Raw genomic sequence first — 576,716 nt, 5'->3', positions numbered from 1 at the left:
TTTGACAATGTGGAGCCTGTGAACACTTAATATTCTTGAATAATTATTTAGGAGAAAGTCAACGTCACTTTGTGCGTATTCGCTTATGTATAGCTAACTCTTCCATATGAACAGCTAATGAATTACAGCAGTGAGTGATTTGCTTAACTGATTGTCTAGTAACTAGATAATTACACAAGTGCCAATACCAAATTTAGATTGTTATGGACTGTATTGTGTCCCCGACTCCAATTCATATATTGATGGCCTAACCACCAGTGTCACCATATTTGGAGCTAGGGCCTTTAGGGAAGTAATTATGGTGAAATCAGGTCATAAAAGAAAGGTCCTAATCTGATAGGTCTGGTGTCCTTATTAGAAGAGGAAGTGAGGGCTGGGCGTGGTGGCTCACGCCTGTGATCCCAGCACTTTGGGAGGCCGAGGTGGGCGGATCATGAGGTCAGGAGATCGAGAGCATCCTGGCTAGCATGGTGAAACCCCGTCTCTACTAAAAATACAAAACTTAGCCAGGCGTGGTGGCGGGTGCCTGTAGTCCCATCTACTTGGGAGGCTGAGGCAGGAGAATGGTGTGAACCCGGGAGGTGGAGCTTGCAGTGAGCTGAGATCTCGCCACTGCACTTCAGCCTGGGTGACAGAGCAAGACTCCGTCTCCAAAAAAAAAAAAGAGGAAGAGAGGGATCTCACTCTCTCCCTACATGCATACAGAGGAAGAGCAATGTGAGGACACAGCAAGAAGGCAGCCATCTGCAAGCCAGGAAGAGAGGCCTCACTAGCCTCCAGAACTGTAAGAAAATTAAATTTCTGTTGTTTGAGCCACCCAATCTATGGTATTTTGTTATGGCAGCCCAAGCAGACTAATAAGAGATATTTTGGAAGTACAGAGCATACAAAGTGATTCCCAAATCATCTGTAAGATCTATCAGTACACACAGCAGCCAACTGACTGAGCTGCTATAACGTCAATTAACCAAAGTTTGTGTCTGTGCCTGTGTCTGTGTGTGTATCTGTGTGATTCTAATGGTGATGGTTGGTCACAGGGGTTTTAGAGTTAATCAATCAATAAGAAAATGGTCCTGCAAGAAATAGGAGAGACCATTCACCCCAACAAAAAGCTCGCAGTCTAGTTAGGGAGAGAAAGCTAATGTATAATATATAAAATACTTAAATATTCTCATTTAATGTCCTTCATGTAGTAGGAATTCTTCCTTTAAAGATAGAGGATCAGTGCTTCCCTCACAAGAAACTGACAACAAAGAAATATCATTTTGTGCCATTGGTCCTGAAACTGTCCCAAAAGACTCTCTTCATGTAATTCTTCTAATTACCAGAAAGATCTGAATACACAGAGCACTGGGATAGCCAATGTAGCTCATTAAAACCAAGGTGATAATAGTGAGAATACTAATGAGATAAGAATTAATCATGCAGTGTGCTCTAATGCATTGAATCGCCAAATGTTAGAACTTTAAAATGTTGGAACTAAACTGACATGGTTTGGATATTTGTCCCTGCCCAAATCTCATGTTGAAATGTAATAATCCCCAATGTTAGAGGTAGGGCCTGGTGGGAGGTGTTTGGGTCATGGGGGCGGATCCTTCATGGCTTCATGCTGTCCTTGCTATAGTAAGCTCTTGCAAGATCTGGTTGTTTAAAAGCGTGTGGCACCTCTCACTCCCTTCTCTTGCTCCTGCTCTTGCCATGTGACCTGCTTGCTCCCACTTTTCCTTCCTCCATGAGTAAAAGCTCCCTGAGCCTCCCCAGAAGCCAAGCAGATGCCACCACCATACTTATACAGCCCAAAGGACCATGAGTCAATTAGACCTCTTTTCTTTATAAATTACCCAGTCTCAGGTATTCCTTTGTAATAATGCAACAACAGCCAAATACATAAACTTAAAGATCACGTGATCCAAGCTCCTAATTTTAAAACCCAGGCCTCTACTTAAGAAGAACTATGCAAGAATATTGCGTACACAAGCTCGACATTGTCAAAAGGAAGAAAACTTGAGAGAAATGCTAGAGAGGATGAGGAAGGAGCAAGAAAAAAGGAAACTCACATGAATTGGGCATCTTCAAAGTGCCAGGAAGCACAGTGCTAAATATCTAATATTAGTCATCTTATTGAAATTCTTGTATCTTACCCCTTAAAGGGAAAGAAATTGTTTACAACATTTTACAGATGAAAAAAAGGCTCAGAGAGTATAAGTGACTTGCATAAGACCATACAGATAAAACAGCCAGAACTAGTGTTCTGACCCAATCTCCATCCAACTCTGAAGCCCTCACTCTACTTTTCCACCTCAAACACACCTCCAGCTTTAATCCTTAAGCATACCTTAGAGTAAGAAAGGTTTGCACTGTAAGTATATCTCAAAAACAATAAAGTCCCTGAGAAAATCACCCAGATCCCCCTCCAGAGCCAAGACACATTCTCTTCTTGTTGAGAGTGTTGGTTGCTGAAGGTTGGAAGCTGAGTCCCTTCCAAGAATTTGCCCTTGGTAAACAGGAACTTGCCAAAGTTACACTCACTCGCTCAAGGACAGTCAAATTCAAGGTTTGGTCCATGGGTGTGGGATATGAAAGTCTGGCCCCCCGTCTCAATTTGGGGTAATTCTGAAGGACCACGCCAGTTTCAGAGCTCCCCACAGGGTCAGCTGAGGCCTCAGTTGTCACTGCATCTCAACTTAACTCCTCCCTCTACCCAGTCATGCTTCTCTTATCTCTGAAAAATTCTGATCCTAAGGACACACTCCCATATACAGAAAAAACTGAGAATCTGGCCTAAGAAATACATTGTTTTTAAATTCATTGATAATTTTACATAATGTTTCTGAAACAATGTGCAAAAATATTGTTCTTTTAACAGCTGCTACATCAGAATCACTCCTCACAATGGGAAAATATTAAAAATCCCTTGGAATGTGAATCCCTTGGAGGTGGGGATGACAGCCTCAAATGGCATGGCTGATTCACAAATTATGGTCACTAATTGGCTGAGATAGTAAAGGACATTTGAAGACTGAGAAGAACTTGGTGAGACTGAGTGCCATATGTAGGAAGAACTGAAAGAAGACCTTGGACTATGGGGCAACAGAGAAAGGAGAGGGAGGAACTTGGAGGTAAGTAAAACATCCAAAGATTTCAAGTCATTTGCAGTGAGGTGTGCAATACCAGCTCTCTCTCTTCTGTCTCCTCTGAAAAATCTTCAGTGAATTGGACACTGTTTGCTTTGTGTGAGTAAATTCCTCTTGGGGAGTTCAGAGAGGTTGCTATGGAGCTATCTGTGCCTGGCCTTCACTTTCAATGAAAAAGAGTCAAGTTCTAGCTCAGAAAATGGGAATGTGAACTCTCAGAATCCAAGGAGACAGACATACTGTGCCTCTCTGATTGTAAGGATCCGAAGATGAAGCCCACAGTTTATTTAAAAAGAACCTATATCAATACAGCAAAAAAGGGCATATTAAAACCAACAGCATTTTCACTATCAGTTTATCAAAGTGATTTTTAATGAAATTACCAATATAGGAGAATAAACTGCACAGAAATGGACTCTCTACACTATATGAAAAATTGTACATTGTTACAACCTTCCTTTTCTTCCTAAACTGGAATTATATTAGAGAAAAATGAAAGTTCTCAAGTTCTTTATTTTCCATGAAATTGTGTTACAACCTTTCTAAAGGGCAATGTGGAGATATAGAGCAAGAAGCTTATACACGATCATGCTCTTTGACCCAATAATTTGCCATTAAGAAACATATCCCAAGGAAATGGCGATAAACACAAAAATTTATGTACATGGAAATATTTTGAAACGTTATTTACAGTAGCTAAAAACTACTCAACAGTGGGAAAATGTTTAAATAAATTGTGCTGCATTACTGGAAATTCTTTCCTCAAAGAACATTTAATTAGATGGGAAAGAGCTCATGATAATATTAAGAGAAAATATATGTACATCAGCTTTTACACACTAGAATCCCAGTTCTGCTAAAAAGAAAAAAAAAAGACTATAAATCTTTAAACTATTTCATCTAGGTTATAATGCGTGTGGATGTGTGAATAAGCTTACAGATATATTTGTATGTAGATATATTTGTGAATTAAGCAAAATGGGTCACAATTTTTTTTTTTTTTTTTTGAGACAGAGTCTCACTGTCACCCAGGCTGGAGTGCAGTGGCGTGATCTCGGCTCACTGCAACCTCCGCCTCCCAAGTTCATGCCATTCTCCTGCCTCAGCCTCCAGAGTAGCTGGGACTATAGGTGCCCGCCACCACGCCTGACTAATTTTTTCGTACTTTTAGTAGAGACAGGGTTTCACCATGTTGGCCAGGATGGTCTGCGTCTCCTGACCTTGTGATATGCCCGCCTCGGCCTCCCAAAGTGCTGGGATTACAGGCGTGAGCCACTGGGCCCGGCCACAAACTTTTTTATAGATGGAAAAAACTAACTTGAAAATGAGAAGTCAAACTAAAAGGCAAACGCAAAACGAAATCATTTAACCATGCAAACAAAGTACCTGCCCAGTTGTATAAACTATGGAACTAATAAAAACATCCTTCCATATTTTCCCAGGATATGAAAGAAACAATCCCTATGAAGTCCAATTGTTGGATCATCTTATTTAACAACATTTCACTGCAGGAAATGTGATTATGACATCCAAAGAATAAAGAGCCTTGATCACTGTTCTCCTGTGGAGAAACCCGCTTAGTCTTCCCCGAAGGTTTCACTCGGGGGTTTTCATTTCCTTCCTAACACGGCAAGCACTAATAGAGAAGTCCTTCAGGAAGCATGTTCAGGTTTGCACTTTTGTTTTGCCCTTAACTTCTCTATGAACTGTGTGTGCTCAGGCTTTCCATAGACAAAAAGTTCATCAGAGTGTTTTCCCCTTAAGCAAAACAGCAGTGTAGGATCTTCCACAGACTAATCAGCTACCCCTTCAGGAACAATAGGAAACAAACAAAATAATTATTGTTAGCTTTAAAAAATACTTTGTTACTCCTACCAAAATGAGAGGAGACATCATTTCTCCCCTACAGGACCTCACAGACTACTAAAAGCATAAAACGTGTAAACAATTACAACATAATGAGACACATATTATAAAGAAGTATGGACAAAAGGTGGTGGGACAATAAGGAGTTTGCTTCTGGGTTTTCACTGCTCAGTACCTGGCTTATAGAAGATGCTAGATGTATTTTCTAAGTAAATGGAAGAACGGATGGCTGAGACAAATAATGCCTGTTCTCACTCATGTGTGAGAGCTAAAAGTGGATGTCATGAAGATAGAGAGTAGACTGGTGATTACCAGAGGCCAAGAAGGGTAGGGGGAGGAGAGGTTGAAGAAAGGTTGATTAATGGATACAAATACATACTTAGATAGAAGAAATAAGACCTGTTGTTCGATAGATCAGTAAGGTGGCTATAATTAACATTAATCAATTCTAGTTAACATGAACCAATTTCAGAATAGCTAGAAGAGAATAATTACAATGTTCCTAGCATAAAGAAAAAAATAAATGTTGAAGCTAATGGATATCCTAATCACCCTGATTTGATTGTCTGAATGTATCAAATTATTACATGTGCCCCCAAAATAGATACAGCTATTATGTATCAATAAAATAAATAAGTAAATAAGAGAAAAAAATCTTCAAATTCAAGTGAAATAACAGAATGGATGGCTGAATTTAAAAATAATTAATGAATAGGGAATGCTTGCAGATGAACTTGACCTTAAAGTATATATGGGGCTGTGATCAATGTGGCCACAAGATTTTGCAGCTCCTCCCATTAAGATGTAGAGTATATTTCCCTACCTCTTCAATCTGGATTGGCAGCCTGGATATGTGAGTGAGGCCACCTTAGACCTTCCAATGCCAGCTGCGCTGGCAGCTGACTGCAGCTGCATGAGTGAGTCAAGATGCGAACACCCAGTTAACCCACAAGTTTATGAGAAATAATAAATTACTGTTATTTTCAGCCAGTAAGTTTTGCAGTGGTTTGTTACACAACAATAGAAAACTAAGAATTAGGCATTATTTGAGAAAGGAAGGAAGGAAAGAGGGAGAGAGGGAGGAGGTGGAAGGGAAGGAGAGAGAGGGGGAGGGAGAGAGGGAAGAAAGACGAAAAAGAAAAAAGAGAAAAGAAAAAGTTGGGGGAAAGGTCATTCTAAACAGCAAGCGCAACATTGCAGAGTGTGAAAGAACACAATGTGTTTTTAGGGAATGGTAGGAAGTTTGGGTGGCAGGAGTATAGAATTCCAGTAAGAAAGTGGCAGGCAGATGAGGCCGCAGAGTTTTGTTGAAACTAGATTGTGAAGAACCTTGTTTGCCGAGTTAGAGACGGTGGAGAATGGGAAGGCTATATCTAGCACTTTGAAATTGATATGACTGGGCTTGTTTTCTAGAAAAATGACCCTGGCAGGGGTGTGACACTGAATTGGAGGGTGAAAGACTGGTAACAAGAAGAGTGGGTGTGACATGCGTGGATGGTGGATGAAAAGGAACAGAACATGCTATGCTCACAGGGTGGGCACATGCGAACTTGAAGGCCTCAAATGAGAGCAGGTGAAGTGGCATAAAAGAACCACCAATTTATTATGCACATGGACTCTGTGGGCTAGGTATCTGGACTGAGTACAGTGGAGACATCTCTCCTCCACAATGTCTAGAATGACTTGAACAGCTAAGACCAACTCAAATAGCTGGGGTGGGAGGATCCTCTCCCAGATGACTTCCTCACTCATATGGAGGTGAAAGACTGGCAGTAAGAAGAGTGGGTGTGAGATGGTGGTGCAGATTCAGGCATAAGACAATGAAGACCCAAATGAAGGCAGAGTCACGTGGATGGAGGACGAAAAGGAACAGGACATGCTATGCTCACAGGGTGGGCCCATGAGAACTCGAAGGCCTCAGATGAGAGCAGGTGGGTCTGGTCTGTGATGGCAGAAGGACAGGCTGAGCTGAGACTTTGACTGGAGTACCCACACGTGGCCTTTCCATATGGCTTACATTTCTCATGACACGGGGACTGGGCTCTGGGAGGAAGTGCCCTGAGGAGGAGCGCCCCGAGAGCTAGGATTCCAAGACACCCAGGTGGAAGCTACATGGCCCTTTCTGACCTAGCCCACAAGTAGTCATTTCTACCACATTCTATTAATAACTAACCTTCATAAATATAAAAACTACAAGTAAATTTCCCCAGTAGAATGTGGTGGAAGTGATGCTCTGTGAGTTTCAGAGCCTAGACCTCAGGAGCCTTGCCACTTCCACTCTTGCTCTCTTGGAATGCTCCTGCAGCCATGTAAAAAAGCATGGGCTAGACTCCTGAGTGATGAGAGAGCCAGCCAAACAATCATCAATAGCATTAATTAATAAGAATCTTAATGTTAATTATTGAAAGAGTCACTAAGGCCAGCCCACGTTCAAGAAGAGTGAAATTAGACTTCATCTTCTGATGGGGGAGTGATAAGTCCCATCGTAGAAGAGCCTGTGGGATGGGAGCTTTGGTTTGGCTATCTTTGGAAAACACCATCTCAGCAACGTTGAAGGGGAGGAGAGGAGGAAGGTGGGGACAGGCAGAAGAGGGTCTGAGGAAAAATGGACCTTCGATGGACAAGGCCCAGCTAGCAGCACTATGGCTGTGTCAGAGGTAGGGGAGACTGTCATTAACGTCTCAAGAGGGCAGGGCGCAGTGGCTCACACCTGTAGTCCCAGCACTTGGGGAGGCCGAGGCAGCAGTGCTTGAGCCCAGGCATTTGAGACCAGCCTGGTCAGCCCCGTCTCTACAAAAAATACAAAAATTAGCTGGGCATCATGGCACACACCTGTAGTCCCAGCTACCCAGAAGACTGAGGTGGGAGGATCGCTTGAGCCTAGCAGGTCAAGGCTGCAGTGAGCTGAGATCATGCAAGACCCTGTCTCAAGAAAAAAAAAATTCAGGGGCACAGGTCCTGTGTGCAGGGCATGGTGGGTGATTCTCAGAGTCGGGTGGAAGGTGGCACCAGGTCAAAGCAGTTCATCCACTCTCTACTGACCATCCACCCACCTAGCAACATGACAGGAGTTTTAAAAGTAGAAGAATCAGGCCAGGTGTGTTGGCGCACGCCTATAATCCCAACACTTTGGGAGCCCGAGGCGGGAGGATCACTTGAGCCCAGGAGTTTGAGACCAGCCTGAGCAACATAGTAAGACCCCATCTCTACAAAAAATATAAAAAATTACCTGGGTTTTGTGGGCACATCTGTAGTCCCAGCTACTCGAGAGGCTGAGGTGGGAGGATCACCAGAGCCCGGGAAGTCAAGGCCACTGTGAGTTCTGATCACACCACTGCACTCCAGCCTGGGCGACAGAGTGAGACCATATCTCAAAAAATAAATAAATAAGATAGAAGAATCAGAGCCTATTAATTCACCATCGCAAGCAGTGAAAGGTGGCGGGATAAGCTACAGATTCATGGTCACAAAGACACCCAGAGTGAATGCCTAACCCAACCAACAGAAGGTTTTGGGCAGCAATGTTTTATTCTAGGCCTTACCACACATGGCAGCTAAGGCTGATAATGAGCATTCTACTGTAATAATAGTAATGATAACTACTAACATTTATTAAGCACTTACTATACATCAAGGCACTGGGCTAAGCACTTCACATACATTAAATCCCAGAGAGCTGGGTACTATCATTATAAGCATTTTTCAGAAAAGAAACTATAATGCGGAAATGTCATAAGGCTAGTAATCGTAGTGCCACACTCATACATGGGGCTCAGCCTGTCCTACTTTCTAGGAGCCAAGCTTTCCCAGACCATCCTGGGACAAGTCATGGAGCTAAAAGCAAGGGGCAGAGCTAGGATTGGAGCCCAGGCTGCCTGATTAGATGCAGGCATTTTTCCACTAAGAATTTCTACCTTCTGTGACCAGCCTAGCAGCAAGGTAGGCCTAGCCTCCAAGGAACACATTTCACAAATGCAATGAATGGCTGATTGCTGTTCAAGGCATGGTTAGGAGATGCAGGAAGGAGCTGACAGGGAGGATGACTTGGAAGTTTCTAGATCAGGAAACTGGGTGGATGTGGTGCTGTTACCCAAGGCGGGGAATGCTAGAGAAGAGGGGATTTGTGGAGAAAAACATAATGAGTTCAGTATTGGACATTTTAAGTATGGGGGAATGCTATTTATTCACTTTTTGAACACAGAGTGCAAAAGAATACCATCCCTCTCTTGAATTCCCTACTTAAAGAGAAGGAAAAGAGCTATTAAAGACAATTTCAGTCAAGCAATTTAAGGCATCAAATATAGAACATGGAATTTCATACATGGACGGGATCTTAAAATTCATGCGGCACCAATCTCCTCATTTTACAGATAAATAAATTGAGGCTCAGAAAAGCTAAATGTTTTGCCCAAAGTCAGCCTCCACTGTAATGAAGTAAGGGTCATTTGCCAAATCCTAAATTGCCAAGAGTTTTCTTTTTTTCATTCCTTCTTTGGCTTGGAAATACATGAACATTTTAAATCCCCAAACAAGAACTGCAGCTATTTGGGGAAGAACCAAAAAAAGACCCACCATGGTTTGTGCTCTGCTTGCAGCTCTGAAGGAACCGTTATCCAATCATTGCAGTTGCCATAGCTCAGCTCACATCCTACATAAATCCCCTGACAGCAGCAAAAACTCAGTGCAAAGAGCCGGCTTATTTTGAACAACGCTCAGAACCAGACGGAGAAAGGAGGAGACAGAAATCATCATTTATCATTCGGGACAAAAGGCACAGTCAGTGGGAAAATCTGATTTTCAATCATTTAAAGGGTATTAAAGTGAAAAAGAGATAGACCTGGCAAGATGTGTCTGAGGAGGATTTTTTTTTAAATGAAAACAGCACATGGTGGGCTTAGTTACTGTATGGATTTAAATCTGATGCGATGTTAAATCTATATGCCGAAGAAGAGCATGAAAGTCCTGTGGCTCACTGATTCCCCTCATTCAACCCCAGCTCGATATTATTTTATTAGCTCGTTATTGATATTTTGATTTATGGTGCAGTGTTAAAATGCAGTACATAAGCGTGAACACAGTGGAAGTGATTACTTGATCACTAACCAAAAAACGCTCTAACATAAGGATAATCTAGGTGGCGTCATCAAAGCTCTCAGGCCATCATAGTGCTTTTTTTCCTTAAGCTCTCAGGAAATAAAATAGAGAAATGGAAGCAGTCGGGGGCACTGTGCAAACAGTGAGTTGATATGGGGAGCCAAATAAAAATACATATTTCTTTGGACTCTTTTCTCAGTAGCCAGCATATTTGTCCCCAAATTGATTGTCTCCAAAATTAATTGCTTGAAATTAAAGTAGCTGAGGAGCTCAAGACCACGTGAACAGCAACAAAAGCTTTCATATACAGGCCTCACCGGAATTTGGCTGAGCTCTTGCAATAGAGAGATGGGAGGATGGATTGGTCCTCCTCTTTGTACCCACCCTTGTTAATATGGCCAAGCAAGATTTATCCATGCTTCTCTTTCCCGACTCCATTATCCCCCGCCATTTTGGCCTTTATTCATGAATGTGGAAGGAGAAGGGAAAAGAAGACAAGAAGCAGCAGCAAGAAGGGACGGATTGAGGGAAAGCAAAAATTAAGCTACTGAAACACCTGTTCCCAGCAAGCAACTCCACTCTAAAAATGGTTGTTCCACAGTCTAGAGAGTAGGCTTTCATATGTATATTCTCTCCTATGTCAGGGTAGGGCCATATTCCATTCAGATTCTCAAACATCTGTAGATATGGCTATGTCCCTGCGGCAAAAATAATTACTTGTCCACTAAAGTTCTTGCCCCTTCAATAAAATAGACGTTGCTAAGACACACAGAGCTACATTTCCCAGCATCCCCTATTATTTAGGTGTGGCCATATAACTAGTCATTACCAATGGAATGAGAACAAAAAATGAAGTACATCATTCCAAGCCAAGACTTTTAAGAAACAGGTGTACCTTCACCATACTCGTTCCCTTTACATGGCTATATGCAGATAATGAATATAAGGTCCTAGGGTATAGTTGAACTATAAGGTGGAAGGATCCTGGGTCCCTGAATCGTCATGCAGAGGAAAACCAACCATTAATGAAATTAATGAGAAATATCCAATTGGAATATTAATGAGCAAGAAATAAACTTCTATTATACTGGGGCCATTGTACATGTCGTAGTTATTTGGCAGAAACAGAATGGACCACCACTCAAAATTTGGTTTGGATATTGAGATTGATGATGCCACACATACACCAAGAACATACAAAAGGGTTTATTACTTCACATAATGAGGCTTTCTGGGCAGGCTCCCAACAAGGTCAAAAAATGACTTTGAGTGAAGATGAAAGAAAAAGTGAGTGCCTTGGTCCCTCTCCATAATGTCTGGAACTCTGAAAGGGATAATGAGTGTGTCCATGAAGTCTTGTATTGTGACTTTAGGATGTGTAGACACATGTGATATTCATTTATACTTTGAGGCTCTACGAGGCAGGAGCTTCCCAGAGCTCCTTACCTTGAAGAGGGCAAGCTTGGACAAGGAATTGTTGCTGCTGCCATTGCCCAAGCCAGACAGCCAGATCATTGGCAATGGCCCATGAGTGTATAAATGTGCAAATGGGGCTAACTATTGGCCAGGGAATTCATTATTAAAATGACTGCCTGAAGTTCAGCCAATTGTGCTGAGGTATCATCCTTGATCAGGTAAGATCTGGCTAAGGGATGAAAACAGCAGCTCTCCCACAAGATTCATTGTATGTAATGGTGGTGATACCATACATAAAATGTATAAAGTCCCATTGTCGCTCACTCAGTTGATCCCAAGGGGTTTCCCAGATAAACAATGGGGACTTGGAAAGGGGTGACCTCCAGCTCCATGGCATCTAGCAAGAAACCAAGGACAGAGGAAGCTATCTACCACCTTCTGCAAGTGGGATACACCAGAAGACCCAGGTTTGACTCCATTGGATAGCAAGGAGTCCTCAGTGTCCATGACAAGCTTGCAGGGTGCTGCTCTCATGACATAATAGGCAGCTGGGTGTGGAAGGTCATAGGCTCAAGGTCTATGTGAGCCTTCATCTTCAGAAGCACCCAGTATGTGGCCAGCACTTTTCCCTCTAATGGTGTATACATGATGGGGGAAAGGAGGGCAGTTTCTTGCACCAGAAGGCGTTGGCAATTTATGACCATCATGGGTGGTCCAGAGACTCCAGGAGGCCCAAGAGGAGATTGCTAAGGCCTCTACAGTAAAGGAGTCTCAGGGTAGGGTAGGGCACGAACAGGAGTGCCTGTTTTATTGAAATTTGGACAGATTCTGGAGGCTTTTGTTGTTGGTGACTCTACTCAAGGTAAGCCAATTTGTAAGTAACAAAAATGGGCTTAATAAAATTTGTACATGAGGAATGCATTACCTCCAGAACCCAAAAATGACTAAAAGATGTTGGGCTTTCTTTAACGTTGTGGGCACTAAGAGAGTCAATGTTTGTTTCCCGACAACGACAGGAATTTAACTGAGATAGCAGGGCCTAGTACTATGTGTGAGGCAATGGTCCATCCCCTTTTCGAGAGTTCCTTTGTGTTTGTACGGCCTAAATAAGTATGTCAAGTGAATCCCGTCAGAGGAGGATGTCATCAGTTTGATGTCATACCTGTGTTCCTTGAGAAAGATAGATGTGGCTAAGATTTTACCTGTGAAATTGTGTGGGACAGCAGGACTGCTGAGATGCCCCATGAGTAGCCTGGTAAAGGTGAATTGTGTCCCCTCAGAGGTGAAGGCAAATCGTGGCTGAGAGCCTATTGAAATGGTCACTGAACAAAACATATTAGCCAAGTCTATGACTGCAAACTATTTACCAGTTGCTGATTGGATGAAAAAATAATTTCAATAGTGCTTGCTATGGGGCCTCAATGGATGGGACCACAGGATTAAGATTTCAATAATCCATCCCGAGGTGCTATGCATTCTTTCCATGCTTAAGAACAAGTCAATTTGGTTTGTTAAACGGATAAGTGGGAGGGATAATCAACCCTTCCCTAAAGTATAATGGATTTCAATCCTTGAAGGCCCTGTTCTGATTAACATTAGGCTGTCAGACAAAATTCACCTTTATTTTACAGTTTTTTCCCAGCTGCAAAAATGGAAACTATGAAAAGGCTTATTTAGTTTCCACAGCTGGTTGTTTATATGATTACTTCATCCTACGAAGCATTCTGAAATCCAGACTCTAAGAAAGGGTGGCCTCCGAATCTACCGACCAGCTGCGTGGCAGCTTGTTTTCTGTTTCATGCTGTCCTTGTCTGTGGTGGTCACTTCCAATTCCATTGGGAACTTGCCATCTAAGTTACTTGTTGCTTCCAACTGAGCTTGCAGTTGCCTTGGAAACTCAAGGGAAGCAGGACTTATACAAAGGTGAAGAGAAAGGGGTGAAATTGCCCTTCATTATGACGAACTCAGCTTTCCTAAGGAGGAGACAGGAAGCTGATGATATGCCTTCTGCATTTGTTTCCTGTTAGAGCATTGATTTATTGACATATGGCTGAGAGATGTTGCCATTAATGAAGCTTCAGCCTGCTGAATGATGCCAGCCTAAACTTTTCAGCAAGGTGAAGCTTCCAGCTTTTGAATCTGGGATCGAGACCAACAGCTTCCACATGAAGAATGCCACTAACACAGGAAGAAAAAAAAAGCACTCTGTGCAGAAGTCAACCTTGAAGACTCAAGTTAAGTGCAAATATTGCCGACAAGAGTTTTTTACATTTTTGTTTAGCTTTCTGCCTGTTACGCTGTTTGCATAATTTCAAGTATGGTAGTTAATTTCTAATTATGCAGGCTGCTCATTGCTTTCTTTAGCAAATAAATACTGCCCTTGGACTCATACAATTAGGACATATCCTTGGTGTATCTACCGTGCTATTTAATGTCCCAACAAGGCCCAACAACTTGGGCCACATGGTCTGCCTGTTTTGACATTGGTTTTCCTGTGATTGGCTCTGGTTGCTGAGCCCCATTTCTCAGGAAAATCATTTTCCTGCCCCAGGTTTGCTGCTGGAAAATATGAGATCTCATAAAGTAGGATTGCAGACGTTCCTACTTGTTAAGTAATTAATGTAGAGTTAATTCCTTCAAAGTTCATAACATCAATTAGGAAACTGCTTTCTTTCTACCTTCTGAGGATGCACAGAGGGGCTATAGGCATAGAAGCAGACACAACTGAGTTTGAATCCTGCCTCTCTCTAACACCTCATCACTTAAGTAATTGTTTCACCTTGGGCAACTTAACCCCTCTAAGTCTCAGTTTCCTATTCTGAAAAATGAGGATGGTGGCAGTGTCTACCTCAAAAGGTTGTTGTGAAGTGTCTGGGAGACAATGTTTGTGTTCTTTGTTTTCCAGGGTTGGTCAGCCTCCCTTCCCATTCAAGCCTAGAGTCAGCTTTAAGTTCCTTGCCTGGAGGAAGGGTGGGGAGAGGAACTGGGCTGAAAGCTGAAATAGTCTACACATTTCCCAGCTTCAGTTTACAAAAGCCTAATCCCCTAGGACCTAGGAGAAGAGAGAGCCTCTGAACTGCAGAACAAAAGTTTGAGGAAAAAAATGAAGGAAGAAAGATTTCAGAACACAGATTGGAGCAAGATTCCTCTAAGGAGAGATGAGGGGAAAAGACAAGAAGAGCAGGGACAGTTCTCAACTCTGGGCTCTGAAATCTAGTAGGTTGGGCTCTAAACTCTGCTTCCCAGGAAGAAAAGACCCTAGAGATGGGCCAGGCCCTCTCCAGGGGACTTAAGGGTTGATTGTTATAAGCAATCACACTTGCTTGTCCTAAACTATCCTGTCTAAAATGTGTTACATTCATTCCTCCTTCCTGAACAAGGCACCTTTTCTTCTTGTCGTAGTCATTATGCACATTCATTACTGGGCAGCTCCAATGAGTGATACCTTACGGTTCTTTCAAAATCCATAGGGCCATTTACCTCTGCAATCCGTGGCCCTAGACTACAGTGCTAAACTAATGTTTGAATCTTCTTTTCCTTTTTTTTTTTTGTCTCCTGATGGCTGGCAACCTCTTGTCCAATGTCCCTTCCTGCCTGGGGTCAATCGGTATGTCTCCCCACAGCAGTTCCTCTCCTTTTTCACTTTCATTTGCTATTACAAACTTTATGTTGCCTTAGAAATGGAATAAAAAAATTTTAGGCTGGGTGGAGTGACTCATGCCTGTAATCCCAGTACTTTGGGAGGCCGAGGCAGGAGAATCGCTTGGACCCGGGAGGCAGAGGTTGCAGAGAGCCAAGTTCGTGCCACTGCACTCCATCCTGGGTGACAGAACGAGCCTCCGTCTCAAAACACACACACAAAAATTTAGAATTGAAAGGTAAGCAGATTCTGGGTGAGAGAGCAAGGAATGTTATAATTTTGAAATATCTGTCTTGACTGTGTTATGGGCCAAGTTGTGTCTTCCTAAATTTCTGTTGAAGTCCTAACCCCCAATGTGACTGTATCTGGAGACAGGGCCTATAAAGAAAGAATAAAGGGTAAGTGAGGTCATAAGGGTGGGACCCTAATCTGGTAAAACCAGTGTTCTCATAAGAGGAAGAGACACTGGAGAGCTCTCCCTCTCTCCATGTGTGTATAGAGGAATGGCCATGTGAGGACACAGGGAAAAGGTATGGCCATCTACAAGCCAGGAGGGGAGACCTCATCAGAAACTGGCCCTGAGGGCATCTTGATCTTGAACTTCCAGCCTCTAGAACTGTGAAAAAATTAATTTCTATTGTTTAAACCACCCTGTCCTTGGAATTCAGTTACTGCAGCATGAACAGACACAGACCACATAGGGAAGTGTTTTTGTGTTTTTGCCTCTGTTTTTTGAAAGGGGGTGGGTGTATTAGTCCTTTTTTATGCTGCTGATAAAGGCATACCTGAGACTGGGTAATTTACAAAGGAAAAGAGGTTCAATGGGCTCACAGTTCCACATGGCTGGGGAGGCCTCACAATCATGGCGGAAGGCAAAAGGCACATCTTATATGGTGGCAGACAAGAGAGAATGAGAACCAAGTGTAAAGGGAAACCCCTTATAAAACCATCAGATCTCATGAGACTTATTCACTACCACGAGACCACAAGAATAGTATGGGGGAATTAATTATCATTTGATTATCTCCCACTGGGTCCCACCCACAGCACATGGGAATTATGGGAGCTACAATTCAAGATGAGATTTGGGTGGGGACATAGCCAAACCGTATCAGTGGGGTTGCCAACTTTCATATTCTGCTTGTGTTATGTCAGAGTGGAGTTACTTAATAAGTAAGAAATTACTTTAAAAAATTCAAATATAGTATTAGAAAAGAAAAATTAATGGAGATACTTCATTATGTGGCCTACGGAGAAATATTTTCTAAGGTAAAAGTCCAGTAATCTTCATCCACATACTTGTGCAGTATGTCCTCTTGGTCAATGTAAAGCACAAGTAGCTAGCACACTGATGATACAAATCTAAGCAGAAAAACAATACATTATTATGAAGCCTCTGCAGTGACTGTGTTTTAATTAAACTCTAAATACATTTTTACAATCACCACTAGTTTTCCCAATGCGCCATCAGAAAATATAATTTTTTTGGTTCTCATTGCAAGACCTTCTTGCAGTGGTGGAGAAAATAAACCCAAGCTTCAAGTACTGTCTGGCAGCTTTGTTTTCTTTTCTTTCCTTTTTGTAAGAGAATATCACCAACTACTCAAAAATAGCTGTGTCGAGATGAATATTAGCCATTCAAATGGGGCCCATCCTCACTGCCATGAATATGCTTTTTGCTATTGTTTAAAAAGAAAAAATAAACAACCAGCTAACTAATGCTAGTCATGCATTACTTAACTCACAAAGAAAACATTTAAATTTTAATTTTTTTTTCTGAATTCTTCTAGATCAGCAATGGCCAACTACAGGTCATGTGCCAAATCCAAATCCAACCACAGCCTGATTTTTTGTAAGGCCTAGACCTAAGAATGGTTTTTACATTTTTAAAGGGTTGAAAAAGAAGAAGAAGGAGGAGGAGGAGAAAGAAGAAGAGGCAGAAGCAGTGAAAGCAACAGAGACCTTATGTAGCTGACAGAGCCTAAAATATTGACTACCTGGCCCTTTACAGAAAAAGTTTGCTGGGTGGTAAAATTTTATATTGACTTTGGGGTAGCGTTATGAATGAAAGTATAATTTATATGAAATCACAAAATAGGGACTGAATGTACAAGGCTCTGCACACATTCATTCCATTTACAGTATAAATACCAAATAATCAATCTCTACTAAAACAGAGTCTGTGAAAAAGTGAAAATATCTGGGAAAAGTGTTTGTGATGAATCTCTGATATATCCCTTCCAATGCAGAAAGTAGGTTGGTGGTTCCAACATCAGGGTAGGGAAGGGGTGCTAGGGGCACAAAGGGTGATGAGTATCCAAAGAGATTAATTGGCTACAATTGGTGGCAAATCAAAACAATTCAATGTCCACTGCAGCACTGTTCAATGGACAATTCAGTGGACAATTCGATGTCCACTGCAGCACTATTCACAATAGCAAAGACATGGAATCAGCCTAAATGCCAATCAGTGACAGATTGGATAAAGAAAATGTGGTACATGTACATCATGTAATACAATGCAGCCATAAAAAAGAAGGAGATCACGTCTTTTGCAGGGATATGGATATAGCTGGAGGTCATTATCCTTAGCAGACTAACAGAGGAACAGAAAACTAAATACCACACGTTCTCAGTTATAAGTGGGAGCTAAATGATAAGAACTTAGGAACACAAAGAAGGAAACAATAGACACTGGGGTCTACTTGACAAGGGAGGGTGGGAGGAGGGAGAGAAGCAGGAAAGATAACTACTGGGTACTGGGCTTAATATCTGATTGTTGAAATAATCTATACAACGAACCCCCATGACATGAGTTTACCTATGTAACAAACCTTCACATGTCCCTGCAAACCTAAAATCAAAGTTTAAAAAAAATTCAGGAGGAACACCTTTGTATAGCACATGGCTAGAAGGCACACAACGTGACTAAATAGATCATAGACATTAAAATATACCATTTAATTTGGTTGAGAAAAAATCAGAAGCTAAAGACATTTGCATTATTCTTGAGAGGCTCTTTTGCTAGCAGAAATCTGTTTTTTCATCAAGGACAAGAACTCTTATTTATATTGCAGGGGCTGAACTTCAAGAGGAAATTTTTAAAAATAAAGACTGCTTTTGCTGTGAGCAGCCACCCCATGCAGAAGGTGAAAAACAAAAGAGCATTATTTTACATTAAGCCTTCATTGGGATAGGTGGAAGGGTGTGCAGTGTGTTATTTTGGTTCAAAATCAAATACATCAAATGAGCAAAAGACATAAAGAACTAATTAACATTAGAAAATAAAGATATGAGGAAATGTTTATCCTTCCAAGTAAAGAAGTACATTTTAAAGTAACCTTGAGCTGTTATTTTATGCTTACATCAAATTAGCAACATTTTTTAATGGCAAGAACATTGTGTGCTGGCAACACAGGGATAAAACTGGTATACTTCTACTGCTCTAGGGTGAGAGTGAGGGAAATACCCCTGGAAATGGGAAAGAAATTTGGCCCCTCATATTAAGAGTCAGCAAGAGTTCCTTCACTTTGACATAGAATACTCACTTTGGGGGAATTGATCTTAAGAAAATAATTTAAGAGAAAAAATAAATTCTTGAATCAGCAAAGATGTTCACTGCTATCCTACACACACACACACGCACGCATATTACACAGAGGTCATTGGACTCACCAAATGTTCAAAAATAGGAAACATGAATAAATAGTTGATGCCATATTGACTTGAAAGAATACTATTTAGTCATTAAATCCTAATAATAAAGACCATGTAATAACATTGAAAAATATTTTAGGATTATTTTCAAGTCATAAAGCAAGTTGGAAATACAAAACAGTACACGTGGTGTGTTTATAACTATTAAATATGTGTTTACTGGCCGGGCGCGGTGGCTCATGCCTGTAATCTCAGCACTTTGGGAGGCCAAGGCAGGCAGATCACTTGAGGTCAGGAGTTCAAGGCCAGCCTAGCCAACATGGTGAAAACCTGTCTCTCTCTACTAAAAATATAAAATAATTAGCCAGGCTTGGTGGTGCATGCCTGTAATCCCAGCTACTCAGGAGACTGAGGCAGGAGAATCGCTTGAACCCGGGAGGTAGAAGTTGCATTGAGCCGAGATCTCACCATTATACTCCAGTCTGGGTGACAGAGCAAAAGTCCATCTCAAAAAAAAAAATAAATAAATAAATAAAATAAAAATAAAAAATAAATGTGTGTATTGAACACAAAAGCAATATCCCAAAATAAAACATTGTATAGTGAGTAAGGTTGTAAGAGGGTGGATGCTTTCTTGCCTGTAATTTTTTTTTAATATTGCTATATTGTTTTCCCTGTTGAAGAAAAAGCTTGCCAGAGCTGCTTGCATGTGCATATGAGCATTCTGCTGAATTAACCTAGGCACTGGAATTTAACACATCCCATCTTGAACTTGTTTGAAACTCAGCTTCCGGGCATTCAGTGATGAAACACTTGAAACTAGCCACTGGCATAGAAGAATTTACAATCTGTTTTATGAGCCAGCCGGAGACCTGAATTCAGAATGTCTCATCATTTGATGTACTTTCTCCCTTTTCACTCCATACCTAGACCTTTATGTCTGCTAAGAGAGTCTGCTGATCCAGTATTTGTGTTGTCAGGCAAGCAAATAAATTTAGCTTTGTTACAAACTGCCATTTGGTAGTCTTCTTTTTTTTTTTTTTTTTTTTGAGACAGAGTCTTGCTCTGTCGCCCAGGCTGGAGTGCAGTGGTGCGATCTCGGCTCACTGCGAGCTCCGCATCCCGGGTTCACACCATTCTTCTGCCTCAGCCTCCCGAGTAGCTGGGTCTACAGGCGCCCACCACCATGCCAGGCTAATTTTTTTGTATTTTTAATAGAGACAGGTTTTCACCGTGTTAGCCAGGACGGTCTCGATCTCCTGACCTCGTGATCCCCCCCGCCTCGGCCTTCCAAAGTGCTGGGATTACAGGCTTGAGCCACCATGCCCGGCCTGTAGTCTTCTTTTTTATCCTTTCCATCCCATTACAATGAGATGTATTAGCTATAGCTCTCACTGCTTCTGGGAAATTGTCTGCCATGGTAGCTTCCCCCTCCCCGGTAAAGACCACAGTGACAATTTGACTTCAAAAAAAAAAAGCACACCATGAGCCCCTCTCCTTCCAGGATATGGCCAGCCATAGAAAACCCTTCATCCTGGCCAGGCACGGTGGCTCATGCCTGTAATCCCAGCACTTTGGGAGGCGAGGCGGGCAGATAATGAGGTCAGGAGATCGAGACCATCCTGGCTAACACGGTGAAACCCCGTCTCTACTAAAAATACAAAAAATTAGCCAGGCGTGGTGGCGGGCGCCTGTGGTCCCAGCTACATGGGAGGCTGAGGCAGGAGAATGGCGTGAACCTGGGAGGCGGAGCTTGCAGTGAGCCGAGATCGCACCACTGCACTCCAGCCTGGGCGACAGAGCGAGCTCCGTCTCAAAAAAAAAAAAAAAGAAAAGAAAAGAAAACCCTTCATCCCAACACTAAGCAATCCTTCCTCTTATGAAATATTCCCAAACAGCTCACTTGCCCTTGCAGCCAACCTATGACTGCTAAATGTACCTAGGGGCCATTAGAAAGTCTCCCTCCCTTCCAAAAAGTCTCACCTTGATAGAATGCTTGCCAATCAGACTGTCTCAGCATTTCTTCACTAGCTATAAAACTGACTCTCCTCTCTAACACCTTTGAACCTGTGCGGAAATGGAAATGACCTGAACAAGGGTTCCCTTGCTGCAAGCTGATGAATAAACAGCCTTGGTTAATTTTGCCACAGACTTAGTTTTGTCTTTGACACTTTGTTTTGATAGTTTCTCTAAACGTTAAATAATTAAGATGATACAATCAAGAAGGAATAAAGACTCTATAGTTCTTTAGAATTATAACTCATATCCTATTAAAGGAAACAAAAAGCTAAACTTTTAGGAGCTCAACTATGAAACAACCAATGATGAAGCAAAATTTAAAAACTTACGAATGTGAAATTTCAATCACTTCCCAAATCTATTTAAATTAGAGAGATGTGTTTTATTCAAATCATGGATCATTGTACCAAGATTTCTTTCCTTCTGGACTCATCTGAAATATCACCAAAGTCCTTTAATTCCTATTTTTCTGTCCAGCTGTAGCTACTGTGTCTTCTCAGCCTCCTCTTTTTTCTTATGGTCAAATTGGCAGAGAGTCACAGGGCCACAGCAGACCCACCCTCAACATTAATGTGCAGTTAACAGCTCATTTCTACTCTTTTCTATCTGCCCCATCCTCCACTATCCTGTCTCTGATTCTGAATTCCTTCTCAAATAAAGTCTGCTAAAACTGCTCCCACTAAACTGCAAGTAACTGACAATAATTAGTGTTAACGTTTATTGTAGGTTCCACTGCATCCCCCAAAAGATATGTCTAAATCCTAATCCCTGGTACATGTGAATGTGATGTTATTTGGATATAAGGTCACTGAAGATGTAATCAAGTTAAGACGAGGTCATATAGGATTAGGGTAGGCCCTCAATTCAACGATAGCTGTCCTTATAAGAAGAAAGAGATTTGGAGAGACGGAGAGGCAGGCAGGGAAGAAGGCCATGTGACCACAGATACAAAGATTGAAGTGATGCAGCTATAAGCCAAGGGATACCAAGAATCGCAGGCAACCACCAGAAGCTAGAAGAAAGATGTGGGACAGTCTCTTCCAGAGCCTTCAGAGCTGGAGCGTGGTGCTGCAGACAAGATGATTTCAGACTTCTAGCCTCCAGGACTATGAGAGAATACATTTGTTTTCTAAAGACACCAAATTTGTGGTCTTTGTTACAGCAGCCACAGGAAACTAATATAACCCTCTCATTTGCACTTTTAAGAAAGGTGTAGCTCTGATGATGGAATTGCAGGAATCAGTCTGCTGGTGGGGATGATTTTTGAAGAGTTATAGGGCCTATGGGTAATCACCCTTAAAGCATACCAGGTATTTTAAGGCAAAAACCAAACCCTTGAGAGAGCATAGGGGTCAGTGTGGCCACCACAGGTATAAGGAGAGGGAAGAAAGAGTATTTGAAGTGTTACCAAATACTGTTCACGCCTAGCGTTGCTACACATGTAGTTTAATATCAATTAATAACATAGGAGCCTACTCATCGAGCATGCTAAATTAATTTAGTCCCCTAAACTTCTTCTTTACTTTTTTCTCTCTTTCTTTAACCATCTTGCTAAGACACTCCACTAAAGAGTAGATAAGGAATAAGGAGAAAGTGGTCCCTACAGGCTATTAGTAACCATGAAAAAATTATTTATTGATGAGCTGATTTGTCTTTGCTTTTGCTGTATTTTTCCTTTCCCCAAAGAGAGGACAAATGCCTTTGTATTCCTTTGTGTGGGGTATGGAAAGATTGTGCAAGCAAGAGGGGAAGACGTTGTTACACAGCAGAAAGCAGGAGGCACACACACTTTTTGGATTTGGTTTTCAAATCCTTGAGCTTATTGGGGTGATTAAATTAGATCCTAGAAAGGAGGGGAAAGGGATTATCCCCTTTGGCATTGGGGAATTCAAGAGTAGAAGCAGCTAAATCAGAGGAGAGGGCATCTCTGAGTCTGGTATGGAACCCTGACCCCTCACTTGGAGAGGACCTCAGTAGGGAAAGACTGGAGAACCACCTAGAGACCTGCACCATGGCATTAGAAGCCCCAAGAAAAATTTCCAGTGGCTGCTTGAGCTGGAAGCAGCCTAGACTTCAAAAAAAAAAAAGGCAGTAGTAATCATGTGATCTAAAAACCAGTCTCCAACACAGCCCAGGGAAGGAAGAGATAAGGACCTGTCTGTATCTGAGGTAGTATTTCTCACAGCCCAGGCAGGATGGAGACTAGAGTCAGATTTGATTTGATTTTAGAAAAATAAAGAGTGCAATGTACTGTCTCTTATCCACTCAAGTTTGTGGACTAAAATAAAATTTAGTTGAGGAGCCAGGGGGTCTATTAACTAAATTTAGTTTAGGGGTTCATATGTGGATTGCAGTTTTGCAACCGTTTCCCCTGAACTAAATTAACACAGAGAATTAAAAGCTGGCATGAACACACTTGTCCTTCATTTGCGAAGAGGTTTATTGCTGCCAAATGACAGGTATTCTGCCTATGTGGGAGCATCCACATATGCCAAAACCTTGTTCTATGACAACTAAAGCAATTACCCACAAAATAGTTCCTGGGAAACTGAACTCTTGATGGCCATGTTAGAAACTCTGAAATCACCAAGACTTAGTCCTCAGGCAGTAAAAGCAGGCTTCCTGCTCACCTGCTGCACTGTGACTGGCAAATGCCCAGAACAAAATTCAACTCAGTTTGGTTCAGTTAACTCAGGGCAATATGTGACCATAGGTTGCACTGACCTGTGGATGAGACAGCAAATTTTCCATTAAAAATTTTAGAATTGTTCATAGCTTTGAAATATGCTTTAAAACACAGTTTAACCTTTCTTTTTTATTTTTTTTAAACTTGTAGATAGTCCTAATCAATGTATAGAAGACTTTGATTTAGTGTTTTTTCACTCCTGCTGATTAGAGGACAACATTAAGATAGACGACTATGGAAATCAATACAGCCAGAATCTGGTTATGGAAAAAACAATAATCTATGCTTGGAAATGAAATCACTGGAGGAGTTCAACTTCTGACATGACAACACAAAAAGCTCCATGGACCCGCTCCTCAGCTATTAAGAAATTGGTGAAAACTGTTTTAAAATAACCATTTAATCCTCTGGAAATGGCCATATGAGCATATGGCAAATGAAGAAATGTTTACTCAAGAAAACCTACTAAAACTTGGTAAGAACTGTAAGAGTCTGTAGTATATGAACCAAAACCTATGCCCTTCCACTTCCAAACTAAGTGAGCTGGAAACTCCACTTCAGATTGGTACAACCAGGAATACAGTACTCCCCTTTACCATGCTCCCAGTCAGAGGGCTATCATCCAAGGAAGGGAGCAGGAAAATAGCATTTCACATCCTGCCCCCAGCTAGCTGCTGCTAAATTTAAATTCCAGGTGAGTGAGACAGAGAGGTATGTGCTCCCTTCTTCTGCCTAGCCACTACTCACAAAATAGAAGTTCCACCTTTGGTTCAGTGCCTCTAAGAATAATGGAGCCCCAGTTGTCTTTGCCTTAGTTCCTTGGACAGGGTTTTCATGCCAAAATAGGCAAGTCTAGGAGATCAGGATTGTTGCTCCCACTCTATCCACCAAGCATTCAGCTCCTAATACAAGGATGTCATTCAGAGACCAGCCATTGACTCTACCATCAGCACCAGAGCCATGACTAAGAGATGTTGCCTGAAGGGAGAAGCAATCCATAGAACAGAGAGTTCCAAATCCCACTACAAAGGAATTGGCTTCATTTGGAACAGAGAGTGAAGAAGTTCAAGCCTAAGGGCACTCTCAAAAACAGTGGAAGTTGTGCTGAAAAGCAATGGGGAAATGATTAGTAGATTCATTGGAAATATAGGCTAAATTGTAGGCCAACTAATGTGCTGGAGAGAAACAAGGAAAGAAACAGCTGAAAAGACCTCTCTTGGGGTCAGAACATATCTAAAACACTGACCTCAGGAACTATTCCTTTAAAGGAGTCTAAGTGTGATTGGATTAGATTCAGAAGTAATCTATGCACCAGGGCTTTGTTGGAAAAAAAATAGAAAATTCAACTGACAATTAGAGAAGCATCTTAACAGTTGAGTGTAGTCAGGGAAAAAGACAGTCAGAGTACTGCCAAAACCACTATCATCACAAGGTGACTATGGGCATACTCAAGACTGACACTTCTGAGGAGCAACATCAGAGCCTCATGCTGTGAGTGTAGGAATAAGTATACTTCACTAAAATAATCCAGTTGGTTACTAAATAAGTAAGGAAGCAAGTAATAATAACAAGCCCTGAAGACAGTGATGGGGAAGTGCCCATGTGCTGTAATATATTATTGAAAATGTCTATTTTCAAAAATATGAGATATTCAAAGAAACGAGAAAGTATGACCCATATGCTAAAGGGGAAAAATCAAGCAACAGGAGGTGCCTGTGAGGGTGACCAGATGTCAGATTTAACAAAGATTTCAACATACCATTATAAATACATTCAAAGAACTAAAGGAAATAATAATTATAGAAGTATGGAAACAATGTTGCACCAAATATAAAATACCAGTAAAGCAAAATGTGTATAGCAAGAGTACCAAAAGGAAAAATGAGAGAGAAAGGAGTAGAAAAAATATTTGATGAAATAATGGCTAAAAACTGCCAAAGTTTATTGAAAAATATTAATCTATACATATAAGAAGCTCAATAAGTTCTAGGTAGGATAAGTACAAAGAGATCTACAAAGTGACGCATCATAGTAAAAATGCTAAAAGCCATAGACAAGGAGAAAATCTTGAAAACAAAGAAAAACAATCACTTACATGAGAACCACAATAAAAATAACTAACATCTCATCAGAAACAATGGAGGTCAGAAGACAATGGAATAACATATAAAGTGCACAAAGGAAAAAAACCTGTCAGTGGAGAATCCTGTATCCAGCAAACCTAACTTTCAAAAATGAAGACAAAATTTTAAAAATTCCCAGATAAACAAAAACAGATAATTTGTTGCTAGCACAGCAATCTTGCAAGACATAGTAAAAGTTCTTTAGGCTGCAAACAAGTGACTCCAGGTAGTAATTTTAATCCACACACAAAGCACAAAGGACATCAATAAAGCTAATTATGTAATTATAAATGACAGTACAGATGCATATTTATTCTCCTTTCTCTGCTTAACTGCTTTTAAAAATCAATATTATTAAACAATGTGTATATAATGTATCATTAAGCCTATAACATATAGGAATGTAATATATTTGCCAATAAAAGCACAAAAAGTAGGTGGAAGTAAGCTGTATTGGGCTAAAGAAAAGAATTCCAAATGGTAACTGGAATCCACAAGAAAAAATATAGAGAACCAGAAATGATGAATAAGAAGATTAATATACTGAAAGCTACAAATATATACTTATTCTCCTTTTTCTCTTAGACTCTATAAAAGACATAGAATTTTATAAAGTAATAATTATAACAGTGTGTTTTTGGATTTTTAACATTTATAGATGTAATATGTATAATAATGCTGCAAAAAGTAGGAAAAGAAGAGAACTATAGAGAAGTAACATTTCTGTATCTTACTAGAATTAAATTAGTATAAATCTAAAGCTATTTCTGATAAATAACTAATAAATATACAGTGAGAAAATCATTAAAGAAATGAAAATGCTACATTAGAAAATATTCATTTAATGCCAAAGAAAGCACACATGCAGGAACAGAGGAACAAGAAAAATATAAAGACTGAAGACACATAGAAAACAAAAAGTAAAATGGCAGATATAAATGCAGCTATATTGATAATAACATTAAATGTGAATGGATTAAACAATCTAATAAAAAACAGATTGTCAGACTGGGTTTAAAAAATAATATCTAACTATATGCTAACTAGAGAAGAAACAATTTAGATTCAAATGTGCAAATAGATTCAAAGCAAAAGGATGCAAAAAGATATATCATGCAAATAACAACCACAAGAAAGCTGAAGTGAAGTGACTCTAGTAACATAAGACAAAATAGGCTTTAATGCAAAAAAGTTCTAGCGATTAAGATGGACACATTATAATGACAAAAAGTTCAATCCATCAGGAAGATAAATGAACCTAACAACAGAGCACCAAAATACATGAAGCAAAAACTGACGGAAATAATGAGAGAAGTAGACAATTCAACAATGACAGACAGAGATTGCCATACTTTCTTCTCAATAATGAGCAGAACAACTAGTTTGAAGATCAATGCGAATAGAAGCCTTCAGCAACACCACAAACCAATTAGAACTAACAAACATCTACAGAACACTCTACCTAATAAGGACAGAATACACATTTTTCTCAAACAACTCAAACAAATCAGCAAGAAAAAAAACAAACAATCCCATCAAAAGGTGGGCTAAGGAGATGAATAGACAATCCTCAAAAGAAGATATACAAATAGCCAACAAACATGAAAAAAGGCTCAACATCACTAATGATCAGGGAAATGCAAAGCAAAACCACAATACGATACCACCTTACTCCTGCAAGAATGGCCATAATCAAAAGAATTAAAAAACAGTAGATTTTTGGCGTGGATGCAATGAGCAGGGAACACTTCTACATTGCTGGTGGGAATGTAAACTAGTACAGCCACTATGGAAAACAGTGTGGAGATTCCTTAAAGAACTAAAAGCAGAACTACCATTTGATCCAGCAATCCCACTACTGGGTATCTACCCAGAGGAAAAGAAGTCATTATTCAAAAAAGATACTTGCACATGCTTTTTTACAGAAGCACAATTCACAATTGCAAAATCGTGGATCCAACCCAAATACCCATCAATCAATAAGTGGATAAAGAAACTGTAGTATATATATACATTATATACATATATATATTATATACATATAGATAGATAGATATATAATGGAATACTATACAGCCATAAAAAGCAATGAATTAACAGCATTTGCAGTGACCTGGATGAGACTGGGGACTACTATTCTAATGGAAGTAACTCAGGAATGGAAAACCAAACATCATATGTTCTCACTGATATGTGGGAGCTAAGCTATGAGGACACAAAGGCATAAGAATGATACCATGGACTTTGGGGACTTGTGGGGAAGAGTGAGAGGAGGATGAGGGATAAAAGATTATAAATATGGGGCAGTGTATACTGCTCGGGTGATGGGTACACTAAAATCTCAAAAATCACCACTGAAGAACTTACTCATTTAACTAAATACCACCTGTACCCTAATAACTTCTGGAAAAATTAAAAAATAAAAAAATGTTTTAAAAGAGAGAGCTATGGCCCTATGGACATTTATCATGAGGGAGAGGGGCAGCTCTAGGATTCGTTTATTCATTCATTCATTCAATATGTGTTTACTGAGTGTCTACCAGTTCCAGGCACACTGCAAACTTTTCTAGAATGACTGCCAGGCTTAAGCTGGGTTTCCCAGAAGCAGATCCCTGAGTTGAAGATTCATGTGCAAGAGATTTAATAAGAACTTGCCCTCCAGGGAAGCCAGGAAGGGAGTGGGGGAAGCAAGACAGAGATTGGGAGGAAGCCAAGCAAGAGGGTGATTGCAGGCGAAGTCCCTTGGAGAGGAGTGCATTCTGGCCCCAGGAGGAGAATTCTGGAGTGTAAGTTACACTGCAGAGTTGTCCAGACTTAAGGCAAGGGAGCTGGGCTTTGATACTCCTAGGTGGAACCACCACAGGGTAAGCTTTCTAAATCAGCCTTAACTCTTAACCTATTTACCTTGCTTGATTTAATCTAGTGAGAGACAATTCTACCTCATTGAGTGATTTCCTCTCACCTGCATCCCAAATGCCTCCTTGTTAATCGTCACTATCACTCTTTAAAGTTTTCTTCCCTCCCCTCTCCACTCAATTCAGGCATACCAACTCACTCATTCAACAAGCATTGATGGAGAGCTTGATATGTGCCAGTCATCGAATTAGGAGCTGGAAGTAGGAGAAACAGCAAATATAAATAAGGCTCAAACCCTTACCCAGACAGCTTCTGATGGCACCATGATATATAAAGACCTCTAACTTTGTAATTAGATAGAAAGAGCCCTTTATTTACTGACAGTCTTGGACCAAACCACATAACCTCTCTAAACCTCAGTTTTCTTAATCTGTAACATGAGGATTCTAATTCCTCCCAATAATCTTTGTCTCCAAAGGTTTTTATAGAGATTAAACAATGTATGTAAAGCACCTAACAGTGTCTGGTACATTAAAAGTACACAAAAAGAAGTTTTGTTAATTGTGGAGAGTTTTGGAAAAGTGAGGGAAATGAATTCTCTGTCCTCTTTCAAATAGTTGCAGTAAAACAGCTATAGTATAATGGAAAGATCAGTCAGACTTCGAAGGCCTCGGTTTTGTTCAGCTCCAGTGCTTACCGTTGTCCTTGGACATATAAACTCTGCTTTCCTCATTGGAGTAGATATCTACTAATGGGGTTAGGAGGCTTCCCAGCATCTGATCTCCTTTCCCATAGGGGAGAAGATCCTGTTGTGTGAACCTTGGAGGAAGCAACTACAAAATCCACAAAGCTGCAGACAGGACACAGGCACGTGACCCAGGCTTAGCCAATCAGAGGTCTGAGCCAGCATTTGAGGACTCTGATACAATGGAATCTACCACTTGGTGGGAGCAGTGGGCACAACAACCAGTGGCCCTTGGCAACGGTATTAGCAGAGATAGTTCAAGGTTCACTATTTTTTAAATGTCAGGATACATTCTCTTCTGAAAATGAAGAGAATATCTACTTCACAGGGTTTGGGGAAAATTATGCCAAAATAAAAAACTGATCACAGGACCTGGAGCAAAATAGATGCTTAATAGATGTTTCTTGAGTCTGTTTAGGAGGCTTTCCCAAGTTTTACCAAAAAAGGCTGGTAGTTTCTGGGTTGGCTTCTACCAAAACATAGAATTCCCAAGGACTATTTTATCCAGCTCCCATCCCAGTTATGTATTTCTCTTTGATTGCCACTCCAAGTTCAAAGTACATTTAATTCTGATATGCAGAAGAATTCAGTTCATTATCTCTGGTTAAAAAGTAACTACTTTATCTGGTGCCTTCTGAAAGGCAAGATCAGAGGGTTTTGTAAATACCTTCCTTCCCTCAGTGTAAGGTCTAGGTGAAGGAGAGAAAACTCACAACCAGAGAAATCATCTCAACAGCTACAGTGAAACAGATGGCTAAGTGCTAGATGTAATTTATGTCAGCAAATCTTGTCACAAAAAAGGAATCTCCCGTGGCAATGCTCTGTGCATCCAGGCATTCACTAGGGTCTACTTCATAACCCTCTTCCTTGGCTCTACAAGGTTTTCTTTTGTGAAATCTCTTTCACTGTTTCGGTTTCAACCATCGCCTCCAAGCTGGTGGCCCTCCAAGGCTGCAATGCCACATTGCCAGCCACCTGCTGTACCTCTCCACCTGGTTCCACCTACACTTCTAACTCAATACCTAAAACACTAAATTCATTATCTCCTACCTACCCTGCCCCTTTGCCCAAACAACTCCACTCTGAGTTTCTTATTTTTGCTCAGGATGCCACCATTCTCCCAGTTACCTAGGCTCCAATCCTTGATGTTATTTCTATTCGTTTCCCCTTCTCCTAGAATCTATTCTCTGTGTAGACATTCATATCCATTCACCCCTTTGTTTCCATTCCCACCCTGATTGGGGCCCAAATGTTTTTTATGTCTTGATTACAACAAAGGCTTCCTAGTTGTCCTTTATCATCTCTTTCTTCTAGTCTGGATATGTGCTCTCTCTCCTCCTCACAGACCTTAAATGACTGAACATTGCCTATTGGAGCCGAAAAACATTTATTGCAAACCTAATTGTGCATAACACTATTCTAGGTGTTCTCTGAGATTCGATAATTGAAAGACATAGTCCTTAATTGGAGGGAAAAAACAATTGCCCTTAAATTAAAGATATTTGTGTATTTGTGTTATTTGTGTAAGTGCCTTGAGAGAAGTATACACAAAAAGGTGCACACACATCACATCACATCACATCACATAACGTAACATACTAAACCCTATCAGTGTTCACAGAGAGGGATCAATGGATTTGGTGTAAATTTGAAAACCAAACTTTAAGACTCCATCATTTGCACAACACCTTTGAGGACGATTAGGATTTTGACAGGAGAGTTCAGTAAAAGGGCATCAAGGGAAAAAAGATCATATTAGGAAAAATCTTGGGGTGGGGGCATGCAGGAGAGAATTTCAAGGAACTACAAGGAGTTCAGTCAGGATGAAACAAAGGGGACTGACCAAAAGATGAGCTGGGGAAACAAGGTAAAGCCCCAATGATAGTGGGCTTTGAGTGCCAAGTTGTGAGATTTATACTTCACTTCCTCTACATTATGTGGTAGGTTTGGAGCATTTTGCTTGTTTTTAAAGAATTGAATATTTTTAGGCTGGGTGTGGTGGCTCATGCCTGTAATCCCAGCACTTTGGGAGGCCAAGGTGGGTGGATCACCTGAGGTCAGGAGTAGGAGACCAGCCTGGCCAACGTAGTGAAACCCCGTCTCTACTAAAAATACAAGAAATTAGCTGGGCGTGGTGGCAGGCGCCTGTAATCCCAGCTACTTGGGAGGCTGAGGCACAAGAATCGTTTGAACCTGGGAGGCAGAGGTTGCAATGAGCCAAGATCAGGCAACTGCACTCCAGCCCGGGTGATGGAGTCAGACTCCATCTCAAAAAAAAAAAAAAAAGAATTGAATTTTTTTTTTGTCATGGAAGTAACACAGTCAGTGCTATTAGTCTAGTGATGATCAAACCTAAAAATAAAACAGCTCAAACAATATCAGGAAGTTTGCCAAAGGAAAATAGAGTAGGTACAGAGTGAGAAACTTCCTGTCTTATTGCGGGAGCACCTAGTACAATGGTTACACAGAATAAGCACACAGTAAATAGATGAACAAATGGATGGAGAAATGGGTAGTTAAAAGAAGTGATGGGAAAAGGACACTGTCAAAGCATTTTTTCTACTTAATAATTTAGTTTAGAGAACCTGGATATCAGTTCTGGTACTTCGTATCTTGAAGACTACGAATGTAACTTTTTTTATATCATCATTTTTAACATTCATCTCAGCCTAACAAATGAATATTAAGCAAACTTCTGGGGAGCTTACCTATTACAAAAATGAGTAGGTACTCTGAGCCTGCCAAGTCCAAATGAATTCAGGGTGCAGTAAAGTAAATGTTGAAAAGACAGCTAATAGACATAATGTCTACATCTTCAGAAGAAGACTGAGAAACTCAGAGAGAAGTAGAGAGGTAATTCCAGTGGAAGGAAATGGTGACTACAGCAAAAATTGGTCTGCATAGATGGATGGGTTTGATTGGATGCCTGGAGGCAATATTCTACAGAATTTTCAAAAACCAGAAACATCAGGAAAACCTGGTAAACTGAGTTACTAAACAGGAAGGTAACGAAGTGTCAGCAGCTAGATTAGCTTTTTGGTACTGGGAACCTTAGGTTAATAAGTTTAAAGAGCTCTTTTTAGAAGCTCTCATATAATTTTCTCCTTCTTTGTTGCACCACTCTCCTCATTGTCTTTTGTATTCTGTATAAGGCCTCTTGCTTTAAGTTTGTTTTCTCTTATACGCTGATGAGTCCTTGTACTCCTCAGGAAATGTCCTAGATTTTGCTTTATAAAGAAGGTAAAATTTTGAGGTCTAGATGGTAGGCAGTGTACCCTAGGAAATGACTTCACGGTGACATTTTCAACTAGTAGTTATGCACAGTAGATTGTATGTAAGGGACTGTCTCCATGGGTGTTAATTGTAACATGTCAGTGAAAGGACCCAGCTCCCTGGGCTGGTGGGCCGAGCCTCCCGCTGCTGCCAAGTGTTGTAATGTTAAACAGGGACACAATTTTTGACCCTGACAGTTTAGAATTTGGTGGCTTCCCTCAATCAAGCACTCACAAAGGCATAAAATAAGTAATATTCTGAATTTATTTAAAATGCATACCACCCATGAGAGGAAGAATGGTGAGGTAAAGAGGTACCAGATGGGAACAGAGGATGAATCAAAGATCTTGTGTTTGAAAAACAGCAAGTGGTCCATTTTAGCTGAGACATTTTTAAAAGTTAGAGAAATATTGGAGGATGAAGCCAAGTTATTAGCTTGGGACTATGTTCTTTGGGGGTTGAATACCAGAGTGAGGAGCTGGTACTTAATTTGGCAGACGGTGGAATGTCACAGAATCTTTGAGCAATTTAACTGTTATAATTAGAGCTACTTAATTCATTATCAATGTGTAGGCTAGATTTAATCAAGGAGATAGAGCAGACCAGAAAACAAGTTAGGAGAGTGTAATAGAGACAGCTAACTGACCAATAAAAATACACCCTTCTCTGGTATGGAGTTGGGGCTTGAGCGTGGCTATCCAGACAGACTACACTCACCAGCTCCTCCTGCCCCTATCCTGCAACTATTTGAGATTATGTGATTAATTCTTGCCAATGGAATTCAGTGGAACTGATGCTCATTACTTCCAAATTAAGGTGGTGCTGTAGTTTGGTTTGTTTGTCCCCTCCAAATCTCATGTTGAAATTTGATCCCAAATGTTGGAGGTGGGGCCTAATTAATGGAAGGTGTTTGGGTGATGGAGGTGGATCCCTCATGAAGGGCTTGGTGCTGTCCTCAACGTACTCAGTGAGTTCTCATTTTATTAGTTCCCCCAGAGAGTTGGTTGTTATAAAGAGGTTGGCACCTCCCCACCTCTTCCCTCCTCTCTTGCCATGTGATCTCCGCACATGTTGGTTCTGCCTCCCCTTCTGCCATGATCGAAAGCAGACTGAAGCCCTCACCAGATACAGATATCAGAACCATGCTTCTTGTACAGCCTGCAGAACAATGAGCCAAATAAACCTCTTTTTTTTTTAAATAAATTATCCAGTCTCAAGTATTCCTTTGTAACAACACAAATGGACTAAGTCTGGTGGTTACATGGTTGATCCTCCATGCTTTCTCTTGACACTGTCTTCCAGCCCCTTGACACCAGGACATCCTTGGAGCCATAATACAGTAGAGCCATAAGATGGAAGCACAGACCTTTTTCACACTCTGGGAAATTTTAAAGGTGTAGGAATATGTTCAGTGAGAGACACTTGGTTTAGTTACAATACAAGGCTCACAAACTATAAATCATAGATTTCACTTTCAGGAAAGCTAGTTTCTTTGCACAGAGAGAAGCTAGAAGCTACTCTACTGACATTCCTATCTTTATCTGTCTGACCCAGGTCTTTCTTCCCATCTCCCACCTTAACATCTTGTCCCAAGGAGGATCTGATGAAGTAGTGTGGCTCTGTCATTAAAACCTGATTTTTTACTGATTTTTTACTCATTTATGGTATAGGGAGCCAATTGGTGATTCAATGGCCTAAGGGCAAGTCTTTCCCAAATATCTTCTTTATATTACTTGAACTTCAAACACCTGGAGGCTCATTTACTACTTAAAGAAACATATACACTTTTATAGGCTAAATGTGCTTGCCTTAACTTCTGAGGAAACCACATGGCCTATGGCTTCACAGAAGAGGTGAGTCAAGGTAGCCATGTACTATGTCATTTATTGGTAGCATGAGTTGGGCAGAACTAGGCAGAGGGCCCAAGATTAGTCAGTACCCTCAAGACCCCTAGCCTTCAAGTTAACATTTCCCAAGAAAATCAGAGCACCTCACTCCATAAAGTAACTTGGAGTTACTTATAATCCTGAGTGCCTCACAGGATTATAAGAAGCAGACAGTAAGGCGGGTGCGGTGGCTCACGCCTATAATCCCAGCACTTTGGGAGGCCAAGACGGGCAGATCACAAGGTCAAGAGATCGAGACCATCCTGGCTAACACGGTGAAACCTCGTCTCTACTAAAAATACAAAAAAATTAGCTGGGCGTGGTGGCGGGTGCCTGTAGTCCCAGCAACTCGGGAGGCTGAGGCAGGAGAATGGCATGAACCCAGGAGGCGGAGCTTGCAGTGAGCAGAGATCGTGCCACTGCACTCCAGCCTGGGCAACAGAGTGAGACTCTATCTCAAAAAAAAAAAAAAAAAAAAAAAAAGAAGAAGAAGCAGACGGTAGAGAAAAAGAAAAGAACAGACCAAAGCCAAGTCAGGGCAGATCCTTGTGTGAAGCAAAGATGATGCACAGAACTGAGGGAGAAAGACTGGTTTCTAGAACCACATCAATTGCTGATGTCTTCCTACTCTTTATTTCTAGTATGTAGACATCCAAACAATAAGTCCTCCTTTCTCCAGAGGTAAATTGAAGGAGTGAGCTTAAAAGGTAAATTGGCACAACACTTAAACAGGATTACAAAAAAAGGCTTTCATATGCTTAAATAACCAATATTGATGTTACTCTAAATCCTCTCTCAATTTTTATCAATATACAGCAATATATTTTTTCTTAGTTGGCCAGTGTATACTTCCTATACCTTGTCCTTTTTTCACTTAACATTATTTTGTATACATATTTCCAAGTAGCAGCATACTCACATCATTTCTTCCATCTATGTGTCATGCTTATGAGTGTATGTGTCTATTTTGAGGTATTTGAGTCATTTTCTATAAAGTAAATTACCAACATAGTAGAATTCTGGACACAAAATGATACAAACCAATACTGAAGTTAAAGTAGGTAAACAGGCTATTGGTCAGTCAAATGTGTGTGACCTTTCCTTCTGACTTGAAAGCAAGTGCATGTTGAAGCTGCAATAGGGGTGAGAAACTAAGATCCAGGATGAAGAAGAAAATGTTAGAGCTTGGGAGGAAAGGTCTCATGGGCAAGCCTCAGTCCAGAGACTCTTTGGTCAATAAGCTCAAACAACAAATGTTTGTGGGGTCTGCACTAACTCCCAAGTAGTTAATGACACAATTGAATTAAATTGCAGGACAACCAGTTGGTGTCAGATAATTGCTGTCAGAACAAAACCATCATCTACATATACAAACGGCAAAACAGTACTCAAGAATGTTTAGAGCTGGGAGCAGTGGGTCACACCTGTAATCCCAGCACTGTGGGAGGCCGAGGCAGGCAGATCGCTTGAGCTCAGGTGTTTGAGACCAGCCTGGGCAACATGGCGAAACTCCATCTCTACTAAAAATAAAAGGTTGATCTTTGTCATTTACCATCGTGATATAATAAAGAATATATCTGGTCTTTGTCCACTGTTCCTGGCACAGAGTTTCAAAACTCTTGGAATTCCCCATAAGAGTGTCTTTATTTATAACAAGTCCCTTTCCTTCACATCTGAGTTTATGCTAATGAAGTGACTTATGGTGGCTTCCCTAGATAGCTTCAGGACAAGAGCTGGTCATCAGAAAGACAGCCCCAAGAAAGGGGAAGGGAACTGGAGATTGGGTTCAATCATGTGGCCAGTGATTTAATCATTCATTCTATGTAATGAAAGCTCAGTAAAATCACTGGACCTTGAGTCTCAGTAGAGCTTCTAGTTGGTTAACACACTGATGTTCTTGGAAGGTGGTGTGCCCTGATTTCATGAGGACAGTTCATAAAAGCTCTGTGCCTCCCACCACACACATTTCCCACCCAGACCTTGCCCTATTCATCTCTTCCATTTGACTGTCCCTGTGTTGTATCTTTTATAATAAAACTATAATCATAAGTATAGCACTTTCAGTGAGTTCTGAGTCATTCCAATGAATTAGTGAACCTGAAAGGATGAGTGGTCATCAGAACCCCCAAATATGTAGCCAGCTGGGCAGAAGTGCAGGTGGCTTGGGAACACCCAGAACTTGTGACTGGCATCTGAAGCAGGGGACACCTTGTGAGACAGAAACCCTTAACCTGTGGGGTCTGCACTAACTCCTGAGTAGTTAATGTCACAATTGAATTGAATAGCAGGACAACCAGTTGGTGTCAGATAATTGCTGTCAGAACAAAACCATCATCTGCATATACAAATGGCAAAACAGTACTCAAGAATGTTTAGAGCTGGGAGCAGTGGCTCACACCTGTAATCCCAGCACTGTGTGAGGCCAAGGCAGGCAGATCGCTTAGCTCAGGTGTTTGAGACCAGCCTGAGCAACGTGGCGAAACCCCATCTCTACTAAAAATACAAAAGAATTAGCTGGGTTTAGTGGTGCACGCCTGTAGTCCCAGCTACTCGGGAGGCTAAGATGGGAGAATTGCTTGAGCCTGGGAGGCAGAAGTTGCAGTGAGGCAAGATCATGCCACTGTACAGCCTGGGTGACAGAGTGGGACCCACAATCTCATGGTTGGATGCAATAAAATTTTTTACTCATACGAAATCCAAAAGTGGTGTTCTTCATTGGGTGGTCTTCCGTCTTGGGTATCCACCTTCTACTGGGCCTCAGAGTACTCCACACACTCAACAAATGGGGAAAGAGCATAGGAAGGTATATACAGAAAATGTTCTACTCACATTCCATTGCCTAGAATTTAGTCTGCCTCTTACTACAAAGCATCTCAGGAAATGCACTCTAGCTGTGAACCCAAGAACAGGAAATGGGTTTGATGAGCAAGCAGGCACTCTCTGTCACAAGGATATAAAATAATTTCCTTATTCCTGAAAATACTATAACATAACTGAGATTTTTAACCTGTTTAATCTCAATAGTCAAGAAAGTTATAATGAGGTAGTTTCCTCATTGCCAGTTGTCATGCTAACATATTTCAAAATGGAGCAGAACTACTATAGTATTTCAGTTCATTGCAAGAAAGGTTTCTTCAGCACTTACCATCCAGGACCTATGATAAGCAAAGGTTATACGAAAAAGAATAAGACTTAGTCCCATTCTGGAGAATCTTACAGTCCAGTAGAGAAGCTTATAGACCATTGGAACTTTCCATTTGACTTTCATACATTAAAACTGTACACAATTAATGCAAAGAGAAAAGTTATTTGCAAGTAGGAGGACAGTTCAAAAGTAGAGATGCTTTAAAAGTTCTATATCAATACCACATCAAAAATGAGCATATTATCCAAAGGAGCAATTGGACATATTGATGGATGGATGAACAGATGTTCTAGTATAATATCAAAGAAAACTATTTTAATTGATGTAGTAAAACACACAAAGCAAGATTCAGAAAAGTATGGCTGACTTAAGGAAAGAAGAGGAAAAGTCACTTTTTAAAAACAACTACATCTCTAGCTTCCAAAACAAGCAGTTCCCAACTCAGGCACTGACTGTGTTTTTAAAATCATGTTTTAAGTCCATTATTTGGAACACTGTGTGCATATTTCTTTAGAAGCAGTGTCATAAAAGGTTATTTAGATTCCCAAGCCAACCCGAGCTGTTGGTCTATTTAACCCATAATGTACCTGAAAAATTGTACTAAGCGTCCTATTTCCTACAAGAAAATGCATCTGGTTTCTAACTCACAAAAGGGCCACCCCCACCTCCACTATTCCAACAAAGATTACAGCAGGTGAGGTGGGGGGATATATTGTAGTCCAATTGTGGCCCAAGTAGCAATAGATTCTTTTAAGAAACCAGAATACAGCATGGAGAAAGAGACGAAGTTTTCATCATATGGGGAAGTCACAAGGAATAGATGTTTCTGGGCTTCAATACCTGGTTAACATCCATAGATCCAGATTCTCTTGAAAACTCGGAAGACCTCAATTCACATTCTCACACAGCAAAAATCAGCTCTTCAGTTTAGCCAGTCCCCACCCTCCCTAGTATCTTACCCTTGTTCACTGCTCTTATTTAAGTTACCTGCCCAGCATGGTCAGTGCTACAGACAGCTAAAGTAAAATAAGAACTGAAAAGTCAGGGCCGGGCGCAATGGCTCAACCCTGTAATCCCAGCACTTTGGGAGGCCGAGGCGGGCGGATCACGAGGTCAGGGGTTTGAGACCAGCCTGGCCAATATGGTGAAACCCCGTCTCTACTAAAAATACAAAAATTAGCCAGGCGTGGTGACACTCATCTGTAGTCCCAGCTACTGGGGAGGCTGAGGCGGAAAAATCGCTGGAACCCAGGAGGTGGAGGTTGCAGTGAGCCAAGATCCATTCCAGCCAGGGCGACAGAGCGAGACTCCGTCTCAAAAAAAAAAAAAAAAAGAACTGAAAAGTCCTAAATTTACAGAGATGGAGTGTAAAACTGTGGGTCTTCATGTCTAACATCTATCTATCTTCTCCTTGAAATTGTCAATTCATTTCACCTGTTGAAAGTAAAAGGGCAGAGGTGGGGTAGGCGGATTGATATGAGCATTGTAAGTCAGCTAAAGTTAGAGGCCATTATTATTTGTGATGTTATCCCCGAGGTTGCTTCATTTTCTTTAGCAGAGATCAGCAGATTAAGTGTTTAAGTGGAAAACCCAGAAACATCTCAAAATTTTCATAACAGAAGGTATTTCTTGAAAAGTTATTTCCCAGAATGTCCGAATTGGAGAGAAAAAGAGCAGCTATATCTGAAAGAGGAAGGAGGATAATATAATGGTTTTTCTTCACAAGCCATCACTTGATCTGTGTAGGTCATCCTTTAGTTCAGAGTTTCCTTTATCTGGTTCTTAATCTTCCCAGGCCCCATGAACCAATACTTCACAGAACATGACAGACCAATAGAAAGTAAATGAAGTCATATTTTTAAATGAACTACTATTATATGACAGTGACATACTCCAATACGGTTTACTTGGATGAAAATTTTTCAGTTTGGGGCTGTTTAAATCTTGTGGCAGTTTCAGGTGACTAACACTTTTTGAGGAGAAACTGCTAAGCAGCTATGATCAAATATTTACTCTGGAACTTTTTCCAAAGAAAAAGAATGTGACACATGAGTTACTATGAATAAAGAGCTTGAGGAAAGGATGGGTTACTCAAGGAATCTAGATAAAAATTGTCATCAAATGGCTCACTTGGAAAAAAATTACTTCCAACTTGTAAATTATTAATTTCAAATATTGTGCTTTTCTTTTTATTTTATATAATATTTTATCCATGTGAAAAGATAAATGAAATGCTTAAGTTTAAAAAAGGAAGGAATGTAATAAAAGTCAATGAAACCCTTACCTAAGCACTATAACATTGTAAATAACTTGTACCTACTTACGTGTTCTTCCCTATCCAAGTCTCCCACCTCCCTACAGAAGTACTTACTATCTTGATTTTGTGTTCATCATTCTATTCCTTTTTACAGTTTTATCAAATATGTATGTGTGCTTGAACCCTATATTATTAAGCTTCCTTATTTTGAGTATAAAAGTGTGTATTACTAAAAAAGTAATACGGGCTAAATACTGTATGAGTCCATTTATATTAAATTCAAGAAAAATCAAAACTCTAGTGATAAGAAAAGTTTATTACTAAAAAAAGTACAAACGTTTATAGCTAGATTTTTCACTAACATTATGTTCCCCAAAATAATTCATATTGTCACTTGGAGATATAGTTCATTCATTTGTGTATAATATTCTATTTTAATGAATATTATTTTCATTTGTGTATAATATTCAATTTTATACATACAGCACATTTTGATACATTCTTCTGTGGAACATTCAGTGATTTTGTTTTATGTTTTTTCCATGTGTGTATATTCCCTGGAACACACAGGAAAAATTTTACTTTGGGTATTTAAAAAAGAAGAATTGCTAGCTCATAGGGTAAGCAAATGCTTAACTCTACAGCATAAATGCCAAAATTTTTTCAAGAATGGTTGCAACAACTTACAATCTATCAACAACATATGAGTTCCCATTAATCGAATCCTCTCCAGCACTTGGTATTGTCAGACTGCATCATTATTACAAATATAGTGAGTATAAAATCTTATTTCATATTGATACACAAAACAACATGGGTGATCTCAGATATTAACACATGCTAAGTGAAAAAAGTCAAACATAAAAGGATATATACTGTATGAGTCCATTTATATTAAATTGAAGAAAAATCAAAACTCTAGTGATAGGAAATAGGTCAGTGTTTGCTGGGGCCAGAAGAGGGGATCATTAAGATGATGGAACTGTTTTATATCTTGATTGTGGTGGATGTTACGTGAATGTATGCAATTACCAAAATTCATCACACTGCACTTAAAATGAGTGACTTCTATTGCATGTAAATTGCATCTTAACAAGCTAAGAATTTTTTTGTTTTTGCTGTTGTTATTGTTTTTGTTTTTGTTTTTTGAGACAGAGTTTTGCTCTGTCGCCAGGCTGGAGTTCAGTGGCAGGATCTCGGCTCACTGCAACCTCCGCCTCCCGGGTTCAAGCGATTCTTCTGCCTCATCCTCCCGAGTAGCTGGGACTACAGGTGCGCACCACCATGCCCAGCTAATGTCTGTATTTTTAGTAGAGACAGGGTTTCCCCATGTTGGTAAGGATGGTCTCAATCTGTTGACCTGAGGTCAAGATCCCCCCTCCTCAGCCTCCCAAAGTGCTGGGATTACAGGCGTGAGCCACCGGGCCTGGCCAAAATGTTTTTAATCTTTTATTTTGGTCACAATTTCCATTTCCCTGACTACTAACAAGAGTGAGTGTAGCAGACACTATTGGTGCCCTGAGCAGATCTCCTTTATTGGGCCAGTGCATTTTTCCTTCAGATGCGGCCAGATTGGCTGCTAGTGGCTCATAGCTTCTCTCTTCTCTGGAGAAATGCTCTTGGCCAATGTGAGTCATCTCACCTGAAGAAGCCTGGGGCAGCTCACTGCCAACGACTGGCCATATAGGAATAAAAAGGCCCAGTCCCTTCTCTTCTAGTGGGACAAATTTATCAACAATTTTTTTGTAGTTTGAAACTTATCTTGTTTAAGATAAATCTGTAGTGCCATACCATGGGATCAGACTGAGAACATATCTCTTGTTTGGCTTCTTCTCCTGCTCTGTCCTACTTCTCTCACTTCCTTACAGGTTTCTCCTTACAGCACTCCCCTCTCACTCAAGAATCCCTGTCTCAGGCTTCTAGAGAATCTAGCCTGAGATAGTCTCTCTCTCTTTGTCTCTCTCTCTCTCTCTTTTTAATAAAATGCTAACTAATGTCTTTTGCCCATTTTCCTAATGGGTTGCTCTCCTTTTCTTATTAATTTTAGGAGTTCTTCACATACTGTCAGTTTTATGTGTTATAAATATCTTTTCACAATATGTAGCTTATTTTTCATTTGCTTTTCAGATGTCATTTGATAAACAGATGTTCTTAATTTTAATGTAGACAAATTTATCTATAATTTTTTTGTAGTTTGAAACTTTTTATCTTGTTTAAGAAATCCTTCCATGCCCCTAGGTCTGAAATATATTCTTCTAGATCTCCTGTTAGAGGTTTTTAGCTTTTGCTTTTTACATTTTTCTCATTTATCCACCTGGATTTGAATTCTGTGTATGGTGTAGGGTGGGGATCCAATTTCACTTTTTAATGTATTCATATACATTAATATCCATTTATTTAAGAATTCCTCTTTTTCCCCACTCATCTGCAAGGACATCCACAGCATAAATTATAGTTCCATATATGTATGGGTCTCTTTCTGAGCTACCCATTGCATTCCTGGGATAAATCCTATTTTTACCTTTCTTATACGTGACTGGATTGGGTTTCCTAATGTCTGTTAAAGATGTCTGCATAGATTCAGTAATAAGATTGGTCTGTAATTTCTTGCTATAATGTCCTTGTCTGGTTTTGGTAACAAGCTTATAGAATAAGTTGGGAAGTATATCAATTGCTAACTTTTCTAGAAGACTTTGAATAAGACTTTGTGGAAAATTAGGATGATCTGTTGCTTACAATTTCAATAAAACTTACCCATAAATCCAAGTAGATCCGATGATGTAACTTACTAATTAAATGAAACAAAATCACCAAATCAATAAAAGTCAAACTACAATAATTTAATGTAACAGATAATAACTGGCTTACACTAAATTATCCTCTTAAACTTAAGTATGGAACTGAATGTTATGGCCCAAGTTTGGTGGTGATGGTGGCTATTGCTGTTATTTTTGGCACACCTATATTGCAATGCACCTGTGATGACTAAATCCTCCCACTTCTTTATTCAAAGCCCTGGAACATCTTCACTGTACACTGGTGATGTCATTTGGCTTCAACTAGGGCAAAGACATCAGGATCATTTACTTTTTCCGACTGTCTCTAATTGCCTAGGGAGTCCTAATAAAACAACTCAGTTGGTATTATTTTGTGCCATCTAATCACTGAAGCCAGTGCAGCCTCTGAAATCTTGTGGCTGTCCTCAGTTTAAAGGGTCATCCAGAACACATTGAATTTATTTTTTTTAGACTGTCATTTAGATAAAAACAAAAAATTCTTCAATTCTCATAGACATTATTTGGCCAATGAAATGCATCACTTCTGAATAAAAGCTTCAAAGGACATTGTATGGCTTCCCATAGTTGTCTTTGCTTCTGCCCTGCCAACCAGGAATGTTCCAGATAGATGCCATTGTAAAAGCTTGGGCCCTGGGGTAAAGCAGAGCCACAACTGGCCCAAAATGTAGATGTAATGTGAGCTGGAAATAACCCTTTGTTGCTGTAAAAATAATCTAAAAGAAAAGACATGGATCTTGTAGACTAGATCTGTAGATCCCATTTTAAGAAATACTGGTCAAAAAAGTAAGCATCTTACACTGGCATGTTTTAAAAGCCTTAGATAATCTGTTAAAATCAACATTTCCCAAATATTTGCTTATCACTGCACTGAGCAATCCCTATACTTTCTTATCATTGAGATTTTACTCATGGAATTCTCTCTCCCTAGACATTTATCTCTCTCCCCATCTCTGCTCCCTACAGATAATCAAAGACTCAATTTTTCTTCAATCATTCCAGTGGAATGACTATTGAACTTTACATCTCTTTAGTGACACATATTACATCTTTCCTTCTATTTTACTTTTTCTCTATGTGTCTTATATTCCTTACCAGATTCTCTCCCTGAAAGCTGGAATGGGTCTTCTACATCTTTGTATACCTCCCAGTGCCTAAAACAATGTGTTGTTTATACTAAGGGCTCAATAAACAGTTGTTGAATTACTGAGTTTATTTAATCTTTATTAATGTGAGTTTAACAGCAATAACATTAAGATTGGTAAACATGACAAATCTAGACCATGCAACTTTCTTTGTAATGCAGCTGCAAAAACTGCTGTCCTACAATGACTGATTATGTTTTTGAACAGTTGTAAAACATTAGTTATGGAAAACGCCACAGAGGCAGAACTAATTTATCTGGTATTTAGTTAAAATTCCACAGGGCATGAGGCAAGAGAGGAATTATTGTAAATGCTCATTCTTATGAATGATTTAATTAGCCTTCTCTACCTATAGAACAAAATTAATTTAGAGACAAATATTGCTGGAAAATTTTTCAAATGTAAACTTTTTCAAAACCTAGAAGTTCTTGTTAAATTTCATAAGGTGTCTTTAAAATAATGCAAAACAGTCTCCTTAAGCATCAAGATAATTTTTCATCAGCCACCTTTAGGAGGTGGGGGTGGTGAAGACTAGCTAGACAAGACAAAAACCAAGGGACAGATGAGGGATTAGAGTCTAGGACCTTCAACTCTTTGCCCTACCAGTCTTGTTTCAAAACCCCACACTGCTCTAGAGTCTGTGTTCCTCTAGACCCTGACTTCTGGCTGCTTTGGTCAGCCTGTTCAATGCCCTGGCTTCACTCACTATTAGCTTCATGAGAGTTGGGGCAGGAGCAAGAATAGGGGGCTCAGCTCTGCACCACATTTCCTTAAACACCACACCCAAGCCAGCTGACATTCTACTACCCAGTGCTCACCCCCATAGTCACAGTAGGAGACTAATGCAAAATTCCCTGGAGTCCTTGTGGGTTGAGAATTGAGGAGTGGGGGAGTCACACTCTGGGGAAGAATTAAAGCATAATCTGAGGACAGAGGGAAGGGGCCACAATTGTTACAGGCAAAGAACCATCATGTGTAAAGGAAGAGAGCATTGTTGTTTTTAGGAAGCTATTACATGTTCAGATGTGTGGGACACAGATAGAGATTGAGGAGTGATGAAAGACAAGGCTTGAGAATATCATCATGATTCAGTTTTTGTCTTGAAAACGTCATTCTGGAATAGGAAGAAGTCAGATGGGAGCCAGGGAGACCAATTCAGAGGGGATTGCAGTCATATGGGTGAGAAATAATGAAGGGGAAACCAGGACAGCTGCAGTGGGGGCAAAGAAAAGTGAACGGATCTGAGAAATTTATGAAGATACAATTAAAGAATTAATCACTGCATTCAGGGGGATGCCCAGTGAAAATCAAGCTGAATGGTTTGGTGCAACAGAGCCAGTGTGTTAAAAAGGCAGTGAGTTCTAGACACATCATGGGAATAATTTCCCTCTGTTAGTCAAATCAGCTTTGCTGACCTAAGCTATGGATCCTGGACATTTGTTATTCAACCCAAGTCCCTAACACTCTTACAGCTCCATTGCCCAATCACTTCAACTTCTCGCTCTCCATCCTCCTTCAGTCCAGGTCTCTGATTCAGAGACCTCACGTAAATTTCTGACCCAGTAATTACCCTGGCTTTTCTTCTAACTCAGCCCAGGGAACAAAAGATGCAAATCTGTTTAAGTCAACTGAGGCCATCCCGGGAGCCTGGAATGGGGTCAGCTCTCTCCAACATACATGGGCTGTAAGGGTAGGGTACAATTAGGAAGGGGACTGGGTAATATGTCTCTTGTGAATGTCCTCCTGCATGCCTATTGAAATAATTCTACAAATCTGTCAGGATAAGATTCAAATGCTACCTCTTTACTTTTTTTTCAACCTTTATTTTAGTTTCAGGAGGTACATGTGCAGGTTTGTCACATGAGTAAATTGCATGTCACTGAGGTTTGGTGTACAAATGATCCCGTCACCCAGGTAGTGAGCATAGTACCCAATAGATAGTTTTTAAACCCTTGCTCCTCTCCCACTCTCTCCCCCATAGTACCCAGTGTCTATTGTTCACATATTTATGTTCATGTTTACTCAATATTTAGCTCCTACTTATAAGTGAGAATATGTGATATTCAGTTTTCTGTTCCTGCATTAACTCACTTGGGATACCTGCCTCCACCTTCATCCACGTTGCTGCAAAGGACATGATTTCATTCTTTTTATGGCTGCATAGTATTCCATAGTGTATATGTACCACATTTTCTTTATTCAGTTCATCACTGATGGGAAGCTAGGTTGATAGCATGTCTTTGCTATTGTGAATGGATGCTGCAATGAACATATGAGTGCATGTGTCTTTTTGGTAGAACCATTTATTTTCCTCTGGGTATATATCCAGTAATGGGATTGCAGGGTCAAATGGTGGTAGTTTTGCTTTAAGTTTTTGAGAAATCTCCAGACTGCTTTCTACAGTGGTTTAATTAATTTACATTCCCACCAACAGTGTATAAACATTTCTTTTTCTCTGCAACCTCACTAACATCTGTTGTTGTTGTTTTTTACTTTTTAATAATAGCCATTCTGACTGGTGTGAGATATATCTCCTTGTGGTGTTTATTTGCATTGCTCTGATGATTAGTGATGTTGAGATTTTTTCATGTTTGTTGGCTACTTATATATCTTCTTTTAAGAAGTGTCTGTTCCACTTCTCAAAAGAAGACATTTATGCAGCCAAAAGACACATGAAAAAATGCTCACCGTCACTGGCCATCAGAGAAATGCAAATCAAAACTACAATGAGATACCATCTCACACCAGTTAGAATGGCAATCTTTAAAAAGTCAGGAAACAACAGGTGCTGGAGAGGATGTGGAGAAATAGGAACACTTTTACACTGTTGGTGGGACTATAAACTAGTTCAACCATTGTGGAAGACAGTGTGGCGATTCCTCAAGGATCTAGACCTAGAAATACCATTTGACCCAGCCATCCTATTACTGGGTATATACCCAAAGGATTATAAATCATGCTGCTATAAAGACACATGCACACGTATGTTTATTGCAGCACTATTCACAATAGCAAAGACTTGGAACCAACCCAAATGTCCATCAATGATAGACTGGATTAAGAAAATGTGGCACATATACACCATGGAATACTATGCAGCCATAAAAAAGGGATGAGTTCATGTCCTTTGTAGGGACACGGATGAAGTTGGAAACCATCATTCTCAGCAAACTATCTCAAGGACAAAAAACCAAACACTGCATGTTCTCACTCATAGGTGGGAATTGAACAATGAGAACACTTGGACACAGGAAGGGGAACATCACACACCAGGGCCTGTCGTGGGGTGAGGGGAGGGGGGAGGGATAGCATTAGGAGATATACCTAATGTAAATGACGAGTTAATGGGTGCAGCACACCAACATGGCACATGTATACAGATGTAACAAACCTGCACATTGTGCACATGTACCCTAGAACTTAAAGTATAATAAAAAAAAGACAAAAAAAAGTGTCTGTTCATGCCCTTTGCCCATTTTTTAATAGGTTATTTCCTTTTTGCTTGCTGAATTTTTTAAGTTCCTTATAGATTCTGAATATTAGACCTTTGTTGGATGCACAGTTTGTGAATATTTGCTCCCATTCTGTAGGTTGTCTGTTTACTCTGTTGTTAGTTTCTTTTTTTATTTTATTTTATTTTTATTTTATTATTATACTTTAAGATTTAGGGTACATGTGCACAATGTGCAGGTTAGTTACATATGTATATATGTGCCATGCTGGTGCGCTGCACCCACTAACTCGTCATCTAGCATTAGGTATATCTCCCAATGCTATCCCTTCCCCCTCCCCCCACCCCACAACAGTCCCCAGAGTGTGATGTTCCCCTTCCTGTGTCCATGTGTTCTCATTGTTCAATTCCCACCAATGAATGAGAATATGCGGTGTTTGGTTTTTTGTTCTTGCAATAGTTTACTGAGAATGATGATTTCCAATTTCATCCATGTCCCTACAAAGGACATGAACTCATCATTTTTTATGGCTGCATAGCATTCCATGGTGTATATGTGCCACATTTTCTTAATCCAGTCTATCACGGATGGACATTTGGGTTGGTTCCAAGTCTTTGCTATTGTGAATAATGCCGCAATAAACATATGTGTGCATGTGTCTTTATAGCAGCATGATTTATAGTTCTTTGGGTATATACCCAGTAATGGGATGGCTGGGTCAAATGGTATTTCTAGTTCTAGATCCCTGAGGAATCGCCACACTGACTTCCACAATGGTTGAACTAGTTTACAGTCCCACCAACAGTGTAAAAGTGTCCCTATTTCTCCACATCCTCTCCAGCACCTGTTGTTTCCTGACTTTTTAAAGATTGCCATTCTAACTGGTGTGAGATGGTATCTCATTGTGGTTCTGATTTGCATTTCTCTGATGACCAGTGATGGTGAGCATTTTTTCATGTGTTTTTTGGCTGCATAAATGTCTTCTTTTGAGAAGTGTCTGTTCATGTCCTTTGCCCACTTTTTGATGGGGTTGTTTGTTTTTTTTCTTGTAAATTTGTTTGAGTTCATTGTAGATTCTGGATATTAGCCCTTTGTCAGATGAGTAGGTTGTGAAAATTTTCTCCCATTTGGTAGGTTGCCTGTTCACTCTGATGGTAGTTTCTTTTGCTGTGCAGAAGCTCTTTAGTTTAATTAGATCCCATTTGTCAATTTTGGCTTTGGTTGCCATTGCTTTTGGTGTTTTAGACATGAAGTACTTGCCCATGCCTATGTCCTGAATGGTATTGCCTAGGTTTTCTTCTAGGATTTTTATGGTTTTAGGTCTAACGTTTAAGTCTTTAATCCATCTTGAATTGATTTTTGTATAAGGTGTAAGGAAGGGATCCAGTTTCAGCTTTCTACATATGGCTAGCCAGTTTTCCCAGCACCATTTATTAAATAGGGAATCCTTTCCCCATTGCTTGTTTTTCTCAGGTTTATCAAAGATCAGATAGTTGTAGATATGCGGTGTTATTTCTGAGGGCTCTGTTCTGTTCCATTGATCTATATCTCTGTTTTGGTAACAGTACCATGCTGTTTTCGTTACTGTAGCCTTGTAGTATAGTTTGAAGTCAGGTAGAGCGATGCCTCCAGCTTTGTTCTTTTGACTTAGGATTGACTTGGTGATGCGGGCTCTTTTTTGGTTCCATATGAACTTTAAAGTAGTTTTTTCCAATTCTGTGAAGAAAGTCATTGGTAGTTTGATGGGGATGGCATTGAATCTGTAAATTACCTTGGGCAGTATGGCCATTTTCACGATATTGATTCTTCTTACCCACGAGCATGGAATGTTCTTCTATTTGTTTGTATCCTCTTTTATTTCATTGAGCAGTGATTTGTAGTTCTCCTTGAAGAGGTCCTTCACATCCCTTGTAAGTTGGATTCCTAGGTATTTTATTCTCTTTGAAGCAATTGTGAATGGGAGTTCACTCATGATTTGGCTCTCTGTTTGTCTGTTGTTGGTATATAAGAATGCTTGTGATTTTTGTACATTGATTTTGTATCCTGAGAATTTGCTGAAGTTGCTTATCAGCTTAAGGAGATTTTGGGCTAAGACAATGGGGTTTTCTAGGTATACAATCATGTCGTCTGCAAACAGGGACAATTTGACTTCCTCTTTTCCTAATTGAATACCCTTTATTTCCTTCTCCTGCCTAATTGCCCTGGCCAGAACTTCCAACACTATGTTGAATAGGAGTGGTGAGAGAGGGCATCCCTGTCTTGTGCCAGTTTTCAAAGGGAATGCTTCCAGTTTTTTCCCATTCAGTATGATATTGGCTGTGGGTTTGTCACAGATAGCTCTTATTATTTTGAGATACGTCCCATCAATACCTAATTTATTGAGAGTTTTTAGCATGAAGTGTTGTTGAATTTTGTCAAAGGCCTTTTCTGCATCTATTGAGATAATCATGTGGTTTTTGTCTTTGGTTCTGTTTATATGCTCAATTACATTTATTGATTTGCATATATTGAACCAGCCTTGCATACCAGGGATGAATCCCACTTGATCTTGGTGGATAAGCTTTTTGATGTGCTGCTGGATTCGGTTTGCCAGTATTTTATTGAGGATTTTTGCATCAACGTTCATCAAGGATATTGGTCTAAAATTCTCTTTTTTTGTTGTGTCTCTTCCAGGCTTTGGTATCAGGATGATGCTGGCCTCATAAAATGAGTTAGGGAGGATTCCCTCTTTTTCTATTGATTGGAATAGTTTCAGAAGGAATGGTACCAGTTCCTCCTTGTACCTCTGGTAGAATTCGGCTGTGAATCCATCTGGTCCTGGACTCTTTTTGGTTGGTAAGCTATTGATTATTGCCACAATTTCAGATCCTGTTATTGGTCTGTTCAGAGATTCAACTTCTTCCTGGTTTAGTCTTGGGTGAGTGTATGTGTCGAGGAATTTATCCATTTCTTCTAGATTTTCTAGTTTATTTGCGTAGAGGTGTTTGTAGTATTCTCTGATGATAGTTTGTATTTCTGTGGGATCAGTGGTGATATCCCCTTTATCATTTTTTATTGCATCTATGTGATTCTTCTCTCTTTTTTTCTTTATTAGTCTTCCTAGCAGTCTATCAATTTTGTTGATCCTTTCAAAAAACGAGCTCCTGGATTCGTTAATTTGTTGAAGGGTTTTTTATGTCTCTATTTCCTTCAGTTCTGCTCTGATTTTAGTTATTTCTTGCCTTCTGCTAGCTTTTGAATGTGTTTGCTCTTGCTTTTCTAGCTATTTTAATTGGGATGTTAGGGTGTCAATTTTGGATCTTTCCTGCTTTCTCTTGTGGGCATTTAGTGCTATAAATTTCCCTCTACACACTGCTTTGAATGTGTCCCAGAGATTCTGGTATGTTGTGTCTTTGTTCTTGTTGGTTTCAAAGAACATCTTTATTTCTGCCTTCATTTCGTTATGTACCCAGTAGTCATTCAGGAGCAGGTTGTTCAGTTTCCATGTAGTTGAGCGGTTTTGAGTGAGATTCTTAATCCTGAGTTCTAGTTTGATTGCACTGTGGTCTGAGAGATAGTTTGTTATAATTTCTGTTCTTTTACATTTGCTAAGGAGAGCTTTACTTCCAAGTATGTGGTCAATTCTGGAATAGGTGTGGTGTGGTGCTGAAAAAAATGTATATTCTGTTGACTTGGAGTGGAGAGTTCTGTAGATGTCTATTATGTCTGCTTGGTGCAGAGCTGCGTTCAATTCCTGAGTATCCTTGTTGACTTACTGTTTCATTGATCTGTCTAATGTTGACAGTGGGGTGTTAAAGTCTCCCATTATTAATGTGTGGGAGTCTAAGTCTCTTTGTAGGTCACTCAGGACTTGCTTTATGAATCTGGGTGCTCCTGTATTGGGTGCATATATATTTAGGATAGTTAGCTCTTCTTGTTGAATTGATCCCTTTACCATTATGTAATGGCCTTCTTTGTCTCTTTTGATCTTTGTTGGTTTAAAGTCTGTTTTATCAGAGACTGGGATTGCAACCCCTGCCTTTTTTTGTTTTCCATTTGCTTGGTAGATCTTCCTCCATCCTTTTATTTTGAGCCTATGTGTGTCTCTGCACGTGAGATGGGTTTACTGAATACAGCACACTGATGGGTCTTGACTCTTTATCCAATTTGCCAGTCTGTGTCTTTTAATTGGAGCATTTAGTCCATTTACATTTAAAGTTAATATTGTTACGTGTGAATTTGATCCTGTCATTATGATGTTAGCTGGTTATTTTGCTCGTTAGTTGATGCAGTTTCTTCCTAGTCTCGATGGTCTTTACATTTTGGCATGATTTTGCAGCACCTGGTACCGGTTGTTCCTTTCCATGTTTAGCGCTTCCTTCAGGAGCTCTTTTAGGGCAGGCCTGGTGGCAACAAAATCTCTCAGCATTTGCTTGTCTGTAAAGGATTTTATTTCTCCTTCACTTATGAAGCTTAGTTTGGCTGGATATGAAATTCTGGGTTGAAAATTCTTTCCTTTAAGAATGTTGAATATTGGCCCCCACTCTCTTCTGGCTTGTAGAGTTTCTGCCGAGAGATCTGCTGCTAGTCTGATGGGCTTCCCTTTGAGGGTAACCCTACCTTTCTCTCTGGCTGCCCTTAACATTTTTTCCTTCATTTCAACTTTGGTGAATCTGACAATTATGTGTCTTGGAGTTGCTCTTCTCGAGGAGTATCTTTGTGGCGTTCTCTGTATTTCCTGAATCTGAATGTTGGCCTGCCTTGCTAGATTGGGGAAGTTCTCCTGGATAATATCCTGCAGAGTGTTTTTCAACTTGGTTCCATTCTCCCTATCACTTTCAGGTACACCAATCAGACATAGATTTGGTCTTTTCACATAGTCCCATATTTCTTGGAGGCTTTGCTCGTTTCTTTTTATTCTTTTTTCTCTAAACTTCCCTTCTCACTTCATTTCATTCATTTCATCTTCCATCGCTGATACCCTTTCTTCCAGTTGATCGCATCGACTCCTGAAGCTTCTGCATTCTTCGTGTAGTTCTCGAGCCTTGGCTTTCAGCTCCATCAGCTCCTTTAAGCACTTCTCTGTATTGGTTATTCTAGTTATACATTCTTCTAAATTTTTTTCAAAGTTTTCAACTTCTTTGCCTTTGGTTTGCATGTCCTCCCGTAGCTCGGAGTAATTTGATCATCTGAAGCCTTCTTCTCTCAGCTCGTCAAAATCATTCTCCGTCCAGCTTTGTTCCATTGCTGATGAGGAACTGCGTTCCTTTGTAGGAGGAGAGGTGCTCTGCTTTTTAGAGTTTCCAGTTTTTCTGCTGTTTTTTCCCCATCTTTGTGGTTTTATCTACTTTTGGTCTTTGATGATGGTGATGTACATATGGGTTTTTGGTGTGGATGTCCTTTCTGTTTGTTAGTTTTCCTTCTAACAGACAGGACCCTCAGCTGCAGGTCTGTTGGAGTACCCAGCCGTGTGAGGTGTCAGTCTGCCCCTGCTGGGAGGTGCCTCCCAGTTAGGCTGCTCACGGGTCAGGGGTCAGGGACCCACATGAGGAGGCAGTCTGCCCTTTCTCAGATCTCCAGCTGTGTACTGGGAGAACCACTGCTCTCTTCAAAGCTGTCAGACAGGGACATTTAAGTCTGCAGAGGTTACTGCTGTCTTTTTGTTCGTCTGTGCCCTGCCCCCAAAGGTGGAGCCTACAGAGGCAGGCAGGCCTCCTTGAGCTGTGGTGGGCTCCACCTAGTTCGAGCTTCCCGGCTGCTTTGTTTACCTAAGCAAGCCTGGGCAATGGCAGGCATCCCTCCCCCAGCCTTGCTGCCGCTTTGCAGTTTGATCTCAGACTGCTGTGCTAGCAATCAGCGAGACTCCATGGGCGTAGGACCCTCCGAGCCAGGTGCGGGATATAATCTCGTGGTGTGCCGTTTTTTAAGCCTGTCGGAAAAGCACAGTATTGGGGTGGGAGTGACCCGATTTTCCAGGTGCCATCCGTCACCCCTTTCTTTGACTAGGAAAGGGAACTCCCTGACCCCTTGCACTTCCCGAGTGAGGCAATGCCTCGCCCTGCTTCAGCTCGCACACGGTGCGTGCACCCACTGACCTGCGCCCACTGTCTGGCTCCCTAGTGAGATGAACCCGGTATCTCAGATGGAAATGCAGAAATCACCCGTCTTCTGCGTCACTCACACAGGGAGCTGTAGACCGGAGCTGTTCCTATTCGGCCATCTTGGCTCCTTCCCCGACCGTTAGTTTCTTTTACTGTGCAAAAGCCCTTCCGTTTAATTAGATCCCACTTGTCAATTTTTGTTGTTTTTGCAATTGCTTTTGGGGACTTAGCCATAAATTCTTTGCCAAGGCTGATGTCCAGAATAGTATTTCCTAGGTTTTCTTCTAGGATTTTTATAGTTTGAGGTCTTACATTAAAGTCTTTAATCCATCTTGAGTTAATTTTTACATATGGTGAAAGGAAGGGGTCCAGTTTCAACCTTCTGCTTATGGCTAGCCAGTTATCCCAGCACCATTTATTGAATAGGGAGTCCATTCCTCATTGCTTGTTATTGTCACCTTTGACAAAGATCAGATGGTTATAGGTGTGTGGCTTTATTTCTGTATTCTCTATTCTGTTCCATTGGTCTGTGTGTCTGTTTTTGTACCAGTACCATTCTGTTTTTGTTACTGTAGCCTTGTGGAATAGTTTGAAGTTGGGTAATGTGATACCTCTGGCTTTGTTCTTTTTGCTTAGGATTGCTCCAGCTATTCGGGCTCTTTTTTGGTTCCATATGAATTTTAGAACTGTTTTTTGCTAATTCTGTGAAAAATGACATTGCTAGTTTGACAGAAATAGTGTTGAATCTGCAAATTGTTTTGGGCAGCATTGCCATTTTAATAACATTGATTCATCCAATCCATGAGCATGGAATGTTTTTTCCATTTGTTTATGTCATCTATGATTTCTTTCACCAGTGTTTTGTAGTTCTCCTTGTAGAGATCTTTCACCTCCTTGGTTAGATGTATTCCTAAGTACTTTGTGTCTGTCTGTGGCTAGTGTGAGATTGCATTCTTGATTTGGCTCTCAACCTGAACAGTATTGGTGTAAAGAAATGATGCTGATTTTTGTACATTGATTTTGCATTCTGAAACTTTACTGAAGTTGTTTATCAGCTCTAGGAGCCTTTCAGTCAAGACTTTCGGGTTTTCTACAAATGCTACCTCTTTAAAGAAGTCTTCCCAGACTCCACCACCATTAACCCAAACTGTAAGTATATACTTAGCTAAAAGTCTCCCTCTTTTATATTTTTTTAACATTTTTTTTTGAGATGGAGTCTCACTCAGCAGTCCAGGCTGGAGTGCAGTGGCACGATCTCAGCTCGCTGCAACCTCCACCACCGGGGTTCAAACGATTCTCCTACCTCAGCTTCCCGAGTAGCTGGTATTACAGGCTCATGCCACCATGCCCAGCTAATTTTTGTATTTTCAGTAGAGACAGGGTTTTGCCATATTGGCCAGGATGGTCTTGATCTCTTGACCTCGTGATCTGCCTGCCTCGACCTCCCAAAGTGCTGGGATTACAGGTGGGAGGCACCGTGCCCAGCCTTTTTTTTTTCTTTTTTTCTTTTTTTTTTTTAACATTTTTAACCTTTCTTTGAGTACTTACACAGTCTATAATTTATAATATTTATAAATTTATAATTTGACTACATATGTTTTGTCTCATACTAGATAATAAATACCTTAAAGTTGAAAACTGCCTTCTTAATCTTTCATTTGTTCTTTCAACAAATATTTGAATGATTGAATGAACTAAGAGATGAATTTCTCTCTACTCCCCAGTGCCTTATATATAACATCATCCTTCCTCAGAAAATCTTCCCAGAGCTATTAAAAAGAGAATACTTTATCAACCTTAAAAAGAAGGAAATCTTGCTATTTGTGACAACATGGATGAACCTGGAGGACATTCTGCTAAGTGAGATAAGCCAGGCACAGAAAGGCAAACAGTGCATGATCTCACTTATACACACAAATTTTAAAAGTTGAACTTATAGAAAGAGAGTAGGAGAGTCATTACCAGGGGTCAGAGAGTGGGGGAAAAGGAGAGATGTTGGTCAAAGGGTACAAACTTTCACTTATAAAACGAATAAGTTTTGGATATCTAATGTACAGCATGGTGACAATAGTTAATAATCCTGTATTGTTTGCTTGAAATTTGTGGTTAAGTATTCTCATCACAAAAAAAGGTAACTGTGTGAAGTGATTAATATGTTAATTAGCTTGACTGTGATAATCATTTCACAATGTATACATATATCAAAATATCACTTTGTGCACCTGAATGTATACAATTTTTATTTGTCAATTATATCTTAATAAAGCTGGAAAAAAATAAAATAGGCTACTTTTGGTAGTCATGACTGATACCTTCTTCCTCTAGGCTAGGAGTGAAACTACAAATAGATAAAATGAAGAATAGAGTAAAAAGAGGAGCTTAGAAGAAGAGGGCTAGATCCAATTGATCTTCCTCTTTCTTTCACATTACTTTTTCCATTTTTTTAAAGAAATTGCTTTGAATGGCTGATAAAATCCCAAAGGCTTCAGTATTTTTATAGCCCAATTTGAGGTAAACTATTTTTCTTTATCCTGTCAAATCTCTTCTCTATAAATATATCAAATAGATTCACCTTATTTTCCTTCCATCAATATAAGTGTAAGTAAAATGATTTACGGGCTGGGGGCAGTGTCTCACTCCTGTAATCCCAGCACTTTGGAAGGCCAAGGCAAGAGGATTGCTTGAGGCTAGGAGTTTGAGACCAGCCTGTGCAACATGGAAAGACCTTGTCTCTACAAAAAAATTAAAAGAAAGCTGGATGTGGTGGCGCATGCCTATGGTCTCAGCTACTTGGGAGGCTGAGGTGGGAGGATCACTTAAGCCCAGGAGGTCAAGGATGCAGTGACCTGTGATCTCACCACTGCACTCCAGTTTGGATTTACAAAATGATGATCTGTAATAGGATGCCAATATGTGGCACATATTTGAAGCACTGTCATAATGGAATTTTTAAGTAATTAAAATTATTTCACAACTAATTAACAACAGTTTATAACCCCATAAAGCATTCCAACTTAAGCATTTCTATTCATACTCCATCTGCTAAATATTAAGTAGAACAGTACAAAAATAGGAAAGGGGAGGCCATTTCCAATTATGTTCCCATTTTTTACTTACTTAGGGCAATAGCTTAACTCATTTACTTCTCTTGATTAATAGCATTTAATATATATAAATGACTATAAACATTCATTATGAATGCAGAAGAAACACTGTTTATTCTATTTTAAAAAAGCAAAATGGAACTATCCTGACTTTTAGATTTGTCTAAACAAAGGCCAATACTAGTTAGAAAAAACATCTGTCTGAATAAAGTCAGAAAATTCCCAAGGATATACTTAACTACTTCTAAGCATGCTTTCAGAACAGACGTACCCATATACGTGTCTTGCAGTCCAGATGGAATGATGAAACTTCCAAGACCCTCCTGGCATTTATTTAAATGTTTGGCTGTCCAGATACAAACTTTATCCAACAAATAAGAATTACCATTCCAAAAATAAGTGGTTCAACCCATCCACTTGCTTGTAGAAGTCGCAAGTGAATTCTTCATGCTTTAATTCATACTGTGCTAACACTGTTTCTATTCTAGAATTTGAAGACCTTCAGTCAACACACATTAATTGGGCTCCTGTCCGGCACAGGCCACTGTGCTACAAGTCTAGAAAAATGAATGAAATACATCTATCTCTCTACAAGTGTCTTGGTAGGAGAGAGAGAATTTACTTATGAATACCTATAATGCAATAGCAGGAAATTACACAAGAGAAGACATAGTATTTGACATAGAATGTAAAGTTGGTTAGGATTTCAAGAAGCAGCAGTACCAGGAATAAAGGGAAAAAGGCAGAAAATATACAATGTAAATGCATGAGCTTTTGCGATATTATTTACGATATGTGGCAGACACTATTGACACTCAACCCATATCCCCTTGTAACTCTCTGTTCTCTACACACAACCCTCAGACGCAGAAGCATGAAAGCTGGTTAATCAATTCCTCTGCTTCTTCACCTCTCAAGTAGGATGTACTGTACCCTCTCCTAGAGGTCCCCAGCAGGATAGAACCCAATTACCCACATTAATAGACTATGTATTGGCTAATTTTCCTTCCTTGTCTAACTTCCCTATGTCCCTAGCAGTGCTTCCCAACATTACCTCCCATGTTCTTCACTCAGACTACTCATAAGATCAGCTTTTTGGGGAATCCAAACTAAAACACAATAACTCAGCCAAGTGGGAATGTTACTGATGACTGACAGAATGATCTGTTATTTCACAAGTCACTGGAATAGAGCAGCATTTCCCCAAACAGCTATACACAGGATATCTGTGACCACTGATTTGTTCTTCTTGGAGATTTACAATACACATTAGGATAAGGACAACATTAAAAAGTCCATTAGCATGCCAGGCACGATGAGTCATGCCTGTAATCCCAGCACTTTGGGAGGCCAAGGCAGGTGAATCACCTAAGGTTGGGAGTTCGAGACCAGCCTGACCAACATGGTGAAACTCCATCTCTACTAAAAATACAAAAAATTAGCTGGGCTTGGTGGTGCACACCCATAGTTCCAGCTACTTGGGAGGCTAAGCCAGGAGAATCGCTTGAACCCAGGAGGCGGAGGTTATGGTGAGCCAAGATCACGCCATTGCACTCCAGCCTGGGTGACAAGAGCGAAACACCATCTCAAAAAAAAAAAAAAAAAGTCAAGTGGCAAAACCAAAACCTATTTAACATTGTTTAAGAGTTAACCAAACTTATTTGGCACCCTTATTAGCCTCCCAGTTAAAGCCAGTTTGGAAAGTGCTGGAATTGATATTGATGCATTTCTAATTTTAATGAAATGTACTCTTCTTTCATAGAGACCCAGAGCCAAATTAAAACATGTTCGCTAGTGTCCAAATATTCAGTTTTAAGCCAAATTTTCATTTTTTAAGTATATTTTCAGTTGTTTGCTAATGATGAGATTGATTTTTGAATGCCTTAACCTAAGCAATGTTCAATACTGTTCAGACTCTCAGCTCACATGGCTTTCTATGCACCAATGGCCTTGACCTAATTTTCTGTGGGAACCCCCTACACTCAGAGGTGGAAAGAGGGTTAAAAAGGATTCTAGAAAGATGTCAACAGAAACATTCATCCCTGCTGCCCAATGCCTCACATCGCCAATCCAATGTGCACAGGGGCAGCCACAGGGCCCAGAGAGCAGGTGAGGGCTGAAAAGTGTGAGGAAGGCCTGGTCAGACATCTCGGAGTTCTGAGGAAGGAACTTTCACACAATTTTGCTTCCCTCCAGACTGAACTAGAGTCTAGGAAATTCCTGTGGCAAGAAACTCTAGGATTGAGAACCAGAGCTTCTCAATTCCTAGAGATACGTTTGCTCCCTAAAAATCTCAGAACTCACCCCACCCAGAGGTAGGGTAGTGAAAGCCACTGGGAGTGGTCCAGAGAGGAGCTGTCAGGGAGCTAAATCTGGAGGTGAGTCCTCGATGCCAGAGAGATTGCGAGGATCTGGTCTTTCATTCTGAAAGTGTAGCAAACAACTTGCCCAGGAGGAGCTGCAGTACTAAAACAGATTTCCTAAAGGACATCATAAAGGAAAAAAAAACCACCGAATGAGGGTCAAACCGTTCAAAATAAGAGTTTCTGAGGCCAATAAACATGATTTTTTTTCACTTTTAAGAAAATCAGTGGATGAAATGAAAGAGAAAATGAACACTTTTGAGACTCATATGGATGGTATGAAAGATCAAAAGGGAAAAATATTACAAAACACAATGCAAAGAACTTCAACTTCCAGCCACAAAGGAACAATATTTCTGGGAATAATCTTCCTGCCAACAACCATTATAAAAGTTGTTGGATACATCAAGTATCTGTTTAACATTATTGGACAATAAGGCAGGCAAAACTTCAAGGGTCAAAATGTTAGAATCGGGAGGTACATTGAGGTGAGCCCCACATTCACCTGTGACTTTTCCTTTAGGACATTTGCAAGTTCACTGCACTGAAAGTTGGAGCCTAGCAGAAATCAGTGGTCAGGGGCTTGTGGAAATCTCTTTGGGCTGCAGAGAAAAGAGTTAGTTTTGTGTTGCCCAGGGGACCAGTGTCTCAAATAAGAGGAGGGAAGTAAACTAAAAAAATTCTAGAATCAACCTCACCTTGAGATGTTTTCTAATTCCTAAGTTGTGTGCATGCTTAAGTGAGAGTCCCGGAAACCAAGACGAAAGCCACATCTGGGAGGCTAAAGAGTTATTAAAGGACTTCAGCAGTCTAATAGCTCTAGAGAATCAGCGAATGAAGTTCAAGCTCAGCAAAGTGTAATGGTCCTTTTAAGCATACAAGGGTTTAAGTTGGGACTCCAGAAGGGAAAATCCCTAAGTGTAAAGGTAATATTCTGCCAGTAACAACAAACTGGAAATAGACCAGCCATGACAAAGGCTAACACCTGCCATCATTTGAATCAAGGCGCTCTTCCAATGCTGTGTGCCTGTGAGCTAACATCAGTTGAAGCAGCCGCAATTTTTCATGCACAGTGTCCTGCATCCAATTAATAAGAATTTCTTGACACATCAAGAAACATGAATAGATGCCTGAAAATCGAGAGATAAACCAGACAATAAAAATTGGTGATTTAAGTGTTGGTGTTATCAGACATGGAACTTAAAATAATTATGAACAATACGTTTAAGAAAGCAAAGGATGAAAAATCTCACCAGAAAACTGAAATTATATACATATAATTCAAGAACTTCATTATATATAATTCAAGAAATTATATATATATATAGATAGACATAACTCAAGAACTGAAAAACACATTTATTGAAACGAAGAATTCAATAGATGAATTTGGTAGTAGAAGAGAGAACTGGCAAACTGAAAAATAGATCAATAGAAAATATCCATAATTGAGAGAAAATAAAGAGATGTAAAATGCAGAAAATAAACATATGGGACAAAATTGAAGGATCTAAGATGTGTAATTGAGTCCCAGGAAGAGAGAGGAAACAAAAACAATGATTAAAGAAACACTGGCCAAGATTTCCCAAAACTAAAAAAAAAATTAATAATAAAAATATCAATTCAAGAATCTCTATAGACTCCTAACAGGATACTTTATAATAAGCTTCCTAAAAACTCAACACAAATAGAAGACATTTAAAGATTCCAGAGGGGAAAAATGACATATAACCATCAAAACAGTAATAACACCAACAACTGTCTTTTGCAAAGAAACTGTAGAATCCGGAAGACAATGGAATGACATCTTTAAATGATTTAAGAGAAAAGTGCCGACACAGAATTCTACACTCAGTGAAACTATTTCAAAAACTAAATGTTCTAACAAATAAAAATAAGACAATTCCAGCAAAACTCCACCAAAAGAAATACTAAACAGAGTTTTTCAGATGGAAGGAGAATAATCTCAGATAGAATAATTCAAGAAGAAATTAAAAGCACTGGGAAGAATATGTGACTAAATCTAAATGTATACTTTCCTTAGGGTTTAAAATGATAACTTTAATATATCCTCATAAAATTTTAAATATATGAAGAAGTAAATATTGATGTCAGTAACACAAAAATGTGAAGAAGAACAAATGGAGTTGAGTTATAAAGAACCGGGTGCAATGGCTCACACCTGTAATCCCAGCACTTTGAGAGGCTGAGGCAGATGGATTGCTTGAGTCCAGGAGTTTGAGACCAGCCTGGGCAATATAGCGAGACTCTATCTACCAAAATTAGCCAGGCATGGTGGTGTACACTTGTAGTCCTAACTACTCAGGAGGCTGAGGTGGGAGGACCACTTAAGCCCAGGAGGTCAAAAGTGCAGTGAGCTGTGATCACACCACTGCAATACAGCCTGGGCGACAGAGTGAGACCCTGTCTCAAAAAAAGGTTATGAAGTTATTAGGTTGCTCAAGAAATGATAAAAGCATTCATTTAAACTAAACAGTAATATGTTGATTATGCATGTTATAATCTGTAGAACGGGCACTAAATTAAAAATTTTATACCAGCTTCATTAAGATATAGTTCACATACCATGCAATTCATGCACGTAAAGTGCACAGTTCAATGGCTTTTTGTATATTCAGAGATATGGGCAGCCATCACTACATTCAATTTTGAGCATTTTTGTCACCTCAAAAAAAGAACCAAAACCCTGTACTCTTTAGCTATTGCCCAATCTCCCCATCCCAGTCAGCTCTAAGCAGATTTGTCTATCCGTGATGTTTCATATAAATGGAATCATACATCTTTAGTGACTGGTCTGTTTCACTTAGCATAATATTTTCAAGGTTTATCCATATTGCAGCATATACCAGTACTTCATTCTCTTTTATGGCTAAATAATATTCCAGTCTAAGAATATATCACATTTTTTAATCCTGTGTTTGGTTGAAAAAAATGAGTAGTTTCCACCCTTTGGCTATTATAAATAATGTTGCTCATGAATATGTTTTTGCGTTGACATATGTTTCCATTTCCTGTGTGTATATACCTAGGAGTAGAATTCCTGAATCATAGGTTAACTCTATGTTTAACCATTTGGGAAACTGTCAGACTGTTGTCCAAAGTGGTGGCACCATTTTACATTCCCACAAGCAGCGTATGAGAATTCCAAATTCTCTGCACCCTCACTAACACATGTTATTATCTTACTTTTTAATTATAGTCATATAGTGGGTATGAAGAGGTATCTCACCATGTGGTTTTGATTTGCATTTCCCTGACAAGCAATGAGGTTGAGCATTTCTTCATGTGCTTATTAGCCATTTATATATCTTCTTTGGAGAAATATCTATTTAGATTCTTTGCCCATTTTTAATCATGCGATTTGTTTTCTTATTATTGAATTATAATTGTTCTTTATACACTAGTTCCCCCCTTTATTTGCAGTTTCACTTTCCACAGTTTCAGTTACCCATGGTTAACTGCAGTTCAAAAATATTAAATGGAAAATTCCAGACATAATCTACATTTTAAGTTGCGCTCCATTCTGAGTTGCATGAAATCGTCCTCCATCCCACCCAGAATGTGAAGCATCCCTTTATCCAGCATATCAATGCTGTATATACTAGCCAACATCACTTAGTAGCCACCTCAGTTACCAGATTTTAAAAATAACATAGTACCTATAGAATTCAGTACTATCTGTGGTTTCAGGCATCCACTGAGGGTCTTGAAATATATCCCCTGCAGGTAAGAGGGGGAGATTACTATACTTCCTAGAAACAAATCCTTTATCAGATATATAATTTGTGGATATTTTCTTCCATTCTATGAGATATTTATGCTTTCTCTTGATAGTGACCTTTGAGGCATAGCAGTTTTTTATTCTGATAAAATCCAACTTACCTACTTTTTTTTTGTACTTTTGCAGATTTACTCCTATGTTTTCTTCTAAGAATTTTATAGCTTAAGCTGTCACATTAAGGTCTTTGATCCATTTTGAGGTAATTATTTTACATGGTGTGAAGACAAAGGTCCAACTATATTGTTTTTCAACCAGTTGTTCCAGCATCATTTGTTGAAAACAGTCTTCTTTCCCATTAAATGGTCTTTGTACCCTTGTAAAAAATCATTTTCTCTGTTATGTAGTCTCTATATCATTTTAGTCTCTGTATCATTAATTTCCTTTCTAATGTTTATTATTTCCTGCCTTCTGCTACCTTTAGCTTTACTTTGCTCTGCTTTTTCGAGTTTCTTGAGGTGGAAGGTTAGGTTATTGATTTGACATTTTCTTCTTTTTTAATATAGGCATTTACAGGTATAAATTTCCCACTAGCACTGCTTTAGCTGCATCCTATACATTTTAGCATCTTGTGTCTTCATTTTTATTCATCTCAAAGTATTTCTAATTTCATTTTTTATTTCTTCTTTGATCTATTGGTTATTTAGGAGTATATACTAATTTCCACATTTGTGAGTTTCCAAAATTTCTTTCTGTTACTGATTTCTAATTTTGTTCCATTATGGTTGGAAAACATACTTTGTATTTTTCTGTCACTTTAAATGTATTCAGTTAATGTATGTAACATATGGTCTATCCTGGAGAATGCTCCATCTACTCTTGAGAAGAACGTTTATTCTCTTGTGTTAGATGCAGAGATGTTTGTTAGGTCTAGATGGTTTGTGGTGTTTTTCAATTCTTCTATTTGCTTGCTCATTTTCTTCCTGGTTGTTCTTTCCATTCTTCAAAGTGGAGTATTGAAGTCATTATTACTGTAGAATTGCCAGTTTGTTTGTTTTTTTCCTTTATTTCTGTCAGTTCCTACTTTATGTATTCTGGTGTTCTGCCATTAGATATACATATGTTTATCATTCTTACATCTTCCTGATGGTTGACCCTTTCACTATTACAAAATGTCCCTATTTATCTCTAGTAATATTCTTTCTCTTAGGGTCTATTTTTTCTCATATTAGTACAGTCACTCCAGCTTTCTTGTGGTTGTTGTTTGCATAATATATCTTTTTCCATACCTTTACTTTTGATTTCTTTGTATATTTGCATCCAAAGTGTTTCTCCTATAGACAGCATATGGTTGGATATTGTTTTCCTACCCAGTCTGAAAATCACTGCCTTTTTTATTGGATTATTTAATTCATTCACTGGCAGCATGCTTAACAGTGCCCCACATTTCTCTAAGACTCTGTTTATCGTCATTCTTTTTTCTCGGTTGCTTAGATTGCATAATCTTTTTCAATCTGTCTTTCAGTTTGCTGATTCTTTCTCCTGCCAATACTAATACATTAAGAGCACCTCTAGTAAATTTTTCATTTAAATTACTGTACTTTTCAATTCCAGAGTTTCCATTTTTTAAAATTTCTCTTTATCATTTTCTCTACTTGATGTGACATTGTCATTATACATTATTTTACTTGTCTAATAATGGTTTCCCTTAGTTTTTTAAACATATTTGTAATGGCTATTTTGAAATCTTTGTTAATTCTGACATCTGGTCACTTTACACAAACACTTCAGCTGCCTGCTTTTTTTTTCTGGTGTAGGGACTATACTTTCTTGTTTCTCTGCATATCTCATAATTTTTGTTGAAAATCAAACATTTTAAATAATATATTGTAGCAATTCTGGGTACTTATCCTCCCTGTCTGGGCCTGGTCATTGTTATTTGCTTGTTTACTAGTTTAGTGAATGGCTTGTTTTAAGGAACTCTATTCCCTTCTCCCCTGTAGTGTGAAGTCTCTGATGTTGCTCCTCAGGGATACAGCCTTGGATATGCCCAGAGTCACTCTAGGATGACAGTGGTTTTCCACAGCTCTCTTTGACTATCTCATTCTCTGACCACACCCCATTTTTAAGCTCCATTAATTGCAATTCTAGCTCCTTTGAAGAGATAGTTCCTGAGGTCAGGGTTTGAAATTTGTTCTGACCCCAGGAGGTCTCCCCAGCTGTCTCTCCTGTTTCTCTCTAGCAATATGGCCTATATGTCTAATAAATCAATCAATCTTTTTGCAGTTGCCTTTCACTACCATTTCCACTGTTTCTGTGAGCTTCTTAGGCTTGAATTGCTCCAGGTGTGTTGCAAATAAAATTAGTTTTTGGGAGTAGAGATTTGTAGCTCTATGTTCTACAGTCTGCTTTCTCTTCCCAGCTCAAACCTTTGAGCCAAGGTTCTAGCACTGAGTACAGAGAGAACATGCTTCTTTCCCAGTGACACCACTGCTTTAGAAGCTGAGCACTCAATGGATGGGGGAGGAGAGAGCATCAGCTTACACCTTTCAGCATTGAGCCCCTGCCCTATGGGCTGGGTGCAAGGGCAATCTGGACCCCAATATTCTAAGCAGCACCATGCCCAAGGTAGAGCCTTCATCTCACAAGTAGTGCTGGGCAGAAGGGGGCCCCATCTCTCAGCCCCACTCATGTGAAACTTAGTCTCAGCAACAGGTAGCTAGGAGCAGGATGAGAAATGTTAACATTCTGCCTCTCCTTGGAAGCTAGCCTTTTTTCTGGGAGCTGGGGAGAGGGAACCTTGTGTTCTTGGTTTACCAGTCTGGAGTGGAGCTTCCAGCTCACCAAAGTGGGAAGGGGAAGGATAGCACAGATATTGGTTCAAATACCAAAGACTCTTGCAATTCTTACCAAGTTTTAGAAGATTTTCTTAAATATATGTTTAGTCATTTGTTGTGTGTCCATAGGGCCACTGGACCAGCACAGTGTGACAGAGCTTGTCACACTATCATACTGGAAGTGGAAGTACTAAAATAAAGTTGTAAACTATATAACTAATAAGCTAACAGAAGATGAAATAATAAGAAATACTTCAATAGTGTATGAGAAGTCAATAAAGGAAGAAAAAGGAAACAAGAACAGATTAGACAAATATATAAGTAAAATAGACAAAATCAACTCTATCATTAATTACATTAAATCTGAATGAACTAAATTCTCAAAACACAGTTATCAATCGATTATCTTCTTTTGAGAATGTCTTTTCAAATCATTTGCTCACTTTTAAATCAGATTGTTTTGTTTTGTTTTTATTGATGCATAACAGTTGTACATATTTGGGGGTACATGTGATATTTTGATAATGCATACAATATGTAATGATCAAATCAATGTAATTAGGATATACATCACCTCAAACATTTATCTTTGTGTTGGGAACATTCTAATTCTTCTAGCTATTTTGAAATATACAATAAATGATTGTTAGCTATAGTTGCCCTACGGAACTATCAAACTCTAGATTTTATTCCTTTATCTAACTGTATTTTTATACCTGCTAATCAACCTCTCTTCATCCTCCCCTTTCCCTACCCTTCCCAGCCTCTGGTAACCACCAATCTACTCCCTATCTCAATGAGATCCACTTATTTAGCTCCCACATATGAGTGAGAACATGTGATATTTGCCTTTCTGTGCCTGGATTATTTCGCTAATGTATTCCCGGTTCATTTATGTCTCCACAAAGGATAGAATTTCATTCTTTTTTATGGCTGAATAATATTCCATTGTGTCTCTATACCACATTTTCTTTATTCATTCATCTGTTTATGAACACCAAGGTTGATTCCACATCTTGACTATTATGAATAGTGCTGCAATAAACATAGGAATGCAGATATTTCTTTGATATATTAATTCCTTTTTTTTTTTAGATATACACCTAGCAGTGAGATTGCTGGATCATATAGTAGTTCTATTTTTAGGTTTTTGATTAACCTCATTGCTGTTTTCCATAGTGGCTGCACTAATTTACATTCCTACCAACAGTGTACAAGGGTTCTGCACGTTAATCTGCATTCTTACCAGCATCCATTATTTTTTGTCTTTTTGATAAAAGTTCTTTTAACTGGGGTGAGATGATATCTTATTGTAGTTTTGATTTGCATTTCCCTGATGATTAGTAGCAATGAGCATTTTTTCATGTACCTGTTGGCCATTTGTATGTCTTCTTTTGAAAAATGTTTATTCACATCTTTTACTCAGTTTTAAATCAGATTTTTTTTTTTTGCAATTGAGTTGTTTCAGTTCCTTATACACTTTAGTTATAAACCCCTTGTCAGATGGATAGTTTGAAAATAGTCCCTCCCATTATGTAGGTTGTCTCTTCAATCTGTTGATTGTTTCTTTTGCTATGCAGAAGCTTTTCAATTTGATATATTCTATTTGTCTATTTTTGCTTTTGTTGCCTGTGCTTTTGAGGTCTTATCCATAAAATCTTTTCCCACCAATGTTCTGAAGCATTTCCCCTAGGTTTTCTTCTAGTAGCTTCAGAGTTTCAGGTCTTCCATTTAAGTCTTTAAACCATCTGGGGTTGATTTTTGTATATGGTGAGGGAAAGAGTTCTAATTTTATTCCTTTGCATGTGTTTATCCAGTTTTCCCAGCACCATATATTGAAAACTGTTCTTTACCCAGTGTATGTTCTCGGTGCCTAAATGGCCAGAATAAATGTAAAAAAAAAGAAAAATGGTCAGCATCACTAATCATTAGGGAAATGCAAATAAAAACCATAATGAGATATCATCTCACTCCAGTTAAAATGGTTATTATAAAAAAGACAAAAAAAAATGCTGGTGAGGATGTGGAAAAAGGGAACTCTTGTACACTGTTGGTAGGAATGTAAACTAGTACAACCATTATGGAAAACAATATAAAAATTCTTCAGAAAACTAACTATAGAACTACCATATGATCCAGCAATCCCACTGCTGGGTATATATCATAAGGAAAGGAAGTCCCTATGTCCAATAGATATATGCACTCCCATGTTTATTGCAGCACTATTCACAATTCAACATATGTAATCAACTGAAGTATCCATCAATAGATGAGTGAATAAAGAAAATGTGGTATATATACACAATGGAACATTATTCAGTTATAGAAAAGAATGAAATTCTGTTATTCATGTCAATATGGATGAGTCTGGAGAACATTGTGTTAGGTGAGATAAGCTAGGCACAGAAAGACAGATACTGCATCTTCTCATTCATATGTGAAAGCTAAAAAAGTGGATCTCATGAAGCTACAGAGTAGATTAGTGGTTACCAGAGACTGGGAAAGGTAGGGGAGAGGGAGGATGAAAAGAGGTTGATTAATAGGTACAAAAAATGCAATTAGAAGAAACATGAGCTAGTTTTTGATAGTTTGGTAGGGTGACTATAGTTAATAATTTATTGCATATTTCCAAATAGCTGGAAGAGAGGTTTTTGAATGTTCCCAACATAAAGAAAAGATAAATGTTTGAGGTAATGGCTATCCTAATTACCCTGATTTGCTCATCACATATTATATACTTGTATTGAAATATCACACTGTATCTCCAAAATGTATACAATCATTATGTATCAATTAAAAATAATAACCAAAAAAAGTAAAATAGAAAATAAAAGACAAATTTATCAGACTGGAATTTTTAAATCAACTATACACTGCTTACAAGAGACCACTTTATATATAATGACACAGAAAGTAAGAAACTAAAAGGAAGGAAAAATACTAACCAAAGGAAAACTGGTACAACTATAATATTAGATAGAATATTATTTAAAGCAAGAAATATTATTTGAGATAAAGAATGATATTTTATAACAATAAAGCGTTCAATTCAACAGGAAGCTATAACAATCCTAGATTTGTATGTGACTAATAAAAAAGCTTAAAATATGTATAGCAAAATTGGCAAAACTTAGAAGAAAATTATAGGGAAATCAGAAATAATATTTAGAAATTTTAATACACCTCTTTTTAGTAACTAATGGTATCATTAAGAATGTAGAAGAATTGAACAACAGGACTAAAAACTTTCCCTAATAGACATATATAGAACATTGCAATAAACTGCAGAATAAACATTCTTTTCAAGTGAATATGGAACTTTTGCCAAAATAGAACATAAGGTAGAGCCATTAGTCAAGTCTCAACAAATTTCAAATGGTTAAAATCAGACACAAATTGAATTACCTAAACAGGTGAATTAAACTGGAAATAAAATCCCCAAATGTGTTAGAATTAATCAGCATGCTTCTGAATAATCCATGGGACAAAGAAGAAATTGCAAGGGATATTAGAAAATATATGAACCATATGGTAATGAAGATACAACATATCAAAAGCTTATAGAATTCAGTGCTTAGAGAGAAACATGTAACCATAAATGCATAAATTAGAAAATGAACAAGGCTGAATAATAAATAAGTCATCTAAATATCCACTACAGAAAGCTAAGAAAAAAGCAGCAAATCAAACCCAAAGAAAGAAGAAGGAAATAAATAATAAAGATGAGAATAGAGCACCATAATATAAAAAACAATTGTGCAAAAAAGAAAATTACCACAGCCAAAAAATATTTCCTAAAAAGATGAATATAACCAATAAACTCCTAGCAAAACTGATCAAGAAATAAAGAGAACAAAATTATCAATTACCAATATGGGGAATGAAAAAGAGGACATCATTACAGATCCAAAAGACACTAAAAATATAAGAAGAAGATATCATGAATAATTTTTTAGAAAGTAATTTGGCAATATTTATTAAAACTGTAATTACATATACTTTTCAACTCAGAAATCCTACTCCTTGAACTCTAATGCATAGAAATAAAAACACCAATTGAAAAACAAATCTCCCATGTATATGGAATATATCCAAAGATGTTTATTGCAGCAATGTTAGTAGTCCCAAAAAAAACCCATGAAAATAAAGTAATGTAAACTAATTGGAGAATGGAATATTAGGCAGATATAGAAAAGAATGAGGCAAAAAAAAAAAGCAATGTACAATGAGAAAAGGAAGATACATCACAAAGATTCTGGGATTTGGGTTTTTCCATTTTAATTAATTGATTTTTAAATTGATGAGTAAAAATCATATATTTATGATATACGATGTGATATTTTGATATATGTATACATTGTGGGATGAGTAAATCAAGCTAATTAACATATTCATCACCTCACATACCATTTTTGTGGTAAGAACATTTAAAATTTACTATTAGCAATTTTCAAATATGTAATACATTATTATTAACTATAATAGTCATCATGCTGCACAATAGATCACAGTAGATCTCCAGAACTTATTCATTCTAACTGAAACTTTGTACCCTTTGACCAACATTTCCCTACTCCACTCCCCCAGCCTCTTGTAACTACTGTTTTACTCTTTGTTTCTATGGGTTCCACCTTTGTTGTTTCCACATGTAAGTGAGATCGTGCAGTATTTGCCCTTCTGTGTCTAGCTTATTTCACTTAGCATAATTTCCTCCAGGTTCATCCATGTTGTTATGAATTACAGATTTTTTAGAGCCGAATAGTATTTCATTGTATAGAATACTGCATTTTCTTTATTCATTCATTTGTTGATGGAACTTAGGTTGTTTCCATAGCTAAGCTATTGTGAATAAGGCTGCAATGAATACAGGAGGGCAGATATGTTTTTGATATACTGATTTCATTTCCTTTGGATATATACCCAGTGGTGGGATTACTGGATCATATTGTAGTTCTATTTTTAATTTTTTGAAGAGCCTCCGTATATTGGTTTCATAATTGCTGTACTAATTTAAATTCCACCAACGGTGTACAAGAGTTCTCTTTTCTCCACATCCTCACCAACACTTGTTATCTTTCATCTTTTTGATAATAGCCATTCTAATAGGTATGCACTAATACCTCACTGTGGCTTTAATTTGTGTTTCCCTGATGATTAGTGATATTGAGCGTATTTTTATGTATCTGTTGGCCACTTGTATGTCTTCTCTTCAGAAATGTCTATTCAGGCCCTTTGTTCATTTTTTTAATCAGGCTATATATTTTCTTATATTGAGTTGAGCTCATTACATATTTTGCATATTAACCCCTTATCAGATGTATGGCTTGCAAAGATTTTCTCCCATTCCATAGGTTGTCTCTTTACTCTGTTGACTGTTTCCTTTGCTGTGCAGCTTTTTAGTTTGAAACAGTCTCACTTGTTTATTCATGCTTTTGTTGCCTGCGCTCTTTTTGTTTGTTTGTTTGTTTGTTTTAGAGACGGAGTCTTACTCTGTCACCCAAGCTGGAGTGCAGTGGTGCGATCTCGGCTCACTGTAACCTCCACCTCCCGGGTTCAAGCGATTCTTCTGCCTCAGCCTCCTGAGTAGCTGGGATTACAGGCTCACGCCACTACACCCGGCTAATTTTTGTATTTTTAGTAGAGACGGGGTTTCACCATGTTGGTCAGGCTGGTCTCGAACCCCTGACCTCGTGATCCGCCCGCCTCAGCCTCCCAAAGTGCTGAGATTACAGGTGTGAGCCACTGTGCTCGGCCGCCTCCAGCTTTGTTCTTTTAGCTCAAGATTGCTATGGCTATTCATGGTCTTTTGTGGTTCCATACAAATTTTAGGATTGTTTTTTCTATTTCTGTGAAAAATGTCATTGGAATTTTGATAGGAATTGCATGGGATCTGTAGACCACTTTGGGTAGTATGGACATTTTAACAATATTAATTCTTCTAATCCATGAACATGAGGTATCTTTCCATTTTTTTGTGTCTCCTTCAATTTCTTTCTACATTTTATAGTTTTCAGTGTACAGATCTTTCACCTCCATGGTTAAATGTATTCCTAAGTATTTTTTGATACTACTGTAAATGGATTGTTTTCTTGATTCCTTTCTCAATTTGTTGTTAGTGTATAGAAATGCTGCTGATTTTTGTATGTTGATTTTATACCCTGCAACTTTACTGAATTCATTTGTCAGTTCTAACAATTTGTAGTGGAGTCTTTAGGGTTTTCTATATAACATCATGTTGTCTGCAGAGAGAGACAATTTAACTTCTTACTTTTCAATTTGGATGCCTTTTATTTATTTTCCTTGCCTAATTGTTCTGGCTAGGACTTCAAATACTATGTTGAATAGAAGTGGCAAAAGTGAGCATCCTTGTCTTGTTCTTGCTTTTAGTGGAAAGGCTTTCAACGTTTTACCATGGAGTATGATGTTAGCTGTGGGCTTGTGATATATGGCTTTCATTGTATTGAAGTATAGTGCTTACATACCTAGATCCTGTTTCTGTTAAATGATTCTTAACTCTGTGTGTGTGTGTGTGTGTGTGTGTGTGTGTGTGTGTGTGTGAAATTCTATGATCTTGAGAAAAGGTCTGGGAAAATAAATACCAAGTCATTTATACAGGTTAGTGGAGGTGTCAGTGGGAGGTTGAAGTATCAATAAAAAATTAAACAAAATTCATTTTTTCAATGCATGTCTGTATCAAAACATCTCATGTACCCCCATAAATATATACACCTACTATGTACCCACAAAAATTAAGAATAAAAAAATTTAAATTTTTTAAAAAGAAAAATCCTGTTCAAAAAAAATTGTCCACAATTTAAAAGATAGTGTGTATCATATTTTCTCTTTTAAGTAAAAGTACCCATGTAAATATGCATGCATCAACATGAAAGGATAGTCTCCCAAAACATTAATGGTGAGGATCCTGGGGTGGTGAGATTTCAGAAAACTTTTGTTTTCTTCCATACATGTTTTTCTAAATAGTTTGGATTTTTTGAAAAGCAAAAATGTTTTAAAAGCTATTTTCATTGGTAAAACAATAAGTAAAAATAAAGGTGGAAAGCTGAATGGAGGGAAAAGCCAAAGTAGAATTAGAAATTGGGCAACGAAGCATCCCAGAAACATGGTGAGAAAATCTCTCTGTGTCTTCTTTTAGTGGAACCTGTCACCATGGCACCAGAGTCAGAAGATTCCAGATAATCTCTCTTTTATTGTTTCTTAAATGACCATCACCAATATCTGAACCAGAGATGACTGACAATCCAACCATGAATAATTAGCCTGGGTCCCTCTGAGAAGCCAGAAAGAAACCAGGGCATAATATTTCTGCCAGGCCTCCTTGCTTTGTCAGTTTTCCTGTGATTCTGCTTGGTATGGGCCAGTGTAACCGTTTCCTTAGATTTGCTTATTCAAGATGACGCCATGGTCCATTATACTTAGGTACCAGGTTCCATTATCCAATCGGTCACCTTCTGCCTACTCTGTGTCAGTTAAAACAACTGTGCCCCAGCCACCACCCACGCAGGCTATAAAACCGGTTTCAGGTTTTCATAGTGAATCACATCCCTGCGATGTTAACAGGAGCCTGCTTTTCCCAGACTGACATGTCTTTCCTTGAGGGTAACACCTTTCATTTTCCACCCACACACCACCCATAAAAGTTCTTTAATCATCTTCAGTTCTATTTGCTCTGAATAAATCTTATTCACAGTTCCTGATGGGCATGTGGGATAGAAGTATGCTATCACTTTTCCTTTGCCCAATAACAACACCCATTTTCTCTTTCCTAATGACTATTTCCGAGTTTTTCCAGAACCACTGAGATCATGTCACATTTAACCCTGTTTCTAAATTCTATCCACCTCTTTCACTATTATTTCGCTCAGGCCAAAGTCCTTGAAATCATCCTTAACTCCTCACTGTCTTTCGCATTCCACATCCATCACATCAGTAAATCTGGCTCTACTTTGCTCAACATCATTAGTTGTTAGGAAAATACAAATTAAAATCACAATGAGATACCACTTCATACCTAAGAGAATGACTAAAGTAAAAAGTACCAACAATATTAAATACTGACAAGGTTACAGAGCAACTGGAACTCTCTTGCATTGCTGGCAGGAATGCAAAATGATACAGCTGCTATGGAAAGCAGTTTGGCAGTTTCTATAAAGTTGAACATGCACTTACCACATATACCAATCATATTCCCAGACATTTGCCAAAAAAGAAAACTTATGTTCATACAAAAGCCTGTGCACAAATATTTATAGACACTTTATTCATAATCACCAAAAACTGGAAGCAACCCAAATGTCCTTCAGTTGGTGAATAGAAAAACAAACTGAGGTACATCTATATAGTGGAATTCTACCCAGCAGTTATTAATAAAATAAATAAACTTTGATTCATACATCATAGATGAATGTCAAATGCATTTTGCTTAGAGAAAGAAGCCAGACACAAAAGTCTACAAACCATATGATTCCATTTATGTAAAATTCTGGAAAAGACAAAACCATAGGGGCAGAAAACACATCAGTGGTTACCAGCTATTGGGCTTGAGGGACTAGTGTGACTACAAAGAGGCAGTATGAGGCAATGTTTAGAATATGAAACTGTTTTATGCCGTGACTTTAGTGGTGGATGTGTGGATATATGAATTTGTCAAAAACCCCCTTGTCCAAGCCACCATCAACTCTTCCCTAGACTCCTACGGTGGTCTCCTAACTGCTCTCTTGCCTCCAGTATTGCCCTTTTACAGTGCATATGGTAGCCAGAATGATACTTTCAGATCTAAGTCATATCATATCATATCATACCCATGCTCAAAAGGCTTAAAATAAAATCCAGTGTTCTTGCCATGATCCCTATGGCCCTACATGATCTGGCCCCTTGATAACTTCTCTAACCTCATCACCTAGTATTGCCTTCCTTACTCGTTGTATTCCACCTACACTGGCCTCCTTGCTTGTCCATGAACAGGCCAAGGATACTTCAACTTCAAGGTCTTAACCCTTGTTGTTTCCTCTCATGGGAATATTTTTCACTAAATACCTGCTGGCTTATTCCCTTGCTTAAAACTATCACTGGCTCTCCATTGTGCACAGGATAAAATTTCAACTCCTCAGCATGGCACTTAAGACCCATGATGTAATCCACACCTATCTCTACATTCTTATCTGTCACACATTGTGCCCTGAACATAGCAAATTGTGTTTCTGAATTCTCTCCACTTCCCCTTTTTTGCCTGATGAATATCTACATATTTTATTTTTTGAGACTCCCTTCAAGCACTGCCTTCAGATAAAACAGATGGCTGCCTCTTCATGTACCTACCATGTCCTGCATGTGCTTCCATCTGGACATGTGTTTCCTCAAGCTCTCCAGGTGATTCTTATGCATATTAACATTTAAGAAGCACTGACCCAACATTTATCACGTGATGTATGTGATTATATGTCTGTTTCCTCTGGCTGGACTGAAAAGGGTTTTGATCTATCCCCACAGCCTAACACAATGTCTGACTCCCAGTAGGAGCTCAATAAATGTTAGATGAAAGGACAATTGCATGAATACATGTCCACGTTTTCTACTTCCATGTTCCTGACAAAACAGAGTTCTCTCCCTGTAATGATCACATGTCCAACCAGAAATTAGAACAGCACAGAAGTGCAGTTGGATCTGGCACATACCTGCCTTGTGTTGTTGGAACCAGACTCTGAGTTTTCTTTCTTTTTAGGCTGGCTCACTAGGTCGTCACAGACTTACTCAGGTTGTTGTTAATTTAGCTAGATATTTAGTCACAAGACAGTCCCTGAAATCTAAGTTTGAGGGCTACATTCATTAAGTACACAGCCTGAGTGCAAAGGTCTAGGGGTCATTGTAGATTTTTAAACCTAAACCATTTATTTCACTGACTAGATCTCCATCTTTCTTTGAAGGAAACCATCCCTTAGATGTAGAAAATTTGATATATTCATACTAAGTTCTTTTTTTAAGTTGACTCATTTCATAGTTACTGCTTCTGATTAAAATTCACTAATCTAGGAAATAATACGTTGAACAAAATCTTTATCAATGTTAGTTTTTTACTGAACTTAACTCATACAAAGAATTTTAATCTGTAAAGTCCTTGACCTTCTCAGGCATTTACTGAAAGACAACATAGGTTCTCTCCACCCAGCTGCCTTTTAGTAGTATCACAATTGTTCCTTTCCGAGTAGGGATGATGAATTGCTAAACAAGGCCGCTGGCAATTAAGAGTAGGGTACATGATATTTGTTACTATTAATGCCATCAATCCTGAGAACTGTCATGAGGCTTTATTTCTACCATCTAACAACTTATCTTCACTGTTTCAACAACCTACTCCAATGCTAATGCTTTCCAATAAAGCAGTGGTAGGTTGGAAAGAAAGAAAAGAGTAAAGGGAAGTAAGTGTCTTTCTAATTGTTATAAGGAAGCTGGGGAATCGGGGATAGAAGGAGGTGGCTGCCCAGACATTTCGCTTGGAGTGATATGCTCATGCCTACATCAGCCTGAATATTAGGTAGGTGTGGCCAGGAAAAAAGAAAATGTTTTTAACTGATCGTGACTCATTTCCACATAGTGTATACTAATTAAGCTCCCACCGACTTATTTTTCCAGCCCAAAAACAAAAAAAAAAAAAAAGATTTATGACAAGATAGTCTGGGTTGCTTGCACTGTGACTCAGCAGTTTCTGTCTATGAAACCCAAACTGCTATAAAATCTTAAAGAAATTAGGATCAAGCATCTCTAAAGTTGGAACATTATATATTAATGGATCTTCTATCCCCAGATGTGTTTGATCTAATTTTTCCAAGTAGACTACTCTAGTGAGCTTTAGGCATACACACAGCCCTATGGCTAGAAAACAGAACATGTCAGAAGCCTACCAATGCCATCTGACACTTTCCCTCTTGCATCCCTTCTATATGGGTTTGTATAGGAGGGTGTGAGGCTCAGTTGAAAACTGACACTGGTTTTTGCATGATTAAAATTATCGCTGTGTAAATTTTCTGAGAATTTATTTCTGAGAATTTAAACAAGAGGCTGTGGCTGAGACTGCTTGTTGTCCTCCTAAGTCCATTCTCCTTGACTTTCATAGTGATGGCAATGGTACATGACCACCCAGAATACATTACCCAACCACCTTTGCAGCTAGGTATAATAAATTATCCAGTTCTGGCCAATGGAATGTGAATGGAAGTAGTATGTTCAACTTTCAGGTTGTGCCCTTATAGAGCAGAGGCCTGCCCTCACCTTGCACTTGGCTCATTCCTATTTATTAGAACGCTGGCATGACGGTGGGAACTGAAGCAAACATCTTGGACATAAGTTGGAAGCAATGAATTAAATGTAGAGGAGAAACAAACAAGATAGAAGGTGCTTGAGTCCAAGATGATTATGGAGCCAATATACCATCCTTGAATGGTCTACCTAGATTTTTATATTAAAAGGAAATTAAAAACTTCCATCTTGTTTAAGCCACTATTAGTTTGGGTTTCTCTGTTACAACAGCTGTAGCAATATCCTAACTAGTATAGATACTTTCTTTTTTTTTTTTTTTTTTGGAAGCAAAATCAACCCTGTAGCAGGCAGAAAAACAGAATTTGAGATTAGACCACACCATGCTCAGTCATAGCAGCAAATAAGGATAAGACAAGGTATTATCTTAGATGGATGGGCCAAGACTAGGCCTAGAGGCAGGACCAAATTACCTTGGAGGAAAGTAGTTGCCAGCAGTCTCTGTAAGCAGGAATATTAAAACCCTTCCTTAGAGAAGCTGAGAAGTATGGAAGCAAGTCTTTGTTGTTTTCAGAGAAGGAAAGAAAGAGATGTTCCTAAGCCCTGTGGCATAATGAGATTGGAATGTATCCTAATATTCCAGCATTTCATCTTTGATCATCCCCTTCTTTACTGTATGAGTAACTGTATTCCCTTGACTTCTACCTGTATTCCTTCTCAAACAAAAATGGCCAGAGTGGACAACTTTGGGTCAATTTGAACATCAAAGTAAATAATAATGGTAATACATTATAACACGTTGACTTTTACAATAAATATTCAAAAGTCTACAGTGATACTCTAGAAAAGAGGAGGGAGGCAAAGTATTTTTTCTCAGAAGAATGCCAGCTAACAACCATAAGAAAATGATAAAAATTAGAACACTATCTGATATGGTTTGGATCTGTGTCTCCGCCCAAATGTCATGTCAAATTATACTCCCCAGTGTTGGAGGTGGGGCCTGGTGGAAGGGGATTGGATCATGGGGTCTGATTTCCCTCTTGATGCTGTTCTCTTGATAGTAGGTGAATTCTGAGTTCTCATGAGATTTAGTTATTTAAAAGTACCTACTACCTCCTTCCTTTTTCTGTTCCTTCTGCTCCTGCCATGTAAGACCCCTGCTCCTTCTTCACCTTACACCATGAGTAAAAGCTCCCTGAAGCTCCCCTAGAAGGAGATGCCACCATGCTTCCTGTACAGTCTGCAGAACCATGAGCCAATTAAACCTCTTTTCTTTATAAGTTACCCAGTCTCAGGTATTTCTTCATAGCAGCGCCAGAACAGACTAATACGTTATCATTTTGCAACCACCACTGTAATAATTTATTCAAACTTTGGTGAAAAGCTTGTTGAAGAACAAGATATTTACACACAGTCTTGCTTTCTTCACCATAGACCACTTTTTTTTTTTTTTTACTTTAAGTTCCGGGATACACGTGCAGAATGTGCAGGTTTGTTACATAGGTATACATGTGCCATGGTGGTTTGCTGCACCTGTCAACACGTCATCTAGGTTTTAAGCCCCGCATGCATTAGGTATTTGTCCTAATACTCTCCCTCTCCATACCAACCTGAACGTGCCCAATCTCCTCTGACCATAGAACACTTTTTAGGCGCAAAGGAGAAAAGGTCCAATGGAGAAATCCATTCAACACTTACCTTAGCCAAGTGTTCAAATTCAGTGCAATGATGAGAAAGCCTGAGACAATATGCATCCCGATGTGATGCACTGAACACTACACACTAGCGATTCTTGCAAAAAATGTGTAACTGAATCTAACCATAAGCAAATATTTGGACAAATTTGAACTGTGAGACAACAAAACAACTTGTCTGGACTCCTCAAAAATGTCATTGTCGTAAAAGTTCCCTCCTCGACCTTCCCAGAAAATAACTTCAAAAATTGTTCTAGATTAAAGAAAATAAAAGGCACCATGGTTAAGTGCAATATGCGGTCCTCAAAAGCATCCTGGATTTTTAAAAAATAGCTATAAAAGCTGTTACTAGGGACAATGGGGATATTTTAAATACAGATTTCAAAATAGATATTATTATAACAATATTAATTTCTTTGGTGTAAAAATGATATCTCATTATGTATTCTCATTATGGCCATGTTCTTAAGAAATACGTGCTGAAGTATTTAGGGGTGAAGAGTCATAATGGCTACAATTTACTTTCAAATGGTTTGGGGGAAATTTTTATGTATACAGAGAAAGAGGGAGAGAGAAAGAGAACCAATTTGAGAAAGTGTAAATAATTGATGATTCTAGGTACATGGTACATGGGTGTCCATTGTTCTGTTTTTCCAACTTTCTTTATTTGAATTTTCATTAAAAACAAAGGAAAATGGCCAATTTGCCTAATGATCCAGATTTATCTTTATTCCACATATTTCTCTCAGTAAACAAATTAGTTAAGAAAAGCGGGGCTATGCTTTTCTATAGTCACTCACAATTCCTTCTCAACCTCCAAAGGCTATTATTTTTCAATGAAAGCCCAAAGATTATGAAATATTTATACATTCTAATCAAAAATCTTACTGCTTATTTGACAATTAATAAATGCAAAGGGGATCTTCTTCAAAATTGTGTTTTGATTCTGGCAACTTTAGTCTGGTAGGCTCTGATGAATTGAACAAAATCTTGGCTTTCCTTCTGAAGAATATATGTACCTGTTCCTTTCTAGACCAACAACCTTGAGCATCTATTGACACATGAGAAATAGCTATTTGAAGTCCTTGAAGCTTGTCAGTATTTGAGTTTCTGTCCCAAATATTTCCAGTGGAGGATTCAGCATTCTTCTATGAGTAGGGGAAATTAGAATAATGGCGAGATGGGTACATATTTGAGTTTTGCTGGGGTTAAAAGAATATTGTTTCATATGGTTTTACAATACACTGACATAGTTCAGTAATTTTACAGAAAGACTGTTCCACTGTCCTTGCGATGGTTCCTAAAATCATCTTGGACCATGCAGTGAACCAAAAAGTGGAAAAGTGGACTTCATCTTGAAAAACAAGAATTAAAACTCAAAGAAATTGGTGGTTTTCAAGATGAAGCCTACTGTCGATTACATGGAATAGACTTTCTTCACTGAAGGAAATAGGGATATGGCTGTCTCTAGGGATGGAATGGTTTGGCTCACTTGTCCAGAAAAAAAGCCTTACAATTTAGAGCATTAGTGTAGTTAGCAAATAAGTGTCCACTCTCTATATGAAAATTACTATTTCCTTCAATCTGCTCATTTGGATAGGTAAACTGTGGCACCTCAGCAGCTATTATGATGTAACCAAGTAGCAACTTCTATTTTCACTCTTTATGTATTTCCAGGGCACTCTCATGGATGTCCATAGCTCTGATTACCATCTCTACGTGCTGACAGTTTCCAAATCTGTATCTGTAGCCCAGAGTTTTCTTCTAAGCTTCACACCCATATATCCAATTGTCTAGATGGTATTCTACTTGGAAACCCCACAATTCTCTCAACCTGCATGTATCCAGAACAGAATTGGTGATGTGCTCCTTAAATCCTGCCCCTCCTGAATCCCCTCTTCAGTGAAAGGCATTACCATCCACTCAGTTGTACAAACCAGAAAGCTTGGCATCATCTGTGACTCTTCTCTCTCCCTCACTCCCCACGTCTAATCAGTTACAAAGTCCTGTAACGTCTGCCTCTTATATATCTCCCAAATCCACCCACCTTTTCCATCCCCCTGGATTCAGAAGATATACTTCCAAATAGATTATTAAAATTGTCTACAAACTATACCTCAATTTTCTCCTCTTCAAACCACTCTCTATATTGCAACCACAGTAATTTTCCCAAAGTGAAAATCTGGTTCTAAATCTCTTCTGCTTGAAATCTTTTAATGGATCCCCATTGCATTTAAGATGAATTTCAGATTCCTTGGGCTTAAAAGGTCCTGTAAAGGTCCTGTATGGTAGGGGCCCCTGCTAACCTCTTCCTAATTTATCTCTCACCAGTCAGCCCTTCAAACCCTGTGCTCCAGGAATACTGAGCTTCTTTCAGTTTCTCAAAAATGACTTGTTCATAACATAGGGTATTATACTGTATTGTGGGATAACTGTGTGGATTGAGTGTTTGCTTATCTATGTTCTTTCACCACACTGTAAGCTCCATGAGGACAAGAATTGTGTCTATCTTGTTCACCATTTTATCCCCAGCTCATGGTGCAGTGCCTGCATGATTTCGCTTTTTGAAGTTTTCTTTAAGACATAGTAAAATCAATTTTGTAATTATGGTGTGGCTAATTAGAAAGAAAATATATTCTCTGCAGGGTATTAAGTTCAATATTTTTATTAAATTAACTTTATTAATTATGTTATTCAAATTCTACACATCCTTTTGTTTTTATAAATAATAGGGTTGTATCAAAGTCTCTCAAAGCTATTAGATTTATGTGAATTTGTCAATGAGTTTCTAACAGCTTCTGCTTTATAATAGTGACACTAAGTAATTTAGCATATACAGTTTATTATATCTTTGCTCTGTATAATGCTTTTTGTCTTGAATTCCACTTCACCTGAAATTAATATTGCCACCTCTGCTTTCCTTTTGCTTGCATTTGCGAAAAAGATAAATTTTTGTCCGTCTTTTTCTTTTTAAGATTTAGTGTCTTTTTGTATGCTATTTTGCAATATATAGGTATATTTTATATTACAATCTAATCACAGAGTATTTGTATTTTAATAAGAAGTTTTAGCAATTTATATTTGTTATAACTGATGTTTTGTTGCTTTTATGACATTTTTCATGTTCTCATTGTTCCTTTAAAGCCACATATATTCTACACATTGTACTTACCTCATTTGGTCATTTAGAAAATATAAACTTTGTTTATATTAAAGAGAATATTTTTTTAAAGAATAGTCTTTAACCTAGTACCTAAGTCTTCCAAGTTAAAAATGGTAGTATGATATCCTCTGGCTCTTCCACTTAACTTGCCCTCACTTGTTATGCCATTTTCTAATTTTTATTATTTGTTGGTAGTTATATAATCTTAATAATTTATCTTCACTTTCAGGAAGTGTGTGTGTATATATATGAGTAATCCGTATAGTAAATGTTTACACAGAAGGAATATATCTTCAACTTATTTTTCAAGAAGTAACATGGATGGAATATTTTCCGAGTCCCTGATATTCATGTCTTTCTATTGCCTTCATTCCTAAAAGAAAATTGACTACTTGAACCAAATATTTTTCTATCCAAACATTTTAGTCATTGCTTTGTAATCTTTTAGCACTTGCTTTAGTGGAAAATACAGACGTTAGCCTTATTTTTTCTTCTTTTATATGCAAATTAATTAAATATCTAGACACTTATAGAATATGTTTAAATCTTTAGGATACAAGATATGTCTACGTGGGAAATTCTTTTTATTTTCCATGCCTGGAAGATTCTAGACTCTTTCAATCTTCACAATCAGATCTTTTTCTACTCATGAGCATTTTTTGCAATTATATCTGATTATTGCTTGTATTCTAATCATTTTGATCTCTTTCTCTAGTATATCTATAATTTTTAGGTTTGATAATTGTTCTTACTCATGCTGTTTCACTTTTTTCTACTTGTTCCATACATTCTAGGGCAAAAAAAGTGTTTGTTTTCTACATTACCACTTCAATTTTTAGTGTCAATTCTGCTCTTCTCCATCACCAGAAAGGATTTTTGATTCTGCTATTGAAGTTTTAGCTCTCTCATGGTTTCTTTTTTAAATTTTTTTCTTTACCTCAATTGTTTTTCTGTTATTCTCTTACAATTTTCTTCATTTCTGTTAGTTTCCCTAAGCTTTCAGATCCTCCTTTATAGAAGTCACATCTTCTAGCCTTAAAGATATGATTTTCTTTTTTTAACTTTTATTTTAAGTTCAAAGGTACAAATGCAGGTTTGTTATATAGGTAAACCTGTGTCATGGGGGATTGTTATACAGATTATTTTGCCACCCAGGTACTAAGCCTAGTACACATTGGTTGTTTTTCCTGATCCTCTCCCTCCTCCTATCCTCTACCCTCTGATAGGTCCCAGCGTGTGTTGTTCCCCTCTATGTGTCCATGTGTTCTCTTCACTTAGTTTCCATTTATAAGTGAGAACATGCAGTATTTGCTTTTCTGTTCCTGTGTTAGTTTGCTAAGGATAATGGCCTCCAGCTCCATCCATGTCCATGCAAAGGACATGATCTTGTTCTTTTTCATGGTTGCATAGTATTCCATGGTGTCTATGTACCACATTTTCTTTATCCAGTCTATCATTGATGGGCATTTAGGCTGATTCCATATCTTTGCTATTGTGAATAGTGCTGCAATGAATGTATGCATACATGTGTATTTACAATAGAATTATTTATATGCCTTTGGGTATATACCCAGTAATGGGATTGCTGGGTTGAATGGTATTTCTGTCTTTAGGTCTTTGAGGAATTGCCACACTGTCTTCCACAATGGCTGAACTAATTTAAGACTGCACACCTACAAGATATACTTTTCTACTGGTTTCAATAGTAAATCATTTCCACAGTCCTATTTTTCTCCTGAGTCTTCACTGTGGTGTTTCTCTTGCTTTGCAGAGTTTTTTTCATAGGTTCCTATGTACCTCTTTTCTATTTGCACATTCCAAAAATAAAGAGAGACCTAGCCTGGCCCAGTTCTTGACAAAAGACAGACTTTGGTTATTCTCATTTTCCTTTGGGTATTGCTCAGTTCACCTTCTGAGAGTTCAATCATGTTGATATTCACTGTTCTCAATCCAATTTTCACTGCCCAGAAGATATTAATTTTGGGCAACTCTGATATACTAAGTTGGAACTTTCTCCCACCCCTATAGCTTAGTTTTGTAATGCTCTAAGTCAATAAAGAACATGGAAAACTATAATGACATTAAGTTGTTTCCAAAAAATTAGTTCACCCCCAAAAGACAAATGACAACATAGATTGAATCAAAAGTGCAACCCTTATATACATGTAAGGGTTCTTTTGGTCTTTTCAACTGCAATGAGGTATTATTAACTGTTTTCTGAAAGATTTTTGGTCTCTACTAAATATAAGAAGAGATATACTAATATAAAAGTAGATATGCAAGAAAGAATGCTCTGGCTGTCTCATAAAATCTCCCCACTAGCAAATGGATGGCTGCCATGTTTTCTGGTAGGTCATGCCTGATGATTCTGAGCCACAGAACAGAAAGTGAAGGAAGCATGAAATAACCTCCTTTATAACATTGGCAGATTTTGTTTTCTGTAACTGATGGCAAAGTACCAGATCACAAATTATACTTTTCAAACAAGTATATCACCCTTGTAATTAAGTGAAATTCTACAGAGTTGGCAAACGACAAAATGTCAGTCTTGATTTTCTTTGTTATTATGAGCCTTCATCTTTTTCTGTGTTCATGATTATTTTACTGACAAGAATTATAGCAGCAGAAACCACCAGCCAGATACCATCTTAAGACAAAAATTACACCTTGATTTTAACACATCACCTCCAAAATCCCTCTTCCCAACCTGTCCAAAAAAAGTAGAATCAAACCTAATTATATAACTTGTATTTACGATGTTTAGCTTGGAAATGACATTAAGTTATTTCCAAAAAGTTGATTCACCCTCAAAAGACAAACAAGTGACAACAGAGACTGATTCAAAAGTTCAGGCCACAGGCTCTCAAAGTAGGAGTTTCAAAGGTTCTTTGAACCATGGCCATATTGAAAGAATGAGTTGAAAAAATTCCCATGAAACTACTTTGAAGAGAATGGTTCTCATTTGTATGCTGAAGTTTTAGCGTGTTGTTAAAAATTCAATCACATTACTTTATAGCCACACCTCTACATAAGGTGTTTCTTTCTCACTCACATACTGCCTCATTAACTGCCATTAATCAAACACTCCTGTTAATGTTCTTAGGCCTGATCTTCACTTTCCTTGGGATAGAAATCTTAACTTTTCTGAGTTGCCTTATTGTCAAAAGTTGTTGTGCCAGTTCTTAAGCTATTCTCTCTCAGCTCCAAATCCAGCCTTCTATACTTTGTTTTATGATGCAAATAAATACAAACCACATTTCTGCTTTGCTAACTGCTCCCTGTTAGGCACTGCCTGTAGGGAATGCTAGAGAGAGATACAAGATTAGAAGAGGAAGAAGAGACATGCTCCTTCCGGTTTACTTCCTCTATTTGGGATTTTCTATCTGCTTCTTGCTTCTGTGAGAGTCACCCCAACCTCACTTCCTAATTCCAGCAGTGACAGTCCCTACCTGTAGCAGCAGCTGAATCCAGTTTGCAGCTTTTCCCACACATATAGAACCAGTCTCATCGTGCCCCCATCCCAGAGACACCCAGCCAGCCAGCACCCCCTCCTCAGGAGGCTGGGTCCAGGCCCCATGAAACCTCTTCTCTCAGCGCAAAGACACCAACACCAGCCAACTGGCTGGTGTCCCTTCCTCAAGCATCTGCAGCTCAGCCTCATGTAGTCCCTCCTCCTGGCCTTTAAGTTTTAATGATTTCAACTTCCTCCCTTTGTTTCCTCGGCCATAGGGACGGTAGCTGTTTCCTAAAGTTGCTACCTACATGATATGTTAGAATTTTCTTTTTGCCTCTTTAAGTATTTTTTGGGTTGAACTGTGTCCCCTAAAAAGATGTTGAGGTCCTAGACCTCAGTACCTGTGAATGTGACCTTACTTGGAATTAGGGTCTTTGTAGATGATCAAGTTAAGATTAGGCCATTAGGATAGGCTCTAATTCAATTTGACTGGTGTCCTTACAAAAAGGGGAAATTGAGGCACAGGGACAAACATATACAGAGAGAAGGCAATGTGAAGACACAGGGAGAAGACCATCTACAAGCCAAGGAAAGCCTGAAGCTACCAGAAACTAAGAGAGAGAGACCTGGAACAGATTCTCCCTCATAGCCCTCAGAAAGAACCAATCCTGCCAACACCTTGATCTTAGATTTCTGACCTCCAAGGATGTGAGGCAATAAATTTCTCACTATTTAAGCCACCCAGTTTGTGGTACTTTGTTATGGCAGCCCCCCAAAAAAATAATATAAATACTAAGTTGACTACTTTACACTTAACAATTTTTACAGTAAATTCTCTGTTAAAATAAGTGGTGGGGGGCCAGGTGCAGGGGCTTATGCCTGTAATCCTAGCACTTTGGGAGGCTGAGGCAGGCAAATCACTTGAGGTCAGGAGTTTGAGACCAGCCTGGCCAATATGGTGAAATCCCATCTCTACTACAAATACAAAAATTAGCTGGAAATCACTTGAACCCAGGAGGTGGAAGTTGCAATAAGCCGAGATCATGCCACTGCACTCCCGCCTGGGTGACAGAGCAAGACTCTGTCTCAAATAATAATAATAAGTGGTGGGATTTCTGTCTCCTGACTAGACCCAGACTGATACTTGGGATTCCCTCCAGGAGCAGACCCTGAAAAAAGGATGTGAACGCAAGTAGTTTATTTGGTTTCCAGGCAGTGGGCGAGCAGGTCTGAGAACTTGCCCCAGGCTACCAGCCTCCCAGCTGAGAAAGCAAGCAGGGCTTTTGTGCCTCCCTGCCTGTCAAGTCTGCACACTGGATTCAAGCCCTCCCCCAAGTTCTGGCCAGGAGACTTTGCGATCAGTTGGAATTGTTACAAAGTTCAGCTGGAGGTTTCCTTCTCCCTGTGGTCTTTTCCCAGTACCTCTGGCAGCCCTTCCCAAGGACCCCTGTGAGACAAGTCAGAAATAGGTTCCCTGGGGACCCAGAAAGCCCACAGGGCTTTTCCTGCTGCTTCCTCTACCCCTGTATTTCACTCAGCTTTCTAAATTGACACAGCTTAAGTTAAGGTTGAATCCTTCTCCTGTGATCTAGACCTTCAGGATCCCCAGTGAGGGTGTGTGTTCGGAGGCGGACAATCCCCCTTTCCCACTTTCACAGCTTTAGCACTCACAGTATTTGAGCTGTCTCCCAGATCCTGCAGGAACAATCCACTTCCTTCAGAGGATCTGTGGATTCTCTCAGCTTTCCTTGTATATTTCTGCAGTAGGTCTGGAGCAAAAGTTCACAATGCGAGTCTCCACATGCTGCTCTGACTGTCTGAGTGGGAGCTGCAATCTAGTCCTGCCTCCTATCTGCCATTTTCCCTTTCTTTTCCAAGCAGCTTATTTGGGATGTAGCTTATTGGGGAGTAGTTTATTTTGGAGGTGATACCAAGAATAACCAGTAGGAGAGACAAGGAAAGGAAGGAAGGCAATACAGAGTGGGTTATGAAGTTACTGCTATGGGCAATTAGGGTTTAACCCTGCTGGGGGCCTCTGAGTGACTCTGTAGAACATGCCTCAGGATGATGAAGCTAGGGTATTTATCCACCAGCTCCTGTCCTTCATTACTGGAGAAGTAGTCCTGGAGACATTAACTCCCTAGCACCTCCAGTCTTCTTTGTGCAGTGACTAAGCATGCTCCTATGGTCAGAGAAAGCCCTCAGGCAGAGTCACAGGTGTTTATGGCAAGAACCAGTCTCATTATGTTCCCTTCCCAGAGACACCCAGGCAGCCAGTACCCCTTCCTCATGGGTCTGGGTCCAGACCCAGTGAGCCTTTTAGAGAAAAAGACACTCAGCACAAAGACACCAGCACCAGACATATATATATATGGTCATATGCAGGAATGGTGAGGACAAAAAGATAGGTGAGTACCAGCAGCATCTGCTACATTGATTGTTAAGTCTTTGAGGTCTAGCTATTCAAAGCCCAAAGTTACCTTAAGTGGCACAGGAGATTATGAAATGTGAGCACCTTTTATTTTGCCTAAAGAATTGTACTGAAGTGGCCAGGTGCAGTGGCTCACGCCTGTAATCCCAACACTTTGAGAGGTCGAGGCAGGCAGATCAAGAGGTCAGGAGTTCGAGACCAGCCTGGCCAACATGTTGAAACCCCGTCTCTACTAAAAATAGAAAAAAATTAGCCAGGCATGGTGGCGCGTGCCTGTAATCCCAGCTACTCGGGAGGCTGAGGCAGGAGAATCACTTGAACCCAGGAGGCAGAGGTTACAGTGAGCTGAGATCACGCCATTGCACTCCAGCCTGGGCAACAGGGCGAGACTCCGTCTCAAGAAAAAAAAAAAAGAATTGTAGTGAAGCCTTTGCAAATCAAGAGCCTCAGCAGAGTTGCACAATACAATACAATAACGTTCCCTTTGCACTTGCTGTCTGAACTTGTCGAATGCATGAAGGTATATTATGAAGATTTATTTAAACTATTTTGTTTATAGTCCTGATCCTATATCCTCTTTCCAGTGACTTGACAGAATCACAGAAAGTAAGAGAACGTCTAAGAGATCAACTTGTTTGCAAGTTTAAAAAAAAAAAAAATCAGACTCAAATCTTTCTGCAAACAAAATCTTACAATAGCAAAAACAGCTGAAAGTGGAGTTGTTCGAGTTGACACTTGTGACGGGGCAAAAGTTGAGGGGTTTTCTCTTTTTTTGTGTGCCCTCTCCCTCACATTCCACTGGCACCCTCGAAGGGAGGTCAGAAAACCCCTAGTGCTCATTTGGCCCAGTTTAACAAGCAGTGATCTACTCCAACCTTCTCTTGCTAATGGGGAGAGAGAATTCCCATTTTTCTCCCCCAAAGTCTACAAAACAATACCATGTTATCTAACATTGACTTTATCTTTGTTTTTAAAAACCTCATAATTTGGATCAGAATAATTCAGAATGGCTGACTGGGTTTTTACTTGAATGCTTACTACTGCAAACAGGATTCGCAAAGCGAATTAATTAGATTAAAATAAAATGGTTTGATGACCATTTCCACTTAAAAATCCTTCCAGCCACTTTATATAATGTGTTTTCATTTTTTAAACTGGGAAAAACAGCTCAGTGGAGGGACAGAAGTGAAAAGTGGGATAGGAGAAAGAACTGGCAGCTACCGATGTAAGAATCAGTAAGTAGTTCTTGAAGGAGTACTGACATCGTATGCGTGGATAAGCTTCCTGAAGGTACGAAGCCCAAAATGAAAAGAACAGAAACCACAGGATGGGGCTTAGAAGCCAACTATCATTAACGGAGGAGAAAAATTAGCAAAGACACAGGAGAGTCAAACAGATAAGAAAAAACACAACTAATGTCAGAATGTAACAGAGAAGAGAGGTTTAAAGAGATTCAAGTAGTTAATGTAGCACAGCTGAGTAGTTAAGAATGAAAGTTAAATTTGTGCCACTGGCTTTGGCCAAATGATTTTAATGGTGCTCTTAAATGACACAGTTCTAAGGAATGGTAATGCAGATTCCAGAGGATTCTAAAGAACATAGGTGTGGCCACCTATTGGGATCTTTACTAATTAAAAAAGAAAAAAGTCTGCTTTTCATGAGGTTCTTTTCAATGAATCTTTTGTTAAACCTCAATTACCTGTAGTCTACTTTTTCCTTAATTTGTCCTCTAGCCAAGGTTATGGGTACCAATTTGATGAATCTGTAGTTCAGCTAAAGGCTCTCCTATTTTAATCTGCATCACAGCTTGATTTCTTAGTATAGTTATGTTTGTGGAATGCTAAGAGGCTATTAAAGCATTTTTGTTGTATCTTCTGAAGATGGCTCGATTCTGGACATAATTCTTCAATCTCATAATTTTTTCAGTTTTATATTTATTGAACAGTCATAATTTATTTGAAAAGGCCTGCAACAAGCATCAGTGGTAGTTTTCATTATTTAACAGTTTTCATAAGAATTCAATATGTTAGAATGCATTCCTTACTGGCACTTCAATATGCAGGTCTATACTCTATCCAACTGACAATAATTCTTGTGCGCTGGTCAATCCTTACTCAGGGTCATCCTTACTGCAATGAATTGAAACTTTAATACTTTTGAGAATTTCTGTGGTGTTCCTCACGGTACTGAGAATGGCAGCAGGGAGATTTTTATCAAAACAGAAGGGATCCCTCATTTTGATGCTGCTTCTGAGGGATAAGTGATGATCACGTTTCTGTCCTTCCCTGATTCTTCACTATCGCTGGCAATCTGCATGTCATGAGTAATGAGGACCACCATTCCCTTAGCCCTCAAGCAAGAGACTCAGGAATGATCTTTGCCTCTTCACTCTCATGCCTCCCTGTGGGTGTTACTAAATTCTGTTTTTTCTTCTTTCACACGTATTCTAGTTATCTATTATCGTGTAACAAAACACCCTGCAATAGTTTGTTTCATGTTTCAACTTGACTGGACCACAGGATGCCCAGGTAGCTGGTGAAATGTTATTTCTGGGTGTTTCTGTGAGAGCGTTCCTGGATGAGATGAGCATTTGAATTGGTGGACCGAGTCAAGCAGATGGCCCTCCCCAGTGTGGGTAGGCATCATCCAACCTGTTGAGGACTTGAACAGAACAAAAATGTGGAGGGAGATTGGATTCAAGCTACTCTGCCTGACTGCTTGAACTAAGACATCAGTCTTCTTCTGCCCTCCTGGTTCACAGACCTTCAGACTCAAACCGGAATCTACCCCATCAGCTCTCCAGCTCTCAGGCCTTTAAACTACACCACCAGCTTTCCTGCATCCCCAACTTGCAGACAGAAGATTACGGGACTTCTCAGCCTCCTTAATTATGAAGCAAAACCACACACATACACACACACACACATATCCTATTCTGTTTCTTTGGAGCATCCCGACTAATACACTAATACACACCTCAAACTCAATAGCATAAAACAACAACCATTTAATGCTCACAGATTCTGTGGACTAGAAATTTAGACAGGGCCCAGAAAGGATGGCTTGTCTATGTGCTATAATTTGGGGGACACACAGATTCAGATTTAGCTGGAGGTGGCTCAAATGACTGGGAGCTGGAATTATCTGAAGGCTTCTTCATTCACCCATCTGGCACCTGGACTGGGATGACTTCAAGGCTGGGCTCGGTTGGGACTGTTGACCAGGGTACCTACATGTTGTCTCTCTGTGTGGCTTGGAGTTCCTTACAGCATAGAGCCTCACTTCCAAGAGGCAGTGTCCTGAGAAGTGGCATGTACAGAATTAGTATTTCAAGGGAAGCAGGTAGAAACTGCCTGGTCTTTTCTGACATAGCCTCAGATATCATGCAGCATCACTTTCATTACATTCCATTGGTTACAAGCAAGTCACTATGGCCACCCCATATTCAAGGGGAGGGGCCCCTTGATGGAGAAGTGGCAAGTTCTCACTGCAGAAGAGCATGTGGGATGGGAGATATTGTTGTAGCCATCTTTGGAAAATACAATCTGCTACAACACTTTTGATGGTCATTTTTGCTCTCTGTTTTGTAACAACTCAGCAAAACCCCTCGTCTGAGCCCTGGCTATCTTCCAGTCACACAGTAAAAGCCTTCTCTGCAATAGCTTCTATATTTCTTTTCTTTTCTAAAACACAAATTTATTATTTTACAGTTCTGTAAGACCAACACAGGTCTCACCAGATAAAATCAAGGTGTCGGCAGTGCTGCATTCCTTTCCACAAGGCTCTAAAGGAGAATCTGTTTCTTTGTTCATTCAGGTTGTTGGCAGAATTAAGTTCCTTATACTTGTGGGACTAAGGTCCCATTTCCTTGCTGGCTGTCAGCTGAGGGCTGTTCTCACCTTCTAGAGGTCTCTGAATTCCTTGGCTCATGGCCCCTTTTCTCTAGCTTCAAAGCCAACAACAGTGGGTGAGGCACGTCCCTCTCACACTGCCTGTCTCTCCTGACTCTTCTTCCATGACATCTCTCTGACCTACTCTTGTGCCTTCCTCTTCTACCTTTAAGGCCCCTTGTGACTACATTGGGTCCACCTAGGTAATCCAGGATAATCCCCTTATCTTAGGATCCCTAACCTTAATTCCATCTGCAAAGTCCCTTTTGCCAGATAATATAACACATACAGGCATAACAGCAGGGATTAGGATATAGACATCTTTGGGGGAGGAGGGCCTTATTCAGCCTGCTGCAGTGACTCCACATGAGAGCATTGCTTCTGTTTCTCGTTTTATTATTATTGTTGTAAAATATACGTAACATAAAATTTGCCATTTTAACCATTTTAAGTGTACAATTCAGTGGCATTAAGTACATTCACAATGTTGTGCAATCATCCCCACTAACCATTTCCAAAATCCTTTCACCATCCCAAACCAAAGCTCTATAACTGTTCATCAATAACTCTCCATTCCTCTCTCTACCCGGTAACCAATAATCTCCTTTTTGTCTCTACAAATTTGCCTACTCTGGATATTTCATATAAGTGGAATCATATACAATTTACCCTCTTGCATCTGGCTTATTTCACTTTATTCCTTTGTATGGCTGAATAATATTCTGACATATGTATATACCACATTTTATTTATCCATTCATCTGTTGTTGGATACTTGGGTTGTTTTCACCTTTTAGTTTATGAATGATGCTGCTATGGATATTAGTATACAAGTACCTGCATGAGTCCTTGATTTCAGTTCTTTTGGGTAAATACCAAGGAGTAGAATTACAGGGACATATAATTCTAAGCAGGAACCAATAGTTCTATGTTTAACTTTTTGGAAAAAATGCCAAATTGTTTTCCACAGCAACTTCACCATTTTATATTCACATCAGCAATGTATGAGGGTTCCTATTTCTCAACATCCTTGCCAACACTTGTTATTTTCTGTTTTTTTTTTAATTATCCTAACAGGTGCAAAGTGATATCTCACTGTGGTTTTGGTTTGCATTTCTCTAATGACTAATGATGTTGAGCATGTTTTTATGCACTTATTGGCCATTTGTATACCTTCTTTGGAGAAATGTCTATTAGAGTCCTTTGCCCATTTTTAAATTTAAGTTGTTTGTCTTTTGTTTGTGGAGTTGTACGAGTTTTTCATGTATTCTGGATATTAAATGCTTATCAGATATATGAGGTTTTAGTCTGCTCAGGCTGCCATAACAAAATACCATAAACTGGGTGGCTTTAACAACAGAAATTTGGCCGGATGTGGTGACTCACGCCTGTAATCCCAGTCCTTTGGGAGGCTGAGGCGGGGAAATCACCTGAGCTCAGGAGTTCAAGACCAGTCTGGGCAACATAGCAAAACCCCGTCCCTACAAAAAATACAAAAATTAGCCCGGCATGGTGGTGCACTCCTGTAGTCCCAGCTACTCAGGAGGCTGAGGCAGAATGAGCCCAGGAGGTGGAGGTTGCAGTGCGCCAAGATTGTACCATTGCAGTCCAGCCTGGGAGGCAGAGCAAGGCTCTGTCTTTCAAAAAAATAAAATTATTTTCTCACATTTCTGAAGGCTTGTAAGTCCAAAATCAAGGCACTGGCAAGATAGGTTTCATTCTGAGGCCTCTTTGCTTGGCTTGCAGGTAGCTACCATCCCACTTCTTTTCTTTGTGCAGCACAGAGAGCAAACATGCTCTGGTCTCTCTTCCTCTTCTTACGTGGACACCAATCCCATTATGAGTTTCCACCCTCACGACTTCACCTAAACCCAATTACCTCCCAAAGGCCTCACCTCCAGATGTATCACATTGGGGATAGGGCTTCGCCATACAAACTTTAGGTAGGCATGAATATTTTGTCCACAGCATATGCAAATATCTTCTCCCATTCTGTGGGTTGCCTTTATACTCTCTGAACAGTGTCCTTTGATAGACAGAAGTTTTTAATTTTGATGAAGTTCAATGTATCTCTTTTTTCTTTTGTCACCTGTGCTTTTGGTGCCATATTTTAGAAACCACTGCCAAATCTGGGTTATGCAGAACTTCCCATTATGTTTTCTTCTAAGAGTTTTAAGTTTTAGCTCTTATCCTTAGGCCTTTAATCCACGTTGAGTTAATTTTTGTATATGATGTCAGGTAAGGGTTTGACCTCATTATTTTACATGTGGATATTCCAATGCCATTTGTTGAAGAGATTGCTCTTCTCCCATTGAATTGCATTGACACCCTTGTTGAAAATGAATTGAACACTTCTCTATTTCTTGAGCAACTTTTATAGGGTAATCGCTATTTGTTGCTTCTTTAATTTTTCCCTCTATTCTCATTAGTTTTGTTGATCCTGTCCTCAGAATATCACAGTAATTTCTGTGAACTAAGGTCAAGGCTGTTTCTTTCAGTGAGCAGTGCTCAGTCCACCTGGTCTGTCCCCAAGTCCCTCTATACTGTCATATAATTCTCCCCTAGCAGAGAATGTCCTATGGACAGGCAGTTTGTAAATTGTCCTCCTACTCCTCTTTCAATAGTTTTTATAAGCACCCCCACCCCATCCTTTGTTGCAGATTGTCAGAACTAGATCAAAGAACATTTCCAGACCCTGCCTCTCATTCTTCTCCCAGTCACGCATTCCATCTTGTGGCCTCAAGTTAAAGACTCATCGCTTCATTCACTCATTCATTCATTTAACAAATACTTGTCAAATCCTTCTATATGCCAGGCACTGAATTTGATGCTGGAATTTTCTATTCTCTGCCAAGTTGCTTTGGAGTAGTATTTCCCTAGGGCTAGCTCTTTAATTGTCTGCTTCAGCTTTGGCCCTGGTTGTAGCTTTTTTTAACGCCTTTGGCTCCATGCCTATCTTTCCTCAACTTCCTGAAATTCTACCCTGTGTTTGAACCCTGTACCTCCCGCTTGGCTAGAAACAGAGGTTATACAGTCTTCCCAAAAACATTATTTGTCTCCTCATGATAATAAAAGAGGCTACCTTGAATTGACACCTACTCTGTGCTGGATATTGTGCTGGACACTTGACAGTTTATCTCTAATGTTTACTCTGCCAATCATTGTTTTGGCCCTAAGTATACAACAGGGGACAAAACAAAGTTCCTACCTGAAAGGAGCTATGTTCTCTTGTAATCCTTGACATGATTCCGCAAGGCACAAAGAAGCAAAGGGGCCCAGAGAGCTTAAGTAACCTGCCCCAAACCACACAGCTATTAAGTGTCAGAGCTGGAATTTGAACCTAATTCTCTGACCTCAACGATTATATTCTCTATACTGAATCAAGCTACCTCTCATGGTCTCACTGTAGTCAGTAGCTCACATTTTCCAGCAGAAAATTTCTCAACACCAAAACTGTCACATTTTATAAATGGATTAAAACCTTGATGAACGATAACAACTGCATGTATTAAAGTACATGTAATTTGTAGATCAACTAGAAATTTTTATTTGTTTCAACCTTAATTTTTGGCATCCTTTAAAAAATATATTGGTTAGCTTTTCTGCTTTTATAAGAATAGTGCCGGCTGGGGGCGCTGGCTCACGCCTGTAATCCCAGCACTTTGGGAGGCCGAGGCGGGCGGATCACGAGGTCAGGAGATCGAGACCATCCTGGCTAACACGGTGAAACCCCGTCTCTACTAAAAATACAAAAAATTAGCCTGGCAAGGTGGCGGGCGCCTGTAGTCCCAGCTACTCGGGAGGCTGAGGCAGGAGAATGGCGTGAACCCAGGAGGCGGAGCCTGCAGTGAGCCGAGATCGCGCCACTGCACTCCGGCCTGGGCGATAGCGAGACTCCGTCTCAAAAAAAAAAAAAAAAGAATAGTGCCTTGGGTTGCTCTTTATGTGCAGCAGTAGTATCCCCTTTCTATACTAGACATGTTTTCGAGGTGCAATAGTTTGAGCGCAGGCAGGCTACCTCCAGGTCAAATAGCTAATTTTTGTATTTTTAGTACATCTGAGTTAGTAGTCTATATTCTAGCCTTGGCTCTGCTACAAGTTAGATGACTTCGTACAACTTGGGTCTTTTCTTGAGCCTCAATTCTGCCTTCTTTCATATAAAAGAGATTGGGTTAAAAGCAATACTGTTAGGCCGGGCACAGTGGCTCAGTCCTGTAATCACAGCACTTTGGGAGGCCAAGGCAGGCAAATCACCTGAGGTCAGGAGTTCGAGTGCAGCCTGGCCAATGTGGCAAAACCTTGTCTCTACTAAAATTACAAAAATAAAGTGGGTGTGGTGGCACGTGCCTGTAATCCCAGCTACGCGGGAGGCTGAGGCAGGAGAATCGCTTGAACCCAGGAGGTGGAGGTTGCGGTGAGCGGAGATCATGCCACTGCACTCCAGCCTGGGCGACAGAGTGAGACTCTGTCTCAAAAAAAAAAAAAAAAAAAGGGTAATACTTTTCGTGTAGTGTTTTACATTTTTCAGTCAATATTTGCATATCAGCTGATTGATCATAATAATGACCTCATTATCCCAATTTTATAGATGTTTCAGATTATGTTTAAGGACATGCTCAAGTAATAAAGACTTAATCTTAACCTTTATCTGTAGACCCCAATCCCATGTTATTTCAGAAGAAAGGATCTTCAATGTCTCCTGCAGTTTCTACAATCTAAAATTTTACAGCCATGCTACTTGAGTTCTGATTAATCAAGGTTGTACTTATTCCAGCTCTATTTTATCATTTTTCTGAATATGTGCTACTATGTTCACCAGTATGAACAAAATAGTTATGAAAAAACTTGTTGGAATTCAGGTTACTAGAAATCAAGAACTTTTGACTTTTCTTGCTTAGAAAATAGCTTAAGTATGAAAAGTTGACATTTATTGAGTTTTTACTATGGGCAAGGGACTGTTGCAACTACTATATACATATTAACTCATATAAGTTTCCAACCAGCCCTCTAAAGTAAATAACATTATGATGCCCATTTTGCAGATGATGGCTACTGAGGTATAAAGAGATTTGCCATATTAACCAAAGTCCCATGGTGTGTTAGATTGCATTATTTGCTCGCAATTTTTGCTTCTTGCCATGTCCCCCCTCCATAGGAGAAGTATACTTCCCTGCTCCATTGACATAGGCTTTGGCCAATCAAATGTTAGTTGGCGTAACACAAGTAACGGTTTTAAAAGTGCCTGTGTAGTTTGGCTTTCTTTCTTAAACTTCTGCCCATCTGCCATGGGGCAACATGCCCTGAGTAACTTCTCCAGAATACGGAGACACATGGAACAGACCTGAATCCAATCTGCACCCTGGAATTAAGCCCAGCTGATTCCAGCTGAGCTCAAGAGAACCACAGTCAACCCAATGGCTTACTAGTGAGAAAAATAAGGGAGATTTGATAGTTATTTGTTACACAGTATTAGTTTAGCAAAATCATGAATAACACACAGAGCTGAGACAAGGTACAATCAGAATTCAAACTCCATAGCCCACATTTGACTTGAACTACTTCTAATCAATTTAAGGCACTGTTCTATAAGTACTCAGTTCACAGCTATTTGACCTGGAGGCAGCCTGCCTGTGCTCAAAGTATTGCACGTTGAAAACATGACCAATATATAAAGGGGATACTATTGCTGCACAAAAACAGCAACGCAAGGCAGACAGGCTTGTACTTACTTAGACAGGCTCTCACTCCACTAAAAATAATTCATAGATTTTGCTCTTGGGGGCCACATAGCCCAATTCAGTATGTTCTGCAAACCAGCTTGGACAAAGTGATGTGTACTCAATCACTTTTCTTAGATTTACTAATTGCTTTATTTTTCTTTTGTACTAGAATCATAAACTTGGATGAGATATCCTGTTTTAATGGTGCTGCACAAAGGGCATGGGAAGTCTTGTAATGGTTCTTTCAAGATTTTTTTTTCCTCTGGTAGCACCTGAGGCAACATTATTAATTGTGTCTAACTCCATGTGGCACCCATAAATGTCAGTACTTGTTTCTGCCCACTAGTCTCTCACTTGGCTTATCTGTGTGGGGCCAAATTGAATGGTGCCTTCATTCCCAGATGGCGTCCCTGCCACTCCCGGATGCCTGGCTCAAGATTCCCTGGGTCTTAGATAATCAGGAATGTAAATCTCTTCATCCACTCAGTAAATATTTGTTGAGCATTTGCAAGATGAGGTATCATGCTAGGCAGGCACTGACATGTCCTTTGTTGTTTTCTCTACACCATAAACAGGTGACAAAAGAAGATGTGGGTAGACTGAGGCTAGAAAGCTCTTCCTGCCTCTTTTCTTCACTTTTCTTCTGGTGAGTCTTGGTATTGTCACCTCCCAGGTATCCTTCCAGTCTTTCTCAATTCTCTCTAGCCTCTGGCTACCCTCTTTCCCTTCCACTCCACACATTTAAGCTCCTTCCTAAGGCAGATCTTTTCCGTACCCCTTAAGTAATATCATTTGCCCCTTTACATGTCAATCGAATCTACCTTGACTACAGTTTAGGAATTATACACTCAGGGGCAGCTAATATTTCTGGCATATGTAGATAAGGCATCATCACTGGTGGGGATGAAACTGCTATTGACAATATTTCCAAGTGTAGAGGCACAGAAAGTGGTGTTACTTTTGGTATGATCAGGCTTCTCTACCTCTTTGAGCCTCAATCCCCTCATTTGTTAAAAAAAATGCATGCAAAACAACTTGAATACACCCCAACAAAAGGGTGGTTAAAGAAGATATGGAATATACATAATTTGGGATTCTATGTAGCCATTTTTTAAAATGAGGTAAATTTATAGGAACTCACATGGAGAGAGAAGTTATTATTGCAAGTAAAAAGCAAGTCAGTAATGCATGATCACATTTGTAATACAAAACACATATTATTAGGACTTATTTTAGTCAGAACCTGTGCTAGGCACTCCTCGTGTGTTGTCATATTTAATCTTCATAATAACACTACAAACTGGTCATTATTATTTTCCCCCACATTAAAGGTGAGGAACTAAGAGATGATAAGTCACTTCCAAGGCTAGTAAGTGTTGCAGAAAAGATTTGAATGCCAGACCCCCCAGCTTGAGATATTCCTTGAGTTATAATTCTCCTGTATAGAAAATGGAGTAAAAAAAAAATAAAGCACTGTTCTGATTCTTCTCCCTGATTCTAGGCTTTTAGTCTCTTCAGAACAGTGGTTTCCCATTGTGTGGAATTTGTACTACTGATGGTGGTAGGAGAGATAATTTCAGAGATGGCTTTTGGCAGGCCTCACACCTACCATTAAATAACATTAAGTCACATAGTGACAGCATTATTCCTTGTTCAATTCTTTTTAATCCTCTGATTACATCACTACCAAAGTTTCAATTCAGTGTGCTAGTCTGTAATACTCTGTAACACTTTCTCTTTCTCTCTCTCTCTCTCTCAACAGAAAGCTGATCTCAGGCCCTGAGCAAGCAAGTGTATCTAGTTAGAATTCAGTAACACTGTGCTGTTTTCATTATATTTTTCTCTATGGTAATCTTCTATTTAAGGCAAGTGATACAGGGTATTCATTTCTGGTGATAATGAAGTGTTTCCTCCTTTAAGGTAACATAGTTAACATTTTTCTTCATTTAAGCTTATTATTTTAAAGACAAATATTAAGTAGTAGGATAAGTGGTAAAATAAAACAAAAGTCAGTACTTACACGACTTAAATGTGAAATACTGTACTGTGAAATAAAGCAAATGCCTCCAAATAGTCATAAAACTGAACTTACCTGTCTACACACACCAACTATTTGTCAATCAGTTGATATCAATAAGATAACATGAATAACATATATTTTATATAAACAAAATTTGAACAGTAAAGTGTAAATAAAGTTTTGACTGCTAAGTAAGGAACCTAAGTTCAGTAAGGAACATAAGAAATATAAAGTCACAATAACTGATGCTTATTTAACACTTAATATGAGCCAGGCACCATAAGCCTATGACCTATTATCCAGTCAATGACACCCAGTCATCCAATGAAGTCTGTGTTGGAGACTCCAAATTAACTAATTAATTACATGTATTATGTTTTACATATATTAACTGACAACAATGCTATAAGATAGATATCATTATCTCCATTTTATAGATGAAAAAACTGAGGTACAGTGAAGTTAAATAACATGTCCAAGGTCACATAGATTGTTAAGTCTGACTCCAGAGTCCATGTTCTTAATTACTATGCTATACTGCCTCTTGATGTTTAGATAACAAAATTATTCTAAACATTTATTCAAATTCTTCTTCTTCCTAATTACTTTCTGAGAATCAAGAAACTGAATCTCAGCCTTCAGTTGTCATGCCAGTCATTACTTTGCCATCTATATTCTCTTCTTTGAAAACTTGCTTTATCTTCCACCATAGAAATGGCAAGCTTACTACATCCTATGTTATGTCATCCCCATCCTTAGTCACAGTTGATTGCACCAGGGGATTACACCTGACCCAATCTGTGACAATCAGTTACTTTCTCCTGGAAATTTGGAATTGGAACATGGTGAAACTGAATTCAGAAATCAGGGTGCTGAGAGACTGAATCTTGGATAGAAAATCGAGTAGAGACAGGGTAGGAGCCAGTGCCATGGCAAGCTAAATCCACACATGAGCTGAAGTTAGGATGTATAAAAAAAAAGCCATGCAAGACAGCACCAAGCAACCTTGCCAAGAGAAGAAATTGTGCTGTGGCTCCACAAGAGTTGGCAGGACCCCCTTCGGTGCCTGACGTCCCAGTTCCCATTCCTCTGTGGTGTGGCCACAGTCCAGTTCTTATCCTTGAGTGCTTATGAGATTGTAGCATTTTATGTGACAATAAATCCCGCTTTACTTCTAGGTAGCTTGAGTCGATTTTTATCTCTTGCTATCAAACATGTCTAAATAGGAATGAAGTTGCATACAATAGAGAGATAATCTGAAACTACCCATAGAGTGATGGTAGAATCAGTGGTCATAAGGTGTCCCCAGCCCCGGGCTGGGAAAATGGCAATACGTGTATAGGTGGCAAAGCAACTGCTTAAGTTATAGCCAGCAGTCTCAAGTGCCTGTGAAGGGACACCCATCGAGAAGGAGGGTTTAGGGGACTTGGTAGCCAAATGTAAGGATGTCTGAGTGACTGAGCTACATCATGGTAGCCAAATGTAAGGATATCTGAGTGACTGAGCTACATTAAGTAAAGAACATCAAGAAAAAGACAAATTCTTTCCAAAGTGCCCAGCTGGAGGAAGATAAAGAAAAGCAAGACACTTAGGTCATTTTCATAGGCTGTTCTTCCTGTCTGTAACAGTTTGTCCCAGGGAAATACTGGAAAATCTCTGAAGTCTGAAATGTCTTCGGCAGGAAAGTTTATAATACTTTACTGAGTGATGATTTGGAAAGTTGTTAGTAGGCCTGATAGTCATAAATAAGTCATCTTGCAGAGATAATTTAAATTACACATCATTGGTAATGATTATTCAGGTGTAATGAGTTTAATTGATTACAAGAGAGTGGCTTTTTTTTTTAAGATGATGTAATAACTACCAGTGCTAGTTCACTGTTTGAAGTGCACACTGGTGGGAATGACTGAAAATTTTAAGGTATCTGATTTGCATTCGTTGTGAGAGATATTTTAAAATATGTAAACAGGATTGACGCTCTCCCATAGCCCTGGATTGCCCTATCTGTCACTAAAAGATAAGGCTTTGGTTAATGCTCAAAAGCTCCTATTTTAAGGCAGTTATCTCAAGCAAATTCACAAAATCCAGTATTATTGGTTCCTGTCTCCCCCAGCCAAAGAGGGAAAAAAGAAGAAAGAAAAGAAAAGAGATCTTGCCACCAACCCCTCCTCAGCAAATTGAGGGCAGGCCTACAACCCCCAGACACAGTGAATTATTATGTAAGCCTGCCTTCCCTGTTCTTTCTTCCCCAATCCACCATGGGCCAATTTGGAGATCCAGGAGTAGTCAAAATAATAACAATAAAGTGAGTATATGTGGCAGTCATAGAGATGTGCTGCTCAGATTGTCCTTCAAGAAAAAACTTGTCATCCAGCTGCAAGAAGCTCAGGCAGCTGACCGCACCCAGATGTAATGTCTTCAGCATCTGCCTCAGCTCAACCAACCCCAGCCAATGACTCATCATGGCAGAAGAACCAGGGACTGGCCATTTCTGCCTAATGCAGGACTCCTCTAATGGCAATCAGATCATGTAGGGCCTTGTAGGCCACAATGAGGCCTTTGACTTTGACAAGAGTGAGGAGTCTGGAGGGTTTTGATAAGAGGAGTAACATGATCCGGCTTATCAGGATCACTCTGATTGCTCTGTGGATGGGGAGCTTGAGTGGAAGAAAGGAGGCCAGTGGCAGTTTGTTGCAACAGTCCAGGAGAGAAAGGTTAAAATGATATTGGTTTGAAGCAAATGGGGTAGCAGTGGAAGTGAGAAGAAGTAGCTGGATTCTGGATATATTTTGAAGGTACAAATGATAGGATTTGCTGATTGATCGCATGTGTATGGTGTAGACGAGAGGCATCAAGGATGACTCCAGGGGATTTGGCCAGAGCAACTGGAAAGGCAGCTATTTCCTGAGATAAGGGACACTGCCGGAGGAGCAGTTTTAGAAGGAAGACTGGAAACTCCGTTTGGGACATGTTTTGTGTACGATGCCAATTACACAACCAAGTGGACCTGCTAAGGAGGCTGTTGTATCATCAGAAAATTCTCAGGATCTGAAACAACACAGCAATCTAGCCAAATAATTGCTAGGCTTCAATTCAAAGGATGCCGACCCTTGCCAGAAAGATACGTTTTGATGATGTATCTCCCTACAAGAGACTCCTTGCCAGTTTTCTTCCTCCAAAGCTGAACTTGCTCCAATGTTCCGTATCTCAGTAAGTGGCAACACCATCTATCCTGAAACCCAGAAGCCACTATCTTTTCCCTAAATATTCCTCTCAAACATACATCCAATCAACCACCAAGCTCTATTTATTCACCCTCCTCTATATGTCTTAAATTCATCTACGTTTTTCATCATCACTCCTATCTCTCTGATTCAAATACTGCCATTGTTCACCTGGACCACTGCAGATGGTCTCCTGTGTTCTTTCACATCCCTTATATCCATTCTGGATTCTACAGAGAAAGGGAAAATTAACACACAAGTTTGCCCAGGAGTACCCAGGATCCCACCCCACCTTGGGCTCAAAACCTGGGATGGACAGTGCAAACTCAGATAGTTGTGTGAGAATCCAGGAATATCAGGAGTGGTGTTGGATGGTGGCAAATAAGGATAATTGACATCCTTTTGAATTGGTAGTGACAAATAATGGTTATTGAATTTGGGGAAATATTTAATAAATATAGTGGAAAATGATAAAATAAGTTATCTGCTTTAGCTAAAGTTTCCTTGATTTAGCTTGATATGGTTTGGCTCTGTGTCCCCACCCAAATCTCATCTTGTAGCTCCCATAATTCCCACTGTTGTGGGAGGGACCCTGTGGGAGATTATTGAATCATGGGGGCGGGTCTTTCCCGTGCTGTTCTTGTGATAGTGAATGGGTCTTTTGAGATCTGATAGTTTTAAAAACTGGAGTTTCTCTGCACAAGCTCTCTCTTTTTGCCTGCTGCCATCCATGCAAGACGAGACTTGCTCCTCCTTGCCTTCCACCATGATCGTGAGGCCTCCCCAGTCATGTGGAACTGTGAGTCCAATTAAACCTCTTTCTTTTGTAAATTGCCCAGTCTTGGGTATGTCTTTATGAACAGTGTGAAAACAGACTAATACATAGCTAAAGTTGAGTTTGATAACAAAAAATGATGTTATATTTATTTGCACATTTGGGCCATGATATGTGATGTCAACCTGGCTCAATGAACCATTATTACCTTTTCGTCTGTAAGAAACACACCATTCCTTCTACCCAAATGCTCTTTCCCCACCCCAAATGGATTGCTATTTATCCTTCAAAGCTCAGCTTCAATGGCCCTTCCTCAAAGAAATATCCACCCCCAGATTCAGTGGGTTCCCTTTCTACCCATTCTTAACACCTTCAGCATGTCCTTTCCAGCATTTACTACAAGTGTAACTGTATACTCATTTAAATCACTCTTTCATGTCTGTCTCCTCTAGAATGCAAGCACCTAAATGGAGACTGTACTTAACTTGTTTACAAATTGTATATTATAAGGGCATAGCACAGTACCTAGTATATAGTAGATGCTCAATAACCATGTGTTAAATGAATAAATGAATATGGATATTTTGCAATTTCATAATTCCAAATTCACAATCTGGAATTTTTCCTTTTTTTTTTCATTCACACCTTCAATCAGATAGCCAGGTCTGAACCTCAGGGAAGGTATGTGACAAGACAGAGAGTGGAAAAAGCCTGCAAATCTTCCTGACTTTTGTTTTCTAAAAGCCTAAGTCTTTTGGAAAAGATTTGTAGGTTTATATAGAGTTTCTTGAAGAAACATGTAAAGAAAAGGATTTCCCTCAGACTAGAAAGAGATTTCCTCAAACTGGCAGAAGTAAGGGCTCATGGGACCTTAGAGCAAAGGGATTGGTGCCCTGCTTCTCAGCAATGCCCTTGGGGAGGGAGCAACACCTAAGGGACCAAAGGGCACCACATGGTCAAGGTTAGAGTATGTCTCAGTGTGGACCAATCACAGAGCACCAGATGGACACTTCCACATACACAGTATATTGACTCGAGGTAAGATCCCAGCCATGGGAATTAAATAGGCTTTAGGGAAGGCAAACCAAAAAATGATGAAAGTGGCATTTTAGAAAAATTTACAAAAGGTCATTTTTTGCACGCATGGGTTTGTGGACTGACATTCATTAATGCTACACGCTTGCTTTACCAAAGAGATATTTACATACAGTTTAGCTTTCATGCCATACACAGTTTATTCTAGCCCAATCATTTAAAACTGACCCCCTGCGGATGGTGTTGAAAAAACCTTGTATTTACAATCACTTTTGTTCCTTACAATAATCCTGTGAGATAGAAAAAGTATGCATTATTCCCACCACTATCCCATTTTACAGATGAAAAAAAAACTAATTTGGTGAGGTCAAATGAATGGACAAATGTCACCCAGCTATCTCAGAAGCAGAGTTGATCTTCTGAAACATAATTGCATAAAATTCTTTATGTAATGCCATGCTACCTTTATTAATCAAAATGTTGATTTACAAGAACATTCCATCTCCTGACTCTATTAGACAACTATGAGTTTTCTGTATTTTGGATCAATTTTTCCCAACAAAGTTAATTTGCATTTTCCCACGTTCAGTTACAATTTTCAAATATTCTTTATAGAACTGATGTCACATTATTTGTTAATTGTTGCTAAATTATTGAATATACTTGTCTGTTGGTCCAACTAAACTTTTTTTCCCTTTTGGATGAGATACATTCTGCTAAAATTACCTGCTGTTGTTTGTGATTCTGGTGGTGATGCTGCCAGCTGGAAAGAGGAACGACAGCTTGAGTGAAATTTTCATGTTTGATATCTTCAAAGTGAGGCCTGCAATTACTTCTCTCCATTTTAAAATTTAAAACACGGTCGGGCTACTCAAATTGCACAATGCGGTCCTGAGGTGTTCTGATGTTTCCTCAAATTCTAAGACTTGTTTTATAATCATGACTGTATAAACTCTCTCAGTGTCTCCAGCAGCAAACATGGCTACAAAGGAAGCTCACTTCATGAAATACTGATGGAATAAAAAATATTTTCTTTGGTATTCGGCTATGTTAATGTTACCAGGAGGATAATCCCACATCAGCCCTTCACCTTAAAATTGTATATTGTAATAATAGCATTCCAGAGGCATTTGTCAAAAATAAAAATATGATAGACCACTTCATTTCTTTCTAACATCTTCACATAGAGGAACAAAAGAGGGGACAAAGTCTTAAGAAAAATGGTTTTATAAACACAAACATTGACCAGTGACTATTTTAACGATATGGTAAAAACAGTATTATAAAAGGTCTGCTTTGTCTGGTTTTCTATTTTCATCCCCAAAGCAAGCATGTGGTTAATGATGAAAACTAGTTTCACTGAAAGTATGACTGCAGAGATAGAAGTGTGATGGTGTGGAGCAGAGAATGCTGGGCTGGGAGAGCTGCCATGAGGACCGGTTTTGTTGCTGGCTTGTCAGCAAATCATTAACCTCTTTACGTGTATGAGTCTTATTTGTGAAATGAAGATACTACCACCTGTTCTTAATCAAGTGTAAATGGATGTTAGGAGGATTAATTGTACAATCCCTTGAGCTCCAAAGGGAACAGTGAGGTACGTAGACAACAGTCGAAGTCTATTAACTAGATGCTAATAGACCACTATAAAAGCAGATTGCCTGTGTGTTGACATTTTCATTCTCTTATTTAGGAAAGATAAACCATCAAAAACTAGTTTTTAAAGAATCAATAGCTTTAAGAATAAAGAATAATAAACATAAGCACCATCTATCATTGCTAGATACAGACATCTATGTTAGAAACTCCTAATCAGTTAATCTATCAAGTTAACAACCAGGAGTAGATGTGCCATCTAGAAATTTGCTCCCCCTCCCCCCCTTTTTTTTTTTTGAACCCTCTAGAAGAGATAGAGATTATCCAAGGACACACGCACACCAAATCCTTTTTTAAGTCGTCCAAATAGCTCAGGGCATAAGGTTCCAAGTTACCCTGTGGACTCAGAATGCTAAATTGTAAATATAAAATTTCATACATTGTGCCCTAAAATGTAATCAATTTTGAAAATTAGACAAAACATATCTGATTATTATATTGTTCTTATTAAATATATATTTAATGAATAATAATTGTTTTAATTTTCCAGGGTTTAAAAAAACCAGACTAAGGCAATAATTTGAAAAGTTAAGAAGCCTTAGCCAGCACTCTTAAAACATTTATAGGATCCATCAGTTTTATCTCTCAGATAATTGTTTCTATATAATAGCTGGTCTTATACCCCTCATAAACTTTCAAATTAAGCTTCTACATGCTCTCCTGATTCATAATTTTGTTCTTATGGATACTACTGATATCAGTTGAAGTCAAGTCACCTAATGCCTTTCTCTTAAGAAAACGCACAGCTAGCTGCTCATCTTACTTAGAATGAACAATTATGTTTGTAAGAGATAGAAAATACACTAAATAAATGCAATGTGTATAGATAATAAAGAACAATAACAAAATCAGAACATGGAATCCTCAGCCTACTCTTTGACTGAGAGAGGGTTAGTTCTACCGTCCCTGAATAATAGAATGAAACTTACCAAAAATCACATCAGTGTATTTCAAGTCAGATTTTTGTCATTTGAAACATAGTACAGTTAAGTTACAAATTAATTAAAAATTATGTTAAGAAAAAGAAAAGTAAAAAGAGTTTTCTTAGAAGCAAGCAATGAGCATTTAGTGAATGCAAGGCCCTAAAAATATAAAAGGACTATTATGGTGCCATGCACATTCTTCTGCTTGGGGAAATTGGCTCCTAGAAAGAAGATAATAAGCATTGAATCAACTGAAACACAAACTAAATGATGCTAATGTCATGTTAAAATATAGCAAATACTAGTTTTTGTTTTCCATGGCCTCTATTCAATCTCGTCACTGGTTTATCTCACAGACACAGGATTCATATCGTGTATTCGTGTTCTAGTGCTGCACTGCAAATTACCACAGATTTAGTGGTTTCAAACAACACAAATATATTATCTCACAGTTCTGTAGGTTAAAGCCTGGGCACAGTGTACCTGGATTTTTCTGCTTAGTGTCTCACCAGGCTGACATCAAGGAATTGGCCAGGGCTGTGGCTCTCATCTGGAGCTTGGAGTCCTCTTCCAGGATCACTGGTTGTTGGCAGGATTTATTTCCTTGAAGTTATATAATTTAGATCCCTATTTTCTTGCTAACTGTTGGCTGGGGACGGTGCTCAGTTTCTGGAGGTTGCTTGTAGTTCCTTACCATATAGACCCTAGGTGCTTCACGTGGATGTTTGCTTTCTTCTGGGCCAGCCAGTATCACTCTGCCTTCCTCTTCTGTGACCATCTGGAGAAAACTCTTGGCTCTAAAAGGCTCACTGCATTAGGTCAGCCCCACTAAGGATAATCTCCCTTTCTTACAGTCAACTGTGTCTTATAACATAAAGTAATCATGGGAGTGATATCCCATCACATATATAGCTCCCTCCCACTCTCAAGGGGAGGAGATTATATAAAGGTATGAGCCATTGTGGGTCATCTTAGAGTTCTGCCTATCATACATAGTTTACAAAACATTTCAATATAGTTATCATTTCACAATCTCAGAAACCTAATGCCTGTTTTTAAAAATAAGAAAATCAAGATAGGAATAGGACAAAGAGGGGGAGGAACCACCAATTATGGGATTCCTATTGAATTCCAGGACAATACTGAGTGCTTCTTATTTAGTGCCTCTTAATTTTCACAAAGCTTTTGAGATGAGGGCCTTATCCAGCTTTACACGTGAGAAAAACTAGGTTTAGAGTAGATGAGTAATTTGCCCAATGTTACAAGGCATGTAAGAAATATAGCTAAGGCTTGCATCCAAGTCTTTTGATCCCAATTTCCTTTTTTTTATTTTCTTTTTAAATCGTTATTCAAAATGAGAACAAAATATTTTGTGTGATGTGTGCTTGACAAAAAGAAGAAAAGAGTTACTGATGTAAGAGCGTCCTGGGTGTGGCAGTTGAAAAGAATATGGGCAAATGTGCAAGTGTGATTCAGATACAGTGATGTTGCTCAGAAGGAAATATAACACCAGCAAATGGGAATAACTCTGTGAAGGACGACTGGACCACATCTACCCAAATTACAAAAGTATATGACCTTTTTTTTTTTTTTGAGTTGGAGTTTCGCTCTTGTTTCCCAGGCTGGAGTGCAATGGTGCAATCTCAGCTCACTGCAACCTCTGCCTCCCAGGTCCACGCGATTCTCCTGCCTCAGCCTGCCGAGTAGCTGGGATTACATGCATGCATCACCATGCCCAGCTAATTTTGTTTTGTTTTTTTTTTTTTTAATAGAGACAGGGTTTCTCCATGTTAGCCAGGCTGGTCTCGAACTCCCAACCTCAGGTGATCCACCCACCTCGGCCTCCCAAAGTGCTGGGATTACAGGTGTGAGCCACCACGCCCAGCCCAACAAAAGTATATGACCTTTAACCTAGCAATTCTACTTCTAAGAATGATTTCCTACTTCTTAAAATAAAGTCTGTGGTAATTTGCAGTGCAGCACTAGAAAACTCATACACGATATGAATCCTGTGTCTGTGAGATAAACCAGTGATGAGATTCAACAGAGGCCATGGAAAACAAAAACTAGTATTTGCTGTCTTTTAACCTGACACTAGCATCATTTAATTTGTGTTTCTACAGATAGATTTCCTCATGGGAAAAATGAAGCACATACCAAGTTACGCTTTTCAGTACTGTTTGTTAAAAAACAAAAAAAAGAATGGGGGCCGAGCATGGTGGCTTACACCTGTAATCCCAGCACTTTGGGAGGCTGAAGAGAGTGGATCACCTGAGGTCAGGAGTTCAAGACCAGACTGGCCAACGTGGTGAAACCCCAACTCTACTAAAAATATAAAAAAATTAGCGGGACATGGTGGTGCATGCCTGTAATCCCAGCTATTTGGAAGGCTAAGGCAGGAGAATCTCTTGAACCCAGGAGGCGGAGGTTGCAGTGAGCTGAGATCGCGCCATTGCACTCCAGCCTGGGCAGCAAAGGGAAACTCCGTCTCAGGAAAAAAAAAAAAAAAAAAGAATGGAAACATTTTAATTTTTCATCAGTAAGGGACTGGTTAAATAAACCATGAAACATCCATGCAATAAAGTGCTATAAATCCATAAAAAAGAATGAGGTGGCTCTTTATGCATTAAAATGGGATTATTTCACATTTTGTTAAGTGGAAAAAAGCAAGATGCAGAACAGTATGCATGGCATGTTACCATTTTTGTAAAAATGGGGGAAGAAACATAGATACATGTTTGTGTGTGTATGTATAAAGTATATATGTGTATGCATGTGACTTGTGTATGCATAGTATATCTGGAAATACGCACACACACACACACACACACACACACACAAACTGCTAACATGATCACCTCCAGGCAGGAGAACCGGGTGGGTGAGAATAAGAATTAAAAAGAAACATTTTGCTATGTAGACTGTGTATCTATTTGACTTCTGATCCATGTGGATATGAAAATATATATATACAAGTAGGTGGTCTACTTGCATGGTGGAAGAATACAAGGGAAAGGGAAGAAGAGGCTCGAGCCATGGAAGATATTTGTGTATAGAAATTTGTTTATTTGGCAAGGGACATGGAGTTATTTCTGAAATTTTTGTTTGAGGAGCCAGTGTTGAAATTTATGTCACTGCCTATTAAGTCCAAAAAGCTAATAGCAAAGAAAAATAAAGGTGAATAGAAGCCACTAAGAGAAGTTTGAGGCACAGAACATTTAGAAATTAAATAAATGAAGAATGAAGCAATGTAAGAAGTCTAATGGAACCAGGACTGGAAATATGAGAAAATCACTTTAATGAAAGAAGTTACCGCTTTCTGTCCATGCCAAGCAGGTAGAGTAGATTCAGTTTATTCTCCTGAAACTTGTCATTTCCTACATAACTTATATCTTTATACTTTTAACTATAACGTAGTAAATAACCATCCTCTGTTTTCTTAAAACAACTACAATTTTGGGAGCTGAATCAGGTGTGTATCCTGTCACAGACTTGGTGGCAGAATATGGGACAGAGAAAGAATTTAGATATCAGTCACGATGCTCCACATGGGGTCTGTTTAGTGCCAAGGAAACCAAGTTTATCCTCAAACCTTCAACATAAAATTTTCAAAACTTGGGGTTTCCAGACAGCATCTGCATTAAATGCTTCCAGGACTTACACACAGAAACTTCTGCAGATCACAGTCCCTTTGATCCCCTCTCCTCAGAGGCAGCCTGGTGGTATTTAACGCTACGGGGGAAGGGCCAGATGGGGGAGAAACTGTAAGCATAGAGAAAGGAGCAAGCCCAGAAGGTCAGATAAGACACTTCTCTTTCTCCTGTTTGCTCTGTCCTTAAAGGAATTGTTGCTTCCTTTCACAGCGAAAAAACTGGGAGATTCAGCTGCAATTGGATTATGCCCTCTGTACCTAGGCTGACACCAGAGAGTATCTAGCAAGCAACATTTCTTGTTCTGTTATGCCTATGCTGTCGTCATAACCCTGCATTTCCATTTTGCACCAGAACCAAGCCAACCAGTAGACCTTCATGAATCATCAGTGGTTAAGTACCCTCCTCCAGCATTTCCTTTAGAAGCTCTCCCTTTTAAATTTATTTTTTGTTTGCAAATAAAAAATTTTCCTGTAGGTGCTATGACAACAGTGTTTCAGGTCTATTTGCTCCTGAAATTGTATACATCCTTTTCACCTACTCTGTGTCTAAAGACCTCAATTTCTGAAACATTCTCTTTATTTTTGGCCTTTCTCCCTCACAACCCTCAGGGGGTGGAAATTTAGTAATTAAAATCTGAAAGAAAAAGTCTAATTTGCATTATAGCTTTAAAATGAAATTATTTTGCTGCAGAAAGTGCCACTGCACTATATCTAAAAATCGTGACATATAATGGAGCCTGTAACGTTTTGTTGGAACAAATTAACTCAACATATTGCCAACTCACAGTTCACAGGATAGTAGTAGCTTTATGGAATTCCATGTTTAATCAATCCACTAGGGACAAAGAAATCTTTTCAGTTTGGTCACTGACTGCTTATAAGATGAGTTTAAGTTTGGAGAATCCAAATGAACCCTAAATATTTGCACTCACATTGCTTGGGCAGAATTAGCAAAAGAAAAGACCATAGCAAAAAAACATAGCAGTCAGGTAAGGCCATAAAGGGTTGTAAAGATTTAAAACGGGAGGCCACGTGTGCCAATTGTTGCATATTTTAAAATCTCAGAGGACAAAGGGCACAGGCATCTGTCACAGCCAGGAAGCTAGAGGGAGAAAACACCACATTCAAATGAGAACAACAACCTCTACACTTCAGGGAAAGATTATTTTTGAGCTATGGAAGAATCAACAGCATTGTGATTGTTCTCAAAAGTTTCCTTTAATCATTTGAAACTAAAAGCGCCAATGCCTATTATGAACTCTCTGAGTTTGAGAGATATTTTGAAAGTAAGCTCTTAGGAATCAACTCTACTATTGTTTCGTGGATTGTAAACGGTAGAGATTATAAAAACAACATCTAGGAGTAAGGATTAGTTACAGGACAGTTCATCAGGGTAAAATGTAGGTTAGGCATAGGCCTTAATTTGGGGTCCCTCCAAAGTAGTTCCTGAGAAAAGAACTGGAGTACAAGTCGTTTATTTGGAAGGCAAATGAAATACCCAAAAGCAGAGTGAAGAAGCAAAACAGGAAACAGAAAGGAGCCAGTAAAACTGCCTGTTTTCACGTTGGCGACTTGAATTCAGGTTCACGGAGGAATCCTGGTAGGCAATGGAGCACATACACCTGAGAGTTGTTACACACAACGGTCCAGACAGCTGGGGTATTTATACACCAATTCCTGTTCTTTATTGAATAAGCAATACTCCCAGGGGAGCATTAATTTTCCTGTACTTCCGGCCTGCTACATGAATGGCAAAGTAGGCCCTGGAGGTCAGAGAAAACTTTCAGGCCAATGTGCTTTAAGGTTGTAAGAGTGAGGGGATTCAGGCAAGGTGCCATTAGCAACCATTACCCTCTCTCATTGTACACTCCAATTTGCCACTGAAGTAGTGACTATAACTGAATTTATAAATCCTTAACAACATGATTGCTGGCCTCCAAGCCCCAACCTTTTGCACCATGCTGTTACGTGTAGTTCCTAAAACATATTGGTTGAATGAATCAACAAATGATTTATCCCATCCGTTATTATTATTATTGGTGCAATATTTAAACAGCAAAAGCTCATCACACAATTTGAAGATTCTTTCCAAATGTGCTCTCCTCCAAAAATAGCATCTAAAACCCTAAGCAGCACGGCCAAATGTGTGAGGAAATAGCAATTTGCACACTGTTAGTGAGCGTGCAAACAGGAGCAAGCTTCTTGGAGGCCAATTTGTCAATATTTGTCAAAATGTTAAATGTACATATTTTTGGACCCAACAAATACACTAGTAGGAATTTATCTTACAGACATACCTGCATAAGGGTACAACAATATATATATGTAAGATTTCTATTGCAACATTCTTTGTAATAGTGACAAACTAGAATATAAGTTAACTATCAACAGTGTAAAGATTAAATACATTATAGTAAAACCATAGAATGAAATGCTGCGCATAGCATGTAGGCATTAAAAGGAATGAGATATAGCCATATGGGCTGACAGAGAAAAAGTCCAAGATATATTTTTTAAAAAAAAACACCAAATTGCAAAACAGTATGTTCAGTATGATCCCATATGTGTAAAACAAAGGGGAGGCTGGATATTCATAACATAGGTATGCTTATTTGTGCAGATAAAATACCTAGAAATCAAACCACTGAGTTTCCAAATCCGTGAGACATCATAGAATCTTTTTATTTAATCTGGCCCTTACCCTCCAACTAAATTGATTGGCTATTTTGACAACTATATATTATATATACTTCGCCCTTACCAAAAATTCCACAAACTGGACAATAGCATCCTCTAGAGTAGTTACTGTCAGTGCCCTGTTCATATCCCATGACCCACCTCAGAGGTGACCTACAGAAAATTCCAGTACAGGCTCTGCTTCCTGCATCTCTTTGCCTGGGGACATTCCCTGGGTACAGGAACCTTCCAGACTTGCAGGAGGTGTGGGCTGGAAGTGCCCCTCAGCCAGTGAGTGACAAGGGATGGTGGATAAATACCCCAGCTTCCTTGGCTTTCATTGGCAATGTTTTCAAGGTGCGTGCTACACAGTCCCTCAGAATGTCCCCAGTAAGATTGAACCCCAGTTGACCATAGCAGTCACCTGCTCATCAACATATCCTCTGCTGGCTTTCTCCTTTCCTTATCTCACTTTCCCCACTCCTTCACTGGGTTTCCTGCAAAATTCTCCAAAACAAAATAATTATACGTAAATCTTTGTCTCGGAGCCTACTGACCAAATGTTTATCTCAGGGTTCTTCTTAGGCTACAACATCACCATGTAATAGGTTAAGAAACTGAGACTCTAAGTGGATAGGTAACGCACACCACACCACATAGCTGCTAGGTTGAACTAAATGAAACTGTTGTTTCTGCAGGTCAAAATGGTCAAATATCAACAATTTTATCCGACTGAAACTAATAGTAAATATTAGAGTGGAGCTTTGAATCCAGATTGAGAACAAAGCTTGTGGGTTCAAAGTGATTCTAATAGGTATGGCCCAGGTTGAATAAACTTTGCTTCAGTAGACAATAAAGGTTTGTTGTACACATTTTGCATGCTGGTTATGAGTATCGGCTTTGGATTGAGTCAGACTGGGGTTCAAATCCTGCCTCTTATTAGTATGCAATGTTTAGCACATTCCCTAATCCCGCAGAGCTCCCATTTCATCACATATACAATTGAGCTCCCTCATAAATTTCCTGTGAAAACCATAAGAACTATCATGCAGCAAGTGCCTGGCACATAGTAAGTGTCCAATAAATAAATGGCTACTTGCTCAACATGAAAGAAACAAAAATTTTGTTTTTCTTTTTTCTTTTTTTAAATTGTTATTTTTATTTTAAGTTCCAGGGTACATGTGCAGGATGTGCAGGTTTGTTACGTAGGTAAACATGTGCCATAGTGGTTTGTTGCACTTATCAACCCATCACCTAGGCATTAAACCCATCATGCATTAGTTAGTTTTCTTTTGCTTGCAACGGACAGAAACCCAATTCAAACAAGCTTAAGCAGAAAGGGGTTTATATTGGGCTATGGAACCAAACAAAGAACGTGGGTAAGCTGGCCTCAGGTGACTGGATGCTGGGACTTTGGACACTGTCTTTCTGCCCATTGCTTCACTCTGCTTTGTTTTTTGAAACATTCATCAGGTTTTGGGGCATGGAATTGCAGGCAGGCAGCTGGTAGAAAGAGGACTTACTCCTTTCTCCCAGCTCGTTTGAAAAATCCCAAGGAAGGTCTCTGAGAGGTCTGCCTTTGACTCATATGATCTGGACCAATTCTTGTGACCAAAGAAAAGTGTCCAGGTCTGGGTCACTTACCCACTTACTGAGATGGGTAAAGGGGTCTGGCTACCAGCAGAAGTATGGAAGAAGGAGCTCTTGGCAAACAAAAAAAAAACTGTTCCTATCCATTTTAGCAGTCATTAACATAGACAGAAACAGGGTTTGTTTATTTTTAAATTAATTGGTTTTTATTTTTAGAACAGTTAAAGGAAAATTGAGCAGAAAGTACAGAGAGATACTATATACTCCCTCTCTTCCCCTTCCATTTCCCCTATCTTGCATTAGTGTGGTACATTTGTTGCAACTGATGAATCAATATTGGTACATTATTATTTACTAAAGTCCATGGTTTACATTAGGGTTCACTCGTGGTTTTGTATATTCTATGGGTTTTGCCAAATGTATAATGGCTGTGTCCACCATTACAGGATCATACAGAATAGTTTCACTGCCCTAAAAATCCTCTGTGCCCACCAATCATCTTTTCCTTCGCTCCTCCCATCCCTGAAACCATTGATCTTTTTACTGTCTCTACAGTGTTGACCGAAACATTGTTTTGAACAAACACTTGTAAAGGATTTGAAAATGATAATATTTTGCTTTATCAAAATTTCTATTGTTTTCAAAGGAAGAAATGGAGATTATTTTACAAACTGATAAACTTGCTTTTTTGAATAGACAACCTATGTATCAGATCCTGTTGTGTTCTCACAAATTTAGTCTTACCCCAATTTGCCTCTTCTTACTCTTGTGCACTTTAATACCCCTCTCCCTCTACTTCTGGCATCTTTTAAGCTGCAAACACATGGCATTTGGATTAATTTACTGTCTATTAATTGGAAATCAAACCTGCTGTACTTGGTATGATGTTAAATTATTGGGTAGGTAAATTTTTGTGGCTTTAAGAGAAGTGTCTTCAGGAGGGTGGTTGTAGGGATGTTGTTTGGCACTTGCTTTCTTTTCTTTTGATTTTCCCTTCAATTTTATTCCCTAACCTAAATGCCGTGGGAACTGATATAGCAGCTGTAACGTCACTCACAGTCTCTTGACGTTGCTCACAACTTGTTTATTTCTTTTCTCCATTGCTTCCTTCAGATCCTCCAAACTGATTTCTAAAGCATCTTTTTCAAAAACAAACAAACAAACAAAAATGTATTACAAAGAAAACCCACAGCTAAGAATTCATGCTGCATTCTTCATATTAAAAAGGCACTTTGGGGATCGCCTTCATTTCTACCAACAAATAAACATTTTCCCAAGGCTTAAACAAAGGCACTGCTTTAACAGTCTATAAAGAGACTGACAAAGTCTGATACTATATTAAAATGCTGATGTTATCATGTCAAAAATTATACAGATAACACATAAAGATTATATTGGCTGAATAATTTGTTTAAAGATATTTCAGTACCACTTTATTACATTTTTCTTTATTGGTTGTATGTTTAACAATGTTAAAAATCTTCACAATGATTTTTGTCATATGATGCTCTGTGACAGGGGGAGAGAAAATCAAGAATAATACTGTCTTAAGTCCATAGTAAACCGTTCAGTTCAACTAGCATTTATTGGGTGTGTACTGTGGCCGTAACAAGGTTTGGTTGTTAGTGATCAACACCTGTGAAAGGAACATGGGGAGAGTGGGATTGAGCCGAGAGAGAAGTTGAAGTGCAATCCAAGTCTGACAGTCTCTCTCAACCCAGCAGGGAGCTCTGAAGCAAGAATTGTTCATCGAAGTTGTTCCGAATCTGAACTGGGTGAGGCTGAACGCCAGCAGCTTGATCAGTCATTGATTGTGGGCTGCCTCGGAAGGGACCTAGGGCAAGGGAATGCCACAGCAGAAACAGACCCTGAAGGAGCTAGCCACCCTCCCTGCAACTGGACAGCAAGTCCTCCCTCAAAGGAGGATCTGGGCAGTGCATCACTGTGTCTGCCATAGTCTGGTGGGAAGGACATAACGCAAATGTAATTCTAATCACAATATGGGGAAAGCTATGACAGAGTGTGTGTAGGTTGCTATAGAAATACAGAGCAGAGTCTGGGCCAGAGAGGGGATCAAAAAATGGCTTCTAGGCTGGGTGCAGTGGCTCATGCCTGTAATCCCAGCACTTTGGGAGGCCGAGGCAGGCAGATCACGAGGTCAGGAGATCGAGACCATCCTGGCTAACACGGTGAAACCCCGTCTCCACTAAAAATACAAAAAATTAGCAGGACGTGGTGGCGGGCGCCTGTAATCCCAGCTACTCAGGAGGCTGAGGCAAGAGAATGGCGTGAACCCGGGAGGCGGAGCTTTCAGTGAGCAGAGATTGCGCCGTTGCACTCCAGCCTGGGCGACAGAGCGAGACTCATCTCAAAAAAAAAAAAAAAAAAAGGCTTCTAGAGAGAAGTGACCCCTCAGCTAAAAAGTAGCCAGGGCTGAAGAAGTGGAGGAAGATTTGTATTTTCACAGCATATTTGATCTGAGACTCTCTAAGCATTGGCTTCATTTGGTTCCTCTCTGGATTGGGACTTTGAAGAATTTAATTATTTCCCTTTCACAGCAGGATGAAATAAGCTATTCAAAGTCATTTAAACACAGAGCCAGAAAGAAACTTCAGCAGTCTTAGGGGCTCATATTTTAACCACTAACTTGATGGCCAAGGTGCTTGTTAGTTGAAGAAAACATTCCAATCTTCTAATGGCAGGCTTGGTAGGAGGCAGTACCCTGAGGTTGAGTCTAGTTATTGAAGGTTGAGCACCCATTTGTTTGTTGCATAATATGAAATATCTAGCTCTGGGGAAAGATCCAGGTAACTAATTGAATGTTTCACTTTTTTATAGTTGTTTTTTGTTTTGTTGTGTTGTTGTTGTTTTTCAAGATAGAGTCTCACTCTGTCGCCCAGGCTGGAGTGCACTGGTGCGATCTCGGCTCACTGCAACCTCCGCCTCCTGAGTTCAAGCAATTCTCCTGCCTCAGCCTCCCAAGTAGCTGGGACTACAGGTGCGTGCCACCACACCCGACTAATTTTTTGTATTTTTAGTGGAGACGGGGTTTCACCGTGTTAGCCAGGATGGTCTCAATCTCCTGACCTCGTGATCCACCCACCTGGGCCTCCCAAAGTGTTGGGATTACAGGCGTGAGCCACAGCGCCCGGCCCCGAATGTTTCACATTTTTTATGAATTTTGGTGTCAGGTAGACACAGCCAAACTAGTAATTATTATCAAAACAGTACAAAGAAGAGGAAAATACCAAAAATTAGCAAAGGTAATTATCACCACAGGTAGTTTGTTTCTCATCACTGAAATTTGCAAAACTTAGTTCCAGCTCTCAGATTTTGCCTAACATAATGAATAAAACATTGTATCTATGTGTGACAATAAATATAACCAGGGCTGGTTTCTGAGGCAGACCACCTATGCAGTCGAACAAGACTCTACAATTAGAAGGGGCCCGCACTTCATTTAATGCTCTGCTGTTGCTGACTTGAAATTCTTAATAATTTTTTAGCAAGGTTTCATTTTACAATGGACCCCACAAATTATGTGGTCTGTCCGGATTATAAACAATTGCTTAAACTATGGAGCAGGTCTGTTTTCTGGGTCTATGAAAAATCTGGTGTTAATCGTTTTTAGGAAATTTGAATTTTAAGATCTGGAAACTGAAAATATTTTGTGTTTTTATTTTGTATTTTTTAAATTAGATAACTATGTTTATTGTAGAATATTTGGCAAGTACATAAAGCATAAAAAAATCACCCAGAAATATACCTTCCTCACGCCCCCTCTGTGACTGCAAAGATATTATTAATCATATCATTGATTAATCTTTCTTTGATTGTTTCCTGAAACATTTAAAAACATTACTAGAGAAGTATGTCTTGTACCAGGTTCCAAAACTAAAGGGGATGAGGAAAGGAAGACCCATACGAATTCTAATTAGTCAGGGTGCAGTGGCAGATGCCTGAAGTCCTCAGCAGACTCAGGTGGGAAGATCATTTGAGCCCAGCAGTTCGAGGTTACAGTGAGCTATGATCATCCCACTGCACTACAGCCTGGGCAATGGAGGTAGACCTTGTCTCTTTCTCTCTCTGTAAAATTAAAAAAAAAATGCTGAGATGATTAGGGTGGTGAGAACTTGAAGATGAGATGTGTATTAAAACCCAGAGCTCACTCCCATCCTTAGCGCTCCCCGCCAAGAATAAGCACAATGGGGAGGTTTCAGAGGGAATGAACATATTAGCAGTGTCTTGTTCACCACTGCACCTCCAAATCTAGCACTATACTCGGAAAATATTTGTTCAATTGCCATTGAATTGAAGGAAGATTTTGATACATGGAGAGGTAGTAGCAGAACACTTATGCAATAGGAGCAAATGAGGTGAATTTGGGAAAATGATGTATGTTTAGAATAGACAAATAGGAATGATGCTGGGGTAAGTCAAATAATGCCTTCTCCCCACCAAGATGTCCATGTCCTTATCCCAGGAACCTGTGAAGATGTTACCTTATGTGGCAAAAGGGACTTTGCAGATGTGATTAAGGTAAAGATCTTGAAATGGGGAGACTATCCTGGATTATCTGGGTGGGCCCCATGTAATCACAAGAGGTTTATAAGGGGGAGGCAGGAGGGTCACAGACACAGAAGACAATAGGCAATATGGTAATGGAAGGAGAGACAGAGAAACAGAGAGAGAGAGAGGGAAAGAAGATGCTACACTGTTGGCTTTCAAGATAGAGGACAGGGCCATGAGCAAACAATGCAGAAGTCAAGGAAACAGATTGTTCCCTAGAACCTCCAAAAGAAGCACCTCCTTGCCAACTCATTTGAGGACCTCTGACCTCTAGAACTGGGAGAGAAAAAAAAAGTATGTTGTTTTAAGACACTAAATTTGTGGTAATTTGTTACCACAGCAATAGGAAACCATTACAGAAGCTAAAGGTTAACTCAAGGAAATGGAGCAGATAATTCTGGAAAGATCAAGTTTTCAAGCAAATGAACATTTTTTATTCATCGTATAATGGCAAGCTAGTCTTAATCTCCACAGAAATCAGGAAGAGGCATAGATTTGTAACATCATTAGGCATTTTAATTCACCAAAGAAAATTGCGATGTCTTCTTCAGAAGGAACTTAAACACTGGGGGAGTTTAATTTACCACTCTGGTATGGTTTAGGTGCAATCCAGCTGAAAGCAAAATCAACACCAAACATTTAAGAGTTGCGCAGATCACAAGCGACCTTGCAATAGATTTGCTTATATTTCTCTGTGATTAGAAAGAGTTTAGGAGCAAAGCCCAGGGGATGCTACCAGGGAATATGTGTTAGAAAAACAGGTAGAATAATTGGAGAAAGTGTTTGCCTAGAATTTGGATCTAAAGTTATATGACTCACTTTCCTGTTAAGATATTCAACAACAGATTTATGGAAGGAGAAGACAAGCAAACTAAAAAGGAAAAAAAGGAGGGTTGAAGTGGAATTCCCAAATACAACTTTTCCATCACTGTCATCTCCCTTTTGCTATTAGAATCTTGCTGCTTTTGAAAATCATGATTCCTGTAAATGACAATGAACACAAATATTATTATTCTCAGCTAATTGTCCATGGCATCTATTTTGTTAGTAATAAAAACAAAAGTACTATTACTTTAATATTTTTATGCCTATAAATAATGTTTTTAATGATCAGCAAATCTGCTAACTTAACCTCCTAACTACATCTCTAATCTGTTCATTTCCCTTCATACCCTGCCACCACCTATACCACTGAAGGTACCAAGAGGAAACATGTGACACACTCAAATTAGGAGAATTGTAAAAATGTTTATTTACAAAAGTGTGAGTGCAGAGAAACCACACCAAATAGAACATATAGAAACCCTTGGCAACAAGAGCAAAGCTTTTACCACCCCCAGTCCTGACGGGACCAGAGGAGGGAGCAGTTACTAGAGCCTGGGAAGAGAGCCGTGTGCAGAAGGTAAATTTGAGAGGAATACATCTCTTGTTGAAGGACACAGCCAGCCAGAGGCAGCCCAGGAGGAAAGGAACTGGGGAAATAAATACCCTGATCTCATTCTCTCCTACAGGGGCTTCCCGTTGGCCAAACTCAGCCAGAAGCCAGAGGGCATAGAATGCTGTTTCTGTAGTTCATACAGTTCAGCTTCCCAGGGCATAAAGCAGGATGAAGAAGGTGGAGAGCAAAACTGGGGAAGGGGGGATGGAGAACGTCCAGCATAGCCCCCTCATACCATCGATCACCATCCCTCCACCACACGAAAGCCTAAATGGTTACTCACCATCCACTCTGGCTCCCCTCCAGTATGTGCTCCAAACTGCAGCTGAAGTGATCTTTCCAATATGCAAATCTGATTATGGTAAATCCCTGTTTAAAACCCATCAATGGCTTCTCCAAAAGGATCAAAATCCTCACTATACCCCCAATCTCATCTTGGGTTAATTTTCTCCTCACTCCCGTTGTTCCTGCCACCACAGGCCTTCTTTCAGTTCCTACCATATGCCTTGCATCTTCCAACCCCAGGGCCTTTGTATGTGCTATTTTTTTCGTTTGGACTTCCTCACTCCCCACCCAACCCTTGGCCTAGTCCACACCTCCTCTGGAGAAGGCTTACCTGACCTCCCACTGTCACACCCCCAGTTCTAGGTTAAGTTTCCATTTTATACACAATGGTGTCTTTCCTGAGTGTACTTCTCTTAGGTTGTAATTCTTTATCTATTTGGTGTGATCCTTTGATGAAGTTATCTTCCTCTGTTTTGTTATCCAATGTGTATCCTGTGCTGAGCACTGTGCTAGGAACTCAGTAGGCACTAAAGAAAAAAAAAAAGAATGAAAGACATATTAAATAAATTATGTAAATGTAAAAAAGTCTAATATTAGTAAATTACCTTGAAATTGAGTTAATTTTTTTGAATTCAAGCAGAAGCTAAAGTGGATATGGGAAAGAAAATTAGCTTTAAAATCCAGTTATAGAGGAACCTGCTAAAGAAAGCAGTTTTTTCCTTGCCAAAATGTGTTCCATCCCTTCATTTCTGAGAGCTATGACGCCTTCCATCATTCTCCTGCAACCATTTTCTCCAGCACAGCCTCAGCGCCTGGTCTCTCAGAGGAGTCAATGCTTCCCACAAGTGCCTGGTAAGGTACAATAAAACTGCCTCCGTGTTCTAGACATAAATGATGACTTAACCAGGAGCCTCTCCCTGCCTCCCTCCTCTGCATTTGTCCTACCTCTCAGGTCATGAAGGAGAAGAATTCATGACTCAGGAAATTTCAACTTACAGACCAGCTGCAGTATTTATTCCTCTCAATCTAAAGGCTGATATAAAAAGAGATCATAGTACTTGGTGGTATAATTCTTTGTATGTATGTTGATATGTAATGAATTTTAATGGTGGGTTTTATGACTTCCAATAACCCCAGGCCTAAAAAAATGACTCCCTATGTCTTAGAAGTATATAAATTCTAAACATTCCAGTTTAGTAGATTTTTCCACAAGCCTAGTACTAACTTAGTTTCTTAGTTTCATGGGTTTCTTTGTTGTTGTTTTTTGTTTTTGTTTTTTGTTTTTTGTTTTTTTTTAGACAGTCTCATGCTGTCAACCAGGCTGGAGTGCAGTGGCATGATCTTGGCTCACTGCAGCCTCTGCCTTCTGGGTTCAAGCGATTCTCCTGCCTCAGCCTGGGCAGGAGGGATTACAGGTGCCCACCACCATACCCAGCTAATTTTTGTATTTTTGGTAGAGCTGGGGTTTCGCTATGTTGGCCAGGCTGGTCTCAAACTCCTGACCTCAGGTGATCCGCCCACCTCGGCTTCCCAAAGTGCTGGGATTACAGGTGTGAGCCACCGTGCCTAGGCCAATTTAGTTTCCTTAACTGAAGTATTTATAAGGCAATGGGCACATGTACTTTGGCTGGAGAGCCTCAACTTACTATTCCAAGTACTCTATATGATTTTTCATGTGATAAATCTGCTCAAATGATGCCTTATCTCCTGAAAACATTTATTCCAAACCACTGTGGATTCTAGCATTCTTTTTAACATTTCTTACATTGCTTTCAGAAAAAGCAATTGTAAGGAAAATAGCTCACAGGCTAAGGGGAGGACAGTCTGCCCAGGTTTTTCTTCCTATTGAAAAGCATCACATTTGACAGAGAAGCTGTTTTATCAACACACTCAGATTCTTCTTCCAGCCATTTTTATATCCTCAAGTTCACGGCCCTAAAGAATTTCTAGAGACTTAGGCCTTCTGGGAATGAAGCTCTAACCTGCGTGTGCAATTGTGAACTCCACCTACCACCTCCATGTTACCCCAGTATTGGTGAGCTTATAGAGGAATGGCAGAACTATGTTCCTTCACTTGACCCAAGTTCTGTCCCTGTTTGGTCCCACTTAAGCCAGTAGCAGGTCCATCTCTCCCCAACTCCATTCTTGACACCCACTGCCTGATCCCAGGCTGCCTGACAGTATTTCTCCTTTGGCCTAAAGCACAGCATCCATCAACCTTGCTCTGCTCAACAATTTTGTGTGAATGGCTTTTTCTTTTCTTTTTTTTTTTTTTTTTTTTTGAGACAGAGTTTTGCTCTTGTTGCCCAAGCTGGAGTGCAATGGCACGATCTCGGCTCACTGCAACCTCCGCCTCCCGGTTCAAGTGATTCTCCCGCCTCAGCCTCCTGGGATTACAGGCGCACACCACCAAGCCCGGCTAATTTTTTGTATTTTTAGTAGAGATGAGATTTCACCATGTTGGCCAGGCTGCTCTCGAACTCCTGACCTCAGGTGATTCGCCCACCTCAACCTCCCAAAGTGCTGGGATTACAGGTGTAAGCCACGGTGCCCGGGTGTGAATGGCTTTCTTTAATGTCACAGTAGCTTCAGTCTGAAGTGCTTCAGTAGCTCCAACAGGTCATAACCCCCACACAGTCCCCATGATTATCCAGCCAGGGCATCTGCCATTTTTTTCTCCTTTCCCTGGGAGAACCGCTGTCCAGCTCACACCCACCAACTACCTTATTTAAGTGAAAGCAATCTGTGATTTAACCTGAACTTTGTGATTTAACCTGAACTCAAGGTCTTTGTCTTAGGAAGTCATGCCCTCAGTTGCCACTCTGCCCTGCCAACAACAGGCTTTTAAGGCAGCTACTCTACTTTAAAAAAAAATCTAGGCTCTACCTCCACCAGGGTTTAAAAGTGTTATATCTTTGGTGCAAAAGGAAATAAAGTTATTGGAATAAAAACAAAGAAAACCCAAAACTTTTATCCTGATTCCGCACATAGATGCATTTCTCATTGGCGGGGTGGGTAGAGGGACTGTCGTCATTATTAGAGATAAGCCCTTTATGAGCACCCTTGATATACACTGGTACCCATACTCTAAACTTGTTGCTCCGTGATCTCTTTAACGGCAGTGATTCAACCCAGCAAGAGGTGGTTTTGTTCATTCATTTGAAGACCTGGTTATCTAAGCTGGGTAACAGTTTAGAGCATGAACGTTAAGCACAGGAAATGGGCTCAAATTTTATCTCCACCCATGACTAATCGTGTCACCTTGAGCAAGTGACTTGGCCTTTCTAAAACTGAGTTTGTTCTATAAAATGAACACAATAAAAAGCTCTCTCACAGAGTTGTTTAAAACATCAAAGGAGATAAATGTTTTAATTTTACATTTTAAATTTTTAAAAAACTTTTAATTGCAATAAAACACATTTAAAATTTACCATCTTTTTTTTTTTTGTTTTTGTTTTTGTTTTTGTTTTTTTTTTTGAGACAGGGTGTTGCTCTGTCACTCTGGCTGGAGTGCAGAGGCAAAAATCATGGTTCACCACAGCCTTGAACTCCTGGGCTCAAGTGATCCACCCACTTCAGCCTCCCGAGTAGCTAGGATTACAGGTGCACACCATTGCACTGGGCTAATTTTTGTATTTTTTGTAAAGACAAGGTCTTACTGTGTCACCCAGGCTTATCTCCAACTCCTGGCCTCAAACGATTCTCCCACCTCAGCCTCTCAAAGTGCTAGGATTACAGGCATGAGCCAGTGCACTCGGTCATCTTAACTATTTTGAATGTACAGTTCAGTAATGTTAATTATATTCACATTTTGCAACCACCATCCTACTTTCTGTTTCTATGAGTTTGATTTCTCTTGATGCGTCATATAAAGGAAACCATACAGTGTTTGCCTTTTTGTGACTAGCCTCTTTCATTTACCATAATATCCTCAAGATTCATCCATGTCGTAGCATGTGTCAGAATGTCCTTCTTTTTTAAGGCTGAATAATATTTCATTGTATGTGTATACCACATTTTGTTTAACCATCCATCCGTCAATGGCCATTTGGGTTGCTTACACTTTTTGACTATAGTGAATAATGCTGCTGTGAACATCTGTGTACAAACATCTCTTTGAGATCCTGATTTCAATTCTTTTAGATGTATACCCAGATGTGGTACTGCTGGATCATATGGTAATTCTATTTTTAACTTTTTGAGGCACCCACCATACTGTTTTCCGTAGCAATTGCACCATTTTACATCCCCACCAACAGTGCACAAGGGTTCCAATTTCTCCACATCCTCACCACACGTTATTTCCTGTTTTTTTGTTTGTTTTTTTTTTTTTTTTTTTTTTGGAGAGCAGCCATCCGATGAGCATAAGGTGATATCTTATTGTGGTTTTTATTTGCATTATACTCATTTTGGCCATTTGTGTATCTTCTTTGGAGAAATGAATATTCAAATCCATTTTTAATTGGATTATTTGGCATTTTGTGGTTGAGTTGTAGTTCCTTGTATATTCTGGATATTAACCACTTATCGGATATGTGATTTGCAAATATTTTCTCCCACTCTTTAGGTTGCCTTTTCACTGTGTTGATTGCACAGAAAAATTTCACTCTTTTGAGGCACAGAAGGTTTACTTTTGATGCAGTCCAATTTATCTGTTTTTGCTTTTGTTGCCTGTGCTTTTGGTGTCCTATTCAAGAGATCATTGAGAAATCTAATATCATGAAACTTTCCTCTATGTTTCCTTCTAAGAGTTTTATAGTTTTAGGTCTTAGATTTAGTTCTTTGATCCATTTTGAATTAATTTTTGAGTATGGTATAAGGTAAGGCTGGCTCCAACTTCATTATTTTGCATGTGGATCCAGTTTTCCCAATACCATTTGTTGGAAAGACTATCTTTCCACCCTGTGAATGGTCTTGGTACTCTTGCCAAAATAATTATACATTTATTTTTGTGATTATTTGATTCATGTCTGCCTCCCTCACTGAGCTATAAGCTCCAAGAGGGCAAGAATCTTGTTGATTTTACTCACTTTTGTACCTTTAATCTCTAGTACATAATAAAGGCTCAATAAAGTTTTATTGAATAAGCCAATAAATGCTTGAAAAACACTTAGCACAGTGCCTGCCACTAAATAAAACTTCAATGGACAGGAATGATTATTGTCATTGCTGTTGTTATTCAACCTATTGTACCTTTTGCCTGGGGCATACATTGCTTAATATGAAGAAAGTGAAGATAAGACTTACTGCCTCAGAGAAATACACAAAAGCCAAAGGCAGAGTATACAATGATTCAGCTTTTGAGATATGGCAGATTTGGTTCAAGCATTGGTCCTGTCTCTTTCTTGTTGTGTGATCCTTGACATATTAATCAACCTCTCTCCAAGTCTCAGTTTCCTCATCTGTAAAATGAAGGTGATAATATTTATCTTATAAGTTTGTTATATGGGTTGAATGAAACATGTGTAATGTCTTTGCATAGTGTCCGGCATTTATAATAAGCCTCCAATAAATGGTCCTTCTGTTATTTCTTTATGGATCATTAGAATCTCTATCTTTTCCCCTTAGTTTGGTTTTGCTACCATCTCTAAAAATGCTACTGTCTTAGCTATTGTCTCCATTTATAAGACAATTTATAAGCGATGACAAAGGTAAATAAGCCTGAATGGAAAATATTCGATTAGGACACTTAAGGTAAAATATTACTAAAGAGTTCCTAACAGACCTGGAAATTAGCACAAACAGCCTACGTATTTTTTCTCTTGACCAAAATGGAAAACATTTCATTAGTGCAGATCCTGACATAGGTTACCTCTGTGAGAATAAAGATTTTTCAGGAAGAGCGCCTCCATTTTTAAGAAGATATCATTTTACGAGAAAGTGTGCTAAGAAGGAAATATCTCCTTAAGAGTTTTATAGACTCAAACTGCCAGAAAAGATCCCCAGAAAGGATCTGCTTCACCGAAGCCCCAAGGAGAGTAAATGATTAAACCTTCCAGTGTTGATAGGCTTGTATCTAATATTGGCGACTTATTAATTACTTGACCTTTTCCATAGTGCACTTAGCATAGTAAATTATACTCATTTCTATTGGAACTTGGGTGACTTACATGACTCTTTGCAACTTAACCAGGGCTGGGCTCAATATAAGTCACCCAGTGAACATATTGTAGCTGATTGTGTGTTTTTGCCATGTTGTGTGACAGTTTCATGGCAGCTTGGAAAGAAAGCACCAAGAAATACAGATAAAATAATTTAAGGGAGAGATTTAATTTCTCACGTTTACCTTTGAAATCTTTCATAGCTAAAAACAGAAGGAAAAATTCCAGTGATGTGTGAAATTTTGTTTTTCTACATAAAAGATAGCTAGTAGAACTATTTTCAATTAGTAGAAATAAGTCCTGTGCCCCCTTTTCTGTCCCTGTTCTCTGATACATTTTCAGCTCTAATATTGTTGACTCTCCCCTCCTCTGAGAAAATCTTGTTTCTTCTGTTAGGCGTTTTCTCCCCAAGAATTGAACCACTTTGTTTCTATTGACTTCTCATTCTTTTTCCTAACTATGCATAATTCTCTAATTCAATAAATACATAGTAATTTATTTCTTTACCGAATATATATGGAGTACCCACTATGCTTCAGACACTTTCTAGGAGTTGGTGGTGAAGAGAAAAAAAAAGGATATAAACAAAATGAATAAAAGGGAATTCCAAGAAGTGATAAGGGATATGAAGCCATTCATTCATTCCGCATTCAACAAATGCCTTTAGAATGCTTACTACACATCAGGCATTGTTCTAGATGCTGAGAATCCTCTCTCATGGACGTGAATTGAGCCTCCCCAGGGTGAGTAGGATAGGACAAGCAATTGGAGGGAGGGGCCCAGTTAGTAAAGTGGAGTGACATTTTAGTATGGGTTGATGGGGAAGTGAATTGGGGTGGGGACTGAAGAAAGTGGAAAGAAAGGAGGATCTAAATGAAATTTTGAAATAAAAAATTGACAGGGTGTGGTGACTAGCTGAAATGTGGAAAAAAATAGAGTGCTAAGAAAAAGCCAATACCAGTGTTTGGAGGACTAGGAGAATAGGGAGCCTTCCCACCATTCATTCTGCCCTTCTTCTGCTGAAAGTGTCTTGATTTTCCTTTGTGGATTTTTCCTATCCCCATTCCCACCCCCAGCTTAATAACTTAACCCTGATTGGTTAAGTTATTTAGTGATTCTCATTCCCCAGCTACATTGATTGGTTCAGGGATAATTATGTGCCCCACTATCAAGCCGATGAAAGAGAGTGAATCATAGAACATGGGCAGGATCTATTGGAGAAGCCTCCTTTTTTCTTGTCCTAGATGTATAAGGAGATGAAGTCTGAAACAGTGGCAGCTGGTTTGCTACATCAAAGGGAGAGCCTGGAGCTCTGGGTGCTACGTTGTTGCACCTAAGTAAGGATAAAGCCAATACCACAGAATGCATAATGTTGAGACTGGGAGAAAGTGGATCTTCAGTGATATTATTTAAGCCCTTGATCAAGCCTCACCTGAAGCTAGCATACATCTCAATTTTCAATTATGTAAGCCAATAGATTATTTGTATTTTTAAGCTTGTTTAAGTTTTCTGTCACTTGCAACTCAAAGAATCTGACACTGTGCTGTTTCCAAAGGCAATATTATTTCCACTGTCAAAGTTTCCAGTGACTTGTTCATTGATATTAAAGAAAGAAGGGCAAAATGAATCATTTTTATTTGTATGGTACTAGTACAATTTGTAACATGGATACATCGCGTAGTGGCAGTGGGGAAGTCTGGGCTTTTAGCACAACCATCACCCGAGTAATGTACATTGTACTCATTAAGTAATTTCTCATCCCTGACCCCCTCCCACCCTTCTGAGTCTCTAATGTCTATTATTCTATACACCATGTCCATGTGCACACATTATTTAGCTCTGACTTATAAGTGAGAACACGCAGTATTTGACTTTGTTTCTGAGTTGTTTCATGTAAGACAATGCTTTCCAGTTTCATCCATGTTGCTGCAAAAGACATGATTTCATTCTTTTTATGGCTGAAGAATATTCCATTGTGTGTGTATGCATATGTATGTATATATACCACACAAAATGAATCTTTAGACACAGGTTTGCGGGACTGGCACCAGAAGAAATTGGGAAGGAAACACATTTGTAATCAGGTCCTCTTCTGCTCCCTGGAGTGTTCTTTTGCATTTCTTATGCCTTCTCCACCCTATTGATGAGGTCAACCCTGGATCCTTTTTTCCAGAGAGCTTATTCAACAGCCAGTGTTAGGACGGTGGTTCTTAATTTTTAGGTGTACTAGACTTACTTGTGGAGCTCATAAAAATACAGATCCCTTAGGAGGCTGAGGCAGGAGAATTGCTTGAACCCGGGAGGTGGAGGTAGCAGTGAGCCGAGATTGCGCCATTGCACTCCAGCCTGGGCAACAAGAGCGAAACTCCGTCTCAAAAAATAAAAATAAATACAGATCCCTGCAACATGTTCCAGGAGATTCAGGTTCAGTATGTCTTGGGTGGGGCCCAGGAATCAACATTTTTAACACTTTTCATAAGCTTCCAGGTGATTCTGAGGCAGTTATCACTTGGAGAAACGCCATTGTCTTAGGATGGATTCCTCAAAAGCTGATCCTGATAGGGTATTCATGAGCAAGTGATTTAGTAAGGAAGTGCGCCCAGGAGAAACTTGGTAGGTAATGAGAGAAGTAGGAAAGGGAACCAAACAAGGGTCGGATTTCAGGCAAAGTCCTGGGAAGGGTACCTTCAGCCTGATCCCACAGAGGACCTCTGGACTGTAAGTAACCCCTCAGAGTTGTCCCCTCTTCCCCAGTCAAGGCTTTCATATTCTTGCACTATGGGTCATTGGCTAACAGCTAATCAACCTAAACTCCCAGGCACTTCCGCGTGGGCAAAATGATTCCAGTAGCTTGTGGGAAGTCCTTTGGAGTCACAGGTATGAACTTTGGAAGCAAAAATACACTGAAGCTGGAGTGAGGCACACAGAAATGGGAAAGGGGATCCGAGGGAATTTGAATGGAGCACCTACAGTGTCTGCTGAAACCATTTAAAGGATTTCATATTTACTACAGGAGTATCTGGATTTTTAAAAGCAAGGGAGAGAACAACATGCACCCAGTGCAAAGGGAATAATTACTTAAAAGTAGAATTCTGTTCATGCTTGGGGTTTCAGGGTAACTCAGTCTACACATAAGACTCTAGTACCACTGAAATCTGTAATCTTTCAGTGAGTGAACTCTTTAAAATGGTAATTGATGCCTTTCAGTGTCTGGCCCCTGCCTATTTCTCTAACTCCCTCTGGCCTCTTTCTTCCTATAGGCTATGATCTAGCCGTGACCTACTTCTCCAAAACAGCATATTCTTCTTCTAAAAGAGCATATGCTTGCTCACCTCCAAGACTTCAGAAATGTTGTTTTCTCTACCGATAATCAACTGGCCCCTACTCCCTTCACCTGATTAATTTCTATAATTTCTATAGTCTTGTTCTAAACATTTTTTCAACTGGGCCTTCCCCAACCCATAAGTCCTCTCAATATGTGTTCCCCATACTTCCTAAATCCTAACAAACATCACTCTTCAATGTAATTACTTGCCGACAACTTGTTTTCTTTTAGAATGAAGTTCAGAGAGGGCGGGAACCATTTGCAGCTATAGCCCCCATGGCTAACACAGACATTCATTGAATAAATATAAAATAAATAACTTGCAAAATGATATCAGAGTATAAGTCTAATATATGTAGCTTTTTCTGGAGAGAGGAAGGGTGTCTTTCATTTTAGCTTAGAACATCCTGTTTATACCGTGAGGCAATAACTATTCCAGTTGAGAACAGTGTCATTCTTAATTTTATTCATTAATTCAGTAATAATTTATATCCTTAAACAATCATACTATGGAGTGAGGCTGAACTCTAAATTGCCTAAATTAGCCCCGTGCCACACTGACCTCTGTGTGTGGCCCTCATGCTAATATTTCTCTGGAGTGTGTTTTTCCCTTGTATGTCTGTGTCATGCTGAAATGATGTGGGAGCCCGACAACCTGAGAATGTCTAGTGCAGTTGTGAGGAAAGTCCAAGACCTCGAAGTCACTGAAAATTTGCACTGACATCTGAGAATCAAATTTGTTTAGCACCAACTCCATCCTTGTGGGGTTTTAGATGTTTCTGAATTTTTTAAGGCCTATCAATTATATACTAGAGGTATAGCTACATTATGATGAAGACGTAGAACTGTTTTATTGGTAATTTTCCTAGCATTAGAAATCGGCCGGGTACAGTGGCTCAAGCCTGTAATCCCAGCAGTTTGGGAGGCCGAGAAGGGCGGATCACTTGAGGTCAGGAGTTCAAGACCAGCCTGGCCAACATGGTGAAACCCCGCCTATACTAAAAATACAAAAATTAGCTGGGCATGGTGTCAGGTGCCTGTAATCCCAGCTACTTGGGAGGCTGAGGTGGAAGAATCGCTTGAACCCAGGAGGTGGAGGTTACAGTGAGCCAAGATCGTGCCACTGCACTCCAGCCTGCTACCAAAGCCCATTTTCCCCCTACTTCTCCCTTGTCTACCTCCCAAGAGGAGGCAGGAGAAGACAAATATCCGTGTCCCCAGCTTCCCTTGCAGGTAAGTGTTGCTGCCTGTGACTCTGTCCTGGCCCGTGAGATGAGAAAAAGATATTTTCTTTCCCTAATAGATGAGAGACGGAGCAGAAAGGCCTCTCCTGTCCTTACTGCCCTCCTGCTTCCTCCCTTTAATGTCTGAAATTGCAGCAGCCATCTCATAATGATGAGGCAACAAGCCTGAGGATGAGATGCTAACATTACAAGAATGGCAGAGTGGAACGAATAAACCTAGGTCACTGATGACGCACTTGAATAGCTGATCAATGTTAATAACCACACATCTCCTTGCTACATGGAAAAGAGCACCCCGCCCCCTTGCATTTGTTTAAACCACTGTTAGTTGAATATTCAGTTGCTAACATCTGAACACAATCTAATAGATGCACTTACTTTAACATTTTCTTTGTGGAAACGAAAACAGAACCAAATTATTGACACCTGACTCACTAATACATGGGCTTATTTGTTGGAACAGTATTGGATTTTTGGAAGACACCCAGAGAAAAATTAATTTAAAAGGTTTGCTTATTTTAGTCCCCGAAGCAGAGAGGATCTACTTCTAACCATCATACATGGTACAACTTCTGAGGGATGTGTATTGCAGAGAATTTCTATATGACTAAATATTACACTGGGAACTGGGAGATCTAAGTACAGATCAGGAGAAAAAGTCCTCAGCTTTGTGCTGATTGGCAGACCTCAAACCACTCAAAGCTTGTGACCAGGGAGTGCCAAGAGCTGATTAAATTAGGCTTATCGCTGTGGCAAGGGGGCTGCATGTGTTAGTTTAATTAATCAGAGCCCACCTCTCCAGTAAAGATGGTTACAATCTCACCTCAAGTCCAGAGCTGCTACCCCATGGTGGGGGAGAGGGGTGGGATGGCTTTTGGGAGAGCAACCACCACATTCTTCCATCTGTAAGTGAGGGAGTCTCTTTCCAGATCCAAACCAACTGTGATCCTATGAGCAGAGCACTTACTTATTTTTGCAATCGTCTGTCTCTCTTTTTTTCACCTGCACTTTCTTTTCTGTTTTACTTTATGATTGTCCTTTTCTACCTCTGAGCATAGGTCCCTGTAGAAGACAACAAACCCCAAAATGAAGTCGACAAGGCTTGGTATAGCTCAGTCTTGGGCTGGGGAAAAGAAGTGAAGCTGACAAGGTGACTTGAGAGGGTCCCTGTGCACTTCAGGGCAGAATGGAGTGACGCCTTATTCATTAGACATGAGCTGGACATGCCAACTTGTGGTGAGTAACTCTTGGACCCTTAAAGGAGGCAATGTTTCTCAAGTTCTGAAGCCCCCGTCTCTAGAGAATGCACAAGCTCTTTGAGAAAGGAGGAAAACCGTGTGCAATTACACTTGTCCTCTGATCTGCATTTAAAAAAAAAAAAAAGGTTTAGTACCCAAATCCTTAGCAGGCAAATCTCTCAGCCTTTTGAGGGAGTGGTCAAGGGTTTGCACGAAACGTTTCTGAAGAGAAAATAGGCTGTGAGTCTCCACATCACCCCCTCCACTTTGGTATTAATAAATACTTTTTTTAAAAAAAATACTGCACTGAGAAATTTACCAGACGATTTCTGGAAACTGACTTATGAACTAATTGGGCACTTTTGCTGTGCGGAGGAACAAAGACACTATTGGTCTTCAACTGAGGCATATACCTGTCTGATGGCGCTGGCTCATTCCGCACATGCTCAGTTGAACAGAAATCTTCATATTGAATGCAACCTAGCACAGCGGCAACACCCAGAACCTCACTCCCTGGCTGCTCCTGTGCCTGCACTCCCTCTAGTTGCATTCTGTTCCTGACAAGTCTAACATTTATAGGGAGTATAGAGAGCAGAGTAGGTCCTGGGAGTTTGAGGACAATATACAAATGAGCTTAAAGTCACGGTTTGTCCCTGCCTTCCTAGCTTCTCTCTAGGTTGGTCTCTAGTGAGGGTAGGCGCTGGATAGATATTTGTTGAGTTTGGGGCAGAACGTGGGAGAAGCTGTCTCTATAGATGACCGTTTGCTGTCGCACACCTTCCTAGGCAGTTTTTGTTTAGTCCTTTTCTTGGACGACCTCCCCTTACCCCCAGCCCTCATCTTCATTAAGGAATGACAGGGTAGCACTAAAAGCATCCGCTGCCAAGCACGGATTCAGTGACAACCTCTCTCCACCTCTCTTTTAGCTTTCTCATTCATTAGCACCCTTTCCCTGCCTCTTTTCCCAGCAAAAAACTGGGAAAGGCTCCCTGCGATTACAAAAGAAGGAAAGGGGAGCGGCCAGAGTTTCGTGCCTCTTGCCGGACAACGAGCGTGCAGCCGTGGACCTTTTGTCTCCAGCCCCTTTCGCGGCTTGGTCGCGGCTAGGCGCGGAGGCGACGACCCCAACCAGCCCCGCCTCGGCAGCTGCAGCCGGCGCGCCCCACTCAACCCCCCGCGCCCTCTAGAATCCCGGTGCCCGCCCGTTCGCCGTGACGCGGCCGGCGCCCCGCGCATGCGCCGCTCGGCCCGCTCCCCTTTCCCTGGGCCACCGCCTCCCGACCGGTTGGAGTGGGCGGAGCCTGTGGTTCTGGAAGCCGCGCCGCCGACGGGGGAGGAGGGCGTGTCTGCGCGAGGCGGGTGAGCGGGGCTGGCGAGCCGGTCGGCTGCTGAGGCGTAGGGGCGGAGCAGAAGGCGGCGGCCGCGGCTCCCGCCCGCACAGAGCGCCGGTCCCGCGAAGCCCCCTCCCACTCCCGGGCGGGCGGTGGCGGCTGCGGGAGGAGGAGAAAGAGGAGGGAGCGTCTCTGCCGCCGCCTCCTGGTCCCCAGCGCCGATCCGCCGCCGCCGCCACCTCCCTCCGCGGCGATCCTCGCTCCATGGTCCTGCCGCGGCCCCCTCTGTAGCCCGAGCTGCTCCGCGACGCGACGGAGCCGGCCTCGGACAGAGGGAGCGGTCGCGGCCTCGCGGCCCGCGCGGGCTGACGAGCGGAGAGCGCGACGCCGCGCGGTCCCCGAGGATCCGCACGCCGGGCAGCGCGGCCCGAGCAGCGCGAGAAGCAGCGGGCGGGCGGGCGGCGCCGGGCCCGGGCCGCCCTCGCTCCCGCGCCCCGGCCCCGCCGCCCGCGCCGGGGCGGTCGCCTGCAGAGGAAGGCGCCGCAGTCTCTGGGCCTCGCGGCCCCACTCGAGCGTCCTCGGCACCGAGGGCTCGCGGGTCCTGAGGGGAGGAGGCGATCCCGGGGCTGGGCACTGAGCTCTTGGGCGCCCCCACCCCCGTTTTCGAAGCCCTCCACGCTGCGGCCGCTATCCCCTCCGGACCATGGCCGACGACGACGTGCTGTTCGAGGATGTGTACGAGCTGTGCGAGGTGATCGGAAAGTGAGTCTCCACGCGAGGGAGCGGGAGTGTGGAAAAATGCATTTCAGTGATGCCCCGGTCTTCCCGCACCCGCTCGGGGCCTGCCCCCTGCCCTCCCTCCTTCCCCTCTTCCCCTCTCGTCCTTCTCATCCTGGAGTATTTATAGACGTGTACCTGGAGCTCCTGCCAGGCGGGGGCCTGGGGGTTCTCAGCGGTCCATTGAGGCCACCGAGCCGAGGTTGGCCACCCCGTAAGGCGTGGGGCCGGCTGCCTGCATTTTATCTGACGGTTGCACAGGGACGTGGCACAGCCGATTTTATAGTTGCTTCAGTTGGGGTTATTGTTACCTTGCATGTACCATAGACCATTTTTGAAACAGAGCAGCTTGCATTTCCTTTGCTTGTGTGGTGAGAGAGTCCAGGGTTTTAATTGTGGGGTGTGTGTCTATTGTGCGGGATATTAGACAGATGCCTTTGTGTACACCCCATGCTCGGATTGGAGGGGGTCATTTAAGACGGGGTGCTTTCAGTTTCAGCAAATTCCCTCCTGGTGTACACGAACGTGGAAAGAGTTGGGGGCATTCGAATTTTTAATGCCTTGTTATGCAATGACTGTTCAATCAGTGCTCGAGACTCCCCTCGACTGTTGTTGGGATGGTGGTTAGCGTGGTAGAGCCGTCTGCTTTGAGTCACCGGGCTGGTCTAGAATATAGAACTGACAGTCCAAATGCTCATCCTTTCATCTGTGTTGTATAATTACGCTGGGGAAAAGCAGGGAATCAGATTAATCACAGTGCTGATTGAGAATTAAATCTGCAGTTCCTCATCTAATTGTCCATTCCTTAAATCTATTTTGAATAGTTTCCTTTTCATTCTTGTCAAACAGTACTCCAAGTGCACAATCCTGCTAATTTGCTTGTGAAGGAAATGCTGGCAATCTGAAGTTGATTTCCTAACACAGCGTGTATTCTGCGGCTTTAGAAGTTGAGGAGATAAGATTTAAGAGCAAATTTTTGCTTAATAAGGATCGCTAGAGCTAACATTGAAATATCTTACCTCTTTTTTTTTTTTTTTTTTTTTTTGGAAGCGGTGCTTTATTGTCTATTTTAAGGTCCACAGTTGGGAAATGAAACCAAGACCTTAAAGCAGTTGGCCCTATCTCTTTTAAGTTGTCTGCAGTACTCAATTTCAATTTGAGTGCTAATTTGTTTCCTTTTCTTTCCATATTGAGGTATTACAGTGTTGCCTCACATGGTGAAATTGTGGGTAGAGCTTGCTACACACTTTACTCAGACCCAATTGATGTGAGGACATGTTACTCCTTGCCCTATTGTTACATGACCAGCCAGACTTAAAAGGAAAGTATCCAAATGTGTCCTGTTAAAGTGCTTGTGGAAGTGTTCTAGAACAGCACTGTCCAAAAGATATATTATGAGCCACATTTGTAATTTAAAATTTTCTAGTAGCCACATTTAATAAAAACATACAGGTGCAATTAATTTTAATAAAATATTTTATTTAACCCTGTAGATCCAAACTTAACATTTCAACATGTAATCAATATGAAAAAATATTAATGAAATATTTTACATCTTTTATGCTAAGTCTTTGAAATCCCAATGTGTATTTTACACTAATAGCACATCTCAATTCTGACACTAAGCTACATTTCTGATGAAAATCAGAAATACTTAATCTGTATTTAGGTTTCATAAAATTTGCGTTTGCAAAAGTATATTCACATACCCAAGTTGTTCCCAATATACATAAAAGTTTTCCAATAACCGAATCAAGTACCTTTTTCTAAATTTAAATTTTAATTAATTAAAATTAAATACAATTCAAAATTCAGTTTCCCAGTCGGACCAGCCACGTTTCAGGTGCCCAGTAGCCACATGTGAATAGCACAGTTCTAGAGAGAAAAATGCATCAAAAATCTCCTTGGTTTCCTCATTCTTAGGAGCACCCAGTGAAGATAAATTAGGTGTTTCCCAAAAGCCTCCAAATGACTGTATGTGTGGGTGAATGATGTTTGTTGCATCTTAGTTATAGCTGATGTAAATGAACTAACAAAGTCATAATTGGAAAATGTGAGATTAAAATGTTAATTATATTGTGAAGATGTAAAATAGCCATCTCTGAATCAGTTTTGGTAACTAGTTCTGATTCCTTAAAGTCTGGAAGGGTGATGATGTGATCTCTTTGGATATCAAAAAGAAATGGTCAGAATCACATTAACACAGTCCATATTCTGCTGATTTGTAATTGATAGAATATTTTTCAGGAAACACCCCTGGGAGAAAAAAATTCATCTTTTCTGACTGTTTCAGAGCTGCATAAAGAGGGGCAGCAAGCTAATTTTGAGGTGATAGGTACTCTATGGCTACCTTAACTACTATGAACTGTGAAATCTCATTCATATCCTACAAAATCTGACTTGGTCAGTGCCAATTATAAAATGCCATTATGTGAAATAATGAATTCAAGCTAGCCTTATTGTTAAAGAATGTAATAATAGTGTTCCTCAATCTGAGTAAAGGTTGAAGGTTTCTCTAGTAAATTGTCTTAGTATATATTGATCTGGAAATTGAAATTAGCTTGAGATTTTCTTGCAGGGACCTTGACAGCATACATTTTTAACTTATAATTTGTTCACCTCTGAATTTGAACAGAAAGCCCTTGAAGATATTCACATGTACTGAAAACCTTTTTATTGATTTCTATCCAAGTTCTATGGAATTTTGATTTTCTTTTTTACCAAATTAGTATCACAAGTTGTTTTTCACCACTAGATCTTAATAGGTTTTAATTTTTACTAAGGTACTTTAAAATAGATTTCACTTTTCAAGACTAATTGACTACCCACTCACTCCTCTACCTACGCAACCACCTACTCACTCACCCACTGTGTACTTGGCCTTACTTGATGGCATAAATGAAAGTTCTCGTTTAATTTAGACCCTTCAGTGTGTTTTTTTCCCCCTTGGTTGAGAAAGATAACTTACAGAGTTAATGAGGTTTTGAAATATAAGATCATTATTTGGAATATGTTTTCTTTCCAGTGGTTGCAGCCTTTACCCTTGTTAAAGCTGTCTTTGAGGGAACATGTGCCCAATTTGTTACAAATATTGGAAGGATGCCGTTTCCCTTTTTAAAAATTAAAACTCTTTTCCCTGTGTTTCTCATTTTTGAAAATCTTGCAGAAACTCCTTTGAGTGACTGTTGGTTCTATAACATTTTCTATGTAACTATCTTTTAAATGACTGAAACAAATCTCCAATAATAAGACCTTATCATAGTCCCAAAACTTCTTGTCTTAGCAAATGTAGCGATTACTGGAAAGGAAGGGCGTTATGCAAATGAGGTTAATGACTAATTTTTATGTCATGATCATTTACTGTATCTTTTACAATTATAAGTAAGTGTACAACCGGTAATACTACATGAAGGAAATTTAAGACAATTCATCGAAATTAAAACATAGAAAAATGCCTACTTTCTTGGTACAGCAGTGTGTATGAAAGGGAATAACAAAATACATACCATTTTTACCTTGTGTTAGGTGAATACTTGCCCTGTTTAGTAGCCTGTAGCTTCAGACTTTCCTGCTCTGGTAGGACATACACTAAAATTGGAATGATGCAGCATGACCCTTGCTTAAGGATGACGTGCAACTTTGTGAGGCATGCTGTATTTGCTTACTCCTCGAGAGCACTTTTATTTAATTACAGTTACTTATTTATGGATCTCTCTAGTTCACTAATAAGGAGCTTCCTGAGGGCAGGGAATGTTTCTTACACATCTTTCTCCATTAACACAGTGCGTGCAATGTAACTGCCTTTCATTAGCTGTGGAATGAATTGAGTAGTTTTAATAAAATCTCATTAAAAGGCAAAAAAGCATGTTTGTCAACCTCAGAGCAATTATTGTCCGAAGAGCCTGCATTAGTTTAAAGTAGTGGTTCTCCACCTGGCTGCATATTAGAATCATCCGGGGAGCTTTTAAAAAAGATCAACGCCAGAGCCCTGTGTCAAAGCAGTGAAGTCCGAGTTTCTGGGACTGGGTCCTGGTCACTGACATTTTTTTAAAGCTCTCTGTGTGATTCTAATATGCAGCTATAATGAGGAATCATTGGCTTAAAACTTAGATTATGTATGTAATATTTTGGGACTGGCTTTTCAGAGGCTTACAATTCTTACAAAGTAGAATAAATTCTTTTTGGAAGGTATTGAAGCTAAATGGCTAAAACATGGATTTTATCTTCTATGCACTTGTGTTTCTCAGCCTTATTGTGTAAAAATTTAGTTTTAGCTTGTGTTTGGCTTTGATTTCTTGGGCCTTTTAAGATCCACATTGATTTATGACACTCATCTAATGCTAACATGGCGATTGTCTGACGTTTGGAACAACACAGAACAAGGATTGCTTCAATAACAGTTGATGATGGTTTTCCACTATAATGGCTTGATTTAATATGAAGAAATTTATCAGTTTAGTATGGATTGTGTTTGTACATACACTCTATTAAAAGAGTATGGTTAAGTTGCTTGTATGCTTTAAATTACATACTTGTGATTCCAGTAATGCTGTTAGCTGGAGAATTGAGTTAATGCAGCCTTTATGTAAATACTGGATTAATAATACGTAAAGTATATAATTCAGCATACAGAAAAATTCAGCTTTACTAATTTGTACTAATTACTATGACTTTCACATGTATTGATTCATGCAGTGATTTGGGTTTCTAGTACCATAGGGAGAATTTCGCATTGTGTTGAAAAAATGTTTCCCGGAAATTTTAACTAGACTTTGTAGGTAAACTAGTTTTTAATGTTAGGAAAAGATCAAGTGTTTGCCTGAAGGAACCGAGAATTTTCCAGAAATGAGTAGATATTCCAGAAATACCAGTGATCGTGAAAGCAGTGCATGATCACAGTGACAGCCAAGTAACAAGGTAAAAGAAGTGATCAGCAGCTAAATTGTTGGTGGCCCAGAAAGAATGCAAGCCATGGGAGTTAAGCTGTACTTCTACAGAGGAAAATCCTTTTGAACTCAGGGTGTGGATGCTACAGATAGCAGGCCTCAATGGGAGTGGGGAAGCAATATTGATTCCTGATGATCCTAGGATCATTTGGAGGGAGAACAGAGCTACTCCGTTGCTTTTCTGCATGTATACAACCTTCTCTAGTCTCTTCCTGTCTGCTTTTTACAGATTGCTTTAGGGTGTGTTGTTTGAAGTTGTCTTCATAAATACTTCCTGTGGACTCCCTTAATTTTTATGTCCGTAACACGCTTCTATGTACTTGACATACGCAGTTCAGCTCTCTCCATTTTTTCCTTGTATCTGCAACAGTTTCACCTGATGAACTACGTCTCAAGTGTCCCTAAATTGTGTACCTGGATATTTCCTTTAAACTGAAAATTCTGTCTCCAGCTGTAGTTCTACTCAATAAATTGAAGGAGCAGATATACCTTGCTTCTTGAGATTATTCTTGAATTATTACATTTTCTTAAACGTTTTCACATTTTAAATGTGGTAGGAGCACTGCATTTAAAGGAACTTTGACATAAGGTTGTTTAAAAAACTTCTATAACTTAAAGCTTACTTTATAAAGGGATTGACATTTATCCCTCTAATGTTAGGCATTTTGGATGTATTATTTAATCATACCCATTTTACAGAGAACACTGAGATTCAGAGGGGGTGATCAGTAATTCGCCTAAGATCACACAGATTCCAACGCGGTTCCATGGTTTTAAAGTCTGTTCATTTCATGCTGCATTCTGCTGCTAATTCAAGTTGTGAAAATACTGTGTTGGATTTTCTTAAAGACACGTCTTCATTTTCAGAGTTTCTATACTGCAAATTTTAGTTGTTTGACTTTCTGGTTAAATTTCTTATTTCTTCAGTAGAGGTTCCATATACTATTCATTCTTTCATCTGTTTCTTTTTTATTTTTGTCTTTCTCTTTAATGAAACATCAGCATTTGTTACCAAACTAACTGGTAAATCTAGCAATGGAAATATAGACTCTTGGCCATCTGTCCAAAATATAATTTGTTTTGGAACTTTCTCTACTTCTTTTACTCTCCAAATTTTTTCTTCCATTTCCCTTGCCCCAACAGACAGGATAGTTGATTAATTACCCCTAACTTGCCAAACCAGAAGTAATAAGGTTTCAGAGGTAGATGTTTGTTGGAAGTGGGGTGGAGTGGTTTCCAAAGGATAGTTATTCCTTTATCCTGTGATAAAAATACGGAGATTGTTCTCTCTGATTCTGAAAACCGTGTAGTGAGCTGCAGCCGCTGAGTCTGTGAGCTTCTAGCTGTTTGCCAGCACTGTACACCTTAAATAATCAAGAGACTGAGTTAACTATTGCAGAGCAGGTACCGGACCCCAGCCAACAAGCTGATGGGATGTGCTGTTCTCACATTTTTTGGTTTTATTTTTTAGTTGCAACTGACAGTGAAGATTCTAGAAGCACCAAATATGGCTCTGGATTTATGCTGTGGGATTTAAGATGCTACAGAACTTGCTCTCCTTCCTTTCTGTCCTGGAGCCACTATGGTATTGGTTGTAGAGCCCAAGTCAGTATAGAGTCTCTGACTTCTACCCTGGGAAAATTTCATTTCCGAAGCTAGTTTGTTTTGAAGTTAATGTTTATTTCCAACATTGAGATTTAATAATTTTGTGTTACTTTTCTTTATTAATTAGTTTTTATACAGTAAATTATAAAAGTAATGATGCACGTAGTAAATTTTATTTTCTTTTTTTGAGATGGAGTCTCGCTCTGTCTCCCAGGCTGGAGTGCAGTGGCACGATCTTGGCTCACTACAACCTCCGCCTCCTGGGTTCAAGTGATTCTCTTGCCTCAGCCTCCCAACAAGCTGGGATTACAAGCATGCACCACCGCGCCTGGCTAATTTGTGTGTGCGTGTGTGTGTGTGTGTGTGTGTGTGTTTTGAGACGGAGTCTCACTCTGTCGCCCAGGCTGGAGTGCAATGGCGCGATCTCGGCTTACTGCAAGCTCCGCCTCCCAGGTTCACGCCATTCTCCTGCCTCAGCCTCCCGAGTAGCTGGGACTACAGACGCCCGGCTAATTTTTTTTTTTTTTTTTGTATTTCTAGTAGAGATGGGGTTTCACCATGTAAGCCAGGATGGTCTTGATCTCCTGACCTCGTGATCCACCCGCCTTGGCCTCCCAAAGTGCTGGGATTACAGGCGTGAGCCACCGCGTCCAGCCTAGTTTTTTATTTTTAGTAGAGACGGGGTTTCACCAGGCTGGTCTCGAACTCCTGACGTCAGGTGATCCACCTGCCTTGGTCTCCCAAAGTGCTGGGATTACAGGCGTGAGCCACTGTGCCCAGCCATACAATTTAAAATATAGGTGATACAAAGATAAGTAGTGAGTCTGTCTCAATTCTCCTACCATCCATATCCCCATTCTCTAGAGGTAACCATTGTTCAGTTTCTTCTCCATCTTTCTGGAAGCTTTTTGTTTAAAAGTGAGATATTTGTATACTATGCTGAAATATTGATTTTTCATGAATAATAGTATATACTTGATGATCTTGTCATATCCATCAATGTATCTGTCTGTCTCTATCTCCTCTTTAGCTGCTGCCCAGTATTCTGTCATATGGATTGTTACTTTGGCTTTGGATTGAGTGCAAGCCAATTGTAATTTTACATTGCTTGAAATGCTGAGCTGGAATTTGGGTGAGAGGTATGGAATGGCAGTGAAGATTTGGGAGTCATCTGTGTGGAAGTAAAACTGAGTGAACAAGTTCTTGGGGGTTGACTGCTCTAGGGCTCGTGGTTTGGAGTATAACTCATAGAGTTAGAAGAATCAGGATAATGGGCTGCACAGAAGTTTAAAAGAGGGGGGAGGATCAATAATGTAAAATGCCAATATACTCTGAGGACTAAGAACACATGTGGCTATAACAGAGAAACAATTTAAAGCACTTATCAAAATGAATATTATGTTTAATAGTCAATTCATGATGTGTCTGAAAAGCTAGGTCTGGCTTCTTTTCTGTGGATACTAGTAATTTTATACTATCTCTCTGTAAATCTATCTCAGAACCAACATATTTAGGGTAAAAACAAAGTAGATTTCTTTTTCACTCTAATTGTGTTTTGCAGATTTCTGATGACTGGCTTTTAGGTAAAATCATTTGGTTTTCCTAAGATTATGTCCTTTTCATTCCCGAGCTTGTGCATGACTGTCAATTAAATGGAAGCCTTTCATGAAGTGACAAAGTAAGTTTTAGATACTTTACATTTACTTTAAGTTCTTGGTATGTGTCAAACCACTGTTATTGTCTTATATCTTTCTACTATAGGAAACTGAATTCTTTCTAGCCTCAAGGATTTTTGTCCACGTTGGATGAATGTAGTACTGTCCTCCTCTTTCACATTTCTTCTCCCATCACCTCCTAACTAAATTTGTTCATTGGCTATTTTTGGTTGTCCACATCCATTCACAATAAGAAACGATTGCTTCGTTGTACATAAGCCAGTTTTTTGGTATCTAAGTGCGTGCTATTTCACTTCAGCTTCTTGTATTCTATTTATTACTGGGCTGTTGTACATTGTTTTTTCTCCCAATCTTTGTGATTTCTTTTAATATACTTTCTTTCCTTTTTGCTTTGTAATCATTGTTTTGAGTATTTGAATCATTTGCAGGTAAGAATGTGGATTGTTCTGTCTCTCATGTAGTTTAATAATATCCAAAATATACTATGTTCAGTCTGTATTTCAGGCTTTTAACACTTAAGTTAGAGTATTTTGGTATATTTAAATCTAGGATAGAAGTACACTGTATTACCATTCAACTACATGCAGATTTTAATGTTTTCTTAAATTAAAGGATGATGATATTCATTCAGTTACAGAGGTCTCTCTCTCTAGTCCTTCCATGGTGTGCAGATTACCATTATACTACTGCTATTTCATAGATTCTAATTTGTGTTTTTAGAAAACATCATCAATTCTTGGCCTTCTTTCTTACCCTTGGTATGTGATTTCCCCTAAAGGTATGGAATGCGGTTGCTCTGTGGCTTGTTAGGCAGCCCCCTTCTGATCTGGTAACCTTTGGGCACAGTGTGGCTATTTTCTCCTTATTTATAAAAGGAATGATAGCTGCTTCACAAACCATTTGTGTGGATTAGTGAATTGTAAAGTGCAGCATAAGTATTTTTTATTTCTAGAATGTCTCTGAGATACTCAAATTACTTTTGGCAGTTATGTACGTAAGTTTCAACAATTTCCAAATGTGCACATTCTCAGTGCTAAACACAGGCTCTATTACATAAATAATATGGTGAAATGAACATTCTTTTCTACCATGTGTGTAAAATTGTTAGTGGTGCTAACTTTTATTCATTGTTCATTTATGTATTCATTTCTAGCTATGAGGTCCTGGGCAAGTTAGTTAGCCTCTCTGACCCTCAGTTTCTTTATCTGTAAAATGTGGTTAATGGTATATACTTTGTAAGGTTGTTGTGAGGATTGAATAGCATGATCTATGTGAAATGTCTAAAGGTTGTTATTTTAATTGCCATTGTCATTATTATTATTTTTTAAATTTTATTATTATTATACTTTAAGTTTTAGGGTACATGTGCACAACGTGCAGGTTTGTTACAAATGTATACATGTGCCATGTTGGTGTGCTGCACCCATTAACTCGTCATTTAGCATTAGGTATTGCTATTCACCAAACACTTGAGTTCTCTGGCCTCAGGGAGCTCAAATGAGTTATTCACACACTCATGCACATATCCTCTGCGTAACTTGGTAACCAACAGACACACATAGTAAAATATTTGGTCAGCAGTTGTTGAATGAGTGAGTACATTAACTGAGAAATCCAGAGACTGTGTGACCACCTAGTAGGAGAAGGAAGTTGGGGAAATCATTACAGAGGAGGTGAGGCTTGAATGATTTGTCGGTCTTCTCCTTGGGTAACTCATGTTATCTTTGTAGGCCTGCTTCCTCATTTATAAAAAGGAGTAGAGGAATACAGGTAGGGAAAATTGAAGAAATTTTAATAAAGTCACATATATTACTTTAAAAAAGTATAACTTTCATAAATTATGTATATTATAACATTATATATATTTTTATATATATTTTATATATATATATATATAAATTACTTGCAAGAGGGAAGGAGAGAGGGTCTCACTATGTTGCCTAGGCTGGTCTCAAACTCCTGGCCTCAAGCAGTCCTCCTGCCCCAACCTCCCAAAGCGCTGCGATTACAGGCATGAACCACTGCACCCAGCCTAAGAAATATATTGAAGAGTCCTTTCTGTCTTTTTAAAAACTGTCCAGGCCGGGTGCAGTGGCTTATGCCCGTAATCCCAGCACGTTGGAAGGCTGAGGTGGGTGGCTCACTTGAGGTCAGGAGTTTGAGACCAGCCTGACTAACGTGGTGAAGCCCCGTCTCTACTAAAAATACAAATATTAGCTGGGCATGGTGGTGCGTGCCTGTAATCCCAGCTACTTGGGAGGCTGAGGCAGGAGAATTGCTTGAACCCAGGAGGCGGAGGTTGCAGCGAGCCAAGATTGCACCACTGTAGTCCAGCTGGGGCAACAAGAGCAAAACTCTGTCTCAAAAAAAAAAAAAAAAAAAAAAAACAGAAAACAAACAAAAAAACTGTCCAGTGAGCTGTAATCACTGCACTCCAACCCAGGCAACAGAGCAAGACACTGTCTTAAAAAAATTCTTTTAAAAATGTCATTGCTCTCATTGTTCAACTCCCACTTATGAGTAAGAACATGCAGTGTTTGGTTTTCTGTTCCTGTGTTAGTTTGCTGAGAATGATGGTTTCCAGCTTCATCCATGAGAACATATAGGCACAGGGAGGGGAACATCACACACCGGGGCCTGTTGGGGGTTGGGGGGCAAGGGGAGGGATAACATTAGGAGAAATACCTAATGTAGATGATGGGTTGATGGGTGCAGCAAACCACCATGGCACATGTATACCTATGTAACAAACCTGTACGTTCTGCACATGTATCCCAGAACTTAAAGTATAATAAAAAAAGTTAAAAAAAAACTGTCATTGCCTCTTATGTACATAGAAAATACAGTATTGAGTTACAGATTTTCATAATTTGTTTCCAAGTCTGTTCTAGATTATAATTCCGTAGTGTTGTGAAAAACTCCCAAGATTGTTAAAAGAAGGAATTTTGTATCACACTTCTTATGTTTGCATTTAGACAATTGACAGATTAATTAATTGTTCATAATGTGAAATTTCAAGACTGAAAAAAGGAAAATCCCAGAATATATATTTCAGAAACACCCATATATAGGATTTATGAATATTGTAGTGTTCCTTTATGTAACTTCCCAAAATTTTATTACAACAGCAATTTCTACATCTTAACAGTGAGCAAAATGAGGTGGAAAGATTCTGAAGTTGTAGTCTCTGACACTACTGGGCACTGAATCTAAATAACCTAAAACCACAGAACAGTATTTCATCTTCTAGTTCTTATTACATTGTCAGGTGTAAGAATGATCATGTTGAAATTGAGTGGTTGGTCTGTTTAGATCACTTCTATGGAAATACTGCTTAGATTGGTTTCAGAAATCCTTGGACAGTATTATTTATATTGCATTATTTAGGTTAGAAATTTTTGCTGACTTCCATCTGAGTTATTAGTTCAAAAGCAGAATCATCAGCCTTTATATGGAATCTCTGCTGGTGCTCATCTTAGGCTTAGTATCTTCTTAACTGGGTTTTTGTTAGCAGTATAGTGTGGCATTAAATTTGAGACTATCTTTTTAATAAATTTTTTAAAAATTTTGTCAGTTGTAGAATAATTAGATACTTGTAAAACAAGCAAGAAGCTGTTTTCACTGAGGACTTTCTTTAATTACATTTCATATAAATTTAAGAGAACTGTTACTAGAATATTAAAATCACAGGTTAAAGTGAGAATGTATTTCACATAATCAACATACATAACATTTTTAACAGCATGCTAAAGATGGAAAAAACCTTTACCAACCATACATATTATAGGCAAAGCTTTAAAAAAAACAAAACATTTTGCTCTTATGGATGTGAAAGTAATCTGTGTAAATATGTATTTAAATGAAAATATCTATTCATTATCATTGCAGAAGGAGTGTGGGTATCTGGAGAGGGAGCATTCTAAACTTGCTGCTCTACTTTTTGGATTATCTACATTAATATTTCTCCCATTGCTGAGTATTTCTGTTATACTGCTGGATCATCATACTTCCATAATCTGTGACCCACTTGCTCTAATGGTAGAGTGGGCTTTAAACTGCCATCTGATTAAAGTTCAGGTTTCTTAGTTAGACTTGCCTGGGTGGCTTCAGAATTAGGCCCACAAATATGAATATGGACTTGAAGATCTTACTAGAACAATATTTTCCCCGATAAAGACACATCCATAAACATGGTCCTAAAAAGATATGTGTAAGTTGGATTTGAAAAATGCAATTTAAGAGTTACTAGGAAAAAGGGATTTTAAGGAAACATTTTAAGTAATTTGTGTGATATCACCAGTTGGTTTTTCTTCAGTTTCTTCATCTTGTAAAAGAAGGATAGTAATGGCTATATTATCTACCTCATGAGATTCTCATGCACATAAAATTACATAATTCTTAAGTCTTAAACTACCTTACGTATATTATTATTTCAATTTTATTGAAATAAAACACTTTTTTTTTTTGTGATGGAGTCTCACTCTGTCACCCAGGCTGGAGTGCAATGGTGTGATCTCTGCTCACTGCAACCTCCGCCTCCTGGGTTCAAGCAATTCTCCTGCCTCAGCCTCCCGAGTAGCTGGGACTACACATGTGCACCACCACGCCCGGCTTAGTCTTGTATTTTTAGTAGAGACAGGGTTTTGCCATGTTGGCCAGGCTGATCTCAAACTCCTGAGCTCAGGTGATCTGCCTGCCTCGGCCTCCCAAAGTGCTGGGATTACAGGCATGAGCCACTGTGCCTGGCCCAAACTAAAACACTTCTAATGGACTTGTACTTTGGCTGGGCACGGTGGCTCACACCTGTAATCCCTGCACTTTGGGAGGCCAAGGTGGGTGGATCATTTGAGGCCAGGAGTTCAAGACCAGCCCAGGCAACATGGTGAAACCTCGTCTCTACTAAAAATGTCATAAAATTAGCCGGCCATGGTGGCGTGTGCCTGTAATACCAGCTACTTGGGAGGCTGAGGCGGGAGAATAGTTTGAACCCGGGAGGCATAGTTTGCAGTGAGCCGAGATCATGCCATTGCACTCCAGCCTGGGCGATAGAGCGAGACTAAGAAAAAAAAAAACAAAACAAGAACATGGGCTTTGTTGACTTTTCTTTGATTTTGTAAGAATCATTTACCTTTGTCTTTAAAAGTGATTTTATTTTCTTGTTTGATTTATAGACATTAATACTTCTCAACTCCTTATAGGGCTCAGAACATGTTAGGTGAAAATATTGCATAAAGAGATTTGAGAATGAATGGGGCAATGATAAATTTACACTGAAGTCAAAGTAAAGAAAGACTTCTGAGTATTTTGTTTTCCCCAGCTTCTTTTTAAATTGCTTAATTTTGTTGGAGCTTTGATGTGTGGAACTTACTACAAGTGACAAATGTTTGTGGCCAATCAGATGGCACATCCTGTTCCATCTGATATTGAACATCCTGTTTAGTCAGTGAGGTTTAGATCAGTGGTTTTCAAAGTGTGGATCTTCTGACCAGTAGCAGCATCTGGAAACTCATTAGAAATGCAGATTCTTAGGCCCTGCTCTGGCCCTACAGAATTAGAAGCCCTGGGGTTGGAGCACAGCTATTTCTGTTGTAACAAACCCTCCAAGGGAATTCTGAGGCACGCTAAAGATTGAGAACCACTGTCTTGGAACTCTAGATCAGGGGTCAGTAAACTATGGTCCATGGGCCAAATCATCCTACTGCCTGTTTTTGTAAATAGTTATTTGGAACACAGCCACCGTCATTTATTTAAGCATCATCTATGGTTGCTTTTATGCTATGGGGCAGAGTTGATTAGTTATGACAGAGACCAAATGGTCCATACAGCCTTAACCATTTCTCCAGCTTTTTACACAAAAAGCTTGCCAATCCCTACTCAAGATAAAGCATTCGTGCTGTTTTCTTTCCTTTAATTCTGAACTGTGAACAGCTAAAATCATTAGGTAAACGCTTGTGTTTGCCTTTACACCTGACCCTCCTATTTCTACAGATCCATTCTTCTCTCTCATATCAAATTATTAATTCAATGAGTAGAGACTTGTAAATGAAAATAACATACTACTCTACCCTTTCCTTTTCTGTTAGGTAGTGGTGGTAGCCTGTTTAACAATTCCATGACCTTTTCTCACTGATTGTGTGCTGGTGTGTCCTTGGTTTTTCTGTACTCTAGTGTAATCTAACTTAATCATGTATTGTAATCTTCATTTTTCCCAATTCTTACTGCCTTTTTACTTCCTCAAGAGAAAACCCACCTTGTGACTGCCAAGTTTAGGGATTCATGTGAGCTGTTTGGAATGTTTGTTTGTTTGTTTGTTTGACAGAGTCTTGTTCTGTCGCCCAGGCTGGAGTGCAGTGGCACAATCTCAGCTCACTGCAACCTCTGCCTCTCAGGTTCAAGCAATTCTCCCTGCTTCAGCATCCTGAGTAGCTGGGATTACAGGCCACCACGCCTGGCTAATTTTTCTAATTTTTGTATTTTTTAGCAGAGACGGGGTTTCACCATGTTGGCCAGGCTGATCTTGAACTCCTGACCTCAGGTGATCTGCCTCCTTCAGCCTCCCAAAGTGCTGGGACTGTTTAGTGTGTTCTAAGCCAGGGGTCCCCAACCCTTGGGCCGCTGACCAGTACCGGTTCATGACCTGTTAGAAACCAGGCCGCACAACAGGAGGTGAGCAGCAGGCCAGCCAGCATTACTGCCTGAGCTCTGCCTCCTGTAAGATCAGTGGCAGCATTAGATTCTCATAGAAGCACAAACCCTATTGTGAACTGCACATGCGCGGGAACTAGGTTGCATGTTCCTTATGAGAATCTAATGCCTGATGATCTGAGATGGAACAGTCTCATCCCGAACCCCCTACCCCCACCCCGGTCCCCATCGTCCATGGAAAAATTGTCTTCCACAAAACCGGTCCCTGATGCCAAAAAGGTTAGGTACCACTGTTCTAAGCCATTGAAATAGTGCCATCCCTTCTGGAAAATTGTTACCCTTGTCCTGGAGTGCTGTAGTCACTGGTATTTCACCAGGATGTTAGGGTATTTCACCAGGATGTTAGTGAGCACATAGATATTGAATATTTCGGGCAATCTTAGAATGTTTACTGGGAGAGTTTTAAAAGTTAGCCTTCCCACATCCCTCCAAGAATAGCTGTTTCTCTTTGTAGCTGGAATGTCATGTTGTACTCTTGATTCTCCTTTGTACCTGTTCTTAGCCATTAAGGTGATTGGTGGTCAACTTCGTATAAAATACAACTCAATTTTACCATTGTTCTTATTGATGCACATGAATGTTTCTCTTTATGCATATCACTGAGGGAAGTATAGTAGCCTTTGAAAGAAAGGCCTTCTTGTAGTCTCCCCTGGCTCTGGTAGCAAGGTCAGGCAAAAGTGTTGTTTTTGCAGTTGTGACTCCATGGTTGTGTTTTTCTTTACATAACTGATGTTTTAAGTCAGGAAATATGACTTTGCCAAATGATACTGAGCTATATTACTGGTGAGTTTGTTTGGTTCCTGATTTATTTCAGTAAATCTGGGTTGAATAGTTTAGTAGTAGATGCTGGGGAAGATACAGGAAATAGTGAGTTTGAGACTAGAAATGATTGAGTTAGACATTTAATTTAGGCTTTCCCAATCAACTTACTTCATACCTTTTGCCCTGCTTACTCATCCCAGAGGTGAGGAACAATGAGAAGAGGGGTCAGGCAAAGGCCATCCCTCAGAATGTGGTTACTTAGGTCTGTCGCCAAAGGCAACCTATCTACTGGAAAATTTGAGCTTTACTGTCTTCTGCAGTATAGTGTTGGAAATGCAGTATTTTAAAAACTAAATTGTTATTTATAGCAGTGAATAAAATGTGAACTCTTTAAAAAAAGAGCAGTGTTACTGTCCCAGCTAGCACAATAGCCACCCACATGAATCATCTGAACAACCTCCTCATTTCTGTTTTATCTACCTGAAATAGGGGTCAGCGGTAGGTGATGATGAAAGCTTGGGAAATCATGCCATGCATTAGGCAGGAGAAATGCTGTGGTGACTCTTTCTGTGTTGTCCTGCCCTCATGTGCATAGGAGGCTGGGGCAGCCCCAAGAGCTAGAGGTAAGCTTTAATAATTTCCCTGGGTTCCTTGGCAGCTGGCTGTGCTTAGGAGCCGGGTGCTACTTCCAGAGTAGCAACTGCTGTAGAAAAGTTCTGCCAAATGTGTAGATTTTGAACCATTTTAAAGGCTATAGTGTTCAGACTCAAATTTTTTAGTAGGCAGAGAGTATTATTTAAGGGTACTTATGCTGCAGTATTGGATAAGGTTCGTTGTGAAATAGATACTACAACAAGGCCTCCATGTGACATAAACTTATTGGAACTTGTGTACTTTTAAAACCATATGTTTAATACATATTTTGAGCTTCATTAGGTCAGGATTCTTGGCTATCATAGTCATTGTTGTATCTCTACAACCTAGAGTAGTGTCTGGTACATAGTAGATGTTCAGTATATAGTTGAATCAGTTCAAACAAGGGGAAGAAGTGACTGAACACATTAGAAAAGGTAAAATTTATGGCCTATAATGCACAAAGTCAGAAGTTCATATTTTCTTTTAGTGCTAATATCTTGCTGCTTCAAAACCATTTAGTTCTCATAATGTTCTTTTGAAATAGGTTAGTAGACATAGAATTGTATAGTATATGCCGAACATAGTAGTGGAATCCTGAATAATACCTGGTTTCCCTAGTTGAGATCTGTAAGACCAATGCTCTAATTAGATGAAGAAAAGAAGTTTCTAAGGTTGAAATGGAATGGAGAATTTTATAGTGAGTGGAATTACTAATGACTGGCTTACTTGATCTATCTAAAACGATTTCATTGCTTGTAAAATGGAGACAGTAGACTTTAACTGATAGTATTGTTTGAAGATTAAATAAGATAGTGAGTATGAAGTCCTTGGAGACTTGCAGGTGTGCAGTGAGCATGAATTGTTTTCAACATCAACAGTAATTTTTGAGAGCTTCCTAATCAGTCACCTAGCTAGTCCCACCCAGCCTTAGGCAAAGCGAAGGGGCCATAGGCCAAATCCTGCCGTCTGCTTTATATTGTAGCCACTAGCCAGATGTGGCTATTTCAAGTTAATTAAAATTAAAATTTAAAATTCACTGAACAGACATTTCTCCAAAAAAGATTTATAAATGACCAATAAATACACGGAAAGGTGCTCAACATCAAGTCATTATGGAAGTGCAAATCAAGACCAAATGAAATACCACTTCATGTGCACTAGGATGGTTAGAATCAAAAAGACAATAACAAGGGTTGGCAGGGATGTGGAGAAATTGGATCTCTCGTACGTTGGTGGGAATGTAGAATGTTGCAGCCACCTTGAAAAACACACTGGCAGTTCCTCAAAAAGTTAAATATAGAGTTTCCATACAGCCCAACAATTCCATTCCTAGGTATGTGCCCAAGAGAATTAAAAATGTATATTTACACAGAAACTTATACATGAACATTCATAGCAGCATTTCATAATAGCCAAAAGGTGAAAACAACCCCAGTGTCCATTAATGGATGAATGGATAAACAAAATGTGGTAGTTGCACACAATGGAATATCATTCAACTATAAAATAAATTAAGATAAAGACGCATGTGTATGTTCATCACAGCACTATTCATAATAGCAAAGGCATGTAATTGACCTAGATGCCTGTCAACAGTGGACTGGTTAAAGAAAATGTGGTACATATATACTGTGGGATACTATGCAGCCATAAAAAAGAATAAGATTATATCCTTTGCAGTAACATAGATGGAGCTGGAGGCCATTATTCTGAGTGAAGTAACACAGGAAGAGAAAACCAAATACCACATGTTCTTACTTATAAGTAAGAGATAAACATTGAGCCCACACAGACACAAAGAAGGGAACAGTAGACACTGGGGCCTACTTGAGGGTGGAGCATTAGGATCGAAAAATTGTAGGATACTATGCTGATTACCTGGGTGACAAAATTATCTGTACACCAAACCCCTGTGATATGCAATTTACCCATGTAATATGTATCCCCTGAACCTAAAATAAAAGTTGGAAAGAGGAAAAAAAAAGATCACTTTGGGAAGAATTGATAGCTTAAATTATTGTGTCATCCAATGTATGAACAAGGTATATCTCTATTATTTGGGTATTGTTTAATTTCTCTCAGCAGTGTTTTGTAGTTTTAAAAGTACAAGTCTTGTACATCTTTTGTCACATTCTTAAATATTTCATATATTATGCTGTGGTAAATCTGTTTTTCATTTGAATTTCTGATTGATTGTTGTTAGTATATAGAAATGTAATTGATTTTTTGTATGTTACTCTTATGTCCTGCAACTTTGCTAGATTCACTTATTCTAGTAGAATGATGTATATTGCATTGGATAGTCTACATAGATGATCATATCATCTGTGTATAAAGACTTCCTTTCCCCAAAAAAAGAAATAAAGTACAGATACATGGTGCAACATGCATTAACTTCAAAAACATTATGCTGAGTAAAAGATGCCAAACACAAAAGACCACATATTGTATGATTTCATTTTTAAGAAATGGCCTCAGTAGGTAAATCTGTTGATATAGACACTAGATTAGTATTTACTAGGGACTGGGAGGAGGAGAGTGTGGGCAGTGACTACTAATAGGTATGGGGTTTCATTCTGAGGTTATGAAAATTTTAATGGAATTTAGGTAGTTCTTAGTGATCAAGGCACAACTTTGTGAATATACTAAAAACCACCAGATTGTATACTTAAAAAGGGTGAATTTTATGGTATGAATTATATCTCAATAAATGTTATTTTTAAAAATTCAGTTCCTTAGTTACTTTAGCCACATTTCAGTTGCTCAGTAGCTACATGTGGCTAGTGACTGCATGGTAGACAGTGCAGATTTAGAACGTTTCCATCATCACAGAAAGTTCTGTTAGACAGCACTGATCTAAGAGTCTCAATCTGAGACCAAAAAATAAAGGAAGAAAAACCAGTCTAAAAAACACAGGGAGTGGAGAACAGATTATGTTCTGAAGAAATGTTACTTTGGGGTAATTTTACCCTTTGTTGCCCTTTGACTGTTCTACTAGGAGTCCTCAACATGATTTTCATTTTATTCTCAAAACAAATGCCTGTGGTAGGTACTGTTATACTCATGTTTTATAATTGAATTATATGAGTTTTAAGATATTTGTGTAGTAAGGGTAGAGCAAAATTTCTAACCTAGGTACATAATCTCTGTTACATTGTTTACCTCTGTTTATGGTATTTGATTTTCTTACCAACCATCCTTCACTCCCACTTTGTTGCTAGCCCACTAGAGCTATTTTCAGTACCCTAAATGCACAGTTCTTTTTGTGCCATAGCAGATGCTAGCCCTCCTTCCTCCTTCTGCCGTCTCCCAACACTAGTATGTGCATGTGCACACATTTACTGGCCCCACTTACCTGAAAGTGTGGTGCACATCTCTCTTCCTTTGTGAAGCTATCTGATACCACAGTTTTAGGGGCTACTCTCTCACCTGGTTAAGGTTACATAATGTCGCAAGATATAAGCAAGAATGCTGACAGGATTCTTGTTGTGACACTATGACACATTGAGCCCAATTCATAGCTGCTGTGTTGGTGACTCTAACAGGGAAGTGGTCTTCTAGTCCAGGCCCTTGGCTCCCATTTATACATTATCTCCTTTCCATTCACAGCCTTCTTTAATCCCCACCCACACTGCTACAGTACCTGACTGAACTTTGCCTTTCTTTGCCTCTTCATATGTTTTTCTGCTTAAGCTTTTTGAACCTGATGAGATACTGCCATGTTTTTATATTTTTCTGCTCATAAAACCCTTAATGGTAAAAAGATACCTGATTGAATTCTGAAGTGCTTTCATGGCTTTGCCTGATTCTGAGGTCATATTTTCTAACTTTATGCTAACATCAGTTTACTCTCTGGTTTTATATGGAGCATGTACTCCTGTAGCTTCTGAAGAAAGGTTTAATGGGAAGCAAATTTTGAGACTACATGTAGTAGGCTAAATCATGGCCCACCAAAGATGTACACATCCTAATTACTAGAACCTGTGAGTATGTTACTTTACATGGTAAAAGGATCTTTGCAGATCTTATTAAATTTAGGATTTTGAGATGGGGGATTATCCCAGAATATTTGGATGGACCCAGTTTAATCACAAGGGTCCTTATAAGAGGAAGGCAGGAGGGTCAAAGTAAGTAAAAGGAGACACGACAATGGAATCAACCAGAGTTTGGAGTGATGCACTTTGAAGATGGAGGAAGAGGGCCACAAACCGGGGAATGCAGGCAGCTTCAAGAACATGGAAAAGCTTCTCCCCTGAAGCCAACATCTTGATTTGAGATTTCTGACCTCTGATCAGAACTGTAAGAGAATAAATTTGTGTTGTTTAAAGCCACTAAGTTTGTGGTAGTTTATTACAACAGTAGTAGGAAATTATGAATACACCATGTATAAAAATGTCATTATGCCCTTTAACTTGATTGATAGTTTATGTAGACCTAATATATATGTACACATACTAGTCTCCATGGCTCCATGCTGCAGTGGACCCAGGACCCAGGCCCACCATCCATGGACTCAGGTTCCAAACCCACCCCAGCAGACTTGGCCTCCAGACTCACCCTGGCGGATCCGGGCTCCAGGATCATCCCTGGTTGTCTCAGACTCCAGGCCTGCCCCTGCAGACCCAGTCTTCAGGCCTACCTTCGTGATCCCAGGCACCAAGCCTGCGTCCTTGAATCCAGGTGCCAGGCTCATTCTAGCACCAGGCTAGTCCCTTAAGACTCAGGCTCAAGGCCCAGTGCAGCACCAGATTGAGCTTTATGGACCCAGGATTCACACTGGCCCCTGTGAATACAGGCTTTAGGCCTGCCCTGCATGCCCAGCTGACAGGCTTGACAGGCTTACCTGAGTGGACCCTGGCACTAGGCTGTTCCCCATGCACACCAGGATTGAGATCCACCCTAGCAAACTCAAGCCGTAGGCCTGTCCTAATGGACCCAAGTTTCAGGATAGCCCACCTGAAAACTCCAGCAGCAAGCCCCCCTGCCAGACAGCCCTCCGGAATTTCTGGACAGGCTGACTGGTAAAAGGCTTTTCCTGCCAAAGCCAGTCTGTGAAGACTGCAAGTGCCTACTTCTTCTTCTTTTTTTTTTTTTTTCTGAGACAGGGTCTCACTCTGTTGCCCAGGCTGGAGTATAGTGGAGTGATCACAGCTCACTGCAGCCTTGACCTCTCAGGCTCAAGCAATACCACTGCCTCAGCCAATCCTACTGCCTCAGCCTCCTGAGTAGCTGGGACCACAGGCAAGTGCCAACAGGCCTGGCTAATATTTGTATTTTTTGTAGAGACAAGGTTTCTTCAAGTTGCCCAAGCTGGTCCTCAAGCAACCCACCCGCCTTGGCCTCTGAAGTGCTGGGATTACAGGCGTGAACCACCATGCCCAGCCAAGTGCCTGCTTTGTAAAATGTGCAGACACTAATGCAAAACTGCAAGGATCACCGATAATCAGGGAAACATGACATCACCAGAGGAACAAAATGAAGCACCGGTAACCAGTCATAAAGAAATGGACATCTATGAATTGACTGATAAAGAATTCAAGGCCAGGTGCAGTGTCTCGCATCTCTAATCCCACCACTTTGGGAGGCCAAGGTGGGTGGATCACTTGAGGTCAGGAGTTTGAGACCAGCCTGGCCAACATGGTGAAACCTCATCTCTACTAAAAATACAAAAATTAGCCAGGTGTCATGGCATGCGCCTGTAATCCCAGCTACTCGGGAGGCTGAGGCAGGAGAATTGCTTGAACCTGGGAGGCAGAGGTCACAGTGAGCCGAGGTCATGCCACTGCACTCCAGCCTGGCTGACAGAGCAAGACTCCATCTCAAAAAAAAAAAAAAAAAAAAAAAAGATTTCAAAATAATCAAATAATCATCTTAAAAGAAGTTCAGTGAGTTAAAAGAGAATATAGATGGACAACAAAATCAGGAAAATAATACACAAACAATATGAGAAGTTCAACAAGGAAACCTCAAAAAAAAAAAAAAAAAGAACCAAACAGAAATTCTAGAGCTGAAGAACACAGTGTCTGAACTGAAAAATTCCACAGAAAGCTTCAATAGTAGACTTGAAGTAGAAGAAAAAATTAGTGAGCTCAAAGATGGTCATTTGAAACTACCCAGTTAGAGGAAGAAAAAGACAACTAAATGAAAAAGAGTGAAGACAGCCTATGGGAGTTATGAGGTACCATCAAACAAAGCAATAAATGCATATGAGATTTCCAGATGAAGCAGAGAAAGAAAAAGGGGAAGACAGCTTAAAGAAATAATGACAGAAAATGTCCCAAATCTGGAGACATGAATGAACATCCAGATCCATGAAGTCCAAAGAACCTCCAACTAGATTAAAGAGATCTTCACTGAGACACTTTATAATCAAATTCTCAAAAGTCAAAGATAATTTCAAAAGCATCAAGAGAAAAGCAAACCATCACCTACAAGGAAACCTCTATAAGACTATCAGTGGATTTCTCAGCAGAAACTTTCCAGGCCAGGAGAGAATGGGATGATATATTCAAAGCGCTGAAAGAAAAAAAAAAAAAACAAAACAAAAAACCTGCCAACCATGTATTATATACCTGGAAAGGCTGTTTTTCAGAAATGAAGTAGAGATAAAGACTTCCCTGTGGGAGTTCATGTCCCACTAGACCTACTTTACAAGAAATGCTAAAGGGAGTTCTTCAAGTTGAAACAAAAGGACTCTAACAACACGAAAACATATGAAAGTGTAAAACTCACTATAAAAGTAAGAATATAGTTAAATTCAAAATACTCTAATGCTGTAATGATGGTGCATAAATCTCTCTTAATTCTATTATAAAAGTTAAAGACAAATATTAAAAATGACTATAGTTGCAATAATTTGTTGATATGCAATATATACAAGCTGTAAATTGTGACATCAATAATAGTGGGGCAGAGGAGAAAAAGTGTCGTACTTTTATATGTGGTTGAAGTTATCAATGTAAGATATTTTATAATTATAAGATGGTTTATGTACACCTCATGGCACAAAGAAAAAATCTGTAGTAGATTCACAAAAGATAAAGGAATCAAAGCATTCTCTTACAGAGAAATCATCAAATCAGAAAGGAAGGGACAAGAGAGGAAGAGTGGAACAAAGGAACTACAAAACAGAAAACAAGGTATCAGTAGTGAGTTTTTACCCATCAATAATTACTTTAAATGGCTTAAATTCTTCAATCAGAAGACACAGAATGAATGACTGGATAAAAAGAAATAAGACTCAACCATATGCTACCTACAAGAAACTCACTTTAGTTTTAAGGACACACATAGGCTGGAAGTGAAGTGGAAAAAGATATTCTGTGCAAATGGTAACCAAAAGAAATAGAGGTGGCTATATTTATATAAAACAAGATAGACTATTAAGTCAAAAACTGTCACAAGAGACAAAAAGGATAATTTTATAATGATAAGGGGTCAATTCATCCAGACGATACAACAATTATAAAATATATATGCACCCAACATCAGAACATTTACATATATAAAGCAAATATTAATAGAAGTGAAGAGAGAAGTAGATAGCAATACAATAATACTAGCAGATTTTAATACCCCACTTTCAACAATGCACAGAAAATCAATAAGGAAATAGCAGATTTGTACTACACTGTAGGCCAAATGGATCTAAGAGTCATCTGCAGAATATCTTATCCAACAGTAGCAGAATACGATGTTCTTTTCAAGTGTGCATGGACCAGTCTCTAGGATAGATGATATGTTAGGCTACAAAACAAGTCTTAACAAATTTAAGAAGATTGAAATCATACCAAGTGTTTTTTTCTGACCACAGTGGTATGAAACTAGAAATCAAAAGAAAACGGAAAATTCCTAAATATGTGGAAAGTAGACAACACACTCCTGAACAACCAGTGGATCAAAGAAGAAATTGTAAGGAAAATAAAATCTTGAGGCAAATGAAAATGGAAACACAACATACCAAAACTTATGGGATGCCATGAAAGCAGTTCGAAGAGAGAAGCTTATAATGATAAATAGCAATACATGAAGAAAAAAGAAAGATCTCAAATAGACAACCTAACTTTACACCTTGAGGAACTAGAAAAAGAACAAACTAAGCTCGAGGCCAAAAAAGGAAGGAAATAATAAAGATCAATGCAGAAATAAATGAAATAGAGACTAGAAAAACAATAGAAGTTATCAACAGAACTGAGTTGGTTTTTTGAAAAGTAAAATCAACAAATCTTTAGCTAGACTGAGAAAAAGAGAAGACTCAAAATTATAAATAAAAGAGACATTGCAACTTAAAGAGATACAAAGGTTTATAAGAGACTACTATAAACAATTATATACCAACAAATTTGATAGCCTAGAAGAAATTGACAAATTACTAAAAATACAGCCTATCAAGACTGGATCATGAAGAAATAGAAAATCTGAACAGACCTATAATGAGAAAGGAGATTGACTTAGTAATCAAAAACCTCCCCCAAAAGAAACTCCCAGAACCTATGGCATCAGTGGCAAATTCTGTCAAACCTGTAAAGAGGAATTAATGCCAGTCCATTTTAAACTCTTCCAAAAAATTGAAGAGGGAATACTTCCAAACTCATTTTATGAAGCCAGCATTACCCTGATGCTAAAGCTAGACAAGGACAGTACAAGAAAAGAAAATTACAGAAAATACAAGAAAAAAATTCCTGATGGATATAGATGCCAAAGTCCTCAACAAAATACTAGCAAGCCGAATTCAACTGCATATTAAAATCATGCATGCTTGGTACAACAGATATATCTGAAGAGACTCTTTTCTCTATGGTTGGTTTCTTCTTGATCATCACTACCTCTTAGTGTACAGGAAGCTCAAAATATTACTGTGTGACCTTAACAAAATAAATTTACTTCTCTGGTCTTTAGGTTTTTTTCAATGGGAAAATGGGAAGGTTGGCTCCATTAGTTTCTAAAGTCCCTTTGAGCTCTGAAATGAGTAATTTTATAATTTCTAAGTGTTTAATTCATCAACTACATGACTTTACCTTTTTTCTTCATTACCTGTCAAATTCACTTAAAAACTATTATCACACTTCATTTGCTTTTTAATAAATTTCTGACAGCATGAATGGGAGAAAAAAAGGGACTATACAGCATGATCAAAGAAGATTTATCCCTGGAATGCAAGGATGGTTCAACATATACAAATTGATAAATCACATTAACAGAATAAAGTACAAAAACCATATGATCATCTCAATAGATGCAGAAAATATGTTTGACAAAATTCAAAATCTTTTCATGATAAAACTCTCAAGAAATTAGGTGTAGAAAGAACATACCTTAACACAATAAAGGCTGTATATGACAGGCCCACAGCTAACATCAACACTCAATACTGAAAAGCTGAAAGCCTTTTTTCTAAGATTAGGAAGACAAGGATATCCACTCTCACCACTTATAGTCGGGATAATATGGGAAGTCTGTCCTAGCCAGAGTACACAAGAAAAATGCATCCAAATCAGAAAGGAAGAAATAAAATTTTCGGTTTGCAGATGACTTAAAATTATATATCAAAAACTCTTAAAACTCCACCAAAAAAACCTGTTAAAACTAATAAGCAAATTCACTAAAGTGGCAGATACAGAGTCAACCTACAAAAATTAATAGTGGGGGAGGAGGGAGTAGGGATGGTTAATGGTCACCAAAATATAGTTAGATAGAATGAATAAAATCTAGTGTTTGATAGCACAACAGGGTGATTACAGTCAACAATAATTTATTGTACATTTGAAAATAACTAGAAGAGTATAATTGGAATATTTGTAACACACAGAAATGATAAGTGCTTGAGGTAATGGATATCCCATTTACCCTGATGTGATTATTGTGCCTCTATCAAAATATCTCACATACCCTATAAATCTCTACACCTACGTACCCATAAAAATTAAAAATTAAAAACAATAGCATTTGTATGCACTAGCAATGAACTGAGAAAGAAATCAAGAAAGTCTGATCTACAATAGAATCAAAAATATATAATTCATTTCTAAGAGGTTTTTTTGTTCTCTCTTCTTGTATATAGCTTCAAGATTTTGTTTCTTATATGCTATGTCTAATGTCCTCCAAGAGAAAGAGAGGGAAATGGAATTATAATTAACATTGTCTTTTCCCTATATTATCTGTTTTCTCTTATTTTCTTTTTTCCTGTTTTTTAGCTTTGGTACTTGTCTGTCTTTCATGTTAGAGGTGTTTCTCAAGCATCTTCAGCTGTTTGTTGCTATTAAGGAAAAGTTTATTGGAAACTGTGTTCATGACTGTGGCTTGTTCAGTGATGGACCTCATGTGGTGTGATTGAGGGAAACCTGGCTATTTATGGGGAGCCTATCAGTTCTTTTTTCTTAAGCCAGTCAGCTTTTCTAAATAGGATTTCTAAATTGAATCTTTTGTGGGAGGGAGTTTGGGAGTAATAAGCTCATGTCTAGGGCTGGATCCTTAATCATTGGCTGCAAAGACTTATTTAACCCTTGTTTTCAGTAAGGCATCCCATTTTTGTTCTCAGTTATGGCTGGTGTTCCTGAGTTCAGGGGCTCTGATTCAACCTCTCCAGAGAGTAACTTAAGCCCTCTGCTATGTGGAGAAAAGGCAGTTGCCAGATGCTCTGGTTGGAGTGAGAGTATGTGAAAATCTTACTTCTCTTTTTTAAACAATTTTTCAGCATCCCCCCACCACTTGCTTTAAAAAAAAGGATTATTTTCTTCAAATGTGCCCATAAGCTGCAATTCCTGAGCTTTTACCTTCTGTTCTTCCAGGGCACTCAGGAGTGAACTGGCTTACTTGCCTCAATTTAGATTCCCCCACTGCAGGTACTTGGCACAAAGAAGAAAGATACAATCAAGTCAGTTACCTCTTTTCCAAATGCTTTTCATTTTAAATTTTGTGGGCCTATCTCCTTTGCTGTCATCATCTCCCCACGCTCTTCATCTTGTTGGTTTATATCTTTTCTAATTCTTCAGTCTTTTGATTTGTAGAGGGAGTTAGATAAATGCTTGTATCTGATCAGTTATGTTTAAACAAAAGCGCCTCCCTCCCTTGACACCTTCTCTTTTTCTTGGACTTCTGTTTCTTAGACTGTTTCCACCATTAGAATAAGAGCTTGTCAAGGGCAGGAACCAGGGTATTTAATAGCTCCAGCATTTGTATAATGCCTGGAGTATAGTAGGATTATTAAATAAATGAACATACCTTTATTTTCAATTATAGATTTCTCTGACTTGAGAAATAATTTCAAATAAAACAGTGAAGTCTCTCTTACAGATAAGTTCGGAAGCTCTCCTCTTTCCTCGATTCTTGCTTATTTTTATCCACAGTGCGTCTCGTGAAGGAAAAGAATGGATCATTCTTTCTTGATTTCCTCGTTGGTAAAGTATTTGGCTTTAAGAGCTATTCAAATGAATGTGCAAAGTAAGAGTAAGTTGGGTGTATTTCTAGCACTAAGTTGTTGAGGTTCTAGAAAGGTAGTTTTGTGCCTTCTAGATACCATGTCTGCCTTTCCTAATGAGCCTGGTATGTATACTATTCTGCCTAGCATAACTAGGAGCAATAGGATAGAGAAGTGGGATATACCATTTCAAAGATTCACTGATGCTGCTTAGAAACAAAAATCTAAATGAAAACCAATGTACATAAATTAGATAATTCACATATACCATTAGAAATTCCACTTAAAGTCAGTACTGCTAGAAACCTTGTCATTACCTTGCTTTAAATGCTAAGCGCTTTCTGATTAATTCTTTTTCAGTTTATTTACCTGGGAGGTATTCGATCTAAGCACCAGCATCCCTGCCCCCACTTTTATCTATTAATATTTACAGGTTTTTCCCTCTTTGAAGCTCCCTATTGAATTCTGAATGACTTTGAACTTGGAATTGCTCTGGGTCTGCTTTTCACCTCCTTTCTCTACCTCCCACCCCAACCTTCACTAATTTGCTTTTTTTTTTTTTTTTTTTTTTAATATTTGGGTGGTTTCTTCTTGCATTCTCTTTTTTCTATATGCTCCATGACAGCCTGGACTACATTTCTGTTACTCACTGCTGCATCCAGTGCTTAGCACATGCTGGGCCTTAAGTCACTGTTTATTGAAAAGAATAAATGGATTACTCGTTGAAATTTTTTTAATTATGAATAACAAAAATTAGTAATCTAACTATATATTATCAATCTTTTGCTGTCTTATCTTACAGGTTTTCTTTCTGGTTTTCATACTGGATAGTCTCTATTGACCTAGCTTCAAGTTTGCTGATTTTTTTCTACTGTCAACTTAAACTTGCTGTTGAGTCCTTCTAGTGAATTTTTTGTCAATTATAGTACTTTTCAACTCCTCAGTTTCTATTTTTTTTAAGAATTCTTTTTCTTTATTGATGTTCTCTATTTGGTAAGTCATTATCCTCATACTTTAAAAAACTTCTTTAAGTATAGTTTCCTTTAATTCTTTGAATATATTTATAATAGCTAATTTAAAGTCTTTACTAAGTCTAACAGCTGAGCCCCCTCAGGAAGTTTCTATTGGCTGCTTTTTTTCTTCTGTATGGGCCATCTTTTCCTGTTTCTTTGAATGTCTCATAATTTTTCTGTTGTTGATAACTGAACATTTTAGATAATATATTGTAGCAACTCTGGATTCTGATCCACTCAGGTAGTGGTTATTGTTTTTACTTTTGTTTTTCCATTGCTTAATGACTTGCCTGGACTAATTCTACAGAGGCTGTCTTTGCTGAAATGTGTGGCCACTGAAGTTTGTGCTAGGATTTTTTGTTTTGTTTTAAATTCTTGTTTTTATTTTTAAGCCTGGCTTCCTAGGGTTTTCCCCTTGGTCATCCAATGGTTGGCCACAAGTTTTCCTTAAACACTTTGAGCCAATAAGCCTTCCATCTTTTGCTGAAGGAATCTCTGTGTGGGTTGGGGCATACGTTGAAAGTTCAGGCAGTTTAAAAGTCTGCCTTGGCTTTCACTTTCTGCTTGTGTAGGGCCTCACAGTCAGCCAGGAGCAGTAGATAATTGGGAATCTTTCTGGTCTCTCTTGAACATGCATACATGCACAGAGCCCTCCAAATGGATACAACCTTCCAGAACCCCCAAGTATGTCAGAGCTTTAAGCTTTCTATGGCTGTCTCATTCCCCACATCTACCTTTTACATGTTGGCTAGTGTCTTGCTTACCTCAACCAGTATTGCAGACTTAAGCAGCTGTGATTGTTTCTAATGATTGCTATTGTTTTTGACAGTGCCCCTGGCCATGGGGCTTTCTCTTGGAGCTCCATATCAAGTCAGCTTCCTTCAGTGGAACTGTCCACAAAGCTACAAGGCCAGCGAATTGTGGTAGAAGCGGACCCAAATTAAAATGTCACAGACCCTGCTGGTCTTACCTAGGATCATTAGTAGCTGAGGTCCTCACTCCGCCATTCCAGAAGTCCTGCCCCCCACCTCTGCCTTAGGTTTTCAATGTGTTTTTATAGCTGTTTATAGTTTTGTGGCTTTTCATTTAGTATAAATATTTTCTCATGTTCTTGATAACTCATTATAACTAATTTCTACTGGCTCTCATCATTTGAATGTCTCATAATTGATTTGGTAATTTCCCCTGTTGTTGGACTTCAGATAATCACTGGTGTAATTTGCCTTTCCCAACAGGCTCTAACCTGAATGAGGCCTGGGACTGCTTTGTTTACTACTTCATCCTCAGTGCCTGACACAGTAATTCTTGTTAAATAAAGGTCACCCCACAATTTTTTAAATGTTATAAATAACACTTTGAGGTGGATCGTACTGCCAAAACTGTATTCAGATTTCAGATTTTTTTTAAGAATGGAGTTTCAGAAATGGAATTGCTTGGTCAAAGGATATAGGCATTTCTAAACCTCTTGACATAGGTTGCCAGATTGATTTCTTAAAAAGTCCTATCAAAATAGAACCTTTTGGCCGGGTATGGTGGCTCACACCTGTAATCTCAGCACTTCGGGAGGCTGAGGCAGGTGGATCACTTGAGATCAAGAGTTCGAGACCATCCTGGCCAACATGGCAAAACCCTGTCTCTACTAAAAATACAAAAAATTTAGCTGGGTGTGGTGACGCGTGCCTGTAGTCCCAGCTATGCGGGAGGCTGAGGCAGGAGAACCACTTGAACCCCAGAGGCAGAGGTTGCAGAGAGCCAAGACCACGCCACTGCACTCCAGCCTAGGTGACAGCCAGACTCTGTCTCGAAAAGAAAAAAAAGAGAACCTGTTTTTTCAGCAGCATCCTTATCTGTTGCATTGTATATTTGGCGACATCAGATGTGCTAGTTGCTCAAGTTTTATTGACCTTATTGGCCAAAAAAAAAAAAAAAAAAATTCTCGTTGAACTATTTTGTGTCTTTTTTTGAGACAGGGTCTCAGTCTGTCACCCAGGCTGGAGTGCAGTGGTGCAATCACAGCTCACTGCAGCCTCAACCTCCTGGGCTCAAATGATCCTCCCATCTCAGCTTCTCAAGTAACTGGGACTACAGGTATGTGCCAGCAGACCCAGCTAATTTTTTGTTTGTTTGTTTTAGAGATGGGGTCTCACCATGTTGCCCAGCCTGGTCTTGAACTCCTGGGCTCAAGCAGTCCTCCCACCTTGGCCTCCCAAAGTGCTGGGATTACAGGCATGAGCCACCATGCCCAGCTATTTTGTGTCTCTTCGATAACCAATGAAAGTATTAGTTTTCCTCATACTTTTTAAAAAAAATTCTTTCTATAAATTGGCCATTTGTTTTTCCCCCATTTTGCTCTTAGTTGCCTAATGTTTTTCTTGCTAATTTATGTAAACTTTATATATCAAAGATATTTATCTATTATTGTCTTTTATATATTTTTAAAATTTTTCATTTTGTTCCTGATGAGTTTGGATGTGCAGAAACTAAAAATCATACAGAAGAAGCCTCTTTGTTCGATATGATTGGATATTACAACTGGTCTGCTAAAGAGGGAGGAGTATAAAAAAAGTCTACAGATATCTCTTCAATATTTTAACTTGAAGACAAAATATACATTAAGTAGCTAATCCTTTGATATTGTGTGACCCTTTTCTTTGAATAAGTCTAATTGATTCGAAACCTGCTCTATATTTCTTTTATATATCTCATCCAAAATGCATCATCAACGATGTCCAGTTTTGATTTATTTAAAATGGGGTAATGACTTAATGAGCTGTAATCTGAGTGCAAAATCCTTTTGGATATTTTATAGATCCTTGCTCCCCCCGCCCCCCCACCCAGTCTTTTGCAGTTTTGTCACCCACATTTAATTCAGTATCTCCTTTATCTGGTCTTTGAAGCCAGTTCTTCTCTTTTGTAGTCACATTCAATTGCTGTAACATATATGTAACATATAATTAAGAATTATAGGCCGGATGCAGTGCCTAACACTTGTAATCCCAGTACTTTGGGAGGCCGAGGTGGGCAGATCGCTTGAGGTCAGGAGTTCGAGACCAGCTTGACCAACATGGCAAAATTCCATCTCTACTAAAAATTAAAAAAAAATAGCTGGGTGTGGTGGCACGCACCTGTAATACCAGCTACTTGGGAGGCTGAGGCATGAGAGTCACTTGAACCTGGGAGGCAGAGGTTGCAGTGAGCCAAGGTTGCATCACTGCACTCCAGCCTGAGTGACAGACTGAGACTGTCTCAAAAAAAAAAAAAAAGAAATTATAGTAACACCTACACAACCAACATAAAGAGGTACACATTTAGGAACAAATACAAATAGCTCTTGGTATGTAGACAACTTAATTTGTGGGGTTCATGGGCTCATATGTACTACACAGTACCCTGTCAGCATTGAGCAGTCAGCATGCAGCAGGCATTCATTAGGTTTCTACAGAGGGAATGGAGAATGGATCAGTCTGTGAAATTTGTTAAGTGGGGTCAATTAAGAGTGCTTCTACCATGGTCAAAATCTAATCAGTCTTTTTCTTTGTTGTGATTGTTTCCATGCTTAGAAAGTCCTTCCCTTCTTGAGAGTTATGTGAAAATTCACCTACATTTTTCTGTCTTTCTTTTGATTCATACATTTAACTCTTTAGTTCATCTGAAATTTATTTTGTTTTTTAGTAAGAAGTAAGGATGTAAGCATCTAAATAGATTTTCCACCTTCAAATAATGTGCTGTTTTTTTTTTCCCCAGCATAGCCAGTGCATTCTTCAAAGGCAAAGATCAAAAATGTAATTTCTAGTTTTCAACAATTAGAATAGGGGTTGAATGGGTCTGGGTCTTGGGAGTGGAAGGTCAGTATGGTCCTTGGGGTTGGGGAAGGGCAGGCAGAGCATAGAGTGGAATTTAAAACACACACACACATACACACACACACACACACACACGCATGCACATTCACATGATAAGGAGAAAAAGATAACTGAGAAATTGGATAATAACAGAGCTAGTAGGAAGAGGATATAGTACAATGAACCCTCTTTAGAATGCAGGCCCTTTCCAAAATGAAAATTTGAAGGGTACTTGGGCTCTATTTGATGAATTATAGTGAGGTAAAGTAGTTTATTAAGCATTTGAATAAACCTAAATAGTTAATAAGCTATTGTTTATTAATAAAAGGTATGCCAACAAGGAAGTAATTATGCAAAGTTCTACAGAGCTGTCAAACTTGAAAGCATGTTTTTCCCCACCGATTTTGCCAGTCTCTACTGGGAAATTATTTATGATCATTCCCTCAGTCTTTTGAATAAGTCAACTTCTCTCAGTGCAATCATTGCTTTTTCCTGGGCCATAGCATTAGGTCAATTAGTGAAATATTAGGCATAATACTCTTTAAGGCTATGAATGGCCTTGAAGTACTGTATGAAAAATATGAGATTAATATTAAGAAGCTGCTATGAAGCAAATGTTACCAGTGGAAAATTTTATTATACAGTGGTGTTTATGCTGGTTTTAAGTTTTAAAACATTTTATCTTTAAATGACCACTGTATAAATGTTACTTTCAAAATATTGTTTGGTGTTGATAGGTTCTATTTACTCTTCCCAACATTTATTTGTATTATGAGTCACTTCATACTGACTCACCAGCATTGCATTAAAATAACCAGTCACCATCAAAAAGTGGACTAAGGACATGAATAGACAATTCTCCAAAGAAGAAATACAAATGGCCAGCAAGCATATGAAAAAATGCTCAACATCACTAATGATCAGGGAAATGCAAATCAAAACCACAATGCAATACCACCTCACTCCTGCAAGAATGGCCATAAATCAAAAAATAAAAAAAAAAAGATGTTGGCATGGATTTGGTGAAAAGGGAACACTCTTACACTGTTGGTGGGAATGTAAATTAGTACAACCACTATGGAAAACAGTATGGTGATTCCTTAACATCTAAATAGATTTTCCACCCTCAGATAACGTGCCTTTTTTTTTTTTTCCAGGATAGCAACTGCATTCTTCAAAGGGACAGATGAAAAATGTCATTTCTAGTTCTCAACAATTGGAATAGAGGTTGAATGGGTCTGGGTCTTGGGAGAGGAAGGTCAGAACTAAAAGTAGATCTACCGTTTGATCCAGCAGTCCCACTACTAGGTATCTACCCAAAGGAAAAGAAGTCATTATACGAAAAAGATACTTGCACACACGTTTATAGCAGCACAATTTGCAATTGCAAAAATATGGAACTAGCCCAAATGCCCATCAATCAATGAGTGGATAAAGAAAATGTGGGGTGTGTTTGCGTATATATACACACACACATATATATACATACATATATACATATACATGTATATATACATATATATACACATACATGTATATATACATATATACACATACATATACATATATATGTATATATATACATATATTCACATACATATACATATATACGTATATATATACATATATTCACATACATATACATATATACACACACATATATACACATATATATACATACATATATATATAATGGAATACTACTCAGCCATAAAAAGGAATGAAATAATGGCATTTGCAGCAACCTTGATGGAATTGGAGACTGCTATTCTAAGTGAAGTAACTCAGGAATGGAAAACCAAACATTGTATGTTCTCATAAGTGGGAGCTAAGGTATGAGAATGCAAAGGCATAAGAATGATATATTGGACTTTGGGGACTCAAGGGAAAGTGTGGGAGGGGGTGAGGAATAAAACACATTGGGTACAGTGTACACTGCTTGGGTGATGGGTGCATCAAAATCTCAGAAATAAAAAAAAAATAAATGAATCACCAACCACCAACCAACCAATATGGGAGATTTGTTTCAGCTGGAGGGCCTTAGTTTCTTAAAGTAGTTTTCTTCTCTTGCTCTGGAAAGTACTAATTCCAAGGCCTCTTTTCTCCTCCCAGTTGTAGGATATTGGGGATTCTTACTAGAAAGCGTAGGCAGAGCACATGCAGCCAGTGTCCCCAAGTTTTTTAGACCATCTGGAGCTACCTGTGGCTGCTATGTAGCCTAAAACTTCAGAAGGCCTTATGATCTATTGGCAGATGGCTAAACTGGGATCCTTGTGTCAGGGTTTTCTTTTATGTTATTTTTAAATTCCAGAATAGAAGAGAAAATGAAATGGAGAAAGAAGACATTGAAGGTTGTGGTGTTTTCTGTGAAGTTCAAGAAGTATTGACATTTCTCAGAAGAGTATGACTATAGATGATATTGTTACTGTTTGGGGTTTTTTGTTGGTCATGGTGGTAGTGATGGATTTTTTTTTTTAAGAGTCACGTTTCTTCACCTAGAATTAGCTGAGGAAAAGTGGCATCTGTATTGATGGTTTTAATAGATATGATTTTATTGGTGGTGCCTTCAGAGTAGTGGCTTAGAGTAATTAGAAAGACATCATTGCTTTGTATAGGTCTTAAAAAGATTGTTAAACTTTTAATTCAATGTTGGCTGAGCCTGCTGTGCCTGATACATTAAAAGAAAAAAGTCTTATGATTTACTGAAAAGAGTAAAATGGTCCTGATTTCAGTTACTCCCTTCTACTCATGCACACTGTGTTGCTTACTGCCCTTTTTAAATCCAAGGTGATTCTTCAACCTCATACATTGTTTTAACATTTCACTCTATGTCTAGGACATGTCTAGAATATTTAAGTGCCTTTTTCTTGGAAATAATAGAGATGTATCATACCCAGTTTTATTTGCTTAGGTAGCAGATAAAGACTTCAGAAATACTCAATATTTGAGTATTTGGGTTGGAATTTGACACTGTGTGTGTGTGTGTGTGTGTGTGTGTGTGTGTGTGTGTGTGTGTGGACTCAACTAGCCTAAAAGAAAGATAAATGCCTCTTAGAAGCTAGAGGGGAAAAACCTATGAAAACTTAGTTTGGGATGTACCTATGATGAAGAATTTGCCCTCTGATTTCTCTTCCATGTGGCTGATTTTGAAGGTTGTATAGTATTTTGTTTTTATGTTTTGATACAGCTGTTAATTCTTGACCATTTTCCTCAGAAATTGGCATTTCCAGATTGGCAAAATCTAGTATCATTGTAGGTAGCTCTTTACAGATAAATTTGTACGGGAGAGTATGCAATATATTTTGAAACTTCTGTTTTTGTGTGTACAAATCTCTAAATCAGCCCAGATGGTGGCCATTATGGATTAGTAATAGCAAGAAAGAAAGCTGTTAATATCACAGCTTCTAACATATGTCTCCTGATTGTGGGTATATATGCCTGGTGTCAAAGATAACGCTACAGCATACCTATTACGGCTTTTAAAAAGTTACTAAGGCATTTCTATCTGTATCAGCCAACTAGAAGGATGGATTAGACAACATGATATATGTAGTGCTTTTATCTCTGGCAGGTAGCTAAGTCTTTGAAAGAAGATATATCTTCTCATCTGGCCAGAATGTTTTGATTTTAACTTGAAATTTCCTAACAAGAGTTCTTATGTGTTTATTATTGCATGTTCTTATGTGTTTATTTTTAAAACTATCCTTTAGCATTTAGGCACATTAATTTATAGCACCTGTAGAGCAATCAGTTGCAATATCTGCATATATGCCTTTTATTTTCTGTAATTGAGATCTGTATTATATTTATATAATCAGTGTGTAAGTTACTCTAAAAGTTATCTAGTCAAGCTTGACTTTAAAGATGTCTTTGTAACTTGTTCTACATTGTTACTGTTTCCTTCAGAAAGTTAAGTTTCCAAGCTTCTTTAAGTTACATTCTAGACGTTCCGAGGGGTTCCAAAGTGTTGAAAAGGAAATTGAAGTAAGCTTTGGAATATGTTAATAAGCTTCAACTGGAAACATGTATGGTAGCAGCTGTTTTAAAGGCCGCTGATAGTGAGATGTTAATTGAGTACTTTTTAAAATATATTACCCAACCTTCTCTAAGCTCTGAAGCTTCAATTACATTTATCCTAGGCACTAAGACTTGAATCCAAAGGGGTTACTTCACTGCTCTTCTTGAGGTTGGGGGTCCTATGTTATTCACTATTGTAACAGCAACAGATTATAATGATTGGTAGGCAACCAAATGCTTGCTGATTTAATTAAACTTGCCTAGTTATTTTTACCTTATTGTAAATTTTGGTCTATAGAGCTGAAGAGATTTCTCCCCTTTTCTTTGAATTAAGAAAAAGCCACATATGTGTGGTAAACTCCCCTTCACCATAATGAAACTACTTTTTCTTCATTCTTTGTAAAATATTAACCCAGTAGAGTAAAAACTGAATTCTTCCATGAATGGTGGTATTTCTTCTATCTGGCAAATTAAAGCAATGGAGACCATTAGGGTATAACCCTGAACTTTTTGTGCTCCCTCCACCCTGGTCCGTTATTTCTTTGGTATAAAATCAGAAGAATGAAATCTTAGTAGAGTTCTCGTACCACTACACAAGACAAGGTAACCATGCTCTTGAAATAGATTTAATTTTAGATGTTGAGTGTTCCTAATGGGTGGCAAATTATTTATGCTAATTGTGAGGAATAAATTACTTATAGATTTATTAATAATTTACACATAGTAACTTAAGGTTCAAAGTTTGTTAACACTTATTTTATATATGACATTCACATCAACTGTATGAGGTAACTAGATTTTTCTTTTTCCATCTCATAAATGAAAAAAACAGGTTTTTTGTGAAAATGCAACTTGCCCAAAGTTGTAGAATTAGATTTTTATAAACAGATCTGAGTTACTTAATATGTGTAGAAATCTTTACTTGACAAATTTTCGACATTGTAAGGTTTGTAATTTTATCTCAGAATCCTAGAATTCTAGAGCTGAGAGAAACTTAAGTTGATACAAATGGAAAATAGGTTCTTTATTGAGTGCCAGGTTAATATCAATTGTAGCTGTTGAGACTTGGAGTTGAGACATTTTTATTGACTTATTTCCAGTTTATTGGCAGAGAGTGCCCTAATTGATTAACCATGCCTGAAGTAGACATGGGGCAACATATAGATGACAAATATGTGGCAGTCAGACTCAGTAACTTGATATAGCATTTTGAAAGTACCTAATATAGCTTTTTACAGATTCTGTCTAACGTGAGTTTCTATTAAATTTGGCAAATTCCTCAGTAAGTTACAGGATTCTGTATGTATCAAGAATTGAATTTGGCAATGTGGAACAGAAAACCCAAATAATAGTGGCTTAAGTAAATTTGGATTCATTTTTCTGTAATGAAATGAGAGAATTAAACATTCCAGGGTTGATAGGGTGCCTCCATGATGTCATTAGGGCCCTAAGCACCTTCTCACCTTCTTCCCAGCCATCCTTGTTGTGTGCTCCTAGTTATAAGATGGCTCCTGAGGCTCCAGTCATCCCATTTGCGTTCCAGGCAGGCTGGAAGACAGGGAGGAGCAAAATGGTGCCTGTCAGCTGAGTAAGACCTCTTAAAAGAGCTTTGCTGTAAACCACATCTATTGAAGTTTGCTTTTATCTCATTGGCCAAGCTGTATCACATGACTGTCTCATCTACTGCAAAGCTAGGAAATGTATTTTTACTTAAGCACATTGGAACCCAGCAACAATGGCCTTCTGACAGCAAAAAAAGAAGCAGATGGATGATTAATAATCTTTGCTACAGTACACCTCTTTAGCTATCCAGTCCTTACTCAGTTATCTTCCCACACAAAGAACATGCTTACCCCTTCCTTAATGGGAACACCTCCAAAGTCTTATCTAGTTACTATATCCAACTTTTAAGTCTTTGATTTCTTGGTGATGTACAGTCCTCTCAATTAGGTCTAGGTGTGGCTTCTTGTGGTCTGGTGTCCCACAAACTGCCCCCTCCTTCATTGTTACATAGATAGAAAAAGAATAGGATAACTTTAGTAAAAGTTCCCACCCAACCAAAAAGGAGAGAGTAGGAAACGTAGCATTTAACAGATCCTATTGGGCAGGAAAAGCAAAGACTCTCTGTCCTGCCTTCTTGGATGGCCCATTTGGCAGGCCCTGGCTCTGCTCTAGGGGAATTTCCTTTGCCTGGGAAAGAAATTTGTAAGGGAAGCCCCAGCATCCTTGAAGAACTCTGTGATCAGTGAGAAATTAACAGCGGGAACTGCGGCCACTGATTGGGAAGCCTAAATACAATGAGGGTAATTGGATCCCAGGATGGCAAGGACCAGTAGCACTTAATTGCCAAAGGAAGGGCAGGTATGGTTACTGAAATGGACAGCAGAGTCAAAGCAACAATTAGAATGAACTGACTAGTACAGGGTGATTTCTTTTGCTCCAAGCAGGCCCCTGGCTGTTCTCTGGAGATTCTTTATTGTCCATTCTTCTCCATGGCCCTATCTGAAATGCTCTTTGGGGAGCACATTTTTCTTGGGGACTACACAGCTTTCATAGCTAACATATTACTGTTGAGGGTTTGGAGCCATGAATTATTTTAGAGATTTAATAGCTATTGGCTGCTGCAGGGCAGTTTTGGGGTTTCCATGACAATATCGTTTCGTCAAAAAATGTCGATATTTTTCTTCTTGTTTTTAGTAAGCTCCACGGGGGAGAAGCCACATCTAGACATAGTTTCTTAGCCTGAAAATTCTTCTACTTACTGGCCTCTGTGCTCTGCCCTTTTCTTTCAGCTTTTGAGTTAATAGCCAGCTGCCTCGAGGTAGGCAACACCCTTAATCTGATTTTTGCTGGCTAGTTTTCTTTCCTGTCCTGAAGGGAACTCTTAAAACAGCTTGGGGTTGTGGTTTCATCTCCTGCTAAGACAGCCACTTCTCTGAGTTACTGCTTATAATCACCTCAGTTTGAGAGTACAGGAGCTGTTGATGTTTATAGTCCTCCAAAGCTTCAAATTATGTGACTTTCAGTCGATTTAAATTGAAGGCTGCAGGCACAGAATGGCTGGCTCAAGTTCTATTTGGTCTCTCCTAGGACTGGGCTCAAAAGCTGCAAGAGGAAACCATCATACATCCATATCCCGAAAATGTCCTACATTTCCATAAACTGTAGCCTCATTTGGCATATGGTATTACCAAATGTTTTGCCACTACCTAACAAGAGTAACCAGCTTTAAGAGTCACTGTGAATTGGTTAGAGACTGATGGGATTAGTTAAGACTAATTTTCCTTAAAGTCTTTTCTTTTCCTTGATATAGGTATATTCCAAGTGTTGATGGGCAGCTTGGGGTTTATTTACTTTTTAGACTTATAAATTGGGAGAAATTAGGACTAAGGGAAATGATTTTTTCTAAGGACATGAACATTTATAAAAGACAAGGAAAAAGTATGACGGAAGAAATATGTGGATGTAATTGCCAAGAAAGGAGTTCATCAGTGATGGGTAAATGGTCAAGAAAAAATGGACAGTGTGATCTCTGTGTGATCCTGTTAATATATATTGTGCCAGCCATTTTCCTATTTCAGCCACCAAGTGATGCAGTTTACCCAGGGTCTGGGTTCCAGTCCTCATTGAGAGGAACCATGGTTAAGAAGAAAGTGAACTTACAACCAGGAGTTTATATGTTCTCCCACATTTACCCTTCGGATGGTATCTAATCATTTTCTCCTCTAAATGAAATGTATTACATTCTCTTGTGGCTGATTTCTCTAGTACTTATCTTATATATTCTTAAACTTACCTTTATGTAAATGTGCTCAATCAATTTTAGTAAGACTTAAACTTCCTGAGCTCTACCTTTTAACAGCATCCTAGACTGAGAGTTAGTCTCAAAAGTCAAGTTCTACAAAAGAATCCTTTATGCTGTTTAACTTAATATGTTGTAGTGTTGTGACTTCTCTACCTTTCAGTGTTTCTTGATTAGGATTCTTCAAGGTATTTCTTTTGTTTTTAATCTTAAAAAAATTAACATGTCAAATAAGAGAATAAATAGTACCTGGCCTTTATTAGAATCTTATTTTCCATAATGTTTTAAATATTTTCATATCCTATGAGATATGAAGGGAAGAGTTATCAAACAATAAACTTTTGAACACCAACTATCAGCCTTTTACTACACCATGAGGCTTAATAATAGTAAATAGTAGTTGGTTTTTATTGAGTGCTTATTAAATACCAGGCACAGTGGTAAACATTTTATCTTATATATATTCATTTTATCCTGACAACAATCCCAAGAGATAGGTGGTGTTATCTTCGCTTTATGGATATATGTAAACCAAGGCTCAGAGAGTTGTAAGCCACTTGCCCAGGGTTACCAGGCTATTGAGTGGTAAAGCTAGGAGTCTAAGGAAGTTCAACTCCAAAGTCCGAACTGTGTAGCTACCTTGCTATAATTGTAGATGGTCCCTGCCATTTGGGAACTTGGTTTAACAGAGGAAGTAAACACGGAAATAATAAATTGAATGATTTCCCTTTCTTAGTTTGGCCATAGTTGTTATGATCATTTCATAATAATCATTTCTATAAATGTAAGTTGGCACATATGAAGCACCTTTGGTATGATGTCAGAATATCATTTTTGAAGTAGTGAACTAAAATGGCATATCAAGTGACCCAAAATGTCATGAAGCTTTTTGGAAACATTCACTCTACGAAATTTATTGAACAATTATTATGGTCCAGGGTCTTCTGGGCCCAGAGGGTACAGTTGTGAATAATATAGAAGCTGTCCTTTCTGTCATGGAACTTGCAAGTTAGAGAGGGAGAGACAGGTTAAATAATTCTACAAACAATTGTTTAAAATTCAATGGTGGTGAGTGCTGTGAAGGAAGCCATGGAAGTGCTGCAACAGTATAAAAAGGGAACTGAACCTACTTCAAGAGTAAGAATCAAGGGAGTGATTCACCTTGAGTAGAGCTGTCTTTCAAACTCCATAACATACTTTAATATTTTATCAGTGAGTCTTGTAATTCTTGATCGTTATTCTTTCTACTAGTATACTGCAGTCTTGTGCTTTGTGAGCACCAAGGGGAAGAGAGCTTAACTTGGTCTGAGGGGAAATGAAAACAATTCTTAGATACTTAAGCTAAATCTTGAAGGGACAGTAGAGAGGAATTAGACCAGGGGAAGTATATTCTAGGCAGAGGAAACAGTTTGTACAAAGTTTACACAAAGGCATTGGGGGCAGATGAGAACATAATCCTTTAAAGATAATTATGGTTAGTATAGCTGGATGCGGTGTGTGTCTAGATGGTATTGAGAGATGAGGCTGGAAAGATAGATAGAAAATGTGAAATATTTATGTAACCAAATCTGGTTTCTGTAGAGTTGGTCTATTAACTTTTCCCCATATTTCAGAGGATCTAAGAGATATGAGATTTTCTTTTCTCCCCCATATTTTAATTGTTAGCATTGTTAAATAAAGTGTAAGGATTGGCCTAAATAGATGTATAGTGAGATATCTTATAGTTTTAAAATGTATGTAATGCAGTAATTTTAAGGGTTGCAGTCAGATACCCAAAGCAAGGCAATTAATTAGTGAAATACATTTGGATCTCCTGGCTAGACTGAGGCTTGAGTGTTGTAGAAATACATATTACTGCATGTGTATAAGATTGGGTCTGCCTGAAGAGAAGGTTTAAGTGTGGTGTTCCAGGTATATTCCAATGGTGAGGCAGAATATTTTGTTAATGATCAAAGGAGAAATAAGAGATCAAGTGGGAGGAAATTATTAACAGTGAAAGCAACATGGGCAGTTTGATGTAGAGCACTGAGAACTATGTAGGAGACACATGGCTTGCATCTGAGCTGGCCTCTACCACTGACCATAGGCAAGTCTCTGGGTATTTTGGAATCTGAATCCAAACTTCCTATTGAAGTATAACATGGCATACAGAAGAGTATATAAATTATAAGTATGTAGCTTGATGAGCTTTTACAAACTGAACACATTCCTGTAACAGCACCCAAGTCAAGAAACTAGAATGTTACCAGAAGCCCTCTTTGTGCTACCTGTACTTCCATTTGTTTAATCTTTAAAATAGGGGTAATAATGTCTTCTTCACTTTTAGAAGTGCTGAGAAAATGACAACTTGAGAAGTGCCTTGATCTCTCTCAGTGTTGTTATACAAGTGAAATGAGATGCTAGGAAGTAGGACCAGCTTCCAAAATTGTAGAAGTACATAGAGCTTACTTATAGTATTATTAGTAAACCTATTAAATTGGGGATGCATAAGGAGATAACTCTGAAAACCACAAAGCAAAGGACAAAACAGTTGTCTAAAATGAATCATAAGGATGCATGGGCATAGTATATGTGATGTCTTTTGTTCTTATAAGGTGTCATTCTTGGGATTCAGGAGAGCAACTTGTGTATTTTTACCTGTTCAAAAAATGTGAAACTATTCTCATTATTTGAGGATGCTGGAGAAATGGTAGCTTCCTGAAATAAAAGTAAGTTCTGTTTTAAAAATAGCCATAAGTCTTGAATTCACCAAATATTTCTGTTTGGGTTTCAGGAGGTCTGATGCTGAGTCTCTTTTTGTTAATCTGAATGCTTACGAATACTTTTAGAATGGGAAGTCCTCCTTCATGTTCTTAATGCCATTAGCTAAATTGATTTTTTTCAAAGTAACAAAGTCATCATAAATGAAATTACATACATTAGTCCCCACTTATCCAAGGTTTTGCTTTCCATGGTTTGTTACGTGTGGTCAACAGTAGTTCATAAATATTACAGTAGTTCAAAAATAAAGTATTTTGAGAGGGGGGAGCCACATTTTTGTAACTTATTATAGTATATTGTTGTAATTATTCTATTTTATTATTAGTTGTTAGTCTCTTACTGCACCTAATTTATAAAATAAACTTTGTCATAGGTATGTATGTATGTATCAGAAAAATCATAGTATATATGGGATTTGGTGCTATCCACAGTTTCAGGCATCCACTGGGGGTCTTGGCATGTATCCCACGTGGATAAGGGTAGGGGACTGCTGTACTCTTGTAGTACTTTTTGAAAAAGTTTCAATTTTGTTTAGTGTAATAACAGATTGATGCATACCATTTCTTACACGACACTAGCTGTAGTCACCACAATAATCTGCATTTTTCTATCAGGCCTATTTGCTTTCCAATTCTCCATCATCTCCCTGTACAGGTATCTTATTAGATCCCCTTAAGATCTATTCTGTCCTTTACCTGTATACAGTGAACTAAGACTTTTAATTTCTATAAGGTAAGATCATTTTATTAGCATATTTTTGTCTTTGATATATAAAATTATCTCTGCTGAGCTCAAAAGTTTAGTAAATTTTTTGATTGATAATTTAAGAAAGTCTTTAACATAGGCAGTACAGTTATAAGGGATAGACAAATAGAGCAGCTTTATTTATAATAAACATTTGGCTCTTTTGCAGGATTTCCAGATTTTAAGATACACTGAACCCAGTTTATAGCCTTTTATCCCTCACGCCCCCGACCTTTCCCTCCCACCAGTCCCCAAAGTCCATTGTATCATTCTTAGAAACATTCTAAGAACTTCATGTTACAGTTCTGAAAACTGTTACATTTACACTTGTTGTATTTCTGAAGACTTTGTTACATGTGAGTTACAGGTGAATGAATTTGAGGGAAAAACTGACAAAACTCAGCTTGAAAAGGAACCCACAGTGATTTCTCTACAAGGGTATTTTTTGAATTTGTGAATAATTTATTGGCAGCTTGCTTTGCAAAAAATACACAAAAACCTATGGAAATAAAATTTTAAAAAAAAAGTCAGGAAAGACTGCAAAAACCATGACCTTGCACAAAGGCCATTGCAACCGTATACAAAAAAAAGAACACTTCTGTTGAGGACATCTGCCCAGCCTTGGACTGGCATCACCCTTATTATTGATCCTTGAAGCCAAGGACAATGACCTAAAAACAATTATGTAATCTTCCTCATTTTATCTTTGAAAACCTTTGTCTTCCTTTACTTCCCTAAATACACACATAGTTTACTGTGGCACACATATTTTCATTGCAATGCCCTATTCCCAAATAAATACCATTTTCTGTTTTTTTTTTTTTAAGAATATTTTGTGCTATTATGTGATTGATGTTGGTTAGTGCTATTAGTGAAGAAGTTGGTGCTTTAAAATTGAAGCACCAGAGTCTACTTATTTCGCTTAAAACACGTGCTAATTTTTAAAACATATCTTCACACCTCATGAAAATAAGAGGCATTGTGTTTAAAATGTATTTTTTTTTGTTTCTTTCCCATTAAAAATTTAATTGTGGTAAAATTATATAACATAAAATTTGCCATTTTCACCATTTATAGGTGTACAATTTAGCGGCATTCATTGCATTTACAATGTTGTGTAGCCATCACCACTATGTCTATACCTTTGTGCTATATTACCCTACGTAGATATTATGGGAAGAAGGAAAAATTCTTCCCATAATATCTACAATGGTATAGAATTGTTAAATGATTTCTTAAGATAGTTTTATTATTTTAGATCTGGATTAAGAAAATCCTTTGGTAAATGTTATAGTTGGATCTGATTGGCCAGAATTCAAACCAGCAAGTACCTTATTCAATAGCTGCTTTTGTAGGCACAGGTATTCCAGTACCACAGGGTAATGAGTATTTCAAACAAAAGAGGGTTAGAGATATGTCTAATGTTTATTGCCATACCCTCACCCTCTGGGCTTTGATCTTTCTGGTGGTCTTAAGTTACTACTATAGATTTCTTCCTTGCTCATAATATCTATTTGGCAATGGGACTGAAATCTGGTAACTTCTATTGGGAACAAACCATTCCTCTCCACTGTGGAAATGGCTGTTGTCTCATAAGTATTCTCCCTCCTGCTCCCGACTGTTAATACTAAATCTTTGGGTAAATAAAGTTACTCATCTGTACAAAGAGATTGGAGACCAGTCTAATTCCCCTATTTGAAGGAAGCCCCAGAGAGTTGGAACTAATAGTTAAGTGATGCATTTAGAATTAGAACACACCTGTTCCAATCTCCAATCAGGGAAGTTGATTGTCTTGTGGTGGTTGAAGAAACAGAGAGGGACGGGGTCAGCAGAAAAACCTATGAATAAACCTCCAGTGCCTTATGGTTTTTCCTGAAGTCAGAATTTAGAGCTTGACAAAATGAAAGTATTTATCTAGTTCTAACCCACTCTATTAAAAATGAGGAAACTGGCGCAGAGTGACTGTAACTTAAAAATATATAACCAGTTAGTTGCAAAGCTAGAACTGGACACCCGTATGTCTTGACTTTTGCCCTAGTGCCAAATATATGAGAGTGTGACTCTGGCCCTGCCTCTAATAGTTTATTTGCCTACAAGATATTTAGTGGAATTGTCAGTGCCACATTACTGTAGAATTATTTCAAAAGAAATATTTTTGATATTCTGGTTTTGTATCCCCTTCTAACCAATTAGGAACAAGATATTTTTAGTGCCAGTTAATAGTGCAGTCTTTCAGCAGAAAGGAATCTAAATCAATATGCAGTGTTAAATTCACTTTAATAAATGTGAAAATTGTTTTTAAAGTAACCATTGATTATAAAGAGAGATGCTTTCTATACATTTTGGTGGGTACATATACAGTATTTTTCTCATATAAGTGAATACTTACTATATACTATTTTTTAAAAGCCTAAAGTCCTACAGAACATAAACATATAAGGCAACTGAAATCTGTACACCTTCTCAATATATAAAATAAGTGAATATTTGCTTCTAATGAAAGAGATAAAGATTAGATAACTTCAACAGGGGACCTTGGCATATGTCTGATAATAGATATGAGACAGGGATAGCATATTGATTAAAAAAGTCATGGACTTTGGATCTGGAATTTTTAGGACCCGGATTCTCACTGAACCAGTTACTTGATCTGGGGCTATAGCCAAGTTATTTAACTTCTCTGAAACTCGATTTCCTTATCTGTAAAATGGGGATAAATATGCTACCTTAGAGAGTTATGAGAATTAAGTGAGTTAATACCAGTACCTCTTAGAAAAATGACTGGCATATAGTAAGTACTCAATAGCTGTAATAATAATAATAATATACCAATACATACTAATACTAATAAAGTATCTGTTACTAATAATTTTATCATTGCTACTGTTGCTCTTGTTGGAAGATTATGGTAAAGGTGACATGTGAACAGATAATCCTTTTATGCTTCTATGGTAAGTATAGGACTTTTTACCTGTGGATGCTTTTGACTACTTGGATTTAAATACAAATATTTTAATCATAATTAAACAACTATTAATGAAATTTTTTGTTAAGAAAATATTTCCCAGTCCAGATGGTTCCACTAAGCCAGCTCCTTGATCAGTTTTCTGTACCATGCAGTTAAACTATTTTTTCCATTTTCATGTTTATGTTCCTGAAAGTATATTCATTGGGATTACTTTTTTCTGTTTAAATACTAAAACCAGGCTTTTTAAAGTATCAAATTGTATTAATCATGGTTTCCACTATTTTAAGTCTTCTTTTGTACTGGTATTGAAGTACATTTTTTTTTTCTTCATCATTATACACTAATGTACTAACCAATATAGCTTTTTTAAAGAAGCATTGTTACACCTCCCTGATTATGCTTCATTTAAAATGCAGTCCCCTACAGTCCTCTCCACCAATCCCCACCCCCAACCTTTATATTGTTCTTAACATCACTTTCTTCAATAACTCTGGAGTGAGGGAGCATAAACAGTAGGTTATGGGTGAAAGTGAAATGGCCCCATAGTGCTGTTTCTGATGACTAGAAGAGTAGCATGGCTGAGTCTTGCAGTACACCAAGATGTTCTGCATGAGAGGATAAAGGTGGGAAAAGGAAGAAAGCTAAAATGATTTCGCAAATGCTCTACAGCATCTGAGTTATGAAGAGAGGCATTTCAACAGGAAAAGGAGGCCACAATGTTTAGTTAAGTGGTAAAGAAGACTCACTGAAACTTAAGGAAAAACCAAAGAGTATTTCCATGGTTATTTTCAAATATTTGTTCTCTCATCAGTTCTACTCTGGGCAAATATATAATGCAGAATTTCACTTTTTAAAGATCACATTATTGAAACTATTCTGCTAAGCAATGACTTCTTGATTTACGGTAGGACTCACCAAGATTTTAAATAAAGCAATAAAAACAGATTTGCTCTAATGGCTTTAGTGTTATACACTGTGGTTGATAGTGTAATGTTTTATTAAGATTGATAAACATTAAGCATTGTGTATTTGAATCAACCACTAATCCAAACCAGTAAGCATCTGTTACCATTCGTGATTGTCTGTTATGTGAAAAGCAACATTATTGCAGAGCTAAGAGTATCTTGAGCAGTAATTGAAATAGTAGCCTTTGCTAACTGGACTGATCACTACAACTGTCTTTATTTTCTGATGATTATAATGCATTTTATCTACTAGAGTTGAGGTTTTAGCTGAGTGATCACTTTCAAAAAGAATGATTAGTCTTGATCAATAGTGTATTACCTATAGATGAGACTTTTAGCATAATGCAATTTCCTTAGCTGGTGTTGAGATCCATTTCATCTGTTCAGGAAATGAAAGCAGGAGATATATAGTACTTTGGATTGTTTGTATTGCAGATTAGCTAAATATTTGTGGGAAATCAGAGGTCTAAAACATGCTTAAAATTCTAGTCTGATATCTGGATAAAGAAAATGCAGTACATATACACCATAGAATACTATGCAGCCATAAAAAGGAACAAGATCATGTCATTTGCAGGGTCATGGGTGGAAGCCATTATCCTCAGCAAACTAATACACGAACAGAAGACCAAACACTGCATGTTCTTACATATAAGTGGGAGCTAAACAATGAGAACATATGCACATGGAGGGGAACAACACACACTCGGGCCTGTAGCAGGGGAGGGAGAGCATTAGGAAAAGTAGCTAATGCATGCTGGACTTAATACCTAGGTGATGGGTTGATAGGTGCAACAAACCACCATGGCACACGTTTACCTATGTAGCTAACCTGCACGTCCTACACATGTACCCCAGAACTTAAAATTTTTAAAAAAAAATCTAGTCTGTTATATGGTAGTAACAGACTATTAGATTGGTGCAAAAGCAATTGTGGTTTTTGCCATTAAAAGTAATAGCAAAAACTGGCTGGGCATGGTGGCTCACGCCTGTAATCCCAGCAATTTTGGAGGCCAAGGTGGGCAGATTGTCTGAGCTCAGGAGTTCGAAACCAGCCTGGGCAACATGCTGAAACCCCGTCTCTACTAAAATACAAAAAATTAGCTGGGCGTGGTGGTGTGCGCCTATAGACCCAGCCACTCAGGAGGCTGAGGCAGGAAGAATTGCTTGAACCCAGGAGGCGGAGGTTGCAGTGAGCCGAGATCGTGCCACTGCACTCCAGCCTTGGCAACAGAGCGAGACTCTGTCTCCAAAAAAAAAAAAAAAAAAAAAGGAACAACAAAAACTGCAATTACTTTTGCACTAACCTAATACAATCTCATTAAGCACAGTAACTCTGCATTGTGTATTGTAGAAGCACCAGAATTTTCTTACAAATGAAATGATAATGGCTTTTTGATGTGTTCCCTAGAAAGAATTGTGGTCCATCATCTTTTCAGTAGATATACTTTTTGTTATTTAGTGCTTTAGGTGTTATTTGCTAATATTACAGCCAAAATAAAATAGGAATGTGCAGTGGAACTCATTTCTTCTCTGTTATAGCTGGCTCTTTGAAAGTTGTTTGAGGAAACTCTAATTACCTACAGCCCTGCAATGAATTGCACAACAGATGTACTGTTTTAAAGTCTTGATTCTTGCATGCATTTTTCACCTTTTACTTCAGTTTTAGTCTTTGATTTGGAACACTTAATGTTAAGCAGTATAAATGTGTCTTTCTAGGTGACATAATTGGATTCTCTCTCTCTCTCTCTTTTTTTTTTTTTTTTTTTTTTTTGTGAGGAAGAAAGCAAGGTCAGCATTAGCTTTGCATTTTCTTCCCAGGTTGTTGTTCCTTGAATGGAGTCAGAGTTGGGTCAGGGTCAAAAATACTGACTACTACTGCTACTACTACTTCTTCTTCTTTAGCTAAAATATTGTAGTAGAATCTACATATTTTTGATAAAAACCCCTTCTGAAATTTTGCATTTTAGGTAATATTCAAATGACATCATTTCAGTCCTTTTGTTTGTTATTACTTCTGACAAAAGCACTTTTCTGTAAGCTTTTCATTTATTTTACTCTTCAGCTATGAAGTATTTGATTATATGAGGACACAGGAAGAAATAAGGAGTAGCCCATGGCCCCAGCTAATGTGTTAGACATCTTATACAGGATTAGTGCTAGATTAGTTCCATGAGGTGATTTGAACTGTCAAGGTCATCAAAAACAAGGTAAGTCTGAGAAACTGTCACAGCCAAGAGGAGCTGAAGGAGAATGATGACTAAATGTAATCTGGTATGCTGGATGGGATCCTGGAGCAGAAAAAGGGCATTTAGGTAAAAACTAAGGAAATCCAAATAAAGAATGGACTTGAGTTAATGCTGATGTATCAATATTGGTCCATTAATTATTACAAGTGTACCATTCTAATGGAAGATGTTAGTAATAGGGGAACTGGATTCAGGGTATATGGAAGTCTCTGTACTATCTTTGTAATTTTTTTGATAATCCAAAACTATTCTGAAAAATAAAGTTTATTCTTTTAAAAGAACAGCATCATAAGAGGTGATCTTTCTGTTTAGATGACCTCTTGGTAGTAAGGTATAAGATAACTGTTTAATAAAAGCACAAGGAGCATAGGTAGGGGTATGCCATGAGATCTAGAATGTGATAATCCTGGTAGTGCAGTATCAATTCTTGGACAAGGGCAATTCTAAGTCAAATAGACATGCTGAATTCACTTGAAGCAGAATTGAAGAGGTAGGAAACATAGTCATTTAGCATAACCTGAAACCTTTACTCCAAATGCATTATGTAATTGAGATTAAAACTTGTTGGGAACATCTAAGTGAGGGGTGGACAACCTTGTTTCTGTAAAGTGCCAGACGGTAAATATTTTAATCTTTGCAGGCCATACCGTTTTTGTCACAACCACTCAACTCTGCTGTAGCAAAAAAGCAGTCATACACAACGCGTAAGCGAATGATGAGTGTGGCTCTACTCCAATAAAACTGTATTTACAGAAACAGGTGGCAGTCTGGATTTGTCCTGTGGTCTGTAGTTTGCTGACCCCTGATCTAAGTGATCATACTGCCCAGCTCCATTAGGTGTACTATAATATCTATTTCAAAAAGGAATGCAATCTGAGCAAGATAGAATAATATTGCCTTCCCTCTGTTTTCAAGGAGAGTAGAAATGGCAGCAATGGAGGGACAGAAGTACATGGTTTACTTGTACATATGGTCATTGTGCCTCTGGAAACCCCAAGGTCTATGTATCTGAACTCAGAGCAATTTATTAACCACACTCTTTTTAGATTTAGTCTGATTATGGTCTTTTTGTTTATTTGTTTATTCTTAACTGATTTTACTATGACACAGTATACAAAATCCTTTAGGGAAACCGTATACCACTTCTCTTTGCAATGAAATTTCTAATCAGGGCTTAAAGTAGTATTTTCCCAAGTGCATGACAGGTATTGTGGTAGGCTGTGTTTTTAGGTGGTACCCCAATAAGTCATTAAATAAACAGTAATAAACAGAATTATATACAGTCTTCTTTCAGTCTTTCTTATTAATACATTTGAGAAAATTTAGTTTTAATGTAGCATAAACAACCAACATAGACTCTGTTTTTGGTTTTTGTTTAAGTGAGAATAGCCCTCAAGTTCACAGCATTTGGAAAGGAACAATACTTTCCTGGACTTTTGTAGTGCTATTGTTTTAGTTTGTTCTATTTCTTTTTAAGGTTACCTTCTGTTTATGGCAAGTGATACTGTTTCCTGTTAATGAAAGTGGTATAATAAAAAAAAATTACCTAAGTAAAGAGAGTCAACTTAAAGGAGATTTCCTGAAGAAAGAGATTCAGATTATGAGAAGAAATTGGTATGAGAGAGATTCTCCATTGCTGGCTTGAAGATGGAAAGGGTTGTGGCACAAACTGAGTGGCCCCTGGCTGATAGCCAACAAGGAAATGGACCTTCAGTCCTACAGCTGCCAACAACTTGAATGAGGTTGGAAGTGGATTCTTCCCTACAACCTGTAGATAAGAGCCCAGCCCAAGTAACTTCTTGATTTCAGCATTGTGAGACCCTACGCAAACAACCTAGCTGAGACACCTGGACTCCTGACCTACAGAAACTGTTAGATAATAAATGTGTGTTTTAAGCCGGTAAATTTGTAGTGATTTGTTGTGCAACAGTAAAAAACTAATACAGCCTATAGGCTTTGTTCTTACTGCTCTTCAAACAGAGACCATGCCCTCCTCCACCACCACCACCAGTTCCCCTAACACTGTGTCTCAGTTCTTTTAGTGGTTACCCTTAAAATAGCAACATGTATTATATACTTACCAAGTATAATATTAGTCAGTCTCATTAGCCTTATCTCAGCCAATGCAAGGATCTTAGGACATTTTAACTTTATTCCTTCCTGATTTACATGTTAATGTCTATCATATATTTTAATTCTTTCTGTACTTGAAAACTCAGCAAGACATTATTATTACTTACATAGTCAGTTTACTTAGGTTCATTCACATATTTATGTTTTATTTTACTCTTCATTCTTTGCTGTATCTTTGACTTTCTATCCGGGGTAGTTTTCCTTCTGCCTGAAGTATCCTTTAGAAATTTGTGTAGTGTGGATCTGCTATGACAAACTCTCTGTATTGTCTTAAGTTTACTTTCATCATTGAAGATTATTTTCCCTGGTTATAAAATTATTTGGATGGCACTTTATTTTAGCTCATCAGGTACATCATCATTCTGTTGTCTTCTGATTTCTATTGTCCACTGTCAAACTGTCACTTCTTTGGAGATACTCTGTCCTTTTATTACCTCTGGTTATTTTCAGGTTTTTGCTTTGTCTTTATTTTTCTGTAGTGTGTCTAGGTATAAATTTCTTTTGTTTATCCTGCCATGATTCAGTGGAATCTTGAATTTGTAGATAGACACATCTGATGAAAATTCTATAAAAAGATCCTATGAAAAATTCTCAGCCATTTCCTCATAGATTTTCTCTAACTCATTCTCTCTTTCCTCTCCTGCTGGGACCCCAGTTGACATACATTAAATCTTCTCATTATTTTATCTAAGTTTCTTACCCTAATTCTGTGTTTTTCACCTTTTTGTTTTTCTCCATGGTGTATTCTGGATCATTTATTTTGACCTATATTTCTCTTCATTAATTTTATTCAGCTTTCAGTTCCTCTGAAACCCATCCATTGAGTTTTAAATTTTGGCTTTTTTTTTTTTTTTTTTTTTTTTGAGACAGAGTCTTACTTCATCACCCAGGCTGGAATGCAGTGGCGTGATCTCGGCTCACTGCAACCTCTGCCTCCCGGGTTCAAGCAATTCCTGTACCTCAGCCTCCTGAGTAACTGGGAGTACAGGCGCGCGCCACTGCACCCAGCTAATTTTTATATTTTCAGTAGAGGCATGGATTCACCATGTTGGCCAGGCTGGTCTCGAACTCCTGACTTCAAGTTATCAACCTACCTTGGCCTCCCAGATCGCTGGGATTGCAGGCGTGAGTCACTGCTCCCAGCCTGTATTTTTTGTTTGTTTCAATACCTCATGTATTTTGTCTTTTATTTTTGCTAATTCTAAGATACGGTATCTTTTCTTGAGAGCATCTGCCTACCAGGTTTAGGGGATAGGACAGCTCATGGCCAGGACTGCTTTAATCCAACTTTAAGATTTAAAATTCCATGGACCACCAGATAAAAGAGAGCCAGGCTCCAAGTCCATGCGAGGCCAGGTTTGTTTTGGGTTCACCTCCACCCTAGGCGTAGCCTTTCAGAACAAAACAGAATAAGGTGGAGGTTGGTTTATCAAATGGACTGTAGGTATTCACTCACTCATTCATTCCTATGAGGCCCTATGAGTCCTATGGGGCAGTTGCTTCCCAGGGGTGGAGAATTACCCTCCAGGCAAAAGTAGTTTTATGTGATTGAACTCACTACTGTGAGTTCCCTTTTTCTCCTAGATCATCAACTGGCAAAATTTAAGTACCTTATAAGATATTTGATACTTTCAAAAAATGATGGAGAGGGGAAGGTTTTATTTTGTTTTTCAGTAGGAAGGCTAGTGTAGGTTATCTATTTCATGATCATTGGAAGCAGAACTTTCTCTGGCTTCTTCCTTGTTTCTTTGTTTTGGTAGTGAAAGGGTACCCTTTTGGTATGGCAGACATGATACTTTTTAGGGGAGAAGTAATGAAGAAGTACTTGTACAATAGCAGATGAGCCCCAGAAGAAGTCTCCTGTTGTTCGTATGCGCCAGACACAACCCTTTATGCCTTGTTATTTCCTGTACTGCTGAGAACCCTCTAAAGTAGCTATTATCTCCATTTCACAGTATAAATAAAGTAGCCCCAGAGAGATTGAATAACTGGCCTCTCATTATAGTTAGTAATGAGTAATGGGCACATCCAGGATGCAGCCCCAGGTCTTTTGAGCTATCAAGCCCTTGCTCTGTTTATGTTGTGGTGGCTTTGATTCAAAGAGGAAAAAGTTAAAGTCTATCAGGGGCTAAAGTGCATTCTCTCAAGGGGACTTTCCCATAATTATGGGGTGTTTGCAGCTGGAGTGTCTGTACGTCCAGGTTGCCTGGGCTTGCCAAAAGGAAGTTGTAAGTTCATTGTAAAATATTAATGTGCAGGGATTCTTGGTTAATAGAATAAATTATTTTTTCTTTAAAAAGTTCAATGGTCTCTCAGTGGAGCTGCCTAAAAAAATTCATGTTAAAACATCTTGTTCTTTTACATGATCTCAAGCCATCTGTTTGCATCTATGATAGATATTCTTCATGCTTCATTCCCTATTTCTTCCCTACTGGTTGATATAAAGTAAAGGATTCCATTAAAGGACAGGGCATAGTAATTGCATATGTCTTGATTTTTAATGAATTGATAAACAGTCATTGGCCAAAATGTTTCTAATTTTATGATCTCATCCTGTGTCTATTTACTGGTTTAAATTTGTGCTCAAAATTGTCAGTCTTCAGTCCAGCATTAATTAGGAACCATGAAGTTTTCTTTGTCATCTGAGTCTTAATTGAGTTTATATACCTCTAACTTCACAAAAAGGTGATCATGTGGATAATATAAGTAGTTTATTTCCATTTAATGATATTTTCTGGTGGTAAGCTATTATAGTGATTGAGTGTCATATTTCATCTTGCCAGATCATACAAACTGAAATTTTTAAGCAAACTATTAAAACATCCAAACCAACAAAAAGCTTGAATGAATTCTGAGCTAATCATTGTCACAGCTGATTTTGTAAACCTTTAGGTTGAAAAGCTTTCTGAATTTTAGGAGCTATGTTTGGTTCAGTTCTCTGCTATTACAAAATACTATTTTGTAAAATGCCTCAAGTTTATAAGGCCTATTTTAAATCATTAAAGTATTTAAGAACAGATGTTATTACATGGTAAAAGTTAAAAAGTCTGCTTTCTGAGTCTTAGTTATGGTATCACTGGAAGGATTTTGAATTAGCAATCAATGTCTCTAGTAAAACAATTATTTTTGAAGATGTGTTTAAAAAATAGTTAACATGTTATATGATTTTACAGCTTTTGTTTACCTTTCAGTAATTGGCATTGACAAATTAACATTTTTATTTGTATTAGATAAGTGAAAATCTCCCCCAAGGTATCAGAGAGCTATAGCTTCAAATTAACTTAAATGTAACTATGCTAATGTAAGTGTCTGGAAGATGGCACCCATGTTTGTGCATCCTAAAATGGATTTATCTATTTGTCCATCCAGTAGCATTTACTGGGTCTTCATTAGCACAGTGTCAGGCACAGTTCTATATGTTAGAGACTCAGGATGGATAAGAGAAAATTCCTGCCTTCAGAGAACTAGTTTAGTCAACTGGTAGGTCCTTTATTAAGAGCTGACCTTCAGTTATGCATAACCGTGTTTGTGTAGAATACTGTAACCCCTAACTTTCCTATTTGTGTAATATGGAAGGCCAAGTGATGAAATTGTTATTAAAAACACCAATTCCCAAACAGTGTGCCATGATTTTAATATGCTAAATAGACTGTGGCAATGTTAGATTTCCTTTTTGACTCAGGAAGACTGTGAGGGTGAGTGAGTGAGTGAGTGAGGATGTATATGTGTGTGCATGAGGAGACAACAGAGCAGAACCCCTAGTCTAGTATGCTTTGGTTAGTTGGTATTCATCAAACCCCAAAAGATTGAGAAACATCGTTGTTTGAGACCCTAAAATTCTAAGGTAGAGTGAGGAATCATGGAAGACTACATTATGGACCTGATGAGTTTAATGCCTGCCATTTTTAACTGAGTATGTTGATCATAAAAGAACTGTAGCTTGTACTCTCATTTTAAATAGACTGGACTCCTTCTGTAATAGGGATTGTCAACAACAACAATAAAAAGAATGGACTCCTAATGCTAGCCAGAATAAAATAGGTTGAAAATGCACAGATTTCCATTTCCAGAACAAAAAGGCGTAGACTTACTTTTCACTGCCCCTTCCTTCCTCTATAAATATAACTAAATGTCCTGGAAATTATTCAACTGACAGCAATAAAGGGATTCTGAAAGTTGGGAAGAAAGCAGAGTAGCTTGGAACCTCAGGACTAGAAGTTTGAGGACAATGAGTATAAGTTCACTGGGTTTTCTTTTAATCTCCCATTTTCTCCTAGACTGGGTGCTGGAGAGACCTACAACCCAGAATCACCAGTGGGCAAAGAAAGCAGAACAAAAAGCCTGCTTTCTCTGGCTAGAAGACCAGGAAAGGGAAAGCCCAACAAAGACCTAAGTGGGAGTGCTCATCCCCACTGTTTCACAGTGGGTCCCGGTGGGCACTCTGATCTGTCCCCATTATGGCCCCAGTTGCTGCGGGAGCAGCAAAGCCCCTGGCCCTCCCACCCACTGCTCTACAACTGGGGCCATGACGGGTGGTTTGTTCTGCCAACTACGGTGAAGACCAGACCATTTCAGCCCCTGTGGTCTGCTCTGTAGACAGCAGCAGCAACAGCAAAGCCCAGGCTATACTGCCTCTGCTCCCAACTGGCCCCAGCAGGTGGTCTCTTCTGTAGGGAGCAGTAAGCAGCTGCAGCCGCAGCGAAGCCATGTGTCTTCCTGCCCTCCACCTCATGGCTTAAGGAGACCCAGGCCCCAGTAGGTGACCCCCTCCCCCTCAAGGTTTCCCAGCAATAGCAAGTGGCCCTGGGAAGTACCTTTTATCCCTGCAGATGGCATCAGCAGGGATTGAGTGGGAGTCCCAACATCACCAGAAGAATGAAGCACACCAAAATAGCATTGTGAGGGCTCAGAAAACTAAACTGTCATTGGAACTGAAGCCCACAAAAGTAGTCTAGAACCTACACACTAAACCTAAGCAGGGTGACCACCCTGCTAAAATAGAAGATCCTGTCATCAAGTCTTCTAACAATAAGCAAAACATCCAGGGTACAATTGAAAACCACTTGTCATAGCAAGCACCACAAAATATCTAGGATACAATATGAATGAAAAAAGACATCAACTGATGCCAATACCCAGTTGAATCAGATATGGGAATTTGATAAGGTTTTTAATTCAGCTGTCATGCAATTTATCCAACAGTCAGTTGCAAATTTTCTTGAAACAAATGAAAAGATAGAAGATCTCAGGAAAGTAGAGCCAAGAGCATTTCCTAATGAACTGGAATGTCAGAGAAAAAAAAAGGGTCAAGAATGGTGCCATAATTTTTGGCTAAGCTATCAGAAGGAAATACGGAGTTGCCTTCAACTGAGATAGCAAGAGGAGAGATTAGAAAGCTCAGTTCACTCAGATGTTTTGGGGGATCTGATTGCCCTTTCTCTTGTCTTCCATGCTCTCTTGTGTGCCTTATTGATTAGCAGGAGTCATTACGGAGACTGAGAGGTTGGTCCATCCATGGGAAACTCGTTAAAAGTGAGCATTACTAACTTGCATACTCACATGCAGGGAGTTTGGTTTCTTACCTAACTTGAAAAATTCCCCAAGTGTTTAGATGTTTGATTTTACTATGTCGCCTAAACAGTTACATCCACTATACTCTTATTTTCAAATTTTTTCCCCTAAAGCAATTATTTTCCAGATCATCTACTTTATGTCTTTAGACCTAGAAACTGATTACTACAATTATGATTCAAAACCTATTTTCTGCTGCCCTGCACTGAGCTGAGTAATTGGGTGTAAATGGTTATTTCGTTTGCATGCTTTGCCTTTGTGTTAAGTGTTTTTTGGTTAAAAGACCAGAGGTTGCATTATTGCCTGCTGAATATGCTTATATTAACAATTGTAAAAAAGTAAATTACTTTTGGGAGTATTAATGAATAGGCACTTAAATTGCATAGTTAAATCTTTTCCATCCTTTACTAAGCAAACAATTGGATTACCCCCCATAAGAATTTAATTGACAATTTCCATGCCACATTTGGGTAGGGAATATTTCTTACAGACAAAAGTTGTTTGAAATCAGAAGGTTCTTAGCCATTTCAATTTCATAATTTGTATTTGTGTTGTTATTATAAATACTAAAATTTAGATTATCATGTCCAAAGTCCACTGATAATAAATGCTACATGGGCAACGGGGTGGAGTGTGACAGAAGAGAGAGGTTTCTTAACCACAAGACTGGACTGCTAATGTGTAATATGAGTACGGGGGCAGGAGGTAGGTATTTTATATGGTGTTTCCCAAACTTACTTGAATGCGAAACTTTCATTCTTTAAGGACTCCACAAGATGCCAATTTGGGAAACCCTGACTTAGAGTGTTAGGTAATTACATTTTTGTTTCTGTTTTACAGTATAATTTTGTATAATCCTGATGCAACTGAAATGAATAGAGAGAGGCGTATTGGTGACTGAGATATCTTTCACTAGCTTATTTAAATTAGATAATTTAATTTTATTTAATTTAGAAGTAGGTTTACCTGGTTATGGAGATCTTTAAAACATGGTTTTAAATGAGAAGAGATTAACGGTATTCCACAGAAGTATCACTGAAATAAAAATCTCTTAAGGAGGATAACAACTTCAGAGTGCAGATATTAACCTCCGCCCCCTAGCTGCAGAGTTGTGATTAATGGCTTGCAACAATACTATTATAGGATAATGTAGCATTTGGAAAACAACCTATGTTAGTGGCATATTAACAGAACACACCCCTTAGAAATATGATTTACAATGTAATTTCAGACTTCCAGACTTCCATAATTATTAGTTTCCATTTACAAAGAGTGGATTATGCACAGAGAATTTGACAATTGTGATAATGCTAGGTACTAGTTAAAAGTAATTAGGTTTATGAACACTAGTAGAGAAGGAGGAGTGAAGAGGAGGAGAAAAAGGTCAATAGTGAATTTCAAAAAAGTTGTTTCTCTACTAAATATTTTCATTGGGCCAATTTCTGATGTATAGGCCCACATTTAGAAAATAACAAAATGTGAATATATAGCTCTTAACATAAAAATGAAAGTTATGGTTTTCTTGCACCAGCCTTAAGAGGAGTGTTCCTGTTTAGGGCAGACCCTGCTAGGCCTTCCTGTTTGTTATCTCCACAAGATATTGTACCTTAAGAGCTTGCCTTTAGCACTTTTTCTTTTTCCTTTCTGGGCTTCTTACAGTCTTTCTATGGGGATGTTTCCAGCAGCCCCTTGGGGAGGGGTTTGGGGATATATTCATGTTTTCTGGGGCTCTGTCCTCTGTATCCTGAAGTGCTGTCATTAGCAGCAATGGCTTCAATTACCTCTCATTCACTCATGCTACCTAGGGAGTATAGAGGTTAAGAATTTAGATTTCAAAGTTCCATATGTTTAGGCTCCAGTCCTAGCTCTAACATCCACTAACTGTTTGACCACAGACAACCTCTTAGCCTCAGTTTCCTAATCTATAAAATGAGGCTGATATTATATTAGCTATGATGACAAATAAATTATGATAAATAACAAGAATCTATGTAAACTTCTTAGCAGCATGCTTGCTGCTGACATGTTATATTATAAATGACAGTTGTTGATGTCTTCATTATCATGACCCGTTCCTTGAACTTTATACTCCTATCTATATGCCCTCTATAAATCTCTGCCTGGATATTCCATGGAAACCAATATTTTCCAAACATAGCCATGTGCTTCGTTTCTTTCTCAGCCTTCTATCAGTTCTTTCTCTTGTAATTCCTTTCTCATTTGGTGGTATCATTCACCCAGTAACTGTTGCCAGAAATTTGTAAGTTTTCTTACAACTCAACCCCAACCACCATCTAGCTAATCATTCACTGTGTTATCTTGTGAATTTATTTTCTTAAGTATCTCTCTGTCGCCTTTACTTTATCACCTCTTGCTTGGGCTAATGCAATAACTTCCTGAGTGGCTCCCACCCACTCCACAACGTCTCTCACTCTCTGTCATAGTGATCTTTGGTCCCCTTTTCCTTTTCCAGCCACTTCTCACCCTCCAGTTTTTCATGCTAGCAGTACCAAATAGCTTGAAGTGCCCAGCACACACTTTTTTTTTTTTTTTTTTTTTTTTCTGAGACAGAGCCTTGCTCTGTTGCCCAGGCTGGAGTGCAGTGGCATGATCTCTGCTCACTGCAACCTCCGCCTTCTGGGTTCAAGCAGTTCCCCTGCCTTAGCCTCCCAAGTAGCCGGGATTACAGGCATGCACCACCATGCCTGGCTAATTTTTGTATTTTTAGTAGAGACAGGGTTTCACCATGTTGGCCAGGCTGGTCTCGAACTCCTGGCCTCAAGTAATCTGCCCGCCTTGGCCTCTCAAAGTGCTGGAGTTACAGGCATGAGCCACTGCACCCTGCCAGGGCCCAAAACACCATGCCCTGTGTTTTGACTTGGCTGTAGGCCATTGCACAGGCTATTACTTACCTCTGGAATCCTCTCCTTTCCCTGCTTAGCCCAACAAACTCCTATTCATTGTTTCAAGCCCTCCAGGATGTCCGTGTGTCATAGAGGCCTTCTCTCAGTACCATGCTATCCACAGATTTTTAAAACTCATAGTGTTATACTATTTCTATACTTTATAACTTTACACTAACATTATATATAACGTATGTATACATACATAATGTATATATGTATGTGTATAATGTATATATACATATGTATACATACATATATAGTATATATAGTATATATACATATAATGTATATATACTATATATTATATATTATACTATATATACTGTATGTATATTATACTATATATTATATGTATATATTGTATGTATATATACATATATACAATATATACATTATATATACATATATACATGTAATATATATACATTATATATGTGTATATATACATGTAATATATATACATTATATATGTGTATATATACACGCACACACATATGTCAACAGCAGCCTACTAGATTGGAAGTTCCCTGAGGACAAGAATTGCTTTATTAATCTTTTTCTTGTTTATTCTTTATATTCTTTGTCTTATTTTCATTGGGGAAATGAGGTAAATAAGATAAAATGTGCAAATGTCAATAGAATTTTTAAAATCTTAGTGCTTTAATATTTATTTTTGATTTAGCTAAGATTGCCTAAAGTGTGTAACCAAGTCAGAATTCTCACTTTTGTAAGGTTTATCTTCATATGTTTTCTTGCTTGTTTCTTTCCATGCATGTCTAATCTCCTTCTTCACATTTCTTATGTTATAAAAATCTTTTTTCTTCTCTATTAATAGTTCTTGATATATCCTCCATCAAGTGTGAGCTAACAAAGACCTAGAATCGATGTCCCTCTACATTGGCTCTAACCCCAGCCCTTCTCACACACGCATGCACACGCACACACGCACACAAACACACACACACACCAATCAAATTTTCCAGAACCTTTGCTTTGAGCAGAAATTGCCTTATGTGACTGGCAGTCCTCTCATAAAAGTAGTAAATGATGAGTGTATTATAGTTAGACTCAGACCAGAAGATGGTGTGCTACATGAAATCTAAAGTGAAGTCTACTAAACTTCACTGAAGTATCAAGGTGTGACAGAGGTACTAATTATGTCAATATAAGTACTGAGTTAGTAAATGCTAGTCTTAACTCTGAATTGTTCAGCTTTGACAGGTGAGCTAGATTTGTTCCATTAGCTTATTGGAGATTCATTGCTAGCTGTTTCAAATAAACCTCCCCCTTCTATTTTCAAGGAATGATCTGAATCATACTCCTTTGTCAAGTCTTTAATTGTTAACATTTAGGCAACAGTTCCTGAGACTTTTATTTTAATAATTTTCCACTCCGTGTGTGTTTTTTGCGGTAGCAATGAGTAGGAAAACTTTTTTTTCTTTGGTTTAATCACTGTACCTAAAGCAACTCAGCTTGGTGAATGTATGTAAGCATATGTGTTGGAGCTGGGGATGGGTACCAGAAGTGTTAAAAAGTGTCAGGACAGCATCTCTGTTCCCTTACTGCTATCACATTGATTACCGCGATAATCATTGTCACAGCTGATTTTGTAAACCTTTAGGTTGAAAAGCTTTCACAAAGCTATCACAAAGCACAGGAAGACAAGGAAAGGATTTATTGATGAAATTATATGCATAAGCTCTTCTTTAGTGGCAATGACTACACTAAATAGTGTTGAAATAGGGAACAGACCATCGTTATCTTTAATCGGTAGAGTTTTTATATAAATTTATATATGTCTATAATTTTCAAGATTTTATTCTTACTGCTAATGTTGTCATTTATAGTTATTTTATTTTAGCTTTGTTTCCTTTTTGCCTACCCACCATCTATGTCCCTCAATTCTTAACGTCAGAACTGTATAAAAAGTAGTAGGAAGACACAGATTTAGAAAATGGGTAGAGAAATATCTAGAAGCACCATGATTTCTCAAAATTTTATGTACTTACATAAAATTGCGTTACTTAATAAATGTATCAATGGCTTATTCATTTCTAGTTTGTCATTTTTCTTATATCATTCACCAGATATTTTTTGAGGGCCTAATGTGTACTGGGTACTCATTAAGTTTATATTTTAATATGAATACACACACATAAATATAACATTACATATTATAAGTATATATGAAATAATATAAATACATGTATGTGTGTATATATGTGAATACACACAGTTTATTCTCATTATTCATGGTAGTTGTGTTCTATAAAGTTACCATGAATGCTGAATGAACCAATACTGAACCATTGCTCCTAGGGGAAGTACAAGGTTGGGTTCCTTCAAACCTCTGGTCACAACATTTTCATCAACCGATCAATACATAACCTTGTTTTATGTGTGCTTCTGTTTAAAGATACTGCATGTAATATATACTGTTGATTCATTAACATTGAACTCACAGCCAACATTGTTATAACTCATGCCTGAAGGAAGCTTCCCTAACTCACGTATTTTCCCCATAAGGCACATCACAGCCTTCTTGTGCTTAGGAACACTAGACAGTCCCTTCAGCACTATGCTTGGTGACCATATTAAACAGCAAAATCACCAAGAAAAAGCGCAAAATGCAAAAAAATGCTCTAAATAGACTTTGAAAAGATGACTTGTTGATGGCATGAGAGCTGAAACAAGAAGGCAGAGCATCATCTTGTTTGCCCTCAGCTGGCATCATGCACATTGGGTGATTCAAATTTTTCACCATTACATGCGTGCCTGTAAACGACTGAAAGTGCCATGACTGTTGATTTGGGGGTTATAAGTGAATTTTACCAAGTAGGCGAATTTACAGACATGCACTCTGCAATGTAATGAGGATCAGCTGTATATCAACTTTGTGTGTGTGTGTTGTGTATATATGTGTGTAAAAATTTGTTCTTGGCCTTCACTTTCCCCATCTTTGTCTTTTCTTTTTTAAATCATTCACGGTTTTCCTACGTATCTTGTGGTACATTGCACAATTCATTATAAATGTAATGGGGCTTCTAGGCCTGTTGTTATGGACAGAAATTTCATTGCGTTTATTAAAGGTTTCCTGAGACATGATGTGTTTTTGTTTATAGACCTCTCATAGGGTGAAAATTTAACATGTAACTCCAAAGTTTATATGTAGCAACTCAAAGTATTATTTTAAATTTATTACAATTAGATATAAAATTACAACTGACAATTCATATTGACTTTATTATGTTTGAGATGCAGTGTTTTTTTGAAGTGCCTTCAAAAGCCCTTTGTGCTCCTCCCCAATCACAACCCCCTCCCCCTCAAACCACTATCCTGCCTTTTATATTAATCTTTTTAAATTCTCTTTATAGCTTTACCCCCTATGTTTGTATCTCTAAGGAGTATATTGTTTAATCTTTTAGAACTGAGTAGCAAACACAAACTTAGCTGGGTAAAGAAAGGACAATATTACTACTATTGTATGAAGACTTAGGAGAAGAGAAGCTGAACAAGCTCTTGTTCATAGTCTGGCTTCAGATGTTCTGAGAGTGGTTAGGAGCCCATTCTGGGAAGTCGGTTGGCAAGGTCATGCACAAATAAATCCCGAGACAAGGGGCTCTTCACAGGCAGGACATTTCCGCTGTAGTGCAGGATAGGGGGAGGTACTGAGCACCCAGCAGGAATTTGGTGGGGGGCACTGGCTGCCCTGCATTTCCTGCTCTTCAGCTCCCTGATGCCTGCCTCCCATTCTCAGGAATAGGTCAAAGCAGGCACTGCTGTAGGGTGAAATTAAGAGTCCTCTGCTAGTCTAGGCAGCAGAGAAGGACAGAAATCTCCTCAGCCAATTGTCAGGAAAAGAAAAACAGAAGAATCTGGATGCAGCTCACCTACCTATTCTGTTTTCAGGTTAAAAAGGTGGCCCGTGGCAGTGGAAAACTGATGGCTCTCAGTCTGGATTGGTTGTCCTCTGTGCCTGAGGCACAGCTGTCAGCCTGAGATTTCCCTTCCTTGCATTCCTGGGGATTCCCTTCATCTCTCTTCTGTGTTGGATCTCCTATTTGCTGTCTCCAGGCATGCTTTTTATTGGTCTATTCTTGTTTTAGCAAACACGTCCTACAATAATTTCTTCAGAAAGTGTGCATGGCAAGTAATTTATTGACCTTTTTTGTCTGAAAATGTCCTTATGGTTAATGATGGTCTGGCTGGATGTTGAATTCAAGATTAGAAATCATTTTCCTTCATGATTATGATGGTGTTGCTCTATTGTCTTCTAGCGTTGGCATTGAGAGATCCAAAGCTATTCTGGGTGAATTGTGTCATCCTTCCTCGCTGCACATCTTTACCCCCACTTCTGGAAACCTGACAATCTCCTTGTCCACAGTGATTTTAAATTTCACAGCAGTGTGTGTATGGACATGGGTCATTTATTTTGCTGAGTACTTGGTGGGTCCTTTTAATTTGAGCTCCTTATGATTTAAATTCTGGGAAGTTTTCTTGGATTATTCCCTTAATTTCTTCCCCTTCATTTTCTTTGTTATTTATGCTCTGCTTTTCCCAAATTATCGGCCAACGCTTCTATTGATAAATTTCTCTGTGTGTTTTTCAAGGGCTCTTTTGTTTTCTGAAAGTTCTGGTTTTTGTTTCACAATTGTGATATCTTTCTGAGGATATTAATGGTAATTTGAAGTCTTATTGTGTAGTGTGTTTCCTCTAAGTTGCTCTTTTTGTTTGTTTTTGGTTCTATCTTCCAAATTAGAGACTCTTCAGATGTCTTAGGAGCCTTGGTTGTTGTATACTTATGATTAGAAATAGAGCAATGATTCTCAACTGGGGGCAATTTGAACCTTCCGTACCCCAGGAGGATATTTGGCAATATCTGGAGGACTTTTTGGTGGTTAAAGCTGCAGGGGGTGCTATGCTACTAGTATCTAGTAAGTAGAGGCTAGGGATGTTGCTGAACATCCTACAATGCATAGGACATCCCTGCACAACAAAAAATTATCTAGCTCAAAATGTTAATAGTGCTGATATTGGAAACCCTATAATAGAGGGCCTCAAAGCTGATTAAGAGAGCTCCGAAGGTGCAGGTGGAACGTGTTGACTTTGGGTTTTGCTGGAGGATGATCTAGTTGAGTAGTTTGGAGAACCTCTTCATTATCTTTAGGTCTTTTCTTCTGAGCTAGTCAGATATTCAATAGAAAAGTCTTTCATCTCCTGCCTTAAGGGTAAAGATCTGGCTTCCAATATTCCCCCTGTTAGTCAAAAAGGGACTCGGGCTGTCTGCGTTCAGTGTATATGTGACCACATAATACCCTTGCTTTTCATATAATACCCACTTCCTCAACAGCCTTGTGTTTCCAGTTGTGAGACCCTACAGTTTGGTTTTTTTTTTTTTTTTTTGAGACGGAGTCTTGCTCTGTCACCCAGGCTGGAGTGCAGTGGTGCGATCTTGGCTCACTGCAAGTTCCGCCTCCCGGGTTCATACCATTCTCCTGCCTCAGCCTCCTGAGTAGCTGGGACTACAGGCGCCCGCCACCAAGCCCAGCTACTTTTTTTCAGAGACCCTATGTTTTATTTACTCTTTCCAGATAATTAACCTGTTGGGATGAGGGAGCGGCAGTTATCCATGGTATGGAGTACAGGAGACCACCTAGGGCTCTAACTGCTTCTCTAACACATTTCATTCAAACCTTGTTACTTTAACTCTACCCTCTCTTCACTTCCAGTTCCAGAGTTATCTGGAACCCATTCATGAGTTTCTTGGGGATTCTACAGTATAGATGGGTTTGGTTCTGAACTTTCCTTATTATCTCTTTGCAGTTCAGCTTTTCCAGGTCTGCCAAGTCAATTACCACTCTCCATCTGCTTTCTTGGATTCCAAATTTAATTATTACTATTATCTCCTCTCTTGTACTCCCAATCCTTTTTAAAAACCCCTTTGGTATCATTGTAGTGGAGTTTGGATAGGGAAATAAATTAGATACATTGTGCTCAATCTATCCCATGATCCTGGAAACCAACATGCTGTATTCTAGCATAATTTCATTTAATTCTAGTCTTATTTTGGTATATTTACCTTTGTTATCAGAATTATTTCCTAGACTTAGGTTTTCTTCACATAAATGAAAACTAGAGGATATTAGTCTGTGTCTGCATAGGGACATAATTGAATTCTTTTCAAAACCTTAGGGGATATTGTAGTGATATATTCACTTCTAACATATTCTGGTTTAATTTACCTTTTTGCTTAAAAACATAGACTGCTGTAAGCAGCCATCTGCCTCAAGTAGAACCTTGTTTTACCATCCCAATCAATATTCAGAATTTGTAAAGAGTTGAATAAAGAATATATATTTCATTAAATCTGAAATGCTGTCAATTATCTTTTTCCATTTTTAATACGGTCATAATTAGTGGAAATATGAGAAAGATAGTTGTTTATGATGACGGCTTATAACTATCTCTACCAGTATTTTCCCCCACATAAATATTCAAGAATTGACTGTACCTTAGATTTAAAATTTTAAGGGTGATTTCAAACATCAATAAAATGTACAGGCCAGACTGAAACCTATACCTCCTGAATTTTTGCTGTTCCCTAAACTGTCATCCAAGCATAAGTAATAAGTGTAATATAGTAGGTGTGTTACACTACTTTATCACTCCTCCCTTTTTAAGATGGGAAACCAAGCCAAATTTTAAATTTTTTATCAGTTTCTGCTGAGTTTCCAGTTAATGGGTTAAATCGCAAAAACCTCAAAACGTATTTTAGTATCTTTTTAGGGTGTTAAATTTGGTTTACCATTGTTAACCCCCTGGATGTCATTGACGGACAGACCCTTAAAATGCTTTACTTGTAACCTGTCTTCAGGTCTTCAGTAGTTCATAGATATAATTATTTTCTTTGCCTCGTACTATAAAATTAAAGAATTGGGGATTTGATTTGATTTTTATTCACAGATTTTTAAAAGTTTGTGTTTTGTTGTCTAAGTATTCTCTTTTCTCCCTAGCTCTATTAATTTTATTGTTACTAAAAGAAAAGGGGGGAGAAGATATGCTTTCTTCCTCACCTTTGTTCAAGCAGGAAAAAGTAAAGAATTGACTCGATTGACCATGAACAATCAACCCCACATACAGATGTTGGGAAGTTTCCAAAAAGATACAGTGAATTGAAGCAGACTATTCAAATGTATCATAAATAGAGTCCCAAGGGTTTATGTGTGGACAAAAACCAATTACATGAAGCATTTCCTGAAATTGCTTGCTATTGTCAGGATAAGTAATCAGAAGTAAGACATCCAGGTTGAGAATGAAAACGTTTGTCCCTCAGTTTGTAATATTGTCTTCTCACAGAGGAAAATCTTTGAACAGTTTTGAGGGATTATCAAAAGGATCCTCTTTCTGTAGAGTTTTGAAAGATATATTATTACCATTTCTTTTCCTCCCAGGTTAGCTTTTTTAGGTTGCTTGAAAAGAGAGATTTGAAGCTGTGGTATAGTTGATGTCCTCATGATGTCATCTTGGATAAATGTTTAAGTCTAAGATTAAATTTAGTAGTTCGTCCTGTAGTTGAAAGAAGAAAAACTTTAAGGCCAGCAGTATCACAAGTGTAGTACTGTAAATGAAGAACTTTTCTCTATCTGCTAATTGAGCACATGCATCTAGGTGTACTGTTTGTACCTGTAATAAGCGAATGAAGGTGGTTTTTTTGTTTGTTTGCCTTCTCCCCAGGAGGGGGAAAATACACGCATGTATACATGTACACATGTATTTAATGACCACCATATTAACCTTCAAATAAACCAATCACATTGCTATTGCATTCTGTATTTTATAGTCAATTCACACACACACAAATCTATATTTGGATTATCTTAACTGAGTTCAGATATTTCTTTTATAACTGGTAACCACAGGGAACCGTGTGTGTGTGTGTGTGTGTGTGTGTGTGTGTGTGTGTGTGTGTGTGTGCGCGCGCCCGCGCGCGCGCGCATGTTCCCTGGACCAGGGTATGGGCATCTTTAAATCATCTCAGCTGATTCAACTGTGAGGTCTGGGTCAGCAAATAGCTAGACCAGTGGCTGTGCTCATAGAAATTACTTCCTTTCCTCTAGTAATTTCAAACAATTCTAATTTGAAGTTTGAGGAAAATTAAGGATTTCTCTGTGATTTCAGGTGAAACTGGAGAGGGTTGGAGACCAAACCACGCAGGCCTTTCTCTTTGTAAAGTGTTTGTTCAAGTCTTTTGCCCAGATTTTATTGGAGTGTGTTTTTTTTCTTATTGTATTTACAAGTTACTTATATATTTTGGTTCTTGACTTGGACTGTATATTGCAAATACTTTCTCTCTCTCTGGTGTTTTAAACAGGGATATCATATCAGATTTTCATTTTTTAAATATCATTACAAGAATGAATGGGAGAAACAAGTTTTTCAGTGGTTCTAGTAGAAGATGGTAGGATGTGGGACATGGAGAGAAGAGGACAGGTTCAAGAGATATTTGAGATAAACTCAGTAGGATTTGTTAGTGATGATTAGGTAAATGGTGGGTAAGATGAGAGGGAAGTGTCAAGAATGGCTTGGGTTTCTGGTTCATAAGAATACCACCATTACTATGGACTTCACTTATTTTGTTTAAGATGTTGATAATCTATATAGAATTGTACAGTCATTATTTGCCTTGAGCATAAGACTACTATTTAGAATTTTTAAAAAATTACTGCAAATTGCAAATTTATTGGTCATTTTTATGGTTTTGGTAATCTTTTAAAATTATCTCATGAATTATAGAAAAATATGTTGGAAGTTATATTACTTAAATTTTATTTTGAAAACTGTGTTCAATTTGGAGTCTAAAGTAGAATGGCAAACATTATCTATATTATATAGATAATGAAACAGTAAGACATTAATGGGAAATAGGAACTTAAGAGAATCAATGAATTAAAATTGACTTTTTGTTTTATAGGGGTCCCTTCAGTGTTGTACGACGATGTATCAACAGAGAAACTGGGCAACAATTTGCTGTAAAAATTGTTGATGTAGCCAAGTTCACATCAAGTCCAGGGTTAAGTACAGAAGGTAAGAGATGGATTTCAAGTAAGTTATTTGATGTCTGGCTTTATTCCATCTCCAAAATCCATTTACCAACCTAACCTTCATCTGGGGGTGGGGAAGCAGAGGGTATGATGTAGAGGGAAGTGGGTGGAGACAGTTTAAACTCTATTCTAGTTTGTCAGAATTCTAGGACATAGTATTTGAAAGACAGGGTAATTTACAGAGTTATAAAATCATCTAGGATTTCTATGGGCCTATGTTTTTTGACTAGGAAGAAAGCAAAAATCTGGGCTTTTTTTTTAGGGTCTAATTTTGAATTATATTGTGTGGGTCATGGGATGGGAAAGGAAGGAGGTGAAATAATGGCAAGAATGATAATTGAAGATTCAGAAGAAACTTAGTTACCTCAAAATGCATCACTTACTACCTTTAGGATTATGATTTAGTGGAATCAAAAGATTCATATCTCACATTTGGCTTAAGTCACATATGATATATGTGTAAAAATTTGAAAGGTCAGTACTGTTAGGACTTTCAGGACTTAAAATTTTGTTTCAATACATTATTATAGATAATCATATTTATATGTATATTTATAAACAGTACGTAAACATTTTAAAGTTTTATTTTGTTTGTTTTTTAAGCCATAGTTTCATGTAACTGTGACATACATGCTCATACTTCAGATGGCACAATTGATCATGATACTAACTTTTCTAATTAGCCCATTACTAACTTTTCACTTTTCCACAGTTCAGTAAAATATGAATCCTTCTTTAGTCCTTCCCTTTTTAATCCCAAGAGCAATACAGTTGATAATTTAGATTGGAAAATCTAGGGCAGTGTAGCCTATTTATATTTTATCCAGTTATTTTACTTTGGGAAGTAGAAGCCCACATATTGTGAGCTTCAAGTTTGTCTGTTCCTGGAGATCTTTTTTTCTTTTAAATACTTTTGTGACCCTTTGAATTATTATTATTCATATAATGATTATGGAAGATTCTTAGAAGTTGCTACTCACAAAGAATAACTGATTTGTTTTTAGTGCTTTAATATTTAAAATATTATGGTAAGATTTAGAGATTTTATATTTTATGGTTTTATGCTCTAGAATTGGCTATTATTGCTTTTGAATATAAATTATTTTATAAATCTAGCAACATTTAAAATTGACTTTTAAGTGGGGTTTAGAACAAAATTATATTTCCTTACACCTTTAACTGCCTTTAAGCTTAATATTCTATATTTGATTTTTCTCTACCTCTGTTGTCTGACCAAATACTGAGGTAATTTTGTATAAACCTAATTCATTAAACATATGTTCTGATCCTGTTTATAAACTTAGTAAGATTCCAATTTTAAATCACAAGTCTAAGTCAGTTACTCAGTTACCAATATTAAATTGGAATAATATAAGCCAAATTCTCTTAAGCATTGTTATAAATAATTAAAATAAATATTAATAGCTTCTTTTTCAACCCAAAATTATCAATACCAGAGTTTTGACTTATCTCATTGTTGTACCAAATTCTAAATCTCCCCAGGCTAAAGACATTCTTTCGGGAAACAATTACTTACCTTCTCATTGGCTGAGGTTGTTTATTGACAGATTTCTTCAGCCAGATCTCTTGAGCTACAGACTCAGAATGCCAAGCTGAACCTGTCTCTTGTCACTTGGTCAGGGAGTCAAATTCCAAATTTACAAAAGGGGAAAGTACTTAGTATATAGTTCATATACCTGGTATTAAGTCCTGTCTTCATTTAATATAATATATGGGAGTCTGTTGCTGAAGTTATAGCTCACTCCTTCATTACTTTGCCATTGCTTTGGCTATATAAATGTCTTCAAGTCCTATTCTGAAGACAAAGCCACCCATTCTATTGATCCCTCATACTCTTAAGCCTCCTTGAACTTAATAGAATCATGTACTCTTTTCATATCCTTCCTATATGGTAGGACCACAGCGTATAGATATTAAATGACATCCAGTTGGATTTGGGATATTACTCATGACTTTATCTGATTTTGGTCGGAGTTTAGTGGTATTCAAGTGAAAATATGCAATTGGCCCTTTATGTTTATGGCACCAGAATTAAGTTTTTCCATCTTCTTTAGCACAGCGACTCAGTATAAAGTTAGGAAACAATCAAAATTCCATCTCCACCACCTCTACCTTTTTTTCTTGCGATGGGATTCCCATGCCCTCTGTTGCTCATGTTCACACAAGCTTTCTTGATTCTGACTTGGACACATTTTATTATAAGATGTATAATATATGTAATAAATAGTAAATTATTTCATTATATAAAGTCTCTGTGAACAGTGCTTCCCCTCCCTCAACTTCTTTCAACCCTTTTCCAGTCACTATGGGCAACACATCTTAACTCCTCTGCTCTTCTGGTCCATTTACAAATTGTTAGGGTCCAAAAATGACCTCATTCATGGCTTAGCATAGAAGGAGATGCTACATAAGAAGACACATATTTTGAAGTAAAATTTAACACAGTAAAAAGGAATCCATAAGTTCAAATAATATCTAGAAATATCTATATTTACCGTTACATTCTTTCCCAAATAAACTTATCTCTTAAGCAACAGATAATTTAAAATCTATTTTATTCTTTATTCTTTCCTTTTTGTTTCATTTTATTATTTTATTTTTGGCTTAGTGGTTTGTTTGCTCTTTGTTAATTACCTCAATATTTTTTCTTGTTTTCCTAGTGTACTTGTATTCAAATACATTATTGAGTGAAATAGGTCTTTAAAGGGTTATCTAAGAACCTACCATATGCTATTTATTTGGATAGGTCATTATAATACAAATGATAAATAAAAAGAGCCCCTAGCCTTATGGGACCTATGTTTTAATAGTCTCCAACCATTGTTTATAACATGGTTTTTATTAGGAAAACAATGTGTAATAAATTCGAAGTAAATCATTTACAAATTAATTTTTTTTGAGATGGGGTCTCTCTCTTGCCCAGGCCAGAGTGCAGTGGTGCAATCATGGCTCATTGCAGCCTCGACCTCCTTGGGCTCAGGTTATCCTCCCACCTCAGCCGCCTGAATAGCTGGGACTACAGGCATGCGCCACCACACACAGCTAATTTTTTGTATTTTTTGTAGAGATGAGGTTTTGCCATATTGTTCAGGCTGATCTCAAACTCCTGAGCTCAAGTGATCTACCCACCTCGGCCTCCCAAAGTGTTGGGATTACAGGCATGAGCCTCCACTCCCAGCCCACAAATTTACTTTTGAAATGAAATGTGTTGATTTGTTGCAGACCACCTGTACGTTTTAATATTTTAAATTCTCATTGCTCTAATGAAGATGAGATATTATAATTGGTGAGGCTAAAGATGAGACATTTCATAACAGATGAGATATTTTTGAATATCTGTTCTCTACTTTTGCCATCAAAATCATAATTTTTATTTTATAGGGCTTCTTAACTTGCAGGTTGCCGACTATTCAATAATCCCTTGAAATAGTAAGCAGAATTATGTTTATTTTTTTAGAGAGTCCATAGCTCTTATTAGATTCCTAAAAAGGCATATTATTCCTAAATGATTTAGAATTTCTCCTTTCACATGTATGAAAAAATGAAATTCATGCTTATGAACATGAGATGAATAAGAAGTTTCTACTAAATCAAAACTGGATGAATTTATATTAGGATATGACTTCTGATTGGGGGATTTTTTATACTTACATATACAGCTTCCATTAATGAATTTCCTAGATTATTATCTTGAACTTTTAATTAATATACTTTTTGTCTCTTACTCTACTGAGCCACTAATTTAGAGTTTTTGTCTTAAAAATAGATATCAAAATTAATTCAGACAAATTATAATAAGGAAACTAAAGGAAAGTAAGATGTATAGAATTGGAAACTAAATTATCAAAGTTCTGAGTTCTTGATAGGACTCAATTCTTTATGGTTTATTATAAAAGTCCAAAATTAACTGTTTTTATTTGGGAGTATTATAAATTGTGTTCTAGAAAGAGTATATTTTGGGCTCCAGTTTGCTTAGTCTTCAAGAATGTCTCATTCTAAAGTCCCAGATAGTAGGTGATATCAGTGAAATTGAAGAAGTAAGGACCTTGACAGTTCTCACTTTTCATTTAAAAAAAAGAGAAAACTGACAGAAATGTCAGAATCAACTTTTTCAGGGCTCTGGAAATTGACCAAAGGCTTACAGCTATCCAGGAATAATTTATTCAAGAAAACTGACTGATTCTTAGTAACAACAGTGAACTTCATAGCATTGTATAATAATTTGTCCCATTCACATCCCCCTTTCTTCCAGTTCTGTAGTAACCTTGAAAACAAACAGTTCACAATCACGATGAAAACCAGCAACTTGACAGCCATCAAAGGAGGCTGAATGGGGATGGAGCTCCTCTAAGGCCGCATTCCCATAATATTGTCATTTTTTTACTTGTCTGGTAGTTCCCTGGAAGACTTGTCTTAGTACATTTGTGTTTCTATAAAGGAATACCTGAGAGTGGGTAATTTATGAAGAAAAGAGGTTTATTTGGCTCATGGTTCTACAGGCTGTACAAGAAGCATGACACCAGCATCTGCTTCTGGTGAGGGCTTCAGGAAACTTCCAGTCCTGGTGGAAGGGGAAGGGGAACCAGTGTGTACAGAGATCACCTGGCAAGAGAGGAAGCAAGAGAGAGATGGGAGGTACTAGGTTGTTTTTAACAACCAGTTCTCATGATAACTAACAGAGTGAGAACTCACTTGTTACTGCCAGGATGGCACCAAGGCATTCATGAGGGATCCACCCCCCTGACTCAGACAGCTCCATTGGGCCCCTACCTTCAACATTGGGGATCAATCTTCAACATGAGGTTTCAGGGGACAAACATCCCAACTATAGCAACCCCTCTTGCAATACCATCTTTAATTGGCCTGACTCAGAGATCACCCAGTGCAAAAAAAGTTTCCTCTGGGGGCATTTGCCAAAAACCTTTAGAGGTAGTTGTTTAATTTCATTGCTGCCTGAGGCATAGATAACAGCTGGGCAAACAAAAAGCTAACCTAAAAGCTTAAAACAAAAAGCTAGCTAATGAGATGCCCATAGAGGCTTTGAAAAAGCTACAACGTATTCTCTAGAAAATACTATGTTAAGAAGGCCATGCACATATATAAGGCTATGAACAAGCTCAGGAAAAATCTAAGAAGGCCTTAATTTCTCACCTCTAGCTGACTTTCAGGCTACATAAACAGGAATTGAATGATAAGGTAGAAATGTGAACTCCCTGACTGAGTGTTGAAGGTATGCCCTACACATCCACAAAACCCTTGAGCAAAGACTAAACTAAATAAGCAGAGACTTAAGTGGCCACACATAAAAAAGAATACAGACTGCAGAATGTGTTCCCCCAAAAAATCACTAAGCAAAGAGCAGGAGTAACAATAAACAGCAACAATAAATCCTGCAGAAAAGGAGATTCTGATTTTTAGAGTTGACACATAATATTATTTAAGACACTCAGTTTTCAACAAAAAATTATGAGGCATGCAAAGAAACAAGAAAATATAGCTCACACTTTGGGGGGAAAAGCAATCCATAGAAACTGTTCCTGAGCAAACCCAGATGTTGGACTTACTAGAAAAAGAGTTACCAAATGGAAAGTATCAATAATGAGATAGAAACTATAAAAAACAAAAAGAGAAAATCAAATCAAAATTCTGGAATTGAAAAATACAGTAACTAAAGAGGCTCAGCAGCAGATATGAGCAGGCAGAATAAAGAATCGGAACCAGAAGACATGAAGATAGGTTCATTATAATTATCTGGTCTTCAGAACTGAAAGATAAAAGAATGAGCAAAATGAGCAGAGCCTCAGAGACCTCTGGGGATACCATCAAGCATACCAACATATGCATAATGAGAATTTCAAAAGGAATGGAGAGAAAGGAGTAGAAAGAATATTTGAAGAAATAATAGTCCAAAACTTCTTAAATTTGATGAAAACATAAATCTACACAACCAATAAGTTCAGCAAACTCCAAGTAGGATAAATGCAAAAACAAACCATAATCAAGTTGTCAAAAGCTACAGACAAGGGGAGTATCTTGAAAATAGCAAGGGAGAACTGAATCATCACATACAAGGGATCTATAAAAATATTAACAGCAGATTTCTTTCAAAAACCAAGGATACTGAAAGGCAACAGGATAACATTCAAAGTGCTGAAAGAAAAATAATATCTACCAAGAATTCTTTATCCAGCAAAACCATACTTCAAACATGTAGGATAAATGAAGATATTGTCAGATAAAGAAAAACGGATAGAATTTGTCACTAGCTTCCTTGTCCTACAAGGAATACTAAACGTAGTTATTTATGCTAAAAGGAAAACTTATTTTTTTAATTTTTAATGTTTATGGGTACATAGTAGGTATATATATTTATAGGTCACATGAAATATTTTGATACAGGCATGCAATCACATCAGGATAAATGAGGTATTCATCACTTCAAACATTTAACCTTTGTGTTACAAACAATCCAGTTATATTCTTTCAGTTATTTTAAAATGTACAATTAAATTATTAAATTATTTTTGACTGTAGTCATCCTGTTGTGCTAGCAAATACTAGGTCTTATTCATTCTTTCTATTTTTTGTACCCATTAACCATCCCTACTTTCCCCAACCCCTACTAGCCCCCCGCCCCCCCAACTACCCTTTCCAGCCTCTGGTAACCACTCTTCTACCTGTATCCTCCTGACTTCAATTATTTTAATATTTAGCTCCTACAAATAAGTTAAAACATGCAATGTTTGTCTTCTTGTGCCTGGCTCATCTCATTTAACATAATGACCTCCAGTCCTATCCATGTTGTTGCAAATGACAGGATCTCATTCTTCCTTATGACTGAATAGTACCCCATTGTGTATATGTACCACATTTTCTTTATCTATTCATCTGTTGATGGACACTTAGGTTGATTCCAAGTCTTGGCTATTGTGAATAGTGCTGCAGTAAACATGGGAGTGCAGATACCTCTTCAATATTCTGATTTCCTTTCTTTTGGGTATATACCTAGGAGTGGGATTGCTGGATTGTATGATGGCTCTATTTTTAGTTTTTTGAGGAACCTCCAAACTGTTCTCCATAGTAGTTGTACTAATTTACATTCTCACCAACAGCGTACGAGGGTTACCTTTTCTCTACATCCTTGCCAGCATTTGTCACTGCCTAACTTTTAGATAAAAGCCATTCTAAGCATAGTAAAAGGAAGTGTAGTAAAAGGAATGACAAGAAATCAAAGTAGAACACCATAAAATATCTATTTAACACAAAAGGAGGCAGTATTGGAGGAATACAGGAAAAAAAAGACAGATAGAAAACCAGTAGTAAAATTAGAAACATAAATTGTACCTTGTCAGTAATAATATTAAATATAAATGAATTAAACACTCCAATTACAAGGCAGAGATTGGCAACATGGATGAAAAACAGGTGAGATGGTATCTCATGTCGTTTTTTGCTGTCTGGAAGAGACATACTTCAGATTTAAAAAATACATATAAGTTGAAAGTAAATGAGTAGAAAATGATATACTATGCAAATAGTAACCAAAAGAGCTCTGAAGTGGCTATTACTAATATCAGATGAAATAGACTTTAATAATTAAATCAGAAATTTAATAGTCAAACAAATTGTTACTAAAGAAGGACATTTTATAACAATAGCAGCATTAATCCATCAAGAAGATTTAGCAATTATAAACACATATGCACCTAAGAACAAAGCTCCAAAATACATGAAACAGAAAAAGGCAGAATTGGAGGGAGAAATAGAGAATTCAGCAATAATAATTGGAGACTTCAATACCTGACTTAATAATGGATTCAACAACTAAACAGAAGATCATTAAAGAAAGAGAAGGTAGATTTGGGCAACACTAGAAACCAACTAGACCTAACAGACATCTGTAGAACACTCCACTCAACAACAGGAGACTATACATTCTTTTCAAGTACACATAGAACATTATCTAGGATAGACTGTGCATTAGCCCATCAAATATGTCTCCATCAATTTTAAAATATCTGAAATCATACAAAGTATCTTCTCTGGCCACAATGGAATGGAATCAGAAATCAATAACGGAAGCAAATTTGGGAAATTCACAAAGATGTGGAAATTAACATAGTAGCCAGTGGGTCAAAGAAGAAATTACAAGAATACTTTAAAAATACTCTGAGATGAATGAAAACAAAAATATAACTTACCAATATTTATGAGATGCAGCAAAAGCAGTGATTAGGGGGAAGTTTATTATTGTAAATGCCTATATTGAAAAGTAAGAAAGAGCTCAAATCAATAATTTAACCTTTCACTTTAAGAAACTGGAAAAGAAAACTAAACTTGACAGGCAGAAATAAGGAAGTAATAAGGATTATAGGAGACATAGAGACTAGAAAAACAATGGAAGAAGTCAATAAAACCAAAAGTTGTTTCTTTGAAAAGGTAAAAATAAAATTGAGTAGGCTTTAAACTGACCAATAAAAAGAGACAACTCAAAGTAATAAAATCCATAATAAAGGAAGGGACATTACTACTGACCTTATAAAAATGAAAAGGATTATAAGAGAATATGCTGAAAAATTGTATGCCACTTAATTAGATAGCCTAGATTAAATGAGCTAATTCCTAGAAAGAGGCAAACTACCAAAACTGACTCAAGAAGAAATAGAAGATCTAAGTAAACCTGTAATAAGAAATAGACTGATATGTACTCAAAATTTTCCCATAAAGAAAAGCCCAGGCCCAGATAGCTTAATGGTGAATTCTACTACATGTTTATAGAATTCATATAATTCCTTCACACATATTTCTGAAAAATAAGAGAGGGAACACTTCTCAACTTTTTGTATAAGGCCTGCAATACCCTGATACCAAAACCAGACAAAGATATTGTAAGAAAGGACCAATATCCCTTATGAATGTAAACACACACATTCTCAAGAAAATACTATCAAACTGAGTTTAGCAATTTAAAAAATGTTCTGTAGTTCTTCAGAAAGTTAAATCTAAGGTTATATGACCCAGCCATTTTACTCCTAGACATATGCCTAAGAGAAATGAAACATATATCCAGATAAAATCTTGTATATGAATGTTCATAGCAGCATTATTCATAATAGCTGGAAGATAGAACCCAAATGTCTACCAACTGATGAATTTATAAACTAAATATGGTATATCCATACAATGGAATGATTTTTTCAACCATAAAAAGGAATGACATACTGATATAAGCTACAACATGAATGAATCTTGAATATATTGTGCTAAGTGAAAGAAGCAAGTCACACGAGATTACATATGTTCTATTCATGTGAAATTTCCAGAATAGGCAAATCTATCAGAAGGAAGTAAATTAGTGGTTGCCCAGGGTATGGAGAAAGATGAGATGGGGAGTGTCTGGTAATGGGTATGGGATTTCTTTTCGAAGTGATTAAATGTTCAAAATTTGAACACAGTAATGGTTGCATGACTGTGAATATACTAAAATCCATTAAATTGTATACTTTGTGGACAAATTGTATGATAAGTTAATTGTACCTGAATAAGGATTTTTTAAGTACCACGAGTAAGTAGAATTATAACAGAAATTCAAGCTTGTTTAAACATTTAAAAATCAACGTCATACACCTTATTAATAGAAAAATGAACAACAGTCCACATGATCATCTCAGCAGACAAAAAGCATTTAACAAAATTCAACCCCCTTTCATGATAAAAACACTCAACAACCTACAAATAGAAGGGAATTTCTTTAACCTTTTAAAAGACATCTAGGAAAAACCAAAGTCTAACTTTATATTTAATGTTGTAAGATAATGCTTTCCTCCGAAGATCAGGAATAAGATAAGAGTATCTGTTCTCAACATGTTTATTCAACATTGTACTGGAAATTTTAGCCAAGGCAGTTATGCAAGAAATAGAAATAAAAGCATCCAGATTGAAAAGGAAGACTTAAAATGCCCTCTATTGGCATATAACATTATCATGTATATATGAAAATCCAAAGAAATTCACAAAAAGACTTAGATGTAATAAGTGAGCTTAGCAAGGTTGCAGGATACAAGATAAATATACAAAAACCAATTGTATTTGTATACACAAGCAGTGAAAAATCTAAAAATGAAGTTAAGAAAGCAATTCCATTTACCACAGCATCAAAAAGAATAAAATACTTAGGAAGATATTTAACCAAGGAAGTGCAAGGCTAATAAATGGAAAACTATATTGTTGAGAAAAATTAAGGAAGTCCTAAGTAAATGGTAAGATCTCTCGTGTTTGCCTACTAGAAGACTTAATATTAAAGTGAAAATATTTCCCAAATTGATCTATAGATTCAGTGCTATCTCTATCAAAATCCCTACTGGCGCTTTTTGCAAAAATTGACAAACTAATCTAAAAATTTACATGGAAAAGCAAGGTACCCCGAGTAGCCTTAACAATCCTGAAAAACAATGGACAAAGTTGGAGTACTCACATTTTTCAACTTCAGAATTTTTTTTTTTTTTTTCCTGGAGACAGAGTTTCACTCTTGTCACCCAGGCTGGAGTGCAATCTCGGCTCACTGCAACCTTCGCCTCCTGGGTTCAAGTGATTCTTGTGCCTCAGCCTCCCAAGTATCTGGGATTACAGGTGTGTGCCACCACACCTGGCTATTTTTTTTGTATTATTAGTAGAGATGGGGTTTCACCATGTTGGCCAGGCTGGTCTTAAACTCCTGACCTCAGATGATCTGCCCACCTCGCCTCCCAGGGTGCTGAGATTATAGCCATGAGCCACTGCGCCTGGCCCAGAATTTTCTATAAAGCTACATTAATACACATAGTGTAACCCTGGCATAAGGATAGACATATAGATTGATGAAATTGAATTAACAATCCAGTAGTAAATCCATATATTTACAGTCAAATAATTTTCAACTGTGGTGCCAAGACAGTTCAATGGAGAAAGAATAGTTTCTTCAAAACAGTGGTATTGGGACAACTGGAGGCTGACATGCAAAAGTTTGAAGGTGGACCTCTACCCTACACCATATACAAAAATTAACTCAAAGTAGATCAAAGATCTAAATGTATGAGTTAACACCATGCAATTTTAAAAGAAAACATAGGCATAAATCTTTGTGACCTTGGATTAAGTAGTGGTTTCTTCATTATTACACCTAAAGCACAAGCAACCAAAGAAAAAAATAGATAATGGGATTCATCATAATTTAAAATTTTTATGCTTCAGTAGACACTATCAAGAAAGTAAAAAGAGGCTAGGCGTGGTGGCTCATGCCCATAAGCTCAGTACTTTGGAAGGCCAAGGCATGCAGATCACTTGAGGTCGAGTTCAAGACCAGCCTGGCCAACATGGCAAAACCCTGTCTCTACTAAAAATACAAAAATTAGCCAGGGGTGGTGGTGCATGCCTGTAATCCAAGCTTCCCAGCTACTCAGGAGGCTGAGACATGAGAATTTCCTGAACTCAAGAGGCAGAGGTTGCAGTGAGCCAAGATCATGCCACTGCAGTCCAGCCTGGGTGACAGAGCGAGACTGTCCCCCCCACCCAAAAAAAAAAAAAAAACAAAAAGGAAAAAGATAATACACAGCATTGGGGGAACTATTTGCAAATCATATATTTGATAATCTAGTATCTCAGATATACAAAGAACTCTTGAAAATCAACAATAAACAAAAACAGATAACCTGATTAAAATGATAATGGATTTGAATAGACATTTCTTCAAATAATATTTACAAATGGTCAATAAACACATGAAAAGATATTCAGTGTCATTGGCTTTTAGGAAAATGGAAATCCAAACCATAATGAGATACCACTTCACACCTACTAAAATGGCTGTAGTAAAAAAACAAAACAAAAAACAACAGCATGTGTTGGCAAGGATTTGGAGAATTTGGAACCATCATAAATTGCTATTGGGAATACAAAATGATGTAACCGCTGTTGAAAAGCTTGGCAGTTCCTCAAAAGTTGAACTTAGAGCACCCTATGACCTAGCAATTCTCATCCTAGGTATATACCCAAAAGCATTGAAAACATATGTACACACGAAAACTGGTACATGAATAGTCATTGCAGCATTATTTGTAGCAGGCAAATGTGGAAACAAACCAAATGGTCATCAACTGATGAATGGGTAAACAAAACGAATATTACATACAATAGAAGATTTATTGTTCAACCTTAAAAAGGAATTAAAGGTATGCAAAACTGGTTCAACATTTGAAAATCAATTAATGTAATCCATCACGTCAACAAGCTAAAGAAGAAAAATTATTTGATCATATTAGTAGATGGAGAAAAGGCAGTTGACAAAATCTAACACCCTCAACTTGATAAAGAAGTCTACAAAAAAAACCCTACAGCTAACATCTTACTTAATGGTGAGAAACTGATGTTTTTCCCCTAAAATTGGGAATGAGGCCAGGATGTTCCTGTTCCCTACTCCTGTTCAACATCCTACCAGAAACCCTTGCTAATGCAATAAGACATGATAAGGAAATGAAAGCTATACAGATTGGGGGGAAAGAAGTAAACCTGTCTTTGTTCTGAGATGACATGATTGTCTATGTAGAAAGTCCCAAAGAATCAACAACAACAACAAACTCCTGGAACAAATAAGGGATTATAGCAGGTTGCAGGTTACAAGGTTAACATATAAAAGTCTATCGCTTTCTTACATGCCAGCAATGTGCAAGTGGAATTTGAAATTTAAAATATAACACATTATATTAACACCAAAAAATTGAACTGCTTATGTATAAGCATAACAAAATATATACAAGATACATACAAAGGAAATTTCTAAACTTTGATGAAAGAAATCAAAAAAGATCTAAATAAATAGATACTCCACGTTTGTGGATAAGAAGACTCAATGTTGTTAAGAATCAGTTCTTACCAACTTGATCTGTAGATTCAGTGCAATCCCAAGCATAATTTCAGGAAGTTACTTTGTGGATATTGACAAATTGATCTAAAGTTTATATGGAAAGGCAAAAGATTCAGAATAGACACCATATTATTGAAGAATAAGAATAAAGTTGGAGAACTGACACTACCTGACTTCAGTACTTGACTTCAATACTTTAAGGCTACAGTAATCATGACAGTGTAGTATTGGTGAAGGAATAAGTAAATAGATCCATAGAATAGAATAGAGACCCTAGAAGTAGATCCACACAAATATTGTCAATAGATCTTTGACAAAGTAGCAAAGGCAAACCAATGGAAAAAGTCTTCTCAACAAGTGGTGCCAGAACAACTGGACATCCACTTGAATAAAAATGAATTTAGACATAGACCTTACATTTTTCCAATAAGTTTTTTCATAATACTTTTCCCCTAAGACCAGGAATAAGGCAAAGTTGATCACTTTCACCATTCTTCTTCAGTATATTTCTGGAAGCTACCACAGTAAGGGAAGAAAGGTAAATATAAGCATATAGATTGGAAAGAAAGAAATGAAACTGTCCCTGTTTGCTGATGACATGACAGTCTACGCAGAAAAATTAAAAGGAATCTACAAAAAAAAAAAAAAGACTCCTAGAACTAGTGAGTGCGTTTGTCAAGGATATGAGATAAACATACGAAAAATCAGTTATTTCTCTATACTCGCAAAGAACACCTGGAAACCACAGTTAAAAACATAGTACCATTTGCAGTTGCTTAAAATAAAATGAAATGCTTAGGTATAAATCCCACAAAACATATACAAACCTTGTATGGTGAAAACTACAGAACTCTGATGAAAGAAGTTAAAGATCTAAATAAATGAAGAGATGTACTCTGTTCAGGGATTGGAAGACTCAACATAGTAAATATATAATTTCTCCCCAAATCTATCTCTAGATTTGACCCAATTTCAATTAAAATCCTAGGAAGATTTTTTATGGATATAGAAGGCTTATCCTAAAATATTTCTGGAAAGGAAAAAGAATAAGAATAGCTAAAACAATTTTGAAAAACTATGATAAAGTGGGAGGAATCATTCTACCCACTATATAGATTTATATAGCTATAGGAATTAATATAGAGTAGTACTGGCAGAGAGATAGACACGTAGCTTGATGGAACAGATTAGATTACCCATAAGTACCCCCACACAAGTACAGCCAAATAGTTTTTGAGAAAGATTCAAACTCAATTCAATGAAGAAAGAGTAATTTTTTTCTACAAATGGTGGTGGAGCAATTGGACATCCATAGGCCAAAAATGAACCTCAATTTAAACCTCATGCCCTATAAAAAATTAACTCAAAATAGATCATAGATTTAAATATAAAACATAAAGCTACATAGCTTTTTTTTTTGAGACAGAGTCTCGCTCTGTCGCCCAGGCTGGAGTTCAGTGGCGCGATCTTGGCTCACTGGAACCTCCCATCCCGGGTTCAAGTGATTCTTGTGCCTCAGCCTCCTGAGTAGCTAGCTGGGACTACAGGCACACACCACCATGCCCGGCTAATTATTTGCATTTTTAGTAGAGACGGGGTTTCACCATGTTGGCCAGGCTGGTCTCAAACTCCTGACCTCAGGTGATCCACCTGCCTTGGCCTCCCAAAGTGCTGGGATTACTGGCATGAGCCACCATGCCCAGCCAAGATACATACTTTTGAAAGAAAATGTACCCTAATATCATTAGGACATGGAGGGAGATGAAGAATTCTTAGACATGACACTAAATGCACAATTCGTAGATGAAAAAAGAAAAACAAAAAACCTCAACAGTAAAAAATAAAACAAATAGTCCAATTGGATAGTGGTTAAAAGACATGAACATTTTTCCCAAAAAGGGTTATACAGGTTCTAAACAATTACATGAAAATATGTTCAACATCATTATCCATTAGGGAAATGCAAATTAAAGCCACAATAAGATATCGCTCCACACTTAATAGAACAGCTACAATAAAAAGGTGAGGCCAGGGGCAGTGGTTCAAACCTGTAATTCCACCACTTTCACAGGCTGAAGCGGGAGGATTGCTTGAGCCCAGGAGTTCAAGACCAGTCTGTGCAACATAGGGAGACCCTGTCTCTTAAAAAAAATAAGTAACAATATGACAATACCATATTCTGGCAAGGATGCAGAGAACTGGATCTTTCATATATCTGGTGTGAATATAAAGTGGTACAGTCACTCCAGAAAAGAGTTAGGCAGCTTCTTTAAAATACTAAAACATACATTTGCCATACAACCCAGCAAGTGTACTCCTGGGAAATGTACATCCTAAGGAAATGAAAACTTATGTTCACAGTAAGACCTGTAATCAAGTTTTTATAGCAGCTATACTCGTCATAGCTAAAATTTGGAAAGTACCAAAATATCCTACAATGGGTTAATGGTTAAACGAATTGTGATACATCTATACCATGGAATCCTACTGAGCAATAAAAATGAAAAATCTACTGATGCATGCAACTACTTGGATAGATCTCAAGAAATTCTACTTCGTTAAAAAAATCTCTTAATTGTCGTGTACTGTATGATTTCCTTTATATAAGTTTCAAAGTGATAAAATTATAGAACTGGAGAACAGATTAGTGATTGTCAGGTGTGGGACACTGCAAAGTTTAGGTGAGGATTGTGAGATGGGTGAGTGGGTGTGACTAGAAAGGGTTAGCACTTGGGGTTTTTGTGGGGGATTATTATGTAGCAGTTCTGTATCTCTGTTTTGGTGGTGACTACTTGAATTTACACATGGCGATAAAATTGAATAGCTGTGCACATAGACACATGAGTGCATGTAAAACTATTGAAATCGAAATAAAGTCTGTTGGTTGTATCAATAGTCAGTTTCCTGGTTTTGATATTGTACTACTGTTATATGCTACTATGGGGGAAAATGGGTTAAAGGTACACAAAATCTCTGTACTACTTTTGCAACTTTCTGTTAATGTACAATTATTTTAAAATTTTAAAAAATTGTAAGGTTTCCCTTATGAACTGTATGCTCTTCCATGAAAGAGATAATTAGCCCACAAATATTTAGGAGTATAGGTAAAAGCATTTTAACTACAGGTTTTGGTTTCCAAACATTCCAAATTGTTCTGTACAGGCAAACCCTGACTGATATAACTGATAGCATCATCAAAAACTGTCACTCGTTTTCCTCAAGAAACATGAATATTTAATAGATTTAATTTACATAGGAAATTTGTATTCATTTTGTGGAATAATTACTGGTTTAGTTAATGAATCTCTATACCTTCCTTTTGCATGCAGAAATCATTTGCCAAAACCTTTTATTTGCAGTTGCATTTTCTTAGTGTCATCATTTGCTTGACTATGGCTTGCAATTGATATTGTTAGAAGTAATCCAGCAAATTTCAAGATATTAAGGCTTATACTTTTGTTTAATTTTGTCATGCAAAATACTATAGAATATGCTTCCAGAACAGTTTGATCATGTATTTTTAAATTCCCATCCCATATTTATCAAATTATAGTTTATAAATTTAATATTTAAAATGAAAACTCATTCTTTGAAACATTAATGAATTATGTTCATTATGTGACATAATACGTCACATAATATAAATGTGCAATATTTTTTGAGTTGTCAGATAATCATTTTGAGCATTGGTATTATTAATTATAGATTCTTAAGGATGATGAAATCCTTAAACTTGGCTAGTATTTAAAAAACGTATTTGTTAATTGTGGTTCTATGGGGAAAAGGTTTTGTGTTTCTTGGAATAGTTTGAGCAAAACTGCTAGAGACCAGCTTCTAGCTGCTGTAATAATTTTCAATGAAACACCTCCTTTTCACAGTTCCTGATCATAATAGTCATTTAATTATTGTTTTGCTCATTGGCTAGTATTTTCCTAAATGGGATTTCCCTTAGATTTTTTTTTGTTTTTCTTCACTTTTAAAGCAAATATTCTTTGTATAGAATTTCATATATTTCTGTAGACCTTATATCTTTTTTTCCCCACAGGGCAAGTTCTATCTGTAGACCTTAGACAATAAATTATGAGTACTGTTTTAGCAAACTGTACATCTTTGGCTGTTTTTCCTAATGGTTTTGTGTATGTGTGTCTGTTTTGAATTTTTTCAGGCTAATGAGAGTCAATTTTAAATACGTCTGTTTCTTAATGATTAATTTTGCTGTATTATGACAAGCATTTCTGGATAACTATTTACAATGAGATACAAATATTACAAATGTAAAGTTTATACTTGTCTTGCTAATCAGATCCTGCTATTCTGTGAAAAACTGCTGATGAATCTCTAAACCTAAGACAATTTATAGTGATTATGCTTGAGATCAACTGCATGGGAAAAGAAAACTTACTTCTTTCATCTTGTTTTTTGCCTTTTAAAAAATAGTGTAGATTACCTACTTCTGAAAGTATGTGGCTATTTGTTAACTAAAATGACTCATACTTGTTCAATATAATTCTAGGTGTAAACATGGCTTGATATTACATGTAACATGTTGGCCATAATCCCCAATATCAACGTTTTATTTGTAAATGTCTCTTAACCTGAATTTCTCATCTTATATGACTTCAGTATGTAGATGAGGAGGCTCATGTTTATATAATAGAGCTCTCAAAGTTCATTGGCTCATATATTCAATTTTTCTTAGTATCATCTTAATGTTACATTCGGGAAATATAGCAATATGAAAAAAATGTGAGATGAGTTTCTCTACTCATTTTTTATTCTGAAATAAAGCAGCTTTTAAAAAATGTTTTTCCAGGCCAGGTACAGTGGCCAGGCATGGTGGCTCATGCCTGTAATCCCAGCACTTTGGGAGGCCAAGGTGAGTGGATCACCTGAGGTCAGGTGTTCAAGACCAGCCTGGCCAACATGGTGAAACCCTGTCTTTACTAAAAATATTTATTTTTAATGTTTTTCCTCTACTATAAGTGGAATTTGTGTTTCACAAGTTAAAAATGATTTTTATCATTGTTTTCTCTTTTTCTATACAAATAGCTACCTATTTTCTTTCAAATCTGCATTTTGCTAGCTTTTACATTATGTGACGTAGAGAATTCCTTAGGAAGCTGTGGGAATAGAAAATAGATAAAGACAGGAATTTGGTGGGTTGACATAACCCTTGATATATGGGCTACAGTAGCTGGAAAATTCAGTCTGTACACTAGGTACAAGATGAATTTTGGAGTATACTTGCTAATTAAAATTTGAGTCTGAAGAATTAGATGGGGGTGTTCTTAGATGTATTGAATAAGTTACTGTTATCCCATCTATATGAATAACCTTTGGAAATAACCTAAGAAGTGTCTTTTGTTAAGTTTGCTCTGTAAGAAATTTGTATTACACAATTAAATAATACATGTCAGATAGAAAATATAATAAATTCTAACTTAGCAGACAGTTTATTCAAAAGAATTATCGCAAGGGGGAGAAACTATTGCAATAGGGAGTGGGGTCTATTTTAATAGAACACTCTCACCATAAGATCTATGAGTATCTCAAGGGTTAGGCAAAAAATATTTTTCTTTTATGGGAGGAATAAACAAGACTAGAAAGAACTTGGTGGGAGGAAGTGGGAAGGCCTGGGGGAAGGAGAGAAGCGTAACCAGTTTGATTAACAGGCAACTTCAAATTGGGTACAAGAGCTCCTAATTGTTCACAAAAACTTCTATACAATATCAATCACGAATAGTTTTAAGGGAACCACTTTTCAAATTCTTACTTCTATATATACTCTTCGTAAAGTTGATATGCTTAAGAAAATGTCTGTAATGGACATAGAAGTTCTCCTTTCTTATATCCCCTTTCACAAATTTTTCTTCTCTCATTTTACTATTGTCCTTCCTCCTACCCATCCAGAATCTTAATTGTGGTGCGTTACAAGATCTGTTGTAATATGTATCAAAATCTCCAGGGCGCCAAACAAAAGGACAGTTTGAAAATTGGCATCAGTGTTGAGAAAGTGAATGACTCTGAAAGACCAATAACATACTTTTTCAAGTTAGATCTATTCTTGCTTTGCTTTCAACAAAATTGATGGATGACCTTATCAATTTGTAAGTTGATGGATTATTAAGAGTAATTTTTGTGGCTCACTCCTGTAATCCCAACACTTGGGGAGGCAGAGGTGGGCAGATCACCTGAGCCTAAGAGTTCAAGACCACCCTGGGCACAACATGGCAAAACCCCATCTCTACAAAAAATACAAAAAATTAGCTGGGCATGGTGGCATGTGCCTGTAGTCCCAACTACCTGGGAGGCTGAGGTGGGAGGATCGCCTGAGCCCAGGAAGTCGAGGCTGCAGTGAGCTGTGATTGTGCCACTGCACTCCAGCCTGGGCGACAGAGTAAGATCCTGCCTCAAAAAAAAGCATAATTTTTATTAAGTCATTATAATTCATGGTGTATAACTCAAAAAGAGATTGCTTTAACAGAACTCCATCTATTCCCGTATACTTGGTTTTTTTCAAATAGGTTTATTGAGATATAATTCACACACCATAAAACACTCCTTTAAGTTGTATAATTCAGTGGATTTTAGTATATTCAGAGTTGTGCAACTGTCATTGCTACCTATTTTCAGAACATTTTCATCTCCCCCAAAAGAAACCCTATACCTTTTCATAGACACCCACTATTTTCCCCCCTCCCAGCCTCTGGCAATTACCAGTCTACTTTCTATTTCTATGGATTTGCCTTTTTTGGACATTTTGTATAAATGGAACCATAGAATATGTGTTGCATCTGGCTTCTTTCGCCTTACATATTTTCAAGGTTCATCCATGTAGTAGCAGGTATCAGTACTTTATTCCTTCTTATGACTGAATAGTATTCCATTGTGTAGATATATATCGATTCATTAGTTGATGTACATTTGGGTTGTATCAGTTTTTTAGCTGTTATATATAATCTTGATATGAATATTCATGTGTAGTTAAGCCTCGTTATTCAAGGATTCTTTATTTAAAAATTCACCTACTTGATAATATTTATAACCCCCAAACTCATACTCTTGGCGTCACGCACAGACAGGTGCAAAGTGACAACAAGTTTGAATCATTCAACATGCACATTCCCAGCTAAGGTCGGACAACGCAACACTCTTCTATCTTGTTGTTTGGGCTCTCATACCATAAATGAGTTCCCTTTTCTATGTCTACTTAATTCCATATTTTTTCACATTTTTGTGTTTTTTGCTGGTGATTTTGCTTCTTAAAGTGGCCCCAAAGCATAGTGTTGAGTGCTGTCTAGTATTCCTAAGTGTGAGAAGGCTGTGATGTGCCTTACAGAGAAAATAAATGTATTAGACAAGTGTCATTCAGGCATGAGTTATAGGGCTGTTGGCCATGGGTTCAGTGTTAATAAATCAACAATATATATGAAATAACATGTCTTTAAACTGAAATACACATGTGATAAGGTTATATATTGATCTGTGGACAAATATGGTGCAACCAGAGATTCACAGTAACCTGTATTTTCCCTAAGGAACAGTGTTTCTGTGTTTCCTCAGTCAGTGTTTGTGTTGACTTTATAGAATATAAGTACTGCAAATAATGAAGATCGACTGTATATGGTTTCATGTAAACATACGTTTTCAGTTCTCTTGGGTGTATACCCAGGAATAGAATTGCTAGGTCATATGATAACATTGCTTGTTTTGTGAACAAGGTTTCTCAGCGTTCACATCTATAAAAGTGAAAATAGGAATAGAATTTGTGTTGAGCCCTGTCTTATTCTACCACATGCAAGAAAATGAGATCCTTGTTGGACTGGTGTGGAACTGGCCCCATGACACACAGGAATGTCACCTTTTGTGACACTTCCATAGACATAACTTCCAAGGACCCCTGAAGAGACATGCCCAAGTGGAAGAAATCACCACATTCAGGAAAGTCCAAAGCTGTTCAATTGTAATTTTCCTAGAGTAGATTGTTTTCTTTGTTATTATACCAGCTTTCCACCATCTGTCTCACTTTCCTCTTTCCCAGTTCCTAGATGGCCGCTTTATGGGATTGAATCTAGAGAGTTTAAGCCTTACATAGAAAGTTGATGAGCCTACAAGTGGGTTAAAGCTTAGTGTTTTTTTTTTTAGGTTTCGTGTTTTTTAAAAAAGCATTTTCATATGAACTGTTGCTTTTTTATTTATTTATTTATTTATTTATTTTGAGACGGAGTCTTACTCTGTCACCCAAGCTGGAGTGCAGTGGCACGATCTCAGCTCGCTGCAACCTATGTCTCCTGGGTTCAAGCGATTCTCCTGCCTCAGCCTCCCAAGTAGCTGGGATTACAGGCGTGCACCACAATGCCCAGCTAATTTTTTTGTATTTTTAGTAGAGACAGGGTTTCACCATCTTGGCCAAGCTGGTCTTGAACTCCTGACCTCAGGTGATCAGCCCGCCTCGGCCTCCCAAAGTGCTGGGATTACAGGCATGAGCCACCACGCCCAGCTGAACTGTTGCTTTATAATATCTCAATTGTTTACTTCTTCAATAGCATGAATAATTTACTATATAATTAAAAGATTTTAGTGATAGTACATCAAAAAGAGTAGTATCTGCAAACAGAAGCAGTTTTGTGCTTGTTTGTAGTAAAGACTCTATCTATAACTGAGTCAGTAAGCATATTCTCCTTTTTAATTACTGCCATGTACTAATCAAACACTATTTAAAATGCCAGGCATGTTGCTAGGTGCTGTTCATATCTGTTGTCTTATCTTCAGAGAAACCCTGCAAAAAAATACTTTATCTACATTTTGCAACTGAAGATTAAAGAAGTTAAATAACTTTTGGATTGATGCACAGGAAGTGGTAGAGCCAGGTGAATCCAAGTTGGTCTGTCTTTTGGACTGCAAAAGCTGTATTTTTCCCACATCTGAAGCTGTTAGCCCTCACCCTTTATATCCTAGTGCCCAGCTACTTTATGTGTCCTGCACCCCTAAACCCAAAAGCGGTATGTGTGTGAAGTGAAGGTAGAGAGTTTTGTTTTTCTGGATTTGTTTTTTCACAGCTTTACTCTGACCACCTAGAACCATGCCTGGCACAATATAGGTAATACTTATTGAGTGAATGAAGGAATGCCACGTAAGTTTTGTGAATTTACTGAGGAGTCTCGGGATGGTGCAATAAGAGAACAGTGTGACAGTTGATAAACAAAGGAAGGTTTCTGCTTTTTGGCAAAGATTACATCTGTAAAAGGTAAATAGGCTGAGTAACACTTTCATGGTCAGGACTACAAAGCTGGGCTATAAAAACACATTATTCTAATCCATGTTTATCTATCACTTCTTTTGTTTTTTTTTTTTTTTTTTTGGCAGAGTCTCGCTCTGTCGCCCAGGCTGGAGTGCAGTGGCGCGATCTCGGCTCACTGCAAGCTCCGCCTCCTGGGTTCACGCCATACTCCTGCCTCAGCCTCCTGAGTAGCTGGGACTACAGGCACCCGCCACCACGCCCGGCTAATTTTTTGTATTTTTAGTAGAGACGGGGTTTCACCGAGTTAGCCAGGATGGTCTCGATCTACTGACTTCATGATCCGCCCACCTTGGCCTCCCAAAGTGCTGGGATTACAGGCGTGAGCCACCGCACCCGGCCATCTATCACTTCTTACCTGGCTGGCACGCTAGTTTATCCAAACTACTTTATTGTACACGCTTGTTGTACAGCTTGCTATTAATATAATGAGGTCATATAATTAGTTATGGTAGTAGATGGTGACCCTTCTCAAACTATGAGGAAGATGTTTAGGTATCCTCAAAGTAAATTCTGCAGTGATCCCAGAGACAGATTAGGAAGTCTCAGAGATGGACAAAAGACTTGAAAGGTATTTCAGAGGCTGGGCACAGTGGCTCATATCTTTAATTCCAACACTTTGGGAGGCCGAGGCAGGAGGATCATTTGCGTCCAGGAGTTCAAGACCAGCCTGGGCAACATAGTGAGACCCGATCTCTACAAAAAATAAAAAAATTAGCCAGGCATGGTGATGTGTGCCTGTAGTCCTAGCTGCTTGGGAGGGTAAGGTGGGAGGATTGCTTGAGCCTGGGAGGCTGAGGCTGCAGTGAGCCGTGATTGCACCACTGCACTCAGCCTGGGCAACAGAGTGAGACCCTGTCTCAAAACAAAACAAAAAAAAAGATATTTCAGAAAAAAAATGTATCCACATGAGCAGTAAACAAGGCACAACTCCATTAGTCATCAGAGAAATGCAAATTAAAACCAGATACCACTGCATTCCTAACAGGATGGCTAAAAAATGAAAATGACAGTTGTAAAGTGGCAGTGAGAATGAAGAGCCACCAGAACTCTTACTGCTAATAGGGATGCAAATTAGTTTAACCACTTTGATAAACTGTTTGGGAATATCTACCAAAGCTGACATATATATATATATATATATATATATATATATATATATATATATATATATATATATATATCTTGTGACCTAGCATTTGCATCCCTGGGTATATACCCAACAGCAATGTCTTAACATATGTTCACCCCCACCCCCCCAAAAAAAAAAAAAACAAAAACATGTACAAGAATTCTTTTAGCAGAATTCTTCATAATAGCCCTAAATTAGAAACAACCCAAATGTCCAACAGTGGCGGAATGACATAAATAAATACCACTGTATTCATACAGTGGAGCACAACAAAGCAATGAGAATGGATGGAACTTTGTTACACAAAAAACACAGATGAATCTCACAAGCATAATGATAAGTGAAAGAAGCCGGGCTTAAAAAACTACCAACTCTATGATTCCATTTATATAAAGTACAAAAACAGTGTAACTAATATATGAAGTTTGAGGTCAAAGTAGTGGTTACCGGTGGGGGAAGGTAGTGAATGGGAGGGGACATGATGGGAGCTACGGAGGTGCTGGTCATGTTCTGTTTCTTGATCTGGATGCTGGTTGAGTTCACTGAAAATTCATCAAGCTGTACATTTATGATATTTGTAGGAAGGATAGGTATACATTGTCCGAAGGGAAAGAGTGGAGCAGTTTTATTTTGTCAGCTCATGTGGTCTGGCATAAAGATCTGTCTGGGCTATTTAAATATTTATATTTTGCATAATGGGGATCTGACTTGTTCACAAAAGTATTCATTCAGTCTTGGGGAGAAAAGGGTGATGACATACCTGTTCTGTGCCAAATGCTAAGTACTGGGATATGTAAAAATAGAAAGAAAACATAGATATCTTTAAATCTAATAATCCAGACATAAGATTCTCTTCCTCAGTAGTAAATGCTAAAGAGACAGAGTGACTCCATGTACAGGTGAATCTGCTTTGTTATCCTTATTGGTTACTTTAAAAATAATGACAGAAGGCATTGGTGCAAAATGTATCTAAAGTTACAACGTAAGTGCCATTTCTAAAGCGTTTGGGAGAAAATTCCACTAGTCTATTTGAACTGGCCTTGTGTTGTCTGTGGTGTTTGGCTTTCTCTTGGGTAGCTTAAATTTCCTCCCCATCAGTATAGTAGATTTTATCTATTTTGTTTACTCTTCAGAAATAACTGCCAGGGGATTTTTAAGACTACTGATTGAGGAATGATTGCCAAATTACCCATTTTTAAGTGTAAAGTCAGTAAGCAATGCCAGGTTTCTGAGGAGCTTCACCAATTTGTCTCTATAATGTGTAGTATTTTTTTAACAGTTTTAATATATGAATGAAAATACTACCAAGTTTCTCCTGGATCCCCACTTTTGTTCATTCAGTGATTTTTTTTACTGAGCTTTGGAAATGAACCTTTTGTCTTTTTAGTATGATCCTCTCCCCTCATGTCGTTTGAAAATACCCATCTCTTGCACGAGACTAAGAACAATGCTGTCCTGTTGAGTTCTTATAAAATCCAAAGAAAATTTAAGTACTAAGTGGATGATAGTTAAAGGGTTTACAGCTTTTCTTACAGATCCATCAAAGTGGGAAAATCATGAGAAGAGTTGGAGTCAGACATGCCAGACATTCCAAATCTGTCCTGTACAATGTGACCTTAAGTAGTTCCATAAACCTCAGCTTTCCTAGTTGTCAAATGAGGAGAATGATACTGTCCTCATGGGGCTGGTGCAGGGATTAAGGGTGATGATATCTGTGAAGCATCTCAGCTTAGTGCTTAGCACACTGTAGGTGGTCAGTAATTTTCCTGTTCTCTGTTGTGATATATCCTCTACTAATTCTGGAGTTATCTTTATCTTGCCTACCTCAATCCATTCTCTACAATTTCCATTTGTTTATCTTAATTATTTTGTCTTCCTCTTACTTTTTTCCTAAATAAAGCTACAGGAGAGTAGATTTTCTGTACTCTGACAAGACATACATTTTTCTTCTTTTAATAGTGTTAAAACAAATGTCCAAAAAAACCTTTAAATAAAAAACCAAACATGTTCAAGGAAGTTACCATCTTTTCTAAACTCTGTCAGCAGGGTGGCTGATAAAATAAATTTTCTACTCATTAGTCTGAGATGCTTATTGAAGACTGCTAATTTAGGAAGTATGGGCCTGCTATGGTCTGAATGTTTATGTCCCCCACCCCAAATTTATATGTTGAATCCTAATTGTCGAGGTGATGGTATTAGAAGATGGCGCCTTTGGAAGGGCTCTGCCCTCGTGAATGGGATTAGTGCTCTTATAAAAGATGCCTTAGAGAGATCACTTGCCCCCACTACCATGTAAGGACACAGTGAGAAGATGCCGCTTATGAACCAGAGAGCAGCCTGCATTAGATACCAGATCTGCTGGTACCTTGATCTTGGACTTCCCAGTTTCTAGACCCATGAGAAATAAATTCCTGTTGTTTATAGACCACCTAGTCTATGGTATTTTGTTATAGCCAGCCCAAACAGACTAAGACAGGGCCCTTTTATGTTCTGGCTTACCGTATTTAACTATGGCTATTTTACTAGTCAGAACCCCTCTTTTCTCTAGTGTATGTTTCTGTGACTTAGATTTAGTTTGAGGGCATTTTCATGTTTACTTTTTTCTTAAAAATTTTCCCAAGATTATTAACAGATACTAAATGAACTTCCCTCTTCCATTTCAATTTTATATGGTATCTCTTTTAGATCTTTCTCTTAAAGTAAATGCATTACATTGTATTTTTAAAACATTTTTTGCCTTAATAAACTGCTAGCATTTCAGTTAAGAGGAGTTAATAACAGTTTCACCAATGCACATTGAAAACGATGGGTTCCATTAAATAGTCAATAATTATTAAAATTAAGCCAAGAATAATGAAAGGGATACAATTACACTAAAGTGATATTTATGTCTTATAAAGATTTCTCTTAAATGAAAATTGACAATTATTAGACTAGCCATACACAAAATCTGGTATTTTAAAACTAATCTTGGCTGGGCGTGGTGGCTCACACCTGTAATCCCAGCACTTTGGGAAGTCGAGGTGGGCAGATCACTTGAGGTCAGGAGTTCGAGACCAGCCCGGCCAACCAACATGGTGAAGCCCTGTCTTTACCAACAAATACAAAACTTAGCCAGGCATGGTGGCATGGACCTGTAGTCCCAGCTACTCAGGAGGCTAAGGTGTGAGAATTGCTTGAACCCAGGAGGCAGAATTGCAGTGAGCCAAGATGGCACCACTGCACTCCAGCCTGGGCAGCAGAGTGAGACCCTGTCTCAAAAACAAAACAAAACAAAACAAAAAACTAAACCAAGGGCCAAAGCAGTATGGTGACAGGGAAATATTTTATATTTTCCCTTAGAGACTTCAGAGTGCTGACTCACCCCTTCCACCTACCATGTGAGGACGCAGTGATAACACACCATTGATTAATGTCTAAGAATATATTGAGGAAAATACTCTATCAGGCTAACAGGGAAACTGGCACAGTTTTGTTTCCACTATATTTTATTGGTTAGAGAAGTCACAGAGCCACCTGGTTGGAAGGAGAAAGGATGTAGATCCCACCTCTGGATGGGAGAGATGACAAAAAAATTTCTGGCCATCTTTAATCTGCCACATCAATTAATTTTAAACTTAAACTTTGTTGCCTTAATGTTTGAGTGAGATTGTAGTAGTTGATGCTACTCCATTCCGAGGCAGTACTAAAATCCTACCAGAGGATCCAATGTCCTCATTAAGTCCCAATTCAGGATACATATGACAGCAGTGAATAATTTGTCACTGTGAATAGGAGACTAAAATAAGGACATACCATGTTGCACAATTACAGACTATTTGAAATCCAGTCTGGCACTGTTTGTTAAAACAGAATTTTAATATTTTTGTAATCAAAAGATAGGGAAATTATTTCAGGCAGGCTGTTTTTATAATTTCGTTTTGGCATTCTTCTCTTAAGAATGAATAATAATATAAGGAAACAGGTAGTGATTGCCTTTTGAACTATAAAGTGCTTTTCATTTTTAGTAAGAGGTTTTATGTCTATAAAATTATCTGAAAAGACAGGTCATCTGCTAACCAGTGGTAGAGTATCCACTGCAAGGCTCAGGACTCCTGAAACACATCATAAAATTGTCATGTAAGGAAATTCTTGGAGCTGAGTGCAGAGCTAGTTTGATTTCATCATAATAGGCAGATATTGATGGATTAACTTTGAGTATTTCATGAAATAAAACATACTTTGCTGTTTTTGGTTTATAATACATTTTAAAACGTTTGAGTCTGAAACAAAAATTGTGAAGCTGATATTTGTCTTTCCTTTCATTCTATATGTGACCAGTTTAATTTTTGTGATTCGGGGCAATCAAAGTATTTGCTGGGTATCTAGAGTGAATATTTTATCACTTTAGATAATCTAATCTAAAAGCCCAGTAATAACAGTTTTGGTTATTTTTTTCACAGGTGGGGTAGTATATCAAACAGGGTCCAGTTAGGAGACAGAAACCAAACAGTAATTTAATGTGTTTCTTTTGACTTTTTAAAAATTTTTGTTGGTACAGAGTAGGAGTATATATTTATGGGGTACGTGAGATGTTTTGATATAGGCATGCAATGTGTATTAATCACATCCTGTAAAATGGGGTATCTGTTCCCTCAAGCATTTATCCTTTATGTTACAAAAAACCCAAAAATACTCTTGCAGTTATTTTTAAGTGTACCATTAAATTATTATCTGCTGTAGTCACCCTGTTGTAATATCGAATACTAGGTCTTTTTCAATAGTAATTTAATTTGAACATGCAAAGTTTAGTATAAGGAATTATTGCCAAGGGGTTGGGGTAATTGGCTAGTAAAAGTTAGAGAACTGTGAAAAATACAGGCATAAGGAACAGCTGCTATTCCAACGGCTGAGATAGAATGCTCAAGGAAGAGGTTTGGCCTTCCTCCTGGCAGCACTAAGATCTGAACCTTGTTGAAGAAAATATGGCCATGACTCACCGGATCACAGTGAGGTTCACTGAGACACCATGCTAGTGGGACTCATTGGAAATCTGCCCTCTGGAGTCCAGGGGAAGCCATCCTTAGGGACAGAACTCTGAACATGCAGCAAGCTCACTGAGGGGCTGCTGGAGGAAGCCAGTAACAAGGAGAGTACCTTGCCAGCAGCGCTCTGCTGTAAAGGCACCTGAAGGGGGTTCCAAGAGAAGCTGCACATGGAAAGATGCATGCTGCTGGCCACTGTGCACTGCAGATAAACTGCACACACTGCAGGAGCCTGATGAGAAAAACACTGGAACTGGGACAACAGAACCCTTTCTCCTCCAGTGCCCCTCCAGTGCCCTTAGTGGACAAAGCTTAATGTTGTGCCAGTTGGAAAAATATTCACAGTCAATCTCCAGTAGTGCAGAGCAGGCAATGAAGTGTGGATTTGGAGCTGACAGACAATAGATTGATAAGTGGCATGAGGAGTGGAGAGATTGTGTATATGACAGTGAGTATAGTTTTGATGACATGTATCAAGCAACCTCATTCATTATACTTGGCAATGATTTTATTTCATTTTGCTTTTTTTTCCCCCTCCTTTAAGGAGATTCATTCAATACAACTTAGTGGTATAGGGCTTAAGGAAGGAAATGCCCACGTTTTTGCTTCATATGACTAGTTGGATAGTGGTGCTACTTATTTTATTCAAATGGATACTATCAAAGGGTCAGGGAGAATAAATGAGTTTTTGACATCTTGCATCTCAGTAACTTTTGAAATATAAATGTTGATCAGTTAAATATTTTAGTCTAAAATTTAGGACCACAATCTGAACAAAAGAGAAAAGATTTGAAAATCTTCATCGTTTTGGTAATAGACGAAACTTCGGAAATACCTGTGATTGCTTAAAGAAAGTATATTAAGAGGCCACAATGAAAAAAAATGATCATGAGGAACCATTTTTGGTCATGAAAAATGGTCATGAGGAATGATCCTGACGAACACCTAAATTTAAAGAAAGGATGGAAAGAGACAGAGGAAACCAGGAGGGGGAAAGAGAAGTACAAGAATTATTATCAGAGAATGCTGTCATAGACGCTGAGATCAAAAAGATTTTCTGTGTTGTCAAATGCTATAAAGAAGCCAAATGAGGGAACAACTGTAATGTCTATGGAATTTGGCAACATGGAAACCAGTGTGAACTTTGGCCAGAGCAATTTCGGTATTGCACTGGGGACAAAAACAAGATTGTAGTAGGCAGAGGAAGGAATGGGGAGTGAGGAAGCAGGGAAAATAAATATAGGATAATTTTCAAATGGCTAGACTGAGAAGAGGAGAGAGAAACAGTCATAGATGCAGGGGCATGTGGAGGCAGGGGTAGCGATTAAAATGGGAAGGATTCCAGTATCTTTTTTTTTTTTTCCTTTTTTGCCAGAAGAGAGAGCTAAGAGGAAAGAAAAGGGTGCACTGATGGACTGAGATCTTCGATAGGCAGCAGGTGGAGGGTGGGCCCCTCTTCCATCAAGACCAAAAGAAAGTCAAGGTACTGATAGAGCTAGGCCTGCAGGCAGGAGAAGGAACCAGAGGATGTCCCTCAGCTGATGGCCTGATTTTCAGCAGGTGGGAGGCAGAGCCACCTGCTGAGAGTAGGCATGGTGGTAGAGAGTAGAGAGATAAGAGAGTTAGTAATAGCAGGTTAAGAGAGATAAGAGACATTGCTAGGCTGCCTCAAGGCCCCTCCCCCCACCCCCGCTGAGGCTAAATGCAAGGAATTTGTAGCAGCGCTTATCAACATGCAGATATGATTTCTCTCAGCAACACTAAGTAGCCTACAATTGAGGAAAGGAAAATTGTATGGGTAGATTGTGCTAGAGTGAGAAGTATTACACACAGCAGACATGATGGACAAAGGAATCAAGAGAGATGAAAGTAATAGTAATAGCAAGAGAAAAGACCATGGAGCTGGATGGGGAGGAAGATTTTAGAGGTGCATCAAACATATTCTAGTTGGTCAGTCTCCTCACCAGTCACAATAGTTTTCACGACATCACCGTAAGAGGGACAATAGTATGGTAAGTAAGAAAAGGAAGTTAATTTCAGGAGACTTGGGTTCAAATAATGATCCTGCCATTTATTTATTTTGACCTTGTGAAAGTTACCTAACTTCTAAGCAAGCCTGCATTTTTCTTTCTTTCTTTTTTCTTTTTTTTTTTTTTTTTTTTTTTTTGAGACGGAGTCTCACTCTGTCGCCCAGGCTGGAGTGCAGTGGCGCCATCTCCACTCACTGCAACCTCCGCCTCCCAGGTTCAAGCGATTCTCCTGCCTCAGCCTCCCAAGTAGCTGGGACTACAGGTGCACACCACCACGCCCAGCTAATCTTTTGTGTTTTAGTAGAGACGGGGTTTCACCATGTTGCCCAGTCTGGTCTTGAACTCTTGAGCTCAGGCAGTCCGCCCGCCTCGGCCTCCCAAAGTGCTAGGATTATAGATGTGAGCCACCACGCCTGGCCACCTGAATTTTTACACATAGTAAATGCTCAACAAATATTTAATATGAAGTGATATTTCAAGAAATAAGAAGGTGCAATACAACACATTAGAGATGCCATTCTGGCACAAAGAAACAAGTCAGTGCCTGCTCTAATTTTAATTTAATGTTACAATAGCCAGTTTTGATTAGAATATTTTGCTTCACCACATGGTGCTCAAGGTACTGTGGCTGCATAACAAATTACCCCAAAACTTAGTGTCATAAAGCAACTATTTAATATACTCACAGCTTCTGGGGCTCTGCAGTTTAGACAGGGCAAATCTGGGGTGTGAGTCAGAAGACTCGAGGGCTAGGGCAGGAATCTTCTAAAGGCTCACTAACTCACATCTGGCCATTGATGCTGGCTGTTGACTGAGAGACTTTACCTGGGAACTTTGGCTTACACTTCATGTGACTTCTCTCTGTGAAAAGGCTTCCTCATAGCATGGCAGCTGAGTTCCAAGGGCAAATATTGAGAGAGACATCCTTTTGCTCAGAATAATGGTATTGAGATTCATCCCCATGTCTGTTGTATTAGTACTTTTTAAATTGGTTAGTAATGTTCCATTTCATGCATATAGCAAAGTTTTTAAATCCATTTTCTTGTTCTTAGAAATATATGTTGTTTCCACTTTGGGGCTGAGTAAAGCCGCTTTGAATGTTTGAATGTAAATCTTTTGAGTTGGACATATTGTCACTTCTCTCACATAAATGCAAGAGTGCAGTTGCTAGGTCATTAAGAAACTGCCAAACTATTTTCCATAGTGGTTGCACTATTTTATGTTATTACCAGTAATGTATGAGAGTTACAGCTTTTCCACATCCTTGCCAATACTTGGTATTGCCATCCTTTTTAATTTTAGCCATTCTGGTGGGTATGTCATGATATTTCTTGTGGTTTTCATTTGCATTTACCTTATGACTAAAAATGTTGCACTTATTGGCCATTCATATATCTTTGTTGAAGTATATCTTCAGATCTTACACCGATGTCTATTTTTCATTGAGGTGTGTGTCTTTTGTATTAAGTTGTAGGAGTTCTTTGTATATTCTGGATACACTTCCTTGGTCAAATATACATATTGCAAATATGTTTTCCCAGTTTGTAACTTTCCCTTTTATATTCTTAATGGAATCTTTAAAAGAGTAGAAGTTTTTCATTTTGATGAAGTCCAGTTTACAGTTTTTTTCCTTCATGGTTCCTGATTTTTGTGACCTAAGAAAATTTCACCTACGTCAAATTTGTGAAAATTTTCTTTATATTTTCTTGTATAATTGTAGTTTTGGCTACGTTTATGATGCACTTTAGCATAAGAGTTGTATATCGTATGAAGTGTAAGGGTTGAGATTCATGGGTAGCCATTCGCTCCAGCACTATTTGTTGAAATAACCCTATTGAGTTATTTTAGCACCTTTATCAAAAATAATGTGTTGGTCTATTTTCTGCACTTTCTATTCTGATCTGTATGTCTATCCTTATATCAGATTCACACTGTCTAGATTATTCTATATTAAGTCTTAAAATCCAGTAGCCAAAATCCTACAATTAGGATTTTGTGTTTAGGCTATTCTAGCTACTTAAATTTTCATAAACAATTTAGAGTAAATTTGTGAATTTCTGCAATGAAGCATGAGATTTTGATTGGTGTTACTTTTAATCTATATATTAATTTGGGGAGAATGGAAATCTTAACCATATTGAGTCCTCCAATCCATGAACACTACTCCATTTATGTAGATTTTTTTACATTCTCCCAGAAAATATCTTTGTAGTTTTAAGAGTAGATATTTTATTCATATTTCATTACATTTATTGTTAGGGCCTCATGTTTTTGATGCTATGGTGAATAGTATTATGTTAAAATTTTTAATTTAATGATTATTGATAGTATATAGAAATACAGTTGATTCTTGTATATTGATCTCATATTTGGCAACCTTGCTAAATTTACTTATTCTAGTGGCTTAAAAAAATCCTTAAGATTTTCTATTTGAACAATTGTGTTATTTTATTTCTGTCCATTCTGTATCCCTTTTATTTCTTTTTCTTACCTTTATGCCCTAGCTAGGACATTCAATTCAGTGATCTTATATTGATCTCATATTTGGCAACCTTGCTAATTTCACTTATTCTAGTGGCTTTAAAAAAAATCCTTAAGATTTTCTATTTGAACAATTGTGTTATTTTATTTCTTTCCATTCTGTATGACTTTTGTTTCTTCTTACCTTGATGCCCTAGCTAGGACATACAATTCAATAATCTTAGGGAGCAAACCAGTCTCTTACCATTAGGTATTGTCTGCAGGTTTTTCTTAAATGCCCTTTATTAGATTCAAGAATTTGTTTTATCGTCCTAATTTGTTGAATTTTTATTATGGATAAGTGTTGAATTTCTTAGAATGCTTTTTTTCTGAGTTGAGTTTTTGTATAGTTCTCCTTTATTCTGTTACTTACATTGATTGAATTTTGAATGCTAAAGTAACCTTGCATTCCTGGGATAAACCCTACTTGGTCATGGTTTATTAAATTTTTTATATACCCATGTGGTAAAAATACTAATATTTTACAAGATTTTTGCATCAGTGGTTATGATGGTTATTGCTTTCTAGTTTTCTTTTTAAAGTTTCTACTGGCTTAGGTATCAGTAGAGTCAGGTTTACTGGTCTCATATAATTAGCTCATTATTTTCTCAAAATGTTTGTATTGGATTGCTATTACTTTTTCTTAGTGTATTGTGGAATTCACCAGTGTCACTATCTCCTGGGCTTGGGATTTTCTTTGTGGGGTTATTTTAAATTATACATGTAATTTCTGTAATAAATTTAGGGCTATTCAGATTTTCTATTTTTTCTTGTGATAGTACTTGTAATTTGAGTATTTCAAGGAATTTGTCAGTTTCATTTTATTTGTTGGATATATTGGTATATCTTTATTATATTTCTTATAATTTTCTTGTCTGACATATCTGTACTGATGTCTCCCCTTTCATTGCTGATATTGATAACTTTTGTCTTCTCTCATTTTCCTTGATCATTAAAATCTTTCCAATGGAATCTTTCAAAGAGCAGAAGTTCTTAATATTGACAAACTCCAGTTTATCATTTTTAGCTAGAGGTTTATTATTTTCATTGATCATACATTGAACAAGCTTTTGGTATCATTAACTTTATTGTTTGTTCATTTTCTGGGTAATTTCTATCACTGTTTTAATAAAGTCCAATTTGTCGACGTATTGTTTTATGAATTGTACTTTTGGTGCTCCTTCTAAGAAATCTTTGCCTAATCCAAGGTTGGAAAGCTTTTCTCCTTTTTTTTAATAGAAATTTAATAGTTTTAGGTTTTACATTTAGGTCTTTGGTCCATTTTGAGTTAATTTTTAGATATTTTCTGAAGTCTGGATACAAGTTGTCTTTTTTTTTGGTCTTGTCTTTTTTTTCCATATATATAGTTGTTCCAGCATCATTTGTTGAAAAGATTATCTTTTCTCCATTGAATTTCCCCTTGCAATTTTGTTAAAATTTGATTGTACATACCTGTGTGGGTATGTTTCAAAACTCTATATTGTTTCATAGACTTATTGATCTGTCTTTAGGGTAATACCACACTATCTTGATTACTGTAATTTTATGTGTCTTTGGATTTTTTAAAAAATAGAGACAGGGTATCTCTCTGTTGCCCAGGCTGGAGTGCAGTGGGGTGATCTCAGCTCACTGTAACCTTGACCCCTCGGGTTCAATCAATCCTCCCACCTCAGCCTCCCGAGTAGCTGGAACTACAGGCGTGCACCATCACACCTGGCCAATTTTTGTATGTTTTGTAGAGATGGGATTTCACCATGTTGCCCAGGCTGGTCTTGAACTCCTGGGCTCAAACAATCCACCCACCTCAGCCTCCCAAAGTGCTGGGATTACAAGTGTGAGCCACTGCACCCAGCCCTGTAGTTTTATACGTCTTGAAATCAGGTGTCAGTGTCCCAACTTTGTTCTACTTTATCAAAATTGTTTGCACTTTTCTAGGTCCTTTTCGTATGAATTTTAGAATTAGTTTGTCCATTTCAGCAAACACACACACACACACACACACACACACACACACACACACACACACACAGAAGGCCTCCTGGGATTTTTATTGGGATTATGTTGAATACAGGTAGTCCTCACCTTGCATGGCACTATGTTAAATGAAACGTGCATATTGAAACCAAGGCCTCACCATGCACAGTTCCAATATTCATGTTTCAGTTAACACAGTACTAGCACTGTGCAAAGTAAGTATGGCCTATATGTAGAATAATTTGGGGGAGAACTGACATATTAATGATACTGAGTCTTCCAACCCATCAACCCAATATCATTCTTTTATTTGTATCTCTCATATATCTCTCAGCAGCATTTTATAGTTTTTAGTATAAATGTTTTTTCAACGTTTTGTAAGAATTTTTCTCTGTATTTCATATATTTGATGCTATTACAAAATTTTTCTAGTTTCAATATCCTTTTTTTAACTTCTGGAATATATAAATACAACTGATATACAATTGTATATCAGTCTTGTATTCTACAGTCTTACAAAACTCAGAACACATTGAGCTCTCTAGTCCAAAAATTCAGAATGCTCCAAAACCTGAAACTTTTTGAGTGCCTATATGACATCACAACTGGAATATTCCATAGCTAATACCTAAATCCAAAACACTTCTGGTCCCAAGGACTTTGGATAAGAGATATTCAACCTGTAGTTCTAATAGCTTTTTTGTAGACTCTCTCTGATTTTCTCCATGGATGATTATATGTCAGTTATGTCATCTTGAATACAATCAGCATTAATTACATCTTCCTTTCCAATCTGGATTCCTCTTGTTTGGTTTTCTGGCCTTATTGCACTGACTGGCTAGATGTCTCCTCCAGTATAATGTTGAATAGAAGTCATGACAGCAAATGTTTTCTTATTCCTTAGAGAAAAAACATTAGATTGTTTACCATTAAGTATTAATATTAGCTGTAGGTTTTTGTGGATGACCTTTTTGAGGTTGAAGAAGTTTCTTTCTATTCCAAGTTTGCTGAGAATTTTCAGTAGGAATGGATGTTGGATTTTGTCAAATGCTTTTTCTGCATTTATTGAGATGACCTTTTTAGTTTATTGACATCATGAATTATATTGATTAATTTTGTAGTGATCAACCAACCTGTATTCTAAAAACTGCATATTGGCCTCTAGTTTTCTTTTGTTATAATAGTCTTTAACTGGTTTTGATATCAAGGTAATGCTGAGCTCATAGAGTGAATTAGAAAGTGTTCCTTTTCAATTTTGGGGGAAAGGTTTGTGTAGATGTGGTATTATTTCTTCATGTTTGGTAGAGTTCATCTTGGCCTGAAGTTTTCTTTGAAGGACGATTTTTAACTAAAAATTCTATTTTTTATAGTTATAGGAATATTCAGTTTATTTCGTCTTAAGTGAGGTTTGGTTGTTTCTTTCATGAAATTTGTCTGTTTTACCTAAGTGGGTAAATTTATTGGCATGGAGTTGTTTGTAACATTCATTATTCTTAGTATATCTGTAAAACCTTTAGTGATGTTACCTTTCTTTATCCTTAACATTATTAGTTCATGTGTTTTCTCTCTTTTTTTTTTTCTGAGCAGCCTGGCTAGAGGTTTATCAATTCATTGATCTATTTCAAGAACCCATTTTTTGTTTCATTTATGTTTTCTGTTGATTTACTTTTTCCTATTCTATTTATTTCAACTTTGGTCTTTATGTTTTCCTTTCATGGGCTTATTTTGCTTTAATTTTCTCATCTTCTAGTTTATTAAGTTGGAGACTAAGATCAAGTTAGTTAATAGTATTGTTCAACTTTTCTATATCCTCATTCATTTTCTGCCTACTTGTTTTATCAATTATAATTTTGGATTTGTCTGTTCATATACTTTTATCACTTTTGTCTTTTATGTATTTTGAAGTTCTGTTATTAGATACTTATACATTTAGGATTATTATGTCCTCTTGATGAGTTGACTGTGTTATTATCATGAACTGATCTTTTTTCTTTGTTCTTCCTTTATGCAGTGTATCCTTTTTTCTGAATTAAAAAATTTTGTTTTTTTAGCTGGGCACAGTGGCTCATGCCTTTAATCCCAGCAGTTTGGGAGGACGAGGTGGGTGGATCACTTGAGCTCAAGACTAGCCTGGGCAACATGGCAAAACCCTGTCTCTACAAAAATACAAAAATAAGCCAGGCATGGTGGTGTGTACCTGTAATCCCAGCTACCTGGGAAGTTGAGGTGGGAGGATCATTTGAGTGTGGGAGGCGGAGGTTGCAGTGAGCCGAGATTACACCACTGCACTCCATACTGGGCAACAGTGCCAGATCCTGTCTCAAAAAAAAACTTTGTTTTTATCACTGGTTTTATGCAATTTGTTGATAATCTGCCTTAGTGCCTTTTTTTATTTGTATTTTAATTTGCTTGAGATTCTTTGAGCTTCTTATATCTATGGGCTTATAGTTTACATAACATTTGAAAATTTTTTGGGCTTTATTTCTTTAGGGTATTTTTCTTCTCCATTTGTCTCTTCTCTCCTTTGAAGGGCTCCAGTTACATGTATGTTAGACCCCTTTATATTGTCCCACATGTCATTAAGCTTCTGTATTTTAATTTTATACTTTTCATGCATTGTCTAATCTGTTTAGTTCATCCAGTGACTTTTTCATTTGAGATAATATATTTTTTTAATTCTAGAAGCTCCATTTTGTTCCTATTTATTTTTTTGTATTTCTTTTCTCATTATGTCCATGCTTTCTTTTAAATCTTTGAGCATATTCATAAGCTATTTTGAAATTCCTGCCTTGTAATGCCTACATAGCTATCATTTATAGGTCTATTTGTATTGACTAGTTTTTCTTTTGGTTATATTTTACAATTTGCTGCTTTCTTCATTAGACTATATCTAGAATAGCCATTATTTTAGTGCCAAATTTAGCTCCACTACTTAGGTGTGAATTATCCTTAGCATTTCAGTGAGGTCTCTCTACTGTGTCTGGTTAGAACTGCAGTATCTCCCTGCTCTTTTTGACCAGCCTCATGGAGTTTCAAGTTATGCAAGGACAAATTATTATTAAAGTATTGTTGGGACTTTTTTTATACCTCAGTCCCTTCTTTTCAGTACCCTCTCCTGAACATTCCATCTCCCTCATCCTCCCCAAACCATAATCTCTGTTTTCTCTACTCAGTGACACTGCATGCACTGCTTTGCTTCCCCTCCCTGTGCTGCATACTGGAAATTGCTTCCAGGAAGAAGCCAGGCTCTCATTTGGTACTCATTCCATTCATTTCCCTTTCCATAGGAATCACAATCTTTTACTGCCTATTGTCTCAGTGCCTGATAATATTTGTTTCATACATCTTATTCAATTTTCTAGTTCAGTGGGTAAAGAAAGTCCTATTCCAATTAAATTTGCATGATTAGAAGCTCTTTTTTTCCCTTCAAAATCTTTATTTGCATTTCTTTTTTTTTATTATTATACTTTAAGTTCTAGGGTACATGTGCACAACGTGCAGGTTTGTAACATATGTATACATGTGCCATGTTGGTGTGCTGCACCCATTAACTCGTCATTTACATTAGGTATATCTCCTAATGCTATCCCTCCCCCCTCCCTCCACCCAACGACAGGCCCCGGTGTGTGATGTTCCCCACCCTGTGTCCAAGTGTTTTCATTGTTGAATTCCCACCTATGAGAGAACATGCAGTGTTTGGTTTTTTGTCCTTGCGATAGTTTGCTGAGAATGATGGTTTCCAGCTTCATCCATGTCCCTACAAAGGACATGAACTCATCATTTTTTATGGCTGCATAGTATTCCATGGTGTATATGTGTCACATTTTCTTAATCCAGTCTATCATGGATGGACATTTGGGTTGGTTCCAAGTCTTTGCTATTGTGAATAGTGCCGCAATAAACATACTTGTGCATGTGTCTTTATAGCAGCATGATGTTTAATCCTTTAGGTATATACCCAGTAATGGGATGGTTGGGTCAAATGGTATTTCTAGTTCTAGATCCTTGAGGAATCGCCACACTGACTTCCACAATGGTTGAACTAGTTTACACTCCCACCAACAGTGTAAAAGTGTTCCTATTTCTCCACATCCTCTCCAGCACCTGTTGTTTGCTGACATTTTAATGATTGCCATTCTAACTGGTGTGAGATGGTATCTCATTGTGGTTTTGATTTGCATTTCTCTGATGGCCAGTGATGATGAGCATTTTTTCATGTGTCTTTTGGCTGCATAAATGTCTTCTTTTGAGGAGTGTCTGTTCATATCCTTCACCCACTTTTTGATGGGGTTGTTTGTTTTTTTCTTGTAAATTTGTTTGAGTTATTTGTAGATTCTGGATATTAGCCCTTTGTCAGATGAGTAGATTGCAAAAATTTTCTCCCATTCTGTAGGTTGCCTGTTCACTCTGATGGTAGTTTCTTTTGCTGTGCAGAAGCTCTTTAGTTTAATTAGATCCCATTTGTCAATTTTGGCATTTGTTGCCATGGCTTTTGGTGTTTTGGACATGAAGTCCTTGCCCATGCCTATGTCCTGAATGGTATTGCCTAGGTTTTCTTCTAGGGTTTTTATGGTTTTAGGTCTAATATTTAAGTCTTTAATCCACCTTGAATTAATTTTTATATAAGGTGTAAGGAAGGGATCCAGTTTCAGCTTTCTACATATGGCTAGCCAGTTTTCCCAGCACCATTTATTAAATAGGGAATACTTTCCCTATTTCTTGTTTTTGTCAGGTTTGTCAAAGATCAGATGGTTGTAGATGTGTGGTATTATTTCTGAGGGCTCTGTTCTGTTCCATTGGTCTATATCTCTGTTTTGGTGCCAGTACCTTGCTGTTTTGGTTACTGTAGCCTTGTATTATAGCTTGAAGTCAGGTAGTGTGATGCCTCCAGCTTTGTTCTTTTTGCTTAGGTTTGACTTGGCAATACGGGCTCTTTTTTGGTTCCATATGAACTTTAAAGTAGTTTTTTCCAATTTCGTGAAGAAAGTCATTGGTAGCTTGATGGGGATGCCATTGAATCTATAAATTACCTTGGGCAGTATGGCCATTTTCACGATATTGATTCTTCCTATCCATGAGCATGGAATGTTCTTCCATTTGTTTGTGTCCTCTTTTATTTCCTTGAGCAGTGGTTTGTAGTTCTCCTTGAAGAGGTCCTTCACATCCTTTGTAAGTTGGATTCCTAGGTATTTTATTCTCTTTGAAGTAATTGTGAATGGGAGTTCACTCATGATTTGGCTCTCTGTTTGTCTGTTATTGGTGTATAAGAATGCTTGTGATTTTTGCACATTGATTTTGTATCCTGAGACTTTGCTGAAGTTGCTTATCAGCTTAAGGAGATTTTGGGCTGAGACAGTGGGGTTTTCTAAACATACAATCATGTCATCTGCAAACAGGGACAATTTGACTTCCTCTTTTCCTAATTGGTTACCCTTTATTTCTTTCTCCTGCCTGATTACCCTGGCCAGAACTTCCAACACTATGTTGAATAGGTGTGGTGAGAGAGGGCATCCCTGTCTTGTGCCAGTTTTCACAGGGAATGCTTCCAGTTTTTGCCCATTCAGTATGATATTGGCTGTGGGTTTGTCATAGATAGCTCTTATTATTTTGAGATACGTCCCATCAATACCTAATTTATTGAGAGTTTTTAGCATGAAGGGCTGTTGAATTTTGTCAAAGGCCTTTTCTGCATCTATTGAGATAATCATGTGGTTTTTGTCTTTGGTTCTGTTTATATGATGGATTACATTTATTGATTTGGATATGTTGAACCAGCCTTGCATCCCAGGGATGAAGCCCACTTGATCATGGTGGATAAGCTTTTTGATGTGCTGCTGGATTCGGTTTGCCAGCATTTTATTGAGGATTTTTGCATCGATGTTCATCAGGGATATTGGTCTAGAATTCCCTTTTTTTTGTTGTGCCTCTGCCAGCCTTTGGTATCAGGATGATGCTGGCCTCATAAAATGAGTTAGGAAGGATTTCCTCTTTTTCTATTGATTGGAATAGTTTCAGAAGAAATGGTACCAGTTCCTCCTTGTACCTCTGGTAGAATTCGGCTGTGAATCTGTCGGGTCCTGGACTTTTTTTGGTTGGTAGGCTATTAATTATTGCCTCAATTTCAGAGCCTGTTATTGGTCTATTCAGGGATTCAACTTCTTCCTGGTTTAGTCTTGGGAGGGTGTATGTGTCCAGGAATTTATCCATTTCTTCTAGATTCTCTAGTTTATTTGCATAGAGGTGTTTATAGTATTCTCTGATGGTAGTTTGTATTTCTGTGGGATTGGTGGTGATATCCCCTTTATCATTTTTTATTGCGTCTATTTGATTCTTCTCTCTTTTCTTCTTTATTAGTCTTGCTAGCAGTGTATCAATTTTGTTGATCTTTTCAAAAAACCAGCTCCTGGATTCATTGATTTTTTGAAGGGTTTTTTATGTCTCTATTTCCTTTAGTTCTGCTCTGATCTTAGTTATTTTTTGCCTTCTGCTAGCTTTTGAATGTGTTTGCTCTTACTTCTCTAGTTCTTTTAATTGTGATATTAGGGTGTCAATTTTAGATCTCTCCTGCTTTCTCTTGTGGGCATTTAGTGCTATAAATTTCCCTCTACACACTACTTTAAATGTGTCCCAGAGATTCTGGTATGTTGTGTCTTTGTTCTCATTGGTTTCAAAGAACATCTTTATTTCTGCCTTCATTTCGTTATGTACCCAGTAGTCATTCAGGAGCAGGTTGTTCAGTTTCCGTGTAGTTGAGCGGTTTTGAGTGAGTTTCTTAATCCTGAATTCTAGTTTGATTGCACTGTGGTCTGAGAGACAGTTTGTTATAATTTCTGTTCTTTTACATTTGCTGAGAAGTGGTTTACTTCCCCTTCCAACTATGTGGTCAGTTTTGGAATAAATGCAATGTGGTGCTGAGAAGAATGTATATTCTGTTGATTTGGGGTGGAGAGTTCTGTAGATGTCTACTAGGTCCGCTTGGTGCAGAGCTGAGTTCAATTCCTGGATATCCTTGTTAACTTTCTGTCTCGTTTATCTGTCTAATGTTGACAGTGGGGTGTTAAAGTCTCCCATTATTATTGTGTGGGAGTCTAAGTCTCTTTGTAGGTCTCTAAGGACTTGCTTTATGAATCTGGGTGCTCCTGTATTGGGTGCATATATATTTAGGGTAGTTAGCTCTTCTTGTTGAATTGATCCCTTTACCATTATGTAATGGCCTTCTTTGTCTCTTTTGATCTTTGTTGGTTTAAAGTCTGTTTTATCAGAGACTAGGATTGCAACCCCTGCCTTTTTTTGTTTTCCATTTGCTTGGTAGATCTTCCTCCATCCTTTATTTTGAGCCTATGTGTGTCTCTGCACGTGAGATGTGTCTCCTGAATACAGCACACTGATGGGTCTTGACTCTTTATCCAATTTGCCAGTCTGTGTCTTTTAATTGGAGCGTTTAGCCCATTTACATTTAAGGTTAATATTGTTATGAATGAATGATCCTGTCATTATGATGTTAGCTGGTTATTTTGCTTGTTAGTTGCTGCAATTTCTTCCTAGCATCGATGGTCTTTACAATTTGGCATGTTTTTGCAGTGGCTGGTATCAGTTTTTCCTTTCTATATTTAGTGCTTCCTTCAGGAGCTCTTGTAGGGCAGGCCTGGTGGTGACAAAATCTCTCAGCATTTGCTTGTCTGCAAAGGATTTTATTTCTCTTTCACTTATGAAGCTTAGTTTGGCTGGATATGAAATTCCGGGTTGAAAATTCTTTTCTTTAAGAATGTTGAATATTGGCCCCCACTCTCTTCTGGCTTGTAGAGTTTCTGCTGAGAGATCTGCTGCTAGTCTGATGGGCTTCCCTTTGTGGGTAACCTGACCTTTCTCTCTGGCTGCCCTTAGCATTTTTTCCTTCAACTTTGGTGAATCTGACAGTTATGTATCTTGGAGTTGCTCTTCGCGAGGAGTATCTTTGTGGTGGTCTCTGTATTTCCTGAATTTGAATGTTGGCCTGCCTTGCTAGGTTGGGGAAGTTCTCCTGGATAATATCCTGCAGAGTGTTTTCCAACTTGGTTCCACTCTCCCCATCACTTTCAGGTACACCAATCAGACGTAGATTTGGTCTTTTCACATAGTCCCATATTTCTTGAAGGCTTTGTTCGTTTCTTTTTACTCTTTTTTCTCTAAACTTCTCTTCTCGCTTCATTTCATTCATTTGATCTTCAGTCACTGATACCCTTTCTTCCAGTTGATCAAATCGGCTACTGAAGCTTGTGCATTTGTCACGTAGTTCTCGTGCCATGATTTTCAGCTCCATCAGGTCATTTAAGGACTTTTCTACATTAGTTATTCTAGTTAGCCATTCGTCTCATCTTTTTTCAAGGTTTTTAGCTTCTTTGCGATGGGTTCAAACTTCCTCCTTTAGCTCAGAGAAGTTTAATCATCCGAAGCCTTCTTCTCTCAACTCGTCAAAGTCATTCTCTGTCCAGCTTTGTTCCGTTGCTGGCAAGGAGCTGCGTTCCTTTGGAGGGGGAGAGGCACTCTGATTTTTAGAATTTTCAGCTTTTCTGCTCTGTTTTTTCCCTATCTTTGTGGTTTTATCTACCTTTGGTCTTTGATCATGGTGACGTACAGATGGGGTTTTGGTGTGGATGTCCTTTCTGTTTGTTAGTTTTCCTTCTAACAGTCAGGACCCTCAGCTGCAGGTCTGTTGGAGTTTGCTGGAGGTCCACTCCAGATCCTGTTTGCCTGAGTATCAGCTGCGGAGGCTGCAGAACAGCGAATATTGCTGAACAGCAAATGTTGCTGCCTGATCGTTCCTCTGGAAGCTTCGTCTCAGAGGGGTACCCAGCCATGTGAGATGTCAGTCTGCCCTTGCCGGGGGGTGCCTCCCAGTTAGGCTACTTGGGGGTCAGGGACCCACTTGAGGAGGCAGTCTGTCCGTTCTCAGATCTAAAACTCCATGCTGGGAGAACCACTACTGTCTTCCAGGCTGTCAGTCAGGGACATTTAAGTCTGCAGAGGTTTCTGCTGCCTTTCGTTTGTCTATACCCTGCCCCCAGAGGTGGAGTCTACAGAGGCAGGAAGGCCTCCTTGAGCTGCGGTGGGCTCCACCCAGTTTGAGCTTCCTGGCCGCTTTGTTTACCTACTTAAGCCTCAGCAATGGCGGGCACCCCTCCCCCAGCCTTGCTGCCGCCTTGCAGTTCGATCTCAGACTGCTGTGCTAGCAAGGAGTGAGGCTCCGTGGGTGTGGGACCCTCTGAGCCAGGCACAGGATATAATCTCCTGGTGTGCTGTTTGCTAAGACCATTGGAAAAGCACAGTATCAGGGTGGAGCGCAGTATCAGGGTGAGAGTGACGCGATTTTCCAGATGCCATCTGTCACAGCTTCCCTTGGCTAGGAAAGGGAATTCCCTGAACCCTTGCACTTCCCGGGTGAGGCGATGTCTCGCCCTGCTTTGGCTCACACTCGGTGGGCTGCACCCACTGTCCTGCACCCACTGTCCGACAAGCCCCAGTGAGATGAACCCGGTACCTCAGTTGGAAATGCAGAAATCACCCGTCTTCTGCGTCGCTCACGCTGGGAGCTGTGGACTGGAGCTGTTCCTATTCAGCCATCTTGGAACTGCCCCCCTAGAAGCTCTTATCGTGAGTTTTAATGTGATTTTAAAGAATCTTAATTCTAATGATATTACTTTCAAATAGAGACAGACTATTACAGAGTTTTATCTAACAAAGCTAACATTTATTTAGCATTTCAGTGATGTGAGACGCCTTGCTAAGAGGTGTCTCAGTTCCCATTATAATCCTATTATAAAGGTGCCATGTTATGCCTATTTTACAGAAAGGAGGACTGCAGCTTGAAAACAGTTAAGTGACTTGTTCAAGCTCACATATCAGTCGAGTAAATGGCAAAACCTAGATTCAAACTCAATCTTGTCAAACTGCCAAGGCCTTGCTTATCATCACCATGTGCTATGGTTTGGATGTCCCTGCCAAAACTCATGTTGAAATTTAATTGCCGTTGTAACAGTATTGGGTGCTGGATCCTTTAAGAGGTGATTGGCCTGGCACGATGGCTCACACCTGTAATCCTGGCACTTTGGGAAGCCGAGGCAGATGGATCACCTGAGGTCAGGAGTTCGAGACCAGCCTGGACAACATGGTGAAACCCATCTCTACCAAAAATACAAAAATTAACTGGGCATGGTGGCAGACACCTGTAATCCCAGCTACTTGGGAGGCTGAGGCAGGAGAATCGCTTGAACCTGGGAGATGGAGGTTGCAGTGAGCTGAGATCATGCCACTGCACTCCAGCCTGGGTGATAAGAGTGAAACTCCGTCTCAAATAAATAAATAAATACATACATACATAAAGAAGTGATTAGGTCATGAGGAATCCTCCGTCATGAATGGATTTATGTTGTTATCGCGAGAGTGGGCTAGTTATTGCTGGAGTGGGCTCCTGATAAAAGAATGAGCTTGGGCCCATTTTCTCTCTATGTCTTGTGCTTGGTTGCCCTTCTGCAATGGGACGAACCTTACCAGATGCTCATGCCATGCTCTTGAACTCCTCAGCCTCCACAACAGTGAGCCAGATAAACCTGTTGTTTATAAATTTCCCAGTCTGTGGGTTTCTGTTATAACAGCAGAAAACAGACTATGATACCATAGTATGCTGCTTTGAAGTGGGTGAGCAGCTGGGACAATTAAGGAATCAGCTTCAGTACTAAGTGTCTGGGATGCAATGCTTTGGGGGCCATTTTCAGGTTTTGTACAGCAGTCTTTCTTGGGTCACATTTTCACTGCTCTTTACTTCAAATGGTCAAGTCAGACATCTTTTAAGCAACATTTATGGGTAGGTTCTGATGGCATCTTCCTTATATCTGCATATGATTGGAAATCTAAGAGCATTTGGGAACCTTGTCACTGACCATCTTTTTTTATTGTAACTCTACATTAAAGTGGGGTGTTTTTTGTTGTTGTTGTTGTTGTTGTTTGAGAATGATAAGGTACCATGGGAGCAGAATTACATTACTGGAAAAGTGGTGGCTAGGTTTATAAAAGCAAAACAGTCAATGATGTTCTCAGTCTCAAATTATTTCAAAATAAAAAGATTTTTAAGAAAAATTTACCTAAAATAATTAGTCTCTTTTCAGTTTAGCCACCAGCTTCCTATATTCTTAGATTGTTTTATTTTGATTTTTGGGGGTTTTTTATTGTGATTTAATTTTTTATAATCATGTAAAACATTTACGTGGTTCCAAAGGCAAACTATAAAAGAAAATATTTTCAAAGAAGTATGTTTTCTATCCCTGTTCCCACCCTCCTTCATAAGTAATCATTTTCATTAGCTTTCAGTTTATACTCATTGTCTTTGCTTTAAAATTGTAAATATTGTAGCTGTGTGTGTTTTTACATACACATACATACACACACATTTCCCTCTTCCTTGGATAAAAGGTGGCATATTCTACACACTATTCTACATCTTCTTGTTTTATTAAGTCGTAGATACTCTGGAGTTCACTCAATAGCATGGTATTAAGATTGTCCTTTTTTCTTTTTAAAGCTCCAGGATATTCCACTGGATTTAAATTTTTCAAAATCTCATTTGATAAACATTTATTGTCTACTGTGTGTGTCATCTGTCACGGGTAGTGCATAGCATTGTAGGGCAAACAGAAATGAACAACATATAGTCTTCACCCTCAAGAAACTTACAGAATTTTAAAATACTTTTACAAATGTGTACCTCTCACAGTAGCTGATCCAGTAACAATTATTTTTATTTTTACCCATCTCCTTTTTAGAGAACAGAGTAAAAATTTTTTTGCCATCTATTGTTTCTGTTATATTTAATGTCATTTCAGTAGTATTTATAAGCAGTCTAGGAACACGTCCCAACATTTAAAATACTTAGATATATGATTGTAAAGTGTGAGGCAGAGAAGTACATCATATGAATGTATGCTATTTCTAAATACTTGCTATTAATTTTAGTCACTCTAAAGTCAGAATATACCAGACAGTCCAAATTACTGTAATTATACCATCCTTTTAAAAACTTGGCACCTCTTTATTCCCAATATTACTCCAACCATTATCATTATAACAGGTTCCTGTTCTGTACCTCACTCACATCTGTACTCTTCTCCAATATTTCTTATTTCTTTAATGTCTGTACCTCATAAGATGCTGAACTTTTCTTTGAAGACTTAGGCATTGGGGCTGTGGGGGTACTAGCCTAGACTTATTGAAAGCAGCTCACCTATGGTACTTTGTCACGGGAGTGGGTATATCTGTGCTAGGTATTGTCCTTCCTATCTCTTTGTTGGCTCTTAGGGGCACTCCGTCTCTCAGGGTCCTGAGTCTGACTTTGCATCTTTGAATATGGTGTCTCTCCTTAAAGTCATCTTGGTTACACCTTGGGTTTACCTTTTCTTTGCCTGTCCTCCAGTAGTGGCCCTGAAGCCTATCCATGTTATCATTTGGCTACTCCTGGCTCTTCCATCCTGGAGCTGTTAACCTAGTTGCTCTTGAACTCTGCATATAAGGCCCCCTTCCCTTTCTCTTTCCCCTTTCCCCAGTTGCTCTCTAGGTTTTCTAATTTCTTTCCTGACACTATGTATGGCTTTAGTCAAGCGTAACCCTTGTCCCTAAATCCACAAATATAAAGCTAAGACATGTTACTTGTCTAGTTTTCTTAGAGAAGGAAACTTCTCAGGTCTTTGTATGCTTCCTCATACAATTGTAGGTTGCAGTAAGGTTAAATGGCTGAAAAGCGGTGAAGGAACATGTTCAAGAAGTTTCATATGATTTCACTACATGAATGTAGATGTGGTAATCTAGCACCTACTGTACTACTTAAAGCATTTCCTACAGTGAAGGCTTCTGAGAAAATAAATACTATTCCTGAAGTAGTCTCACAAAAAAACCTTTTTTAATTCAGAAAATTGATTCCAGGTTCACTAAGTCAGCATTTTCTCTCATCAGGCATTGCAACTAATGACATTAATGAGAGCCATGCCATATTTTTTAAAACAAAGGATAAAAAGGGCAAAACTGAGAATTTTAAAAGGGAGTTGTTTCCAGTAGTCTGTTTGAACATTGTAATTAACCAAGAAATAAAACAAGAAAAGGCCATTTTAATTGTGTTTTTTAGTACTCCATTAACAGTGCATCAAGCTCCTTATGAATTGAGACAGTATAAAATGAGTGCTTACGTTAAAGTAGGAAAGCCATCAGTCTGCGGTACAGAGCATTGTATTTATTAGAGTATCCCAGACCTGAATGAGTATTACCACCATTAGGTAATGCTTAAGTGTCTATTTTAACAAAAGGCATTTTTTTTTGTTATTATAGAGAACAAACACTAAATTGACTAAATAAATGAAGTTTAAACAAGAAATAAAACAGCTAGAATTTGCTTGCTTTTGTTGGTGGTGATATGCTCTTGTAGCCCCAGCAAATTACATCAGCATTGTTACCCTCGACAGGGAGCTTTATAATTTGTAGCATGTAAAATAACCCTTCCCAAAAAAGAAGAGAGCCAGGACCTGTGTTGAACTACTTACAAAGCAAGCATGTCCCTGGTGTCACCTTAGTAGTTTTAGTGAGAAAGATGGGATTTCTAAGGACAGTAGTTCACAGTTGTGCTCTCTCTGTTTTCTGTCTTTCATGCTTTAAGGTTTTTTTGCTCTCTTATTTTAATGTGTGTGTCTCTATGTATGGGCATGTAAATAAATATGCAGATGGTGGCACCTATGTAAGAAAATGTTTGAACACAGCCCCAATTTCAGAGCTCAATATGGCATGGGGAATTCTTGGGAGAATGTGACCTATTGAGGGTTGGTTGGTTGTTTGTTTTTAAGATGGAATCTCCCTCTGTCACCCAGGCTGGAGTGCAGTGGTGTGATCTTGGCTCACTGCAGCCTCCGCCTCCCGGGTTCAAGCAGTTATCATGCCTCAGCTTCCCGAGCAGCTGGGACCACAGGCGCCCGCCACCACACCTGGCTAATTTTTGTATCTTTAGTAGAGACAGGGTTTCACCATGTTGGCCAGGCTGGTCTCGTACTCCTGACCTCAAATGATCCACCCACCTCAGCCTCCCAAAGTGCTAGGATTGTGGGCATGAGTCACCGCGCCTGGCCAATTATCATAAATATATGCTTTTTAGTGGACCATATAGAAAGTTCTATTCTGGTTCTTTATATGGTTGGGTTTTACTTTTATCTAAGTAATGTAAGCACATGGTTTTAAAAGTCAAATCATGCTACTTCTAACAACAAAAAAGCAGTGTCTCTCCTAATTTGTTCCAACTCCACCACTTTAAGCATTTTTGCTGTTTCTTCTGTAACCAGCAACATATATTACTATTTCTTGATTTCATAGTTTCAGATATCATCAGTTATTGCCTTTTTGCTATGAAAGATGTAGCTGTTTTATGTTGCTACCCTCCCACCCCACTTCCTGGTCCCTACTTACTTTCCCTTCCCCATTTTTATAATATTCATATTTCAGTTATTCATATAATATGATTGTATTTCTTGTGTAATTTATTGTTATATCTGGGGTGAATCATTGACTCATTTCTTTGATTGCTTAGTTTTTTGTTGTTGTTGTTTTTGAGACAGTCTCGCTCTGTCACCCAGGCTGGAGTGCAATGGCGTGATCTTGGCTCACTGCAGCCTCCACCTCCTGGGTTCAAGCAATTCTCCTGCCTCGGCTTCCCAAGTAGCTGGGATTGCAAGAGCGTGCCACCACACCTGGCTAATTTTTTTTAATATTTTTAGTAGAGATGGCGTTTCACTATGTTGGCCACGCTGGTCTCAAACTCCTGACCTCATGATGTGCCCACCTCGGCCTCCCAAGGTGCTGGGATTACAAGCGTGAGCCACCGTGCCCAGCCCGATTGCTTGTTATTTTATGTATTATTGCTAATTTATCCCTAGGCTGTCCCACTAAACTGTGTAACTTTCCTCGGTACATTCAACCCCATTGGATAATTTATCACATTCATTGTTTTTCTTGGTGACAGAGGGCCCCCTGCCTGTGAGCCTTTCATCTGTTTCATTGTAAGTTGGTTGCTGTCCTGGCCTGCTGGGCTCGTCATGAGAATTCCTTTTGCCTTTCATCTGTGCTAGAGTCTTTGTTCCCTAGGTTTCTTGTTTTTTTGCTTTTTTGGTTTTTTTGGCTTCCTTCTTCATTTTGATAAAGTATGCCCTCTAGTAACTTTCTGAGAAGAGGTGCTTTTTTGAGATACCTGAAAATGTCTTTATATTACTCTACAATTTGATAGTTTGGCTGGGTGTAGAATTCTAGGTGACAATTTTGAAAATATATAGCATATGGGTGAAAGTTTATATGATGCAACGAGACTACTTAGGTTCATATCACACTTAACCAGCTGTGTGTGACATGGGCACATCACATAACCCTTCTGTGCTTAAGTTTTCTCATCTAAAAATCAGGCATAATATCTTACCTGCCCTTACAGTTATTGAGAGGATTGATTGAATAATGTATGTAAAGCACTTAGGGCAGTGCCTGGCCGTTTTTCTCCCAAAGCTTTAATGATATTCTCTTTACCCCAGTGCCCTAAAATTTTACAATGATGTGCTTTACTGTGGGCCTTTTTAAAAGTCGTTATACTGATTGCTTAGAAATATTTTTAAATCTGGAAACTCATTGTTCTTTAGTTTAGAAATTCTTTAAAATATTTCTTAGATAACATCCTTTTCTCCAGTTTCTTTGTTCTTCTTTTCAGGAGTTGCTGTGATTCAAATAACATAAGGGCTTATAAGGTAGGGCTTCATCTCTAACCTTTTCTTTCCTGTTCCTCTTTCTTTATCTTTTTGCTCTACTTTGAGAGATTTCTTCAACTTGATCTTCTAACCCTTCTGTTTGAGTCTCGTGGTTTAGCTCTCATTTTTTATTTTCAAGGACTTTTTTCTGAATGTTTTTCTTTTAAACTATTATATAGTTTCATACTCTTGTCTTCATAGGTTTCATATTCTTATCTATCTCAAAGTAGTATATTTTTGAAATTTTCTTTGCCTTATACAGGGAACAGTTTCCTCAGAAAAATATTAAGAGGGAAGTGTTAAATAGGTGCCTGGGAACACTCTGTATATGGGTAAATTCATTATCAGTGATCAGACAAAGACTAGGCCATTTTTTGAGCGCCTTATGGATATCCGTTATCTGTAGATCTTTTGTTCTTAAGCAGGTCAGTTTGACAGAAGAATCTTCTGATCTTCTGCCTTGGGCTAAGGGTATGTGTATTAGGGGGAGAAAGGGTACGTAGGGGCATTTAAGTCTGACTGCAGTGGTTCTGAGAGATAAAGGCTGAGGGTCTTTATTTTAACATGTTTAATACATGGAACTTTCCAGTTAATCCTCTTGTTTGAGTACAGCACTTCAGTTTGACGTGAGCTAGGGGTCTGGTGTCCAAAGTCTCCAAAAAGTGGGGTAAGGATAATTTGCTTGGCCAAAGATATCCAAGGTCATACTGCATACCTATAAAGGTTCAGCCAGTCCTCCTGTTATCTGCTCCACCATGCAACCCTGCCCTCAAAGATACCTGGTGCTTCCTATTGCTAAACCTTTCTTAGGGACATTTTGACAGGCATATCAGCGTGCTTCTTACTGGCTCGCCTTATTGAAAGCTTGTGTTCAGGTTCTACAGAAAGCTTGTGTTCAGGTTCTACAAAAAGATGTCAAGAAGGGATTTGATGTGCAAGAAATTTATTGAGAGTGAAAATGAATGGTAGGGAGCTGGAGGAGGCTGGGACAGCCATCACAGGTCATGCAGGTCTGACCCCGTTGGAGGAAAAAGGGAAGAAAAAGAGGAGGATTGGGTGGGGAAATTATTTGACCAAGGTGCAGTTTCAAGGATGTTTTGGCAAGGCGTATTGGGAGTCCTTGAGCCAAAGTTGACCATCAGAGACCCATATCTCACAGGAATTAGCCTGCTTAAGTATTCCTGCTGCTCTTAGTCACCAGCTGAGAGTATTTATAATAGCTGCTTTGAAGTCTTTTCTGCTAATTCCAACATCTGGGCTCCCTCAAAGGCAGTTTCTATTTTCTGCTTTTTTTTCCCCTCCTTTGTAAAGGTCACACTTTTCTGCATTTTGCATGTCTCCTAACACTTTGTTATAGCAACTGTGGATACTGACACCTTCCTCCACTCCAGGGTTATTCTTTTTTAGTTACTTGCTGGACTAGTTCAGTGCAACCTCTGATGTCCCTCTTCAGGACAGGTGTGGTCCTTATCCATGCATTTCTCTGCTACCTCTATTGGTGTTAAACTTAACCAATCGATAGCTGATTGCTCCCTTCTTTTTGACAATGCCTTGTGGTATAAATTGCTCCATAGTCTGATCCAATTAAAATTGGGTCCCTTCATGGATGAAATTGGAAATCATCATTCTCAGTAAACTATCGCAAGGACAAAAAACCAAACACCGCATGTTCTCACTCATAGGTGGGAATTGAACAGTGAGAACACATGGACACAGGAAGGGGAACATCACACTCTGGGGACTGTTGTGGGGTGGGGGAAGGGGGGAGGGATAGCATTAGGAGATATACCTAATGCTAAATGACGAGTTAATGGGTGCAGCACACCAGCATGGCACATGTATACATATGTAACTAACCTGCACATTGTGCACATGTACCCTAAAACTTAAAGTATAATAATAATAAAAGAAAAGAAAAGAAAAAATAAAAATAAATAAAAATAAAATAACATTGAGTCCCTTGTCAGGGACAAGTTTTTCTAGTCTTTGAGACTTGCTATACCCTTCCCTGAGCAGAATCTCTGCACTATAGAGTAGGAGCTGGGGAAAATGGGGAACTCACTCCTCATTGGCTGTTCCACCCAGATCCTCCCTCTGAAGCAGGGTTTTTGTGTTGCCGGGAAGGAGGAGGTATGAACTGTGCCTCCTTTTGCCTCTGCTGCTACTCAGTGTGGATCTTCCACAGCTCAAAACCAGGGAGTATGATATCTGTCAGTGTTCACCAGGTGCTGAAAGTACTCAGAATAGTTCTTTCACCCTAGGAAGTTGAAGGAGATGGGAGCTGCCACTCAGCTGCCAAACACATCTCTGTAGCTCTCTTGACAACACAGAGCTGTGTGGGCAGGGGGGACTACACTGTTTACCAGCTTCCTCACCTGATTCCTCTGTTTTTAGCTGGAGTTCAGGGGAGAGAAATGGCTGCTGCCATCAGCTTCTGCCGCTTGCTCTATATAGGCCTTCCACAGCATGGAGCCGTGGAAAATGGGATCTGCCAATGTTTACTAGCTGCCAAATCCACCCCGAGTAGCTCTTCCATCTCAAGGGGCGGATCTGCCCTTAGCTGCTGAACTCCTTAAAACAGTTCTTTGGCAAAACAGAGCTGTGGGGGGACAGGTGCAGTCCCTGTGTGGTCCCTATCTCGAATGCTACAGCCTCTTATTGTTCTTATCGAATTTCTGTAGATTCTATTGAATAAATGCTTCTCTATTTGTTGTAAGCCCTTTGATCAGTCTCCAGGGACTTTGAATGATTGTGATTTTTGACCAGCTAAATATATGTCTCTCCAGGGGAGAGATATCCCTGAGCTCCTTTATACAGCCATTCCAGAAGTCCCACCTAGTCATTGTGGGGGTTTTCTGGGTTTTTTCTGAGACAGAGTCTTGCTCTGTCTCCCAGGCTGGAGTGCAGTGGTGTGATCTCAGCTCACTGCAACCGGCTCACTGCCTCCCGGGTTCAAGCGAGTCCCCTGCCTCAGCCTCCTGAGTAGCTGGGATTACAGGCGCACGCCACCACACCCAGCTAATTTTTATACTTTTAGTAGAGACAGGGTTTTACCATGTTGGCCAGGGTGGTTTTGAACTCCTGGCCTCAAGTGATCTGCCCACCTCAGCCTCCCAAAGTGCTGGGATTACAGGCGTGAGCCACTGCACCTGGCTGTCATTGTGTTTTTAATGATTCTGTCTTAATAGAAAACTAGTTTTACACAAATATAATCAAGTGACTTAAATTGAAAGGACTAAGATTGAAAACTGAATTGAAATTGAAAATTGAATTGAAATTGAAACCTAAGATTTTTTTGAAAGGTATGATTTTATTACGGAAATTTGCTTGATTGAGCTTTATTTTAATCAAGACTTTGTATTTCCATTTTTAGAATTAATTCAGAGAAATAGCTAACCTATAAAGTTCATCTTCAGAATTGAGTCATTGTAGACCTAAGAAGCAATATAGCAGAGTTATTAAGAGCATAGGTTCTGGGGCCAGACTACCTAGGTTCCAGTCTTTGCTTTGCAGCTTATTGGTTCTACCTGGGTTCCAATCTTTGCTTTGCAGCTTGTTAGTTCTTTTTATTTTTATTTTTGAGACAGTCTTGCTCTGTCACCTAGGCTGGAGTGCAGTGGCATGATCTCAGCTCACTGCACCCTCTGCCTCCCAGGTTCAAGCAATTCTTCTGCCTCAGCCTCCCAAGTAGCTGGGATTACAGGCATGTGCTACCACACCCAGCTGATTTTTATATTATTAGTGGAGACGGGGTTTCACCATGTTGTCCAGGCTAGTCTCAGATTCCTGACCTCAGGTGATCCACCTGCCTTGGCCTCCCAAAGTGCTGGGATTACAGGCGTGAGCCACCGCCCCTGGCCGCAGCTTATTAGTTCTGTGAATGAGTTACTTAACTGCTCTCTGTCTATTCATATATAACATGAGCATCATCTGCCCCTTAGAATTATTGCGAGGTTAAATGGGTCAACACATCTAAAATAGAGCCTGACTCATAGTAAGTACTCAGTAAATGTTAGCTGATGGTTATTGTTGTTAGACACATTAAAGGCAAATAATCATCTCATCTTTGTATTTTATTATTGAGACCAATAATATTGTCTAAAGCCAGAGACCTTGGTGAAACGCTGGGTGCCCAGCTAGCTATAATATGATCTTTAGTTCCCTCTAGTGGAAGAAAATTAGATAGGCTCTTTGCATAAACATGCTGCTTTTGGAATTGTGATCATTTAACCTAATAAAATTACCCCTGAATAATTAACCAAAGACAATATCCACATACATAAATGGATTTAAGAAATTGTTAAAACTTACAATCTTAAATATTCTTTCCAAGTGAAACTTTTTTGGGGACGTGTAATTTATAATATTAAATAATATAGTATATAAACCATCCAGTGACATAAAAAGTTAGGCATATATTACTTTTGTTTAAAACAAGTGCATTCAGTAGTAGTAGTACCTTGAAGTTTTCCATTTTAACATTCATACCCAGTTATCTGCAAGTAGATGGCATTTCTTGGTCATTCTCTGAGAAGTCTTTAATCATTGTGATATGCCACCTGGAGTAGATTTCCTTGAAGTTTTGGCATTTTTAGTATCCTCTTCCACACAGCCTATGGGGTAACAGAAAGATTGCTAGATTGGGAATCTGAGACCTGGGTTCATCTTCCAGTTCTGCTATGAAATATCTGTGTGACTTCGGGCATGTCTTACTAGGGCCTCATTTTCCTTCTGAGTAAAATTTGAGGATAGAGAGGAGCATGTGATGATGACTGTCTTGCTGTCACTTCTGTTTCTAACATTCTCTGATTCAGTGATACATACACTTTGATGTGAGACAGGAGATGTATAATAGATGTTGAGTCTAAGTTGGGTAAATGGGTCCTGTATGCTTGATGTTGCCTTCTAGCAGGATTGGCAGGAATGGAAATCACCAGCAGTGGAATGATTTGGTAAATGCCAAGATCTTGAGGCATCTATGGAGGCGGTTGCTAGATTGCAGCAGGGTATGCCTCCCTCAGCTTGGGAGATTGTTAAAGAGAACTTTGAGGCAACGTCTAAGTGGGATCTTGATGAACAAGTAGGGGTTTACCAGGCAGAGAAGGAAGCACGTGGAGTATCATACAGAGGGAACAACATTTGTCAGGGGACAGAGAGCAGGGGGCCGGTGCACAAGCTGCGGGTGGTTCAGGATTGGGGTCAGGGAGGCTGAAGGAAGAAGCTACTGGAAAGGAATGTATAAATGTGTGACTTCAAAAAAAAAAAACAAGAGCTAAATTGTTTGACTAAGAAGCCGGAGAGCTAGCTTCTATTTCCAGTTATACTGTTAAATAGGTCTGTGAACCCTAGTTAAGTTGTTGGACTTAAAAGATTTTTTGGAAGGCTTTCAAAGCCATGCTTAGGGATTATAATGTCTTGCTGTATGGAATGGAGCTCAGTGAAGGTTTTGGAATAATATAATATCTGTTTTAGAGTAAAACTATGATGACACTTTAATGAGTCTAAAGAGAAGAAACTAGAGGCAAAGAAACCCATTTAAAGATCTTTGCTGTGATCCAGTCAAGAATTGTTGAGGGCTGAAACTAGGGTAACCGCAGTAAGGGAAAGATAGTTTTGACAGGTGTTGCAGAAATAGAATGGACAGGTTTTGGCAGCTGCATATAGGAAGTAGAGGAGAAGTGGTAGATGGTGTGAAGATGACTCCAAGGGCTGTCTGGAAGATTAATAATTTTGGTAATCAGTAGGCCACACACATACAGCTACATGGGTTCTGTTTTACTTTTCTTAACTAGTGTCCTTATTATTAAACATTTTGAGTGTGTCTAGTTTTTTTCCCAAATAACCCTATGGTCATCTTGAGGTTTTTTACGAAATATGTGATTTCCCAAAAAACTGTAGATGAAAAACTGCAAAGTTAAAGTAGGCATAGAACTACACTATATATAGCAGTGTGGTTTACTAATAGATGTTCACATTGCTGCCTTCTTGGTGTCAAACTCGGTTTGATTGACATTTGTTAAACATAGAATGATTTCCACCAAAAATGATGAAAGGAAAAGAAAACAAAACTTATTGTGCATGTGCACTCTCACATACTTTATTAATCATCCAGGCCTAACTACAACCCTGTATAGGAGTTGTTATCTTACTCTTTCTATTTTACAAATGAGGAAACAGATGTTCTAAGGTTATGCAGCTACTAAGTGATGAAGACAGGAAAGACAGGTCTTTTGACTACAAGTCTATTGCCCTATCTATTATATCATAACTGCCTGCCAGCAGAATGTGTTAGTGCTTAAAAGGATAGATGCCAGATCTGTGGAAGTAGGGTGACCAGTCATCTTGGTTTGCCTGGGAATGAGGGTGGGTTCTCAGAACCCAGGACTTTCAACCTGGAAAGATCCTCGGTGCCACAACTGAGAAAGTTCCAGGCAAACCAGGACAGGTTGGTACCCTGTCCAGAAAAGTCACTTATATGAAATAAACCATTATCTAGAATGACTTAAATAAGGTATTTACTGTATTTCTTTCCCATAATATTGTGTCATCAATGCTAAATGACAAATGATTCCTAAGTGAAGAGGAGTTAAGGCCCCGCCTTCCTTCCATCTGTTTGTTTTCACTGGCTCTGAGCATCCTGCCTTGCTGCAGTTACACTCAACTGTGTGTGAATCAGATACTAGATGCCTTTGCTTCTAAGTCAGTTTTATTTTATTTTTTATTTTTATTTATTTATTTGTTTATTTTTAGACAGGATCTCACTCTGTCTCCCAGGCTGGAGTGCAGTGGCATGATCTTGGCTGACTGCAACCTCCACCTCTCGGGCTCAGGTGATCCTCCCACCCCAGCCTCCTGAGTAGCTGGGACTACAGGCACACGTCACCGCACCCAGCTAATTTTTGTATTTTTTGTAGGAACAGGGTTTCACCATGTTGCCCAATCTGGTCCCAAACTCCTGGGCTGAAGCGATCCACCTGCCTCAGCCTCCCAAAGTGCTAGTAGAATTACAGGCACGAGCTACCGTGCCTCGTCTCTAAGTCAGTTTTTAAGGAAACTTATGCTTTGCCCATTCCAAATTTGATGAAATGGCAAAAGAGCTATTCAGGGAAAAATCAAGGAGGGCTGTCAGTATCTGTGATTTCAAAGTATTTATCAAAACAATTAACTCATTTTTCTTGGTCCTTTTTCAAATAAGTATCACATATTGGTAGTTATTTCTTTACGATAAATTTGTTTTATACTATTTTTATGAGACTTTGTTGACAAAAGGATTCTGTAGCTGGATGGGGAAACCCATATTATTAAAAGAAAAAAAAACCTCAGATAATCATTTCACTATGCCGTACAGAATTTTTACCTCATTCATTTTTTACATATTGAAACAGACCACAAATTGCTTTCTGGGAAAAGTTTTGGCCCTGCTGTCAGTATTTCCTGGGCTGGCCCCATCCTGGAAGAAGATTTGGGGGAGAAATGGGTGGTAAGGAAATCTATCCTGTCAACGTGTCCTTGTTGAGCTCCTCAGCTATCAGTTAATAAATATAGAAAGTAAATTATAGATAACACAATTATGAAAGTATAAAGCACAGGTATGTGAAGAACATTTTTTTTCTTTGACATATTAGTTGAATTCCCATTTTATTTCAGTAACTTCTCGTTTGCTTTTTAAATTTTATTGAAGAACGTGTATGCACAATAAAATGTACCCATCTAATTGTACACTTCAGTGAGTTTTGACAAATGTATGCATTCTGTCATCCCACAAAGTTCCTTCGGGCTCTAACATGTATGATTTTTAAGACTTTAATATTGAAAAGTAATTGAGTTATAAACTGATATTTCTCTAATTTTCTTGTATAAAGTAAGGAATACCATGTTGAAATAGGTGTCTGGTTTTTCTAATAGTCAAATGCCCTGATCTTCCCCCCTTTGGTTTACATTTCCCAAAATGAAAAGCAACAGAGCAATTGCACCTTTTAGACAAACTTAGAGCATTGTATTTCTATTTTTGTCATATACAAATTTGTTACACTTATCAGAACTGAAAACTCTTTGGGAAATATATTAACAAAACCCCATTAATTTGTAAATGCTTAATGCAGCTAAGATTGATTTCTAATTAATACACATTTGCCTATTTAAGAAAATTTTCACATCAGTCAAACACTGAATTAATGGTATGCTGCTTCCTTTCTTTATTCACCTGATGATGATATTTGGGGCCATAGGAATTTTTTTTCAATGGGCAAGAATTCAAAGAAATTAGAAGGTGCTTGGATTTCTGTTTGTGTGTGTGAAAAAAGACAACAAAATGTATAGAGCTAGTAGTGAAACATGTAAAAAAGAATCAAAGAAATTATGAGTTTGCAGTTGACCCAGATTTCTATGGTGGCCTGTCTAGGCCTCTACTCTTCACTAGCTGAGGTCAACTTTCCTGAAGGTCAATGAGGAAGATAGCCTCATTAAAGCCAACCTGACCTGTGTTGTTGCCAAAGGCAGCTGGGATCTTTATTCTTCAACTTGATTATGAGATAAAGGTAGAACCCAGCAGCAGAAATTGACTTTGCTACTATAATCCTTCCAAGGTTCTGCTTGGATTCCTTTCTTAAAGTATCATTTGGTCATTCATTTCAGTACACTAAGGAAAAATATGTTGAGTCAATAATGACTTTCATTTACTTATTTTGTTATTAATATTTATTGAAATGAACACATTAGTACTTGTCCTAGTTCTTTCTATGACTAGATTAGAATATTCTTTATTTTGATTTTGAGTCCAGGTCAGCTCTTAGCGAATTTTGTTTAACTGTTGAATTTCTAACACAACCTAGACATTGTTTGGAAATGAATGAGAATACTTGTATATTTGTTAGGAAAAGCGCAGTATCTAGTTTCTGACTATCACTAGTTACAATGCAGCTGAAATAAGCCGGTTCTGTAACAGTCTTGATAGCCTGTCATTCAAGTCAGTATTACCATATTAGCACTATTGTGTGATTGGATCTTAGGATATATAAAAACTATGCAGACCCAGGAGGCACTGTGGTGTGATGTAAAGAGCAAAGGGCTTTGGTTATTAGTCCTGCTTCCTCCACTTACTAGCTGTGTGATTTATATCATTGAGCCCTGGACCTCAGTTTCTACCTCTGTAAAATGGGGAGATATATGTGCATATATATGTATGTGTATATGTACATGTATGTCATGCAGGGTTATTACAGTAACAAATGAGGACTTATAGAGGGGCACTTTAAAGTCTCAGAGTTTGCATTAGATTAACAATAGTGAAGAAATTCCAGATTTAGTTATTAAATGATGGATTTGGGTTATTAAAAGAAGCTATAGGATTTCCTTCTGTGAAAGTATTTTTTAAAAACACATCTGTTTGAATTTAGATTCTTTTTGGAATGACTGACATTATAAATATCTGTAAGAATTACAGAACTCACAATCAGGAGAGGATAAGAATTAAAGCAAGTCAACTTATCTAGAGTGGCACCATTCCAATTTGGTAGACACTAGCCACATGCAGTTATTGAGCACTTAAAATGTGGCCAGACCAAATTGAGATTTGCTATAAGTGTAAAAATACATGCTAGATCTCAGAGATAATAGTACAAAAAAAGTAACTTATTTTATTAATTTTAGTATGATTATATGTTGAAATAATACTTTGTATACATTGAATTGGATAAAATATGTTATCAAAATGAATTTTACCTGTTTCTTTTTACTTTTTTAATGTGGCTACTGGAAAATTTAAAATTATATGCATGGCTTACATTATACTTAAATTGGATGGTGTTGATCAAAATCTTTATTGAGCTAGGTGCAGTGGCTCACACCTGTAATCCTAACACTTTGGAAGTCCAAGGCAGGAAGATTGATTGAGGCCAGGAATTCGAGATCAACCCGGGCAACATAGCGAGACTCTGTCTCTATAAACTATTTAAAAATTAGCTGGGCATGGTGGCACGTGCCTGTAGCCCAGCTGCTCAGGAGGCTGAGGTGGGAGCATCCCTTGAGCCCAGGAGTTCAAGGTTACAGTGAGCTATGATCACACCACTGCACTCCAGCCTGAGCAACAGAATGAGACCCTAGCTCAAAAAAAAAAAAAAAAAAATCCTTATTGAATGCTCTCGAGCAAACGAAATCTTAAATTTAGATCTTTTAAGTTCAGATACAGATAGAATGAAAAGTTCTCCTAGTTCTTCAAGAAAAATAGTAGTAAAATAATACTTTACAGGAAAATCATTTTTAAAACAGACCACTTGAACCAGCTTCCCTAACTTTCCCTTACTTGACCAGTCTGATAGGCAGACCCTGGTGGGATACTTGCTTTACTATTGTTGGAGAGCCCAAACTTTTTAGGAAAATAATAGTCATTCTAATGCCATATGGCAGGTTGATTTCATTTAAGTTTCTAATTTGGGTTAGAAAATTAAATATTGCTACCTGTATTACTAGTTCCCCTTTTAAAGGGAAATAAATTGATAAAATAAATATAGGCATATAGTTAAATGTAAGGACACTAAACACAGAAATAGATTAGTTTAAAATATTTTTAAAATTTCCTGAGAAATTACAAAAAAGAAAGTACAACTTAGCCATAAAAAGGAACAAAATAATGCCATTCACAGCAAGCTGGATGGAGTTGGAGACCATTATTCTTTTTTTTTTTTTTTAATCTGAGATGGAGTCTCCCTTTGTTGCCCTGGCTGGAATGCAGTGGCGTGATCTCGGCTCACTGCAACCTCCGCCTCCCAGGTTCAAGCAATTCTCCTGTCTCAGCCTCCCGAGTAGCTGGGACTACAGGTGCACGTCACTACACCCGGCTAATTTTTGTATTTTTAGTAGAGACGGGGTTTCACCATATTGGTCAGGCTGGTCTTGAACTCCTAACCTCAGGTGATCCACCTGCCTCAGCCTCCCAAAGTGCTGGGATTACAGGTGTGAGCCACTGCACCCAGCTGGAGACCATTATTCTAAGTGAAGTAACTCAGGAATGGAAAACCAAACATTGTATATTCTCACTAGTATGTCAGAGCTGAGCTATGGGGACGCAAAGGCATAAGAATGACACGATGGACTTTGGGGGAAGGGTGGGAGGGGAGGTGAGGGATAAAGACTACACATTGGGTACAGTGTACACTGCTTGGGTGACGGGTGCACCAGAATCTCAGAAATCACCACTAAAGAACTTTTCCATGTAACTAAACACCACCCGTTCCACAAAAGCTATTGAAATTAAAATAAAAAATGTACTCATTAAAAAAAAAGAAAGTACAAAGGAGAGTGAAGAGAGGTACCAGTTACTAGTCTGTAAACAAAACAATACTTCAAAATAGAGATGGTAACCCTGGGTCATGTCATTCCCAGGTACATTTTGTGCTAACATCTGTAAGCAGTCAGATAATCACCACTTTAAATCATATTTTCATCACCTGCTTTCAAATTCCTTCCTACTTTGCCTCTAGAGTTGATTTGTAGGCAAATAGTGTTTTTAGTTTGCTATATCAGCGTGGACTTAATAGCACTTAATACATATATCTTTAATTCACATTCATATTTAGAAACAAACATTTTGAGTTTAATATTCGTGGAATCTATAGTTGGAATGGATATATTTGTGTTTTTAATTGTGCTATTTGAGCTATTTAATTTATACTTGAATTCAGGAAAACATGACCACAATTTTTCTAGATCATTGCCCTTATCATTTGAAATATATTTTTATGTTGCTAGTTTCATACTAGCAAATCAAGTCAAATCAGTGTTCTGACTTTAGTTCTGAAATGTCAGATCCGGTGACATTTAAATTGCTTTGAAGGCTGGCCCCCCAGCAATTCTGCCTTTATTTTGAGAGTGGGTAGGTGATAAGAGACTAGACCAAGGACTTGTTCAGCCATTTACCAAATCAAAATGTGAGGCTCAAATGGAGCCAAATGTGTGGCAGAAATGGAGCATCCATTTCTGCTTACAAACTTTCAGTATAACCAATGTATCACATAGCAAATGGTGAATGTGGAGATAAAAATACAATTTAGACTGGGCACAGTGGCTCATGCCTATAATCCCAGCACTTTGAGAGGCCGAGGAGGGTGGATCACTTGAGGTCAGGAGTTCAAGACCAGCCTGGCCAACACGGTAAAACCCCATCTCCAGGTGCTAAAGTTGAACGAGCTGATGGATATGAACCACCAGTCCAAGAATCTGTTTAAAGTTCAGACTTAAAATAGTGGCAAATAAAAAGTCCTCATTTGTGATGGTTTGCTTCTGAAAGAAAAAAAAAAGTCTCTACTAAAAATGCAAAAAATTAGCCAGGCATAGTGGTGCACACCTGTAATCCCAGCTATTCAGGAGGCTGACGCAGGAGAATCTCTTGAACCTGGGAGGTGGAGGCTACAGTGAGCCATGATCACGCCACTGCACTCCAACCTGGGCAACAGAGCAAGACTCTGTCTCAAAAAAGGAAAAATACAATTTAGTTACATGAAAGAGGCAAAATAGAAAATAAGCTGAAAATAAAGAGAAAATATCAGTTTTAATTGTGGCAAACACCAAATCTGTTTACTTCATGACTCCTGTGTCACAGGATAGAGTTAAAATCAGGCTTTTGATTAGAATAGAGAGGAATGGAAAGAGAAAAACTTAAGTCGAAAACAGAAGATATGAAAGGGTGAGTTCTAATAAAAATGGGAAGCTAGAGATAAACATAAAAATGAGTAATAAAAATTTTAAGCTTTTCCTAGAATTAGAAGGCAGAACACTCCTGGAGAGGAAAAATCTGTGCAGGCATGTGATTGATGTTGTCTGGCTCAGCCTGGCCCTCCAGCACACTTGTTAAAAGCTTTCCTCATGGTTATGACTTCCCAGCACAAACCCCACAGCTGCTTCACATCCTCCCCTCCTGCGGGGCCTTCCTAACTACTTTTGGAGATGGAGGCATCTTTCCTGTGCCTCTGATCTCTTCCTTTGCAGTAAACACTGAGCCCCCAGCCCTGCCATGCTGGGCTCCAAACATCCAGCTTCTCATTAGAATCTTAACACTGCCCTCTCCAACTGATTTGGTAGACTCTGCAGGTACCACATCACTTGTCACTGCCCCATTTCATTGACTCTAAGAAAGTCATTTGTAGAAGTTAGCAGTCAGCTTGCAGATGGTAGGACAAAGGCAGGACCAGCACCATATTTTCTGACTCCAGATCCTGTAGGCTTTTCCTCACTGCCACTTACAAACACACAGAGTGCTTCCTTTAAAAAAACAAACAAGTAAAACCTTCTCTTGACCCCGCTATTTCTTTCCTACTGCCAGATTCTTCTAATATGATCGTGTTCAAACCCAGCATGGCATTATTGGAAGGACTGCTGACTTTGGAATTGGGCAGGCCAGGGTTCAAAACCTACCCTCATGATAGCTGTGTGATCTTGAACACGTTTCTAAGCCTCAGTTTCTCCATCTGTAAAATACCTACCTCACAGTGTGGTTGGGACATCAAGTGACAGTGACTATATTAAGTACTTAGCCCAATGAGAGGTGTGATAATTTTAACTGATTATTACATAATTGTCTCTGGCATACTGACCTCAACCCTGACTCCTCCCCAAAAGTTGATCTTGCTCAGGATTCTCATTACCTTTTCTGGCTGAATCTTGTGGTCTTTTCTCAGCTTTCAGCCTTCTCCAGCTATTTACAACTTAATTTCCTCTACTCTCTTGATTTTCTTAATATTATTGATTCTTCCTTTCCTTGTGGCTTCTCTTTTGTCAAATTTTCTGACTTCTTTTTCTCATTCTACCCTTATGTAAGTCAATCTTCTAAGGTTCCATCTACGATCATTGCTCTGTTGACAAGACTAAGTTGAATTAATAAATCAGAAAGGAGATAATATTATCTATTTTACTTTCTGCAGTACATCCTTAGCCTTGGTTCTTCCTTACCTGTCTCCCTTCGACTTTCTAATATAAAAATGTCACATTGGATTTTAAGTCATCAGCAAACGGGTAAAGCCCCAGTGCTATTAGCACTGGATGGCTTTCATTATTCTATTCCATGTAGACATGGCAAGCGATTTCCATGCCCAAACTGTTTTGTATGATGATGATGATGATATTAACAACTTTGTTTTCCAAATAGTATTATAGAGTTTACACAGTAGTCCTACATACATTATTTGGATTTGTTCTTCAAAGTAACATTGTGAGGTAGGTAGAGTTTGGAATTATCCAACACTTTTTTTTTTTTTTTTTTTTTGAGACAGAGTTTCACTCTTTGTTGCCCAGGCTGGAGTGCAATGACGCGATCCCGGCTCACTGCAACTTCTGCCTCCCGAGTTCAAGTGATTCTCCTGCCTCAGCCTCCCGAGTAGCAGGGATTACAGGTGCCCGCCACCATGCCCGGCTAATTTTTTACATTTTTAGTAGAGATGTGATTTCGCCATGTTGGCCAGGCTTGTCTCAAACTCCTGACCTGAAGTGATCCACCTGTCTCGGCCTCCCAAAGTGCTGAGATTACAGGTGCGAGCCACCACGCCTGGCCCCAGCACATTTTATAAATGATATTTTAAAAATTCTGACTTTGACTCTAGGAATAGTGCCTTTTCTGTTTAAACCATACTATTTTTTGTTCCCTATTCCGTATAACTTCCCTGATAGGTCTATAAATGCTAGATTTTAGGCTAAAGAATAGACAACATATTTTTATTTTATTTAGGGAAAACTAAGAAAAAGAGGTAAAAATCAAAACAGTAAATTGAGTTATTAGTTTATTAGCAGATCAAGGAAGAGTTACAAATTTGGAGGCTAAGATTTTATTAGAAGAGTTGGGGAAAGTATTTGTGGTTTGTTTTTTTTTTTTTTTTTGCTTTTGGGGAAAGTATTAAGAAATGTGTACTTTTTTTATTAAAAGCTCACTCTATACTGTATATAGATTTAAGCTTGCAAAAAATATGAAAAGCTATAGTCAAAGATTTTAAAGGGTAAAAAGTTAAGCTAAGTTTAAATGGGGGATTTCATCTCTCTAGTTAGAGAAGTATCCATGTTACCATAGATCACATCCATTCATTCATCATTCACTCTAATTGTCTTTTGTTCCTACCTAATGAAGTATGCTGTATGTTTGTTTTACAGATCTAAAGCGGGAAGCCAGTATCTGTCATATGCTGAAACATCCACACATTGTAGAGTTATTGGAGACATATAGCTCAGATGGAATGCTTTACATGGTTTTCGAATTGTGAGTGTGTATTTTAATTCTTAAAGGGTAAAACTTGAAGCAATGTTGGTGTTGGATAATGCTAACACTTTTCTCTTGAAATTTAGCAGTAGTTGTGAACTTATCTGTTCAGAAAGACCTAAAGTCACAAGAAAAAAGGATTATGTCATCATAAGGTTTACAGTGGCAAAGGAAGCAAAAGCTGGGCATATTCAGTTACTCTTCATGCTTTCAGCATGCTTCAGAGAAGAGACTCCAAAAGGAAATTGAGTTCAGAGGAATAGGAGGACCCCAAACTATAAACTTCTGACCAGTAGAAGTCTTAGTGAAGAAGAGTAGGATGAAAGTGGAGGCATCCATGTAGCAAGACTCTTGGCAACTAAAAACAAGTAACGACAGACTTAGTTCCTCTTTTGATATAATCACCATATGGCATATAAGGGCAATTTTATAGATCACAGTGTATCTTGATTTCAATAAGTCACTTGATATGTCTGTCGCAGACTTTTTGTTGGTAAGATGGAGAATTGTGAGCTAAGGATAGTACAACTGGGTCATCCAGCTCTGGTCGGATGATTGTGTCCAAAGAGATTATATAAAGCTTTATAGGACAGCATCCTACAGGGTTTTATCTTTGATCCTATTCTGTTCAAAATTGTAATCAGGCCGGGAGTGGTGACTCATGCCTGTAATCTCAGTGCTTTGAGAGTCTGAAGCAGGGAGGATTGATTGAGGCCAGGAGTTCGAGACCAGCCTGGGAAACATACCAAAACCTATCTCTATTTTTTTCTAAAAAAAAAAAAAAAAGGTTGTAATCAGTGACTTTGATTAGGAAAAAAAACAGAAGATATACTTGCTAAATATTCAAAAGATACCAAGGTCAGAGGTTATATTCATTACCTATTGCTTCATAACAAAATGCCCCAAAATGTAATGGCTTAAAACAACATACATTTATTATCTTAGTCTCTGTGCATCAGGAATGTGTGTTCCAACTTAGCAGGGTCCTCTGGCTCTGGGTCTCTCACAAGGTGATAATAAAGCTGTTGGCCAGAGCTGAAGTCATTTTGAGGCTCCACTACAATGTGGATCTGCTTCCAAGCTCACTCACATGATTGTTGGCAGTCTTACCTTCCTCACAGGCTACTGGACTGAGAGCCACAATTCCTTAAGAGCTGTTGGCCCAAGCCTCCCTTGGTTCCTTGTCCGTTGGGCCTCTCCATAGAGCAGCTTCCAGCATGGCAGCTGGCTTCATCAGAGCAAGCAAGAGGACAAGTGAGAGTATGAGCAAGACAGAAGTCACAGTCTCGTAACCTAATCTCCAAAATTACACACCATCACTTCTGCAGTTAGAAATGAGTCACTAGATCCAGCCTATACACAAGGGGGATGGGATTATACCAGGGCCTGAATATCAGGAGGTGAGGATCACTGGGAGGCATTTCACAAGTTGCCCCCTACAAAGGGCTAGCTAACATATTGGCTGTCTACATCAAAATTCAAAAATATTTTTACAAGTTTGTAGCAAAGGAGCTGAAACAAAGAAGGTGAAATTTAAGACCAGTTAATGTTAACTCCTTCATTCAAATATGAGTAAGTGCAAGATCAGTGTGAATTTAGTTGTGATTATGTGAAAAAAGATGTAAACATTTTAGTTGTTGTTTGCAACAGCTTAAAAAGCGCTGAATGGAAGGTTATGCTACATTAATTAGGAGTATATAGTATTCAGAACAAAGTCATACTCCTCCCGTTCACCCTGGACCATTCATAGTAAGCAGGACACTGGAATGTCTGCAGAATAGGATAACCAGAATGGAAAGGAGCCTGAAAATTGTGTCATAGAGACACAGCCTTCAAAATCTTTTCTGGCAAACCTGCTAAAAGAATTTTGAGGCCAGGCGTGGTGGCTCATGCCAATAATCCCAGCACCTTGGGAGGCCAAGGCAGGCGGATTGCTTGAGCTCAGGAGTTCAAGACCAGCGTGGGCAACATGGCGAAACCCTGTCTCTACAAAAAATACAAAAACTAGGTGGGCATGGTGGCACACGCCTGTAGTCCCAGTTACTTGGGAGGCTGAGGTTGGAGAATCACCTGAGCCTGGGAAGTCAAGGCTTTAGTGAGCCATGATTGCACCACTGTACTCTAGCCTGGGCAACAGAACAAGACCCTGCCTCAAAAAAAAAAAAAAAAAAAAAAGAATTTTGAAAAACGTATGTACCCCTTCACATATTTTTTAGGTTGATATATAAAAACTTTTATTGTGAGAATATAATTCTCAGTATCTTGAATATTCTTTTAAATATGTTTTGTTTGTTTGTTTTTTTGAACAGAGTCTCACTCTGTCACCCAGGCTGGAGTGCAGTGGCGCAATCTCGGCTCACTGCAACCTCCGCCCCCTGGGTTCAAGCAATTCTCCTGCCTCAGCCTCCCGAATAGCTGGGACTACAGGCACGTGCCACCATGCCCGGCTAATTTTTGTATTATTTAGTAGAGATAGGTTTCACCAAGTTGGCCAGGCTGGTCTCGAACTCCTGACCTTGTGATCTGCCCGCCTCGGCCTCCCAAAGTGCTGGGATTACAGGCATGAGCCACCACGCCCAGCCTTAAATATATTTTCTACACAACTGTAGAATTGCCTGTTTATCTCATTCACTGTATGGAAAATGTCTGCTATGTGACCTACATGGCAATGCTAGTCCTTATTGTCAAATCACTCAGCCAAATCAGACTCATTTTCTGTCAGGGAAAAAAAAAATCTGACTTCATTTTTCAAACAAAATTAAAGTGTTAAATGGACATCCCTGTGACACTCATCTTAGTATTGATTTTGAATTCTTAAACAGCTTACCATGAATATATTGCCTGGATAAAGTAAGGTGGAACCTCCCTTTTTTTCTCAAACTCTCTTTGTTTTGCTTTCAAAGGTCTCTCCCTCCCTCAGGGGCTGTGCATTTCCCAGCCATCTCTTTGAAGTTAGGCTTTTTGGGTTGGAGGAGTAGTTTGCCTTTTGGATGGGTAACTGGAGATGTGGAGATGGGTGATTGTAGTTGTGGAGATGTAAAAGAAAAACCGCAGACCACAGACTTGTTTACAAACAGACAAAATTATGGAAAATGAAGATATGGAAATTGATTGCCTTAAAAATATCCTAGTTCATGTGTCTCCTGGAAGGACTTTGGGTATTCCCAGAGATACCCAAATCCTAGGTTGAAGACCACTGGCCTAGAAGAGCTGTTGAAAAGACTGGGAGGCTTTGGTTATCCACGAATGTATTCGTTTCATTATTCTGCTGGAAGAGTCCCCAAAGCAGAAGCCCATAGATAGAACATAATCAATGTCCACAGTTATTTGAAAGATTGTCATATATAAGACTATATGCTTATTCAGTGTGGCATCAGAGGCTGTAACTAGAATCAACAAGTGGCAGACGTCACCTCTAACTAAAGAAGACCTTTTTGATGATTAAACTTACTCCATGAATGAAGCAGCCTGTCTCACAGACTATGTAGTTTCTCACTAGAAGCACTCAAGTTGAAGCTGGATCCTTCCAAGGGGCCTGAAGATAAGGTTTTAATTTTGGACTAGAGATGGCCTCTAACATCCCTTCTAATTTTAAGATATTGTAATTCTTTTGTTTTTTTTTTTTTTTTGAGACAGAGTCTTGCTCTGTTGTCCAGGCTGGCGTGCAGCGGCGCGATCTTGGCTCACTGCAACCTCCGTCTCCCAGGTTCAAGCGATTCTCCTCCCTCAGCCTCCCAGGCACAGGTCACCACGCCTGGCTAATTTTTGTATTTTTAGTAGAGACAGGGTTTCACCATGTTGGCCAGGCTGGTCTCGAACTCCTGACCTCAGGTGATCTGCTTGCCTCGGCCTCCCAAAGTGCTGGGATTACAGGCATGAGCCACTGTGCCCGGCCAAGATATTATAATTCTTTTAAAATTACTTATCTGGTTTAATTTTATTCTTTATTCAAGAAATATATTTCTGTCTGTATGTTTATTTTCTGAGAAAACTAAGAACAAGTTGGGTTTGTTTTTTGTTGTTGTTGTTTTTGTTTTTAACAGTCTCACTCTGTCGCCCAGGCTGGAGTGCAGTGGCGCCATCTTGGCTCACTTCAGCCTCCACCTCCTGGGTTCAAGCGATTCTTTGCCTCAGCTTCCCATGTAGCTGGGACTACAGGCGCATGCCACCACGCCTGGCTAATTTTTGTATTTTTTGAAGAGACGGTGTTTCATCATGTTGGCCAGGCTGGTCTCACACCCCTGGCCTCAAGTGATCAACCCTCCTCAGCCTCCCAAAGTTCTGGAATTACAGGTGTGAGCCACCACGCCCAGCCTCCTAAAAAGCAAGTTTTACATACTATATAAAGTAATGATCACAGAAAGCAAATTTTAAAAATTCACCTAAATTTCACCATGTATGCTAATTGTATCAAAGGGGACTTAGTGACAGTGTAGTAGAGAAAAAAGGATCTTTGGTTTCATAAAACCTGGGTTAACATCCCAGCTCTGTCACTTTTACTAATTATGTGAGGTTGGCCAAGTTTTATAAGTTCCCTGAGCCTCAGTTTGCTTACCTTCAGAATCTTCCTAAGATTATGAGAACTAGATGAGAAACTGTATGTGACTTCCCTTTGTAAGTGGTGAAGTGCTTTTTAACTATAAAGTATTATTTCCAGTGGCTTTAACAGGATAGTTTTAGTCCCTCATTGTTGAAGTAGTCTGTGTGGGATTTTATGTAACTAATTTTGTATGTTGTGATGGAAATAATTCATGGTTGGCTGTATATCGAGATGAGACCTGGTTAAATTGGATATTTTCCAGTGACCTGATCCCAGTGTTAACCCAAATCACTAGAACATGGCCTTATGTTTTCTTTTGTTTTGTTTTCTTTTTTAACAGTGTAATTGTGGAAAATTTCAAATGAAAAGAGAGAATAGTATAATAAACCCCAGCATACTGGTCACCAAGCTTCAATAGTTATCAAAACATTTTGCCATTCCTATTCTGTTCCTCCTGATGTCTTTTTCTCCCCTGGAGATTTCTAAAGCACTATAATTTCACCTATAAATACTCTTGTTTGTATTTCTAACAGATAAGGATTTTTTAAATGATCATATTATTATTATACCTAACAAAATCAACAATAATTCCTTAATATCATGTCATGATCAGTTGATACTCAGTTTTCCCTGATTGAACATGAATTTTAACTGACAGATTTCTGAATTTAGAATTGTTTTATTAGCTCTAGGGACCTGAAAGTAGATTATAAATTCAGTTAAAATAACTTAGTTATTTCTCAAAAGGGCCAGAAGCAAACTAGAAATAGAAAATTGTTCTTTTGTATCATTGTTTTGTAAATTCACCTCAACAATTGGCCTTGCACAGTTTTTTGCATCCTCCTTATCTCCTGGGTTTCAAACAAACCAAAAATATCGATTACTCTAAGATTTAAAGTCATGTGGAGCAAAAAACAAAGCCAATGCACTTGTGTATAGTTCCACCTACTGGCTAGGTGAGAGATTGCTTCTATAGCTGCTACGTAGACTAAGCTACTCCAGAATTGCCCTCATGTTTCTGGCAACAGATGTAATTACCCCTGGTATTTAGGGGCTCATTGCTCAGGTTATGGGTTATCTGGATCCTTTTTACAGTTTTTGTAACATGACACCCATACAGTGTAGACAATGAAAGGCAAAAAAATAAAATAAAATTAGGTCAGTTAGTTTTGTTGTTTGTTGGCTACTTAGAAGCAGCATTTATCATTTTGGTGGAGAAAAGGCTAGACAAAACAGCATATTTGGATCATGAGTGAGTTTCTTAATATGGTGTCCATATCTGTCTTTGCCACAGACTATGTATAACCAACACTCCTTTTTTTCTTCCTAAACTGAAGTCATGAAATTATATGGCCCGAGAATGTTGTTTATCATGTTAGAAAATCCTTAGAACTAGTTGATGGCTGGGCTCAGTGGCTTACGCCTATAATCCCAGCAGTTTGGGAGGCCAAGGCAGGAGGATCACCTAGGGGTTTGAGACCAGCCTGGGCAATAGAGTGAGACCTCATCTCTACGAAAAAATTTTAAAAATTAGCCAAGCATGGTGGCACACACCTGTAGTCCCAGCTACTTGGGAGGCTGAGGTGGGAGAATTACTTGAGCCACAGAGGCAGAAATTGCAGTGAACCAAGATCATGCCACTGTACTCCAGTGTGGGCAACAAAGTGAGACCCTGTCTCAAAAATAATAAGCCGGACTTGGTGGCTTACACCTGTAATCCCAGCAGTTTGGGAGGCTAAGGTAGGTGGATCACTTGAGGTCAGGAGTTTGAGACCAGCCTGGCCAACATGGCAAAACCCCGTCTCTACTAAAAATACAAAAATTAGCCGGGTGTGGTGGCACACACCTGTAATCCCAGCTACTCGGGAGGCTGAGGCAGGAGAATCACTTGAACCCAGAAAGCAGAGGTTGCAGTGAGCCAAGATAGCACCACTGCACTCCAGCCTGGGTTACAGAGCAAGACTCTGTCTCTAAAAATAAAATAATAATAATAATAATAGTTGATATCTACTTAATCACAAATGGTTTATAAGTTTAAAGCATGCTTAAAAACAGAGACTCACAAAACCAGAATTTTAGATATGGAAAAGATTAGATTAGTAAATTTCAAATTTTAGGTTAGAAAATCCGGTATAAAACTTGTTAAACAAGCAGGTACCCAGGTCCCACCTCTAGACATTCACTTTTGCAGATGTGAGTTCTGACCGGGCAGGTCAAGAGATGATTGACCTTTAAAATGGGGGTAATACAACATAAAGGCTATATCATCATTGTCCCAACACACACAGTAGTTTTGTAGACATCTGCATATATTTGCACATCCATTACTTTGGGATTACACTTAAATTTGAACCTGTCTGTAGCAATTTGCTGAAACATATTTTAAATACAGGTTCAGTTTTGAAGACAGGCTGAGTTGGGTTATCCCCACAAGTTAAATATTTATTTCTAAGTGACACATTTGGGCTTGTCTTTAGTAGTATCTGGTACTTGAGTTAAGCTGTAAATCCTAAATTGGCTGGCCAAGGAATTTTAATTACCTTATTACAGAGCGATTACATATACCACGGGGAGACTTTTACAATAATTAAATATTGATTTAAAACACATCCGACATGATGTGTATCTTTTAAAATAATTTTTTTGTATCTTTTAAATTTTTTATCTTTAATATTTTTACCTTTTATATCTTTAATTTTTTTGTATATTTTAAAATAATATTAGCAGTTTGTGTTTTTGTAGCTCACAAAGGCGATAAACTGAAAGCTCTTTTTTTATTATTATTTTTTTTTGGTCTAGTATTTATGCCTGGGGAAGGGAGTGTTTGTGAAATTTATTTATACTGATAGAGTGGAACTGATTACTACTTACCAGCAAACTTGCTGCTTAAGGGAAAATATGTTTGTCTCATACCAAGCAATAAATATCTGTACTGTAGCATTTTAATCTATTTGAAGATTTGCTCATATTTTCATAGCTAGTCTTATATAATCTATTTTGATTTTTTCTTTTTATGTGTGATGATATAAATTGCTATTTGTTCTTTCAGCAAAGTAAACATCTCTTTTGACTCACAGTATCAAAATGTTTAGTTGATTTTAGTTTTGCAAACTGTGTGTCAGGGATCCCCAAGACCACCCCCAGGCTTGATGATTCACTAAGAAAACTCAAAGGACTCAGCATATAGTCATATTCACAGCTATGATTTATTATAGCTAAAGGATATAAAGAGAAATCAGCAAAAGGAAAAGATACATTAGCTGAAGTCCAGGGGAAACCAGGCACAAGCTTTCAAGGGTCTCCCCAGCAATGAGTTGTGACAACACATGTGAAATGGTGCCAACCAGGGAAGCTTATTAGAGACTCTGCCCTGGGTTTTTATTGGGGGCTGGTCACATAGGCATCTTCCACTTGGCACTTAACCAAATTCCAGACTCCCAGAAAGAAAGCAGGTGTTCAGCCTAAATCACATTGTTAGCACAAACAGTTTAGACACAGTGAGTCAGTCTTTTCAGTCAGGAATGTAGAGGACCGTCCTGAAATCCAAGTTCCCAGATAAACCTCTCAAGGGCCAACCTTAGTAGGCCTTTCAAGCCTTTTATGAGATAGTAGTTTAGGCCTGCTATATTAACTCTTCTGCACAAACTAAAATAGAGATAAATAGAAGAAGGGTTTTAAAAGAGTTGATATAAACTCCTGGATCTGCAAACAAAATATAATTGACTGTAAAGATAATGACAGGGTTTGGAGTTTGGGGTTTTTTTTTTTTTCTTTTTAACTGTAAATACAGTATCATTTTTATATCTGTTAAAAAACATTTAGGTGGTCAGATTTTTGTATAAAACAAATCCTGGATTGGGATGTTACAGTATAGAACAGATTTTAAACTTTGAATGCTATATGAGAAAATAAACTATTCAGATGCTACTGTCTTAGAAATACATTTGAAATTGTCACTCCGATAACTTTTCGTCTATGACAACTAATCTTCAAGCCACTAAAATAATTTTGAATAAATTTGTGTACATATAAAATCTGAAGAAAATTCAGTTAATTTTCTGTTATTTAAAAGAAGTATAGTTTGTTCATTTAAAAATAAAAGTTATTGGCCAGGCACGGTGGCTCACACCTGTAATCCCAGCACTTTGGGAGGCCAAGGCGGGCGGATCACTTGAGGTCAGAAGTTTGAGACTAACCTGGCCAACATGGTGAAACCCTATCACTACTAAAAATACAAAAATTAGCCAGGCGTGGTGGCGGGCGCCTGTAATCCTAGCTACTCGGGAGGCTGAGGCAGGAGAATCACTTGAACCTGGGAGGCAGAGGTTGCAGTGAGCCGAGATCACACCACTGCACTCCAGCCTGGGCAACAAGAGCGAGACTCAGTCTTGAAAAAAAAAAAAATTCTTAGTGTACAACCTTTGCCATATACATAACTTGTAAAAATTTAGAAATTACAGAAAATTTTGACAAAAAATAATGTCTTAATTTTGTTATAAAAATTGTAACAGAAATAAATGTCATTCACAAACATTTTGGACCATTTCCTTCTATTGGAAGCATTTTGCTATACCATTAAATATTTTTTGGATACAATATTTTAATGACTTCATTAAGACATCTAAATGTGTGCATGTGCCATGTTTAATAAATTCCCTATAGTTCAACATTAACATTGTTTTTCCCTATTAGAAATAATTTATAATTAATATCTTGTACATAATTACTTGTTCACGCCCCTTGATTGCTTTGTTTCCTCAGAATACATTTCTGAAAGTAGAATAACTGGGTAAAAGAGTATATGAATACATACAAATACATACATCATACTTAGATTTAACCTTTTTCTCAGTACAATGCCTCACATTTTGAAAAATACATTCACATAAATATACAACTTAAAGAATTATTGTAGAAGTGAACAACCATGTAACTATAACCCAAGTCAAGAAATTTTAAAACTGCCAGTACCTCAACAGCCCCTGAATTCCCCTTTCTCATGATAATCCCCTTCTTCTCTCAGAAATAACTAATCTGGACTTCACTTCTGTGCTTTTTATATCCCTAGCATCAAAATAGGAATTCTCAGAATTCTCAAATAATAAAGTTCACTGTCGTCTGCTAAAATCTATTTTTTTTTTTTTTTTTTGAGACGATGTCTCGCTCTGTCGCCCAGGCTGGAGTGCAATGCTGTATCAGCTCACTGCAACCTCCGCCCCCTGGATTCAAGCAATTCTCGTGCCTCAGCCTCCCGAGTAGCTGGGACTACAGGCATGCACCACCACGCCCGGCTGATTTTTGTATTTTTAGTAGAGACAGGGTTTCACCATGTTGGCTAGGCTGGTCTCAAACTCCTGACCTCAAGTGATCCGCCTGCCTCTGCCTCCTAAAGTGCTGGGATTACGGGCATGAGCCACCACGCCTGGCCTAAAATCTTTATTTGAATGGAATCCTACAGTATATACTCTATTTTTGGTCTCTGAGATTCATCTGGTTGCTTTGTGCAGCTGTTCCTTTATTTTATTGCTATGTAGTATTGCAGTGAACAAACTCGCACTATTTATTCATTTTAATGCTAATGAGTATTTGGGTGATTCCCAGATTTCACTATTTTGTAGAGCAGATCCTTCCACGTTGTTCTTCAGCCATGTTTTAAGGGATGTACTTGTCTGCATTTCTCATATACATTTTAGAATGAGGTTGTCAATTTCCACCAAAACAAAAAAACTATTGAGATTTTTGTCTTGAATTACTATATCAAATCTTGATAGCAATTTGAGAATAATTGACATGTTTACAGTGTTGAATCATCCAATTCGTGAACATAGTGTCTATCTTCCCATTTATTTAGCTCTTTGATTTCTTGCAATAAAGTTTTATATGTTCCTCTGTAGAGGTTGTGTACATCTGTATTAGATTTATGTATTGTCAGATTTATTCTTAGGTATTTTGTTTTTAGGGTAAGTCAGTTTCTCTCATTCTCCCTTCTCTTTCCCTTTCCTTGTACTAACTTTGTGTTCCTATTCATCAGGCTTCATTAATTCCAACAATTAATCTGTAGAATCATTTGGATTTTCTCCATACATAATCATATCATCTGTGTATAAGGAGGATTTGATTTGCCCTTTCCAACTTTTTTACATCTTTTCTTGCCTTTATTACAATGGATAAAACATTCAGGGCAGTGGTGATGGCAGTTATCTCTGCTTATTTCTGATCTTAGAGTTTGCTAAGCATGAATGGATCATGAATTTTATCAAATGTCTTTTTTCTGCATATGCAGTCATGCATCCTATAATGATATTTCAGTCAACAACAGACTGCATATACATGGGTGCTCTCATAAGAGTATAATGGAGCTGAAAAATTCCTATCGACTAGTGGTATCATAGCTGTCATAACATAATAGCTCAACACATCACTCACGTTTGTGGTGATGCTGCTATAAACAAGCCTGTGCTAGCAGTCATATAAAAGTATAACACATACAATTATATACAGCACACAATACTTGATAATGATAATAAATAACTCTGTTACTGGTTTATGTATATACTATACTTTTTTGTTGTTTTGTTTTTATTTTAATTTTATTTATTATTATTATACCTTAAGTTTTAGGGTACATGTGCACAATGTGCAGGTTAGTTACATATGTATACGTGTGCCATGCTGGTGCGCTGCACCCACTAACTTGTCATCTAGCATTAGGTGTATCTCCCAGTGCTATCCCTCCCCCCTCCCCCCACCCCACAACAGTCCCCAGAGTGTGATGTTCCCCTTCCTGTGTCCATGTGTTCTCATTGCTCAATTCCCACCTGTGAGTGAGAACATGCGGTGTTTGGTTTTTTATCCTTGCGATAGTTTACTGAGAATGATGATTTCCAGTTTCATCCATATCCCTACAAAGGACATGAACTCATCATTTTTTATGGCTGCATAGTATTCCATGGTGTATATGTGCCACATTTTCTTAATCCAGTCTATCATTGTTGGACATTTGGGTTGGTTCCGAGTCTTTGCTATTGGGAATAGTGCCGCAGTAAACATACGTGTGCATGTGTCTTTATAGCAGCATGATTTATAGTCCTTTGGGTATATACCCAGTAATGGGATGGCTGGGTCAAATGGTATTTCTAGTTCTAGATCCCTGAGGAATCACCACACTGACTTCCACAATGGTTGAACTAGTTTACAGTCCTACCAACAGTGTAAAAGTGTTCCTATTTCTCCACATCCTCTCCAGCACCTGTTGTTTCCTGACTTTTTAATGATTGCCATTCTAACTGGTGTGGGATGGTATCTCATTGTGGTTTTGATTTGCATTTCTCGGATGGCCAGTGATGGTGAGCAGTTTTTAATGTGTCTTTTGGCTGCATAAATGTCTTCTTTTGAGAAGTGTCTGTTCATGTCCTTTGCCCACTTTTTGATGGGGTTGTTTGTTTTTTTCTTGTAAATTTGTTTGAGTTCATTGTAGATTCTGGATATTAGCCCTTTGTCAGATGAGTAGGTTGCGAAAATTTTCTCCCATGTTGTAGGTTGCCTGTTCACTCTGATGGTAGTTTCTTTTGCTGTGCAGAAGCTCTTTAGTTTAATTAGATCCCATTTGTCAATTTTGGCTTTGGTTGCCATTGCTTTTGGTGTTTTAGACATGAAGTCCTTGCCCATGCCTTGTCCTGAATGGTAATGCCTAGGTTTTCTTCTAGGGTTTTTATGGTTTTAAGTCTAATGTTTAAGTCTTTAACCCATCTTGAATTAATTTTTGTGTAAGGTGTAAGGAAGGGATCCAGTTTCAGCTTTCTATATATGGCTAGCCAGTTTTCCCAGCACCATTTATTAAATAGGGAATCCTTTCCCCATTGCTTGTTTTTCTCAGGTTTGTCAAAGATCAGATAGTTGTAGATATGCGGCATTATTTCTGAGGGCTCTGTTCTGTTCCATTGATCTATATCTCTGTTTTGGTACCAGTACCATGCTGTTTTGGTTACTGTAGCCTTGTAGTATAGTTTGAAGTTGGGTAGCGTGATGCCTCCAGCTTTGTTCTTTTGGCTTAGGATTGACTTGGCAATGCGGGCTCTTTTTTGGTTCCATATGAACTTTAAAGTAGTTTTTTCTAATTCTGTGAAGAAAGTCATTGGTAGCTTGATGGGGATGGCATTGAATCTATAAATTACCTTGGGCAGTATGGCCATTTTCACGATATTGGATTCTTCCTACCCATGAGCATGGAATGTTCTTCCATTTGTCCTTCACGTCCCTTGTAAGTTGGATTCCTAAGTATTTTATTCTCTTTGAAGCAATTGTGAATGGGAGTTCACTCATGATTTGGCTGTTTGTCTGTTATTGGTGTATAAGAATGCTTGTGATTTTTGTACATTGATTTTGTATCCTGAGACTTTGCTGAAGTTGCTTATCAGCTTAAGGAGATTTTGGGCTGAGACAATGGGGTTTTCTAGATATACAATCATGTCATCTGCAAACAGGGACAATTTGACTTCTTCTTTTCCTAATTGAATACCCTTTATTTCCTTCTCCTGCCTAATTGCCCTGGCCTACAGTATGTTTTAAGCTAAGTGTTATTACAGGAGTCAAAAAGGTTTTAAAATTTTTTAAGTTTATTATATAAAAAATTATAGTAAGCTAAGATTTATTATTGAAGAAAGAAAAATACTTTTATATAAATTTAGTGTAGCCTAAGTGTACAGTGTCTAGAAAGTCTACAATAGTAGAAAGTAATGTCCTAGGTCTTCTCATTCACTCATCACTTACTGACTCACCCAGAGCAAGTTCCATGAATGCAAGTTCCATTCATGGTAAGTGCCCTATACCAGTGTACCATTTTTTATCTTTTATGCTATATTTTGATTGTACCCTTTCTATGTTTAGATACCCAAATATGTATTACAGTTGCCTGCAGCATTCAGTAGTCACATGCTATGTAGGTTTGTAGCCTAGGTGTGTAGTAGGATATCCCATCTAGGTTTGTGTAAGTACACTCTATGATGGTTGTACAGGAACGAAATCCCCTAACTATGCATTTATCAGACTATATCCCCATCGTTAGCAACACATGACTATATTGAAATAATTATATAATACCATCCTTCAATCTATTGCTGTAGTGAATTGCATTGATTCTTGGGTTAACCAAACCTGGTCATGATTTATGATCTTCATAATCCTTTTTACATATTGTTGGGTTTGGTTTAGGCTTTCTGTGTCTCTCTTTTTTAATTTATTTTTACTTTTTTTTTTTTTTTTTTGAGACAGGGTCTCATTCTGTCATCCAGGCCATAGGGCAGTGGCACCATCACAGCTCACTGCAGCCTCGACCTCCTGGGTTCAGTTATTCCTCCTACCTCAGCCCCTTTCTGAGTAGCTGGAACCACAGGCGTGCCACCATGCCTGGCTAATTTTGTAGAGATGAGGTTTTGCCATGTTGCCCAGGCTGGTCTCAGACTCCTGGGCTCAGGTGATCTGTCCGCCCAGCCTCCCAGAGTGTTGGGATTATAGGTATGAACCACTGTGGCTTCCTGGTTTTCATACCTAGATTACACTTGCCTCATAAAATGAATTGGGGAATGTTCTCTCGGTTTTTTTGTTGTTACTATTGTTCTATTGATTGATTGATTGACTGAGATGGAGCTTTGCTCCTGTCGCCCAGGCTGGAGCGCAGTGGCGCAATATCAGCTCACTGCAACTTCCGCCTCCTGGGTTCAAGCAATTCTCCTGCCTCAGCCTCCCACATAGCTGGAACTACAGGTGTGCACCACCACGCCTGGCTAATTTTTTGTATTTTTAGTAGAGACAGGGTTTCACCATGTTAACCAGGCTGGTCTCAAACTCGTTACCTCAGGTGATCCGCCCGCCTCGGCCTCCTAAAGTGCTGGGACTACAGGTGTGAGCCACCACACCTGGCCTCTATTGTTCTCTTTATGTGATTTGTAGAACTCACCTCTAAATCCATCCAGGCCAGAGTTTTCAATCTTAGTTCAATTCCTTAAATATTTATAGGAATATTCAGGGTTTTTATTCATTACTGTGTCACTTTTAGTAAACTGTATTTTGCTAAGAATGAGTGCATTTTATCTAAATTTTAAACAGTTTTGGCATAAAGTTCATAATACCACTGCAGGTTCTGTAGTCATGTCTTCTTTTTCATTCTTGATACTGGTAATTTGTGCCTTCTCTTTTTCTTTCTCAGCCTTGCCAGACATTTACCAGTTTTATTATTCTTTTCAGTGACAACTTGTAGCTTTGTAATTCTTTTTTTTTTTTTTTTTTTTTTTTTTGAGACAGAGTCTCACTCTGTTGCCCAGGCTGGAGTGGCGTGATCTCGGCTCACTGCAACCTCCACCTCCCAGGTTCAAGTGATTCTCCCACCTTAGCCTCCCAGGTAGCTGGGATTACAGGTGCCTGCCACCATGCCAGGCTAATTTTTGCATTTTTAGTAGAGACGGGGTTTCACCATGTTGGCCAGACTGGTCTCAAACTCCTGACTTCAAGTGATCCGCCTGCCTCGGCCTCTCAAAGTGCTGGGATTACAGGCATGAGCTACCGCGCCTGGCCTGTAATTTCTTTTTATTGTGTGTTGTTTTCTATTTTAGTAATTTCTACTTGCTGTTATTTCCATCCTTTTATTTTGGGTTTAATTTTCTGGGAGCTTTTTCCCTTTTAGTTTCAACCTTTTTGTATCCTTGGGTTTTATTTGTACCTCTTGTTAAAGGCATATAGTTGTGTTTTATTCCAGTCTCTCAATCTTTGTCTTTTACTTGGATCATTTAGTCCATTTACATTTAATTATATTTTAGTATATTTTGAGTTTTATCTATGGTCTTATGTGTTCTCTATTTGCACCACCTATTCCATGTTTTTTTCTCTCTTGATTTATTTGAATCAAATGAATATTTTTATCATTCTATTTTCCCTCTGTTAATTTTGAAGTTTAAGCACTCTTTTCTGTTATCTTAGTGTATATCCCAGAAATTACAGTATGCTTCGTAACACATCAAATTCTGATATTGATACCATTATTGTCCTCCTGAACAGTGCAAGTACTGTAGAACATGTTAATTTTATATAATTCCTTCCTTGACTTTTAGGCTATGTTTTTCATGTATTTAAATTATATTCGTGTGTATAAAAACATAAATCCCATGTATTTATATCATCTCCTATTTCTTATATTATTTGTATCGATTTGGATTTACCCACACACTTATCCTTTGTTTGTTCTTTATTCTTTCAGCATCTCTAAGGTTTTATCTGGGTTCATTTTCCTTGTGTCAGTCTGCTGGATGCAAACTTTCCATTTTTCTTAGTTTCAGAGTTATTTCTTATATCCCCTTCAGTCATGAAGGATATTCACTGGGTAGAGAATTCTAGATTGGCATTTTCTTTCCATTAGATATCATTCCACTATGTTCTGGCATCCATTGATGTGGAGAATTCAGCTAGCAGGGGCTGTAACTTCTCTGAAGGTAATGTCATTATTTCTCAGGTTATTAAAAATTATTTCATCTTTTGTTTTCTGTAGTTTGTGATGTGTCTTAAGAGTGTGCGTATGTGTGTTTGAACCTTGCCTTAGGTTCTTTGTTTTTTCAATCAGTGTATTGATATTATTCATGGTTTTAGAAAATTCTCAGCCATTATTTCTTCAAATGTTGCTTCTGCCCCTTTATCTCTTTCGTCAGCTTTGTGACCAAATTAAATATTGGTAGAGGTATACCTTGTGGTATTTTCTATGTCTTCTACCTTCTTTTCTGTATTTTGCATGTTTTTTTTTCTCCATGCTTTGGTCTTTTTGTTTCTTCTGTCCTCTCTTACTGGTCTCTTTCTCTTCAGTACTGTTTAATCTGATGTTAATCTATTCACTAATTTTTAAATGTTAATTATATTTTTCAGTTTTATGTTTCTATTTCCTTTTTAAAATCTACTGTATTATTTTTTGGCCGGGCATGGTGGCTCACACCTGTAATCCCAGCACTTTGGGAGGCTGAGGCAGGCAGATCACCTGAGGTCAGGAGTTCAAGACCAGCCTGGCCAACATGGTGAAATCTCGTCTCTACTAAAAATACAAAAAAATTAGCTGGACGTGGTGGCGAGCACCTGTAATCCCAGCTACTTGGGAGGCTGAGGGCAGGAGAATCGCTTGAACCCGGGAGGTGGAGTGAGCCAATCAGCCTGGGCAACAAGAGCAAAACTCCATCTCAAAAAATAGATAGATAGCCAGCCAGCCAGCCTGGGTAACAAGAGCAAAACTCTGTCTCAAAAAACGGATGGATGGATGGATGGATGGATGGATGGATGGATGGATGGATGGATAGGTAGGTAGGTAGGTAGATAGATAGATAGATAGATAGATAGATAGATAGATAGATGATAGATAGATAGATTGTATTATTTTTGGCTTTTATTCTCTTGCAAAAAAAAAAAACAAGCTCAGCTTTTATGTTCTAGGGCATAGTAAGCTTCATTGTTTGATAATCTGTGCTGGATAATCTCAGTATATGAAGTCCCTGTGGGTTTGCTTTTATTGTCTGTTATTTTTGCTGGTTATTGGTCGAGATCTCTTATCCCTTCATGTACCTTATTCATTTTTGTCTTGTGCTAGAAATTATGTTGAAAATTATTGGCCTAAGATGATGCTTTCTTTCTCCAAAGAGGAATTTTGTTGTTGTTGTTGTTGTTGTTGAGACAGGGTCTTACTCTGTTGCCCAGACTGAAATGCTGTGGCTCAATCACAGCTCACTGCAGCTTCTACCTCCTGGGCTCAAGTGATCTTCCTGCCTCAGCCTCCTGAGTAGCTGGGATGACAGGCACACACCACCACAGCCACTTAATTTTTTTTATTTTTAGTACAGACATAGTCTCACTGTGTTTCCCAGGCTGGTCTTGAACTCCTGGGCTCAAGGAATCATCCTGCCTCCTCAGAGTGCTGAGATTACAGGCATGAGCCACTGTGCCTGGCCCAAAGAGGATTTTTATTTGCTGCTTCTACTGCGAACCTTCAGGCACCTAGCTGTTTAAGACTTTCTTACTCAAGATTTAAGGCTTAGATTTTCAGTGCCACCTAGATGTAAAGCCGGGTTGCAAGTCTGTGAAGGGGCTGATTGCTTCCAGTTCACCCCTAGCTCTTTAGGGCATCAGCTCAGTGCTGGAGAGTAGAGTTTATCAGATTCTCTTGAATTCTCACTCATTTTCCCTTTTGAGCCCAGGAATTAGAGACCAGCCTGGGAAATATAGTGAGACCTCATCTCTAAAAAAGTTTAAAAATTAGCCAAGCATGGGGGTATGCACCTATAGTCCCAGCTACTCAGGAGACTGAGGCGGGAGGATCACTTGGGCACAGGAGATGGAGGCTACAATGAGCCAAGATCATACTACTGTACTCCAGCCTAGGCGACAGAGTGAGACTCTGTCTCAAAAAAAAAAAAAAAGAAAAAGAAAAAGAAAAGAAAAAAGTACTTTTTTTTTTTACTTATTTAGTTGTCTTCAATGGGAGACATCATCTAGTCTACCATTACAAGAAGCAGAACTCTAGCAATGTATTTAAAACTCTTTTAACGTAGTTTTCATATTACTCTCCATAAAGATTTACCAATTTATATTCACACATGGTAAATAAATGTATCTATGTTTACATTTTGATAGGTCAAAAGGATGTTTTGGTTTAATTTGCATTTATTTTGTCATTAGTGTGGTCAAATATTTTAAAAGTAAATTTACCCATTTCTTTTGCATCTAGTCACTTTCATTAGTTGTTTAGTTTTCCTTAGTTGTTTTAGTTGTAAGAATTCTTTTTTGTTTGTTTGTTTTTGTTTTTTGTTTTTAATAGAGATGGGCTCTCCCTTGCTTGCCTAGGCTGGTTCTGAACTCCTGGGCTCAAGCAGTCCTCCCACCTTGGCCTCCCAAAGTGCAGGGATTACAGGCATGAGCCACCACACCTGGCGAAGAATTCTTTATTTGCTAAAGATATTTACCTTTTTCATGTATTTGTAAATATTTTCCCCAAATCTGCCTGTTTTATTTTGCTTGTTGATTTTTTTTTAACATGCAGAACATTAAAATTCTGTCAGAAAATTACAGATAAGCAATAGGGAAGGCTAGAATGAACTCTTAGCTACTAGATTAGAGTTGAAGACAGCAGTATAATCTCATATTGAATTTATTATATGTACACACACGCACACATACACATATACATGTACAGATATATACAGAAATCATAAATTATATGTGCATACATGAGTTAGTACACATACATTCCTAGCTCTGTCCACTTAGAGAGCCTAAAGCATACCCACACCTAGATTTTTGTTTCTGAATGTCCTCCTCTAATTTAAGCAGCCAGGGATCCTCGGAAAAATGATTATAAATTCTAGGGCTGGAAAAGAGAAAATATAAGATAAACATGAAGCATCTTAGAGTGCCTGAAGGTAAGGAAGTATTCAAAAAGATGGGGGCATATCAGAGAGACATAGGAACCAACCTGAAAGCATGTCCAGTGGCCAAAACTGGAACAATTTGAGCAAAAAATAACACAGTATAGATTACAATCCAAAGTATAAAATAAATACTTATGAGTGCATAGTGATATAAAGAAATAATTAGATAAACAATTGAGAGAGAAAAAAAGAAGAATTCCAAGTGTTAGGTATAGATAATTTCCCTCCACCCTTGAGTGTAGGTTGGACTTAGTAACTCACTTTCAAAGAACAAAGTATGGAGAGGGAAATAGTAATTTTACAGTAGAGAGAACTAACAGATTATCTTCACCAAGTGATCACATTAGCATTACCAGTGATCATTCCTGCGTATATCATCCGCTCCTTGATATGATGTGATGAGAAGGGCATTTCACCTCTGATATTCTTCCCAAGAAACCCATAACCCTGACCTAGGCAAGAGGGAGACATCAGACAAACCCAAATTGAGGAACATTCTATAAAATACTTGGCCAGCATGCTTTAAAACTATCAAGGTCATGAAAAACAAGTAAAGACTAAGAAACTGTCACCAACCAGAGGAGACTAAGGAATCTTGACGACTAAATGCAACGTGGAATCCTAAATGGCAAGGGAAAAAGTATATAGTTGACAAACTGATGAAGTCCAGGTAAAGTCTGGAGTTTAGTTAATAGTAATGTACCAGAGTTACTCTTAGCTTTTACAAGTGTACTATAGTTACCTAAGATGATAACACTAGAAGAAGTTCATTTAGTGGTATACAGGAACTCTCTGTACAATCATTCCTCAGTATATATGCAGGGGATTGGTTCCTGGAACCTCACGTGTACTAAAATCCACGCATCTCAAGCTCTGCAGTCAGCCCTGTGGAACCCATATATAGGAAGTTAGCCTTCCATATAGGCAGGTTTCGCATTTAGCAAATACTGTATTTTTTATCTGCATTTGGTTGAAAACATTCTGCATATAAGTGGACCCATACAGTTCAGAACTGTGTTGTTAAAGGATCAACTGTACTATCTTTGCAACTTTTACGTCAATCTAAAATTATTCTAAAATAAAAAGTTTTCTTTACTCTAAACAAACAAAAAAGAAACCATGAGTTTACACCATTTCCAGTTTAAAGTAGCAATTACAGATTTTTATTTACAAGACAGTTATTAAATTATAAGGAATTATTATAAGTAATTTTGGTATTATAGTTATATAACAAAAAAGAGTTCTTACCTTTTGGAGATAAGTACTGAAATATTTATGCATAATGCTCTTGTTTTTGTTTTTTTGAAACAGGGTCTCACTCTGTTGCCCCAGCTGGAATGCAGTAGCCCAATCTCGGCTCACTGCAACCTCCACCTCCCAGGTTCAAGCCATCCTCCTGCCTCAGCCCCCCAGGTAGCTGGGACTACAGGTGCGCGTCACCATGCCCGGCTAATTTCTGTATTTTTTATAGAGACAGCGTTTCACCATTTTGGCCAGGCTGGTCTCAAACTCCTGAGCTCAAGTGATCCACCTGCCTCTGCCTCCCAAAGTGCTAGGATTACAGGCGTGAGCCAGTGCGCCTAGCCATTTATGCATAATGTTTTATTGATGTCCGGGATTTGCCTCAAAATCAAGCAGTGGGTAGGCAGTGGGTACTATGTTGGAATACAGGTGAAACAAGATTGGCCAATGTGTTGTTAATTGTTAGAGCAGTGTAATGAATGTATGAAACTCTGTATTTTCTACTTTTGAAATTTTCCATAATATAAAGTTTTTTTAAGTGAGAAAGAAATTACATAGTTTTTAACTTTTTAAGTTTTATATTTGTATATCTTATCTCTGAAAATCTGGGTTCCTTGCCACATTAATATACTTATTTGCTTCATCCTACTAGTTTAAATATGCAATAAAAATAAGACTATTGAATGCAGATTAGGATTTCTTTGCACTTCTTTTCATCCGAAGGGTATATCCCACAGGAATGCACAATCAAAACCCTGGGTTTTAAAGAAATTTTAAATAACTCTTCTCATTGTGGTTTTGCCACAAGCTTGATATAGATAGATTTAAGTTTGTTTGTTTGTTTCAGTTTGTTTTTTTATTTACATAGTTTTTATTACAATTTTAGATTCACATACAGCTATAAGAAATATAGATCCTTGTAGACTTTGCCCAATTCTTCCCAAAATTAACATTCTGCAAAACTACTGTGTCACAGCCAGGATATTGACATTGATACAATCCACTGATCTTATTCAGATATCTGCATCAGTTTGTTTTTAATTTTTAAAATTGTCTTTTTTTTCTCCTTGCTTTAATTTTGGTTTTAGATTATGAAAAACATGTATATGATTACACAAAGTCAAACCTGTGAATAGGGTTCATTCAGAAAGGTCTAGTTTGCATCCCTGTCCCCATTCACTTTCTTGCCCTAAAGAAAACAATTTTTAAAAATTAGTTATTTTATTTTTCCATTATTTTTATTTGAAAATATGAGAAGATATGTATATGATTTTGTGCCACCCCCCTTCTTACACACTTCCATATATTCTCATCTAAACCTTGATTTTTAAAAAATTTTAATATGAAAACACTGGGGATCACTCCATGGCAGTAAGTAGACATCTTCTTCATTCCTGTTTATGCCTGCTGAATACTCCATTATGGCAAAGAATTGTTTATTAAACCATTCCCCTAATGATGGACTTTGGGATTATTTTCAGCCTTCTTTTACTACATGAATAACCTTGTGCATACGTTATTTCATACTGTTGCTAATGTCAAATTCCTTCCTCAAATGTTGTGTCATTTTGCATCGCCACCAGCACTGTCTGAGGGTTGTAGGCTTCAATTTTAAATTGTGATTTAAAGGACTAATCTCTGTCATATAAATTAGTATATGTCTTACTTCATTAAAAAACTGTACTCATATGTATAAGGCTAGACAAAGAGAGTCATAGATAAATTCTGATTTATTTTATGGCCCTCATTTATATCTGTGGACTTGACCAGAATGCTTTTAACTAGAGTGGGTTTCTTATCATTGTAAGGTCACTAGGTCTAAGAAAATTTGTAATACTCAGAAATAGAGAGAAGGTCATTTGTCCCTCTGCCATTTGTTTACTTTAGATAGTAGGCAGAGTCATTGAATCTTATTAGGAAATATAAAAAACATACTTGCTCTTTTTGCCAGACTCGAAAAAGTACTAAAGCTATTCATATTTCTTATACACACCATTGAGAGCTCAAGAGGTTCACAGGAAATAAAGGCAAGATTTTGATGGGACTTTTAAGACAAGGCAAGGATTTGGGGTTTATCTTGAAGATGTGGATGCCATCCTAAGGCATGTGATCAGATCACCATTTTTAAAGGTTGTTTTTTTTTGGCTACAGTATGGCTATAGTATAGGAAGGAACACATTTGGATATGGGGAGAATTGGGAGGCCATTGCCATTGTTCAGTATGGATATTGATGGCTAGGATAGATCAGTGTCAGCAGAGAGCAACAGAAGTGAATTAGGAATTAGAAAGGATAGGGTTTGATGATTAGATAAAGGAAGTAAAGGAGGAAGAGGAGTCAAAGCTGACTTGCCGTCTCTGGCTTGGGCACCTGATATATGATGGTGCCACTGACTAACTTGGGCAACCCTGGAAGCAGATGATGCAGTATACTTTGGACATGCTGAGTTTGAAGTCTCTGTAAGATATCTGAATGAAAGGACTAAATAGGAAGTTAGATATGTGGATTAGGAGCACAGAGAGAGATCTTGGGTAGATACAGAGATTTGGGAATGGTTGCTACTTAGATGATTTAGAAGAGTATATAGAGGGAGAAGAAAAAAGGACTTGAGGACTGAGGTTCTTCCAAATTTTGGAGGTTGTAGAAAAGGAGGAATAGCTAGCAAATGAGATAGAGAAGGAATAGCTGAAGAGATAGAAAATCACGACAGCAAGGAGTTGCAGAAGCCAGAAAAAAAAAAGTGTATCAGGAACAATATTATAGGAAAATGAAGGGTTTGGGTAATTCTTAGTTCCATCCTTTACTAGATTCCTGTATTCTTCAACTATTGTCGAGTGTTCATGCTCTGCACAGCTCCCATTCGGCCTCATTTCTGAGATGTGCTGCCTTTTGGTATCTATTGGTATCTCTTTGCTGCCATTTGGTATTCCTATCTGATATCTCATTTCCTTAGTGAGGGACATAGTGAGTGAAAGAACATTAGAGGACAAATGGAAAGGCCTATACTGTTGTCCTAGCTCTGTCACCAACTTTATTTAGTAATTTTGTTTCTTTATGCCTATTATCTGTGAGATATAGCTAGAATTTCAGGACAGAGATGGCTACACATGGAAACAATTACAATGAGAAGTAAGGAGAGAGAGGAAGAGAAAGAGCCGTCATAGAGGAGGTGATACTGAGAATTGAAGGATGACCAGGAGTTTGCCAAGTGGTAATGGCAAGGATGAAACTAGAAAGAAGTAGTAAATATATTATAAAGATACAGAAATATCATAAAGCTTTCTTTTTGAGACAGGGTCCCACTCTGTCTCCCAGGCTGGAGTGCAGTAGCACAATCATGGCTCACTGCAGCCTCGACCACCTGGGCCCAAGCTGTCCTCACACCTCAGCCTCCAAGTAGCTGGGACTACAGGTGCACGCTACCACACGCGGATAATTTTTGTATTTTTTTGTAGAGACAGGGTTTCACCATGTTGCCTGGGTTGGTCTCAATTTCCTGGGCTCAAGCGATCCACCCACCTCCGCCTCCCAAAGTGCTGGGATTACAGACATGAGTCACTGCACCTGGCAAAATAATAAAATTTAAAGAAAGAAAATAGAATGAAGCCAGGCCTCATAGGAACTAGGAAAAAAGATCTCAGGAATCCAAGTTACTGTTCTCTTCATTCCTTAGGGTTTTGTGTCTACTTTGCTCTGGAAGAACCAGCTTTCTCCAGTTACTCAAGCGCTTGCACATGACCCCAAAACGGGCACCCCAGTTTCCAAAATTTGTATGACCTTGAAGCCCAAGTAATTTCTTTCTGCTTTTCTTACTTCACATTCCAGATAGAAAAAAAATAAACATGAATGAGTGAATGTATCTATCTGATTATCTCAGTTTCCCCCCCTTTTTTCTAGAACTGAGTATCCTAAGTTGTTGACCTGACCCCCCTATAGATAACCTTCTTTTGAATCAGGGATCTGTTTCATCCAGTGGCAAACAGAAGCCCACTGCTGTTTCCATGATTGGGCTGGGGCTTTAGATGGGAGAGTTTAATAGAATATAGATGGCAAATCGACTATATGAGTGGGAAAAGAGAGAGGCATTACAGGCAGGCAAAGAGCATGTGGAATGAATGGCCAGAAATATGAGCCAGCTTGTGTGGTTGGGACACTGCTAATAGTGGTGGGCTATGACTTTGGAACAAGGTGCAAGATGAGAGAATGGAGATTAGCTTGGATGTGTACAAATAAAACCATCGGTAAGTATGAAAGAGAAGCTGAGAGTCATAGAGGCCAGTTGAGAATATCCAACACACATAAACAGGAATTCTAGAAGTAGAACATAGAGGGAATGATGAAGAAAAGAGACCTTATTCAAAAAGATAATAGCCCAGAACTTTCCCAAATTGAAGAAACATTGTAACCTCAGATAGATGTAAGGTTTGGAGAAGAAAATTGCTAATTTTCTTGGATTATTTGAGTTTATGGTGGTTGTAGGATACCCACCTGTAGGTGTCTACTCCAAACTGCCTGAGTCTGGCCCCCAGGAGAAGAACCTAGGCTAGCAATAAGAGTTTAGGAGGCATTACCATTAGCACAGGGTCCATTTCACTTCTTGGCACCTCAGTTTCTACCCTAGCAACTTTTGAGAATGAAATGAAGTGTAAAAGTACTCTGATAATCACAACACTACATAGTTTTACCATTGTCTTCATTGTCATTGTCATAAATTCTATTGAGTATAGAGCCTCAGTATTAGAGGAGAAGAGCTAAGGAACCTGGAGCCAGATTTCCTATATTCAAATCCTGGCTCTGCTACTTTGTAACCATGTGACCTTGGACAAGTTATATAACATTTGTCTTAAGCCTCAATTTCCTCATCTGTGAAATAGTACCTGTCTCCTAGTGTTTTTATGAGGATTAAATAAGTTACTACTTGTAAAGCACTTTAAATGGCACTTGGCATGTAGATAAATGCCCAGTAAATCTTTGCTATTAGCTATTAAAGTACCTGCATTTCACAGGAACCTTCAGTATCTTATTTCAGAGGAGTGACTAATGTAAAAATCATAGTCTATGAGGATAATAAATTTAGGTATCTGTGTCTTCCTGTAATACTCAAAGGATCAGTTTAGTTAACTGCTGGCTTTTGTCTATGTAAAGAGTTTTGTGGTTGTTTGCAAATTGCTCATGATGTTATTTGAACATTCAAGGACTTCTATTTTTTTCTTGGTAATGTCTGAAACTTGGAAATAATTCATGGGCATATGGGATATTCTCCTGAGGACACAATAATGGTTCCATTTTTCTTGCTAAGTTGGAACAATTTAATCTTGAGCAAATACCTATGCTTGTGCTTCTGTTTTTGTTTATATCTGTATACATCTATAGTTTTACAAATACCAATATTGACATTTTCATTTTAGCCAGAAACTTGCCTAAAAGTAAGATTACACGAGCTAGTTTGATTTCAGAGTGCAAATGGCAGTAAAATGAAAGCAGAAAATAAAAAATTAACCATATGATTATTTTGTAATCCCCAGTGTGTTTGTTCAAGGTGAGATCATTTTCCAGATTCATCCTTCACCTGTACCACCTTCCTGATCTGCAAGGCCATATCAGGGCTGGCATGGTTATTTACAGTTATTTAGATGTTCTGTGAGGCAGATAAACAGAAGACAGGACACAAGTAGAACTGTCAAAAAAAAACCCCAAAATCCATGAATTCCACAAGCGACTAGAAGGAACTTGTTGTGGTTTTCATATCTACATCGTTTGAAAGGGCACTCCCTCTCCTAGAGATCAGGAGCTGTACTGTTAGTGATGGCAGGGGCTGCACTGATACACCTGCCTCTGAATGAAGAGAAGGTTTTGAGGAGCAAGAAGGAGAACTTATTTCTAGAGAGAAGAATGGAAATAAGGGCTAGAGAGACTTAGAAACAATCGCAGATACACATCCATACCAGAGTTACAAGAACTTACACAGGATAGCAAGCAAACTGATGCAATGGTTATGACTGATTTGGTTTGGGGTGGCAGAGGATCCATCCCAGCTTCTACCTGCAAAAGTAAGTAGGACTAGGTCAAAGGTCTAAGAAACTTAAAAAAAAGTGTGTTTAAACTAGCTGAACTAATACATCCAGTAGATAAAGAATTGCACATAAGGTATTTGTATAATAATTTTTTTTGAATTAATGAAGTTAAAAAATTTGGGGAGAGAGGGCTGGGTAGAAGAGAGAGAAACTCGAGAACTTGGGCCTTTAAACCCTGCAAGCATAACTGGGGCCATTTAACTAACCAACGTCCTAGTTGAACAGAGCTCATTTTGAGTACAGAAACAATAGTAGCTTGGAAACTTAGTTCTACCTAACCCCATGAAACCCTGTCTGTCTCCTGGTCAGTTGGGAAAGAACTTGTGAGGATTTCAGTAATTAAAAAAATAATCCCCTTGAAGAATTAGAATGTCACTGTTCTCTCGATAACCCCCGTAAGTCCAAGTTAAGGCAATAGCAGCCTCCTCCTTCAAAAAGGTGAACAGGAAGCATGGAGTTATACAGCGGGCTGAGAATCAAGAGACTGAGGTTCTAGTCCTATCTGCTATTAATTAGTTACTAACCTAAAGCAAGTCTCTTAAACTTCCAGTTCTAAGATTCTGTGATGTAACTCATCGTGATTTATATCTGGAGGTCCCTCCCCCTCACTTTAGTGTTAGAGATTAGGGAGGTGGGTGTTTAGCTGTGAGGATTAGTGAGTACACTGAGGACTAACAGTGAAGTTCCTACATGGTAGAAGCTAGAACAGAATAGGGGCTATTGCTCTTATCTGCCTTGCTTTTTTTCTGGAAATTATTAGAAAGCCATACAGATATGTATGTTAACGTAAACAACAAATCCAGAGGTCGTCTTAGAATTATTTGCTATCCCTTGTAGCTGGAGCTTCCTTATCCACTAGGAGGCACCATTGTCAAACAACATTGATTAGGGGTCAAGAGCTCTTGATCATTTAAGCAATTGGAGAGGAAAAATGTCTAGAAAGAAGAAAAAAGAGGTAAATATAGGACCCTGGAAATTGTGAAAAATCAATCTTTGTTATCTAGATGGACATTAGAACAGTTCTCAGTTTCTAAAATTCGATAAACAGTATTTCAGACTACATATCAATTTTAGAAGTGGCAAAATCTTTCAAGGCAGTCTTTTTTTCGAAGAAACAAATAAGATATGAAAAAAGACCTTAGAAATTACTGAGCCAAATCCCATCTTTATTGAGGAGTCATGATCAACCCAGAAAGGTTAAGTGTCATGACCAAGATCTGCCAGGCTTGAGCCTAAAACCGATGTGTAGGGGGGGCATTTCTCATTGATTTTGGCCATCCCAACACCTGAACTCTCTTCAAGTATTTGGAGAATCCCTCATTTTAAGAGCCTTGATAGGGGAAAAAATCCCATATTCTACTATAAAAGCTAAAAATGGCAGATATTTGCACTACTAAACATTTAGACCCACAGAACTACCACAGGACACACTTGGCATCAGATTCACTTAGAAGGATACAGGACAGGGGGAAAGAAAAAACAGCTTTTTAGTCAGGCAGCACCAGGCATTCCTCTGCAGTACGAGTCCTTTCAGTAGTATATACAATAAAGTTCAGTAAATATAACAGGGAAAAGAAAGATTTTTAAATAGTGTTGAGAAAACAAGTTAACAGTTCAGAAATCAATTTAGATTCACCCTTCCCCACACACATGCACATACAACAAAAATACTACAAACAAAATAGAGTTGATAGAAGCTAATCAAATCATAGGAAAGCTAGCAAAAGATAAAATTATTTAACAGATCTTTAGAGAGCTTTTAAAACTTCAAAGAACTGGGATCCACAAAGAAAAAAGGTATCAATAGATTTAACAAAAATTGAAAAAACTAGAAAATTAATTTGCTTCAATCTTGACATAAAAGGTTTACATTCTATCGAACATAAAGAGTTCACCCCAACGAAAGGGAAGATATTAAGCTTCATACACAAACAGGCAAGGACAGGAATAGACAGCTTCCACCAAAAGAACTACAATTGGTAAAGAGGCATTTGAGGATATGCTCAGTCATTTTAATGTCTTTGACAGTATATCAGAATTGCTTTATTAAACAGTGAATATTCCCTTTCTCCATTGAAAAGGTGAAGGTTTCTATCTACTTGCATATCTTAATTAACAATCCTGAATAAGCACCATTCATATTGAAAAAATATGATTATATCCTATTTACAGTATCAGTGCAAGAGGAGGCCTTAGCTCCATTTATAGCACCTCAGACATTCCCAACCCCAAACCCACCTACTATGTTGACACATTTCCTGGTGCTCCAGGCCTTATTGTTCTTTGTCGGAACAAATGCCTTGAAATGCTGCTGTCCTCTTAACTACCATGTAGTCACCACCACTCCCCCATGCTCTCACCCTTGCTTCTTGAGGACCTGTCTCAGAGGCTGACTACTCCATGAAGACTTTCTTTTTTTTTCCTTTTTTTTTTTTTTTTTGAGATGAAGTCTCGCTCTTGTCACCCAGGCTGGAGTGCAATGGCATGATCTTGGCTCATTGCAACCTCTGCCTCCCAGGTTCAAGCAATTCTACTGCCTCAGCCTCCCGAATAGCTGGGATTACAGATGCCTGCCACCACACCTGGCTAACTTTTGTATTTTTAGTAGAGACGGGGTTTCACCACGTTGGCCAGGCTGGTCTCGAACTCCTGACCTCAGGCTATCCGCCCGCCTGGGCCTCCCAAAGTGCTGGGATTACAGGTGTGAGCCACTGCGCCCAGCCCATGAAGACTTTCTTAATCTCTCCTTCTGTAATGTAGGCTCTTAGAAGATGGGATCTTCATGTAACTGGTCCTTCTATCCTCTACAAATAGTAGATGTTTAATGATTGAATACTGAATGAAACATAATCCCCCCACAAATACGGAGTAGTTTAGATGGGGAAAGGGTGAAAAAGATTATGCGTACATGACTCCTTTCTTTCAGAAATGAATTCGCCACCAACAAATATTTGTATATATTCATCAATATGTGGGATAGTATGCTGAAGACAAAATACCTGTTTATGCTCTCTATTTGTCTATAGACAATTGTACAGACCAGAAGGCACCTACCCATGAAATAAATAATAGTAACTGCCAGGTGCAGTGGCTCACGCCTGTAATCCCAACACTTCGGGAGGTTGAGGTGGGAGGATCACTTGAGACCAGCCTGGGCAATATAACAAGATTCCATCTCTACAAAAAAATTTAAAACTTAGCCAGACATGGTAGCACTACTTGTGAGGCTGAGGCAGGAGAATCACTTGAGCCTGGGACTTCAAGGTTACAGTGAGCTATGATTGTACCACTGCACTTCAGCCTGGGTGACAGAGCAAGACTGCCATTCATTGACTTATAAATAAATACATACGTACACACAAACAAACAACTTGTAGTGTAGGTCTAAATGACCGTAGAGAGGTACAGATTGTTAGGGCCTCATAAGTTCATTGGAAGAAACAGTTAGGAGCTAGAATAGGCAGACAGGCTTATAGGAAGTTGATAAAGGGCATCAGCACCAGTGTAGGAGTCAGATGGGTGGAAAGGTGAAGAAAGGACATCCCAGGCAGGAGCATAAAGAATGCAAAAGTGTTGGGAAAAGATGGTAGTTATGGGACATTTGTGAAGACATCAAAACAGTACCACAAACAAAGCCCTGAATTAGAAAAAAAACAGAATTAAAGATTTTTTTAAAAAAGACTGATTTGTGTATGCAAGGATTACAGCATTTATCAACAAACTTACTAAATATAGACAATTCATTTAAATTATATCAATAATATAGTATTCATATGTATCATCTGGAAAGATGGGGACATAGGCTCTGTATTTTAAAAATCCCCCTATATGGTTCTGGAACATGGGGCCCCCATAATAGGCATGAAAATGGATTTCACATATGGAGCCTTTCTTTACATTATGATTTTACCTACTTAGTTGTAATCTCTTGTCTTCCATTAAGTAACTGAAAGCCTGGAGCAGAAGTGAGGAAGTTTCCCTCTTTGTAACCTGAGCATTTTGTGGAGGATAATGCATGGACTGTAAGTCAGCTTGCCTGAGTTAGAATCCAGGCTCTACCCCTTACAAGCTGTGTGATCTCTTGGTCAAGTTACTTAACTTTTGCTGTTTCTCAGTTTTCTCGTAAGTAAAATAGGGGAGGTAGTCATAATACCTATGTCGTAGACTTCTCGTGTAAACATTGAATGAGTTAATGCATATAAGGGACTTAGAAAATACCTTTCACGTAGTAAGCACTCAATAAATGCTAGCTTTAATTATTTATTACAGCAAAATAAGGTTACTTCTGTCTTTGAACTGTATATAAAATAAACCAAGCAGTTTAGGTTTGGCTACATCTGCTTCACTCAGTATTTTGTCTTCAGGATTCAGCCATATTCCTTTGTGTAGCTGTAATTAATTTCCTTTCATTGCTATATAGTATTCTATACCCATTTTATCTATTCTACTATTGATGGACATTGGGTTGTTCACAGTTTGTGACCATTGTGAACAATGCTGCTATAAACATTCAGGTACACATATCCTGGTCCACATAAGCACACATTTCTTTGAAGAGACTGTGTTTGCCCAGTATCCTCCTTTGTCATAAATCAAGCCTCTATGTATGTATGGTTATGTTTCTAGGCTCTCTGTTATGTTCTACTGTGCTGTTGTCTGTCCTAGTGTCAATATCATACACTTAATTACTGAGCTTTGTAGGACATTCCATACATAGTACCTGTGGACATGGAGGTGGGGGCTAAATTTTGAAATCAAGTACAGCAAAAACTCCAAGAGGTGTTATTCTTCCAGAATATCTTGAGTCTTCTTGGCCTTCTGCAATTCCATATACATTTTAGATTCTGCTTTAGAGTTTCCACAAAACCTGTTGGGATTTTCATTCAAATTCTGTTGAATCTATGCTTCAACTTGGAAGACATCGGCTGTTTACAATATTGAGTCTTCTTGTCAGTGAACAGGATAATTTTCTCTCCATTTATTTCATTTGTTTAATTTCTCTTAAAAAAATCATACTTTTCTCCACAGAGATCTTATATACCTTTCTTTTAGATTTATTTCTACATTCTTAAAGAAACACTCTTTTAAAATTTCATATAACTTACAATGATTTTGCTGAACTCTGCTTAGTTCTAATTTTAACTTAGATTATTTTGGATATTCTATATATACCATCTGTAATTAGTGACTGTTTCTTCCTTTTCTATTCTCATACATTTTATTTCTTTATCTTGCCTTACTGCCCTGGCTAGGACCTCCAGAATAATATTGAGTTTAAATTGTTAGAGTGGACTTTCTTGGCTTGTTCCTGATCTAAGAGTTTTTTAAGTTTTTTAATCACAAATACATAGTTTTAAGTGTTTTGACATTTATTGACCTGACCACATAATCTTTCATCTTTAATCTATCAGTGTACACAATTATATTAATTCCAAATGTTAAAAGTTTTGCATTCCTCGGGTAAACTCAATTTGGACCTGGTGTAATTCTTATATATTGCCTGTTTGGGGTTGTTAAACTTTTGTTTAGGTTACTTGCATCTATGTTCTTTAGTGAGGTTGTCTTTTAATTGTCTCATACTGTCCACAGTAGGTTTTAGTATATGGATTAAACTATTTTCATAAAGTGAGTTGGAAACTATTCCTGCTTTTTATTCTTTTATTTCTCCTTAGAATGTTCAATAGAACTTGTCAGAAATGGGCTGGGTGCAGTGGCTAACACCTGTAATCCCAGCACTTTGGGAGGCCGAGGCAGGCAGATCACGAGGTCAAGAAATCAAGACCATCCTGGCCAACATGGTGAAACCCCATCTCTACTAAAAATACAAAAATTAGCTGGGTGTGGTGGTGCACTCCTGTAGTCCCAGCTATTCAGGAGGCTGAGGCAGGAGAATCTCTTGAACGCGGGAGGTGGAGGTTGCAGTGAGCCGAGATGGCACCACTGCACTCCTGCCTGGTGACAGAGCGAGACTCCATCTCAAAAAAAAAAAAAAAAAAACTTGTCAGAAATGGCATCTAGGCCTAGAGTTTTCTGTCTCAGAAGATTAAATTACTGATTCAGTTTCTTGAATCAGTAAAGGATTATTCAAGTTTTCTAATTCTTTTTGTTAATTTTGGTGAGTTTTATTTTTCTGAGAATTTGTCGGTTTCATATACATTTTTAAATTTGTGACATAAAGTTTCAGTATCATCTTTTATTTCTGCAGCATATGAAATGATATCTCCTTCATTGTTAATACTGGGTGCTATATGTGTCTTTTCTCTTTTCTTTTTGTTATCAGTCTTGCCAGAGATTCATCATTTCACAGGGAACAACTTTTAGCTTTGTTAATTTCTTGAATATGTTTGTCTTCCATTTCATTAATTTCTGCTTCTATTTCCTTTCATCTAATTTCTTTGAATTTAATTTGATGATCTTTATGTAACTTATACAGGTAGATGTTTAGTTCTTAAATGTTTAGCCCTTCTCTTTTTTTGAGTCAGGGTCTCACTGTGTTGTCCAGGCTGGAGTGTAGTGGTGCAGTCATGGCTCACTGCAGCCTTGACCTTCCAGGCTCAAGCAATTTGGCCGTCTCAGCCTCCTGAGTAGCTGAGACAACAGGCCCCTCCATGCCCAGCTAATATTTTTATTATTATTATTTGAAGAGATGGGGGTCTCACTATATTGCCCAGGCTGGTCTCGAACTCCTGGGCTCAAGTGATCCTCCCACCTCAGCCTCCCAGAGTGCTGGGATTACAGGTGTGAGGCACTGCACTTGGCCAGCCTTTCTTTTCTAATATGTACATTTATAGCAGTAAATTTCCCTCTAAGTACTGCTTTACCTACATTTTACAAGTTTTGATGTGTTTACTGTTATTATTATTCAGTTTAAAATATTTTCTAATGATTTATTCTGAGATACATGTAATAAAAGTATATTGTCTAGTTTCCAAATGTTAGGAATTTTCTAGATTTATTAATTGCTTTAAAATTTATTTATTTACTTTTTTAGAGATGAGGTCTTGCTCCATAGCCCAGGTTGGAGTGCAGTGGTGCCATTATAGCTCACTGCAGCCTCAAACTCCTGGATTCAATCAAGCCTTCCACCTCTGCCTCTGGAGTATCTGGGACTACAGGCATGTGCTGCCATGCCCAGCTAATTTTTAAATTTTTAGTAGAGAAGGAGTCTCACTGTGTTGCCCAGGCTGATATCGAACTCCTGGCCTCAAATGATCCTCTCACCTTGGCCTCCCAAAGTGCTGGGATTATAGGCATGAGCCATTGCACCTGGCCTTTATTAATCATTTCAGAGAATCTATTTGTTGCTTTGCTTTTTCTCTATTTTGTCTCTTTACTTCATTAATTTCTGCTTATTATTTCCTTCTACCTTCATTGGGTTTAATTTGCTGTTTTTTAAAACATGTCTCATGATGAGATGTCACTGACTTGGTAACTTTTCATATTTTCTAATATTTTAAGTCAGCATTCACAATATTTCTATTAAATTTCTAATTAAAGTTTTAAAACAAGTTTATGGATACAAACTACTTTGTAAGTACCATTTCATCTGCATTCTGCTTTTTTTTTTTAACAGAACTGATTTCCTATGACAAAAGTATAGTGCCTATTCATTTTTTTAAAAGTAAAGGTAAAAAGAAGAAAACAAAAAATTTCAAATAGAATTCTACCCAGTCTTTAACACCCCATTTTAATAGCAAAGGCTTCACACTGCATCTACTTATACATAAATATGCATATATATGTTTATACATGTTAATGTATTATGAACATCTATGTCAATAAATATATGTCTATAACATCATTTAATGGCAATATAATATTCTACTCTAGTTACCACAATTTATGTAACCATTCTGTTGGGAATTTAGGTTGCTTCTAATTTCTCCCTATTATAAATAGCTGTGATAAACCCTTGTCATTAAAACTTGACCAGTATTCCTAATTATTTCCCTTGGAAGGAAATAATTGAGCCGAAGGACATATACATGTTTAAGGTTTTTGTCACACATTATAAAATTGCCCTTCAGAAAGTTGTATTGGTGTATTGTTCTATCAATAGTAGATTACCTACTTTAAGCAAGGTTTCTCCAGTGCCAAGTTGTGTATGTAACATGGATCACCAGCTTCTTAACCTGTAAGATTGGACCTATGCCCCTCCTCCTTTCAGCCATTTTTCTATATTTGTGGGTCTATTAATGGCAAAACCCTGATCTTGAAATGTAACGTACCAATCCTGTACAAGTTTTGATAGTACTCTTTTCATTATCATTGTTAGGAATATGTTCTGCTGGGCATGGTGGCTCATGCCTGTAATCCCAGCATTTTGGGAGGCCGAGGCAGAGGGGATCACTTGAGGCCAGGAACTCAAGACCAGTCTGGCCAACACAGAAAAACCCTATCTCTACTAAAAATACAGAAATTAGCTGGACGTGAGGTGTGCGCCTGTAATCCCAGCTACTCGGGAGGCTGACGCAGAAGAATAACTTGACCCTGGGAGGTGGATGCTGCAGTGAGCCAAGATCATGCCATTGCACTCCAGCCTGGGCAACAGAGCAAGACCCTGTCTTGGAAAAAAAAAAAAAGTTCTAATTTTCATTATGATGATTTCTTATTTGATTAATTGGCTATTTAGCATGATTTCTCAATTTCCAAGCATTTAGGGTTTTCTAGTTATTTTGTTAATTTATTTCTAACATAACTACTTTGTGGTTAGGAAACATACTCTGAGTACTCGTTTCTTGCAGAAGTTTTTAGACTGAGCTTTTATCTCCATAGTAAGCATTGAGGTTTTTGGGGTGTTTTTTTTTTGTGTTTTTTTTTTTGGTGGGTGGGGATGGGGTCTTGCTCTGTTGCCCAGGCTGGAGTGCACTGACAGAGTCATGGCTCACTGCAACCTCAATCTCCTGGGCTCAAGCGATCCTCCCACCTCAGCCTCTTGAGTAGCTGGGACCACAGGTGTGTACCACCACACCCAGCTAATTTTTTTTTATTTTTTGTAGAGACAGCATCTCACTCTTTTGCCCAGGCTGGTCTTGAACTTTTGTGCTCAAGCAATCTGCCTGCCTCAGCCTCCCAAAGTGCTGGGATTACAGGCCTGAGCCACCACCATGCCCAACCAGCATTGAGGTTTTTCTGTGCTACCAACATGACATACCAGAATTTATTCTGTACCCCATTTTTCATAGTGCAGCTCTATGGTCCCAGCCAGGAGCAAAGGGTGTTTCATCAGAGCCTTAACCTCTTAGATCACCCTGGTGCAAAAGCAACTGGACCCTGTCATTCTCCATCTGACCACCCCACCCCCTCCTACCTCTCTAGAGTTCCTAAAAGTACCCCTCCTTTCCAAAACCCACATTCTTCCCCTAGGGCAGAAGCAGCTCTTGTTCACCTCTTTGAGTTGTAATCCTTTCTCTGTTCTCAGGACTAGTTTTTCACTCACTATACTGTTAATTCTCACAAGCTTTAACAAAAACTTTTTGTTTGACTGGGCACAATGGCTCATACCTGTAATCCCAGCACTTTAAGATGAGAGGCCCAAGCAAAAGGATCGTTTGAGCCCGGGAATTCCAGACCAGCCTGGGCAACATAGCCAGATCCTGTCCCTACAAAAATTAAAAATAAAAAAATTAGCCAGGTGTGGTGGTGCATGCCTGTAGTCACAGCTACTTCAGAGGCTGAGGCGGGAGGATCACCTGAGCCCAGGCATTCCAGGCTGCAGTGAGCCATGATTGTGCCCCTGCAGTCCAGCTCTAGGTGACAAAACGAGACCCTGTCTCCATTTAAAAAATAAATAAATAATTTTAAACATTTCATACAGTTTTTGTAGTTGGCGTTTTTGTCATCCTCAGAAAAAATGCTGGTTGGAAAAATCCAGATTTGCTCTGTACAACAGTGTTCTTCAAGGATATTTGCAGATAAGTACCAATCTGTCACCAGTCTGCCATGAGATACATACAGAAATTGACAGTAAACATTTAGAAACTGTTACAGCAATTTGACATTGCTGTGAAATCATAGCACGTGATTTTGTGCCTTCAACTCCAGATAATCCTGTTGCCAAAGCAGCATATTTTGGAGTGGCATATTCTGATCTCCCTCAATGTGCAGCCAGTAATACCTTGTGCCTCAAGACCTGTGATCTGTTTTGTTTATTTGATGAGTTTGGTTTTGGATAATTTCTTAATTATATAAATAATGCATGTTTATTATAAATTTTAAAAATTCAGATGGATGAAAAGGAGAGACAGCTAAGCTCATTCATAATCCCATTACTTTTCACAATTCAGACTAAACTGCCCTTAATTTCTCTCTGCATACAGTATAGAAGTCCACCTCCCCCATACTCTTCCATAGGAGGGTTTCTTCTCCCTCTCCTTTCATTCCCTCAGAATGGAGCCAACTAGGAAAATTCACAATGTGTTCTTTGGGGGTTCTTGACAGCCCCAGAAGCACCCCAAGATGGGAAGCCAAAGAGAAGAGCAATAAAAGATGCCTTGTCAGTTTGTAGAATCATTATATTATCAAATAAAGTTTATCAAAGAATTGAGTCATCAACTTTGTTCAAAAGGTTCAAGGTTAGGATATCAGGATGGTATGTATTATGAATATGTGTATTTTAAATTTCGTTGAATAAAATTTGCATAAATAACAGTATTTTTAGTTTTTATTTCTATATCTCATGAAATTTAAAATTAGTAGATTGCTTCTTTTACTTTAATATCAATTAATATTATAAATAATCAAATAGCTTTAATAATAGAAAAATATTTTCACAGTGATGCCTCTCTTTCAGAGTAACCCTTCAAAGAATGTGCCTGTATATTTACTAAGTTGCACAGGTGGTTTTGTTTGATATCTGTGGTTATGAAGCATTGAATTAAAAAAAAACATATAATGGCTGAAAGATCCCATTTACAATAGCAACTAAAATATAACATGTACAGGGAAAAAGCCTAATAATAAATACTTTAAACCAATATAAAGAAAATCGTAAAACTATAACTTAGAGACATGAAAGGAAGTGGAGAGACATATCATGTTCATTGATGAGAATATTAGAAAATGTTAATTTCTAGAAGTTAACCTATACATTTACCATCTGAATCAAAATACAAAGATTTTTTATAGTTTGACAAAATGATTTTAAAAGTCAACTGGGAAGAAAAAAATCATAAGAAAATGTTGGTGAAGGCCAGTTGTGGTGGCTTGTGCCTGTAATCCCAGCACTTTGGGAGGCCGAGGTGAGCAGATCACTTGAGGTCAGGAGTTCGAGACCAGCCTGGCCAAGACGGTGAAATCCTGTCTCTACAAAAAAATACAAAAATTAGCTGGGCATGGTGGCAAGCACGTGTAGTCCCAGCTACTTGAGAGGCTGAGGCAGGAGACTCACTTGAACCTGGGAAGCAGAGGTTGCAGTGAGCTGAGATGGCGCCACTGCACTCCAGCCTGGGTGACAGAGCAAGACTCTGTCTAAAAAAAAAAAAAAAAAAAAAAAAAAAATTGGTGAAGAATAATGAGATTTTTTTTTGCCAAATATTAAAAGCTGCTACTACAGTATTTTATTTTGTCTGTCCATGTTTTTGTTTTTGTTTTGAGATGGAGTCTCGCTCTGTCAACTGGAGTGCAGTGGTGCAATCTCAGCTCACTGCAACCTCTGCTTCCCGGGTTCAGGTGATTCTCCTGCCTCAGCCTTCAGAGTAGCTAGGACTACAGGCGCAGGCCACCATGCCTGGCTAATTTTTTTGTATTTTTTTAGTAGAGACAGGGTTTCACCATGTTGGCCAGGCTGGTCGCGAACTCCTGGCCTCAAGCTATCCGCCCGCCTCGGCCTCCCAAAGCGCTGAGATTACAGGTGTGAGCCACTGTGTCCGGCCCTACAGTATTTTAAATGGTAACTTGATGCAAGAATAGGCAAGTCAGTGGAAGAAAGTAGAAACCTAAAAATACCCCCATGTGTGTATGCACATGTGTAGAGATTGTCATTTCAAGTACCAGTATTTCAGATATGACCAGACAAAATGGATTGATCCTTGCTGATAATTATAGCACAGGGCAGTAAATAATTTCCAAGTATTTCTCACGGACTGGTTCCCTCCTTAGTCTTTATACTTCTCACCACTTTGCTGCCTCCTCCCCAGGCTCCGTCTTTTCCCTCATCCCTTCTGGGTCCCTCCAGAAAGTCCTCTAGCTCTCAGAACATCTCCCAAATTCTTTTTGGAAACACCAGAGTCCATTGAGGCATTTTATTTGTAAGTATATATTACATCCCTAGAAAAAGAATTCCAGGATTTTCCCTCCTATATGTTTTCATCTTGCTTCTTCATGGTCCATAATGCCAGCTGAGGTCGTTAGTACAGTGAATCCAAACTGGTGGGATAGGAACAGGTTATTCTGCCATTTTACTAGATCTTTGGGTTGCACATCAAATCTGGGATCTGGGGCTGATCACTCCACACTTGTTTAACCTACCTCAGGTTCACAACAATTTTCCCAGCTCTATGATCATCAGTGATTTCAAATTCACCAATGTAACCATGCTTCATCATCACAGTTAGAAACTGGACAGTAACTTTGGAGCACAACCTAATAAGAACCTGGTGTTTGCCTCTTTTTGGTATTGTTGATGCTCTGGATAGCATCAGCCAGGACATTCATGCACACCATTATGGCAGCATGGAGAGATGGCAGAAAGAGCCTAAATTCTTATTGCTTCATTATGCAATCAGTTTAGCTCTCTCCTTTTCCTAACCCCTCTCTCATCTAAGTTGAATCGTGCTTACCCTCATATATCACAATTACAAAGGAAAACGCCTAAGCAAAACTGATTCCTTCGCTATGAGATGTTTTTTAGTCCTCATAGATCAACTAACCAGCTTAAACTACAGCCAGTTTTTAAAATAGCGTTTCTTTTCTCCCCACAGGACAAAGAAATGAAAAATATTTACTCTCTGTAGTAATCAAGGAAATGCAAATTAAAGCAATCATGAATGACTTTTTTCCTCTTATCTAATTGGCAAAGATGGAAAAAAAATAATCATTATCCTAGTAGAGCAAGGGACACATTCACACATGGTAGTGGGAGTATAAATTGTTAAACTGTTTCTGGTCTTGTGTATGTATCAAAAGTGTTATTGTAGGCCGGGCGCAGTGGCTCATGCCTGTAATCCCAGCACTTTGGGAGGCCAAGGCGGGCGGATCACGAGGTCAGGAGATCGAGACTATCCTGGCTAACACGGTGAAACCCCGTCTCTACTAAAACAAATACAAAAAATTAGCCGGGCGTGGTGGCGGGCGCCTGTAGTGCCAGCTACTTGGGAGGCTGGGGCAGGAGAATGGCATGAACCCAGGAGGCGGAGCTCGCAGTGAGCCGAGATGCACCACTGCACTCCAGCCTGGGCGACAGAGCAAGACTCCGTCTCAAAAAAAAAATGCTATTGTATATACCCCTTGTCCTAGCAACTCAGCTTGTAGGAATTTTACCATACAGATAATCAGAGTTGCTCACCAAGATGCATGATCACGTTCATCCAGGCTTTATTTCTGATGGTGGAAAATGAGTGCTGCCATACTAGGGAGTAGACTAGACCATTATAATAATGTTTATAGTAGACTAGGCAACTATAAACATTATTTTGGAGAAGAATCCTATTTGACATTGGAAAATGTTCCTTAGGTGTGAAATGGAAACTTGGTAAAGTTTTTAGAGCCTGTATAAATGTGAAAGTATTTTCATTCATTTATATAAAACCACACCGAGAATCAAATAATAGAATCAACTGTTCATTAGGTGTCTACAGTGTGTCTTCTGCTGAGTATTAGGTAGGGGTACATTGAAAGTATAAATATATTTTTTCTTGTTCTTTAGGACTTTACACTATCATGGAACTGTTGTAGGGCTTAAAGATGTGCATTTGTTCCTTGCACACCCAGTAGGTATAGCTATAATCAATGGGAAGAGCACAGGACATAGCTAGACAGAGATTTCGATCTTGTCCCTATCACATACTTGTCCACTCACTTAGACAAATTATTTGAAAATGATGCTGACCTCATGGGGTGGTTATAAGTATGAAGGGAGGCATAACAAGGACTGCTTCCTATGATGCCTCATGAATAGGAAGTATGTTAGTTCCTTTACTTTCCCTTCCAGAAGTTTCTATTTCCTCAGTATAATATCTGCAGCAGGTATATTGGGAAACTGAACTACTGAATGAATGAATGAATGAATGAGATACTGGATTTAAAAATATGTTATAAGCCTTAAAGCATTATGAAAATGTTAGCTGTTAATATTTGCATAGTTTCATTAATATGTATAATATGGCAAAATTCATGTATACATATATAGGTGTATGTGGGGGGAGGGGGAGGTGTTTGTATGTGCTAAATGTTATGGACCATATAGAGTTGTTATAGAATGAAAAGCAAAGGAAGGCATTAATATGGCTGGTAATCATTGAGGGGGCTTCCAGGGAAGGTAGGATTGGAATGAAACCTTGAATTAAGGTAGGTTTTGAAAATGAAAAGCAATATATACAAAAGTAAAAAAGAAAATGGTGTACTCAGGGAGTGATAATAAGACCATTCTGCCTAGAGAGGAAGATTTTCTTGAAACATCAGTGGACAAGGTAGGTAGAAGAGGCAAGGTGTGGCCAAGACAACAAGAGGCCTTACTTATCTAGTAAGAAATAGAAAACTACTGTAAGTTCTAAGACAATATCGTGACATTGCGTTACCAACACATCTATGTGTTACAATATGTTTGTAGCGATGAACTTTGGGAATGGCAGTGTAAACAAAAATAAATTTTATTTTATATATGTCATTGTTTTTTCCTTCCACAGTATATAGCCTGAATTTTCCATTTAGTGGTAATAACAATAGCAAGATTGTTTTTTAAATCCTTGTATTCTACATAACTGAATATTTTTGGAATTTGACTTAAAAATATGCACACAACCCTAGCATTGCTGTTTTCTGATGCTTCTTTTTGTGAAAACCTAAAGAAAAATTATAGTCAATTTTATATACTCAATGTTATTTGATATTACTGTTAGCCTACTCTTCCTGTTTCTTTCCCTGCAGATTTTCAATGTGAAGATGACTGTCATGCCCTTTATAATTTATGTCTATATTTCATTGAAAGAAAGGAGATTTAAATAACATAACCCTTAGCAGTAAATCAACTAATAACTTAGTTACAATGTATTCACTTTCAGTGTTGTCTTCCTGGAATTTCCTCTTTTCTTATGTTCTTTTTCACATTTTTTTACAGTATGGATGGAGCAGATCTGTGTTTTGAAATCGTAAAGCGAGCTGACGCTGGTTTTGTGTACAGTGAAGCTGTAGCCAGGTATGTATTGTATATCTAATCACCAGAGGTCAAGTTGAAAATAAAAAAAGAAAATGACAAAGACATCACATGACAAACTGATAAAGAGCATGCTGCTGCTCTTTGCTACAGGGAACATCTCTGTTTTAGTATGTGTTAGTAGAACCGATAGTCACTGGAAATGCAAAATACCGAACAATGAGTTTATCTATTAACATGGGTTTATAGGGGCCAGGCACGGTGGCTCACGCCTGTAATCCCAGCACTGTGGGAGGCCAAGGTAGACAGATCACAAGGTCAGGAGATCGAGATCATCCTGGCCAACATGGTGAAACTCCTTCTCTACTAAAAATACAAAAATTAGCTGGGCGTGGTGGCATGCACCTGTAGTCCCAGCTACTCGGAAGGCTGACGCAGGAGAATCGTTTGAACCCAGGAGGTGGAGGTTGCAGTGAGCCGAGATTGCGCTATTGCACTCCAGCTTGGGCAACAAGAGCGAAACTCAGTCTCAAAATAAATAAATAAATAAAATGAAAACGTGGGTTTATAATACAGGCTTACATTTTCAGTACTGCTGTCTTTCCCATTTCTGATGATTTTTGTACAGGAAGCGGGGATCTAATAGCTCAGGAACCATGTAGAATTCTACTTGGGTTTTTTTATTTTTGTTTTGGCAAATCTGCCTCATTAGTTCTTCATTTTGCCTTTTAGTGATATCAAATTATCTCACAATAATTAAGGAAAAGTAAAGAACAGTAAAAGGAAGAGAAATAAAAGCACCATTTTTAAAAATATATTTGCTTCAGGCCAGTGTGAGACCTACCAATCAAATGGCAGCTGTTGTTCTAAGTGGAGAAGTTGTTTGTAAAGACCTAATGACTCAAAATAAGAAGGAAATATGGGCCGGGCGCGGTGGCTCATGCCTGTAATCCCAGCACTTTGGGAGGCCGAGGCGGGTAGATCACGAGGTCAGGAGATGGAGACCATCCTGGCTAACACAGTGAAACCCCGTCTCTACTAAAAATACAAAAATTAGCCGGGCGTGGTGGCGGGAGCCTGTAGTCCCAGCTACTCGGGAGGCTGAGGCAGGAGAATGGCATGAACCCGGGAGGCGGAGCTTGCATTGAGCAGAGATCGTGCCATTGCACTCCAGCCTGGGCGACAGAGCGAGACTCCGTCTCAAAAAAAAAAAAAAAAGAAGTAAATATGAAAAATCACAGGAGCCATGCACGTGCTGGGCCACTTGCTTATACATTTAGAGCAACACAGCTTTCTGTTTTGGTTACATTCAATCATAATTACCCACTCCTGTAGGTTGCCTTTTTAATACATGGAATACAGCATCCCTCCTTAGTCACCAGCCATAGTATGTTGAAGGGTTCAAACTCACAAACATATTAAGTTTTTTTTTTTTTGCGGGGGGTGCGGGCGGCGGGGGACGGAGTCTCACTGTGTCATCCAGGCTGGAGTGCAGTGGCACTATCTCAGCTTTCTGCAACCTCTGCCTCCCAGGTTCAAGTGATTCTCCTGCCTCAGCCTCCCAAGTAGCTGGGATTACAGGATGCGCCACCATGCCCGGCTAATTTTTGTATTTCTTTTAATAGAGATGGGGTTTCACCATGTTGGCCAGGCTGATCTTGAACTCCTGACCTCAAGTGATCCGCACGCCTCAACCTCCCAAAGTGCTTGGATTGTAGGCATGAACTACCTACTGTTCCTAGCCTAGGATTTATGAAAACTTTTTATCATTTGAAAAACAGTTATATTAAATGATTTCCTCTGTCTTACCATTTCTTTTACAATTATAGCATCTTAGACAAACATAGCTGGAAACAACTTGGAGACCACCTTAATACAGCTTTGAGCTCAGCATGACTTGAATGTCTTCAAATTCATTGCCCTGACTCCTTCTGGCTGAAGAGCAAGGGACCTAGTCTCAGGGATGGAGCAGCCATGGCTATGGCACAAAATAAAGAATATGCTCAATGTGTGGTCGCTGTGTTTTTGTACTGCTGGGGCTAGGGCGAAGGAGCAAATGAAAGTTTATGTGTGTTCTTTAGGCTTCTGATCTATACGCGGTAGAACTAAAGCTAAATATTCTCTTTTCTTTTGTGCAATGTTCTCTAAAGCACATTCCAGGGTTTTTTTAAATCCCATCTTCTATTATTTTGAGTTTTTATTACAATTTTAAATTTTTATTCTTTCTTGTCCCTCAAAATTTTAAAGCATTCTTTCATACCAAAAATAGTCAATACTAGTGAAACTCAATGGAAGAAGGGGATTTTTCCCTTCTTGAACCACAATAACACGGGGATACCTGGCAGGTATGCTGACAGGATTGATGTGAAACCAGTACCACTTTTACTCTGGTCCCCAGTCATCTTTATTGCTTTTCCTTAACTTCAAGCCTATCTCTGCCACTGGGCTACATGTCAGGATAAGCAGGATGGTAGTGTGAAGAGATGATGTCATACAATGACATGACTTGTGGTCTCTCCTAATCTTGAGATTTATAGAAAAGGTAGATGTTTATACACATCAAAATGAAAGCCTATTGATTTTTAAAGCCACCTGTATAAGCTGTTAAAATGGTGAAAGGAACTTTCCAGAGTGGACCAGAAAAGAGTAGCATTGGGACCAGTAGATGACATTGCAAAGAGAGAGGTTTGGAGGCAGTTTATTAAAGGTTCTTCCTCTGAACAATAAAAAAAAGTAGGCGGGGACTCAGAAAGTATTATTATGTGTGTTTGCTATTGCAGAGGATCAATGACCATGCAACAAGGGCGCGTAGATTCTTCCATTGGTTTAATGACAGATGACTTCTAATCTTTCTTCGTCCTCTCTGATTCTGTGATTTATTGTTAGGAAATTCAGCTTGTATCAGTATTCTAGTGAGACCGACTGCAAGAAGACTCTGAGACACCAAGTAATCAAATTGATAATGTTGTTTTTCTCCAACTGGCTGAGCTTCAAGAGGAGCAGCAAAGCATGGCATAAAATAAAACTGTGTTCAGTCCTTAGTGCAACCCAATTAGTTATTACCTCCATCCTTTCAGGGGTGATGAGTTGTGGAGTGAGCTAACACACAAGATCAGATTATCAAATCAAACTCTCAGAGATCTTCTTAACTAGTACCAAGCTTTACTAAATAATCTCAAGGATACAGGCAGTCAGAAGGCTCAAGTGAAGCAGAGAAGGGAAGGGCAGCCCCCCACGTCACTTCTTACTGCCTCAGAAATGCACCTCTGGCCCAGAATAGATGAGGTTTATACTGGGGTTTGTGGGTTTCCACACACAAAGGGGAGCATTGCAAATATCTTCATTTTACACCCCAGAGATTTGGATAGCTCCATTGACATTCTCCAGGAAGCCATCTGTGCCTCAGAGATCCCGTGTTCTACTTACCATAGTAATCCTTAGCCAGAGATATCCTATTAAGGGCATTTCAGAGATAAGGTCTCTTCTGCCTAGCAAATAGCATTAGGCTTTTCACCTGCATTGACAAGAATAGCAGACTGAATCACCTCTCTTCTACCATGCTGCACCCCTGAAATGCCTCCTTCCAAAGGCAGTAAATGCATTGCTGGCCAGCTTTTTCCTTCCATGGAGTTATTATCTTGCTGATCCTTAGGAAAGATAAAGATAAACAAATATATTGCTGAGTTTCTCTGAAAGCACAGGTCTCTATGATGCTTCATGAAGTGAAGTTTTTTGATTAAAAGTTTAGTCAGCAACTTCCTAGAACATGTGGGCAGATTTTAGTTCTTGTTTTATTCTGCTTGCACACTTTGACATGCATTGCCTCGCAGGATCATGACTGGGAGGGTGGAGAAAGATAGTTCAGTTCTGTTATAACTTGGGAAGAAAAACAGTTCCACTGTCTCCACACACGCCGCAAAGATTCTGCTGTGTACATACGTTTGGGTCAAGTAATTGAGTGTTCTCATATGCAAATGAAAAAAGCCTCATTCATTGAGTTTGGTTTTGTGTTATGAGACTTTGAGATAGGAATTTTCTTTAGGTTAAAGATAATTTAGGTGGCTGTCTCAGTGCTTTGTATCCAAAATAGTTCATTCTGTGGGTACAAGCTATGTCCACTTTAACTAATTTAAATTTACCCAGTATTTCCATGTTGACATCTAGATGGACAAATAAGCTGTTCCTAAATCTTTGATTGAACTTAACAATAATAATATTGTACTAATAATGTCTTAACCTTTGTAGCATGGTTTAGAGTTTACAAAGCACTTTGACAGGTGTAGTCTCTTAGCCATTTCAAGGGGTTACAGATCTTCCAAAGCCTGATTTGAACCAGTAATGGGCCACAACACCAAGTTAACCCCTCATTTGAACAAAACTTATGGCCAGGCGTGGTGGCTCATGCCTGTAATCCCAGCACTTTGGGAGGCTGAGGCAGGCTGATCACTTGAGGTCAGGAGTTTGAGACCATCCTGGCCAACATGGTGAAACCCTGTCTCTACTCAAAATACAAAAACTAGCCAGGCGTGGTGGCGCATATCTGTAATCCCAGCTACTTGGGAGGCTGAGGCGGGAAAATCGCTTGAACCCAGGAGGCAGAGGTTGCAGTGAGCCGAGATCCCACCATTGCACTCCAGCCTGGGAGACAAGAGGGAAACTCCATCTCAAAAAATAAAAATAAAAAATAAACAAAACTTAATTACAGGCTACAATGGCCCAAGCAAAGAGTATATGAGCACAACCCCTTATATGTGCATTTGCAAAGTAAGATAAATTAAAACATCAGAGCTAATGATTACATGAGCCTAGCTCTCTGGCTTAAAGCCCCGTTGTAAGGAGCCTGTGATTAGTACAGGAACAAGGCTTGTGATTAGTACAGGAACAAGGCTTGGGTTTGTTTTTGTTTTTGTTTTTTCTCCTACCTTTCATTTTTAAAATGGAACCTTTCCAATTAATTGTAATACATGAAATAATGCATATGCTAACTAGAGAAATATTCCTGTGAGCTTGATTAAATGGTATCATGCCAAAGAGGGAACTTGATGGAAATGTCTTTTAATTGTAAAGCCAGGATAGGGATTTTTTTTTTTTTTTTAGTCCTGAGTCACATACACATGTTCAAGGTCACTTGTATCAGAAATATAAGATCTGGAAACAAAACAAAATTCTATAAATATTATACAGTGAACAGTGTTAAGTCTATTGCATTTCTGTCATGCTGGTTGGGAAGGAAAAGGGAAAAAATGAGAAAAGAAGGGGAATAGGAAGAAAAGAGACAAATATGGAGGGAATAAAATACAGAAAATGAAACAGATACTCAGAGAAAGAGTAATAGGGCAATTATAGAAGAACTTTAGAAATAGGAGAAGGAGGTTCTAAAGTGGTACTGAATCAACTGCTCTTGTCACACATGGTTGCTAGTTAACCCCATTACCATTTTTTAATTCCTGTTCTTTAAAATGCTGATTTCTTCTTTGTTCTTCACCTGTGCTCCATGAGGGCTCCTCAGCTGGCCATGTAAGGAGTCAGGCTTTCTAGGACATGTGCCTAGAATTAACTCCACTTTGTTCAAGGGAGCCCCAACTAAAACTTGATTATGTTACAAAAAGAAATTGTCCGATAAGGGTGGCTCTTCCCTCATTTGTCCTCACAGCTAAATAGAAGTAAGATGAAGAGCATCTTATTATTTGCTGGCAGATCAAAGGCTCCCACTGCTTGAGTCTGAATCCTTGGGGCAGCCCTGAGCACTGTTTACATAACGCAGTCCAGTTTAAGTAGAATTACCTGAGTATTGGGGAAAAAAATTGTCATGTTTTAAGCTTGAATTTTTAGTTTGCAAAGCAAATTTACTTATGAACTATGTGTAATTCTTTTGACTTAGATAGCTTAGAAAATATAGAGCATACTATTTCTTCATGAAGCCCATAAACTTTTGAGTCTGCCAACATTTTCATTATTAAGCCTCACTTTACACCAATCCTGTCTGCTCAAATCAAATGTGTCCATGGACAGCTAATATGAGAGTGGGAGTTATAAACTAGGAGCACTGTATATTAAGTTTTAAAATAAAAATTGTTTACAGTTTTTAGATTTCTTTTGTTTTTTACAGCCATTATATGAGACAGATACTGGAAGCTCTACGCTACTGCCATGATAATAACATAATTCACAGGGATGTGAAGGTAAGTCATTTGTTATCACTAACTTTAATGTTTGTGAAGAAATACTGATATAACAATGATAATCAAGAATTCTTCTTTAATATTGTCATAAAGAACATCTTAATTTTACTTCTAAGTAAAAATGTATTTAACTGCTTTGTATTTGGGAAGTCATTGTACTAATTCTTACTAGGAACACTATAATTTCAATTTATTTATTTTTACTGAAGTGTTCATGCAATCTAAAATTGTATTATTTCTCTTTTGCCATTGTGTGTGAGAGAGAAATGAAAAATCCAATAAATAGGAAAAACCAAACAATATCCTATACTGAGTTAATTGGGGGGGAAATTAGAATTTGGTTTATATAGTAAAAGTTAATCATAACATATTTTCATAATATTGCAATGCAGAATAGTCAGCATTGTATTTTTTTGCAGATAGTTTTTAAATATAGTATGAAATCATAATTATACATGTAATACGATTTTATGCTTGGAATACCGGTATTATCATTATTCAGTCTTTCTGCCTATTTCATCCCAGTATCGGGTTAATGAGAACTCTCAGTTCCTGGTTCTTTAACGGTGTCAAGCCAAACATAGAGGGAGGCAAGAAATGAGACCAGTAGGCCTTCCTCCTGATCCCTAGCTTCTCCCAAGGCCCAGAATCACTAGGGAGCCCCTGAGGTCCCTTTGACCCTGGGCTACACTTTTAAGCTCTGATATTTTGTCACTGGCCTTTCTCTAACCTCCAGCATGCACATACATAGTGTTCCTTCCCTCAAGATATATTATTAAAGGCCTGGCTTCTTCGATGTATTTAATACTTTAAATGATTAAGAAAATTAAGTAGAGTTTAATTAAAGTGTCTATAATGTTTGGGAAATTTTCACAGAAATCCTTGTAGTTAAAAGCTGAGGGAAAACATGAGCAATTCCAAAACCATCTAGTAAAATATTTTAATAGCAAATGAAAATCACTGGAGAAATATACAAAATACACATTAGTGTAAATTAGTTGTAAAATATCTCACTCATCCTTTTCAGATGTGTTAAGAAAATGATATTGTTATTATCAGAACTCAACACCGAGCATCTCAATGGGTCCCCCTTTATGAAAAAGTATTCTGGCCAAGCCCGGTGGCTCATGCCTATAATCCCAGCACTTTGGGAGGCCAAGGCGGGTGGATCACCTGAGGTCAGGAGTTCAAGACCAGCCTGGCCAACATGGTGAAACCCCATCTCTACTAAAAATACAAAAATTAGCTGGGCATGGTGGCACATGCCTGTAGTCCCAGCTACTTGGGAGGCTGAGGCAGGAGAATCGCTTGAACCCAGGAGGCACAGGTTGCAGTGAGCCGAGATTGTGCCACTGCACTCCAGCCTGGGCGACAGAGCGAGACTCCGTCTCAAAAAAGTATTCTTCAGTTATCCAAAAAGAAATAAAAGTGTGGAAAGGTAAAAGGCGGGAAATTGTCAACTGTAGTAGTTTGCTGTGCAGTTATTTTGCATTAATTAATGTAAGAAAGTTCATATGTAGAGAGTAAAATATATCTCTTTGTATATATTCTAAACTATATACAAGAAAAAAATGATAATTTAAAAACCTAAAATGTGTTCATGTAATAGCATTATGTTAAGAACTGTTTTGCTCAAGAGGCAATTTTATTTTGAATGAATTATTCTCGAAAGATAATTATATCAACATCATATAATAAACAATGATTGACAATATATTCTACTGTAATACTTTCAATAATGTAGTCAGCTTTTGATTAACTGGTATTTGATATGACAACCTAAACCTAATTAATATCCAAAAGTAGATAATTTGACCTCACCTTTTAATTTACCTTCTGATTTATTTATTTAACAAATATTTGAGTGCCTACTTTATACAGATTACTGTGCTTGGAGCCCTAAAAGTATTATGGTCTCAGTAGGGAGATAAGGCTCGGTATCTCTTATCTACTGTAGCAGATCAACACATGCCAAAACATAGTGACTTCAATCAATAACTGCTGCTTACTTGCTCACAATTCTGCAGTTTGGGCAGAGCTTGATAGGACTGCTCAATTCTGTTTCACAGGATGTTGGTGACGTAGCGTGGCTAGTTTCCACATAGGCTTCACTCATTTTTCTGACATCTCAACTGAAGTGACTAGAACAGCTGGGAGCTGGCTGGGCGCTCTTTGCGGTCTCTCATTCAAAACGTCTCTCTCTCTCCACGTGGCCCTATCTCCAGCAAGACAGTGTCTTAGGGCTCCAAAAGAGCAAAAATGGAAGGTGCTAGGCCTCCTGAAGCAAACTGACACTGTGTCACATCTTATGCATTTCATTAGTTGAAACATACTTCACAAAAAGGTCACAAGGCTAGTCTGAGTTCAAGGGGAAGAAACATAGATTCATATTTTGATTGATGGAGTGCCAGATATATACAAGGATGGGAGAACTTGTTCGTGGCCACCTTTAGAAAGACAAATAATTATTGTGCAAGGTAGAAGGTGATAAGTATCATTAAAAGATGAGGTCAGAGAAGTTTCCTGGGGGAGGTCACATTGGAGCTTGTTCTTGAATCATGGGGTAGTTATATGGAGACAAAAAGACATTTCAGGCAGAAGGAACAGTTTGTGCAAAGGCCCAAAAGTAGTCTTACGTTGGAGTATGTTAGATTAGTTTATTATTTCTAAAGTACATGCTAAATAGTTTAGAGGAAGCACGTAGAAACATGCCAAGGAATGAAAAAGAAGTAATTCTCAAACTGCAAATAAGTAAGAAGAAACCACCCCAAAAATTGCCATTGTTCAGTTGGGAGACACACTCAACACAGAGCACACGTTAATGTTGATATTCTTTTTTTGTTTGTTTTTTGTTTGTTTGTTTGTTTTGTTTTGTTTGTTTTTTGATACAGGGTCTCGCCCTGTCACCCAGGCTGGAGTGCAGTGGCGCAATCTCGGCTCACTGCAACCTCTGCCTCCTGGGCTCAAGCAATCCTCATGCCTCAGCCTCCAGAGTAGCTGGGACTATAGGCGTGCGCCACCACACCTGGCTAAATTTTTTTTGTAGTTTTTTGTAGAGACGAGGTTTCACCCTGTTGCCCAGGCTGCTCTTGAACTCCTGGGCTTAAGCAATCTTCTTACCTCAGCCTCCCAAAGTGCTGGGATTACAGGCGTGAGCCACCGCGCCCGGTGTTGATATTCTTTATATTTCAGAAGCCGAAATCCACACATTTTTACATGGGTGAATAGAATACTCACATTTAGTTAATTGAAAATTTTTAATGTTGGTGTATTTTTCTTAAGACATTCATCCAAAAGATATTTATTGAGTGCCTACTGTGTGGCAGGCACTGTCCTAGGAACCGGAGCTACGTCAGTGAAGAAAACAGACAAAAATCACTGCCCTCATGGAGCTGACATTCTAGTTCAGGGAGGCAATACTCAGTAAACAAATGAACTACATAGTAGGCTAGAATGTGAAAAGTATCACAGAAAAAACTAGAGTGGTCAGAAGGTTAGGGAGTGTCCAGAGAAGGGCTTGCTTTTGTAAATATGGTGGTCAAAGTAGGCCACATTGAGATGATGATATCTGAGCAAGGACTTGGAAGAGAGGAAGCGGGCTAATCTGACAGCTGAGGGAAGAGCACTTCAGTTAAAAGGAACAGCCAGTGCAAAGACCGAAAGACAGGAACACAAGTAGCCTGCTCGAGGAACAGCAAGGAGGCCGGTGTGGCTGAGGCAAAATGTGCAAAGAGGAGAGTAAAAAGGAGACAGGAGATGATCCTGCCTGGCTCAGACCAGAGTAGTAGCAGTGGAGGTAGTAAAAAAAAAAAAAAAATTAGTTAGATTCCTGATATATTTTGGAGATTATGCCAATAGGATTTCCTAATATATCTTTGGTAACGTAGGCAAAACTTAGTTTTATTCAAGACCCTGTTACAGGGGTATTCCAACATAGTGGTCATTGTAAAACTTCAAGAACAATACATTTCACATGCTAATAATGTAAATTTTCACTTGGTTTGATTTGTTAATATTTTTGCCAATAAAGCAACCTATGAGCTTTTCTTTCCATTCAGATATATATTCAGTGACTTATCTGTATGTAGATTTGGTTTGTATGTAGATTTTTGTTTCTGCAGTTAAAGTTTTTGTCTAAGTTTTCTTTCCTTATATTTAATAACGAAAACAGAAGAGCATTGCAATATTTTATTTCTCTAAGAAAAATTTATTTTATCATCTGTTTCATCTAGCCAAGAATATTCTCATTCTCTCTCTCTCTCTCATAATTCTTGGCATATGATCCAAAAGCATTACATTTCCCAAGGATCCTGTTATTATATTTATTAATACTTTTTTCTTTACTTTTTTACAAAAGGTATTTCCTTTTGTAATCATTGTAACTGAGTCTTAAAAGGATTATTTGGTTAGATTTGAATATATGGTACCATGTAATCTATTTTTGGGAACTGCTTGCTCTGAAGAAGCAGTTTCACATAAAACTGCATAAAAAGCAATCATATAATCCTTTGAAATTCGAGAGATGTGTGAACATAGTGCTGGGCCTCCCCACAGCCACACTTAGTGACATATCAGGCTATATTCTTTGCTGTGGGAGGCTGTCCTGGGAATTGTAGGATGCTGCTAAGCATCCTTCACCCACTAGATGCCAGTAGCATCTCCCCCTAGTTGTGACAACCAAAAATGTCTCCAAACATTGCTAAATGTCCCCTGGGGCACAAAAATTGTCCCTGGTTAAGGCCCACTGTCATAATAGACTGTTATAATTCTCAAGATTTGCCTCCCTACAGGTATTAATTAAGGCATGCATATAAATTTCTATTTTTTTCTGTCATCTTCTTCCCTTTAATTCTACTTTTTCTTGTGAAAGAATGTGAAAACTTTCATTATGTTTCTGGTATTTTTTTTTCTTCCTCTCACCCCTAAATTAAAAGTACTTTAGAAAGAAATAGCACAGTTGTCAAGGTAAATGCAACTCCTGGCTCTTTGCCTTCTTTCATGGGCTCTACTAAGCACTGAGAGTTTGTGGAATTTTCTCCTCTCTCCTAACTCTTGCAGGCAGCCTTAGATCATGAGGTTGTGGGGAGACTTAGTTTTAGACCTTTCTGTCACTCTGACCTACTCATGTATAATTCTAATAACTGAAGTTGAAGTGAAACAGTTTCTCTGAGAATGCAAATTGCTACCCACAATCACTTTCTATTCTGAATGGTGCCTGTGCCCAGAAGGTCTGGGTGCTGTTTTTAGTTCTTAGAACTGTGCAAACCCCAGTCACACACACACTCAGCCAGAGGCCAGAGTGTTTCTGAGTGTGCTTCCTTTAAATGGTTTTCCTTGCTAACCTGTGTGAACACGCCTGGCTGCTTTTTGGTTCCCTTCTGGTCTCAGTTCTCCTTTTACCTATTTAAGGCCAGACTTTATGATAAATTTGTGTTTATCATATAACACTGGTTGGCATGACATTGTGGATTTCTTAAAGCATTCCGTAGTCTCTTGTTCTCCGTTACTGATGTTTCTTTTACACCTGATACCACAACTCCCCAAAGTTTATCATGTTGTATAGAGAAATTTAAATTCTCATAAAACAAAAACGTATTTATTCTTTATTTATTTTATTTATTTATTTATTTTTTTTGAGACAGAGTCTCACTCTGTCGCCCAGGCTGGAGTGCAGTGGCGCCATCTCAGCTCACTGCAAGCTCAACCTCCCAGGTCCACGCCATTCTCCTGCCTCAGCCTCCCGAGTAGCTGGGACTACAGGTGCCCGCCACCATGCCCGGCTAATTTTTTTGTATTTTTAGTAGAGACGGGGTTTCACTGTGTTAGCCAGGATGGTTTCGATCTCCTGACCTCATGATCTGCCCGCCTCAGCCTCCCAAAGTGCTGGGATTACAGGCGTGAGCCACCGTGCCCAGCCACTATTCTTTATTATTATATTAACATTGGTTAATCTTCTGCATTTCTTTTATAAGATTTTTTAACATAATGTGCACGTTCAGTTTTAATGTGGCATTTTAATAATTGTACTTAGGAAGATCTCATGGATTACATGATTATTATAAATTTATCTTGTGTTTCTAACTGCTATACTTCTCTTTGCCCAGCCTACTCCTACAAAAAAAGAAATCAACTCCTTGGTTTTAAGTTTCTCAGCCTGAGCAACATAGTAAGACCCTATCTCTCTCTCTCCTTTTTTTTTTTTTTTTTTGAGATGGAATCTCGCTCTGTTGCCCAGGTTGGAGTGCAGTGGCACGGTCTCAGCTCACTGCAACCTCCACCTCCCACGTTCAAGCAATTCTCCTGCCTCAGCCTCCTGAGTAGCTGAGATTACAGGCGCCTGCCACTACGCTCAGCTAATTTTTTTTATATATATATTTTTTAGTAGAGACAGGGTTTCACCATGTTGGCCAGGCTGATCTCGAACTCCTGACCTTGTGAGCCACCACGCCTGGCCAGTAAGACCCTATCTCTATCAAAAAATAAAAATTAGCCAGGTGTGTTGGCACACACCTGTGGTCCTAGCTACTGGAGAGGCTGAGGCAGGAGGATTGCTTGAGCCCAGGAGGTTGAAGCTGTAATGAGCTGTGATTGTATCACTGCACTCCAGCGTGGGCAACAGAGTGAGACTCCATCTCAAAAAAAAAAAAAATTCTTTTGCTTATTAGAAGTGAATCCTTTTACTGTTCCTCTCCTTCTGAGCCAGGAGTAGCGTGTGTGATATAGCCAGAGGTTTTTCTGTCAGGTGCAACTATAGCTGTAGTAACTCTTCCCAGTGTTATCAATTCCATTTGAGTGTAGGGGCCATCAGAGGAAGGTTTGTGGCATTAGGCTGCTGGATTGAAATGCTTATGCTTAGCAGATTACCAGTGTTCCCTCTGTTCTCCCTTTGTGGTTTGCCGGCAGGATTTCCTTTCACCTTGTCTTCCCAGATTTGCCCGTAACTCCCACCCTGACAGAGCACAAGGCCAGTGATAGGCCTAGAGTCCTCAGCAAATTGAACAGAATGGGCCATCTTCCTCTTCTATCCAGGGAGTAGAAACTTACTTCCCTGTTAAGTTGTTTATCCTAAATTTTGTCTAGTCTTAATGGTTTGTGTTCCTGATTATAGTTTGAAAGCTGCCTTAATGAGAGTATGTGTATGCCTGTTTTCTACAGTTTAAGATAAAATCTTGTTGGCCTTTGAGTCAAAATTTGAGATTCCTGAAACCCCAAATTTGTGTTTGACTGTAACTCACACAGACACATTAAAAACACTGTTTTTTTGAAATCCAAACTTTAAAATAGGGTAAGTTTTGAAGGTGATTTTAAAACCAGGCACAGTGGCTTGCACCTATAATCTCAAAACTTTGGGAGGCTGAAGCGGGAGGATCGCTTGAGCCCAGGAGTTCAAGACCAGCCTGGGCAACATAGCAAGAGCACATCTCTACAAAAAAAAAAAAAAAAATACAAAAATTAGCCAGGCATGATGGCACACACCTGTAGTCCTAGCTACTCAGGAGGCTGAGGTGGTGAGATCACCTGAGCCCAAGAGTTTGAAGCTGCAGTGAGCTATGATCACCACTGTACTCCAGCCTGGACGACAGAGACAGACCCTGTCTCCAAAAACAGAAGTGATATTTTAAGTAAAATATTTACTATGCCATTAAATAGCCAGTTCTTCAATTACATAAAAAAATTCAACATGATTTAAAATCAACTGTTTAGGAAAGCATCTATGGTGTAAAGATATCCATGATGATAATGAGCTGAGTATATAGTTCATTCTTCAGTATAGGAAATTAAAATGTGAGTTTATCAGAATGAGTAACTTAAAGAGAAATTGCATATCTCTTTTCCTGCCTTTTTAAATGTAAGAATCTCTAGAAATATTTTTTGTTTAAAGTAGTGGTAGAGCTGTAAAGTGATTGTTTTTTAAATAATTATTTTTAGAAGTTGTATTTTTTGGGTTTTTTGTTTTTGTTTTTGAGACAGGGTCTCGCTTTGTCACCCAGGCAGGAATGCAGTGGTGCAATCATGGCTCACTTCAGCCTCAACCTCCTGGGCTCAACAGATCCTCCCACCTCAGCCTCCCAAGTAGCTAGGACTAGAGACATGTGCCACCATGTCCAGCTAATTTTTCTATTTTTTGTAGAGACGTGGTCTCACTATGTTGATCAGGCTGGTCTCAAACTCCTGGGCTCAAGTGATCCCCCCACTTCAGCCCCCTGAAGTGCTGGGATTACAGGCATGAGCCACTGTACCTGACTGGAAGTTGTATTTTTTTAAAACTCCTAAGTCCAGTGAGATTATTACATGCAGTATAGCTTATGTTAAACAAACATTACTGTCTTAGTCGGATGAGTTTTGGTCTCAAAACTCATGTAAGAATAAAACTACTTAGTCTGGGCACAATGGCTTGCCCCTGTAATCCCAACACTTTGGGAGGCCAAGATGGGCAGATTATTTGAGCTCAGGAATTCGAGACCAACCTGGGTAACATGGCGAAACCCCGTCTCTACAAAAAAATAACAAAAATTAGCCGGGCATGATGGTGGGCACCTGTGGTCCCAGCTATTCAGAAGGCTGAGGTAGGAGAATCACTTGACCCCGGGGGGGTGGAGGTTGCAGTGAGCCAGATCACGCCACTGCACTCCAGCTTGGGTGACAGAGTGAGACCCCATCTCATAAAAAGAATAAAACTACTTTTGTAACTGTGGAGAAATCTGTGCATCTCAGGAACTCTCCCTGATGGACTTTGAGTTACTCTATGATTTACATGTCTAGAAATCACTAGATTGGACACTTCCATTTACAGCTAGCATTCAGGGCGGTCACCTCAAGTTCCCAAATCTCCTTTGTCTCTGCACATTAATGAGCCAAAAATCCAATTACTACTATAAACGAATTGATACTCACTGTAAATATTTGAAGCCAGAATGTGTTCAGACTTTTCTCAGAACATTTTCATGTCTCAGTTAAGCATCAAAGTAGAAAAGGAAAAAAAAATTTACTGGGTTTTTGTGTGTGTGTGTGTGTGGTTTTTTGTTTGTTTGTTTTGCCCCCGGAATAACCTCTGGTGATTTTTGAACACATGGCTCTTGGGCAATGTACTGTGAATTGCTTTTACAGCTCTAACTCAGGAACAAAACATGCTATGAGATTAAAGCCTTGGAAGGATTACGTGAACTTACTTTAAACTTCATTTTGGACACTGAAGTAATTACTATGTGAAGAAAAAAAGGAGTCTTTAAGCAGTCTCTAACAAAGTGGCAAGTTACTATTAATGGTTGATTTTATTCAGCTGTTTTTGTTTGGTTATCTGAGAAGAGAATATCAGTACCATGGAAGTAGAAATAGACAAGAAGTTTATAGCTCCAAAGTGCTTATGATCTCTTTGGGCAGATAGTACACGCTTTTTTTTTTAATCATAATATATGTACTTATTACAGAATATAGTCACCATCATTTGTCTACTGACAAGATTACATGAAAGAAAAGAAATTAACATTAAGAAATGCTTATCTTTAAATGTTCACTTAAATATTAGAAAAAATTGGGGTGATTTACTTAACTATGCACATATACATACATACATACATATATATATATATATATATATATATTTTTTTTTTTTTTTTTTTTTTTTTTTTTTTTTGAGACAGAGTCTCACTCTGTCGCCCAGGCTGGAGTGCAATGGCATGATCTTGGCTCACTGCAACCTCCGCCTCCTGAGTTCAAGTGATTCTCCTGCCTCAGCCTCCCGAGTTCAAGTGATTCTTCTGCCTCAGCCTCCCAAGTAGCTGGGACTACAGGCACACACCACCACGCCCAGCTAATTTTTGTATTTTTAGTAGAGGTGGGTTTCGCCATGTTGGCCAGGCTAGTCTCGAACTCCTGACCTCAGGTGATCTGCCCACCTCGGCCTCCCAGAGTGCTGGGATTACAGGCATGAGCCACCGCACCCAGCCCACTTCAATATTTTCATCAGTAAATTAGTATACTTTAGAGTTGTGGTGATTAAAATAATATATGTAAAGCATATAAGTAGAATGCTTGGCAAACAGCAAGTGCTTACTAAGCGTTAGCTACTCATAATAGTAACAGCTGATTTAATAATAGGATCTGTAAATAAGATAGTATTTTCTGCTCTACAAATGAAGAAATTAACACGTACAGAGGATAAGTTAATTTGCCTAAGATTGTCCAGCTAAATAAAAAGTAGAGCCAGATTGAACCCAAGAAGTATAACTTCAGAGATCAATCTCTTAACTGCAATACTATTACACTCCCTTATTATTCATTCATTTATTTCACAAAAAATTAACTGCCAGGTACTGTTTGTCACTAATAACATTATTTATATTGAATACAGAAGAAAATATGCACAATGTGATGAAGATGGGCATATAATGACATAGCTTTTTACTTTGACAAAGCCTAATCCAAATATTTAAGCATTTTTATAAGTATCATCTGCTTTAAAAATATAGTCAATGAATATTGCTTCTCCCCAATAACATGAGCCAGATAATTTCAAATAAATAATATGTTTATAAAACCTTGGATTTTTTTCACTGTATTATTCATGCATTTAGGTAAGATGTGAATGAGGATATTTCTTATTTATTTTTTTACTTATTTTTATTTTTTTGTTTTGTTTTATGAGACAGAGTCTCGCTCTGCCTCCCAGGCTGTAGTGCAGTGGCACGATCTCCGCTCACTGCAACCTCCGTCCCGGGCTCAAGCGATTCTCCTGCCTCAGCCTCCCGAGTAGCTGGGATTACAGGCGCCCACCACCATGTCCAGCTGATTTTTGTATTTTTAGTAGAGACAGGGTTTCACCATGTTGCCCAGGCTGGTCTTGAACTCCTGACCTCAAAATGATCCACCCACCTCAGCCTCCCAAAGTGCTGGGATTACAGGCGTAAGCCACTGTGCCCAGCTACTTATTTTTAAAGATTTTAAAATTACCAATAAACACTAGCCATAGATTGACCCTTGTATTCTAACTACCAGAAAGCAGACAAGTCATAAACCATTTGCTTCTTTATCCTAGTCATGAAATAACGTGTTCTGAACAGAAGCACTGACAGTTGAGTTTAAACAGAAAACAGCCTGTTAGTTTCATATGAGTGGGATCCTTTCAATATGCTTAATTTTTGCTTCTGAAAGTTTCTGCCATCTCAACGTTCAGTATAACTGTTTTTTGAGTTTTATGAATATATGTTTATTTATTTTTAAAAACCAAAGAGATTTTCTTGGTGATTATTGTCAACCAAGCTGTGACATGTTAATGATGTAGTTTAGTGTCCCTAATAAAGTCACATGAATGCTTTTCTTAATATTGTGGGGTTTTCCATTCAAAAGTCAACCATATGATTGCATATGTGCTGAATTAGACTTTGTAAAGAGATTATATAGTGTCTTCTTGAATGTTTTATCTAATAAAAGAAATATAATGGGGTCTGTGCTACTTCTGGCCGAAGCAAGACAGGTGAGAATGTTTTTTGTTTCTATTAAATAATTCAATTGCTGACAGTTATCTCTTTGGTGTAGAACATAAAAAATGGGTTTAAAAATACTATAAGGAAGGAAGCAAACTATTAGTAGAATCTGGATGACCAAAAGATGTCTTTTCACAGAACTGTAAGTCAAATCTTTCTCCATAATGGACGTACAGGTTCTTATTTTTCTCAGATGGCTTACAAAAGAGTAGTATGATGTTAGTACTACTAAAAAGGAAAATCCAATAAATGTGGTTCCAATGAGACCTGCAATCTGAGAGATCATGGCTCCTAGTTCCATCTGCCGATTGTAGCATAGGCTCTCTTCTCCTTCTGTAGCCTCTATGACTGAGTAGTATACGGTAACTGGAATGATTATGCCCAGTACAACTCCCCATATGTAAATGCATAGTTTTCTAGCAAAGTTGGGCTGGCGAAATTTTTTCAGTAAATGGCCATAAAATATTTTCTCATAGCATGAAGTAGTCTCTTGCGAGGAATCCTTTTGCATTAAGGTAGCATAGCGGCTTATGGCAATCCAACTTAAAATTAAGAGACTGACAAACATACTTGCATGCATGGATAGAGTTCCCAGAAAATTGACCACTCTGCATTGAGCAGATTGATATTCCCATTGGAAACCTTTCAGGAAATAGATACTCATGAAAGGCATGGCACTGCACACAAGTAAGTTTGCAGTCACAAGGTGTGACAGGTAGATGTGCGTTGATGTTTTTTTACCTATTTTTGTTAAAAATATCCATTGAGAGAGAGTGTTTCCAAAAACACCAACAATACAAAGGAGGATGTAAATGATTGGTAAAGCCATGGAAGAGATCATAGATGGTTGAATACATGTTGTATTGTTGTTCATTTATGTCAGGTTTTCTTGAATTTTGTCACAGGAGCTAGAATAGAATTGCAGATATTTAATATTAAAATTATTTTTGGTACAGTATTTAAGCTGAATAGTTTTTAAAAAAGAAAAACATTGAATTAAATAAAATAGTAACAAAAATGTATTGGATGGAACGGGAAAGTATAGATGGCTTCTTACCTTTTCTAATCACGATTGTCCGGTTGAAATAAAGACAAAAAGTTACTTATTGTGATGGATAATGCCTTTGTCTGAAAAACAAAATTTGATGTGAATAGTTACATGCCTGGGATTTATAATTTTACTTAGAGAAATGTATAGTTCTTAGATTGTAAAACAATTTGTAAGTGATGATTGATTTTTCCTAGAAATATAATTTAAAAAATTTTAAGGCACATGTAACCAATTCATGTTGGCCAAAGTATTACAGAAGTATTTTGCGGCCACAATAATAGAGAGTTGACTGGTTTTTAATTACCACATTACTTATATATAGTTTTCAAAATGGTGTCTTTTTGTGGCTAGGCTAAAACACTCCTTTATAACCTAATACTATTAGAAGAGTCTCTTTTCATATTTCAGAAGTTAACTCAGTTCTACATGAACAAAAATTCAGGCAAGATCCTGAATTGAACAGAAGTATAGCAACCAAGGACAGACTCCAAAATCCCAGGGTCATTACCAAAGAATATTTAAAATGTCCTTTCAAATATTTAATGTTAAACTGTCATACTTCAATAAAAGTTTACACATGTATGTCAAAACTGTAGTTACAGCCAGATGTGGTGGCTCTGCACCTGTAGTCTCAGCACTTTGGGAGGCTAAGGTGGGAGGAATGCTTGAGACCAGGATTTCAAGAACACCCTGGACAACATAGCGAGACCCTGTCTCTATAAAAAATACAAAAACTAGACCGGGTATGTTGGCTCATGCCTGTTATCCCAGCACTTTGGGAGGCCAAGGCCAGCCTGGGCAACATGGTGAAACCATGTCTCTACAGAAAAATTAGCCAGGCATCCTGGCATGTGCCTGGAGTCCCAGCTACTTGGGAGGCTGAGGTTTGAGGATCAGTTGAGCCTAGGAGTTCAAGGCTGCAGTGAGCTATGATCATTCTACTGCACTCCAGGCTGGGTAACAGAAAGAGACCCTGTCTCAAAAACAAACAAAAAAAAACTGTAGCTGCTATGCTTGTTGGTTAGAGTGTCCTTGTGTGTAATTTGCTATCTGAGTTTTTCAGAGGATTTTTTTTAAAGGATATGATGTTTTAATCACAACATAAATGCTGGTTTTTACTTTTTTCTGTCTTATATTTAAATCTTTCTCGCTTCAAAGGGTACACATGAAGTGCTGAAGAATCATATACAAACTGCTTTTATTCTTATTTTTCTCCTTATTTCCTCACTTCTTTCAGGTGAGAATAACAAAAGTTACTGGATTCTGGTCAAATAAGAACCATGATCTCTATTCAGAATGTGCCATATTCTCTGTGTTCTTCACCATAGCCTTCTGAGCACCACATTCTCCACTCTTTCATGATCTAGAGCAAGGTTTCTCAATCTTCTTTTTAATCATGTTCTCTTTTGATAAACATAAAAACTGTACCATACACAACCCTTTGAAATTCTTATATCCCCCCAGCCCCTCAGGGCAATTTTACTCTCTACCCCCTTCAGAATTATGGTTTGATTTATTTTCTGCATCTTGGATTACAGAAATTGGGGTTTTTTTTCAAATATGATATTATAATTTTATAATAACTTTTTAAACCAATCCACACCCAAAGTCTTGAAAACTTGAGGACTGTGCAGTGTCTGTGGGTTTAAATAACAAGATTCTTAATTAATGTTTACCACTGTCTTTATAATTTTATTTCTTTGCTATTTTTATTTAGAAAACAGTCCATATGCTTCATTGTAAGTTTGTATCTGAATCTAGTGCAACCTGATGAATTATAATCTGGTTTCAGTTAGTGTAGACCCTGGTATAAATATATAAAACCTAATCTGTAACTTCACCAGTTCAAAAATCAGTCAGACAGTGAAATGAGCCAGTTTATTTAAGAAAAAATTATCTGCTCACAGTAGGTTTTGATTTTACATAAGGATTGGAGCTTCCTTTTATGATGCTGTTAAAGAAAAGCAGTAGCTCCTACCTTGTGCAGATAATGCATAGTATACTAAAAACTGCAAAGGTAATGGTGCTTCTGTATGAATATTAAATGCTTCCAAACAAAAGGGACATAGACTTCTGCAGAGGCTAGCTTTATCAGACAGAAGTTGAGTCTCTGTAGGACTCTCAGTGTAGCAGTCAACAACTAGGTCACCATCTTTACCTTCCCAAACTTGTATCTACTATGTACATCTCCTTCAAAAATAAACTTGGATCATAAAACTACTAGATAACTATTTTCCAGAATTTGGAAAGTACTATTAAGAAATCAAATAAAAATTACATGTTACAGATGCAAAACTGGTCTCCAGAAAATGTCTCTAAGTCTATATTCCCCTCAGGAGAATGTCTATCTCAAGTCACTCATGCATACATTTTGTCTCTGCTAATTTGACAAATGAAAAAAGTTCTACAACTCTTAACTTCAGTTACTAATGACTGTCTACATAGTTAATATGCTGACTGCCTTTCTTAATGATCAGCTTTCAAAATTTAAACCATTAGGTCCTGTTTATTTTTATAGAGTTTAATTTTTAAGCTAAAAATGAATAATAATCACTCTTACCTGTATGAGTAGTTTATGCCAACTAAGGTTATATTGTTCAGGGCAGTGATGCCAAATTTCAGACTTAAAATTCTCTGATCTTCACTCTTCCAATATCTTTAGTCAGTGTGAATAGATTCTTGCATGACACCAACTACAGTGGGAGGAAAAGGGGAAATTAAACAGAATATTGAAGAAATTCAATAGTTATGGTCAATGTGGCAACTGCCTCCTCAAAAAACCCTCATTTCTCTATTTCTGTAGTGGGAGGAAGTGGTGAACAATATACATATTATACTTCCTTATGATTATTTCATGAACTAGTTACACTCCAGTAACCTTTGTTTGCACGATTGACTGAAGTTAAGTTCACAGGTTTAATCCCCCATGGCCAGTTTTATATGACACAGTGATAGAAGGAGCCACTCTGTAGTAACCCAATACAAATATTGGTGCAAACTCGTTTGTAAAATTGTTTGTGGATGGCTTATTTGCAATCCATCTTTATCAAAAATAGAAACAAAACTCAAAGTTTTCTTATAACTTACTAGAATCAAATATTATAGAGCTAAAATAGAACTTCATGATCATCTGTGGACTGAGACCCTTTGTTTTAAAGTTGAAGAAGCTGAGGCCCAGAGGAACTCACTGTAAGCACAGACTGCACCCAGGGTTGGGTCCCAGTTTGGTTACTAATGAGTTAACCCACTCTGTTTCTAATTGCCCTGCACTATCTCCATTTGTCAACATAATACACTGTTTGGGGCATTTCATAATGGATTTGGCAAATCCTGGGAAGTGCCAAGTATGCCTCAGATCAAATGAATAGTTATAAAGAATTGTGAAACCATGACTAGTCTAAAACAATAAAAATTTTAAAAATAAAAAATAGAATTGTGAAACCAATTTTTTTGTTCAGGATTGTCGAATCAGTCTGTGACCTACTAACTAAATGAAAGCTAAGTGTGTACATCTGGGGAGGAAGACTTGCATCAAGCACTCCCTCTCATCCTTGAGTAGTTAAACCAGTGGGAGTCTGAAAAAGAGAACAGAAATCTAATTTCATCAAACCTGAGCATTTTAGTTATCAGTAAATCTTCACTTAAAATTTACAGAAGTACCTTGCCATTTCTCATAAACCCGCAATGCTTACCTTATTTCATGTTTATTTCATAAATTCTCTATGATGTTTGCTAATATTTCTCTCCAAAACAAAAGTGAGAACTGCCTAAAGTGTCCAGATTGTGTTCTGCTGCTGTTCATCTTTGCCTTGCCACCATTTACTTAAGAACAGTGACTCATCCAGGGTTACATGGCCGTTCATTACAGAGTAGTTTGGCTTTTAGAATTCCCATCACTTTTACTTCAGTAATGTATCATGTTCCAGGAAGGAATTACATAGAACAAAAAACAGTTTTAATTAATTTAGAGAAGAACAGAAATGGAATGCTATTTCTAAGTGATTGAAAGATAGTTGTAATATTATCTGTTCAGGCATAAGCGTCTTTGGTCCGAAAAAAGAACGCTCTTGTTTTCCTCCATTGTCTCCAAACTCAGTAAATGATACCATCACTCCTTCAGTTATTCAAGCCAAAAACTTACGAATCATCCTTAATTCCTCTTTCTTTCACATCTCACATCTAATCAATTGCTGGTACTACAGCTTCTACTATCACTACCATCATTCATTAGCCACATTTCATGAGAGCTTACTATGTGCCAGATATCTCGCTATGTGCCTTACATCCAAGTCTTATTTGGTTTTCACAACACCCTGTGAAATGTCTCATTTTAAAGGTGAGGAAAACTGAAACTCAGAAAGATCTCATAAGTTGCCCAAGGTCACACAGCCATCTGTCCTCACAGGATGGTGATTGGCTCACCTCAAAGCAACTAATTCAAGAACAAGTCCATAGCTGCAATGCCTTTTTGTGATCTAGCCTCTGAAGTCAACAGTGTCACTTCTGCAGTATTCTATTGGTCACACAGAGCCAGCCCTGCATCAGTGTGGGACGGGTAAATATCAGGAGGTGATGATCACTGGGAGCCATCTTGGAAACTGGCTATCACAGATGTCAATCAACCGTTGAAACAAAGGAAGAGTCAGAAGTACTGCTTAAAAACCGTTGTCAGTCCACTGGTTGTTTATTGGACAAGCATACCTGGATAGGTGTAAGTTTTGCCAGTTCTTACACTATTTTGGTTTTTAGGTCTATTTTTGTTAAACAGTGTAATTCATTCAACAAATACTTATTGGAGTTTCTACTATGTTCCTAGCAGCATGTGGAGGTCACAGAAGTAGGATGTTTAGTCACAAGCTAATTGAGGGTCTCTGGAAATTGAGCAGATTCCACAAGCAAGCCAAGAATTTAGATTAATATGTGATACAGATTTCAAATGCTCTGTGAATTAGAGAAGGGCAGAAACAGTGACTCAAAGTGGTTCTGAAAGGCTTTGTGAAAGCAAATGGAAGGAAAGAGAGGAGAACATAACCTAGTAAGTGACAGTTTTGTGCCAGGTATGGGACAGAGCATTTTATGACTAAGAACCCTAGAGATGTGTGGTGGGAGTCCCATTTTACACGGGAGGAAATTGAGGCTCAAAGAGGTTAAATAGCTTGCCTAGAGGAATACAATTAGTAAATTAGCTTTAAAATGACCTCATTCTCTGCCTTAGAAAGAAATTATTGGTTGTTCTAGCAGGTCAATAAGGGTACCTTATGGTACTCACAATAGGGTCATGTTTTAAGTATTTTTAACTTTGTTCAGATAGGGTTTCCTGTTCTGATTTATGTATTTGTGTATCCTGTTCTAGACTTGAGGTAGCAGAAACTGACCATGGAAGAAATCAAGTCCAGTTTTTTTCTGTCTTTGAAAACTCTGGACTTTGTTAAGCAAACTATTATTCCAACAATGGCAGTATAAATTCTTTAGGATTCAGTGATTTTGAGTTCCCCAATTGAAATATATGTAAATTTTATTTTCATTCTTCTAAGAAATTAGGAAATATTGTTACAATTGGTAAAAAGAGTAAATGTCAGGGAATACTAGATTAATAAAGTATGTTACAAGTATTCTGTAAAAGTGGCCCCTTTGGACTTTTCTCATTCAAATCACCAATAGTTTTCTTTGGTTCTCATTCATCTTGCCCATCCGTCTCTTCAAGGTTCCCCTTCTATTGTCCAAGTCCAAATGCTCTTGGCCTAACAGTTCTAGTTGATTCCTGTATCATCTGCCAAATATTGATCTCCTAAGTGTTCTGCTGTCACCCTTAGGATTTACTTCCTTGAGGTGTTAGAGTTATGTCCTACAATTGAAGTTCTGTCTTGTATTAATTTTCCTGCTTTTGAGATGGATTTGTGTATCAAGTGTGTTTTTTAATCTGGCCCCAAAATTCATCTGGAGTGGTTCAGTGAGAGTGTTTCAAAGGGCAGGCATATACTTACCTGGCAGAGGAGATACCATCATCAAAGGGCAGGCATGTGGACATTTATTTTGGCAATCCATGGTGGGCTATACATAGCAAGGGGACATGAGAGCTTTCCTGACTCACATGGATTGTTGGGGTTAGAATTAGGGTCCCTTATCAATTTCCCTCAGAGCCAGAACCCAGAGGACACAGGACAGCTTAGTCATTCCTGAAGCCATGTGCTTCATCTAGAAATTATTTTAGGCTATCCAAACTAGTGTTTAAACTGGCTGCAACTGGCCTCTTAAGTACTCTCACTAACCAATCAGGAGCTCAGGGCATTGGGAGGCTGGTATGCAGAAAGAGAAGACATGACTAATTTAGTACACATTAGAATATCATATTCAAAAGATAATTATTTCTTTAAATCAGGGGCAGTGGTAAGTAAGCCTTGTCCAGTTCAACATACACCCAAGCCAGTGGTTATCTTTAGGAGGAGTGAGACACAGTGCAGTTACTCAAAGCTATGGTTTGTTCAAGGCTCACTGAGCCCCCTGCCCTCTCCAGGAAGTGGTGTCTGGCCACAGCCTTGTTTCCAGTCACACTGTTCTCAGGCCCTCACCGCCTGCCACAAGCAGCTCTGATCGTGGGTGTCCCACCCTTAATCAGAGTGTGAAGAAAAACCTCTCCTTGTTCTGAAGAGCTGGTTTCTCAGCAAGCAATGGGAGCGTTTCTCTCAAGAATTACTTTTAAAAACAGCAGAAAATACAGTCTGAAGTTTGTAAATTTATAATAACACAGAAAAGTTATCAGCTTTTGTAAAAAGTAAAGCAGAGGTTCCTCTTCGAAGACTTTCCTCCCCATTTAATTAGGAATAAATAGTAACTTCTCTTAGAAGTGAAATTTATTCAAAGACCTGTGCTAACATTCTTAAATATCTGCTAGCCGTGATAAAGAAATCAATGTACTTTATGTTCTTAGCTCCCACAATTTAGCCTAAATATTTGCCCTGGCATGCTTATACTGGTGCAAGCAAGCATTGGGTCATAGCCTGTTCCTCTTCCTTATTTGCAGGTTTTTACTTTTCTCAGCATTCCACAAGTTACTTCCTCCTTCTTTTGTTCTCCTCTGCCTTTGCCTTTTTTAAGAAGTTCTAAGTTGCTAGCCAATCGGGACAGATACAGAATGCGAGGTCCCGTTCCAGCCAATGGAAACCGGACACAGCAGTAGGGTGGACACGTCAGCTTATAAATGACCCTGTCTCCTTTGTTCAGTGTACTCTTGTGGCAAAACTGCTGGCGAGTGTACCCTTTCTGCAGGAAGTAAAAATGGCCTTGCTGAGTAAATTAAATTTATGTTCAAGTGGTATTTCTTTATGGTACCGGGGAACAAGCATTTCAAACGCTTTTAAGAAAAGACTAATGACAAAACAGAAATGGACTTGGTGAGTTGAAAAACACATACACAAACTCAAAGGGCATTTTCTTATTAGTTTGCATTTCCTTGTGCATCCAGTGAACCAACTCCCCAGGAGTTGGATCCATCTCTAAATTCCGCTAGTAACTTCACCTTCAGTAACCGATTGCAGCACAGCTGCTGCTCCAAACTGTGGGTGACCACCCAGGAATTAAAGGTTCCTCATCTCCCAACCCTTTCATCCTTTGTCTTACCAAACCACATGTTTCCATGAACCTGAACCAGGGCCATTCCAGCAAACCCCACTTCATTGACACTGAGAAAGAGTAGAGACAGGCTTGGCTTCAGCTCACCTCCACTAGAGCACTCCCACTGATCACAAAACCCACACCACTACCTCAAATGCTAATAGTTCTTAAAGAATTCCAGGAATTGGCCTTATGAGATAACTAAGATTGCCTCAGGAAGGAATGCTGAACAATTGATTTACAGCCTTGTTGCCACAGGCCACGCCACCAGGTGGCCCATTACTCAAGATAACCATAGCAACCAGATCTGCTGACCTGCTTTGCTCAGCCCAGCCTGCATACCCTTCCCCTGTTACCAGTTCCTGCACTTTGCCTAATAAGAAAGCCCTATGACTCTTTTCAGAAGGAAGCCCGGGAATTCTCTCTCTCTTGTGCTGCCTCCCTTTTGTTTGGGCATAAGCTCCAGTGAAGCTTTGTCTATGAAAGCGCTTTTGGCCTCATATCAATTTCTATTGCATTGAGAGTCCAAGAACCCATGATCGGTAACAATGCCAATTGAGGGTAGAAAAAAGAAAAAAAATCACACACAAACCCAAAGTGCTTTTTCTATTCTCTCATTCAACAAGAGTCTAAACAGATGACCTCTGTGACCAAATGTGTGGGGATTTCTCCCAATGAACAAGCAAGCAAGCAATTCAGTGGACACCAGCTGTGTGTCCTCTAATTCAGTTCTATTCTGACACTATCTACCTGGAGATAGCGTCAGATCCCACAGGTTGAAGGCTGAGTCCCCAAGACTTCTTCCTACCTTCAGATGCCAGTGGCAAGCCCCAGGTTGTTTCACCTGTGCTTCTGACCGACAGGCTATAAATCAAAGATCCCACAGCCCCTCTTTGGGTCCAATTAATTTGCTAGAGCAGCTCACAGAATTCAGGGAAATACGTTTACCGATTTATTATAAAGTATATTACAAAGGATACAGTTGAAGAGATGCATACAGTGAGGTGTGGGAGAAGAGAGGGACGTGGAGCTTCCATGCCCTCCTGGGCGTGTCACCCTCCAGGAACCTCCACATGTACAGCTATCCAGAAGCTCCTTGAACCCTGTCATTTTGGGGTTTTATGGGGACTTCCTTACACAGCCATGATTGATTAAAGCACTGGCTACTGTTGATTACCTTAACCTTCAGCCCCTCTCCCCTCTCTGGAGGGTTGGGAGTAGGGCTAAATGTTCCAACCTTGTCATCCTGCCTTGGTCTTTCCTATGACCAGCCCCATCCTGAAGCTACCTAGGAGCTGCCAGACCGCAGTCACCTCATTAGCATACAAAAAGACATCACTTTGGAGTTTTTGAGGATTTTAGGGGTTGTATGCCAGACAACAGACGAAAGACCAAATATATATTTCATAGTATCCAGTCCACCCTCTGTCTTGGATCCCTCACATCAAAAGGATGTACAACTCAAAAGATACCGCCAAATTACTAGAATCTCATTCAATCAGTAATAATCAGTCCAGCCCATCATATTGTATGAATGTCTCCCAAGGCGAGGCCACTCAGGTTTGCAGGCTTCCATTCAGTCTTGTCAGAGTGCTCTCGGCAAACATATAGCTTCACCCTTTACAGCAGCTGGTATAATTAAGCTAGGAGACAGATATCATTTCTTGCTCTAAGCCTCTTTCAAGGTATTAATATAATACTGGGTTTCTTTCATTTCATAACCCATTTATTCTTTACTCTCACTACTATTTTTCCTTATCTCTATAAACTCCCAAACTTTTCCACCTTTGGATGGGACAATAGAATCAGCCACTGTGCTTATCTAGATTGCAGGCAACAATGCTAGTCTAGCAAGTGCTGCCCCCTCAGTCCACTCCCATTCATGTTAGAAATAAATTTTCGGTGCCACAAAGAAGAATCAAATCAGCACTCCCGCAAAAAGTTTTCTCAGCAAGGCAAATTAACTTCCATAGAAGCGTGCGTCTCGCGGGTGGAGCAATGGCGAGAGCACACAGAACAAAGGAAAGCAGGGGTTTTTATTCCTAATGCAATGAGTTTCTACTACTGTGTCCTGTCTCCATTGGATGGAGCTGGACCACACAATCGAAACTGGTCTTGGTTGGCTAATTTGAAGTGTGCAGGGAGGGGGTTACACTGGCGGGAAGGGCAGTTTTGGGGGTAAGAGCTGTTATGGCAGGAGGGGTAATTTGCAGAGTGAGTGACTAAGGGCAACGAGCAAGAAACAGCTGTGGACTATAGACTGGCGGGAAGGTTGTTTACTTCAGTCAGGGGCAAGGAGACATGAAGAACAAGGAAGTTGAGATTGAGAACAAAGAACAAGGGAGTTAACATGCCAAACTTTTGAAGAGAAACTGATTGTATCTGACATTCAGATAGAGTAAGGTTCCATAGGCACAGCAGAACGAGTGGGCTGTTTTTACCACCAGGGAGTATAGCTGCATTTATTGTTAGCCCCAATTTTGCCAGATGGGATAAGGCACAAGCCACCCCTTAGGAGTCCACCCCACAATCAGACCCTTAGGAATTCTGACTCAAAGTTTAAAAACATAGTTACAGTTTCTTACTTAGGAATTGCCCCTGCTTCCAGCACTTGTAGTTGCAGCCCTGGTCCTAGGACCAATGCATCAGGTAGGGGAAATGTAAAAAAAAAGTTGAGGTGATGTGGGAAAGAAAAATAAAGAGTGATCATTATACCAGTGTACTCCTCCCTTAGCAAGAAATGCATAGTCATACCAGCATCCTTCCACACCTCCTCTTCCCGGATACCTCAGAAAAGCGGAGAAATCTATTGAGTGGGGAAATTCCCTTAGCCCCACTCATGTTGAATGTGAGCACACACTTGCGAAGGCAAATAAGGCAGCTCTTCGTGCTTTCATCTCCCTCTGTTTTAGACAACCAGTGTTTTCATTGCCTGTTCCACTCTCTATCAAACCGTTACTCTGAGGAAGATATCTCTCTGCCCATTGCTGAACATTATAGGCTATATAATGTGTTCCTGGGTCTGAAGAAGTGACAGCCATCCAAATCTGTGCAATATCTTCTGCTCTAGCTTTTATGGCACTCTGAGCAAACTATTATTCTGAGAAGAATATCTCTGCCCACTGCTGGAACATTATGGGCTGTACCGTGTGTTCTTTGGCCTGAAGAAATGGTGTTCAGCTCTCCAAATATGTGCAATATCTTCTGTTCTGGCTTTTTTATGGTATTCTCATCATTCACATCTTCCACCGGGCAAGCAAAGCCCAGTCCAGAATCAGTGTCTACTCCTGTCAAAACCCATTTGTGGCCTCCCAGGGCTACCAGCATCAGCCTCACTTGCCAGCTTGTTCAGGGCTTTCCCACCAGGGAAATCTGCCCCACAGCCATGGGCAATGTCTGTCTCTTTTGCTGGCAGACAGAACAGTTTTTATTGGCATTTTGTGCCTAAGATGGTGCAAAAGAAACATGTCTAAATGCAGCCTATCTCTGCACTGTTGCAGTACCCGTTTATCCACTCATTTCACAGACCCAGGTGGCCACTTCAAGGGAGCACCCAGGGTTGTCTGCTTGTGATATCAATCACTTTCTGAACCAGGATCTTTTTTTTTTTTTTTTCAAGTCAGAGTTTTGCTCTTGTCTCCTGGGCTGGAGTGCAATGGCGCAATCTCGGCTCGCTGCAACCTCCGCCTCCTGAGTTCAAGTGATTCTCTTGCCTCAGCCTCCCAAGTAGCTGGGATTACAGGTGCGCACCACCATGCCCAGCTAATTATTTTGTATTTTTAGTAGAGACGGGGTTTCGCCATGTCGGCCAGGGTGGTCTCAAACTCCTGACCTCAGGTGATCCACCCACCTTGGCCTCCCAAAGCGCTGGGATTACAGGCATGAGCCACCACGTCCAGCCAAGAAAGGAGCTCTTCTGATGGGCATTGACATGTTCTACTTTAATGCACTCCTCAAATTTCCATAGGGCCATTCTCCATATGGGCATCCCTTTAATAAATAGGCCAGGTTTCCACTGCCCTTCTGCCTGACCATGTGGCCAGGCCACTGAGTCAGTAAAAAAATCAAACACAGGGGTTTTTGCTATTGTTCATTTCTGCAGAATGCAATTCAGCCACCAAGCTAATTTGGTCTTACCTTCTTTGATCAAGAGTGGCATCCTTCCAAACAAGATTGTTCACCTTGGAACTGTCATTTACACACCAAGCAACTCTTTGTTGGTCAGTTGAGAGCTGTTTACGGGGCCCTGTCCAAGTCTCAGTAGAATCCCGCAGTTCCTCACACAGTTCCAGAGTCAGTCCTAGGGGAAAAGAGGCTCCCTGCATGAGAGTATTTCCTCTTTGCACTTCCCAGGGAGGATGCTCCTGTATAAACCATTTCCATTTTATTATGGAAGTGTTCTGGGCACTGCCATCCCCATTTGAATGTTTCTCTGACATCATGTGAGAAAGCATGGGTATTTCAGGTGTCAAGATCATTTTATGTCCTTCAGTCATAGGGGTTAACTTCAGTTAATGTCCCATAGCAAGGTAGTAAATACCCCCAAGTGGAAATTCTCTACTGCAAAGTCCCAGTAGTTGTCACTGGGAGATGCTCACAGACTTCTGAGTAAGCCCCAGTAAACGCTGACAAAGGGGTAGCAAATGGAGAATTTGTCCCTATGATATTCCAGCTTCTATTCTACAGATTGTGGGCTTGGGTAATCTTACTGGTTTGCCATTTAGCATGTTCAATTAATATTGCTACAAGGGTGTTTTACAATACAAGGTAAGAGAAACATTCCCCAGTCAGACACAATATCCCCATAATACAGTCAAGTGAAAGAGATACAACCACTTCATGTAAAGTGTGTTCAAATGTACCAACTTACCTTAATTTTCTCAATGCTTACTTTCCTAACTGTAGCCTCTATTACGACTTTACCAACAGGTTTTGAGTTTACAGTACTAGGTAGGGGAAGTGTTCCCCACCCAGACATAATATCCAGTTCCATCAAACATTCAGGTAAAGGAGACATAACTTCTTTACATAAAGCCTGTTTATAAACATTCTAAATCTCGTATTCCTACCAACCCTTACTTTCTGTCCCAGTCCCAGAATTTCTCTTCTTCACTCCCAGACCATTTTACCATTTTCTCCTTAGAAAAAAGCTTTGAATCCCCAGCAGAGGGTTGAGCCAAGGGACCTTAGCCCTTTTGTCAATCTTTGTCTTGATTAACCTGCCTCAACACTGCTCCAAGTAATTGTTGGTCAGCTTTCTCATTGTAATCTCTTCCTCTCATTTTTTCAATTTCTCCTAACTGGGATAAATACACCAAACCTGTTTGGATCCTCTTACCGTTAGGAGAACAGCAGAATCTCCCTACCAACCTTCTATAGTGATGACCTTTGTTTTAACCCCATCGATTTCCACTTTATTCATCCCATTTTTTAATAGCCCTCTAAAGACTCTACCCTGCTTAGATGAGTCCCATGACTCTCCTTTCTTTTTCCTCTTAGTTTCACCCCATCAATGTTTTCTTCATTCACCTTATTTCTCAATAACCATTTAGACTTTCCACCTTCCTGGGATGAGTCCTGTGACTCTCCCCTCTGCCTTTCCCCAGTCTCTTGTTAATTACGCTCATGTTTTCATTGGTGCCCATACAAAAGAGGCTCCCTTAGCCATAGCATTTACTACAGCCAGAGTAATGGATGTATTCAGTGAGTGAATATCTCAGTCATCATAAAGCCAGTCCCACATGGTCTACATAGGAAGCAAATGAGCTGCTGCTTCAGGGTACACCACTTGGCATTTATAGGTGAAATTGGACAGTCCCCTTCTCAGGGTAAACAGGTCCAGTCCACCACGCTGGCCATTCCCTTGGAAATAACCTCCTGTGTGTCTGGAAATCTACCTTTCCATCTGTGATTGTTCAATAATGAACTGCAGGTCCTACCTCAACCAAACATGCTCTTCCACTCTTGAGCATTTAAAACCAAAGAAACTGCTCTGACAGTTCCTTCACAGTATACCCTCCAGTTTCAATAGTTTATCAGTTTTACCCTTTCCCCACATTGACTACCCTTCTTGATAACCACAGGTTGTGTAACTGTCCAGTGGGTTCATCTTGCCCGCTGTCTAGACAGAGCTGATTTATCAATACAGGGAAATTGCAATAGAAAAAAAGTAATTCACGCAGAACCAGCCGTGCAGGAGAGCGGAGTTTTATTATTACTCACATCAGTCTCCCAGAAGACTCGGGGATCAGAGATTTTAAGGATAATTTGGTGGGTAGTGGGCTGTGAATCAGGAGTGCTGATTGGTTGGCTCTGGAATGAAATCATAGGGAGTCAAAGCTGTCCTCTCATGCTGATTCAGTTCCTGGGTAGGGGGCCACAGAACTGGTTGGCAGGTCCAGGTGGGGCCATCCAGTTGTTAGAAATGCAAATACCTGAAAAGATATCTCAAAAGGCCAATCTTAGGTTCACGATAGTGATGTAAGTTGCAAATCTTATGACCTCCAGAATAATGGCTGGTAACATTTAGAATTCCAGCCCCTCTCATCCGTACTTGGTGGCTGGTGGCCTTTCATTCGTTTTACAAGAACAGTTTAGCTTTTGGGAAGGGCTATTATTTAAACTATAAATTAAATTCCTTCCCAAGGCTAGTTTGGCCTATGCCCAGTAATGGACAAGGACAGTTTAGAGGTTAGAAGCAAGATGGAGTTGGTTAGGTCTGATATTTTTCACTGTCATAATTTCCTTAGTTACAGTTTTGCAAAGGCAGTTTCAATCGTAAAGGTACTTCAGTGTCCTTGCATAATTTTTCCTTGGGGGTCAGCTTTGAGGCTAGTGGCCTGGGCTCAGACAGACAAAGTCTAACCTAGCATTCTCCTTTAATTTCATTTAGCTATTAGAGATAAACACCAAAGAATTTAGTATTTCACTTTTTCATATTAGTCTGCATACCCTCATGCAACCAGTGAACCAACTCCCCGGGAGTTGCATCCATCTCTGAATTCCACCAGTAACTTTTACCTTTAGTAGCTGATTGCAGCACAGCTGCAGCTCAAAACAGTGGGAAACCACATGGCCACCCAGGAATCAAAGATTCCTCATCTCCCACCTTTTTGACGCAGGATTTTTCTTGGCCACTTTGCCAATCAGGGACCTCCATGGCCAGCAACGCCCCCCTACCTGGCCTTTGCTTGGCCATGGGCCTGCTGAGGCGTCAGGCCCACTCACCCCACCTGTGCTATGGCTTGTACCTGCGTTCAGCAGTTCCCAAGCTCCTGTCCTTATCCACGAAGAATGAGGATACGCTGACAATTTGAAGGGTGAGGATGGGTAGGGAAGAATTTTATTGAGCAGCAGAACAGCTTTCAGCAGAGAGGGGACACGGGTGGCCCCCCCACCCCTGCAGTCGGGTGGTTTGTCTCTCTCAGTGTGGCTGGGTCCATGGTATTTTATGGATTCAGAATGGGGCATGTGTGCTGATTGGTTTGTGAGTATGCAGAAAAGGTTAAAGCGAAGACACCACTCAAAGGTGGGCACAACAGTGTAGAAAACCAATTAGGGAAGGGTAGGTATATGTAAAATAGGTGAGGGGCGGGGATCAATCAGAGGAAAGCACACCAAACAGGAAGACAGGTTCTCAATCCAGTCCATGGATTTACCCGGGACATGTAGGTAGGCTTTAAACTGTCTTCAGCTTGAAGGTCAATTTCACTGAGGACTCGCCCCTATCTGTCTAGGCATTTTGTCTGCCTCCTGCTGCTGTCACTTTCATTCTTTCTCTTCCCAAACCACATGTTTCTGTGAGCCAAGTCCATTCTAGCAAACCCTACCTCACTGAAACCAATTCATAGTTTGGAAGGAAAACAAAACTCACAAAGTACTTTTCTACTCTTTCAACAACAATTAACACAGATGATTTCTGTGACCAAATGTGTGGGGATTTCTCCCCAACCAACAAGCAAGCAAGCAATTCTGCAGTTGACACCAGCTAGGTGTCCTCTAATTCAGTTATGTTCTGACACTATGTACCTAGAGATAGCATCAGATTCCACAGGTTGAGGGCTTAGTCCCCAAGACTGGCCCCCACCTTTAGATGCCAATGGCTAGCCCCAGGCTGTGTCACCTATGCTTCTGACTGACTAGCTATAAATCAGGGATCCCACGGCTCCCTCTTTGGGCCCAATTAATTTGCTAGAGCGCCTCACAGAACTCAGGGAACCAGTTACATATACCCGTTTATTATAAAGGATACAGATGAAAAGATGCATAATCCTGGGGCACGGAGCTTTCCTGTCCTCTCTGGACAGAGGCACCACCATCTGGGAAACTCCACAAGTTCAGCTATCCAGAAACTCTCCGAACACTGTCCTTTTGCGGTTTTATGGAGGCTTCATTATGTAGGCATGATTGGTTAAACGATTGGCCATTGGAGATTAATTTAACCTTCAGCCCCTCTCCCCTCCTTGGAGGTTGGGGATGGGGCTTAATGTCCCAACCCTCTAATCCTGCCTAGTCTTTCAAGGCTACCAGCCTCATCCTGAAACTACCTAAGGGTTCCAGCCATCAGTCAACCATTAGCATACAAAAAGACATCATTCTGGAGTTTCTAAGGATTTTAGCAGTTGTATGCCTGGAAAGAGGGTTGAAGACCAAATATATATTTTATAGTATCACAGACCTGATCATCAAAGTTTCACTATCCTTCAGCTTTGGCTTTTGGCTTTTCATATAAGCTTGAGTGTGCTGGCTAAACATTGTCTTTTAGGAATGCACAGCATAGAAACTCTAGCGACTTCAGTGGCAGTCATAAGAACTGGAATCATTTCAGGGGTGGTAGTTGAAAAGCAGACAGGAAATTAGCAGGTTTAGAATAGGGGAGAAACTTTAGCATTGAATTACGTGAGGCAAAAATATATTTGAGGGACAAATTTTGAATTTTGACATCTTCAAATCAGTCAAACTTGGTTCATATTATGCTTCAGAACTAACCATTCTTTTCTGTAGATTCTTTAAAAAGCCAAAAGTAGATAAAGATTTCTATGAATAAAGCAGTTGAGGATAGAATTCCAAAAATAATGCTGTTCCATTGTATCACCCCAGGTACAAAACACACACACACACACACACACACACACACACACACACACACACACACACAAAATCTATACCCTGGGAAACAGTGACTTGGATTGCAGTGAGATTTAGCGAATTTAAAAGGCATCATATATCAGTGCCCAGAATTCTCCACTTCACTGTCTCTTTCTAGGGCCAAGGTTTCCTGGCCATTTTATTACCAATCACTTCTTTTGAATTTCTAGATACAATTGTCTTAAGGTGAAGTCCCCTGCTCCATGTAACTTCCTGTCCTTAATCAAGGGGAAAAAAAGAGATAGATGTCAAGGGAAGAGAAAGAAGAATTGAATATCTCATGTCTTCCCTCCTATACCCATTAGTGTCTGTATTCATTTTCTCTTAAGCGCCCCAAGCATGAAAGTCACAGGTTTCTCTGAGAACCACATTTAGAAAATTAATAATAATAAGTGACAGCCACTGATCTGCTTTTATATATATATTCATATAATTTTAGAAATATCTCTGAGATAGATTCTATTATTACTGTCACTTTCTAGATGATGGATGTGGGTCCACAGAGGATAACTTGCCTACAGTGATAAAACTGCTCTATTATAAGGTCTAGATTTGAACCCAGATAGTCTGACTTTAGAGCCCACATTCTTTACTGTTTTATATGGACTCTCATAATATATGATAATACTCAATAGAATCTAGTTTATTGCTTTAAATAAGGAGACCAGCTATCCCCAATGACCAAAAATATATCTCATTTATGTACTTGTTTCCAATTTTCAATCTCGAGATTTATTAACTCCTGCCAACTCTCCACTGTAAAGGTACCCTGTTTTCATTGTAATTGATAAGTAATCTGAAGGTGATATTTTAAGACTCTATGAGTATACTGTGTTTCCCTTTCACCCACTGGATTTTGACATTCTTCGATGATTCTCTTCTTGCCTAAATCAGCTGTTTCCTTGGTGGTGGCATCTTGGTAATCTTTTGGTGAATGGATATATTAGATTTGAAGTAGTCCTTTTAAGACATCTTTTGGTGAGTGGATGTATTACATTTGAAGTAGTCCTTTTAAGACATCACTCTAAACAAGTCTTGTTGTTTTATATTATTTCTCAAACAGCACTGTATGTGGCATAGTTTCTAATATTTTCATGTTGCCTCTTCTTCCCTTTCCTCTATCAAAAGCCAGCCTAAAAATGTATGGTTTTAATAAACCTACAAATAAAGTATTGAACTTGGAAGTATAAGTTCTCTAGAGTTCCAGAAATATCTGGAGAAAAAAAAAACTGGAAAGAAGAAACCTGCGTTAAATTTTATAATAACACTGAAAAAAGTCTTTAAGAGGGTCACTTTTTTAATAGTGCCTTGGCCAGCAGAGGGTAATATATTACCAGCCCTAGTTAAACCACTTTTGCTGACGCATAAACTGCCCACATTGCACTATTTTCCAGCTAGAAACATAAAGCAATAGAAAAGTTTGGGGATTTTTTGAAGCTCTAATACAACAATAAATTTCTTTTAGTAGCTGAAAACCACTTTACACATGATAGAAAAAAAGTAATTGTATAGACAATGGATTTCTGTCCTTAAGATGAAAGCCCGGTGCCACTCATCTGCCCTTAATAGGGTATGTCCTTTAGGGATAGTTTTTGTTTTGTTTTGTACTAGTGATTATCACAAGAGTTACTTTTGTAAAGTATTCACAACTACAGTTATCCTAGTGGTAGAAAGAAAGTCTTACATTTCAGTATGTGAAAGTTTTTATTACTGTATCTTTTAGTTTTTCTTTAACTTTTTTTAATCATAGAAATTGATGGACATAGTTTTAAAAGTCAAATAACACTGAAAAGCTTGTAATAAAAACATGTTATGTCTATTAATAAATGTAATTTAAAGTATTTTCACCTAATGAAGACAGTATAGGAGAAATCACCTCTATCCTCGACTATAGTCACTTCCTCCTGTCAGTGTAACAACTTACGCTACATATCCCTTCCACTTAAGTGGTAATTTTTTTTTTTTTTTTTTTTTTGAGATGGAGTCTCGCTCTGTCGCCAGGCTGGACTGCAGTGGCGCGATCTCGGCTCACTGCAACCTCCAACTCCCTGGTTCAAGAGATTATCCTGCCTTAGCCTCCCGAGTAGCTGGGATTACAGGCACGCGCCACCACGCCCAGCTAATTTTTGTATTTTTAGTAGAGACAGGATTTCACCATATTGGCCAGGATGGTCTCGATCTCCTGACTTCGTGATCCACCAACCTCAGCCTCCCAAAGTGAAGAGATAGCTTATAATAACCATTCCCTCTTTATTCAGCTCTCTTCATCAGGGGGAGCATGTACTTGTTTTTATCTCCTAGAACAAGTGGTTTGTTACTAAATCTTCAGCAGCTCCACTACTCCCTGCCCTTCATTGGTTTGGAAGGTACATTCTGTCTCTCTCTCTTTCTCTCTCTCGCTCTCTCATGCACACACACAAAGCTTTCAAGTAAAATAACTCAAGGCATTGTCTTTTTTGTTAAATTACTATATTTATTGTCATCTTTTTAGAAATCAGTGCTACACATATTCTTCATTTATATTTTTTATGCATCATTTATCTATTGCTGCATACTTAACTACCCCTAGACTTGGTGGCTTAACACAAGAACCATTTATTCACTCTCAATTCTGCAATTTGTTCTAGACTCAGCTGGGTAGTTCTGTTTGTCTCACCTGGTGGTCATTCATGCAGCTTAGTCATCTGTCAGCTCAGCTGAGGCTAGCTGGTTCAACATGGCCTCACTCACGTGTCTGGAGCATCACCTGGAAGAGTTGAGCAGGCTGTGCCCCTCTCTCCATGTGATCTTTCATCCTGGGCTTCTTTACAATGTGATGGTCTCAGGTTCCAAGAGGGCAAAACTGGAAGCTGCAAGGTCTCTTAAGGCCTTATTCAAATGTCATACAATGTCTACCACATTTTATTGGTCAAAGCAAGTCTTAATACCTGCCCAGATTCAACTGGGAAAGTAGACTCCACCTCTGGATGAGAAGAGTGGCCAGGAATTGGGGGCAATTTTTAATCTAACACATTTCCTTGGATGTGCTTTCAACTTTAATGTTCTAACTAGACTTGTTATATTTTCTCCTTGAAATGCAGTGAATTGGCTCTTTCTTTAGGGATTACTATAGTATGTGTATCTCAGAGTTCGTAGTTTCCTGGGTAATATTCCTAAAAGAAAAGGAAATTTTGCTTTGTGAGAGATACCCACCCTGTCCCACTTTGGTCTTGGAGCTGTCATGTTGTTTTGGTTGTTTCTTGTATTAAAAGGTATATTCAGTGTGCCATGAATCCAGCTGGGTACAGTGGCACTTGCCTGTGGTCCCTACTACGTGGGAGACTGAGGCAGGAAAATCGCTTGAGCCCAGGAGTTTGAGGCTACAGTGAACTATGATCGTGCCACTGCACTCCAGCCTAGGTGACAGAGTGGGACTGTGTCTCTAAAAAAAAGTATATGTGTATATGTATATATAATATGCCATGAATCCATGATGTTTCCTTTGTGCTTTTTATCTTCTATAAATCCTCTCCCTTTACCTTCTCTTTCCAGAATATTAATCTAACTTTTCAATAAAACCAGAAGAAAAGTCTGTTGCTCTTGCTTCCCAATAGCTAGTTTGATCCTGAGAGCTGGATAAGTTCATTGACATCTTCAATACCAGAGCTTAAAAGGATGTAGAAAGATGATTAGTCTAGCATGGTGGGGTAGCTTTCCCTCCTACCATGCTTATTCCCTCCTACCATTATTCAAGGTTTCATTATTTTCAGGATCATAAATGTCAAACTACTGGGCCATGAGACTTGCATTCACTTACTTAGCTGCATCCTCTCCCTACTTGCCACATCTTTTTGGAACCCTGTAATCAGTCCCCACAAGAGCTGACCCTGTGTGTTCCTGTGTTTTTCAAGTTTCACTAGCCACAAAGGGGAACTGAATATGAACATGCATGCAAACCTCACCAGTTCCCTTTGCAGCCAGCTGAAAGTTATTTTTCATGTAGAGGAAACAGTGTTTTTCTTTTGAGAACAAACTGAATTTCCACACAAATATGAAGTGTTTCATCTTCTGACAGTTCAGAGGACCCAAGAGAAGAGGGCACCAAATTGTGAGAAAGGCCATTAAAAGAGAAACTAGGAAAACAAAGAGACAAACTGAATTGGGGAAGAGAGAGGTGCTGCTGAGTACAGGAAAGGAAAAAAGCAGACCACGGGGAGGGGTGCCGGGGTGCTAGAAAGTCTCAATAAGTAATGGCACACAGGACAAGGCAGGAAATGTAGGAAGGAACTGTCTGCAAAGGGCCTATAATAGCTATGCCAGCAGTATTAATGGAAGGCATTAAGAACTTTTGGTTTAGAAATTTGCTGTTGGACAAAATTTCAAAATATACCACATTTACGTGATTACTGGGCCTGCCTGAGTTCATGCTATGGAGCCAGGTTTAGATGAAGGTGCCTTGTCCTCACTTCAGAATGCAATATGGTGACCTGTTTGGTGTCTCTGATTAGACGGAGAAAAACCAAGAATCAGATATGTATTAACATCTCTTCTAATTTTTTTTTTTTAGAAGATCTCTGTCACCCAGGCTTGAGTGCAGTAACATGATCGTAGTTCACTGTAGCCTCAAACTCCTGGGCTCAAGTGATCCTCCCACCTCAGTCTCCTGAGTAGCTGGGACTACAGGCACATGCCACCATGCCCAGTTAATTTTTTAATATTTTGTAGAGACTGCTTCGCTATGTTGCCCAGGCTGGTCTGGAACTCCTGAGCTCAAGCAATCCTCCCACCTCAGCCTCCCAGAATGCTGGGATTACAGGCATGAGCCACTGTGCCTGGCCCAACATTTCTTCTAATGGCATCCTGCCAGGTGCCCTCACACTCTCCTCCTTACTTGCTCAAGTTTCAGAGTATGGTTCTGATTAGCATAAAATACAATGGATCTGTTACCTCTCCTGTCCTGGACATTGCTATTATTAGTGAAAGCTGAGGCTGAATAAAATAACTCTTTCTGAGTTACTTCCCCCACCTCCCTTGATCCAGATCAACTTCCACTATGTATCTTCCTAGTTCTGATGTTTACCCTCAGCTTCTAGCCATTCCATTTTATGTATTTTCTCTGCCTTTCCCTTGGCATTTGGGTATTTAGATACCATATATTGCATGTTTCTACTTGGCCAGGTACATTTATTTACTCATTGAGTCCTCCTAACAACCCTATGAGTTAGGTACTACTATAATTCCTGTTTTCTTAGTAGAGGAAATAGAGCTTACCCAATGTTACATTGTAAGTGATGGCAGCAGAAATAACTCAGGCAGTCTGACTGCATCATTCACCCTTTTAACCAGTCTTTTATGCTGCCTCTCAGTTTGTTATTTAATAATGCTTAATATTATTGGGATAAGAAAACCTATTGGATTCAGCCTTACCATAATTCTTGCCATGGCCTTAATGATGGGACCATAATAATCCGTATACATTGGCCAAGATCAATCCCCTGGACTGTGTTGGATGGGCAATACCAACATTTTTCTAGCACTTTTTTTCTTCTAATTTTCCCTCATCTCCTAGTGAACAGCCAATTCTTTCTGTAGATATGCTAATGCATTTAATCAGGTCATCTCCTGGTCTAAGAGACTTTCTGTCTCTGAAGTTGTTTTACATATTTGTACTCAGGTATTTGGATTTTGTAGTTGAACTCTTAGAAAACATTTCTATTTTCATGTTCTCAAGGAACACCTGATTTCGACTCCTCTATACTATTTATAACTGAAATACCAAGCTATCTAATTATAAGATAATTTCATCTGCAAGTTCTTTAGCTTGGTCCTTGAGGAATGCATAAGTGCCAGTGTTTATTTCAATTTATTGATTAGAAAAATTTTTAGCTTTGCTTCTAGTGTCTGACAAAAGAAACCATAAGCAAAGTAAAAGACAAGTGCATAGTGTTAGAAGTTATTTGCAAACTATATAAATAACAAAGGATTTAGAACCCAGAATATATAAAGAACTACTTCAACAATTTTTTAAAAAGAAAAAGGAAAAAAAAAGATAAGCAACTCATTAGGGGAAAAGGGAGGGGGAGGGGTATAGATATGAATAGGCCATTCACCCAAGAAGAAAACTGAATGAGCAAAAAGTATATGAAATGATGCTTCATTTCACTAGTAATCAGGGAAGTGCAAATTAAAACCACAATGAGATACCATTTCATACCTACCAGATTGGCAAAAATTAGTAAATCTGATAAAACCAAGTGTTGGTAAGGTTGTGGGTAAACAGGAACTCATTTCTGCCTTGTAGTGAGATGGGCATATAAATTGGTAAAATCACTTTGGAAAGCAATTTGTCAAAACTGAGATAAGCTGAAAATGTACATACCCTTACAACCAAGCATTTCTGCTTTTAGGTGTTAGCCATAAACTTCACACATGGGCATTGGGTATACAAAAGAATTCACTTGAGCATGGTTTCAATTAGTGGAAAAAGTGGAAACCACCAAATTGCCCATTGTTAGGGGAAATGGAGAAATGAACCATTGTTTATTCATGCAGTAAAACACTACATCAGTGAAAATGAATGAACAAGACCTACATGAGTCTACATAGATAAACAAAATTTGAGTGAAAAGAGTTACAAAGAATGTAATAGTAAGATACCATTTGTGTAAATTTTTAAAAGAAAAAGTGCATATTGTTATGCATATGTATGTTGTAAAAGCACAAAAATATACGTCAGAGTGATATACACCAACTTCAGGAAAGAGGTTTCCTCAGGGAAGGATGTGAAGTGAGCTTTAATATATCTAACATTTTGGATGATGTATACGGGTATGAAAAAACTTTTAAGTAAAACGAAAATGTTAACATCTTTTCAATTGGGGTGATGGGTACTTAGCTGCCTGTTATGTTGTGTTTTTCCATTTTTGTATGTTTGAAACGTTTTATAACTAAAAACTATTTATATGTGAAATTACCAAAAAAGAATATAAGTGTAACAGTTAACTGTTGCTCCCAAAAAACTTGCATGACTTATTAAAGCAAAAAGAGATTCCATGTATCATCAACACCTGTATCCAAACCATAATTAGAAGGCCTTTCCATCTTCTGATGGTTCTTTATGCATTTCATGGGCCAGAAGCAAAACTAATAAGGGTAGGATGCTCTAATTTGATTCCATTTTTTTTCTTCTATTCAACCTGTATGAGTTTGTTCTGGATTATCGTACATGTTTCAGAGAGAGCTTCCAGAGTATATAAATGTGTGATGGTTAGAAGACTAGTTTTAAAGATTGTTTTTTGTTTTTGTTTTTGTTTTTGTTTTGAGACAGAGTCTCACTCTTTCATCAGGCTGGAGTGCAGTGGTGCAATCTCAGCTCACTGCAACCTCCACCTGCCAGGTTCAAGCGATTCTCCTGCCTCAGCCTCCCGAGTAGCTGGGACTACAGGTGCGTGCCACCACACCCAGCTAATTTTTGTATTTTTAGTAGAGACGGGGTTTCACCATGTTGGCCAGGATGGTGTCGATCTCTTGACCTCGTGATCTGCCCGCCTTGGCCTCCCAAAGTGCTGGAATTACAGGCGTGAGCCACCACGCCTGGCAAAGATTTTGTTTCTTTGGCATCACACAATTATGATGAGTGGTAAGCAGAAATTTTTGCCCCCAATACATATTAATGGCAATTTATGTTTTTTTATTTTATTGTAATTTATTTATTTATTTATGTTTTTGAGACGAAGTTTTGCTCTTGTTGCCCAGGCTGGAGTACAATGACACAATCTCAGCTCACCACAACCTCCGCCTCCCGGGTTCAAGCGATTCTCCTGCCTCAGCCTCCCGAGTAGCTGGGATTACAGGCATGCGCCACCACGCCTGGCTAATTTTGTATTTTTAGTAGAGACGGGGTTTCTCCATGTTGGTCAGGCTCGTCTTGAACTCCTGACCTCAGGTGATCCACCCACCTTGGCCTCCCAAAGTGCTGGGATTACAGGCGTGAGCCACCGTGCCCGGCAAAGATTTTGTTTTTTTTGACATCATACAATTTTGATGAGTGGTAAGCAGAAATTTTTACCCCCAATACATATTAATGGCAATTTATGTTTTTTAAAATAAAAGACATCTCAGCAATCACCATTGTGCTTGGACAGAACTAAACAAAAGTGAAAAGCATTAGCAGAGACAATGTCAGTAGAATGGAAGTCTACCAACTTGCATCCCTACATATGTAAAATACAGTTGCTGCTTACATCACAATGCCATGAAGATTAACTGATGATAATGCATGGGAAGCACCTAGAACAGTGAAGGGCACATAAATAAACAAATGTTACTTTGCTTCCCATTCCCTTGCATGTGAACTTGAAGTGGGGAAATAAAAGGAAAAATAGAAGTTTCGAACAAACTTACTACCTCCTTTCCAGTTCTGTGCTCACTGTTACCATCCCCAACCAGCTCTCCAAGTCTTCATCTGAAAACATGGACTGACTGAGGCACTATGGCAGCCACTCAGCTGGGCCATGTAGCTATGACAGAGGACACTACATCATCCAACATGGGAATGCCGCATAGTTTATCTCTCGTCTGAGTTGACATAATTCAGATTATATTCCGAGTTTCAAATCTTTTCTTCCGATTAAAAATACCCCTACAAGCCTCTTTACAAGTGAAGTTTGTTTGTTGGTGGCTGAAATAAAAGGCTCTCCAGTAAATGTCATATCTGTTGTGAATATTTTTCCTGCTTTGTACTTTTGCTTCAGTTTTTATGGTTTGGGACAAAGAATCTAAATTTTTAAGTCAAATCTATGAATTTTTCCCTATAGTTATTTCTATTATTTTGTTTGAAAGTTCTTTCCCATCTACAGATGAACTAGTCATTTTTTAATCTTTTATGGTCTCATTATTTACACTTAATTCTTGAGTGTCCTTATAAATTTTGGGGTATGATAAAAGGTAAGGCTGTAAATTGGCCTTTTATTTTAAATAGGCACAGCACTATTATTTATTAATCCATCCCTTCCTTCCTGATGCTTTTTGTGATGTTTCCTATATATGCAGTGATTTTCTCTGAGGGAGGAGAATGTATGGGGGTCACCTGAGCTTTGCAAAAACACACTTAACCCCACCTTTGCAAGATTCCAGCACATCTTGACTAACAGGAACCTTTTTTTTTTTTTTTTTTTTTTTTGAGACGGAGTCTCACTCTGTCGCCCAGGTTGGAGTGCAGTGGTGCAATCTCAGTGGGGCATGGTGGCTCAATGCCTGTAATCCCAGCACTTTGGAAGGCAAAGGCGGGCGGATCACCTGAGGTCAGGAGTTCCAGACCAGCCTGGCCAACATGGCAAAACCCTGTCTCCACTAAAAATACAAAAATTAGCCAGGCATGGTGGCACGCACCTGTAATCCCAGCTACTCCAAAGGCTGAGGCAGAAGAATTGCTTGAACCCAGGAGGCAGAGGTTGCAGTGAGCCAAGATTGCACCACTGCACTCCAGCCTGGGTGACAGAGTGAGACCCTGTCTCAAAAAAAAAAAAAAAAAAGTCATATACGTATTTTGTACTTTTCTCATATATCATCTAGGATCTGCTTAGACATGTGTATTCAGTTCCACAGATAAGTTTATCCTTGTGTCTGCTCCCCAGTGTTATCCTTACTGAAGGATAAGAATATATTTTAATATCTGATAAAGTATTATATTTTGAAAACCTAAAAAATAATTAGCCCATTAACATGTTGCTGCAGCATCCAGGTTGCTTGTTGGGAGAACTCTCTTCATATTGCTTTTCTTTTGTGGGATAACTTTCAGTAAGTCTTTCGTTCAAATAGTTATATTACCTCTACTTTTATGTCAGCAGGAATAAAGAATCCATTTTTTAAAGTTGAAAATAAAACTGTACTGGAAGAGGATTGTCTTTTTCTACTGACCTAATCTTAGAAATTCAACCACCATCAAACCTGGCTCTATACAGCATACTTTTCTAAAACTAACAGCAATATTCAACACTGAGGTCTCACTCTGACAGCCAGACAATTCATTTTGCCCATATTTGGTTTTGCATGTATGAGATGTTATTTAGAAAGCTGTTCTGAAGGTCTTTGCAAGGTAAAGATACGTATATACTTCTGAATTTCCTTTTCCTGTATGCTTCTAGAACTAAACCTTGGGTTAGGAGAGGTAGGAACTGTTTCCTGCTTGCAAATACTAATGCTTAGTAAGAAATGAAAGATTATATGTCATAAGTAGCCTTAACTTTGGTAAGACAGTAGCATATTTTTTCTAAAAATTTAGAAACCTTCTCAGGATTCAAGTTACTCTAAGGCATGTTATCAGATTTCTCTCAGTAAGCAATCTGTTATAAATAGACAGATTGATTTATATCAAAATGTATTTTATTCCAAATAATATAGCAATAATTAATTGAGTATACTTTAAAATTTTCTTAAGAATGCCATTGTGCAGAGCTTTATAGTAATCATCTAGTATAATGAGACAGCTTCTAGAACTATGAGTGTATTTATATTCATTTTAATGTCCCTTAAAAGTGATAATAATTGATAATATAATTTCACCAAACTGTATACAATGAGATATGTAAGATGTTTACCAGTAATGTAAAATAAATTTTTAAGTTTGAGGACATGAAGGAAAATAGAAGTTTTCATAACTTAAAACCATACAAACAGAAATGCTAAATTTCATTTAGATGGTATGTGTTAACATTGTCAGGGCAAAGTAATTAATATAATTTTGTCACCTTTTTCTGACCCTCTAATTTTTCTGCAAATTTCAGTATTTATCCTCAAATATTACTTATTTTTAAAATATACTTTTGCTTTGACTTATTCTTTATTCAGTTAATTATATTTGCGGGCACTTATTGAAATATAGTTAACTGGCCGGGCGCGGTGGCTCATGCCTGTAATCCCAGCACTTTGGGAGGCCAAGGTGGGTGGATCACTTGAGGTCAGGAGTTCGAGACCAGCCTGGCCAACATGGTGAAATCCCGTCTCTACTAAAAATACAAAACAGCCGGTCATGGTGGCGGGCGCCTGTAATCCTAGCTACCCGGGAGGCTGAAGCAGGAGAATCACTTGAACCCGGGAGACAGAGGTTGCAGTGAGCTAAGATCACGCCACTGTACTCCAACCTGGGCAACAGAGTGAGACTCCATCTCAAAAAATATATCTATATATAGTTAACTGAGCACTGTATACAAGCCAAATCTCATTAAAATAAACTCAGTTCTGATCAAAATCTTCATGGTCATTCACATTGATTTCTCAGCCAATGGCCTACCTTAAGTTTTAAGAAGTATTCTGACTCTAAAAAAATTTTATACACCATGATAGAAACTTTCAGATGAGTCCTTGGAGTTTGTCCTAAGATGCTTTTACATAAATTCAGTCAATAACATTCAGGTTCTGTGTATGACCAAAGAACTGGACAAATGCTGGCCAAACTTTCAAGAATGTTTGCCTAATGACACCCCCTAGATTGCAACTGTATGGTGTTCTATACAGCTATATTCAAATGGACTAGGAAAAAAGCTAATTACTCCCAACTTTTTTTCTTGTAAGCACCCCTTCCTTCCCTTTCTCCCTATCTTATTCATCCGTCCATTCTTCTTAATTATTCAATAAATGTGTATTGATCTCCTATAGCCAAGAAACATACTAAGCTCCAGGGAGGCAATGACGAACAAGACTAAGACCGCTTTCTTTTAGAGCTTGCTGTCCTGTTATTTTTTAATGTACATGAAAATTGCAGAGTTTGCTCCTTTTAATTCTAATTTGCAGGTTTTTATTGTTGTAAAGTATTTCAAATACCCAGGAGTTTACCAAAAATAATATAATCACGTGCCTACTACCTAGATTTAAGACATTAACATTTTGCCATATTTGCTTCAAATTTCTCCAGATATAACCATTAAGTTGGTATGTATCTTGTATATATTATCATACATGTTTTGTATCTTTATTTTATATGTATTGATCCATAAGAATGTGGTATTGTTTTCTACCAGGCGCGGTGGCTCATGCCTGTAATCCCAGCACTTTGGGAGGCTGAGGCAGGTGGATCACCCTGAGGTCAGGAGTTCGAGACCAGCCTGGCCAACATATGAAACCCCGTCTCTACTAAAAATCCAAAAAGTAGCCGGGCGTGGTGGCATGCGCCTGTAATCCCAGCTACTCGGGAGGCTGAGACAGGAGAATCACTTGAACGTGGGAGGTGGAGGTTGCAGTGAGCCAAGATCAGGCCACTGCACTCCAGCCTGGGCAATAAGAGTGAAACTCTGTCTCAAAAAAAAAAAAGAATGTGGTATTGTTTTATGTTTTTATATTTTACATAAATGATTTCATGCAGTACATACCCTTTTGCAATTTTGTGGGGTTTTTTTTACTCAACATTATATTTGAGATATACCCATGTTGATGCATGTGAGTGTAGTTCATTTCATTGCATCGCTACATGATATTCCATTTCGTGAGTAAACCAGTTCACTTCTCCATGCCTTTGCTGTTATGTCCTTATTTCCAGTTGTTTCGTATTATGAATGTTAGTTCACTGAGCATCATTACATGTTTCTTGTGTACGTATTTGAATGATTCTGTAAGATGTATACCTTGTAGATGACTTGCTGGATCACAGAATATGCATGTTCAATGTTACTTTATCAAACTGTGGCTGAAATGACCCTATTGTTTATAAACCTGTTTTAAGTAAGGTGTGGTTTTAAGACCTATTGCTAGGCTATTGAATCGTTAGCTTATCTGTTAATTTTTACTATACAGTATTTAAATTCTTTCCCTTTTTATCTAAGCAGTGATAGATAGTGGGTGATCTCATTTTTTAATTAGGATTTTATTAATTATCTTTTCATCTGTTATAGAGATTTAGGCATAAATGAATACAGTGGCAAATTATACAAGATTTTAAAATGATAAATGAACATATATTTTCTGACACATTGTCAGTTCCCAAATCATTTACTTTTAAACACACTTCAAATTAGTATCAAGTGCTTGATTTTAATAACTACTTTAGTCACTTGAGAAACTATGGCACTTTAATTATTTTGCTGTTAGAGCCATAAATTTCACTTAACTTCATAATCTATGTTAAGAGTATTAGCTTAAAAATGTATTTTGAAAAGATTTTACATACAGATTTAAAAGTTAGTACCTTGAAATGGTTTACAGTTAAGCAAATGAAATATCACAAATACAAGCAGAGCTTTGAGATCTGAGTTTTGTAAATGCTAGAACTTTGTTTCCTAATTTTTTAGTTCTTCAAAGAATTAAGAGGCTGCATTATATAATTCATTTTAGTATGTTTACCTCAAGTACTTTTAGAACTAGACTGTATTTTCACTGCCACAGATGTATCATGCAGGGAGTATCCTGGTTTAAATTCTGAAGTGCTTTCACTCCTACTTGGTTCACCTTGAAATCGTCTAAAAAGAAGTTGGCACATTATTTTGCGAATGTTACTGGACATCAGGAAATACATGACTGGATCTAAGCAACTATTGAAAGATGAGAGAACCAGCATGATCTCATTGGTTTTGTGAACAATTTCTTTCCAGTAGCAAGATGATACATTTAGCTGTGAAGAAATGTAGATGAATCGAAAGGCATGATAGGGAACAAAACATATAGTAAAAATGATAAGTACAATAAAGGAGTTACGAGCTGTAGTGGCATATTTACCAGAATTAGGAAATTTTGACCTCCTTTTAGAAATCCTCAATAGATTCTTCCCAATCTTAATATATGAAAGGATTATTAGTAAGAAAATTAGCCAGAACATTACCACAAGAATGAAGTTAAAAATGGCTTCTCCTTTTGCGTTATGCTTATCTCTGTAATGGAAACACATTGTGGAATTATGCCCTCCTTTCTTAAGTGTTAAAATAATCATAGTTAGGAATCCACCAAGAGCAAGCATCCATACTATACAACAGACATAAATACTTTGTTTGGTTGTTATTGCCTTCCGTTGCTGTATAGACCGATTAATTTTTATATAGCGATCCAAACTGATGAATCCAAGCAAAATAATGCTAATGTACATGTTCATATAAAACAGTGTTCCCACAACCTTGCACAGAATCACACCTAGTGTCCACTTGTTTTGGTTAATATGATACATTATTCGGAAAGGGAGGCAGAAGATGAGTAGGAGGTCTGCAATGGCTACGTTAAGTAGATAAATTTGAATGGAATTTCTTTTACGGTGAATACCCAGAAATACATAGAGGGCGATTATGTTCCCAACCAGTCCCACGATGAAAATAACAGAGTAGGATGTGGTTAACACAGTAGATAGCAATTTTTCATCCATGGGACAGGTAGTAACATTTGGTGTTGCTGAGAAGTTTTGTGGCGGTTGGTCGCTATGATTGGTTATAAAGCGCATTCTGTGGGAGGAGTAAGGCCAGCTGCTGACTGAAGTTGTCGTCATTGTTATGGTATGACTTCTCATTGTCTTCTGTGGAGATCAAAAAGTGAAAGTGCTAAATGACATATTCCTCATGTGTAGTTCTTATGTCTTCAGATTTTTCCTACAACGGAATGCCAAACATTGAGTCATTTGCTATTTTAATAACAGTTACTTTAACTAAAAGTGTAAATAATAGGCTGGGCTTCCCAGCACACGCCTATGGTCCTAGCTACTCGGGAGGCTACAGCAGAAGGATTGCTTGAACCCAGGAGTTCAAGGCTGTAGTGAGCTATAATTGAGCCACTGCACTCCAGCCTGGGCAACAGAACAAGACCCCATCTCTTTAAAAAAAAAAAAAAAAAAAAGACAGTGTAAATAATAAATGATTTATTTTCAGACATTGCGAGAAACTTTACTTTTATCCTACTGTATGTAGTAACATTATTGTATCATTAAACAAGCAGCACATAGTGTGGTATCTCATGGAGTTTCATGCTCTAACCTTTCCTGTGGCCATGGCCTACATTGAAGTTCTGTTTCATGTATTATATTAAAATAACTCAATTTATGAGATCATCTTCTCTTAGGGAAGTTCTTATGGGAATACAGATGGTGGTGAAGAGAAATGACAGCTCATATTTCTCAAAGATGAGCATCAGTTTCTCTAAAGGTATGTACAGCCATAAGAGAGCTGGGCCCACTGCTGGCCCTGCCCAGCTTCAGAACCACTTCCTGCCTTGACTTTTTCCCTCATATGTGGCATTCATTCATTTTGACATGTATTGCTACATGGCGTGTGACTTGTGGTGGTCTCATTCTATAAGTGGGAATAAAGAAGAGGATCCTAAATTTCTTTTCAGCCTAAGACCAAGGTAGGGGTCTTAGGGCATGCAATTAACATAATAGACTAAGAGAATACAGCACCTGCAAGGTTACACAGACTCTTGTATCACTGGACAGGAGAAAAAAGTAACCAAACAAAACCAAGTTAGCTGGCAGCTGCCAGTTAGCCACTCCTAACCTAGAAGCATAGAGTAATAACGTAGATGGGAAACAGCATGTGCAATCCAAGATTTTGAAAGTAACCTGACCAAAGCTTAAATGTGCCCTGGGTTCAATAATTTGAGACTTGCTAGAACCTTCGAAGAGATAGTGTTTGAATTCTACTTGTTTGTGGCAGCAGAGAATATTTGCAAAGCTACTTATTATTGGCCCATTGACTGCTGTAAAGAGCTTAGTCTGAGAGCTGGTCATAACAAGTAAAGAAAGCATTTCTGGAGGTCTCATCACATTCCTCTCATAGAGTGACTGCCCTATTTCTCTACAGCAGCCACTTAGCAGGGTTAACATAAAGATGCCCAGAGCAAGGTTCTCAAAATCAGACCCAACTAACTTGTGACCAAGGGCAAATAACTTAATCTTTTCTATGCCTTAGTTTTCTCATTTGTGAAAATGAAAAATGCATAAGAAGAACTTAATCCTGGCACATAGTGACTGCTTAATAAAAGTTAGCTTTAATAAACACCTTTTGATTAATCTCATTTTAGTAAATATCTCACACTTGGCTAAGTACTGTGTGGGAAAGGAAGGTGAATAAGACAGAGACCCTATTAGTAAACATTTTGGAGGAGTGGACATTCAAACCCTGACTGCTACCATGCAAAGTGGATTTGAATTACATAAATTAAGTCCCTGATTTGATCTTATACACAGAGAAAAATAGCCTTTCTTAAAGCTCTACACATAATTTGATTAAAAACAAAGCATTTTGGTAGAGGGTAACATTAAGATTTAAAATGTTGTAAAGTTGGGGAGCATTGATTCCACAGAAGAGGAACTGGCTGGTGAAGAGGAAGTTATGTAATCCCTGGTAAGAGCCTGTTTCCAGAATTCAGGAAAGTGGAGGGAGAAAGGAAGGGAGCGGGGAAGGACTGAGTCTAGTCTGTCATGTGTCTCAACTGCAGGAAGACAAATTTCAGAAAGTTTATAGAAAGGTATAGGCATGTTTCTTGTGATCTAAGATTCTGGTTTTTGTTTGTTTGTTTGTTTTGTTTTGTTTTTGAGACAGAGTTTTGCTCTTGTCACCCAGGCTAGAGTGCAATGGCGTGATCTCGGCTCACTGCAACCTCCGCCCCCTGGCTTCAAGCGATTCTCCTGCCTCAGCCTCCCGAGTAGCTGGGATTACAGGCGCCCGCCACCATGCCCGGCTAATTTTTGTATTTTTAGTAGAGATGGGGTTTCACCACGTTGGCCAGGCTGGTCTCGAACTCCTGACCTCAGGTGATCTGCCCACTTCGGCCTCCCAAAGTGCTGGAATTACAGGTGTGAGCCACTATGCCCAACCTGTGATCTAAGATTCTAAAAGGAAAGGGCAATCTAGAAAGAATGTCAGGCTACCAAAAATGAAACTGATAATGCAACCTGCATTACCAGGAAAAGGAAAAGGGTGTCTGTAGAGGAACCACCTATATTGTGTGGTTATGTAGGGAGCTCTCATAGGTTCAGGGAATTGAGGCACAAGAAGTAATGTGATTTTGAGAGCTCAAGTAGCTGAAATGACGTGAAAAACTCACCTGTGAGTAGTTATTTTGGATTTTTTTTCTTCTCTCATGTTAGAATTTAAGTTCCATTAGGATTAAGAACCAAGTCAATTTTGTTCGGCTCTCTGTACCTAATGCTTAGCATAATAAATATTATTAAATCAAAGAGGGAATTTAGTAGAAATGTATATGAAGTTCTACATGTGGATATTAAAAGCAGCTGTACAAGTACAGGAAGAGCTTTAGCTGCATTAACAAACACAATTGCAATTGCTCTATCACTAGCGTAGTGTGGTGGCAACGAAAAACCCATCTTTAGTTGAATTCCTAGATACGTGATGTCTGAAATGAAAATTGTTACTACTATGCTGCTTCTGTCCCAGGCTGGTAGGGTCTCACCTGGAATGCAGTGTTTGATCCACAGCAGCACACTTAGAAAAGGCCATGGACCAAATGGAGAGAAGAACTCAAATCATGTCAAAGAAGCAAGTTGAAGGAAATAGGCACGTTACCCTGGAGATGAGAATGCTTTACAAAGCCATAGAGAAAAGGGTTTCACTTTGTTATATGTGTCTTCACAAAGCAAAACAAGAACCAATGATAGAAATTGCAGAGACAGATGTTGCCTCCTTTTAAGGAAATCATTTTTTTCTAATGAAATGATCTCTCTTGGGAGGCAATATAAGGATCTTACCACTGGAGATTTTTGAGACTACCACCAATTGGGTTCTTTGTAGAAGGGATTATCAGTGGTTCTCAATCCTGGCTGCATATTAGAATCCTCTTGAGGGTTTTTTAAAGATACCAGTGCTTGGCTCCTTCCCCAGATATTCTGATTTAATTGGTCTGGAATGGGTTTCAGGCACTGGTTTCCTTTAAAAGCTCCTTAGGGGATTTTAATGTGCAGTCAGAATTGAACTCTTAAGCTAGATGGCCAAACCATTAACTAATATTTATTTAGTACTTTCTGTGTACCAGACACTGTGTTAAACACATTTATATTACTTCCTTTACATAATTCTTGCAATACTCTGTGAGGTAGGTATCACAAAAGAGGTAATGAAAGATCAAAAGGTTGGCCAGGTACAGTGGCTCACGCCTGTAATCCCAACACTTTGGGAGACTGAGGCTGGAGAATCACTTGAGACCAGGAGTTCAAGACCAGCCTGCCAGCCAAGGCAACATAGCATGAACCTGTCTCTAAAATAAAAAAAGGAAGAAAGAAAGAAAGTTCAAGAGGTTATGATCTTTACTCTTGGCCACACAACTCTTTTTTTTTTTTTTTTTTTTTTTTTGAGACAGAGTCTCACTCTGTCACCCAGGCTGGAGTGCAATGGCATGGTCTCAGCTCACTGCAACCTCCGCCTCCCGAGTTCAAGCAGTTCTCCTGCCTCAGCCTCCCAAGTAGCTGGGACCACATCCAGCTAATTTTTGTATTTTTAGTAGAGACGGAGTTTCACTATGTTGGCCAGGCTGGTCTTGAACTCCTGACCTCATTTTCCGCCCGCCTCTGCCTCCTAAAGTGCTGGGGTTACAGGCGTGAGCCACCGCACCCGGCAGGCCACACAACTCTTAAATGACAGTGCCCAAGTTAGGACTCAGATCTGACTTTTAGAGCCCATGATGCTTTTCACCAAATCTCACTCCTTATCACATAGGGTCAGCATTTTCTTTATTAATATTGAGTTCTATCAGCAGTATTTTGACATGATTCCTTTAACATACACTTTAACAATTTTAAGAACAGGTTATGCCATCTAGCTTTACTTCTTTGGAAAGGGTATTAATCTTATTTGCTATGTCCATTATTATAAGGAAGTAAATCCAGAGTTTACAGAATCACAAATCATTCATCAGAATGATTGCCACTACCCACAGAGCATATCTTTTTAAACTTCTAGACCCGATAGCCATAATCAAGATGTCTCCAGAAAGCTGTTAGCACAAAGCACATATCCTGAAACCATTTGCCTCAGCTCTAATCTGCAAATAAAATAAGTAATAGTTGGACAAATCTGTCAGTAAGCATTTCTGGTTTTGCTTTAGTCTTCAGTTTAAAGAGCATAAAGCAAAGCCAGTGCATTTGTTTATGTTATAATAGTGGCCATCATTTAGAACTATGTATTAGACAGCTAGCATACAATTATTGATTCACAAATTGACAGCTGAGCGCCATGGTTCATGCCTGTGATCCCAGCACTTTGGGAGGCTGAAGTGGGAGGATCACTTGAGTTCAGGAGTTCTAGACCAGCCTGGGCAAGATGGTGAAACCCTGTCTCTACAAAAAGTATAAAAATTAGCGGGTATGGTGACGTGCGCCTATAGTCCCAGCTACTCGAGAGGCTAAGGTGGGAGGATCGCTTGAGCCTGGGAAGCAGAGGTTGCAGTGATCCTAGATCACTCCACTGTACTCCAGCCTGGGTGACGGAGTAAGACCTTGTCTCAAAAAAAAAGAACATAAAAAAAAAAAAAATTGGCCGGGAGCAGTGGTTCATGCCTGTAATCCCAGCACTTTGGGAGGCCGAGGCAGGCAAATCACTGGAGTCCAGGAATTCGAGACCAGCCTGGCCAACATAGCGAAACCCTGCCTCTACTAAAAAATACCAAAAAAAAAAAAAAAAATTAGCAGGGCGTGGTGGCACGCACCTGTAGTCCCAGCTACTCCGGAGGCTGAGGCTGGAGAATTGCTTGAACCCGGGAGACAGAGGCTGCAGTGAGCTGTGTTCATGCCACTGTACTCTAGCCTGGGCAACAGAGCGAGAGTCTGTCTCAAAAAAAAATTTTTTTTTTAATTAAAAATCACAATTACATTCTGTTTTAAACTTGGTGACTGTTTTTTTTTCTCCTTTGAAGTTGGTTAGTACATTACAATGTCATTCACTATATAAGGCTATTTACTGATATTTTTTAAACTACCTGTTTGATATGTTAAGAATTGCTTGTGAAGACAAGAAACAAACCACTGTGTTTACATAGGGGATTAATTTCCCAGTGGGCATTACTTGTGACCCATGTGCTATATTGAAGTGGTCACAATAGTTTTGTAATAGTAGATAGTGTTTTTTAAATGTTGTTACTTGGCAAATCCTATTCACAAGTTCAAAAACCTAGTATTAGTGCATTGTACCCCCGCACCACCACCTACTCCTGCAGTTTTTTTTCAACTGGCTCATGTAGGAGTACTGGACCCAGAGGGCAGGACCCAACAGATTCCACTGTGACTCCAGATGAGCAGAAGCTTTTAAAATGCAGTTTGGGTATGTTTGTGAAAATATCACATTGCTATGTTGAAATACATACCTATTTGGTAATAGTCGCAACCTTTCACCGTTTTTAGTTTGACTTGATAATGACTGAATCTATTCAGGGCATGCTTCAAAATTGCATTAACTGCTGTATAAAAAATGAAAATTGAAAACATATTACTTTGGAAATAATACTATTAATAGTGTGTTAGGTTTTGTTACAAATTTAACTGTGTCCCTAGAAACACATTTTAAAAAATTATTATTTGAACTAAAGCATATTTTGCTTTCTCTCTTATCTAATATTCACCTTATTTACTTCTGAAACACCAAACTTAAATGTTATATGGTCTGGTAATACTATAAAATAGTAATAATATAATAAAGAAAAGACAGTAATTTAAAATAGGGAGACAGCATAACTTAAAGTCAATAAGTTATAATTTATAATACATTAGAAATAAAATGTATTGCATATGAAAATAACTTTTAATTCATGCAAGTAGATCTGCAAAATCTTGATGGCAGTATCCAAATGCAGTATCAACAATGTGACTATATTGACAGTAGGAGCTTAAATACCTTGAATGTCTTAAAGTACTTAAAGTAACTAAAAAGACAGTCTCATTTGAAATCAAGGCAGAGGTGTCATTCAAGCAATTTACTCAGTAGTTCTAAAAGCGAATAACTGCTGACATTAGAGTAGCCTTATCACCATGAATCACGTTTCACTTTGAATGTTCAGATAATCAAATTTTAGCTGAAATAAAGGTTCATTTATGTAGCCGAAATCAAGAAATACTCACAGTTCAGGTTCGCCTGAAGTAAAAGGAGCAGAACCCCAAGCTTCCCTAGACACTGAGACTCGTCTTGGTTGTGTCAGCTGGGCTCTTCCATCCGGTCGTGGTGCAATTGGTTGGGGTTCTCTTCTTTTTTATGTTCATATGTGGTGGTAGGGTTTTTTTTTTCCCCCTCTTTTTTTTTTTCTTTTTTCGGTATGACAACTCTCAGATTCCTTTTGAAAATATTAAAAAGCCCTACTACCATGGAACAACTTTAAGCTCAACCAACACTGAACTTTAGGAAATTATTTATATCTTCTTTATGAATACCTTCCAACTTGACAATTGTGGAATGTTTTCCTCCCCCCGCTCAAAATTTAAAAGTTTTATAAATTCTAAGCAGAAATATGTATTTTCTGTGTTTTGTAAGAAATGATACATAATATGCTATATGGACTTTCAAAGCACAAGCACTGAATTTCTGTTTCTTAAGTTTTCATCTGTACATTATTTTAGCATATTTTCATGTATTCCTTTAAGACCTTTGCTAAAACAAACTTGTATTATTAGGACTAGATGAGATTTCTGATGGTGTTCTCCCCTTTTGATCACTATGATAAACTCTCCCGAGCAAATTAAAACATCACCTGTATTTTAAGCGAAATAATGATGGGATTCTGCAGTCTTGGTTTTGATCCTAGTCCAAAATTTAACCACTATCTGTCCATCTATGTAACTGCTGGCCCTGCAGTTTAGTGTTATTTCCCTTTTTTTGTTGTCATTTGAAATGAAGAAGTTAGTTTTTATTCTCCCCATAATTGTTATCCTGCAGCTTGTTTGCACTAAATATTTGACTCATTGGGCTGTATCTAACATTCTAATTATTTCTGGGTACACTCTTCTGAACATTATATTCTCCAGAGCTTTTTGTTTGTTATAAATATGATTTATGGGACAGGATATTTTTAAATTAATAGAATAAAAATGTTTTGTAGCTCTTACTTCCCCTTAGAACCTCTGAGAAGGAAGGTGGTTGCTGTATTAGTCCTGCAATATTGTTGTATTGGCAGGATTTTATTTTATTGTGGTACAATATGTAACATTAAATTTACCATCTTAACTTTTTTTTTTTTTTTTTTTTTTGAGACGGAGTTTCGCTCTTGTTGCCCAGGCGACAAGAGATTGTACAATGGCACAATCTCGGCTCACTGCAGCCTCCACCTCCCAGGTTCAAGCGATTCTCCTGCCTCAGCCTCCCAAGTAGCTGGGATTACAGACATGCACCACCATGCCCGGCTAATTTTGTATTTTTAATAGAGACAGGGTTTTGCCATGTTGGCCAGGCTAGTTTCAAACTCCTGACCTCAGGTGGTCCACCCACCTCAGCCTCCCAAAGTGCTGGGATTACAGGTGTGAGCCATTGCGCCCAGCCCCATCTTAACCATTTTTAAGTATACAATTCAATAGTGTTAAGTATATTCACATTGTTGTGCAACAGTTTCTAGAAGTTTTTCATCGTGCAAAACTAAAACTCTTCACCACTAAACGATTTCTCTCCTCTCCCCCTGCCCTTGACAATCATGATTCTTTATGTTTCATTGATTTGGACTACTTTGGACACTTCATATGAGTGGAATCACACAGTATTTGTCCTTTTGTGACATGTTTATTTCACTTGGTGTCATATCCTCGAGGTTCATCTGCGTTGCAGCATGTTACAGGATTTCCTTCTTTTATCAAACTGCATTATATTCCACTGTATATGCACCACATTTTCCCTATGCATTCATCTGTTGATGGATTTTTGGGTTGCTTCCACCTCTTGACTAATGTGAATAATGCTGCAGTGAACATGAGTATGCATATATCTCTTCAAGATCCTAGCAGGAATTTTTTAATGACTAAATAGGCATTTAACTACGTGCATTCTATTTCATATAATCTAGCATGAATATATTTTTTTCTATATTATTTTCCTACACCTAAGACAACCCTTTTCAAAACACTAATTGTTTTAATCTTCAGTTTCCTCATATTGTGACCACATTTTCTCCTCAATGTGAGTCAGCACAGCTACCACCAGATTTGAGTATAATCTTTTTCTAGTTCTTTCTTTATATAAGCTTTTTCCTGTTCATTCTGAACATTCTGGTTTGTCTCTGCGTTCTTAGCTCATTTTCGATATGTCCTCTTCCCTTCACGCTTCCTCTTTCTCTTGTTGGGATTATAAGGTATTTATATTAAGATAGAAGTAGAAAAGAACAAATGTATACGCTTGTTTGGTGCCATCTATTACTGATATCACTGTTCTCTTTAAATCCCAACCCTGGTTAAATTCAGCTCACCACCTACTCCAGGCCTGAACCTTGCCATGTAAAATGAGGACTGCTGGATACAAACACTCAATGATGCTGATTGGTCTCACTTCAAATTCATGACTACAAACCTCAAGTGGGCCCCTGGGCTGCCAACAGTCCTAGTATATTTCCTTAGTCCAGTGGTTCTCAAAACAGGGGTCCCAAACGAGTTGCGTCAACACCACTCAGAAGCTTGTTAGAAATGTATGTTCTTAGCTGGGCATGGTGGCGTACGCCTGTAGTTCCAGCTACTTGGGAGGCTGAGATGGGAGGAGCACTTGAGCCTGAGAGTTTGAGTCTAGCCTGGGCAACATAGCAAAACCTTGTCCCTAAAAAAAAAAAAAAAAAGAAAGAAAGAAAAGGCCAGGTGTGGTGGCTCACGCCTGTAATCCCAGCATGTTGGGAGACCGAGGCGGGCAGATCACCTGAGGGTCAGGAGTTCGAGACCAGCCTGACCAACATGGTGAAACCCCATCTCTACTAAAAACACAAAAATTAGCTGGGTATGGTGGCACGCACCTGTAATCCCAGCTACTCAGGAGGCTGAGGCAGGAGAATCGCTTGAACCCGGGAGGCAGAGGTTGCAGTGAGCCAAGATTGCACCATTGCACTCCAGCCTGGGTGACAGAGCGAGACTCCGTTTCAAATAAAAAAAGAAAAAAAATGCATGTTCCTGACTTCATCCCAGACCTGTGAGCCAGAAATTCTGGGGATGGGGCTCAGCAGCCTGTGTGATTCTGATGCTAAGGTTTGAGGACCACTGCTTAATCAGTTCATTCTTCTATTCCTTGAAAATACTTTTTCACACCTGTACTCTTCTCAGACTGCCAGGAACCCCTCTCCTTCCTCACTCCCACCTGGTGATCACTTTTTATTTCACTGAGAAAATAGAATCACTCAGAAGAGAATTTTATTGTCTTCCAGTGTCCACCTCTGCTAGTATATACAAATGTCTCTCTAAGAAACAAAAGCCGGGCGCAGTTCTTCATGCTTGTAATCCCAGCACTTTGGCCAGCTGAGGTGGGCAGATCCCTTGAGCTCAGGAATTCGAGAGTAGCCTGGGCAACATGGCGAAAACCTGTCTTTACCAAAAACTACAAAAATTAGCCGGGTGTGGTGGCACATACCTGTAGTCCCAGCTACTCAGGAAGCTGAGGCAAGAGGGTGGCTTAAGCCCCAGGAGGTGGAGGCTGCAGTAAGCCATGATTGTGCCACTGCACTCTAGCCTGGGTGACAGTGAGACCCTGTCTCAAAATAAATAAAATAAAAAATTTAAAAACCTCCACAAAAAAGCTCTAGGTACTACTATGGAATTACCTGTAGAATATATTGTTATGTGGAAATTTTGAATATTTGTACATATTTTCTTATTTTTAAAAAACTGAAGGATAAACTGAAAACTGATAAAAATAGTTACCAATGGGGAAGAAAAGATTGGGAGTGGGGGAAGAGTGCAAAAGCTAGACCTCTCTGAATAGTATCTGTTTTACAGTTTGTACTTTAGAACCTATGTACATGTTTTATACAATTAAAACACCAAATTAAGGCAAAATCTAGTTGAAACAAATGAACCTCACTCTATTGCAAAGTGAAAGCATAACCACAAGGAGAATTATTTTTGGTAACTTTTAAAATAGGGTAGGGGTTTTTGTTTTGTTTTTACGTAATTTTAGACTTATAGAAAAGTTATGAGAACAAGTACGAGGATTCTAGATACCTTTTACTCAGATTCTCTATGTTAACATTTTTTCCTTCATTTGTTTAATCCTTCTCAATCTCTCACTCTTATCCATTTATGTATTTCCTAAAAATAGGGAATTCCTTTACATAGCTGCAGTACAGTTATCAAAATCAGTTAATTTATGTTGACCTAATATCATTATGTATTCTACAGACCTTGTTAAAATTTCATCAGTTGTCCTAGTAAATATCCTTTATAACAAAAATAAAAACAAACCGGGCACAGTGGCTCACACCTGTAATCCCAGCACTTTGGGAGGATGAGGCGGGCGGATCACTTGAGGCCAGGAGTTCGAGACCAGCCTGGCCAACATGCCAAAACACTGTCTCTACCAAAAATGCAAAAAATTAGTCAGGCATGGTGGCACGCTCCTGTAATCCTAGCTACTTGGGAGGCTGAGGCACGAGAATCGCTTGAACTCGGGAGGTGGAGGTTGCAGTGAGCAGAGATCATGCCACTGCACTCCAGCCTGGGTGACAAAGTGAGACCCTGTCTCGAAAATATATATATATTAAAAACAAGATCTATCTTTTTAGTCTCCTTTAATCACTTTAACCTGGAACTGTATTTGAAGAATATAGGCCAGTTACTTTCTAGAATGTCCCTCTTTGGGTTTGCCCAGGGTTCCTTCATGATTAGATCTCGTTATGTACTTTGGCAGGAATACCACAGCAGTGTTGCCAAGTTCTCAATGCATCATATCAGGAAGCACATGCTATCAATCAGTCCCATTAGAAGCAGTGTTAACTTCGCTAGTTTCTGCTGGGTTTCTCCCTTGTAAAATTACTAGTTTCCTGTTTGTAATTAATAAGTATGCTGTAGGGAGATATTTAGAGATCACATAAATATCTTACCACTCTTCAAACTTCCACTCACAAGTTAGCATCCTTGATGATTCTTACCTGAATCAGTTACGATAATGAAAACTGACAGATTCCAGCATTTCTTCTACATTTAATTGATTTTCTACTTAAAGCTTTTCCTCCTTCCCCATTCATGTATTTGTTTATTTATTTACATCAGCATAGACTCATGGATTCTTTACCCAGTAGTAAAATGCTATTTTGACCGGGCATACCTAGTGGGATATATCTTAAGGACAAAAAGAACCACAAAATCTTAAACAGCATTCAGTGGTGTTGTTATTGATAATGTAGGTATTACTATTATTTTAAAACTTTCACACACACATACACACACATTCTGAAGCACAAAGCAAATGAGTAATTATGTTAGTATCATTAGGTACCAAGATTACAGTTGACCCTTGAACAACATGGGGATTGGGGTACTAATCCCCGCACAGTTGAAAATCCATGCATAACTTTTGACTCCCCCAAAACTTAACTACTCCTGGAAGCCTTACCAATAACATAGTTGATTAACACATATTTTGTGTTATATGCATCAAGGGAGCCTCAAGTGATCCTCAAGTGATCCTCCCACCTCGACCTTCCAAAGCACTGGGATCATAGGCATGAGCCACCACTCCCAGCCGGTTTGATAATTATAGAAAGAGGTTTGGCTTTAAAAATGTCAAAATAGCAGGATGCAGTGGCACATGCCTATAGTCCCAGCTACTCAGGAATCTGAGGCAGGAGGTTTGCTTGAACCCAGGAGTTCTGGGATGTGGTGCATTATGCCAATCAGGTGTCCACATGAAGTTTGGCATCAATATGATCTCCCGGGAGGGGGGTACCACCAACTTGCTTAAGGAGGGGTGTGAACTGGCCCAGGTTGTCAGCGGAGCAGGTCAAAACTCCCGTGCTGATCAGTAGTGGGATTGTGCCTGTGAATAGCCACTGCGCTCCAGCCTGGGCAACAGGGCGAGACTCCCACCTCTGAAAATAAATTAAAATTAAATAATGTCAACATAACAGGAGGATCAGTTTTTGTCAGCAAAGAGGCAGCAGATGAGTTCTCAGATGCCATTCAGAAAAGTATTGAAGAGGAGCAATATCTGCCTGAACAGGCTGTTAATATGGATGAAAAGTGCCCTATTCTGGAAAGAAAATGCCACAGAGAACATCTATTAATAAGGAACAGAAGCAAGCACCAAGATTTAGGGCAGGAAGGGATACACTAACTCTAATAAGCATAGTCCTGATATAATTCCAACTGCATTTGCACAAAACAGTAGAGTCAGCCTATCTGCCTCACTTGAGGTCAGGAGTTTGAGATGAGCCTGGGCAACATAACGAGACACTCTAACCCCCCAAAAAATGTTTTTAATTAGCCAGGCATGGTGGCACACACTTGTAGTGCCAGCTTCTCTGGAGACTGAGGCAGGAGGATCGCTTGAGCCCAGGAGTTCAAGGCTACAGTAAGCTATGATTGCACCAACTGCACTCCAGCCTGGGTGACAGAGTGAGACCCTGTCTCTTAAAAAAAAAAAAAAAATTTATCAAACTGTCTTTTGCCACCATTGCATTCTCCAGCTTTTAGATCCTTCATTTTTTTTTTTTTTTTTTTTTTTTTTTTCCTGAGACAGTCTCATTCTGTCACCCAGGCTGGAGTGCAGTGTCAGCCTCCTGGGTTTAAGCAATTTTACCGCCTCAGCCTCCTGAGTAGCTGGAACTACAGGCACGCGCTACCATGCTGGGCTAATTTTTGTATTTTTAGTAGAGATAAGGTTTCGCCATGCTGCCCATGCTGGTCTCAAAGTCCTCCACTCAAGTAATCTGCCCACCGCAGCCTCCCAGAGTACTGGGATTATAGGCATGAGCCACCACACCTGACCCCTTCACCTTCTTTTTGCTTTAAGTTGCTATTTCGCTTTTTCTCAAATTATGTTAGAATCTATAGGTATGTCTTTTTTATACCCACATAAAAGCTGCATTTTCAATACTACTTAAAAAGGTATTTCACAAAAAGTGCAAGATTTTAGCACCTACTGGTGTTAGCTGCAGGAGTAGCTTCATGAATTTCCTTTCCTTTTTTTTTTTTTTTTTTTTTACAATGGTCCTTATGTTGGATTCATTTATCTTGAGATGGCAGCCAATTGCAGTTGCAGACCTCAATCTACAATACATATCAAGCAATTCAGCTTTTTCTTTTTTTTTTTAAGATGGAGTCTCGCTCTTATCACCCAGGCTGGAGTGCAGTGGTGCAATCTCGGCTCACTACAACCTCCGCCTCCCAGGTTCAAGCAGTTCTCCCACCTCAGCCTACTCAGTAGCTGGGATTTACAGGCGCCTGCCACCATGCCCGGCTAATTTTTGTGTTTTTAGTAAAGATGGGGTTTCACCATGTTGGCCAGGCTGGTCTCGAACTCCTGACCTCAGGTGATCCACCTGCCTCAGCCTACCTTTTTCTTGTAATGTCATGACTTTCCTCTGTTTCTTAGGAGCACTTCTAGCATCACCAATGGCACTTTTTATGGATCCTATGGTTTAAGGTATTGCACTAAACACAGTGAAAATAATATGAGAACTGTGAGATTACTTTTACTGTGATATGCAATTTATTGGAGAGATGAACTGCTCAAGCAAAGATAAGTAGCATCACACAACATATTAGGTGAATACTCGCAAGACTTGAGCTCACTGCAACAGCAACAGGAGGGAGCTGTGAAATTATTACAGTAGTATAATATGTACTACAGTTAATTTTATGGTTATGATTTAATATTGCATTCTTTGTATTTGTTCACATTTCTCTTGACTGAATGGCACCGTTTACAGTCTGTGTAGGTGTAAGTTTTGATAAATTTTAACTCTTTATAATAGATTTGTGTACATTTTTATAGTACTAAATAATAAAATAGTATCTAAATATGTTTTATGCATTTATGATATAGCTTTTTCTTAATTTTTTATTCCAGAAGTCATCCTTCACCTTTTTCTTAATTTTTAAAATAGTTCTAGGCAACATGGTTGGTCCACGAGTTTTTTCAAATTGTTACGAATCTCCAAAAAAAACTTTCAATATATTTTGTTGAAAACAATCCATGTATAAGTGGACCCACACAGTTCAAACCCATGTTCAAAAGTGAACTATACTTGCCAAATCAAAGAATTAAAGTAAAAATGCTATAATTGAATAGGAAGAAATATTAGCTTGAACTTGTGGTTTATTTATTTATTTTTTTTTTTTGAGACCGAGTTTCGCTCTTGTTGCCCAGGCTGGAGTGCAATGGCATGATCTCGGCTTACCGCAACCTCCACCTCCCAGGTTCAAGCGATTCTCCTGCCTCAGCCTCCCAAGTAGCTGGGATTACAGGCTTCTGCCACCACACCCAGCTAATTTTGTATTTTTAGTAGAGACGGGGTTTCTCCATGTTGGTCAGGCTGGTCTTGAACTCCCGACAGGTGATCCTCCCGCCTCGGCCTTCCAAATTGCTGAGATTACAGACGTGAGCCACCACGCCCAGCATGGTTTATTTTTCTCCTAAAAATGCATTCTTTTTTCAGCACTGTCCACTGAAAAGCCAAAGTAATAATAACCCAGTAAAAATAATATGCCTAGTACCCACATCATGGATTTATTTATATATTTTATTTTATTTTTATTTTTATTATTATTATTTTTGAGACAGAGTCTCGCTTTGTCGCCAGGCTGGAGTGCAATGGCGCGATCTTGGCTCACTGCAACCTCCGCCTCCTGGGTTCAAGCGATTCTCCTGCCTCAGCCTCCTGAGTAGCTGGGACTATAGGCGCATGCCACCACGCCCAGCAAATTTTTGTATTTTTAGTAGAGTTAGGGCTTCACCATGTTGGCCAGGATGGTCTCAATCTCTTGACCTCTTGATCCGCCCACCTCGGCTTCCCAAAGTGCTGAGATTACAGGCATGAGTCGCTGCGTCCAGCCAATTTTTTTTTTTTTTTTGAGACAAGGTCTTACTCTGTCACCCAGGCTGGAGTGCAGTGGTGCAATCTCAGCTCACTGGGTTCAAGTGAAGCTACTGCCTCAGCCTCTCGAGTAGCTGGAATTACAGGCATGTGCCGCCACGCCCAGCTAATTTTTGTATTTTTAGTAGGGACAAGGTTGGCCGGGCTGGTCTTGAACTCCTGACCTCAAGTTATCCACCCACCTTGGCCTCCCAAAGTGCTGGGATTACAGGCATGAGCCACCGCACCTGGCCCACATCATGGATTTAAATCGTTTTTTGCACTAAAAAGAAACAGGGCTACTTAGAGAAATGGCTGATTCCAGATCTGGGGCAAGAAATGGACATGACAAGCCTGGAACATCATCTTGTGACTGAAAGCAAGGAAGTTATCAGACTTCTGGAGTCTTACAAAAATACAGAAGAACTGACTTAAAGGGGCTCCCACTGGCCCAAAATGGGACAATTTGAGCACAAAAATTTGTAAAGGCAGCAACTGATTAAAACACATTAAATATATAAAAATCTGTAAGTTCATAATAATTAAAAAAAAAACACCTCATCAGTCACCTTTGGAGGTTGCCTAGAAACTAACTTGGTATTCTGGAAATAAATTATAACAGCTTTATTCATAATATCCAAAAACTAGAAATAGCCTAAATGTCTGTCAACAGGAGAATGGACAAACTGATATATTCATACAATGCAATACTTACGGCAGTAGTAAAAAGAAATGAACTACTGATCACAACAAAATGAATGAATCTCAGAACATGCTGAATGACAGAAGCCTTACATAAAAGAATACATACTTACGGTTTTGTGTCTATCAAGTTCTAATATAGGCAAAACAAACCTATGGTGAAAAAAATATCAGAGTAGTGGTTTGCACTGGGGGAGATGGCAGCAGAGATTGAATGGGAAGGGGATGAGGGAGGGAGGTTTGTGGGATAATGAATTTTTTTAGGGATTTGGGTTACACAAATGTATGCAGTTCATCAAAACTCTAATGGTACGCTTTTGTGCATTTCACAGTATATACATTTTTTACCTTAAGCATAACTTTATTTTTTTTTTACTTTTTATAGAAGTTTTAAGAGACAGGGTCTTGCTGTCACCCACGCAGGGGTGCAGTGGCACAACTGCAGTTCACTGCAATCTTAAGCTCCCAGGCTCCAGTGATCCTCCTACCTCAAGTTACTGGTCCCAAGTTACTGGGACCACAGGTGCACGCCACCAAAACTGGCTTTTTTTTTTTTTTAAGTAGAGGCATAATTTTAAACAAATATTAAATTTCAATGATATGTGTGCTAAGGTGTATTAAAAAGTAAGATGGATAGAAGGATAAAGAGATAGATATTTGATAAAGCAAATGTAACAATATTTAATTGTAGAATCTAGGTGGCTCTTTACAATATAATTCTTTCAATTTTCTATATGTTTGATAGTTTTCATAACAAAATGTTGAAGAAAACCTCCATTTTGGCACCTCTAATTATGGGTCTAGGCATCAACATCTGCTAACATCATTGAGTGAAAAGTTGATGGTGAATCTTATAATGATGGGTCAGGCAGACAACACCTGAACCCACTGCTCAATCCTGTCACTAAAAGTAGGATAGCCAGGTGCTATGTTCTTCCTGTTGCAATACAATAGATATATCACCTATGAAGTATTAGTGCATAAAACTAAAATTGAATCTGAATCTAATCAAGATTCTAGATCTAACTACAAATTTACAGGAAATACAGGAGAGTAAAAAACATTAAATAATACCATGTAGGTACCATTAGTCAAGTACAGATTGTGGGGGATTTCACAGGAAAAATTACCTAGTATCTTAACAAATCAATGGCATGAACATTGGAAAAAAAAAAGCATAAGGAAGGGGATCTGTTACAGAGTAAGAGACACTCACAAGACATAGTCATCAAATGCAATGTACAGACCTTGGATCCTGTCTAGAACCAACCAACCGTAATAAGACCTTTCTTCTTTTTTTAGTCTGTTCTACTCCTTCAAGTTATTGGTAGAGAAAAGACATTTTTGAGACAATCAAGGAAAACTGAATGTGGACTGAGTATTAGATGATACTAAAGAAGTATTGCTCATTTTGTTGGACTTAATAATGATATTATGGTTATTTTTAAGTCCTGTGTTAGAAATACTGAACTATTAACAGGTTAAATTACATTTATGTTAAAATACTTCTGGGGAAAAAAAGTAAACAGTTGGGGATAGATGAAGCAAAAATGAAAGAATGTCCTTGTTTTTGGGTTTTTCGTTTGTTTGTTTTTGTTTTATTTTTGCCTGGAGACGGGCAAGTTGCCCATACATCCCAGCAGGCCAGGGGAGGAGCTGAAAGAATGTCAGTAATTGCCAAAGCTGGGTGATAGATACATGGAAGTTTATTAATCTATTTTCTCCACTTGTAAATGTTAAAAAGAGGCATCCTCAGCTTCACACTTTCTTCTACATCCCATTTCTCCATTTTTACTACAGTAAGACTGTGAAAGATATCTGTATTTACTGTCACTACATCATCTCCTCCCATTCTCTCCTGAACCTGGTCCAATGGGGATTTTTGCCTCCATCGTGCCACCAAAACCACTCTTATCAAGGTCACCAGTAACTTCCAAATTGCCAAATCTAATGGTCAGTTCTCAGTTCTCATTTTAAATGACCTTTGTAACATTGATGACTACTAATCATTCCTACTTGAAAAAGTTTCTTCACTTGACTTCCGGATACCAAACTGATTTTCCTCCTGCTTCACTGTCTAGACCTTGTTTTCTTTGCTAGATTTTTTCTTCTGACTTCAGATATTGGCGTGCACCAGGACTCAATCCTCTGACTCTTCTCTATGATTTCCTAAGCAATTTCATTCCTTACCATGGCTGTAAATATCATCTGTGTACTGTTGATTCCCAAATTTACACCTCTAATCCCAGCTTCCCCTTAATGTCATCTTATAAAATCTCAAACTCAATACGTATGAGACCAAATTCTTTTTTTTTTTTTTTTCATTTTTCTATAAAATAGAGATGGGGTTTTGCCATGTTGCCCAGGCTGGTCTGAAACTCCTGGGCTCAAGCAATCTTCCCGCCTTGGCTCCCCAAAGTGCTAGGATTACAGGTGTGAGCCACCGCACCCAGCCTGAAACCAAATTCTTGATCCACCTTACAAACTCCTCCCTCAGTGTTCCCTGTTTCAGTAAATGGCATCTTCATTTTCACTCAGTTGCTCAGACCAGAAAACTAATTGTTATAATTGACTTGTGTCTTTCTCTCACGCTCATATCCAGTAGCAATTCCTGTCAGCTTTACCTTTAGAACATAAACTGAATTTGACTACTTCTCATCATCTCTGCTTCTGTCACTCTAGTCTAGTCCAAGTCACCATCTTCTCTTGCCTGTGCAACTGCAGTAGCCTCTTAATTGGTCTCCTTTTTCCCTGTTTCTTCACAATCTCCTCACACAGCAGCCAGAGTGATCCTTTTAAAACCTAAAACTGATGATAGTACTCCCCTGTTCAAAACCTTATGGTGATTTCCCATCTCGCTCAACATAAAACCCAGAGTTCGGAGAGCAGGCCAGAGCCCAGGCCCGGCCCAGCGGCGCCCGCCAGGTAGACCCAGGCGAGGCCGCGTGCCGGCGCGAGGGGAGCCCACTGCGGGAACATCCAGTCATGGATAAAAATGAGCTGGTTCAGAAGGCCAAACTGGCCGAGCAGGCTGAGCGATATGATGACATGGCAGCCTGCATGAAGTCTGTAACTGAGCAAGGAGCTGAATTATCCAATGAGGAGAGGAATCTTCTCTCAGTTGCTTATAAAAATGTTTTAGGAGCCCGTAGGTCATCTTGGAGGGTCGTCTCAAGTATTGAACAAAAGACGGAAGGTGCTGAGAAAAAACAGCAGATGGCTCGAGAATACAGAGAGAAAGTTGATACGGAGCTAAGAGATATCTGCAATGATGTACTGTTTCTTTTGGAAAAGTTCTTGATCCCCAGTGCTTCACAAGCAGAGAGCAAAGTCTTCTCTTTGAAAATGAAAGGAGATTACTACCATTACTTGGCAGAGGTTGCCACTGGTGATGACAAGAAAGGGATTGTGGATCAGTCACAACAAGCATACCAAGAAGCTTTTGAAATCAGCAAAAAGGAAATGCAACCAACACATCCTATCAGACCAGGTCTGGCCCTTAACTTCTCTGTGTTCTATTATGAGATTCTGAACTCCCCAGAGAAAGCCTGCTCTCTTGCAAAGACAGCTTTTGATGAAGCCATTGCTGAACTTGATACATTAATTGAAGAGTCATACAAAGACAGCATGCTAATAATGCAATTACTGAGAGACAACTTGACATTGTGGACATCAGATACCCAAGGAGACGAAGCTGAAGCAGGAGAAGGAGGGGAAAATTAACCGGCCTTCCAACTTTTGTGTGCCTCATTCTAAAATTTACACAGTAGACCATTTGTCATCCATGCTGTCCCACAAAGTTTTTTATTTACGATTTATGACAGGTTTATGTTACTTCTATTTGAATTTCTATGTTTCCCATGTGGTTTTCATGTTTAATATTAGGGGAGTAGAGCCAGTTAACATTTAGGGAGTTACCTGTTTTCATCTTGAGGTGGCCAATATGGGGATGTGGAATTTTTATACAAGTTATAAATGTTTGGCATAGTACTTTTGGTACATTGTGGCTTCACAAGGGCCAGGGTAAAACTGCTTCCCTGTCCAAGCAAAGAAAACTGCCTACATATTGGTTTGTCCTGGTGGGGAATAAAAGGGATCATTGGTTCCAGTCACAGGTGTAGTAATTGTGGGTACTTTAAGGTTTGGAGCACTTACAAGGCTGTGGTAGAAACATACCCCATGGATACCACATATTAAACCATGTATATCTGTGGAATACTCAATCTCAATGTGCACACCTTTGACTACAACTGCAGAAGTGTTCCTTTAGACAAAGTTGTGACCCATTTTACTCTGGATAAGGGCAGAAACGGTTCACATTCCATTATTTGTAAAGTTACCTGCTGTTAGCTTTCATTATTTTTGCTACACTCATTTTATTTGTATCTAAATGTTTTAGGCAACCTAAGAACAAATGTAAAAGTAAAGATGCAGGAAAAATGAATTGCTTGGTATTCATTACTTCATCTGTATCAAGCACAGCAGTAAAACAAAAACCCATGTATTTAACTTTTTTTTTTTAGGTTTTTTGCTTTTGTGATTTTTTTTTTGATACTTGCCTAACATGCATGTGCTGTATAACAATCCAAGCATAATTGTTAAGAACACATGTATTAAATTCATGTAAGTGGAATAAAAGTTTTATGAATGGACTTTTCAACTACTTTCTCTACAGCTTTTCATGTAAATTAGTCTTTTGGTTCTGAAACTTCTCTAAAGGAAATTGTACATTTTTTGAAATTTATTCCTTATTCCCTCTTGGCAGCTAATGGGCTTTTACCAAGTTTAAACACAAAATTTATCATAACAACAAAAATACTACTAATATAACTACTGTTTCCATGTCCCGTGATCCCCTCTCTTCCTCCCCACCCTGAAAAAAATGAGTTCCAATTTTTTTGGGAGAGGGGAGATTGATTAGAAAAAAATGTAATATGTTCCATTTAAAATTTTGGCGTATGGCATTTTCTAACTTAGGAAGCCACAATGTTCTTGGCCCGTCATGACATTGGGTAGCATTAACTATAAGTTTTGTGCTTCCAAATCACTTTTTGGTTTTTAAGAATTTCTTGATACTCTTATAGTCTGCCTTCAATTTTGATCCTTTATTCTATTTGTCAGGTGCACAAGATTACCTTCCTTTTTTAGCCTTCTGTCTTGTCACCAACCATTCCTACTTGGTGGCCATGTACTTGGAAAAAGGCCGCATGACCTTTCTGGCTCCACTCAGTGTCTAAGGCACCCTGCTTCCTTTGCTTGCATCCCACAGACTATTTCCCTCATCCTATTTACTGCAGCAAATCTCTCCTTAGTTGATGAGATTGTGTTTATCTCCCTTTAAAACCCTGCCTATCCTGAATGGTTTGTCATTGTCTGCCTTTAAAATCCTTCCTCTTTCTTCCTCCTCTGTTCTCTAAATAATGATGGGGCTAAGTTATACCCAAAGCTCACTTTACAAAATATTTCCTCAGTACTTTGCAGAAAACACCAAACAAAAATGCCATTTTAAAAGAGGTATATTTTTTCTTTTAGAATGTAAGCTCCTCAAGAGCAGGGACAATGTTTTCTGTATGTTCTGTTGTGCCTAGTACACTGTAAATGCTCAATAAATATTGATGATGGGAGGCAAAAAAAAAAAAAAAAAAAAAAACACCCAGAGTTCTCACCACAGTTTCAAGGCCCTACACCTTTGATCATCCCTCAGATCACATTTCCCACCGCTCTGCCCCTTGCTCTCATGCCTTTCCAGACACACTGGGCTTCCTTCTTCTTCTCCAAACAACCCTCCTTATTCCTGTGGGCCTTTGTATTGGCTGTTCTTCTCATCTGGAACTTGCTTCCATGTGGCTTGCTTTTTCACTTCGTTCTGGTCTCTGTTCAGATATTACCCATTAGAGAGGCCTTCTCTGACCCCAACTAAAATAGCAATTCCCTAGTCCCCATCCCTATAACACCTCCTTACCAGCTTAATTTTACTTCCTAACAAGTAATACTACCTGGCTTTACATTCTGTTAATTTGCATTTATGGCTCTATTTGCTTTCTTAAATTCAACTCTTTAGGCCAGGCACAGTGGCTCATGCCTGTAATCTGGGCACTTTGGGAGGCCAAGGTGAGAGGATCACTTGAGACCAGGAGTTCAAGACCAGCCTGGGCAACATATCAAGACCCCTCATCTCTTTTTAAACATAAATTAATTTAACTTAATTAAGTTCACATTTTATAACTTGTCTTAAGGATTCAAGAATGACTGAATCTACACAGAGGAGAATTATATAAATTCCCTTGTAACATTAACTTAAGCCTAAACATCATCAACATACTATTAAGGGCATACAGAACTTTGGAGTTCTGATTTCAGCTTCTACTCCTTCCTAAGGTGATAACAGTTACACAGCCATGGCCAGAAGACCCTGTTGGAGTCTAGTTTGCACTTTTTTCTTCTGTATCATGTTCATTCTTTTCTAGGCTTGCTCACTTGCTGTGTCCCATACTGGAATCATGCTAGGGGTATTGCCATCTTAGTCTGTTGTCATTGTTCTCTCTTTGAACCAACAGAAAGTTCTAACTAACAGCAGTCTATCAGTTGATTTCGGTAGAGGTTTGCCTGCTCTCCCATAGACTCTTCTTGCTACTTTGTGTCATGCTGTGGTTTGCTCACTATTCATTTCTACACTTGCCTTCCTTCTTTCTCTGGCTCTCACATACACACTTGTATTTCCTGGCTCATCTCTGTTTGTGCTAGACTATTGGAAAAGTCTTTAAACTTCTTTGGACAGAAAGAATAACTTCCAAAGTAGAATCCTGATGCTCCCATTGGGCAGAGTAAGGATTCCTCCCACCTGTGTGTCATCATCAAACACAGGTGTACCAGCTCAGTATGATTGCACCCTTTTTTTATACCTATTATGTTGGCTAAAACTGAACAAAAACTGTGTCCTTTTATGAATGAGAAAATATAGGAGAGAATTTTTAAAAACCTTTTGTCTTCTATGACTAAAGAGACTTGCTTTTTTTACTAGCCCCTGTTTTGAGAGCCGGTCAGATGTAGTTTTAGTCATATTGGGGAGGACAGTGTTTAAGCAGATACCAGAGCTCCCCATTATGAAATTCTTTCCTGACACCAGCCCCAACTAGGTCCCAGTAAGAAATAGATGCAGAGGACAACATCCTACAAAGGAAACCCTCATTGTTATCACAAAGCATATGATATAAAGGAGCCCTGGTCAAGCAGGATACCCCTTGGGGAGAGGATGTCTTTGCCCTGGACTAGGAATCAGGCAAGTGGTTTTCTTTCCCCTTCTCCTTTTTCACCTCCCACCCCCACAGAGAGGAAAAGCAGATCCAGAGAAGACATGCCCAGGAAGAGCGTTGAAGTCCCTGGGAACAAGGCTTAATTAAAATCATTAAATCTGACCCATCCATGTAGTACTCCTTGGCTTAAGGGTGGAATGAATAAAGCAAAGAAAAGAGGACTGGGCAGGGTGGAGAAAGAAAGGGCCATGGCTATCCCCTAACAACCAGGATACAATGGCTCTGTAGGTAAAATCAGAGGTTTCAAGAAACATTTTGGAAGTGTAAAATATATTTTTTCCTAAAGAAATCTAGACTGTCACTCAAAGGAAGACAATATTGCATAGTAAGGCAAAAAAAATGTATCTGTGTTTCTTGAACATCCATGCTTCCTTAGTAATTCTTAGCACTGTACTCTAACCTTACAAGCAAATAATACCTAAAGAACATTGGATGGAACAGGTATGTATTTGGAGAAATCAGCCAGACGTGAGAATATGACAAATAATTCAAGCATCCAGAATAATTTAGAAGTTTTTAATGTGTTTCTCTATTATCATGTTATCTAATTTTATGTAAACTGCATTGTTCATCTTCAATGAATCCTTATCTTCGGGTTTGTTTTTTGTTTGTTTGTTCGTCTGTTTTTCTTTTCAGCCCCACTGTGTTCTCCTTGCCTCAAAAGAAAACTCGGCACCTGTTAAACTTGGAGGCTTTGGGGTAGCTATTCAATTAGGGGAGTCTGGACTTGTAGCTGGAGGTAAGACTGCTTTAAAAAAAAAAAATTCTTCAAAACCTGGTCACTTGCGACTGGTATAAAACTTTCAAGCTACATATTAGCCCAACCTCAGTGTTTCATACCTCATTCCACCCCACCCCAACTCCCAAAAAGCATCATCAGATAGTTTTTAATTTAATAACTCTGTAGTCATAACTAGAATCTTAGTCCCTTAAGAATAGACTCTTTTTTCTCTTTGTACCTCCAGTACTTAAGAGACTGTACAAGATTAAAACAGTGTTCAGAGAAAATAAGTTTGAGGCATAGTGCCTTTTAAAGTTGAACTGGCCAAATGAAGTCAAATCTAAAATGTGTAGATTAGCCACTTCCTGGTTTACACTGATGGCTAATTTTTAATTTCATACTGTTTGCCTTTTTCCATTTATCAAAGAATCCTGCTCAAGCCATCAGCCTGTATATTAGCAAAGAATAAGCAGATGTGAATGCAGGCTGATTTTATTATTAGCCAAAGCAAAACATAATTTTTAAATTCCCATGTCAGAATAAAAAGAAAAAAGTTACAAATTATATAATCTTGCACAGCACATTTCATATAACTCAATTCCTTATAGCTAGAACATCAAGCAGTAACAACATAGACCATCTTCAGAAAAATGAGCCATAGGTCATAGTTGTAATTTTTTTTTTTTTCTTTCAGACAATGTCTTGCTCTGTCACCCAGGCTGGAGCGCACAGTGGCACGATCATGGCACACTGCACTGCACCCTTGACCTTCCAGGCTCAAGTGATCCTCCCACCTCAACCTCCCAAGTAGCTAGGATCATAGGCGTGTGCCACCATACCTAGCAAACTTTTTTTATTTTTAGTAGAGGCAAGGTCTCACTACATTGCCCAGGCTGGTCTCAAACTCCTGGGCCTAAGCAGTCCTCCTGCCTCAGCCTCCCAAAGTGCTGGGATTACAGGTGTAAGCCACTGCACCCAGCCAATAGTTGTATTCTTTAAATAATTTTTTCACCACAGTGCCCTCTAAAATTAAATTACATTCAAATTTTCTTTTAGTTTCACATTCTTTTCCAGTTAATCATTTCCAATAATATGCAAAACTGCAAGCTGAGTATAGTTTCAAAGAATGCTAATTTTTTCCCCTAATTTAAAACTTTCTGTTAGTGATTGGAAGACTGACCAAAGGGTCAGGTAGTAAAGCACAGTTTAATCATAGAATCTCAGGACTCCAAAGGGCCTTAACTTCTCCAGTCTTGTAACTAATGATTGAATTCTTCCATAATATTCCCAAGAAAAGATTGAGTTCTGGTATTAAACCTCAGAGAGCAAAGTAGTCACTACATCCCAAGACAGTTCATTTCATTTTTGGATAACTCCTTAAGTATTAAAAAGCTCATCTTTGCATCTTTCTGTAACTTCTACCCAGTCATCCTAATCCTGACTTTTGAAACCACTCTGAACAATTTTCATCCTTCCGTATGATAACCGTTCATCTGTTTGTAGACAACTACCATGTCCCCCTAGGTCTTATCCAAGTTAACTTCCCTAGGGTGATTTGGCCATTCTTCATATAAACTGGTTCAAAATCTCTTCAGTATCCACAAAGTACAGGGCCTGAACTGAACACTCTAACTACAGGTAGTACAGTACAGCCGATCCAGTGCACAGTAGCATTGGGCTATCACTTTTTTGTGTTCTGGGCCTTAAATTTCCCTCGAGTTCCCCAAATTGCATTAGCTTTTTGGACAACTACATAGCACTGATGGTTCATACTGATCTTGTAATCAAGTGAAAATCCTAAATTATTTTTTAAACAAATGTCACTGTTAAGCTAACTCTCTCAATTCTGGTACTTATACAGATCATTTCTATGTTAAGACTACGTAATTATAACAAATAATTTCTGATGATTATATTACCAAGGTTAATGGGATGAAATGAAATGAATTTATTTTATATGTTATATACTGGCCATATATAATGACTTTGTTTCTGTTGCTCTGGATCTATATCCTGTTGGTATTTAGAATGTCATGTTCTTCGTATTTTATTGTACATCTTGACTGGGGGGGAAAATAGATGCATTATGTTTACCTGGACATTTTCTCCATATTAATCTTTTTCTAAAGTCCATGAACCTTTCACCTAAATTGTTTATTTTTAAAGCTAATTTTGAACTCCCCCCCACCGCCCACCGCTGGTATGTCAGTATTCAAAATGTATTTTTCTCCATGCTTCTAGAATTAAAATACTTCCTGATGGTCAAAATATTGTCATTTCTTAGCACACCTTTTTTTGTATTCTTGAAATAACTGAATGTTACGTTTTAAAAAATAGAATATGAATAAATTAGAGATAAATTATTTCTCTTAGAAAAAGCTTTTCTGCTGTTTAAGGTACTTTTGAAATTTTGGTAATTAAGGTTGGGCACGGTGGCTCATGCCTCTAATTCCAGCACTTTGGGAGGCTGAGGCGGGCAGATTGAGCCCAGGAGTTCAAGACCAGCCTGGGCAACATGGCGAAACCCCATTTCTCCAAAAAGATGCAAAAATTAGCCAGGCATGGTGACAAGAGCCTGTATTCCCAGCTACATGGGAGGATCGCTTGAACCCGGGAGGCAGAGGCTGCAGTGAGCTGAGATCGCACCACTGCCCTCCAGCCTGAGCAACAGAGCAAGACCCTATCTCAAAAAAAAAAAGAAAGAAATTCCGTCAATCATTTAATTATTTATCAACTTTAAAGCAGAAAGCCATTTTCCTGTCAGTTTGAAATCCCAGTCCCTAGTCCTCCAAATAGAAAGGAATTCATTTCTTTATATGTTGCATATAGTAAAAATCATTTAAACATATTTACACTCCCCCTACCTGAAACTCAGCTATTTAGGAAACTTACTTATCCAGAATACAACTAGAAACCTAGAAAATAACTACAATAGCAGCAAAATTATTCCTACCCTTAAAAATCCACTCATGCTCCTCACAATTGAGCATCTAAAGACACTCTCTAAGGCTGACTTGCTCCCATGTTTTAAAAAGTTGTATAGATTCGTGTTCCTTCATACCTTGCACATGCTATTCCTTCTAGTTGGAGTGCCTTTTGTTATTTTATCTATCTGGTTAACTCCTACTGTTCTGGAAGGCTGAGCTAACAATTATCTCCTCTTTAAAGCAGGCTTACCTTCACCATCCCGAGTTGGATAGCCCTATTCCTTCTCTCTATATTCCCATAACTATCTGGGCTACATACCTCCATGTAGCATTGGATGCAGGGACTTACATCAAAGACTGTGATTTGTAAGAGTAAGGGGGACCATGGCTGAGGGTATCTAGGACCTAGCAAGCACTTAGGAAATTGCTATTAAATGAAATAAACTGGTTGCTAGTCAGGTTCTAGTTAATAGCAGATTATAAAAGCAACAAATTAGGAGAACGCAGAACTAAAGCATAGTGAGAGAAAAGAAATAAAAGCCTGACAAAAATATATATGATATATACTGAGCAGACACCAAAACTTGGAAAGCGCAACAGCCTTTCAATATGAAAGAAATCAACTCTTGCATACCTCTGAAGTTCCTGAGGGTGCTTTCTGTTCTACAGCCTAGGTCTTTAATCAGTATCTACAATGACAACTCTGAGTCATCAAGAAAAGGTTAAATTATGAGCAGCATTCTGTGTAAAAGAAGTCAGGAAATTGTAGAAAGCCATACAAAATTATTTAACTAAGGTGGGCACTGTGACTCACACCTGTAATCCCAGCTACTTGAGAGGCCAAGGCAGAAGGATCGCTTGAGCCCAGGAGTTTGAGACTAGCCTGGGGAAAATAGTGAGACTCTGCAAAAAAATTATTAAAACAAAAAGGATTGTGCGCATAAAGATTCAAATCACAATGTATTTAAAAATGTAGCTATTCAGAACAATTCTCCCCCTGAGATTCTGGTAGGAAGGTTTTATTGTATTATCAAAATATATAATATTTAAATATTTGTCCAAAATATCTCAAACTGCCATTTAATTTAGTTTGCTAATTTGTTTCCTTTTCTTAAAATTTTGTGGTCAAAGTCCTAAAAGTCAAGAAGAAGTATCAGCAAAAACAAGGATTTTTAGGAAGTTGGTGTATATTAAAGATTAACTCCAGTCCTTTTTACCTTCTACTGATTTACATGAAATAAAAGAGCCTTCCTCTACATTCTTTCTACCATGGTTTTTCCCCTATCATCTGTGAGCAAATTATTGAACCAAACAACAGGCATCTTCCCGAAGATTGAACACTAATTCTCCAGAATTGGGTAGTCTTCGTCTAGCTAAATGGAGAGAACCTTCTCAGGATGGCTGGGACTGGCCATGGTCGCTCTGATTATTCCCAAGTTAAGGCCCCCATTTTGAGTGGCTTGGCCCAGGAAGTGGTAGGAGTCAAGTTGAGTTTCAAAGCATCATCCAAACTGTCAGCAGGTACCTAACTGGTACCCTGGTACCAATTGAATGATACTGGTTTCCCCTACTCCTGCTAGCTCCTGTCCATCAGAACAAGGCTAATTCTCCAGTGGCCCCTCCCTGTCCAGGCTATTAATGAAGTATGGAAGGCTTAGTTCCCATCCCTGCAGCTTCTTCGTGTTACTTGAGGAAGCAAAATGGGGCAATACAGAAATAAAAGTATTTCTCTAGCCAGGTCCTTCTAGTCAATAGTTTTCACTGATCTATCGTACATTTTAAATGAAAATATTTTCACTACTGGAACCCTGAACTTAAGCTTTTCTATTATGGGGGGAGGAAGGGAAACCATATGATCTGCAGCAAAGGTACATCCTGATACACAAGCTAAGAGCTCTTTTATCTTTCTGCATCCCAACTGAGTTTCATAATCATGAACAGAACTTGATATATTCTCTCTAGCTGAACCAGAAGATCTCTAAGGTCTTTTAAAACCACAGTTCTGAGTTCTAGATAAAGTATTGCACAATCTTCAAACTAAAAATTATCTTGAACTCAGTATGATGAAAGAGAGAGACAGAGGGAGGAAGGGAGGTGGCTGGGCTTGCATATATCTAGAAGAGCTGCCAAGTCTAGTGGGCAGTGCCCCATCCCACAGTGATCTTCCTGCCGGGTACAAGCCTTTCATTCCACAATAGAAGACTTCTTTTGGGATACTGAGTTAAAGATAGTTATGAATGTGCAAACAGCTAGTATCAGATTCCTTACAGAAAGCTAATTTTTGATAGAGAAACAAAAGAAAACTCTTTAAAGAAGATGAAAGTCAAAGAGGATTGAATGGGAGGAGCTTCATAATTTTGCTTTTGTTTATGCCATATATTTGCTCTCATTCTCTTCATATGTTAATGTTAGGAGGAAGCTAAAAACTCCTACTATAACAAAATATTACTAACTATTGTTAATTGCTATAATTAACCCATAAAATCAACTGAACAGGATTTCAGAGTCAAATTCATATTTCAAATAACAGTTCTCAGCATTTGGTTTCATTGGGGAATTTCCATTTGGCAGTCAAGTCATCTTTTTTCCACCGATTTTTTTCTCATGACTTCCTGCCCCCTCCTCTCCTTTCCCCTGCCTCTGCCTCTGCCCAGGGTAGGCCTCCCAACTCTTTCCTGGACAGCTACAGGCTCTGCCTGTTGACTCTTTCACCTGCCTCTGCTCTATATATTTGGTGACTTTCAACCATGTGAAAATTAGAAAATTTAAACTTCTTCATGAGGTAAGAACCACATAAATACCTACTACGTAGCATGCAGAATTCAATAGGGAGTGCCAGTGTACAAGACAGAATACCTATTCTGGGCTCAATGTTTTCAGGAAGCAATTAGATAAGTAATTTTTTTCACCTATGTGAACTTGATTTTATGGAGAGGTGGAGGAGTGGTGAGAGTATATGTATTGGTAAACTTTTTATTTGGATTGTTATTGTTCTATTATTTTTAGTTTTCAAGTGAAAATCCCATTTTATGTAAACATTTTTCCTTAATGTTGTTTTAAATGTAGGACGTGTTGGAACACCTCATTTTATGGCACCAGAAGTGGTCAAAAGAGAGCCTTACGGAAAGCCTGTAGACGTCTGGGGGTGCGGTGTGATCCTTTTTATCCTGCTCAGTGGTTGTTTGCCTTTTTACGGAACCAAGGAAAGATTGTTTGAAGGCATTATTAAAGGAAAATATAAGGTAATGCATCATGAACATTTTCTTTTTCCATTGAGATTAATTTATCCTGAAAAATGTTTTTTTGAAGTTACTGTCTGTCTTTGCCCACTAATTGACTGCCAGGTAGTTACCCCATCAGAGAAAAGGTCTTTGCTTACATCATTGATCCAGTGGCCTTGGTAGGCAACATAGGCCTCAAGTAAATTTCTGAGTCATTGTCAGCTGAGCTATCACCCTGGTGAAGAAAACATTTATGAACCTTCTTTGTGTAATTTGAGAAAGGGGCTTCATTTTTAAAGCCTTCTGCTTAATTTGTAAAGTTAAAATGGAATTTCATCCAGGTATAATTTTAGTCATTCTTTATCTTAATTTTAAATTTAGGCCAGCACAGCTGAAAACATTTGCCATTTACATTCCAGGATAAACTGAAATGCCAGGATGACAACTGCATTTCATGATACAATATAGAGGCATTTCAGTGTGGCTTAAACATTCCTATTCTTCTTTGGCTATTAGGTGTTGGCAGCCTCATGTACTATCACAGACTTGTGATTAGTAAATCATTACTTTAACTAGTAAAAAATTGAAAATTCATTACTGACTTTATGAATAGCGATATCACAAACACCTAAGGACTTCTTGGAAATAAGTAAGCTTAAAGTTGATTTCACTACCCCAGCTTTTAGACTCCTTTGCCCTGTCCCACAAGGTACGACTGACAGTGACTAGGAGGCTGGGCATGGGAAGCATGGGGATGTGTGTGTCTGGGTATCAGGTTAAGGCTGTTTAAGTTGGGGAAATTCTTTTTCCTCTCATTATTACTGAAACTCATACTTTCTATTCAACCTCATCACTGTTTCATTTTCAGCCATGACTGACAACATAAAACCAAAAACATGTGTATGTAACACTGGACTCTAAAACTATGAGGCCCCTAAAGTTTTCTCTTCAATTCCTCGGTAATGTTAGAATTTTATATGGGACTTGGAAAAATAAAATTTAAAAAGAAGAAAAGTAAAGTGGTTCCAGAGTTACAGTCTTATCCTTTTAAGCCATAACTGAAGTTTATGGAGATGAGAATGGTATATACTTTTGTTGGTTTATTTACCTCACTCACCATCAGTTTATGAGTGCATATAAGTTTGTCTTTTGTTTTAGTTAGTTTAAGATATATACCAAAACTCTGTTAACAGAGAAAGATGTTTTCAGTGTAGCATATTCTGCTCCTCCCAGAGTCAGCTGGCCACTGGGGAATAAAATCAATACTTACCAGGTAACTAAATGTCTCAGGAAACTGCTTGTAAGTAGTCATCCCTCTTCAATCCAGGGAAGTTGTAAGTTGCTCTCAGGAATGCACAGCCAAATTCTGGTTGAATTTAGCCAAGTGAAATCACAGATACTAACGTTTTAAAAGAAACATGATTAGTGATACATCAGCATAATAATAATACTAGCAATAATGATAGCTAACTCAGGCATAGCACATAGCATAGCATACTTTACATAAGTAAAGTGCTTAGAATAGTTTAATTCATTTAACCCTCACAGCAACTTGTGAGGTAGGTACCATATAATAATAATCCCCCACCTGCGTTTTTGAGTTATAGGCATTTGCTAATAATAGAATTCTTCCTTTGTGTTTGTTCAGTTGTTAACTTCCTAGTTTCCAAGGCAATGTGCTTCATTCCAACAGACTCTGGTATTTTATTTCGTCTATTTTTAAAACATTGAATAGTTATTTTTGTTTCTTGGTAAAAAGACTTAGACTATTCACATATGTGCAAAAATTAAGTCATTTAAAAATTCCCTCTTCCTAGTATTATAGTAAGTCAGATGGATGGTGGCAGCTACATCATAATTTTTTTTTGTACCTGGGGTTTGAAGCTTTGAGGTTAATAATTTATTTACTTTTTTACTTGGCTAACCTCACCTCTCATTTATCTTCAGGACTTTCCTTACAAAAAGCCTAGGTTTTCACCACCTTAGTTTGAAGTATAGATCCATCTCTACCATCTATGATGAATCTCGGCCTTTTTCTTTTAGTATACTGTCATATGATTCTGTCAGCATTTATTTTTCTATCTTTTATTATCAAAAATTTCGAACAAAAATAGTAGAGAGAATAGTATAATGAGCTCCCAGCTTCAGTAACACAGACAATCTTGTTTTATCTGTATTCAACATATTATTACATTATTTTAAAGCAGATCTCAGCTGGGCTCACTTGAGCTCAGGAGCTCAAGACCAGCCTGGGCAACATAGGGAGACCTGGTCTCTACAAAGAGTACAAAAATTAGCCAAGTGTGGTGGCACACACTTGTAATTTCAGCTACTTGGAAGGCTGAGGTGGCAGGATTACCTAAGCCTGGGAGGTCAAGGCTGCAATGAGCCATGATCACACCACTGCACTTCAGCCTGGGCAGCAGAGCAAGACCCTGTCTTCCCAAAAAAAAAAAAAAAATAGATTTCAAAAAAATTATTTCATCACCTTGGTGGTTCTTTTTTGAGACAGAGTCTTGCTCTGTCACCCAGGCTGGAGTGCAGTGGCACGATCTTGGCTCACTGCAACCTCCCCCTCCCAAGTTCAGGTGATTCTCGTGACTCAGCCTCCCGAGTAGCTGGGATTACAGGCGCATGCACCACGACACCCAGCCAATTTTTGTATTTTTAGTAGAGACGGGGGTTTCACCATGTTGGCCAAGCTGGTCTCAAACTCCTGGCCTCAAGTGATCCACCTGCCTCGGCCTCCCAAAGTGCTGGAATTACAGCTGTGAGCCACCGCACCCGGCCACATTTCATCACCCTAATGGTTCTGAGCAAAAGAACTATTAACAAAATTCTTGATCTCTATGGATATTTTAAAGAAAAGTTTGATGACACCTTTTAAATGCAGTACTTTTTTTTTCTTTTTTTACCTCCAGCAGTTGCAAATGTGAGACCACATTAGAAAATACTGTTTCACTGGAGTATATGCTAACACTTAACCTCAATTAACTTCTTTGTAAAGGGCAAAAATATATTTCCCAAACCATATATAAGAAGTGTAATGTCATATCATTATTACAGATAACCAGTTAGTATATACACAGCAAGATTCTAAGCTGCTATGGGTTTGGTATTCAAATAAGTAAGATTGTTTTATAGCCTTATTTTGTTCCCCCGTATAGATTCAATCTCCCCAATTTGTTTTAGCTACTCTTCTCAGCTGAAGGAATAGAAAATCCTGTGTTGGACTGTCTTGTAAAAAGGACAAGGGAGTATCCTTCTAAACCTCTACTCATTTCAGAAATCTTACCACCCCTTTCAGATGATTTCTCAACCACTTTGTCAAGGAAAAATTATTCAGACTTTAAAGAGCACATTCGCTCCAGGATAGGGAGAGGAAACAAGTCTACCCAAGCCCTGTCTAATCACTTACCTCATTTCAAACTGGTCAGTTGACCACAATTTCACTAGGATGAAAAGTGTGGGATTTCATCCCTCCCAAAGTGTGGGATTACAGGCATGAGCCACTGTGCCCGGCTGGATAATGATAATTAAACAGCCTTATGGCATTAGTCTTAATGGGATTTGACAAGCAGAAGTGGCTACTATTTGAAATTCTGCCTGTTGGGGGGAAAAATGAAGCACACTTCAATTTTAAGGGCTATCCCCAACATAAAGACACTTTTCACTCCCCATCTTCAAGTACAAAGTCTCACATTAGTCAGAGCTAATGCTAGCCCTTGCTCAAATTGTGATGATTCATTTATACTGCAGTGCAAGTACTGCAGTTTCATTTGGCTTTAAAATGTTGTGGAGTTTATTCTTCATCTTTCTTCCTTAGAAGGTGATGTAGGTCTCTGCCTGTTAAAGCCATGGCTTTGCTTGAAGGTCCTGGCACTGGGTAGCTCACATAAACTCACCCCATCAGTAAACCTGTTGATATTGAACAAGGAATGAGACCCTACTCTGTCTCTGTCTCCTTTCCCCACTTGCCTTCCCAACCCCATGCCCTAACCACTCTGATTTTTTTTTAAATGATTCTGGGTCTCAGACATATCCCTTTTCCCAGGAGCCTTCTAGCACTTGGCTCACAGATCCACAGCCTTTCTCATAAGTCCTGTGTCTTTTGAACAATTCATAATTATTTTTGTTTGATTTTAATCAATATACCATGTGGCTTAGTTGTCTCATCTCTAAAAGAGACAAAAGTAACTTCACTGAGGACAGTATTCAAGCAAATCTGTTATTCTGTGGGACCTACGGTAGTAGAATACTTTTTCCTAAACACCGAAGTTGATATGCAGTGACCAAAATATCCTATTAAAAACTTTGCACAGTTCACAATTATTGCTAACCTCGATTTTTTAAAACATATCTTAAAAATATTTCTTTAAAAATTTTAAGTTTTATTTTAGTTCTTTCTGGATCGATGTATTCTAGTCTCCCTAGCTAAGGATCTAAAGATAGAAACTGGAATAATGAACATTCTAGTCTTCAATTATTGAAAATATTATCACTTACATAACAAGAATATGGGTATGGAATATTTACTAACACAAATTCTTATGTAGTAAAGAACAACAGAAGAATTGCATTTGTCCTTTTCTTAGAATGCAAGCCTTTAGAATCAAATTTCTGTTCTTTGCTCTCAGAATTTTATTCACATTGAAGCAATATAGGAATATTAAATAATAGTGAATGTTAATGTCTCATTTAAGGTAACTATGTAGTTTTCCTTTCCTCCTCCTCAGATGAATCCAAGGCAGTGGAGCCATATCTCTGAAAGTGCCAAAGACCTAGTACGTCGCATGCTGATGCTGGATCCAGCTGAAAGGATCACTGTTTATGAAGCACTGAATCACCCATGGCTTAAGGTACATGAGCATTCACAGGTCACCTTCTACACTTTGTCTGAACACTTCCAGTGACAGGAATGCGTTGCTCTATGAGATGGTCCTTTTTACCTTTTCTTTTTTCTGAGCAGTTTTCATTAGTTTTTTTCATCTTGTTTGCTGTTCCTGCACATCATCTGTGAACATCTGAATAGAAGACATACCATTTGAGTGTCATGCAGCTATCAGAGGGTAAAAAACAGGATTAAGACAGAATATATCAGGGGAAGGCCTCTTTTTTCTCTGCCAACATGTGTTCCAAAGATATGCAACATCAACAACTGAAGTAATACCATGTTATAATAAATTAACTATCTTTATTTTGGGTGTGACTGTGTGCTTTATAGCATTAACTATTTTTCAGTAGATACTAGGTATAAATTTTCTGTCTTAGGAAAACGGCAGGTTTTTTTTTTTTTTTTTAGACAAGGTCTGACAACATTGCCCAGGCTGGAGTACAGTGGCACCATCTCTACTCACTGCAACCTCTGCTCCTGGGCTCAATCGATCCTCCCACTTTAACCTCCCCAGTAGCTGGGAGCACAGGCATGCAGTACCACACCTGGCTAATTTTTGTATTTTTTGTAGAGATGGGGGTTTCACCATGTCGCCCAGGCTTGTCTCAAACTCCTGGACTCGAGCGATCTGCCCGCCTCAGCTTCCCAAAGTGCTGGGATTACAGGCATGAGCCACTGCGCCCAGCCAAAAGGCAGATTTTAAAAGTTCATTTTATATCCCATCTTGCCAGTGAGTATTAAGGAAAATTATAACTTGGGACAGCAGTGAAACAGTACTTTTTGATTAAAACATTATACAGCCCAATAATTCCAGGCAATTTTCATTTTAGATGTTAGAAAGACTAACGCTTGGAGAGGTTAAGAATTTGCGCCAAGTTGGCCGGGTGCGGTGGCTCATGCCTGTAATCTCAGCACTTTGGGAGGCCAAGGTGGGTGGATCACAAGGTCAGGAGTTTGAGACCAGCCTGGCCAATATGATGAAACCCCATCTCTACTAAAAGTACAAAAATTAGCCTAGCGTGGTGGCGGGCGCCTGTAGCCCCAGCTACTGAGGAGGCTGAAGCAGGAGAATAGCTTGAACCCGGGAGGCAGAGGTTGCAGTGAGCCAAGATCGTGTCACTATACTCCAGCCTGGGTGACAGAGCGAGTCTCCGTCTCCCAAAAAAAAAAAAAGAATTTGCACCAAGTCACAGAAGTTGTCAGTGGTGAAACCAGGATTCTAATTCAGCCTACCACTACCCTTTGATTTTGCACTAGATCCTATCCCTTTTTATTTGACCACATTGACCCAACAACTTCCTCCCTTCCTGCATCATCAGAGTTCTCTCTCTGTTGGATCTAACATGCTATAGGTTATTTGTATTATGCACACTCTTATATAGACATAATACCTTCTCCTGACCCTACAACCCCCTCCAGGTTTTGCCCCTATTCTTTGCTTCCCTTGACAGCAACTCCTGAAAAGAGTTGTATAGACTACTCACATTGTCCAGTTTCCCATTCCTTTCCCATGAACCCAGTCTAGTCAATATCACAATCTTATTTATTCCACTAAAACAGCTCTGGTCAAGTCACTACTGACCTTCATGTTGCTAAGTCCAGTGTTCAAATCCCAGGGCTTCTTCTTGGCCTGTCAGCAACATTTGACATCCATCCTTCTGAAACACTGTCTTCTCTGGGCTTCTGGAACACCTGCTCTCTTGGTTGTCCTTCTACCTCCTGGCTGCTCCTTCTCAGATCCTACTGATTCTTCCTCATCTCCCCTCTCCCACCTCTTCACACTGGAATGCCATAGGCCTCCATCCTTGCTCCTCCTCTTTTTCTCTGTTGAAGCTGAAAAAACTCAAACTGCTCTCACACCACACAGCAACAATCAATACAGAAGACTTCTGTGACCAGAAGTGTGGAGATTTCTTCCCACCAACAAGCAAGCAATCAACTCTGCAGCAGACTGCAGCTGGGTGTCCTCCCAACTAAATTCAAACACTATCTACCTGGAGATAGCATCAGATCCCACAGATTGAGGGCTCAGTCCCACAACCCTCACCTCTTCAGACACCAGTCATAAGTCCAGGCCGCTGAAACTTCTGCCAACCAACTACAAATTGGGGACACCACAGCCTCTTCCTCTTTGGGGTTGGTTAATTTGCTACAGCAGCTCACAGAATTCAGGGAAACATTTACTTATGTTTACCGGTTTGTTACAAGAGATATTACAAAGAATATAGATAAAGAGATGCACAGGACAAGTTACAGGAGAGGAGGGGAGCAGAGCTTCCATACCCTCCCCAGGCACAACACCTTCCAGGAACCTCCATGTGTACAGCTATTCAAAAGCTCCCCAAATCCTGTCCTTTTGGGGTTTTATGGAGGCCTTATTACTATAGGCATGATTGATTAAACCATCGGCCATTGGTGATCAACTTAACCTTTGGTACCTCTCCCCTACCCAGAGATTGAGGGGTGGGGCTGAAAGTCCCAACCCTCTAATCCTGCCTGGGTCTTTGTGACCCCATCCTGAAGCTGCCTAGAGGCTGCCAGCCATCAGACATCTTTGGCGTTTCTAAGGATTTTAGGAGTTGTATGCCAGGAAATGAGCTAGAGGACCAAATATATATTTCACAGTATACCTCTGGTCTTCAAACCTGGATTCCTTACATTAAAAAAATATAGGCCAATGTGGTGAAACCCCATCTCTACTAAAAATATAAAAATTAGCTGGGTGTGGTGGCAGGTGCCTGTAATCCCAGCTACTTGGGAGGCTGAGGCAGGAGAATCGCTTGAACCCAGGAGGCAGAGGTTGCAGTGAGCCAAGATCACGCCATAGCACTCCAGCCTGGGCTACAAGAGCGAAACTCTGTCTCAAACAAACAAAAAAAAAAGAAATATAAAAGAATATATAATTCAAAAGACACTGCCACATTACTAGAATCTCATTCAGGCATTGATAATTAGTTCAGTCCATCATCATAATGTATGAATAGGTCTCCCAGCATGAGGCCACTCAGGTTTGCAGGCTTTCCATTGATCTTGCCAGGTTCTAAAAGCAGGAATGGTCTTGGTTTCACCGTTTCAGACACCTGATATAATTGAGCTAAGAAACAGTATCCTTTCTTGCTCTGAGTCTCTTTCAAGGTGTTAATGTAATGTGATAATGGATTTCCCTGAATTCATAACACATTTATTTATTCCTTTACTCTCAGCTGTTAATTTTTTCCTCACTTTATTAATAACCTTTGGAAGAAACATTAGAATCAACATCGTGCTGGTCTAGATGGCAGACAGCAATATTAGTCTAGTAATTACCTCCTCCTCAGTCCACTCCCATGCAGGGAGACTAAGGTTACATAGGTGCCAATTTAGTGGACCGTTTTTACCACCAGGCAATATAGCTGCATTCACAATTAACCCGTTTTGCACAACCCACCCCCATCAGGTCCTTAGGAATTCTGACACAAGGTTTAAAAACATAGTTACAATTTCTTGTTTAGGAATCATCCCTGGTTCTAACACTGGTAGTTATGGCTCTGGTCCTAGAACCACTGCATAGGGAGGGGCAGGGGGAGTTTAGATGATATGGGAAAGAAGGAAAGAAAAAAGTATAGTCATTATATCAGCATACTCCCCTCTTGTCAAGAATTGCATAGTCATAACAGCATCCTCTACCACCCCCCTTCCCCAGATCAATCAGAAAAACGAAAGAATATCTAGTGGGGACACTCCTTTAGCCCCACTCATGTTGAGTGTGAGTACACACTGGTAAAGGCAAGTAAGCCAGCCCTTCCTGCTTTCATCTCCCCCTGTTTTAGACAACCAATGTTTTCATTGCCCATTTTAGTCTCTATCAAACTATTACTCTGAGAAGAATATCTCTGCCCACTGCTGGAACATTATGGGCTGTACCGTGTGTTCTTTGGCCTAAAGAAATGGTGTTCAGCTCTCCAAATATGTGCAATATCTTCTGTTCTGGCTTTTTTATGGTATTCTCATCATTCACATCTTCCACCGGGCAAGCAAAGCCCAGTCCAGAATCAGTGTCTACTCCTGTCAAAACCCATCTGTGGCCTCCCAGGGTTACCAGCATCAGCCTCACTTGCCAGCTTGTTCAGGGCTTTCCCACCAGGGAAATCTGCCCCACAGCCATGGGCAGTGTCTGTCTCTTTTGCTGGCAGACAGAACAGTTCTTATTGGCATTTTGTGCCTGAAATGATACAAAAGAAACCTGTCTAGATGCAGCCCATCTCTGCACTGTTGCAGTACCCGTTTATCCACTCATTTGATGGACCCAGGTGGCCACCTCGAGGGAGCACACAGGGTTCTCTGCTTGTCAATGTCAATCATTTTCCAAACCCAGAAAGAGGCTCTTATGATGGGCATCAACATATTCTACTTATTGCACCCCTCAAATTTCCATAGGGCCATTCTCCATATGGGCATCCCTTTAATAAATAGGCCAGGTTTCCACTGCCCTTCTGCCTGACCATGTGACCAGGCCACTGGTGACTGTCCATGAGTCAGTAAAAAACCAAACACGGGAGCTTTTGTTATTGTTCATTTCTTCAGAATGCAATTCAACTGCCAAGCTAATGTGATCTTACCTTCTTTGATCAAGAGTGGCATCCTTCCAAACAGGATGCTGTCGATTCACCTTGGAACTGTCATCCACACACCAAGCAGCTCTTCGTTGGTCAGTTGAGAGCTGTTCACGGGGCCCTGTCCAAGTGTCAGTAGAATCCCACAGTTCCTCACACAGTTCCAGAGTCAGTCCTAGGGGAAAAGAGGCTCCCTGCTTGAGGATGTTTCCTCCTTGCACTTCCCGGAGAGGATGTTCCTGCATAAACCATTTCCATTTTATTATGGAACTATTCTGGGCGCTGCCATCCCCATTTGAATGTTTCTCTGACATCATGTGAGAAAGCATGGGTATTTCAGGTGTCAAGATCATTTTATGTCCTTCAGTCATTAGGGATAGTTTCAGTTAATGTCCCATAGCAAGGTAGTAAATGCACCGAGATGGAAATTCTCTAGTGCAAAGTCCTAGTGGTTGTCACTGGGAGATGCTCACAGACTTTGGCCATAAGCCCCAGTAAACATCCTGCAAAGGGCGAGCAGATGGAGAATTTGTCCCTACCAGCACTCCAGCTTCTCAACTCCACACTGTGTGAGCTCAAGCAATCTTACTGGTGCCTAGTTAGCGTGTCCAATTAATATTTCTCGAAGTGCAGATTTACATTTCTTCTGTTTTACAATACTGGGTAGGGGAAGTGTTCTCCACCCAGTCATAATTATCCAGTTCCATAAAACATTTAGGTAAAGGAGACATAACTTATTTATGTATATCCTGTTTAAACATTCCAAATCTCATACTCCTATCAACCCTCACTTTTACCCTTTCTTGTTTAAAAAAAAAAAAAAAAAATGTTGAGTCCCCAACAGCAGGTTGAGCCAAGGGACCTTGCCCCTTTTGTCAGTCTTTGTATTGATTAACCTGCCTCAACATTACCCCAAGTAACTGTTGGTCAGCTTTCTCACTGTAATCTCTGCCTTCTGACTTTTTCAATTTCTCCAAACTGGGGTGAATACAGCAAACCTGTTTGGAATCCCTTAACATTGGGAGAACAGCAGAAGCTCCCTACCAACCTTTGATAGTATTATATTGAGATCTTTGTTTTAACCCCATCGATTTCCACTTTATTCATCTCATTTCTTTTTATTTCTTTTTTATTTTTTTGAGACAGAGTCTTGCCCTGTCACCCAGGCTGGAGTGCAGTGGCGCAATCTCAGCTCACTGCAACCTCCGCCTCCCAGGTTCAAGCCATTCTCCTGCCTCAGCTTCCCGAGTAGCTGCGATTACAGGTGCCCGCCACCATGCCTGGCTAATTTTTTTGTATTTTTATTAGAGAGGGGGTTTCACCATGTTTGCCAGGATGCTCTCAAACTCCTGAGCTCAGGTGATCCACCCGCCTCGGCCTCCCAAAGTGCTGGGATTACAGATGTGAGCCACAGCATCCGGCCCTATTCTTCCCATTTCTTATTAGCCCTCTAAAGATTCCACCCTGCTGGGATGAGTCCCATGATTCTCCTCTTTCTTTTTTCTCTTAGTTTCACCCCATCACTGTTTTCTTCATTCACCTTATTTATTAATAACCATTTAAACTTTCCACCTTCCTGGGATGAGTCCTGTGACTCTCCTCTCTGCCTTTCCCCAGTCTTTTGTTAATTACGCTCATGTTTTCATTGGTGCCCATACAAAAGAGGCTCCCTCAGCCATAGCATTTACTACAGCCAGAGTAATGGATGTATTCAGTGAGTGAATATCTCAGTCATCATAAAGCCAGTCCCACATGGCCTGCATAGGAACCAAATGAGCCGCTTCACCTGGGGTACTCCACTTGGCATTGATAGGTAGAGTTGGACAGTCTCTACCTTCTCAGGGTGTACAGACCTTACAGTGGCTTTTATTCCATTCACTAGGCTGACTGTTCCCTCAGGAATAACTCCCTGTGTGTCTGGATCACATTATACCCATTGTTGATTGTTCAGTAGTGAGCTGTGGGTCCTGCATCAACCCAAACATGCCTGTCCACTCTGCAGCATTTAAAACCAAAGAAAGTGCCCTAAATTAGTTATTCTCACAATCCATTTTAGTAAAGGATTTTCAGTAAACTGATGATACCAATCTATGAAATGAGACAATTTCTTCACACTGTACCCTCTGGTTTCAGTAGTTTCTTGGTTTTGCCCTTCCCTCACATCAACTACCTTCGTGGTAACCACAGGTCGTAGAGGTACTGTCATCCCTGTATAATTTTTCCTTTGGGGGTCAGCTTGAAGGCTAGTGGCCTGGGCTCAGATAGACTGAAATCTGAGCTTGGTCTAGCATCAAGGCCTCATCCAGCATTTGTTTCATTTCTGTTCAGCTATTACAGACAACCACCACCAAGGGAGTGAATATTTCATCTTTTTCTTACTAGTTTGCATATCCTTATGCATCCAGTGAACCAACTCCCTGAGTTGGATCCATCTCTAAATTCCACTGGTAACTTTTACCTTTAGCAATTGATTGCGACACAGTTGCAGCTCCAAACCATGGAAGACCACGATAATGAACCAGGAATCAAAGGTTCCTCATCTCCCACCCTTTCATTCTTTCTCTTCCCAAACCACATATTTCTGTGAGCCAGGGCCGTTCTAGCAAACCCTACTTCACTGACACTAACTGAAGGTGGAAAAACTCAGAACTGTTTTCCTCTGCTCTCGCACCACACAACAACAACAATCAACACACAAGACTTCTTTCACCAAATGTGTGGGGATTTCTCCCCATTAAGAAGCAAGTAATCAGCCCTGCTGCTGGGTATTCTCTAATTCAATTCTGACACTATAGTATCACATCCCACAGTTTGAGGGCTTGGTCCCCAAGGCCTCCCCTTCCCACCCTTTCAGACACCAGTCACAAGTCCAGGCCTCCAGAATGTCAGACTGACTGGCTACAAATCAGAGATCCTACACCTGCTCTTTGGGTTCCATTAATTTGTTAGATCAGCTCACAGAAGTCAGGGAAACACTTTTACCATTGTGTTATAAAGAAAATTACAAAGGATACAGATGAAGAGATGCATTGATGGAGGTATAGGGGTGAAGTGGGAAGCTTCCATGCCCTCTGTGGATGCACCACCCTCCAGGAACCTCCATGTGTGCAGCTATCCGGAAACTCCCTGAACCCTGTCCTTTTGGGTTTCTATGGAGGCTTCATTACCATTGACCATTGGAGGTCAACTCAACCTTCAGCCCCTCTCCCCTCCCTGGAGGTTGGGGGTGGGGCCAAAAGTCCCAACCCTCTCATCCCTCCTTGGTCTTTCCTGTGACCACCCCTCATCCTGCAACTGCCTAGGGGCTGCCAGCCATCAGTCAGTCATTGGCATACAAAGATAGCCCTTACGCCATTCTAAGGATTTTAGGAATTGTATTCCAGGAAACGGAGCTGTAGACCAAATATATATTTCAAAATATCACGTCCATCTACACTCCGGCCCTTGGAGAGCTCATCTAGTTTTGATGGCTTTAAATGCTATCTGTACAACAATGACTCCTGAATCCAGGCCTCTCCCCCTAGGTATTCTTTCTTAATTCTGTATACAGTTTGGCTCCCTGACACTTGACTCATGTCACCCCTTCCTACTCTCCCTGCTTACTCCATTCCCATCATATCAGCCTCCTTGCTGTTCTTCAGACTGCAGGCACATTTCACCTCAGCACCTTTATATGACCCTTCCCTAGAATACTCTTCCCTCAGATATCATGGCTTGTTCCCTCACCATCTTCAGGTCTTTGCTTAGGTATCAGCTTCTTAGTAAGACCTTCCCTGACCACCCTATTTAAAATGTGGGGGAAGGAATGCCACCAGTATTCCCTATCCCCCTTCCCCTCCCTTATCTTTCTCCATAGCATCTGTCACCCTAAGACATACCTATATGTTACTTATATGTTTATTGTCTGTCTAGGTCATAAAATATAAGCTGCATAAGTCTAGGGATTTTTGGCTCTTGGTTCACTTCTGTCTAGCACCTAGAATGTATCTGGCATGCAGTAGGTGCTCAATGAATATTAATGATTTAATCAATGAATGAATGTTCGTTGTATTATACCATGCTACTTCCTCAGATTATGCAAAACAATAAAATATTTTAAAAGTAGATTAATAATGTATCTTAAGGTGATGACATGGAATAGTATTACAGGACAATTTTGAGATTTCAGTGGATCTTGATTCTCCTTAAGAATATTACTTCTCAGCCTGGGCAACATAGGGAAATCCCGTCTCTACAAAAATAAAAATTAAAAAATTAGCCAAGCGTGGTGGTGCGCACCTGCAGTCCCAGTGACTCAGGAGCCTGAGGTGGGAGGACTGCTACTTCAAAAATATGCATTCACCTCTCTGATACTCAGTGCTAGTTATTCCTGATTTCCCCTAGAAAAGAGTAGTGAACAATTTTTAGATACTTTCTTTGTTTTGTTTTGTTTTTTATTTGTTTGTTTTGCCCTCCCAGATATATAATGAACACTTTAGAGGTAATTCCTATTTCTCCTTTACTTTTCTCACTTTCTCCATAACGGGGATCTTTTGTTCATTCAAAGCTGGTTTAAATGCCAAATAACAATGAAAATGGCAGGCATTTTAGTCATTTTTCAAATCTCTTAGAAGGTGGTTTAACATTATACCATACCTACTTACAGTGCTTTCAAAGCTTATCTTGGCTAATAGCATATTTATTTTTGGAAACCTTTGTTCCTGCCAATGATTATAGTTCTCGTTCTAAGTAATTTGAGCTTAATACATAATAAATTTCTAGCACAAGAAAGACAAAAAATGTCAGTAACTTAAATGAAAAAGTTTAAGACGGCTCTTTGAGCTGAGTATCGCATGCCATGTCTAAACAACAGTTTAACTTCACTACTTATGTCATCTGAAGATGGAAAAACTCAATTAGAATGTTATCCAGCTGGTAAGAGCAGGCTTATGTTATATTTCAGTATTTGTCCATGTGTATTTATAAATCATTACTGTGGATGTAAGAGGTATTTTTTTAGAATGGTTGAAATTTAAATATGAAAAACACCTGGATACCTTGCAAATTGAAGAAATAAAATGATACTGGTTGCAGTGGCTTGAGCCTATAGTTGTCTCAGCTACTTGAGAGGCTGAGTAAGTAATTACTGAGTAATTACTCTAAGTAATTAGAGTAAGGTGGGAGGATTACTTGAGCCCAGGAGTGAAAGGCTGCAGTGAGCTACGACCATGCCACTGTACTCCAACCTGGGAGACAGAGCAAAACCCTGTCTCCACAAAAAGAAAAAAAAAAACAAATAAGATGAAGAAAAACTTTGTAATGAAGGCTACCCAAAGTCATAATACCATTGCTTTGTGTCAAAAACAAAAAAAAACAAAAAAAAACCACAAAAACCAGGCATGATGCCATGCACCTATAGTCCCAGCTATATAATTTTTTAAAGTTCACAGCCACTGCAAAACATGCCAAATTGTAAAGACCATCGATGCTAGGAAGAAACTGCATCAACTAACGAGCAAAATAACCAGCTAACATCATAATGACAGGATCAAATTCACACATAACAATATTAACCTTAAATGTAAATGGGCTAAATGCTCCAATTAAAAAACACAGACTGGCAAATTGGATAAAGAGTCAAGACCCATCAGTGTGCTGTATTCAGGAGACACATCTCACATGCAGAGACACACATAGGCTCAAAATAAAGGGATGGAGGAAGATCTACCAAGCAAATGGAAAACAAAAAAAAAGCAGGGGTTGCAATCCTAGTCTCTGATAAAACAGACTTTAAACCAACAAAGATCAAAAGAGACAAAGAAGGCCATTACATAATGGTAAAGGGATCAATTCAACAAGAAGAGCTAACTATCCTAAATATATATGCACCCAATACAGGAGCACCTAGATTCAAAAAGCAGGTCCTTAGAGACCTAAAAAGAGACTTAGACTCCCACACAATAATAATGGGAGACTTTAACACCCCACTGTCAATATCAGACAGATCAACGAGAGAAAAAGTTAACAAGGATATCCAGGAATTGAACTCAGCTCTGCACCAAGCAGACCTAATAGACATCTACAGAACTCTCCACCCCAAATCAACAGAATACACATTCTTCTCAGCACCACATTGCACATTCCAAAATTGACCACACAGTTGGAAGTAAAGCACTCCTCAGCAAATGTAAAAGAACAGAAATTATAACAAACTGTCTCTCAGACCAGTGCAATCAAACTAGAACTCAGGATGAAGAAACTCACTCAAAACTGCTCAACTACATGGAAACTGAACATCCTGCTCCTGAATGACTACTGGGTACATAACAAAATGAAGGCAGAAATAAAGATGTTCTTTGAAGCCAATGAGAACAAAGACACAACATACTAGAATCTCTGGGACACATTTAAAGCAGGGTGTAGTGGGAAATTTATAGCACTAAATGCCCACAAGAGAAAGCAAGAAAGATCTAAAATTGACACCCTAACATCACAATTGAAAGAGAACTAGAGAAACAAGAGCAAACACAATTCAAAAGCTAGCAGAAGGCAAGAAATAACTAAGATCAGAGCAGAACTGAAGGAAATAGAGACACAAAAAACCCTTCAAAAAAATAAATGAATCCAGGAGCTGGTTTTTTGAAAAGATCAACAAAATTGATACACCGCTAGCAAGACTAATAAGAAAAGAGAGAAGAATCAAATAGACGCAATAAAAAATGATAAAGGGGATATCACCACCAATCCCACAGAAATACAAACTACCATCAGAGAATACTATAAACACCTCTACTCAAATAAACTAGAAAATCTAGAAGAAATGGATAAATTCCTGGACACATACACCCTCCCAAGACTAAACCAGGAAGAAGTTGAATCCCTGAATAGACCAATAACAGGCTCTGAAATTGAGGCAATAATTAATAGCCTACCAAGCAAAAAAGTCCAGGACCAGATGGATTCACAGCCCAATTCTACCAGAGGTACAAGGAGGAGCTGGTACCATTCCTTCTGAAACTATTCCAATCAATAGAAAAAGAGGGAATCCTCCCTAACTCATTTTATGAGGTCAGCATCATCCTGATACCAAAGCCTGGCAGAGACACAACAAAAAAAAGGAGAATTTTAGACCAATATCTATCGGGGGACTTGCCCCGATAATCACGTAGGTTCTTTTCTATTTTTCTTAAGCGTCGGCCGGCATGATAAATAAAGGGACAGAGTACAAAAGAGAGAAATTTTAAAGCTGGGCATCCAGGGGAGACGTCACACGTTGGTAGGATCTGTGATGCCTTTCGAGCCACAAAAACTAGCAAGTTTTTATTAGGGATTTTCAAAAGGGGAGGGAGTATGCGAATAGGTGTGGGTGACAGACATCAAGTACTTAACAGGGTAATAGAATATTACAAGGCAAGTGGAGGCAGGGCGAGATCACAGGACCACAGGACTGAGGCGAAATTAAAATTGCTAATGAAGTTTCAGGCACTATTGTCATTGATAACATCTTATCAGGAGACAGGGTTTTGAGATCAACTGGTCTGACTAAAATCTATTAGGCGGGAATTTCCTCTTCCTAATAAGCCTGGGAGTGCTATGGGAGACTGGAGTCTATCTTACCTCTGCAATCTTGACCATAAGAGACAGGTACGCCTCGGGGTGGGCGGGGGCCAGTTCAAAGACTTACTCCTAGGTGCGCATTCTCTTTCTCAGGGACGTTCCATGCTGAGAAAAAGAATTCAGCGATATTTCTCCCATTTGCTTTTGAAAGAAGAGAAATATGGCTCTGTTCTGCCTGGCTCTCCAGCAGTCAGAGTTTAAGGTTATCTCTCGTATTCCTTGAACAATTGCTGTTATCCTGTTCTTTTTTCAAGGTGCCTACATTTCATGTTGCTCAAACACACATGCTGTACAATTTGTGCAGTTAATGCAATTATTACAGGGTCCTAAGGTGACATAGCCTTAGGCTGACAGGATTAAGAGATTAAAGACAGGCATAGGAAATCACAAGGGTATTGATTGGGGAAGTGATAAGTGTCTATGAAATCTTTACAATTTATGTTTAGAGATTGCAGTAAAGACAGGCATAAGAAATTACAAAAGTATTAATTTGGGGAACTAATAAATGTCTATAAACTCTTCACAATCCACGTTTTTCTGCCATGGTTTCAGCCGGTCCTTCTGTTTGGGGTCTCTGACTTCCTGCAACATCTCTCCCTTTCTTTTTATATAAATGTGCCATGGCGATGAAGGCTTGTTCGTTCTCTCGATTTTGACGCAGGATTCTTTGACTGGTCCAGCACACTAAAAACAAACCGATTAAACAGAGAAACTTAATTCTAAAATTTACTACAGTGGAGCCCCCAATAGGCTTAATCTAAGTCGTGGGGTTTAATCTATAAAGATTTTCTGCCACCTGATCTAACGCCTCAGCTCCAGGCAGAATGGATAAGTGAGCTTGAGAGGCTTCAAAAATTTGTTTCTTTAATTATGTCTAATGATAAATTATCTTCTTTACCTAGAAGGTGTCCTTTGACTTTTTCCTATGAATTATCAGTCTCATTATAGGAATACGGGGTGATGCAGAAATCCGAAGTATTCCAATCGCACTGCATTTGCAATGCGATGTTCGAGACTCACTACTTGATCTCTAAGCCAAATAACAGACTGTCTTAAATCATTAATTTGATTTGCCAATTTTTGATCGATGCCTTGTTGAGAATTCCACATTTGGGTGGAATTGGCTTGCCAATCATTAACAAAATGAGCCCTTTGAATAGATTGGTGTAATGCCATTCTAGCAGTGGTGGCCATTGCAGTGACAGTAATTAGGCCTATGATAACAGCAATTAAAGTGAAAACAAATCTCTTAGATCTTTTTTTAGAATTCGCTGTAGCACTTCATTAATTAAATGTATTGAGGGGGAGGATACCTAAGGTCTAGGTAAAGTTACCGGAACCTAGATTCCTTCTTGAGCTCGAACCAACATTACACTTTTCCTGGAGTCAAAATGGGAGTTAATACAAGTGTATAGATGACAATTGATGCATCGGACGGTTTGATTATTCGTCTAAATTTTGATATTTCCTACTAACAGTGTGTAAGGAGGCTTAACACAACTCTGTATGGGAATAGTCAGGTTGGAGGTAAGTAAAGCAGAATGTCTGGGTCTACGTTGATACTGAGAGAGTGGGATGGTAATGGGAACAACAGTCGAAATAGTTTTCTTTTCCTATACTGGCAGTCCAGACATGGCAATAGCCAATTTTTAAAGTTCTGGGTGTTCTGGGCTCAGAATGGGGAGTATCATACGAGGCCTGGGGGTGGGTAATGCCTTTATCTTCCTATTTTAAGAGAAAGAATGAGCTGATCCTCGTATGCACAGTAGAATGATGATTCTCATTCTCCTGATAAGAAGTAAAATAAGTAGCCTCCAGGCATTCCTTTCCACCAGAGGAGCAATTGTTTTTTAAATAGCCTTTTGGTGCCTAGTCTATTACTAGACCATATGAGTCATTTTTTAGTATTACTGCATGTGAGTTAACACAGTCTTCCTAAATTAAAGTTTTAGATGGGCCCTCAAAATTTTTAGGGCATGGTTTTCCTGCAGGTTTATATTGAAAGTATGGGGTATCTCCTATTACTCCTCCTTTCATTTGTTTTAAAGGAGAAAGGGAGAGACCAGAGACTAAATGTCCTGTTTTATCTGTAGCTGATGTTTCCGGAAGATAAGCAGCCTAGACTTGAGTTCGTAGATGGATGCAACTAGGTGCATGTCCGAGGCACAGAGGGGGGTATTTATAACCTATGGTAACATTAAATGCAGTGCCTTCTTCTCCTGGTTGAGCAGGGCAACGGTCATCTGTGGCTCTAGGCATCCACACACTATCGTTAGTGTAGATTTCTGCAGGAGCATCTATCTAGGTGAGAGGTCGAATAAGTGGAGGAAAAGGCACATAAGCCTAATAAGAATAATTATGTGTAGCAGGTAAATCAGTGTGAGAGGAAACTGGTGAGACAGAAAGTATAAGGAGGAGAATCATTAAATAAAACCTAGTGTAAGCGAGATTGAGTGCTGAAGGAGGAAGAGAAGAACAGAGGGATGTTATTTTCAGGCTAATAGAAATGGTGAGATTTTTAGGTTTGTAAGGAGAAAAAGAAAAGTAATCAGGAGAAGTGGGATTAGTTAGATGGGTCTCCATTGCCTTCAGGGAGGATTGATTTACACCTATTGTGATTTGATGTGCCTGTTTCTGAGGAATCAGCACAGATCTCATCATATCTGAAGGCAGTCTCTGACACAGACGTCTTTTCTCTGTGGTTTTGATTGTCAGTATTCACCTGAAGCTTGAGTCTTCTGGTGGGTACTTAGACAGGGGATTGATGATCTCCTGGTGAAACACAAGCATATCCTCTTCCTCATGTTATAATTGTGCCAGGTTCCTAGGTATTGGTTTGGGAGTTTTTCCATAACACTGGCTTGCCTTCGTTTAAGGAAAATTTTTTGCCTGTATAATGGCATTCGGCTGCAGTTAGAGTATTATCTTTAGGAACATTTAAAAAATTTAAAGTAAACAATGCCAAATGTAATTGGGAGTGGGGAGTTGTTAAATCATGTTTTGGTTGTTCAGACTGTTGGGACAATTGGGTTTTTAAAGTGCGATTGTAAGGGATTCTAGTAGTAGGATCTGTGATGCCTTTCAAGCCACAAAAACTAGCAAGTTTTTATTAAGGATTTTCAAAAGAGGAAGGAGTGTGCGAATAGGTGTAGGTGACAGACATCAAGTACTTAACAGGGTAATAGAATATTACAAGGCAAGTGGAGGCAAGGCGAGATCACAGGACCACAGGACTGAGGCGAATTTAAAATTGCTAATGAAGTTTCAGGCACTATTGTCATTGATAACATCTTATCAGGAGACAAGGTTTTGAGATCAACTGGTCTGACTAAAATTTATTAGGCAAGAATTTCCTCTTCCTAATGAGCCTAAGAGCCTATAGGAGACTAGAGTCTATCTTACCTCTGCAATCTTGACCATAAGAGACAAGTACGCCTCAAGGGGGCCAGTTCAAAGACTTACTCCTAGGTGCGCATTCTCTTTCTCAAGGACGTTCCATGCTGAGAAAAAGAATTCAGCGATATTTCTCCCATTTGCTTTTGAAAGAAGAGAAATATGGCTCTGTTCTGCCTGGCTCACCAGCAGTCAGAGTTTAAGGTTATCTCTCGTATTCCTTGAACAATTGCTGTTATCCTGTTCTTTTTTTGAGGTGCCTACATTTCATATTGCTCAAACACACATGCTGTACAATTTGTGCAGTTAATGCAATTATTACAAGGTCCTAAGGTGACATACATCTTTCTCGGCTGACAGGATTAAGAGATTAAAGTAAAGACAGGCATAGGAAATCACAAAGGTATTGATTAAAGAAGTGATAAGTGTCTATGAAATCTTTACAATTTATGTTTAAAGATTGCAGTAAAGACAGGCATAAGAAATTACAAAAGTATTAATTTGAGGAACTAATAAATGTCTATAAAATCTTCATAATCCACGTTCTTCTGCCATAGTTTCAGCCAGTCCTTCTGTTTAAGGTCTCTGACTTCCTGCAACAAATATCCCTGATGAACATCAATGCAAAAATCCTCAATAAAATACTGGTAAACCGAATACAGCAGCACATCAAAAAGCTTATCCACCACGATCAAGTCAGCTTCATCCCTGGGATGCAAGGCTGGTTCAACATATGCAAATCAATAAACATAATCCATCATATAAACAGAACCAACAACAAAAACCACATGATTACCTCAATAGATGCAGAAAAGGCCTTTGACAAAATTCAACAGCGCTTCATGCTAAAAACTCTCAATAAACTAGGTATTGATGGAACTTATCTCAAAATAGTAAGAGCTATTTATGACAAACCCACAGCCAATATCATACTGAATGGGCAAAAACTGGAAGCATTCCCTTTGAAAACTGGCACAAGACAGGAATGCCCTCTCTCACCACTCCTATTCAACATAGTGTTGGAAGTTCTGGCCAGGGCAATCAGGCAAGAGAAAGAAATAAAAGGTATTCGATTAGGAAAAGAGGAAGTCAAATTGTCCCTGTTTGCAGATGACATGATTGTATATTTAGAAAACCCCATCATCTCAGCCCAAAATCTCCTTAAGCTGATAAGCAACTTCAGCAAAGTCTCAGGATACAAAATCAATGTGCAAAAATCACAAGCATTCCTATACACCAATAACAGACAAATAGAGAGCCAAATCATGAGTGAACTCCCATTCACAATTGCTTCAAAGAGAATAAAATACCTAGGAATCCAACTTACAAAGGATGTGAAGGACCTCTTCAAGGAGAGCTACAAACCACTGCTCAATGAAATAAATGAGGACACAAACAAATGGAAGAATATTCCATGCTTATGGATAGGAAGAATCAATATCATGAAAATGGCCATACTGCCCAAAGTAATTTATAGATTCAATGCCATCCCCATCAAGCTACCAATGACTTTCTTCACAGAATTGGAAAAACTACTTTAAAGTTCACATGGACCCAAAAAAGAGCCCGCATTGCCAAGACAATCAATCCTAAGCAAAAAGAACAAAGCTGGAGGCATCACACTACCTGACTTCAAACTATACTACAAGGCTACAGTAACCAAAACAGCATGGTACTGGTACCAAAACAGCATGGTACTCGTACCAAAACAGAGATATAGACCAATGGAACAGAACAGAGCCCTCAGAAATAATACCACACAACTACAACCATCTGATCTTTGACAAACCTGAGAAAAACAAGCAATGGGGAAAGGATTCCCTATTTAATAAATGGTGCTGGGAAAACTGGGTAGCCATATGTAGAAAGCTGAAACTGGATCCCTTCCTTACACCTTATACAAAAATTAATTCAAGATGGATTAAAGACTTAAATGTTAGACCTAAAACCATAAAAACCCTAGAAGAAAGCCTAGACAGTACCATTCAGGACATAGGCATGGGCAAGGACTTCATGACTAAAACACCAAAAGTAATGGCAACAAAATCCAAAATTGACAAATGGGATCTAATTAAGCTAAAGAGCTTCTGCACAGCAAAATAAACTACTGTCAGAGTGAACAGGCAACCTACAGAATGGGAGAAAATTTTTACAATCTACCCATCTGACAAAGGGCTAATATCCAGAATCTACAAAGAACTTAAACAAATTTACAAGAAAAAAATCAAACAACCCCATCAAAAAGTGGGTGAAGGATATGAACAGACACTTCTCAAAAGAAGACATTTATGCAGCCAACAGACACCTGAAAAAATGCTCATCATCACTGGCCATCAGAGAAATGCAAATCAAAACCATAATGAGATACCATCTCACACCAGTTAGAATGGCAATCATTAAAAAGTCAGGAAACAACAGGTGCTGGAGAGGATGTGGAGAAATAGGAAAACTTTTACACTGTTGGTGGGACTGTAAACTAGTTCAACCATTGTGGAAGACAGTATGGCAATTCCTCAAGGATCTAGAACCAGAAATACCATTTGACCCAGCCGTCCCATTACTGGGTATATAACCAAAGGATTATAAATCATGCTGCTATAAAGACACATGCACACGTCTGTTTATTACAGCACTATTCACAATAGCAAAGACTTGGAACCAACCCAAATGTCCATCATTGATAGACTGGATTAAGAAAATGTGGCGCATATACACCATGGAATACTATGCAACCTTAAAAAAGGGTGAGTTCATGTCCTTTGCAGGGACATGGATGAAGCTGGAAACCATCATTCTCAGCAAACTATCAGAAGGACAGAAAACCAAACACCACATGTTCTCACTCATAGGTGGGATTTGAACAATGAGAACACTTGGACACAGGGTGGGGAACATCACACACTGGGGCCTGTCGTCGGGTCGGGGGAGGGGAGAGGGATAGCATTAGGAGATATACCTAATGTAAATGACGAGTTAATGGGTGCAGCACACCAACATGGCACATGTATACTATAAGTAACAAACCTGCACGTTGTGCACATGTACCCTAGAACTTAAAGTATAATAAAAAAAACTATAACATGAAAAAAATAAATAAAAGTAAAGTTTTTTAATTAAAAAAAAGATAGGAATTATTTCTTTGATAAAACCACCAAAAAAAAGTTCTATTCACTTATTTCACATCAAAAAAGAATTTGAGTGTTAGACCAAGTAATATGTTAATGTCTTATGACTGTTAAATGATACCTATTTAACACCTTTATCTCTCTGAATTAATGATACTTGGTGTGAATATTTATTCCAACAAAAGTAGGCCATCTAAGATTATATTTTCCTCACAGATGGTTGAGCTCTTCTCACACCCTCTATAGCCTTAATATATAGACTGTAAAGTATACTGTCATTTTAAAAAAAGTGAAAAGGATATTTATATCAGGCTAATCAATTTGAATTTTGGGTAATGAACACACCAATTACCCGTGTTTTCCAAATCTCATGTGCACAAGGGACTATGAATCATGTACTTCATTAAAGTGCAAGGCACATTACTATTGAATTTTTTCTGAATTCATATTACATTATTATTATTAGTGTCAGGAGATACTATTTAATTCAGAAAAAACAGCCTGGACAACATGGTGAAACTCCGTCTCTACTAAAAATACAAAAATTAGCCGGGCGTGATAGCGCATGCCTGTAATCCCAGCTACTTGGGAGGCTGAGGCACGAGAATAGCTTGAACTGAGAATGTGGAGGTTGCAGTGAGCCAAGATCATGCTACTGCACTCCAGCCTGGGCAACAAGAGTGAGTCTCTGTCTCAAAAAAAAAAAAAAAAAAAAAAAAAGACGAGATACCTTAACAGACTTTTTTTTAAATCTTGTGATTTTACTAGCTTAGAAAATAATTGATATCATAATTGAAGCATAATTTTATTTAAAAAAATACATTTTGACTCTGTCCTCACCTCTCTTTCCACATCACCTTAGTGAATGGTGAGCAGAAAAGGTGTTTGCTAAAAATAGAGTTCACAGTCAGATATGTAGTAAACTTAAACATATTTGCAATATGTAAAGAATTCTCAAAACTCAATAATAAGAAAACATACAAACAACCCAATTCAAAATGAGAAAAGATTTGAACAGATACTTCAACAAAGAAGATAATACAGATGGCAGATAAGCACAGGAAAAGATGTTCATCATTAGTCATTAGGGGAATGCAAATTAATGCCACAATGAGATACCTGTAAACATGTTTTACAGTGGCTAAAATCAAAAAGACTGACCATACCAATTGTTGACAAAGATATAGAACAATGGAGGCCAGGTGCGGTGGCTCACACCTGTAATCCCAGCACTTTGAGAGGCCAAGACAGGCAGATCACAAGGTCAGGAGATCGAGACCAGCCTGGCCAATATGGTGAAACCCCATCTCTACTAAATATGTAAAAATTAGCCAGGCGTGGTGGCAGGCGCCTGTAGTCCCAGCTACTCAGGAGGCTGAGGCAGAAGAATCGCTTGAACCCAGGAGGCAGAAGTTGCAGTGAGCCGAGATCATGCCACTGCCCTCCAGCCTAGGCGACAGAGCAAGACTCCATTTCAAAAAAAAAAAGAACAATGGAAACTCATAACACTGTTAGTAGGAACGTAAAATGGTATAACCACTTTGGAAAACAGTTTGGCAGTTTCTTAAAAGTTAAACATACTCCTATCATATAGCCCAGGCATTCTACTCCTTAGTATTTACCTAAGAAAAATGAAACACATCTTCATACAAAGACATTAATATTCATAGCAACTTTATGTGTAATAGCCAAAAAATGGAAACAACTCAGGGTCCATCAGCAGGTGAAAGGATAAATTATGATACATGCATACAATGGAATACCACTCAGTGTTAAAAAGGAATGAACTATTGATACATGCAACAACATGGATAGATTCAAAATCATTATGCTATATGAAAGAAGCTGGACAATAATGAGCACATACTATATGATTCAATTTATATAAAAGTCTAGAAAATGCAAACTAAGTGACAGAAAGTAGATCAGTGGCTGACTGGGGATGGGGATGGGGGCTACAAAAGGGCATGAAGATACTTTTGAGCATGATGGATGTGTTCATTATCTTGATCATGGTAATGGTTTTATGGTTGTAAATATATGTCAAAACTTATCAAATTGTACATTTTAAATGTGCAGCTTATTGTATGTAATTATACCTCAGAAAAGCTTTTTGGAGAAAACAAAAAAATATATATTCAGAGTCTATCTCTCTTTCACCCTTTTTATTATTTCCAGCTGGTTTCATCCACCATCATCTTTCACCTGGATTACTGTAAAAGCCTCCTAACTAGTCTTCCCGCTTTTTTTTTTTTTTTAAACCCTCATCTCCTTCCAATCTATTCTCGGCAAAACTACTAATGTTTATTTACAGTTCAGGGTTGAAGGCTGGGCGTGGTGGCTCGCGCCTGTAATCCGAGCACTTTGGGAGGCCAAGGCAGGCAGATCACGAGGCCAAGAGATCAAGACCATCCTGCCCAACATGGTGAAACCCCGTCTCTACTAAAAATACAAAAATTAGCTGGGCGTGGTGGTGCACACCTGTAGTCCCAGCTACTCGGGAGGCTGAGGCAGGAGATTTGCTTGAACCTGAGAGGCAGAGGTTGCAGTGAGCCGAGATTGCGCCACTGCATTCCAGCCTGGCGACAGAGTGAGACTCCATCTCAAAAAAAAAAAAAAAAAGTTGAGGGTTGAAAATTTACCTATTAGTTCTGTAATTGCTCTGGCTTGGATATCTTGTACTGTGTTGAATAAAAGTGAGGGAAAACAAGAAAAATTACCTATTGAATACAGTGTTCACTATTTGAATGATGGGCACACTAGAAGCCAAACCTCACTGTTATGCAATATAACCATATAGCAAACCTGCATATGTAACCCCAGAATCTATAAAAATAAAGTCAGATCATGTCACTCTAGCTCAAGACCCTCCACTGGCTTCCTCTCCTACTCAGAATAAAAGCCAAAGGCCCGCATGGCCTACCCCAGCCTTGTCATCTCTCTGATCTGACCCGCTATTCTCCTTGACCCCTTCACATCACTTCACACACATTGGTCTCCTGGCTACTTCTTGAAAATTCCAAACATACTCCCTCCATTGGGCCTTTGCATTGGTTATTTTCTCTGCCTAGACCACTCCCTCACCTCTTCTAAATGTCACTTTCTCCATTGGGCCTACTCTGACCACCCAATTTGTTTTTGTTTTTGTTTTTTAGAAATGGGGTCATGCTCTGTTGCCCAGGCTGGAGTGCAGTTGCAGTCATGGCTCACTGCAGCCCTGACCTCATGGGTTGAAGCAATCCTCAGCCTCCCAAGTAGCTGGGATTACAGGTGCATGCCACCACGCCTGGCTAATTTTTTAATTTTTTCATAGAGACAGGTTCTTGCTAGATCTTGAACTCCTAGCCTCAAGTGATCCTCCCATCTCAGCCTCCCAAAGTGCTGGGATTACAGGTATGAGCCACCACACCCAGCCAACCACCCTATTTTAAATATCAAGGTACCCAATCCCTCTTACCTGCTTTACTTTTTTGCCTTATTCCATAGTACTTTTGACATACTCTACAATTTACCTTTTTTGTGTTTTCTCATCTTCTTGCACTAGAATATGATCTACATGAGGGCTGGAATCTTTGTTGGTTTTCCTCATGTATGCCAAATGCATAGGACAATGCCTGGCATATAATCAGCTCTTGAAATATTTATGAAATTAATGAGTGCTTATAGCATATGAATCCTCAAGATACATTGGCAAATTAGAGTAGGACCAAAGTGGGGAGAAGAGTAAGAAGAGGTTTAAAATACACATGAGGGACCAGGCACAGTGGCTCACACCTGTAATCCCAGCACTTTGGGAGGCCAAGGTGGGAGGACCCCGTGTGAGTCCAGGAGTTCAAGACCAGCCTGGGCAACATGGCAAAACCCCATCTCTACAAAAAATACAAAACTTAGCCAGGCATGGTGGCACTTGCCTGTAGTCCCAGCTACTCAGGAGGCTGAGGTGGGAGGATTGCCTGAGCCAGGGAGGTCGAGGCTGTGGTGAGCCAGGATCTCACCACTGCACTCCAGCCTGGGCGACAGAATGAGACCCTGTCTCTAAAAATATATAAATAAATAATGGGGGATTCATTTATTTTTGAGACAGGGTCTTAACGCTGTCACCTAAGCTGCAGTACAATGGTGAGATCCTAGCTCACCACAGCCTCAACCTCCCAGGCTCCAACAATCTTCCTGCCTCAGCCTCCCAAAGTGCTGGGATTACAGGTGTGAGCCACCACACCTGGCTTGCAGTGAGCTATGATCAGCCCACTACACTCTAGCCTGGGCAACAGAGGAAGACCCTGTCTCAAAAAAAAAAAAAAAAAAAAAAAAAAAAAAAAGCGTGTCCTAATTAGAAGAGTCTGTAATTGTTATAGTCCATGACAACGTAGAATGCTGAATCAGTTGTGGAATTGATTTTTCAAATGCTTGTTTTACCTGGCAAATCATGTCAAAGGTAACCTGAGGCCAGGCAGAGTGGCTTACACCTGTAAATCCCAGCACTCTGGGAGGCCGAGGCGGAAGGATCGCTTGAGCTCAGGAGTTTGAGACCAACCTGGGCAACATAGCAATACTCCTTCTCTATTAAAAAAAATAAAATTAGCCAGGCTGGTGCACTTATATCCCAGCTACTCAGGAGGCTGAGGTGGGAGGATCACTTTGAGCCCAGGGGTTTGAGGCTGCAGTGAGGTATGATTGTGCCACTGCACGCCAACCTGGGCGACAGAGTGAAACCCTGTCTCAAAAAAAAAAAAGTAACAATGCCTTTATAATAATTACGATTTGTTATTTTAGCCACATAGCCATATATATGAAATTTACGTGACCTATTATTTCAGCCCTTTATTGCTGAAAATGAAATATTATTTTATTACTATCAGTTTAACCTTAATATCCCTCATTTCAGATTGCTTACCAGTATCATGGAATAAAATCTCCAATCTAAAATTCAATCTGAGTTTTATATTTAAGAATTTTAGCTTTATTATTTGTTTTAGATTAAGCTTCTGCACTTTTTTAAACGGTTATATATGTTCATTATCTTTCATCTTACATAGGAGCGGGATCGTTACGCCTACAAGATTCATCTTCCAGAAACAGTAGAGCAGCTGAGGAAATTCAATGCAAGGAGGAAACTAAAGGTAAATTAAACAAATCAGCAAAAAAGCCAAACAGATATAGTTAATGATCATGTTTTTATTCTATTTTGGTGCCCATAAATATGTACTAATGCTGGCCATTGTTTTTGTTGTAGCTAAATTCTCATTTCCAAAAATTACCACCACTTCAATAAGATTTTGGCTTTTTAAATTATTTAAGGTAGTATATCAGTATGAGTCTGAACAATAAATTATAATAGAAGATTAGTTGTATTTTAGATTTGTCTTAAATTTATAGCAGAGATATATTATTATCCATTATTATTGAATATGAATCTAGACCATGTTTTTTCAAACTTAAATATTTTGACAAATGTATGTTTAGTTCAATGGAAATAACTTTGAATTAGAATTGGAATTAGGGGCCGGGTGTGGTGGCTTATGCCTGTAATCCCAGCACTTTGGGAGGCCGAGGCGGGCGGATTGCCTGAGGTCAGGAGTTCAAGACCAGCCTGGCTAACATGGTGAAACCCCGTCTCTACTAAAAATACAAAAATTAGCTGGGCCTGGTGGCAGGCGCCTATAATCCCAGCTACTCGGGAGGCTGAGGCAGGAGAATTGCTTGAACTTGGGAGGTGGAGGTTGCAGTGAGCTGAGATCACACCATTGCACTCCAGCTTAGGCAACAAGAGCAAGACTTCATCTCAAAAAAAAAAAAAAAAAAAAAAAAGAATTGGAACTAGGATTGAACAACTATCAGAAAGCAGTAAATAAAATCTTACACTACCTTGATCTACTAGAAAATATTTTCAGCTCAGATCACTTTTCTCACCTTCTTTATTCTTCCTAGGTGTCTTTCTCCCTCTTACTACTCTCCCTATCCTCCACCTCACCAAAAAAAAAAAAAAAAAAGAAGAAGAAGAAAAGAAAACTGGTAATCACCCCATATGGGGAGTCCATTTGACTTTAAAAGGTTCTGAAAAAGACCAGACATAAAGTAATGGAATCTTTTCAGCACTGAGAGAAAATGCTGAGAGACCATCCCCCACCCAACCCTCCAGAGTAACAAAGGGAAATTGATTATCTTAACTTCTTAGAATTAATTTATGTTTGACTTACTTTTGATACTGAAAAATGTTAACTGTTCTCTAAGTGGTTGATTAGATAGTAGTCTTCCTTAGTCACATGACTCCTGCCAACTATAAAACTTTTCTTCTTAAGTATTTTCAGATATGCCATAAATTCTAATAATACCATTTTATTTTTCAACCCCTGAAATTAGTGAATTATTATGTATAACTCTAGACTTATAAAAACATTTATATGAATTTTGAGGAAACTATTAGGCTACAATATTATCCTATAGACCTGAAACTTTTAACATGGTACCCACTGGCCACATGCAGCTATTTAAATTTAAATTAATTAAAATTAAATAAAATTAAAAGGTCAGTTTCCCAGTCACACTAGCACATTTCAAGTGCTCAGTAACCACAGTTGGCTAGTGGCTACTATATTAGACAGCACAGATGTAGCTTGGGACATTTCCATCATTACAGAAGGATCTATTCAACCATGCTACTATAGAACAAGGGAAATATTAACATATCATTGTTGGTGTTGATTATTCCCATTTTAGCCTTTCTTCTCACTGATTTTGCAGTCAAGGGTTCAAAGTGACTCTTCTCTATTTGCTTTAAAAATCCTTGGCCAAAATAATTATTAATGATAAGCCATTATTGAGATGGTAGCCAAAGAAGTTTCCCAAAACTTTTATTCTTTTTGCCTTGATATCCACCTAAACCTGTGTAGCCTACAAATAAAAAACTCTTTTATTATTCAAAGTGAAATTTGGTCAACTGTTTTTGAAGTTAGTTTCCTCCCCAAAGAAACTATTATTACACTTTTTTGTCAACTTTTCTATAAGTCATTCTAAACCTAATTGCTTTGGCCTCATGTGACATTACGCTGTATGGGGTTGAACCTTTCATTGCCCAAATACAAACATTTCACCAGAGAGCTTGGGCTTGCCCCATCACAAGAAACACATGCTGTACTTCTCCCGGGGCCACAGAATCAGACTTGGGCCTAAAATAGCCAAAGTGGTGACTAAGATTCATTTGGACAGGGCCAAGCTGTCAAAACAGAGAGGGGTCATGTGGATTTACCACATCCCCTTGCAGGGCTATTTAAAGTTTTAAGACCCACCAAACAACCTAGAACTAGGAACATCAGCAGGGTCATTAGTGAATGTGTTTGGCTTCTGATAAGGCTGTATTCTTTTGAGTAGTTCAGCCACCTTGTTAAAACATGTTACACCTACCATCCTCAAGGAACTAATTCCCATTCTGCCTCTTCAGTGGACTTCTAGAACAGAGATTGCAACTTCCTTGGCTTTCAGAGTCCACCACACACTTTATTTTCACACAACTAGGTGCTCATCCTACCCAGACACTATTCTTAACCTCCTCAGTGGTGGGTGACAGTTTAATTTGTAATGACTCCCTTGGAAGTGATTAAAAGGGAGTTCACAGAAAGCGGTAGAAAATTACTTTTGTGGCCAGGCACAGTGTTTCACACCTGTAATCCTAGTACATTTGGAGGCCAAGGCGGGCAAATCGCTTGAGCTCAGGAGTTCAAGACCAGCCTGGGCAACATGGTGAAACCCCGTCTCTACAAAATATACAAAAATTAACCAAGTGTGGTGGCTGTGCATGCCTGTAATCCCAGCTATTGGGGGCCTGAGGCAAGAGGATCACTTGAGCCTGGGAGGCGGAGGTTGCAGTGAGCCAAGATCACGCCACTGCACTCCAGCCTGGGTGACAAAGTGAGACCTTGTCTCAAAAAAAAAAAGAGAAAAAAGAAAGAAAGAAAATTACTTTGGTAACTTAGTCATGATGGAATGATGGAAAATGTATTTTCCCCATTTTGGTTACCACATGTTTCATGTGTCGAGTTTTTTCCTCCTAATTCATACTAAGCTCTGGAATTGTAATACTTCATTAAAAAAAAATAAAAAAAAAGAATCCTCTAGATAACAATACTTTCTTTAATAAACTACATCGTTCTGAGCACAGAACTGAATATGAGGACATTTTCTCAAACTGAATATTAGGATACATGAGACAGACTGCATGATCTCCAGGCTGTGTGGAAAATCTGTGCTCTGTGGTCTGGGGCTTTTGAGGGGGCACACCTGTACTCTAACCCTGGCTGTCATCTACTGAAGGAGGTACTGAGGAAAGTGGTAACTGTTGTTATCTGAGGATGTCTATCCAGAGAAGAGACTCAGGAGGGAATGTATTCTGAAGTCATCCCTATTGCTTCTTCAATTATTTCTACCCCTAGAAAGCAAATTCCCCACAGTGAAGTGTGTTGAAGAAATTCTATACAAATAGAAGCAATATTCTATGTTTGGGTAAGTTTATTGCAGTCCATTTAAGAAATGGTGAGTCGAGTCCACGTGATTCAGTTAAGAGGATAAAATCATTTATTTCCTATATATACAGAAAGCAAGGATTTCTAATAACTTTCTACAGTTTTTCTTTATTATTATTATTATTTTTTTTTTTTTTTTTGAGAGAGTCTTACTCCATCACCCAGGCTTAGAGTGCAGTGGCGCAATCTCGGCTCACTGCAGCCTCCGCCTCCCAGGTTCAAGTGATTATCCTGCCTCAGCCTCCCAAGTAGCTGGGACTACAGGCACCACCACATCCAGCTAATTTTTGTATTTTTAGTAGAGACGGGATTTCACCATGTTGGCCAGGCTGGCTTTGTACTCCTGACCTCAAGTGATCCGCCCGCCTCGGCCTCCCAAAGTGCTGGGATTACAGGCATAAGCCACCGCGCCCAGCCTTTATTAATTTTGCAAATTGCAAAAGTATTCTCTGACTTACTGATTGGTCACTTGTGTTCCTGAACTGTGCATAACTACGAAAGGTTTGTTTAGGAGTGCCATTTTCTAATACTGTATAAAGCTGTACTATCCAGTACAGTAGTAAATAGCCATATGTAACTGTTTACATTTCAATTTTAATAAATTAATATTAAATAAAAAGTAAAATTTGGTTGCTCTGTTGCGCTAGCACCTTTCAAATGCTCAATACCACGTGTGACTGATGGCTACTGTATTAGACAGCACAGGTTTAGAAAATTTCCTTCATCACAGATAGTTCTATTGTATGGTATTGCTATAGAGTCTTGGTAACTGCAGAGTAATGCTTATACATAAGCAGCACTTTTTGATAGGTCAACCAGGAAGCTATAATAGATATTTTTTGGCAATTTTCTTTCTGTTAGTTCAACAAAAACTAACTTAAAGATTTATCAAAGACCTTTGTACCGTAATGAAACCCAGCATTTACATACAGTCCTCTCTGTAGTAAGGGTTTGTACAAAGGCAGTAAATTGAGATAGCAGTCGTTGTGGGCTTCAGCTAATCAGAGCATTAAATCTGGTATCCAAAAGGTAACCTTTGAGCCTGAGCAACATAAGGAGACCCCGGCTCTACAAAAATAAAAAATTTGCCGGGTGTGGTTGCACACGCCTGTGGTCCCAGCTACTTGGAAGGCTGAGGTGGGAGGATCACTTGAGCCTGGGAGGTCAAGGCTGCAGTGAGCTGTGATCACACCACTGCACTCCAGCCTGAGTGACAGAGTAAGACTCTGTCTCAAAAATAAGCGGGGTGGGGACCTTAATTCTAAAAACTGAAAACTTATTCTGGTATGAGCAGTTCCGCAAATATTCTGGTATGAACAGTTCCACAAATAATAAGTGAAGTGATTTTGATCTTACATATTGATTTTACAAATCAATTAATTTGTGATTTTTTTTAAGAAATACATATATAGGCCAGGCACGGTGGCTCACGCCTATAATCCCAGCACTTTGAGAGGCTGAGGCGGGCGGATCACCTGAGGTCAGGAGTTCGAGACCAGCCTGACCAACATGGAGAAACGCCATCTCTACTAAAAAAAATACAAAATTAGCTGGGCATGGTGGCACATGTTTGTAATCCCAGCTACTCGGGAGGCTGAGGCAGGAGAATTGCTTGAACCTGGGAGGCGGAGGTTGCAGTGAGCCAAGGTTGCACCATTGCACTCCAGCCTGGGCAACAAGAGCGAAATTCTATCTCAAAACAAAAAAAGAAAAGAAATACATATATAGATATATGTTGTTTTTTCTTTTTTAATTGAGACAGGGTCTCACTCTGTTGCCCAGGCTGGTCTCAAACTCCTGGACTGAAGCAATCCTCCCACCTTGGCCTCCCAAAGTGCTGGGATTACAAGTGTGAGCCACCATGTCCCACCAGTTTATGATTCTGAAATGTAGAATATATTACTTCCTGTTGGGCAATAGATTTTGAAAATTATGTACATTTAAGACCATCTCTATAAAATACTTTTACATAGACCCAAAAGAATTTCTAAGATATCTATTCTGTGCAATTACTCTTAAATATAACTATATCTAGTACACTTACAAGTCTCATTTTTCATTTTCTCTAGAGAAAATACTGCAGCCTCTTTTAGTCATATATCCTGACTGAAAATTATGAAATTAAAGGTTTTAGACCTATGTTTAGGTTATGTTTGAGTATTATATATGTATAGGCTATGCTGACTAAACTGAATGATAACTCTGGTTTTGGCTATATGGAGACATATCAAAAGTTCTGATTTAATTAATCATCTCACCTAATTATCATCTAGGACCTAATTATTAAGTATAATCAACCCAAATTCTTTAACATCTCTACCTTGAAATGATTTTCTTGACTTTTGGTCATCTCTGTTCAGCCTCAACCTCTCCAAATTCTCCACCCTTTTTAGGGCTTTTGAGTTCAGTCGTCTGAATTCTAATAGGATGATTATCTTTCAAATTTCTTTGTCACACTCCTATTGGTATGTTCTGGTGATACACTTTCTCCCCTCAGTATATTTCCCTGTTCACTCAGGAATATGACTATATATTACCTTGTTATTTAGGTACAAAGCCAATTATTCTATATCTGATACTTGTATATTTTGTATTTAGATGTTTTAAAATGTACCCTCCTGCCATGACTGTGTATTGCCTTGTTATTTAGGTACAAAACCAATTATTTTATATCCAATACTTGTGTATTTTGTATTTAAGGTTTAAAAATGTACCCTTCTGCCATTGTGCCTATCAAACTTCATGATGCGTGTTTCTGAGCTCAGGAAATACCAAAAAGGGAGTATTCGGTTTTTGGTTTTTGTCTTCAAGTCAGCAATACATCTTTGTTCAGCTCTTGTGTTCCTCAATAACTTTGTTCCCTCCTTAAGTGCATTCAGTAGTTAAACTTAGCAGAAATCTGACCTAACCATTTTCTTGTTTTCCACTTCCTTAAATGCCACACAGAATCATCTAGCCAGAAGCATACCATTTTGATGTTTGACATATTGACATTTCAAGAAAACTATAATTATGATTAAGAATTATTTCTAGTTCTTAACTACAAATTAAAAACTTGTGGTGCTCTTTTTCTCTGAATTTATAATCTGCCTTCTCCTTTCTAGGTTAATTTGCTTGATAGAAAATTACAACTTTAATATTATTTATCTTAACAGATTGTGAATAGTCTAATTAACTCAAAAGTATTATGTTTCGCCCTTAAAAGATACTAAATTATACCTTCTAAATTAAAGCAGGTAGAAAACTTCTTTGTCAAGGGTTTAATAAACCAGAAAGTTTGAAGAACTACTTGTATAAAATCTGATTTTTTAATTGTTGTATTACATTATTGCTATCGATGAGCAATATTACATTATTAGCAATCAGTAGCAATAATGTAATACAGGGGTTGGCAAACTATGACCTGGGGGTCAAATCCAACCCACTGCCTATTCTTGTATATAAAGTTTTATTAGAACATAGCAAAGTACATTAATTTGCATATTGTCCATGGCTGCTTTCACACTACAGTGGTAGAACTGAGTAGTTGCAAAAGAGATCATATGACCTTTAGAGCCTAAAATACTTACTGTCTGATTATTTACAGAAAAAAAATTGCTGACCCCTAGTATAGTAGAAATCCTTGAACTGGGGAGAGTAGTCATTGAATGTCAATTATGTCTACTCTTCATTATGTCTCTAAGTTGACAGAGACCTTAACAGGTTGCTAAGCCTCTCTGGACCTCAGTTTTCTCGTCTGCAAAATGAGTCCCTTAGAATGAATAATCTCTAAGGTTGATTCTCAAACTAATAAAATTATATGAATCCGTGACCTATTTCAGAATGATGTTGCTGTTTTACATAATGGCTTGCATTGAATATTTAAACCATCTATAGTCACTGGGTTCAGACAACTAAATATTAGGTGGGGCACCATGGCTTACACCTGTAATCCCAGCACTTTGGGAGGCTGAGGCCGTAAGAGTGCTTGAGCCCCAGAGTTTGAGACTAGCCTGAGCAATATAGTGAGACTCAGTTTCTATTATTTAAAAAAAAAACAAACTACGTAAACAAAACTGCTAGTCATAAGACAGATAAATTTAAAGCATACTACTATTGTTTCAAAAGCATTTGCATCTCAGGGCTCTTTTAGATACTGTTTTCCTAGTAGTATAGGTATTTATTACAGATCTTTGACAATAGTAGCAAGAACAGGCCTTGAAGCGTATAACTAACATCTTAAGAAATACAGTTGTACTTCATTTGGAAATAAAAATAAAGCATCTCTAAAAGCCTAGTTTCCGTGTGTGGGAAACGTGATTTGATATATAAAAATTCCATTCCCACCCAGCTTTTAGGAAACATGTATAATACGTAAAGTAAAATAAGTTTTTATAAAAAGAAGAACTCAACATTCACTACTGTTTTTTCAACATGGTAACTATAATTCTGCATAAGAACCTTTCATGCGTAACTTTAGACTTTCAGAAATCTCAAAAGTTACCTGGAATGTTAACATCAATATCACTTCTCTCTTTTTGCCCTTCCCTTTCTACAGTAAGTAAACTTTGTGGAAATATATTTTATTAATGTTTTCTGGCCAGGCGCAGTGGCTCACACCAGTAATCCCAGCACTTTGGGAGGCCGAGGTGGGTGGATCACTTGAGCGCAGGAGTTCAGGACCAGCCTGGGCAACATGGTGAAACCCCATCTCTACAAAAAAATACAAAAGTTAGCCAGGCATGGTGGCACACGCCTGTAGTCCCAGCTACTTGGGAGACTGAGATGGGAGGATCACTTGAGCCTGAGAGGTTGAGACTGCAAAGAGCCGAGATTGTGCCATTGCACTCCAGCCTGGGCAACAGAGCGAGACCCTGTCTCAAAAAAATAATAATAATGTTCTCATATTAGCAGATACCTAAACACAAACAAGTTTTATCTTTCCAGAAAAATTCAAGAGTTAATATTTAAAATTTAGACTTAGACTACTTAGGTGATTTGATAAACTAACTAAATGAGTGATTCTACATAGACCAGCAAAAGGCTGTGCTCATGTTCTAGATCTTTATTAGTAGAGTTAGTAATGATATGCACTTACAGAATGCTTTACAATTTGCAAAGCACTTTCATTAATACATTATGACTTTTGCCAATCCTGTAAGATAAGTCCATTTTAATATTCTTTTTTTTTCTTTTTTGAGACGGAGTTTCACTTTTGTTGCCCAGGCTGGAGTGCAATGGCACGATCTCGGCTCACCGCAACCTCTGCCTCCCGGGTTCAAGCAATTCTCCTGCCTCAGCCTCCCAAGTAGCTGAAATTACAGGCATGCGCCACCATGCCGGGCTAATTTTCTGTATTTTTAGTAGAGACGGGGTTTCTCCGTGTTGGTCAGGCTGATCTCAAACTCCCGACCTCAGGTGTTCCACCCGCCTCGGCCTCCCAAAGTGCTGGGATTGCAGGCGTGAGCCACCGCGTCCAGCCCGTTTTCATATTCTTACTTTACAGATAAGAAAGCCTAGAGAGGTTAAATGATTTACTCCCAAATACCACATGTTCTCCCTTATAAGTGGGAACTAAGCTATGGGTACACAGAGGCATGCAGAGTAGTATAATGGACACTAGAGACTCAGAATAGGGGAGGGTGGAGGGGCAAGGGATAGAAAATCACCTGTTGGGTACACTGTACACTACTCAGAAGACAGATTCACTAAAAGCCCACACTTCACTACTGTACCATTTATCCATGTAACCAAAAACCACTTGTACCCCTAAAGCTGTTTAAATAAAAAATAAAATAAATATGATTTACTGAAGCAGTAACTCCCAACATTTTTCCACTCTACAGTCCTAAGGGATGTCATGCACTCAAATGGCAGTGATTTCCAACTAGGAATAAGGGGAGGCTATGCATATAGCTTAAAAGAGTCATATGTAGTTGATTCTGTTGTGTGGCCTGATGGAGAATTACTATACAAAAGTAAGACATTGTCATTGTTAAAACAAAAAGAGGGAAAAAAGATTTTAAAAAGAAAAATGACACATAATCCTACCACCCAGAGATAATTAATAACATTCTGGTGTATATGCAGTCTTTTATATCCATATTAACTTTTTTACCCAAAAATGAGATTATAATATACATTGATTTTAAACCTTTTTCATGTAATTAATCACAGACATCTTTTCATTCCACTAAACACCCTTCTACAACATCATTTTATAATAACTGCAGAATATTCCATCCTGTGTTACATGTTTGAATTCAAGATGTAAGTGGTTTCATATACTTCTACAATTCCCGATTAGTGTTATTCTGGTATATGCATATGTAATTTATTTCAAGGAATCTGAAATAATTTAAAAACTACCTCTCTTCTAGCCATCATCTCCTATATATTTGACTTAATGGATAATCCTTAAGATAAATAATTTGTTAAATAACTTATTTATATTTGTGTATTTGTTTTAATAATCTATTTTTTCATCTCTTTGTTTTAGGGTGCAGTACTAGCCGCTGTGTCAAGTCACAAATTCAACTCATTCTATGGGGATCCCCCTGAAGAGTTACCAGATTTCTCCGAAGACCCTACCTCCTCAGGTAATTGGATAATTCACTTATTCACCTGTGTGGGTCATTTGGCATTTACATCCATTCTCTCCCATTGTGAATAAACTTTTCCTGTGCATTTAGTTAAATCCTCCAACGGATTCTAAGGAAGTTTGTCAGCAACCAAATCCTGTCTACATGTGTCTTGTTCCTTTTCATTTTAATACCAAAGTTGCTTTCTCCTGTGGCTCCAAAACCAACACTTCATTTTTTTTTCTTTTCACCTCAGTAATACTTCTTCCCCTTTCCACACTCTAGACCCAGCATTGCACTCCATCCAATCCAACATCCTAGTCAGTCTTTTGGGATCTTTCTGATTACCTTCTCTCTCAACAAAAACTTCTAATATAAGCTTTTCCCCAGGTCAGTCGTATTAGATCAGACTGTGGGCAGCACTGCTTTGAATGGAATCTTTCAGTGTAGAGCTGTCTTGTGAGTTATCTCCTGAAACAGTTACCAAGTTCTTCTTTCTGTATAAAAATCTATAACACGGCCAGGCATGGTGGCTCATGCCTGTAATCCCAGCACTTTGGGAGGCCAAGGCAGGCAGATCACCTCAGGTCAGGAGTTCGAGACCAGCCTGGCCAACATGGCAAAACCCCATCTCTGCAAAAACACAAAAATACAAAAAAAAAAAAAAAAAAAAAAAAAAGCCAGGCGTGCTGGCCTGCGCCTGTAGTCCCAGCTACTTGGGAGGCTGAGGCAGGAGAATCACTTGACCCGGGAGGCGGAGGTTGCAGTGATCCGAGATCATGCCACTGCACTCCAGCCTGGGCGATAATGCGAGACTCCATCTCAAAAAAAGAAAAAAAAAATCTGTAACACATGCATACAAGTATCCAAAGGGGAAGAACACAGAAGAGTTATTTGTTTTGATGAACTGTATATAAGTACCCCTGAAACAACCTGCCAGTGTTCACAAAATCATTTTATAAGCCAGTGCAGTGGTGTGCATGTGTAGTCATAGCTACTCAGGAGGCTGAGGCACCCGGCTCAGGGGGATCACCTGAGCTCAGGAGTTTGAGGATGCAGTGAGCTGTGATCACACCACTGCTCTCCAACCTGGACAACAAAATGAGACCTCGCCTCTTAAAAATTAAGAGATAAAAGGCCAGGCACAGTGGCTCACGCCTGTAATCCCAGCACTTTGGGAGGCCGAGGCGGGCAGATGATGAGGTCAGGAGATCAAGACCATCCTGGCTAACACGGTGAAAACCTGTCTCTACTAGAAATACACAAAAATTAGCCGGGCGTGGTGGTGGGCACCTGTAGTCCCAGCTACTCGGGTGGCTGAGGCAGGAGACTGGCGTGAACCCGGCAGGCAGAGCTTGCAGTGAGCCGAGATCACGCCACTGCACTCCAGCCTGGGCGACAGAGTGAGACTCCGTCTCAAAAAAAAAAAAAAAAAAAAATTAAGAGATAAAAAAATAAAAAACCAAAACCATTTTATAAAATGCTCAGATTTCCATCTTACCAGTGTAATATTCTCAAGAATCATTTACTAAAAACCCATAGGGTCCATTTATATGTATATGTAAATGCGTGTGTGTGTGTGTTCTAAATTTTTATTTATGCATTTTTTATTTACTTAACTCCTGAATCATGTGTCCTCTGGCCTCAGCTTTTTTTCTTTCTTTCATTAGAGCCACTCCATATTTGTCATCTTTGATTTTTGTACTCTTGGACTAGCTTCATCAATATTCATATATTACCACTGGGACTGAGGCCCTGGGCCCTTCCTAAAGCCTGAGGTTTCTGTCCCACAGTTAGTAATATAGGAAGAATTAATGTGCTAATGCTTCTTTCCTGTTGGTACCATGAGCATCTGTCAGTATTTATGCTTCTCCTCTCCTCTGTTTATACATGTGTGTGCACCTACACATTCACATACACACACACACAATTTCTTACCAATTAGTATGTGCTTGTACCTTGTGCAAAATGACAAGATCTTGAGGTGATGGATACCCCATTTACCATGATGTGATCATTATGCCCATATCAAAATGTCTCCTGTACCCCATAAATGTATACTATGTACCCACAAAAATTTAGAACTTTTTTAAAATGACAAGATCAACTTTCCCATTCCAGCAGTTATACAGTTCCTCATTTTGACCTTTACCAATTAGGATGTGAATCTTCCTCTTTTGAGTGAAGGTGATTTCCAAAAACATTCAGAAATGGGAATCTTAGAGAAGAGACTGAGGAGAAAGCCTTGCCATTTTTCTCTTGTGCTGACTTGGTCATTATCCAGAGCCCTTCCCACATGAAAGGCAGGGATCTAGTTGTGTTTATAGGTGTGGTCCCCAGTGCTTCTTATTGTTTCACGTCTGTCTTTTCTTCCACTCCATTTTGTTCCCTCCACCTGTAACTTCTTTTGTTAGCTGAAACCTCTGTCTTCTCTCCTCACACTCAGATTACAGTGGACCCTATTTAAGGGGAGTGGATCCAGTAATGGTTTGTATTGTCATACTGTGGCTGTATGATATAATCACATGCTTATAATATATTTAGGATAAATCTCTTTGAGATTTTAGGTCAAGATCTCTACTACCATTTTCATCTTTAGAAATGGAGCTAAAGGCTGGGCATGGTGGCTCATGCCTGTAATCCCAACAGTTTCAGAAGCCAAGGCAGGAGGATTGCTTGAGCCTAAGAGTTTGTGACCAGCCTGGGCAACATAGGGAGACCCTCTACTTTGTAAGAAGTCAAAATATTAGCCAAGCGTGGTAGCACACACCTGTGGTCCCAGCTACTAGGGAGGCTGAGGCAGGAGGATCACTTGAGCCCAAGAGGTCAAGGCTGCAGTAAGCCGTGAGTGCATCACTGTACTCAAAACTGGATGACAGAACAAAACTCTGTCTCAAAAAAAAGAAAAGGGGCCAGGCACAGTGGCTCATGCCTGTAATCCCAGCACTTTGGGAGGCCGAGGTGGGTGGATCACTTGAGGTCAGGAGTTTGAGACCAGCCTGGCCAACATGGTGAAACCCCCATCTCTACTAAAAATACAAAAATTAGCCAGGCATGATGGCCACGCGCCTGTAATCCACCTGAGGCAAGAGAATTGCTTGAACCCAGGACACGGAGGTTGCAATGAGCCGAGATCGTGCCACTGCACTCCAGCCTGGGTGACAGAGCAAGACTCCATCTCAAAAACAAAAGGAAAGGAAAATAAAAAGAGTAATACTCTATGCATTTAGGAAAATATGAATATTTAAAATAACAGTTTAAAAACTTGTCATCTAATAAGAAGTCAAACATGTTTAGGTATATTGTTTACGATGTAAAACAATTTTTCTATAAATGATAATTTTCTATTTTGATTATTGAAATTCATACATTATGCATTTACTAGAATTCATTTAATCTTATGATGAACTGTGTATTGCTTGAAGTGGGGCTGGGCACGGTGGATCACTCCTGTAATCCCAGTACTTTGGGAGGTGGAAGTGGGTGGATCACTTGAGGTCAGGAGTTCGAGACCAGCCTGGCCAAAATGGCGAAACCCCGTCTCTACTAAAAATACAAAAATTAGCTGGGCGTGATGGCATGTGCCTGTAGTCCTAGCTACCAGGAGGGTAGGGAGCCAGGGCTGAGGTAGGAGGATCACTTGAGCCCAGGAGGCAGAGTTTGCAATGAGCTGAGATTGCACCACTGTACTCCAGCCTGGGTGGTAGAGTGAGACCCCATCTCAAAAAAAAAAAAAAAAAATCAATGTTGAAATATTCTTTTCTCATATTTCAAATCAAGTAATTCAGAATCAGAACCCAACGTTTGATGTCTGAAATCCCAAACAGTTCCAGTGATTGTACTCATGGAACATGAGGGCTCACTTTGGGGTCAGCTGGGGGACCATGCTTCTGGTGGCTCATGTAGTGGGCCGAACTGTGGCTTGATAACCTGCTTGTTCTAAAATCATACTGTTTGTTGTTTGTCCATATGCTGCCTTCCTCCTAGGACTTCTAGCAGCAGAAAGTAGGTATCCCTTTGTTTTCCTTTAAGGTGTATCTTTTATGCAAAAGTGTTTGGCTTTGCATGGTTCGTAATCAGCTTGACTTTTTCCTTGGCTGTTTGTGTGTAGTTGTTTAAGTATTAATTTTAACACTGCCTGGTCATAAAATTAAAACTTGGATATATTGATTTTTGAGGCATTGTTGCACAAACAATATTAAGTTCTCACTTCTTTCATAAGAGGAAAAAAGACAGTGTTAAAATTTCAACGGCATTTAATACTTCACATCTGAATTTCACATACGAATACATTAATTCTGGGGAAAGAGTAACATTTATTTTAGAGTTTGCTTTCAAGAAAACTTTCAGGGTAAGTGAATTTTTCTTTGACAATTACATCACCTGTAAGTGGTCTTTATTGCTTCCTGTTACTGAGTCCATTTTCAGTTTATTTGGACCTGTGAAATAAATTCTGAAATCATATCTCTTAACAACTTTTACCATCAGATAGAACATTTATAAGGAATAATGTAATAGCTAGATTTTAATTACAAAGGGGCATAATTTGAGTTTGGGAGAAAATTAAAATGTAAGAAATGTACACACAGTTGAGTACATGTAAAACTGAGGCAATCTGAATAAGATGGGTGGATTGTATCAATGTCAGTATTCTGGTTATGATAATATACTATCGTTTTGTAAAATGTTACCAATGGGGGAACTGAGCAAAGAATACAAGGGATCTCTCTGTATTATTTCTTACAAGTGCATGTGAATCTACAATTATCTCAATAAAAATTCTAATTAAAAAAATAAACCTTTACCTCAAAGATAAATGAGAAAGCCTGGGTACTAATGATTGAATTCATTTTCACATTTTCTTACATTAGTTATCTGTAGCTCAAATTGCAGCTGATTTAATATAAATCTTATAGTATATTAGTTACCTATTGTTGGGTAATGAATTACCTTAAAACAGCAGTTGTCATCTCACAGTTCCTGTGGGTCAGGAATCTGGGCGTGGCTTAGCTGTGTGCCTCTGGCTCAAGATCTCTCATGAGATTGTGGTCCAGTGCTGCTATCTCACCGGAAGGCACAACTGCAGGAGGAATCCTCTTCCAAGCTCACTCACATGGTTGTTGCCAGGCTTCGGTTCCTTACTGGCTGTGGTCCTCTTCACAGGGCTGGCTGTTCACAGCATGGCAGCTCACTTCCCAGCACGAAAGATAAAAGAGGGGGGCAAAAGTGAGAGACAGTGCCCAAGACTGAAGACACAGTCTTTACAGCCTAATCTCATAGTGACGTCTTATCACTTCTGCACTATTCTGTTCATTAGAAATGAGTCAGTAAGTCCAGCCTGCACTCCAGGGGAGGGGACTGATTACACAAGGCTGGAAATACCAGGAGACCAGGTTACTGGGGCCCATCTTAGAGGCTGCCCACCACGTACAAATTAATAACTATTAAAATGTAAGATTCTTCCCGTCTAGATTTAGCGCTCCTCTTTTTTTTTTTTTTAAATCAGCCAACCTGTCATGTTATTTGAGAATGGGCATCTTGGATGTATCAGTAGTGATTTTCCTTAGTTGTAAAGCTTTACACGAGTGGGTACTTAATAGCAGAATGTTATTAAAGTACTTTGAAAAATCTGTGCTCGAAGATGTTTCTATATGGAAGCATAAACTATTTTAATAATCATAATGGCATTAGAGATTATAACATCTATACGCTGACAGAATACATATGCAGAGTTTACTTCCTTTAATAAATTTCAAGGTATCTGTACCATAATCCACATATGGAGAATCTAAAGCATGTATCACCATATGTAAGTTCTCATAACTTGAGTTGGATATGGCACAGATGCTTATGTCCAAAATACAGTTTCCATTACAGGATTCATTATTGCTTATAACTTGATTGATAACAAAGAATTTGCTTTGTGCAGTGGGAATAAAAAGTGTTGAACAGGGTGTGGTGATAGAGGGAAGAGATTGGCTGCAAAGGGACAAGAGAGAACTTTTTTGAAGTGATGACAGTGTACACTTAAATGGCGACTTTTAACTTAAAACAGTATACCTTAGTAAGCAGATTTTTTTTAAAAAGTATTGTGCTTGCAAGGAGGGGCTTTGATTGAGTAGGTGATAATGTGTGTGTGTAGTAATACAATGTATTAATTGATCGCTAATATAATAGAAAAGGTATTGATTACTCTTAGAAGAAGCTAGGCTAGGTTCAGATTCTAGATTTGCTCAGTGATGCTGAGTTTCATAGCTATACATTGTAAATTAAGAAATACACACACATTGAGAATTTAATGTGTTATTTTGTGAAAATCTGAGAAGCAGGAATGGGATTTAATGATCTCAACTGTCATCCATCTGAAAAACCTAACTTGTGATTTTAAATAAGATGGCATACTGCCTTCCACTATTCCCTTTTAAAAACAGGAAATGTCCCTGCTTTTATCTTTATGAAGTTTTATTTATGAATAAAGTTTGTACTATTTAAAAAAAAAAGAAATACACAAATCTTTATTGAAACAATTACAGTGAAAACTTGGGTATATCAAAACTCATTGAATGGTACACTTAAGATTTGTGTATTTCATTCTATGTAAATTTTACCTCAGAGAGAAAAATAAGCATTGCAATCTTTGCTGAAGTCTTTAAGGGTGAAGTGTACTAATGCTGGCCACTGCCATTTAATTTGAAATGAATGAAAAATACGTGAACTGATGGATAGATGGGTAGACATGTGATAAAGCAAATACAGCAAACTGTCAACATATGTAGGATCTAGGTGGTGGGCACGATTCTTTCAAACTTTCTGTATGTTTGAAGCTTTTCGTAGTAAAATGTAAGGGGAAAAACTTTTAAGACATACTCAGCCTACTTTAACACTGAGAACTTTTTAGTCTAAACATTTGACTGTTTATTTTTCTGTCCTCCTTTTGGTTTATTTTTACTTGGTCAACCTTTTTATGAGACTTCCACTCTCGTAATGAGATTATTCTAGACTCAAAGCTTTTATTGACCTTAAAAGCATATTTCTCTTTAAAGAAATAGAAACATTTTTTAAACAGTTGACATATTTATGCTTTTTTTGACTATTATTTCATAATAGTAGCAGAAAACTTTTGAAAAACTTGTTTGTACTGGTGAGATTATTTGAAAAAGTAGAAGTATTCAAAGTTAAAATGTGCAGGCCAGTCATGGTGGCTCATGCCTTGCCAGCACTTTGAGAGGCTGGGGTGGGAGGATTGCTTGAGGCCAGGAGATTGAGATCAGCCTGCACAACATAGTGAGATCCCATCTCTATTTAAAAAAAAAAAAAGTATGATTATAAACCTGATTTTTAGATACAAACTTTATTGCCAAATGAATTATGAAAACAAAATACTATTCTGAAGGCAGGGCATTATAGTATCTAATAAGTTCATGAATGTGGAAGTTTGGACCAAGGGCTAGGAAAAAACCTTATATGGTAAATCAAATTGAGATTAAAGAGAGAACAGAAATTAGGCATCACGCCTGTAATCCCAGCACTTTGGGAGGCCAAGGCGGGTGGATCACGAGGTCAGGAGTTTGAGACCATCCTGGCTAACACGGTGAAACCCCCTCTCTACTAAAAATACAAAAAAAAAATTAGCCAGGTGTGGTGGCGGGTGCCCGTAGTCCCAGCTACTCGGGAGGCTGAGGCAGGAGAATGGCATGAACCCAGGAGGCGGAGCTTGCAGTGAGCCGAGATCACACCACCGCCCTCCAGCCTGGGCGACAGAGTGAGACTCTGTCTCAAAAAAAAAAAAAAAAAAAGAAATTGGACATCACCTCATTACCAAATGCAAATCATTCTGATGCATTGCTGAGGATAAAACATGATTTTGTGGGTGGGGGACAGTCTATTATGGAAGGAACACTGAATTAGGAGTGAGACCTGGGTTCTAGGATTTGATCTTCTGCTTATTGCCTGTGGCCCTTGGAAAGGTTATTTAACCCTACTGAGCCTCTGGTTTTTCAAATATAAAAACACTTGCTGACCAAGCATGGTGGCTCAATGCCTATAATCCCAGCACTTTGGGAGGCTGAGGCGGGAGGATTGCTTGAGCCCAGGAATTTGAGAATAGCCTGGGCAACAGAGAGAGACCCCCAACTCTACAAAAAACTTTTTAAAAAATTAGCCAGGCATGGTAGCGTGCCTGTAGTCCCACCTGTTTGGAAGGCTGAGGTGGAAGGATTGCTCAAGCCCAGAAGGTCGAGGCTGCAGTGAGCCAGGATCACGCCACTACACTCCAGCCTAGGCAACAGAGCAAGATCCTGTCTCAAAACAAAAAAAACACTTGCCTGCAGAGACAGGGTTATTGTGGAATCACATAAGGTAGTAAGTATAAAAGCACTTTGGAAATTATAAGCTGTTAATACAAATATAAGTATTAAAATAATTTCAAATGTGGCTTTAAGGAAACAGTACTATAAAAGAAATTGTTTTCTGTGGTTAAGTCTTTCTCATACTTTGTTTTCAATTCTTCAGAATTTACTCAGAAAAAAATCATTTTAATCAGGCCATTTTATGAAGTGTCTTGGTACAAAGGACTCTGCAAAGTACACCCCAGAATACAGAGGTAAATAGGATACCTACAGTCCTGCCGTTAAATCAACTGCCCTCTGAGGTGAACTTGTGTACTTTTTATTGATTGATTTTGTTTTCAAGATAGTTACAAGTTTATTCAGAGGTTTTATAGGAAAAACAGCCTTTTTAGTCTTTGAGAAAAATAGTTATTTTATATGTGACAGTATTGATCTTCAAAATGAAAACTAGTAACATCTTAATTAGCATGTGCTGCATGTGTTATATTAATAATCACTACTGCCTCGGGGTTTAAAATCTAAAACAAATAGCAATGGAGAAGCCCGAGAAGTGTCTTTGTGTCTATTTATATCTTATAATGAATTGAAACACCATGGGATTTTTAGATGGTTGGTACTGAACTACAGATATCAATTATACACACATCTATCCAACCAAGAATGTGTTCTGTGGTTCTGTTTGTCATACCCAAAGAAAGAAATAACGGAACTAGAACAGGTGTTAATGGAAGGTGTTAAAATAATCAAGGGTGAAGACAGATTTTGAGGTTAAGCCAAAAATATGTATTTATTCCATTTGAAAAGATGAAGGAGAAATGGAATAAAAACTCTAATTTTTCTACCTAATTACAGAAACTTAAAAATAGGGGCACTTTTCAGAGCTTGAAATAGACAACTTGAGTACAACTAGGGAAGTGCTTCTTTTCATGATTGAGAACCCATCAAGTTAATCATATTTGGGTACAAGATAAGACTATAAATCAGTTCAGAAGAGGTGACAGATCCAAGGAGGTTTAATAGACCTGTTGGAATTGTGGCTCTTGCCTACTTTAAATGCCTGCTAACAGATGCCTTTGTGCTTTCCAGCAAAGTATCTGCTGGTCCTGTCAACACAGCTTTGATCCTGTGTGGGGGTGGTGAATTCCTGCTCATCCACCTCTCTGCGGCTCCCCAACTCCTCCCTAGGCAGCCTGTGTGTCAGTTTGTTTTTACCTCTTCTATACCGTTTACTTCAGGGTATAATATGCCTACTTCACACACCAGTCTGAGAGCCCCTTCCTCAGGGCCGGTGATCATATCTCTGATTTCTCTGAAGCCCTTGCCTAGTACCTAGCAAAAAGCAGGAATATTCAATAAAGATTTTGGGGCCAGGCGCTGTGGCTCACGCCAGTAATCCCAACACTTTGGGAGGCCTAGGCAGGCGGATCACTCGAGGTCAGGAGTTCAAGACCAGCCTGGCCAACATGGTGAAACCCCGTCTCTACTAAAAACACAAAAAATTAGCTGGGTGTGGTGGTGTGTGCCTGTAATCCCAGCTACTTGGAAGGCTGAAGCAGGAGAATTGCTTGAACCCAGGAGGCGGAGGTTGCAGTGAGCTGAAATCATGCCACTGTATGCCAGCCTGGGCAACTGAGTGAAACTCTGTCTCAGGAAAAAAAAAAAAAAAAGATTTTGGTTATTGTCTGACCCAATAGGGCATTGTTCAAGTTCTTTTCCAACCTCCATATTCATGCATAAACCACACAACTTCTTGTTGAAGGTTTCCTGTATGTTTCCTAGCATAGCCTATTAGTGTAGTAAGTTAGGCAAAACATAGACTTTGAAGCCAAACAAACCCAGGATTGAGTCCTGGCTCCACCATTTACTAGTTATGCCCTTCCATGAACCTTCTGAAGCTCAGTTCCCTATCTAGAAGGTGGGATAATATATCTGCCTTACTGTGTTGTCCTGAGGATGTTCCTGGAACATAATAAACACTCAAGAATTGGGAGCTGCTGTTAGTGTTTCCTTAAGTACTTAATTCAGTGCATACTTTGTAGATATTATAAAATGAATAAAATAAAGAGCTGCCTTAAGGACCTTACAGCTAAGGGAAAAAAAGAGTGAACAAGCACGCACATAAGTAACTCATGGAGTGCGCTGGTGGTACAGGAATGGCATGGAGCACTTGGGAAGTTCACAGACCAACAAATGATACATCCCTGGTCTGGTACAGCCAAAATTGCTTCCTGGTCTTGAGACTGACCATCTTAGTATTCACTTGATAAAAGGTTGTTTTTGCTTTAATCTTATATTATTAATAAACTGCTACATAAACTGTATATCAGCATGAGCAATGCTGGTAAAAGGCCGAGCACAGTGGCTCAGGCCTGTAGTCCCGGCACTTTGGGAGGCTGAGGCAGGCGGATCACTTGAGCCCAGGAGTTCGAGACCAGCCTGGCCGACATGGTGAAACCCCGTCTCTACTAAAAATACAAAAATTAGCTGGGCGTGGTAACCTGTAGTCCCAGCTGCTTGGGTGGCTGAGGCACGAGAATCGCTTGAACCCAGGAGGCAGAGGTTGCAGTGAGCTGAGATCATGCCGTTGTACTCCAGTCTGGGTGACAGAGTGAGACTCTGTCTCAAAAAAAAAGAAAAAAAAAACTCAGTAAGATTTCAGTAAGATAACTGAGTGAAGATGATAATTAGGTTTCTGTGGTATCAGCTGAATTTTTTAATATACAAAAAAGGCACTTGATTAGTATTTTTGTTATTGTGGTTTCATAAGTCCAGAAGTTTAGAACTGGCTTTAGTAACTTGATAAACCTAGCATCATTTAATTCTGTTGTTGATGACATGCTGGGGTCAGGGGTTCAGTGGGACATTTGGGACTAATTTCTTCACATCATCTCTTGCTTTCCAAGGCTTTCAGTAAAGGATGAAGAGAAAATTGGCTTTTAACTAATTTCCAGATTTTTTGATGGAGGGGGGGGCACTCTGAACAAAGTAAATCCTGAGAAGATCAGGTAGAAGGAAGTGGATTGGGTTAATACCTCTTTAGGAATAACAGAGGAGATGAGGACTGATTTCTGCCATTTATCTCTTTTATCCCACTTAATATCCACTTAATGTTTTCAGTGAAAGGATACCAATAGCCTGGCAGGCATAATTCAAAATTTAATATTATCCAGCCGGGCATGGTGGCTCACACCTGTAATCCCAGCACTTTGGGAGCTCAAGGCAGAAGGATCGCTTTAGCTCAGGAGTCCAAGACCAGCCTGGGCAACATGACAAAACCCCATCTCTATAAAAAATACAAAACTTAGATGGGTGTAGTGGTCCCAGCTACTCTGGGGGCTGAGGTGGGAGGATCACTTGAGCACAGGAGGTCGAGGTTGCAGTGAGCCGAGATTGTGCCACTGCACTCCAACCTGGGCAACAGAGCAAGACCCTGCCTCAGAAAAAAAAATTATCCAGGCCAGGCGCAGTGGCTCACGCCTGTAATCCCAGCACTTTGGGAGGCCAAGGCGGGCAGATCACGAGGTTAGGAGTTTGAGACCAACCTGACCAACATGGTGAAACCCCGTCTCTACTAAAAATACAAAATTAGCTGGGCGTGTTGGCACGCACCTGTAATCCCCGCTACTCAGGATGCTGAGGCAGGAGAATCGCTTGAACCTGGGAGGCAGAGGTTACAGTGAGCCAAGATCATGCCACTACACTCCAGCCTGGGCAACAGAACGAGACTCTATCTCAAAAAAAAAAAAAAAAATTATCCATAGTTCCTTCAACAGACGAATGGTCAAACAAACTGGTACATCCACACAACAACCTGGATGAAGCCCCAGATAATTATGCTAAGTGAAAAAATGCAGTCCCAAAAGGTTACATACTGTATGATTTCATTTATTCTTTTTATTTTATTTTATTTTATTTTTTAATTTTTAGAGGGACTCCTCCTTGCAGACCAGGGCTACCCCATAGGCAGTATGCCCAGAATAGGAGCCTCATTTATTATCAAAATGACAAAATTGTAGAAATGGAGAACAGATGAGTAGTTGCCACAGGTTAGGAGGGGATAGGGTAGGAGGGGAATGAGCATGGCTATAAAAAGGCAGTATGAGGGATCCTTGTGGTAATGGAATGTTTTATAGCTCGACTGTATCAATGTCAATATCCAGGTTGTGATATTGTACTACAGTTTTGCAAGATGTTACTATTGGAGGAAACTGGGTAAAGGGCACATGAGACCTTTATGTTATTTTCTTTTACAACTGCATGTGAATCTACAATTATCTCAAAATAAAAAGTCAAATTTTAAAAAATAGCTACAGTAATTTCCACGTGGACAGCCACACAGTATGTGGCTTAAGACCCAAATCTTTAACATAATTAAATAGAGCTACAAAAATCAGTAGCTTATATAGCATTTTGTTTTGTTTTGCTATTGTAGAAAAACTTGGAAAGTATGGATAAGAACAGAATGAAATAGAAATAGGACAGTAAAGATAACAACTGTAACACTTTTGCTGTGTTTCATTCTGTTTTTTGTTTTTCCGGAGTTTGCATATATGTTTTGTTTGGTTTTTTATCGTAACTGGGAATATACAGTTTATTTAGTTTTGCATTCTGCTTTCTTGAATTCTTTTTTTTTTTTTTTTTTTTAATTGATCATTCTTGGGTGTTTCTCGCAGAGGGGGATTTGGCAGGGTCACAGGACAATAGTGGAGGGAAGGTCAGCAGATAAACAAGTGAACAAAGGTCTCTGGTTTTCCTAGGCAGAGGACCCTGCGGCCTTCCGCAGTGTTTGTGTCCCTGGGTACTTGAGATTAGGGAGTGGTGATGACTCTTAACGAGCATGCTGCCTTCAAGCATCTGTTTAACAAAGCACATCTTGCACCGCCCTTAATCCATTTAACCCTGAGTGGACACAGCACATGTTTCAGAGAGCACAGGGTTGGGGGTAAGGTCACAGATCAAGAGGATCCCAAGGCAGAAGAATTTTTCTTAGTACAGAACAAAATGAAAAGTCTCCCATGTCTACTTCTTTCTACACAGACACGGCAACCATCCGATTTCTCAATCTTTTCCCCACCTTTCCCCCCTTTCCATTCCACAAAACCGCCATTGTCATCATGGCCTGTTCTCAATGAGCTGTTGGGTACACCTCCCAGACGGGGTGGTGGCCGGGCAGAGGGGCTCCTCACTTCCCAGTAGGGGCGGCCGGGCAGAGGCGCCCCTCACCTCCCAGACGGGGCAGCTGGCCAGGCGGGGGGCTGACCCCCCCACCTCCCTCCCGGACGGGGCGGCTGGCCAGGCAGAGGGGCTCCTCACTTCCCAGTAGGGGCGGCCAGGCAGAGGCGCCCCTCACCTCCCGGATGGGGCGGCTGGCCGGGCGGGGGGCTGACCCCCCCACCTCCCTCCCGGACGGGGCGGCTGGCCAGGCAGAGGGGCTCCTCACTTCCCAGTAGGGGCGGCCAGGCAGAGGCGCCCCTCAGCTTCCAGACGGGGCGGCTGGCCGGGCGGGGGGTTGACCCCCCCCCACCTCCCTCCCGGACGGGGTGGCTGGCCGGGCGGGGAGCTGACCCCCCCACCTCCCTCCCGGACGGGGCGGCTGGCCGGGCGGGGGTCTGACCCCCCCACCTCCCTCCCGGACGGGGCGGCTGGCCGGGCAGAGGGGCTCCTCACTTCCCAGTAGGGGCGGCTGGGCAGAGGCGCCCCTCACCTCCCGGACGGGGCGGCTGGCCGGGCGGGGGGCTGACCCCCACCTCCTTCCCGGACGGGGTGGCTGCCGGGCGGAGACGCTCCTCACTTCCCAGATGGGGTGGCTGCCGGGCGGAGGGGCTCCTCACTTCTCAGACGGGGCGGCTGCCGGGCGGAGGGGCTCCTCACTTCTCAGACGGGGCGGTTGCCGGGCGGAGGGTCTCCTCACTTCTCAGACGGGGCGGCTGGGCAGAGACGCTCCTCACCTCCCAGACGGGGCGGCGGGGCAGAGGCGCTCCCCACATCTCAGACGATGGGCGGCCAGGCAGAGACGCTCCTCACTTCCTAGATGGGATGGCGGCGGGGCAGAGATGCTCCTCACTTTCCAGACTGGGCAAGCCAGGCAGAGGGGCTCCTCACGTCCCAGACGATGGGCAGCCAGGCAGAGACGCTCCTCACTTCCCAGACGGGGTGGCGGCCGGGCAGAGGCTGCACTCTCGGCACTTTGGGAGGCCAAGGCAGGCGGCTGGGAGGTGGAGGTTGTAGCGAGCCGAGATCACGCCACTGCACTCCAGCCTGGGCACCATTGAGCACTGAGTGAACCAGACTCCATCTGCAATCCCGGCACCTCGGGAGGCCGAGGCTGGCGGATCACTCGCGGTTAGGAGCTGGAGACCAGCCCGGCCAACACAGCGAAACCCCGTCTCCACCAAAAAAATACGAAAACCAGTCAGGCGTGGCGGCGCGCGCCTGCAATCGCAGGCACTCGGCAGGCTAAGGCAGGAGAATCAGGCAGGGAGGTTGCAGTGAGCCGAGTTGGCAGCAGTACAGTCCAGCTTCGGCTCGGCATCAGAGGGAGACCGTGGAAAGAGAGGGAGAGGGAGACCGTGGGGAGAGGGAGAGGGAGAGAGAGAGGGAGAGGGAGAGAGAGAGGGAGAGGGAGAGAGAGAGGGAGAGGGAGAGAGAGAGGGAGAGGGAGAGGGAGAGGGAGAGCTGCTTTCTTGAATTCTATATCATGAAGATTTCTCTGTGTCTTTGAAATTCTTCAAAAACAATTTTCATTTGGCTACATATTCCATTATATGGATATTCTATAACCTACGTAATCATCCTCTATTAGATTTATTTTCCATTTTGTATGATAATATCATTATATATAAATCTTCCATTTTTTTCCTTAAGGTGGGTTTTTGTAAATGGAATTACTAAATCGAAGTGCATGAACATTTTTAAGGCTTTTTGATATATGTTACCAGATTGCTTTCTGGAAAAGTGGTACTGATATATATTCTCACCAATAATTGCATGAGAATGGATAAGGTCTAAGTCAGGAAGAATTAGAAACAGAGTTCTGGAGCATAAAGATTTTTATCTTTATCAAAAATATAATTTCTCAACCACAGCACTACTGACATTTTGGGCCAGATAATTCTTTGTTGTGGGGGCTGTCCTGGGTATTGTAGGATGTTTAGCAGCATCCCTGACCTCTACCCACTAGATAGCAATAGCTGCCCTCCCGCTGTAGTTGTAACAACCAAAAATATCTCTAAACATTGGGAAATGTCCACCTGGGTAACAAAATTGCCCCTGGTTGAGAACCACTGATCCAAAGACTTAAATGTGCAATGAGACACTTATTCTTAGAGTTTCTCTACTGTGTACTAATGTTCTGAAGCTTAGCTCCTTGGAGCTCTTTTTTTGTGGAGTATATATGTGTATTCTGCATATTGCCTGCAATGTAAAAGAGGCTGATCTTTTTTTTAAGGCTGTGTAAATGGCTTTGTTACTCCTCATTGTGTATCTTTCCCTACTGACATCTGCCTGGTTTCCTGGTTATGAGAAGAAACTTAAAGTGATGGCACTTCCATTTGCTTTGCCCTACAAAAATGATTTGCCTTGAAATTTAATATGGTATTTGGAAGTGTCAGTCAGCGTCCCTATACTTTGTCTTTATCTTCTGAGTAAGAAGGGTAAGAGTAAAACAGAATGAGAATGACTTTGGATCTCTTGAGTCTGTATGTAAAGGAAAAAAAAAGGAGTGGACTGGGATTTTTGTTAACTAAAGTTCAAGTCTTAAAAACTAAGAAGCCTATTTTAAGCAGCAGGAGTTCCCAGTTGAAGGTCTGTTCCCTGTATCTACAGCTGGCTTTACCTTCAGTTCTTGATGGAATGCACCTGGGTAAAAGGCCAACCTCGTTTCTATAATATTTCAGAACATCTTGGAGTCCTGAAACCCATACTCTCTTCCTGACATAAAACTTGCTGTGTCCAGATCTTCTAGTGCTTAGGTTATACTTGATAAATTTCATTAATTCAAAGAAGATAAGCTGCAGTTTCCTCTGAAAAATGAAGAGCACACAAATACATTAATAAGAACATGAACTCTCTGAAAATACTGTGTCCTTAAATTATATGAAACTCATTTAAGTCTATCCTTCAGTAAAGACACTAGCCTTTGAAGTTCTGATATGAATTCATTGTTCTTAAGTGTAAGATTTAGGTTTAAAAAGTTAGTTTGACATTGACTTTCTATACTGGCTGTTTCTTTTCTGTTTGTCCCCCTTAGGAGCAGTCTCACAGGTGCTGGACAGCCTGGAAGAGATTCATGCGCTTACAGACTGCAGTGAAAAGGACCTAGATTTTCTACACAGTGTTTTCCAGGATCAGCATCTTCACACACTACTAGATGTAAGTCTGTCTTTTTATTATTCTTCTTTTTTGGTGAATTGAATATTGGCCGGGCACGGTGGCTCATGCCTGTAGTCCAAGCACTTTGGGAGGCAGAGGCGGGCGTATCAGGAGGTCAGGAGACTGAGACCATCCTGGCCAACATGGTGAAACGTGGTCTCTACTAAAAATACAAAAATTAGCCAGGTGTGGTGGCGCATGCCTGTAGTCCCAGTTAGGACTGAGCTGAGGAGGCGGAGGCACAAGAATCACTTGAACCCGGGAGGCGGAGGCTGCACTGAGCCAAGATCACACCACTGCACTCCAGCCTGGGTGACAAAGCAAGACTCTGTCTCAAAAAAAAAAAAAAAGAAATTGAATATTTAGCATACCTTTTTACTTTACATGAATTCTCAGATGTCTATCATAACAATTCTTTTCAGTTGCCTTAAGCCTATGAGAAATGTGGGAAATCATCCATCAAAAATTCATGATTGAAATACAGTATATGGCCGGGCACCGTGGCTCATGCCTGTAATCCCAGCACTTTGGGAGGCCAAGGCGGGTGGATCACCTGAGGTCAGGAGTTCGAGACCAGCCTGACCAACATGGGGAAACCCCATCTCTACTAAAAATACAAAATTAGCCAGTTGTGGTGGTGCATGCCTGTAATCCTGGCTACTCGGGAGGCTGAGGCAGGAGAATCGCTTGAACCCAGGAGGCAGAGGTTGCAGTGAGCCGAGATCGCTCCATTGCACTCCAGCCTGGGCAACAAGAGCGAAACTCCATCTCAAAAACAAAGAAAAAAGAAATACAGTATATGTACAGTACAAATGCAACAGAGCCTAGCAGGCTACAATGGGAAAAAATTTATATATCTTTATATTTATAAATTATATGTACATAATGCATGCAAGTGGTATGTGAGTTTTAAAAAAGAGTAGAGTACAATCCTACTTTACTGAATTATCTTGTATTTCTGTTAAAAGAATCCATTGAGGTTAGCTGTGATTACTTTTTATTGCTTTGCACATTACTTTAAAACATTATACCTCCAGCATGAGTATAGGAGAGAGAAAAGCAAATGAGATACTTTGCAATAGGCTGTATTCCCACACACATTTCATATTTAACATTGTTTTGTTCCATAGATTCAATGTCTTCTCCTTAAAACATAAGCATATACTCCATCTTTAAATATTACAGGCTCCACTGACAGCAGACTGGGATACAAAGGAAAAAACAGAAGCTGACCATTTTCATTTCAGTCACATTTTAAGTAAAATACCTTTCTTAGAGAACTTGGTTCACTTCAGCAATGAAAACTCTTGGGTGGTTTCGATGGTATTTGAACATGTTAGTCTTTTTACAAGAAAAATCTTCCCTTAATGAGAGAATCATACTTGCTTTGGGGTGCCTAGAACTGTTTGGTGCTGAATAATTCACCATATGATGTAAATGAAGCTAAAGCAAAATTTCCCAGAATGTGTTCTACAGAGCATGGCTCTGGGAGGTTGCTATGGGTGTTGCCATGGTGGGAGGGGGAAGTAGATCTTAAATTTATTGGTTAAATTATTTATTGACTAAATAAGTTTGGGAAATGCTACATTCTTTAGTCTTTTTATACAGATCCACAATGGGTGTTGGTATATTGATAGCTCTGAGATGATCTAAAGCAAAGAAACCTTTTTAACTTTCTTTATCAGCATTTCTCAAACTAATTTGGGCACAGAACTTTTATTCACAATCCTGTTGAGTTCTGTTTTGATGAGGACCAGTTTGGGAAAAGCTCAGCTAAGAGTGTTTGTTGCATTATGCTTCAGCTTTACACTAAATGCAGCCGTAGGTATCTAACAGTTGCTTCTTTCCCCAAATGTGGTCAGTTCAAATTAATTATCAGATTTTCATGGCTAGTTTGGCCTTTGTATATAGTGTACATATTAATTAGGGCTGACTAACTGTTATAACATGTGATTCTAAAATTTGAGTGGCTTAACAGAATAGAAGTTTACTTCTTGCTCACTTCACAGTCCAATGCAGGTAGATGAGGGAGGTCTTTTCCACACCGTCATTCAGAGACCCAGGCCTCTTCCACTAGGTCACACTGCTATTTCCCAGGGTCTTGGAATCTTCTACTGTATCCTTTGTACCTAGCCAGCAAATGAGAGAAGAGAGAACATGGAGAATCTTGCAGGGTCAAGCTTGGAAATGGGTTTATCTCACATTCTTTGGCAACTGCTAGTCACGTGCTCACCTGGATGTGAGAGCTGAGGAACGTAGTTTAGAAATGTGCTCAGGAAGATAAGGAATTGGGTCTTCTCTTTAGTGTAATTTATCTTAAGTAGTATCTATTCACTGTCATTGCTGCAGAAAGTTTTCACAATTGTGTATTTCCCACTGAAGTTTATACCCTTTACTAGAACTAGTTAGTGCAATATTTAGAAAAGGCTACAGCAGTGTGTGGAGATTTTGTTTATTTTATTGTGGTCAGTGCTTAGGTCATTGCCAGGTAGATTTACTGACCTTCTTTTGAATCAAGGACTTTTTGTAACAAAGACTTTTTGTAATTTAAACACTGAGAGAAGCCCAAATTGGTTTCAAAGTTGTATTTTTTCTTACTGATATAGCAAGGTATCTGAGCACATCAAGCTTGAGATTGCAGGGGAGAAGCAGGAACATTACTGGCTTACACAAGGAAAGGGGCAGCTATTCAGACACGAATAACTGCTGCACTGTTTGGTATAAATTGTCACAATTTCAGAAGAGATTCTTAGATGTTAGTGAGAAAAACATACTTAACTTTCCTTTGCATTTGTTTACATTATAAAGAAGTATCTGCCTTATTGGCATCTGCCCTGTCAGTGCAGGTCAATTTGAAAGAGGAGCTGTTGGACTGAAAATGAACCATGCCTATTAAAAAGGTGCAGTATAAGACCAGGAGTAGTGGCTCACACCTGTAATCCCAGCACTTTGGGAGGTCATTGTGGGAGGATCACTTGAGCCCAGGAGCTCAAGACCAGCCTGGGCAACAAAGCAAGACCCCATCTCTACAAAAAATTTAAAAAGCAGCTGGGCATGGTGGTGTATGCCTGTGGTCCCAGCTACTCCAGAGGCTGAGGCTGAAGGATCACCTGAGCCCAGGAATTCAAGGGTGCAGTGAGCCATGATCACACTACTGCACTCCAACCTGGGCAACAAAGTGAGACTCTATCTCTAAAAAAAAAAAAAAGGTGCAGTATCTTCTGAATTTTGTAAACAGGTGCCATACATGAGCTCCAGTCAAATTAATGACTATGAGGCCGAGCCCTGGACAATATTTGCATGCATGTGGTTCTGAATCTCCAAACTGAGCTATTTCTAAATGAAAGTTTAGGCCAGGTACGGTGACTCACGCCTGTAATCCCAGCACTTTGGGAGGCCAAGGCGGGCGGATTACCTGAGGTCAGGAGTTCGAGACCAGCCTGACCAACATGGTGAAACCCATCTCTACTAAAAATACAAAAATGTGGTGGGCACCCATAATCCCAGGTACTTAGGAGGCTGAGGCAGGAGAATCACTTGAACCCAGGAGGTGGAGATTGCAGTGAGCCGAGATCGTGCCACTGCACTCTAGCCTGGTCAACAGAGCGAGACTCCGTCTCAAAAATGAATGAATGAATGAATGAATGAATGAATGAATGAAAGCTTAATCATCATGAATGAAATAAACCATCATTAGAATGTGCCCTCATACCCTACATCCCATAAATAAGGCTTATTAAGCTCATTTCACAGCTAACAGGCTACATTTTAATAATATAATCAATGAAGAATTCAAGTGACTGCCATATAGAGAAATCTAATCATTTAAAAAATTTTAATATTTAAATGTTTGTGGTATACATTAAGGAAGAAAAATGGCTATGACGAACTCTTGAGGAGCAGCTGTTAAAATGTTGGATTTTCAGTCTGGGTGCAGTGGCTCACTTCTATAATCTCAGCACTTTGGGAGGCCGAGGCGGGAGGATCACTTGAGGTCAGGTGTTTGAGACCAGCCTGGCCAACATGGTAAAACCCTGTCTTTACTAAAAATACAAAAATTAGCTAGGCATGGTGGCGCATGCCTGTAGTCCCAGCTACTTGGGAGGCTGAGGCAGGAGGATCACTTGAACGCAGGAGGTGGACGTAGCAGTGAGCTAAGATCACACCACTGCACGGTAGCCTGGGAGACAGAGCAAAACTCTGTCAAAAAAAATTGGGCCTTTCATTTTTCTTTCTTCCCATGTTCCACATACCATGGTTGATTTGGAATTGTTTTATTTTGCAGAATCAAAACGAATTCTTCTGCCTTTTTTTGTTTGTTGTTTGTTTTTTGTTTAAGACAGGGCTCTCCCAGGCTGGCTCACTGTAGCCTTGACCTTCTGAGCTCAAGCACCCTCCTACCTCAACCACCCAAGTATCTGGACCACAGGTGCACCACCACACTCAGCCCTTTTTTTTTTTTGAAGAGACAGGTCTCACCATGTTTGCCCAGGCTACCAGGCTAGTCTCAAACTCTTGGGCTCAAGCAGTTCTCCTGCCTCGGCCTCCCAAAGTGCTGAGATTACAGGCATGAGTCATTGCCCCAGCATGAATTCCTTTTTAAGGATTCCAAGTAGGGACACCCAGGGGGCATAGTTTTATGGACCATGAATTAATTAAGGCTAATTAATCCCACTGAGCCATTTTAGGAAATATCTTTACCATTTTTATGTTATTTCTGTTAACTCAATAACATTCTAAATAGCTAGGTATGAAGCCATAATTTTAAGGCTGACAAAAAGAAACAGGATTAAGTTCCTAAGAAAAACTAAAGATTATCTATGACTTCTTTATTTTTTCTAGTCATGTTCTTAAAATAATAACAAGCTCAAAATTTGAAGAAGCATTATTAGAATTTGTTTACAGGAAACAAAACTGCCAAACTGAAACATTTACATTAAAATGGAGAAGTACTGTGATTCTACTGAAAGGGAAATGCTTTCTGAAAACCTTTGAATTTGAGTAAAACACATTTAGTTTAATCTGTAGTTAGAAACTGATACAGAAAACTCTAAATATTTGCTATCCAAGTGGTTCCAGCCTGGCACACATATGCAGCTTCTCATTTTGTGGGAAGAAATACAGAGGCATGAGGAACTGCTTGGTCCAGCTTGTTGCAGTATGCCTGTATTTAAAAATTAAAAGCACTGGTGCTAAGATGATCTTCGTATGAAATGTATAGATCAATTAGTAAAGTACAATTTGACATTAGTTTGCTAGGACTGCCATAACAAAGTACCACAAGTTGTGTGGCTTAAAACAACAGAAATTGATTGTCTCATAGTTCTGGAGGCTGGAAAGTCCTAAATCAAGGCATTGGCAGGGGCATGCTCCCTCCAAAGGATCCAGGGAAGAATCCTTCCTTGTCTTTTCCAGTTTCTGGTGGTTGCCTGCAATCCTTGTCATTCCTTGACTTGTAGATGCATCATTCCAGTCTCTTTTTCCGTCATCACATGTCATTCTCTGTGCGTGTGTGTCTGTGTATTTACATGGCCTTCTTAGAAGGACACCAGTCATTGGACACCCTAATCTAGTATGACATCATCTTAATTAATTACATCTATAAAGACACTTATTTCCAAATAAGGTCACATTCTGAGGTTCTGGGTAAACATAAATTTTGAGTGAGGGACAATATTCACCCCAGTACAGCATGGAAAACTGATTTAACCCTGAATTAATTCTTCACGTGTGAGTGCAAATTACACAAATCTAATATAAAATAATGAAATGTTACCCTGTCATCCATTAATTATGCTTTATTGGGAATTGGTGTTAAAGTGTTATTTATGTCTTGTAATGATATTTTGAATCAGTTATGGATTGGAATTTGTATGTGATACATTGGAAGGTCAGTGGGTGGGTGAGTTTTTGATGGACTGAAAAGCCATGTTTTTTGGATTAAAAACATTTTACAAATATTATTTGGTAGTAGTTTTCAGTCTTCTCAGTTTCTAGTATAAATTTTCCTATTAAAATAATAAATGTTTAGTTTGTAAATCACCAGTGTTACAAAACATTGTTAAATGACACATCTCTCTGCCAAACTTTGACAACTAAGTTTTAAACATTAACTGGCCATCTGTCATACCTCTGAACAGCTGTTAGCATTTGTTACGCACTGCTGTTTCCATAGTAAATGCCCCCACCTAATTAAGATTATTTTTGTAAGAAGTCTTAAAATTGTGGTTTCTGAAAATATAATGGGTGATTAGATTAATATAGCAATTTATTGATGAATTTTTAAAATTGCAGTAGCAATTAATTTAGGAGTCTTTATAATATTAATTTATAAGTAGACTTTTATAATAGACTTAGTAACTTTTAAATATTGCATTAGCAATTAACTGATACTTGGAATCTTTCATATTTTGTATGGCCAACATCTTTATTATAATTTTTTACCGTTTAGGGAGAGTTAGCATTTTTCCATCTGGCCTGGAGTTAGCCATGGAAAACTACAATTCTTGATTTACTATTTCGCTTTTTTGAGATGACATTAAATTAGTAGCCATATTTAGAAGAGCTTATTTTTAGAACTCAGAAGTTTCCTAAAGGAAAAAGATGGAACTTCTACAATAATCTGGAGATAATGTTTTTGAGCAATTTGGGGTCTGAGAAGTAAGTTAAATACAATGTTAGGTTTGGATATTTAAAGAGATTGCCAATCAGGAAATGCCAAAGCTAAGTTTCCCAAGAATTTGTAGTCCAGCCAATTTGCATTTAAATGTCTAGAATAATAAAGCCTATCTGAGGACCTTCAGAGGATGAGCTACTAGTAATTTCTCAGGGCCCCATCCAGTCTTAAGAGTCAGCTTTGGCAATTATGAAACCAGCTGCACAGTGGGCCCCTGCCCAGTGGTGGTGGTCTTTGTGCTTCTTGCCTCCTGGGGCTGTAGACTGAAGCGCATTGCTGTTCCCTTTGAATTTGAGTGTCTCTCCACTGTTTTCTAACTGGAGGGGCAAAACCTCCCATATCTGTTTCTCTCCATGTATTGAAGTAGTATTGTCAGTGTAAAAGTACGGCATGAAACAAAATACCTGAAAGCTAGAAATACCATATGTCGTGAATATTCTCAAAGTATTTTTCCTTCTTTCTTAATGTAAATAAATGTCAATAAACTTAGCAAAAAAAAAAAAAAAAAGCCGCTAAGCATATGGTTCTTTGTTAAGCAGCAATAGAAAACTGATAGAACCAGGAACAAGATGAGGATTGTCCACTCCCCACTTCTATTCACCATTGTCCCAGAGACTCTGGCCAGTGCAGCTAAGACAAGAAAAAGAAATTCAGGGCATGAAGATTGGAAAGGAAGAAGTAATATCATCCTTTCCCAGAGTTGTTATCTTGCATGTAGAAAATACTAAGGAATCCACAAAAAATCTAATAGCATTATAGGCAAGCTTAGCAAGGTCACAAGATACCAGATTAATATACACACATTATCTAAATTTCTATATGTGAGCAAAAAATAACCCAAAAATAAAATTAAAGAAATATTCACAATATTATAAAAAGAATAAAATAGGAATAAATTGAACAAAAAAAATGTAGGATTTGTATACTGAAAACTAAAAAATGCTATGAAAGAAAGATCTAAATAAATGAGCAGAGATATACTGTTGGATTGGAGGACTTAATATTGTTAAGATGGCGCTTTTCTCCACATTGATCTATAGATTCAGTGCAGTCCCTATCAACATCCCAGTAGGATTTCTTTGTAGAAGTCAACAAGGTGATCCTAAAATTTATATAAAAATGCCAAAACAATTTTGAAAAAGAAAAAAATTGGATAACTGATTTCAAAACTTACTATAAGGCTACAATAATCAAAATAGTATGGTGTTGGCATAAGGATAGATATACAGATCACTGAAACAAAAAAGAGTCCAGAAATAAACCCTCACCTTTATGGTCAATTTATTTTCAACAAGATTGCCAATGCAATTACATGGAAAGGGGGATAGTCTTTTTTTTTCAAATGGTCCTGGAGCAGTTGGAGATCCATATGCAAGAAATGAACTTAGACCCTGTCTCATACCATACACAAAAGAAAATTGCCTCAAAATGGATCATAGATTCACTTTAAGAGCTTAAAACTATAAAACTTTTAAAAGAATATAGGAATAAATCTTCATTACCTTGGGTTAGGCAAAGAGTTCTTAGATGTGACACAAGGGAATTTGGGGGGATTACGGAAATGTTCTTAAGCTGGATTGAGATGGTGGTTGTACAACTATATAAATTTACTATCATCCCACTAGATTTCACAGGGCCATTACACTAAATTAAAATTTAGCTTTGTGGCTAAGAATTTACCACTGATTCAAAAATACTAAATATGGTTTTTTCTCCCAAGAACTGTTTTATTAACCAGCGTGTAGTTGTGCCTTATGGAAGAAGTCCAAATTGTGTTTTTTGTTTGAAAATGTTATGAATTACATAACTTTATAGATTTTCAATATGGAAGACACCTTAGAGCAACTTATTTTAGTTCATTCCTTCTACATTCAAGTACATATTTGCCATTTCCAAAAATTCACAGCTTTTTGATACTTTTTTAACATCAATTTTTTGGTCTTTTTTGTTGTGGCAAGATATATATAACATAAAATTTGCCACTTGCACCATGTTTAAGTGTACAGTTCAATGACATTAAGTATATTCACATTGTTATACAACCATCATCACTATCCATCTCCAGAACTCTTTCATCTTTCCCAACTAAATGTCTGTACCCATTAAATACTGACTCCCATTCACCCCTCTCCTTAGCCCCTGGCAACCACCCTTCTACTTTCTGTCCCTATGAATTTGACTACTCTAGGTACCACGTATATAAGTGAAATTATCCAGTATTTGCCCTTTTGTGTCTGGCTTATTTCATTTAGCATGATATCTTCAAGGTTCATCCATGTTGTAGCATGTGTTAGAATTTTCTTCCTTTTTAAGGCTGAATAATATTCCATCGTGTGTGTATAGTACATTTTGTTTGTCTACTCATCCAATATTGATGTTTTGTGGTTGATAATTATGTACTAGGAAAAACCAAATTCTCAGAATAAGGCTGTCTAATCGTAGGGAATTCTGCCTCGTTCCATCTCCACACAATTACTCTTTCTAGGATGCAAGTTAAATCTTATGCTATACATCTTCGTGAAGGAATGTGTGATTTCCACTGAAAGTATTAATGACTACGGAAGTCCCTCCAATTCCCTTATTTGTTCAGATAAATTACTTCTTAAAGCAGGGTTTAGAATTTACTCTAGAATACCAAGAATAATGAATCAGCTTGTCACCAGTATCAGTGTTACCCACTGAGTGCCATTCTCTTTTTATGACACCATGATCAACTTTACCAAAAGGCAAAGGAATTTGCAGAAAGCCTTCTAAGTACAATAAGCACTGATTCTTCTTTATGCTATGCTCAAGGAAAGGAGGGGTTTCCCCCTAGAAAGGAATGTGATATGCTCAGTTAAAGAATGTTCGATGGAGTGGCTTGCAGCATTCATAATCCAAGAACATAGCTGTTTTCTTCTCTTTGTGGCCCTTCAAACATGATCTCATAAAACTCTTCTGCCAGACTGCCTTTGTGCTATTCTCTTTAAATTTTTCATGACAGAAATTCATTTTTGCTACAGCTACACCAAGTACAAATGCTTGGTGTTTACCTATGCAAAATAAAAAAGGTAGCAAAAGCCAAAAATAATTAAATAAAATATTATCTGACACACCTAATGTAACATAAATGTTACCTTTTAAAGCAGCACATTAATAATTGTATGTTCATTTAATGTAAATATCATTTAACTCTTGTAGTTGCTTAAGAAGAGCCAAGCTAGGAAATGTGATTTTAACACTTTAAAAAAATAGAAAGGAAATTAATATCATAGTGAAAATTTCTCATAGTTGGGCAAGCTCTTGTATCTGATACTAAAAAGTACCGTATTTCAGAAGATTTTATTAAAACAAGATAAAATCTGCCTATATTATATCATGTAACTGGTTTTTTTCCTCATGCTTTCTTTTGCTCAAGAATAGGCATTATGATTTGTGTTTTACAGGGCTTAATTTTAGAGTTATTTGACCACTTGAAAAAGGCATAGAGAACAGTCAAGCTAGGTCATCTGAGGCCAGTGTTTGAGTTTCTCAGAAATAGCTGCCAACTGACCAGAAATCTGCCACACTGGCCTATGTTGTTAGGCCACCAAAGGCACAGTCTTCTTGGATTGAACTAGGAGGTCAAGCAAGTCTTAATTTCTTGAATTCAAAAATAAATCCCTGTAAGTGCGATGTTCTAATAGGATTAGAACAAAAGCAGCCCTGTATACAGACAAATAAAACCTAAACAAAACAAGGGCCTCCTTAGAGGTTCTTTTGCTGTCAGGATCCAAAGGATTTTTGCAGCTTTTTCAGGAAATCTTGTACTGGCCCAGATGTACTGATTTTTTAATTGCCTTTTTTGCTGACAGAAGAAAACTTTAATAATGGATTTAGAGCAGCGTATTACTAGGCCAGCTGCACTCCTTCTTGCACCTTCAAGTAAGGATATATTCCCCATCATGATTTTACTAAAACTTGATTTAAGTTAGCATTTCACTGCTAAGCTATTAAACTAAAGCTTTCCCGGAACACCTAACTCAAGAGCATCCAGGAACATTCTTCTTGGCCATTAAATACAGTAAGCAGTTGTCCATTACATGTCCATCTTCAACTTGAGTTATGTAGTACAAACTGGGCCATGGTATTGGGAGCAGCCCTGAACCTTAGTCCAGGGAAAATCTAAATTCCAGGGTGGAACTCTTGCTCCTTGATTTCAGTCACTAGATTTAGGAATTTACACACTTTTTAAGATGAGAAACAAATTTAGTGTAAGATTTGTAAAATTTTCAAAATGAATGAAATGAAATCTTCAAATGAATTCCCTTCAAATGAATGGAGTTTGCTATCTCCATGCAGATAGTCATCTGTATGACTATTATTTGAGTGCTTTCAACTATTTAAAATAAATTGATTTTTAGCAATTTTGTAGAATATAAAATTTCAAGAAAAACAATTTTTGGTGCAGGTAGGATAGGCATTCTTTGCACGTCAAAAAAGAAAAATGGCCTGAGTGATTTTGATTTCTTTTTGTAACTTGTAATATCCCAATGATACAGAATTGTGTTTAGATTTGTAAGAAGGACAGGTTATAGAAGTTCTTCCAGCCGGGTGCCATGGCTCACGCCTGTAATCCTAACACGTTGGGAGGCCGAGGTGGGTGGATCACCTGAGGTCAGGAGTTCAAGACCAGCCTGTCCAACATGGTGAATCCCCGTCTCTACTAAAAATAAAATAAAATACAAAAATTAGCCGGGAGTGGTGGTGCGTGCCTGTAATCCCATCTACTCAGGAGGCTAAGGCAGGAGAATTGCTTGAACCCAGGAGGCGGAGGTTGCAGTAAGCCAAGATCGTGCCATTGCACTCCATCCTAGGCAACACAGCAAGACCCCGTCTCAAAAAAAAGAAAAAAGAAAAAAACTTCTTCCTAGTGTTTAATTGTAGCTCCTTAAGTTTTTGAAAATGCCATTTTAAATTTTGCAATGTTTCTTTCACACTTACGTTGCCCATCATGCAATCTTTAGGCCACTGCTAAATACACTGCTCTTCTCCAAGCTTGAACTACATGATGTTTAATGATGCCAAGGATCTTTGAAAGGACTCTGTGTGTGTGTGTGTGTGTGTGTGTGTGTCAGGGCCTCAGTCTGTCACTCCGGCTGGAGTGCGGTCATGCAATCATAGCACATTGCAACTTCGACCTTCCAGGCTCAGGCAATCCTCCCACCTCAGCCCTTCAAGTAGCTGGGATTACAGGAGTGCGCCACCACACCTGGCTAATTTTTGTATTTTTTGTAGAGACGAGGTTTCCACATGTGGCCCAGGCTGGTCTCAAACACCTAGCCTCAAGCAGTCTGCCCACCTTGGCCTCCCAAGGTGCTGGGATGACAGATGCAAGCCACTGCACCTGGCCTCAACAAGTTTATATGTAAACTTGAGCAAGAAAAATAGATTTTTAGATCTTACAAAGTTTTCTGTGATCTCCAACTTCAGAAAATCAGTTCCAGTACAGTAATTGAATATCAGTTCTCTGTGTTTCAGTATTAAATCAGCTTTCCCTAATATTTTGCTCAATTTCAAATGTATATGAGAAAATACCTGTTATGTATTGATGGCTGATCTGCTCAGTTCACTGAAAAGATGTGACATTGAAACTTTGTTCCTATTTACCCACGTAATTCACAGAAACTGAAGAAAGTTCTTAATAAGATAGTCAGTGTTTCCAGAACAAGTTATTTCAATGGTCATTATTGCTACACAGTGTAATTCCGTGCACACTGTTATTATCTGTTTTATTAGGATCATCACAGACACATTCATTAAATATTTTGCAGCTAAATATTTGATTCTTGCAAACTTTCATTCTTTTCCAGCAGGAAACTTCTTCAGTATCTATAAAGTAAGTGATAAGATGATGGTTGCTAATGAACATCAATGTTCTTTGCAACCCTACAAGCCTATGCCTACAGTATAGTTGCAAAAGTTATCAACTTGTCTGAAACAGTATACATTCTGGTCCTTAGATTTGGTTTTCTCTGTGCAAAAAAAGTTAGTGGGACATACAACTCAGTGATAATTATTTTATAGCTTCTTACCATGCATTCCATTTTAAATGTTGATCTTGATAAATACTGCACATAAACTATGAGCAAAACACAGGTTTCTATTTGATAACTAAGAAATCAGAAGATAATGTGATATAATGAGTATGATAAAAAATGAAACTTGATTTAGTGCTTTGAATGTAAATAAAAGGTGACATATTAACTGATTTTATCATCTTTATGTTTGAAAGTACAATCTCAGGAGATTTGAATTTAATATCACTACCAAGTTTATTCTGCTTCATTTGAAAACCCATGTCAAATGTAGAATGTGTTCTCTTTATGGAACTGTGGCGACACTTCCTAAGACAGAAAGATGAATGAAGCGTGTCGGTGTAGGTATGTGTGGTCATATCTGACTCAGTACCAGAGATTTGCAGAGAGCAGGCCTATCTGTGAGACAATATGAGACAGTCTGTTTCCCTTGCAGCTGTTCACATTTCCTTGTTTTGCCCTGGTGTTGTGTGTACATGTTTTTTGTTTTTTGTTTTTTTTAATAAAAAGTGCTGAATTTGGGTAATGATAATTTCATTAGAAAAAGAGAGTAAACAGTAACAGATTCATTCTTGTTTTCCCTCTAGGGATAATTTATTAACATTCTTCCTTCTCTCTTCCTCCCCCTTCACACCTCAGCTTTACAAATACACCTGATACCTTCAAATTTCAGGAAAGCAAATAGCAAAAGGAAATACATTTTGTCATTCCAATATAACTTGAATTTAAGCTTCTAGAGCAGGGATTCACAAACTATGGCCCTCAGGCCAAATCCAGCTGGCCACCTGTTTTTGTAAATAAAGTTTTATTGGAACACAGCCATGCTCATTCATTTATGGATTATTAACAGCCGCCCTCATACAACACAACAGGGTTTAGTGGCTGTGACAGAGATCATATGGCCTGCAAAGCCTAAAATATTTCCTATCTTGCCAGGATAGGATTAGGATCCTGATATTCTTTTTTTTTTTTTTTTTGAGACAGAGTCTCACTCTGTTGCCCAGGCTGGAGTGCAGTGGTGTGATCTCGGCTCACCTTAACCTCCACCTCTCGGGTTCAAGCGATCCTCCTGCCTCAGCTACCTTAGTAGCTGGGACTACAGGCATGCACCACCACACCCAGCTCATTTTTGTATTTTTAGTAGAGATGGGGTTTCATCATGTTGGCCAGGCTAGTCTCGAACTCCTCACCTCAGGTGAGAATCCTGACATTCTTTAACATGGCAAGGCTTGTAATTGAGTAGCTAATAGTTTTCAAATCATATTGAGTGTATTTTTCCCTGCAGCCTATAAATAGAATTTTTTACAGCTTTTTTCCCAAGTATTTGCCAAAGATATCTCCCTGGCACAAGGCATTGTGTATTACTGAATTCTAGTAACAAGCTGAGGAGATCTGGATGAGAGAAAGGACAGCATATCAGCAGGGCAGGGTCAGGTCCCTGCTACTCTGGCTGTATGACCCTGACCATGACAGTTCACCTGACTGGAACTCAGCTTTTGACTTTTTAAAATGGAGGAGTTGAATCATGTTGACATCTAAGATCTCCTCTTTTTTTTATTTTTATTTTTTTGGTACCCCAAACAGAGTCTCATTCTGTCACCCAGGCTGGAGTGCAGTGGCACAATCACAGCTCACTCATCCTGGGCTCAGGGAACCCTCCTACCTCCCCATCTTGAGTAGCTGGGACTACAGGCAATCACCACCACACCCAGCAAATTTTTTTATTTTTTTGTAGAGACAGAGTCTCACTATCTTGCCGAGGTTGGTCTTGAATTCCTGGGCTTAAGTGATCTTCCTACCTCGTATGGCCTCCCCAAGTGCTGGGATTACAGGCATGAACCACCACACCCAGCCCTAAGGTCTCTTTTACCTTGAAAGTTGTATAAAGTAAGTCAGACTTAAAAGATACAAAAGAAAGAATTAAATATAGTCAAAACACATTTCTTAATTTTGAGGGAAAGTTTTTAACTGCACATGCAGGATCGAAGAGAAATAATATCTGGTTCCTAAAGAAACAAGCTGAAATAAATATTCCTGGTGTGTTTATTTTATGTTACTCTGAATTTTTTTTAAATCTATTTACAATTTCTATGTACTAGTCCAAATATAATACTTATTTTTTCTAGAGGAAGCATTTCTTAAACACTACTATGTACTCAGCCTCACGCTAGGGGCTATTACCTAATGTCAGAGAACCCGAGTCTGGTCGTGGGAAAGAAAAAGAACCACTTAAACAGCATGTTCTATAATGTACCTCAGACATTCAGTTCCCTCTTGGCTGTTGATGCCCTTGGTGTGGCAGACACCCCAGTGTTGGCTCTGTCCTGAGTTGCAGACGTGTGGTTTCTGCATCGTCAGTATACTCAGCACCTGGTCTCAGAAACGTTCTCGTCCCCTGCCCCCAGGGGTTACCACATAGCTTTTTACTTCTGAGTCCTCTTGTCCTCCTGGGCAGGGCTGTATCCAGATGGCTCCAGCCAGGCTACCTTCTGCAGTGTCTCCTTGACTCATGGGAAACACACACATGCTTAACTCAACATACACTACAAGCATGGCCTGCCCCAGGCGGCCTCCAGTCATGAAAGAGGCAGGCACCAGTCTCTTTTTGCTTAGGACCCCAAATGCTACATGTCAAGCTGCCCCAAGGACTCTCTCTCACACAGAGATCCTTTCTAGTGTACCAAGGTGGGCCTATAAGTTGCTACAATTCAGCAAGCATCCCTCCAGAGAATGAGATAGTGAGCTCTTCTGGCTGGCACCTCCAGTGTCTAATGCGTGGTTCTTTTGGGGCATCTACCATCCTTCACTTTGTATGAGGGAGGGTGCAATCCCCTCTCCTTTCCTCCCGAACAAGAAGGAGAAGGGAATAATCAAATACTTGCTCTTCTTAGTCCTGTGACTCCTACAAATCCCAGACTTCTGCCTCTATAGGCAGAATGAGGGGTCCTGGGGTGAATATGGAAGGGCCATTTTGACTGCCTTTCAGCAAGCCCAGGAGAAGTGGTCTAGCAGCTTTATAGCAGGTTCAGTGCCATTTACTTCCTCTTGGCCTTAGCTTTGGGCTTTAGCTGAAAGTCCAAGACTACTGGTAAGGTCCCAAGTAACATTTTATATATTCTTTATATATGATAGAATGGGGGGTGGGTAAAGGGTAAGAAAGACAAGCTGCAGTCTTCCTTTGTTCTCAAAACCCAGCTACCTTTCATTTGCCCCAGACCTTGACAAAACTCTACCTAGATTTGAAATTTGAGTCCTGCATATCTTTGCAGGCAGCATATAATATGCAGATGACCCATGAGAATGAGAAATCCAAAAGCACTATGTTTCTAACTACTGTTTTTAAACACTTCAATGTTACATCGCATTCGAACTTTTTTCCATTGATGACTTTTTATTTACCTGCTTTGCCATATTTCTCAAATGCTTTGTATATGCTATGGATATCACTAAAGTATTTTGAGTCTCTAAGACAAAAATGTAGAAATTGGTGGGGGAAATGAAGGTTGACATATTATGCATATACATCAAGATACTTTCCAACTTCGGGTTGCCCACTGAGATCATTGCCAGTTGTTATTGCTGGGGACCAAACTACTTACTCTCTGGTCTCCAAAGGGTTGAATCCTTCATACATTTCTGGGCCTTTGGTTATACAGATTTTTGGAATTTGTGAGCTCTTTGAAGACAGAAACTCATCTTTTTCATCTCTGTATCCCTAGTACATAGAACCCCACATTTTAGTACCTAGTAAGACTTCAATAAATATTGAGTGGATGGGTATGTGGATGAACCAACAAAGGGTCACTTCTCTCTGACAGTGACAAAATGAGCCCATTCCTCACTCCCTCCTGCTTCAGTTCTTACTTGCCCTTTTGGTTGATGAGCCAGCAGCCGAGATTCACAGTGTATTCTTTGCCACATGGACACCATCCTCTCTATCCTGTGGCTGCCTTGAGAGGTGCAGTTTCTAGGACTTGAGAGCTGCAGTTTTTAGAAGAAGCAGAGCCCAATGCCCCCACCTCAGGTAGAAGCCCCACCTTTTAATTCCTTCCCATTGTATCTGCCTTTCATATTAAGCATCCCACCTCCCCCTCATCCTGCCACTACTTCCACTGAACTTTAGGTGAGTTGAATTTAATTTAAGTGATTGAACTGGATCAGACCAGACCAAAGGCGTGGAAAAAAATTTGGTCTGAGTATTTTCCTTGGAGCAGTGCCTCAAAAGAGATTCCAGGCACTTGTGTGCCACCTATGAAGTTGTATGGATAGAACAGCGGTTCTCACTTGACCACTCTGTGCCTCATTTTTCTCATCTTAAAGTGAGAATAGTAGGGGTAACCAACTGCGTAGGATTGTTTGAGGTTAAGTGAATGAGTATATGTTAAGAGCTTAGACTAGTAACTATCATCTAGTAAGTGCTCAATAAAAGTAATATTGTTGCTATTAGTAGTAGTACTATTAGTACTCTCAAAAGTTAGCACTGGACATAAGATTTTCAAATACCTAAGGAGTTTATTAAAGCACAGATTTCTGGACCTCCTTCTTAAATTCTGATGTTGTAGGTCTGGAGGGGGGTCCAGGAATCTATGTTCCATAAGTACTACATCTGATTCGGCCACACGTTCTTAAGAAATTACAGATATAAGACCTAAGGAACTGTATATGACATAGTAAGACCAGGTCAAAAATTATCTCCAATTTGGGGAGTTGTGGGATTATTTTTTCTTTGTGAGAAAAATTGATGTGCATTTATTAAATGTTTAAATAGAAACGAACCATAATCATAGTTGAAAATGTTGGAAATAATAGTCCTTGATCAAGAAAAAGGCAAAACTTACAGTTTATCATGGAATTAGACATTATAAAGTGATGGTGCTATCAACTTGTAAAGCCTCAAATTAAATTTGCTTTTTTTCTCAAACAGGTTTGAGATTTTTTTTTTTTTTTTTTCGAGACAAAGTCTTGCTCTGTCACCCAGGCTAGAGTGCAGTGATGCGATCATAGCTCACTGCAGCCTTGACCTTCTGAGTAGCTGGGAATACAGGCATATGCCACCATGCCTGGCTAATTTTTGTATTTCTTTTGCAGAGACAGGGTTTTGCCATGCTGCCCAGGCTGTTCTCCAACTCCTGGGCTCAAGCAATCTGCCTGCCTCAGCGTCCCAAAGTGCTGGAATTACAGGTGTGAGCCACTGCACCCAGCCGGGTTTGAGATTTTATAAAAATATTTTTATGTATTCACTTAGATTATTTAAACTTTGCTTGATAATATTATGACACGTCAGGGGGTGACTAAATGTGTTTTTAAAGTGTTATGTATTTTTTTAATTGTGATAGGAACACTTAACATGAGCTCTACCCTCTCAACAAATCTTAAAGTGCACAATACAGTATTGTTGGCTGGGCACGGTGGCTCACGCCTGTAATTCCAGCGCTTTGGGAGGCCGAGGCGGGCGGATCACAAGGTTAGGAATTAGAGACCAGCCTGGCCAACATGGTGAAACCCCGTCTCTACTTAAAATACAAAAAAATTAGCTGGGCGTGGTGGCACGCGCCTGTGATCCCAGCTACTCAGGAGGCTGAGGCAGGAGAATCGCTCGAACCGAGGAGGCAGAGGCTGCAGTGAGCCGAGATTGAGCCACTGGACTCCAGCCTGGGAGACAAAGCGAGACTCCGCCTCAAAAAAAAAACAAAGTGCACAATACAGTATTGTTAATGATAGACACAATGTTGTACAGCAGATCACTAGAACTTATTCATCTTGCAAATGTAATGTAGTGTGTGTGTATATGTGTGTTTTATGGTTTCTTAGTTTTTTTGGTTTTGCATTTTGTTTGGGTTTGGGTGGTGGTTTTTTGTTGTTTTACTATTTTTTATTGCATGCATGCAGTGCAATTCATTTCTATAGGCTAGTCTGGAAACCTAATCACTATTTATAACATTATTTTTCTGGGAAAATATGATCCCAGTTACAACATTGACATTTCTTTAGAGATAGAAAGCATTCAGAAGATGGAGACTGCCCACATATATTTTACAGGGATTTGGGCAAACTTTTGTGGACGAGCCACAAATCACCATTTCCCTAAAATGTTAATATAATGTTTTAAATAGAGCAGCATTTTACTAGTCTACTTATACTATTTATTTAATCTCTGATTTAGTAGTGCTTTCTTAATTAATACATCATTTAAAAAATTGTCCCTGCTCTATCTTCACATTGCTTTTGTTAGGCATTTTTATGTATGATGTGGCCCAAATATTTATAAGTCATAAAAATTTATCTTGCATTAGTATAAGCAAATCTGACTATAATCTGAAGAATGTTTATAGTCAGTATTTGACTTCTCAACTAGCATTGGTGTACAGAGTAGGTGAAGAAAAAAAAAAGAATAAAACCGACCACGAAAATCCCCACCTGTTTTAGAGAAGTTAGGAAATAAAAGTGTTCACAACAGCCGAGGTCATCTTTAACTTTTCACTTTTCAAAGCAGACTGTTGACTATGAAACACTTTATTTGAGGTAGAAATTAATATTTTAATTGTATTTCTAAAATAATTAAATGTATGTTCTTCAGAAAGCTGAACTTTGGATCATTTAGGTTTGTGGAATTTTAGAAATATATTTAGTTTCTTTCTTTTTTTTTTTTTTTTTTTTTTTTGGAGACGGAATCTCGCTCTGTCGCCCAGGCTGGAGTGCAATGGTGTGATCTCGGCCCACTGCAACCTTCACCTCTCAGGTTCAAGCAATTCTCCTGCCTCAGCCTCCCGAGTAGTTGGGGTTACAGGCGCCCACCACTATGCCCGGCAAATTTTTTTTGTATTTTTAGTAGAGACGGGGTTTTGCCATGTTGGTCAGGCTGTTCTTGAACTCCTGACCTCAGGTGATCCGCCCACCTTGGCCTCCCAAAGTTCTGGCATTATAGGCATGAGCCATCGCTCCCAGCGTATATTTGCTTTCTTTTCAGTGTCTTCTCCACTCTGAATTGGCAGAGTCAAAAGAAAAAAAGTTTATGTCCTTGACTTCCTGCTGAAGGATACCAGCACTGATTCTGTTAATGAACAGCCCTAGTAAAACAACCATAAGCCTTTGTGAGAACATTCCTTCCTAGAAGGAGTTGGGTTTGCCCTTTCCCAAGATTTAGGTTTCTGTGAAAATTCTTCCAGACGTGCCTTGGCCAGAAAGCATTCTTTCATTTTACTCCGTGTAGACGTGCCTTGGCCAGAAAGCATTCTTTCATTTTACTCTGTATTCATGCTATTGAAAGTTGCTTCTGTCAGAGGAAACAAACACTGTGATTGAGGAAATATTGATGAATTTTAAATGACAAGGAAATTGCCACATTGACAGAATTTTGGTCCATCTATTTAAAGATGATTTTTTGAAAAGATATGCATAAGACTCATATTCTGACAAGTTTCACAGAACAATTCAGAGGTTATTACCAAGAGGATCCCACTGAAATCATCAGCCTGCCTTTTTAAAAGAAAAATATTGTTTAGTGAAATAATAAATATGAAGCTCTGATTTTTAGCAAAGAATTGTGAGTGTTTACTGGATTTTCTTCTTTGCTTTTTAGCTGTATGACAAAATTAACACAAAGTCTTCACCACAAATCAGGAATCCTCCAAGCGATGCAGTACAGAGAGCCAAAGAGGTAAGTGATATATTTTATAGAAGTATTTGGCATCATCATATTTGCCACCTTTATTGAAGACATTTCTGTTGCACATTAAGAGGCAGTTTCCCTGGAGTCACAATTTGACTCATTATATTCAGATTTAGTATTTCTAAGTTTATTACTGAACATACAGAAAAGAAAAAAGATCTCTGCAGCAATATTGCCTAGATTTCTAGTTCTGGTTCTGCGATGTAAACTTGAATACATTACCATCAATTTTACTTCTCTTTTTCTGTTTTTTAAAAAAGCAAGTTATTTTACAACACTTGGTGGAAATAGACATGCTATAAAAATTTGAGTTGCTTTTTGAAGGTGGTAATGTTTGAAAGTTAATTAAATTTCTGTAGCAATTAAATATACTGAGTTCAAAGAAGTCATTTTTGTAAATTGTCAAGGTATGTGGCTATATCTGTCACAAACTTTTAAAAACCTATTTATGATAGAAATACAACATTGCAGAAAGTTTGGAAAATAAAAATAGATCCATAATCTCATCACCCTAACACAGTAGTTTCCATTTTTATATATCGTTTTCTAGTCACTCTCCATTTGCATATAAATTTTTTTATAGTTGTAATCAAAATGTGTCTTTTTTAACCTACCGTTATATAATAAGCATATTTCCATGTTTCTACTTGATCTTTACAAATATAACTTCTAATGACTGCAATATTTTTCTTTGCTGTTATTAAAGTATAACATATTAGCAATTCTCCCATTGTTAGACACATGGGTTTTTTTTTTTTTCATTTTTTGATCATGTCAGTCTTTGTGCAAATAAACATTTTTCTTTTAGAAAAATTATTTCTTATAAAGTGAAATTACTATGTGAAAGACTATGAAGGACATAATCCCTTCCCTACCAGATTTTAGACAGAAAGTCTGTACTGGAAGATGGTGTACGTTCACTGAGAAATGAGACCCATGCAGTGGAGGCTGCCCGGCCTGCCCACTTGGTCAGGACTAGCTTGGAGGGGTTGTCTCTGACTTCACCACCAAGGGCTCATAGAAGGGAATTAAGATATCGCTGATAGAGGCATGAATCACCACCCTGTCTTCACAATACGCAGATAGAAGCAGAGAGACTCTGGGGACAATTCTTTGGCTCAACTGGACAGTGAAAACCTGCTGGTTTCCCCCTAACCCTGCTTAGGTGGAAATACCACACCTCTGTATTTAAAAATAAACTAGGAGAGGAGCAAGGACCCAGAGAGAGTATGTGGTTTTGTCCTCTCATTTCACTAATAGAGAAACTCGGAGCATAAAATACACCAAGGATAATTGGTTTATCATCTTGAAACAATATGAATTAACAGCATAACCAGCACTCTAATGAACAGGGTATTCGGATAAGAAAGCTCTGTCATTTTTGCTTGTTTGTTTGTTCTTCCCTGAGGCAGTAGTTGAGTAGCACAGAACATTCTAGTTATGATGCTAAAATCTAAGGCTCGGGCCATGTGACCTCACAACATCCCCCTCCTGCCCCAGTAGGAAGCTTTTGTATGGTTTTCACAGGTTGAGGTGAGAGTCCTCCTGGATGGATGGTGGTATGATCCTGCCATCCAGTTGTGCCAAAGCAATCCTTTATTGGCTTAATGGTTGGAATTCAGTTGAGTGTAATGCAAACCTCTGAATCCAGCCATATGCAGTTAGAATAGCAGCAGGTGTTTACTCAGAAAAAGAACAGAGGCTTTTTCATGGGTTCATGTCCCATAAATAACTTACACAGGTAAACTCCATCCTGGTGGTAAAGGAGAACTTTTTAAAACAATTTTATTTGAAAACAATCAATTTTACCTGTGCAGAAAAATGTTAATGACTAATTAGTGAAGAAAATTTGAGTGGAAAGAGAAAATAAGGCTTTAAAAAATTGTTCTCTTAGGCTCCCTGGCATTTAACCCTAAGAGCCATTAGCAGAGGCATGACTTTCTCTGTGTGGGCAGATGACTATGGGGAAAAACATTGATCCGGCAGGCATTTTTGCATTTTCTACATTACTTAAAGAAAAATTACTTGTGTATTCTTAATTAAGTAGTCTAATTAATTAGTTCTGTTCTTGAAATCGTTTCTATTTGTGCCTGTGTCATTTTGACATTTCTAAAGGGAATTGGCAGTGCTGTTAATATAAAAGAAAACTTCTTATTAACTTTTTGTCCATATTGATTTTTATGGTGAGTTTGGAAAAGGATATTCAGAGATACTCTTCCGTTAAGTTTCATAAATCTGTAATAAATATATGTTGCAGCCTTGTCATTTTGCTTTATATTTTTCAATAACCTTTTAGGTTATAGTTGACAGACTTTTAGAACAATTTGCTTCATTTTTATTACCATCAATACTGTTCTTCTATGTATTAATAACATTTGAATAAAATGAAAAGTTTTTCAAAATAATTGTTTTGCCTGCCATAAAAATCCACTCATAATTTTTAACTTAAAAGAATTTAACATTTTGTAAATCTTGTGTCATGTTTGTATTATTGTATATCTTGTTTATTTTTTAGGTATTGGAAGAAATTTCATGTTACCCTGAGAATAACGACGCAAAGGAACTAAAGCGTATTTTAACACAACCTCATTTCATGGTAAGTAATAATTAAACTTCCATAGAACTGAAACCTCACTTTCAAAAGAAGTTTTTAAACTACCCTCATAAAATGTAGCCAGCTTCATCTCATGCATTTTTATCCATATCATATGAGACTATTAAGATTACAATACCAGGTAATACCAAATATTTTAAGACTGTTTTGTTTACTTTGTGTCACAACTGTAAAGATACTCTTGGTGAAGTGGCTTTTCAGGGACTGTACTCATCAGACAAGGGATTTTCTTTCTTATGGGGTAGTCCTTTAGTCACTGGAACTGTTTATGTTACTTAAACCACAAAGAACTAAAATTAGAGACAGTTTTCAATAATAAGGAATCGTCTGAATCTAGGTGATATATTGGAAGAATTACATCTCTTTTGACAATGCAAAACTGCTGCACTTTCTTGGTTCATTTCTACTATATGGAAAATGGGGATAACACCTGTATTTAGCCAAATATAAAGCTAAATAGCTAAACAAAGCTCAAAGCTCAAAATAGATAAGATACTTTGCTGTGGAAAAAGGTCCATGCTTATCTACCTAACTGCAATACAAAAACACAATTACAGATGGAAATTCATGTTGAATATACCATTTTAAAAGCATTAGCCACATCAGTTTATGTGAAAAATATGTGAAAAGTGGAAAATTTACCTCACTGCCCTTTGGGAGAAAATCTGACTTAAAAGCCTTGTTCTTATAACTACTATTACAGATGATACTTTGAATTTTTATTTATTTATTTACTTTTGAGATGGAGTCTCACCCTGTCACCCAGGGTGGAGTGCAGTGGCGCGATCTCAGCTCACTGCAATCTCCGCCTTCCAGGTTCAAGCAATTCTCCTGCCTAAGCCTCCCGAGTAGCTGGGATTGCAGGCGTGCACCACGACACCTGGATAATTTTTGTATTTTTAGTAGAGACGAGGTTTCACTATGTTGGCCAGGCTGGTCTAGAACTCCTGACCTTACCTCCTGCCTCAGCCTCTCAAAGTGCTGGGATTACAGGCATGAGCCACCATGCCTGGCCACAGGTGACACTTTTAAAATAATAGTAACAGTATAATATGTGTATCAAAGCAATTACCTGTGAGTTATTATATATATGCTGTTTTATGATAGTGTTTCTTTTTTTCTTTTTCTTTTTTTTTTTTTTTTGAGACGGAGTTTCGCACTGTCGCCCAGGCTGGAGTGCAGTGGCGCAATCTCGGCTCACTGCAAGCTCAGCCTCCCGGGCTCACGCCATTCTCCTGCCTCAGCCTCCTGAGCAGCTAGGACTACAGGTGCCCGCCACCACGCCTGGCTAATTTTTTTGTATTTTTAGTAGAGACGGGGTTTCACTGTGTTAACCAGGATAGTCTTGATCTCCTGACCTCGTGATCTGCCCGCCTCAGCCTCCCAAAGTGCTGGGATTACAGGCGTAAGCCACCGTGCCTGGCCCTTTATGATAGTGTTTCTAAACTTTTAACCAAGTTATTGAAATAAAGTTTTTTTCCTAAAAGTAACTACCTGGAAAGAAGCAATTACCATATTCATCCTTCCTAACTCTCCCACCCAAGCATTAAAGGCTGAATTCAAGTATAATCCTTGAGAGTATTTGACTTTATTCTATGGTAACAGCACTGTCCAGTGAAATACAATTAGGATACAGGTTCTAATGCCTGTAGATGAGTGCATTTTTACAACCTAGGTGTATAAACACAGAACTTCGTTCAAATCTCACCTCTTTTATCAAGGTATCTTGTAACCTCTCTACCCTTCTCTTGAACTTTCTCTTCTCTAACTCTTTTCCACTTGTTTGTATTCACCTGCATAACATTCTAATGCTTGCTGGCCTGCCAGAGCAGGTCTCTTCCCAGTGAATGAGCCAGGGCAATTTTTCTTTGTCCTTCCATATCCCAGCCCAGTTTTGTTGTTCTCATTGAGCTTATCTCATTTAGTCATTGTGATTATCTCTATTTCACAGAGCAGGAGAATAAAGAAACTATATGCTTTATTAATAATCCTCAAATGTGATGAATCACAAATATCTGCAGTTAAATTACCGTTAATATTACCTTGTTCACTGTTTCATGCATATGTGCTGTGTTTCCCCAGATTATAATTCATTCCCTTTTAGACAGCATGTCTTCTATAGCAGGGGTCTCCAACCCCTGGGCCACTGACCAGTACCCATCCGTGGCCTGTTAGGAACCAGGCCACACAACAGGAGGTGAGCAGCAGGCCAGCCAGCATTACCACCTGTGTCCCCCTCCTGTCAGATCAGCCTAGGCATTAGGTCCTCATAGGAGTGGGAACCCTATTGTGAACTGCGCATGCGAGGGATCTAGGTTGCATACTCCTTATGAGAATCTAATGCCTGATAATCTGAGGTGGAACGGTTTCATCCCAAAACTATTCCCCGACCTCTATCCCCCACCCCCACCCACCCTGCCATCCGTGGAAAAATTGTCTTCCACAAAATGGGTCCCTGGTGCCAAAAAGGTTGGGGACCACTGTTCTATATTATAAAAGTGGTTAAAGATGTGAATTCAGATGACCTGGGGTTGAACTCCATCCTTGCCACCGTAACTTTATGAACTCTGACTCTGAGTCAACCTCGTGGAGTCAGAATAAGAATTAAGTAGCTGATATATCTACTGTGCGTAGCACAATGCTTGACATATGCTTAGTGCCTAATAGATGTTATCTGATACCTATTATTAGTTGCTCCATAGTATCTATCATGTATAGGGCACATAGTAAGTTATCAGTAAAACATTGAATAGATTAGGAACCTGCCCGTTTGCAGATAGGTTAGGCTCTCCTTGGCTGACTGCTCTGTGCAGTGTTCCATAGCTAGAAACAGATATATAATAAATTTTGGACCAGGCACAGTGGCTCACGCCTGTAATCCCAGCATTTTGGAAGGCCAAGGCAGGAGGATTGCTTGAACCCAGGAGTCAAAGACCAGCAACATTGGGAGACCCCATCTCTACAAAAAATTAAAAATAAACTAGCCAGACATGGTGGCACATGCCTGTAGTCCCAGCTACTTAGGAGGCTGAGGTGGGAGGATCACATGAGCCTGGGAGGTCAAGGCTGAAGTGAGCCATGATGGCACCACTGCACTTCAGCCTGGGCAACAGAGCGAGACCCTGTCTCAAAAAGTAAAAAATGCCAGGAACTGTGGCTCACGCTTATAATCCCAGCACTTTGGGAGGCTGAGGAATGAGAGTCATTTGAGGTCAGGAGTTCAAGACCAGCCTGGCCAACATGGTGAAACCCCATCTCTACTAAAAATACAAAAAAAAAAAAAAAATAGCCTGGCGTGGTAGCACACACCTGTAGTCCCAGCTACTTGAGAGGCTGAGGCACAAGAATCACCTGAACCCAGGAGACAGAGGTTTCAGTGAGGCGAGATCACGCCTCTGCACTCCAGCCTGGGTGAGAGTGAGACTCTGTCTCAAAAAAAAAATAAAAAATGAATTTGGACAGACATGTCTTTCTATAAATTGCTAAGTAAACTCAGCTCAATTCAGAGAATGATATAGGGCCGTATGAGACCAATAGATCTTTCAGATTTGAAGTAAGCTAAATAAATTAACATATACCCAAATAGGAGCCTTTTTTTTCATCAAAATCATTACGGCTCATATAGCCCATTGTATGACAGCTTATCTGTCTTCTAAGTCTCGATATGTTTTGCTTTTCTGAAGTCAGAGAGAAGTTAATATGTGCATTGCTATTAGTAAACATTTTCAGAAATAATAAGTAATTTTTATAATTTATTGAATACCTAGCTAGGTGCTTAAAAGACATTTTCATTCATTTATCAAATAAGTAAATGCCTACTGTATGCCAGGCACACTATGCCAGGCACTAAGGACCTAGTAATGAATAAGACAAACAAGATCCCTGCCCTCATGGAACTTCCACTCTAGTGGAGGTGGGGTGGGAGGACAGGTAGGAGAGGTAGAGGTAGACAATGAGCAAGTAAGCTAACAAGATAATTTCATATGGCAATAATAACTATGAAGAAATGAAAGGATAATGGTGCAGAGATTATAGTAAAGTGGGAGCTGCTTTAGATAGGGGAAAGCCCCTCTGAGGAGTAGACATTTGGGCTGAGACTCCTTTGAGGAAGAGCAAATGCAAAGGCCCAGAGACAGGAAAGAGCTTTGTAGATTCAAGGAGCAGAAGTCCTTTGTGGCTGAGATACAGTTAACAAGGGAGAGAGTGGTACTTCCTGTACCAAGAGAGGTCAGCAGAGGCCAGACCAATTTATTTATTTTTTTAATATATAAAATAAGGCCAGGCATGGTGGCTCACGCCTGTAATCCCAGCATTCTGGGAGGCCAAGGTGGACGGATCACGAGGTCAGGAGTTCGAGACCAGCCTGGCCAACATGGTGAAACCTGTCTCTACTAAAAACACAAAAATTAGCCAGGCATGGTGGTGGGCGCCTGTAGTCCCAGCTACTCAGGAGGCTGAGGCAGGAGAATCTCTTGAACGCAGGAGGCAGAGGTTGCAGTGAGTTGGGATCGCACCACTGCACTCCAGCCTGGGAGACAGAGCGAGACTCCATCTAAAAATAAAATAAAAAATATAAATAAATAAAAGCCTTCCAGGCCATTGTAAGGAGTCTGCAGTTTTCTCCTGATTGCAGTAGGATGACACTAAGTGATGGCACGCAGGAAAATATCTAATCTGTGCCTTGCTGGAGCTGATGTGTAGAGAACGGACTGTAGGGGGGATAAGAGTTTAGGGAGACCAATTGGAAGGCTGTTGTGAGAGGTTGTAGAGGCTTGGAGAAAGGTGAGGATGGTAGAACATGGGCAGATGGGGTTTCTGTGTTGGAGATGGTTACATACAAGAGGACTTGCTGATGGTTGGGATGTAAGCTGGTGTAATTAAACCCATTTCACAATTCCGAGAGGAAATTGTGCCCTAACAAGGTAAAGAGACTTGCTTAAGGTCACTCACCAATCAGTGGCCTCAATGAGGTTCAAGCCAGATCCTGCTAGCGCCAAAGCCTATGCTCCTAAAAGTCAGTTGATTTATAATGCTAATCAGATTTCTAATAAATTTAAGTTGAGCTCATTGGTCATTCCTAAATAAGCTTTTGTGTAGATAATATCTTATGTGGGAAATATAATTCTGAGATATATATATATATATATACTATATTAAATAAGCTTTTAAATGCTGGGGCTTTCTATCTTATAAGCGTTTTTAAAATCATGGCTTCAAAATCTTGGTATTTTTAAAGAAATATTAATAGCTAAGGGGAAATATGTTAATACTTACAATTTTTTTATTATGCCAAGGTTTGGGAGTTATTCTTGGCATATTTATAATTTCACACTTATTTGCTCAGTCATCCGAATTTTTCTTTGCTTTCTGATTATTATAACATGAGGATTTAACATTGAATTACCCAACACTGAAAATCCAGATACTTGTAGATATTTACAGTAACTAAAGGAAGAGGAAATAAGGGTAAATTTAAACGACTTTAAAATTCTGTGTTTTTTTTTTTTAAGAGACGGGGTCTTGCTCTATTGCCTAGATAGGAGTGCAGTGACACCTTCTTAGCTCACTGTAGCCTTCAACTCCTGGGCAAAGCAATCCTTCTGCCTCAGCCTCCCAAGTAGCTGGGACTACAGGCATGCACCACCATGCCTGTCTACTTTTTTTTATTTTTTGTAGAGACGGGGGTCTCACTTTGTTGCCCAGACTGGTCTTGAACTCCTGAGCTCAAACAGTCCTCTTTCCTTGGCATCCCAAAGTGCTGGGATTACAAGCATGAGCTACCACACCTGGCCTAAAATCTGTATCTTTAGAGGTCATCATAAAAGAATATTATCTCACTGATTACTTTTTTAGTTATTCCATTTGAAAGGCTGACTTTTTAAAAAGAATATTTCCTTTGCTTATTGCAGCTGTAAAATATGAAACATTAAATAGTCAGATTTTTTCCACTCTAGTCTGATGTTGTTAGTTGTCTTATACATATCCTTACTATAGTACAAAAAGTGAAAGTGTTTTTTTCCTATTACACGATTGTTACGTAGTTAAAACTGACAGCTATTTCAGCTTAGTGACAACTGCTCACTCATACGTCTTAACATATTTGAAGAAAAATGTTCAAATTTTGGTTTCCCTATTTTTTATTTTATATACTCTTTTAAGCTTTTAAAAAGATAGTCTGTAAGTGGCCCCCTTTTTCTGTTTGGATATGAATTAGAGCTTTAGGTTAAGTTTCGTTTTGTGGTAGCAATCATTTACAGTGCCAAATTGTGGTTAATATCGAGTATGACCTTATTTGGTGACATCATTTAAGCATTTTTCTTTTAGAGTCCAGTTTGAGTATTATTTTATGATTGTGGGCTTAATCCTTCCTTGTAAATAATGCATTAAATACAAATGTTTGCTTATATAATTTAAAAGAATGAGTAGAGGCCTGTAATCCCAGCACTTTGGGAGGCCGGGGTGAGTGAATTGCATGAGCTCAGGAGTTCAAGATCAGCCTGGGCAACATGATGAAACCCCGTGTCTACAAAAAATACAAGAATGATCTGGGTGTGGTGGCACATGCCTGTGGTCCCAGCTACTTGGGAGGCTGAGGTAGAAGGTTCACTTGAGCCCAAGAGGTCAAGGCTGCAGTGATATGACGAACATAATTTTAGCAAATGAAATGTTCCAGTTTTTATGTTACTGATTTTTGCTTTTTGCCCTAAATCTTGGTTTCTTATGTGACCACAATTAAATCAGAAAAAGAGGGATTTGCCCACATAGGACAGCCTCTATACTTGGGCTCAGGAGTACCAGTACAAGGTGCAGTTAGGGCACTGGTGAGGAAGCCAAGGTCCCCAGGGCCATCATGGAGCACTACTTTCAAGCTATATATTGCTTAGTGCCCCTTGGTGCTCCTCACCCAAATCCCAGTTTAGACCAGCCTTCTGAGATTGTGAAAATATCTGCCATTTCCATTAGAAACTCAACTGTGTATAATGCTCAAAGCATATTCTTTACTGGTAACAAATCAGCATTATCTTCTTTATGATTTTACCAGATTGTTACCTTTTTTTTTTGCCTCGTATGCATGCCTTTAAAATTAAATAGCCAAGTCATGACTTTTTTAAGCCTTTTAATAAAATAACTTAATTTCAGATGCTATGAGTTATTATTTTTAAAGCAATTTTAACTGCATTTCATTATCTGCAGATATTACCGCACAGATCCCAAATTAAAATAGAACCAAATTTATAGTTAGCACATAAGAAAATATAATCTTTGTATAAAGCTCCAGACATTTTGATAGCTGTAGATTCTCTTTGAAATAGAAATGTTCAAATATTTATGCTTAATAGAAAGGGTTTATTATGATGGCACAAAAAGTGTGGTGAGTAGAAGGACATTCTTTTTTAGGGAAACAAGGGACATTTTATTGTTGAAGTTCACCAAGCTGACAAATAGAGATGTCAGTTCAAAGAAATCACTTTCTCTTTGTTAATAGGCTTTGCAAAAAGAAGTCATAATAATAATTCTCAACTTATTTTTTATTTAAACAAGTGCTCCAAAAAATATAATGAACAAAAAAATTTAACATATTTAGAGTTTGAGTTCCATATCATACGTGATATTTTGGAAGATTACGTTTTTAAGGTACATCTGTGTGTATTTTTTTCTTTTTCTAAATCATATGCTATAAATTATTTTCATCCTTTGGGTTATATAAAAGCGTCATTGTAAATGCCATTGATGAAAGATACTTGCTCAATACTCCAATTATTGCACTATTTCTTTTTAAATTTGTTTCAATTCTAAGCCCCAGCACAAATTTGCCAACTCTATTTATAGATGATTCTTTTAGCTAAATTACTTGAAATTGTACCGTCTACCTTCATTTGAACAAGTTAGTTGATAACACCTCTGACCCAGATAATCATCAAACACATCTCTTCATTGATTCACTCATTTATTCACTTACGTTTTAAAAAATCTATTTATCATGATTGTCACAAAAAAATTGAGATAGTTGGATGTCGATATTACACACTTTATGTTCTCTTTAGATGAATGATACCTTTGAGAGGAAAAGAATGAGATATGTTTATAGAATAAATTTGTCAGCCCCATGTCTACAAAGAAAACATTTAAAAATTAGCCAGGTGTGGTGGCATGCACCTGTGGTCCCAGCTACACAGAAGGCTGCAAAGGAAGGATCGCTTGAGCCCAGGAGATGAAGCCTGCAGTGAGCTGAGATCTCACCACTGCACTGCACCCTGGGTGACAGAGTGAGACCCTGTCTCAAAATAAATAAATAAATAAAATAAATTTCTGCTGAAATAGTAATGTTATTAATAATTTTTTTCTTCATAAAACACTAGGCCTTACTTCAGACTCACGACGTAGTGGCACATGAAGTTTACAGTGATGAAGCATTGAGGGTCACACCTCCTCCCACCTCTCCCTATTTAAACGGCGATTCTCCAGAAAGTGCTAACGGAGACATGGATATGGAGAATGTGACCAGAGTTCGGCTGGTACAGTTTCAAAAGAACACAGATGAACCAATGGTAAGTAGGAAGAGAAAGTTTTCAATACTCTCATAAGATCCCAGCATGAGTTATATCAACTAACTTCAACCTATGCTACTAGGAGTTGGGGAGGGAAGGAAGACATGGATAGTTTTAAAGAAATCAGTTTCCAGATCTTCAGTTCCCCCCTGCCCTTCTTTTCTAGAATTGTTCTGCCTGAAACTGTCTTAGGCATTCCGGTTCTCTTTCTCACCTCTCCTTTCACAATTGCCCTTCAACCAAAAAAAGGGGAACATACTGTAACATTCCTCCAGGGTGTAAAAACCTCTGGGGCAGCAAAGAAAGGGACAATTTGAAATATTGGTATTGGTATTGAGAAAGTGAATGTCTAGTAACATTGTAAAAATCATCCTTTTATAAATCTTATAGTTTTCAGATCTTTTGCCTTCAACAAAATTAGAGGAAGATTAATTCAGGGGGCATTCAAAGAATTGAGTAACACTGCTGAAATAAATTTCTTCCACTCCCAGCTACCTACTTAATATGAATCAATTTACTCAGTGCTTGGGAGTAGAGCTGGAAGAGAATTGATGCTGAACCTTGCCTCCATTCTCATAGAATTCTCGTAGACTGAGAAGATCAAGGAAAGGCTCCTTGATGTTAACTGAACAGAGCAAGGGGAGTGAGGGGAAGCAGGGGAATACTATTCAGCAAACCAAATAGCACATGTGTAAACCTGGTAGTAAAAAGGCTCTTATCATAGTTTCCCAATGGAAAGAAGGCACCATGGCTGAACTGCAGACAGCAAGGTGAGTGGCTGGAACAGAATCATACAAGTGTTGGAAGACATGTTAAGGATTATGTTCATTATCTTAAAAACAATGGGAGGCTATTGAAGACTTTCAAGCAGGGGGATAATATTAGATTTTTGTTTTAGAAATATCACTCTAGAGAATGTATGAGAGGGGTCAAGAGTGGATGTACAGAAACCAGTTAAGAGGCTGTTATTGCAGCAGTGCAGGGCAGATATGATGGAACTCTGAACTTGAGGGATGGATGTCAAGATGGAAAGAAGTGAACACATTTAAGAAATAATGAAAGAGTAGGTAATATCAGTAAGCCTTAACAATGGATTGACAGTAGAACTGAGGGAGAAGCAAAGATCAAGCACAGCCCTTAAGCTTTAGTCTTCTAAAACTGAATGGACGTTGAGACAGGGAACATTGGATAAGTTCCAAGTTGGAGGAGAAACCATATCTTTAGAAGAGGAAAAAAATTCAAATTTATGCATTCATATCTTTTTCCTCAGAACATAGAAAAGGGATATTAGGATATAGAAAAACAAATTACCTACTTCTGAAAGTTGCCTTTTAGATTAAGGGAAAAGTTATAGCAGTGACTCTATGACCATGATTTTTGGAGAGCCCTCAGCTTAGACATTTCTGGTCCTAATCCTCATTTAGTAATCTTTGCCAGTTATACAATATTATCTTGCAGCACATGGGGGGCATGCAGATCACCTCACCCCTTCTGGTACTATCCAGGCAACTCTTTGGCTTAAGAGCATAGGCTACAGCAGGTTTTGGGTGTCTTGGGCAAATCACTTCATGTCAGTGGACCTCAGTTGGCTCATCTCTAAAAGCATAGTTGACTAAATGAATGATCCCCAAGATCCCACCTAGCTCTGAAAGTCTAATATTCCATTCATTCATTTTATATATTCATTCATTTATTCACCAAATATTTTTGAAGTCCCTACTAAGTGCAAATCACTCTTATTAGATGCCAGTGATCTATTGTCAGATAAGACACTGCCCCTTACTAGAGCTCACGTTCCACAGGGCTGGCTACATTAAACAAGTAAATTTGTAGCTTAGCACGGTTTACTTAACAAGCCCAGTTATGACAGAGCTGGAGAGGAGAGAAAGCTGTGTTGGAGAGGCAGGAAGGTGTGATGTTCAGCCAGGCAAAGCAGGCAAGAAGGTAGAAGGGACCACAAGAAGGAGGCCTCAGAGTGTCTTGGGATCATTAAGTTCTCAAGCAGTCCAGTGACAGCTGCTTGATTGTTTGTGTGAAGACTCACTACATAGAAACATAGACTGAATTGGCCCGGTGCAGTGGCTCACACCTGTAATCCCAGCACTTTGGGAGGACGAGGCGGGTGGATCACGAGGTCAGGAGTTCGAGACCAGCGTGGCCAATATGGTGAAACCCCATCTCTACTAAAAATACAAAAATTAGCCAGGTGTGGTGGTGGGTGCCTGTAATCCTAGCTACTCAGGAGGCTGAGGCAGAAGAATCGCTTGAACCCGGGAGGCGGAGGTTGCAGTGAGCCGAGATCGCGCCACTGCACTCCAGCCTGGGCAGCAGAGTGAGACTCCGTTTCAAAAAAAAAAGAAAAGAAAAGAAAAGAAAAAAGAAACATAGACTGAATAAAAGCATAAAACTACATCCCTGAGTTACTTTTTCAGAAAGCGTAAAATGGTCTTGAGTCTCCCCTAAAAGTCTCCTTCCAAAAGCTTTTCTGTCTTCGATGATCCTAGTGAAGATGTATATTTCTTCTCCTTTTGATGGGTTTCCATGAAAACAGGAATTATTTTATGTGAAATATAAAATATATATTTTCAATAATAGAGTGTCAATCTCTAATGCATTTAATACAACTTTATTTGCTTTCTTAGTTGTCTTATTCAAAGCATTATGTTACTGTGCAGGATATTCCTATATGATCTGTTTTGTTTTTCAGACCCTCTGCAATGTGTCCATTCCTCAAGGGTGACATACTCCTGTTACACACCTCTGTTTTCCCATTTGTAGCATCATACTCATAATTTTTTTTTTTATTGATTGGAATTCCCATAGTTGCAAGTGACAAAAATCAAGCTTGAACTAGCTTACAAAATAGAGGAAAGGCTTATATAAACAGGGAAAGGCCAGGAGTATAACTTTCCTAATATCTCCCCTCAAGCTGGTAGGTTCAGGAGTAGGCACCTAACCCAAGCTATGCCAATGCCTTCCCTAGAATTTGTGAACTTGGGAACAGAGAGAAAGTGAATCAGTTCCTCTCTACAGAGAAATGTTTGGGACCTACAGAATAATAAATGTTAACTACAGTTGGTTTGAGGTGAACTTCTCCTGGCCATGGGAGACCCTTTTTGTCTCATTTGCTACTGTACCTAGCAGAGTGCCTGCCTCATAGTAAATTCACGTTAATGTTAGTTGAATGAATACATACATCTATTAGTTTCAAGGGTGGAAGCTGTATTGTACTATCATTTCCCTTATGAAATTAGATTTGACTTACACACTAATTTACAGCATTTTTCCAGGAACACTTTTCTTAGTAACCATACAAGCTGATTGAATGTACAAGTTGGAAATGAAACTTGAATATTACAATTGAATCTTAGGACTGGAAACATTTTGATAAACCAGTTTTTCACATTGCTCACCTACCACTTCTGAAAACTGCAAAATAGGAACAATGCAAAGTTATAGTTTGTGGAGTGGTACAAATTAAGTTTAGAGTATAAAGTCTCAGATATTTTTATCAAGCTTTCTGACAGTGTTATTCTCTAGTGAAAAATAAAAGACACAGTCCCTACCCTTAACTGTCTCAAATTCAAGGCCACTTTCCAGCAAGGGAGCCTGTTAAAAAGTACAGATTTCCGGGCTCCATTCGAGGCCTCCTGAGCTTAAATCTAAAGAGTGGGTTTAAGAGTCAGCATTATTTAAAATTTCCCTGTGTGATTCTTAGGATTAACCAGATCTAGTGCAAAAAATATGTTTATGAATGCTTGTTTTTTTTAATAGTGGATAATCAGAAAACAAAAAGTAATCCACTCTGTAGAATAGTATTCTGGCATTAAATGTGACTATAGAACTTTCATTTCTGTCCAAGATAGAGTAACTGGGACCAGATTTATCCTCTCATTTGAAACAACCCAACATATAAAAAACAAAATATCATGAAAGAACAGTTTTCAAGACATTAGACATCAGGCAACTAAGGACAGTGATCTCTTGTGAGACAGGAAACAAGGTGACCCATATGAATGCCCCACCATGCTGCCTTGAGAGAGTTTCCAGGCCACAGCACAGGGAGGGGAACTAAGGCAGAGTAGGCAGACTCCCTAAATTGAGGGGACAGAGCTGAGAGTCTGGGGTGACCAAAGCAACTAGAGTTCATAGGACAGAGTACTGAAGAGGAGAGAGCTGCACACAGACAGAACCTCAGATCTGCAGAGGATCTCCCTCAAGTATTCAGCAGAGTATCGATCAGTGCATGTCTAATAGGAAATTCCCCAACACTGAGAAACTCCCCAACACTCTCCACTTTGGATGGAAAAAAAAACCATCCAAAAGGATTGGAAGGAACAGCGCCTGCACTACCTGTTCCCACCAGTCAGACTAGAAAAATTTCTAATTCATGGCTCATTGTGTAGAGCGCTCAGGGAAGTCTTATCTCTGTAATGAGAAGTAATTAGCCCCAAACTGACAACTGCTCCAGACCTGCCTAATGGATCATGAACGCAAGACCCAAAGGATCAAACTATGTCCGAGTAACTGATCTAAGTCTCAGAACAAAACATAAGAATATTTTTAGGAATACAAAAACATCAACTATGCAACAAATTCACAATGTCTGACATCTAATCAAAGATTACTAGGCATGTAAAAAGACCAGAAAGTGTGACCTATAATATGGAGAATAATCAATCAAAAATGACATAGAACTGACAGATAATAGAATTAGCAGGAAAATACACTATGGGATTAATGGCAGATTAGACATTTCAGAAGAGATTAGTGAACTTGAAGACAGAGCAATAAAAACTATCAAAAATGAAACACAGCAAGAAAAAGAATTTTTAAAGATGAAAAGAGCATCACTGAGCCGTGGGACAACTTCAGTCAGCCTAATACATGGTTAATTGGAGTTCATGAAGAAGAGAGGAAAAGAAAGAAGAAATGTTTGAAGAAATAACGCCTGAAAACATTCCAAACTTGATGAAAACTATAAACCCACAGATCCAAACACCATGGCAAACCCCAAGCACAAGAAACATGAAGAAAACAATACCAAGCTACATCATAATCAAACTGCTTAGAACCTATGACAAAGAGAAAATCTGAGAAACAGACCAAAAAAAAACAAAAAAAAAAAGAAAGAAATTGGGAGACAGAGGTAGGAGAATTGCTTGACCCTGGTAGGTGGAGGTTGGAGTGAGCCAAGACATCATGCCACCGCACTCCAGCCTGGGTGACAGAGCGAGACTCCATCTCAAAAAAAAAAAAAAAAAGAAAAAAGAAATTTTACACACAGAGGAACAAACATAAGGATGACATCAATGTCTTATCGGAAGCAGTACAAACAAGAACAGTGTCATAAAGTACTAAAAACAAACATTTCTCAACTTAGAATTCTAAACCAAGCAGAAGTATCTTTCAAGAACAAGAAGGCAAAATAAAAATGTCTTCAGACATACCAAAACTGAAAGAATTCAGCAGACCCACACTATAAGACCCACAGTATATTTAGGACATTCTTCAGGCAGAAGGAAAACGATAACAGATTGAAATCTGAATCTACAAAAAGGGAATAAAGAGCACTGGAAATGATAGCTATATGGGTAAATCTATAAGTTCTTTTTCTTATTACTTCAATCTCTTATAATTGGCAATTTAAACAAAAATAACAATGTGTTTTAGAGTTTATAGTATATGGAAAAATAAAATGTATGACAACAGTAGCACAAAGGTCAGGAAGAAAGACATAGAAGTACTATATACTATTGTAAGGCTCTTATATGATGTAGGGGGGATAAGGGTTATATGTGAAGTGGTATAATATCACTTGAAGGTACACTGACAAGTTAAAGATAGATGCTATAAACCCTAATGCAACCACTAAAACAACAAAATGAAGAGTTGTGAGAGAAAACACAGGAGAGAAAACAGAATAAAAAATAATACAAAGAAAGGCAGAAAAAGATAACAGAACAGGTGGAACAAATAGAAGTCAAATAGCAAGAATATATATTTATACCAGACTGTATCAATCATCATGTTCTGCTTGTAAAACATGCACTTCATACACAAAGAATAGTTTCAAAGTAAAAAGGTAGAAGCCAGGTTTGGTGGTGCATGCCTGTAGTTCCAGCTACTTGGGAGGCTGAGGCAGGAGGATCACTTGAGCCCAGGAGTTCGAGGATGCAGTGGGCTATGATTGCACCACTGTGCTCCGCCTGGGTGACAGTGTGAGACTTCATCTCTTAAAAAAAAAAAAAAAAGTAAGAAGATAGAAAAAGATATACTGTGATAACATTAATCAAAAGGTAGCTGGAGTAGCTTTATTGATATCAAAATATATTCTCAGACCACACTGGGATTAAATTAGACATGAATAACAGAGAGAGATAAATCGCCAAGTACTTGAAAATTAAATAACACAATTCTAAGTAACCCATGAATTAAAGAGGAAATCAAAAGGGAAATTAAGAAGTATTTTGTAATGAATTAAAATGAACCACAGTATGTCAGAATTTGCAGGATGCCACTAAAGCAGTACTTAGGGAGAAATATGTACCATTAAACACCTATATTAGAAAAGAAGAAACATCTCAAATCAATGACTTCAGCTTATACCTTAAAAGTAACTAGGACAAAATGGAGTAAATTAAACCCAAAATGAGTAGAAGAGAAGAAATAATAAAGATCAAAGTAGAAATTAATGAAATAGAAAGCAGAAAGCAATAGAGTATCAATAAAACAGAAAATACTTTTTCTTTGGAAAGATCAGACTGATCAGGAAAAATGGCTATACAATCACGGGGAAAAAAAACATGAATTACCAACATCAGGCATGAGAGAAGGGGCATCACTACAGAGTCTACAGATATAAAAAGGATGATAAAGAAATAAACAGATTTATGCCAATAAATTCAACAACTTAGATAAAATGGAAAAATTCCCTGGGAGACAGAAACTACTAAAGCTTATTTAAGAAGGAATAAACTGAATTGCCCTATACTATCTGAAAATTGAATTTGTAGTTAAAAACTATTCCTCAAAGAAAACTCCAGGTCAAGATGGCTTCACTGGTAAATTCTGTCAAACATACAATGGAGAAATAATACCAATTCTATACAAACTCTTTTCAAAACATTGAAAAAAAAGGAATTTTTCCCAGCTCATCCTAGAAAGCCAGCATTGCCCTGATACCAAAACCAGTTAAGACATTACAAAGAAAGAAAACTATAGACTAGTATTCCTCATGAATGTAGATGTAAAAATTCTAAACAAAGTCTTAGCAAAGCAAATCCAACAATATATGAAAAGGTTAATATGTTCTCACTTCAGCAGCACATATACTAAAATATAAACAGTACAGAAAATATTATCATGGCCTCTGTATAAGGATGACATACAAATGCATGAAGTGTTCCAGATCTTTAAAATATATATATGTTATGATCAAATGGTGATTAACCCAGGAATACAGCTTTACTTATAATAGCCCAAACCAGGAAACAATTCAGTGGGTGAGTGGATAAACTGATATGTCCATACAATGGAATACCACTCAGCAAGAACAAAGAACAAACTACTGATACATGCAACATCATGGTGGAATCTCAAAATAATTATGCTGAGTGAAAAAAACAACAAAAAAGAGTTCATACTGTATGATTTCATTTATGTACAGTGCAAACAAATCTGTAGTCAGCAAAAGTTGACTGTATCAGCCTTTGGTCGACAACTATATTATCAGCTTTTTGATTGTCACATTAGTAGTTGCTTAGGGATGTGGTGGGGAGGGTATGGAGGGATGGGAGAATATTACCAACGAGCATGAGGAAACTTTTGGGAATGATAGATATATCACTATCCTGATTGTGGCCATAGTTTCATACATATGTCAAACTTATCAAATTGTACACTTTAAATATGTGTATGTCAATTATATATCAATGAAAACTGTTTTTAAAAATAATAGGCAACATTAAAAATGGAGCAACAGGGAAAATAATCATAATTAGAAGATTTAAAAGCACTATCGGCCAGGCATGGTGACTCACACCTGTAATGCCAGCACTTTGGGAGGCCAAAGCAGGTGGATCACTTGAGGTCGGCAGTTTGAAAACAGCCTGGCCAACATAGTGAACCATCTCTTTCCTTACCCTCGTCTCTACTAAAAATACAAAAATTAGCTTGGCATGGTGGCAGGCACCTTTAATCCCAGCTACTCAGGAGGCTGAAGCAGGAGAATCACTTGAACCCTGGAGGTGGAGGTAGCAGTAAGCTGTGATTGTGCCACTGCACTCCAGCCTGGGTGACAGAGTCTCAAAAAAAAAAAAAAAAAAAAGAAAAAAGAAAAGAAAAGAAAATAGTGTGTTAAAAGCATTATATAAAATATATGTATATAGCAATCAAAAAATCAAAAATAGTATTTTTGTCATGGAGCAATTTTGTGTGCGTGGCATACTGGATGGTCTTCTCCATTTTCCATATTTTCTTTAATTTTTTTTAACTGGTAATTAAAATTATCTACCGCAAAATCACAAATATTAAGAGAAGCACTGTCATAGTAATTCTACTTTTGCTGAACTTTTTATTTTTTTTTTAACAGGGAATCACTTTAAAAATGAATGAACTAAATCATTGTATTGTTGCAAGAATTATGCATGGGGGCATGATTCACAGGCAAGGTAAGTTTCATATATATTTCTTTCTTTGCCTTCCTTAATTTTTTTTCCCTGTAGCCTAGTGAAGAAAATGTTTTTGTTTGTTTTGTTTTTGAGATGGGGTCTCTCACTATGTTGCCCAGACTGGTCTTGAGCTCCTAAGTGCAAGCAATCCTCCCGTCTCAGCTTTCCACAGGTGCATGCCATCACACCCAGCTAAGAAAGTATAAAGGATACATATAAAGAATCTTTTAAAATCATCTTTGATTTTAATCATTATTGGCCTCCATTGTTTCTTATTCATCTGCACAGGCTCCAGCATGTAGATAATGAAGGGAGAATATATTAGAGTTCTGTTAGCCAGAGCATCTCTGTATTAGATTACTACTTACGGGGACCACGGGAGATAAAGCAAATAATTACACTGGGCCTCACGATGTAGGAGAGACATCTGTTCTAGAGTAAAAGATATATGTAAATAAATAACCATTTAAGAAGTGTTCTCTCATTCATTTAGGAATTAGATATGCTATTTATAAATTAGGACATCATAGAGTTAAATAATACAAAAATTAAATGGTAAGAGATGTCAAATCGATGATTAAATTATTAATACCTGCCATGGTGAGTGCAGTCATTCTGTGGAGAGAATTCACTAAGAACTGGAATAGACAAAGAATGATGTGGGGGTTTTTTTTGAGACAAGGTCTGGCTCAGTCACCCAGGCTGTGCAATGGCACAATCTTGGCTCACTGCAACCTCTCCTCCCGGGCTCAAGCAATCCTCCCACCTCAGCCTCCTGAGTAGCTGGGACCACAGGTGCACACCACCATGCCTGGCTAACTTTTGATATTTTTGTAGAGATGGGCTTTTACCATGTTGCCCAGGCTGGTCTCCAATTCTTGAACCCAAGCAATCTGCCTGCCTCCTCCCAAAGTGCTGGGATTATAGGCATGAGCTACCTTGCCCAGCTCGAAGAATGATTTTTTAAGAAGGTGCATCTTCAGTTAACTCTCAAGGATGGGCAGGGTTTGGATATGTGGATTTAGGCTTTTTCTTTGAAAGGATTGAGTTATATGCACTAGTATTTAGAGGATGTTCCAAAAATGATTCTTCTGGCAGACTCTCTGTCTTTGAGATAGGGTTATTTTTGTACTTAACACCTCTTTCCTTACCCCCAGAGAGCGAGAAGTAACACTCTAAGCATTTTAGTGCCTTATTCTCCTCTTGAGAATAAGAGGAGATCACTGTGTACACAACATGATGTCTGGCATCATTGCTGCTTTCAGAGGAATCCTTGTAGGCGTAGAGGGTGTACAGCACTCCCACAGGAGGATATTTGGTTTTAGATTCCAGTATGTGTTTTTTGTTTGCTATTTTTAATAATTTTTATATGTTCAGTAAAGCCACAACATCATTCTTTCTTTTTTTTTTCTTTTCTTTTTTGTTTTTTATTATACTTTAACTTCTAGGGTACATGTGCACAATGTGCAGGTTTGATACATAGGTATACATGTGCCATGTTGGTTTGCTGCACCCATCAACTCATCATTTACATTAGGTATTTCTCCTAATGCTATCCCTCCCCCAGCCCCCCACCCCCTGACAGGCCCCAGTGTGTGATGTTCCCCGCCCTGTGTCCAAGTGATCTCATTGTTCAGTTCCCACCTATGAGTGAGAACATACGGTGTTTGGTTTTCTGTCCTTGTGATAGTTTGCTGAGAATGATGGTTTCCAGCTTCATCCATGTCCCTGCAAAGGACATGAACTCATCCTTTTTTATGGCTGCATAGTATTCCCTGGTGTATATGTGCCACATTTTCTTAATCCAGTCTATCAATGATGGACATTTGGGTTGGTCCCAAGTCTTTGCTATTGTAAATAGTGCTGCAATAAACATACGTGTGCATGTGTCTTTATAGTAGCATGATTTATAATCCTTTAGGTATATACTCAGTAATGACATGGCTGGGTCAAATGGTAATTCTAGTTCTAGATCCTTGAGGAATCGCCACACTGTCTTCCACAGTGGTTGAACTAGTTTACAGTCCCACCAACAGTGTAAAAGTGTTCCTATTTCTCCACATCCTCTCCAGCACCTGTTGTTTCCTGACATTTTAATGATTGCCATTCTAACTGGTGTGAGATGGTATCTCATTGTGGTTTTGATTTGCATTTCTCTGATGACCAGTGATGATGAGCATTTTTTCAGGTGTCTGTTGGCTGCATGGATATCTTCTTTTGAGAAATATCTGTTCAAATCCTTTGCTCACTTTTTGATGGGGTTCTTTGTTTTTTTCTTGTAAATTTGTTTGAGTTCTTTGTAGATTCTGGATATTAGCCCTTTGTCAGATGGGTAGATTGCAAAAATTCTCTCCCATTCTGTAGGTTGCCTGTTCACTCTGATGGTAGTTTCTTTTGCCATGCAGAAGCTCTTTAGTTTAATTAGATCCCATTAGTCTATTTTGGCTTTTGTTGCCATTGCTTTTGGTGTTTTAGTCATGAAGTCCTTGCCCATGCCTATGTCCTGAATGGTATTGCCTAGGTTTTCTTCCAGGGTTTTTATGGTTTTAGGTCTAACATTTAAGTCTTTAATCCATCTTGAATTAGTTTTTGTATAAGGTGTAAGGAAGGGATCCAGTTTCAGCTTTCTACATATGGCTACCCAGTTTTCCCAGCACCATTTATTAAATAGAGAATCCTTTCCCCATTTCATGTTTTTGTCAGGTTTGTCAAAGATCAGATGGTTGTAGATGTGTGGCATTATTTCTGAGGCCTCTGTTCTGTTCCATTTGTCTATATCTCTGTTTTGGTACGAGTACCATGCTGTTTTGGTTACTGTAGCCTCATAGTATAGTTTGAAGTCAGGTAGTGTGATGCCTCCAGCTTTGTTCTTTTTGCTTAGGATTGTCTTGGCAATGCGGGCTCTTTTTTGGGTCCATGTGAACTTTAAAGTAGTTTTTTTTCCAATTCTGTGAAGAAAGTCATTGGTAGTTTTATGGGGATGGCATTGAATCTATAAATTACTTTGGGCAGTATAGCCATTTTCATGATATTGATTCTTCCTATCCATGAGCATGGAATATTCTTCCATTTGTTTGTGTCCTCATTTATTTCGTTGAGCAATGGTTTGTAGTTCTCCTTGAAGAGGTCCTTCACATCCCTTGTAAGTTGGATTCTTAGGTATTTTATTCTCTTTGTAGCAATTGTGAATGGGAGTTCACTCATGATTTGGCTCTCTATTTGTCTGTTATTGGTGTATAGGAATGCTTGTGATTTTTGCACATTGATTTTGTATCCTGAGACTTTGCTGAAGTTGCTTATCAGCTTAAGGAGATTTTGGGCTGAGACAATGGGGTTTTCTAAATATATAGTCATGTCATCTGCAAACAGGGACAGTTTGACTTCCTCATTTCCTAATCAAATACCTTTTATTTCTTTCTCTTGCCTGATTGCCCTGGCCAGAACTTCCAACACTATGTTGAATAGGAGTGGTGAGAGACGGCATCCTTGTCTTGTGCCAGTTTTCAAAGGGAATGCTTCCAGTTTTTGCCCATTCAGTATGATATTGGCTGTGGGTTTGTCATAAATAGCTCTTATTATTTTGAGATACGTTCCATCAATACCTAGCTTATTCTGAGTTTTTAGCATGAAGGGCCATTGAATTTTGTTGAAGGCCTTTTCTGCATCTGTTGAGATAATCATGTGGTTTTTGTCGTTGGTTCTGTTTATATGATGGATTACGTTTATTGATTTGCGTATGTTAACCAGCCTTGCATCCCAGGGATGAAGCTGACTTGATCGTGTTGGATAAGTTTTTTGATGAGCTGCTGGATTCGACGTTCCAGTATTTTATGGAGGATTTTCGTATCAATGTTCATCAGGGGTATTGGTCTAAAATTCTGTTTTTTTGTTGTGTCTCTGCCAGGCTTTGGTATCAGGATGATGTTGGCCTCATAAAATGAGTTAGAAAGGATTCCCTCTTTTCTGTTGATTGGAATAGTTTCAGAAGGAATGGTACCAGCTCCTCTTTGTACCTCCGGTAGAATTCGGCTGTGAATCCGTCTGGTCCTGGACTTTTTTTGGTTGGTAGGCTATTAATTATTGCCTCAATTTCACGGCCTGTTATTGGTCTATTCAGAGATTCAACTTCTTCCTGGTTTAGTCTTGGGAGAATGTAGGTGTCCAGGAATTCATCCATTTTTTCTAGATTTTCTAGTTTATTTGCATAGAGGTGTTTATAGTATTCTCTGATGGTAGTTTGTATTTCTGTGGGATCGGTGGTGATATCCCGTTTATCATTTTTAATTGCATCTATTTGATTCTTCTCTCTTTTCTTCTTTATTAGTCTTGCTAGCGGTCTATCAATTTTTTTGGTCTTTTCAGAAAAACCGGCTCCTGGATTCATTGATATTTTGAAGGGTTTTTTGTGTCTCTATCTCCTTCAGTTCTGCTCTGATCTTAGTTATTTCATGCCTTCCGCTAGCTTTTGAATTTGTTTGCTCTTGCTTCTCTAGTTCTTTTAATCGTGATGCTAGGGTGTCGATTTTAGATCTTTCTTGCTTTCTCTTGTGGGCATTTAGTGCTATAAATTTCCCTCTACACACTGCTTTAAATGTGTCCCAGAGATTCTGGTACGTTGTGTCTTTGTTCTCATTGGTTTCAAAGAACATCTTTATTTCAGCCTTCATTTCGTTATTTACCCAGTAGTCAATCAGGAGCAAGTTGTTCAGTTTCCATGTAGTTGAGCGGTTTTGAATGAGTTTCTTAATCCTGAGTTCTAATTTGATTGCTCTGTGGTCTGAGAGACAGTTTGTTGTGATTTTTGTTCTTTTACATTTGCTGAGGAGTGCTTTACTTCCAATTATGTGGTCAATTTTAGAATAAGTGCAGTGTGGTGCTGAGAAGAATATATATTCTGTTGATTTTGGGTGGAGGGTTCTGTAGATGTCTATTAGGTCCACTTGTTGCAGAGCTGAGTTCAGGTCCTGGATGTCCTTGTTAACCTTCTGTCTCATTGATCTGTCTAATATTGACAGCAGGAAACATCATTATTTCTTTAACTTCTCTTTGTTATATTACTGCACTGGCTAGGACCGGCAGTCTTTCAAGGAGTGGTATAGTAGACATCCCGTCCTATTCTTGTTTTTAAACGGAATCTAAAGTTAGCCGGGCATGGTGGCGCTCACCTATAGTCCCAGCTACTCAGGAAGCTGAGGTGGGAGGATTGCTTGAGCCCAGGAGTTCGAGGCTGTAGTGAGCTATGATCACGCCACTGTACTCACCTGGGTGTCGGAGAGAGACCTTGTCTCTAGAAAAAAATGTTTTTTTAAAAAGGAACCTTTCCAATATTTCTTCATTAAGAATAATGTAGATTTTTAGTACATGCCTTTTATTAGGGCTAAAGAAGTTCCTTTATATTCTTAGTTGCTGAGCATTTTAATTGTGAATGGGTTTTGAATTTAATCAAATGCTCTTTCAGAATCTGCTGAGATGATCATTTGTTTTTTTCCTTTTATCTGTTAATGTGGTGAATGTCTTTTAAAGATTTCCTAATGATAAACTACCCTTGCATTTCTCAGATAAACTCAGCTTAGTCATTACATATTATCTTTTTTATGTACTGCCCGACTGTCTGCTAATGTTTTGTTTATAAGATCTCAGTATGTGCATTTATGAGTGAGACTGGCCCGTAGTTAATTTTCCTCTCTTGTATTTCTCTGATTTTAGTTTCAAAGTTATATCTACTTCACACAATGACTTGGAGAGTATTCCCTCTTCAGTTCTCCGAGAGATTTTATATAATATTGGAATGATTTGTGTCTTGAAAGTTTGGCAGGACTTGCCTGTAAAGTATCACAGCCTAGTGTTTTGGTTTTTAGTTTTAAGAAAGTTTTGTTTTTGTTTTTTAACAACTGCTTCAATTTCTTTAACATTAAAAGGCCATCCAGGCTTTCTATTTCTTGAGTGAGTTTTGGTAAATTACATTTTCCTAAAAAAAAATAAGTTTTAAAATATTGCAGAGAGCTTCTTCATAGTATTCTCTCATCTTTTTATTCTCTGCCATCTTTGTCATTATGCCCCTGTTCATTTCTAATATTGTTTATTTGTGCCTACTCTTTTTTTCTTGATCAACCTTGCCAGAGGTTTGTTCAGAAACCCACTCTGGGTTTGGTTCATTCTCTTCATTATATGTTTATTTTCTGTTTCATTGTTTTATGACCTAATTTTTATTATCTCCTTTTTTTTTAACTTTCTATTGGTTTTGGCTAACTTTACAAATTTGACACATAGTTCATTTATTTCCAGTCTTTTTTTTTTTTTTTTTTTTTTTTGAGACAGGGTCTTGCTCCATCGGCCAGGCTGGAATGCAGTAGCATAATCATAGCTCACTGCAACCTCGAACTCCTGGGCTCAAGTAATCCTCCTGTCTCAGACTCCTGAGTTAGGACTACAGGCAACCACACTCAGCTAATTTTTTTAATACTTTGTAGAGATAGAGTCTTGCTTTATTGCCCAGGTTGGTCTCAAACTCCTGGCCTCTAGTGATCTTCTCGCCTCACTCAGCCTCCGAAAACACTGAGGTTATAGACATGAGCCACCATGCCCAGCCTTCTTTTCTTTTCTTTTTTTTTTTTTTTTTTTTTTTTTGAGATGGAGTCTCGCTCTGTCGCCCAGGCTGGAGTGCAATGGTGCAACCTCTGCTTCCGGGTTCAAGCGATTCTCCTGCCTCAGCCTCCCAAGTAGCGGGGATTACAGGTGCCCACCACCACGCACAGCTAATTTTTATATTTTAGTAGAGACGGGGTTTCACCATATTGGCCAGGCTGGTCTCAAACTCCTGACCTCATGAGCTGCCCACCTCAGCCTCCCAAAGTGCTGGGATTACAAGTGGAAGCCACCATGCCTGGCCCAGCCTTCTTTTCTAATATGTGCCTTTAAGACTAAACTCTCCCTCTAAGTACTGTCTTAATGTATCCCACCAGTTTTGACATGACGCATTTTTATAACTCAGTTCTAAGTATTTTTATATTTCTATTATGATATTTTTCATTGACCTATATTATTTATAATTGTCTGTTACTTTTCACACTTAACAGGATTTTCTGTATATCTTTTTGTAATTTACTTCTAACTTAATTACATTGTGGTCAGAGAATGTAGTCTGTATGACACCATTTCTTTGAGGTTTGTTGAGACTTGCTTTATGGCATAGCACTTTAATCGTTTTTATAAATGGCCCACGTGTACTTAAGATGAATGTTTATTCTTTAATTGTTGCATGCAGAGGTATCTTTTTGTAATGAAGCCAGGTCAGTGTGTACATTTCTGCACAATTTATAAATAAGGAAGCAACATTGTAAATAACACTCTAAGCATTGGTTCTTGGTCATTTCTTTCTAGCTGAAGTATTACAAGATGCTGAAATGCCAACCAAAAGATTAAATTATCTTTAACAGAATTTGCTGTTGTGTAGATATTATCATGTCACAACTCTTGGAAAATTGACAACCTTCGTATCATATCTGGTAGATAACGATAGCAGCCAACACTGTCATGGTGCTTGGTATGTGCCAAGAACAGTTCTAAGCCTTCTGCATTTATTAAATTTGTTTAGTTCTTAAAACAATCCTATGAGATGGGTACTATTTTCATCTCCATTTTACAAATGTGAAAACTGAGGTATGGAGAGTTTCAGTAATTTACCCAAGATCTTAAAGCTAGTAAGCAAGGAAGCTGGAATTTGAACCCAGGCAGTCTGGATCCAGAAGCCATACTTTTAAACCACTATACATACCACCTCTCTCAGAAAAATAGATTTCTGCAGCCATCCATCAAAACTGTGCCTTCCACAAGTAGATATATCTGTTTTGATGAGGTTACTACATGAGTTAAATAATTCTGCTGCAACCAAACTTGTACCTGCCTCTGAAATATTGGCCCTCAATATTCAACTTAGTTTTTAAAAATTACATTGATGCCTCTGGATTTTGTTACTATGAAAGCATATATCATTTCATGTTTATAATGTTATATAATTTCTTAGGTACACTTCATGTTGGTGATGAAATTCGAGAAATCAATGGCATCAGTGTGGCTAACCAAACAGTGGAACAACTGCAAAAAATGCTTGTAAGTAAATGAAAGTTTTTCCTTTCCTAAAATTGACTTTTACTTTGTTAGCTTGTTTTTAAATATACAAATAAGGAGTATTCTTCTGTAATCAGAGAATTTCTGGTACCATATTTATGTGGACTTGAACTTATATAACATTCATAAAACTGACAACTAGAAAAATGTTGAAATACAATAGAGTTTACAAACATTTTGCCTGTCTTTAGCAGTGTGGGCTTTAACACTCTCCTTTTATCCTTTATCTCCTGTTTCTTACCAAGCAGATGATTAAAGAAAACCTTTTCAGTGTTTGTACATGTGAACTAGTTTCTCACTGACCTCAACTCTCCTGACATCAGCAGTGTCAGAAACCTCTTTCCTGTTGAGCTGAGTCATAGCCAGCTGTCGTGGATTTCTCTACAGCATAGAAGGGAGGAAAGCCACGGTAGACCAGGCCATTTTTGACCATACATATCCAAAATCTGTATTCAAATTAGGCTTTGGATTTTTTAAAAAGGCAAAATGACAGCCTTTGCCTATGTTCATTGTCATAGCAAGCAGACAGAGGTGTTTGGGGCCTCTGATCCCTTTTCCCACTGCAGTGTAGTAGCACCCAGGTTATGAATACCTATTAAGTATGAAATAAGCTTCACAGACTCACCAAACATTTTTTTTTCTTTTTTTTGAGACGGAGTTTTGCTCTTGTTGCCCAGGCTGGAGTGCAATGGCGTGATCTCAGCTCACTGCAACCTCTGCCCCCCGAGTTCAAGGGATTCTCCTGCCTCAGCCTCCCAAGTAGCTGGGATTACAGGCATGCGCTACCACACCCTGCTAATGTTTGCATTTTTAGTAGAGACGGGGTTTCTCCATGTTGGCCAGGCTGGTCTCGAACTCCCGACCTCAGGTGATCCACCAGCCTTGGCCTCCCAAAGTACCGGGATGACAGGTGTGAGCCACCACTCCCAGCCCAAAATTTTTTTTTAAAAAAAAGCCAAAATTAATAAGCAAAAAGTGGCTGGGTGCGGTGGCTCATGCCTGTAATCCCAGCACTTTGGGAGGCCAAGGTGGGTGAATCACCTGAAGTCGGGAGTTTGAGACCAGCCTGGCCAACATGGTGAAACCCCGTCTCTACTAAAAATACAAACATTAGCAAGGCATGGTGGCGCGTGCCTATAATCCCAGCTACCCGGGAGGCTGAGGCAGGAGAATCACTGGAACCTGGAAGGCAGAGTTTGCAGTGAGCCGAGATGGTGCCACTGCACTGCAGCCTGGATGACAGAGCGAGACTCTGTCTCAAAAAAATAAATAAATAAAAAATTTTTAAAAGTAAAAAGCATATTCTATGGGGTACACCATTATAATGTGGCATACTCAATGTAATTTTTATGTAATTACCTAGTCTATTGTCTAATTCAATGTATATTCACTTTTGAAAGGCATGTCACTTAGAAAGTTTTGTATTCACATCTATAAAAAGGTGACCATTGAAGATCTGTGAGACCATTGCTGTATGAGCAAAAGGCAATTGGCTGCTGGGCTTTTCCCAGGAACTTACTCTACTGTTAACTCGAGCAGTCCCTGCTTCATGACTACATTTCATTTTCCGGCTATGTGCTCTCAGATGGCTTGTGCTAATTGCCCCCATGTGTTTTGAGTGGCTTCTTACATGGTTTTGTGAACAATTGTTTGTAAGAAAACTTTTCTTTCTTTCCCACCACCCCCCCTCCAGAGGGAAATGCGGGGGAGTATTACCTTCAAGATTGTGCCAAGTTACCGCACTCAGTCTTCGTCCTGTGAGGTAATGACTCTAACAAACCACCCCCATCTGCTCTGAGTTCTTAACTAACTGTCTGCTGATGGCTGTATGTTTTTGCTTTCTGGGAAATTGTTTCTGCCTGTGCTGTTAGATCACTGCACACCAATTTTACAACAAAGATAACGGAACAGAGTAGGTCCCATCCACCTACTCAGCCCTGCTTCCATGTGGATCTCCTCAGCACTTTGAACTTTTTGCAGGCTGAAATCTGAGCAAAATGTAGAGAAGTTACAAATGATGACATAAGGCTTAATAAGGAAAAAACGGAGTGTCTGAGGGAAAAAAACTAAAGGCCATAATTGCAGTAATATTTCCAGGAAGTTCATTCACTTCCCTTGTTAAGAAATCACATAGATAGTTCTTCTTTCTAAGGATCTGAGAAGTGATCTATTTCTGTTGAGATACAGTTGTTCATACAATTGTGACAGGTCTCTAGATGGAAGTTAAGTCTGCAATGAATTGATAATTGACTTCACTAGAGGGAAATAGGCTTTTGCAACCTTTTGTAAAACTGTTTAAATTTAGAATGGTATGTGATCTGTAAACAAGTAAGTTTTCTAGAGTAATACAGCCCCAAAGTTTCTTTCTTAAAATAGGCTTATCCTGTAGAAATTATAGTTCTTCCAACCTATATTATTCAGTTTTGTGTTGGTTGTTAAATGAGATTCAAAAATCTATTCTTTTTGTATTGGAAATATAAATGGGCATAAATGATATCATCCTTTGGTCATTGCACGTTCAGCTCGAGTGTTATTTATTGAAGCTTGTTCTTTCATGTGCATCTTCCGAGAGTATGTGCATCAATATGAAGTACACACTTCCTAAAGTTTATTTTTAAGACTGACAGGTAACTTATTGGATTTGTACTTAGGAGAACCTGAGAGAGAATTGTAATACTTCTAGTCTCTAGTGATGGTGTAAATTTCATAAGAAAAATCAGAGGCTTCATATTTTTTAAAAGCCTATTGAAGATACATATTAAAATGTATAGTTTTGTCAAGTATATTTTTGGTGAGCCATGGCAATTGAGGTGTCCGTTGTAACGGGTCTTGAGCTCCTCTTGGTGGCTTTTTATGGAACTTCAATTAATAGTATATTTCAAAAGAAAATGCAGAATTGCTTCTGTTCCAGGATTCAGAGTATTGAAATTTGTTACCTAGAACACAAACTTTGCTGGGAAACAAAGAATGTCACACTTAACATTCTATGTAAATAATTTTAATATTCCAGAGTTACAGATGTCCTTATATCATTTCTCATCTGTTGAAGAAATTTAGTAAATACAATTGACTTTTGTCTTTTTGGCTAACTAACCAGAAGGTACTGTTAGTTATTAATACAACATAAGTTTCTCTTTTTTTTTTTAAATGGTCGAACTAGTTTGGGGTGGAACCAGTATCATAGATGTAAATTCTATGTTCTTGAGTAAGAAGAACCCCTCTTACCTTCTTTGCCTTTGAATAGTAGAAAAAATAATGATACTTCTCTCCTAGCTCCACCTCCAGCCTTTTTGGCCCTCCTGTTCCCTGGCAGAATTCAAGCTTGTGGTTGGACTCTTCCCAGCTAGGGCAATACTTCAAAAAAAAAAAAAGAAGGCTCTCTGGCCACCTGCATCTGCATCCCCCAGGTCCTTGGTTAAAGAGTAGACCCCTGCCCCTCACCCTGGCTCTACTGACTTGAGTCTCTGCGGGTGGCACCTGGAGATCAGTCTTGCTCACTAACATATGAGAATGCTCTTCTAAGGGATCTCATTACCTTTAAGGCTGACAGGTTCTAGAAATGCTCTTAAGTCATCTGGGGAAAAAAAATGTCTTTTAAAAAGACATGCACATTTCTAAGGCTTAAAAGAACTCTACAGAAGCAAAAATTAAAAAGTACTTATTTCCTTCCTCTCCTTGTTCTTATCGTTAAAGTTGATTTGGACACTAAGGGAATGGAGCCTGGAAAATATTTTGAGTGTATAGAATAGTAGAGAGAAAGCAAGCGATAGAGGAGCCTGGATATAGGAAGAGTGGCTGTGGCTCCTAGGATCTTTGCTGGAAGTGTAATATTGTTATAGGCTTGAGATTATTGTTTTAATCAATCTGCTAAAATAGTCTTAAAAAAAGAGTTCTTCTCTGATGTATATCTCTTTTACCCTTACTAGTAATAATATTTATTCTATAATAGAAAGATTCTGAGGTGATTGTAACATGTGAAATCTTAGGTTTGTTTCTCTTCAGATTGGGTCAGTTAGTAACTCTTGACACAGGTACTAAAAATTATTAAATACTTTTCAAACCTAATCTTTAATAAAAATTAGGCAGTTGGGATCTTCAGCACGATAATTTATGGTAATGTTTGTCATCTTATACTTGATAGGGTTTTAATATCAAGTCACTCTTCTGGGTCTCATTAAAAGAAAGAAAAGGTATAGAATGTTAGAGATAGGAAAGAATTGATTAATGAATGACACAGTCATCACTTAAAATATGTGAGCCTTCGAACTGCAAAATTTTTTTCATACTTCTGTGAAATCATGCAAGCAAGTCAGTATGGCACCTATACAGCTCAAACCTCAAAGGAAATGGTTGTCAGACTGTGGTTGTTACTGTTGATGTAAATATCTCTGTGTTTCTGTGCTGGTGTTCTGTGTTAATGAACCTTGTGTCTTATTTCAGAGAGATTCCCCTTCCACTTCCAGACAGTCCCCAGCTAATGGTCATAGCAGCACTAACAATTCTGTTTCGGTAAGAACTTTAGCTCCACACAGCAAAGTGTGACAATTTTGTTGGTGCTCACCTGCCATGAGTGTTCTAGTTACATGTGTTCAGTGGAAATAGTGTCTTCTGCTGATATACAAGGCTACTACAGCTACAATGCACTTTACTCCTGGAAAATCTTTTTCAACATTTCCTTCTCATTAAAAATCCCCTTCAATAGTTAAATTTGAAGAAATATAGTTCAAGACTGCTTTGGTCATTCTAAAAATATTTCTATGCCACCCCATTTGTATGTATGACTTTGCTCAAACCTATGCAAAGGATGTAAACGGAAATTTGTTTAAACTTCTAAATATTTTTTAATTTGAAAAAGATAAATGTAAGAATTTTGCAGAGTAGGCATTTGGGTATTCTTGGGCTTTGTAGTTTTCTATTCTGAGTGATATCAGCAACATGTTTTAGTTTCCGCTATCTAAGTTTACGAATTGGTGTGCCCTCTGTTATTGTGGTACGTGCACATATTTTTGTGAATTATAAGCCTTGCCTGGATATGAAAAGCAAAAAGAACTGGCTTCAAACTGCACTTAAGCCACGCTGTTATCACATCTTTAACACAAAGTACTTTATATTTGACTTGAACTTGGAGTTTTAAATTTTTTCAGAACTATCCATTTTGGAATATAGAAAGAATTGTTTTTAACTTATTTAAACAAATGGAAGCACTTAACAGGTGCAGACTGGCAATATTTTGGTTGCTAATACTGCTGTTTATGACCCAGTTAAAATTATTGAGAGTTCTAATAATGCAGCAGTATTCTTCTTTCCTGACTTTTAATTTGCCCTTTGAGAATATATCAACTTTTTTATCAGGTAAAATTGTAAATAATTTAGAAATTATCTCAAATGGAATGATATTCTAAGTATATCGTAAGAGAAATTATGAAAGAAAATTGTCTATGACTTTATTTTCAACTTTAAAATAGGCTACCAAAGGAATTCATTCATAACAGTTAACATTTAATACTTTTAAGATGATGAAAAGCCATATAGCCATTGAATTTTTCAAAATCTAAATGGTTGCAGTGACTAAGTTGAAAAGGGCAACAGCTCCTTTTATTTATTTTTTTTTTTTAATAGGCTGTTTCACTTGCAGTGGCTTTTGTGTTGAAGATGCTGAGTTGTTTCTTAAGAACACATTTTCTCTCTGCTTAAACTTACCTGCTTTCTTCAGCTTGCTGCTAAATGGCCTGGGTTTGACTTTTTGATAACTCAACATTTCTGATAAATGGAATAATGTATATTATCTCTTTACAACTTAAATCTAGCTCATTTTTTTAACCATATTGTAACAGAACACACAAATTACTTTGTACTCTTGAAAAATAAATGAAAATTTTTCTCCTGGGTTGGCTTTATTCTACAGGACTTGCCATCAACTACCCAACCAAAAGGACGACAGGTGAATAGATATCCTCTATAGAAACTTCTCTAAACTGAGCAGCTAATAGCCAATCCTTTATTAACCCTTTCCATCCCATAATGTTTGCATTTTGGACCATAACATTTGAGCATTGAGAGCTTGTACCATTTCATTTTAACACATTACACATGACTAATTCTCTATAAAGAATTTTTCCTCACATCTTTGTAGCTGTAATGGTTATTGTAATTTCAACCTGATAATTTTATATTAATGGTTAAGAATTCAGCCTTTGGGGGTGGCTGTGGGCCTGCCTCTGGCATGCAAAAGAATTTTAAAGGTTATAAAATTCTTAGAATTCTAAGACTAACTAAAAAGTTATTCTTAAAATGCTGATGAACATTTTTAAGCAAAAATTTTCTGAAGTTGAAAGCTTTTTCTTAAATTTGTATTTGCATGTGTATTTCTAAAAGCCATTTGCAATGAAAAATAAGAAAAGAATATAAATTATCTTAGCTTCACATCCTGATATACCTGTGTTAGTTCAAACATGAAAAGTTAAGTGCTGCCTAACACTGGCAAGTAACTTTCAAATTGCCAGCACTTTAGAGGTATAGATTTTAAATGCAAATGCAGAGACTTGTAATTTTATAGGCTGGATTGCTGAAAATAAACAGAAAAATCACACAGTGGTTCCAAAGTCTTCAGGTTGGTTTTACAGTGACTTAAACATTAATATTCAATTTTAATTTCAAGAGATAGAATTTTTATGGGATTTTTATCTTGAAATATGGTATTAAAAATAATCAGATTTAGTGTTAAGATATGTATAAATTAGTACCTGATAGAATTCACCCATAATTTTGTCTTAAGACTGTATAATTGATGGAACATTGGGTATGAATTACCTTATCTTAAAGCATTTAAAAAATAAAATAATTCATAAAATGCTGCCATATAATAAACCCTTGAATGCTAATCTATTTCCTAAGTAAACTCACATATCATAAAACTCAGAGCCTTGAACTATGCATGTCTTGAAGCTCTGTGCTGATTTCAAGTGTTACATTGGGGGAAGCTAGGGTTCAAATTCATTTTTATTCTCTCAGAAGAGTAAAATACAAACCTAAAACCTAAATTAGAAAAAAATGAAGCTTTTTTTAACTTTTAAAAAATTGTTTGAGTTACACTTAACTTTATCAGCAATGTGTAGACACACTGCCAGTTGTCATATAAGCATTCTACAGCAAGATACCAACCCAGAGTTCTTGCTAATTTTATATCGTGTGCTGCTTTAGGGTTAAAACCTATCCTGACTGCTAGTATTTATGGCTTAAAGGCTGCCACGCAGTCATGACAACGTATCCATAATGCCAGCATCACCAATGCAGGTTTAAAAAAGAGCGAGCATACTTTTCTATAATTAGAGGCCTATTCTGTTACAGTAAAAGCATAAATTAAGTCTTTATTTTTATTAAACAAGTATTTCAAGTGTTCCTTCCAAATAAAAACAGCAAAGTTTTGAAGCTATACTCATCAAAGATTACTAGTACATTGTTTCTAGCGGTAGAAGTTTTTTGTGTCGTATTTCCATGCATCGTTTTTGCTTTCACCATCTGATGTCCTGTTTGTATTGTAACTGTTGGTGTGTGGTTATGACATTAGAGCTAACTTCTCTTTCACATCACTATGGCATCCTTTCTTACGAACTCCTGTTTTATAGATCTATGTAAGAGCACAATTTGAATATGATCCAGCCAAGGATGACCTCATCCCCTGTAAAGAAGCTGGCATTCGATTCAGAGTTGGTGACATCATCCAGATTATTAGTAAGGATGATCATAATTGGTGGCAGGGTAAACTGGAAAACTCCAAAAATGGAACTGCAGGTCTCATTCCTTCTCCTGAACTTCAGGAATGGTATGTTTTTATGCGTGTTTTGCTTTGCTTGGTTATAAAAACAAAGCCCTGACCATCCATTTTCCAATTTTATATTATTTTAGAGTGTAAAACCTGTTTGATATATTCCTTCCTTTACGAGCCAAACAAAATTTAAATTAGTCATCCAAGAATTCTATATCTTCAGTATCTAGTGAGATCCTAGTTGCAGAGTCAGGGCTTCATTTTACACAAAAAGAAAGGAAGGTCTGGAAAGAGATTGGATGAGCAGCCCTGAGCCAAGTCATGGTCTCACAGCAGAGCCCTCCACTCCTATATGCTGTTATAATTGTTTTAGAATGGCATTAAAAAAATGTACGTTCTCCTTGCCCTTCTACATGCTTTCATGCCCATCCCATTCCCACCACCAGCAAAAAATGTAGGTGCAGTGCTTCAGTGTCACTCAGAGTATTTGAAGATAAAATGTATTTCACTGTTAGAAGGAGGTAGTCAGAAGCTTTGTTCTTTACCTTGCCAGTCCTTTAAAAATACCTTTTCTGCTAGAAAGTTTAAGCCCTAAAAGCAGGCTAAAGTTAGGGGTTTTAGGCACTGTTTTTAACTGAGAGAAAAGGAGTCACAGATCACTGTATATTTTGATAAAATCTATTTCTGCTATTATTGTTACCGTTTCCTTAGTTGAACTGTCTTTTGGAAAATATTGATGGTTTTACCTTTGTTGGTACTTGGGCAATATACCAGATTATTTCTAGCACAAAAGAGATAATGTCTGAGTTTTGTTTCATGTGGCAAAAAATAACAGCCATTAAGCATCCTGCCAGTTCCTCCTAAAATACTTGAACCCAGCTAAAAGAGACCAAAGACATTGAGTCCATAGAAATTTCTACCTGCTTTTATCTATTTTTCTCACTAGTTAAGAGATTTCTCAGTTAATCTCTTTTGCTTGATCGCCTCTTTCAGCTATCCCATGTTTCCCCAAAAAATAGTATTAAATTTAGAATGTTGGAGCTGATGAGGACTTCAGATGCCATCATTTTATACATAAGGAAACGTGGGCCCAAATGGAGAAGCAGCAGCCTTCCATCTGGCATTGTCTTTCAGTCTGATCTTCGAGAAACAGTTCAAGCATAAGCAGGAGGAAAGCAATCTTTAAGTCGTTGCCGTGATGATGCCATTATATTCTTACTGATATTTACATTTTACAGAATGTCTTCTTTAATGTTACCATATATTATGGGCATTTATTGAAAATAATTGTGTAGATTCCAGACCTCTTCTGCCTAGTCAGATCATCTATATAAATGTTTCACCAATTTCTAGAACTCTGAGTCCTCTGGAGGAATCCTGAGTGATGGCAGTGCAAAAAGCAGATTTGCTTCCTATTTCCTGTAATGGTGGATGAGATTATTTGGATAAATCCTCCTGATGAAAAAAAATGAAAAGTGCCGCAGAAAATATGTTTTTCAAATGACCTTGAAAGCACTGAATAGCTGAAAAGGTATCAGGGGCCAGGCATGGTGGCTCACACCTGTAATCCTAGCACTCTGGGACGCCGAGGTGGGCAGATCACTTGAGGTCAGGAGTTCGAAGCTAGCCTGACCAACATGGTAAAACCCTGTCTCTACTTGAAATAAAAAAAAAAAAAAAAATTAGCCAGGTGTGATGGCAGGCACCTATAATCCCAGCTACTTGGGAGGCTGAGGCAGGAGAATTGCTTGAGCCCGAGAAGTGGAAGTTGCAGTGAGCCGTGATCGCGCCACTGCACTCTAGCCTGGACGACAGAGTGAGACTCTGTGTCCGGGAAATAAAAAAAGGTACTGGGGAGCTCAGTGACCAATTTTTTTTTTTTTTTTTTTTTTTTTTGAGACGGAGTCTCGCCCTGTGGCCCAGGCTGCAGTGCAATGGCATGATCTCAGGTCACTGCAACCTCTACCTCCTGGGTTCAAACAATTCTCCTGCCTCAGCCTCCTGAGTAGCTGGGATTACAGGCACCCGCCACCACATATTTTTAGTAGAGACAGGGTTTCACCATGTTGGCCAGGCTGGTCGTGAACTCCTGACCTCGTGATCCACCCACTTTGGCCTCCCAAAGTGCTGGGATTACAGGTGTGAGCCACCACACCAGGCCTCAGTGACCAATTTTTATGTGAAAGCCTTTAATAAGAATGATAAGTGGAATATCAGAGTTACCAAGTGGCCCATTTTGCAAACAGGGCATTTGTCATTACTGAACACTTCTGTGCCAGAGAACCAAGGTTAAGATCTAAGGCCAGTACAAGTTGGGGAATCTGTTAGAAGACCCTCCTCATTGTTAGGAGTGCAAGAGGCAGTCCCCCCAGGCTAAAAGGAAACAGATAAGCATACCCTTATTTCCCTTCAACACCGGAGGACTATAGAGAAAGCTGCCTTGTCACTGAGCAAAGCAAAAGATGAGGAAATTGGGAACAAACTTCCAAATTGTGGCCACCAGTCCACCTTGAATGGATTTGCACCCAGGTACACACAGCCTGGGGCAGCCAGGGGAGCTGAAGCCATGTACTTGATTTGAAGTTTCCCCTTTCTTTACTAATAGTTTCAGATGTATGGTATAAACAGAAAGTCTCTGAAGGCAAACACTTTTATCCTAACCCCCACTAACTTCATCCTATCCGCCCGACATAAACTTTTTCCAGGGCAGTAGCCAGCAAGTCAAAATTATCAGGCACACAAGGAAACAAGTAAGACCCAACAGAAATGACAGATAGTAGAAACAAACCCAAACCTACTGCATATATTGGAATTAAGAGACAAAGATTTTAAAAATAAGCTTACGAAGTTGGTTCGTTTGTTTTTGAGACAAGGTATTGTGCTCTCGCCCAGGCTGGAGTGCAATGGCATGATCATGGCTCACTGCAGCCTCGACCTCCTGGACCCAAGCAATCCACCCACCTCAGCCTTCCCAGTAGCTGGGACAACAGGCGTGCACCACCACACCCAGCTAATTTTTTTCTTTTTCTTTTTTTTTTTTTTGTAGAGATGAGGTCTCACTATGTTGCCCAGGCTGATCTCCAACTCCTAGGCTCAAGTGATCCTTCCACCTTAGCCTCCCAAAGTGCTGGGATTACAAGTGTGAGCTACCACGCCTAGCCCAGGTTTTTAAAAATCAATAATAAGCTTGTAAAATATCTTCAGAGAGCAGAAAAAAAATGTTAATGACATAGCAGATTTTAAAAAGAACCAGAGGAACATCCAGGGGGAAACATGCAGTAACAAAATTAGAATCTCAGTGGTCACACCTATTAGAATGGCTAACATTTTTTTGAAGTTTCATCAGTGGGTAAATAGATCAATAAATTGTGATATAGCCATACAATGGAATGCCACTCAGCAATAAAAAGGATCAAACTATTGATATATGCAGCAGTATGGATGAAACACAAGATCATTATGCTGAGTGAAAGAAGCCAGGCAAAAAAGAGAACACGCTATATGATTCCATTTACATAAACTTCTGGAAAATGCAAGATGGGGGTGGAGGGAGGGAGGAATTACAGAGGGGCATGAGGAAATTCTGGAGGTAATGAATATGTTTTTCTTTTTTTGGAGACGGAGTCTCGCCCTGTCACCCAGGCTGGAGTGCAGTGGCGCAATCTCAGCTCACTGCAACCTCTGCCTCCCCGGTTCAAGTGATCCTCCTGCCTCAGCCTCCCGAGTAGCTGGGATTACAGGCGCCTGCCACCACGCCTGGCTAATTTTTTGTGTTTTTAGTAGAGACAGGGTTTCACCAGGTTGGCCAGGCTGGTCTCAAGCTCCTGACCTCAAGTGATCTGCCTGCCTCAGCCTCCCAAAGTGCTAGGATTACAGGTGTGAGCCACCGCAGCACCCAGCCATTTTTATTTTTTATTTTTTATTTTTATTCTTCTAAAGTCAAGGTCCCTCTCTGTCTCCCAGGCTGGAGTGCCGTGGTGCAATCTTGGCTCCTTGCAGCCTGGAACTCCTGGATTCAAGCAATCCCCCTATCTCAGCCTCCCAAGTAGCTGGGATTACAGGCGCCCGCCACCACGCCCAACTAATTTTTAAATTTTCGATAGAGATGAGATCTCACTATGTTGGCCAGGCTGGTCTCGAACTCCTGACCTCAGGTGATCTGCCCGCCTCAACCTCCTAAAGTGTTGGGATTACCTGTGTGAGCTACCACACCTGGCTAAGAATATGTTTTTCTTGATTGTAGTGATAGTTTCATGGGATGTTTACAGATATCAAAACTGATAAATTTGTATACTTTAAATATGTTCAATATATTGCCAAAAAACTGAACTGTTAAAGTTGCAAAATATATAGAGGGAGAAAAGGATTCTAACTGAGATGATAAGAAAGAGGCCCACTGGGCAGTGTGTACCCCAAGACCTGAATAGGACTTTGGGGGTATAGGAAGCTATTCCTGGCAGAAGAGAAAGATCAATTTTCCTTTGCTTGGAAACTGAATTGGCCTCTGGGATGTCAGTGGGCATCCAATACTAACAAGAAAGATTTGAAACAATTGTATCAGCCAGACCCCCAAAACTTTGATCAAATATATTGCTACCAAGTCACATTCTTCACATTTTCTAGATGAGAAATCAGTTTTTTCGGACCCAAATGCCTTACTCTAGGCACATCAATTTAGCCCTTCAATATATTTTAGCTCCCGGACTCTGTCATCCCTCCCCTTGCCTTGCCTACAAGATCCTGATCTAAGCCATCAATAAATTGGTAGGCATGTGTTTGAAATTTCCTTCCAGGTTGACCTTAACCCTAACACGGTTTCTGTGCACTTACTGAGCTAAAAGAGCTAATGTTTATTTCTGCAGTGTCTGGTAAAAATCAATTTCATTCCTCTGTCATCACACCACATGAGACTATGCCACAATTTTTTCCTGGGAACCTGTATTTTTGTTTTAAGCTTAAGAACATTTATTATAAGATACTCTCTACATTGTAACATAAGCTTCACAAGGTCACACGATTTTGTCTCTTAACCTGTCAAAAAATTCCTCAATTCTGTTTGTTTCCAAAGATTCTATGCCTTTTAGTTCTGACTAATAGCACATATTGACTTGCACCAAAAGAATCCCCAAAGCAAGCCTTTATCAGCCTCCTCTGTATGCCACGTGGGTAATATATGGAGATGGACTTTGATACTATTACTGAGAGTTCGCAGTATTTTCCAATAAATGTCTTTCCCCCAACCAAAAATAAATACATAAAAACTTCAGTGAACAAGAGCGAGTAAGAGATATGGAAGACAGCCTCTTTAAGAAAATAGAAAATAATACTTCCCAAATCATTTTATGATGTCAACATTACCCTGATACCAAAATTCAGTAAAGGCAGTTCAAGAAAAGAAAACTACATACCAGTATCTGTCATGAACACAGAAGTAAAAATCCTCAGCAAAATATTAGCAAATTGAATCCAGTAATATATTAAAAAGATAATATATTATGAGCCAGTGGAATTTGTACTGGGAATGCATAGCTGGTTCAGCATTTGAAAACCAATCAGCCGATCCACTAGATTAACAGACTGAAGAAGAAAATCCACATAGTCATATCAATAGATGCAGAAAAAGCATTTGGTAAAATTCAAAACCCAATCAGATTAAAAGTCTCATAAACTATGAATTGAGGGGAACTTAACCTGATAAAGGACATGTATAGTAAACCTACAACTAACATTACTAGAAAGGGAAAAAATTTGCAGATGATATGATTCTGTGTGTAGAATTCAAAGGAATCTGTAGACAATTAGAATTAGTAGCAAGGTTTAGAAAGGTTGCTGATATAAAATCAATATACAAGGGACTGGGCGTGGTGGCTCACGCCTGTAATCCCAGCACTTTGGGAGGCCGAGGCAGGCGGATCATGAGGTCAGGAGATCGAGACCATCCTGACTAACACGGTGAAACCCCGTCTCTACTAAAAATACAAAAAAATTAGCCGGGCCTGGTGGTGGGCGCCTGTAGTCCCAGCTACTTGGGAGGCTGAGGCAGGAGAATGGCTTGGACCCGGGAGGTGGAGCTTGCAGTGAGCCAAGATCGCGCCACTGCCCTCCAGCCTGGGCGACAGAGCAAGACTCCATCTCAAAAAAAAAAAAAATCAATATACGAAAATCAATTCTATTTACAAGCCACAAGCAGAAAATAAAACTTTTAAAGGGTACCATACATAACACCACTTGCAACACCATAATATTATAAAGTGTTCTTGCACACACACAAAACAAAACTGGATCTGATTAGGCCTCTAGGTTTTATTACCTATTTGCAGGAAATACAAAGGACAGAGAGACATACTAAAGATACCACAGGGACACAGTCAGAAAAATCCAGACTCTACAGAAACTAAAGGACAAACTAGTTTCTACAACAAACAAATTGTAAGAAAAGAAAAAGGAGGGAGAGGGAACCTATAGATTTTAAAGGGATTTCAGAAGAAAACTGTACTCTTGGATTTGTTCCAAAATAATCTATGATAAGGTGGTATAAATAAAGCCAGGCGCAGTGGCTCACACTTGTAATCCCAGCACTTTGGGAGGACGAGACGGGCGGATCACCTGAGGTCAGGAGTTCGAGACCAGCCTGGCCAACGTGGCAAAACCCCATCTCTACTAAAAATACAAAAAAAATTAGCTGAGCGTGGTGGCGGGTGCCTGTAATCACAGCTACTTGGAAGGCCAAGACAGGAGAATCGCTGGAACCCGGGAGGCGGAGGTTGCAGTGAGCCGAGATCGTGCCACTGCACTCCAGCCTGGGCAACAGAGTGAGACTCTGTCTCAAAAATAAATAAATAAATAATAAAAAAATAAAATAAGCTATGACTAATAATTGTCAAAGCAGGGTTGTAGATAGCTGGGTTTCATTACACTATATCCTTGTATGTGTTTGAAAGTTTTAGTGTTACAAAGTGTTTCTTAAAATACCATTTACAAAGCCTTTATTAAAAAATGACCAGGCGTGGTGACTCATGCCTGTAATCCCTGCACTTTGGGAGGCCGAGGTGGGCGGATCACTTGAGGCCAGGAGTTCAAGACCAGCCTGGCCAACATGGCAAAACCCCGTCTCTACTAAAAGGAAAAAAAAATACAAAAATTAGCTGGGTGTAGTGGCGCACACCTGTAGTCCCAGCTACTCAAGAGGCTGAGGCATGAGAATATGTCAATCCTGAAAGGTGGAGGTTGCAGTGAGCCAAGATTGTGCCACTGCACTACAGCCTGGGCAACAGAGAGAGACTCTGTCTTAAAAAATAAAATAACCTAGGAATAAATCTAACAAAGATGTCAAGACATTTACAGAATAAATTATAAAATTTATTGAGACCGGGTACAGTGGCTCATGCCTGTAATCCCAGTACTTTTGGAGGCCAAGGCAGGCGGATCACTTGAGCCCAGAAGTTTGAGACTGTCCTGGGTAACATAGCAAGGTCCAGTCTCTACAAAAATACAAAAATTAGGCCAGGCTCCGTGGCTCACACCTGTAATCTCAGCACTTTGGGAGGCTAAGGCAGGCGGATCACCTGAGGTCAGGAGTTTGAGACCAGCCTGGCCAACATGGCAAATCCCCATCTCTACTAAAAATATAAAAAATTAGCTGGGCGTGGTGGCAGGCACCCGTAATCCCAGCTACTTGGGAGGCTGAGGCAGGGAGAATCACTTGAACCTGGGAGGACGGAGGTTTCAGTGAGCTGAGATCGCACCATTACACTCCAGCCTGGGCAACAGAGCGACACTCTGTCTCAAGAAAAAAAAAATGGGTGACATGCACCTGTAGTCCGCTACTTAGGAAGCTGAGGCGGAAGGATCACTTGCACCCAGGAGGTCAAGATGACAGTGAGCCAAGATTGCACCACCGCATTCCAGCCTGGGTGACAGAGTAAGACTTCGTCTCGGCGGGGGTGGGGGGGGAATTATATCTCGAGACATTTAAAAAGATATAAGTAAATGGAGAGACATACTGTGTTTAAGGACTGGAAGACTCAATATTGCAGGGATGTCTATTCTTCCTAGATAGATTTCATAGATAAGATGCAATCCCAACAGTTTTGAAATTGACAAGCTAAGTTTAAAGTCTACATGGAAATGCACAAGGTCGGGAATAGCCAAAATGCTCTTGAAGAACAAGGAAGGAGGTCTTGCTCTACCAGATACCAAGACTTATTATAAAGCTATAGTAAACAAGATAATAAGGTATGGGTTTAGAGATGCTCAAATAGACCAGAAAGGAATAGAGAACCTGAAAACACTCTCATACGTAAATGGACACTTGATGTGTGACAGAAATAGCACTGCACAGCAATGAGGAATGGACAGGCTTTTAAATAATGTAGGACAATTGGGTATCCATTAGGAAGAAAAAAGGAATTGGACCCCTCCTTTACACCATAAGCAAAAATCAGTTCTAGGCCGGGCGCAGTGGCTCACGCCTGTAATCCCAGCATTTTGGGAGACCAAGGCAGGTGGATCACACGAAGCAGGAGTTCAAGACCAGCCTGGCCGACATGGTGAAACCCCATTTCTACTAAAAAAATACAAAAATTAGCCAGGCATGGTGGCACACACCTGTAATCCCAGCTACTCAGGAGGCTGAGGCATGAGAATTGCTTGAACCTGGGAAGCAGAGGTTACAGTGAGCCGAGATTGCACCACTGCACTCCAGCCTGGGCATCACAAGGAGAATCTGTCTCAAAAACAAAAAAAAAACAGCAGTACTAGTACATTAATACCCAAAATGTAAAAGACAAAACTATAAACTTTGAGAAGGTAATATTGGAGAATATCTTCTGGGACAAGGAAGGATTTCTTTTTATTTTTATTTATTTTTTATTTCTCTAAAGTCAGGGTCTCTGTCTCCCAGGCTGGAGTGCAGTGGTGTAGTCTTGGCTCACTGCAGCCTGGAACTGCTGGACTCAAGTCATCCTCCTGCTTCAGCCTTCCTAGTAGCTGGGACTACAGGCACGTAACATCACACCCAATCACACCCAGCTAATTTTTTTTTGTTTGTTTTTTGTTTTTTGTTTTTTTTTGTAGAGATAGGGTCTTGTTATGTTGCTCAGGCTGGTCTCAAACTCCTGGCCTCAAGTGAGCCTCCCTCCTTGGCCTCCCAAAGTGTTGGGAAATCCCCTGCTAAGGATTTCATTTTTGTTTTTTTTTTTTTTTTTTTTTTAGACAAGGTCTCGCTCGGTTGCCCAGGCTAGAGTGCACTGGCATAATCTCAAATCACTGCAACCTCCACCTCTCAGGCTCAAGTAATTATCCTGTCTCAGCATCCGGAGTAGCTGGGACTACAGGCACATGCCACCACACCCAGCTACTTTTTGTATTTTCAGTAGAGATGGGATTTCGCCCTGTTGCCCAGGCTCGTGTGAACTCCTGAGCTCAAGTCATCCACCCGCCTCAGCCTCCCAGAGTGCTGGGATTACAGGCGTGAGCCATCGCACCTGGCTGAGGATTTCTTAAGATATCAAAAATACTTCCCATTAAAGAAAAGACTGATAAATTTGACTAAATTAAAACTAATAAGTTGTGTTCATCAATTGATACCATAAAGAGAGCAAAAAGGCAAACCACAGAGTAGAAGAAGATATCTGCAACACGTATATTAATAACTAACAAAAGCATAATATCTAGACTATATAAAGAATTTCTACAAATCTATGAGAAAAAGACAACTGAACAGAGGAACGGTCAAAAGACTTGAACAGACACTTAACGAAAGAGGAAATTCAGTAGCCATTAAACATATGAAAAAATGATCAGTCTTACTAATGAGTGAAACGTAAACTAAAATGTAAATTAAAAACACAGTGGTATTCCATTATTCATCCACCATGATGGCTAAAGTTAAAGACAGATAATACCAAGTGTTGCCAAGGAAATGGAACAATAGGAATGTTCATACACTGCTGGTAGGAGTGTAAATCAGTACAATGTCATTGTAAAGCAACCTGCCATTTACAATAGCACCATATGGCATTCTGATCGTGATTTTGGACTCTTATATGTGACTCACTTGGGGACCCTTGGTTGGCCCCCATGAGCAAAATCATTAGGAGAGCAAAGTCTTCTGTGGCAATATTCTGAAAGGCAAGTATTTGTTTAGACTGAACCTGAAAGAGCAACTTTTTAATATCATCTTTATGTTACCAATGCTGGATATTATAGATCAAAATTATAATTTCCTGATTGTGGTTATAACTGTGAATTTAATCAGAGCACACTTTTTATATCTTATCTTAGAATCTCCATGTAGCAGTAGTGCCATTTGTTAAGCATATACTGTGTGCCTGGTACTGTACTAGGGACATTATTTACATTTTTTGTTCTAAACCTTTACAATAGCCATCCAAAAGGCTCCAAAAGTTTAAAGACACTGCGGATAGAATATTCTGGCTAAGATCATGAGCTCTGGTGCCAGACCTTCCCCACTCTTTCACTTATTAGCTGTGTGATTTGGGGCAAATTGCTTAACCTTTCATTCTTTCAATCCCCTCATCTGTAAAATGGTGATGCAATTCCCTGTGTTGTTAGAAAGATTAAAGGAGTTAATACATGTAAAGTTCCTAGGAAAGTGTCTAACATTAAGTGCTCAGTACCAGCTAACAAGTGACAAAGCCAGAATTCAAACCAGGCCTGTGTTGAAACATTCTACTGTATCTCATGGCCACATGTTTAGGCATCTAATCTGAGTTGTCAGTATATGTTCAAGGAATACCATGCCATTTTAATATAAGCCTATATTTTAAAAACATTTCTAGGAAATTGTCATGAAAACCAAAGAATAGCCTTTGTCCAAATTTTTTAAAAGATTAGGATGAGTATGGTTATGCTGTTTTATATAAATTCTTCAAATGGATGACTCTTCTATTTTATCAACCAGAATTATAAATTCATTTTATTTTATTTTTCTTTTTGTATGTGCTAGGCGAGTAGCTTGCATTGCCATGGAGAAGACCAAACAGGAGCAGCAGGCCAGCTGTACTTGGTTTGGCAAGAAAAAGAAGCAGTACAAAGATAAATATTTGGCAAAGCACAATGCAGGTAGGGAAAAGCACAACTGTTACTGAGGCTGGGTTAAGCATCTCCAAGACCTAAAAAGATGTAATATTTTAATTCAGTCTTCAGTGTTCTCTATCCAAAAAATTCTACCATATGAGATCTTCATCAACTTTCAAAACCTTTAAGAAACCCCTACCTCCAATTAATATGTTGATTATTTGCTAGATATTTTACAGAGCTATACTTTATAGGACAAAAATGTTATTTTGAAATAGTATCCTCTGGAATGAAAAGAATCCAACACGTTAAGTCCTCCCCTGAGAAATGAAAGCTTGAGAGTTTGCTGAGTAGCCAGGATTCTTATCTATCCTTGGCTGGGATTGGTCTTGAACAGATCTCCTCCCGCCTGGCTCCTGCCTGGCCCTTGGGCGTGGCCCTGAGATAAACATCTGAGGGTAGAGGTGTGCTCTTATCAGAGAACTGTGCCACAAATGGTTCTGTGGTTGGTTTGAGAGAGTACAAATGACATGGACACTAACTTGGTTTTGTCCATTTCTGTGAGTCGTCTTCTTCCCTCATGGTATTTCCAAGCTACCACAAGAGCAAGAATCTTATCTTGGCCTTCCCTTTATAGTATGTATGTTTGCCCATATGGAAGTTTGTATTCAACTTAAGTCAAAATGTTCACTTGTCTTGTTGAAAACTGGAATTAATACCAAAAAGGCATGATCTGTTGTTGCAATAGAATCCCCAGAAGATTCACAGGGTGCAACTTAAGCTAAAGAAAATGCATGGTGATACACAGGAGTGCTAATACAAGAAGTTATTTTCAATAACTTCTTAATACAACTCCTTTTATAAGGAACTTTTTCTGAGGAATTGAAAGTCCTGACTGGCATTAGGTTAGTTCCCAAGGTTTCAGAAATAACTCCAAAAATTAGAAATGTGGCCCAAAAAATCAAGTGAATCTAGTCATGCATACCCAGATTGATGGCATAATGTTTCTGACAAGTATGAAATGCATTTTTCTCTGTAAATGTTATAACGTACTCTGAATTGTTCATTTCTCAATCAGAGATTAAAAGTAAACATTTCAAACTGCTGTATAATGTGGAATGAATGTGAGTGGCCACATGGGTTAAGTTTAAATGGCTCAGTTAAATAAGGAATCATTCCCTTCGCATTAGTTACATTGTACCACATTTTTATTTCCAAAAACAGTGTAATTTCTGGTTATGTACTACTACAGAGCAGTAGTTTCATAATGGCTTTTTTGGTTTTATGAAGGGAAGAAATAAAGCAGACTAGTTACACAAAATGTAGCAACTGTTAAGCAAATGCTCAAGTATACTATTTGAAGAAATGCACTGCAGAGCCAGGCACGGTGGTGGTGCCTGTAATCCCAGCTACTTAGGAGGCTGAGGCAGGAAGATTGCTTGAGCCCAGGAGTTCGAGGCCAGCCTGGGCAACAGCAATACCCTGTCTATACAAAATAAAAATAAACTAAATAGAAATGCACAGCAGTATCAGCAGAATGTTGCTTCACACAAAACGTCAGTGGTTATTACCAAGTCTCCTTAGTTGCCCTTACTTCTGTCAGCTTCTAACAGTCTAACACAATCTAATAGGCTCACAAGGAGATGTGTTGACATATAAATTGAGAAATGTATGCATCTCACCTTGTAATTTGTACAGCAGTGTTAAATGATACATAGATATAGATGGGATTGAAATTAACTTACACCTAGAAAAGCAAAGAAATGGCTGGTTCAGGCTGTCAGTTTATCATTAGATTTATGCTGTACTAATAGAGGTCATGTAAACATGAGTATTCAGTTTGCCAGTATTCTTTAATTCAGCTCTGAGGAAAGTAAGAAATTCATTGAAAAACTAGAATTCTCTAAATGCTGTCAAAGAGTCAATTTAATCATTAATTTAAGAATTTTGCCAGAGAATCAGCATCCGATCTGGCAGCCAGTGTTTTCACTTTTTCCACTCTTTCACCACCAGGGTATCACTGATCTTCTTCCATTGCTCCCATTCTCTGATTCCCGTTAGATGGTGCACAGTGGTCCTGCAAACACACCTGTAAGCTTAATAGGCAGCTGGAGATAGGACCAGGAATTAGCACACCTGAGTAACCGTGCAATTTGGGCAAATCACTTCGCTCCTACGGGCCTTGAAATGAGGGAATTAGGTTAGTCAATCAAGGAGATCTTTTCTAATTCTAAAGATCAGTGGGTCTCAGGTTCTTTCATCACTGGGCCTGACAAATGGCGATCATTCAATGAAGCCAAGTATTCTTGTACTGTCTATCTCAGGCTCTTGCTCTCTGGTAGACATTGCCTATCCAGGTTGAAAGCTATCACCCTTGACATAGAAGGCAGGAGCCTAATAGGGGTAGAACAGAATTGCTTTTTCCTCTGTCTTTTGACATTTACCTCCTATCCCAAACCATTGACCTCTCTTAAGTTCTTGTCAACTTAGAATGAAGAAAGGAGGGGTTGAGAGGACAGGGGAGCCTACTGCCACCACCTGTTTGGTATCATCAGTATTTTCCTAACCAGCGGCCGTCTGGGCATCAGAACCTTCCTTGCCATGCTTAAGGGGTTGTTCTACATGTCAGTGTGTGTCACTGTGTATAAGGCCCTCCTTTGAAAGAAAGTCTGAGCTTCTTAGATGGTCCTTGCAGAGCCCCTTAAGTGTCTTTGTAGAACTTTGTGTTTAGGCCTATTTGTGATTCTCTAGTCAGGATATCATTGTTAGGCTTCCCTCACCTGCAAAATAATCACTGTGAGCTCTCTTTTTAGTTTCTCTTTTTGGGAGAAGATTCCCAGCTTTTTTCCTTGACTTTCTGAAATACACTGCCTGCAAAGCCTAGCATTCCTTTCTGTCACCATCTCTTCAGGTTTCTTCTGTGTCATCAACCAACTCTTCCATTTTGTTCATTAGAAAGTCCAGAAGAACCATTTGCTTAGTATTACCTTTGCTTTACAAGAGATCATAGGGTCAAGTATTTAATCAGCTGTTCTGCTTTTAGCTACGATGAAAGGTCATCCCAATATACAGAAGTGTCCTTATAAAGAATTGCTCTAAAAGAGTGAGAAACAAATACTCTTGACTTCCATTGGTGAGGCAGTTGCTTTGAGAACTTAGAAATATCATAGCCTTTCATACCAAACCAGATGGGCTCATGGGCCACAGATCAAACAATATCTCAAAAGGATTTTTCTGGCTTTTTTAGAAGTTGATGGTAAAATACAGTACTCTGTTCTTCTGTTACTACTCAGTAAATTAAAATAAGGGCTGTATGTTTTGTTTCCTGCTTCAAATCTTTGAGAATTCATCATATATTGATGGCAAGATCCAAACCTTATCAAGTTCTGACATTATTTGTATTTGTGGTACAAATGAAGGTTGGGAATTTTGTCATTATCTAGAACTGGTGGGAATGATAATACTAGAATTATTTCCATTTTTGTCGTTAGGAAATTCTACATAGCTTGTTAAAGTGGAATTCTGTTCAAACTGTGTTACCTACAACTCCCATCATAAAGTGACAGCCTATTCGCTGAATTTGACCCATAAGTAAATTTTGTCCCTCTAACTCCCACACACACAGTGTTTAAGTTTTAATAAGTCATCACGTGTGAAAGTCAGGATATTTAACATAAAAATTTGGGTTTCAGAGTTCCCTTAGAAGAACAAGGAATGCAGCAATACCAGGTCCACTTTCTCTTTTAGTAACTCTGGGTGGTTAATATGGCCTTTGAATGGACGCTCATTCTCCAGCACACACTGTCCGCACCACTCCCTGTTTTTGCACCTGGCCCACTTCATTCAACCACATTAGCTACCTGACCCCTGCGGGCATTCAAGTATGTACTCCTTAACCCAATGCTACCAGTGTGCAATGCTCTTTTGAATTGGAGGTCTTTATAGTATTTGAAGATCTTGATAGTGTTTCCAGCTGAGACAAGGATTCAATGTTAATGGCTTTTTTATGGAAAAAATTCAACCTGGAAAGTAGTTACATAAATACTTAAAAGAAGTGTCTGGAATGTTGAGTAGTTTAGCAGAAAATCAGGGTAATATGAGCAAACTATGCTAGACAGTATTTCTGAATCCTTGGGAATAGATTTGATTATGGTGTGTGTAGCTTTTACAGCAAATACATTTTCTGTAACATACAGAAGGTTTCTAGCCATGTATACTTGGTACAAAAAGCATTGTGGTGTGGCTGGAACAACTGAACTCTAGAGGCATTGAGATTCCTCAGCCCCCAGGACTTCCAAAAGTCATTTTAGATCAAGTTACTAGTGTAAACTTTTTAAAAATGTAGGAAGTCTTCATTAATTTGGTTTCTTAAATGTTAGAGCCCCGAAATACTCTATTTACATACACATATTTGAACATAGGGGATTTCTACAGTACCATTCATAGGTGTGCTTAAATTATGCTTAATACCACAAATTAGTACTATTGACTTTAAAAGCTATTCTTTTTTTTCTGGAATACAAGCAACTCTAAAGGAAACAAAAAGTAGCCCATAAACTCACTGCCCTGTTGGCATTAAAAATAATAATAGGCTGTGCGCAGCGGCTCATGCCTGTAATCCCAGCACCTTGGGAGGCCGAGGTGGGCAGATCACTTGAGGCCAGGAGTTCGAGACCAGCCTGGCCAACATGGCAAAACCCCATCTCTACTAAAAATACAAAAATTAGCTGGGTGTGGTGGCACACGCCTGTAATCCCAGCTACTTGGGAGGCTGAGGCAGGAGAATCACTTGAACCCGGGAGGTCCGCGGAGGCTGCAGTGAGCCAAGATCCCACCACTGCACTCCAGCCTGGGTGAAGGAGCGAGACCCTGTCTCAATAATAATAATAATAATAATAATAATAATAATAATAATAAAAGTAATAGGCACACATGGTTAGAAATTACACATGGTACAGGAAGGTACAAAGTGAAAAGCAAAAGGCTTCCACGTCTACACTCTCTGAAGAGGTTTTCTTGTAACTATTCTCGATAAAATGTCTATGCATATGCTAGTATATAAAATCCGCTGGCTTTTATATAAGGATATTGTCGAATTTCTATTAAAATGAGTTTGTTTCTTAATGTGATTTATTTGCCTTGTGTTTAGAATATTGCATGATAAAGTTTATTTTATACATATTATACTTTTATTTTACTAATATATGAAAAGCCATATTTCAATGACCCCTGTACATTTTTCATGCTGTCTCACTCCCAATGGCCTCTGTGCATGTAAGTAACCTGTTGAATGACTATGCCTCTGTGTTTTTGGTGGTTTTCTTTTATTAAGTCCTTTTTTTAATCAGCAAGCAACTTAAAACCTTTAAAAGCTCATTCTTTAAGTGCTTTCCTAATATTATTTGTATCTCTTATTTTAAAATACCCTTTTTTTATTGTTTCTCAACCCTATGACCGTGTGGCAATTTCATTTAGACCAGAGTAACCTCTTCATGCTGCTCATTTATGGTTAAGATATTGATGTTTAACATATCTGTTTCATTTCATTTTCATAACATGTCTGTTTGTGGTTTTGATGGTTGACATCTAACTCATTCTTATGTGTTTTTTAAAAAAATGACAAGTCTTAATTTGGTAGGATCACAGTTAGGGCTCTATAGAGGGATAGGTGTGTGTATATACCATTCGGAAAGCTTGTGTCATCATCATCATCTTGCTCTTTTGTGAGATGCTTGCTTATTTTTATTAAAATATATTAAAACATATCTGCTTGTCAATGCACTTCTTCTGTAAGCATACTTTTTCTTGATGGAAATATCACTCAGAGGGCAATAGGTCTAAAAAATAATGCCATCAGCACTCCTGCTTTTATTTTTGCAACTCTCATCACTCCATTACTACTGCAGTATAACTAACTAGCCCTACCACAGAGAGCCTCATGTTCATTTTAATTTTGTGAGTCTGCCATTCTGAACACAGAAAACATTTCTTGGTTTTTAGCTATTGCTAGAGGATATGCTTTAAAGACTTTCAATCAACCTTTATAAATCAAGTTATCAAAAGAAAACAAATGTGCAAAAACCCATTAATATACACTAACCTCTATTTTAATATATCGTGTTTCTTTTTTTATATATTGTGATAATGGTGCTTTTTGTTTGTTTGTTTCTGTTCTATTCTATTCCCAAGTATCTTATTTTGCATTTTAAGTGATTGGGCAAATCACTAATGTTAAGAACTAAGGTGATATTCACAGTCATTTGGCCATAGTGTTTCTAGGAGTAGAAGGTTCTCTTAATAAATGATTGGCTAAAGTAATGCAGATTTCGGCCGGGCACGATGGCTCACACCTGTAATCCCAACACTTCGGGAGGCCAAGGCCAGTGAATCACCTGAGGTCAGGAGTTCAAGACCAGCCTGGCCAACATGGTGAAACCCCATCTCAACAAAAATACAAAAATTGTCTGGGCGTAATGGCAGGTGCCTGTAACTCAGGAAGCTGAGGCAGGAGAATCGCTTGAACCTGGGAGGCAGAGGTTGCAGTGAGCCGAGATCGCGCCACTGCACTCCAGCCTGGGTGGCACAGCGAGAGTCCATCTCATAAATAAATAAATAAATAAATAATAAAGCAGCCCAGATTCCTTTATTACATCATCAAATCAATTTTACTGAATTTATTTTAACCCCTCTAAAATCCAGGGTTTATTCAATATTCTTTAAAAAAAGAAATGTCAGTATGTAACTGACAGCATTTGGGTATGACCATACAAAAAATATTACAGGAAACACAGACATACAATTTTAGCCCTTTGTGAGAATTTCCAAATGTGTGTGAGAATTGGACCATGTTGAATTTCAACAGGAATGGGCATCTGCTCAGGAAAGTTTTGTACATTGCTTGAAATTGCTTTTATCATAGTGTTAAGAGGCAGGTTTCAGAAAAATATTTGTTAAAGTATTTCTCCTCAGTCTGTAGTGATTAGAGAACTCCACTTTTGCAAAGGTTTCTGAGCTCAGACTCTGCTTCATGATTCTTTCCATCCTGATCCACCATACACAGGCTGCCCATGTAATGGGCGACAAGTTTTCAGGCCCAGGAAAGCATGTAACTCTCCTTACATATTCAAGACTTTCCATTGAGTGGATATCTGGGTTACAGTAAAGCTTGTGAGATGCTCATTGATAAGCTTGTGCAATAGTTACAGAACTTGCCTTAGAATCTAGCATGCCACCTTCATCAACTCTGTTGAAAGAAAGAACCATGAAGTTAAAGACCAGCTGTCCATGCATTTCTCATCCATCTCTAGAAATGATCTAGCTGGCCCCTCTCCTGGTTAACTTTAGTTGCATTCATGCTATATTCATGTTGGTCACTGTCTGTAGACTTTTTCTTTTTAGTATTGCTGACTTCTTAGAATTGGAAAAATATGAACAGCATGTGGTTTCAAATTAATTCATATGATTTGTTGGATACTACATGAAAAGATATGTAGTATCTTTTAGATTTGGACATTTTAATGCATGTGTTCAGCATCTTTGGATGCCCCTGGTTCTAAAGAGCATTTTCATGGGCTTAAAAATGAAAATTTCTCCCTAGATGCTATATGACTTAAATTACATGTAAGCCATATATCATAAGTTGGATTCATATTTTTAAGACATGGTTTTAATATAACTGTAGTTTTGCCAGTAAAATTATAATTTATGTACATGAAATAGTCATTCTACAAATTTACCTTTCTTCTAAATCTTTGCGTTTTAGTGTTTGATCAATTAGATCTTGTCACATATGAAGAAGTAGTAAAACTGCCAGCATTCAAGAGGAAAACACTAGTCTTATTAGGTAAGTTTGATTGTGTAAGTGAGTTGCTTATTCTCACTTTCAAAACATTTTGTGAACATTATTAAGAGTTGTCAGTTTTAACATTCTTTTTTTCTAAATGACATAGGCGCACATGGTGTTGGGAGAAGACACATAAAAAACACTCTCATCACAAAGCACCCAGACCGGTTTGCGTACCCTATTCCACGTAAGCAATGTCTCAATCTCTTTTCATTATATTTTTCCTATCACTTTTTTAACTCTATAATTTATGTATTTTTTTCTGATTACATAAGGTATAACTGTTCATTGTAGGAAATTTGTAAAATCAAAAAAAGAACAAGGAGGAAAATGAGTTAACAGTAATCCCAACCCCTCTTTCCCTATAATAAGTGCTATAAATATTTTGTTGTATACCCTTCTAGGCTTCTCTGTTGTATACCCTTCTAGGCTTGTCTTAGTACAGATATGTGTATAAAGTGTGTGTGTGTGTGTGTGTGTGTGTGTGTGTGTGTGTGTGTTTTAAATAAAATTAGTTTTATCCATTCTGTTTGTAACAATTTTTCTAACAATATGTCATACACATTACCTAGATGAATTATTCTTCAGAAAAATAAGTTTTCATAGTTGTACAGTTTCTGATATGACAATTTTTTTCCCTTAGTTAATATTTAAATTGTTGATTTCTTACCACTTTTTAAACCCAATCAATATGCTAACAGTTGTTTCTGTAAAGATTTTCAAATCTGTAAGATTTTTAATTCTCCTTATTTTCCGTATCTTATTCTTAACCTCTTGCCCTCTTCATTTTCTCAATTGTAAAATGAAGTAATTCAGGATTGCAGAGAGGATTTGAGATCATGTGTATGAAGCACTTAGCAGATGGTGGATAAGTAGAAGCTATCTACCACTATCATTTCATTATTATCATCATTATTCTAAAGTTTAAAATTTTAGGCCAGGCGCGGTGGCTCATGCCTGTAATTCCAGCACTTTGGGAGGCTGAGGTGGGCGAATCACCTGAGGTCGGGAGTTTGAGACCAGCCTGACCAACATGGAGAAACCCCGTCTCTACTAAAAATACAAAATTAGCTAGGCATAGTGGTGCATGCCTGTAATCCCAGCTACTCAGCAGGCTGAAGCAGGAGAATCAGTTGAATCCGGAGGTGGAGGTTGTGGTGAGCCGAGATCGTGCCATTGCACTCCAGCCTGGGCAACAAGAGTGAAACTCCGTCTCAAAAAAAAATAAATAAAATTTTAACCCCAGAAGCTTTCTAGCAGCTCAGGGTTGGAAGAGCTAAAGGAAAATTATTTTTTAAGAGCAACAGGAGAAAATGTGAAGATTGGCTCCATTCTATAGGGCCTTCACATGCCTTCCTGAAGCAATGTCAATACCACTTACAGTTATCTGTACACCTCAGAGAGCCAGGAGGCTTCATGAGAAAACCTTCATCCCAAAACCTTGTCTGATTTACACAAGAAAAGAAATGTATCCAATAGTGTCTCATTTGGCACTACTGGGGTTTTCTAGTAAAACACTTTGAAGTGTTCTTTTAATTCTCCTTATGTCTAGATCATGAGTACAGCAAGCTTAGCTAACATTTAGCTTCTTCTTAACCACGTAACAACTGAACTTCCATGTTATTAAATGGCCAGTTAACTAGTTTGGTTTTAAAACTTACCTTTGATGATGTCAATCATGACTAGTCTTTGAAATATTTGACCCTGTATGTGTATATAACATATATCTAACTACTGAGATGACTGAAGATAGTACAACATCAATATGTTATGTAAGTTCTTGGCTGGGCGCGGTGGCTCACACCTATAATCCCAGCACTTTGGGAGGCCGAGATGGGTGGATCACATGAGACCAGGAGTTTGAGACCAGCCTGGCCAATGTGGTGAAACCCCATCTCTACTAAAAATACAAAAGTTAGCCGGGCATGGTGGCACACACCTGTAGTCCCAGCTATTAGGGTGGCTGAGGCATGAAAATCGCTTGGAACCCGGGAGCTGGAAGTTGCAGTGAGCTGAGATCTTGCTACTGCACTCCAGCCTGGGCAACAGAGTGAGACCCTGTCTCAATAAATAAATAAATAGTAACGCCGGTTCTTCAGCTTTTGATGTGCCTAGAGAAAGGGCTTCTCTTAAAATGTCCACATTTTGATGACCACGAGCACTTTATGTTCTAACAAACAGGCTAGCAGGAAAGGGGGATTCCCCATTAGTTTAGGCTCATGTATACAGAAGAGAGTAGCATAAATTTGTTCTTTCTCAAAGAAAGAAGGAAGCAAAGAAATTGAGAGAGAGAGGGAAAAAAAGGGAAGGAAGGGAGAAAAGAAAGGGGGGTAGGGAGAGAGAATATTAAAACCAGTGTTCCTGGCTCATCTAGAAAAACATTTCCTAAAGTGTGTTTTGCAGGATACTGGTCCTATTAGTATCCACAGAACTAGAGCTTATTGGCATATACTTCAGTTACACTCACTTAGGTGAGGGGTGGGCAAGCCTTTTCTGTAAAGGACCAGATAGTACACATTTGAGGCTTTAAGGCCATACAGTCTATCACAAGCACTTAGCTCTGCTGTTGTCTCATGAAAACAACCATAGGCAATATGTAAACAAAAGCACATGGCTGTGTTCCAGTAAAACTTTGTTTACAAAAACAGACAGTAGGTGGCCAGGTGCAGTGGCTCACACCTGTAATCCCAGCACTTTGGGAGACTGAGGCGGGCAGATCACCTGAGGTCAGGAGTTTGAGACCAGTCTGGCCAACATGGTGAAACCCCGTCTCTGTTGGAAATACAAAAAATAGCTGGGCATGGTGGTACACGCCTATAATCCCAGCTGCTCAGGAGGCTGAGGGCACAAGAATCTCTTGAACCCAGGAGGTGGAAGTTGCAGTGAGCTGAGATCGCACCACTGCACTCCAGCCTGGGCTACAGAGTGGGACTCTGTCTCCAAAATAAAAAAATAAAAATAAAAAAAGACAGTAGACCATGTTTGGCCCATAAGCCAGTTTGTCACCTCCTGATTTAGGTCTTCCATAATAATTATGGGTATGTCTGGCCACAGTCATTGTGTTTTCAGTGTAACGTGTCTTTTGCTGTATCCTAACATTCTCCTTTTGCAAGATGTTATAGAACATCACTTTTCAATAGAACTTTCTGTGACAATGACAGTACTTGATGTCTGTGCAGTCCAGTACAGTGGCCACTAACCATACGTGGTTATTGAATCCTTGAAATGCCACTAGTGAGACTGAGAAACTAAAATTTGAATTTTATTTAATTTTGGCTTATTTAAATTTAACCATATGCAGTTTTCCATTTTTTTATTCTCCTTTTTTCCTTCTACACAAGACCCAACTGCATTAAGGCATACAGTGAGTTATATTAATCTTGGGTCATTTCACGTCTTCCTCCTGTGGTGGTTCATGAAGGGATAAAATACATCTCACCTGAACACTGAAAGTTTCACCAAACCAGACAATTCACTGGCTACTATGGTGTGATGCACACAGATAAATATGGTTTCTAGAATTTAGTTCTGCAAAGCCACTGGGGGTGAGAACAGGGGATATGAGATATACGCTAAAGAATCCACAGCTTTTAGGAAGAGACTGGGTTTGAGTAAATCTGTTGGGAGTGTAGTAAGCTCATCAGCTCAGCCTTTTAAACCTCTTGTGCCATGCGACTTTGCAGATACAACCAGACCTCCAAAGAAAGACGAAGAAAATGGAAAGAATTATTACTTTGTATCTCATGACCAAATGATGCAAGACATCTCTAATAACGAGTACTTGGAGTACGGCAGCCACGAGGATGCGATGTATGGGACAAAACTGGAGACCATCCGGAAGATCCACGAGCAGGGGCTGATTGCAATACTGGACGTGGAGCCTCAGGTAATGCCCAGCCTCCCCGAATGTCTGACATCCTGCCTGCATGCCAATAAGCACAGATTCTGAAATCAAAAATGCCATCAGAAAGTCACAGGTCACATAATAATTTCATAAACCACAGAAAAGTATCAGTAATGGAGGCGTTGGGGGTTCACAGTCTAGAATGCCAGCTGACTAATCGTTGGACTCAGTGCACACACCATGTATTTAAGAAGCAGAGATTATTCTCTTAAGAGGTTTATTATATGCAGAAGCTCAGTAAGGTTCCTGATTGTGTCTACGCCTGCCAGAAATCCTACGATCATCTGACCTCAGGATGAGGCTCTGGCACTTTGTTATCACAACAGCCACCTTCCCTCTCTGGGTACAGCTCACGCTGGACCATCAGAGCCTCTACCAGCACATTATGTTAATCTCCAGTGAGAAACTGATCCTGGGGCCTGGGTCTGAAACACAGCACTAGCTTTATGAAAGCAAGCATGAGTGAGCCCAGATGTCAGAGACAGCAGGGATGGAAACCCATGGTGGCTCTCAGCCTCTGCCATTTCCTTACCTGAGCACAATGCCTGACCCTGAGCAAAAACTAGGAGAGAGATAAAGACTTGGAAGAGGACTCAAAAGAGAGCCAGACACAGAGATGATGAAATGGTTTCTAGATATGTCTTGCAGTAGGAATTATTAAACTTGAAAAAGAGAAAGCTGAAGGCTTTACATCAAAAATGCTGACAAGCTGTTTTTTCATCTCTGAGTACAAACCAAGTAGATATGGGAGGCAAAGTATAGTAGGAAGGATTTGGGAGTTGTAGACATCAAGGTGGGTTATAGGAGAGGCTTGTGGGTGCCATGTGACTCCTGGGTCTGCCATTTCTAGGACTGATCTGTACCAAATCTCCTTTAACCCTTAGAAATAGAACCAGTATGCTACCTGCTGAAATAGTAGACCAGCTTCCCTCAAGCAGGCTGTGTTTCATCAGGAGGCTTACCTGGCTATCTTAGGCAGGGCGAATCCCTGTTCAAGGGCCACTGTATGAGACTTGGTCCCCTAACCATCCCTAAAGCAAGGACAGAACCTATATAGCCAGAGTCTGTGTGACCTGGGACCTGACAGCTCAGTTTCTGGGCTCCAGGATCCTAATTCGTGGCCAGTGGGTTCACCCATTTCCGTTTACAACACCTGATGGGGTTCTTGAACTTGGAACTTTGGAAACCACAAAAGGATCTGTTCAAGGGGCTAGGGAGGAAAGCAGCAGTAGGGTGAACACTGCCGTTTACTTAACAATTAACTTGGACCTATATAGAACTAAATATATGATGTGTACCACAGATTGATTTTTGTTTAACTACTAATCCCTCCTTACTAGGGATTGGAAAAATCTTCTGGCCAGGGGTGGCTAGAGGCAAAGTCTCAATCCTGGTCCTGGTCTTCGACATCCTCTCCTTGGGTTCCACACTGGTCTTCACCTGAACGTCGTTTTCTGCTGGTAGTAATGTCTCTAGCAGTATGCTGGCTGCAGGGCTCCTCAGACTCCCTCTGCATTACCTAAGTCCACTTTCGAGGGCTTTCTGCCTTACCTGCCTCCGCTGCTGCCGCCGCCACCGCCACTGCTGCTGCTGCCGCTGCTGCTGCTGCTCCACCCATAGCGTCCAGCTCTCCCTTTCTCCTTGCCCTTGCACAGCCATGCATTGCTCTGCACTGCTGAGTGGGAGACACTTCTCTCAGCCTCCTCAGGACACCCACAGCAGTTACTTTTACCCATTGCACTTGGCCCCAAAGCACCTCCTCACCCCGGCTGGGCACTCTCCTCTGCTCCCCTGAGTGCTGGATGAGCTCACCTGCACTCTTCTCTCCTGCTTCCTGGGTCCCTGCCTCTCAGAACTGTGATCTCTCAGATCCACCTAGCCCTGAGGGCCGGCCATAGGCATCCTGGCTGCCTGAGTCTCTTTGGGCCAGCGGCCCTGGGGATAGGGATTGCCCAGGTCCTGCTCCTCCTGTTGGTCTGGTTGACTACACTGGTCCCAGGCCCTCCTGCGCAGGCCAGCCTCATGCCAGTCCTGGTCTCACAATGACCATTGCATACCACAGTACAGCTGAGAATGCCCGCAGTCTGCACCGACTGGGCTTCACTCTCGGGCTTCTCTGCCCTCAGCCCAGTCTCTCCTCAGCTGGACAAGGCCTTCATCCTGCCTTCAGGATACCCGTGACCATGAACAACTTGCTTTCAGGCAGAGCCTCACTGCTCCAGGGAGGCTCTCTCCTTAGGACATTTTTCTCCATCCCCCTTTCCCACTCCAGCTTCTTAGATGACCCCTCTACTGTATCTTACAGACAATTTAATCCAACAAACTTGTATTAAGCCCTTATTATATGTCAAGCACAGGGTCAGGAGCTAAGAATACAATTCAGAAGACAAGATGGTGAGGATGAAATTCCTTCCTCATTGTACATCCAAAACTGTCCATAACAGAAGGGCCTTGTGGCATTTTTTAGAATCCTCTCACTTCTGCCAAACTACATGTGGACCATAGGAAAACCACCTAACACATGTCCAGCTCTTTTAGTACAGGTCTAATACTTTATGCCATCTTATTTCAGACAACTGAGGCCCAATTGAGCACGTCTAATAATACTATATGATAAGATGTTGTGGTCCAACTTTAAAGCTAGAGGATGATGGTAAAGACATTAAACTAGAAAGAAATTAATAACCTAGCTTCTCATAAAATAGTAATAGATTATGTTCTTATAGTGCTGTATATTTTGCCAGGCGTTATGACTCCTTACCTAATCCTTGTAACCCTATGAGCTGGAGATCAGTATCTAGTTTTGTAGATGGAGAAACCAAGGCTTAACATAATTGTGACTCGATTAAGGCTTTACAGCCAATTGAAAGTGAGGTGTGAAGTTGAACTGTGTTGATTTTTAAATTTTTATTCTTTTACAGTAAATCCCCACTTCCTTTCACTGTACCACCCTAGAAGAGGTAACCCTGGGAATCCTTAAGATGGTTCACCTTATCCATAGTAGTACAATGTAAAGCCTCATTTTTTCTTAACATTCAGAAAAATCTGTAATTCAGTCAAACCTAAGAAAAGCTGTAGAATTTATTTCTCATGAAAATAAAGCTATGGCTCAGAAAATAATCTGTGCCCCTAAAGCTGAAACTGTAATAGCCCCAGTGTGTAATCAGAGCTTAATGTGATGGTTTTAGATTTTAACTTTATTCTGATGTATCCATTTGTAGCATGAAAAAGTTAATAGTAGCAGAATATTTGTAGTTTTGCTTTTGCCCACAGCGGAAGAGGTCATCATCAAGAGGCAGCATACAGTCTTGTTAGGAATCCATACTTTAAAACAAGAGCCAGGTTCTGAACCAGAGACTATTTTGTGAAATCAGTTATCTCTCTTGAGATGGGTTCTGGGGTCACTGCACTCTTCCTAAACCCTTAGATTTTTGTACAAAATGACTCAGATGCTTGCCTCTGTGTGCCTTTTAAGTTTGCAAACCAGAATAGATATCTGCCTCTTATACACTTGGGTCAAATGAGTTTCTATTCCTTGAGGATAATAACCTGAGATTAATTATTGGCCATAGCCAAGCCATAGAATCAATTTATCTCCACAAATGTTAGATTAATGTTACTTTGACTATCTGAATCTAGCATGCTTTCAGTGATCTTTCTAGAGCGTGCTCTTTCTCTCCCTGTCCATATCTGTCCCTGTTTCTCTCTCTCTCTCTACACACACACACACTCTCTCTCTCTCTCTGTCTCTCTCTCTGCCTCTCCCCCTCTCTCTCACTCTCTGTCTCTCTCTCTGTCCCCGTCTCTCTCTCCGAATCCCAGAGAGATTCGGAGAGAAATATTTGCCCATGAACATTAAAAAATGTGTGCCTCATCCTGAGTCAGAAAGGAAGAGGGTTTAGAGTTCATCTTTAAGTCACCTATTAACTGCCTGAGAGAGGGGAATCCTTGTGAGCAATTCCATTTCCTGTCCCTGAAGTAACTCTGAACCTCAGCCAGGCTACCACAGCACCAAAAGTGGCACCCACTTGAGACCCGTAAGTAGTGCAGAGTATGGCCCAAAGACCTTCAAGAACAAGCGAGGAAATGTGTGGTGAGTCTGCTGAAAATATGAGGCTGACTAGACAGGAAAATCTCAATCAGGATTTGAGGCATCTTAGAATTTTTGAAAGTACAATAATAAAGTATAGAAATAGAAAAAGCTACAAAAAGGAGGAGAAAGCAAATATGCTAACCACAGGGCTACTTTAGTTACTGTGATAAACATTAAATTTGGCTCTGAACTTCCTGACAACCAGGGCAAAAAAAAGGAAATCAAGGAATATAACCTGATTCGTAGACATAAGAGGCATTTGGCAATGTGAGGAACATGGCCACCATTGATGGTTTTATGCAGTGAGTGCAGTCTATGGATATAGACCAAGGGTGTGAATGCAGTGCAGAGATGGGCAATCTGCAGGAAGCTAAACTAATGTTCCAAGCAGTTTGTTTTCTGCTGTTGTAATGTGATAGCTGGAATGGAAAACATGATAAGGACTGGGTAGCTGGCAGGCTGGGCCACTGAGTGCAGAAAAAAACCATTTCATGCCCAGGGTGTCATTCTCTACTTCATCTGTGGGTTCCGTTCAGCATCCAGGCTGGGTGGACTTCCATCTAGCACTTAGAGTAGCTTTGGGGATAGAAGCAAATAGGATTCTTTCCCATCTCAGTTGCCCAGAAGCAGGCTATGGGATGGGTATATGTGTGTGACCGGGAGTAGGGGTGATGAGAAAACCTTGTCTCAGCTGACCCTGTATTCACCTGATCTATGAGCATAGGAAGGAAGGAAAAAAGGCCTAAGATAATACTGACATAAAGGATATTTCTAAGTGAAGATCCCTGTTAGCTTGCTTGAGCTATATATGGACTTTGTCATAATGTTTGTTCCTGGCTTAAGTCTTCAGCCACAAAAGGATTGGCAAAGAAATTGCCAGTTACCTCTTTCAAAAATTAACATATGCAAGCTTAAAGAGCTTTCTTACCAGAAGAATCAGAGCCTAGGACTTTAAGAGTTAAAAAACTTTGATGGATAAATACAATGTACCAGTCTCCCTCAACCCACAAGAAGATGCTGTGTGACTAAAATTCAGAAATATAATCCTAGTGAAAGCCAACCTTGCACTAAAAAAAGAAAGAACCTTTCATGTCAAATTTGTCTCTTACATGCCTGTATACACAAAGAGGCTAAGAGAGTCCCTTCAGCCAAGAGAGTAGAGTGCTCTGTAGATGAACCTGCCTTAAAAGACAAGATAAATTCTGTGCAAATTATATCTACTATTTTTACATTTTAATTTTTTCATAAGGGCAGTTTATGCTGGGTGCCATATTGGGCATGAGTGAGATAGCTGAACAAGACACAGTCCCTCCCTTCAAGGAGGGTACCCGCTAGTCCCTGGGGTCTTGGGTTTCCCACGTGATGGGTACTTCAGGAGCACATGGGAGGGTCTCAGAGCTCACAAAGGACTTCCCAAAGAAAAGAGCATCAGTACTGAGTTCTGAAGGATTACTCAGCCAAGCAAAAGAGTGAGTGGGGAAGGGGAAGAGAGGATGGGAGGTTCAGGCAGAGGGAGTAGTAAATCAAAAGGCCAGGAAGCCAGAGAGAGTCTGGCCCTTTCTGGAACTGAAAGTAGTTCAGGAAGGCTGGTCCATGGAGCCAAAGGAGCAGAGAGAAAGGCTGAAGAGGTTAAGCATAGGCATGCTTGTGAGGGAGAGAGGTGACATTCATGCTGAGGAGTATACATTTTATCCTGAGGCCAAGAGGGAACTGTTGAATTCTGAGCAGGGGAGCCATGGGTTTTGAATTTCAGAAAGATCATTCCAGTAGCAGGGTAGAGTATGGATTGGAAAGCAGCAAAACCAGAGGCAGGGCAACCAGTCTAATTACTATTACAATAAGCTGGGCAAAAGATGGAGCAATAGGAATAGCGTGAAGCAAGCAAATTTAAAGACCATTTAGAGAGCAAAATATGTGGGGAGCAGGATAGTTAAATTCTTGTGTAAGTGACAGCAAGATATTTACCCCAGCGCATATGAATTAATCACATGTCAGTCACTTGTGAATTGGGTACCTGTATGTGTTGGGTTTTGTTCCTTGGAAGGGAGTTTGTAACCTCCAAGATAATCATATCCTCCTGGGGAGGAGCTGAAACAGTAATCCCTTAGCAGAATCAACTCCCACAGCGTCTGACTGCAGCGTTGCAGTATATCTATCCAAACTAGTAGCTGGCATTTAGAGGTTTTCAATGCCTTAGAAGGGAACTGAAAGGGATCTCAGAGGCCCTTCTGTCTTGAGTGCAGCATTTTCTCATGGGCCTATACATTGCCCACAGCCACACAGTGTCTTTAGCGACAGGACTAAGACACAAAGTCTAGGGCTCCTAACTCCAGCCCTGGGCAAGGTTCCCCCTTCCCCAGGAGTCCCAGGGGGCTTTTCTGCAGAGCAACACACAGTTACAGTGGACAGATTTGCTAGCAATCCTTGGCTAGCAATTTGAAATTTGAAATGTGAGGGAGTGGCCTCCAGATTAGTGGTAAAACCAGCCGGCAGGTCCAAGTCTCCCCTTAAATGCATTTCCTGTTGATTAAAATTCAGGCTAAAACTAATAGCCAGGTTTAAATGAACATTAACCAACATAATCAGTGTTAACTTTTATGAAGAAAAATAGATTGATTCATGAGTCATAAGAAAAATGTCCAGTTTGCCAACTTTTATTTTCTGATGGCTATTGTCCATCCTTTAGAAAAAAAGTAATATAAGTTATGTATAAAGTTGGTAAATTTAATAATACCTTGCCAAAAATTTGAGCCAAGAGCTTGGAATTTTCAGTTGTATAAAAATTTTTATAGACTCATTTGAAAGTTACATTAGTTATTTCTTCTTTTAAGTCGGGATTTTTTTTTTTTTTCTTAACACAGGCACTGAAGGTCCTGAGAACTGCAGAGTTTGCTCCTTTTGTTGTTTTCATTGCTGCACCAACTATTACTCCAGGTTTAAATGAGGTAAGAATCAATCTGTTTTTCCCCAAATAAGCTGTAAGGATCAAGCCTTACTCCCCAGCACAGTCAGAAGCGTGTCAGTCTACATTTGCAGCAAGGCTGCTCTGATGAAATGGGATGTGGAATAGAATGCTACATGGGACAGTCTTATCAGTAAGCTGACTTCTAAAATCTGAGGACAAACACCCTCACTCCCACCAGGACCGAGGCATCCCAGGTGTCTCACAACCTCCAGGGCTGCCAGCCTATTCCCTCTCCGGATAGGGATTGTGTGGCCCCTGGAGTGGAACCTTTGTGGAATTTCTCTCCAGGCCCCTGAAGACTACCAAACCTAGAAATCAGCTCTGTCCACTGTCAAGCCAGCTCAAGTCAGAAACTGCCACAGACATGGTGCTCATGAGACTTGGCTGCTGACTTAGAAGGTTTTCCATTGCTGAGCAGATCAAAGGGTACTTACCATGTGTCTGCTAAGTGTAGCAGTGCCTATCTTCTGTAGGTTCCTTAGTTAAGGGGAGACTCTTATACCAAGTTATCCTGAAGACCATTGCTTTCACAGCTTCTAGAAATCATCAGAGGACTCTTGATTGACTCTGTTCAGTCAACACTGACCTAAACTCACTCAAGCTTAAAATCTAATTAAATCATGGCTTGGAAATTTTCCCTTTGTGTACCTTTAAGGAAGATTCAGGATTTTGATTTACCTATGTTACTCATATTTTCCGTCATTATGTTTTTGTCATTTCATCTGCAAGAGGTATATTCCTTTGTAAAATTCTACCTTCCCATCTTATTTAATACATAAGCATGTTTGAAACTCCACATTGTGGTTAGCTTTTATCCTTCAGTTGCCATGTATTTTTCTTGAATCATCATCTTTGCTTTGTTTTTGTTTTGCCTGTTTTCCTGCCCTTTTACTAATTTTCCATAGCTGCCAAAATGGTGCAGAAAATTGCCTGTAAGTACCAGCTAGGAGGTGGTGAAATACAGCCGTGTTTCTTTTAATAGATTTAGAATGTAGACACTTTGTTCCCACAAATCCTTGCTTTTGCTGTTAGAATAAAGGCATTTTGTTTTCACTGAGTTAAACCCTGCTCACGTGTGAGTCAAGCACACAGACAAGCTGTTGTCGAGGAAGAGACTGACAAATATAGCTTCGTCTTAAAAGATTCTTAAGAGGGAGCTTTATTTTTCTGTAAAGAGACCTACATTAAAAATGTGATACTTTCAGCCATAAATTTTCTTGAATATTTTCATCAGCCCAGCTTGCTGAGCAAATCATAAACCCTGCTAGTGGTTTTTGAAGCTCAGGACTATATATTCAAATAGAATCCCGTGTGCCAGAGAGTGATGTTGTAGGAATTGTTCCTTTTCATCCTGGTAGGAAGCACTCCTGTCTTTGGGTGAATGCACATTTGCTAAAATGGCGTTTTTTGCATTGTGTTGATTATGAAGTAAAGCCACAGTGAAAATACTATGCTTTTTAAGTGCAAGCCGAACTAGAAGGTGATGATTAACTGGGGTCTTATCTACACTGTAGTACTTAACACTAACATTCAAAGCATGCCCTGTCCTGCTTTGAAATGCCAGTAAAAGAGGACAAAACAGGTAGGACATTCTTGGTTCAGAGTGCCCTGAGAGAAAAGATTGAGTTCCTGTCTGCTGTGGTGTCTGCGCATGCCCACTGCAGTGCCAGGACAGAATCAAGCAAGTCTCTTTATCTCACTTCTAGTCCCCTTTCTTGAGAGCTGTACCCAGAGAGCTGAGGCTTGCCTGGACCTCCCAGCAGCCTCCCAGGAAAGGTCTCTTGCCAATAACAGAGGGGCTTTAGAGAAGAGGAGAGGAGGGGAGGGGCCCTAAGCCAGTACTGGGTACTACGGCTCCTAGGTCCTTGAAGGTACCGCATCTTTTATTTTCTCTGGAGATCTGTCTCTGTCACCCAGGGCCCCAATTTCCTGGAAGAATTGCTCAGTCTCTTGATTTTAGATTTAATACTTGTAAAACCCTATAATGACTGGCACTAGTCAGACAAGTGCTTGTTCTTTTGACAGCATTTATTAAGCACTTACTATGTGTAAGGCACTATGCCTAATGCTGGGGCACAGCAATTACAGGGCACACAAGACAAGTTTATGCCCTAGCTGGAGACATAGCCACTAATCAAATAAAGAGGTATTTCGTTATCTCTATGTATATTTAAGACTCAGCCCAAGAGCTCACCCACCTAGTGTTTGGCAGGTAGGGGGTGGTTAATTTGACTCACAAAGTTCCCTAGTGTCAAGGTTGAACTTGCCCTTTGGGAGTTCAGCATGACAAATATGACTTGCGAAGATATAGAGGCAGACTTCTTTCTGGTGGCTCTTAAGAGACCCCTGTCTTGAAAGAACTGCCACTCTGTAGCAGAAGCTATACTTGCATGACAAAGCTGGGACCCTAAACTCCCTCCTCCTGTTGGATCCCTCTTACAAGAGTTCTTAAAATCTGTGGCAAGCTGCAGCTTAGGGAACATCCTTTGTTGCAGCAAACCTCCCTAGAGTTCAGTACTCCCTAGAGTTCTCTTCCTTCTGTTTTTTTCATAAGAGATATGAGGACCTACGAACAGTGACATTTGTCTAGCCACTTCTAATGCAGACCAATTTGGGGGGATTCATCAGATGCCAGGTGCTGTTTATTGGGGAAACAGCCTTATTCCAGCCATTATTTGTAACACTCAAAGATCTTTTGCCTCTGGCATCAGCTGCTATTGAGTGAGGGCCATTATATGTAATTGAATTCCTAGAACGTGTGGCACCTTTAAGTAGAAGAGGAAAAAATACAACTTAATTTGTCATCCAAGGGCAGGGACTTGTTGGTGCAAACACAGCTGGGCCCTGAGGCCTGGCTCCAGTGAGTGTGGAGGACCAAGGGGACGGGGGCAAAGAGCTCCAGCCTTGCCACCGTAGCCCTCTCGCCAATTGGGAGAGTGGCTTGAGGCTAGGGCGGGGGGCTTCCTGCTGGCCTGTTTGGGCCACCATAGCCACTGTAACCCACACCTGGCATGGCCCTACCAAGCCTGACTCTGGGGACAGGCACAGCTAGGCCTGAGTGGGGGTGGCATGTTTCCTGAAGAGTATCTGTTTTCTCTGGTTCGTCTGCTTTGTCATGGACCCTCTGTTGCATGTTGAGCAATCACTGTCTCCTCTGTCATGGAGCGGACTTGGCCTCATGCTGGCATATGGCATATCAGGGTCTGGCCTTGACTGTTTCTGACACTGGGATGAACAAAAATGTGAAAAGAGAACGAATCCAACTGATTTCTCTCTTCTGTTTGCTTTTCCCTCCTCTCATGCCCACCCCTACCTCCATCTCATCACCATTTAGGATGAATCTCTTCAGCGTCTGCAGAAGGAGTCTGACATCTTACAGAGAACATATGCACACTACTTCGATCTCACAATTATCAACAATGAAATTGATGAGACAATCAGACATCTGGAGGAAGCTGTTGAGCTCGTGTGCACAGCCCCACAGTGGGTCCCTGTCTCCTGGGTCTATTAGGCCTCTCCCCAGATATCTGAGCATAACTGGGAGCACCTCATTTGTGGAAAAGCCTCTTTGTTATCGGCCTTGTGTCAGCAGGTCATGGTCCCTAGAGACTACCTAGTTGTAGTGTGACCTACATTTATAATTATTGTCATGTCCGAATAGATAGGAGGAGAAAAACAATTACACACTAATTTAAAGAGACAGTATCTTTTTTAATCAGTTCTCCTAAACTTTAATAAAATGTATCTTTAAATGTATGTATTATTCAATCCTTTGGAATGTTATATTTTTGGAAATCATAGCTTTTTATTTCCAAGGCCCCTAAAAACTGCACAAAATAGATGCTGCTTTCTATAATCTATTTTAATAATAATAAACAATGATTCTGTTACCTTGACTGGGGGTGGAACACTACATTCTTTTTAGAGTCTGATTTTATGGATTGGAATATTGGGATATCTTTCTTTCCTTTATTTATTTGAAATAATTAGTGTAGTGATTACAAAACAGTCATAAATTTTTAAAGGCCTTTTTTCTCTCTTTTTTTTTTTTTAGAATAGTATTTTTTTTTAAGTCCTTTATGTAACATCCAGATAATGTGATACTGTCTCTTTGAAGCACCCTGTAAACCTTTTAGAGATTTGAAGTTGGGTCTTGACTCTTAATGCATGTGGACAGTCGCGAGCGTTTATGCTGTCGGTGTGTCTGTGTTGGACAAAACAATCTGTAATCTACAGCAAAGTACATTCTACATTCCGTTCATGGGGCACACCCAGGGGAATAAGAATAAAATGCTATTATGACTAAGTTGTAAACCTATGCACATCCCTTGCATTTTGGGCAACTTTATAAAAAAAAAGAAACTGATTTTTATTAATAATAATCATGTAGTGAAATGTGTTTGTAATTTTGTCTCAATTTAATTTGTTGTAAGGTGGGGTGGGGGGAATTGCTGGTTTCACCATTTCAGATCTGTGTTGTCTAAGAGTATTAACGTTTTAATTAAGCAAAGAAATGATTTTTAATCTGTATGTAATTGTTTTAAAGCACCCATTTTAAGAGAAAATACTGTGCAATGAAGAAACCAGTTTAGGCATTTGCTATAAACTGAAATATTCCAAAAGAATCATCTATAACAGCCCTGTAAATTCCTTTAAAATGATAACTAACAGGACAGTTTGACCAATTTTTTTTAAATATACTTCCTTTTATGTGTTCAATAATTAAATGCCTTTGGGTCCTTCATTTCATTATAGATTTGTTCAGGCTTCCAAGCTGATAATCTTTACAATTGTATAATTTGTTAGATGCTCATTGAACCTTTGAAGGCCCAGGAGTGAGTATCAGTTGGCAGGGTGACAAAGTAGCCTGCCAGAGCACAGCTGGACCACGTCTGACTCGCACAGAGCCATGCGCCCAAGGGCCACGGGTGTACTGGAGGCCACCTGTGGTCTCTCCTTCCTCTTGCTGTATCCCTTGGCACAGGGGAATCATCTGTCCTTGTTGCTTTAGAGACATTAACCATCTCATAACTCTTCCATGAAGTCACATTCTTCCAATACAGGAGATTCGGGCTGGGGTTCTCAGACTCTTTGCCAGAGGTCAGTAGAATGTTTTTCATTAGCATGTGAGGGTGTGAAGTGCTTATATTAACCTGTGATCCTTGAAAACATACCATCATTTTTTGCTTCTTGTAGGTTAGATGGCCTTGTCACTTTGTGCCTTGGCAGGATGTGCAGGGTGTGTTCTGAGCTGAACAGCTCCTCTTAAAGGACCAAACAGAGAAGGCATTAGTATACTTCTTTTACATTGTCAACACCATACCCGCCTCCGCCCCCCACCGCCTATTATTAAATGGTGGCGATTTTTTTTTTTCTGATGTTGTTCTTTGCCAGTGACCAGATGAGTCTGCAACTTACTAACAAGGTATTGAGTGAACTACTTCTGTATGGGCCCCACAGTGGGGTGACCAAGCCACCAAACCAGAGATAAGCTCAACAGTGGTCTCACACTAGATAGAGAGAGAAACCTTCAAAGAGTTGGGTAGGGCTGTGTTAGAACTGATTCGAATCTGATAGATGCCAAGGCCAGACAGTCGTTCCTGGTATGGTACTGACCACAATTTCGGGCTCTTAGTGTGAAGGTGCGCACTCTACCTCTTTTCTGGTGAAGCACAAAGACAACTACAACTAACACATGGGAAACAGAAACTTCCCTCCCTCTAGTGGAAACCCCCACGCCCCCACTTGCCCTTTGAGCCCACATCTCCAGAGATGCTGATGATGCCTGTCTTAAGCCATCTGCCATATTTATAAAGGTGGATTAAGCAGAGGAGGAGAAAAGCAATGCCAACTTAAATGTCTGTGGCCCCACAATTCACAAGCACTGTAGCACTCATCCTCAGTGGCTTTATACGTCCTCTGAGAAGCACACAGGCAGGCATCATTCTTGCCATCATTCCGATGGTGAAATCCCTGCATGCAGAACTCATTGACTTCTCAAAGATGTTACCTGTTCCATTCCACTAATACATGTCTTCTCTAAAGCAGTGTCTTTATGACCTAGCTGCATATACTTACATTTCTGAATTCAGAGTAATTTCAGTACATTGCTGCTGCTGCTGCTGCTGCTGCTGCTGCTGCTGCTGCTGCTGCTGCTGCTACTGCTACATTACAATTGTCCACTAAGCAATCAGAGAAAATTGCTAAAAGCTTCTTTACTGCTTCCATTCCATCAGCAGAACCTTTTTTTTTCTTTCTTTCTTTTAAAGACCAGAATGAATGTTTAGAGTACTAAATCTTATTAGTGGTCAATTGAAGTATTGGAGAGCCACATTTTGAAGGTTCTCTCCCCCACCCAACTCCATTCCCCACAGCAAGAAAGGGAGTGTTTTTATATGTTGAATTCTTTGTTAAAAAGATGAAATGTCCTGATTTTCCAGTCACAAGACAGTAATTACTTTGCACATACAGCATATCCCATTTTAATGCTAAAAAGGGAAATGTCACTCAATTTAATTCATCTGGAAGTTTCCCAGTGTCAAGATAACATTGTAGCCTTTTTAAATGCAATTAAATGTATCTCTTGTCAGGTGAGATGATTTAAAATCTTTGCTCAGAGAGGAAAACAAATGGTTGACCTACTTCTTGCTATTTGCATTCAGAAGGCATCGTCCCAGCCCATCCTATTGGTGGCAGAATATCTAAAGATGTCGCAAAGTCCCCCACTGCAGTAGAAATGCAGGAGGTGTTCCTGTTCCCCGTCCAATTCCTTCTTAGGCTGCTAGAGACAGCCAGTGGGCCAAGCCTTCCCCTGTGCTCCAGGCAGGCCTGGGCTGCAGCTACTGTTACCTTTTTACAGCCTTTGATCTGATCGCTGCAGAGTTCTTTTGTTTTTAAATCACTTGTATTTGTCTCTTCATTAAGGCTTCAAGTTTATTTCTTGAAAAAGTTTAGTCAATTGAACCACCCTCCAGGAAGATTCCCAGCGTGGAAACTGCCCCTGAAAAACAAGGCAGCCCAAAGCCAGCTCTCTTTTGTCCCCCACTGATGTCATGTCCTTTTTTTTTTTCATTTCAGGCCAGTTTCTTAACTTGGGGCAAAGAGAATGTGTTGCTAAAGCTACCAAGAAAACTGCTTGATTAACAAATTCTTAATAGAAATGCCTCCCACACTGTCTCTTTGAAAAGAGAAGGCACCTTGGAATCGGCATTCCAAAACCAAGCTCCTTGTCATCCTCATCCCTCCTCCTTCTTGCTTCCTATTATCAAACTCGTGTGTGTTTCTTGTTTTCTCAGAACTGAACACAGCCTCCTAATTCCATCCTCTTGACTAGGGCTTACAATACTGAGAGCGATTACAGGCTGTAATAAGTTAAAGGTCCCTGAGCGTGGCTTTCTTGTTCTGCGCCTCTAATTAATTCTTCTATTAAAAGATGCTTTCCTTCTCACTGCAGCTTACAGAAAGGCTACAAGCTTTAATCACAGATCATTTCATTTGCCAGAGCCTTTCCTTTTCTAACTCCTTTAGAAATAAGATTTCCCTCTCTGTTTGGAATCTCTGGATACAGGACTCTCCTCCAAGCTCATGGCTTGATTGGCTTTGCCTGTGCACACACACATCAGTTTGCCTTAAACTTGGAGCTATGGGGAGTCCCAGATTTTCCAGCTTAGTGGGTGAAGTTTAGCTGTCACCTACATCCAGGAAGTGGGGGAAAAGGGAAAAAAAGAGGATATTCACCACCATGTTCCCATCCGGTCTTTCCCCTGCCTTGCTTTGTGCAGCAGGTGGGCAGACAGAGCCCACAGAAACAGAAGTAGAAAGAGGGCCGCACCATCTCTGGGGCCAGCACTCCTAAGTCTTAGCTCTTTGTGGGAATAGAAAATCCTGAGCTCCCACCACCTCTCGTCTGACCCTCCATCAACTCCCTCGAACCTGTGCAAATGGACTGAGCAAAAGAAAATGGAAAGAGATGTTTGTCACCACACAGGAGACCTCCTTTCTGGCCCCAAGCACAACTCCATCTCTGCGTATGCTCAGAAACTCAGAATTTAGCTGCTACTTATGTGTTAGCTCCATTCTCTCTGGTGTGTGACTGAGAGAACACGCCAGTGTTCTTACTGACAGAGGCTTAGGGGTGACCCTCTCTGGACCCAGAGGAAGTACAACCTCTGTAGCGAGAATTGTCCTTGGGAACAGAAACAGGCATTCCTCCACAGTGAGTGGCTCCCCCTATTTTTTTTTTATTTGGAAGAGACCAAGAATTGGGGGAATTGATTTCCAGTCTTAGCTGTTTCCCGGAATGTCATCTGTGCAGGCAGGTAGGCGGCTGCCGGGTGCAGCAGGCAGCGTGACTGATGTGAAGGCCGCCCAATCCTCACGTGCTAAGACCCGAGTATCGTGTTTAATTGCAGTGTAGGCACGTCGCCATTCAAACTCAGTTCTGGGGTGGTTTTGCATAAAGTTTTGCCAACGTGTTCTTTTTTCTGTATGTATTATTGCCTTTTTATAAAAGGTGTTGAAGTATTGTCTCAGTGATAAAAAGAGAGAGATGTTAATGGTTGTTGTATATTTCACCGTATCCAATTGTAAGTATTTGCAGGGTACAGCAGAGCCTTAGCTTGCAAGAGCGTTTGTGCAGGAGGTGTCCCTCAACACCCAGGAGCTGAAGGGATTGGAAAGGTTTGGATTCTTTGTAAATGTCCTGCTTTTCTTTCTCTCTGTGTGTATCTATTTACATGCCTTAGCACACGCCCTCCCATCCTGATCCCTTTGCCCTGTCGCCGGAACAACCAGAATGCTGGTGCGCTGCCGGCACAGTACAAGTTGATGAAACCCTAATCAGTTATCTTGTGTGACAGGGGAAGAAGAGAAACTCCATAGTATTCCTTGTAGAATATACATACCTGTAGGATGCTGTGTAATGGGAAACCATAGAATTGGGCTTTTGTCATTTCAAAGTTGGAGAAATGTATGAATAAAATGTATAAAACATGAAAAGGCAGTTGTCTCCTCAGATTGCAGGCCAAACAGCTTGGGGACAAACAACAGAGGGTTAAAAGAAGAGGGATGGCCTGATTTCTAAAGGCCTCTGCAGAGTTCATCCACACAGTTAGGCCTCAGACACCTTCCCACAATGGTTGGGGTGGGGTGGGGGTGTTGCAGAGGGACAGCTCCTGGCCCTGTAAAGGAGCACGACCCAGGCTCCTGGTGCCCATCCTGCAGGTTTCAGTCTTCAGCCATGGCTGTTAACAGACGGCATCCTGCAAGCAGTTCCAGCTCAGTTGCTTGCATTTGGATGCAGGCTTAAAATAGCTTCATCTTAAAAAAAAAAGAAAAAAGAAAAAGTCTAAGTTGTGACATCTCCTAGAAATAGAAGTCTAAATTGATTTCGGTGGTGTAGGTGCCACAGCATGGAAAATGTGGCCCTTGGTTGACATTTGCATCAAGAGCCGTGGGAGGACGCCTGCTCCAGGACTGCCGCTCCGCCCAGTGCCTTTGTGATTTCATGGTTTGATTTGGTCTCTGGCTGGAGTCTGGGACATGCTTCCTGGCGTGCCTCACTAACCTGGTTTACACACGATTCCTTCCCTGCCCTTGCCCTACGCTTTGCCCAAGCAAGGAACCATGGTGGCTTCAGAGACAACACTTGTATGTGTCACACACACCCTAGAAAGAGCCCAGGCCTGAATGAGCTTACCTGGCTCACTTTCAGAAGACACATACGAAGGAAACATAAACTACCAGTGATTATTTGCTTTACTCAAATAAATATCACGCTACAAAAATTGTATAGAAGAGTTTAGGCCACATTCAGACCCAAAATTTGAGCCCCTGGCCTTTTAGTTCAGAAAATCCTGTTACCTTTGTACAGACTTCTTACCCTAGATATACAGAGGACGGAAAGCAAAATGCTACCATTAAGCTCATTTTTTGAACTTCATGGTATTTAAAACACATCCAACATGGTAATATTAAGCTGGTCGAAAAATATAAACATGTCTTTTCTGTGTTTTTGCCCAATTTGCTATAACATGATAAACTGAAGAAATAACACTAGGGATCATTCCATGAACCGCTATGAACAGCACATCATGCAGAAAGAATGCAATGAGATTGGTGCAGGGTAATAGACAGAGTTCAAGGTCACTGAAGGTTGCAAGTCCCATGAAAGGTCAGTGTTGTAGTGCAAGTAAGCCACCCAGCCACTAAAGGAAGGGATGCTCTGGGAGAGAATGTTCCAGAAAGTGGTATGTGACTTTAACAACAAGTGAGCACACACACAAGGCATGGGGCCTGCAGATAAAATCCCATGGCTGTGGCACTGTCGGAAATACTGCACCCACCACACGTATTCCCTAATCTCCTCACCCATCATTACCTTTGAAGCCAGGTGCAGTGGCTGTCTCCTGTAATCCCAGCACTTTGGGAGGCCAAGGCGGGTGGATCACTTGAGGTCAGGAGTTCGAGACCAGCCTGGCCAACATGGTGAAACCCCGTCTCTACTAAAAATACAAACATTAGCTGGGCGTGGTGGCGCGTGCCTGTAATCCCAACCACTCAGGAGGCTGAAGCAGGAGAATCCCTTGAACCCGGGAGGCAGAGGTTGCAGTGAGCCGAGATTGTGCCACTGCACTCCAGCCTGGGTGACAGAGCAAGACTCCATCTCAAAAAAAAATTAAAAAATAAACCTTTCAGGCGGTGGTGCCCAGAAATGTTTTTGCCATAGATGCATTCTTAGGCAGGATCTTGAAAAGCTTCAATCTACTGCTGTTGCCCTCTTCGCTCCTCCAAAGGCAGCTTTATAACCCTCCCCCCATGGCCACTTGCCCTGCAGAGAATCTGGCTCCTTTCTGCCACCAGAATGGTCTGATGAACAACTTGAGAGTGACAGAGGGGGCAGCCTGCTGGGACCTCAAAAGTGGCTTCAGGCCGGGCACAGTGGCTCATGCCTGTAATCCCAGCACTTTGGAAGGCCAAGGCGGGCGGATCACCTGCGGTCAGGAGTTTGAGACCAGCCTGGCTAACATGGAGAAACCCTGTCTCTACTAAAAATGCAAAATTAGCCGGGTGTGGTGGCACATGCCTGTGATCCCAGCTACTCAGGAGGCTGAGGCAGGGGAATCGCTTGAACCCGGGAGGCGGAGGTTGCAGTGAGCGGAGATTGCACCACTGCACTCCAGCCTGGGTGACAAGAGGGAAACTCAGTCTCAAAAAAAAAAAAAAAAAAAAAAAAAGTGGCTTCGGGCCTGCAGGATGTTAAACTGAGGCCGGAGATGGGGAAATGGAGACCATGTACAAAGCAGGTGGCAGCAGCTTAGCCACACAGATCAACAGCTTACCACAGAATTTCCCTCAGAACTTTCTGGGGGTGGTGGAAATGTTCATTTCTTGTTTTCAGTGGTGGTTGCATGGGTGTATACAATGGTCAAAACACATCAGACTGAACACCTAGGATCTGTGCATTCTATTTTCTGTAAAATATGTCTCAGTTACAAAAAAGAAACAAGGAAAACCATGATCATCTTTGCAGCTGCCAAAAAAAAATCACTTCACAAAATTCAACACCCAGTTCTAATTTAAAAACAAACAAAAAACCCTTAAAAATAAGATAGGAAATATTCTTAGCATATACAGAATAACTGTTTCAACCCACAGCCAACATAATCCACCTAGAAGTGACAGAACAAAAGCAGTAAAATTGCCATTATTTAAAAATTAAATAACACGTGATCATCATAGAATGATTAGAAAATATGGATAAACAAACAAAAAAAAGGGAGATTCAACCACATTCTGCTATGCAGAGCCAACTGCTATAAACATATCTATGTATATCTGTCAGGCTAGCAGGCTAGTATAAATTTATGTATGTGTGTGTGTGTGTGTGTGTGTGTGTGTGTGTGTGTATATATATATGTTTTGCTTTTTGGTTTTTTTTTTCATTTTTGAGACAGGTTCTCACTCTGTTGCCCAGGCTGGAGTGCAGTAGCATAATCACAGCTCACTGTAGCCTCAACCTCCTGGACTTAAGTGACCCTCCCACCCCAGCCTCCCCAGTAGCTGGGACTACAGGCCTGTGCCACCACACCCAGCTAATTTTTGTATTTTTTGTAGAGATGGGGTTTCACCATGTCACCCAGGCTGGTCTCAAACTCCTGGGCTCAAGTAGTCTTCCCACCTGGGCCCCCCAAAGTGCTGGGATTACAGATGTGAGCCACACCTGGCCCTATACATATTTTTAATACAGTAAGAAAGTCATACTAAACACACTGTTCTATTACATAACATATCTTCCTCCATCATAATTATTTACTATTGCTTTTATTTATTTATCTTTTTAGGGTCCCACTCTGTCACCGAGTCTGCAGTGCAGTGGTGTGATCACAGCTCACTACAGCCTCAAACTCGGGCTCAAGGCATCCTCCCACCTCATCACCCCATGTAGCTGGGACTACAGGCACCACCATGCCCGGCTAATTTTTGTATTTTGTTATTATAGAGACGAGGTTTTGCCATGTTGCCCAGGCTGGTCTCAAACTCCTGGGCTCAAGCGATCTGCCAGTCTCAGACTCCCAAAATGCTACTATTGCTTTTAAAGCATTTCTCAACAACAGAACAGAGTATAACCATTGGAAAAGACACAAAATTGTCCATATTTGCTAATAATATCATTGTATACCTTGAAACACAAAAAAGGACAACCAGACAACAAGTAGCTGAGTTACAAAGCAGCTACTCGGGAGGCTGAGACAGAAAAATCACTTGAGCCCAGGAGGTGGAGGTTTCAGTGAGCTGAGATTGCGCCATTGCACTCCAGCCTGGGTGACAGAGCAAGACCCTGTCTCAAAAAATAAATAATAAATAAATAATAAAGAGCAGATACAAAAACACCCAGAAATCAATAGCATTCTTGTATATTCACAGTAAAGTTAGAAAATTAAATGGGGAAAGGATGCCATTCTCAAATGCAACAAGTGTTTTCAAACTAACAAATCCATGGGATCGATATGAGAAAAGGGCAAAGCTGCACTGAGAATATAAAAGATGCAAATAAACAGAGACATGTTTTTGGATGAAAGAATTAAATGTTTTAATGGCATCAGTTCTTTCCAAATTAATGTAGGCTTAATATAATACCAAATCAAATGCCACACAATGATTTTTCTGGGCCTTTATAAAATGACTGTTCATTGGCCGGGTGCGGTGGCTCACACCTGTAATCCCAGCACGTTGGGAGGCCGAGGCAGGCAGATCACGAGGTCAGGAGTTCGAGACCAGCCTGGCCAACGTGGTGAAACCCCATCTCTACTTAAAAAAAATACAAAAATAAGCCGGGTGTGGTGGGGCACACCTGTAATTCCAGCTGCTCAGGAGGCTGAGACAGGAGAATTGCTTGAACCCAGGTGGGGGAGGTTGCAGTTAGCCGAGATTGCACCACTGCACTCCAGCCTGGGTGACAGAGCAAGACTCGGTCTCAAAAAAAAAAAAAAAAAAAATTATATATATATATATATATATATATATATATATATATATATATATGTATACCAAAATTAGTTTCAGCCCAATTAAAGAGTTAAATATTAAAATTCAGTGCTAGAAAATGAAAACAAATAGAATGAGTAGTCAGTAAAACTCTGGAAGAGGGTAACTTTTTAACCTTATGCCGGAGAAAAAAGTCAGAAAGCAATTGAAAGATTTGACCCCATGAAACCATTACAGCATTTTTTTCTTTTCTTTTTTTTTGAGATGGAGTTTTGCTCTTGTTGCCCAGGCTGGAGTGCAGTGGCGTGATCTCGGCTCACTGCAACCTCCACCTTGTGGTTTCATGCAATTCTCCCACCTCAGCCTCCAGAGTAGCTGGGATTACAGGTGCCCACCATCACACCCGGCTAATTTTTGTATTTTTGTATTTTTAGTAGAGACGGGGTTTCACTATGTTGGCTAGGAATCTGATCTCAAACTCCTGACCTGGTGATCCGCCCACCTCGGCCTCCCAAAATGCTGGGATTACAGGCATAAGCCACCACGCCCGGCCAAAACCATTACAGCTTTGATATGAAAACTTGTAGACCACAAACAGAAAAGAAAGGCATTTTACAGCAAATATAATACACAAAGAGTTAATATATTTATTATGCAATGAAGACATAAAGTGGTTAAAAATGCTAACATTCCAACAAATGAACAAAGGACATGATGAACATTGCACAGACTATACAGAGAGCTACTATTAAAAACATTGAAAAATATCTCAATGATCAAGAAAATGTAAGTGACACAGTGGCTCGCGCCTGTAATTCTAGTACTTTGGGCAGCTGAGGCAGGTGAATTGCTTGAGCCCAGGAGTTCGAGACCAGCCTGGGCAACATGTCAAAACCCCATCTCTACAAAAAGTACAAAAATTAGCCAGGCGTGGTGGCATGCGCCTGTAGTCCCAGCTACTCAGAAGGCTGAGGCGGGAGGATCACCTGAACCCGGGAAGTGGAGGTTGCAGTGAGCTGAGATCCTGCCACTGCACTCCAGCCTGGGTGACAGAATGAGACTCCGTCTCAAAATAAATAAGTAAATTTAAAAAAAATTAAAATAATAAAGGCAAACAGTACATGGTGGCACACACCTGTGGTCCCAGCTACTCAGAAGGCTGAGGCAGGAGGATCACTTGAGCCCAGGAGGTCGAGGCTGTAGAGAGCCATGATTGCGCCACTGCACTCCAGCCTGGGTGACAACAAAACCCTGTCTCTAAATAAATAAATAAAAATAAAGGCAATCAAGCTGGGTGTGGTGGCTCACGCCTGTAATCCCAGCTAGACAGGAGGATCACTTGAGGCCAGGAGTTTGAGACCAGCCTGGGCGACATAGCAAACCCTGATTAAAAAATTTTTGTAAAAAGGCAATCAGTACCATTGACTGAGCCGTCACTCTGATGTTCCGGTCACTGAGTGCTTTGCATGCCTCAGCGTACCTCCACCCTGAGTCCTCTGACCTGAGGGCTCTTAACCATAAATATTACTAAATATCCCCAAATTTAAACAGTGCTTTATGATAGGATAATCAATGAAGTTTTTCTTTATTTTACAAGTCTACTTGTAATATTTTATTTATTTATTATTATTATTTATTTATTTATTTTGAAACAGAGTCTGACTCTGTCACCCAGGCTGGAGTGCAGTGGTGTGATCTCAGCTCACTGCAACCTCCGCCTCCTGGGTTCAAGTGATTCTCCTGCCTCAGCCTCCCGAGTAGCTGGGATTACAGGCGCCTGTCACTACGCCTGGCTAATTTTTGTATTTTTGGTAGAGGTGGGGTTTTGCAATGTTGGCCAGGCCGATATTGAATTCCTGGACTCAGGTGATCTGCCCGCCTTGGCCTCCCAAAGGGCTGGGATTACAGACCTGAGCCACCGTGCCCAGCCTCTGTACAGTTTTTAAAGTGAATCAACCTGAGCACTTCTTTTATGGCTGCCTGATGGGAGCGTAGCAGAGAGCATGGCCTGGGAATGGCTGACGCCAGCCACTCTCCGGGTCCGCTTTCACCATGTCACTAGGCCTGGCTGCCACCATCAGGAGCCTGGGAACATTTCTGCTTCCCTGCGAGGACACCCTTCTCTAGCCAGCCAGACCTGAGAACTGGGGGCTCACAGAGTGGCAAAGAGGAAAAGGGACGAAGTCAAAGGACACCTCATAGCAAGACATGAAATTCAGTCCGAATAATTTATTCATCCCAATAAGTGCTTTGGATTTCTGCCTAAGAACTCAAGCTGGCAATTTTCAGCTAAGTGAGCTACACAGCTTGTTCATCTAAACAAACTGCAGTGGCAGAGTTGTACTAGGCTGAAAAGCATAAACATCTTAAGGGCAGAGTTGTCCAATCAGAGAACAAAATATATTAGTGAGCTTAAGTGAAGTAGTGAACACAGTGTGCAGGGCCCTAGGAACAGAATAGAGATCCCAGAAACAGAGCCTGGGCGGATGAAAAACTGAAGATGACAAAGATGGGACTTCAGGCCGGGCACGGTGGCTCACGCCTGTAATCCCAGCACTTTGAGAGGCCAAGGCAGGCAGATCACCTGAAGTCAGGAGTTTGAGACCAGCCTGGCCAACGTGGTGAAACCCCGTCTCTACTAAAAACACAAAAAATTAGCTGGGCGTGGTGGTACACGCCTGTAATCCCAGCTACTCGGGAGGCCGAGACAGGAGAATCGCTTGAACCCAGGAGGCTGAGGTTGCATTGAGCTGAGATCGCATTATTGCACTCCAGAGCGAGAATTCATCTCAAAAAAAGAAAAGAAAAAGATGGGACTTCAGTGTAGTGGTGAAATCATGAACTCTTCAAGAATTATTCATATGGAAAAAATAAAATTAGATCCCTACCTCATGATACATAAAAAATAAAATTTTAGATGGCTGAAAGGTCTGTGAAAATCTTAAAATATTACATACACATACACACATACACATATACACACACATATTGGGCTATATATATATACATATATACATATACACATATATACATATATATACACATATATACATATATACACATATATATACATATATATACATATATACACACATATACATATATACATATATACACACATATACATATATACATATATACACACATATATATACATATATACATATATACACACATATATACATATATACACACATATATACACACATATATACATATATAATATATATACATATATACACATATATACATATATACACATATATACATATATATACACATATATACATATATACACATATATACATATATACACATATATATACATATATACACATATATACATATATACACACATATATATACACATATATATACACGTATATATACATATATACATATATATACATATATATACACAAAATGTATAAGTTATGAAAGAAAAGGATTGATAAAGTTGAATCTCTTGAAATTGAAAACTGAAAAGTTTATTTGCAAAAATCTGCATAAACAAGCTAGGTGCTCCCAGCACTTTGGGAGGCTGTGGCAGGAGAATGGCCTGAGTCCAGGAGTTTGAGGCTGTAGTGAACTATAGATTGCACCACTGCACTCCAGCCATGGCCACAGAGTGAGACCCTGTCTCTTAACCAAAAAAAAAAAAAAATTCCCATAAACAAACTAAAAAGATAAGCCACAGGCCTGGAGACACTAGCAGCACATGGAACTGCCATCCAGAACTTATAAAGAACTTCAAAAATTCACTTTTCTGGTGTGGTGGTACACGCCTGTAATCCCAGCTACTCGGGAGGCTCAGGCAGGAGGATCGCTTGAGCCCAGGAGTTCAAGACCCACCTGAGTGACATAGCAATACTCCATCTCCAAAATTAAAAAAATATATATATATATTTTATATTTCATGAATAGCACACTATGTAATTTGGACCCAATCCTCATTCTTAAGACAACTAAAGCAGCTGATGATTGAAATATTTAAAACATCTGTTTGGAAACTTTTGCAAACTAACAAGATAGTTTGGGCCAGGATCTGGGAGAAAATTGATGTCCAAGGGAGGGAGAGAGCACTGAAGGCCACTTCTCCTCAGGTGCCATTTGCCCACTCCAGAAGAGGCAGCCTAGAAGCCGACCAGCACAGGGGTTGGGGGAAGGAATTGGAGTCGGGTGTGTCTGCTGGAGTGAGAGGGGCTAGCGTACTTCTCTCACTTTCAGTGGGGACCCTGAAAGTTTGCCTCCTAGGAGGAAGGGTGAACCTCAAACCGGTCCTCACAGCAACTGCTCACCTTCAGATCTTCTCAAGCCCTGACATTTGATTGAAGTGATCCCAGCTTGGTTGTGTCCTGGGTGCTTCCCAGAAGAAAATGTCATTCATCCCTGGAGGAAGTTAACATACTCCTAGGCCTTAAATAATGTCTACAATTTAGCAGATACAATGTGACAAATGACACAAAATAATTAGGCACATGAGGAGAAAACAGGTAAATAGATGGATACATCTGTATAAACAAATAGCAATCAGATCTTTTGGGTTTTAAATATACATAGGATTAGGCCGGGCGCGGTGGCTCACGCCTGTAATCCCAGCACTTTGGGAAGCCGAGGTAGGTGGCTCACCTGAGGTCAGGAGTTCAAGACCAGCCTGGCCGACATGGTGAAACCCCGTCTCTACCAAAAACACAAAAATTAGCCGGGCATGGTGGCATGTGCCTGTAATCCCAGCTACTCGGGAGGCTGAGGCAGGAGAATCACTTGAACCAGGGAGGTGGAGGTTGCAGTGAGCTGAGATCGCACCACTGCATTCCAGCCTGGATGACAGAGGGAGACCCTGTCTCAAAAAATAAATAAATAAATAAATAAATAAATAAACATAGAATTAAAATACATGTCACACCTGTAATCCCAGCACTTTGGGAGGCCAAGCCAGGGGCATTGCTTGAGACCAGTAGTTCAAGACCAGCATGGGCAACATAGTGAGACACTGTCTCTACTAAAAATAATAAAATAAAATTAGCCAGGCACGGTGGCACACACCTATAGTCCCAGCTACTCAGGAGGCTGAGGTGGAAGGATTGCTTGAGCCCAGGAAGTCGGGGCTGCAGTGAGCCAAGATTGTGCCACTGCACTCCAGCTTGGGCAACAGAGTGAGACCCTGTCTCAAAAAAAAATTTTAAAAAGATTTAAAATACATGATAACTCTGACATATAAGTTGCAAAGGAGGTAAATAGAGTTAATATGTCTTAAAGTCTTTACATTGTCAAGGGAGAAGGGATTAGGATTAATTAATTTGGCAAGTCAAGGATGCAAGCTTAGAGCAACCACTAAAAGAAAAATGAGAATGTATAACTTCCAAGCTAAATTAAACAGGACACAAAAGCACAAACCATAAAGAAAGAGATTAATAAATTGGACTATTAAATTTGGGATGTTAAGAATTAAGATCTATTCATCAAAACATATAATAAAAAGCTGAAAAGGCAGCCTTGGCAACATAGTGAGATCCCGTCTCTACAAAAAATAAAATTAAGCAGGCATGGTTGTGTGTGTCTGTGGCCCCAGCTACTCAGGAGGCTAAGGCAGGAGGATTGCTTGAGCCCAGGAGGTCGAGGCTACAGTGAGCTGTGATCATGCCACTGCACTCTAGCCTGGGCCACAGAGCATGACCCTCTCTCAAAAAAAAAAAAAAAAGAAAGAAGATGAAGAAGAAGAAGCTGAAAAGGCAAACCACAGAATGGGCCTGGCATTTTTTGAACAACCTCTGAAATTTGGAATTTCCTACATTATAAGTAAATCTCAAAGTAGAAGCCACAGGCTCTCTTTCTCAGCTTCCCTTGCAGCTGACAACCAGGCATGTGTGTGATCTAGGTTCTGCCCCTGTAAGGCACCTGGATTCAGAAGAAAGCAACATGAGGAGTAAGTGTCCAATGAGGAGCTTTATAATCAGGATGGCAGTGGTGGCATCTGGCTGTCAGGGGCAGAGGTGACAGAGGTTCTGATTCCCATGCCCAGCAGCAGTGGCCATGGGGCTTCGCCGGAGGAACCCCTCAAGACAGTTTGGATTTTCTTTCTTTTTTTTTTTCTTCACTATTGAATGTCTGGTCCATGCCAGAATTCCTTTTTTTTTTTTCTTAAAGATGGAGTCTCACTATATTGCCCAGGTTGGTCTCAAACTCCTGGGCTCAACCTATTCTCCTACCTCAGCTTCCTGAGTAGCTGGGACTACAGGTGCAAGCCACCATGCCCAGCTCACCCCAGGATTCTTTGATCTACCCTAATAGTTTTTTAAATTCTAAATTTAAAAAATTAAACTTGAGATACTTTGAAACAAAAAAGTTCCAAATATAGGTGGGGCACAGTGGCTCACATCTGTAATCCCAGTACTTTGTGAGGCCGAGGCAGGAGGATTGTTTGAGGCTGAGAGTTCAAGACCAGCCTGGACAACACAGTAAGACCCTGTCTCCACAAAAATAAATGAATTTATTTTCTTTTTTTGAGATGGAGTTTCGCTCTTGTTGCCCAGGCTGGAGTGCAATGACGCTATCTTGGCTCATTGCAACCTCTGCCTCCCAGGTTCAAGCCATTCTCCTGCCTCAGCCTCCTGAGTAGCTGAGATTACAGGTGCACGCCACCATGCCTGGCTAATTTTTGTATTTTTAGTAGAGACGAGGTTTCACCATGTTGCTCAGGCTGGTATCAAACTCTTGAGCTCAGGTGATCCACCTGCCTCAGCCTCCCAAAGTGCTGGGATTACAGGCATAAGCCACTGTGCCCGGCCTGAATATTTTTTTAAAAAAAGAAAAGAGTTGCAAATATAGTACAAAGAATTTCCATATACTCAGACTCCCTAAATGCTAATATTTTATATAACAGTATAGGGCCAGGCATGGTGGTGCACACCTGTAATCCCAGCACTTTGGGAGGCCGGGGTCGGTGGATCAGGAGGTCAAGAGATCGAGACCATCCTGGCCAACATGGTGAAATGCCGTCTCTACTAAAAATACAAAAATTAGCTGGGCGTGGTGGTGCGCACCTGTAATCCCAGCTACTCAGGAGGCTGAGGCAGGAAAATCTCTTGAACCCGGGAGGTGGAGGTTGCAGTGACCCGAGATCATGCCATTGCACTCCAGCCTGGGCGACAGAATAAGACTCCGTCAAAAAAAACACACACACACACACAGTAAAGGCAGGGCACGGTGGCTCATGCCTGTAATCCCAGCACTTTGGGAGGCTGAGGTGGGTGGATCACCTGAGGTCAGGAGTTGGAGACCAGCCCAGCCAACATGGCGAAACCACATCTCTACTAAAAATTCAAAAATTGCCAGGCAAGGTGGCTCACGCCTGTAATCCCAGCACTTTGGGAGGCCGAGGCAGGCAGATCACGAGGTCAGGAGATTGAAAGCATCCTGCCTAACAAGGTGAAACCCCGTCTCTACTAAAAATACAAAAAATTAGCCGGGTGTGGTTGCGGGCGCGGTTGCGGGCGCCTGTAGTCCCAGCTACTCCGGAGGCTGAGGGAGGAGACTGGCGTGAACCCGGGAAGCGGAGCTTGCAGTGGGCCGAGATCGCACCACTGCACTCCAGCCTGGGCGACAGAGTGAGACTCCGTCTCAGAAAAAAATAAAATAAAATAAAATAAAAAATTAGCTGGGTTTGGTGGTGGGCACCTGTAGTTCCCAGCTACTCAGGAGGCTGAGGTACAAGAATTGCTTGAACCCAGGAGGCAGAGGTTGCAGCGAGCCAAGATCACGCCACTGCACTCCAGACTGGGTGACAGAGTGAGACTCCGTCTCAAAACAAAACAAAAATATATATATATATATATATATATAAATTAAAATTAAAAAATGTAAAATGTAAAACTATAACAACAGTACAAAGATGAAAATTAAGAAACTAACACTAATACATTACTGTAATCTAATTTAGAGACTTTATTCAAATTTTACCAGTTGCCTCACTAATGTCCTCCTTTTTCTGGTCCAGGATCACACATCATCCTAGTCATCATCATGTCTATTTCAATCTGGGCTAGTTCTTAAGTCTTCCTTTGTCTTTCATGACCTTGACACTTTTGAAGAGTACCAGTTATTTGTTGAACATTCCTCAATTCTGGTGTCTCTGATGTTTCCTCATGATTAAATTCAGGTATGCATTTCTGTAAGAATACCACAGAAGTGATAGTGTGTCCTTCTTAGTGCATTATATCAGGAGGCACAAGTTGTCAATTTGTCTGATTTCTGGTGATGTGAACATTGATCACTTTATTAAAGTGGTGCCTACCAGGTTTCTCCACTATTAAGTTACTGATTTTCCCCTTTGTAATTAAAAGCTACCTTGTGTGGACCTAATAGCTTTTAATACATTCCTTCTGTACTTAAACTAGCTAGAATGGTTCTTGATTCTAGAACGCTGACTTATTTTCTATTCCTAGTTTGTCAAGAATGTTTATCAGGAATGTGTTTTGAACATTATCAAATAATGTCTTTTTTTTTTTTTTTTTTTTTGAGATGGAGTCTAGCTCTGTCACCCAGGCTGGAGTGCAGTGGCGTGATCTTGGCTCACTGCAAGCTCCGCCTCAGCCTCCCGAGTAGCTGGGACTACAAGCACCCACCACCACACCCAGCTCATTTTTTTTGTTTTTTGTTTTTGTTTTTTTAGTAGAGACGGGGTTTCAAATGTTAGCCAGGATGATCTCAATCTCCTGACCTCGTGATCCACCCACCTTGGTCTCCCAAAGTGCTGGGATTACAGGCGTGAGCCACCGTGCCTGGCCCAAATAAATTCTTTGGCCATTATTGAGATAATTATATGGATTTTCCCCTATTAAGGGAGTGAACTGCCAGGCATGGCGGCTCATGCCTGTAATCCCAACACCTTGGAAGGCCAACATGGGAGGACTGCTTGAGCCCAGGAGTTTGAGACTAGCCTAGGCAACATGGTGAAACCTTGTCTCTATAAAAAATACAAAAATTAGCCAGGCATAGTGGCATGTGCCTGTAGTCCCAGCTACTCAAGAGGCTGAGGTGGGAAGATGGCTTGAGCCTGGGAGACATAGGTTGCAGGGAGCCAAAATCATATCACCGCACTCCAGGATGGGCAACATAGCAGACCTTATCTCAAAAAAAGAAAAAAAGGTAGTGAAACATCCTTGCATTCTAAGGGACATTCTTAATAGTCCTGAGAGTTCCTCATAATATCCAGATAATCAATACAAGAAAAAGATCAATAAAAGTGAATCCACTTGAAATAGGGAGCAAGACTGTGTTAAGTAATAAAGAAAAAGTTCTGATTAAAACTCTTATCTTGGGAATGAAACCTAAAATTTATGAAAATAATGAATATATTTGATCTTATGCCCTCAAAAATATGGCATAATTGGCCAGGCACAGTGGCTCACGCCTGTAATCCTAGCACTTTAGGAGGCTGAGGCGGGTGAATCACCTGAGGTCAGGAATTCAAGACCAGCCTGACCAACATGGAGAAACCCCATCTCTACTAAAAATACAAAATTAGCCTGGCGTGGTGGTGCATCCCTGTAATCCCAGCTACTCAGGAGGCTGAGGCAGGAGAATTGCTTGAACCTGGGAGGTGGAGGATGTGGTCAGCCTAGATAGCGCCATTGCACTCCAGCCTGGGCAACAAGAGTGAAACTCCGTCTAAAAAAAAAAAAAGGCATAATTGCAACTGTGCTGTGATACTTAGAAAAAGTAATAGATTAAATTTTTTATATATTTTTGTACAAAATTGTATGATGGAATATACTATGCCTTTTACTTTATGATTGACTTTTGGAGTAGAAAGATAATCATTTCAGTAAAAGGTACTGGGGCTTCATTGATTTTCCCAAGGGTCTCTGTCAATCTTTTGCTTATCACATGTCTTAGTCTGTTTTCTGCTGCTGTAACAGAATACCACAGATTGGGTAATTTACAAAGAAAACAAATTTCTTTGGCTCACGGTTCTGGAGGCTGAGAGGTCCAAGATCAAGGGGGCCACATCTGGTGAGGGTCTTCTTGTTGTATCATAGCATGTCAGAAGGTATCACAAGGCTAAAGAGGGCAAGAGAACACGAGACAGAGTAAAAGGGAGCCAGACTCTCAAGATAACTAACCCACTCCTGAAGTAACAACATTAATCCATTCATAAAGGGGGGCCTCGGTCCAGCCCAGGTTGCTGCTGGGATGTGATCATTGGCAGGGATGACATTGACAGGGACAGTCAGCTGGAGAGGACAAGGACAGGGCACAGCTGGACTAGGGTGATGATGGCCACAGGCTTCCCACAGGGTGGGAGGGAAAGGCTTCCAGTCCCACTTGTAAGGGCTGCCTGCCATTCCATAGCCACTGTCTCCTCTCTTGTGGATGGGAAGATGGTGGCACCTTCCTAACCAGTGTGTGGGGAGGACTAGATGGGAGAGGCCTCCTAGTGCAGAGGCTCACAGCCCTCGCTCAGCCACTGGGAGCTGTCGCCACCTGCACTGTCCTCCTGCCACAGGTGTCTGTGGGCAAGGAGAGAGTTCTGCCAAAGCCAGAGCTAGGGTTGGACCCCCAGGGCTCCTTGGTTGGCACCTGGAGGGAGAGTGGCATGTTTGCCCCATGGTCCTGGTGGCCCAGCTCTGCCCATTGCCTTCGGGGTCAGAGGCTCTTCATCCTGGCTGGCAGCTGCTGCCCAGCTCTCTGGCTGGAGCTGGTGCCTCTTAGATAGTATCACCATCTGCAGAGGAAAATAGAAATGCTGACTAATATTTGATGAAGGCCTACTATGCTGGTAGCACTTGATGTGGCCAGGTGAAGTCCTGAGGGCAGCAGCTGAGGCTCCCTGTTCCCCAGTGTCCCTGTCCATGAGATGGGCATATCTAACTCCTGGGATGACTTTGAAGGTAAGATGCTTCCTGCAGGTGCTTGGACCAGTATCTGGCACAGGGCAGGTGCTCAATGAAAGTTGGATATTAATCGCTGTACTTTTCACTATTGGAAGTAACCCAGTGTGTTTGCTCGGTGGTTGAACAAGCACTGTGGGAGAAGGTGGTGTATCTGTTCACCCCTGGGTCCCCAGTGGCTGAGGCAGAGACAGCCACGTAGGAGGCATTCAATACGTACATTGGACGGAAGATTGAATTGCATAATAAAAGATATTAAAGATTTCCAGCGTGAAGGAGTGAGGAGGTCAACAAACCCTCTCCCCAAAATGCACCTGTAAATCTGAACGAAAGCCAGAAACAACCATTTCAGTGCTTTGGAATTTAACCAAAGGCAAACAACAAACCAAGGAGTGTTTATTCGTCAAAGAGCCAGGTGCTGTGGTTCCAGCTACTCAGGAAGCTGAGGTGGGAGGATCACTCAAGTCCAGGAGTTCAAAGCTGCAGTGAATTATGATCGCACCACTGCTCTCCAGCCTGGGCGACAGAGAGAGACCCCACCTCTAAAAAGAAAAAAACCCTGAACTTTAGGATAAAACCCAAAATTACTTGGCATAAGTGAACCAGGAAAATATCAATTTAAAAGGAGAACAACAGTCAGTAAACGCTAACACTGAGATAGCACAGACTCTGGGATTTGTTAAAAAGCACCAAAACACAGTTGTAAGCCTTTTACATCAAGCAACGGACAGTTGGGCGTTTGACAAAATTTAGCATGCGTTCATGATGAACATCCCAGCAAAGCAGGAACAGAAAATAACTTCTTCAATCTAAGAAAGACCTCTGACGAAGTACAGCCAGTGCTGTACTGAGGTGAGAGAATCCTTTTCCCAGGACCAGGAGCAGGATGAGTACATCCACTCTTGCCCCTATTATCAACACCTACTGGCCAGGCATGGTGGCTCACGCCTATAATCCCAGCACTTTGGGAGGCCGAGGCGGGTGGATCACTGGAGGTCAGGAGTTCAAGACCAGCCTGGCCAACATGGTGGCCCCCCATCTCTGGGTGAAACCCCATCTCTGCTAAAAGACAAAAAAACAAAAACAAAAAAAAACTGGGTGTGGCGGTGGGCGCCTGTAGTCCCAGCTACTCAGGAGGCTGAGGCAGGAGAATCGCTTGAACCCGGGAGGTGGAGGTTGCAGTGAGCCAAGATCACACCACTGCACTCCAGCCTGGGTGACAGAGCAAGACTCTGTCTCAAAATAAACAAACAAGAAAAAAAAAAAAAACATCTACTGGGAGTCTTAGCCAGTAAAATAAAACAAGAGAAACAAATTACAGGAATACAAATTGAAAATGCAGAAATAAACCTGTCGCGATTCCCAAACAACATTGTTGTCTATGTAGAAAATCCCAAGGAATCTACAAAAAAGCAAATTCAATGAAGTTCAATGAGTGGGGTTACCAAGATTGCAAGATACAAAGTCAACACGCAAAAATCCATTGTATTTGACATGGTTTGGTTCTGTTGCCCCGCCCAAACCTCATGTTGAACTGTGATTCCCAGTGTTGGAGGTGGGGCCTGGTGGGAGGTGGTTGGGGGTAGTTTCTAATGGTTTAGCACCATTCCCCGAGTGCTGTCTGGTGATAGAGTTCCCCCTAGACCTGGTGGTTTGAAAGTGTGTAGCACTTCTCCCTTCACTCTCTCTCTCCTGCTGCCATGTGAAGACGTGCTTATTTCCCCTTTGCCTTCGGCCATGATTGTGAATTTCCTGAGGCCTCCTGCACAGCCTGCAGAACTGCGAGTCAATTAAACCTCTTTTCTTTAAATTTTTTTTTAAAGGCAGGGCCTCATGACCTAATCACATCTTAAAGGCCCCACCTCCTAATACCACTACACTGGCAATTAAATTTCAACATGAGTCTTGGAGGCGACATTCAAACTGTAGCATTATGCTCTTTTGATGTTCCCATCATCACCATTGTCAATTTATTCTTCAATTGCTACTTGGTATCACTACCAGAGGCTCATTTGTCAAGAGCTTTGCAATGCAGTTCAGCATCATTTTCACTGACATTATAAAATCTGCATCTTTTTGCAATGTTTGTAATTTCCATTTGTAATCAAGTGCATAGTACTGTTTAGCACAGTTTAATTAGGTATCACAACATCAGACAATCATCAAGAGACTGATGACAAAGACATGGAAGCAAAGGCCAGGCAGGGCTTCTCAGACAGAGGAGAGTTTAAATGGGGACTAATTTTGCAAATGATCAGTTTATTAGTATATAGTTACAGGTTGTGATAATGTTTGCTTTCTGGAACAAAACTCACAAATAGCAGGAACCCGGATACTGTCTACTTGGAAAATAAAGATATTTATGTTATTCTTTTAATTTTTTCATCTTTTCTTTATTCCAAAGCAGTTATTTTTTCCCTTTATCTTATCCCAGAACAAATTCTGGGGGGATTATTTGCACAGTTGCTCTGAATAATCTCTGAATGCCTGTATCTTTCTGTCCCTCTCTCAAGATTGAGAGACCCAGACAGGAGTATCCATTTGGGGCTGCCTTGATCACACCCCCACCTGCCAGAGAGGGAGAGGAAAGAATATTTGCCTCTCTTCATCATTTAAAGTGGAAAGTAGGGCTCCACCTCCCCACCTACCTTGAAATATACCCCCAAATAGGAATCATGTTCAGATGCTTGACCCCCAACATTGAGAGAAAGAGTTGGGGAAGAATATTCTTTGTTCTCGTTGCAAAATGACATTCAACAGCTCAAAACCAAACTCATTATTTCCCTCTTGCTTCTACCCAAACCTGCTTCTCCTCTGTCTTCTTCCACTTCAGAGTGAATGGCCCCCAAATCTACCCATCATTCAAGACACAAATTGAAATGTGTTCTAGGCTGGGTGTGGTGGCTCACGACTGTAATCCCAGCACTTTGGGAGGCCAAGGTGGGTGGATCACCTGAGGTCAGGAGTTCGAGACCAGCCTGGCCAACATGGTGAAACCTCGTCTCTACTAAAAACAAAAATAAAAATAAAAATAAATTAGCTGGGCGTTGTGGCAGGTGCCTGTAATCCCAGCTACTCAGGAGGCTGAGGCAGGGAAAATTGCTTGAACTCAGGAGGCAGAGGTTGCAGCAAGCCAAGACCAGCCACTGCACTCTAGCCTGGACGACAGAGCAAGACTCCGACTCAAACAAACAAACAAACAAACAAACAAATGTGTTCTAGATGTTTCCCATTTCCTCCCTCACTTCCCACATCCAAAGCATGGCCAAGTCAAGTCACTTTCGCCTTCTAAACATCTCTCCAATGTGTCCCCTCATCTCTGCCTCCAGTCCTAGATTTTCCAACCTCCCCACTTTGGAAGCCTTCATCCTTTCTTATGGAGGCCGTGGAAATGGCATCCTAACTGATTTCTCATCTCCTCACTCACCAAAATAATATTTCTAAATCACAACTCTTACTCCATTTCTTCTTTGCTTAAAAACTTCCAAGTGGATAAAGAAAGCATGGCATGTATACACAATGGAATACTATTCGGCAATAAAAAGAATGAAATCATGTCTTTTGCAGCAACATGGATGGAATTGGAGGTCATTATCTTAAGTGAAAACAAGCCAGGCACAAAAAGACAAATATTACACCTTCTCACTCATGAGTGGGTGCTAGAAAAGGTGTAGACATGGATGTAGAGAGTGGAATGATAGACAATGGAAATTCAGAAGGGTGAGGGGAGGGCGAGAGGGATGAATGATGAGAAATTATTTAATGGGTACAAAGTATATTTTGTGGGTGTTGGATACCCTAAAAGCCCTGACTTGACCACTATGCAATCTATGTGGGTAATGAAATTGCACATGTACCCCATACATTTATACACATTTTAAAAAATATATTAAAAAGGTTCCAAGAGCCATCAACTGATGGCAAATGAATAAACACAATGCGGTGCATCCACACAATGGAATATGATTGAGCCATAAAAAAGAATGCAGTGCTGGGCCCGGCACGGTGGCTCATGCCGGTAATCCCAGCACTTTGGGAGGCCGTGGCAGGCGGATCACCTAAGGTCAGTAGTTCGAGACCAGCTTGGCCAAAATGGTGAAACCGTGTCTCTACTAAAAATACAAAAATTAGCTGGGCGTGGTGGCGGGTGCCTGTAATCCCAGCTACTCAGGAGGCTGAGGCAGGAGCATCACTTGAACCCAGGAGGCAGAGGTTGCAGTAAGCCAAGATCGTGCCACTGCACTCCAGCCTGGGCAACAAGAGCAAAACTCCGTCTCAAAAAAAAAAAAAAAAAAAAAAAAAGAATGCAGTGCTGACACACACTACAACATGGATAGACGTTGCAAACATTATGCTCAGTGAAAGAAGCCAGACACAAAAGGATGCATATGTCAATTCCACTCATATGAACTAACCAGAACAGGCAAATATATAGAGACAGACAGTAGATTAGTGGTTTCCAGTTCTGGGACAGAATTTGGGGGGAAATGGGGAATGACTGCTAATGGGTATGGGGTTTTGATCGGGGTTGATAAAAATGTTCTAAAATTGGTTGTGATGATAGTTGTACAACTCTATGAGTAGGCCCGGGCACAGTGGCTCACACCTGTAATCCCAGCACTTTGGGAGGCCGAGGTAGGAGGATCTCTTGAGCCCAGGAGTTCAAGACCAGGCTGGGCAACATAGTGAGACCCTGCCTCTACAAAAACAAAAACAAAAACAAAAAAAAACCTAAAAATTAACTGGGCATGGTGGTGCACACCTGTCGTCCCAGCTACATGGGAGGCTGAGATGGGAGGATCACTTAGGCCTAGATGATCAAGGCTGCAATGAGCAGAGTTTGTGCCACTGCACTCTAGTCTGGGCAACAGAGCAAGACCTTGTCTCAAACAAACAAAAATACCACCACCAACAAAAAACACTGAATAGTTTAAGTGGAGGAATTATATGGTATATAATTCATGTCTCAATAAAGCAGACAAGGCTGGGCACGGTGGCTCACACTTGTAATCCCAACACTTTGGGAGGCCGAGGCGGTCAGATCACCTGAGGTCAGGAGTTCAAGACCACCCTGGCCAACATGGTGAAACCTTGTCTCTACTAAAAAACAAACAATTAGCTGGGTGTGGTGGTGCATGCCTGGAATCCCAGCTACTCAGGAGGCTGAGGCAGGAGAATCGCTTGAACCTGGGAGGCGGAGGTTGCAGTGAGCCGAGATCGTGCCATTGCACTCCAGCCTGGGCAACAAGAGCAAAATTCCGTCTCAGAAAAAAAAATAAAAATAAAAATAAAGCAGACAAGAAAAAACAGGAAGAAAAGAAGGAAAGACCAAAAGAAAGAAAGCTAGCTAGCTTCCGAAAGCCCTCTAATGCCAGCAGGAAAAAGTGTTAACTGTTTAAGAGACTAGGCCCTGGTGTCCAACAGACTTAGTTCAAGTCCCAGCCCTACTGAGTCCTTGTTATGCAATCTTCATCAATATGCCTAACCTCTCTGAGTCTCAATGCACTCATCTGTAAAATGGGAATAATAATAATACCTCCCTCATAGTGTCACTATGAAATTTCAACCAGACAGTATCTATAAAGTATTTAGCACAGTGCCAGGGTCATAGTGAGTGCGGGAGACATGTTTCCAATCTTCTTCTGCCTCCACTCCAGCTTCATTTCCCATCATCTCCCACCACGCACCCATGGCCCCAGCCATCTTGCCATTGGCTGCCCTGGGTCAGATTCTTCCAAGCTTCTCTGGCTTTGCTCACGCTGTCCCCTCAGCTGGGAATGCCCTTCCTCCTTGTCCAGCCAGGGACCCTGCTCACCTCAGACCACAGTTCAAGCAACGTTTCCTCTGTGAAGTCTTCTCTGATGCCTCTTCGCACAGGCCCATCCCACCTTCACTGCCCTGCGCTACATCTCCATATTAAGCCCTTGTGTCTTTTTTTTTTTTTTTTTTATGAGACAGGGTCTCCCTCTGTCGCCAGGCTAGAGTGCAGTGGTGCAATCACCAATCACGGCTCACTGCAACCTCCACCTGCCAGGCTCAAGTGATCCTCCCACCTCAGCCTCCCAAGTAGCTGAAACCACAGGCGTGCACCACTACACCTGGCTAATTTTTGTATTTTTTTGTAGAGACAAGGTCTCCCTATGTTGTCCAGGCTGGTCTCGAACTCCTGGGCTCAAGTGATCCACCCATCTCAGCCTCCCAAAGTGCTGGGATTACAAGCATGAGCCATCATGCCCGGGCTAAGTAGTTTTGTTCAAGGTCATTTGATTTGTCATATGTGGATGCTTGATATAGATGTTGAACCACCAGGTTCTAGAGAGAAGGAATCCCAACTCCCATCCCCTGTATGTTTTCAGAAACTGCTCGATGTCTCCCATATGGGACTGCAGGTGGCCATAGGAATGGAAGAAGTAGTGGCTGTGAGAGCAGTTTTCCCTTCGGGGACCTGGGGAGTGTTCAAGCGCCAGGCTGAAAGCAGGCAGGTAACGCCAGGCAAACAGGAGGAATCCCTCAGAGCAGGGAGATGAGAACCCTAAGGGCAGCAAGGACATGTGCTTGCCCTTACCTTCAGTCATGCCAAGATGGGGCAAACCTCCCAAGGGCCTGGGACAGGGCTAAGGGTGAGTTCTCCCAAGGGTGGGGGTTCCTACTTTCAGGCCAGTTGCAACCCAGAGTTGGCTTGATATGAAAGGCACAGTGTGCATGTTTTTGTCGCCATGATCAAAGTCTGTTGGTGGCCGGGCATAGTGACTCACGCCTGTAATCCCAGCACTTTGGGAGGCCAAGGCAGGTGGATCGTCTGAGGCCAGGAGTTCGAGACCAACCTGGCCAACATGGTGAAACCTCGTCTCTACCAAAACTACAGAAATTAGCCAGGCGTGGTGGCGCATGCCTGTAGTCCCAGCTACTCAGGAGGCTGAGGCATAAGGCAGAGGTTGTAGTGAACTGAGATTGTGCCACTGCACTCCAGGCTTGATGACAGAGTGAGACTGTCTCAAAAAAATAAATAAATAAATAAATAAATAAATAAATAAGAAAAAAATCTACTCTCTTAGCAATTTTCAAGTATACAATACATTGTTATTTTGTTTTTGTTTTTGTTTCTCCAGACAGAGTCTCCTTCTTGTTGCCCAGGCTGGAGTACAATGGCACAATCTCAGCTCACCGCAACCTCTGCCTCCCGGGTTCAAGCGATTCTCCTGCCTCAGCCTCCACAGTAGCTGGGATTACAGGCATGCGCCACCATGCAGGGCTAATTTTTTTGTATTTTTAGTAGAGACGGGGTTTCTCCATGTTTGTCAGGCTGGTCTTGAACTCCTGACCTTAGGTGATCCACCCGCCTCGGCCTCCCAAAGTGCTGGGAATACAGGTGTGAGCCACCGCGACCGGCAGTCACCATTTTAGTAATAGATCTCTTGAGGTACAAAATTTGTACCCTTGGACCAACATCTCCCCAACCCCTCCTGCCCAGCCCCTGGTAACCACCACTCCACTCCACTCTTCCAGTTTGTCTCTTTTAGATTCCACATGTAAGTGAGATCATGCAGTGTTTGTCCTTCTATGACTAGTTAATTTCACTTGCATAATGTTCTCCACGATCATCCATGTTGTCACACTCCTGCACTTTATTACGAAAAAGGAATAAACTTCTACCTCGTTTAAGCCACTGGTATTTCAGGGTTTATGTTACTCACAGCTGAGCCCAATCCTACTTGAGACTCAAGCGGTGACTCACATTTCCTTGGCTGGCGTGAAGTGCTTCCCAGCTATTTCTGCTTTTCATTCTTCACAATAGCTCTTTGAGGTAAAAGGAATGTTCCTAATGAGGAAAAGGAAGCTTCAGCACTCCGAGGAGAGGTGAGACAAATGATGCTGGTTTTATCTTTCCAGAAGGCTGTTCCTGCAGCTGCCGCCTAAATCACAAGGAGTAAGCCCTGTGATGTCAGCTATGTGCCAGAGAAACCAGAAAGCACACGCCATTCCTTGTCAGCCATCACCTGAAATTACTAAAGTGCTGTATTGGGTTCGTTCATCTAGAGACCAGCTCCTAATCACAGGATGCTGTTTTACAAGGTCAAAAACATGCCAGGCAAACCCGCAATGCCACCGCTCAGCTTGAGGGAGAAAAGTTTTACATCCCTGGGAGGAGCTTCTGACGATATGATTCACAATGTTCTGTCTTGCTGATGAATGTATTTAATTTTTTTATGTTTTAATTTTTATTTTTTGTGGGTACATAGTAGGTGTATACTTGATGCATGTATTTTAAAACTAGAGAAGAACAAAACTAAAACAATAAAGAAAAAATAAAACTAGAGAAATAAAAAAATCTACAAAAAAAGTTTAAAGAAAAAACTAAAAAAAATAGAGAAAGCAAAAAAAAAATACATAAATGAAAATTACTAGTGGTGAGCAGGGGAAAGCCAAAAAAAATGATAGCAGAGTTTGTTTCTTTTTTTCTTTCTTTCTTTCTTTTTTTTTCTTTTTGAGACGAAGTCTTGCTCTTGTCACCCAGCCTGGAGTGCAATGGCACGATCTCGGCTCTCTGCAACCTCCACCTCCCAGGTTCAAGCAATTCTTTTGCCTCAGCCTCCCGAGTAGCTGGGATTACAGGTGCCAGCCACCATGCCCGGTTAATTTTTGTATTTTTAATAGAGACAGGGTTTCATCGTGTTGGCCAGGCTGGTCTGGAACTCCTGACCTCAGGAGATCCACCTACCTCGGCCTCACAAAGTGCTGGGATTACAGGCGTGAGCCACTGCGCCCAGCCCAGAGTTTGTTTAACCAGTCACCCATTGAAGGATATCTGAGCTGGTTTCAGTTTTTAGCTATTATGAATAAAGCTGCTGTGAACATTCATGTACAGGCTTTTCTGTAAACATAAGTTCTTGTTTCTCTGGGATGAATGGCCAGGAGTGCAATTGCTAGATCATAGGGCAGTTGGATGTTTAATTTTGTAAGAAACTGAAAACCTTTTTCCAGAATGACTATACCCTTGTACATTCCCACCAGCCATCTATGAGTGATCCAGTTTGTCCCTATCTTTGCCAGCATTTGGTGTTGTCATGATTTTTTATTTTTGTGTAGTGTTACCTCACTATGGTTTGAATTTGCATTTTTCTGATGGCTAGTGATGCTGAACCTCTTTTCGTGTGCTTAATTACCATCTGTGTATCCTTTTCGGTGAAATATCTGTTGTAATTTTTGCCCATTTTCTAATTGCATTGTTGGCTTTTTTACCAAAAAGTTTTGAGATTCCTCTGTGGGATATGCGGTTTGCAAATATTTTCTTCCAGGCCATACCTTGTCTTTTCATCCTACTTACATGGGCTTTTGCAGAACAACATTTTTTAATTTTGATGAGATAGAATTTGTCAATTTTCCCTCAATGCTAAGAACTATTTGTCTAGCCCTAGGGCCTACAGATTTTCTATTTTTACTTAAGGTTTTATAATTTGTATTTTACATTTAATTTCTTTTTTTTTTTTTTTGAAATGGAGTCTCGCGCTGTCGCCCAGGCTGGAGTGCAGTGGCGCAATCTCGGCTCACTGCAAGCTCTGCCTCCCAGGTTCACGCCATTCTCCTGCCTCAGCCTCCCGAGTAGCTGGGACTACAGGTGCCCGCCACCATACCCGGCTAATTTTTTTGTATTTTTTAGTAGATACAGGGTTTCTCCGTGTTAGCCAGGATGGTCTTGATCTCCTGACCTCGTAATCCGCCTGCCTCAGCCTCCCAAAGTGCTGGGATTACAGGTGCGAGCCACTGCGCCCAGCCCTACATTTAATTTCATGATTCATTTTGAGATAATTCTTATCTAAGGTGTGAATTTAGGTTGAAGGTTCATTTTTTTGCCTATGGATGTTCAATTGCTCCAGCACCATTTGCTGAAAAGGCTCTCATTTCTCCATTGATTTACATTTTTTTTTTTTTTGAGATGGAGTCTTGCTCTGTCACCCAGGCTGGAGTGCAGTGGCACCATCTCAGCTCACTGCAACCTCCAGCTCCCAGGTTCAAGCGATTCTCCTGCCTCAGCCTCCTGAGTAGCTGGGACCACAGGCACACGCCACCATGCCTGGCTAATTTTTGTATTTTTAGTAGAGACAGGATTTCACCATATTGGCCAGGCTGGTCTCAAACTGAACTACTCAAGTCATCCGCCAGCCTCAGCCTCTCAAAGTGCTGGGATTACAGGTGTGAGCCACTGCACCCAGCCTCCATTGATTTACTTTTGCACCTTTGTCAAAAGTCAGCTGGGCATATTTGTGTGGCTCTATTTGTAGATTCTCTACTCTGTTCTGTTGTTCTGTTGTCTATCCCTCTACCAGTACCACAGAGCCTTGATTATGTAGCTAGATGATGTCTTAAAATCCGGTTTTTGCACTTTTGTCAAAAATTGGCTGAGCATATTTGCATTGATCTATGTCTGGGTTTTCTTAAGTTATTTTTTGAGACAGGATCTCACTGAATTGCCCAGCCTGGAGTGCACTGGCACAATAATAGCTTGCTGCAGCCTCAATCTCCCAGGCTCAAGAGATCCTCCCAACTCAGCCTCCCAAATAGCTGGGACTACAGGCACATGCCACTATGCCCAGCTAATTTATTTTTATTTTTACTTTTAGTAGAGACGAGGTCTCACTATGTTGCCCAGACTGGTCTTGAACTCCTAAGCTCAAGCAATCCTCCCGCCTCTGCCTCCCAAAGTGCTGGGATTACAGGTGTAAAGCACTGCACCTGGACATATGTCTGGGTTTTCTATTCTGTTCATTGATCTATGTTTCTATGTTCCTATCTCTCTGACCATACCACAGTCATGATTACTGTAGTTATATAGTTAGACTTAGTATCATGTAGAGTGATTCCTCTCACTTTATTCTTCTCCATGATGATTGCTTTAGCTATTCTAGGGACTGTGTCTTTCCATATACATTTCAGATATACATTTTAGAATGAGCTTGTCTATGTCTACAAATAACCTTGCTGAGACTGTGATAGGAATTGCATTACTCCTCTAGAACCATTTGGAGAGAACTGACATCTTTACTATGTTGATTCTTCCAGTCCCTGAGCACAGTATGTCTCTTTGTTTATTTAGGTCTTCTTTGATTTCTTTTTTTTTTCCCCTGAGACGGAGTCTTTCTCTGTCGCCCAGGCTGGAGTGCAGTGGTGCCATCTCGGCTCATTGCAATCTCTGCCTCACAGATTCAAGCAATTCTCCTGCCTCAGCCTCCCAAGTAGCTGGGATTACAGGCGCCTGCCACCACACCCAGCTAATTTTTGTATTTTTAGTAGAGACGGGATTTCACCATGTTGGCCAGGTTGGTCTTGAACTCCTGACCTCGTGATCTGCCTGCCTCGGCCTCCCAAAGTGCTGGGATTACAAGCATGAGCCACAGCACCTGGCCTTCTTTAATTTCTTTCATCAGCATTTTGAACAGATCCTGTACATGTTTTGTTAAATGCATACCTAGGTATTTCATTTTCCTTGGAGTGACTGTAAATAATGTTGTGTTTTGAATTTCAGTTTCCATGTGTTCACTGTGTGAACCCCCAAAATCAGACAGGTCTTAGTTAATTTAGAAAGTTTATTTTGCCAAGGTTGAGGACATGCACCCATGACACAGCCTCAGAAGGTCCTGACAACAGGTGCCCAAGTGGTTATACATTTTAGGGAGACATGAGACATCAATCAACATCTGTAAGATGAACGTTGGTTCGGTCTGGAAAGGCGGGACAACTCGAAGGAAGAAGGGGCCTTCCAGGTCATAGGTAGACAAAAGACAAATGATTGCATTCTTTTGAGTTTCTGATTAGCCTCTCCAAAGGAGGCAATCAGATATGCATTTATCTCAGTGAGCAGAGGGGTGACTTTGAATAGAATGGAAGGCAGGTTTGCCCTAAACAGTTCCCAGCTTGACTTTTCCTTTTAGCTTCGTGATTTTGGGGGCCCAAGATAGTTTCCTTTCACAACTGTTAATGTATAGAAATGCAGTTAATTTTTGTGTATTGATCTTGCATCCTGTGACCTTACTGAACACACTTCTTAGTTCAAGGAATTTTGGGGTAGATTATTTGGAATTTCCTACATAGAAAATTGGGTTGTTTGCAAATAAGGAGAGTTTTATTTCTTCCTTTCAACTCTGTATGTCTTTTTTCTTTTTCTTGCTTTATTGCTCTGGCTAGAACTTCCAGTACTATGTTAAATAAAAGTGGTAAGAGTAGACATCCTGGCCAGGCATGGTGGCTCATGCCTGTAATCTCAGCGCTTTGGGAGGCTGAGGCAGGTGGATTGCCTGAGGTCAGGAGTTTGAGACTAGCCTGGCTAACATGGTGAAACCCTCGTCTCTACTAAAAATATAAAAATTAGTCAGGCATGATGGCTCATGCCTGTACTCCCAGCTACTCGGGAAGCTGAGGCAGGAGAATCACTTCAACCTGGGAGGCAGAGGTTGCAGTGAGCCAAGATCATGCCACTGCACTCCAGCCTGCACGACAGAGCAAGACTCCATCTCAAAAAAAAAAAAAAAAGAGTGGACATCCTCGCCTCATTTTGAGACCCTGTCTCAAAAAAAAAGCATTCAGTCTTTCACCAGTAAGTATGGTATTTGCTATAGGTTTCTTGGTTTTGTTTCCTTGTTGGTTTTTTGTTTTAGAGACAGAGTCTGCTCTGTTGCTCAGTCAGGAGTGCAGTGCATGCTGATCCCAGCTCACTGCAACCTCAACCTCCTGGGCTCAAGGGATCCTCCCATCTTAGCCTCCCAGGTAGCTGGGACTACAGGCATGTGCCACCACACCCAGCTAATATTAGTAATATTAGGTTGGTGCAAAAGTAATTGTGGTTTTTGCCATTACTTTTTTTTTCTGAGACAGAGTTTCATTCTTGTTGCCCAGGCTGGAGTACAGTGGCGCGATCTTGGCTCACCGCAACCTCCGCCTCCTGGGTTCAAGCGATTCTCTTGCCTCAGCCTCCCGAGTAGCTGGGATTACAGGCATGCATCACCACGCCGGGCTAATTTTGTATTTTTGGTAGAGACGAGGTTTCTCCATGTTGGTCAGGCTGGTCTTGAACTCCTGACCTCAGGTGATCTGCCTGCCTCGGCCTCCCAAAGTGTGGGGATTACAGGCATGAGCCAGCTCGCCTGGCCCTTTGCCATTACTTTCAATGGGAAAAACCACAATTACTTTTGCACCAACGTGATAGGTTTCTTGTAAATGCTATCAAGTTGAAATCATGCCCCTCTAACTTGCTGAGCATTTTTATCATGAATGGATATTGGATTTTGTTAACTGCTTTTCCTGCACCAGTTGGCGTGATCATACGATTTTTCTTCATTAGCCTGTTAACATGATAAGTTACATTAATTTTCAAACGTTGAACCAGCCTTGCACACCTGGAATAAATCTCACTTGGTCATGGTGTATAATTCTTTTGGAATTTTTAAAAGTCATTTCTTCTGAACTTCAACTATTAGCCCCAGAAGAGAAATGTCACCTCATTATCTAGAGATAGGGACATTTACTCAGGGTCTGGAGCTTCTGGAACTTAGAGACCTGGATTCACAACCCAGTTTTGCCATTTACTAGCTCTGGGCCTTTGGCAAGTCACTTAATTCTCTAAACTTAGTTTCCACATCTGCAAAATGAGGATGACAATGCTTATGTCAGAGGATTGTTAAAGGAACTAAATCACTAAGGTGATTACACATTGACTACCTGCCTGGCAGTCAGTCATGGTAACCATTTGATTTCCAGAGCAACAACCATTTTGGAGTAGAAATTGGAGAATTTTGGAAAGGCAGTTAGATATAGTATTAGGAACAGGACACAGAGCTGACACGATGGGATTTATCCTAAATGATCACAACCTCTGTAATCATTCATCCTTGGGTGGTTGGGTGGGGGTTTTTTCTTCATGTTATTGAGTACTTTGATAAGTATCACTGCAAGACACCAAGAAGGTCATTCAAAGACATTCTTATCAATAGTTATTAACATATTGAATGAAACAGAATTGCACTGCAGGAGTCCAGCACTCATTAGTGGCCTGCTCTGCACATAAAAATTCACCCTGCCTTTTCAGGCTGAAGAGTACCTCGATTACATTATTTTTACCATTGAAAGTAATGGCAAAAACCGCAATTACTTTTGCACCAACCTAATAACTCCTGACTGCCCAGGTAACCTTCAAAACTCCCAGTCTTACTTCTTTGGATTTAACTATGTCTTTAAACATGGTATAAATAAGGCAAGTCCACTTTGTGGTGGTGGTGCAGGAAAATACAGTGGCCAGAAGACAAATAAGCAACAAATGAAATGGAGTACTACCGCACTTTACTTTCAGTCCTATGCTCCTTGAAAACAAATAAGGAATCAAATTGATCTATGACACTGATTTTCTTTCCTTCTTTTTTTTTTTTTTTTTTTCTGAGACAGAGTCTTGCTCTGTCACCCAGGCTGGAGTGCATTGGCGCGATCTCAGCTCACTGCAGCCTCCACCTCCCGGGTTCAAGCGATTCTCCTGCCTCAGCCTCCTGAGTAGCTGGGATTACAGGAGTGCGCCACCCCCAGCTAATTTTTTGTTGTTGTTGTTTTTGAGGCAGGGTCTCACTCTGTCGCCCCAGGCTGGAGTGCAGTGGCACGCGATCTTGGCTTACTGCAACCTCTGCCTCCCGAATTCAAACAATTCTCCCACCTCAACCTCCCGAGTAGCTGGGAGTACAGGCACGCCACCATGCCCGACTAATTTTTGTAATTTTTTTTTTTTAGTAGAGATGGGGTTTCACCATGTTGGCCAGGCTGGTCTCGAACTCCTGGCCTCAAGTGATCCATCCGCCTCGGCCTCCCAAAGTGCTGGGATTACAGGCATGAGCCACCGCACCCAGCCAACACTGACTTTCAAATATGATTGTGACTGACAGAAAAAGGTGCTTTTTTTTTTTTTTTTTTGAGACTGAGTTTCGCTCTTGTTTCCCAGGCTGGAGTGCAATGGCACAGTCTCGGCTCACTGCAACCTCCACCTCCCGGGTTCAAGCGATTCTCCTGCCTCAGCCTCCCAAGTAGCTGGGATTACAGGCTCCTGCCACCACGACCGGCTAATTTTTGTATTTTTAGTAGAGACGGGGTTTCACCACGTTGGCCAGGCTGGTCTCAAACTCCCAACCTCAGGTGATCTGCCCGCCTCGGGCTTCCAAAGTGCTGGGATTACAGGCATGAGCCACTGCACTGGCCGCTTTTTGTTTTGTTTTGTTTTGAGACAGGGTCTCACTCTGTTGCCCAAGCTGGAGTGCAGTGGCCTCATCATGGCTCATTGCAGCCTCAAGCAATCAAGCGAGCCTCCTACCCCAGCTTCCCGAGTAGTTGGGACTACAGGTAGGCACCACCACACCCGGCTAATTTTTTTGATTTTTAGTAGAGACGAGGTTTCACTATGTTGCCCAGGCTGGTCTCAAACTCCTGAGTTCAAGCAATCCTCCTGCCTCCGCTTCCCAAAGTGCTGGGATTGCAGGCATGAGTCACTGCACCCAGCTGAAAGATGCATTTTTGTATTGTAATCCGGTGTACACACACGCACACAAGCACACACACATAACTGAAGCAAACGTTTAATGAAGTAATACTTATCTTACTACCTGTGATGCATGTGGAAATTTCCCCATCTACTTTGTTACTATTATTTTGTATTGCAGCTTGTAACTAATGATGCCACAACCCACGTGACCTGCTACTGGATGGCAAGCAAGCCACAAGCCGGCCTAGGCCTGAGGTGATGTAGGCCCATTAGGGAACTCCTGCTAGGCAAATGGGAACCACGAAGGAAAGACCTCCATGGGCTTCCCTGAAGGCTGGTGTTTCAGTGAGTCCACCTGTGAACAAAAACTCCTTTTCTCCTCGCAGGATCACAGTTGTAAAAGTCAGCAAAATGTCAAGGGAACTCTCTTGAAGATTGCACATGTTTGTCTAAGTGCTTCTACATTTCCTCTGCCTGGAACATAAATGGAATAGAAATAACATTTGTTCAGGAACTGGAGTTGACCGGGAGTGGCTACACTTCACCCTCGTCTGTACCCCAGACCACAGTGGGGGCAGACACCAAAGTGCTGGGTACCCCTGCCTGTACCCGAGACCACAGTGGGGACAGACACCAAAGACCAGGGGCTGCTTGAGACCAGGGAGAGGAGAATTAGAAGACTCCTCAAATCAGCCCAGTCCCGTGAAAAGAGAGAGGAGAGGAGGGGAGGGGAGGGGAAGAGAGCGGAAGGGAGGGGAAGGGAGGGGAGTTACTACTGCTTAAACACAAGAATACCACCTCCCCTGGTGATATGGATAGTTTGGCTGTGTCCCCACCGAAATCTCATCTTGAATTGTAGTTCCCGTAATCCCCACTTATTGTGGGAGGGACCCAGTGGGAGGTAATTGAATTGTGGGGGTGGTTCCCCCATGCTGCTGTTCTTGTGATAGTGAGTTCTCATGAGATCTGATGGTTTTATAAGGGGCTTTTCTCCCTTTTGCTCCGCACTTGTCCTTGCTGCCATCACGTAAGAAAGACGGGTTTGCTTCCCCTTCTGCCATAATTGTAAGTTTCCTGAGGCCTCCCCAGCCTTGCGGGACTGTGAGTCAATTAAACCTCTTTCCTTTATAAATTACCCAGTCTCAGGTATGTCTTGTTAGCAATGTGAGAATGAACTAATACTCCTGCTATGACACCTGTCCCCCTCATCCTTTCTGGATGACACTGAGGACAAGGTCATGCCATCCCCACACCCATCACCCAGGAGAGCCAGTAGTAGATGCAGGGACATTTCCTGGCCAACAGGGTTAATGGGACAAAGATGGAGCTCTCCGGCTTCTGGAATCTGAAAAACTCATGTAATGTCACAAGCAGTTTCTGCCCTCTGGGGTGGAGATGGTGGGGCCTCCAAGAAAGACTGTACTTTGCTCTGTGAAGTTATCAGGCCCAGTGCAAATAGAAAGGCAGGGCCCACCCCTCACCCTTCGGGGGAAACCTGAACACAGTCTCAGAGCGGGGAGTGAAAAGTCTTGTTCCATCAAAGAAAAAGGAAGTATCTTTCCAGATAAAAACACTGGTCATACATGCAACAGTTAAAAAAGAAGGAGCATGCTGTACTTTTTTTTTTTTTTTTGAGACAGAGTCACTTTATCACCAGGCTGAGTGCAGTGGTGTAATCATGGCTCACTGCCACCTCAAATTCCTGGATTCAAGGGATCCTCCCGTCTCAGCCTTCTGAGTAGCTGGGACTACAGGTGCGTGCCACCATGCCTGGCTAATTTTTTTTTTTGTAGGGATGGGGTCTCACTATGTTGCCCAGGCTGGTCTCAAACTCCTGGGCTCAAGTGACCCTCCTGCCTCAGCCACCCAGTATCTGCTAGTCTCCCAGAAGTTGGGGCTTTTTGGAGAGAAATGTTACTTTAGTCTGTGTAATATTAGGCTAACTGGTGTCCCCAGAATTATTGTTTGTTCTTTTGGAGCTCTGAGCAGCAGTTTTTAGACAATGTGGAGCCAGGGCAAAGAAGGGACTGGAAGGCAGGCAGGCAGGTGGGCTGAGGACCTGGACTTGACTGCTCCTTTTGGCAGCTCCGATGGCCCACACAGTAGAACTATGTGTGACATCCTGTGGGGAATGCTGCTGAGGACAAAGCGGGCCACTGCCTGGAGAGTAGAGTTTCCCATGTGGGGTTGGTGAGGTGGGCTTTAGGCTGGGGGACAAAAAAATCCTCCCTGAGAGTTTGGCCTCAGAAACAGAGGGAGGCCTTAGCATTCCCAGGGCGTGTGGCTAGGGAGGGAAGTTAGGCCAGCTGCAGGGTCGCCTGAGGCGGTTGGGGGCTGACAGTTCTGCCAACAGCCCCATCCAGTGTTAGTCAGTGGCCTATTCACTTCCCTTCTATTATAACCAACCCTTTGGAAAAGTCTCATTCACTTCCCAGCCTGGTGTTCTCTTCTGGGCTGTGAAGAAAGGGTCTAAACCATCTTTGGGCCTGAGGATCAAAGAGGACTAGGGTTCCCTTCCTTGAGGTCAGGTTGAGGTTGGCAGAAGGGACAGCCAGCCAAGGACAGCTGTGCCCAGCAGATATTGTCCTCTAGAGGGCAGCACTGTGGTAGCCTAACAAAGATGGGTGGGTGTGGGGGCTGTTGACCTCAGGTTTGAAACCACCACAGAGGAGCCTCTCAGAAAGAGCCAGAGGGCTAAGGGGGAATATTTTCCAAAGATCAAGCTTCTGGGGAGTTGAATATTGTACGTTGAGTATTTGTATGGAAAACATTTTTTAAAGGAAAAATATGAACCTTTTGTCTTTATATTTTCTGTCCCCTTAACTTGAAAGAACCAATACAAAGAGGCCATAGCATTCCTATTGGCTAAATACAGTGTCCAGAAGCCTAGCCGGGGGCTAGTGGATTGCTCACCAGATTTCCCCCTCGAGTCTCTATTCCTTTTGACAGTTCTGAGAAGTAAAGGTTTTTATTTGTTTTTTAGAGACGGAGTCTCACTCTGTCGCCAAGGCTGGAATGCAGTACCGTGATTGTTAGCAGTGGTGAATCCGCCTGGGTCTGCA

At 39.3% G+C, this 576,716-nt stretch overlaps 3 protein-coding genes, 2 long non-coding RNA genes and 5 pseudogenes across 21 annotated transcripts, besides 12 other annotated features; 5 read left to right on the top strand and 5 right to left on the bottom strand.

Moving 5' to 3' along the window:
• Positions 133,795-134,374: a silencer, noted in NCBI's record as "silent region_20779". NCBI's record gives its function as "represses an Ori minimal core promoter by ATAC-STARR-seq in GM12878 lymphoblastoid cells {active_cell/tissue: GM12878}" and the evidence as "EXISTENCE:reporter gene assay evidence [ECO:0000049][PMID:35858748]".
• Positions 134,149-542,769, top strand: CASK (calcium/calmodulin dependent serine protein kinase). Of its 12 annotated transcripts, none has more exons than NM_003688.4 (27): positions 134,149-134,773; positions 204,476-204,588; positions 270,420-270,525; positions 312,102-312,179; positions 318,247-318,319; positions 386,173-386,275; positions 392,251-392,426; positions 397,142-397,264; positions 421,042-421,125; positions 431,000-431,099; positions 435,069-435,086; positions 447,678-447,799; positions 468,111-468,188; positions 470,716-470,796; positions 479,175-479,363; positions 487,957-488,035; positions 496,059-496,144; positions 497,856-497,924; positions 500,603-500,671; positions 502,068-502,103; positions 503,788-503,984; positions 514,897-515,012; positions 522,745-522,810; positions 522,917-522,997; positions 526,494-526,696; positions 533,669-533,752; positions 537,107-542,769. In NM_003688.4, the coding sequence occupies exons 1-27, from the start codon at positions 134,715-134,717 to the stop codon at positions 537,281-537,283; spliced, it is 2,766 nt and encodes a 921-aa protein (NP_003679.2). In that variant the 5' UTR covers positions 134,149-134,714; the 3' UTR covers positions 537,284-542,769. The 12 variants fall into 12 exon arrangements, with proteins under 12 accessions (NP_003679.2, NP_001354650.1, NP_001397674.1 ...); NM_001367721.1 differs by having other exon boundaries at positions 522,730-522,810; NM_001410745.1 differs by lacking the exon at positions 435,069-435,086 and having other exon boundaries at positions 522,730-522,810.
• Positions 134,645-134,694: a silencer, noted in NCBI's record as "silent region_20778". NCBI's record gives its function as "represses an Ori minimal core promoter by ATAC-STARR-seq in GM12878 lymphoblastoid cells {active_cell/tissue: GM12878}" and the evidence as "EXISTENCE:reporter gene assay evidence [ECO:0000049][PMID:35858748]".
• Positions 138,354-138,449, top strand: RNU6-202P (RNA, U6 small nuclear 202, pseudogene; annotated as a pseudogene).
• Positions 254,281-254,822: an enhancer, noted in NCBI's record as "NANOG hESC enhancer chrX:41662134-41662675 (GRCh37/hg19 assembly coordinates)". NCBI's record gives its function as "activates a minimal SCP1, AML or CMV promoter by ChIP-STARR-seq in primed H9 embryonic stem cells {active_cell/tissue: H9 hESC(primed)}" and the evidence as "EXISTENCE:reporter gene assay evidence [ECO:0000049][PMID:30033119]".
• On the bottom strand, positions 309,042-309,520 carry RPS15AP39 (ribosomal protein S15a pseudogene 39; annotated as a pseudogene).
• On the bottom strand, positions 327,573-333,522 carry GPR82 (G protein-coupled receptor 82). 3 transcript variants are annotated; one of them, NM_080817.5, is made up of 3 exons: positions 333,414-333,522; positions 330,860-330,930; positions 327,573-330,710 (listed from the first exon to the last, which is right to left on the bottom strand). In NM_080817.5, the coding sequence occupies exon 3, from the start codon at positions 330,674-330,676 to the stop codon at positions 329,666-329,668; it is 1,011 nt and encodes a 336-aa protein (NP_543007.1). In that variant the 5' UTR covers positions 330,677-330,710; positions 330,860-330,930; positions 333,414-333,522; the 3' UTR covers positions 327,573-329,665. The 3 variants fall into 3 exon arrangements, with proteins under 3 accessions (NP_543007.1, XP_047297947.1, XP_047297948.1); XM_047441991.1 differs by having other exon boundaries at positions 327,573-330,930; XM_047441992.1 differs by lacking the exon at positions 333,414-333,522 and having other exon boundaries at positions 330,860-331,167.
• Positions 338,492-338,992: an enhancer, noted in NCBI's record as "OCT4-NANOG-H3K27ac hESC enhancer chrX:41577964-41578464 (GRCh37/hg19 assembly coordinates)". NCBI's record gives its function as "activates a minimal SCP1, AML or CMV promoter by ChIP-STARR-seq in naive H9 embryonic stem cells {active_cell/tissue: H9 hESC(naive)}" and the evidence as "EXISTENCE:reporter gene assay evidence [ECO:0000049][PMID:30033119]".
• Positions 345,191-345,691: an enhancer, noted in NCBI's record as "H3K4me1 hESC enhancer chrX:41571265-41571765 (GRCh37/hg19 assembly coordinates)". NCBI's record gives its function as "activates a minimal SCP1, AML or CMV promoter by ChIP-STARR-seq in primed H9 embryonic stem cells {active_cell/tissue: H9 hESC(primed)}" and the evidence as "EXISTENCE:reporter gene assay evidence [ECO:0000049][PMID:30033119]".
• Positions 345,692-346,192: an enhancer, noted in NCBI's record as "H3K4me1 hESC enhancer chrX:41570764-41571264 (GRCh37/hg19 assembly coordinates)". NCBI's record gives its function as "activates a minimal SCP1, AML or CMV promoter by ChIP-STARR-seq in primed H9 embryonic stem cells {active_cell/tissue: H9 hESC(primed)}" and the evidence as "EXISTENCE:reporter gene assay evidence [ECO:0000049][PMID:30033119]".
• Positions 350,339-350,388: an enhancer, noted in NCBI's record as "active region_29561". NCBI's record gives its function as "activates an Ori minimal core promoter by ATAC-STARR-seq in GM12878 lymphoblastoid cells {active_cell/tissue: GM12878}" and the evidence as "EXISTENCE:reporter gene assay evidence [ECO:0000049][PMID:35858748]".
• GPR34 (G protein-coupled receptor 34) lies at positions 360,428-368,730 on the bottom strand. 3 transcript variants are annotated; one of them, NM_001097579.2, is made up of 3 exons: positions 368,619-368,730; positions 367,868-367,960; positions 360,428-362,148 (listed from the first exon to the last, which is right to left on the bottom strand). In NM_001097579.2, the coding sequence occupies exon 3, from the start codon at positions 362,067-362,069 to the stop codon at positions 360,924-360,926; it is 1,146 nt and encodes a 381-aa protein (NP_001091048.1). In that variant the 5' UTR covers positions 362,070-362,148; positions 367,868-367,960; positions 368,619-368,730; the 3' UTR covers positions 360,428-360,923. The 3 variants fall into 3 exon arrangements, with proteins under 3 accessions (NP_001091048.1, XP_005272654.1, NP_005291.1); XM_005272597.5 differs by having other exon boundaries at positions 367,868-367,957; NM_005300.4 differs by having other exon boundaries at positions 360,428-362,075; positions 367,868-367,957.
• Positions 374,237-374,535, top strand: RN7SL144P (RNA, 7SL, cytoplasmic 144, pseudogene; annotated as a pseudogene).
• On the top strand, positions 381,197-383,851 carry YWHAZP10 (YWHAZ pseudogene 10; annotated as a pseudogene).
• On the bottom strand, positions 397,032-436,365 carry LOC124905180 (uncharacterized). 2 transcript variants are annotated; one of them, XR_007068219.1, is made up of 3 exons: positions 436,032-436,365; positions 398,882-410,171; positions 397,032-397,429 (listed from the first exon to the last, which is right to left on the bottom strand). It is a non-coding gene; the product is annotated as an uncharacterized LOC124905180 (long non-coding RNA). The 2 variants fall into 2 exon arrangements; XR_007068220.1 differs by lacking the exon at positions 397,032-397,429 and having other exon boundaries at positions 397,946-400,841; positions 401,898-410,171.
• Positions 452,182-452,683: an enhancer, noted in NCBI's record as "NANOG hESC enhancer chrX:41464273-41464774 (GRCh37/hg19 assembly coordinates)". NCBI's record gives its function as "activates a minimal SCP1, AML or CMV promoter by ChIP-STARR-seq in primed H9 embryonic stem cells {active_cell/tissue: H9 hESC(primed)}" and the evidence as "EXISTENCE:reporter gene assay evidence [ECO:0000049][PMID:30033119]".
• Positions 460,786-460,835: a silencer, noted in NCBI's record as "silent region_20777". NCBI's record gives its function as "represses an Ori minimal core promoter by ATAC-STARR-seq in GM12878 lymphoblastoid cells {active_cell/tissue: GM12878}" and the evidence as "EXISTENCE:reporter gene assay evidence [ECO:0000049][PMID:35858748]".
• Positions 460,876-460,995: a silencer, noted in NCBI's record as "silent region_20776". NCBI's record gives its function as "represses an Ori minimal core promoter by ATAC-STARR-seq in GM12878 lymphoblastoid cells {active_cell/tissue: GM12878}" and the evidence as "EXISTENCE:reporter gene assay evidence [ECO:0000049][PMID:35858748]".
• RNU6-1321P (RNA, U6 small nuclear 1321, pseudogene) lies at positions 486,674-486,780 on the top strand (annotated as a pseudogene).
• Positions 535,367-539,941, bottom strand: CASK-AS1 (CASK antisense RNA 1). Its single transcript, NR_046581.1, has 2 exons — positions 537,337-539,941; positions 535,367-535,550 (listed from the first exon to the last, which is right to left on the bottom strand). It is a non-coding gene; the product is annotated as a CASK antisense RNA 1 (long non-coding RNA).
• Positions 540,385-540,886: an enhancer, noted in NCBI's record as "NANOG hESC enhancer chrX:41376070-41376571 (GRCh37/hg19 assembly coordinates)". NCBI's record gives its function as "activates a minimal SCP1, AML or CMV promoter by ChIP-STARR-seq in primed H9 embryonic stem cells {active_cell/tissue: H9 hESC(primed)}" and the evidence as "EXISTENCE:reporter gene assay evidence [ECO:0000049][PMID:30033119]".
• Positions 544,984-545,083: an enhancer, noted in NCBI's record as "active region_29560". NCBI's record gives its function as "activates an Ori minimal core promoter by ATAC-STARR-seq in GM12878 lymphoblastoid cells {active_cell/tissue: GM12878}" and the evidence as "EXISTENCE:reporter gene assay evidence [ECO:0000049][PMID:35858748]".

The sequence above is a fragment of the Homo sapiens genome, chromosome X (genome assembly GCF_000001405.40).
Source record: "Homo sapiens chromosome X, GRCh38.p14 Primary Assembly".
Classification (NCBI taxonomy): domain Eukaryota; kingdom Metazoa; phylum Chordata; class Mammalia; order Primates; family Hominidae; genus Homo; species Homo sapiens.
The sequence above is the reverse complement of the archived record's forward strand: the minus strand, read 5'-3'. Positions and strand labels throughout refer to the sequence as shown.

Bases quoted from the DNA above. Each gene is read 5' to 3' on its own strand.
- CASK (NM_001367721.1), top strand. From the start codon at position 134,715: ATGGCCGACGACGACGTGCTGTTCGAGGATGTGTACGAGCTGTGCGAG. The intron at 468,189-470,715 runs GTAAGTGATATA...TTTATTTTTTAG, and splicing joins CAGTACAGAGAGCCAAAGAG to GTATTGGAAGAAATTTCATG. The intron at 502,104-503,787 runs GTGAATAGATAT...CCTGTTTTATAG, and splicing joins CCCAACCAAAAGGACGACAG to ATCTATGTAAGAGCACAATT.
- GPR82 (XM_047441991.1), bottom strand. From the start codon at position 330,676: ATGAACAACAATACAACATGTATTCAACCATCTATGATCTCTTCCATG.
- GPR34 (NM_001097579.2), bottom strand. From the start codon at position 362,069: ATGAGAAGTCATACCATAACAATGACGACAACTTCAGTCAGCAGCTGG.